Source organism: Aspergillus neoniger, assembly GCF_003184625.1.
Source record: "Aspergillus neoniger CBS 115656 unplaced genomic scaffold BO87scaffold_16, whole genome shotgun sequence".
Classification (NCBI taxonomy): domain Eukaryota; kingdom Fungi; phylum Ascomycota; class Eurotiomycetes; order Eurotiales; family Aspergillaceae; genus Aspergillus; species Aspergillus neoniger.
The window spans coordinates 329,652-742,180 of record NW_020291144.1 but is presented as its reverse complement, the minus strand read 5'-3'; the positions used below and the strand labels follow the sequence as shown (position 1 = coordinate 742,180).

At 50.4% G+C, this 412,529-nt stretch overlaps 140 protein-coding genes and 3 non-coding genes across 143 annotated transcripts; 64 read left to right on the top strand and 79 right to left on the bottom strand.

Annotated features, from left to right (window-relative positions):
- Positions 1 to 2,645: 2,645 nt before the first annotated feature.
- Positions 2,646 to 3,092, bottom strand: BO87DRAFT_426155 (uncharacterized protein; the record flags this gene model as incomplete). The annotated part of the gene is made up of 1 exon (XM_025627345.1): positions 2,646 to 3,092. One exon carries the CDS (start codon positions 3,090 to 3,092, stop codon positions 2,646 to 2,648), a length of 447 nt encoding a protein of 148 aa, XP_025479867.1.
- A 3,954-nt stretch (positions 3,093 to 7,046) lies between these two features.
- Positions 7,047 to 8,043, bottom strand: BO87DRAFT_376745 (SNARE domain- containing protein). The gene is made up of 3 exons (XM_025623376.1): positions 7,852 to 8,043; positions 7,650 to 7,758; positions 7,047 to 7,519 (listed from the first exon to the last, which is right to left on the bottom strand). Exons 1-3 carry the CDS (start codon positions 7,875 to 7,877, stop codon positions 7,361 to 7,363), a joined length of 294 nt encoding a protein of 97 aa, XP_025479866.1. The 5' UTR covers positions 7,878 to 8,043; the 3' UTR covers positions 7,047 to 7,360.
- Positions 8,044 to 8,614: 571 nt separating this feature from the next.
- BO87DRAFT_58287 (putative telomere silencing protein Zds1) lies at positions 8,615 to 11,844 on the bottom strand. The gene is made up of 3 exons (XM_025629404.1): positions 11,663 to 11,844; positions 9,018 to 11,420; positions 8,615 to 8,954 (listed from the first exon to the last, which is right to left on the bottom strand). Exons 1-3 carry the CDS (start codon positions 11,666 to 11,668, stop codon positions 8,742 to 8,744), a joined length of 2,622 nt encoding a protein of 873 aa, XP_025479865.1. The 5' UTR covers positions 11,669 to 11,844; the 3' UTR covers positions 8,615 to 8,741.
- Positions 11,845 to 14,310: 2,466 nt separating this feature from the next.
- Positions 14,311 to 15,765, bottom strand: BO87DRAFT_426152 (SYLF and SH3 domain-containing protein; the record flags this gene model as incomplete). Its single annotated transcript, XM_025627344.1, has 4 exons — positions 14,311 to 14,332; positions 14,401 to 15,467; positions 15,537 to 15,640; positions 15,723 to 15,765. The coding sequence occupies 4 exons, from the start codon at positions 15,763 to 15,765 to the stop codon at positions 14,311 to 14,313; spliced, it is 1,236 nt and encodes a 411-aa protein (XP_025479864.1).
- Positions 15,766 to 16,466: 701 nt separating this feature from the next.
- gem1 (ERMES complex Ca(2+)-binding regulatory GTPase GEM1) lies at positions 16,467 to 18,647 on the top strand. Its single transcript, XM_025623375.1, has 2 exons — positions 16,467 to 16,580; positions 16,636 to 18,647. Exons 1-2 carry the CDS (start codon positions 16,571 to 16,573, stop codon positions 18,525 to 18,527), a joined length of 1,902 nt encoding a protein of 633 aa, XP_025479863.1. The 5' UTR covers positions 16,467 to 16,570; the 3' UTR covers positions 18,528 to 18,647.
- A 294-nt stretch (positions 18,648 to 18,941) lies between these two features.
- BO87DRAFT_376740 (WD40 repeat domain-containing protein) lies at positions 18,942 to 21,841 on the top strand. The gene is made up of 7 exons (XM_025623374.1): positions 18,942 to 19,425; positions 19,623 to 19,765; positions 19,850 to 20,795; positions 20,861 to 21,146; positions 21,200 to 21,397; positions 21,459 to 21,534; positions 21,611 to 21,841. The coding sequence occupies exons 1-7, from the start codon at positions 19,421 to 19,423 to the stop codon at positions 21,730 to 21,732; spliced, it is 1,776 nt and encodes a 591-aa protein (XP_025479862.1). The 5' UTR covers positions 18,942 to 19,420; the 3' UTR covers positions 21,733 to 21,841.
- Positions 21,842 to 23,253: 1,412 nt separating this feature from the next.
- BO87DRAFT_426150 (GPI anchored serine-threonine rich family protein) lies at positions 23,254 to 24,208 on the bottom strand (the record flags this gene model as incomplete). Its single annotated transcript, XM_025627343.1, has 5 exons — positions 23,254 to 23,396; positions 23,461 to 23,759; positions 23,830 to 23,961; positions 24,019 to 24,097; positions 24,154 to 24,208. 5 exons carry the CDS (start codon positions 24,206 to 24,208, stop codon positions 23,254 to 23,256), a joined length of 708 nt encoding a protein of 235 aa, XP_025479861.1.
- Positions 24,209 to 27,869: 3,661 nt separating this feature from the next.
- Positions 27,870 to 29,508, top strand: BO87DRAFT_376738 (uncharacterized protein). The gene has a single exon (XM_025623373.1). The coding sequence runs from the start codon at positions 27,981 to 27,983 to the stop codon at positions 29,397 to 29,399; it is 1,419 nt and encodes a 472-aa protein (XP_025479860.1). The 5' UTR covers positions 27,870 to 27,980; the 3' UTR covers positions 29,400 to 29,508.
- Positions 29,509 to 31,489: 1,981 nt separating this feature from the next.
- BO87DRAFT_58162 (copper fist DNA binding domain protein) lies at positions 31,490 to 33,768 on the bottom strand. The gene is made up of 3 exons (XM_025629403.1): positions 33,449 to 33,768; positions 33,203 to 33,376; positions 31,490 to 33,146 (listed from the first exon to the last, which is right to left on the bottom strand). The coding sequence occupies exons 1-3, from the start codon at positions 33,522 to 33,524 to the stop codon at positions 31,801 to 31,803; spliced, it is 1,596 nt and encodes a 531-aa protein (XP_025479859.1). The 5' UTR covers positions 33,525 to 33,768; the 3' UTR covers positions 31,490 to 31,800.
- A 5,946-nt stretch (positions 33,769 to 39,714) lies between these two features.
- BO87DRAFT_376735 (putative C6 finger domain protein) lies at positions 39,715 to 42,874 on the top strand. The gene is made up of 5 exons (XM_025623372.1): positions 39,715 to 40,371; positions 40,452 to 40,564; positions 40,630 to 40,874; positions 40,930 to 41,122; positions 41,179 to 42,874. The coding sequence occupies exons 1-5, from the start codon at positions 39,964 to 39,966 to the stop codon at positions 42,629 to 42,631; spliced, it is 2,412 nt and encodes an 803-aa protein (XP_025479858.1). The 5' UTR covers positions 39,715 to 39,963; the 3' UTR covers positions 42,632 to 42,874.
- A 429-nt stretch (positions 42,875 to 43,303) lies between these two features.
- BO87DRAFT_459220 (uncharacterized protein) lies at positions 43,304 to 43,849 on the top strand (the record flags this gene model as incomplete). The annotated part of the gene is made up of 2 exons (XM_025628939.1): positions 43,304 to 43,426; positions 43,487 to 43,849. 2 exons carry the CDS (start codon positions 43,304 to 43,306, stop codon positions 43,646 to 43,648), a joined length of 285 nt encoding a protein of 94 aa, XP_025479857.1. The 3' UTR covers positions 43,649 to 43,849.
- On the top strand, positions 43,795 to 45,878 carry BO87DRAFT_436355 (MFS multidrug transporter). The gene is made up of 2 exons (XM_025627806.1): positions 43,795 to 44,247; positions 44,314 to 45,878. The coding sequence occupies exons 1-2, from the start codon at positions 44,112 to 44,114 to the stop codon at positions 45,786 to 45,788; spliced, it is 1,611 nt and encodes a 536-aa protein (XP_025479856.1). The 5' UTR covers positions 43,795 to 44,111; the 3' UTR covers positions 45,789 to 45,878.
- Positions 45,879 to 46,809: 931 nt separating this feature from the next.
- On the bottom strand, positions 46,810 to 48,203 carry BO87DRAFT_359269 (uncharacterized protein; the record flags this gene model as incomplete). The annotated part of the gene is made up of 1 exon (XM_025621507.1): positions 46,810 to 48,203. The coding sequence occupies exon 1, from the start codon at positions 47,986 to 47,988 to the stop codon at positions 46,810 to 46,812; it is 1,179 nt and encodes a 392-aa protein (XP_025479855.1). The 5' UTR covers positions 47,989 to 48,203.
- Positions 48,204 to 48,406: 203 nt separating this feature from the next.
- Positions 48,407 to 50,590, bottom strand: BO87DRAFT_397122 (polyketide synthase; the record flags this gene model as incomplete). Its single annotated transcript, XM_025625282.1, has 3 exons — positions 48,407 to 48,421; positions 48,844 to 48,976; positions 49,035 to 50,590. 3 exons carry the CDS (start codon positions 50,588 to 50,590, stop codon positions 48,407 to 48,409), a joined length of 1,704 nt encoding a protein of 567 aa, XP_025479854.1.
- A 2,951-nt stretch (positions 50,591 to 53,541) lies between these two features.
- BO87DRAFT_406892 (NAD(P)-dependent alcohol dehydrogenase) lies at positions 53,542 to 54,703 on the top strand (the record flags this gene model as incomplete). Its single annotated transcript, XM_025626028.1, has 2 exons — positions 53,542 to 53,975; positions 54,055 to 54,703. 2 exons carry the CDS (start codon positions 53,542 to 53,544, stop codon positions 54,701 to 54,703), a joined length of 1,083 nt encoding a protein of 360 aa, XP_025479853.1.
- Positions 54,704 to 55,577: 874 nt separating this feature from the next.
- On the top strand, positions 55,578 to 57,123 carry BO87DRAFT_416098 (FAD-binding oxidoreductase; the record flags this gene model as incomplete). Its single annotated transcript, XM_025626725.1, has 3 exons — positions 55,578 to 55,631; positions 55,893 to 56,738; positions 56,810 to 57,123. The coding sequence occupies 3 exons, from the start codon at positions 55,578 to 55,580 to the stop codon at positions 56,918 to 56,920; spliced, it is 1,011 nt and encodes a 336-aa protein (XP_025479852.1). The 3' UTR covers positions 56,921 to 57,123.
- A 947-nt stretch (positions 57,124 to 58,070) lies between these two features.
- BO87DRAFT_359263 (amino acid transporter) lies at positions 58,071 to 60,441 on the top strand. The gene is made up of 7 exons (XM_025621506.1): positions 58,071 to 58,661; positions 58,721 to 58,935; positions 58,997 to 59,238; positions 59,297 to 59,327; positions 59,384 to 59,694; positions 59,741 to 60,009; positions 60,081 to 60,441. The coding sequence occupies exons 1-7, from the start codon at positions 58,333 to 58,335 to the stop codon at positions 60,283 to 60,285; spliced, it is 1,602 nt and encodes a 533-aa protein (XP_025479851.1). The 5' UTR covers positions 58,071 to 58,332; the 3' UTR covers positions 60,286 to 60,441.
- Positions 60,442 to 60,615: 174 nt separating this feature from the next.
- On the bottom strand, positions 60,616 to 61,108 carry BO87DRAFT_426139 (nuclear transport factor 2 family protein; the record flags this gene model as incomplete). Its single annotated transcript, XM_025627342.1, has 2 exons — positions 60,616 to 60,761; positions 60,814 to 61,108. 2 exons carry the CDS (start codon positions 61,106 to 61,108, stop codon positions 60,616 to 60,618), a joined length of 441 nt encoding a protein of 146 aa, XP_025479850.1.
- A 1,224-nt stretch (positions 61,109 to 62,332) lies between these two features.
- On the bottom strand, positions 62,333 to 63,832 carry BO87DRAFT_58003 (uncharacterized protein). Its single transcript, XM_025629402.1, has 3 exons — positions 63,413 to 63,832; positions 63,222 to 63,352; positions 62,333 to 63,135 (listed from the first exon to the last, which is right to left on the bottom strand). Exons 1-3 carry the CDS (start codon positions 63,626 to 63,628, stop codon positions 62,400 to 62,402), a joined length of 1,083 nt encoding a protein of 360 aa, XP_025479849.1. The 5' UTR covers positions 63,629 to 63,832; the 3' UTR covers positions 62,333 to 62,399.
- On the bottom strand, positions 63,476 to 64,520 carry BO87DRAFT_57993 (uncharacterized protein). Its single transcript, XM_025629401.1, has 3 exons — positions 64,276 to 64,520; positions 64,176 to 64,190; positions 63,476 to 64,095 (listed from the first exon to the last, which is right to left on the bottom strand). The coding sequence occupies exons 1-3, from the start codon at positions 64,418 to 64,420 to the stop codon at positions 63,683 to 63,685; spliced, it is 573 nt and encodes a 190-aa protein (XP_025479848.1). The 5' UTR covers positions 64,421 to 64,520; the 3' UTR covers positions 63,476 to 63,682.
- Positions 64,521 to 66,394: 1,874 nt separating this feature from the next.
- Positions 66,395 to 68,501, bottom strand: BO87DRAFT_57976 (uncharacterized protein). Its single transcript, XM_025629400.1, has 5 exons — positions 67,932 to 68,501; positions 67,732 to 67,869; positions 67,401 to 67,683; positions 67,018 to 67,350; positions 66,395 to 66,958 (listed from the first exon to the last, which is right to left on the bottom strand). The coding sequence occupies exons 1-5, from the start codon at positions 68,154 to 68,156 to the stop codon at positions 66,429 to 66,431; spliced, it is 1,509 nt and encodes a 502-aa protein (XP_025479847.1). The 5' UTR covers positions 68,157 to 68,501; the 3' UTR covers positions 66,395 to 66,428.
- A 760-nt stretch (positions 68,502 to 69,261) lies between these two features.
- BO87DRAFT_57966 (putative chromatin remodeling complex subunit (Rsc9)) lies at positions 69,262 to 71,869 on the top strand. The gene is made up of 3 exons (XM_025629399.1): positions 69,262 to 69,440; positions 69,514 to 69,840; positions 69,900 to 71,869. Exons 1-3 carry the CDS (start codon positions 69,407 to 69,409, stop codon positions 71,753 to 71,755), a joined length of 2,217 nt encoding a protein of 738 aa, XP_025479846.1. The 5' UTR covers positions 69,262 to 69,406; the 3' UTR covers positions 71,756 to 71,869.
- Positions 71,870 to 72,578: 709 nt separating this feature from the next.
- On the bottom strand, positions 72,579 to 74,916 carry BO87DRAFT_308485 (Zn(II)2Cys6 transcription factor; the record flags this gene model as incomplete). Its single annotated transcript, XM_025619435.1, has 3 exons — positions 72,579 to 73,856; positions 73,908 to 74,381; positions 74,449 to 74,916. 3 exons carry the CDS (start codon positions 74,914 to 74,916, stop codon positions 72,579 to 72,581), a joined length of 2,220 nt encoding a protein of 739 aa, XP_025479845.1.
- A 480-nt stretch (positions 74,917 to 75,396) lies between these two features.
- BO87DRAFT_334958 (stromal membrane-associated protein) lies at positions 75,397 to 77,747 on the bottom strand (the record flags this gene model as incomplete). The annotated part of the gene is made up of 5 exons (XM_025620470.1): positions 75,397 to 77,014; positions 77,072 to 77,174; positions 77,244 to 77,288; positions 77,350 to 77,518; positions 77,639 to 77,747. The coding sequence occupies 5 exons, from the start codon at positions 77,745 to 77,747 to the stop codon at positions 75,710 to 75,712; spliced, it is 1,731 nt and encodes a 576-aa protein (XP_025479844.1). The 3' UTR covers positions 75,397 to 75,709.
- Positions 77,748 to 78,004: 257 nt separating this feature from the next.
- On the bottom strand, positions 78,005 to 78,949 carry BO87DRAFT_334953 (peptide-methionine (R)-S-oxide reductase). Its single transcript, XM_025620469.1, has 2 exons — positions 78,603 to 78,949; positions 78,005 to 78,498 (listed from the first exon to the last, which is right to left on the bottom strand). Exons 1-2 carry the CDS (start codon positions 78,844 to 78,846, stop codon positions 78,137 to 78,139), a joined length of 606 nt encoding a protein of 201 aa, XP_025479843.1. The 5' UTR covers positions 78,847 to 78,949; the 3' UTR covers positions 78,005 to 78,136.
- A 254-nt stretch (positions 78,950 to 79,203) lies between these two features.
- On the bottom strand, positions 79,204 to 81,137 carry BO87DRAFT_376728 (Smr domain protein). Its single transcript, XM_025623371.1, has 2 exons — positions 80,992 to 81,137; positions 79,204 to 80,892 (listed from the first exon to the last, which is right to left on the bottom strand). The coding sequence occupies exons 1-2, from the start codon at positions 81,019 to 81,021 to the stop codon at positions 79,309 to 79,311; spliced, it is 1,614 nt and encodes a 537-aa protein (XP_025479842.1). The 5' UTR covers positions 81,022 to 81,137; the 3' UTR covers positions 79,204 to 79,308.
- Positions 81,138 to 82,474: 1,337 nt separating this feature from the next.
- BO87DRAFT_376726 (putative alanine aminotransferase) lies at positions 82,475 to 84,717 on the bottom strand. The gene is made up of 3 exons (XM_025623370.1): positions 84,403 to 84,717; positions 82,908 to 84,148; positions 82,475 to 82,848 (listed from the first exon to the last, which is right to left on the bottom strand). The coding sequence occupies exons 1-3, from the start codon at positions 84,554 to 84,556 to the stop codon at positions 82,594 to 82,596; spliced, it is 1,650 nt and encodes a 549-aa protein (XP_025479841.1). The 5' UTR covers positions 84,557 to 84,717; the 3' UTR covers positions 82,475 to 82,593.
- A 444-nt stretch (positions 84,718 to 85,161) lies between these two features.
- Positions 85,162 to 87,088, bottom strand: BO87DRAFT_334946 (proteasome regulatory particle lid subunit RPN7). Its single transcript, XM_025620468.1, has 3 exons — positions 86,534 to 87,088; positions 85,619 to 86,445; positions 85,162 to 85,564 (listed from the first exon to the last, which is right to left on the bottom strand). The coding sequence occupies exons 1-3, from the start codon at positions 86,978 to 86,980 to the stop codon at positions 85,372 to 85,374; spliced, it is 1,467 nt and encodes a 488-aa protein (XP_025479840.1). The 5' UTR covers positions 86,981 to 87,088; the 3' UTR covers positions 85,162 to 85,371.
- Positions 87,089 to 88,671: 1,583 nt separating this feature from the next.
- Positions 88,672 to 91,074, top strand: BO87DRAFT_376724 (putative MFS phospholipid transporter (Git1)). The gene is made up of 6 exons (XM_025623369.1): positions 88,672 to 89,114; positions 89,182 to 89,780; positions 89,837 to 89,855; positions 89,906 to 90,216; positions 90,270 to 90,540; positions 90,596 to 91,074. The coding sequence occupies exons 1-6, from the start codon at positions 88,941 to 88,943 to the stop codon at positions 90,686 to 90,688; spliced, it is 1,467 nt and encodes a 488-aa protein (XP_025479839.1). The 5' UTR covers positions 88,672 to 88,940; the 3' UTR covers positions 90,689 to 91,074.
- A 210-nt stretch (positions 91,075 to 91,284) lies between these two features.
- Positions 91,285 to 92,694, top strand: BO87DRAFT_57681 (PEX11 family protein). The gene is made up of 3 exons (XM_025629396.1): positions 91,285 to 91,641; positions 91,784 to 92,261; positions 92,328 to 92,694. The coding sequence occupies exons 1-3, from the start codon at positions 91,575 to 91,577 to the stop codon at positions 92,488 to 92,490; spliced, it is 708 nt and encodes a 235-aa protein (XP_025479838.1). The 5' UTR covers positions 91,285 to 91,574; the 3' UTR covers positions 92,491 to 92,694.
- Positions 92,695 to 93,883: 1,189 nt separating this feature from the next.
- Positions 93,884 to 96,269, top strand: BO87DRAFT_334936 (putative plasma membrane antiporter; the record flags this gene model as incomplete). The annotated part of the gene is made up of 7 exons (XM_025620467.1): positions 93,884 to 93,938; positions 93,997 to 94,065; positions 94,114 to 94,220; positions 94,268 to 94,441; positions 94,502 to 95,330; positions 95,382 to 95,483; positions 95,540 to 96,269. 7 exons carry the CDS (start codon positions 93,884 to 93,886, stop codon positions 95,899 to 95,901), a joined length of 1,698 nt encoding a protein of 565 aa, XP_025479837.1. The 3' UTR covers positions 95,902 to 96,269.
- Positions 96,270 to 99,844: 3,575 nt separating this feature from the next.
- BO87DRAFT_57703 (uncharacterized protein) lies at positions 99,845 to 100,133 on the bottom strand. Its single transcript, XM_025629397.1, has one exon. The coding sequence runs from the start codon at positions 100,050 to 100,052 to the stop codon at positions 99,879 to 99,881; it is 174 nt and encodes a 57-aa protein (XP_025479836.1). The 5' UTR covers positions 100,053 to 100,133; the 3' UTR covers positions 99,845 to 99,878.
- A 1,445-nt stretch (positions 100,134 to 101,578) lies between these two features.
- On the top strand, positions 101,579 to 103,908 carry acuF (phosphoenolpyruvate carboxykinase PCK1). Its single transcript, XM_025623368.1, has 4 exons — positions 101,579 to 101,657; positions 101,806 to 101,881; positions 101,930 to 102,130; positions 102,457 to 103,908. Exons 1-4 carry the CDS (start codon positions 101,608 to 101,610, stop codon positions 103,798 to 103,800), a joined length of 1,671 nt encoding a protein of 556 aa, XP_025479835.1. The 5' UTR covers positions 101,579 to 101,607; the 3' UTR covers positions 103,801 to 103,908.
- Positions 103,909 to 107,449: 3,541 nt separating this feature from the next.
- Positions 107,450 to 108,999, top strand: BO87DRAFT_376718 (putative mitochondrial dicarboxylate carrier protein). Its single transcript, XM_025623367.1, has 3 exons — positions 107,450 to 107,594; positions 107,886 to 108,814; positions 108,879 to 108,999. Exons 2-3 carry the CDS (start codon positions 107,916 to 107,918, stop codon positions 108,925 to 108,927), a joined length of 948 nt encoding a protein of 315 aa, XP_025479834.1. The 5' UTR covers positions 107,450 to 107,594; positions 107,886 to 107,915; the 3' UTR covers positions 108,928 to 108,999.
- On the bottom strand, positions 108,895 to 111,083 carry BO87DRAFT_436323 (SUMO ligase MMS21). The gene is made up of 2 exons (XM_025627805.1): positions 110,204 to 111,083; positions 108,895 to 110,143 (listed from the first exon to the last, which is right to left on the bottom strand). The coding sequence occupies exons 1-2, from the start codon at positions 110,929 to 110,931 to the stop codon at positions 109,243 to 109,245; spliced, it is 1,629 nt and encodes a 542-aa protein (XP_025479833.1). The 5' UTR covers positions 110,932 to 111,083; the 3' UTR covers positions 108,895 to 109,242.
- A 189-nt stretch (positions 111,084 to 111,272) lies between these two features.
- abd1 (mRNA (guanine-N7)-methyltransferase) lies at positions 111,273 to 113,432 on the bottom strand. Its single transcript, XM_025623366.1, has 3 exons — positions 111,639 to 113,432; positions 111,420 to 111,586; positions 111,273 to 111,370 (listed from the first exon to the last, which is right to left on the bottom strand). The coding sequence occupies exons 1-3, from the start codon at positions 113,024 to 113,026 to the stop codon at positions 111,336 to 111,338; spliced, it is 1,590 nt and encodes a 529-aa protein (XP_025479832.1). The 5' UTR covers positions 113,027 to 113,432; the 3' UTR covers positions 111,273 to 111,335.
- A 580-nt stretch (positions 113,433 to 114,012) lies between these two features.
- Positions 114,013 to 115,921, bottom strand: BO87DRAFT_436298 (cytochrome P450; the record flags this gene model as incomplete). Its single annotated transcript, XM_025627804.1, has 6 exons — positions 115,393 to 115,921; positions 115,149 to 115,331; positions 114,768 to 115,099; positions 114,285 to 114,708; positions 114,065 to 114,231; positions 114,013 to 114,033 (listed from the first exon to the last, which is right to left on the bottom strand). Exons 1-6 carry the CDS (start codon positions 115,784 to 115,786, stop codon positions 114,013 to 114,015), a joined length of 1,521 nt encoding a protein of 506 aa, XP_025479831.1. The 5' UTR covers positions 115,787 to 115,921.
- A 472-nt stretch (positions 115,922 to 116,393) lies between these two features.
- Positions 116,394 to 117,686, bottom strand: BO87DRAFT_459196 (prenyl transferase). The gene is made up of 3 exons (XM_025628938.1): positions 117,299 to 117,686; positions 116,900 to 117,252; positions 116,394 to 116,831 (listed from the first exon to the last, which is right to left on the bottom strand). Exons 1-3 carry the CDS (start codon positions 117,623 to 117,625, stop codon positions 116,504 to 116,506), a joined length of 1,008 nt encoding a protein of 335 aa, XP_025479830.1. The 5' UTR covers positions 117,626 to 117,686; the 3' UTR covers positions 116,394 to 116,503.
- Positions 117,687 to 118,195: 509 nt separating this feature from the next.
- BO87DRAFT_57449 (uncharacterized protein) lies at positions 118,196 to 119,067 on the top strand. The gene is made up of 2 exons (XM_025629395.1): positions 118,196 to 118,769; positions 118,823 to 119,067. The coding sequence occupies exons 1-2, from the start codon at positions 118,252 to 118,254 to the stop codon at positions 119,034 to 119,036; spliced, it is 732 nt and encodes a 243-aa protein (XP_025479829.1). The 5' UTR covers positions 118,196 to 118,251; the 3' UTR covers positions 119,037 to 119,067.
- A 641-nt stretch (positions 119,068 to 119,708) lies between these two features.
- BO87DRAFT_308524 (FAD-dependent oxidoreductase) lies at positions 119,709 to 121,310 on the top strand (the record flags this gene model as incomplete). Its single annotated transcript, XM_025619437.1, has 4 exons — positions 119,709 to 120,010; positions 120,080 to 120,351; positions 120,413 to 120,783; positions 120,840 to 121,310. The coding sequence occupies 4 exons, from the start codon at positions 119,709 to 119,711 to the stop codon at positions 121,308 to 121,310; spliced, it is 1,416 nt and encodes a 471-aa protein (XP_025479828.1).
- BO87DRAFT_459194 (uncharacterized protein) lies at positions 121,278 to 122,970 on the bottom strand. The gene is made up of 3 exons (XM_025628937.1): positions 122,451 to 122,970; positions 122,318 to 122,401; positions 121,278 to 122,268 (listed from the first exon to the last, which is right to left on the bottom strand). Exons 1-3 carry the CDS (start codon positions 122,938 to 122,940, stop codon positions 121,511 to 121,513), a joined length of 1,332 nt encoding a protein of 443 aa, XP_025479827.1. The 5' UTR covers positions 122,941 to 122,970; the 3' UTR covers positions 121,278 to 121,510.
- A 1,945-nt stretch (positions 122,971 to 124,915) lies between these two features.
- BO87DRAFT_376712 (SDR family oxidoreductase) lies at positions 124,916 to 126,036 on the top strand. The gene is made up of 4 exons (XM_025623365.1): positions 124,916 to 125,043; positions 125,103 to 125,637; positions 125,698 to 125,797; positions 125,855 to 126,036. The coding sequence occupies exons 1-4, from the start codon at positions 125,001 to 125,003 to the stop codon at positions 125,924 to 125,926; spliced, it is 750 nt and encodes a 249-aa protein (XP_025479826.1). The 5' UTR covers positions 124,916 to 125,000; the 3' UTR covers positions 125,927 to 126,036.
- A 305-nt stretch (positions 126,037 to 126,341) lies between these two features.
- On the top strand, positions 126,342 to 127,339 carry BO87DRAFT_459192 (NAD dependent epimerase/dehydratase; the record flags this gene model as incomplete). Its single annotated transcript, XM_025628936.1, has 1 exon — positions 126,342 to 127,339. The coding sequence occupies exon 1, from the start codon at positions 126,371 to 126,373 to the stop codon at positions 127,337 to 127,339; it is 969 nt and encodes a 322-aa protein (XP_025479825.1). The 5' UTR covers positions 126,342 to 126,370.
- Positions 127,340 to 127,540: 201 nt separating this feature from the next.
- On the bottom strand, positions 127,541 to 130,722 carry BO87DRAFT_308478 (uncharacterized protein; the record flags this gene model as incomplete). Its single annotated transcript, XM_025619434.1, has 4 exons — positions 127,541 to 128,850; positions 128,911 to 129,496; positions 129,549 to 130,336; positions 130,389 to 130,722. 4 exons carry the CDS (start codon positions 130,720 to 130,722, stop codon positions 127,541 to 127,543), a joined length of 3,018 nt encoding a protein of 1,005 aa, XP_025479824.1.
- Positions 130,723 to 132,156: 1,434 nt separating this feature from the next.
- On the top strand, positions 132,157 to 133,898 carry cox15 (cytochrome c oxidase assembly protein cox15). The gene is made up of 2 exons (XM_025620466.1): positions 132,157 to 132,589; positions 132,648 to 133,898. Exons 1-2 carry the CDS (start codon positions 132,186 to 132,188, stop codon positions 133,759 to 133,761), a joined length of 1,518 nt encoding a protein of 505 aa, XP_025479823.1. The 5' UTR covers positions 132,157 to 132,185; the 3' UTR covers positions 133,762 to 133,898.
- Positions 133,899 to 134,268: 370 nt separating this feature from the next.
- On the bottom strand, positions 134,269 to 135,051 carry BO87DRAFT_436287 (uncharacterized protein; the record flags this gene model as incomplete). Its single annotated transcript, XM_025627803.1, has 2 exons — positions 134,269 to 134,384; positions 134,442 to 135,051. 2 exons carry the CDS (start codon positions 135,049 to 135,051, stop codon positions 134,269 to 134,271), a joined length of 726 nt encoding a protein of 241 aa, XP_025479822.1.
- Positions 135,052 to 136,504: 1,453 nt separating this feature from the next.
- On the bottom strand, positions 136,505 to 138,765 carry BO87DRAFT_376709 (lysine--tRNA ligase KRS1). Its single transcript, XM_025623364.1, has 3 exons — positions 138,435 to 138,765; positions 136,743 to 138,330; positions 136,505 to 136,681 (listed from the first exon to the last, which is right to left on the bottom strand). Exons 1-3 carry the CDS (start codon positions 138,648 to 138,650, stop codon positions 136,671 to 136,673), a joined length of 1,815 nt encoding a protein of 604 aa, XP_025479821.1. The 5' UTR covers positions 138,651 to 138,765; the 3' UTR covers positions 136,505 to 136,670.
- Positions 138,766 to 138,971: 206 nt separating this feature from the next.
- BO87DRAFT_376708 (putative dynamin GTPase) lies at positions 138,972 to 142,258 on the bottom strand. The gene is made up of 4 exons (XM_025623363.1): positions 141,865 to 142,258; positions 139,706 to 141,813; positions 139,512 to 139,653; positions 138,972 to 139,455 (listed from the first exon to the last, which is right to left on the bottom strand). The coding sequence occupies exons 2-4, from the start codon at positions 141,791 to 141,793 to the stop codon at positions 139,262 to 139,264; spliced, it is 2,424 nt and encodes an 807-aa protein (XP_025479820.1). The 5' UTR covers positions 141,794 to 141,813; positions 141,865 to 142,258; the 3' UTR covers positions 138,972 to 139,261.
- Positions 142,259 to 142,769: 511 nt separating this feature from the next.
- Positions 142,770 to 144,826, top strand: BO87DRAFT_376707 (mannose-1-phosphate guanylyltransferase). The gene is made up of 4 exons (XM_025623362.1): positions 142,770 to 143,025; positions 143,091 to 143,147; positions 143,266 to 144,435; positions 144,493 to 144,826. Exons 1-4 carry the CDS (start codon positions 142,966 to 142,968, stop codon positions 144,517 to 144,519), a joined length of 1,314 nt encoding a protein of 437 aa, XP_025479819.1. The 5' UTR covers positions 142,770 to 142,965; the 3' UTR covers positions 144,520 to 144,826.
- BO87DRAFT_459186 (uncharacterized protein) lies at positions 144,747 to 146,464 on the bottom strand. The gene is made up of 2 exons (XM_025628935.1): positions 145,867 to 146,464; positions 144,747 to 145,800 (listed from the first exon to the last, which is right to left on the bottom strand). The coding sequence occupies exons 1-2, from the start codon at positions 146,029 to 146,031 to the stop codon at positions 145,093 to 145,095; spliced, it is 873 nt and encodes a 290-aa protein (XP_025479818.1). The 5' UTR covers positions 146,032 to 146,464; the 3' UTR covers positions 144,747 to 145,092.
- Positions 146,465 to 147,798: 1,334 nt separating this feature from the next.
- On the top strand, positions 147,799 to 148,785 carry BO87DRAFT_57194 (DNA-binding protein). Its single transcript, XM_025629393.1, has one exon. The coding sequence runs from the start codon at positions 147,953 to 147,955 to the stop codon at positions 148,697 to 148,699; it is 747 nt and encodes a 248-aa protein (XP_025479817.1). The 5' UTR covers positions 147,799 to 147,952; the 3' UTR covers positions 148,700 to 148,785.
- BO87DRAFT_376703 (uncharacterized protein) lies at positions 148,618 to 149,731 on the bottom strand. Its single transcript, XM_025623361.1, has 2 exons — positions 149,595 to 149,731; positions 148,618 to 149,530 (listed from the first exon to the last, which is right to left on the bottom strand). Exons 1-2 carry the CDS (start codon positions 149,638 to 149,640, stop codon positions 148,926 to 148,928), a joined length of 651 nt encoding a protein of 216 aa, XP_025479816.1. The 5' UTR covers positions 149,641 to 149,731; the 3' UTR covers positions 148,618 to 148,925.
- A 728-nt stretch (positions 149,732 to 150,459) lies between these two features.
- BO87DRAFT_334888 (uncharacterized protein) lies at positions 150,460 to 151,795 on the top strand. Its single transcript, XM_025620465.1, has 3 exons — positions 150,460 to 150,669; positions 150,729 to 151,142; positions 151,249 to 151,795. Exons 1-3 carry the CDS (start codon positions 150,654 to 150,656, stop codon positions 151,524 to 151,526), a joined length of 708 nt encoding a protein of 235 aa, XP_025479815.1. The 5' UTR covers positions 150,460 to 150,653; the 3' UTR covers positions 151,527 to 151,795.
- On the bottom strand, positions 151,768 to 156,495 carry BO87DRAFT_406862 (uncharacterized protein; the record flags this gene model as incomplete). Its single annotated transcript, XM_025626027.1, has 6 exons — positions 156,124 to 156,495; positions 155,917 to 156,070; positions 154,902 to 155,865; positions 154,790 to 154,819; positions 154,411 to 154,609; positions 151,768 to 154,300 (listed from the first exon to the last, which is right to left on the bottom strand). Exons 1-6 carry the CDS (start codon positions 156,210 to 156,212, stop codon positions 151,768 to 151,770), a joined length of 3,969 nt encoding a protein of 1,322 aa, XP_025479814.1. The 5' UTR covers positions 156,213 to 156,495.
- A 70-nt stretch (positions 156,496 to 156,565) lies between these two features.
- BO87DRAFT_359180 (putative transcription factor Rap1) lies at positions 156,566 to 158,375 on the top strand. Its single transcript, XM_025621505.1, has 4 exons — positions 156,566 to 156,909; positions 156,961 to 157,046; positions 157,158 to 157,398; positions 157,457 to 158,375. Exons 1-4 carry the CDS (start codon positions 156,781 to 156,783, stop codon positions 158,309 to 158,311), a joined length of 1,311 nt encoding a protein of 436 aa, XP_025479813.1. The 5' UTR covers positions 156,566 to 156,780; the 3' UTR covers positions 158,312 to 158,375.
- Positions 158,338 to 159,886, bottom strand: BO87DRAFT_376700 (chromo domain-containing protein). The gene is made up of 7 exons (XM_025623360.1): positions 159,747 to 159,886; positions 159,546 to 159,678; positions 159,452 to 159,494; positions 159,300 to 159,379; positions 158,858 to 159,242; positions 158,782 to 158,807; positions 158,338 to 158,723 (listed from the first exon to the last, which is right to left on the bottom strand). The coding sequence occupies exons 1-7, from the start codon at positions 159,751 to 159,753 to the stop codon at positions 158,705 to 158,707; spliced, it is 693 nt and encodes a 230-aa protein (XP_025479812.1). The 5' UTR covers positions 159,754 to 159,886; the 3' UTR covers positions 158,338 to 158,704.
- Positions 159,887 to 160,032: 146 nt separating this feature from the next.
- On the top strand, positions 160,033 to 162,625 carry BO87DRAFT_376698 (chaperonin-containing T-complex subunit CCT5). The gene is made up of 11 exons (XM_025623359.1): positions 160,033 to 160,201; positions 160,265 to 160,282; positions 160,347 to 160,395; positions 160,479 to 160,572; positions 160,626 to 160,709; positions 160,772 to 161,061; positions 161,116 to 161,764; positions 161,827 to 161,964; positions 162,021 to 162,201; positions 162,259 to 162,347; positions 162,410 to 162,625. The coding sequence occupies exons 1-11, from the start codon at positions 160,192 to 160,194 to the stop codon at positions 162,452 to 162,454; spliced, it is 1,647 nt and encodes a 548-aa protein (XP_025479811.1). The 5' UTR covers positions 160,033 to 160,191; the 3' UTR covers positions 162,455 to 162,625.
- Positions 162,626 to 163,441: 816 nt separating this feature from the next.
- On the top strand, positions 163,442 to 165,572 carry BO87DRAFT_376697 (FAD-dependent oxidoreductase). Its single transcript, XM_025623358.1, has 6 exons — positions 163,442 to 164,039; positions 164,123 to 164,589; positions 164,653 to 164,713; positions 164,774 to 164,969; positions 165,029 to 165,107; positions 165,179 to 165,572. The coding sequence occupies exons 1-6, from the start codon at positions 163,617 to 163,619 to the stop codon at positions 165,333 to 165,335; spliced, it is 1,383 nt and encodes a 460-aa protein (XP_025479810.1). The 5' UTR covers positions 163,442 to 163,616; the 3' UTR covers positions 165,336 to 165,572.
- Positions 165,573 to 168,078: 2,506 nt separating this feature from the next.
- On the top strand, positions 168,079 to 168,910 carry BO87DRAFT_56925 (uncharacterized protein). The gene is made up of 2 exons (XM_025629392.1): positions 168,079 to 168,500; positions 168,705 to 168,910. The coding sequence occupies exons 1-2, from the start codon at positions 168,277 to 168,279 to the stop codon at positions 168,814 to 168,816; spliced, it is 336 nt and encodes a 111-aa protein (XP_025479809.1). The 5' UTR covers positions 168,079 to 168,276; the 3' UTR covers positions 168,817 to 168,910.
- Positions 168,911 to 169,826: 916 nt separating this feature from the next.
- BO87DRAFT_386809 (uncharacterized protein) lies at positions 169,827 to 170,692 on the bottom strand (the record flags this gene model as incomplete). Its single annotated transcript, XM_025624777.1, has 7 exons — positions 169,827 to 169,872; positions 169,952 to 169,977; positions 170,029 to 170,216; positions 170,307 to 170,374; positions 170,435 to 170,438; positions 170,478 to 170,540; positions 170,608 to 170,692. The coding sequence occupies 7 exons, from the start codon at positions 170,690 to 170,692 to the stop codon at positions 169,827 to 169,829; spliced, it is 480 nt and encodes a 159-aa protein (XP_025479808.1).
- A 1,655-nt stretch (positions 170,693 to 172,347) lies between these two features.
- BO87DRAFT_56828 (uncharacterized protein) lies at positions 172,348 to 173,073 on the bottom strand. Its single transcript, XM_025629390.1, has 2 exons — positions 172,782 to 173,073; positions 172,348 to 172,727 (listed from the first exon to the last, which is right to left on the bottom strand). The coding sequence occupies exons 1-2, from the start codon at positions 172,984 to 172,986 to the stop codon at positions 172,456 to 172,458; spliced, it is 477 nt and encodes a 158-aa protein (XP_025479807.1). The 5' UTR covers positions 172,987 to 173,073; the 3' UTR covers positions 172,348 to 172,455.
- Positions 173,074 to 173,161: 88 nt separating this feature from the next.
- BO87DRAFT_426098 (uncharacterized protein) lies at positions 173,162 to 173,514 on the bottom strand (the record flags this gene model as incomplete). The annotated part of the gene is made up of 2 exons (XM_025627341.1): positions 173,162 to 173,182; positions 173,251 to 173,514. The coding sequence occupies 2 exons, from the start codon at positions 173,512 to 173,514 to the stop codon at positions 173,162 to 173,164; spliced, it is 285 nt and encodes a 94-aa protein (XP_025479806.1).
- A 4,061-nt stretch (positions 173,515 to 177,575) lies between these two features.
- Positions 177,576 to 179,750, top strand: BO87DRAFT_56775 (uncharacterized protein). Its single transcript, XM_025629389.1, has 2 exons — positions 177,576 to 177,859; positions 177,928 to 179,750. The coding sequence occupies exons 1-2, from the start codon at positions 177,760 to 177,762 to the stop codon at positions 179,583 to 179,585; spliced, it is 1,758 nt and encodes a 585-aa protein (XP_025479805.1). The 5' UTR covers positions 177,576 to 177,759; the 3' UTR covers positions 179,586 to 179,750.
- A 3,902-nt stretch (positions 179,751 to 183,652) lies between these two features.
- On the top strand, positions 183,653 to 184,137 carry BO87DRAFT_56762 (uncharacterized protein). The gene has a single exon (XM_025629388.1). The coding sequence runs from the start codon at positions 183,698 to 183,700 to the stop codon at positions 183,971 to 183,973; it is 276 nt and encodes a 91-aa protein (XP_025479804.1). The 5' UTR covers positions 183,653 to 183,697; the 3' UTR covers positions 183,974 to 184,137.
- Positions 184,138 to 184,481: 344 nt separating this feature from the next.
- BO87DRAFT_56761 (aminoglycoside phosphotransferase family protein) lies at positions 184,482 to 185,745 on the bottom strand. The gene has a single exon (XM_025629387.1). It carries the CDS (start codon positions 185,401 to 185,403, stop codon positions 184,558 to 184,560), a length of 846 nt encoding a protein of 281 aa, XP_025479803.1. The 5' UTR covers positions 185,404 to 185,745; the 3' UTR covers positions 184,482 to 184,557.
- A 2,923-nt stretch (positions 185,746 to 188,668) lies between these two features.
- Positions 188,669 to 189,238, bottom strand: BO87DRAFT_56600 (uncharacterized protein). The gene has a single exon (XM_025629386.1). The coding sequence runs from the start codon at positions 189,136 to 189,138 to the stop codon at positions 188,800 to 188,802; it is 339 nt and encodes a 112-aa protein (XP_025479802.1). The 5' UTR covers positions 189,139 to 189,238; the 3' UTR covers positions 188,669 to 188,799.
- Positions 189,239 to 190,204: 966 nt separating this feature from the next.
- On the bottom strand, positions 190,205 to 192,636 carry BO87DRAFT_376687 (cytochrome P450). Its single transcript, XM_025623357.1, has 2 exons — positions 192,061 to 192,636; positions 190,205 to 192,003 (listed from the first exon to the last, which is right to left on the bottom strand). The coding sequence occupies exons 1-2, from the start codon at positions 192,253 to 192,255 to the stop codon at positions 190,660 to 190,662; spliced, it is 1,539 nt and encodes a 512-aa protein (XP_025479801.1). The 5' UTR covers positions 192,256 to 192,636; the 3' UTR covers positions 190,205 to 190,659.
- On the top strand, positions 192,613 to 195,681 carry BO87DRAFT_359160 (uncharacterized protein). The gene is made up of 10 exons (XM_025621504.1): positions 192,613 to 194,495; positions 194,556 to 194,643; positions 194,705 to 194,817; positions 194,865 to 194,912; positions 194,964 to 194,998; positions 195,053 to 195,141; positions 195,193 to 195,228; positions 195,277 to 195,330; positions 195,383 to 195,519; positions 195,582 to 195,681. The coding sequence occupies exons 1-10, from the start codon at positions 193,055 to 193,057 to the stop codon at positions 195,644 to 195,646; spliced, it is 2,106 nt and encodes a 701-aa protein (XP_025479800.1). The 5' UTR covers positions 192,613 to 193,054; the 3' UTR covers positions 195,647 to 195,681.
- A 425-nt stretch (positions 195,682 to 196,106) lies between these two features.
- Positions 196,107 to 196,178, bottom strand: BO87DRAFT_t140. The gene has a single exon. It is a non-coding gene; the product is annotated as a tRNA-Glu (tRNA).
- A 168-nt stretch (positions 196,179 to 196,346) lies between these two features.
- Positions 196,347 to 198,293, bottom strand: BO87DRAFT_376685 (4-hydroxyphenylpyruvate dioxygenase family protein). Its single transcript, XM_025623356.1, has 4 exons — positions 197,376 to 198,293; positions 197,261 to 197,320; positions 196,841 to 197,198; positions 196,347 to 196,779 (listed from the first exon to the last, which is right to left on the bottom strand). Exons 1-4 carry the CDS (start codon positions 198,038 to 198,040, stop codon positions 196,645 to 196,647), a joined length of 1,218 nt encoding a protein of 405 aa, XP_025479799.1. The 5' UTR covers positions 198,041 to 198,293; the 3' UTR covers positions 196,347 to 196,644.
- A 266-nt stretch (positions 198,294 to 198,559) lies between these two features.
- hmgX lies at positions 198,560 to 199,692 on the top strand (the record flags this gene model as incomplete). Its single annotated transcript, XM_025628934.1, has 2 exons — positions 198,560 to 199,521; positions 199,679 to 199,692. Exons 1-2 carry the CDS (start codon positions 198,753 to 198,755, stop codon positions 199,690 to 199,692), a joined length of 783 nt encoding a protein of 260 aa, XP_025479798.1. The 5' UTR covers positions 198,560 to 198,752.
- hmgA (putative homogentisate 1,2-dioxygenase (HmgA)) lies at positions 199,690 to 201,409 on the bottom strand. The gene is made up of 3 exons (XM_025623355.1): positions 201,275 to 201,409; positions 200,694 to 201,203; positions 199,690 to 200,635 (listed from the first exon to the last, which is right to left on the bottom strand). Exons 1-3 carry the CDS (start codon positions 201,340 to 201,342, stop codon positions 199,981 to 199,983), a joined length of 1,233 nt encoding a protein of 410 aa, XP_025479797.1. The 5' UTR covers positions 201,343 to 201,409; the 3' UTR covers positions 199,690 to 199,980.
- A 332-nt stretch (positions 201,410 to 201,741) lies between these two features.
- On the top strand, positions 201,742 to 203,341 carry fahA (fumarylacetoacetate hydrolase FahA). The gene has a single exon (XM_025629385.1). It carries the CDS (start codon positions 201,840 to 201,842, stop codon positions 203,133 to 203,135), a length of 1,296 nt encoding a protein of 431 aa, XP_025479796.1. The 5' UTR covers positions 201,742 to 201,839; the 3' UTR covers positions 203,136 to 203,341.
- maiA (maleylacetoacetate isomerase MaiA) lies at positions 203,159 to 204,438 on the bottom strand. The gene has a single exon (XM_025623354.1). It carries the CDS (start codon positions 204,191 to 204,193, stop codon positions 203,495 to 203,497), a length of 699 nt encoding a protein of 232 aa, XP_025479795.1. The 5' UTR covers positions 204,194 to 204,438; the 3' UTR covers positions 203,159 to 203,494.
- Positions 204,439 to 205,235: 797 nt separating this feature from the next.
- BO87DRAFT_359144 (putative C6 transcription factor) lies at positions 205,236 to 208,044 on the top strand. The gene is made up of 4 exons (XM_025621503.1): positions 205,236 to 205,593; positions 205,649 to 206,192; positions 206,242 to 207,143; positions 207,213 to 208,044. The coding sequence occupies exons 1-4, from the start codon at positions 205,374 to 205,376 to the stop codon at positions 207,956 to 207,958; spliced, it is 2,412 nt and encodes an 803-aa protein (XP_025479794.1). The 5' UTR covers positions 205,236 to 205,373; the 3' UTR covers positions 207,959 to 208,044.
- A 236-nt stretch (positions 208,045 to 208,280) lies between these two features.
- Positions 208,281 to 209,805, top strand: BO87DRAFT_376677 (protein transporter TIM17). The gene is made up of 4 exons (XM_025623353.1): positions 208,281 to 208,650; positions 208,725 to 208,923; positions 209,013 to 209,167; positions 209,275 to 209,805. The coding sequence occupies exons 1-4, from the start codon at positions 208,582 to 208,584 to the stop codon at positions 209,314 to 209,316; spliced, it is 465 nt and encodes a 154-aa protein (XP_025479793.1). The 5' UTR covers positions 208,281 to 208,581; the 3' UTR covers positions 209,317 to 209,805.
- An 885-nt stretch (positions 209,806 to 210,690) lies between these two features.
- Positions 210,691 to 210,762, bottom strand: BO87DRAFT_t139. The gene has a single exon. It is a non-coding gene; the product is annotated as a tRNA-Glu (tRNA).
- A 500-nt stretch (positions 210,763 to 211,262) lies between these two features.
- On the top strand, positions 211,263 to 213,839 carry BO87DRAFT_406847 (uncharacterized protein). Its single transcript, XM_025626025.1, has 2 exons — positions 211,263 to 212,109; positions 212,208 to 213,839. Exons 1-2 carry the CDS (start codon positions 211,520 to 211,522, stop codon positions 213,406 to 213,408), a joined length of 1,791 nt encoding a protein of 596 aa, XP_025479792.1. The 5' UTR covers positions 211,263 to 211,519; the 3' UTR covers positions 213,409 to 213,839.
- A 207-nt stretch (positions 213,840 to 214,046) lies between these two features.
- On the bottom strand, positions 214,047 to 219,166 carry BO87DRAFT_308573 (putative ABC transporter; the record flags this gene model as incomplete). Its single annotated transcript, XM_025619438.1, has 13 exons — positions 214,047 to 214,178; positions 214,236 to 214,280; positions 214,350 to 214,803; positions 214,857 to 215,146; positions 215,205 to 215,456; positions 215,508 to 216,069; positions 216,120 to 216,197; positions 216,248 to 216,917; positions 216,966 to 217,013; positions 217,064 to 217,188; positions 217,241 to 217,339; positions 217,389 to 217,511; positions 217,572 to 219,166. 13 exons carry the CDS (start codon positions 219,164 to 219,166, stop codon positions 214,047 to 214,049), a joined length of 4,473 nt encoding a protein of 1,490 aa, XP_025479791.1.
- A 1,592-nt stretch (positions 219,167 to 220,758) lies between these two features.
- Positions 220,759 to 221,680, bottom strand: BO87DRAFT_426084 (uncharacterized protein; the record flags this gene model as incomplete). The annotated part of the gene is made up of 2 exons (XM_025627340.1): positions 220,759 to 221,145; positions 221,219 to 221,680. 2 exons carry the CDS (start codon positions 221,678 to 221,680, stop codon positions 220,759 to 220,761), a joined length of 849 nt encoding a protein of 282 aa, XP_025479790.1.
- Positions 221,681 to 221,910: 230 nt separating this feature from the next.
- Positions 221,911 to 223,537, bottom strand: BO87DRAFT_334835 (LPS glycosyltransferase). Its single transcript, XM_025620464.1, has 4 exons — positions 223,146 to 223,537; positions 222,951 to 223,094; positions 222,832 to 222,899; positions 221,911 to 222,777 (listed from the first exon to the last, which is right to left on the bottom strand). Exons 1-4 carry the CDS (start codon positions 223,314 to 223,316, stop codon positions 222,000 to 222,002), a joined length of 1,161 nt encoding a protein of 386 aa, XP_025479789.1. The 5' UTR covers positions 223,317 to 223,537; the 3' UTR covers positions 221,911 to 221,999.
- A 670-nt stretch (positions 223,538 to 224,207) lies between these two features.
- BO87DRAFT_t141 lies at positions 224,208 to 224,281 on the top strand. Its single transcript has one exon. It is a non-coding gene; the product is annotated as a tRNA-Val (tRNA).
- A 354-nt stretch (positions 224,282 to 224,635) lies between these two features.
- BO87DRAFT_376673 (EthD domain-containing protein) lies at positions 224,636 to 225,230 on the top strand. The gene has a single exon (XM_025623352.1). The coding sequence runs from the start codon at positions 224,795 to 224,797 to the stop codon at positions 225,206 to 225,208; it is 414 nt and encodes a 137-aa protein (XP_025479788.1). The 5' UTR covers positions 224,636 to 224,794; the 3' UTR covers positions 225,209 to 225,230.
- Positions 225,231 to 227,877: 2,647 nt separating this feature from the next.
- BO87DRAFT_386792 (uncharacterized protein) lies at positions 227,878 to 229,078 on the top strand (the record flags this gene model as incomplete). The annotated part of the gene is made up of 4 exons (XM_025624776.1): positions 227,878 to 228,176; positions 228,277 to 228,442; positions 228,575 to 228,727; positions 228,968 to 229,078. The coding sequence occupies 4 exons, from the start codon at positions 227,878 to 227,880 to the stop codon at positions 229,076 to 229,078; spliced, it is 729 nt and encodes a 242-aa protein (XP_025479787.1).
- Positions 229,079 to 231,050: 1,972 nt separating this feature from the next.
- On the top strand, positions 231,051 to 231,580 carry BO87DRAFT_459161 (uncharacterized protein; the record flags this gene model as incomplete). The annotated part of the gene is made up of 2 exons (XM_025628933.1): positions 231,051 to 231,199; positions 231,263 to 231,580. 2 exons carry the CDS (start codon positions 231,051 to 231,053, stop codon positions 231,339 to 231,341), a joined length of 228 nt encoding a protein of 75 aa, XP_025479786.1. The 3' UTR covers positions 231,342 to 231,580.
- Positions 231,581 to 232,411: 831 nt separating this feature from the next.
- BO87DRAFT_397069 (phosphotransferase enzyme family protein) lies at positions 232,412 to 234,216 on the bottom strand (the record flags this gene model as incomplete). Its single annotated transcript, XM_025625281.1, has 6 exons — positions 232,412 to 232,563; positions 232,625 to 233,320; positions 233,380 to 233,584; positions 233,667 to 233,726; positions 233,759 to 234,033; positions 234,105 to 234,216. 6 exons carry the CDS (start codon positions 234,214 to 234,216, stop codon positions 232,412 to 232,414), a joined length of 1,500 nt encoding a protein of 499 aa, XP_025479785.1.
- Positions 234,217 to 234,930: 714 nt separating this feature from the next.
- Positions 234,931 to 236,436, bottom strand: BO87DRAFT_359127 (RNP domain protein). Its single transcript, XM_025621502.1, has 2 exons — positions 236,413 to 236,436; positions 234,931 to 236,357 (listed from the first exon to the last, which is right to left on the bottom strand). The coding sequence occupies exon 2, from the start codon at positions 236,155 to 236,157 to the stop codon at positions 235,012 to 235,014; it is 1,146 nt and encodes a 381-aa protein (XP_025479784.1). The 5' UTR covers positions 236,158 to 236,357; positions 236,413 to 236,436; the 3' UTR covers positions 234,931 to 235,011.
- A 1,391-nt stretch (positions 236,437 to 237,827) lies between these two features.
- On the top strand, positions 237,828 to 240,294 carry BO87DRAFT_376671 (NADP(+)-dependent, decarboxylating phosphogluconate dehydrogenase). Its single transcript, XM_025623351.1, has 5 exons — positions 237,828 to 238,098; positions 238,507 to 238,643; positions 238,706 to 239,157; positions 239,220 to 239,648; positions 239,706 to 240,294. Exons 1-5 carry the CDS (start codon positions 238,082 to 238,084, stop codon positions 240,144 to 240,146), a joined length of 1,476 nt encoding a protein of 491 aa, XP_025479783.1. The 5' UTR covers positions 237,828 to 238,081; the 3' UTR covers positions 240,147 to 240,294.
- Positions 240,295 to 240,647: 353 nt separating this feature from the next.
- On the top strand, positions 240,648 to 242,463 carry BO87DRAFT_376669 (anticodon-binding domain-containing protein). Its single transcript, XM_025623350.1, has 4 exons — positions 240,648 to 241,220; positions 241,361 to 241,847; positions 241,897 to 241,948; positions 242,020 to 242,463. The coding sequence occupies exons 1-4, from the start codon at positions 241,087 to 241,089 to the stop codon at positions 242,052 to 242,054; spliced, it is 708 nt and encodes a 235-aa protein (XP_025479782.1). The 5' UTR covers positions 240,648 to 241,086; the 3' UTR covers positions 242,055 to 242,463.
- Positions 242,464 to 243,189: 726 nt separating this feature from the next.
- BO87DRAFT_56296 (uncharacterized protein) lies at positions 243,190 to 243,771 on the bottom strand. The gene is made up of 2 exons (XM_025629382.1): positions 243,685 to 243,771; positions 243,190 to 243,598 (listed from the first exon to the last, which is right to left on the bottom strand). The coding sequence occupies exon 2, from the start codon at positions 243,535 to 243,537 to the stop codon at positions 243,235 to 243,237; it is 303 nt and encodes a 100-aa protein (XP_025479781.1). The 5' UTR covers positions 243,538 to 243,598; positions 243,685 to 243,771; the 3' UTR covers positions 243,190 to 243,234.
- Positions 243,772 to 248,527: 4,756 nt separating this feature from the next.
- On the top strand, positions 248,528 to 250,809 carry BO87DRAFT_56274 (putative nucleotide-sugar transporter). The gene is made up of 2 exons (XM_025629381.1): positions 248,528 to 249,081; positions 249,143 to 250,809. The coding sequence occupies exons 1-2, from the start codon at positions 248,629 to 248,631 to the stop codon at positions 250,514 to 250,516; spliced, it is 1,827 nt and encodes a 608-aa protein (XP_025479780.1). The 5' UTR covers positions 248,528 to 248,628; the 3' UTR covers positions 250,517 to 250,809.
- A 144-nt stretch (positions 250,810 to 250,953) lies between these two features.
- On the bottom strand, positions 250,954 to 253,158 carry BO87DRAFT_459155 (DNA-(apurinic or apyrimidinic site) lyase APN1; the record flags this gene model as incomplete). Its single annotated transcript, XM_025628932.1, has 5 exons — positions 252,412 to 253,158; positions 252,321 to 252,357; positions 252,155 to 252,274; positions 251,965 to 252,099; positions 250,954 to 251,872 (listed from the first exon to the last, which is right to left on the bottom strand). Exons 1-5 carry the CDS (start codon positions 252,890 to 252,892, stop codon positions 250,954 to 250,956), a joined length of 1,692 nt encoding a protein of 563 aa, XP_025479779.1. The 5' UTR covers positions 252,893 to 253,158.
- Positions 253,159 to 253,217: 59 nt separating this feature from the next.
- Positions 253,218 to 257,565, top strand: BO87DRAFT_359112 (putative checkpoint protein kinase (SldA)). Its single transcript, XM_025621501.1, has 3 exons — positions 253,218 to 254,460; positions 254,565 to 255,012; positions 255,087 to 257,565. Exons 1-3 carry the CDS (start codon positions 253,471 to 253,473, stop codon positions 257,291 to 257,293), a joined length of 3,645 nt encoding a protein of 1,214 aa, XP_025479778.1. The 5' UTR covers positions 253,218 to 253,470; the 3' UTR covers positions 257,294 to 257,565.
- A 1,418-nt stretch (positions 257,566 to 258,983) lies between these two features.
- Positions 258,984 to 261,627, bottom strand: BO87DRAFT_56180 (uncharacterized protein). Its single transcript, XM_025629380.1, has one exon. It carries the CDS (start codon positions 261,189 to 261,191, stop codon positions 259,197 to 259,199), a length of 1,995 nt encoding a protein of 664 aa, XP_025479777.1. The 5' UTR covers positions 261,192 to 261,627; the 3' UTR covers positions 258,984 to 259,196.
- Positions 261,628 to 266,314: 4,687 nt separating this feature from the next.
- Positions 266,315 to 268,345, bottom strand: BO87DRAFT_56108 (cytochrome P450). The gene is made up of 6 exons (XM_025629378.1): positions 267,998 to 268,345; positions 267,825 to 267,941; positions 267,668 to 267,770; positions 267,547 to 267,615; positions 266,891 to 267,496; positions 266,315 to 266,828 (listed from the first exon to the last, which is right to left on the bottom strand). Exons 1-6 carry the CDS (start codon positions 268,220 to 268,222, stop codon positions 266,398 to 266,400), a joined length of 1,551 nt encoding a protein of 516 aa, XP_025479776.1. The 5' UTR covers positions 268,223 to 268,345; the 3' UTR covers positions 266,315 to 266,397.
- A 1,120-nt stretch (positions 268,346 to 269,465) lies between these two features.
- On the top strand, positions 269,466 to 270,343 carry BO87DRAFT_426070 (putative pyroglutamyl peptidase type I; the record flags this gene model as incomplete). Its single annotated transcript, XM_025627339.1, has 2 exons — positions 269,466 to 269,576; positions 269,633 to 270,343. 2 exons carry the CDS (start codon positions 269,466 to 269,468, stop codon positions 270,341 to 270,343), a joined length of 822 nt encoding a protein of 273 aa, XP_025479775.1.
- A 440-nt stretch (positions 270,344 to 270,783) lies between these two features.
- On the top strand, positions 270,784 to 272,033 carry BO87DRAFT_376661 (MOSC domain-containing protein). The gene has a single exon (XM_025623349.1). It carries the CDS (start codon positions 270,879 to 270,881, stop codon positions 271,935 to 271,937), a length of 1,059 nt encoding a protein of 352 aa, XP_025479774.1. The 5' UTR covers positions 270,784 to 270,878; the 3' UTR covers positions 271,938 to 272,033.
- Positions 272,004 to 275,374, bottom strand: BO87DRAFT_334800 (DNA-directed DNA polymerase POL5). The gene is made up of 5 exons (XM_025620463.1): positions 274,899 to 275,374; positions 274,247 to 274,835; positions 273,391 to 274,196; positions 273,040 to 273,342; positions 272,004 to 272,988 (listed from the first exon to the last, which is right to left on the bottom strand). The coding sequence occupies exons 1-5, from the start codon at positions 275,268 to 275,270 to the stop codon at positions 272,098 to 272,100; spliced, it is 2,961 nt and encodes a 986-aa protein (XP_025479773.1). The 5' UTR covers positions 275,271 to 275,374; the 3' UTR covers positions 272,004 to 272,097.
- A 2,735-nt stretch (positions 275,375 to 278,109) lies between these two features.
- BO87DRAFT_386778 (ankyrin repeat domain-containing protein) lies at positions 278,110 to 280,011 on the top strand (the record flags this gene model as incomplete). Its single annotated transcript, XM_025624775.1, has 2 exons — positions 278,110 to 278,938; positions 278,987 to 280,011. 2 exons carry the CDS (start codon positions 278,110 to 278,112, stop codon positions 280,009 to 280,011), a joined length of 1,854 nt encoding a protein of 617 aa, XP_025479772.1.
- Positions 280,012 to 283,507: 3,496 nt separating this feature from the next.
- BO87DRAFT_56086 (uncharacterized protein) lies at positions 283,508 to 284,202 on the top strand. Its single transcript, XM_025629377.1, has one exon. The coding sequence runs from the start codon at positions 283,620 to 283,622 to the stop codon at positions 284,103 to 284,105; it is 486 nt and encodes a 161-aa protein (XP_025479771.1). The 5' UTR covers positions 283,508 to 283,619; the 3' UTR covers positions 284,106 to 284,202.
- On the bottom strand, positions 284,152 to 285,067 carry BO87DRAFT_386777 (uncharacterized protein; the record flags this gene model as incomplete). The annotated part of the gene is made up of 4 exons (XM_025624774.1): positions 284,152 to 284,321; positions 284,503 to 284,549; positions 284,663 to 284,718; positions 284,855 to 285,067. 4 exons carry the CDS (start codon positions 285,065 to 285,067, stop codon positions 284,152 to 284,154), a joined length of 486 nt encoding a protein of 161 aa, XP_025479770.1.
- Positions 285,068 to 288,519: 3,452 nt separating this feature from the next.
- nimT (putative tyrosine protein phosphatase MIH1) lies at positions 288,520 to 291,130 on the top strand. Its single transcript, XM_025629376.1, has 4 exons — positions 288,520 to 289,097; positions 289,180 to 289,247; positions 289,306 to 289,525; positions 289,590 to 291,130. Exons 1-4 carry the CDS (start codon positions 288,844 to 288,846, stop codon positions 290,716 to 290,718), a joined length of 1,671 nt encoding a protein of 556 aa, XP_025479769.1. The 5' UTR covers positions 288,520 to 288,843; the 3' UTR covers positions 290,719 to 291,130.
- Positions 291,131 to 291,766: 636 nt separating this feature from the next.
- sld5 (putative GINS DNA replication complex subunit Sld5) lies at positions 291,767 to 292,705 on the top strand (the record flags this gene model as incomplete). The annotated part of the gene is made up of 2 exons (XM_025626724.1): positions 291,767 to 291,988; positions 292,061 to 292,705. The coding sequence occupies exons 1-2, from the start codon at positions 291,809 to 291,811 to the stop codon at positions 292,703 to 292,705; spliced, it is 825 nt and encodes a 274-aa protein (XP_025479768.1). The 5' UTR covers positions 291,767 to 291,808.
- A 188-nt stretch (positions 292,706 to 292,893) lies between these two features.
- Positions 292,894 to 296,084, bottom strand: BO87DRAFT_459145 (cullin family protein). The gene is made up of 4 exons (XM_025628931.1): positions 295,838 to 296,084; positions 295,323 to 295,709; positions 293,382 to 295,255; positions 292,894 to 293,330 (listed from the first exon to the last, which is right to left on the bottom strand). Exons 1-4 carry the CDS (start codon positions 295,877 to 295,879, stop codon positions 293,159 to 293,161), a joined length of 2,475 nt encoding a protein of 824 aa, XP_025479767.1. The 5' UTR covers positions 295,880 to 296,084; the 3' UTR covers positions 292,894 to 293,158.
- A 153-nt stretch (positions 296,085 to 296,237) lies between these two features.
- BO87DRAFT_376657 (DNL-type zinc finger protein) lies at positions 296,238 to 297,117 on the top strand. The gene has a single exon (XM_025623348.1). It carries the CDS (start codon positions 296,313 to 296,315, stop codon positions 296,886 to 296,888), a length of 576 nt encoding a protein of 191 aa, XP_025479766.1. The 5' UTR covers positions 296,238 to 296,312; the 3' UTR covers positions 296,889 to 297,117.
- BO87DRAFT_56034 (putative HEAT repeat protein (DRIM)) lies at positions 297,038 to 305,096 on the bottom strand. The gene has a single exon (XM_025629375.1). The coding sequence runs from the start codon at positions 305,017 to 305,019 to the stop codon at positions 297,187 to 297,189; it is 7,833 nt and encodes a 2,610-aa protein (XP_025479765.1). The 5' UTR covers positions 305,020 to 305,096; the 3' UTR covers positions 297,038 to 297,186.
- A 224-nt stretch (positions 305,097 to 305,320) lies between these two features.
- Positions 305,321 to 307,373, top strand: BO87DRAFT_359084 (CwfJ domain protein). The gene is made up of 2 exons (XM_025621500.1): positions 305,321 to 305,526; positions 305,578 to 307,373. Exons 1-2 carry the CDS (start codon positions 305,513 to 305,515, stop codon positions 307,250 to 307,252), a joined length of 1,689 nt encoding a protein of 562 aa, XP_025479764.1. The 5' UTR covers positions 305,321 to 305,512; the 3' UTR covers positions 307,253 to 307,373.
- A 546-nt stretch (positions 307,374 to 307,919) lies between these two features.
- On the bottom strand, positions 307,920 to 309,241 carry BO87DRAFT_386770 (uncharacterized protein; the record flags this gene model as incomplete). The annotated part of the gene is made up of 3 exons (XM_025624773.1): positions 307,920 to 308,929; positions 308,981 to 309,063; positions 309,123 to 309,241. The coding sequence occupies 3 exons, from the start codon at positions 309,239 to 309,241 to the stop codon at positions 307,920 to 307,922; spliced, it is 1,212 nt and encodes a 403-aa protein (XP_025479763.1).
- A 1,581-nt stretch (positions 309,242 to 310,822) lies between these two features.
- Positions 310,823 to 312,435, bottom strand: BO87DRAFT_376654 (resistance to Congo red protein). The gene is made up of 3 exons (XM_025623347.1): positions 311,929 to 312,435; positions 311,687 to 311,800; positions 310,823 to 311,621 (listed from the first exon to the last, which is right to left on the bottom strand). Exons 1-3 carry the CDS (start codon positions 311,955 to 311,957, stop codon positions 311,306 to 311,308), a joined length of 459 nt encoding a protein of 152 aa, XP_025479762.1. The 5' UTR covers positions 311,958 to 312,435; the 3' UTR covers positions 310,823 to 311,305.
- A 2,307-nt stretch (positions 312,436 to 314,742) lies between these two features.
- On the top strand, positions 314,743 to 315,308 carry BO87DRAFT_376653 (uncharacterized protein). Its single transcript, XM_025623346.1, has 2 exons — positions 314,743 to 315,152; positions 315,208 to 315,308. The coding sequence occupies exon 1, from the start codon at positions 314,794 to 314,796 to the stop codon at positions 314,956 to 314,958; it is 165 nt and encodes a 54-aa protein (XP_025479761.1). The 5' UTR covers positions 314,743 to 314,793; the 3' UTR covers positions 314,959 to 315,152; positions 315,208 to 315,308.
- A 106-nt stretch (positions 315,309 to 315,414) lies between these two features.
- BO87DRAFT_308295 (ADP-ribosylation factor-like protein) lies at positions 315,415 to 316,364 on the bottom strand (the record flags this gene model as incomplete). Its single annotated transcript, XM_025619426.1, has 6 exons — positions 315,415 to 315,688; positions 315,751 to 315,822; positions 315,885 to 315,947; positions 316,018 to 316,037; positions 316,113 to 316,185; positions 316,315 to 316,364. The coding sequence occupies 6 exons, from the start codon at positions 316,362 to 316,364 to the stop codon at positions 315,415 to 315,417; spliced, it is 552 nt and encodes a 183-aa protein (XP_025479760.1).
- Positions 316,365 to 317,880: 1,516 nt separating this feature from the next.
- BO87DRAFT_459139 (DNA-directed RNA polymerase I core subunit RPA135) lies at positions 317,881 to 322,152 on the top strand. The gene is made up of 3 exons (XM_025628930.1): positions 317,881 to 318,592; positions 318,669 to 321,108; positions 321,173 to 322,152. Exons 1-3 carry the CDS (start codon positions 318,092 to 318,094, stop codon positions 321,940 to 321,942), a joined length of 3,711 nt encoding a protein of 1,236 aa, XP_025479759.1. The 5' UTR covers positions 317,881 to 318,091; the 3' UTR covers positions 321,943 to 322,152.
- Positions 322,153 to 322,291: 139 nt separating this feature from the next.
- pre2 (proteasome core particle subunit beta 5) lies at positions 322,292 to 323,778 on the bottom strand. The gene is made up of 6 exons (XM_025623345.1): positions 323,529 to 323,778; positions 323,270 to 323,377; positions 323,060 to 323,215; positions 322,931 to 322,979; positions 322,771 to 322,880; positions 322,292 to 322,710 (listed from the first exon to the last, which is right to left on the bottom strand). Exons 1-6 carry the CDS (start codon positions 323,658 to 323,660, stop codon positions 322,375 to 322,377), a joined length of 891 nt encoding a protein of 296 aa, XP_025479758.1. The 5' UTR covers positions 323,661 to 323,778; the 3' UTR covers positions 322,292 to 322,374.
- A 153-nt stretch (positions 323,779 to 323,931) lies between these two features.
- BO87DRAFT_359073 (uncharacterized protein) lies at positions 323,932 to 326,638 on the bottom strand. The gene is made up of 3 exons (XM_025621499.1): positions 326,397 to 326,638; positions 325,225 to 325,792; positions 323,932 to 325,167 (listed from the first exon to the last, which is right to left on the bottom strand). Exons 1-3 carry the CDS (start codon positions 326,558 to 326,560, stop codon positions 324,079 to 324,081), a joined length of 1,821 nt encoding a protein of 606 aa, XP_025479757.1. The 5' UTR covers positions 326,561 to 326,638; the 3' UTR covers positions 323,932 to 324,078.
- A 1,141-nt stretch (positions 326,639 to 327,779) lies between these two features.
- BO87DRAFT_376646 (uncharacterized protein) lies at positions 327,780 to 330,346 on the bottom strand. Its single transcript, XM_025623344.1, has 3 exons — positions 330,166 to 330,346; positions 329,820 to 330,083; positions 327,780 to 329,756 (listed from the first exon to the last, which is right to left on the bottom strand). Exons 1-3 carry the CDS (start codon positions 330,199 to 330,201, stop codon positions 327,978 to 327,980), a joined length of 2,079 nt encoding a protein of 692 aa, XP_025479756.1. The 5' UTR covers positions 330,202 to 330,346; the 3' UTR covers positions 327,780 to 327,977.
- A 1,007-nt stretch (positions 330,347 to 331,353) lies between these two features.
- Positions 331,354 to 336,065, top strand: BO87DRAFT_308579 (putative MFS transporter; the record flags this gene model as incomplete). The annotated part of the gene is made up of 7 exons (XM_025619439.1): positions 331,354 to 331,582; positions 331,714 to 331,747; positions 331,805 to 331,969; positions 332,026 to 332,497; positions 332,551 to 332,878; positions 332,931 to 333,249; positions 334,430 to 336,065. 7 exons carry the CDS (start codon positions 331,354 to 331,356, stop codon positions 336,063 to 336,065), a joined length of 3,183 nt encoding a protein of 1,060 aa, XP_025479755.1.
- Positions 336,066 to 336,753: 688 nt separating this feature from the next.
- On the bottom strand, positions 336,754 to 337,506 carry BO87DRAFT_376643 (40S ribosomal protein eS30). The gene is made up of 3 exons (XM_025623343.1): positions 337,305 to 337,506; positions 337,205 to 337,216; positions 336,754 to 337,123 (listed from the first exon to the last, which is right to left on the bottom strand). The coding sequence occupies exons 1-3, from the start codon at positions 337,311 to 337,313 to the stop codon at positions 336,974 to 336,976; spliced, it is 171 nt and encodes a 56-aa protein (XP_025479754.1). The 5' UTR covers positions 337,314 to 337,506; the 3' UTR covers positions 336,754 to 336,973.
- Positions 337,507 to 342,099: 4,593 nt separating this feature from the next.
- BO87DRAFT_55630 (glycoside hydrolase family 128 protein) lies at positions 342,100 to 343,361 on the top strand. Its single transcript, XM_025629374.1, has one exon. It carries the CDS (start codon positions 342,312 to 342,314, stop codon positions 343,161 to 343,163), a length of 852 nt encoding a protein of 283 aa, XP_025479753.1. The 5' UTR covers positions 342,100 to 342,311; the 3' UTR covers positions 343,164 to 343,361.
- Positions 343,362 to 344,750: 1,389 nt separating this feature from the next.
- On the bottom strand, positions 344,751 to 345,545 carry BO87DRAFT_376639 (carboxymuconolactone decarboxylase family protein). Its single transcript, XM_025623342.1, has 2 exons — positions 345,001 to 345,545; positions 344,751 to 344,939 (listed from the first exon to the last, which is right to left on the bottom strand). The coding sequence occupies exons 1-2, from the start codon at positions 345,469 to 345,471 to the stop codon at positions 344,862 to 344,864; spliced, it is 549 nt and encodes a 182-aa protein (XP_025479752.1). The 5' UTR covers positions 345,472 to 345,545; the 3' UTR covers positions 344,751 to 344,861.
- A 506-nt stretch (positions 345,546 to 346,051) lies between these two features.
- BO87DRAFT_334760 (WD40 repeat domain-containing protein) lies at positions 346,052 to 348,134 on the bottom strand. The gene is made up of 3 exons (XM_025620462.1): positions 347,423 to 348,134; positions 347,191 to 347,354; positions 346,052 to 347,131 (listed from the first exon to the last, which is right to left on the bottom strand). The coding sequence occupies exons 1-3, from the start codon at positions 348,069 to 348,071 to the stop codon at positions 346,217 to 346,219; spliced, it is 1,728 nt and encodes a 575-aa protein (XP_025479751.1). The 5' UTR covers positions 348,072 to 348,134; the 3' UTR covers positions 346,052 to 346,216.
- Positions 348,135 to 348,315: 181 nt separating this feature from the next.
- BO87DRAFT_376638 (inositol phosphosphingolipid phospholipase) lies at positions 348,316 to 350,055 on the top strand. Its single transcript, XM_025623341.1, has one exon. The coding sequence runs from the start codon at positions 348,430 to 348,432 to the stop codon at positions 349,864 to 349,866; it is 1,437 nt and encodes a 478-aa protein (XP_025479750.1). The 5' UTR covers positions 348,316 to 348,429; the 3' UTR covers positions 349,867 to 350,055.
- A 100-nt stretch (positions 350,056 to 350,155) lies between these two features.
- Positions 350,156 to 351,795, bottom strand: thiA (thiamine thiazole synthase). The gene is made up of 3 exons (XM_025623340.1): positions 351,779 to 351,795; positions 351,055 to 351,723; positions 350,156 to 350,991 (listed from the first exon to the last, which is right to left on the bottom strand). Exons 2-3 carry the CDS (start codon positions 351,389 to 351,391, stop codon positions 350,333 to 350,335), a joined length of 996 nt encoding a protein of 331 aa, XP_025479749.1. The 5' UTR covers positions 351,392 to 351,723; positions 351,779 to 351,795; the 3' UTR covers positions 350,156 to 350,332.
- An 839-nt stretch (positions 351,796 to 352,634) lies between these two features.
- Positions 352,635 to 359,886, bottom strand: BO87DRAFT_459127 (putative ubiquitin-protein ligase E3 component (UBR1)). The gene is made up of 3 exons (XM_025628928.1): positions 359,794 to 359,886; positions 353,239 to 359,685; positions 352,635 to 353,179 (listed from the first exon to the last, which is right to left on the bottom strand). The coding sequence occupies exons 2-3, from the start codon at positions 359,430 to 359,432 to the stop codon at positions 352,912 to 352,914; spliced, it is 6,462 nt and encodes a 2,153-aa protein (XP_025479748.1). The 5' UTR covers positions 359,433 to 359,685; positions 359,794 to 359,886; the 3' UTR covers positions 352,635 to 352,911.
- Positions 359,887 to 360,298: 412 nt separating this feature from the next.
- Positions 360,299 to 360,800, bottom strand: BO87DRAFT_426043 (cytochrome b-c1 complex subunit 9; the record flags this gene model as incomplete). Its single annotated transcript, XM_025627338.1, has 5 exons — positions 360,299 to 360,361; positions 360,429 to 360,477; positions 360,543 to 360,608; positions 360,655 to 360,737; positions 360,789 to 360,800. 5 exons carry the CDS (start codon positions 360,798 to 360,800, stop codon positions 360,299 to 360,301), a joined length of 273 nt encoding a protein of 90 aa, XP_025479747.1.
- Positions 360,801 to 361,025: 225 nt separating this feature from the next.
- Positions 361,026 to 362,371, top strand: BO87DRAFT_376635 (putative RNA binding protein Pym). The gene has a single exon (XM_025623339.1). The coding sequence runs from the start codon at positions 361,232 to 361,234 to the stop codon at positions 361,892 to 361,894; it is 663 nt and encodes a 220-aa protein (XP_025479746.1). The 5' UTR covers positions 361,026 to 361,231; the 3' UTR covers positions 361,895 to 362,371.
- hem14 (oxygen-dependent protoporphyrinogen oxidase) lies at positions 362,352 to 364,423 on the bottom strand. The gene is made up of 3 exons (XM_025621498.1): positions 364,047 to 364,423; positions 363,283 to 363,963; positions 362,352 to 363,223 (listed from the first exon to the last, which is right to left on the bottom strand). The coding sequence occupies exons 1-3, from the start codon at positions 364,368 to 364,370 to the stop codon at positions 362,435 to 362,437; spliced, it is 1,794 nt and encodes a 597-aa protein (XP_025479745.1). The 5' UTR covers positions 364,371 to 364,423; the 3' UTR covers positions 362,352 to 362,434.
- A 179-nt stretch (positions 364,424 to 364,602) lies between these two features.
- Positions 364,603 to 366,619, bottom strand: BO87DRAFT_376633 (mRNA-binding protein NAB2). Its single transcript, XM_025623338.1, has 2 exons — positions 365,956 to 366,619; positions 364,603 to 365,888 (listed from the first exon to the last, which is right to left on the bottom strand). The coding sequence occupies exons 1-2, from the start codon at positions 366,387 to 366,389 to the stop codon at positions 364,838 to 364,840; spliced, it is 1,485 nt and encodes a 494-aa protein (XP_025479744.1). The 5' UTR covers positions 366,390 to 366,619; the 3' UTR covers positions 364,603 to 364,837.
- A 700-nt stretch (positions 366,620 to 367,319) lies between these two features.
- BO87DRAFT_308402 (cytochrome P450) lies at positions 367,320 to 369,032 on the top strand (the record flags this gene model as incomplete). Its single annotated transcript, XM_025619433.1, has 3 exons — positions 367,320 to 367,404; positions 367,534 to 368,098; positions 368,177 to 369,032. 3 exons carry the CDS (start codon positions 367,320 to 367,322, stop codon positions 369,030 to 369,032), a joined length of 1,506 nt encoding a protein of 501 aa, XP_025479743.1.
- A 937-nt stretch (positions 369,033 to 369,969) lies between these two features.
- On the bottom strand, positions 369,970 to 371,630 carry BO87DRAFT_55417 (glycoside hydrolase family 16 protein). The gene is made up of 4 exons (XM_025629373.1): positions 371,391 to 371,630; positions 370,781 to 371,335; positions 370,333 to 370,713; positions 369,970 to 370,263 (listed from the first exon to the last, which is right to left on the bottom strand). Exons 1-4 carry the CDS (start codon positions 371,485 to 371,487, stop codon positions 370,196 to 370,198), a joined length of 1,101 nt encoding a protein of 366 aa, XP_025479742.1. The 5' UTR covers positions 371,488 to 371,630; the 3' UTR covers positions 369,970 to 370,195.
- Positions 371,631 to 376,806: 5,176 nt separating this feature from the next.
- acyA (adenylate cyclase acyA) lies at positions 376,807 to 383,136 on the top strand (the record flags this gene model as incomplete). The annotated part of the gene is made up of 3 exons (XM_025624772.1): positions 376,807 to 377,400; positions 377,527 to 382,782; positions 382,843 to 383,136. The coding sequence occupies 3 exons, from the start codon at positions 376,807 to 376,809 to the stop codon at positions 383,134 to 383,136; spliced, it is 6,144 nt and encodes a 2,047-aa protein (XP_025479741.1).
- Positions 383,137 to 383,778: 642 nt separating this feature from the next.
- BO87DRAFT_459121 (putative sister chromatid separation protein (Src1)) lies at positions 383,779 to 386,468 on the top strand (the record flags this gene model as incomplete). The annotated part of the gene is made up of 2 exons (XM_025628927.1): positions 383,779 to 385,721; positions 385,847 to 386,468. The coding sequence occupies exons 1-2, from the start codon at positions 384,142 to 384,144 to the stop codon at positions 386,466 to 386,468; spliced, it is 2,202 nt and encodes a 733-aa protein (XP_025479740.1). The 5' UTR covers positions 383,779 to 384,141.
- A 1,346-nt stretch (positions 386,469 to 387,814) lies between these two features.
- BO87DRAFT_376627 (uncharacterized protein) lies at positions 387,815 to 388,667 on the bottom strand. Its single transcript, XM_025623337.1, has one exon. It carries the CDS (start codon positions 388,313 to 388,315, stop codon positions 387,992 to 387,994), a length of 324 nt encoding a protein of 107 aa, XP_025479739.1. The 5' UTR covers positions 388,316 to 388,667; the 3' UTR covers positions 387,815 to 387,991.
- A 342-nt stretch (positions 388,668 to 389,009) lies between these two features.
- On the top strand, positions 389,010 to 390,018 carry BO87DRAFT_406806 (C6 finger domain protein; the record flags this gene model as incomplete). The annotated part of the gene is made up of 2 exons (XM_025626024.1): positions 389,010 to 389,488; positions 389,596 to 390,018. Exons 1-2 carry the CDS (start codon positions 389,342 to 389,344, stop codon positions 390,016 to 390,018), a joined length of 570 nt encoding a protein of 189 aa, XP_025479738.1. The 5' UTR covers positions 389,010 to 389,341.
- A 2,426-nt stretch (positions 390,019 to 392,444) lies between these two features.
- Positions 392,445 to 394,311, top strand: BO87DRAFT_406805 (uncharacterized protein; the record flags this gene model as incomplete). Its single annotated transcript, XM_025626023.1, has 5 exons — positions 392,445 to 392,466; positions 392,868 to 393,112; positions 393,173 to 393,339; positions 393,402 to 393,809; positions 393,879 to 394,311. 5 exons carry the CDS (start codon positions 392,445 to 392,447, stop codon positions 394,309 to 394,311), a joined length of 1,275 nt encoding a protein of 424 aa, XP_025479737.1.
- A 744-nt stretch (positions 394,312 to 395,055) lies between these two features.
- On the bottom strand, positions 395,056 to 398,019 carry BO87DRAFT_436157 (5-methylthioadenosine/S-adenosylhomocysteine deaminase n1; the record flags this gene model as incomplete). The annotated part of the gene is made up of 7 exons (XM_025627802.1): positions 395,056 to 395,084; positions 395,201 to 395,911; positions 395,947 to 395,977; positions 396,397 to 397,172; positions 397,217 to 397,519; positions 397,569 to 397,700; positions 397,749 to 398,019. 7 exons carry the CDS (start codon positions 398,017 to 398,019, stop codon positions 395,056 to 395,058), a joined length of 2,253 nt encoding a protein of 750 aa, XP_025479736.1.
- Positions 398,020 to 399,536: 1,517 nt separating this feature from the next.
- BO87DRAFT_359020 (uncharacterized protein) lies at positions 399,537 to 400,345 on the bottom strand (the record flags this gene model as incomplete). Its single annotated transcript, XM_025621497.1, has 1 exon — positions 399,537 to 400,345. The coding sequence occupies exon 1, from the start codon at positions 400,065 to 400,067 to the stop codon at positions 399,537 to 399,539; it is 531 nt and encodes a 176-aa protein (XP_025479735.1). The 5' UTR covers positions 400,068 to 400,345.
- Positions 400,346 to 400,473: 128 nt separating this feature from the next.
- Positions 400,474 to 401,673, bottom strand: BO87DRAFT_376624 (D-2-hydroxyacid dehydrogenase family protein). The gene has a single exon (XM_025623336.1). It carries the CDS (start codon positions 401,623 to 401,625, stop codon positions 400,600 to 400,602), a length of 1,026 nt encoding a protein of 341 aa, XP_025479734.1. The 5' UTR covers positions 401,626 to 401,673; the 3' UTR covers positions 400,474 to 400,599.
- Positions 401,674 to 402,162: 489 nt separating this feature from the next.
- On the bottom strand, positions 402,163 to 402,906 carry BO87DRAFT_406799 (uncharacterized protein; the record flags this gene model as incomplete). The annotated part of the gene is made up of 2 exons (XM_025626022.1): positions 402,163 to 402,778; positions 402,893 to 402,906. 2 exons carry the CDS (start codon positions 402,904 to 402,906, stop codon positions 402,163 to 402,165), a joined length of 630 nt encoding a protein of 209 aa, XP_025479733.1.
- Positions 402,907 to 403,049: 143 nt separating this feature from the next.
- On the bottom strand, positions 403,050 to 404,879 carry BO87DRAFT_397020 (uncharacterized protein; the record flags this gene model as incomplete). The annotated part of the gene is made up of 2 exons (XM_025625280.1): positions 403,050 to 404,435; positions 404,493 to 404,879. The coding sequence occupies 2 exons, from the start codon at positions 404,877 to 404,879 to the stop codon at positions 403,050 to 403,052; spliced, it is 1,773 nt and encodes a 590-aa protein (XP_025479732.1).
- Positions 404,880 to 405,564: 685 nt separating this feature from the next.
- On the top strand, positions 405,565 to 406,715 carry BO87DRAFT_397019 (double-time; the record flags this gene model as incomplete). The annotated part of the gene is made up of 4 exons (XM_025625279.1): positions 405,565 to 405,585; positions 405,633 to 405,705; positions 405,754 to 406,257; positions 406,324 to 406,715. The coding sequence occupies 4 exons, from the start codon at positions 405,565 to 405,567 to the stop codon at positions 406,713 to 406,715; spliced, it is 990 nt and encodes a 329-aa protein (XP_025479731.1).
- A 118-nt stretch (positions 406,716 to 406,833) lies between these two features.
- Positions 406,834 to 407,907, bottom strand: BO87DRAFT_459113 (hscarg dehydrogenase; the record flags this gene model as incomplete). The annotated part of the gene is made up of 1 exon (XM_025628926.1): positions 406,834 to 407,907. The coding sequence occupies exon 1, from the start codon at positions 407,749 to 407,751 to the stop codon at positions 406,834 to 406,836; it is 918 nt and encodes a 305-aa protein (XP_025479730.1). The 5' UTR covers positions 407,752 to 407,907.
- A 506-nt stretch (positions 407,908 to 408,413) lies between these two features.
- BO87DRAFT_406797 (GFA family protein) lies at positions 408,414 to 409,270 on the bottom strand. The gene is made up of 3 exons (XM_025626021.1): positions 409,073 to 409,270; positions 408,847 to 409,009; positions 408,414 to 408,784 (listed from the first exon to the last, which is right to left on the bottom strand). The coding sequence occupies exons 1-3, from the start codon at positions 409,136 to 409,138 to the stop codon at positions 408,591 to 408,593; spliced, it is 423 nt and encodes a 140-aa protein (XP_025479729.1). The 5' UTR covers positions 409,139 to 409,270; the 3' UTR covers positions 408,414 to 408,590.
- A 1,215-nt stretch (positions 409,271 to 410,485) lies between these two features.
- On the top strand, positions 410,486 to 411,994 carry BO87DRAFT_397016 (phosphotransferase enzyme family protein; the record flags this gene model as incomplete). The annotated part of the gene is made up of 6 exons (XM_025625278.1): positions 410,486 to 410,534; positions 410,565 to 410,683; positions 410,735 to 410,951; positions 411,012 to 411,239; positions 411,289 to 411,683; positions 411,737 to 411,994. 6 exons carry the CDS (start codon positions 410,486 to 410,488, stop codon positions 411,992 to 411,994), a joined length of 1,266 nt encoding a protein of 421 aa, XP_025479728.1.
- Between the last annotated feature and the right edge of the window lie 535 nt (positions 411,995 to 412,529).

Sequence of the window (412,529 nt, the reverse complement as noted above, 5' to 3'; positions counted from 1 at the left end):
CCCCCATTCCACCCCCATCCCTCCCTTCTATTGTGGACACACACCACCACTCCGTACTTTCTGCAGAAATTTTGCCCTACGGTGGGTGGCATGACATTTACAATATCAAGCCATGTGCGGCCCGACACTGATAAGAAACACGGTAAAAGGCGCAACGCCAGTGGTTAAGAAGATCGCAAAAAGAGGCAGTGCGCCCCTCTTGCGTACAACCCTTTCCTGGCAGTAACGCAACATGGCACGGTACCTATAGCAGTCTAGAATCCTACATAGTGCATGCATCTTTAACGCCAGCTACAGCCCAAGATTTAAGTCGAGTTTCGCAAGCCAATGCCTGAAAGTGGAGAGAGACGCATCCATTCTAATCTCCTCCGGCAGGACCATTGGCTTCCGACCGCAACTCCACCACGGCTATCCTGGACAGTCAAGTTAGCCCACGCTACCGGGCGATACCACCAATGAGATATACAAACTCTTTCGGTCATCTAGGACAAGGGTGGGTGGGAGAGATATGAAACCCTTGATATGGATATCGCAATCGCGTAATAAACCATGCAGAGGGAACTGCCAAATCAAAGGGCCCCATATTGGATCCGAATCTTAGCGTTACATTCATTAACTTGACGTGGACGCGAGACACGCAAAGCAACGACGCTTCAGAGCTCTTTGCGGGAACCATCCTACTTGTAGAAGGTGCTCTGCAGCGCTGCTCTCTGCAGAAAACAAGGCCCCTGCCCATGACTGATTTTACTCCCTGTTCGGTGTAGCTACCGCTGACGATGATCTACGAAGCTTTGTCGTCCTCAGACCTGAAGAGCGCAAAACTGATGTACGTACCCCATGCGGAGTGCTGCGGTGCATAGCATCAACTGCAGAACACGCATGGCTCTCGGACATAGCCGTCGGCGAGCCGACGATAATAGCCACATGTAGTAGGAGTAAGGATGCACCGACCGGGGTTGTTAACGAGATTTTGCTGGCTGACACGAGAATTTCCAAGCGAGCTGGATGATTCCATGTGAAACCGCGTCTATAGGGCTTCTAGAATTAGCAATACTAGCAGCAATAAGATCTCCATTGGTACCTGACCTTAAGTTCTCAGTGACCCTTCACACTAAGATTACTTTGTTCCTAAGCCACCCGCTTATCCTTCGGGACACACACCGCCGTCGGGTACTTCCGGGGGGACACTCAACATGTGATCGGAGAGAGTCGCATAACTCCGATACTCGCCACTATCGCGACCCGGCCTTTAGCGGCATCACCACGATTACGAGTCCTGCCAACCGCAAACGTCTCGGGGGGAAAAGGAAAACTCTGGGTGGATTGACAAGGACATTGTTACCCGTAGCTAATCACGGCGGTCGTAGCGGAAAATGTACCAAGTTTTCTTGCCGTAATGGTGACGCCCTCCAAAGGGAAGGGAACTTTCGGGCCGCAACTTCCCCAGTAGCCTAGACACACCGCTAAGGTCTCTTGACGCAAACCATGATTTCACGAAGAGCGCTCGAGACCTAGGTGCACGCGTCCTATCGCGAGGGCGATCATAAAAAGCCAAAAAGAATGTGAGACCCACTGTATCGTTGTCACTCCCCATGAGCAACTGACGGACGACTCAACCGTATCGACACTTCAGGGTTGAAGTGGACATCCGAGTGGGATAGAGTCGGTGAGTCAGGGTTCCAGAACAGATTTTCAGATGGGTATGATGTGCAGAACTAACCTGTGATCACATCATCCAGGCCAGCAAAGTCAATAATGTGGGCCAAGATAGGGAGCTGGGCCCACTCTCAGATTTGGGGCTCGACTGTCAAAAATTCAAAGTACGGCGTCGAAGCCCGCCATTGCAGGTTGTGCTGGACTGTTCTAAACCCCTTCCCACCACCCAGCCTTCTGTAGGCAGCCTCCATGATGATCCCTACTGGCCGGATCCATCGAACAACTCTGGTGATGGCTAATCGCGCCAAAGCTCCTCCAACGGTGACGCAGCTCGATCACAGGCTCATCAGCGGGAGCACGCAGACCCCGAAAACAAGACCAATGATGTTTGATAACGACCTCTGAGTGATAGATTTCCAAGACTGATGCTGCAAGCGGCCGCCAACGTGCAGCCAGCCATGTTTCACCATCTCTAGGCTGATACGGAAGCTAAGATTAGGTACGGAATGCCGTGGTCCGTAGGTCTTGAAATTTCCCTTCGGCTTGCCGAAAGTACTTTGGTCTAAGGCGTTTAGCTCCGTCATACGAACCGCTGCCCCGTTATTTAGCACAACATTGGCGAATCACAGGTGACAAGACAATCAATGACTACTACCTTGGGGGCGTTGATTGTCGTGGCAAGTTAGTGAGACAGATTCGTAAACAGTATCAGGACACCCTGAAGAAACAATTGGTACAGCGTAGCGCGGAAATGCCTCAAATGAAAAGCCTTGTTCTTCCAGATCCTGAGGCCTTACGTGGTCATTGGCCGGTCGGATAACAGCCACAAGCCAGTCAAGGGCCCTGATTCCCGACCGTTGGTCTCGAGCGATGAACCAATGGATGACGTCCATGGGCTGAACCAGGGACGGGCACGGACTCACTGCGTTGTCAGTCCACGGCCAGTGGGAATCTATTTCCCGCTCCTTGTCCACGGTTTCTCAGGGCTGCTACGGAGTACGTCGGGTGTCCTTTTTAGCATCTGCAAACGCGGGCAGAAGATGGGTAATTGAAATGAGGATGAACGAGAAAATCAGGAGAGAATTGAGCGCAAAGCAGAAGTAAAGCAACTCATCGTGAATATCTCCGAGGCGGAAGTTGCCGCTGGTCCCACTGATGAATGCCTGGACGGACATGAGATCCCAATGCAGCAAAAGCTTGACGGTGCAGATGTTAGACGATGCAAAGTAGAGGCCCAAGGGGTTTAGAGCATCGGAGGTCGGTAAAAGACGAAGGAGTGTACACCGGATGCTGGATGAGGGATAATAGTTTTCGCGCCAATTCGCTGATGATCGTGCCTTCTGTTTCTGGTGGACGGCGAATTTTCCTCCAGTGTTGCGAGTTGCGACCCAACGGGCGGCGGTCCTGAGCGGCACGTGGCCCGAACCGAGTCCCATTCGTGTAGTAAATTTCCTTATTTACCCGAGTTATGCGATCGCAGGAATCGCAGGACCAGCAGGAACAGTAGCGCTACTGTCTTTGCCCACCCTCTCCCCCTCTCTCTCTTCCTACCTTATCCGATATGATTCGATACGAGCAATCATCATCTTATCTGCCACCACTGACTAGACTACTAGTCAGCTAGTTATTGCTGGCCCTACGGCAATTTCATCGGGTCATACCTGGCACTAAGGGACTTGCATTTCTCCCCTCTGGAAAATAGCTCGTCCCTCTCCGTGGCAGCCACCCATGCATCGGCAGATGCTTTTGCAATTGGCCGGCTGTCTGCCCGGAATCTACATTCTAAATACTTTGACATGATGATCTCGACCTTCACTGCCACTTAGATAATCTCTTTGCTACTTGACTAGTTATCTTTCGTACTTTGTCTGTCCAACCTAACAAATAATACCAACTCAGTGGTTACTGGTGCATTGAAATGGTGAACAAAGAAAAGAAGGATGGTTACACGGTATCAACCTTCTTTGAAAGCCGAGGTCAACAACATCCTAGCAAACACTTAACACTGTGCGACTATGCGTTGAGGTCTAATCGATCGACTCGGTCCGTGGCACTTTGTGTCCGTGACGTATCAGCATGATCGTCAGCACTGCCCCTTGCTGTCGCTATGGCCTGAGCTCGTTGCCACGTTACTTCGGCATCATTCTCAGGTCCTCTGCCGAACCCTTACCCGATATGCGCTCATCCATCGACACTAAACGATGGGATTCCCAATCTGAATCGCATTTCTCTTGATCAGGACAATGAAATTATGCAACTTCACCCAGCGACTTTCCTAACGAAGTTTTTGATCCGCCCAGTGCCTCATACTCGTAGCTGGCTCTTCGGAATTGACAGTATCTCTATCTAGCTCTCGGGTGAGCTAACCTTTATAGGGACGATAAGTTCATGTACTGTAGCATCTAGAGCACTGCTCTCACACGCTGAGTGTATGACGTGCTGCTACCGGAACACACACATGACAACATCGCTCACAGATAGACATTCGGGCGCTCTGCCAGCTGATATCCTATAGGCTCATTCTATCAAAGTTGATCGGCTGATTTAACGATCGGTATCAGACCGTTACCCTATCATGACGGGAGCCCTGTTATTGCGATCGAGAGGTAAACGAGAACGTAACCCGTTATCCGAATGTTGGAAGGGTCTCGTCCGTTCGATGGCTGAGACGTCTTACCGAGGGAAAATACAACCTTCTAGGCTCGAAAAGCAACATACCCCTGCAGGTACCACTGTCCAGCTGGTGAACAGACGCTGTTAATGGTCAGTATATAGCGCAGACCGAGATTTGACACTTGGATAGAATGGCAATCGATTATGTCGTCATGAAAGTTCGTGACCGAACAGCCCTGTAAGGGTCTAGAAGCAAGAGACCATGCTGTGGAACCGTTATCTATTCGTGAAACGAGGCTGTGGATGGGACGCGACATCGGTGGCGTTCATCCCTATCACGAAAGCTTAACCATGTCTCTCATTCATTACTGCCTAGGTCTATCTACTGTATTTCCGGCTTTTGCTTCAGACGAATCATATCCTACGGAGACAGGGAGCTTATCGTCGTGTGGTATCATTGAGAACCAGACGAGTAAGGTATACGTGCTGTATCCATCGGCCATCAACATCTTCAAAATATCAGGACTGTGCAAGAAACCCTGGCCATACCCAACGAGAACAATTACGAACCAGAAACCATACTATCCTAGAAGGTATCGACAATAGAGCTATTATCGGTATCTAAACCCTTAGTAATTCATAAATCGCTCAGCACATGCAAGTGTTCCATTTCCATTACATAGCGAACCACTAAACCGGACGCCACTTAAGATATCAACCCCATAGAGAACCATATAATATCGTTATATATATCATAACGCCCTACCATTCTTTTCGCCGTGCATACATAACATCTTATGGGGTGTGAGATTCCATCGCTCAAGACCTGCATTAATTGAATAGCCTGGCATGACCATATTCTCCATAGAATGCGTTTGATGCCCTTAATTCCCTTTTCCTGAAGAGATTGGTGATCTGCTCTAGATAACTCAGCCAAGTACGCCAATCTCGTAGATAACTAGAAACCAAGTGACATTTGGCTATGGGAATAGTTGACGAATTGAAGACGCAGTATATTCCTTGTCATACTGAATATATTGGGCGATAAATTATGCCATTGATTTTTTTTTTTTAACGTTGAAAAAACAAACGAAGATAAAAGAAGAAAGGCAAAGAAAAAGCCCTAGTCTTCAATCACCAACTTGTCACCTGCCTCTTCAGCTAAAGTTGAGGCCTCCAAGGCTGTGACTTTATCTTTCTTCCTCTGCAGCTCCTCCTCCTTCTTGATGTTGACATCCGGTTGGAGACAGTGTTCCTCAGTGTCCAGCTGATACTTTTTTTTTATGGAAGTGCGTATACAATTGATACGCCACAACATCCGCTGTTTTACCGGTGTATCAAGCAGAAGACGGTATTGGATGATATTGTGATGGTGGTTAGCTATGCTGCCATGAGTACGACGAGTAAGTTGTGCATTTGGGAGGCATTAAGGAGAGAAGATGCGTTTGTCGGAGAGAAGCAAAGTCAAATCACCTAAGAGCTCCAGCCTGCAGTCTAGAAGCTGCAAAATTATACCTTCACGTTTCTGATGAAGTGAGAATGTGGTTGAGCAGTACAGAATGAATTATCTTTGAGATCCCTGCATATTCGGAATGTGCAGGATCTGAAGGGGAATAATAGCTATAATGATCAGAAATGGGGCTTTCAGAATGAATGAATGATAACCCAGGCCATGTCATTCGGGTCCCGGGATCGCCATATACATTCGTCGACACCAGCAGCACCACTTAGCGATTGCAGTCTGACTAGATTTCATTGCATTGCTAGCATATCCATGGATGGTAGACGATGGGAGTAATGAGTTAGGGCCCAGAGATGCTTGTGCCTCTGCATCTTAGTCAGTGTCTGTCCCAAGACTGCCTCAACATCTTCATTAGTAGTAGTAGTTTCAGTTACAGCATAGCCTGGTTGTGGCTATCATTGCCCTGGTAGAAAACAAGCAATGGGCGTGGCTCCATCGCGAGCTTTGATTTCAATCCAGTCAACATCTCTCTGCATTTGTAAGCCACACCAATATATCAAACTAACGATTGCATAGTAGCCCTAACCACTGTCGATGATAGTATACATTCTGGCAAGAAAAGAGACTGGCCATCTTCCGAATCGAATCATTCTGTATCATGCACTATTTGTTCTGGATTGACGGCTGTCCATTCGGTCAACACCAGGCTTAGCATCCGATCATCTACATCCTAGCAACAAAGAGCGGCATATTGTGAGTCTGAGACATGGAGTATAGACCTGTAGAGACACCCTATACCCCAAAATTCCTTGTGGATGGTATTTGTCAGCTATTTTCTGCTAGAATATCGTCACCATTTTGATCGTCTCAATAATATTGAAGCTGTATCTGTAGTAGTATTGTTTATGTATTTCATGTAACACCCTTATCTGTGATCTTGAGGACAGCCCGAGTGATAATTTGATAGTATCTTTATGATATCCCCTGGTTTGATACACTGGTTCTTTGTACCCAGCATAGACTATCATAGAGTATATAAAGTACTATAGTATGGATCTTATCTTCAGAGCTTCTTTTTCTGAATCTTAAGTAATGGAAGAGATTAAGAAAGAGAAAGAAAGAAGAAGCCAGGAACCAGTCTTTCTATATCCAACTAATAATCAGTGAAGCCAGAAAGGGACTACAACAGATAGTAAATTATCTTAGTAAATTTCTAGATTCACCGAAATATTCAAGCTCTAACCGATGTGAATAGAGCTAAAGACTATTCTCTCCAGAAAAATCATGTGAAAGCTACCCAAATCTATACGAATTCGTTCTATTCATCTGCCCACCCTATTCAAACACAAGAAACAAAACACAAGCTATGCACATCACAACGCAAACCACCCACCTCCCATTCCCATATAATAACATATAATAATATGACCTATAAGTAATTAAGAAAATAAAATAAGTATGCAGGTAAGTGAGCAGACAGGTAGTAGATAAGAGTATCAACTCGCCCGCGAGTCAATACCCCCAGATAACAACTCCTACCCAACCACTTACCCCCCAGCCAGCCAGTAGACAATACAAAAGTATCATGCTCACCACCGACCCACCACTCCAGTATCAAATCGAATCGAATCAGAAAATCCACCCCAGGATAATCCAAATCGCCACCACAACCGTCACCACAATACCAGCGACCTTCAACACCGCAACGGTATCACCCTGCCGCGCCATACGAGTTAAGCGACTCGCGCTACCTTTCAGATTCGTGGAGAGGGAGGAAAAGACTTGGTTCTAATCATATGATAAAAAACATATTGTTAGCTTTTCATGCTCATCTATACATATGCAGACGTATTTTCTCCCAAAGACGATATCCACATAAAAGCAAAACACAAATATAGTGAAAAAGGATTCAACGAACCGAATGATCCAACGTATCCTGATCCCTCGCATTATCATAGATATCAATGGTAACGGACTTCAGCGCGGAGACCTTCGACGAGAGAGAGTTTAGGAGCGCATTGTTTTGTCTACCCTCATTCATTAGTATTTCCATGCCCAAAAAAATCCTTCCGTCCTTTTTGCGTAGGAATAGTCAAGGTAATGTGGGTGGGCTCTCGTACTGTTCACGTTCGAAGGCGTCGGCCATTTTGCTTCAGGTGTCGCTTCTCGTATAACTCGATACTATGCTGAGTCGTTTCTCGTTGATTATTATGTGGAATATCTCGTTATATCGATGGCAAGGTTCGCTTCTTCGATACGGGCTGTGTTGTGTTCGTTCTCCTTTTGATGTTGGCAAGGAAGGTGATGGTCCCGTCCAGCCAGGTCGGGATGACGCTGTGGAGGCTGTGGGGAGATATATGCATGTCACGTGATTGAATCGATGGCTGGCCGCGGGTCGAGTGGATCCTAGGCTATTTTAGTATAGCTAGTTGGGACGGCTAGAATAGATACGGCGTGGATTAGGGGCTTGACTGTGTCTAGTTGAGGGGGAGGTTTGATTATCTTTCTCTACAGTACAGTTGACCATCATGAAGGTATTAAATTACACATTGGTTACGAGGATTGACTGAAATACTGGTGTCACAGAAACATGTGACCCATTTGGAGTGTTCAGACTTCTATAACAAGGCATCGTTGACGCCGGACAGAAAAACAATCGACAAACCCCACACGCTATGCGAACAAAGAAACCCAAGACGAGAAGCTATGTCAGGCCCTACCCTACCATCGTGGAATATTCAAAGGACCACTATATAAGTTGACACAACAAGTGTTCAAACGAGAATAGAGGAGCTTCAATGGCTTCCTCTGTATACCCTTATATGCCCTGTGCATAGAAAAAAATGAAGAGTCCACCACCAGGGAGCGAAAAGAATGCGAGGATGACACAAGAAGTAAAGGCTAATATCAGTGTACAGAGTGTGAGAACCGACCAGACTTGGCACAAGGGGTATTTAGTGCGCTGCAATAGAATCAACAGCAATAGAGGGAATCAATTGTCTGTTCCCTATTACCACATATCATCGTCATCATCGTCAAGCTGGACGTCGTCGCCAAATGTCGAGTGACCATACTGGTAATGTCCCGGGCCATATGCATTTCCATTCTCGTAGCCACCCTTGCTACTTTGCGAATGGGTGCCATAATGATCCTGTGCATCGTCCGTATATTCGTACATTTGAGGATCATCGTAGGAACTATCCGTATATTGTTGCACCTGAGACTGCAGTTTCGACGAACAGTTAGAATCTTCAATGACAATAGAGCATCATCGCGGAATACTCACCTCTTGATATCTTTGGTATTGTTGATACTCTTCTTGTTGCTTCTGCTGCTGCCTTTGCGCAGCGGAAGTAGCCAACATCATGTGCGGGTGCATCTGCTGGACCTTCGCCAAGTAAGAGTACATGAAGTTGCTGAGCAAGACCTGAGAGTACAGCGCGCGTCGAGGATTCGCAAGCTTGATGTGAGCCATCCGGTAAATCGCTCTTTCTTCTAGAATCGAGAAGCGGGTCCAAGCGTAATCAACATCCGGCCGCAGCTCACGCACAGGCGGATCAGGTGATAGGTTTCGAGAAGCGCTTTTCTTGTGATGATGGCTGTGATGGCTACTGTCACCACTGCTCTTCTTCCTACTTCCGCCGAATATGGAGGAGAACAACCCAGACTCCTTCTCTTTCTTCGACTCCCCAGAAGTCCGTCGCGCATTGTCCTTGCGACGCTCCTCTTCCAGTTTGGGATCCAGTCGATCCACTGCAACGCTTTCGCGGCCTCGCTGACTAGAATCACTTGAGGATGGCAGGGCGTGCGCTGTCTCATGCACTTTGTCCACTATCTTGGCCTTGAGTTTCTTCGAGTCACTGTCCTTGTCCTTTTTCTTCTCTTTATCTTTATCCTCGGAACCCAGCAGCCAGTGCCAGCTGGATTTGCGGCCACCCTCCGAATCTTTCTTGTCTTTTGACTTTTTCGACTCTTTTGTTTCCTTCTCCTTCTCTTTCGAATCAGCCTTGCGATCCTCGAAAGTTGGGATGTACGACAGGCTGTCCGTTCGGGTGGTGTTTCCAGGAAGAGGCTGTGGGGTATTGGCGAAGTCATTGAAGGTGGGTGTGGTCTCCTTCTGAGTGCGACTATGTGCCGACCGCTTACTTGAGCTTCGTTCCTGCATTCTATCTTGGCCTGCAGGTGCTTTCGGGGACGCATGTGACTGTGAGGTCGGTGTTGAAGGCGTGGTGGGAGTCCCGGGAGGAGGCGTTTCAATGATTTCAGGTATCTTTTGTTCTGACGGTGGAACGTCCGCCGTTGACCGTCCATTGGAGCTGATCCGTGAGTGCCATTGTCGCGAATGTGCTGGCGCGCTTGCCCTGTTCGACGGATCTGACGAAGCTGCATCATGAGAGCGGTCGTTGGCTGGTTGTGAGTGTTCCACCGCTGAGTCTACACTGGAGCTTGCTGTTGTTGTACTAGTTGTCGCAACAGGGGCCTGGGGTGCGCCTTGCGTCGATTTGGCCGCAGCTTGAGCTCGCGTTGAACTGGGTGTTGGGTCGGTAGACATTCGCGTCAGCCCCAAGACTGCTTGACCTCCAGATGAACCAGTTGGTGAAGTAACCCTCTCATCTGCGTCCGAAGTTCTAGCCACGCGCTTCGAATACGGTGCCTTCTCGCCTTTCTTCAGACTTCCGGCCTTCCTATATTGTGTCCTTGTCGAGCGTCTGAGGCTGTGGCTTGGAGGTGCAGGGGGAAGGATAGGTTTATCCTCATCGGTGGAAATGCCAAGTTTCTGGATTCCATCGAGGATATTCGTTGCGTTGGGAACTCGCGGCTTCGAATCGTTCACTATTGTTTCTAGTTCATGCAGATTGGGCCCCAACGAATCGCGTTTCGATTGTGAGCGTTTTCGTTCGAGTCGTTCGGCGCCATCTGTATATCCCTGAGAGGTGTCAATCTGCCTGGATAGCATAGACCGCTTCCGCCTCAAGCCCCTTATTGATCCCTCACGCTCCGGGCCCAAGGTAGAAAAGTCGCCTGATTTCCGCTTGATCTGTTCTGTTTTACTTTCAAGGAAAGACTTGAACTCCTTCGGGGCAAGTTCCGGGTGTAAACGGGCTGGAACCCAAAACAGTCGCGATGCATCGTTTTCGTCGTCGGAGGGAGAGGGCGCTATGGATGGAACGGAGAAGCTCGGGAGATCGGGGTCATCCGTAGCAGCAACATCCATAGACATCCGCCGGATCGCGGCGAGATTGTTCAGCTCTTGTGCTACGGCGGCCGGGTCGGATTCATAGTCGACATCGTTCAGAGGGAAGGAGGTTGTGGCTGTGTCGGTCGATACGGGGGACGTGGTGGACGCGGGAGACGTCGGGCTACTTTCGGCGGACTTGGCCCCATGCGGCCATGGTTGCCCGTTCGCTTGCCGATTATTATGATCATTGATGTGGTTTTGAACCTGGAGAGACTGTGGGGAGGTAGGAGATTCGCAGCCGGCGAGCTTTGTGGGAATTATAGTAATGGATTCGCTCAACGGGGAGGATATGAAACTGAGGCGTCGAGAATCTCGCTTGTCGTAATCGTCATCGTACATATGGCCAATGGCTTCGGTGACATGGTGACTGGGGTCACTGATCGACAGTTGAGGTACATGGCCTCTTTTCGTTGCATATCCTCCGCTTGGCTCAGAGGGGCTCGGTGAAGCCTGAAACTCACGACGGCATGTTTAGAGACAGTCCTTGAATAATACAATTGAAACAGGGGTTGGAGGGTCCACAACGCATCGCACAAGAGATGCTTTCTTGCCAGGTAAACCTTTCGGTAAGGATAGACCAAAGGCCGAGAGAATCCTTAAGCTTTCCCCAGAGTGTTGTTGTAGGCGAGGGGTACAACGGGGGGGGGGGGAATTTTTTTGGGTAGAACGCGGACATAAAGAAAGCGACGCACCTGCATGAGAGCAAATTAACCGGGGGACCGGACAGGAAGAAAACGCCCCGGGGTTGGCTATGGATTAGGAAAGTCGCTTGGTGGTGAGGAGGTCAATGTACCACCAGGGCCGTAAGACAACGCAGAGAAAAGGTAGTCATGGAATCATGGGAGCGGGGAAGAAGCGTCGACGGAGAGGAGCAACCACCAGGGTGACGAGAGGAAAGAGAGGCGGGCGATGACGGCTAGGCATCCGGCGGCCGATGATATGATTTTGGCGACGATACAAACGAGAGAAGAGGTAGAAAAGGGTTTTGAATAGGAAGAGCGAGTGACGAGAGGCTGAGGTGGGCGGTAGTTGTTCTTCGTAAGAAAGAGGATGGGGATGGGAGAGTTGGGAGTGAGTAGTTCGGTGCTGGGAAAGAGTAAGGACCTGGAGAAGGTGGACGAGACGAGGGAAGGCCGCCGTGCTTTGGTTGGCTGGTTCTGGCTGGGCTGGGCTGGCCGCGCTTCAGTTTGGAAGTGGTGGTCGGCCTTGAACAACACCGCAAGAACAAGAACAGGGAAAATAAAATAAAATAGAAAATAGGTTTCTGACAAGTAATTCAAGAAAGAATAACACTTTAGGCGAAAGAGTATTCTATCAGAAGACCCATCGACGGCTAAATCGGGGAATCCGAGGCCAGTGAACAGGAGGAGAAACAATAGTGTATAGGCTCACACTCTCTCTCACTCTCTCCACGGATGGATCGATCTTGGGCAGGATATGCCCTCTTAGTCAGCGCGATGCTCCACTGCTGATCAATCTCGATGGCAGGCCACCGTCCGTTCACTTCGAGAAATGTGACTCGATGGTTCTAGTAAAATACCTTGTTCAGTTCGTTTGATTCTTCGTTCGGGCGATCGCTGATCAGCAGTACCCCGTGCTTCTTTTCGGTGGACTCCAATGCTCGGTAGCACGGTCTTTGGAGCAAATCTTATTCAGTTCGCTAGGGCTCGGAGAACATGAGTCGAGGAACTACCTGGTAGTGTGGACTGGCTATCCGAGAGCTGAGTTTTATTTATTTATTTTTATTTTTATTTTTATTTTTATTTTTTTTAGTTTTAGATTGCACAAGGAGGGATTGCAACTCCACTGTTGGTTAGACTACCCTCACCCTGTTCTTATAGACTACTTTTAGGGTGAACTCCCGCCCCTAAATGCAGGCACTGGCAGTGAGATACCACGGAACGCTTAGAGTAGTACTACAATGGAAGGACAAAGGAAAGGTTGAAAGAGGAGAAGCTGAAAATCAACTGAATAATGACGACAACAAATCACGAGATGAGAAGAGGGGGAGGGAATAGAACGGGCACAATGAAACACAATGAGCTTATCATTTGACGGCAGAATCCACGCACTGGACTCGGAGCACCATTCATCATTCAGAAGGCTGAGCAATGTCGGGAAAGTCTAATGCATAAATTGTCTTGCTCATCTTGTTGTGAACCCGCCATGGCGGTGATGCGTCTGTTCCGGCATCCCATACATAGATCGACAGGGAAAACCGTCATTCACCAGCTGCAAAACCTTGTGCGGTTCCCCATATGCCTGCTGTCTAACTTACCTACAGATGATCGCCTGAGTCATTTCGTAATCTTCAATTCAGAATCTCAGCTGACGTATCCGTCTTCCTTCCATAGCCTCGTCCTCGTATTAGGAAATGAGGGAGATTATCTGGCATGAGAGCGGCATGCTGCTGTTCTTCCAGAAGACTGTAGAGAAAGAACAAGTCTGTCGCACGATGGACTCAATTTGCAATCGCACTGCTTCTCTGCCTTCTCGCGTGAGACCCGGCGCGAGTCTCGTGCCTTGTGTTCCTGACCTCTATTGGCCGAGCGGGCCTCATCCGATGACTTCGAGGATGTTGCGGAGGGGCTGGCTCCACGAGGTCCAATGGCCCAGAAGGATGGGTCCCGGTTGAGTTCAACTTGGTGCAGGAGAGTCTCCCGAGGAATGTACCGACCGCTTCTACTGCAATGCGATGAGCAAGGAACTTGAACGTCGCTGGGAGCTTGACTGCTGACGACTCCTTGACGCTCCTCGGACCTTTCTGACGGCAGCCACCCGTTTCTTTATTCTCACTAATCCTCCCTTCCTCGCAAGGGAGAGGCATATCAGCCAAGAAGCAGCTGCAATCATCTAAAACATGTCCAACCAATCCATCCTTGGCGCAGCAACACAGAGGGAATATTCCATTTTTGACAGTTATAAACCTGCAGTCCCAAAAAAAGAACAAAATAGCATGGGGGAAGTCTTATGTATAACCCAAAGGTGGTCCAACACTATCACACAAGCCATATACTAAAGCTAGAACCATCGCCAAAGCGAACACATACACAGGTGCAACTGTCCCGATTTGTCACTTATCCGTTCAAAAGCCACCCCGAATCCGCTGGTCGGCCCAACAGGCAACTCCGGCGCTTATACTCAAAAAGCCGTAAGAAAAAAGCAAAGAGAATCTTGGGGAACAAAAACTAAAGGGGGTGAGTCTTAAACGATGACATGGAAGCTGAATATCAAACGGAAGAGGAACATAAAAAGCATTCGTGAAGGAGGAACATGGCGTTAAGGGTGCTCGCGTCGTCAAATATCATTCCGCGTGAGTCCAACTAGGACACGCCGACTCCTAAGCAGTTTCGACATAGTTACTGAATAGTAATGGTTAGTTCCCATGGCCGAGGAAAACACGGATTCTGCGAATTCCAGGTCTGCTTACCTTGGGAAAATGCCAACTCGGCCCCCGATCCGCCCGGTCCACCAGTCCTCTTTCTTGTCAGTTCTCTTGAGGATGGTGATAATGTCTCCTTTCTTAAAACCCAAGTCACCTTCCTGGTCCGCATCGAAAGTATAAAGTGCTACGGCCTGGTCCTGGCGTAGAGTAGGAGCTGCCCCAGTCCGCTGTCCAAACACGGGTTTCGGAGCTGTGGGTCGGCTAGGCTTCCGGTCAGAATATACATAGTCCTCATCGATTGGGGTAGTATTGCTCCGGCTGCGGTTGAATGAGTCGTAAGTGTCGTTGCGACCGCTGTACCGAGTAGTCGACGAACGGCTCAGCCCTCCAGCAGGTCGATCGTATATATCGTCCGCCCACGTATTCGCACGGCGGGGTCGGTCGCGGAAGTCATCTGAACCTGAGCCACTGAACCCAGTGCGATCGCGCCGCGTTCCTTCGCCATACGCCTCGCCCCTGCGGCCCTCCCAAACCACATCGTCATGGCTGTCATCATAAACGGGGATGTCGTTGTACATGTCACTACCATTCCGGGTATTGCCATAGAACGCACGCGAGTTCAACACCGTCAGGAGAGGGTCCGCGCCCGGGGGAGGTCGAATGGTTCCGCTGAGGAGCTGGCGTGCCGAGACCCGGCTGTTGTACATCTTCTCGTTCGCATCCTTACGTTCCACCAGCATGCTTCCCTCCAAACTGACACCGGCAAAGAGACCCTTGGTCTTGGAGTATGAGAACACTGCCGCCACACCCTTTGTGCTAGCCGCGCCAGCAGCTTCCGCGTTTCGTCCGACCGGTCCAGCAGCGATCGAAACGTTTCCACCTAGCGTCAGGGTTCCGACCTGCGAGAACGTCCGAACGGCAGCGGCATCATTCAAAATGAACACGAAGTCGGTTAACTCAAACCCGATCTGGCCTCCAAATCCAGCTCCAGCAGTGGCAATGGCCGACGGAGCAGACCAGGTTCCGTCAGCTAGTCGAGCGACAACGACACCAGAGCCGAATCGAGCTGAGCCCAAAAATCCAGCTTTCAGGACAGTAAGAACGGCGAGACCCTAGGAAAGAAACCGTGAGTGACGGTGCGACTTTTGAGCAACAAGCTGGGTATGGATTCTGCTAATTACCTTGGCTCCTGCCAGAATCTCCGGAGGAATCACTTTATCGGGTCCAAAGGCTTGTCGTGGATCGACAAACGAGGCGAGGATTTTGCCCGCCTTTCTACATTCGCCTGTCTGGTTGTTAGTCGCAGGCCGAACCACCTGTTCAAGAGAATTGCGGGGAAATTGGAACGAAAGCGGCGCGGAACATACTTCCTAACGATGAAGGTAACGGATTGTGAATTCCGAGAGGCATTCTGGCTATGCTTGACGGAAACTGAGGGTGAAGGGAGGGTTAGGGAAGAAGAGGGGGTAGGGAAGAAGGAGTGGAAGGAGAGAGAAGGATGTTGATAGTAGGATGTTCTGCGAAGGCTGTTCGTCTCTATGGGAGCGACCGGAAGTGGAACCAGATGACGGCTGACACCAACTGCGATTCGCAAACGATAAGGCTCAATTATCCAAATTCTGCACCATCCACAACGACCCTGTACTGTTCGGTGACTGTGCAAATCGCTCTCTCAAAATGTTCCTGTGCGATGAATAATATACTCATCTGATTCATGGGGAAGGTCAGCAACCGTGGGAATCGAGGGGGCTGTACTCACTCGGAGAGGGGACTTTCCGCAGGCGGCATCAATGAATACGGGGGAGTGTGGCTGGGGCCGCTTCTACCAGCTTCTTCCCTCGGTCTTGTCTTGGTAACTCTCCAGGTCAATCAGCTTGAAGTAGTACACACGAAGCCATTTCAGAAGCACTCCCCTATCTCACCCGCTATTACTAGGTACCTGCTTTGTTTCATCCCCAGTATCTACTAGTCCAGCCACACCAATAGTAAGAAACCCGACCGGCTGGAACCTGAGGCCGCAAGAACGGCACAGCCACCGCCGAGGCTCCGACGATCATCGTAGTTCCCAGCCGACCGAGTCCTTAGTGACATCGCGTTTCGATTGGCCTGGACTTTCAAATCGGGTTGACCTTGTTATTAACAAAAGCTTTCTGAAGCATGCCCCAATAATTTGATTAAGGCGTCCCCAGTCGCCTTGAAAGTTTCCAGATCCGCAATGGCTACAGGTTCGATATGTTTACGTTGAGCTGCTCACTCATCTACTTACTAACAGCACCTCAGTGCGAATCTGTGTCTGTGGTGATGAGGGCACTGGCAAGTCCAGTCTCATCACCTCCCTTGTGAAGGGGGTATTCGTTACAAACAAGATCCAGCCTATCCTACCTCAAATCACCATCCCTCCTACGATCGGTACCCCCGAGAATGTCACGACAACGACGGTGGTGGACACCTCCGCTCTTCCGCAGGAGCGCAATAATCTGGCCAGGGAGATCCGGAAGTCCAATGTAATCCTACTCGTGTATTCGGACCATTACAGCTATGAGAGAGTCGCTCTATTCTGGTTACCATACTTTCGTTCTCTAGGGGTCAATGTCCCCGTGGTACTATGTGCGAACAAGTCCGATCTTGCTGCAGATCACACCGAGGCCCAGGTGATTGAGGAGGAAATGCTGCCATTGATGGCGGAATTCAAGGAAATCGACTCTTGCATCCGCACCAGTGCCCGTGAACATCGGAATGTCAACGAAGCCTTCTTCCTCTGCCAGAAAGCGGTTACCCATCCGATCGCACCGCTGTTTGACTCCAAAGAATCCTCCCTGAAGCCGGCAGCAATCGCGGCGTTGCAGCGAATCTTCTACCTCTGCGATAAGGATAGGGATGGTTACCTCTCTGATAAGGAGATCAAGGACTTTCAAATGAGATGCTTTGAGAAGCCATTGAGTGAGGAAGATTTGATTCACATCAAGGAGACCATACAGAGGACGCATCCTCATTCAGTGACACCCTCAGGCATCGATTGCCGCGGTTTCCTGCAGCTGAACAAGATGTATGCGGAAAAAGGCCGACACGAGACTGTTTGGATTATACTACGAGCATTCCAATACACGGATAATCTATCACTACAGGAGAACTTCCTTCACCCGAGATTTGACGTCCCCCCTTATGCGTCGGCTGAGCTTTCGCCAGAGGGGTATCGATTCTTTGTGAACCTCTTCCTACTCTCAGACAAGGATAACGACGGAGGCCTGAATGATGCGGAGCTGGCGTCGCTCTTTGCGCCCACACCGGGGTTGCCTGCTTCATGGGCAGACGGGTCCTTCCCATCCTCTACCGTCCGCAACGAAGCCGGCCATGTCACCCTTCAAGGATGGCTTGCGCAATGGAGTATGACTACTTTCACGTCGCCTAAGACAACATTGGAGTATCTAGCCTACCTGGGTTTCGAGTCGTCCGACCGGAGCAATCCTTCTACAACAGCAGCGCTGAAGGTTACGCGACCACGAAAGAGACGCAAGCGTCCTGGCCGTGTGGGCCGCAATGTTGTTCTTGGTCACGTTCTTGGGGCTGCAGGCTCAGGCAAATCTGCACTCCTTGACGCTTTTCTTTCCCGTGGATTCAGTACTACTTATCGCCCCACGATCCAGCCCCGAACTGCTGTGAACACAGTTGAGCTTCCGGGAGGGAAACAGTGCTACCTCATCCTCGATGAGCTCGGGGAACTGGAGCCTGCCCTCCTCGAGAATCAGGTAAAACTGCTGGACCAGTGCGATGTCATCGTGTACACGTATGACTCGTCAGATCCCGATTCCTTTGCATACATCCCAGCGCTGCGCGCCAAATATCCTCACTTGGAGGAGCTTCCCAGTGTTTTTATTGCACTCAAGGCAGACTTGGATCGGACTACTCAGCGGGCCGAATATCAGCCCCACGAATACACTGCTATGTTGAATATGCCGAGTCCTCCTCTTCATGTCAGTGCCACTTGGAGCTCCATCCAGGAGGTGTTTGTCCACATAGCAGAAGCGGCAATGGAGCCTAGTACGGCCTTCCCGCGGAGTGAGGAAGATGTGGAAGGCAAATGGATGGCATGGGGAATTGCTCTTGGGGCAGTGGTTTGCGCTGGAGCGGCGGCCGTCATGATTTGGCGGAGAGTTAGTGGAAGCGGAGTGTGACGGGGCGAACACTGTCGTATTCCTGTGGAGTCAAATAGATACCCTTGAGTATGTATATTGGGTTGTTGGTGTGTTTGCCGGCAAAGTATCGCCAGTTAACCGACTAGTACGAAGTAATAAAGTATGATGCATAATGAACGGCCTAAATACGGCTGATGATCCACTCGTTCATTTTAACCTGCCATGTCGGCCACGAGAGTAGATTAGTCCCCATAGAACCGGGGCGGCACGACGCAAGAGTGATTGACTTTGGGCTATGAGGACTAGTGTGGGTTTCTGGCGCCGTTAGCATTGGGAGGGAAAGAAGAGGATTGACTGAAGCCTGGCAGATTGGCGGCCCCACGCGCCAACTTCGACCAACCCCGGAAATGGCCGCCCGCTCGCTCTTCTCTCTGGCTTCAAATCCCCCCCGTCGCTCGATCCCCCCCAGGTTATAAGGCCATTGCGCAAGTTCTTACCCGGAAACTCTCCCCGCCCCCCTCTCCTCTCTATCTTCAACTCCGGGGTATATAAACCATCGATATTCAGCTCCCTGCGAGTTCACAAGTGACTTTCCCGCGAGTCTCCGCCCCGATCATCTCCCTCGTCCTACTAGCCAGCAGAGCGTTCGCCCTTTCGAGAGCCTCGGTCCCGCGCTCTCTCCCTTGCACGAACGACAACGACGACCTGTTTCCAGCCCTTCCATCTGGACCAGTCCTCTCACAACCTAAGAACGTTACAAGCCACCCTGAGTGGCACCGTCAAGGGTGCCGCTCTTGGGGGGGAAGGGAATTCGCTACGACGATTGTCTGACAAGCCTATCGCGCATTCCTAGGCCCCTGTCACACCACCCTCCAAAATCCTTTTAATTTATCGCTGATTGACCGGTGTGCCTGCTGGTGGTATCCGCAGCCATGTTGTAAGACTTGCCCTCCCAACCCAAAGCTGAAAGCCCGGTTATCAGCGTCCTTGGTCCCTTATCTCCGCCTCGTGGGCGCATCATAGGTCGGCCTTCAATTCCCTGGAGGTCAAAGAGCGCCACTACCTTTCAGCCCTATCTACATTTATTATGACGACTCTTTTGCGTCTCTTCACCTGGCTGACCCCTTGATCCAGCGTCCTTCCCCCACCTCCGCCTCGCTATACCGTCCCCGTCGCCTATGCGGCCGGGGCGTCGAATGGCATGGCGGTGCCAGTTGTAGAGACCAACAATATCATCAGCCATCCTGAGGGTGGCTGTCCCTTACAAGCCGGAGAAGGTGTGTTTCTGAAGGGGCGCATGTTCGCTCATGCACGTCGCTGCAAGGTCGCTTGGATTTGCTGATTGACGGACTTTACGATAGGCACTTACCTCCTCCGAGATGACCTACACTTAGCCACCCCTCCTCCACATCCCTCCGAAGCCCCCGTCATGAATCCCAATCCACTTGCGACCGTTCCGGCGCCTCCGACATCAGGTGTCAAGCTCTCGCTGGTTAGCATCGGTAGCCGGCTCAAGACCCCCACACCCTCCGTGGATGGCACAGGCGCAGCATCTTTATTTGGAGATGGTAATCCAGCTCTAGCAGCACCACCTGTGAAGGAAGGATTGAAGAGGAGAAAACCGAAGAACAATATCATAAAGAGCAGCTCGTCATTCGTCTCGCGGGTCATTACGCATGAGACGGCAACCAAGCGATTGAACGATCGGAATCCGGATGGTCTTTTTGCCTTTGCAAACATCAATCGTGCCTTCCAGTGGCTGGACCTCAGTGCTAAGCAGAAGGAAGAGCCCGTCACCAAGATACTGTTCACCAAAGCGCACATGATAAGCCATGATATCAATGAGCTAACCAAGAGCACATCACACATAGATGTTGTCATGGGTTCCTCGGCTGGAGACATTATATGGTATGAGCCGATGTCTCAGAAGTACGCACGTATCAACAAGAACGGAGTCGTCAACAATTCTCCTGTGACGCATATCAAATGGATTCCTGGTTCAGAGAATTTGTTCATGGCTGCTCATGCGAACGGACAGCTGGTGGTATACGACAAGGAGAAAGAAGACGCTCTTTTCACACCAGAACTGGGCAGTCCGTCGGCTGAAACGATGAAGTCGTCGTCGGGGCGGCAACCACTGCAAATCCTGAAGTCGGTCAACTCGAGAAATCAGAAGACTAATCCGGTTGCGCTGTGGAAACTCGCCAACCAGAAAATCACGCAATTCGCCTTCTCGCCGGACCGCAGACACCTGGCTGTTGTCTTAGAGGATGGATCGTTACGAGTTATGGATTACTTGAAGGAAGAGTATGCTGCGACCACAATCTTGCCACCCTGTCGGTATAGGAAAGCGTGGGCTAACGTCTTGCTAGGGTTCTGGATATTTTCCGCAGCTACTACGGAGGGTTAATATGCGTCTGCTGGTCGCCGGACGGAAAATACATAGTAACCGGAGGCCAAGACGATCTTGTTACGATCTGGTCGTTACCAGAGCGCAAGATTGTCGCACGTTGCCAGGGCCACAACTCCTGGGTCTCTGCGGTAGCTTTTGACCCATGGCGCTGCGACGACCGTACTTACAGGTTTGGTAGCGTTGGTGACGATTGTCGGTTGCTGCTATGGGATTTCAGCGTGGGCATGCTGCACCGACCGAGAGTAGTACGTTTACCAACAATAGACACGGATTCCTAGTGTTCTAACCCATGAAACAGCATCAAGCCAACGCCCGCCAACGCACCAGCATGATCGTCTCGAACACGCAACACCTCAACCGTCACCGAGCCGATAGCGGAGGAAACCGAATGCGATCCGATTCTCAGGAGACTGCAGATACCTATAATAGTTATGATCCGACCGTTCATCATCCGGTGGAACCCAGAGCACGAACCGCCCTCTTACCACCGATCATGGTAGCTATCACCTCCTTGAGTATATTTCGCAATTCTCAGAAAGGCTAACTTACTCGCGCAGTCCAAAATCGTTGGTGAAGACCCTATCTGCTGGCTAGGCTTCCAAGAAGACTCCATCATGACATCTTCACTCGAAGGTATTTCGCAGCCCGAATCTCTTCCTAGATTTAACCCTCAGAATATTGCTAACGACTTTTTCTTCATATCAACCAGGCCACATTCGCACCTGGGATCGTCCCCGAGAAGGCATCAACGACAACTACAGTTATTCGCCTGCGATCAGTGCCAGCGCCACGGGGTCCGGTCGTGCTGACTCGATGATGGGATCACTGTGAACATTACTATGACCCCCGGATCGGCCATCTATCCATCTATCACAGTAGTTCACAATCCCGTAGCTGCTCTGTAAATATGTATGTAAACAATTATCGAATTAGGAAATATACCCATAATTCTCAATCTGTCTGGTAGTATCTTCGTCTATTTTGATTACATGGACATCTGTCATTGACGAAACAGTAGCAGTACACCGTAGTACTCGCTGTCATGCATAAGATCTATCCAATCGACCTAGCTAGTTACCAGCCACATACTACTTACTCGTAATACTGTAATTACTGTGTAAGTGTTTCGCAAATATCGGAATGAACCGACCTACCCCGACCAAGTAAGTAAGCACCAGTACTTGGTTCATGTTACAGAAGCAACAAAAAACTACAACACATACCACATATGATCCCCGTTGGGCCTTGGGATACAATCATTGCGAATACCAGTCTTGTTATATTTGAGGGTTAGGCAGCTATTTTCTGTTTAAAGTATACTTATGTAGGAAACCAATCAACTCATCTGGTACGGAGAAGTGCTTTGGGCGGGGCCCTCAGTTGCATTTCGAACTGGGCTGGGTGCATTCTACTTATGTACTAGTATGTGCTGCTAAGCATGGAATAGTAAGTACTCTCTTGAATATAGTGGGACAGGGTGGCCCCGGACTAGTTACCTAAGTACTACTTACTTGCCAGAATGCAACGGAGTCCCCGGGACAGACTGCATGTAAATGACTTGTTCGGTAAGTAGAGTAGTACGGAGCAGATTACTACTGTGGCTAGCTAATTCGTAAAACCCAGTGGAATGATCTCCATTTGGATTTTGGGTTGAGGCGTTCAATATTGATGTGAGTATCGAATATGTGCATGGTTGAGGTACATGGAGCTTGTCTCTAGTCGGAGTTTATTGTTAATGCTGAGGTGTGTTCAGACAACTGTAGATAGACTAGTTTAATTGATAGTGTCTTTTGCCAGAGTAAACCTCCTTGCAGGGTGTTCAGGAATTAGGTTTGCCAGCGCCGACATGCATGATCGCGAGTGCCGCGCTAGTGATGTATCATATCCAACATCAGCATTAAAGACAAGTTAAGTAAGATAAAACGCATGGTTGAAATATTGTATTAAATGATTGTGGAGAACGAGAGAAGGTGTAACAGTGCCATAAATCCATTTCCATCTGCGCATTTAAATTATGTATCAAGGGAAACCAATAATGTACCAATATCACATCACTCGTGGAAGGACGTTAAAGATAGACAATAAGAAAGGAATGAGGGGAAGGGAGAATGTGTGGGGGGAAGGGCAAAGAAGAAAAAAAAAAAGTTGGAGTAGCAGATAGTACTACACTCATCGCTGAAACATGAAGCTGGCTCGGTTGGCCTGCGTGTCATGTTCTAATCTTGGAGTCGATCATTCGAGAGAAACGAGGTTACGAGGGTCGCTGTCGTGTCGTGCGGGTCGGTTCGATTCAGGTTTATCGATCGCTTCGCTGACCGGCTTGTGCGACTTCGAGGTGCCTGGTTCTTTCACTTACAGAATCTCGGCAATCACGCCCATTGCGAGGGCACCAATCACGGCGGCGGAGCCAGGAAGCGTGCCCGTGTACGCGGCAGATCCGGCAGACGAGGAGGTAGACGCAGCAGCTGTCTGGGTGGCGCTAGTGGTGGCTGAAGCTGTAGGTAAGGTAAAGAGAACACGGTTAGAGACCCGTCTATTTCACATCCTGTACGTACTCACCCGGTGTTGTGGAGGCGGAGGGAGCGGTGCTAGATGGTGAAGTAGTCTGGTGGTTGATGCAGGGGCGGGAAGTGGTTTTTGTGATGATGGTGCTGGTATGTGGGCGGATACATGGTGATGGTGATGATGATGGTGAAGATGATGATGGTTGTGATGGTGACGATAGTGATGATGATAAAATAGAATTTTCCTTACTTGTTTCAGCCTTGCCAACCTTGGTCACATTGAACTGCTGCGACTGGCTCAGGATGCCGGTGTTCTGGGTGGTGTTGGATTCGGCGTTGAGCTGGTAGCCCTCACTATGCGCGTTCGTTAGGATCGTACAATATATGCCATAATAAGGCGGCTGGGCTGTTTGAAGATACATACGCAACTGGAATACCGATGACCTTGTCAACGGTGTATTTGCTATCCGATGTCTTGACATTGGCGATCTTCTTGCTGACGGTGGGCTGGCTGTTCATGTTGACCAGTATGAGGTCGAAGTTCGTAGGGTCAGAACTGATCCGGGAAATGAATTAGTTGTGTGTGACAGTCAATGGGCCGATGTTCACTTACGCCACAGTCGTCCACTTGATGGTGTAGGGCTTGCTAAAGTCCACCTGGTCACCATTCTTAGGCTGGGTGATTGTAATGGCTGTGAATGCTGATGTTAGTCCAAGGTTGATGATGCAAAATCAAAGGAACATGTACCCAGTGCTGTAACGGCGAACGCCATCATCGAGACAACAATGTTCAAGAAATGCATTTTGATGGTCTATCTTCGACGAGTGAAGCTGTTCAAGGCGAAGGATGTCGTGTCTAGAATGAAAGAGTAGCGATAGCAGGGCTAACGAGTGTTTTCAGTTCGTAGGATATTTAATGGCTTGAGGGAATTGATGAGTTCGATGAGCTGGGTTGAGAGGGCCTTATAAATGTATGGATGGAGGATACACCGCAACGAGCCACCTCATGGCAAGGGTCCATCATGGCGATATCTGCCAGCTTGGGCCGCGTTTGATCCTTCTTACTTGCCTGGTACCCCTGTGCTTCCCTGTAATATCAGCCGATAGGAAGAGAGAAAGGCAAGTAACAGATGGAAAGCCAAAAGTTGTCTATTTCGGGCACGCCTGCTGCCAAGGGTCTGGCGTGCATGCGAGGGGGGCTGCAGATGATCTGTTCGCCTCCTCGAACCTTCAGTCCTGTACTCCCGATCTCCTTCTCCAGGGAGGCTCCAGGAGTTTTGATATGCATGAGACGCGTCTAGTGGGCAGATCTTGACGGCAACTGCATGGTAAAACTCAATAACCGTCCACCAAGACCAAAGGAGGATCCGCGCCCGGCAAAGATAGGGCACCTCGTGTTGCAGGGCGTGCTATCCCCTTCGAGGGAGAACGAGGATACCCCTCCTTTCCGCCTTTCGGGTTTATGACGTTTTGTTTCACCAGCAGGGGACTCCCAGAATAGTGCGTCGGATTGGTTCTCAGTCAAAAATTAGCTTAAAGCGCAACAATACCGTCGGATAGTCATGGAAGGAATCCTATGCATTTTACAGAAGGTTTCGAGACGCTAGTGCTGCAAACTACTCAGCACAGGCTGCATAGTATGCAAAGGTTTCACTAGTGCCAACTGAAAAAAAATAGTGATCTGGACACGAGAACATGTTGGCCCTCCAGATAATATGGAAGCCACCAAACATCATGACGGTGCGTATCTTTGGTGGCGTTAGACTCAACCTTGTATGTCGATGACGCGGTGCTGCTTGTTGGTGAAACAAGCATATTCGATTTCTCATCTGATCATCTGTCGACTGTTATTGTGCGAGCCTAGACCCTGGAAGAGCAAAGTCAACGATAATTATCCTTTACGTGCGCATATGCGCATGTTAAGTTGGGAAACACCGCTTACTGTTCTCCCGCTCCTTTGCTGTCGGAGACAGACAGAGATAGATAGTCACGTCGTACACATCACACCGCACTAGCTATGGCGGGCACGGGATAGGTCATATCGTGGCGACGCACGAACTCGCCTATTGAATTTTGCTTCCTGTTAGAGGCCGTCTGGGACGCGTGTTTGTACGTGTGTATCAAGTGTGTCAACCTGCTAATTATAGCTGATGATGGGCGCTCAAGAGAGTCCTAAGGTACTGAGAAGAATCAGTAGGGTTGTGCAGAGCAAGGAAGCTCGACGATATGAGGTGCAGCACTCGTCATAGTCTCTATATGTAAGTGGTGAATGGAAGGTAGGCTAGCGACACTTTCGAGAATTGAGGGTCGGGGATTTGTCTTCAAGAAGATGTCAACTAAATTGATGACAGAGCAGACTGACAAACAGACATGTGACCACATGCTACATCACCTGTCAGGGGAACTCTTTCGCTCTCAACGTTTTCACGATCGATCAGTCTTAGCCTCTCCAATTTATATTTAATTGATCCACATATCTCAATCCATGGAAATTGTCTGTCAAATGATCCAACACTTAGTGGTTAAATGTTATGCTAATCAGGGGATACTGAATGCCTTATTTGGAAAGTATTCAGGTATCACTATATGGCAGTGAGGCGGCATGCCAGGTCAGAAAGCTTCATATGAGCACCAGAGATACTAATCATTACAGTAAAGCTCTCGGCTCAATATATTGCTATATGGTTTCTTGGGGTTTCAACTCTAGAACAGACGGAATGGCCACCCCTTCAAATAGCTGCACATTGTCTCTTTTGGTGCTTCGTGACTGGGTGTGCGCCGTCTGGAGAATGGAAGAGCCCGACGCATACAAAATGTGTATTGCATCCATCTAACTAGCTCTGCATCCTGTACATCTTGTTTACGCTCCTCCGTGCTTAGCATCAAGGAGCTAGAAATCTTGTCTAGCAAAAGTACCGAGCTTATGCACTCGAAGGCCGAACACCATATCTTCCAAGACTTTACGTCTAATCCTGATGACATGCCCGAGCAGTCTCCACTCCAATAAGCCTGTGACCCATCATTACCCCGGACCTTTAGAGGCTCCGAAACGCCGGTGTTTATGCGTCTCGGATGCAGGGTCTCATATCAGTTTGCCGGTGTGCTGACGCTAATCAATCCATTGATATAGACTAGGGCTCTTGAAAGTCATCTACGCCGTTTCCAGAGAAGCGGCTAGAGGAGTCCATTCCGAAGCGAGTGTCAGTCTGGTCGGCATGGCAGCATCCAGCTTGCTAGATGGACAAGAGACCGTGCGTAATCTCTCCACCATGCTTGGGTTCTCGCAAGTTCGTTTCAGGACTACTCACACGAAACCACCCAACGCCCATACGAAACGAATCAGATGCAGGTAGGGGTTGGTTGGCAAACCCTGCAATCGACGGGTCGCTGCTTTTGACAGCTGAAATGGACTTCGTCGGCGCCAAAGTATTTGATCCCCAAATATAGAGAACCAGCCCAACCATTTGTTTTGTCTGTCATAGAGGTATTACGGCAGTAGGCTGAAATTAGCTTCATGCGGACGTGCACCAGCCAATGTTCATCATTAAAAGCAGTCAGTTTGCGCCATAAACACTGCCACAGCTATCAAGAATGGCTAGGCTTGCACTGAGAGCAGAATACACTGTTCCAGGCCTTCTTCGACAATGCTGTTATACTTTTATCACTCTCTACGCATTAATATTGCCCGTATGTCGTATTGAAGATGGGTTAAATGCTGATTACAACAACAGGAGTGCAAGCACAGTATGGATTTAACTCAAGCTGCGCGGCTCCTGCTTTATATACAACTTTAACTCGGCGATATTCCCCATGTTTAATCGAGACAGGCTGTGGGGCAGCCGAGAGGCAGGGATCAAGGGGTCACGATCTGACACGTTCTTGGATGCATTTGCGCAGGAATCTAGGGATGTGCCACCACGAGGACGCGCGCGATACTATCCTTGGTCCTACACCCCCCTCGCATTCATCGGTATGCTTCCCGTGAAGCTGGGCCTTGGTTCAAGCAATTCGCGTCTGAGAAGTGTCACCTAACGGCGAATTGAGGCCCTTTTACCCGCTACGCGTCCCTTCGTGCTCACATTCCTTGGGATCCCATTACACCCATTGGAGGAAATTGTGCTACATCAACTAATTTTGGAGATTCCTCACCCTTGCAAGCATTATTAGGAAAAGCCCAAAAGCCGGTAAAAACAATGAAGGGGATGCCAACAATCGCAATGTTCCCACAATTGCGCGATGGTGCACATACACAGTATGGCTTCTCTCACTAGAGAAATGGTTACGAATATGGTTTGCCAGATGAATGCAGCGATCCATGGTTTAGCTATGTGTGCTGGCTTAGTCTAGGCATTTCATTCGCTATGCCTCATTGGCATATCATGTTTCGTGATCAAGTGGGCTTTTATGATATATAAACCAGGGCTTGTTCACTCTCGTCTTCACTTATGCAGTTCTCGTTCACATCCCAATCAACCCTTGTTTTTGCCCTTCATCGCTTGTCACTCCCCTAGTTTCAAGCCTGGCTTAGTCTGTCTTCGAATTATCCAGAGCAATCTGCAATAAGCCTGAGTCATCATGAAGGCCCAAACAGCGGCAATCATTCTGTCGTTCTGCAGCTCTATTCTCGCTGTTCCTGTCCACAACCCGAATGCTAAACGGGCTGCTATTCCGAGTGGCCAGCCCCAATGGCCCGCCAGCCCTTTTGGGAGCGGGTTCCCCTTCACTGTTGGTTCCCACGGGACCAAGGAACAAGCTCCTGGCAGCAGCAGCATAGCCACTCCTTCGGGCACCCCTTCTAGCGTCCCGTCGGGGGCTTTCCACGGAATCTCACGGCCTGTCGCAACTCCCTTCCCTGACCAACAAGTCCATGGACCCTTTTCTATCAATGCTCCGCCAGCCAATGGGGCTGCTTCCAGGCCGACGGCAACCTCAGTGAGCGCTCCGGCCGGGCCAGTTGCTGGCGCTGGAAGACCTCAAAGCCAATCTTCCCAGGGTTTCCCGTCATACGGACAAAGCGAAGGCGCCCCACCTAGTGGCGGTCTTTCTGGAGGCCCGCCCTCACAGGGTACAGTCCCGAGCAGCCAAGACCCCGGTAGCATTGACACGTCCTCTGCTTACGAAGACGGATATTATGTGGGATACACCCCAACTGGCCACTCGACTGTTCCTTCCAACAGCGAGCCTACTGGCATCCCTGGAGGTCAGCAATCTCAGGGCTACCCTCCGAGCGGACAGTATCCTGGTGGTGAGTCCACCGGGTCACCTTTCGGAGGTCACTCTGAGGGCACAAGTGGCGAGTACCCTTATGGCCAATCTACTGGAGTTCCTTCAAAAGGAGGATACGCTCCTAGTAACTCCCAGACTAGTGGGCAATATCCTAGCTCTGGCTCCGGATCTGTGTACCCGGGTGAAGAATCAACAGGACCATTCGGCGGCAGCTACCCCAGTAAACAGTCGAGCGGACGACCCTCAACCAACGGCTACCCTAGCACTGGACACTCCACAAGCTCTTACCCCACCACTGGATACTCCGAGGGCCCTTCGTCTGAAGCTTCCTACCCTTCATCTGGACACTCCGCAGGAACTTATCCTAGCTCTGGTCAATTCGAGGGCCCCTCCCAAGGTACCTATCCTTCCACTGGGAAATCCACGGGCTCCTACCCTGGTTCAGGACTCTCTGGAGGTACTTCGGGCGCCAGCTATCCTTCGTCTGAGCATTCGACGGGCGGCTACCCTGTTTCGGGCTCTTCTCAGGGCCCTTCCAGTGGCGTTAGCTTCCCTTCCACCGGTCACTCCGCGAGCACCTACCCTGGATCTGGGTATTCGGAAGGCCCTGAGTCCGGAAGCACCTATCCTTCCTCCGGACACTCCACTGGCAGCTTCCCCAGCTCTGGATATTCCGAGGGTCGTCCTTCCACCGGAGCTAGCTACCCTGCCACGGGTAGCTCCCAGGGCGGTTACCCCGGGGCTTCTCAGGGCGGGCACGGGTTCTAAAGAATGAGAAATGAGAAGGTAGTGGTAAATTTGAGGTAGAAGCGAATTCAGCGTTCGGTAATATAATGTCAATTTAGTTTATGTTTTGTCATGCAATAATGCGTGATGGGTCTAGTTCAGGCTGAAGAATATTTTAGTCATCAAACTTGATATTGTAGCTCTTGCATTTAGGATCCTACCTAAGACTAAATAGCTCGATCATGGCGAAGTGAGCATAGTATATATACACACATCGAAGCTGCTATAGAACCGCGGCGTTTCGGATTTTAACGTAATCAAACCTCTACCTTGAAGTCATGCTGTCGCCTTAGACACTGACTAGCAAATGCTATATGCTATTAACACTTACCACTACGTAGTATGAGATGAAAGTCCCTATTTGTAGGAGGATAGTAGTAACTTCAATAGTCAAGTGGTTGCCAACTAGGAAGTAATACTACTAGTTATATAGATATTGAAGTCTGCATCTACCCGCATTTAGAATATATAAATTGTGGAGAATCATTCAATGAACACAACTATCACAATGAACATTGCAAGTATAAATACATTGATCATATCATATAACTTATCAGAAATATATACTACTCATATCACTTGCACTGCAGACACCAACCCACCGAGACAGCCATACAAAGACACCTCACAGGACGTGCAGAACAGAAGTAAACAAATTTCCAACGACTCCCTCAAATGATGAACATACACCTACTTATTAGTAGAATACCACCAACTAATCAAGCAATTCCCACCAAAAGCTTAACTATATACCTAAGTAGCCCCCCCCCGGAACCCCCCACATGAGGCATTTATCCCACCCACCCATTCATTCCAGATACTACTAGTACTATATACTTACTCAATAATTCTCCTGCACATCACCACCACCACCAACCAATAAATTACAGATACTTAATCACACAAACCACCACCCCTCCTGCAAAAAAGAAAAAGAATTCCCCCAAATCTATGCAAGGGGAACAAGACCCAAAACAAGCTTTGACTCGACAAGGCTTGTTGGGACTTGGCTTTGGTCTGTTCGTACTTACTTACTTAACTGTACATTAAGTACTTAGTTTACTGGCACCGGTCTCGTTCGGTCTCTGGGGAGGTTACTGTACAGTATCATGTAAGTAACTGAATTTTGTTTTCATGGGGGTTATGTGGATTTGAGGGTTTATGTGTATTACTACTACTACTATACTAAACTAACCGATATGTGGGTGGATGAATCATTGTTATGGGTTTTATACTCCCGCTGCGAAAGTAACATATTATAATCATATTCCATATTAGGAAGTAGATGGTGGTTCTGCTAAATATCAGTAACTACCAAGTAGTTCTAACATTATTCTTTTCTCGCCACACACACAGTTTTTATACAAATCTTCCAAGTATGGAAACAACTGTATAAACCGACCCGGTTTAACCGACAATAATTACTTACAGTAAAAGTTCATGGGGGAACTGCATGATCGATCAGATGACGGGGATCATCATCATCAATCAACAGCTGAACCTAGAACCATCTGAACTGCAAGCACAAGCAAGCCACAAATGATGACAATTTAAACCCACCCACCCACACCGCCGGACTTAGAACCGGCTTTGCTCACCGCTACTACAGTATGCATACATACATACACAAATTACTCCGTACATATTCCTTTACTGTACATTATTCAATACATGATGCATACATTGACAATCTATCAAATTATTCATTCTTTACAACCGGTTTCTTTATTTGTAAATTTACAGAGTAGATACCGAAAATAGTGTTTCGGTGTCTGCGTCTGTCGCACAAAATGCTTAGCGCTCTATTGTTGGTTCGCTGCAGCTTGAGTTGACGTAATCCCCGATTAGGATTACTACCTGTCTAACAGGCATCTGCGTTGTCCCTGATGAGAAGAATGATCGATCCACTGCGGATCGGGGCATGGAAGGAACGATCGCACTCCACAAACTAAGAATAGTCTTTCTTCATTGAGACAAAGAGACCCGCTGTCTATCGTGTGAAGAACGCTGCAGAAATCAGCTCTATGTATGCGGGTAGTGAAAAAGGCAGAGCGAGTGACTTGACACAATAGCCAGAAAGAAAGGACCTAGGGAGGGTAAAAATAGGCAAATGTACACAGGGATAGACAAAACCCGCGAGGGTAGTGAAAAAAAAGCCGAATAAAAATAAAATAGCAATAGTAATCTTTATAAAATTGGATGCTATAGTTTAGTGTCACTCTCGGACTGCTAAATAAAACACAGATAAATCAGGCATTTATCATCATCTCTCATCAAGGTCATGAAGACGTGGGTGTCACTCAGACGGTGTGGAGGTGGTGGTAAGGTGCCGCGAACAGACCACAACACTATGTAGCAAGCCGCGTCTCATCGAAAAGCAGCCCTACTGCACCCATGGCGGCACGTAGAAATTGCCATTGCTGTTTTCGCTCATGGGGGCAGTATTGGGGTCGAAGAGTCCCACGTTCCAAGCGGCCTCGGTTGGGGGCGTGGCCATCGACATGCTGGCAGTCGGCGTAGTCACCGGCTTGAAGGTCTCAGCATTCGACATGGCGAAGGCATCCTCGGTCGGAAGTTGCTTGGCTTCCATGCCCATGGTGGCCTGGAGCTGATGCTCCAACGCCGCGGTGGACTCGTTGGCCGACTTGAGGAAGTCGTCAATGTCAATCGACTCAAGGTTATTCGATGCCAAGAGCTGTGCCTGAGGAAGGCCGATGAATGACGAGGCCGAGCTAATGCGGAAATGGTCGATATCGGAGCCCTCGCTGACGCTGTTGAGATCGTGCAGATCGCTGCCCGTACGTCCCAAGCCAGGGATCGGCGCGAACTCATCCGCTTCAGAGATGTCACCGGACGATGACGGGGCTGGGTATCCGGGAGCCATAGAGTTGTAATCGAAGCTTGCGTAGGAGGGTGCTTGAGTGCTTGTCGCGGCTGGAACTTCCGAGGAGTACAGAGGGAAGCTTGACCAATCTACTGGAGGGGCGCTGAATGCGGTCGACTGAAGAGACACGTCGCCCTCAGGGGACGTGAAGAAGGGCTCCTTGTAGGGGTCCTGGAATGCGACACAATTGACAGGCGATGTCGCTGTTGTTGGGAAGGATGAGAATGATGACATGTCGAAGGGTAACCCCGACGTGACCAGTGGGTCCAGAGGGGTCTTCATAGGCATCGAGACCGGCTCGGGAACGCCAACGTCACCAGCGTTCTCCGCTGTCTGAACTTGAGGGAAAAAGGACGAGATGTCGAGTGGGGGAACGGTTGTCGGGACGTTGTCCGGCGAGACGACGGGGGCACTCTCAGGAGAACCATGTTCAGACTTGACACGGCGATGTTGTCCGCGCGCGGGTGACTGTTCTGCAGGCTGTTGTTGGTTCGCGAAACCCTCGTTGAGCATCGTGGGCTGGACCAGAGGCAGGTGGTCGACCGAGCGGCGGGCCACATCGCCAGCGTGGATGGTATGAGAACGGGGTATCGTGTAGGGCAGACCGCATTTGTGAGCCATGTCGTTGTGCTTATGAGCCGGCTTGTGGTGGCCATCGCGGAAAATAGTCAAGGTACTCTCCGATTTGGTCGATGTCAGCTGCGGCTTCTTGGGTTGATCCAACAGCGCCGCAGCTGGGGGTGGAGGGAGGCCGGTCTCCGGAACGGTATCCAGGTGGGGTTCCTTCTTCAGCGCACAGGTGCAGCGCTGACCATGAGTGCAGCCACATTTTGGACGAGAGTCCTCTGTAAAATCCAGATCAGAAAACTATGAACCAGTTCACCATCACCATCATGCTCACGCTTGTGATCCCGCTTATCAGTAACATGGGGATCTGAGTCATTCTTGTGGCAATTCTTTTTCTTGTCACCACACTCGCACTTAGTGTGGGTTGTCCGTGACTTGCGTAGGCCGCGACAGTGAGCGCATTGGGAGACAGGACGGCCTTTTTTGTTAATGTGGGTCAAGGGGCGGTCTGTAGCCAAGCCACGTTAGCAATTGCGACGGGAGAAGAATGTGATGCATCAGAGATAGTTGCCACACTTACCACTGTGGTGACAGCTGCTGACACGGTGACCCCGGACGCAAGCTTCACAAGCCCACTTCTCGCCATCGATAAGCATCGCCGCGGTTACTGAGAAAGGAACATGCGACGATTCGCGACGGTATATAGATCAAAAGGGTATAAGTGAACAGAGTGGGGGCCGAGAAGTCGCACGCTTCTCCGCCTAGTTTTGGTCTTTTATATGTGGAATGGTTTTGTATGAGGATGTTAAGCCGAACAGGAAGACCTGCCGGAGGAAAGCGAAGAGGCCGTCAAGGCGAGAAATTCGAGGTATAGGTGGTGTGGTCCGTCGCAAAGATCGGACCAGCAGAAACCAAGGCAAACTCCAACAAAGCAAGGGTATCACCAGCTTGAATATCCCAATGCACCGAACGAGGTCACAGAAACGCCGTTTCACCTGTAAGAGGGTCGAATCGCAACTGAGGTCGTGAAGGTCGATGTAGGCTGCCGTTACGATTTGGCAAGCCCGATAGAAGAAGCCCGGGGAAGGGAGTATAGTATAGTAGTGTAAAAAAGGCGAGAACAAAGAAGCGGGTAGGCAAGTTGTTCACACAATGGCAACACCCAGGTACCAGGGGCGGGATGGGCAGTTCGAAGCGGAACGAGCAAAGCCCAACAGGAACATACACAAAAATCCAAAGGAAGAATCAGGAGAAAGAGGATTGAAGGGAATGGGGGGGCCAAAGCCTACGCACCGTTTGGCGCCGGCCGTGAGACAGGACACCAAATACCGGCTGTGGCGGCCAAGATAAAGAGAAAAAGCGATCGATCTCGAGGCAGAGTTGCAGAAGTAACCCTGTGGAAAAGAGGAAAAGGGAAAAAAAAAGAAGAAGAGAAGGGGGGGAGAAAGGCGGGAGGGGAGCGGGAAGAAGTAGTCGCAATTCAGTCCGGTCGCTTTGGGTTTCGGCGAGAGGGTCAGAGGGGGGCGGCGAAGTGGAAGGGAAAGTGGAACAACTCGGCGCCCGCAAGGAGATTTGCGTGGCACCTCTGGTCTCTCTGCCTAACCGGAGTGTGTGAACTATTCACTGTATTTATTACTGGTTTGTTTCATTTCATTTCAGTTCTTTCCTTACTTACTTTACAACACCTTTACTGTTACTTTATGTATGGTTTCTTTTTCTTTTTTTCTTCCACGTTCGGTGTTGATCGGACGCTTTCTTTGCTACTACTGCTACTACTTATAGCATAGACACTCAATTCTGTAGCAGATAAAAATTTCCGAACATTATTTGTAGTTGGTATGTTTCTTCCTTCCCTCTAATTCCTTAAAACTCAGTAGTTGATCCCTGAATACGAATTACTATCTTTCCACAAGCCTACACACACCCACACACACGCACAGAAAGGAAACAGGTGAAAGAACAACCTATCGCTCCACATAGCTCACGGGCCATTCCATGGATACTAGAATTGGGCAATAAATTGTTTCTGACGAAGCCTCGTGCCAGAACAGCCAAGCTGTCACGCACGATTCCATTTCTTACGCAAATCGATCCCCCTCTTCCTCTCCCTCTTCTCCCCCAGGTATGCGATCCCGGATTGTTCAGTCAGCCTTGTGGCTAGAGCCTACAGTAGTCACTCCAGAACCATTCTGTCAACCCCTACCTACGATTTGGTTGCCTTACCCCTGGATTTTCACCCCCTCTTACTCGCAATCCATCCTGACCAATTCACCTGGTATTCGTGTCGTGCATTAAATGCCATGTTTCTTGCCGCGTCAGCAGGAGACTTTTTCTTGCTGTCCAGAGCAAGGTACATTAAAAAGCATGCAGCCAGCGCGCTCTGATACTCGGTGTGCACCGCCGCTAATTCACTACTACTAAGATGGCTCGGAAAGACGTAACATACGGTATCCAAACCAAACCAAGCAAAGCATTTCAGGTGAGATTGAGATCTCGAACTCGACCCAGCTACCTCCTTCAAGTCCTTATGTGCCAATGCAAGGGATCTCCGACGACGCAACAGCTTTTTTGGGGGGGAACCATTTCTTCCGAAACTTGGCTTCGTCCTCTTATCCTGATCTATCTTTCCATCCCACCCCCCTGTTCTAATCCAAGTGATGATTCTAAACGTAGCAAAGTCGGTTAGCCGCGCTTCACGCCAGGATAGACTAGATAGCCCGCTCAGAATTAGACCGCCTGGAAACGGTTAGACTGTTGGCAGGAACTTGTCCTTAGGTCTTAGGTTAGGGTTCAGACTTCCAAGCGTCGAGGAGCCTTAGTCTACAAACTTGTGGTCCCAAGGCTTCGTGGAGAACGGATCAAACTCTGTTGAGGGGCCGAATGGATCCTGTTACGAAAACTCTGGGGCACGACAACCGGGCCGGTCACTAGTGACAATATTACCTTGGTTGGCCTAAGATATTCCGACACCGATCCCTCTTCCAGTGATGCAGCAGGACAGGGACATGGCCAGAAGAATCCAGTATCAAAGTGATGCTGCACAGCTGGGAACTATGTGTTGATAATTATTTCGGGAATCTCTTGTTAGCGTCAGCCGCCATGGTACAATCCGCGACGTGTCCCGAACCAATGATTGTTGGGGCAAATGCCTGCTGCCTTGGGAAGGTACAATAAAGTAGTAGTGGATGGACTGCTGCTGCTGCGGGTAAGTAAGTAAGTGGTGGTCAGTACTAATAGTACATAGTAGTTCTTCCAGTGGTAGATCAGCTTTCAACGCCTTAGGCCACCCGTCAGTCATTCCTCTCCTTACGAATTCACAGCCATAAGTTCTAGAAAACCAAATTCCAGTCTTCTATGCAATCCACTCTTTTTCTGCTCCAGCCACTCATGCGGTTCTGACCGGACAAAAAGACTTGCGAATGGGCAGGCACTGGAATCCGACCATGGTTGACCCCGTGGACTGAACCACGTCCCGGGCTGGAAAGTCTGTGCCCATCGAGCGGTTCGACCTTTCATGCATGTGCCCTGGATTCTGTCCCCTGTCCTAATGCCGAACATTCTGTGCTCCGTACTCCGGGGCAATTGTGCACACACAGGAGAATTATTGACATATTGCTTATGAAAGGAGTATAATGTCGGTGACTCCGACCGGCTGCAGTGTTACTAACTTGAATGGAGGAGGTAACCTCCCATTTGAGACCAGAGAGATGTTCAAAAAGGGAAGTCAAAAGTAGGTACGCAGCAGCACAGGTTGAGATGCAGGTTCAGGTTCAACTGTTTTGTGCTGTAACCAGGGTGTATTGACGACGTACGGTATGGTATCGGTGTGAAAATTCCTGACAACTTTCCGTGGAATTGCCGACCATTGAGATTGTGACATTGCTTCCTTCATTACTTCGCCCATCAACAAGAAGCCTATCAGAGAGTCAGGAAAAAGATACCAATTCTGCTAGGGACCATGTTTTACATCACCGATCAGTTGTCCACTTAGGGACTCAGATCCCAGCGTCAAAATCACGGGTTGTTGGGGACTGCGGGATGGCGTCACTGCTTCTTGTTTGGGGTAATTGCAGCGGTTTTGATGGTCGGTCATGCGGCGGGGCCTGATCTACACAGCGCTGGGTGGATGTTCTCTTCCGCCAATTATACCCTCCATTCTGACTATAGTCGGGTCCCTTCGGGGCCTCCCTGAGTGAGCTCGCCCTGGTAATCCCACGGTATGGCCTTTTATCCTTCGTCGTCAGCTCGCCAATGAAAGGGAAACGCTCCCTCGGCTGCAATAAGTAAGATGGAGTTCACCAGGTACATAAGTCCCCTAGATACTCTATGTGAACTACAACTCCACATTGCTGCAGCAGAGAGCTGAAGCTACTATTTCAGATAGGGAGGCATTCTAGCCAACAAAGCGTATTACTTGAAACACCAACACCCCGGCAACCATGCCGATGATAGGGTAGCCAACGGTTTAGTGTAGGAAGTTGAACATGGGTTGTCTGAACACACCGGGCCCAGTTACTAAGTAAGTCAAGTAAACCTGGGTCACAAACGTATTGTGAATTGTACACGCTAGATAGACGGGATCCATTCCATTACCTGACCGTCTGCGCCTCCACTTACTACTCGGCGTAGTCCGTTGTTAACAGTTAGTTGGTTAGTTACTAAGGACTTATTAGGATGACCCAGCCGGAGCCTAACTAACTAGCATCATCTTTAGTTAGTTCCTCTTGACTAGTTAGCAACACGGCTAGGCTGACTTGCCTTGTCTGGGTGGATCATCATCCCGGGACTGGAACCTCCATTGATTATTCCCCAGATAGTTCCACCCAAATCACTTAGGCCGGTGGTGGCTATAACGGAATCACCGTTCCAGTCTACATAATGATAACAAACCCACCCCAATTATTAATTCTTGTTTGTGAGAAAAAAAGGTTGAGGGAAGAGAGAAAAGAAAAAAAGCAACCTACGTATCAACCGCTGAACCGGAACCATTGAATTGCTTTGTCAACTACGTACGGATCGCACCCGTCGTTTCCCCGTCGGCGAATTTACGCCTTGCGATTTTCTTTTCCCCCCAAAATGCAGGGCTTAATTTAGGATAGGCTGAGCTGCTTGCTCCCTGGTAGTCTACCAACTAATTACAAAGTAGACTAGACTAGCTCAGACACGACGCGGTGGGACCTGTTTCAGCCTACTGCGCACCGGTCAGCCCCAGCCAACAACGGACCGTGCCCGCGTTGTGGAGGAAAGTGATTGAAGGTATTTGTCTCTGGTGCTCGCTCTTGGGTTGTGATGGAAACGAGACCGTGGGAGCCGCTATGGTTCTTACTATCAAATTGTTCCGTTTTGCAATTATGTAGGTCAGTTATCGGCGGCTGGAGTGATGAAAGTTGTTTTTTGGTATCAATATTATGTACCCCGTATTGATGAGCTCAGATCCGCTTACGAGTAGTTTGGTGACTCGAGCCGCTTCCTCCAGAACATCGGCGATGCAGGGGACATTCGTTGACGATCTTTAACAACAAGAGTCCACTTAGTGCAGTACTTAGGTTTTGTGAATGGAGATAGATGCAAAAAGCGACTAGGCCTATGCATTATACCGTAACTTAGTCCATTGGCAAAGACTAACTACCTGCCAACCCTACGAATTATCCGAGGTTGAGGCCGAAGCATAGATACCTCGTCTAGTGTTATGCATCCTGTAGGAGTCACAGAGTGATAATCATGCCATCGAGAATAAGGGGCACCTGAGGTCGTCATTGTAAGGCATCATATCGTCGTAAGGGGTAGTCTGATGCGAGCTACACTCGATCCACATCCGGTGAGGTCCGCAATCGATTGATAGATGAAGTAATGCTACCACTGTCATGCGATAAATACTTTGACAATAAAAGCCAGTGGATCTGAAGGCATAACAAACCGCAAAATCTCGGTGGTGCATGTTACTTTACCAAGACCGACACAATGCATTGGCCGACGTGGCAGAGCTGTAATCTTTCCGTCGGTAGGAACTAGGTGTCTCGAACGTAAAGTTCAAAGTGCCCTCAAACGGCCAATTGATCCGAAGAGCTGTATCAGCAAGAGCGATTATAGTCAGGACGTCACATATACAGAGCGTCCGAACCTATCGTTGTGATAGGCGAAGGAGATCCAGAGGATGAATGTCACGCCAAAGCCTAGACTTGAGGCTCTTGTTCAGATGCAAAAAGAGACTGCACAACCGAATTCCTTTTCAGAGCTCAGACCAAGGATTGAACAATTGCATGCTGATTGTTAAAAGACCGAGTCGGAGATTAAGTGTGCAGCATGAGGACAAAGTTGGCTGCAAGTGAGCTCTCCTTGAGCGATAGGCGTCGTACAGCATCCTCACGTGAGAGCTCACCACATGAACCCGGAGTTTGGATATTTGAAGCGGAAATTCTGGTGCTCATGTAGCGAAGAGGTCCAAACTTAGAGAATCAATAGGAGTGTTCACGGGAACTTGGGTGGTGATTGTAAACATTAGCTGGCAGCTGAACCTGAAGGACAACGGCTGGTGAAGTTACGGGTCAACCACACAAGTCCCAGGCAATCGCCTCATATACCGGATCAACAGGGCGAGGTTGAGATAGTAGGAAAGGGATCCTGGCAGACAAAATCCAAGCAGATTTCATCAAGACAAACCCTTCCAGCTCGATGAAACTATTGATCAGACCAACTTCTGGTCGCCAGTGAAAGAAGCGATGGTCGAGTTCTGGGCCGGTGGGAAATAGTATTAATCCGTCGCTGGACGCAGAAACAAAAAGCCGGCCCTCCGCGTCGGCGCGATCATCCCAATATGAAACTATATCCTCGTCCCCGGTTTCTCATCAGATTCGGTGCGATGGTATGCCTGCAATTCGATCGCGAGATCATGTTTGCTGTGTCCTGCTCGTCGCCGACGGCCTTCGGCGCTAACCCTTTCGAATTTCTCCCCGCCCAGGCAATTTTAGCCTGTAAAACCTTGCCTGCTGTTCGCGCGTCTTCCGTCCTTCAACTCTCTCCCTCCTCCACCATCCGGAGCATCGCTCCACCATCCACCTTCGCTTGTCCCTGGCGCTTTTATCACCTCCAGCCACAATGAACTCTCGAGACCACGCCGATATGCCTCCGGCTCCTTCCTACCCGTCCCCCAACGCGGCGCAGATGAGCCAAGGCGCCATGCAGTACTACAACCGCCAGTTGACCGCCGACGAACTTCTGTCAGCTGAGCTTTCGCGCGAGACCTCTGGACCTGGCCTCGCCGATGGCTCAAGCAATGGCGTCCACCATGGTCAGTCGATGGTTTTAGGATCCTCCAATCCTGGTGGCGCTGATATGGGTCGTCCTTCCTCCCCCGACCAGCACCAACAACAGCATATGCTGCAATTCACCCCGAGCCAGCAAGTCGGAGTCGACCCCAACCACGACCTGAGCTATGGAGACCAGAGCGCGAGACGGAAGAGATCCAAGATTTCTCGGGCATGCGATGAGTGCAGGCGCAAAAAGGTACACTCGACACGCTTTTTCCATTTTCCTCATCTAGACGCGACGCGGGACCGGGTGAGCTAACATGTTACTTTTACTAGGTCCGTTGCGATGCAAGCTCGGAATCCGGTGTCGAAACTTGTTCAAATTGTCGCCGGCTTGGAGTCGTATGCCAGTTCAGTCGTGTTCCCATGAAACGTGGCCCTAGCAAAGGGTAAGGATCGCGATGCGCGTATGGGTTTGCCGTTGAAGATGAAGTTTGGCTAACGTCGATGATAGTTACATTAAGGAGCTTGCCGAACGATTGCATACCCTCGAAAGCCAGATGCAACCTACTATGGTTCATCCCGACATGCCATACCAGACTATGAACGAAGTGTCTTCTCCAAGGGCGTACCAAGACTTTTCGCCACCAATCGACGCTGGCCCTATTGGTCGCAAGAGAACATACTCCGTGTTTGAAGGGCTTCCAAGCTCATCTTTCGCGCAGGCGCCGTTCAATCCTCGCTCTCAGAATGCTTTTGGTTCGTGACCACCTGCCCGTCGCTATTGTAAGTTTGTGACTGACCCTACTACTAGAGGCTGGAGAAAGCGCAACGGATCCTTGCAATCCCTCGGTCGTGAATCACACCGCACCCAAATCCGGAAATCTCTTCTGGTCAACTGGCAATGAGACCGACTTGCCGGCTGGGCTTGACATACCTGAAGTGCCTAAGCAAGCATTGGATGAGGATATGACACCCTTGGATGTGGATGAAGGCGCTCTCAACGCGTAAGTTCTATAGTAGAGATGAATATTTGTCGGGCAAGCTCTCTAACCTCAAACAGGTACTACCAAAAGATTCACCCAGTCCTCCCCATCTTGCCACACTCAAAGGAGCGGCTTCTTGAGCTTCTGCACCAATGCAGCCGAGAGGTGCAGGAGATATTCCTGTACAGCTTGCTCACGGTGACACGTACCAACATGGACCGCATGACAAATGCGTTTGAGAGGGTAACATCGTTCGACAATGCACAGGATCTTCTCTTGTACTATACACGACAGCCTGCCATGCTCCGCCCGGCAGCTATCAACTTGATCTGGCTCCAGACTTTACTCCTCATGATTGTTGACTGTGACTCGCGGGGCCCAGACAACTTCGTGATGAAGGATGGAGTGCCAAAGCACACTCTCATTCAATCTGCGACAAAGCTCGGCTCTGATATGGCGAAAGCCTTCGGACAGCTGAGAACCAAGCGATCGTCTGATCCTGACGTTGACTCTGACGCGAACCTTGTAAGGCGCAGTTGGGTCTCTCTGGCCCTTCTGTCTCGCTGGTATGCAATTAGCGTTGCTGATTATAGTGTTTTGGGGACGTTCGAAATCGGTGGCCGCGAGGATGAGAGAGTCCTCGGCTCAGCCACCGCGGGGATTGCATCGTACTCTACGATCCTCATCGAAATGGTCACTCTCGTCGCTCAAGAGCACAACGTATGCCAGACAAACACAGGGCTGGGCCGTCTGGTTGGAGCGAACATGGTCGCAGGTCTCGAGCGTCTGGCCGAGGTAGCAGATTTCCGCAAACCGCACGAGAATCCCGAGGATGGCACATCGTATGGCTTTTTTGAAAGTCTACAAAACCAGTTGTACTGGACCAGTCGCCTCCTGATCAAGCGGCATATATTCGTTCACAGTCCATACGAAATTATTTACGCCGCGGAAGAGGTTATGAACGAGTTGCACAAGGCCAGTATGCAGTCCCGACTGGCGACACCATTCGACCTGCATAGTCTTGCGCTGGCATCCATGACTCTTCTCGAGGCTACTGTGCTTCCCGAATACTCGAACCAATGCTGGGAGGCGCTCAAAAAGCTCGAAGAAATCCTCGACTACCGCTCCAAGCGCTCTGCCGAATCCGGTGAATACGGCGACATCTTTGGTACCCCCGGTTGGGATTCGAAGATCCGCGTCTTCCTGGAATGGAGACGAACCAAAGCTCAGGAGACTCAGCTCCATGACCCCAGCCTCGGAAAAAGCGGCTCTGCAGCTCCGCCTGTGATGGGCCCGAACGAACAGCGCTCTCTCCAACACCTCGCTGACCTGGCTGTCGGTGCGGAAGGCCAAGTAGCCGCCAATGCCTCCTCTCCGCCCCCGGCCATCTCTGAACACAACCTGAATGCCACATCGCCAAACATGACATCACCCGCGCAACCGCATGGTCACGTGGTCGTGGATTTCACTCTCCTCACCAAGGAAGGTTACCTCAACGTCTTCTCCGGGTTAATCTACCGTCGCCGGTAAATTAGGTTGTATACTGGGATCGGTTGCATGGAGTGTATTTCAGTGATCACTGTCTTTTGGAAAAATTGAGTTGATTCAATTTGGCTTGGATTTTCTCTTCTCTTCTTAACCCTCTCCAAAAAAAAAAGAAAATGATCGGCAATACCTCACCATACTAATGATTTGCTTTTATGTGACTAGCGCAACTATTCTCTTCTTTTCGTGGCCCCTGTATAGCTAAATGGATATTATTATTGCTTTCCCCATGTGGTATTTGAAGCGTAACCCATCGAGTAGTTTATTAGCTTTACTTATACGTCCCGGTAATATCCTCATCTACATACGTACTTAATTTTCTAGCCAGGTCGACAGCTTCCCCTTTCCGGTTTAGTGCTCACCATTCGCCGCTTTTGCACACTGAGTAGACCTGAGCACGCCCTGAGCAACCTGAGGCGATCACTGAGCACGGGGTGAGCGGAAGACTGAAAGCCCTGAGTAACCTCAATAAACTGCACCCCAACTAGCAGTCTCCCCCTTGCCCATTTCTCCACTCCGACTTCTCTTTTGCCCGCCACACTCCCAAAAATCCCAGCACTGCCATTACAAAATGACGAATTAGGGAAGCTATTTTTCCTTTTGATGCCCACGACCTTTTCCCAAGGGGGAAATGCTGTACTGTCGCGCTGCACCAACATGGCCAACATCTTTCTGGGTTTTCTCCGTCGAAAGACAGCACAAGCCCAGATCTTCATGGGAGCGTCCCTGACGAACATCGCGCCTCGTCTCCAATGGATGTCGGGACATATCCGCGAAAAGGTTCGAGCTCAGTGGGAGCACGGGTGGTAGCCCTGCACCAAAGGCGGTCATTTAAGGTAGATCGACAACACGCTGCCGGCAGCGCACACTCAGAAGTTATATGGAAGTCTGCCTGGGGGCCGGGCATACTGGCTGTCTACTTACGCCAAGACTTTTGGGTTCCGCGAGGATGACTACGTCGATTCAGAGATGACATTACACATTGGACTTGTTCATAGATAGAAGTATGATCTGTGGAAGCTTTAAGGTTGCCAAGCAATCTACACATGATTCTATGAGTTTTAACGAGAGGCTGGTGGCCAAGTTGCAGATCCTCCATATACAGCCCGACTTCCTAGTTGGGCCTCCTACCTGTTTAATATAATTGCCTCCTTAGGACTAGTGGGATTCTTAAACTGCACAACTGAGTAACTACCTACCGACATACCTACACATATGTAGGTATGTAATCAATTAGTCTCAGTTAATCTCAACTGATTATACAATGAGAAAATGGAATACCCCAAGACACGCTCTCATATTCATTTCTGAACTATTCATGCTTCAGACTACTACTTCCCACACCACCTTGCCCTGATTAATACCACAACGACCAAATATATCACTGCTATACGGAGCTGGACATCTTTGGGGGACCTCCTTCTCGTGCTAGGGGAGCTTGACGCGCGCCACCATCTCTGCTGTGATGCCACCCCCGGATTGTTCGCAGCGACAGATTGCACCGAAAGCAGATGGCTCTAGAGCCGATCTTGGAAACGTACCGATCACACTAGACGAGCTCGAAATCGATTCGCACCCCGCATCGCGCCCTCATACTGAAGGTTAATACGCATATACCCTTGAACTTATTAATTGAGACCAATGCACTCACTCATAATGACACACAGGCCCAAGCTCTGCTCAAGAGAGCGTGATTGTCACGTGGAACGGAGAGGATGACCCCAAAGATCCATACAACTGGCCCCTTTCTAAGAAATGGCAAGCCACGGGCATTGGCTTGCTTGCGAGCTTTGTCTGCTCGATGAATGGAACCATCCTAACGGTGGCTCACGCGGCCATTGGGGACGAATTTCACATTTCCGATGCGACGTTCCCCAATACTTACTGGCTAACAACATCTTGGGGTATCGGGGCCGCACTGTGCCCGCTTCTTCTGTTTCCTGTGATGGAGGACTTTGGCGTTCGACCCGTCCTTCTCACCACCTATTTTTGCTTTATTTCATTTTTGATTCCTGTAGGGCTGGCACCAAACTTTGCCACCCTGATTGCGGTTCGATTCTTCAGCGGAGGATGTGTTCCGCTGATAAGCGACGCCGTTGCTGGTATTACATCGAATGTCTTTCACGGCGATCGAGCCCGGAGTGTCCCAATTTGTCTGTACGTGACCATCTATCTGGTGGCAACAAGTCTGGGCCCGGTGGTCGGCTCTGCCATCCTGCAATTCCTGTCATGGCGCTGGATTGGGTACATCGAACTGATCTGGACCGCTGCCCTATTTCCGATTCTGATCTTCGGTCTGCCAGAGAGCCGCGGGCCGGCGATCTTGCGCGCTGAGGCCAAACGACTGCGCCGCGAGGGGGCGAACGCGTACGCGACCGAGAAGATTGATCGAGGAGCATTGCCTCAGCTTATCCTACAGAGCGTTCAACGGCCTCTCTACATGCTATGTACTGAAGGGGTCGTGTTCGTTGCGACGGTGTGGGCTGCCTTCAGCTTGGGAACAATCTATCTTTTTACGCAATCGGTCGAGCAAGTATACAAGGAGCTATATAGGTGGGATTCTATCCAGTGTGGATATGTCCAAGTTGCAATTGTGATCGGGGAACTTCTGGGCGGTGGATTTTGCATCCTAACCGATCCCTGGTACTATGCATCTGCGACTCGCAATACCGAGGCACCGGGCACGCCGATCCCGGAGGCTCGGCTTCATGCATCGATCATTGGTGGACTATTTGGTGTCACGGGCGGCATGTTCGTGTATGGGTGGACATCGTACACTTCCATACACTGGATGGCACCCACCGTCGGCCTGGCGATGGTAGGGTTTGGGACGACGGCGGTCATCGTTGGCAATGCTAACTATCTCATCGACGCGTACAGCAAGTATGCTGCGAGCGCCCTCGGGGCAGTGGGTTTCGTCGAGAACATCTCTATCGCCTTTCTCCCTCTGGCCGCAGCAGCCTTGTACACGAATATTGGGTTTCAGTGGGCCAGCTCGCTGCTTGCATTTGTGTCTTTAGCCCTGGTGGCAACTCCTTTTGTGGTCCTCCAATGGGGAAAAGAGATCAGATCTTACAGCCCTTTCATGCAGGAGGCCACTGTAGAGCGGAGGAGCGACAGTGCTGCGGCCGCAGGTGTATAGACAACCAGGGCCTACAGGTGCTGTGCTCTGTGCAGCGCCCCCTCTTAGGTGTATAACCATTTTAATTGCGTGAATTTCTCCAAAGATTCCTATGATATGGACAATTGTGGGACTGAACTGGCTACTGTTAGTCGGAACTGGCCAATGAATATATAGCATATTTTGATCAAGGGGAGCTAGCTAGTCAACTACTATATTTGTATAGCTAAATAATTAGAGCGGCTATACCTGACCATTATACCTTAACCGTAACCTGACTGTTAACCGGTGGTCAAATCAAGAAATAAGATTTCTTTTAGCTGCATAATCAAGATCAGGTTTAAATTAGTAGGTTATTTGAGTAATTATTAACCATTCTTAACTTCAATTTAGAGTTAATAAGTATAGAATCATCTAGTAAATCAAAGCAAGCAAACCACTTCTAGAAGAGATAGAGACACCAAATATAATATATATATATCTCTCTTATTTAGTATGTCACATGTGTATTATGTCATATGTGGGATACTGAACATATACAAAGACTCATAAATGATTTATACTATTATATGTAGAATATTAAATATACAGAGAGTGGCTATATAGAGAATAGGCTGAATAGCAGATAGCTATATAGAAAGGAAAGTAGGTTAAGACTTAAGACCTAACTAATAGGTCACAAAAAAAGAAATAAACATACAAATAGGAAAGTACTAATGAGTAGACAAGAATTTATTTCTGAAGCTGGTAAAAGGAAATGACCAATTAGTGAAAGAATAAATATTAACAGTACACAAAATAGCCAACAAGTATATAATCGAATTAGCATATTTTATTTTTACATTGCATGGAATAATCCATACGGTCATATCTCCTGGGACAGTTTGTTCCATACTGAATTACCACAGTTTTACCGTAGCTTTTCAACACTTCCGGATATGAAGATATGAAAGAACCTAATTTGAGCATACGCAGTAGATATGCTCGATTGTCCATGTCAGGTATGCTGGCTGAACAGAGTATGTAGGCTATGTATACTAAGTTAATCCCACTCCGTCTTTCCCGGCCGCAAGCTTGAGATTGGCCCATCGGAATTGAACATATCAATCCGGTCTCGATAATGACGGGTAAGTTGTTCATCGACCAGTGGTGCGGGATAGACGTCGCCGCCCAGTACGTGCTCACCGGTAGGTAGGCCCTTGAGCATCGCAGCAAGGGCACTTTCATCGGCGAGGCCGTCAATTATGGTACCAATGCGGGCCAATGCGCTCTTCGGATGCGCGGCAGCGTACGCCAATGCTCTCAGCTGCCATTCGTGGAAGGGTAGGAGCGTACCCGCGTCATCACCACCCATGAGCTGGAAGAATTGGTTGCAGCTCACCGCATGCTTGTTGACAAAATCGAAGTCGTGTCCAATCCGGGACCGGTCGTGGACCATGATGGCAACAACGGTTTTGCTCAGGTAATCGACGGGTTGCACAACCGAAAGATCGGCGTCCAAGGAGGGGAAACTTCCCATTTGGATGCTCCCAGCAATCAAGTTGTGTAAAAAATCGCCCCGGTCGACTCGGAAGTGACCGGTCGCGGCCGAGGCAGTGACAAAGGGCACACGGTACACAGAGGCCCTGGCTCCGCGCCATCGTGCCGCGGCCACCATGCGCTCTGCAATGTATTTGGAGGTGGAGTAACCGTATTCTCGATCGTGCTCGGGAACATCATAGCCCATATGCATCGGCAAGGTTGCGAGAGTACTTATAACATGGACTGCCTTTCCACGGCCACGCGAGGCTAGGCGCAAGACCTCATGCGTGCTGATGACGTTAGGGCCGATATAATCATTCAGGGGCCGCAACCAGTCGACTAGGGCGCCTGAATGGCAAATAGCATCGACACGGTTGGCCAGGTCATCAAAAGCCACGTTGGTCAAACCAAACAAAGGCTTTGCTGCATCGCCAACAACCGGGTTGAGCAGTGGCGCATAGTCGTGCTTCCAGAGGTCGTAGCTGGCGAGCGACTCTACCAACCGCTGCTGGCCGTGTTTGACGCCCTCGGCACGTACCAAACAGTGGGCGGCGATACCCAACTCGAGGAGCTCGCGCAGAATGAAAACACCGACAAAGCCAGTAGCACCTGTGACGAAGACAGAGCTTGGACGTTGAACTTCTCCTATATTATCAAAGGCAATATCAGGATCGAGATGACCTTTCCGGGCCGCTTCCATGGTATACGTTGTGCTGTTTACCGACTGCTTCCGAGTATGATCCGATACCGAGCAGCTTTGCTTGCTCTGTGCTTGTGTCTCTGACTGTACCTGAGACAGCAGGAAATGGCTAAGGGATCTCAGGTTTGGATACTGCCATGTGATGCTCCCAGCCGACAGAGTTTTGAGGCTAGTCAGCGCGGACAACCGGTTGCGCAACAGAACGGCCGTTAATGAATCAAAACCAATATCCTGTAAGGGTATATCCACATCCACCTGGCCAGCTGACGTGAACCCTAGTGCTATGGCTACTGTTTCTCGAACCATGGCCAGCACAATGGCTTCGTGCTGCCCCGCAGGCGCTTTGCTCAACGCCGTGCGCAGGTTCCCAGCTCGCCCGCTGTTTCTCGGCTCGTTACTGCTTCCCTTCCTTTCCTGTTCACTTAAGAGCTTGCTATAGAATGATGGTATGCCGCCCCTCTCTGCATGCTCATTCTTCAGGTAAATCCGGAGTCGTTCTGGGTCAAGGGCCGCGGCCACGGTGAGCGCCCGGCCACCGCGAATAGCCTGCTCCAACAACTTCAGGCCCTCTTCGGGCTTCAACGGATCGAGACCGAATTTGGCAAGGTGAGTCAATGTCGTCCTACCAGTCAGCCCAGCCGCCATGCCCTCTCCCTCCCAGACTCCGTATGCCACTGAGGTGGCCGGCAGGTTCTGGGCGCGACGTTGATGAGCTAGCGCATCAAGAAAGGCGTTTGCGGCTGCGTAGTTCCCTAGACCAGGCATGCCCAGAACCCCCGCGACCGACGAGAACATCATGAACACGTCTAGATCCATGCCTTGAGTCAGCCAATGAAGATTCCAAGCGCCATCCACCTTCGGTGCAGATGTTGTGGCACATCGCTGCGGTGTCATGGCTGAGAGAATGCCGTTATCCACCACGCCGGCCGCGTGAATCACCCCGCGCAATGGTCTCTGCACACTGAACATGGCCATAACTAACTTTAGGCTTTTCGAAATCCGCTACATCACAGGCGATCACAGTAGCTCTGCTGTTGAATTGCGACAGCTCGGCCACAAATGCTGCAGCACCGGAGTCTTCCATGCCGCGACGAGATATCAGCACCAAGTCGTGAACGTGGTGGGTGGTGGCCAGCCACCTGGCCACACGCTTGCCAATGCCCCCGAGGCCGCCTGTGATCAACACAGCACCATCCTGGCGCAGAAAGTGTCGCTGCTGCTCGACAACTGGCTTCAGCTTCTTCACTTGCTGTAGCCGGGGCATAAATACCTGTCCTTGTCGTACAGCGCATTCCGGTTCTTCTGACAGCGTTAGCGCGAGGAGGAGGGCCTCTGGTGCCCCCTTATCCTCATCTAGGTCGATGAGACGCAGGCGAAGGTCTGGATGCTCATTGCGAGCGGTGCGCATCAAACCCCACAGAGGCCCGGTACCCAGCCCGTTCATCTGACCAGGATCAGCGTCGTAGCCGCCAGTCCCTACTGCTTGACAGGTGACCCAAACTAGTGGCAGCGGAAAGCTGGTTGTCGCTGCCATCTGGAGCTGGGTGAGCGCTTGTGTGGTGTGTTGAGAGGCCTGGCGTGGAATGTCTGTGGAGGACGATGTATCCCATAGGCATAGCAGCCCGTCTAGCTGCTGCGCCTCTTCGAGTCGCTGCACCCGAGTTAACCGTATCACGGTCTGGGATAAGGCCCTTGTGACAGTTGATGCCCACTTTCCATTACCAGCCGGGCAAATCAAACCCCACGAGCGGCTACTGTCCTTCAGCTGTACATTCTCCTTGTTCAATCGGTGCCAGACGACCTCGAATTGAAAACGGTCAGTGTCCCCGCTGGAGGGAGGCCCGTCAGCCTGGTCGTTGCCTACCACTGTGTTGCCGTTAAGGCCAACAGACATCGCCCGCAGCTGTCTGAACCAGCGATCACGTTGGAAGGCATAGGTTGGCAATGTTACCAATTGACAACCCCATGGCTTGAAGTATGCGAGCCAGTCAATGGGCACATTCCTCACGTGCAACTCGGCAAGACTGCGTCGCACGACCGAGATGTCATCTTGCTTACCCGTTCTGAGAGAGGGCAAAAGGAGAGGCGATGCGTTGTCATCGTCATCATGACATTGATGACTCGTAAGACATGCTGCTGTGAGGCCCAACAGCACGGGATGCGGACCGAGCTCCAGGAATATGTCGATACCATGCTGGTGGTAAATCGTTTGAATGCTATCACTGAAGCGAACCGCCTGCCTTGCCTGCTGGACCCAATATTCGGGTTGTTCCAGTTGTCCTTCTTCAGCCAGTAGGCCAGTCAGACTGCTGATCACGGGCAGCTTAGGTCGGCTGAATTGCAGCGTTTTCACCACGGCCCGGAAGAGTGGCAGCATATCGTCCATGTGCGACGAGTGGAATGCTTGCGACAAGTCGAGCATCTTCACCTTACGGCCAAGCTTTCCAGCGAAATGTGCCGCCACGACCTCGATAGCCTGTTTGTCGCCAGATACGACTGTCTGCATCGGCGTGTTGTAGCCAGCGATGTCAACCTTGTCCTGTACGTGGAGAAAGGACATTGCCGCTGTTGTTTCCGCCCCAGTAGCCTCCAGCGACACCATACTCCCCCTTCGAATCCAGGCCAGGGCTTGCATCAAATGGCCACGGGCAGCCACCAACCGACATGCATCGGAAAGATCTAAAACCCCCGCAACGTGGACCGCCGCCAGCTCTCCCACGCTATGGCCTAGCACTACTTGTGGATGGACTCCCCAGCTTTGCCATAGCCGCCATAGTGCCACCTCCACGGAGAATATAGCGGGCTGCGCATAGTCGGTGCGGTCGAGTAGATTAGCGGCATCGCTCTGGGGTTCGGCCCACATTACTTCCAAGAGAGGCGTTTCAAGGCTGGGGAAGTATGCCACGACTTCTTCCAGGGCCTTGCAAAAGGTGGGATAGACCTGATAGAGTCTTTTGCCCATACCCAGCCGCTGACTCCCTTGGCCGGTAAACAACATGGCTAGGTGCAACCCCCGATCAGCGTATTCCATCTTGGTGCTGTGGATGACGCCGGCAGGAGGCTGCAGCTCGCTCATCTGGGCGTCTGCGCAAGAGGCCAGCTTTTTTAGCAGGCCCGCCTCGTCGTTGGCAATGAATGCCAAGCGTCGGCGGAAGTGGGTGCGTGCCAACAGTCGATCCCCCGGGGCGCATCCCGGTTCCTTCTGCATCGAGAGCAAGAGATTGCACAGTGCTCCATGGTTCGCCTCCACCCCCTTAGGGCGTCCCGTCGACCCGGATGAATAGATGACGTATGCGAGGTTTTCTGGCCGCACATTCTGGGTGGTTAGGTTGCTGCTGTCAACCTGCTTCATGTTGCCCCGTACCGCGTCAATACTGAGGCAGATATCCCGCCACGGCAACAGAGCCGTGACGGTGCTATCACTAACAACGACAAGCTTCGGACCGGCATCATTCACCATGTGCATCACCCTGTCCGCAGAAAAGGCCGGATCAATCGGCACGTACGCAACCCCAGCCTTGACCACCGCCAACACTGCGACAATCAGGTCAATGGACCGGTCAAGGGCCACACCGACCACATCCCCACGGCCGACCCCTCGCTCCTCCACCAAGATGCGGGCCAGCTGATTTGCAAGTCGATTGAGTGTTCCGTAGGGTAGTTGAGTATCGCCATAGATCACCGCAATGTTGTTGGGATATCGCTCCGCAACCTTTTCAAAAAGTTCGGGGAGGCAAAACCCTAACGTCGTGGCATCTTCGGTGGCGTTGAATTGCTCAATAAGAGTCAGATGATCCTCGTTTGAAATCGTACCGTCCATATCCCCCATATTTGCTGGTTGAAAGAGAGAATATTAGAGTGATTCGATCAGTCTTGAAATCTGTTAACGAGGAATTTCTTGGTGCCGGTTGGACTGATAGAGATCGCCAAGGCGACTTTATATAGCATCTATAGGCCAAGTCTAGTCACATGTAAATTGCCTTGGATTCATTTTTAAAAAGCATGTCATCACGTCTTTGCTCGAAGCGGTTCCCCGACGGTGGGTAGCGAGAATCACATTCTATACCGGCCTACAAAATGCTAGGCTCATGCTACATTGCAGGGATGAGGAAGAGACTAGTTGAAGCGAAACATCCCGCCACGGGTGTATAAAACGGCGATCTACTCCGTGCTTTGGAACAATGCCCCATTCGAGATATAGACAACAGGTATAGACCATATATTGCCACAAGTACAAACAGGGAATAGTGGCCACTCACAAAAGGTTTTAGGGTGGTTACAGAGCTAGCACATGTACTTTATTGAGACGAGAGCAAGGGCGTCAATCCACTAATTACCAACGGATCCTGGTTGGTTGGGAACTTTAGAATGCGTCCCTATGCTTCGTTCCTTGCTATCAGTGAAGGAATTTCTCATTCCCCACCGAAATCTTACGATTGTTTCCCTCGCCTGCAGTAGTACTACGTAGATGATGCAACATACAGTGCTATTCGGGCCGGACCACCACGGTGATCAGGACTCTTCCGGTGCCACAGTGGAGTGTAGATAAGGACAGCTCTGGCTGACATGCATGAGCCTCGGAAGAGGTGGACGAATTAGAATTTCCTGTCTGGAAGCAAGATTTCTGGTGCATAGTCTAGTTTCACTTGGAAGTAGATCTGAATTATGCAATAAGCCAAGTACGGAAAACCCGTAGTGGGTCCACCGACAATAGCAATGGTCTGGGCGCTCTGAAGGATTTACTAGTAGTTGATACCTACATGCAGGTTGACAGACTTCTCTTTGGCCCCGTTATAGTTCTTTGTAGCTTTTGAGCCATTGTTCCTTTATCCCGATGATTTAGAGAAATTCATGGTAGTGGTCAAATCATCCTCAGCATATATTTGACAGTTCTCATTGATCACTTTCTGATTCTGATTCTTAGAAACGTAGGATACGTACATCAGTGTACGCCTCTTGATGGTCGGCGAATAGCTGGTGCTGGAGATAAGTGAATAAATCGAACGTCGAGAGCTGGACCAGAGGTTCTGTTTCCAAGTCACTAAATCATAACCCCTCTACCCATGGACCACTGCACGCAATTTTTTCTCAGTGGGTCACTGTATTGTTTCCGAGACAGGCGTTGCAGATCAGACGGCTTTGCTATACACTACCAGCCCCGATGTAACATGATTCTATTTGATTGCTGGCTTACTTCCGTCGACCCCTCCTCTTAAATTAACCATGTGAGACTTCATCCGGGTCCCAGAGTCTAGCAAGCCAGAACACTGACGTAATTAACGTCTCACCCCGCGTCAATTTGCTATCAAGTTGTCGGAAAGGGTCGGGATCTGTGGAGATGGGAGTTGCGCGGTTTGATATGATGCAGTGGCAGAAGTACACAGGGGAAGGGAGGCGGATAAGATATAAAGCCATGGACCTTTTCTGCACTGGGTGAAGTTGTCTTCCGTATCAATTGTCTACTCATTCTCGTACTACGAGCCTTCTTGATCCTCATTCGACTTCAAACTCAATTATCTTGGTGCAGAAAGCCATCTCGCTCTTGTCTCCTCTATGTCTTATCCCAAGGAGTTTACTGGTTTCCAGGTCCCGAGCGCTGAAAAGTGGCTAGATTTTGAGAAAAGTACTTGGGAGCCTCGACCTTTTGGAGATTACGATGTCGATATCAAGATAGAGTGCTGCGGGGTGTGCGCTAGTGACGTGCACACTGCTCGTGGTGATTGGGGCGAGATGCCCTATCCTTTCGCTGTCGGCCACGAGGTCATTGGGAGGGTTCTCCGCGTGGGCCCAAAAGTAACCGTCGCAAAGGTGGGCCAGCGAGTCGGGGTCGGGGCCCAGGTTTACTCCTGTTTGGACTGCCGCCACTGCAAGAACGGCAATGAAACGTACTGCAAAGAACAGGTCAATGCCTATGGAGCGTCGTATCCAGGGACGGATTGTACGACCCAGGGTGGATACTCATCCCACACTCGGATTCATGAATACTGGTGAGTTCCCATAATCCGAAGACTCTGCCCGGGATATTCCTTGGTCGCTGACTTGTGGTTGTTCTCGCTTTCTGTCAAGGGTATTCCCGATTCCGGATAGCTTGGCTAGTAGTGATGCTGCCCCCATGATGTGTGCAGGTGTCACCGTGTACAGTCCACTAAAACGCTTCGGCGTAGGACCTGGCACCAAGGTTGGTGTAGTGGGTATCGGCGGTCTTGGTCATTACGCCATCATGTTTGCAAAAGCACTTGGTGCCAAAGTGTGGGCTATTTCCCGGTCACGCAACAAGGAGGCCGACGCGAGACAAATGGGAGCCGATGGCTTCCTCGCCACGAACGAGGAGGGCTGGTGTCAGCCGCATGAAATGACATTTGATCTGATTATTAGCACGGCAAGCTCCTTCCAAGACTTTCCGCCAACGCAACACCTCAGCCTTCTGGGCGTTCACGGACGCTTCCACTTGGTGGGCGTGCCCGGCGGCGACGGCCTCAAGATATCTACCTTTGACTTCATCGGGAACGGCTGCTCCATCGGCGCCTCAAACCTCGGGGGTCGGCGCGAGGTTCTGGAAATGCTGGACTTGGCGGCCACCAAGGGTATTAAGCCATGGGTAAAAGAGATCCCCATTTCAAAACAAGGTATTCAAACAGCGATCGAGCAGCTAGAAACTAGCAGTGTCCGCTACCGATCCTGCCTGGTGGCTTATGACGAGGAATTTGGGGCCTGAGTGGGGAGAGATGAGTTGTTTGGTCAGAGTCATTCACAGCAATATTGCCTCTACTTCTGTGCCTTTGTACGCTGAACGCTAGGAATGAACTGATTCCTGGCTTCGGCTGTTACACAATGTTTTCCACTCATCTGTATGACCTTACCTTCTTATTCGAGGTCTGATGCATGGTGCAAACTATGACATGTTGATAATCACGTAAAGTTGTACTGGGCTACAGGTTTTTCTAGCAACACACACATAGGCTATCTATTATGCTATGATTGTTGGAGTCTTCTTACATTCACATCTATCTGACTGGAGCCTTTATTTATTCGCCTATATCCACATCTAATACTACTATGACCATATTAATTCTACTGTACCGAATAATAGACAACGATTTCTTGACAAAGCGGGTCCCTTGAACTATATAGCCAATCAGAGGTCCCACAACCTAATAAATTACTAGTTCACTGTAGTCGCAACTCAAAGCGCTACCGTCTGATACCGTTTTCAAAGAAGAAATGGGATGGCTAAGGTGCTCGAAGCGCTGACCAAGACCAATACCGCTACAAGCTGAGAAAATATGAAACGTACGACTCTCATGTTGTTCACTCCTGCTATATCAGTCACTGCGGGCATGTATGCTACAGGCCAATGTCCTCTTCGCCTTATGGACGGGAAGCCCGGTGGGCCATCTACGCGTACGACCCACCACCGAAGGCTTAATCCATGTCAATCCCCGAACAGGGACTACGCGGCCGTCAACAACGCCGATACAACCTTACTACTGCAAGCCAAGGCGGCTTAGCGGTTTCCCAAATGCGGGAGACCTACCAATAATAGCAAGGTAGAAAAAGGAAGTGCAATTCTTTGTAACAGTATACCTGAAATGGCAATGGGTCACTCAAAATGGCAGGAATCCGGAACGGGAAATGCGCCTGAAGTGAGTCCAGGTCGGTCCTTGCCCCCCTGCAATCGCCCGGTGATAATTTGAAGAAATGACAGTCCGTAGTCTGTGCAACCTGGTAAATTAAAATATTCGGGAAGATAGGTGGCGAAGTGTCGTTCTTCTCCACGATCGCGGTGATTCTGGTCTCCAATTGTGTTCCTTCTGTCCTTTCCTACGAAAACGTTCGATCATCACGATACTAGGCGTGGATAAAACACGAAGTCAATAATAAATTGAACTAGGATGGCTGCCAAGAACAGGCTCTCGCCATTGGCTCTGCAGGAACTGAACTCTCGACTCTCATATACGGGACACCAATTAATCACCAGGGAGTCAGACCCAGCTAAGTACGCAAGGTGTATCGAGCGGTGGTCTATGGCGGCGGTGAAGCCTGCAGGAGCTGTCCTCATACCAGAAAGTATAGACGCTATCTCCATAGCCGTCCATTATGCCACACAGAAGTCTATCGACCTGGCGGTCCGAGGTGGTGGCCATTCCACTGCCGGGTCGAGCTCCACCGATGGTGGCCTCCTCATTGACCTCGGTTCCTCAACGCGGTTCACGCAAGTTAAGGTGGACAAGACGAAAGATCATTTGATAGCAGGGGGCGGAGCTAATTGGGATCACGTCGATGAAGCGGGGTTTGCTGCGGGCCTGGCGACAGTTGGCGGCACGGTCAGCGACACCGGGATCGGCGGCTTGACTCTTGGGGGCGGGTATTGGTGGTTGAGCGGGAAATTAGGTCTCAAGATTGACAACCTGATCGCCGTGGAGCTCGTGACAGCAGATGGGAAGGTCTTGACCGTGAGTGAAGAACAGAATGCACAATTGTTCTGGGCTCTTCGGGGAGCAGGACACAACTTTGGTGTCGCAGTATCATTCACGTACCAGGGTCATGCTTATGGCACAGGCCCGGTATCGAAACGCATCGCCGGCGCAGAGGGTGGACAGGCCTACGCGGGCACTTTGGTCTTCCCTGTATCACAGCTAAGTCAGGTCATCGCGGTGCTCGATAGGTTGTTTGGCGTACAGGGCTCATTGAAAGGAGGTACCGGGGCAGGAAGATTCGCTCTCGCAAGATCGCCTCCTGGGGGAGGTCCCGTATTCGATGATATATTGGACAGTGGTAGTTTACCTCCATTGGCACCTAACGCTTTGCTAAACGTATGCAGCCGGACGGCTACTTCTTTCTCAAGCCCAAGAGCATTGACGAGTCCGGAACCGTTCGGGCCTATGACGCCTGTACCGTGTGCTTCATCGACAAAGAAGTAGACGTTGTCTAGAACATCCTTCGCAACTTCGACCAGTTCTTTCAGCGGGCAAATGTCTCCTTCCATACTGTACACAGACTCTACAGCAACGAACACCGACCGCTCCTTTTCTTGTATCAATGGCTGGCCCAAGGCTGACAGTAACGCTTCTCGAAATGACTCAACACTGTTGTGGTGAAAGGAGATCTTGTCTGCGCGGCCTTTTTGCATCCCATCGTGGACACTGGCGTGAACCAATTCATCGTAGAGGATAATATCGCCCGCCTGTGGTATAGATGTGTAAATGGCCACATTGGCTTCAAATCCTGATCCAAGAATGAGGCCACATTCAGCACCGTGGAAGCCTGCAATTTCCTGCTTGACCTTCTCTAGATAGATATACCTTCCGTCGGGTAGTGAGCGGGCTCCTCCAGAAAGAATGATTGGCCCTTCGAACGTCGAGTTTCTCTTCGATGTTTCGAAAGAATGCCGGCGCATCTTGCATGGTTGGTGCTTGGAGCTTATGACCCTCGATCCAACTTGAAAGCATAGTCGAAGACATATTGTTTCAGTTGTTCAACTATTTCACTTCCAAGGGACTGAAAGTCAATTGCGTGTGCTTGCAGAGATGTTCTCACTCGATGCGTCTCCGCCTTCTCTATATAAATTTCATGAACTCTCGGATGCTGACACTGCATTAGTCCGTGTTAACAGCCTTACTCTATTCAGCAACTTGGCTCATTTCAGTTCTTTAATTAAACCCTGTACCTTGTACCCAGCCGGGAAAAGTATTAATTCACTAACTAGACATAAACAGATCTACTTGCATGATTTGAAGGGATTACTTGGTCAGACATGGCATGTGATTATACGTCTTTCCACTTCAGAAACGCTCTAATAAAAATTGTAAGACACTAACCTCAAGAAACATAGGTATGGATTGACGAAGAATAAGCCGCATGGAGTGCAGCTTGTTCTGTGTGAAGAGACTATTCAAGCCTACTATCACCATAGAAATTCCTGGCGGAAGACCTTGGAATAGGTATCCACGGATAATCCGGCCTAACCATTTTGGGAAACCAATCCTGATCGGGTAATGGCCCTATTTGACTTAGCGTGCAAGTAAGTCCCCTGACTCTGACTCCACTCATAGATAGTCTCTCACCTTCAAAGTACAATCAACCTAGAATGCTTGATTCCCTAAATATGTCACCCCGAAATCATGTTATCGTTTGGTATTTCCCAGTGGCCCCCCCTGGTGTTGACTACTGCACCTTTGTCGCCCACATCGCCTTCACATGTGTGAATCGTGACCTGGGCTTTCGCAACAACGCAAAAGTTTCGTCCTAGAGCTTGGTCAGCTCGCAGTAGTGGATTGGGTCCAGTCCTAATTTTTAGCTGTTTACGACACCTGATCCCTATCACTTATTCCCCGTTAGATCGCAATGTACGAACAGATCGACGTCGACGATCGTGAACTCGAGGCCCAGGGGTATGCACCGGCAATGCCCAGGCGGTTTTCACTATTGTCACTTTTTTCGCTAGGCTTTGCGCTGACAGCTACGTGGAATGGATTCGGGAGTGCTATCGGAGCTAGCTTGGCTCAATCCTCCTCATCGGGAACTATATGGACTCTGGTCATCGCTGCTCTAATGAATTTTGTTGTTTCACTAGGAATGGCGGAGCTCGTTTCGGCTTTTCCAAACTCTGGAGCACAATATTATTGGTCGTACAAAGTTGCGAGTCCAGAATGGGCGCCTCTTGCGTCATACATGTAAGCGCAATCGATTGTTGTGCCGTGTTCTACTCGATCATTCTGCCTAACGTGGATAGGTCGGCTTGTATCAGTACGTGCGGCTGGTGGCCAGGTCTCGCTAGCGTATGCAACTTTGTTGCGGCCACAATATTGGCTATATTGCAGATTTGTGTTAAAGAGTACACTCTCCGCCCTTCGCATCAGTGGTTTTGCTATGTTGCAATCATCTGGCTAGCTGCCCTACTCAACATATATGCCACACGGTTCCTCCCAACACTAAATCAATATCTTCGTGGGTAGAAGGATTATCCCCAGTGTCAACTATTTGCTAACTGTGTTTCAAATGATTCAAGTTTACTTTTCGGTGTCAACACTCCTCATCACTATCCTGGTCATCCTTGTATGCGCCGCTCCAAATTACCAGTCCAGCGTATGGGTTTTTACAGATACAACAAGTTTTAATAGGTCATATGACAAAAGCTTTCTCTTTGTTTTATGCTTATTGAATAATACTTATGGCTTTATGGGTACCGATGCTGGTGCTCATATGGCCGAAGAGATCCCTTCTCCGTCCATCAATGCACCCAAGGTCATGGTAAGGTTTCCATGTAACCTGCATCATTACCCTGTAATTCTGTGCTGACAGTCAAAAGATATACCCAGTAATTATCGGGCTGGTCACTAGTAAAGTACCCCATATCGCAGTGGTGGCTTTTGATATACAAATCTAACATCTACAGCATGGCCCTTTGCGGTTGCATGTATGTATGTGATAAACGACATTGAAAGAGTTGTCAATCCTCCAAGCGAGATCAGCTTGGTCGAAATTTATCTCCAAGCTACGGAAAGCGAATTCACGACTATTTTACTCTTGGCAGCTTTTGCAATATGCCTCTTTGGGTGCGCAGCCGCCAATATCACAGGTTCAAGTCGTCAAATTTGGGCCGCATCCAGGGACAATTGCTATCTTTTATCAACATGGCTAGCAGTAGTCCACCCAAAGCACAAAATGCCTATGAACGCTGCCTGTCTGACAGCAATTTTCGCTACGGTAAAGGTAAATAATGTATATCAAGCATTAAAGCTAACTTCGTTAGCTCTACGGATTAAACTTTTTGCGATCAAGTACTGCTTTTGCTTCAATGGTCAGCGCCAATATCGTTTTTATGATGACCTCGTATGTCATTCCACAAGGAATTGCTGTGTGGAGGGGACGTTCTAGCGTTCTTCCTAGACGTCATTTCAATCTTGGAAGATGGGGATCATTTGTCAACATCACTAGCTGTGTGTGGGTTTGTTTTCTGGACATTGTGGCTTGCTTTCCAATCATTCGGCCAGTCACTGCTGCCAACATGAATTGGGTCAGGTAAGATGTTTCCCTTCTCAAAGCCGCATTAGATCTGTTGAGCTCAGAAAACTAACGCTTCTGTCCTCCAGTGTTGTCATATTTGTCACTACTGCCTATATGGTCTTGGCTTGGTACCTCTGGCAACGACACGTATTTACGGGCCCGAGGTTGGGCACGCAGTTCATACAAAAATCCCGTTCGCGAGTTGCGAGTCTTCCTCATAAACATTCTCCTTGCGGCCTGCTTGATCAACCCAGCAATGAGACCATCGACAAAGACGGGAAAGTGGATTGATTGTCTATGCCTGGCTTCTGTGGGTATCTTGACCGGTCCAAGAACAGTTTGTCTATATCCGAATGTGCTTTTCATCGGATATCACGAGAAGGGATTATATGACGGTCTGGCACAACACGGTTCTGTTTAATCTGGATAATCATTTGGTTTAGGAAGGGTGCATACCCGATATTAGAATAGAGACCAATATCTGGGATGAATAAGATGCGTGCTTAGTCTCTTTATTACTACTCTAACGTGGCCGTGGATCTGTCGTGGAACTCAACAATATCCCCGATCCGCAAATTTGCGGAGCGCATTTGCAGATATGCCGCAGCCTGGGACTCACTACTAGAGTTCGTCCCTTGCTCTTCTCTCTTCTAGGTTCTCCAGAACAGCATTTGCAAGCAACTCGAAGTCCGCATACTCCTCGACCTCCACTATATGCTCCCCGTCCCACTTTGTCGCCCATAGATAGGTCTGGTTATATGGTTTTCCTGTGCAAAGTGTCAGTAGACGATATTAACCTAGTTGACATAGCCCGCTTACCATTCAGCAGTAGGGATCCGTTCTTCGAAGCCATTGAAATGGATACCCAGTCCCCTTCCGCAGCCCGAAAAATCCGTGCGATCGCAATGGTTTCCGGGACCTGAAACATTTTGTCGACTTCCATTTCCACGGCTTTGATGCCTTCTCGGTCATATACGCCAGCGTAGCGATGGCTGCCACGCACCACAAATCTGCAATCCGGAGCAAGAACATTGTCGATGAAGTTTAGACTGTCGCCTGTCTCCCAGGGGCTGAAGAGCTCACGGATTCGTTCAACAGAAGGGGCGGGGGCCATTGCTGCTATAGGCCTGACTTGGCCAAGGAAAATCAAGACAGCGGAGAAAAACCGAAGCTTCATTGTGCAGATATGGTACAATGCTAATCCTGAAGGGCTGGTTGTTGGCTATCCGTTGGGGCTGCGATGTGATGTGGGCGGAGGAGATACTTGGCCGATAGAGCGTGGCCAATGCCTAGATCGAGAGTCAAGTGACAGGGTTGATACTTTGAGGGACCCTAGTAGGGCTCTAGAATAGTAATTGTTTTCTGACGAAAGGTCCTGACCTCTATTGGAGCCGGTGATGAGAACATTGTAAGTGGATGTTGCCATACTGAAGTCTCTAGACTGAGGTCTTCTAGTTAAAGAATAATAAAGTTGGATTCCTCATAGTGCACAGAGTACAGATGTCAACCAAAATGACCGATATAGTTTAGGAAGCTCCAGATGATCCAGCCACCGGCCCTGACGGTCATAAAGTTAGTTATGTGCAAGAGAACTAATTCAGTAGGGGAAGGTTCGAGTCTCCAGGTCCTAAATTCATTTACTTGAAAATGCTACCATCAGTGCACATGATTGATACTGATATTTGTTGACAACTGTCAATGACTACATTATGCAGGTTAGGATATAGACCATATTAATTTAGCCCGGCACGGTTGTATGTTACTCCGTACGAGTAAGCTGGGTACATTTGATCGCACCGTAACAAACTGGAGATATAGTAATTACGTGTATATATCCCTTCCTATAGTATCCCTCCTATCTAAGGCATCTAGAGCATCTCTCTACGACGATGCCGCCCCGGGTAGGAGCTATTATTGAGAGCCATGGATGCTATATTCCGTGATAGACTACCTAGTATGAATATCATTACCCAAATTGGCTACTTGCCGAATAGAGATACTACCACATCCGACTTTCCGCAGCAGTGCTGTAAGGGTCCTGACATTGCAATGTCATGTGACTCATCACATGACCCTTCAGAACCTCCTGAAGTGCAGCACACCTTGGGCCACTTATTCCCAGTTGAATACATGTTACCTTTCAATTCTTTGTGCCTTACAGGTGCTACATTTGACGCGATTCTATGTCCTGCTGGTCTTGGTCTTGCACCAAGCATGGGACAGCACAGTTCTGGAGCCAGTGGAACTTGCTCAACTACCCGGCCATCGTGACCGGAAGAAAAGAGTATCTACCCTCATGACCCGTGCTGATAAAGATAATTGGGATCTCTGTAAGCCAGCAGCCCAGCCCAAATCCACCTTTATTAAAAAGCTGACCGCCAATGCATATTGACTTTTGCTTTAAATCATCCAAAGCATAGCCGCATTTGCAACGGATAACAAGACACGGTGTGTTTTCGATCCACGATGTGACCCCACCACACGTTCTCAAATCCCTTCGCCTCCTGCTCCGCCCATACTTCTTCAAGCAATGGAATGGTGCTCCCAAACATCTGATACCGCGTCCGGTCATTCCACACCGAGCAGAACTGCACGATCTTGTTCCGTATCGATCGATCGCGTAGTTCGCAGCCCGCGAAGAAGAGCGGCAGCAATGCTTGTCGGGCGACCATGCTCTCGTCACGACACGCTACCACATGGTCCACAACAACCCGAACCCAACGGACAACATGCGTTGGAATTGGACTTCCCGGCTTCCATCGGAAAACGCGGTAAATATAGAGAAGCAGGCCGTGTCTCCACGCCTCCGAGCAGTGCATACAATCTTGGTCTTTTTGGATGTCCTCTTCGCTACTACCGAAGGCAAGCGCGGCAGGGGAGATGTGATGCCAGGACTCGAGCGCTTGCTCGATCTGGGCAATCATCGTGGTGTCGAAGGTCACGTACCGCATGGATGACGATTGGCGCTTTTCGGCACTCAGACGCACAACTTGCATGAGCAGCGTGACCACGCTGTGTGGGCACCCGCAGAGGTCAAAGAAATTCCACTTCCGATCATCGGGGTTCGATAAGATGGCTTCGACGTATGCGTACGGGAACACGCAGTCTTCCCGGGATAAGAGACTGGTGATGGCATCCCACCTAAATACTTTAGCTGGAAGGGCCGGGCTGATTTTGCCTAAAAAGTTTGGTTGGGTGGGGGTGGGGGGCGGGGGGCGGTTATATACCACAACAGCAATCCTATTTGAGCGTCTGCTCGAGCGGACGTGGTCCATGCTTCGATGCCCCCGCACGCTTCGATGAGGCCGTAGGCTCCCTTAAGATGCGTACTCCAGTATCCAAGGGTGGATTGAGTTTCCTAATCTTCGTTATCAACTTGGAATAGGTCCGAAAAACAAAGATAAAGGTGCTAACTAACGTCGAAGGAAAATAAGATCATAATCGCATCAAGCACGGAGGAGCCATCTTCCACATTAACGGATGCGTTGAGGCTCTCGCGGAGGAGTTTCAATGCTGTATAGCGATGGTCGTCGGTTGATGGGCTCTTGACATGATGACCCGCTAAAGCCATCACGGCATGTACCAGAAACATAGGTTCCGGAACGATGGTTTTGCGGTATCGAAACGGATTCATCTGTAAGTCGAACGTTAATGGGATCGTGCAGAATTCCAGATTGTCTATGACTTGTTAGTGGGCATTGACAAGAGCGACTGGGAGCAGAATAAGCGAATATCTCTGAAGGACAGGCCCAAACCGCTGCCAGATGCTATTGTACAGTACGCTCGGTGGCATAAATGTAGTAGTGTTGGGGAAGTCTGAAGCTGCCATGGGACTTGACTCTATAGTAGTAGCGACTTGACTCGACCATTCATAGAAGGCGTCTCCGTCAGCTAATTGTAGCTGTCCGTCATCTGTCGGTGTAGATGAACATGGGGATTGGCCTTGGTCTTCTTCACAGTTATCGCGATGCGGCTGTAATTCAGCTGTCCTAGAATCGGTCTCGGGGCCGGGAGAATCTGCAGCTCTAGTTGTTGGCGATGCATCACCCGAGACCTTGAATGGCGTCTCTACGGAGAGGCTGGCTTCCTTGGAAACATTGACTTGAGAAAGAGTTTTAAATTAGCCAAGAACCGTAGGTTTCTATTGGTCTTTAGAAGCCAGACAAAGGACAGGACAATACCATCAGGTTCGGGGTCTTTTTACCTCGTAGTTAGTAATAGGTTCAACAGGCGCTCCGGAAGGTGGATAAATGATGGCTGGTTGAAAATGTATGGTCTTACGATCTCTCATAGGATGTTCTGCAACGAACACGAATTGCTGAGGTCCATCTGCGTTTCCCAACCGACCCCTATTGGTCCTACGGGCTGCTGACCTTTTTACGGGCCTATTGGAGAGAGAATATCCTGGCTTCCAGGACAGCTGCATTCTGCCTGTTCCGTAGATACCAATTAGGGTATGGCCAGATTTTTCGCAATGTTCGCATCGAGCATTGACGGATACCTTGTGGAAAGGGGCATCCTATGAGGGGGCGGTTGCGAGCAGAGAGAGAGGGATCAGGTACTAACTAACTAGGCACCGGGTTCAAGCTTAGTAAGAGTATAGTTAGTATCTTGACGTAATCAACCACCGAACCGCGGATCATCCGCCGTAGCCACCACTACTTGAAGCTGATTCAACCACCAACCGCATCAGATGGGAAAAGTGTCGCACTCGCGGCTGTGCTCCACGCCGGCTATGTTTCGTCCACGTTAGCATGTTGCTGCCTTAACATGCCTGGCTGGCCCACCGAACTTCTCGAACCCAGTGAGCCTGATACTCGTGTAGTTTGGAGATGCGAAGGCGAACAAGCGCCTTTTTATATTCTAGACGTTGATATTCAACCGCGTCAAAATCCCCCTTCTCAATGAACTCTTGGGTGTGAGACCGCATTACAACTAACTTGGGAGATGCTAAGATCGCTTCCTCAACATCGGCGGGTAGGGCATCAGGTAGTCCCAATTCCCGGCATTGACGATGACCTGGGAAGTAGTCTATTTTTTGGGATGTATATTCTCTTTCATTAAGGACGTCTCCAACCGTATCAGTCGATGAACAATGTGCTTGATAGTGTTCGGGATATGTCTGGTCAGTTTTGTGTGCATAGATCTCTGAAACAGGAGCAGAGCCGTGTCTGGCTAGGGGAAATGTAAGTCTATATGAAGCGGGAGTCGAGTCCGATTGGCAACCTGCCTTCGATCACTTTCCCCAGGTTCAAGCGTCTGTCATGGATTGTAGCATCCGCCGGCTAACTGGCAATAATAAAAGCCGCATGAGATAAATTGGCAAAACCTTTCTATGCTTTGCCGGAGGAATGAATGCCCCCAACACATGCTAGAGTGGTCTGTACAGTCCCTCTTTACTTCTCGCTGAGCCTTCCTACTCCCTACTCCTTCAGTCGAACGGACATACCAACGGATAAATTGCTTGATAAGCGCAATGTCGGGTGCTGGGCAGCCCTCCTTTATCTCAAAGTCAGGCGGCTTAAGTCCATCTTCCACTAGGAATCTGACACTGAAGTGAGATTGGGTAAGCTGAAGAATTGTTTGCATCCACTCAACACTCAATCTTGGAACACTTTGACGTATCCGGCCTGTGGCTGCTTGAGTTCGCCAATGCGTTTATGCTTTCCACGCTCAGAGTCCTGTTATCTATGTGCGGTTGGATTAGATCTACTTGTCAAACGTTGTTCATGGCGTTTTTGCTTATGGGCATCCTCACGTCGAGGATGATCCTTCTTTGGGCCTATAGCCATTTTATGGGCACGCTGTAAAACCGTGGATGAGAGAAGCTATAAACCAAATATGAAGAGATACACAGAAGAAGCAATTAACTTGTAGAGGGGAAAAAAAAAAGGCCTCTTCCAGATGAGGAAGTAGCTGGCCTTTATAATACCTTCGTTGCAAGCCATTACCCGAGCAAATCGATGATCCATCATCGACATTTTGTTTGCGTACCCAAAGGAAATCGCCACACTAGGCTGGTGTCATTTAGTTTTCCTTTCCTTTTCTTTTCTTTTCTTTTCTTTTTTCTTTTTTTTCTTTTGGCCCGGATATAGCGAGGAATGAGTAGACTCGAGAAATGCCTATGTGGACCGTTCAACAGGCCGCATAAAAGAAAAGGGCATGCGATTAAGCCGGGAAGGACGTGACGGCTCAGTGGACGCTTAGTAAGTTTCTTGGTGAGTCCTTAGTGAGCGGTGATTCGATATAAATTACTTACTGAGAAGGCCCTGAGTACTCTCACTGAAGCGGCGGCACCCAGAAGAGAAAATCCCGAGTCATGCTTGATGTTCTGACACGTATAGGTACGTACACAATTCATCAATCTCAATTTCTTATGCTACATAATATACAGTTAAGCAACAAAACAATATACTAATCATTAAACCCTTACCTTATCTCCCGAACGCAATCCTCTGCCATATACCCTCTACATCCCGACAAAGATCGAGGAACCCATCGTCTTCGAGCTGATTGCAGATCCACGTTTCTAAACTAGCCATACGCTCTTCGGTGGGGTTGGATATATATGAAGAAAGATCTGCTGTCGTAACATCCATAATCTTTTCTTGTTGCGCCTCTCCTTGCTTCCCTGTCGATAGTTTGCTCGCTTCCGTTCTCTCGGCTTGTAGATTGCTATTGGTAGATGGGTAAGATGGAACAACTGGTGGATTGGCTTCTTTTAGACACGGAGGTTGATTATGTGGTCCTGTGTGAGCCGATATGTTTGGTTCTGACTCTGGATGAGGCTTTTGTCTTTCGTTTTTGGCGTTGGGTAATTTTGGTGGGAGTAGTCGTAGGCGAGGCATGGTAGTCCTTTCGCCTGATGTGGCTGGTCGTGTTTGCGTTTGCATTCTCATTTGGTTTGAATGAGCAATCTGGGATGGTTTGGTAGGTATTTGAGAATTGTTGGTTGTATCTTTTGCTTTCATAAAGGGTTAGTGCAGGTGTAGATGTGACAGAATTTATATCTAGCCTCCGTACCAATGTTCAATGAGGTACCACTGGTGACTGTCGCGTATGGGACAGCGGTTGGTGCTTTTGTCATGGTATTGGCTTTTTTGGAAGTACTCGACCATGGAAGAACTCTCCGTGGTGGTATGTTTATCTCTGGTTTGAGAAGACGTTCAGCAGCTGACGAGGTGAAGGGCCTCGATGTGATTATGTCGGAGCTTGTCACGTCCTTCTGGCCGACTGCTGGGGCGTACTGGAATGGTGTACGTGCTGTTGCGAGGGAAACTTGGTCTTTGCTCCCCTTAGCACGGGTCGTATCACTTGTTTGAGCAGTGCTCCATGATGTAGATGGTAATGAGTTGCCTGCTGGGGTCAGATAGATAGTACTGCGCCGATGGCGACGGAAAACCCACAAGCTGTAACGCTAGATGACGAACCTGATGCACCGGTGGTCGATGAGCGTTGGAGACTAGAAGCACCCGTAGGCTCGGATGGACCTGGCATACTACGCATGCTATAGGGAGGTTCTCTTCTCATAGATGTCCCTTCGATTGAGCCCGAGTTCCATTGTGACGAGGTCAATTTGCGCATGTTTCCGACGCTAGGCTCTGAGACCGGACATCCTAATTCTCTGAGAATAGACAAAGCGGTGTAGTAGTCGGAATCAAAGGTGAACTTGATTTGAAATCGGCGGACCTATGATGGTGTTGGTTATGAGTCGAAACAGATAGCCACTTTTCGTACCGTATTTCCCCGTGGGTATTTCACTGCAAGGCACGGCGGCTTCACGACCACTGCGAATATTGGCTTGGATACTGCGTGTTGACTCGACTGGGTTATATTTTCAGCTTCGATAATGAAGTGAGTGAGGTCAATCTCTTCCTGAAAACCACTTCCATTAGCATCTGGCTTTCCTCTGCTCCTATCCCCAAGATGACTGTTACCAAGCTTTCATGGACACGGAGGACCTTCAATAGTACTCTGTCTGGGGTGAAGCTTGTCATCGTGCGCCTCTCGAATATAGCGGTCATATCTCCGTTTCCCATTATATGACTCCAGTTGAGCGGGCCTCTGTGGTTAAGCGATGTAGTTGTATGGGAGAACTTGGCTAATGATAGACGAGTAAGAACGGTTGAATCGGGAGGATGTTGGGCCCGGCTTTGCATCATGCGGACTGCGATGTGGATATGGAGGGACAAGTTATGTTAATGTTAATGCAATATATAAAGACTATTATGATAGTCAAACTATGGTGAGTGATATGAAGGAGCTGATGAGGGGCACTAGGAGACAAGGAAATGACATGGCGCTTGGAAGTATAGAGCAGGTGACTGGAGGCTAAGCCTAGTATTGCCAACACGGACAATACACTTCTTTTACAGTCAACCATAGTATCAGATACCAAACATTAGAGAGATGGAAAAATGAACTAGAATAGACAGCAATAGTAGTGTGTCGAATCTCGAATGCGCTGCTTTGACAGAGAGAATTAATTTTTCTTATCTAGAAGTTACTAGGCTTCGGTTAGAGGTCAGAATAAGGAAGAGGAAGTGAGATAGACCAATGCAAGCCATGATGATCGACGAACCCTGATCTACCGGTATAGTGGGTGCCTGATATATGTGGTGATAATTCAGGCACTCCATGTGGTGAGGATTACTCATCTGGCCAAACCAGACAAACCAAGCAAACATGACCGGAAACGAGCATTCCGGAACAACCATGACTCCGGCCACGCGCCTGAGGCCAGAAGGAGCAGCAGCGCGGACTTTTGCCCTGCGGATGAACGACGGACGGATCGATCGCAGGATCAGCCTGTCTTCATATTTACGCTGCGCACTCCCTCCCCCGGCCTTCGACAAAGGAATTGGCGCCTGTCCTCGGGTTATATCTGTCGCTGCTACTCTTCGATAATCCGCGCGGCGACTCTTTCGATTATATTCCAGAGCGCTTCTCACGCGAACGTCTGTTGTTGTCCCGTTGTCGCATCCTCTCTGGTTTCGAATAGGCAGTTCTCCGATAGCTTCATATCGCGACCAAGCTCTCAGCCCGTTACCGGAAAACATCGCTCGAACCCAGCAGGCGAACAAACTCTCCGGAACACGACGAACTATCGATTCCACGCACATATACTCCGATCATCTAAGAAAGGGAATTCGGAACGATATTCCAGAAGAACAGGAAGAACGGCTTTCGAGAAACGGAGCATTTTCGACTCCAACTTCTCTTTGGCGCGTTTAATAGCGAGGTCTCGCGCTTTTTTGCGAAAGGTGCCCTTGACCAGTAGCCTGGGTCCGTTGGGTCAACCTTGGTCTTTCTCAGAGGTATTCCAGGGCGCCCTAGGAGAACCGGTTATCCCCTTCGAAGTCGTGGAGCGATACTCGCAGTCGGTTTTTGGCGTGCTCGAGTCAAAGCCAACATGTCTTCCCAAACCCCCCGCACGTCCCTCCGAGGTAAGTGCTACCACTCTCATTTTGCCTCTGTCACTTCCGTTTTTGTTGAACGACCAGTGCTAACCGTCCGTAGAGGGCTTGCGGCAGGCTCCCAAGGCCAACCAACCGTTCATTCCCGATACTGCTCCGGTTCGGCGCTCACATCACAACTCAAATCAATCACCCCAGCCAAGCTCGATGTCACAAACGCATTCGAATTCCCCCGCGCCCAACTCGAACAATTCACACTTACCCACGGAGGGCTGGGACGGCAAAGAGCAGAAAGTACCTATGAACACACGCGAAGTAGCAACGCCAGGCAACAGGCCGGGCCTCTTTCTCACTGTGCCGGGCAAGGTGGCTAAACAACCTGATTTCTATGACCCTTACTTTCCCCTCAGATACCTCGAGGTCCCCAAGTGTGCGTAGGCCTTTACAGCAACCCATGATTATGACAATAATACCACTGACACGCTATAGCGGACCATATCTATAAGCGCGCCCACTACGGCCTGCAATCTGGTATATCAGACGAGGTCGATTTCGCTCTGTACCATCTTGTTCAGATTTCCAACCAGCGCTGGGACAAATTCAAGTTCGAGGGGTTCCCTTTGCTGGCCGAAACTCTCATGGAGAAAGCCATTGATGTCTCCATAATATGTACGGGCGTAAAATGGGAACTCCAGTATGAATATCGCTATCCTGTGGAGCGCGTTAATGTCCTCAACTCTCTGCACGGAACGCGCGATTTGCTCGAGAGGATCAAGAGTATTCCCGTCACTCTGCCTAATGATACTCTTGAAACGTACGAGTTCAACCACCGTCTACGGAATGTGAAAGAAGCTACCCTGGTTCTCCGGAATATGGTTCTACTCCCCGATAATGCTTTCTATGTCTCACGCTATGCGAAGGGACTTTTGAGGGACTTCTTGGTCATCCTGCTCAACCTTCCCAACCAACCTCGCCTCAATGAAATCAAGAACGATGCGTTAGACATCGCGGAAGAGGTTACCAAGTTCTTAAGGACCGACCCAGAAGATCCGCTTTGGATCTCCCTCCTTCAATGCCTCGAGTCCCCAGATCGTGCCCACGTCGTTCGGGCGCTCTGGGCGCTCACCCATTTCTCTACTGAAATTAACGATTCTGAGGGTAACCAAGCACTGGAACGCATGCCAAAACAAGCTCTGCAACAAATGTACTTCCACACTCTTCTGGACTTGGACAAGGACATCCTAAGCGGAGCGCTGGACTTTTGGTATCAGTACACGCTTTCGCGTGAGAACATCGAGACCATGCTTGACATCTTCGACTTCCCAAGTGTGTTCGTTCCGCGGATGATCGCCCTACTAACACACGAGGCGCGTCCTAGCAAGAAAGAGACGGTTCTCCAGGAAGAGAAAGTCGCACCGCCGCCATCCGAGATCCCTCGTGTGCCGGCAGAGCTACTGAAAGATTTAATGGAGCTACAAGAGCCAGAGCGTAGCTCACGCTGGTTGCGCTGCTGCTTCGTTGAGGATGCAGAGTGCGAAATCACCCAAATAGCCCTGTGGCAGGCATACCAGAGTCGATTCGCAGACCCCCGGGTACCGGGCGGTGGTGTCCTCCCGGCCGCCGAATTCATCAAGAACGTCAGCACGACATTCACAAATGCGCAAGCGCAGGTTATCAACGGGCCTGGCGCGGCGACTCGCTTCATCATCAAGGGCATCCGTCCGCTAGAAACAGCCTACACCTTCCAGGGATTCCCCTACCAATACTGCAAATGGGCAGATAACTCGAAGCCCTCCAAAACCTGCCAGCGCGCTTTCACCACCCCCACCGACCTGCGCAACCATGTTTTCGCCGACCACATGGAGCTCAAGCCCACGGACACACCGGGCCACTACAACCTGGACAATGCCGAATCCCCAGTCCACACGTGCCTCTGGGACAACTGCACCCGGTTCCGCTCATCCGGCCCCAGCAACAACACCGCCATGGTAGCCGGCCATGTGGCATCACACCTGCCCGAAGAGCGCCCTGCCGATGCGGAGCCCCCAGTCTCCAAGCGCGCTGTACTTCAGGAGCGGATCGTCCGCAAATGGTTCTACATGGATACACCAGTCAATGAGAGAGGCGAACCCTTCGGTGTAGCCTACAAGGCGGCGTTGGTCTTGCGCAACATCGCCAGGAACTTACCGACCGGCATGGCTCAGAAATACAATGGGCTCTCGTGGAAGAAAGCCGTATTCCTCAGTCATCGGCCGAAGATCGTGGAAACGTGGGACCGTAATCGGTCGCTGCGTAAGGAACTCACTGAGTTGATTATGATAATAGAGAAAGAGGATTACTATTGAAAATGAATACGTGACATGGGGCAGCGAGCAGCGAGCCTCGAGCAACGAACGAACTTTCATGTTATCATCATCATCTTCATCATCTTCTTCATCTGGCTAACTATTGCATTTGCTGAGTTTCATTCCATTTTTACTTTGATATATTGTTGTACAAATACCCTGGAATTTTTCCTTTTTCTTCTTCTCTTCTGCCGTTTCTCTTCGTGCGTTGGTGTGGTGAACTCATTCTCATTTCCAAAATTTCTTCCCTTTTCCCCCGTCAAGGGTTACACTTAGTTCCAATAAATCCTCCCTTTCCCACTCCTGTTCATTATGTATGGTAGTAGTCAGGGCATGACGTTTTGGAGAGAGAGAGGAGTTTGATATTATCTTTATCTTATTTTTAGTTTCTTTGTAAGGGTGGTGAGAGTGGAGCTTTGATCGGAAATCTGACATAAATTAGGCGTCTGGAACGGGATGGCGGAGGATTCATTGATTGATCGGTGAAGGTGGAATTGGTGATGGGGCTGTTGTGTTATCCCGGGATTTTCTTTCTTTTTCTTCTTTGAGCTTCATTCACAATATTCTTGTTTCGCTCGCGCAGTCTTTGCTGCTGCATGCTTAGGTTCGACGAGTGTATGTATGATAGGCGGAGTAGTAGGTTAGGTAGGCTACCAGGTTAAGTAATGGGGTGGTGGGATAAGTTAGTTGTTTCCCACAACATCCTTCTTAGACCAATTGTGTACCGTTTGCACGGTTCGGGGTTCATTCCATCATCATTTGTTTCGATTCGTACTCCCTTCGGAATAGAGAATAAGAATGTATGATAGAAAGGCGAGTATGATCACCGCATAATCTCCGGATCATCAACATTGACGTAAACATCCGCCACAAAGTTCTCGTAATTCGCCCATGCCATCTGCATACTCCCCAGTCCTGGTCCCGCGTAGCTGAAATCAACCGCGTCCCAGACATTCGGCCATGCAGATGCAGCGACTGCCGCTGCAGCAGCTGCGCCGTCAAGACCACTGTGACTCTCGGGTGTATGCATGAAGCTTTGCGCGTCTATTTGCATAGCCATGGACTGTTGCTGCTCTTGCTCCTGCTGTTGTTGTTGCTGGATAGATAGATCCAGCGGAGAGAACTGCTCGGAGCTGATAGCTGAATCGGGATTAATGTGGGATGAAGATGGACCAGAGCCAGAGCCGGCTGGAGTAGAAGAAGACGTAGAAAGTAATTGCGTCCGTCTTTCCTTTGCCCTATCCATTAACTTAACCATAGGTTTCCATAGCATCCCGCGTTGCGAATCGGCGATTACTCGTCCCAGCTGATTGAAGGTATATTCGACTGGTTCCCAGAAGCGTTCCATGACGGCTTTGTCGTCGCAGACGCAGAGTTCTGCCAAAGCAACGGCGAGACTATGCCAGGGCGGGAAGGCAAATTCTATCCATTTGTAGGTGGCGAAGCGGGGGTCAGAGCGGAGACGATACGCGGCGGTTAGCACGTTGACTGCGAATTCGAGGAGACGGTCACCACGGACGAGAGGCGGGGTGAAGTTTGGGGCGCGTTGGAGGGGCCGTAGGGTGATGAGTTGCATGGAGGCGTGGGTGCATTCTGCTACGGCTGCTGTGAGCCAGTGGAGGGGGTTGGTTGCCGGGGAGGCGTGAGCGAGGAGTTTCGAGACTGATTGCTGGAATTCGAGGACGAGTTGCTGGCGGATGGCGAGCGTGTTGATGGAGGGTTCCATGAAGTCGGAGAAGTTGAGGGATCGGGTTACGTATTGTGCTTTGCGGGTAACCATTGTGAAGGTCATATCTGTAAAGCCTGGGGAGTCGGGTGGATTTGAGGTCATGGCTGGGCTTATGTCGATATCGTTCACGTTTGCTGGCGGGTGAGATTCCAGCCAGGCGGCTTGCATCATCGGTTCGGAAGCGCGGTCCATGGATGCTTGGATGTCCAGAAAGCCAATGGCGAGCCAGACGCGGCGCCGGAGTTCTCGCTCGAAGGGGGTTACGTGAAATGGGGGCTCGGGGATGTGGAGGGAAAGAGCTTGCGCGATACGCAAGGCCATGCTGAGCATAGTCCACATGCGGCGGCTTTGGTCTTGGGAACGGAGGGCGAGCTATAATGGAAGGGTTAGTGAGTGTGAACTGGACAGGATTGGGGGACGTACGAGGAAGAGGACGTAGGCTTGTAGGACGGTGAGGTCATTGGTGGTGATAAAGTCAGCGCGGGCAAGGGCTGCTTCGGCTTCTTTTTGGTACTTTGCTACCATGGATGACTTGGGGATGCCGAAGCAGCGCATGCTCTCTTCGTCGTGAAGACTACATGAGGCGGCGAAGTATACAGAGTAGGCGAGGGCAGTTGGGGCCAGATGCCCTGGCTCGTAGTCCAAATAGGGCTTTCCATCCACGAGGAACTCCTTCACCGAGGGCCTGTGAAGAATCTTACAGAGCAGGTCCACCCTCTGCATGAATATACAGCATAGCTGCTGATGGGCAGGTGAGGGGGCTGGAGAATTGCTTTTTGTGGAGTCACTGCCGCTTGCCATGGAGAAAAGTCGGCGGTAGTTGATTAGGTTGCTGTTCTCAGCATTACGGTGATCTTCCTTGGAACCACTCTGCTCACTGGGATGTACATCCGGCACCTGTCCAGGAGTTAACTCAGTAACCAGATCATTGGATATGTGTAAGAGTTTATAGTAAGTGACTCACCTCATTCAAGAGACTGGCCCAAAACGAAGACCCCAAGTACGTATCCGGAGTCCGAACACTACCAGGCTGCGAGTCATCGTCATCGCCATGCTCCCCATCCGACGACCCAGCTTGTGAGCCTTCATCGACGGCAGCAGCTAGAATAGCGCGAGCGGAGGCCTGATTGCCCCCGCGAGCCAGTTCACGGATGATGGTTTCCAGCTTCGCCACACGGTCCTTCAGGTTCGCATCCTGGTCACCTGGTCGCTCCGTTGCTGGTCTGCCGGATCTGCCGCGCGGAAGACGTGCCCGTTCAACGGGGACGCATCTCGTTCCGAGACGCTGACAGTTCGTGCATGGGTTCAGCTTGTCGCATTTGACTTTGCGCTGCCGACAAGTCTCACAGCTCAGACGCACTTTGGGCTTGTTGGTGGAGTGTGCGGACGGAACGTTGGCTGCTTCGTCTGCTGTCTGCTCGGGATGATTCATTATTATAAGGGCCAATTGTGTGCTAGTGGCCGGCCAAATGGGAAATCATAGACTGCTAGTTGAGATTTAAAAGGGCTGAACATGGCTCATATCGGCCAGCTTGGATGAAGAGACTGATCAATGGAGGAAGTAGACATTACGGAGTGACACGAGATAAGCCGGAGAGCAAAAGGAAGAAGGTAGGATGGATGATTATTATTGGACCCAATCCATGGATGGATCGCCCGTGGCGGCCTCAGGACCCACACTTTCTGCCCTGCGCTTCCCTAACATCTACAACACACTTGTTCTTGTCCCTGGGACATATAATACGGCAAAGATGGTAGTAGAATAAACGTGATACTGAAAGTAAGTAAGGATTGAGCACTTCGATACCGACAGAGTAACTCAAGCGCTACCGGTGCCAGCATCGACTGAGCACCTGCACATCTACAGCTTGTCAACTCAACTACAGCCATCCAACCCCAAGTTCAAACCCCGGTCGTCAATATGCAAGAATGCATTGGGAATACATGACACGTATGGCATGACTACATTAAGCTATGGACCCATAACCACACCCATTTTACAATCCGAACCCAATGTCCATCCCTAGGCATGCGTGAGAAAGGAAAGCAGAAGAGAAGCACGGCATCAAAGCAGAGAGGGAGAAACTTGCAAGAAGGAAGCGGTTACAACGAATGAGATCGGAATAGAAATGAAATGACATTGGAAACCTGCCGCTCAAGTCTAAGAGATAGACAATAAACACCAAATATGTGCAAAAAGGCAAAAGCGAGATGGCGCACAGCCTTTACTCCCAAACATTAGAAAATAGATCGTCCGCTCCGCCAAACCCGCCCGCCGGCTTGGAAGGAGCATTCGTGGTAGTAGTCGTAGTGGTGGTTGACGAGATGGGTGCCGCGCTGGTCCATCCGCCAAAGTCCTCATCGGCAGCGACGGTTGGGGCCGGCTTGGAACTAGCCGACAAAGCCGGAGCGCCCCAACCCGCACCAATGTCATTGGCAGTCAGGGTATCCGGCACCTTCATCATCGAAGCCGATGCGGCAGGTGCTGCAGGTGCTGCGGGCGCAGGGTCTGGAGTGCTCCAAGCGTTACCTCCCCAAGGATCAATGGTAGTTGGAGGAAGAACGCTAGCAACGGACGCGGTGCTAGCCACTGATGGCCTAGGAGCCGGGGCCGGAGCGGGAGCTGGGGTAAGGTTGAAAGCAGACTTCAAATCCTGCTGCGGAGAGGTAGATGTAAACGCCGGAGGCGACACAGCAGCCGGGGCGGCCGGGGCCGGCGAAGAAAGCCCGAACAAGTCGTCAGACAAAGGCGACTTAGGGGGGTTAGGCTTCGGCGGCGGAGGAGACGCAAAGCTGGTAAATCCTGCGTCAAAACCGTTCGACGAGATTGATGCGGTCCGGGACTGCGGCTTTGGCGGGGGGACAGTGGGAGACGTGAGGCTATCAAAGAGACTACCACCCGCACTACCAACTGAGGCAGTGGGCGAAGACACCTTGGGAGCTGCTGGAGTAGACTTCATGCTGGCAAAGTTCGTCAAATTGGCGAAAGGTGAGGGTTTCTCAGCTGGTTTAGGAGCCGGAGGGGAAGTGGACGAGGGAATGCTCAGTCCGCTGAAAGCATCGGTCAGGCCACCCATGTTGGAGGCCGATGAACCCGGGGCGGGTGATGCCAGATCGCCAAATGAAGATGTACGCTCGTGCTGCGTCGTAGCAGGCGGAGGCTTCGAGTATAGCGAGAGAATCGACTGCTTCAAGTCGGGCCTAGACAGCCCGGTCGAACCGGTAGGAGTCGACGCCGTGCTAGCTGGGCGGCTGGTAGGGGCGGGCTGAGCGCTTCCGAAGAAGTCCAAGCCTAGTAGCGAGTCCCCGGGACGAGCCGCTGGCTTGGGAGCAGGCGCAGACTGTGGTTGCTTAGGAGGTGCCCTGGGGGTGGGCTCTGTCGTGCTCGGACGCGCCGGTGGGGCGATAGGGTCGTCGGCGAATAGATCGATGGACTGTTGCTGGCGATGGACTGCGGGTTGACTGGACGCAGCCACACGCTGAGAAGCGGAGCGTTCAATCTTCGCTTTTTCCTGAACCACTGCAAGAGGCTTTGACGACATGTGTTAGTCTCATCATATAAGGTTACACAACTTCGGACAACTTACCACATCGTCGTCGCCAATATCCAGGGTTTTGGGATCGGGCATTGGGCCGTCCATGACCCATCGCTTAGACTCGTACTTTGTCCGGATGAAATTCTCAATTTTCCTGTCCACGCCATTCACTTAGCCACGATGCCATCAAGTTGACCAGTATGCGGGGGAGATATCCACTTACGCTTCCGAGGGGACGTGGCCGGGTGCCAATTTCGCTTCCCAATATCTGCCATAGACAATGAGCTTAATAGTCCCAGAACACCGAATGTGTAATGGAAGACACTAACTTGTTGGCCCTAGCATTTCCCCATCTCACAACACTCTGAAGTTGTTCGTCCGTCCATGAGTCAAGGTCGACCGACTTCACCCGACTGATATGGGTGCCCATGCCGCGATGAATGCCCGAGCAACGGATACAGATGAAGATTCCCAGGTTCCATGATGCCCATCGAGGATCTAAATGAAACAATATTAGCATGCGATCGCATTATGCACCGGACATTCGCATTGAATGATATATGTGACGGCAAAACACAACAGGCGTAAGTTGGGCGTTATCCGCGGGGGGTCACTAACGCTTATTGCGCTTGCAATCGGCACATATCTTGTTTTGTTCGAGTTTCAGCAGACTCTTGATGATCTGCTGGTTCTGAGCAGCCTGGGACGGCGTAGCACGTCGAGACATCACAGCTAGGGACGCAGTCCGGGTCGAATTACCAGGGAATGCAGCCGGAGAGGAGAGAAAGGAGAGACAATAATAAAGGGGAGTTGAAACGGGGAGAGAGACGTCAAGGGCCACCAAGTGGCGGGTTGCGGTGTCTCGTTGGCCTCAGGCATTAAACTTGGGTAGGCGGTGGGTTGACCTCCGACCGGCCAGCGGCACGTGCCAGCGATGCAGTTTGATATAGATTGATTTGCCTTTGATTTATTGTATGAGAGTTACCAGCGTCGCACACGAACAGCGACGATCGTCATATTCATATTCATCTTCGTCTCATCTCTTCATCTCTTCATCATACAACTACAGTACTCTACACCGAAAACTCCCTATTTACCTTCCACCCATACCCCTTTTCACTTCCCCTGACCTTCATCCTCCTTAAACCGCAAACTAACACTATTCACACAATGTCTCTCATCAGTCGGAGTCGGATATCCCTCTCCCTTGAACACATGTCCCAAATGTCCCCCACAGTTGCTACACACAATCTCCGTGCGCTCCATTCCAAATGACCGATCCGTATGTCTTGTAACAGCTCCAGGGATGGAGTCAAAGTACGCAGGCCACCCGCATCCCGACTTGAACTTGTGTGTTGCCTTGTACAACGGCGCGTCGCATCCCGCGCAGTTATACACTCCCTGAGATGGGTAGTGAGCATCGTATTCGCCCGTGAAGGGTCGTTCCGTGCCCTTTTGGCGGAGGATTTGGAATTGCTCTTTGGTTGACTTGCATTAGTTTCCTTCATACCAGGATAGAGCTAGCACCGTGGGAACAGATGAGGGGTAGATAGGTAGAGAATGAGGGTAAAGCTATACATACCAGGACTTAGCACAGCTTGCCAAGCATCGTCACTGCGCTGGTCGGGATAGGACATGTTGTTGGACTGGGATTCGGTTTTCGCGCTAGAGCCGAATAATGCGCCGAGAAAGGGGATCGTAGGACCGGCTTTGAGGACAGTCGCGCTGGGGATGGGAAGAGGAGGTCGCTGGAGGGCTCGGGCGGAGTGCGATCGGAGGGGTAGTGCGAAGATGCGGAGGGCGGGGATCAGGCCCTGGAAGCGCATCTGGTTTTATTCAATAAGGTATGATTAGATGGAAGATAGATGATAGATATGACAGTTAGTCACTGACGAGGAGAAGGTCGCAAGGAAGAAAATTGAAGAGTAGTTAATCGCTTTCATTGATGGTCGCCGCTGAAGCTCCGATTTGCTTGCACTTTTTACGTCATCCGGACGGAAGCACCAAAACTTCCCTCTTATCTTACTATATTCCGCATATTAATATTGCCTACGAATTAAGAAACATCAAAAGCTAGTTCAGTCTTCATCAGATCATCAAGAGAATGCCTGTCTCCAAGCTCTGTACGCATGTATGTACAACAAATGTTAAGTACAACAAATGTCTAGCAAAACTAGCAAAAGCGCGCCTTCCAGATCCGCTGTCTACATGAACGCCTCCGGGTATCTCGTATGCATCAGCCGCTAAATGGGGAGACAAAAGGGTAAACAAATCCATCATGCCATGCATCAGCGACGTTGGACAACTCCAACGACGGTCAAAACTCCGGCGCCAATCTCCACCCTCCAGCCTTCCCGGGCCAGCATCTTCGCAACAGCCGGGCCCAGGCGGGAAGTGCCATCATGACTATGCCGTCCAAGTCCAGTGACAATGCGGTAGCCACCCTGAACAGGATTGCTGGCTCCACTGCCACGCATGTATTTTGCATCGCCCAGGGAGTCCCACCACTCGGATACCCGCTCGCTAGAGATCCGCACCGCATCCTGCACAGATACACCATGCAGATCGAGCGAGTTCCATGTAGACTGTGAGTCGACCAGAGCATCGGCAGCAGCAGCGGCATTGCGTTTGGCGCGTTCCAAGTGATCTCGTCCTACAGCGGAATAGTAGGCAGCCGCACCTCCCATCAACCGATCTGATTTACCGCGCCGGTATGCGACCGATGCCTTCGACAATGCTTCAGCACCAGCTGCAAAGTGCACGCCTGCTGCACTTCTTGCTCGGTTGAGGTCCCGGGTCACCGGTGCAGCGCCTCGGTTTGGAGCCTCCTCGTCAACGTCTACCGGCGGGGGTGCTGTGGTAATTTTGATTATCTCAGTCAAGGACGGAGCCACCGGGCTTGTCAGCATAGTCGCCGCGAGCTCACTGGCGGCCGATATAGAACTCCTCGTGATCTTGAGCAAGCCAGCAAATGTGAGCGGCGGCACTGAAGGGAATTCTTGCGTGAGCTCAGCCACTTGCGTAACCGTGACTGGATCCTCATCGATCTGCTTTTTGGGAGCATGTGTATCGGCAAGAGCCCTGATTGTAGCAGGAAGTGAGGCTCCATTAGCATGATAAGTTGAGCGGACGGTCTCCTTCTTCAAGATCGCCGAGGTTCGCGCATGAATGAACTCAACGTCCTTTCCAGCAGCATCCCACTTGTTCGTTGTATTCTCGAAGCTAGCCTCGGAGCTCGCAGACGATAAGACATCCTGTCTCCGGGCATTCTTATTCTTGGGTTTGCGCTTACGAGCTTGTTTCTTGCCTGCTCCGGGGTCATCAAAGCCGTCCACGCCCTTAGGAACAGTGACCACCCCATCCTCGTCAGGTACTTGCTCATCAAAGAACGATAGGTTGAGTAGGACGTCCATCGAGCGATCAATGCTCCCATTAGACTTCTTCAACGTATGCTGGATAGTAAACCGGTCAACTGACGGGAACATCTCAGTCAAATAGCCAATCTTATCATCTTCATTCGCTCCAGACAAATGGAGAGACCCATCCGGTCCAATAGTATACGAGACATGGTCCCTGATACCGACGGAAGAGAACCCCGACGTGAGGCTAGTGATATCTGTCTCCCGCGACCGGTCACCCTGGGACTCACTAAGCTCAGACGACCCATCTGCTTCTGGACCATGTCCTGCACCTAAACCGGATGTGCCGGAAGGGTCGAAGGGCAGATCCTCCTGTTCCCAAGCAGACAGCCGAAGCGCATCCAGAGTCTCGCGAAGTTGGTCAAGTTGGGCAGAGTCCGTCAGGTCATAGTCGAACGCGATGGCTGTGAGCAAGGCAGGGTCTAGAGGAGGGCAGTACGTCTTTTCCAGATCCTACGACGCGATTCGTTCTCAGCATCAGCTGTTTACACCCCGTTTGTGCACTTGCGGTTTGTATTGGTGCAAGGCGCGCACAATTTTAGGCAGACTAACCTGGAGCGGACCGTCATCCTTGTCACCCATGTTCGAAATCAATGATGTGCCACAAGTATTCGGTGTTGAGTCTTTTGAGCATGCCTTAATTAACTGAGGTTTAGATTGGCTGGTGCTTGTTTGCGACACAAGACTGCTGCTCCCTGGCGCACTTTGTTGAGGAGGAATTCGCGATAACTTGCGCCTGAAGGCGGGGGTGGATGACATAATCATTTCCAATGACTTGTGATCGATTGCACGGATGGAACTATGAGAATCACGAAATCGAGATGTAGAAAATATCTAGTATCTCGACGTGTTTATTATGTTTGATATCTTTGCATATCACAATAACTGGTTTGATATGGGGACTCACATGTCGTAACTAAATACAAGTAGTTTGCAACTTCTGACTCACAATACTCACATCAGACATCAAATGATCATCCTTCCATCAAGCTAGCCATTTGCACTTCATGACATCAGTATCTCTATCTGCTAATGAGTATGAATATAACATGAACATTCTCAGTCCCTGACTGAAAGACTGCACACTAACTATCAGCCCAAGTATTGAAATCTCATTGGCGTAAGTCCAGATGTTAGACAATAGTAGGTGCTGCCCTAAAATTATTCGACCTTTGTACCCTACCATCACTCACAGCAAGCAAGCACGTCAAGACTTCAAGGCTTTGAGTAACACAGTGTTACTAGTTTCCCAATAAGTTGCAAGCTCAAGGCCTTCCGAACAGGATGAATTCTAACAACTAAACATCGCATTGGAAAAGAAGAAAGAAAATCCAATCCAATCACCAAGATGATTCCCATTTCTCTCTCTGCTTCTCAATGTCTGGATCTTTAAGACTCCACCATCACAAGTTGACTAGTACTCTACTTACACATAATATTCAAGACCTCGCTCAACCTACCCAACCAGTAACACAGCTAGTCTGGTATCAGTAGTAAGTATACTGATAAAGTTAATACTGACAACCAATGAAATGACTTATTACCCAACTTACCCTGACACCAAATAGGAAAAATCACCAAGTCGCTATTTCCACCACCAAACCAACCTATGTCAAAAACCCTACTTTAACCCCCCATAATCCCGCACATAACCAACCCAAAAAAAGAAATAGTAGGATAGAAAAGATAGAGTGGATCGGCTACCCTCGGCCCCAGAATCATTTCAATCACTCATCTATCGGTTCCACCCCAGAAAATCTGGGTCATTTATTGTGTGGTGTGGGTGGTCTCCACTTGGACGGCAATTGATCGATGTTTGGGGATGGACCCGTGGGGGAAACTTAACGTCGATGCAATGTGGGTGCGGTTAAGTAAGTGAGTTTTTATTTAGTTGTATTGTGCAAATACTATGACATACTAACTTTGGCTCTGATGGTTCCTGAGACACATTTACGTAAATTATGGTTGTCTGTCTTCGTTTGGGTTACTCAGTTTAGCACTCAGGGAAATGTAGGCATGTGATATATACGACCGAGGAAAGGGCAGCTTCTCGGATATTAATGGGTTTCTATTTGTATGTCCGTCTTCTAGAAAGAATGAGGTATAGTTCTATATCTTCATAACACGTGCAGCTGGTATATCTACCAGTTCTGCTTACTTGTACTTGGCCATGAATTCCGAGTGGAACTTGACAATCCGCTCAACCCAGTCGGTTCCAGGAGCCAAGAAAGTAGTACGGAAGTGCAGGGTGTTCTCCTTCTGGCCGAAACCAGAGCCGGGAACGACGCAAACACCAGTGGCATCAAGGAGACGGAGGCAGTAGAACTCGTCGGCGGCACGGTTCTCGGCCTTGGCGGCCTCGACGGCCTTGGGAGGAAGGGTGATAGTGGGGAAGAGGTACATGGCGCCCTAAGTCATTAGTTAGTGAACCGTCCGTAGGATGCTCTACTGTCACTGGAAGTACATACCTGAGGCTCCTGGCATTCCACACCCTCCATGCGCTGGAAGGCTTCGTACAGGGCAAAGGCGCGCTTGCGCAGACCGTCCCGAATGCCATTGTACTCCTTCTCGTACACAGCGCGACTGGGCTCACCCTCCTTGGGAGGGTTCACCATCAGCTCGACCAGGCACTGTCCGATAACCGGCGGGCAGAGCATGATGCTGACGTACTTGTAGACCTGGGCCGCAACCTCGGGGTCGAATCCGACCAACTCAAAGTAGCCACCACGGTGACCACACTCACCAACCATACCCTTGGAGACACTGTGCAGGGAGGCCAGCTCCACGTTGTCGTACTTGCCGGGCACTTCTTGCTGCAGCTGACGGAGTCTCTTCTTGAAGGAGATGAACTCGCCGGTGAAGACGTTAGTCTGGTAGACTTCGTCCGCAATGACCACCAGCTTCTCCTCCGCGGCCAGGTCGAGCACACCCTTGATGTCCTCAGCACTGAGGGAAGCACCGGTCGGGTTGCCGGGGTTGATCACAACAATGGCACGCACATCGGTGCCAGCAGCCTTGGCCTGGGCAAGGTTCTCACGGATAGCATTCACATCGGTACCCCAGGCCCTGTGCTCCTCCAGGTGGTAAGGAACGCACTGGGCGTTCAGAAGGGACAATGTAGCGGTGTAGAGAGGGTATTGAGGGATGGGCACAAGGACACCAGTACTGGAGCCATCGCAGATGACATTCAGAAGGGTGCTGACACCGGAGGAGGCACCACCGGTCAGGTACAGATCCTGGGGGTTAGCGGGGAATCCATCACGCTCCTCGATGAACTTGGCGACGCTGTCACGGATGATAGGGGCACCCTGGCTGTGACTGTAGGCACCGACGCTCTGGACATCGGCGAGAAGGATCTTGGCCCGGTCGATGACATCCTGCTGGTAGCCGAACGACGTACGGAGAGCCTCGGGGTTCTCCAGCAAGGAGGGGTTCTCGAGAAGACTGAGGACCTGACGGAAGAAGCTGATGGGCTTCTGGTCCAGTTGCTGAGGGTTGCCAATGTTGGCGAAGATGACACTGTCGAAAGGCAACGACTTGTCTCCCTGAGCCAACTTCACACGGTATTCCTCGGCCTTGACGGCCAGCTCACCACGGACGGCATATTTGGCGGCCTTGACGTGGGGGTTGATGTTGTCCAAGTTGAGACGACCGCCGGAGGAGGCGGTCAGGGTGCGCTTAGCAGTGAGGGTGACGGTCATAGTGGACTCTGTGATGGTCGTAGGGTATGATTAGCTCACTGACCCTTTGTAGGACGAGAACAGAGGGTCTCTGCCCAGATGGCGGAGTAGGTTCCATTTGTATGGGAAGTATACGGGGGACCGGATGTCACAAGATCGGGGCTAGCTGGAAGAGGCCGTCTGACAATCGGAACATGGGGAAGGGGGGGGGGGGGGGGACACATCCAATGACCAGCAGCAGCACGGGAGGGGGTGAAGTAAAAAGAAACAAAAAAAGACTCACCCCTCTGCAAAGTGCCGGCGGGTAAGACTGCCTTGGAGGAGAAATGGCGCGGGCCGTTCTGATGGCACGACAGCCAGGCACCATTCGGCCGGGAAACAGCGCATCGCAGCGGAGTTGCCCGCAGTCGAGAGGCGAGCTTAATTTGCCAGGTCATTATGTCGGCTCTCTTGCTCCAATATGTCGGCCAATTGCACGATTATGCCTTCTCCACCGTGGGGGCTAGCGGGGAGACGTCGTGACAGGGTGCTCCTTGAAGCAAAGAGAAAGGCAAGGCCGTCTGATAGGCCGACAATGAACAGAAAGAATGCCTGATCGTGGGCCGGAAAGCAGATCCCAGACGGAGAAAAAAAGCAGAAATCCACGAGGGAAATCCCACGGGGCGGTGAGCAGATGACTCAGCTGGTTCCCTCACCGGGTCAGGAACCGTTCCTTTCCTTTTACGTGAAGGGCATTGTCAGAAAGGAAATGATCGTGTCGATTCTATGCATGGAGACTTGATCTATCGACTGGCAAATGTGTACACTGTACAGATGGGCGTCGCACTGCGTACTCTTCGGTGGCTTGAGGCTAGGCGGCTGAGGACTGCGTTACACCCATGTCTGCTATGGTTGGTCCAATGAAGACCAGTCATCCCCATGATCCCACACGCTCTCCGGAGCCTCCCGAACTTCGGCTCGGGTACGGAGTATCTACTTGACTAGAAAGATAGGCTCTACGACTTGCCTGGTTCTACCATATGTCGGTGGGAATAGCTTTGGCCCACTACCCACAACTCGCCGATTTCTTTGAGGTCATGTTGTCTTCAGGTCATTATATGTATGATACAGCAGCCTCACGTGTCTGGACGCTCGCAGTGTCAATGGTCAACGGTGTCAAAAGATGTATAAATCACTGAGTCTCTCATCTAGCGAGTCATAAACCATGTCTGGTGAGTCAAGATCAGACCATTCCTTCCCTAGCAAGAACCCCCTAGCTCCGTTCGCTTCCTCGCAACCGCACGGCTTGTCCGTACTTTTGCAGTTTCGTAATCAGAGCGTCGCCGTGCTTCACAACATCCGCGTACTGCTTGTTCTTGTCGTCCGGTCGGTTCGTCTCAATGATGCCATTGACCCGGTCGATGGTGCATGCAATCCGGTTGCTGGCGATGAATTTGGCAAGATCCCTGTAGTTGTCAGTCAATGCAACCTAACAAGCAATGCTTCAGTGGCAGACTTACCGATCCAGGTAGTCTACGGTGACGCCGAAGTCGCTGGCCATGCTGTTCAGGCCAACAACGCGATAACTCTGGAGCAGTTGCTGGTACGCGCGAAGTCTCATCTCGCGCACAAACCACGCGCGGTGCTCGTGCAAGTACCGGTCCTGGTTCAGGAAATTGTCCTCCACGGCTGCCAATGCTACGAAGAAAGTGCGGTAGTTGCCGGTATACAGGCTGTCGACCAGGTTTGCAAGAGGCGAGAAGTCCACGGGCGCTTCGGTTTCAGACTGAATGCCAGATCCCGCTCCCAGAGTAGTGAGGTTCACCACAGTGGTAGCTGTGGTTGGCGCGGCTCTGGTGACAGTAGCATCCTTCATCTCCTCATCCTGGGCTCCGGGCCCGGAGGATACCTCGCCGGCCAGAGCAGCCAAGCGGTCCTCGCCAGGTCCAAGAATGGCCTTGATCTCGGGGGCATCCACGACCTTGGCCTTGAAGTCGACTCGCTTCAGGGATAATGAGCCGGCAAGGATCGAATAGATGACCAAGGACGAGTAGCTGCACAGTTCGTAGCTGGTAAAGGTCGATAGACTGTCGAGTAGCAGAGGGGCAGCAAGGTTGTAAGAACGGATGGTGAGTAGATGTAGGCCCTTGTAGGCCTTGAGGCGGTTTCTCCGGTCCCAGTCGCCGCCACTTTCAATCAGAGTGTTTGCCCGCTCAATGCTCTTCTTGACAGAATGGGTATCGCCGAAGAAAAGACCAATCCGGATCATGGCCAGCATCAGGTCGATCTTCGTTCCGAGGAATGTCGTCTTCTCAAGGAGGGCCTCGTGGGATTCGATAGCTTTGTCCTGCAAGCCACGGATTGAGGTTAGCATATCAACCAATATGCGGGGCTGATTTCGAATAGACTCCTGGCTAGAGCTTCCCAGGACATACCTTATCGCCTACACGGGCCCAGAACTCGGCGCGCTTACCCCGTGCGGCCAGCACCTCAGTTTCCCCGGCGGCTTCCTCAGCTTCGTCCTCCTCCTTCTGGAATGTTTCCAACTCCTTTCGGTTGTCTTCCATCAGTGACTGATACAGAGATTCATCCCAGGGGAAGTCTATGTTCTGAGGCGACTTCCGCGAAGCCAGCATATTTGACGTAATCAGGGACTTGGTCGGGTGCTGGGCGACACCCTCACCGGAGTGGTTCAGAATGCCTTCGACGGGATGAGCGAGGTGTCGGTAAAAGGGGGCCATCTTGTTCTCGGAAATAACATCTTGAAGCCTCTTCAATGATGTCTGTCGCACTGTTTGCGGGCATGCAGGGTTGGAGAGGTTGAAGACATGTTGGGCGAGGTTGAGATCAGGGTACTTTATGTACTGCGGATCGGACCCCATGTTGACGAAGGGGGCTTAGATATTGAGCTGAAAAAGATGCACGTATAGACAATGTAATGAAGAAGCTATGGGGCGAAGCTTGAAGGTCAAGGGAGCAGAGGGTCTGGGGTCGATGATGGATGAGGCAGATACATCACCTATGGAACGTAGCTGACCCGAGCTCAGCTGGGAAAATGTTGTTCCGGTTGCCGAAGCCGCTTCCAAGTTTCAACAGCCATTCCAACAGTTCATACGCTGAACACCATCGAGACATGCATAGAATCGTTATTATCTGGATAAAGGACTCTGCCCAATATAATAATTACGAATGTTGTATTGCGGTCGGTGGACTTTAGCATTGCAACACGTATTGTATCGATTTAAAGACAAGCCCTCAATGACTACTCGAGCGAATGCTTCTAGGCTGCTTGATTATTATGCTTGGCATCTATCAATAGACGAGATGTTCAAAAGCCATCATAGCTTCCTTCTCATTCTTCTCTGCAACATGTAGAGGTCGATGTCACATGACTGTGTATAATTGGCGGACTCCGGAACAGCAACCGAGGACAGAGTACCAAACGTAGAAATGATGCCTGCGAACGAAGTAAAACCATTATAGAAACTCCGAAGTGTCACCGCGGGTATGTTGCGCGTATACTACGTACAGATGATCATCCACGGAGCTGACTGTATTGGTGGGTTCCGTTATTAGACTGGAGTAAGATGATTTAGATAGTTGCTGGGTGGATAGAGGACCACACGTGCGCTCATGGCAGGCTAATAACTAATTACGCAGCTTGATCATTCGGAGCTAAACCGTGGATTGTAACGGATACCGTTCATCGACGCTGCTTCCTTCCAACTGAATTGCCACTCATGGGCGAGTTCGTATAAAAGAGAGCTTTAATACCTGCATGGTAGTAGTTCGATATCAGGTCAGTTAAGGGTGCAGTTGCCACCAGATCATTGAAGATGTGGCGGAAAGCCACATCCGACATTGGTGCTTATCATTTGCATCTAGGATGTAGTCTGCTCTTAGTCTTAAGAGGCGGCAGAGTTATCCGTGAAGTAGGTAGGCTAGGTGGTAATCGGGTCTGACATGCGAACTTGTACTTTGATGGCAAGGTTACCTCGGGGTATTCCGGTATCAAAGGCTGTCTGTCCACTAGTCGGAGAGCATGGTCCGCAAGTGGCTGGTCAAGGTATGATCCCTTGCCTAGAACAAGGTATACCTTATTCATGAGGATTTTTCGGCCTTGCAGCGATGCTCAGCTTCTTGGAATAACGTACAGGAGGTGTTGCGTCTAGCACGTGCTATGGGGCGAGTAAAAATTTTCCGTATCAGACCAGACAAGGTCGACGAGGCTAAAGAATCTCGCATATGCTTCGATGAGATTCGGCTGTTCAAATCAAGACTGAGGCATCAGCGAATAACAGCACATGGAGACGGGGTAAACTACACCTTAATAGGCATAGTGCATAGTTGGGCTTGATAGGGAAGATGGGGTACTGGGATCCACTTACCTTCTTGACCCGCGGTGATACTGACGCTAAGGCTACACAGGGAGGGGCCAATACAACCTCGCCGGCCTGCTTAGCGTGGGAAATGGAAGACCAAGGATCAAAGAGGAAATCCATCATGTGCCTTGACGCTGTTCTCTCGCTGGTCCTCTTGCCCACCCAAAGTTTTTTTTTTTTTTTTTTTTTCAGTCCCATTTTCCCTTGTACTTATACCTCGAGAATCCTGTTTCTTCCCCTCTCCTTTCCACTGATCTTTTACTCTCACCCCCTCTGATATATAGGCGCAATCGCCCTTTAATTGTTCCTCCTTCGTTGTCTTCCGAGTCCCTCATCTTGGCAAAAGTACATTTTATCTCTCAAAGACAATTGCTCTGTGTATATACACAGTGAACCAATTTCTCTTCGTTTGCGACAATCCAAGGCTGCGATCCTATATTGACCTGCAAAAGCAGTCAGCATGGAGCCAAAACCGGACGTTGAGTCCAAGGTCGATGTTCCCCCCGAGAAGGCCCCCGCTTCTCTTGACGCGGTTCCTCTGGAGGAAACTGCGGTTGGCAAGAGCCGTTGGGAGCGTAGTTGGCCCACGATTGCATGCGGCGCTGGTCTTTTCTCTGATGGCTACCTCAATGGGGTTCGTTCACTTGACATGGATTACTTTTGTGGCAGTTGGTGATTTTGCTAATATGGCTTTTCTACAGATCATTGGACCTGTAAATACCATCTTGAAGAGACTGTACCCTGAAGAATACTCCAACTCACCCGCCAGCCAAAATGTATCCTCTATTACTTTCGCCGGTACTGTGGTCGGCATGCTTATCTTTGGATACACAAGTGATCACTGGTCGAGAAAATGGTCCCTAATGATCTCTACAATAATCTTGTTCCTCTTTGCCGCTCTGTGTGCTGGTGCCTATGGGTACCATAACAGCCATTATGGTCTGTTTGCTGCACTTACTGCATACCGTTTCTTCCTGGGAATTGGAATTGGCGGCGAGTACCCTGCAGGGTCTGTCGCAGCCGCGGAGAACACTGGTGAACTCAAACAAGGCCATCGCAACAGATGGTTCGTGATGTTCACCAATTTCCAAATCGATTTTGCCTATGTTGTCTCCGCCCTGGTCTCAATGATATTGGTTTTGATTTTCACCGAAAATCATTTGCGTGCGGTCTGGCGTATTGGTTTGGGACTCGGTGTCATTCCACCTCTTAGTCTGATCTATCTCCGGTTGAAGTTGGAGGAGCCCGAGGAGTTTAACCGGGAGCGCATGCACAAGTTTCCTCTTTGGCTGATTATCAAGTAAGCTGCCTGGCTATGATCAGTTATTGCGTTCAAGACTAATCGCACATTCACAGGTTCTATTGGAAGCGTCTGGTTTGTGACTCTTCCTAGCCAATGCGCAGAGTACTACTGACCGTAAACAGTTTATATGCTCATTGATCTGGTTCCTCTATGATTTTTCTTCTTATTCTTTCAGCATCTACTCGTCTGACTGGATCGCTATTATCCTGGGAGACAGTGCTCCTCTCTGGCAGAGCTTCGGTTGGACTACACTGACATATACCTTCTACATCCCCGGATCTTTTCTAGGAGCACTGTCGAGTGATTGGCTGGGGCCCCGCAATACCCTGGCCCTCGGTGTCTTGCTGCAAGGCATTGTTGGGTTTATCATGTCTGGCTGCTATGAGTATCTCTCAACGCCTAAGAATGTCGCAGCATTCGTGGTGGTTTTCGGGTAGGCTCTGGATTGGATCACCTCAAAATCTCATCTGCTAACTACGGACCTAGCATTTTCTCGAGTCTTGGTGAGTTTGGTCCTGGCGACAACATTGGACTGTGCTGTGCCAAGAGCAGCGCAACCGCTGTACGGGGCCAGTTCTACGCCATCGCTGCAGCAGCTGGAAAGATAGGCGCGTTTGTTGGGACTTATGTGATCCCGATCATTCAAGACAACGCGCCTAACAAGATTCGGTCCGGTCAGGACCCCTTCTTCGTCTCCAGTTCACTCTGCATCTTTAGTGCTGCTTTGGCCTTTTTCCTCCTACCAAACATCGGACAGGTATGCCATATTTGCTGGTTCCGTCCAGGCGAGAGTAGGCTAATCGTCCCTACAGGACACCATCACATATGAGGATGCCAAATTCCGGGCCTATCTAGAGGCTCATGGTTACGACACTTCTGCCATGGGCAACCGAGAGGAGCGGTAGTCGATTTCCTCCTGCAACCCGCGCGCCTTACGGACCTGCTAAAACAACGCATCTGAACCGCTAGCCCGGACAACGTCCCAGCCTAACAAGCGCCAACCTTCCCGTACCCCAAGCGACATTCCAACAGAAGAACGGCCCATGCAACATCTTCTAAGAAAGCCCAAGCAGCGAATGCGCGATGACCGACGATGGAAGTTGGTGTGAAGATGCCCAAGCGACCCCGGAAGAGAACACGCCCAGACGCGCAATTTTGGTAGCAAACAAATCACCCGATTGGAGCCCCTGGAAAGGATGCTCGGGGTCATAAGTTAAGAGAGTATGGTTAATGACTCGATGACTATGTATCAGTGATGTAATGTATAGAAATACTATTATTATGCTTTATATTCTTTTGTCGGAGGAAAGAAAATAAGCAAGCAAAAAAGTGATTGTTGAAGACGAGCTGGACCCGTAGTTCGCATGGCGGGGAGAGTGGATTAGGGAGGATCTTGTGATTGACAGCTTGGATGGTCCGACCAGCCGAGGTTCCAACTTCCGAAGTCTTTCACCTCCAACAGACGGGCGATCGCCGGCCGCTCATTTACCGATCCTATCATCCAGCAGCCAGCCCTCGACCCCTACTACTACTAATATCCTTTTCTCCGCCCCTCCCCCATCTTTTCTTCCTTCCATCCTTGGTGCGGAGTATCCTTTTTATCTCCCGTCCGTATCAGAACCTCTCCTCTCCGTCCGCCAGCCAGCCAGAGCTTCGCCTTCCTTTACCGTCCCCACGCCGTCCCGACACCGCGCGGAATTCGACTCCCGCCTTTTTCTACCCTTTCAATAGTAACCGACACCTTCTCGAACCCTTTCCATCAACCCAACACATACACCAGCCATTATCAATATGGTCGCAGACGCTTTGGTTTACCACCCTGCCTTGGCGCATTACCTGCGCTTTGTCGCAACGACGGGTGCGTGCCGACATTCTATCTGTCCTGCGCTGCTGGTTTCTCGGCCGGGAGAGAGCAAGGTGCCTCAATGCAGGGGACCTGCCTCTCGTGCTTTTGGAGGATAAATTAATCGGATTGCAGAATATCACTAACCTTTCCACAGTCGGTCGCGATAAACTCCTCCGAACCTTGCAATACTTCTCCCGCTTCTATGCTTGGTACCTCTACCGCACCAACCGCCCCCAGTCCGCCATCGAGCCTTTCAACGCCGTCAAGAAGCAGTTCGGAACAACTCGGAAGATTCTGCGGATCGGCAAGTTTGTTGAGCATCTGAAGGCAGCTGCACTGGCCTCCGACAACAAGAACCCTGTTGACCCTGTACTCCGTTATCTCGCCGTCGGCCGTCAGCTCGGCTACGCGGGCTACCTCTCTCTCGACACAATCACCGTTATCGATACGATCGGTGTTCGTAAGCTCGCTTCGGCCAAGCGACTGCAGGAGCACGCTTACCGCTCATGGATGGCGGGCTTGGTCTGCAGTGCTGTCGCGGGTGTATACACTCTGTTCAGGTTGCGGGAGAAGGAGAAGACCCTCGACCGCAAGGAAGGCGAAGGTGTCGTGGAAGCCAAGAAGCTTGAGAAGTATGTTGTGTTTTTTCTGGTCTGATCCTCTGGCGCTGAATCAGTGTACTAACATTGTACTTTCAGGGAGCGCTCTGCCGCACGCATTCAGCTTATTTCCGACCTTTGTGACCTGAGCGTGCCAGTGTCCGCTCTCGGACTGGCATCTCTCGATGACGGTATTGTGGGTCTCGCAGGAACGGTCAGCAGTTTGATCGGAATCTGGTCCCAGTGGCGGAAGACTGCGTAAGCTGTCGCTGCTAGGACTGCATCATGGAGATCGATATCAACAAGGCCTTATAGATAGTTCTTTCTGGCCCTCATCAAACGCCGTCTGCGCGGTTATTGATACTAGAATCTGACACGCCGGTGATTAGCGGGTGTGCTCAGACAAAGCGAGAAACAAATACTGACGGGTTGGACTAACTGAGCATTTCATGTGCGAGGCGGGTCCCAGCCATTTATTCAACGGATTCATGTAACTTAGAGCTTGTTCCCTTTGTTTGCTTCAGCCAAATATCATTTGTCCTCTGTTGCACCTGTTACTCTCCGGTTATACCATTTCTTTTTCGGCTCTCTATCTATTCCCATTTTCCGGCTGAAGTTGATGCATCGCTTCCACGCTACACTTGCAGGTCCGAGCCACTATCGGATATGTCAACTGGCCGTGTTTCGCAAGAGGCCCCTTGCAGCCCTCGCATTCAGGCACTCAGGCTGGCGGCTACTCGCAGCAAGAGCAGCCAGTTTCTGAATCAACCTAGTCCTCCCCACCACAGTGCATACATAATCTGGCCTTTGTCTCAACGCCAGCGGGTGATTATGGTCATTGAGCCTGGAATTCCTAAAACAGTCATATGTCGCCAATCGAACCTTGCCTGACCAACAATTGCCCTTTTTTCTCCTTATAAATTCATTGATCGAGCTGTCTTGCATACTGGGCTGCAGTACCACAGTACCATTTGACAGACAAATCCAGAGCCACCTGCATCATCAACCAACTTGGTATGCTATTTTTGTCTTTCCACAATCTTATTGTTATCAATATCTTGCTTCCTTCCATCCCTTGTTACTTACTGATAAGCCTTCTTTGCTAATAGACTAAACGTTGACACGCTACATTGCCCACGGTCCATTGCATTCCTAGAGTTACGTACGAACCGAAAGCTTAACCTCAGACCGGCATGCAAATCTGTCTTCCGCCCATCGGGATGCGGCCTGGCCTCTTCATTCCTGGTTCATTCCTATCTACGCCTCGCAGCCAAGCTTCGAAGCTGCAATCCCTCCTGCAAGGGAGGCGTATCAGGACCCACTATGTATGCATCCTGTCGGAATGGTGTGACAGCACCAGGCTCTTGTACAGTATAGTAAGGGGTGACCAGGAGTTCGTTGATGGTCTGGCCGTGCTGTATGAACAGGCGGCCTCCCCCGACTTTCTACCCTAGCCAGGGCAGAATCTGACTGGTATCTTTGACCGGCACAAATAACCCATTTACACCAGTCTCCCAGACCTTGACTTTGAATGATTGATGGTCCTCAGTATCTATCTTTGTTAGGATCCATGCGCGATTTCTCTAACTCGATTTGGGAGTGAGGCTTGTTTGCCCCAGCCGGACCCAGTCAACAGCTGTTTAGCGTTAGCAGGGATGTTGCATCCGTTTCTTGACGTTAGCAACTTCAATCTCGTTCTTTCTGTTACAGGTGAGGGGAAGAGATCCAAGTTCATAAGGTTCAAGTGGGGAGCTAATACCCTACCAAGGCCTTTACATTCTCCTATTTGGCTTCGTCTCCTTGAAGGTCAAACAAAGATGGTACCTTGGTGAAGCCCGTATGATTCTACAACCTACATTACAGGACGCGATACTAATCCTCCCAGTGCCTGCCTTCGTTGTTGGCATCTGCTTTGGGCCAGCTGGTGCTAAGTTACTGACCGTTTCTCAATGGGGAGGTGATAGTGCCAACGAGACCAGCGAGATAGCCTATGTACGACTACCGGGTAAACACTGGAAGAGACAGTGCTGACTTTTCAGGGCTTGACCCGTCTCGTCATTGGCGTTCAGTTAGTCAAAGTGGGATATGAACTACCCAAGAAATACCTGAGGCAACGCATGGTGGAGATGATCATCTGTCTATTACCATTGATGACCATCTCATGGCTCGCAACTTCTGCCTGCATAAAGCTTGTGATCCCGCACATCTCCTTTGTATGTCTACCCTTGCCTCTATCTGTGCTAGCACTGGAGCGACTAATCACCCGACGAAAGCTCTCAGCAATCATCATCAGCGCTTGTGTAACATGCACCGATCCAGTCCTGTCCCAGGCAATTGCGAAAGGCCCTTTTGCTGACAACTTCGTCCGCCGCCCACTACGAGAGTTCATCTCCGCCGAAGCAGGTGGCAATGACGGCTTCGGGTTTCCACTCTTGTTACTCGGAGTCTCATTCTTGCGATACGCCGAAGCCCCAGCCAACACCCTCAGCTTGGAAGAGTTTGACCTGGAACGGGGAGTCCCAGATGTTCTCGGGACAACTGGAGTCGGACGTTTCGGCGGCGGCGCAGGCGTGGCGCTCAAACACTGGGCTATTGAAGGAGTTCTATACATGATCCTACTAGGTGCAGCTTACGGTGCATTCGTAGGGTTTGTGTGCCAGAAGCTGCTGAAGAAAGCGGTCAAGCACAGGTGGATTGATCATGAAAGCTTCACACTTGTCCCAGCGGCAATTGGATTGCTCCTTGTTGGCACGTGTGGTTGTTTCGGCTCCGACGAGACACTCGCCTGCTTCGTCGCTGGGTGTGTCTTGAACTGGAATGGTCTTTTTCACGAAGAGATTCAAGCTCGACATGATTCGTTCAACTCGACGATGGAGACCTTGCTGAATTTCGCAGCGTTCATGTTCCTGGGGGCGACCATGCCGTGGGAATATTTCCAACGTCCCCATGATACGGGGATAACACTCTGGCGGCTCTTTGCATTGGGATTCCTAATCCTGGTATTTCGTCGCATTCCAGCTATTCTGGTGGGATATCGCTTCATGCCCAAGGTCTGCAGCGACTGGAAAGAGGCACTGTTTCTAGGGCACTTTGGGCCAATTGGTTAGGTCACATACCATTCTCTGATCATCTCATGCTAAGACATATACATAGGAATCGGCGCGGTCTCATACGTCGAGTACACTCGTCGACTATTTCCTCCCCCAGGACAAAGCGACGAGGAAATCAACAGCATGACAGCCGCAATGGTACCAGGTATGCATGCATTGCACTCAGAAACCTCAGATAATCTCTAACTGATGGACATACAGTCGTCTACTGGCTAGTCCTATTCTCCATCGTAGTCCACGGCCTGTCAGTACCAGCTCTCAACGTCCTTTACAGCATCTTCAACGTACCCCGTATCTGCGACCACCCCGTCACCGTCGTCCTTCTCTCGGAGAACGAGCCTCTCCCTAACAACAGCACAATCAACCCCCAACGCCACTCGATGGTCCTCAACAACCGGTTCTCACGGCCATCAGAGAGCGAGAACGACCAAGAACAGGAAGACAAAGAGGACACGGAAACCATGCTTCGATCGAGAGAAGAGAGTCCCGATCGGAGTATAGAGCGCCTTTCAACGCAGTCCGGTCGGTCGATTAGAACCGTGGATATGAGAGATCTGGTGTGATTTTGTACCTCTACGAAGAACGAAGCAATCATCTCTTATTTATTCATTTATTTCATCTCATCTCATCTTATATTCATCGTCGTCGTCGTCACTCGTCAACACGTTATACAGCCACACATCCCGTCCCTTCGCCTACTTATCACATCCCCATGCCCACAACCCCATAAACGCCGTATATCATCTCCAGATCGACACCGAAGGTAGTTTAAACAGGGCAGGTCTATCATAAAATATTGTAATTAGCGAATAGTCCCGTTTACTGTGCAGAAAAGAACAAAGAACCACGTACCTTTCCGCAAGATCCACAGGTCTTGGTCTCGCCAGGGATGGCAGCGCCGCAGGAGGGGCAAGCTTGGTGAGCACCGGCCATTTTGGTAGGTTGGATGTGTATTTATCTCGTGGAGAGAAATGAAGTTAACTATGAGTCATTAGTCAGTCAATAAATATTATGCTTATCATCACCAGAAAATAACCAAGTCTCTTCCTTCTACTCACCTAAACGTGTATGAAGCTAGGAAGCAGGGTCTCGACAGTGTACGTAGAAGGTAAGCAAGAGAAGAAAGGGGAAGCTACAAATAGATAAATAAATAAATCTTGACTAATCCCTCAGCGATGATTCACGCATTTCTGGCCGTGCTGTGCTGGCGAAACCCCGCCACAGCGAGCGCGTGATATTCTTCTTAGTAGTACTTTGCCCCGCCTGATGCGGGATCGGCGGGACGTGATTGGCTACTGGGGTTGTTTGATAAGACAAGAAGCGAGTGTGCACGTCGCAGATGATTGTTTTTGTTTTTGTTTGTGAAGAATTGCTTTTGTGGGTGATTGGTCATGGGGAGGGTCTTGGTTAGCTGGTGTGCATTAGGAATTCATTTGTGAAGTGGTGGGACTGGGTATTGTATCGTGATGATGATGTGTAGTGGTGATATTGTTGATGATTTTCTTTCGAGTGTTGTGCATGTGAGTGGGGTGGTGGGTGATCGACGAAGGTTGCCTGGCTCAATAATCAAGAGGTTATATGGGATATGGTGTGCTCTTTGGTTGCCTTGAAGTGTATAGTAGTAATGGAGTGGCAGTGGAAACCCCAGGGGTTCACTGTCGAGTTGTGGAACAGAAAATATGTTGACCATGATTGCCCGACAATACGTACCGTCCATAACAGATCCATTTCCCTCGGTCTCTTTCTCCAACTCCATATCACAACTCCAGACATCCACACTCATCTTCACAAACTTAGTAATGACAAAGCCAATCCCTTACCAGGTCCGTTGAGGAATCCGACGTCATATTGTCAATAAGACCCGAAAGTTGGGCATCACCTCGAGAGCGTTCCTTGTCTTTCAGCGTACTGCGTTAGATCGGGTCAAGTCAGGAAAATAGGCCTAACAGGACTATGCAGGGATAGGGCTGTTGCTTGGGACAGAAAGTAAGGGAAATACCCTTGCCAGGAGACATCGCAGTCAGCCCAGTCATTGTCCACGTTCAGATCCTAGACTCTCGTGCTGAGAATGCTCATGTCGCCGTCACGGGAGGCCATGAAATGGTCTCGCTCAGGTCAGCTTTGCGGGCTTAGCTCCTGGGGGAAATTCCAGGGTGAAGGTAGTGGTAGTGAGGAGAGTGGAAATTGAGAGCTGCATTGGGGTTGAGATAGTTTAGATTGGTTTATAGGAAGACGGGGGTACTTGTTTCAGGCCTGCGATCTGTGGGGCGTTAAGTCAGATGCAATGATGCTGTGGATTTATTGTCTTGCTGTGCGGGCACTCGGAAGCTTCTCATTGACCTATTTTAAAATTTTTTTGTTGTTGTTGGGGGTAAACATGAACGCTGGCGCGAAAGAAGCAATTCTGGATGAGATTGTCATAATGCGCTATGGTTAGCTGATCCCTGGGAGTGATATCCGCCTATCTCGTCAGTTGTTGCTGAAGTGAAGCCAGACAGAATGTAGTACTGCTTACCTTGCCGCGGACACTAGCTGTCTAAGGTACACAATGTTAGCCATTAGCGAGGTGGAATGAACATTGTGGTTTATATATAGGCCTGACAGCCGTTTACACGGCATGGTAGGCGCGGACTATGGTTGCAATCGAGGTTGAGACGCGAAGTTTCAGGACTAGTGACGGACATGGCGTTCCAAATTGCTTCTGGGATTGTGCTAGATGAGATGTATGTCATTACTTGTCGAAGAGGTAGCTTATTGAGCCAGGAATCGATATCTGGACGAGTTGTCTCGACCTTGTTGATGGCCATCAGAGAAACTTGTCTAGCTGGTTGCTATACGCAGATTATGGACAGTATTCTGCGAAAGCCAAGAGCTGAAGATGCAACACAGTGACTAATGTTGTATAACATTTGCAGTTACTGGACTTGCATGTAATAGGGTTCGAATACCGACGAGTTTGGAGGTCTGGATGATGATTGTGGCCTTCCTGAATCAGTGATTTCCTTTTTCGGCTTCACTATATAAGTTGAGTTTCTTTTGTCAACTGATATCCCGTGATTCACCGAGCCACTTCCGATTTGTATTCTGATTTTTGGCAGATGCTATGAGTCTTGCCGAAGGACTTGACTAATATTTTGAATTCTTCTCCATGATAACAGACTATGAGGTATCGTAGCCAGTCAGTTCTTTGACAAAACAGAATTTACACATTAGATTGACTCAGCTCAAATGATTTCTTCAAAAAGTATCATTGGGAGACAAGAGGGTGTGGACAAAACTACGATGAGAGACACTGCAGACAGTATGTCGAACAATTCACAATATATCTAGCAGATACAATTTGCTCCTGCAGATTGACAGTATTTCGCGAAGTGACAGCAAAGCTTCTCGGGTTATCGTAGTCTATGTAGCATGCACACAGGAGCTACCTGTAAGTGCAGTCTGCAGGTGTCCACACTAGCCTGAACTGGTAAAGAAAACCCGAAGCAAGATAAAATGAATTGGCACTGAGAAAACAACCATCACGCGCACATAATATAGGCAGATGTCTTAATTAGGAAGAGACAAAATAGTGGTGGCCGGTCTAGATGAGCGATTGGAACCACTTCGCAAGCTAGCTCGGTCTGGAGTTCTTGCTAAATCCAGCCCAATCCTTCGACTCGACGATTGTTTCCATATTTATCACTATGTCGAATATAGAAATATGTCATGTGCACAAGGGGGAATTGGAGAAGACTGTTTCGGTCACCAGGTTGCGCTTCCTCCACCGTACTATTTGAGCTAGCTTTCGATAATTGTAGTACTTTATGCTGCAATCGATTTTTCTGTTTTGGCCATTAGAAGATCCGACTGAATCATGTTTCTGCTGCCTGCAATCAATGCCAGTATGCCACTCCTGTGTGGAGTTCAATGTCGTCTTTACGACCTCCGGTGTCTAGTGCGGAAGAAAATATATAATGTGGTACCGATAAAGGTGAACTTGATACCCAAGCTGCTGGCTAAATATAAGTATTGTGGCCTTATTTCTATTATTCTCAAGTGATACAAAAACTGCAGATAAATGCATTGCAGGTTCTCAATGTATGAAGTGGTGGCAAAGAAGTCGGTGAAGGCAGATGTATCGAATTAGCCACGGAAGCTAACAACCCGTTAGAGGAGCCGAACTGCAGTTCGTATCCGACACGAAAACCCAATGATAGGTAACACATAAGCACAGAGTAGGACAGGTGACTCTTTTGCGAAGGGAGGCCACAATGTTCAGAAACACTCGTATAGACTATCCATCACCGTCAATAGTTCGAACAAACCCCTCTCCAACCATCAGACTACCGAATCCACAAACCGGAAAAGCGTTTAACTACGCTCTAGCCGGAATCGGACAACCCCCAGGGGACGAGAACATCCGGGGAAAGGCCCGCGTGGCCCCGGCACTCCTCGGATGCGGGGTACAGATTGCTGCTGTGGCTCGATAGGGGAAAGACACCGCAATGACATCTTGGCTGATTCCAATGCCAGGGCACGATTTCTCCGTCGCATCCATCTACCGTGATAACATCCCGGGGTAAGTGTCCTTGGCTAAGTCGTCATACGCCATTCCTTTGATTGTCCGCGTGGGAGGCAAAAATGGGGGTTCTTTCAGGCACCTGACCAAAGCCGGGGGCGGCAACTCGGATATTCTTGGGGAATTCGGAAAGGGGCCAAGTTGATCTATCATGTGCAATTATCGTGGTTGCTACAAAGTCGGTAGCCCCTTTTTCTTATCTACTGAGCAAAATAGAATGAAATTTCAGATTCCTATGCATCTCATATATGAAACCTACCGTCTGTAGATAAGAACTGAGACTCATGTATGAGGGATATTACTGCAGTAAGGAGACGGACGGGCATCCTTCCAGGGTCCACGTAGCGGGTTAACGATGGCAAAAGCCCGCATCGGTATGACATGGAATCCCAGGAATGTGACTCGGATCCAGCTGATAGCTCTCATTTGCCTCAATTTACAGCTCACCCGAAAATAATGCTCGAGCCCGAAAAGACGGCAATATCTTCTGCCCATGAGAGTGACGTTGGATTGTCCATCGGTCGCACATGCCGATGCTGATTGGTGGCTGACAGGAACGTTTCGGGAAGGGGATGACTAAGATGATACCGGAAACGGGAAAGTGCGGACGAGGGGAACCCGAGATTCTCCCCCGGCATTTCGTCACTCGGAAAGATTCCATTCGCAGTCGCTGCTTCTGCTTTTCTGGTCGGGCCCAGACTTGAATGCAGTCCTAACTCTGTCTCCATTATGGGTCAGTTCTCAGCCAGTCCTGGCAATGCATTACACACGAGTCGCCTGGTCGGGTATAGTCCAGCCCTCCTAGCCGAAAAAGAAAAAAAAAAGAAAAAAAGAGAAGAAAACTGCTTCCCCCCCCCCCGCAATTTCCCTAGTCTAGCTATGGGAGTTTTTTAGTTATCGCCTCTAGACTCCGTCTTCTTGCATTGAGCTCATTCAACGTCACCACTCCAACTCGTTCCATCTACCCGTTTCCCTACGTCCATTGTTATTTGTTCGGCCAGCTAGAAAGAGTAGACGGTCCTTTTGTCTTTGGAACTGAGTAAATTGTAATTGAATGAACTCTTTTGCAGCATCCATTCACTCGATGATCCGGTGGTGGCTGCGCGCGGCAGGCTCCAAGACCATCACATAATAATAAATACCTCGTTCCCGTAGCGCCGGGGCCACGAATTCCCACTCTGCATCACTAGCAGCTTAAGCGTCTATCCCTGTACTCCAAACCACTCCAAACCTGCGTACCAACTCCCACTAGTGCCGTTGATGAGACATTAATTCATCATTTCCTGACGCGCTATCCGTGATACCGCCTCAAATCTCTGATCCTGTTTCCGAAGCTTGTGTTATTTGCTCAACTCTAGTTGGTGCATCCGTCATCCCTTCCGGGACCACCTCGTGCCCACATCTGGGGTTCGGAACTTTTCGGGCTTCGATTCGAGGCATTTGTCTTCCTTTTCCACTCTTCACGATAACCATCGCCGTCGAGACGCGGTCTGCGGCCCCGACATCTTCCGTGGAACGGTGGAGTAAACATTTCCAGCTGCGATTCCACACATTCAGGCGTCTTGGATCTCCCATCATGAGTCCTGCGACAAACATTCATATACCCCCCGTTTCCCCCGCCGAACCTGGTCCTCTTGCTTCAGATTTCTTCCAACAGCAACTCGCAAAACAAAGAAATAATAACTATCATTCTACCTCACTAAGAAATATGGTTGCTGCTTCGGTGAATCGCACTGCTCTGCACCCTGGTGGTGTTCAGTATGTCTTGTCCTCTCCTTCTATCTACCCGTGCCTTTCTTGATATGTTGTCGCATTGCTCGGGGTTACCCTCAACCACTCGCGCAATGCGTCGCATATCATGCCATGACCTTGCCTGGTATAGATCGATGCTAACATGACCTTCCAGGCCGGGCAAGGGTCACACTGAGCTCGAGGAAGAGCTTCATGAACACGCCCACATTGACTATGACCGCGTTGCTATTGTAAGCTCACCTATGGCAATGTTTCTTGACCCTTGCTAACCAGGATAGATTGCCAACCCTGCTGTCCCTGCTCTCTACGAAGATGCTCTGGTCTACGAGACTGGTACCGCTATCACCTCCAGCGGTGCCCTGACTGCCTACTCTGGTGCTAAGACTGGTCGCTCTCCCTCTGACAAGCGTATCGTCAAGGAGGAGACCTCCGAGAACGATGTCTGGTGGGGACCTGTCAACAAGCCCATGACTCCTGATGTACGTGCTTTCCGTTGTTTTTTTTTTTTTTTTCCCCTTGGTTCTCCTGCAAGTGCAATTTATCGCGCATGAGGATCATCCCTTGCATGGACCCGCAGCTGGCATGGACCCAAGCTTTTCTGGCAGCACAACGGGAGGAAATAAATGCCTCATTATAGACTTTTTGAGGCATTTTTGATCTTGCGACTGCTGTGCGACACAAAAGTTTGGGTTTTGTCCGGTTGTGTTCCTGAGAATGCTTGTTTCACCAGGTTGCGCCTGGTCGGGGTTCTCCAGATGACGTCATCCATGATCCGGACTGTTACTAACGGCATCCCGATTTGCAGGTCTGGCGCATCAACCGTGAGCGTGCTGTCGACTATCTCAACACCCGTAACCGCATCTACGTTATCGATGGTTTCGCCGGCTGGGACGAGAGATACCGCATCAGCGTCCGTGTCGTCTGCGCCCGTGCCTACCATGCTCTCTTCATGCGCAACATGCTTATCCGCCCCTCCCAGGAGGAGCTGAAGCACTTCCACCCCGACTACGTTATCTACAACGCTGGTTCTTTCCCCGCCAACCGCTTCACTGAGGGTATGACCTCCGCCACCTCCGTTGCCATCAACTTCGCCGAGAAGGAGATGGTCATCCTGGGTACCGAGTACGCTGGTGAGATGAAGAAGGGTGTCTTCACCGTCCTCTTCTACGAGATGCCCGTCAAGCACAACGTCCTGACCCTCCACTCTTCGGCCAACGAGGGCAAGGATGGCGACGTGACCGTCTTCTTCGGTCTCTCGGGTACTGGCAAGACCACTCTGTCTGCCGACCCCAACCGTGCCCTGATCGGTGACGACGAGCACTGCTGGACCGACCGTGGTGTCTTCAACATCGAGGGTGGCTGCTACGCCAAGTGCATTGGCCTCTCCGCCGAGAAGGAGCCCGATATTTTCAACGCCATCCGCTTCGGATCCGTCCTCGAGAACGTTGTCTTCGACCCCATCTCCCGTGTTGTCAACTACGACGACTCTACCCTTACTGAGAACACCCGCTGTGCCTACCCCATTGAGTACATTGAGAACGCCAAAATCCCCTGCTTGTCCGACAAGCACCCCTCGAACATCATCCTCCTCACCTGCGACGCCCGTGGTGTCCTTCCCCCGATCTCCAAGCTCACCACCGAGCAGACCATGTTCCACTTCATCTCGGGTTACACCTCCAAGATGGCTGGTACTGAGGACGGTGTCACCGAGCCCCAGGCTACCTTCTCCTCCTGCTTCGCCCAGCCCTTCCTGGCCCTGCACCCTATGCGCTACGCTCGCATGCTGGCGGACAAGATCTCGCAGCACAAGGCTAACGCCTGGCTGCTCAACACCGGTTGGGTTGGTGCTGGCGCTACCACCGGTGGTAAGCGTTGCCCTCTCAAGTACACCCGTGCCATCCTGGACGCCATCCACAACGGCTCCCTCAACCAGGTTGAGTACGAGACCTACGATGTGTTCAACCTGCACGTTCCCAAGACCTGCCCCGGTGTTCCTTCCGAGCTCCTCAACCCCAAGAACAGCTGGACCGCCTCGACGAACTTCTCCGACGAGGTCAACAAGCTTGCCAAGCTGTTCAACGACAACTTCGGCAAGTACGCTGACCAAGCGACGCCCGAGGTCATTGCGGCCGGTCCGGTGCCTCAGTAAATTGTTTCCCATTCTGTTTTTCCATTTCCTTTTATCTGCTTTTGATATCTTGCATGGCGTGCTGCGTTTCCAATCATGGGTCATTTGAATCTTCCACTACCATGTGTGTGGCCTACCCCGGCCGGCGGGGAAAATACCATTGGCATTTCCTTTTGGGTTTTGGCTTCTTTAGAAGTCGCGGTAACAATTAGAAATTGAATTCAAAATATACCTTCAATCACATCTATCACGTAAAATGAACCGTAAGAGAATCACCGTAGCAAGCCATGAATCCACAGCGAGTCACGGGGATGAACAGTGGTCGATCTCTGACTCCACATGTGATCGCCGTTTAGCGTCTCCGACTTGTTCCTTCTTCTCTGCAACGCTGCTCTCCATCCGTATGCCATGTGCAACTGCTCATAGCCAACAAGTCTAACAAGTTTCACATAAAGGCGTTTTTCAGCCAACCTCCTTCCACGTTGATTCTACATGCAAACTTAGTTGCAAGCTGCACGCTGACGCGAATGAGCTCTGTAGGCTTGCATCAACCAACGTACTTTAATCTCCGAGGAGAGACTTTGAAATGACTGGCCTGGACTTAAGTTGCTTTTCTTAAATTGATTATATGCTACGTGCCGTGCAATCAAAACTATGTGTTCACTCTGGTCCTCGACTCAAACAAGGGGGTAATGCAAACATCAGAACGTCAACAACTTAATGCCCTTACCTCTTTACGATATATATTCATAGGACTACTGGGACAACTACATTGAAAGATTTACCTCGACACCTGGGTGCCCTACCTCCTTCATGGTAGTAATCCAGCATCTTTAACTCGGAAAGTGGACCGAAAGGTTGGTTGTTAGTCATACCATTAAGATATTACTGACAGGAATAGATATCTACGTCTCAGGAAAAGACTTGCAAAAGGAAGTCCACTACGGAGTGATACAACTGGGGACGAAGAATCTCTTTACCTTGTCGGACTCAAATGGACATGCCAAGTCGAGTAACATCATCGGACCTGGTTTCCCAAGCGCTGCCATGCGGGGGTTCGAACCGAAGCGTCTGCCGCAGGTTCATAGGTTTCGCGACGCCCTCTATCTCGAGCAGACAGATGCGAATGGCAGCTCGTGGGGACGCCAATGATTGTGTCAGACTGGTGCAGCTACTTTGCGTTCGGTGTAATCATCGATATTGTATGCGGCAGGTTTGTAATCTGCTCTGCAGCCAGAAGTCCCAATGTACGGTGTACGATATCTCGCGTTACCATCGCCTGGTCAAGAGCATGATGGCAGACGCGGCGAGTATGTCCATATGCGTCTTCAGTCGGTTGACCAAGGCCCGCCGTTGCTGTTCGGTCTCCTGTTTCGGTAGATGCCCGTACCGTCGGGTCGAGGAAGACGACATAATCAGATCCCAGCCGGGTGCAGCGTCGGTAAAGGCATTTATAGTATCCACAGCCTGCTGGATTGCCCTCGCCAAACACGTACCCCCCGGAACGATGGCTGCCCAAAGCAGAGTCAAAGACACATCAATCTCGGCGTTAGCTCGGCGGCGTACGCGCCATTCTCGCAACTTCGCAAGGCACGCGTGCGTGCATCGGGCGACACCTAGCGCAGCTGGAGCTCCAGATAGCGTTAGCAAGTATCATGTGGAGAGCTACGACATGCGACGGCCAGCCATGACCGCCGCAATGATGGGGGCAGGGCACGCGGGGCAGGCATTGGGCGAACGAACGCGCAGAAATTCCAACTTTACGACCAGATCATCAGCAAGAACGAGGCCGGTCATTCAATTTCGGCCGCGTGGGCACACACAGCAGAAGATAAACCGAGTCGGCTATTCCGCCGGATACAAGGAGCAATATAGGCCGCCAGATGAAGAGATGATGGCCTGCAGAGGACAATACTCCGATATGAGACGGGCATTCCAGCGAGAATCGGCTGTTTTCTTTGCAGCTCGCTTGTGGCAGGTAGTCCCCACAGACAGGATCGTAGTCTAAGCCCCAGTAGCTAATCCGCCTGGGGGCCTGGACCTCCTGACAGGGTAACCAGCCAGTCAGCAGGCTGATGATTACTCCTTGCTGGGTCCTGTCCCGGGAGAGTACCCGAGGGATAGAAGTGAAGCTCACCGCGCGCGACTACCGATACCCGCCTCACCCGCTCCGGGATCCCGAGATGTGCTGCCGCCAGGGGGGAGTGGTTGCCGCGAAGGTATCCGTCGCCCCAGTTCATCCACTATCGAATATGCAGTATGGAGAAAGCTGTGTTTTATTGGGATAGTTGGGGATAGGGAGGACCCTTTTTGGAATTGTAATTCCGATACGACGTGTATTACTACTAACTAGCTAGGTTTGATGGGTCTGTTGTTGCAAGTAGATGTAGATTCCCAACAACTTGTTGACCCTGGAGGCAATGAGCTAGGAGATCAGTGCTCCGGCATACAGCCAACAAACCCTTCCAACCGAGTCATCCACCTTGCCGGCTACTTGACTGGGACCCTGCGATTCGATCATAGTTGTGTAGTCATCACATTGTCACTGAAGTGAGGACGGAGGAGATCTTCTCCGGCTGACAGTGGCAGGCAGCACAGGGGAAGATCCGAAAGTCGGAGGAATCGGGAGAAAGGAGATAATCCAGCATATAGTAGGAGATCTGAATATGATTATTCCGGGGGTGCATTATTGTTGTTGTAAACGATGTTGTGAGTGATACCAAGTTTCTATTGCTGTTTCTCTACTAGTATTCTGAACGGTAGCTAATGAATATCCTAGTTTTTGGTGAAGTTGAAAAAAAGAATATGTTATACGACCAGATATCTCCGAAGTGACAGACAGTACCTACCTTAGACTGATCGACGAAGACCAAGCTTTGGGGGGAAAAAATAATAATATTATTATTCAGGATGCATTATTACCACCGACATTACTAACCCACTTCCGCAAACTGGGGAAAGAGGAGATAGGAGATAACCTCGGGAAGGCGGCAAGAAGCAGCGCAAACCGGACCGTTCTCGTGGTTAGTCCCGATTAGGTTTAGTGTAGGTGTGGGGAGATTACGGTAATTACTTTATGTACGTATGATGGATGATTATTCCCCGCCATGACGTTTTGGTATTAGCTTGCTGTTTTGTATCTATTTCTTTTTTTTGTTGAATATTTGCAATACACGGCATGTTTGGAAATAAATCGTACTGTTAGGAGAAGAGAGAGAGACAGTTATCTATCAGTAGAGACAAGAACAACAACTTCATCATAGACACAAATCATATGAATGGAATCTCATCAGACGTGGCAACCCCGCATTTTCCAGCTGGCGGCATCGTGCAGCAACTACTCTGAATCATATACTAAATCCTCATCGATCGCTCGGGCCTTAAGTTTGGCATCGGCTAACAAAGTGGGGATGGAAACAGTTGCCCAGTCTGGAGAAGATTATTCGAAGTGTCAGTCAAGTAATTGCTGGTCGGCTTCTCGGATAGAATGAATCAATGGTATACAAATACATCATCGAATCCCCGTCAATGCTACCTTGACTCATGCATCAAAGTTATTATAAGTATCTCAGAATCAACCCACCCAAGATACTTGCTTGCTTGCTTGCTTCCAGTTGTACAACCTTCGCAACAAATTAATCCATTCACTGCACACACACACTCTCGCCCCCTCACTTCTTCCTTTCCCATCATCTGACTGTTCCAACTTGTTCTACTCCTCCTCAAAAACCGGTTCACCACTTTCCTACTCATTCTCGTCGGGCCTTTTCGTGACTTCGACCGGGTTCCCCTCATTGCCCAGCTGTGCTTCCACGGTACGTTGAATCTCCCCTCCCGCCCTTTTCACGTCACGGTCGGTCATGCTGAGTGCCTGGCAAAGAAAATCTGTCTTTTCTTTGCTCCGCCAGGCACTTCGTATCCTTATGGCTAGATGGTCTTTTCTCCCTGCTGCCCCCCCCCCCAACACCGCATATCGTGTTATCTGTTGATTCGCGTTTCATCCTTCGTTCATCTGTCTTCCTCCTCTTAAATCCTTCGTTCGGCGCGTCTCATCCGCCCTCACTCTCCTCAAAAGTCTCCGCATTAACCCTCGTTCACCTCTCTAGATCTGGTGTGAATCCTGCTTCCTCGTCAACATGGCCTCCCCCACCGCGGCCAAAGAGCCCCAGCCGGCCATGGATTTCCTCCATCACCCTTACACCCGCGCTGCTCTTCCCTTCGTGAACGGTGGCCTCGCTGGGATGACCGCCACGGTCGTGATCCAGCCCATCGACATGATCAAAGTCCGTTTGCAGCTCGCTGGTGAAGGTGTGCGCACCGGTCCTCGCCCGTCTGCCTTTGGCGTGGCCCGCGACATCATTGCCTCAGGCAAGGCCCTCGATCTGTACACCGGTCTGTCCGCTGGACTGCTACGCCAGGCCGTCTACACTACCGCCCGTCTGGGCTTCTTCGACACCTTCAGCAAGACTCTCAACAAGCGTGCCGAAGCCGCCAACCGCAGCGTCACCTTCGCCGAACGTGCCGGAGCCGGTCTCGCTGCCGGAGGTATTGCCGCCATGATTGGCAACCCGGCCGATCTGGCGCTGGTGCGGATGCAGTCCGACGGTCTCAAGCCTCCCGAGGCGCGGGCCAACTATCGCTCCGTCATGGACGCGCTCTTCCGCATCTCCAAGCACGAAGGTGTCCCGGCTCTGTGGGCTGGTGCTTTCCCCACCGTTATCCGTGCCATGGCACTCAACGTCGGCCAGTTGACCTTCTTTGCCGAGTCCAAGGCCCAGCTGAAGAAGCATACTAGCCTGTCCACTCAGAACCAGACCTTTGCCGCGTCCGCTATTGCCGGATTCTTCGCCAGTTTCCTCTCCCTACCTTTCGACTTTGTCAAGACTCGTCTGCAGAAGCAGCAGAAGGACCCCAAGACCGGTCAGCTCCCCTACAAGGGTGTCTTGGATTGTGCGCGCAAGGTCGTCCAGGAGGAGGGCTGGTTGCGGTTCTACCGCGGTTTCGGAACGTACTATGTGCGGATCGCTCCTCATGCGTTAGTGTCTCCACCTTTGCTGTTAGTGACCTAGTAGTGCCGTTGGCTAACCCCAGACCCACAGGATGGTGACGCTTATCGTGGCCGATTATCTGAACTTGATTACCAAGTAGGGTGCAGTGATTCAGTACGATGCTTCGCTTGTCGACAACTTGACTTGACTTGACTTGATTACAACGTGTCGCGGTTTCTGTCTCTTGATGATGATTATTGCACAGGTGCGGATCTGGTTGCACTGTCTGGAACAGATGCAGGAGAAGATCGAAATGCCTTAATGATTGTGGATGGAGGATGGTGTTTCGATGGATGGTTGTTGTTTCAATGGCTGTTTGTATTTATTATACCCGTGTTTTGCAGCTACTAGTGATTTAATTAGAGATAGGCAATAAAAGTCTACTCTGATGGCAGATCAATCGTATGTAAATAAATCACTCATCATACATAGAATCATATTCTTCCCCTTCTTCCTCTCCATCCAAATCAACTTCCTCAACACCGACCATCGACCCCGCCCTCTCCTGCTTAATCCTAGCAGCAGCAGCAGCAACAGACATCCCTCTCTCCCTCTTAACTCTAATCCTCTCCTCCCCATCATCATCATCACCACTGTTATCATCATCATCCCCATCATCAACCTCAACCGCACTCCCCCTCCTCCCACTCCTCTTCCTCTTCCCCCCACCCCCCTCACCCTGATCACCATCACCATCATGATCCTGACTCTCCCCCAACATCTCCCTCTCCCTCTCCCTCAACTCCGCCATCTCCGCCCTCTTCACCCGTCTCACCAACACAGGATCACTCCGCAGATCAAACTCCGTCAACTGCACCTCACACACCGGGCACTTGACACTGCGCACGCGCTTCCTCGCTCTCCCACCACCACCTCCCCCAGATCCAGATGATCCAGATGATCCCCGCGGATCAGGCACCATCTGATTACTCCCGCCGATCATGGTGAATATCGCCTCGCGCTCGAAACTGTGTGGGCATTTCGTGCTGCTGACGGGGTCGCGGAAGGGGAGGAGGGTGAGGGGACATTTTAGGGAGATGCGTTCGGTTTGGATGGCGATTTCGTCGTCGTCATCATTATCTTCCGAGGCAGAGGGAGATGGTTGGGGGCGGGAGCGAGTGGGTTTTCTGGAATTGGTGGTGTTGGTGGTAGTGGTGGATGTGGTAGATGGATGGTGGGATGGAGGTTTTGAATGGGGATCTTCGAGATGAGAGAACCATGTTGATGGGTGAGGTGGAGGAGGGATCTCGTCGCCGATGTGTTTCGCTTCGTGGATGATTTTGTAGAAGCCGATGTAGGAGTTGTTGGTTGTGTAGCTGCCAGAATCTGTGTTAGTAACCTTGCAAGATATGGTAGTATGGAGATGGGGGATGTACCGTCTCGTCAAACTCAACCCATTATACTCCTCCATCTTTCCTCTCAATTCATCCTCGAACTGCGCCAGGAACGGCACCGCACCCTCTTCATCCTCATCTACATCCACACCCTCCTCTTCTCCACCCTCTTCTCCCTCCTCCTCACTACCATCCTCCTCATCACCCCTCCCCCTCCTCCTCCTCAACTGCACCCCCCTCTGACTCCTCCTTACCCCCCGAACCCTCATCCGCTCAACAACCCCCCCCTCCAACCCCGCAATAACCCGTCCAACTTCCTCCCCCCTAACCTCCTTATCAATAACCCCTCGAATCGTCTCCTCCAGGATCTTCGTCGTCGCGTTCACTCTTTCTTCAAACTCTTCAATCCCACCCTCCTCCTCCTCTTCCTCACTTCCATCCTCCTCCCCCTCTCCATTATTATATCCGAAGGTATGAGAGCGTAGATTTCTCCTCCGTTCTTTGGCCTTCTTACTCCGTTCCTTCGCATCCGTTAACCGCTCGTTGATCTCCCCCGCCGCATCGGTGAGTTTCTCCTGCGCGTGCTGGAGATGTGTTCTTAGGGTGGAGGAGGTGTGTGTTGCGAGGAGGGCGGAGAGGGCGGGTGCGGTGGTGGGTTGGTGCGATAGGGTCGTCAGGGTGCTGGTTGGGGGTTCGTAGGGGGGGAGAGGGGGGGTTGATTCTCTCTCTCTTGCTCGTGGGGTGGGTGGTGGGCGGGAGCGTTTGGGCATTTTGGTTTCTTTTCGTCAGTGACTTTGGTTGCGCTGCGGTGTGGTGAGTATGTATGTGGATGGTGGGTATAGGGAAGGATGAGAGTAAAAATCTGAAGTAAGGGGGTATATGGTATATGGTATATGGTGTAGGTTTCTTTGTTGTATGTTTCTTTGAGGCTAAAGATTGGCTGATGGATAAAGATAAGTTGAAAGACGCGACGCGATGCGATGCGTGGCGCTAGACTGTTTTGGGAAGTATGGTCTTAAGAGGGTTTCTTTATCTTATCGATATCATTGCGACTACATGTTTATTTATAGGATGGAGTATGGAGTTCTCCGTAGTTAGATGATAGTTGGATTGAAGTAAATACAATTTCATGTCCATTACATCTATTTACCCTCATTCTAATACTATGTATCCATCACACCTTGTAGAAGCAAAACGCATGGTAGAAACCTGTCCTGTTAGCGTACACTCTCTCCTGCTGCAGTAAAGGAATACTCACTGACTGCCTCCTGCTCCTCCGGCGTCATCGTCAACTCGCCCGTCGTGCGATCTCTCACGCCCATCCGCTCGCTCAACGGCCCCAGCTCCGGATCGTCCTTCTCATCCCGCCACACCTCCATGAACGGCTTGCGGTACTGCAGCTCCAGATTGTATTCCTCCGTCAACCTGCTTCATTAGTATCGTGATCCACAGTTCGTGGTCTATGGGATGGACTCACGCTCGGAACGCCTCCCACGGCACCACATACTCCGGGATCTCGCCCACCGCTTCCTCCATAAAGTAGCTGTACTTCCATCCGAACGGCGGCCTGAAGATGCCATCCTCCGGCGTATCTCCAGGGAATTTCACCCGATAGATCGAGTTCCCCCATTCTGCCTTGGCCTCCTCCTCCACCTCACCATCTTCCGGCTCAGCATCCTGCTTCGCCGCTTCGCGGTCCTTGCGCTTGGCATTGAACTCGGCCACACGGGCACTGATAATGTCCGAGTTGGGACACACGCCGATAAACCGGCCACCCTTCTTCAAACACCCCGCGACATTCCGCAGCATCTGTCGGGCCTTCTCTTCACTCTCAAACGCATAATGAATGGCAAACATAGACGCCACCACATCAAACCCACCTCCACCCCATCGCGACGCCATCATCGACCCTCCCGGTCCAACATTCGGATCCACTCCGACCTGCTGAACAATATCAATATCTCCCAACCACTCCCCAAAGCAATCCTTCGACCGGAACTCGCCATGAAACAACGGCGGTCCTCCCCTCCGTCCACCACCACGAGGGCCCCTGCCCGAACGCATCCCCGCATACCGCTCGCGCGCCTGTATAATCGACACCTCCGCCGGATCCAATCCCACGTACAGATCCACAGGCTGCGGCGCAAGCTGCCACTTGCCCAGGTCTCCTCCCTTACCACATCCCAAATCAATCACCAGCAAGCGTTTCTCCTCCATCGGCGGCGGCCCAGTGCCATCCGCCCAATCCTTTGTCCCAATCGCCCGCGCCACAAACTCCTCATCCGGCGAGAACTTTTGAATCAACGTACTCTTCACCCAATTGTTGAAACTGCGTAGCCCCTTAATCTTACTCTCCGTCTTGCGCCATTCCCGACCCCGCTGCGGAACCGCATTGTAATGCTGTCTCACGATATCCGTCACGCCCCGGCTCTGCGAGTTGCGCATCGCATCTTCTTCCAGCGCGCGCTCCCGCTCCTCCTGTCGCCGCCGCAGCGTCTGCGGGTCCACGAGACCTCGCCGCGCTCCGCCACCGGGTCGTTTCCGCTGACGCGCCTGGACTTCCGGCGACGGAGACCGCGGAGGAAGGGGCGGTGAGGGAGATCGGGGCTGTGGTGGTGCGCGTGCTGCTGTCTCGTCGCCATCGCGACGCGAGTAAGCCGAGGGAGGTGCCTGCCCGCGTTTCCGGAGCTTCTGGTGTCGCTCTTCGAGTCGCTTACGCTTTGAGATGGGACGGTCGTTCGCTTGGTCGGCGGGTGGCTGCTGCTCCGATGTCTCGTCCTCGAGCTTGCGCTTGTGGCTATCGGCCGCAGGAGAGCTCTGCTCGGCGTAGACATCGGCAGAGTCAGAGCGAGAGTAGTCACCCATTTTGTTTATCTTGTGTTTGCGACGTGGTTTGGAGGATGGAGGTGTCGGGATAGAATGCTGCTGCTGCTGCTGTTGCTCCGGTTGTTGAGAAGGATCGGTAGTGGTAGTTTGGGGAGGAAGAGGAAGAGATTCGCTCGTAGAAGTCACAGTAGGATCATGAACCTATATGAAAAAGCCCAATGAACATCCACAATCAGCGTCAGATATCCTGCAATGGTAAGATAAAAAGATGGAACACTGAAAAAAGAATGTCGCGAGACAATCAGACGCGCAGGAGCATTTTCTTTTCGGAGTCTTTTATTTGCGGGAAGAATAAGTAATCACCGCCTCCGCCGAGCGTAAGCGCCACTTTAGTTCGCAGTGGATGAGAGACTGCAGGACTCCACTTATTCTCTCCACTGCAGAGAACTCTCGGACTGAATCTAAAAAGGGAATGACTAACTCACCGGTCTGACTTCCTCTGGCTGCGATGGTGTCGCTTCGATGGAAGCAGAAGCTGGCGCTGGTTCAGCAGCAACTACAGGCTGCTCCCCCCAGCGGTCTCGGGCGGGATCGTACATGCTGATGCTGGGCCGTTGGCCTGTGCGCTGTTCCTCTTCGGAGGCCATGATCAAAGTGAGACGGAAGTAAAAGGGATAGATAATAAGACACCCCCCATGAAAGGGGTAGTAGACTTAGTAGCAGGGATAAAGCAAGTTGAAGTCAGAACGGAATCCAAGCTGCTTTAAGTTGAGTTTCCTTGGTTGAAACCCCTGCCTTGAACCGTGTTTCCTGCCTGGCCGGATGCGGCCTGTGAATAGAGTGAAACAGTAACGGTAGATGCCTACCATCATTATTACTACATGATATCCTACTATTCAGTGTGGAGTAACACAGTTCTGTATTGGGGTTTATCTATCTATCTATCTATCTCTTTGTAAAGAGTAGATGATACTCTGGAATATGTGTTGTGAAACAGTCTAATGGACCTGTTCCTCCCAGTCTATCTAGCGGTTCTTGTCCTTCCCCTGGGGGAAACTCAATGTCGAAGTGTCTTACGATCGTGGAAACGAGTAGTCGCATCTCCATCATCGCGAATGCCTTTCCTGCGCAGGAGTAGGTGCCGCTTGAAAATGCGTTGAGAGCTTCTTTGTGGATGACTAGCTCTGGCTGGCTGGACCATCTTTCTGGGATGAACTCGTCTGGACGAGGGAAGTTGCGCGGGTCTAGACGTAAAGGATGTCAGCTCTTGTCTTCACAAATAAGGTTAATACTATACCTCGTTGAATCGTATACGTCGGCACAGACACTATCATCCCTGGAGGTATATACACTCCCGCCGTTCGAAGCCCTTCCGGCCCTGTCTCGCGCTGCAATCCGCTCAACACAGCTGGACACAGACGCAGACTCTCATTGATACACCCCTCCAGGTACGGCTTCTTCACCAACGCCGCATGAGACAGCTCCTCCCCAGCTGGCACAGCAGAGTCTATCTCCTCCTGCAGCCGGCGCAGCTTCTCCGGATGTCGTGCCAGGAGATAGAACAAAGCATTGAGGGTACTGGCAGCCGTGTCGCTGCCAGCCGTAATAGCGAGTTCTGAATCGCGAACAAGATCCCCATCAACGCCACCTATAGACCGGTCTCCCTTGGAGCTTGACTCCTCGATCAGATAGCTGAAGAGATCCCGACGATCTGTGTCGACCTGAACCACATCAGCCTAAACCATCCACAACTGATACTAGACAGTATTTGCAAACACACCCTACTCCTCTCCTCGACACACTGCGCACACCACTCCAACCATATATCCGTAAACCGCCTCATACCCACCATCCCCCGCATAAATATAACCAGCCAAATCGAGCTGAGCAAAGCACTTGCTCCGCGTCCCATCTTCCTCATCATCTGCAACATCTTCGGCGGCTCCCCATGCAGCATGTTGAACGATTTTCCAAACGCAAATATCCCCATCGAGTCCCATGCAAACCCATCAATTAGCGCTGTGGTCTCCTGTGCTTGCGATGATCGGGATTCAATAACCTGGACTATATCTTTGCAGTGCTCTAGGAGATAGGGTTCGTAGCCGGCGAGTGCTAGTCATATCACTCAGCTACTCGATACGCAGAGGAGTGTGAGACATACCCTTCGACGTAAACCCCCGATCCCATAACCTCCTCCTCTTCGAATGAAACGCCTTATCCCTCGCCATTTGCAATGATCGATGCGGGTAATGTAGATCGTAGAACGGTCCCTTGACGCATGTCGTACCTACGCCGTAGATGTCTTTTATCGCAGATGGATCGTTGATCGAGATTTCCCTAGGTTCTATTTGTTCAATCAGGCACCGTACAAACTCCACACAAGAAACTAAGGTAGTGAAGAATACTAATCCGAACAACATCCCCATTCACCCCATGCAACTCCTTCACTTTAAGGTACCATTTCGCATCCACCACTGTATTTCTGAAATCCCACAACGCTGTGACCCTTGCTAGCTTCGGACCTGGGAACCCGCCCAGCGCGTGGAAGAAGTATCGATAGACCGTTATAGAAGATAACAGCGAGGAGTAAAATGTTAGTATCGCTAGTCCGATCCATTGGGATATCTCTTTATATCCGAGGATGAAGAGGGATAGTAAGCTGAGGAACGGCCAGAAGATGAGACAGTTTGCGAGGAAGACGACGTGTTTTTCTAGGTCGGCGTGGATGAAGTAGGTTAGATGGGCGGTGATGCCGAGGATGGCGGAGATGAGGGCTGTTGGGAGGAGGGGTGGAGTCATTGTGTTGGTTTTGGGAGGCTGAGGTGGGATTGGGACTTGAGTGATGAACTGTAGTGTAGGGGCGTGTATGAGGGATGAGTATAGTATAGGGGAGGTGAGATACCCCGGTTGTTTGACTGCGAATTAGGTATGGAGAGACCATGGCAGGTCTGACAATTCATGCATAGGCTCTGTTTGTTAGTTTTAGGACAGTAAACATAGACACAATATACTAAGCATGCCAGCATGTACCACTCCAAAGAGCTTGTACATAGACAACGAACACGAATCACACTGTCGCGAAAATGGCTGGGTAGGAGGAATTATGGCTAGGGTGAGCGCAGCGCCAGCACCACCCTAATATCGGGCAGTGATGTTGGTGAGTAGGATACTCCCAGCTGATGGTGGTCCGAATTGTAACATGGTTCATGCAGTACCCCTCTGTGGCTTGCTTGGTGTTACTACAACCTGCTCGGACTATATCTATGGCCTTACTCCGTCCGAAGCAGGCTGTACGGTTCTCCAGGGTCAATGTAAGTTTCAAAGCTGGTGGGAACATCGACACCACCAGTCCATAGCTCAATGAATGAACCGAACTCAACGTATAAATGTTGATATATGCTGTTTTGATCTACCGTGTATGTATGGCACAAATTAAACCCAGAACGTGTCCTAAGGGGAATGATCCTTCGACCCTCATACGAGAAGTGAAACTGTATACTTCAAAAGAAGAAAAAGCTACGTCTGCTGGCTCTTCAAATTCATTTTCTCGTTCCGTCCCCAGATAGCCAACCAGTCCTGGACTGAAGCACTCGCCGACTTGAGCTCCTTGAAACAAGCATTGCGCACTCTCTCGCTCTGAATCACAGCAAGCGCCTTGCGAATATTGCGCGGTGAGCTGGTCTCCAAAGCACTGGCGACCCAATGCCCTTCGGGAGCTTCCAGCGCGAGAATAATTGGAAACGAGAGCTCTCGATTTCGCAGGTCTTCGGCAAGCGCCCCTTTGGCCTTGGCATATTCGGATGAGTAGACATTCTTGCAGTCATTCTGCAGCTGAGAGCACCACCTATCTCAGGGTCAGCTTTCGGCTCCTGCTAGACATGGTAGATTTGTAAGGAATTAAATGAGGCATACGCAAGAGTAGTCATCGTCCCGTCCATCGATTGGTCCTCCATCACCAATTCCCCCAGCAGCCGGAATAACGCCCCAGTTTTCAATGACGCCATCTTGCGATAGGCTGCAACTCGCTCCTCAGGAACAGTCGAAAGGCTACCCAGTCCATCCCGTCGCCAGATTAGTGACAGGTCTTGGCCTTCGAGAATTTCTTCCAGATTCTGTAGCAGGAACTTGGCCAGCTTGGGGAACTTTTGCACGGTCTTGTTGAGAATCTGGGTGACTCGGTAGTAAGCGCGATTTGCTGTCTCCGAAGGGCCATATATCCGGTGGGCTGCTGGCTTGCCTTTTCGATAGTCGCTATTGTCAGTTATCTGCTTGATGTTAGACTGTATTTATATAGATTCAAGGTATACGTACATCGTCAACTAGCATGAGACACAGGTGGATTGCATCCATTATCTCCAGAACCATCTTATATTTGGCCGAATCCTCATCCTTAAGCCTCGGAGACAGCTTCTGTACGAATGGCTCCCAGTGATACTTCCCATATATCTGACGGATGTAGGCATATGGGCACTCGAACGATGTCACGGTCTCTGGTTTCTTCTTGCCAATCAGGAAAGCTTTGGAATTTGGCCACAAGGGACCAATTCTATCAAGGACGAGATAGAGAATTAGAGGGGCAATGCCTAGGGTTGCCACCAGAGGGATGGGAATGGAGGCAACGTCCGGAAGTGCCGCCATGATTCGGTCCTTCCTGAGTGGGACGAAGTGCAAGGATGAGAAAGTTAACGGATGACAGCGCGGTACCCCGATGAGCTCGCAAAGGGACGCTGTCCTGTCTATATATGTATGCTATGGATAGGATTCTTCAGCCGTACACTCATCGTCAAGGGCTCAGGGTCCCCTCTGGGTAAGCTGTTGCTTCGCACAAGTTACACCATCTCCTTTTCAGTGCGGTCGAGCCGGCCAGAATGGTTGTTGCCTGACTCTCGCTCTTGAGAGAAGCTGACAGTTGGGTATGGCGACATGCCTCTAGCGGCACGACAGGAGATACAGCCTTTGAAACCTGGTGCACTCCCCCTGGCTGACTTGCAGGTCTTTGAACGGCTTGAGACTGGCACACCGGTGACACATGATTACCGAGACTCCTGATGGTCCTACCTGGTGCGGACATCAGTCCACTCATAGGTAATGACAGACCTTCATGGCATATCGTCAGCGAAACAGTACCAGGGCGCCGTAGCACTGGGTGACCGCGAGTCATCTCACTATATAAGCACGCTCATGTCACGTAAAACGCAAATGACCCAGATCCTGACGGCAACAAAATCGCTACAAGCATTGAATCGTGTCTTCGTATCGCTTCAATGGATGGGTTCGACCATTCTACTGCTCCACCAGAATATAACGAGCTAAAATGGCTCGCCGATATTTTCGTCATCGGAATGGCTGTTGGCTGGGTTGCTCACTATGTGGAGATGATTCACATATCGTTCAAGGACCAAACATACTGCATGACCATCGGGGGCCTTTGCATCAATTTTGCCTGGGAAATCATATTCTGCACAATGTATCCTGCCAAAGGGTTTGTCGAGCGGGTTGCCTTTCTCATGGGCATTTCTCTCGATCTTGGGGTTATTTACGCGGGCATCAAGAATGCCCCAAATGAGTGGCACCACTCTGTAATGGTGAGGGACCATATGCCCCTCGTCTTCGCAGCGACGACAATTTGTTGTCTGAGCGGTCACATGGCTCTTACTGCCCATGTTGGTCCCGCACAAGCCTATACGTGGGGGGCAATTGCATGCCAGCTCTTTATCAGCATAGGGAATGTGTTTCAATTGTTGAGTCGGGGAAACACACGAGGGGCGTCATGGACGCTATGGTAAGCGTTGGTTTGATCTGTTTAGGCTGTTTGCTGTGCTAAGTAATCACTAGGATCTCCAGGTTTTTTGGATCAACATCAGCCATTGGCTTTGCTCTTGTTCGATATATTCGCTGGTGGGAGGCTTTTTCTTGGTTGAACTGCCCGCTTGTGTTATGGTCCGTGGTCATGTTCTTTCTGTTTGAAATTCTGTATGGAGCGTTATTCTATTCTGTCAAGCGACAAGAAGGAAGATCCCAGTGTGGAATCAAGCACAAGGAGAGGTAGATACTTACCTGAGCTATTGTGCGTTGTATATGCATCAGACAAGTATGAGCTGCGGGAAGATTCTATATCACCGGGATAAGTTGATAGCCAGGAACGGCATGGAGATAGATGAGTGTGTAACACAACAGCAATTTATCCTGACGGAATGGCGGAGAAAGTTCACGGTGTTGTACCACTCTTTGTGGTGCTCTCATGGGAACGGAGTCTCTGCTTGTCATGCAATAGTAAATATGTTTTGGCCGACAAATACCATCACCCAACGATAGAATACCGCAGTGGATATACTGTATTCACATATATTGCTGTCCTCGGGTAGAAATAGAGGTAAAGCATACTACTGTTTTGCCACTTTTGATTGCAAGTTGACGATGACATGATGAACAGCCACGCTTGTGACACAGCAACTACTGGTCAAGCGCATGTACCACGGGGCTGGCTTGCATAAGCCCGAAGTAGCTTGACTACGCAGTTATGCCACAATGCCGGTGTTGGATGTCACTTGAGGGCCATTCGCTCCAGCACTGAAAATAGCAAACACTCGGCTTGCCGTACGGTTTGAAATCCATCTGCCTCAGGCTCGATATAATTCCAGTCAACCAAATAAACACGATATATATACCATACGCAGGACTTATCTTCAATTAGGCTTTGTATCTGGCGTGATTCGCAAGCATGGCCAATGCCCAGCAACCCCCCTTTCGCGTCCTTATTGTGGGCGGTTCTGTCGCAGGCCTCACCCTTGCGCACTGTCTCGAACGCGCCAATATCGAGTACCTCATACTCGAAAAAGGAGAAGATGTTGCCCCGCAAGTTGGTGCCTCGATAGGTATCATGCCAAATGGCGGACGGATCCTCGAGCAACTGGGCCTATTTGGGGAGATTGAGCGTGTGATCGAGCCGTTGCATCAGGCGAATATCAGCTATCCAGATGGGTTCTGCTTTAGTAACGTCTATCCTAAGGTTCTTGGCGACAGGTATGTCAACAGTCTCTGGATTATCCTGCGGACAGAAGAAGATGGAGGGTGTTGTGACTAAGGGTCTAGGTTCGGATACCCGGTTGCATTCTTGGACCGGCAGAAATTCCTGCAGATTGCGCATGAAGGGCTTAGAAAGAAGCAGAACGTTCTCACTCGAAAAAGGGTAGTCGGCGTGCGACAGACGGAACATGCAGCTGCTGTTTCTGTGGCTGATGGAACAGAGTATGAGGCCGATCTCGTGGTTGGTGCTGATGGAGTACATAGTCGGGTGAGAAGTGAGATTTGGAAGATGGCGGAGGAGAATCAGCCTGCATCAGTTTCGACACGTGAAAGAAGAAGTATGTATCGGCAAAGTCTCAATTCCTTTGTGCTGGGTGCAATGAGAACTAATACAAGCAGGCATGACTGTTGAATATGTCTGCGTTTTCGGGATCTCATCAGCCATCCCAGGGCTCGAGATAAGCGAACAGATCAACGGTATTTTCGACCATCTATCCATTCTAACAATCCACGGCAGACATGGTCGGGTGTTCTGGTTCGTGATCCAGAAGTTGGATAGGAGATACGTCTATCCTGATGTCCCGCGATTCTCAGACGAGGATGCCGTACAGCTCTTCGATCGGGTCAAACACGTGCGGTTCTGGAAAAACATCTGCGTGGGGGACTTGTGGAAGAACAGAGAGGTGTCCTCGATGACAGCGCTGGAGGAGGGAGTGTTCGAGACATGGCACCATGATAGGATGGTTTTGATGGGAGATAGCGTTCACAAGGTACGTCGCTAGGAAAATTGAAGTGACATCGTTGGGCTTACTCAATGTGCAACCAGATGACGCCCAACTTTGGCCAGGGAGCCAATTCTGCCATCGAGGATGCTGCCGCGCTCTCCTCCCTTCTACATGATCTCGTCAACGCCCGTGGGGTTTGCAAGCCATCAAATGTCCAGATTCAGCATCTCCTCAAGCAGTATCGGGAGACTCGATACACTCGCATGGTAGGCATGTGTCGCACCGCGGCTTCAGTCTCTCGAATTCAGGCCCGAGATGGCATCCTCAACACCGTCTTTGGACGATATTGGGCACCATATGCTGGCAACCTGCCTGCTGACCTGGCATCAAAAGTAATGGCCGATGCAGAGGTTGTTACTTTTCTGCCTTTGCCAGGCCGCTCAGGACCGGGCTGGGAGATGTACAAGCGGAAGGGGAAGAGAGGGCAGGTGCAATGGGTGCTTATAATCCTCACCTTACTTACGATTGGTGGATTGAGCATCTGGCTCCAAAGCAATGCGTTGAGTAGATGATAACTTCTGCTCTCCGATCTTTCTTTGATTTAGTATGATGTATTCTAAGTTATCGAGGCGGAGGAAAAGGCTCGCTATAGCATAACTAATGTAGTAATGAGGATATCGAGAAGATAGATATGGAAATGCCCGAACGCCACGCTGCATTAACAACCAGATGAGGAGTATCATGTGCAGAAACACAATATAATGAGAGAGTATCACTTCGAAGCCGGCTTCTTTCTAGGCGAACCGACATTCAAAACCTGTCGCATGCGGCGTAACTTGGCCCACCATTCCCGGTCACTGGCCTTTTTGACCTCGGGGTTGACATCGTCCGCCACAAGCTCATCCGTGGATGGTACCTCGGAGACAGCACGACTGTCTCCCGAGGTGGTCGAACGATTCAGTCGGCGATGGCGCACATTGAGCGCCTGGCCCAGCAGCTCCCAGCCACAACGTAGGCCTTCTGATTTCTCGGTGGCCCGTCCCGTTCCGCTCTGAGCCTTTCCGTTCACCCAAGGACAATAGTCCATGTGCTCATTCAACACTTCCAATGAGTCGTACAGAGCTTCATCGCCGTTGGGCTTTGGTTTGTACATCCACAGGCCCAATCTCCGGAAACACACGCTACAGCCGACCAGACCAGCTGTCCCGCCGGGGACTGAGTCCCAACCGAAAAATGCTAGTATGAAAGCGTTCTTTAAAACAGATGGCTCGGGCTCAGAGTTCTGCGCGTTCCTTTTCCCATCTTCACCCTCAGTATTGCTCTCAATGCTCTCCGTGCGCGTACTTTCTTCGGACCCGTTGAAGCTTGCTGGAAGTATCTTAATGAGCATGTCGAGATCGAAGGACTGAGGCGTTTGGATGACGTCTGCGGCCGGCAATTGATCGGCCATCTTCACGAGGTTCGAGTATCGTTTTTCCAGGCCGGAGATAGCTATTTCGGGGTTTGCTAGCGGCAATCGATGGATAGTAGCTGTAACAGTCAGCTCCCGAATGGCAACCACAAGTATCAAAGAACCCACCATCACAGCCCTTGTTCCTCCACGGACAAGTCTCCCCATGCCCCTTGACCAGCCTTTCCGCGTATTCGTCCACAAGTTTGGCTCCTGATCTCCATTAGGCACACGAAGCAGACACGGCAATTGGCAAACTTACGAACTTCCTTCCTCTCCTGCACCTTTTCGGCATCAAACCCATCCAACTCATCCAGCTCATCCGGGAGCTTGACCACAACCGACCCACCACAGTTCCCAGCACATGTTACCCGGGCCACATCTGTACATATCCAGCCGCGCTTAGACCACTCCACCTCACTAATTGCTGACGGTTTGGGTGCCCATCGGTCGACGCGACGAAAGGTTTCCAATCGTTCGAGGAAACGTTCGCGATCCCAAGGAACAAAGCTGGGCCGCGAGGTTGACGATGACGACGAATCTCTGGAGCTAGGGCGTGCGACCTTTAGAAGTGAGTTTCGTGCAAGTGAGAAGCCGGGCGCATCTAGACGGGCTTTTTTGTTCGATGCGTCTCGAATGGTTGCAGGCGCTTCGGCGGTAGCTGATTTTGTGGACTCGGAGGTTGTAGGTTTGGTTAGAGACTCGAGAACCCGATGGAACTTGCGCTTCTTCGTTTCAACGGCGTAGGACATTTTCCAGCGCGTGGAAGCAATGGTGTTTTGCAGTTGAAGTGGTCTTTGAGATAAGGGAGTGGATCTTTGGGGAAGGCCTAGGAGCTGGTGGCGCTAGACCCGAAATGGAGCTATCGTGTTCATGCCTGAGGCAACGAGAGGGGTGCTCGACCTGCAGGTAAATCGCCATGAACTACAGTGTAGTATTATGTGAATTTGTTTGCTAACATTATATCTGAGCAACATCAGATAGCCTTATTAATATTGTTACAGTTCAATGGATATGTTCCCAAAGGGGCATTGACCCACAGGACAGGGCTGATAGTATCCATTGGATTGGATCTCTGTATCTTCAAATAAGGGCCTCCTCAGCGAAGAAGAAGGAGACCTTGCAGGCAGCAGAGACAATGCAGTTCTGGTAGATGCCTAACTGCAGGGGTTGTTTCTACAACTCACTTAGGTCATTGTCTGTCCACATCTGAGTCCTTTCTCAACTCACACTTGCCATAAAACATTATTGATCAAGACTATTGTGGTCTTTTCACTGGCCAGAACTGTGCAACTTACTACTGTGACTACTTCATTGTAATCCTTCTCTATTAGACTTAACTCGCATATCTATGGCCTCCACCTGCCCTAGATAGTCACATCAGCCAAGTGACGTTTGAAGGTATCACCCACAGAGCACTAAGAAGTTAGATTTACTCTTGGCCATGCTGACAGTTGGTCACATAGTTCAACCTGCAAATGGCTCTGAACAATGAGGTACCCCTTCTTCCAGCCTTTCAGCGTGCGCTGGCAATTCCCGAGATTCTGAACCACATTTTTGAGTGCCTCTATCACTACCGCCTAGACGGTGTCCAGTTCCCGAGTTTACGTTGCGTACATATCATGAGGACCATCGACCTTTCTGATTTCGAGGAGATCAAATTCCACAATAATTGCGTTCGGTCCATCCGGTATTGTACACCTTGTCCTTCAGACATTGAAACCGAAGAGCACGCCACAGATTCTTTTGAGAAGCTTCTTACTCCTCTTCTGGTAGGTATCTCCATTGCATTGAGGTGATACCGTTCTAATCCCATCAGTCGCATTTTAATCATCTGATAGAGTGGGTCATTGTTTCAGGTAGAAGCATGGACACATTAAAATACTTTTAAATTCACACCAGGCACCGAAGGACAGGGCTGGCACCGGTCAGGTCATGGCCGTGTAAGAGGTTCGCCTAACTAGGGCGTCTTGGTTACATAAGTAAGGTTCTATTTGGGGGAAAATGAGCAGAAAAACCACGTATGCAGCCGAGGCTGAGCCTGAACACGGTGGATCTCGACAGCTTTTGTTGTTTATCTCAGCATCTATTGACGTAGAACTGAAACAAATGTGTGCTGTGTATGATGGTATTTCCCATCAGCAGACCGCAGAAAGCAGAGGCATTATGGGAATGGAGACACTTTCCTTGACCATAATCAAGCCCTCTTGTTATACTGTACAAACGGGTATAGTTCCTTAATCATACATAAGGTGGGCTTCATCGCAGCTGAAGCGACTTATGCCTTCATCGGCAGGGTATACACAAGGTCTTATAACTCATCAGTAGCAAACAATAAAAAACAACTAAGAGAAAACAATGCCAGATCAAGTATGATTCATGTAGCGTACATAGTCGAATGCTACCTTATCTCAGATTATAGGTTGAGGCTGAATTGCGGGACTGCAGACTTACAACTACGATCCAGAAACAGTGGGCAATTAAAATTTTATAATTCAGTCCACTGTATATCAAGGCCCAAATGATGCTCCAACGAGAGACTGTAATGCCTCAACTAGAGTTGACATTGCCTCCAGACTGCGAAATTCGTATCCCACCACAAGCCACAATCCGTTAGCTTCCTTTCAGCCCTAGTCTCAGCTTAGGTAACCCAGAAACAAACGACTATAAAAGCGTCGCTTATCCTCCACCAAGATGGACCATATTACTCTTCTATACACCCCATCGCAGATATCCGTTCTGTTCCTACATCTCTTTCTCAGTGCCTGTCCACTCTAAGCAACATCAATCCCCTGCAACCCCCAACCCCACAATGTCATCCCTAACCATCTACCTCATCACCGGTGCCAGCAGAGGTACACACCACCATTCCTGATCCCACCCTCATGTTCATCTCACCCACAAAATAACCCAGGTATCGGCCTCTCCCTCACCCAAGCCATCCTCCTTCGCCCAAACACCACCGTAATCGCCACCATGCGCAACCCCACCACCAACTCTCTCTATACTAACCCCCCACCAACATCCCCCACCTCAACCCTCATCCTCCTCCCCCTCGACATCCAATCCACCACCTCAATCACCAACGCCATCGAAACCCTCAAATCAACCCACAACATCACGCACATCGACACCGTGATTTCCAACGCAGGCTACTACAACGACGCCACCCACCGCGTCGACAACATCCCCCTCTCCACCGTGCAGTTGCACTTCGATGTGAACACGCTTGGCGTAATCCGTCTCTTTCAGGGAGTATATGACATGCTGAAGAAGAGCACAAATCCGGTGTTCGTCACTGTGAGTAGCTTTCTGGGGAGTATCGGTGGTCTTGAAGAAGAATTCTTTCCCGGTGCTGCATATGGGGTTAGTAAAGCTGCTGGGAATTGGGTGACGAGAAAGATGCATGTTGAGAATGAGGGGATGGTTTGTTTTATGGTGCATCCAGGGTAAGCTTACTATCTTGTGCGTTGGGATGGCTGGGGTGTGCTGATTTGTGTGGTGTGTAGGTTCGTGAAGACTGAGATGGGGAATGCGTGTGCGAAGAGCATCGGGTTGGAGGAGGCTTTTACGGAGCCGAGGGAGTGTGCGGAGGCTTTGGTGAATTTGGTAAGTGCTTCCTTTCTGTGAGCCTGATATATTGGGGTTTGGTACTGAGTGGAGTAGATCGAGGGCGCCACGAGAGAAACAGTTGGTGGCCGGTTCATCAGTTGGAAGGGAGAAGAGGTTCCTTTCTGATTGGTAGGTATATACGAAGCTGTTATGATGCTGCATGTTGCGCTGTTTAGTAGAGTACCTTATTAGAGTTCATTATCATACGATCTGGTGAGCTTAAATTTCAACTGTCCCACAAAAAGCCCTATCATCCTCCACCCAAGTCTCTAGATATACACATACTAGTATACTTCCAACCCCGCATAAGCACTCTCGGATATCCAACATCCCGTATGTGCACAACACCCCCTATAACCCCATAACCAACCAATCAATCCCATATCAACATATCCTTAACTCCGAATCATCACCGGAGTTAAATCCCTTAAGCCCGACATATCTCACATACCACCCATCGCAAGAAGCAGACAATACTATATATACCCATAACATTATCCCAAAACACCAGACCCCACCCACAGATCCAACCATCAAACCAACACTATCACCTCCAATTAATCATCCAAAATGCCCCTCATCTTCCTAACCGGCGGCAGTGGCTACCTCGGCCAAGCCATAACCACCCACGCCCTCTCCAAGAACTACACCATCCACTCCCTCTCACGCAGCCCCGAAAGCGACGCCAAGATTACCTCTCTCGGCGCAACCCCCATCCGCGGCGACCTCACCACCCACTCCGTGCTCCTTGAACAAAGCCAAAAGGCAGATATAGTCATCCACCTGGCGGACCCAATGGCAGGGAACTACTCTCTCCCATACGAAGAACGCATCCGCATCGACGACGAAGCAGTCACCGCCATCGCTGAGGGATTAGCTGGAAGCGACAAGCCGCTTGTAGTGACCTCCGGATCACTGGTCGTTGCTGCTACTGCTACGGGGAAGGAGACTGACGAGGAGTCCGCGTTATGGGAGGAAGGGAAGGCGCTGAATGAGCGGATTGTCTCTGAGAGGAAGAACCTGAGGTGGGTAGGGGAGAAAGGGGTGAGGGTTATTGTGATTCGGCTGCCGCCGTTTGTGTATGGACGGGGAGGGAGTGGGGTGGGGTTGTTTATGGGGATGTTTTGGAATGGTGGTGATAGAGGGGAGAAGGAGGTGAAGGTTGTTAGGGAGGCGGAGGGGGTGGTCACGTCTGCGGTGCATGTGGAGGATGCGGCCGAGTTGTATTTGCTTGCTGCGGAAAGGGCTGGTGCTGGGGACGTGTTCAATGGGTGTTCGGAGTGGGGGGTGACGTTTGGGGAGTTGGGGAGGGCAATGGCGGATGTTTTGGGGGTTGGGGTTGAGGTTGTGGGGTTTGAGGAGGCGAAGAGGGTGTGGGGGGAGTTCTTTGCGGGGTTTCTGAGTACGGAGAATAGGGCTTCTGGGGGGAAGGCGATGAGGGTGTTGGGTTGGGTGCCGAAGAAGGTTGGAATCGTGGAGGAGGTGAGGCATGGGTCGTATGTTGGGTTGGCGGAGAGGTTGAGGAGTGGTGCTGCTTGATGGTGTGCTTACAAGATGGGTTTTGTATAGATTTGTAGGTTGTGTAGATGGGTTGCTTGCTATTACGTTTGACAACGAGCATATTGTCAGAAGTGAGCGAAATATTGAAGATCTGATTTGCTATGGGCATGGTAAGCACTTAGCAGACGTAGCATAGTTCTTGCGCGCAGCTGGCACAGTACAGTATGTTCTCTGATAGATCTAAGCAACCTGGTCTTCACGATAAGGAATAATCTTCACCGGAGCAATCAATCCGTAGTCTGCCTCATCCGGTGGGGACGGAACCACCGTTGATGCATGCTGCCCACTAGTCTCCAGTTCATCCCAGTATGTCCGCAGAACATTCCCAAGTGTAGTGCTCACAACAACCTCGACTGAATTGCGTCCCCGTCGGATAAACTGTCCAATGTCCCACTTTGCCCATGTGATTTCTCCCGGAGGCAGCACATGCCCATTTATGGTGACTCGCGCCGTGTGAACAATTGGCCCAAGGTCAATGATTGCGCCAGACACCGTGCCATTGGTAGCCTCTGGAGGCCAGTCGAATGTTGTCGAGTAGTACCCAATTCCAGAAACATTGGTTAGTGATGTTGAAACCTGGTTCCAGGGCAATATATTTGGAAGCGCAAAAGTGTGGTTAGTGCGCGTCGGCCTCGACTCGACGTTGTAGAATTCCGAAGGCGCCGTCCATGACTCGACTATCAACGTCCAGTTTCCAAGTGTAAATGCAGGCGTTAGCATTGGGGCTAGCGTCACGGACTTCTCATTTGAAAGGTAGACGTCGCGAGACTCCTGATCAAAGGATCTAAGAACGGCGAGATGTGTCGTATTACTGGTTGCCCAAAGAACTCCGTCTGTTGTATTCTGTAAGTGGAGACTTGGCTGGGCGTTCTTATGGAAGCCGATAATCACGGACTGGTTTCCGGCCAGCGTAAGAGGAATTGTAACATGGGTCTCAGACTTCTGGTAGATAGACAAGGCAATGATATCGCCTGACCAGGCATCGTACAAGAAGGGTGTTCCCGTTGTCTCAAAAGATATACTTCCTGAAGAGGTTCCACCTCCATATGGGACCCCGGCTGCATCATTGTAAACATAGACGTAGTCCGTAAGCGTCTTTGTATCATACCTCCAGGTGGTGTACCAGGTGCGGTTCGCGCTCACAGATGTACGCGGCAGGATGTTGAGAGAATTGAGTGTTGCCGCCAGGTTCTCGTACGGCACAATATGGACATTATACAAAGAGGTTAGGTTTCTAATCGTGCTGACAGCTTGCCTCGCAGCTTTGGGATTGTACCCGCTGTAATTTCCGGGCAGTCCACCGGAAAAAATGATCGGAAGCTTGGAATGTGCGTACTCGACAAGCTTAGCAACCCCAGATGCTGTCAGAGTTTCGTTTGCTCGCACCACGAGCGCTCTGAAGGCCTGTTGATCAGGCGCAAAAGTGCCATTGGAAACATATGCTCCGGGTAGTACAAAGTTGTCGGGACTAAGGTATTCATATATATAGCCTACCATTAAGACCTTAGCTTAACGTCGTCAACACTTCGGTCCAAAAGAGAGCTCCTTACCTGCACTCTGTAAATCAACGGGACTGTAAACAGTTGGAAGGGTCTTGTAGGAGGTGGATTTCGACCAAAAGACAATGTCTGCCTTGGGAATACCTGTCTGTTGCACGAACTGGGTACGAGATATCCAATCGAGGAAATCTCTATAAAAGGCAAACGACGGCTGACGTGGACCATGCATCTCCGAAAACTCATATGAAAAGGTTGTAAAGCCAGGCCATGTCGTGTTTCCATAATTACCCGAGTAAGGGTATCCGTGAAGCACAAATTGATTGACCGAGCCGGCAAAAGAACGCTTCAGTGTCCACAAAAGCTCGGGTATAGGCTCCTGGTATGCTTTCGCCATCTCTGCGCCAGCCTCGTTGGTAATGATGCGCTTCCCAGCAAGGTGCGCGGGGCCTGCAAATTGCCTATAGCTGTCGATGCTGTCCCTGAATCCTAGGGTTTCGCACTCGGGTCCGTTGACATAGGGAACATTGGCAAGCATATCCATTGGCAAATTGTAAACCACCTGTGCTGAAAACTGAATACCAAGGTCATTGCTCCACTGTGTTAGAGATGTGAGATACTCGGCGTTCAGTTCCGTTAGCTACGCAAGTCAGCATCTAATCGCTTTCCCATGTAACAGGAGGCACACGAACTGTTTGCTGATAGTCCACTGTATGGCTCGCGCCTGCATCAGGCTCGTCAGTTACATAGGTCGTCTGAGGAGTCGACCCGCCGCCGGAGCCGACCAGGATCGGTATGAATCTGTTGATACTGTAGCCTCGATTGGTTTGGAACACCTCTTGGAGATGCGGGGTCCAGAATGTGGAGACGGTATATTCCTGGCTGTCTTCCCAGAGGTAATTGCCCACTTCACGAATCAGTGCGCCTGTTTCACTGTCCAGCAACGACTGTTTCCAGAAGTCTATAACTACTAACGCGCCTTGGGGCGAGAAGTGATCGACCACCCATGATCCGTTCTGAGGGTAACTGGTGATGGGTGACTGGGGGACAGCGGCCGGAAGGTTATCAGGACTCTCGACCTCTCGATACTCAGAGTGCACTAAATAGTAAGCGAAGATGAGCTGCTCGGAACTATCTGCAGTCTTGTTTGCCTGTATCTGAAGATGGCCGTTTGATTTGACGAGATTTGTCACATCTAACAGAGAGCTTTCCGCAAGCACTTTGTATGTTTCGTTGCTCGAACCAGTCGAGCTAACGTGAGCGGTAACAGCTGCAATCAATGGCCCTGCACCCCATCCTGGAATGATACCATCGAAGCCTTTGTCGCTAGGAAATGTCGAATTGAAGCCGGGTAAGTCCCAAAGAAGGCCATCGTCGTTATATGGCGCTGGGACACCGGCGCCTTGGTTTGGTCCCATTGCCAAGTCCACGAGTAAGTCGTATTTCTTTGCTGTCACCAAGACGGTGTCGGCCAGACTCTCTGGCTGATATATTAGCATTATCGCCACCGAACATAGCGTTGATAAACTTACTCCAGGCAGGGCTACCAAAACCGAATGTAGTCCAGTCTGACTGCAAAGGACATTGCATTTGTGCCCCATAATTCAGCGTGTCTCCATAAAGATAGTAACCGAGTAACTCAAGCCCCCCTGCTCCGGATTCCCCCATAGCCTTTACATCCTCCGCCACCACGTTCAGGTTTAAGGACGCATCATTTACCCAGTAGCGGAATCGTGGTCTCACGTTGGATGAAGGATCCTGAAAGGTGCCATAATCGATGTCAGGTTCGACTTGGTCATTAGTCCCGATAGTCCACACGGCCTGAGCAAGAAAAGCAGTATTTATGAGAAGATACGGCAAATGCATAGTCCTCGGTTTTGGCGATCTAATCCTGTCTCTGGTGTGGATGGCACAGCACCTAAAATCTATACATCATACTACTAGTAGATATACCTTTGATAGACCGTCCGCACAGTGCGACTCTGCCGCATCTGATGAGGGGAACGCTGGCTCGGTGCAATGCTGAGCCGAAATTGAGGAGTCATGCTGAAGATCTTTGGATGATGACTTGCTCGGCAATGCATAGAGCTTAAGAGGGGATCGAACTGCAGTGTGATAGTGGTAGTCTTTGCAGAGAGCTGAGTAGTCGAGGAGCGTGGCAGGTTTCACCATTTTCCACTGCCGTATGAAAGAAATACAGGTCGGTCTGATTGTAGCCGATCACAGAAAGTCGTATTCGTACAGATGAGGTGAAATAGTATCTAGGGTCGGAGACTCTGCATTCGGCCCCACTAGTGCGGGGCCCCGGGCATTCCGACAGAAAAAGAGGAGGAACATCCGGAGTCTAGGATGGCTTGATGTTGCAGGACCCCGCAGCGATAATATCACGGCTTCACAAATCGTTTGCGAGGAGTCCAAAGCAAATGAGGGGAAAAGTCCAGTGTATGTACACTTGTGATGATCTTCAGCACCGGGGAAATTCCGGACTCGCCTGTGACCGAGTCCACATACCAAGTCAACGGTGATGCTTTTCCTCTTGACAAGAAATGGCCCATTAGTATATAAGGCGCTTCACATGCATGCAACAGTATCTTAAATACTTGGGGAATAAGCTTTCGGTTGAGTGGCTGTGCTTCTCAGGCGCTTTTTACCTGGTACCTTGAACCTCGCTGTTTTCAAGGAGCCATGGGTAAGGCCTCAAGCAACGTGTGGCATGATAGATAGTCACAGAGACTATTGTTGGAAGAAATCGGTTAAAGCTTGCCTAGTTGTGGCTTCCAGGGTGTGAAAGTGACTCAAATATGCCTCGATGCACAAGTTCACCCAATAACTGTCTGTGACATGACACTGGACTAAAAGTGATGAAGAAACACCGCGCTGAGAGCCTTAACGGCCCTATATGCAGCGATAGAATGAAGTGTGGAATCTGCACACTCGTAGAGGAATCGTAACAACTGGTGATCATTCATCGAGGCTAGGACTTTTCAGGAGGCTTGAAGCAAGCAAGGAGCCTTGACCATTCCGTATATCAAGCCAGATTGGCTGAGTGACGATACAACTTCAATGTAAATTAATATGATAGAATTTCACATCACTGTAATAGACAAGGGTGCTGAGTAGTAGGTAGAGATGCTACTAAGTAAGATACCTAGAAAGTATAAAGGGCCAGGTGTAGTATGGGCTGATCGATCGGCAACAAATTGACGTGCTCTGATTGGTTGGCGAGGTCTCGGCCTTCGGGCTTCCGAACGCGAGACTCGCCGAGATCCAACCAGAAATTCTGGCCTGGCAAGCCTTGGACAGGTTCATTCTCTCCTCATCCGCCCATCATGGCATCCTTCGGGCCTTCCGTGCCCTTGCTGCGAAGCCTGTCTCCCCGGCTGTCGAGGGAGCTCTTCACCTGCCGCCAATGTTTGGTCCGTACCCAGAAATTCGCGACTAAGTCCGCCTTCCGCAGACAATTCTCCGCCTTGCCCTTCGCCCAGAACACCAACAGCAGAGCCAACTCTGCCCTGCAGTCCAGGGCGAGAAAGCTTTTTGCGTCCAGTCTGAGAAGAAACGTCTCCGGATCAGCAGCACCGGAGGCAATTGCTGCCCAGGAAGGAGCCGCGAAAGCCAAGTCTAGCTTTCCGGATGTGAGCGATAAGAAAGTGGCCTACTGGCTGCTGGCCAGCGCGGCCAGTGTGTTTGGCATTGTCGTTTTTGGCGGCCTTACCAGACTGACTGAGTCAGGGTATGGTCTTCTCCTCCATTGCTAAGTTGCAACCAATGCTAACACAGCCATGTTGTAGTCTGAGTATCACCGAATGGCGCCCTGTCACCGGATCCCTCCCCCCAATGAACGCCGAAGACTGGGAGTCGGAATTCTCCAAGTACCGTGCCTCTCCCGAATTTCAACTCCTGAACCCGCATATGACCCTCTCCGAATTCAAGTCGATTTACTACATGGAATGGATCCACCGTCTTTGGGGCCGCTTTGTCGGCCTGTCGTTCGTGCTCCCGGCCGTATACTTCGTTGCCACGAAAAAGGTCAGCAAGCCCATGTCTCTGCGCCTAGCTGGTATTGCGGGCTTGATTGGATTCCAAGGTTTTATCGGTTGGTGGATGGTCAAGTCTGGTTTGAAGGATGATCTGTTTGCTCCCGGTAGCCACCCTCGTGTCAGCCAGTACCGTCTGACGGCGCATCTGGGTGCAGCTTTCGTCTGCTATACTGCTATGCTCTGGAACGGACTTGCCATTCTGCGCTCTCACCGTCTGCTCGCGGACCCGGAAGCTGGAATTAAGCTTCTGGACTCGCTTCGTGACCCTAAGCTCAAGATCTTCCGTCGCTCCGTTGCCGCTTTGGCTGCTCTGGTTTTCGTGACTGCCATGTCGGGTGCCCTGGTCGCTGGCCTGGATGCTGGTCTCATCTACAACGAGTTCCCGTTCATGGGTAATGGCCTGGCTCCTCCTAAGTCTGAACTGTTTGATGAACGCTACTCTCGCCACGAGGACCGGTCGGACCTCTGGTGGAGGAACATGCTGGAGAACCCTTCCCTGGTGCAATTGGACCACCGCACCCTGGCCATGACTACCTTTACGAGCATCATGGCTCTGTGGGCCTACACTCGCAGATCCCCCACCATGAAGCGCCTCTTGCCCCGCGCTGCGAAGAAGGGTGTCCACGGTGTGGTCGCTTTCGCCTGCATGCAGGTTGGTCTTGGTATCTCGACTCTTCTTTACCTTGTTCCCACGCCTTTGGCCTCTGCCCACCAGGCGGGCAGTCTGTTCCTTCTTACCTGGGTGCTTGTCTTGGGAAGCCGTGTCTGGCACCCGTCTAGGACGGCTAAGCTGCTTCAGATGGCAGCCAAGGCCCGTGGACAGGCTCTTGCTAATGCCGCGGCCCATGCTCCCCGGAGAGTTTGAGGGTCAACCGTGAAATAGGACGAACAGGCAGGAGTTCTGGACGACATCTACATGTATTATACTGCCACGGAGTGGCCCTGTATGTCTACTAAAATCTCTACTTCACGTATTTGTATAATATGATCACGTACCACTGGAATTGCCTCGGGCGTATTAGCTCAATCCTGCCATGGTAGTACTCACAATCCAATTTCCGCTGGCATCAGGCACCAGACATACCGGAGAACGGCGGAGGGGGTCGGTGCCTACCTTCTTCGGAATATTTTCCCTATGATGGAATCCAACTCTCATCTCTCTCACCGGAATGCCTTTTCTGCCCGTCTGTCCCACACCCAGTGTGCAAGCATTTAAAAACAGAGAATATCCAACGATTTTTCAGAGAACTGAAGGGAAATGGTACCGTGTCACTATGACACAATAATGAAGCCGAAGGGCATGAGTTTGTTGCAGGAGCAAAAGTCGAATAACAGAACATCAACAGATAGTTATCTGTTTGACGTGGCACGTTCACTCCTCACTTGCCCTGTCTGTCTGTTGGGTTTCGAATTCTTCGCGGGCACGTTTGGCCAGGATGAGAAAAGGAGCACGTATAGTTCGTCTCTCTTCCTCAGTGGCAGGGGATCCTATGAACTCTGTAAGAAGAAGTTTCGTTCCAGACCTACATAGTGTCTATCACCTACCACTTTCACTTCTGAGACTAGCAGAGTCTTCGAGCCCCAAAGCATACAGCATCTCCGCACCTTCTGCTGTCTCGGGAGCTCGAGCATCATTCAATATTGCTCCCTCAGCTGCCGGGGACGGAGCAGCGGTAGCTTCAGGCGTTGGTGCTGGTGCTGGTGCTTGACAACGTTGGCGATTTTCCCGGCGGCCTCGTCGGTTTCTCCTCCCCCTCCCTCTATGCTGTTCTTCTTCCCTCCTTCTACTAGTATATATCCATCTTCTGGCACGACCCCTCCCTCTAGTCATTGCCATCCATCCTCCTAGTCTCGCCACTCTCTGTTCATGATCAGCAGTCGCCTGGGCCATTAACTCAGTTACATTAACGGGTGAGAAATGCGTCCTGCCTTGGACCCGATGGGTTCGACGACCACCATTCTCGATCGTGCATGCACGACATTCTCGCCATCCACATGATCGGCACTGCGACATGGCATTCTGCATGTTGAAGAGGTCGCATCTGTCGCAGATGTCTTCGTAGGCTTCTATGTATCGGAACTCGGTGTGGACTTCTGCGGCTGGGCTCGCCTCTGCGGCGGTGTCGTTGGGGGGAATCGCGGACTGGGGATCCATGGCGACTTAGGAAGTGAAACTAGATGTCTCACGTGTGTTACTAGTTGTAATGGTCGAAGTGTAATCGAGGTACAAGTTTGTAGATAAATTTCCGAAGTATATATACTTCTTCTCTGCCTTCTAGAAGACTTGTCCTGGAATGAAAAATGTGGGGACGCACAGCTGTTGCGCAGGGAAATGCCGACGTGATAGAGTTGTACTTTGGGGAGTTTGAGGGTTATGCACAACATACTCGTTGGGGCTTATAGTCTATTTATCATAATTGAAGGGAAATGAAGATTAGGCTTATTAGGCTTGGAGGGATATTCCAACACCTACAATGTCTCATGAACTGGGAATAAACCACACAGCCCCTGCCAACCATTCGGGTTTTGAACATTGTCTTTCAACCCTAACGGAACTTACAGTTGTTCCACTACTTCATCAATACAGTAACCAGTACTACTAACAACCATTCATTTAGTAGAGAAGTGACCGGCAGGTAGATCTAAGACTCCAGTAACCCTGGACACATACACCAGGTTACAAGAAAGATACTCGGGGGAAATGAATTGAAGTAGTGAGCTTAGTAAGAGAGAGAATTCGCTATAGTCAGCAAAAAGGGAGTATATACAGACCAAGCATGAGATCAAATCTCTCTATTGTCTAAATGGGAACTTCCCCTAAAGAAAATCCCGAACCATCATCACTATAATTCCTCTACGGAAACTGCCACATATAACAACTTTACACTTGTAGCAGTCACATACTTATTAGTTAAAGCTCCTTCTACATTACTTCTCCTGTTATTGAAGTAAATGCCACACATATCTGCCTAAGGCATCCATATAGAGGGAGGTAAAATGATTGATGGCAAATACCCTTTACCGCTTAACTGACCGCCAGAAGCGGCAGAACCTAGCGAACCTCGATCGAAAAACCTCGGATTTAGCGGGTTTTGGAAACATGCAGTTCCCAAATGCTCACCTGAAAATCTGTTGAAATCCCGGTGCGGTGTGGCAGGATTCTGGTGGCCTTAGTTCTGAGAGTGAAGGCAGATTTGTATACCGCTTTATACCGCCGTAGTGGGTCCTGGGTTTCTATGACTCGGGCGCTAAACCATATCCGGTACCCATGTCTGTATCTGCCCATCCCTCCCGTTAACTCTACATCAACTTCTATACTATCCAACCCATTTGAGTCTGACGACACAACAACCAATTATCCTCCTACATCAGCAATACAGGTTCCGACCCCGCAACTAATCTTCCAGGCACACTTTAGTCCTTTTCTCACAGTAGACAAGATGGCCGAGGGGTAAGGCACCGCTATCCAGGGTCATTTGACTGCGGTCCCGAAAGGGGATACCGCTCTTGTCCTGCTTGTGGCTGATTTCAACAAGCCATTCTCTCTTTTTTTTTTTTTTTTTTTTTTTTTAACTGACTTCCATGGGGGACATTGCTATATTTAGTGGGGTAAATACTATAAGAGGGATAAGGTAGGCGTATAAGAAGAGAAAAAAAAAATTTACTACATCTCGCATCTATAATCATTTTATGCATTCCTTCATTGACATCCGAATACCATGCAACTAGTCATCAGAAAATACTAACATCTAATAATCAGTTCGTCACATTTATCTATTTGTGGGCTGTAATCGTCCGTTAGCTATTCGTTTCTTTCCTCAGGAGAAATAAAAATGGTGGACTCACCAATACCCTCCTCAGCCTGAGGCTCAATGCCAACCACCTCCGCGGCGGGCTTGGTATCATGTGCAGTCTTGTCCTCCTTCATGAAGGGGAAGGCCAGAACCTCCTTGATGCTGTAGTTGTCCGTCAAGAACATGACCAGGCGGTCGATACCCATACCCCAACCACCAGTGGGCGGCAGGCCGTACTCCAAGCTGGTACAGAAGTTCTCGTCGATGATCTGCGCCTCGTCGTCACCCTGGTCCTTCTGGCGGGCCTGCTCCTCGAAACGCAGGCGCTGGTCGAACGGATCGTTCAACTCGGTGTAGGCGTTGACAATCTCCTTCTTGCAGACGAAAGCCTCGAAACGCTCGCACAGACCGACGTTCTTGCGGTGGTACTTGGCCAGAGGAGACATCATCTGGGGGTGGCCGGTGATGAAGGTGGGGTTGACGCAAGTCTCCTCGATGAACTCACCAACCAGCTTGTCGAGCATGCGAGCGTTGGTCATCGGGGGAGAGCACTCAACACCGGTCTTCTTAAGCACACGCTTGAGGAACTCGCCGGTCTCGGCGGTGTGGAGCTGGTCACCCGGAGGGAACTTCTCGCCAGTAGCCTCCTCAAGAGCGGGGATCATCTCCACGCGGCGCCAGGGGGCCTTCCAGTTGACGTTGTAGGTCTCGCCAGACTGAGTGTGGAAGGTGGTCTCGTAGCCACCGGTGATGTGCTTCACGAGACCGGAAACCAGCTCCTCGGTCAGGTTCATGACATCGTAAACATCGGCATAAGCCCAGTAGAACTCGCAAGTGGTGAATTCGGGGTTGTGGGTGAGGTCGATACCCTCGTTACGGAACTGACGACCAAGCTCGTACACACGCTCGAGACCACCGACGATCAGCATCTTCAGGTACAGCTCGGGAGCAACACGCATGAACAGGTTCATGTCGAGGTCGTTGTGGTGAGTAACGAAGGGCTTGGCGGTGGCACCACCAGCGATGGCGTTCATCATGGGAGTCTCAACCTCGACGAAGTCGCGGTTATCGAAGAAGTTGCGGACGTAGCGCACGATCTTGGAACGGGTGACGAAGACGTTACGGGACCTGTCGTTCATGATCAAGTCCAGGTAGCGCTGGCGGAAGCGCTGCTCCTTGTCTTGCAGACCGAAGTGCTCGGACGGGATGGCGTGCAAGCAAGGAGAAAGAAGGACCACCTCCGTAGCGAAGATGGACAGCTCACCGTCGGCACGGTTCTTGGGGCTGGTACGACCGGGAAAACCGACGATACCGACGATGTCACCACGGCGGAGGTGCTCGTGCTGAGCCTCGAAAGGCACGTCGCCAGTGGCGTGCTGAGCCTGAGCGACGACCTGGACCTTGACGCCCTCGGCGCGGATATCGTAGAAGATCAGCTTGGCGCCGGAAGCACGCTTGGTGTAGATACGACCGGCGATGCGGACAGCGACCTCAGGCTTCTGCTCGCCCTTGGCGAGACCCTCATAATCAGTGAGGTACTTGCGCAGATCGTCGGTGACCTGGAACTTGTGGGGGTAGGGGTCGGGGTTCTTGGTCTCGCGCAGCTTGTTGATTCTCTTGCTGCGGATCTCGAAGTATTGCTGTACAGAAATGAGCGGGGATGTTAGCAGAGATGCGACAATGAATCCCCCGACACCACACAAAGAAGCGCCCCCCAGCGACGAATGGGCAAAAAATGACTCACGTTGGGGGTGAGTTTGGCCTCCTCATCCTCGGCGGAGGTCTTCTTCTCGGCCTTGGGAGGAGCAGCGGCCTCCTTCTCCTTCTTCTTGGCCTCCTTCTCACGGTTCTTCTGGCGTCTCTTCAACTCGGACTTGGAGACCTTTTCGCCGGTCACCTCATCGAGGAGGAGGTTGGCCATGGAGGCCTCGGCCTCCTTAACAGCGTTGTTATCAGCCATGGTGATGGACGGGGGTAATTGCTCAGTCTCAATCACCGTGGGAACAAGACGATGAGAAGGGAAAGAAAGGTAAGTGGAGGGATCGATCGATGACACACAAGATGGTGGGCTGAAGTCGGAGGGAGCGAGAATTTTGGGCGGGAGTCGCCGCCCGCGATCCTCATTGGGCACCGCGAGGGGCAGCTTCCCCCCCGCCCAGCCAGTCCTTAAGTAATCGTCTGTTCTTTGGACTCGGCCTCCTGTTTATCATCATTGCGGAAATCTAGCAAAAAGTACCGAGTTTCCCCATTATTTTGCATTCTAGAGCTGTTAATCTTTCTATCTGACATCTCTCCTTTACCATTGGGTACACGCTGCCATACACCATTCGAGTCTATCGCAAGCAGGGTTTAGGGCTTAGGGCATCAAAGTGGGGTTCCATACCCCGCCTCGATGCTTGCGGTCAATCCCTCCATCATCCATCACTATTCCAGCTTCAACTGCATCTTTTTCCAGCATACCCACTCACTTAGTCCAGTTACCATCCTAATACATTTGATCACCAAAGTATATTCTGTTGTAACCACGCACTGCGGACAGGAAAATGCTCACAACACCTCGTCAAGCTGCAATCAAGTAGTCCAATCGTCGGGAGGCTGGGATTTAATCCTCACATTCTCGAATTGGTCTTCCTGATCATCCTCTTTCCTCGCTAGCTTTAGCCACTCCTGGGCTTTATCGATTCGCTCCTTTTCTCTGAGAAGGAATTGCCGGCGTCTCTGGCGGTCGGGGTCCTCCTCCATCAGCTCTAGGCAACGTTCCAGTGCTGAAGGCAAGAAAATATCTTAGTATATAACTCCTGATAGAATGAGTGAAACGTACCGTTTTCATCGAAGATACAAAGCTCTCTTTCGATCTCCTTGATGAGATCGTCACGGCATTTTGCGAACAATTTAGTGTGTACGCTCTGGCATATTGAATCAACGAACCGCGAACTCGCCAAGTCGTAGTACCCGCGACTCGTCTGGCCAGGGCAGTTAGTTTATAGTCGAGGCTTTGGCATGGGATCAACTTACCGCCATCATGGTCAGCTCCTGCGAGAACTGGTCGCGCCCCAGCTCGGCATCTGTAAGCTTTCGAAGCTCAGCTTCCCGTCGGGCGTCTCCTCTAGGGTACTTTCCCTGAGCATCAAGGTAGGACCCAGCACGAGCAAAACGCCGCCTCTCCGCAAGAAAGCTGTAAGCAGACTTGATTGACTGGTCCAATGCCGAAAGTGCCATGGTAAATGGTTTGTTATACTCAATGCTGAAGTTTTCCTGCGCATGCTCGAAATGAGCAGCTCGTAGCTTATACAAAAAGCTCTCAATGATTCGCTTGAGTTCTCGATAGAGACCCGTCTGATGATATTGCAGAAAGACTTCATTTAGCTGCCTGTGCAGCATCTCCCGGACAAGGCGATAGGTGGCAACCAGGAACACTGACAGGGGGTCGTACCAGTGCTTCACGCTCATCTGGTTCATGATCTCAATGGCTTTCGGGTCCGTTTGATCCGGCAGTCCAGCTCGATACGAATCCTCGTTTATTTCGCGAATCATCTCCCATGTAAACGTCAGGGCCGGAGCGTTGAACTTGGCGAAATGGTCTGTCCAGTACAATCCATTTCTGATCCCGGTTGTAGCTGGATTTGGCTGTTGTCTCGCTTCTGGTACGCTTGAGATATTTCCAGGCTCCCCTGGTGACTTGCGTTTGACTGGCTGCGGGACCGTTGTCATCTCACAGTCTGAATCGCTCCCCTCTGCATCGCGGTCCGTCGGGCCAGGGAACTTATCACTTGGAGAGAGCATTCTCACAGTGGGCCGAGTCGTAATCAGGGCTCGTTTGAAATCCATGGCAATATGCGACCATAACTTCGGCATGGGGTAAGTTGCTGACCCACCATCAATATGAGCGCGAATTTGCTCCTTCAGCTGGTTTAACTTTCCACAAATAATATATGGAACATTCGCAGAGGGCGGGTCTGGGAGAGTCCGGAGCTCATCCTCAATTCTCTCTGCTTTGGCATTAATCTTCTCAATAAAGTCCGGTAGACATCCTTGAATCTGCTCAAGAAGCAGAGAGGAGAGTGTCGCCTGTAAATTTCGGGTCCCAAACTTGTCTCGATAAAGAGCCAGATCAGTGGCCCAGGGCTCTCCCGCAAAAAAGGCTTCTTCCTCTTCCCGAGCGACGGAGTGCTCGACCGCGGGGTCGGGGTTGTTACGAACAACAAAGTAACCGTGGCCAAGCGAGAACTTGTCTCCTTCGAGTATTTCGATCCATTGAGCATAAGATTCTCCTGTCTGAATGCGATCGGGCTTGGTCAGAACACCCATTGCCCTTGCGTTTGCTCCAGAGGTGGTTTGTACGATCCTTGCAGCGCTTGAATTTGTGGCATCATTCGTCATCGGCAACGTCAGTAAAACTATACAGTGCTTCTGCAAAATGTAATGCTTGACAAGGTTCTCGACCAGATGAACAAGATAGCGTTCTTCTTCCTGCTCAGCTTGGCTGATAACACCGGGCAAGTCATAGAATGATAAGTTAGGAAAACCCGGCGCAGCAATGTCCAAGCGCACGACGTTGGGTGAGAATTTCACTTGACAATAATCAGGATCTGTTTCACTGTTTTGCCCGAGCAAATATTCGCTGGAAGGTCTGCCTGGGTTCAAAATGGCGAGCTGCGCCCATCTAATCACTTCGACGAGGTCGAGCTTGTCTGTTAGTGTTGTGAAAAGCTCGTCTTCTTGTTGTTCTTGCTCCAGCCAAGGCCCGAGGGACTGAGACTTCTTCGAAATCTTACCGATCTTCTTAGAGGCATCATACATGTACTTCCGCGACAAGAAGACCTTGCAAGTCCAGGGCTGGTCAGGCTCCCCCTCACAGAGATTGATCTCCATTGGACATCTGGTGCATGTTCCCGCGCTTCGTGGCACCTTGATCTCGCTCATTCCCTCGATCAAAGAGCTTTTCCCGGCACTCTGGTCACCAATGACGCAGATTTTTGGTAGCACAATCATCTTGTCCTCAATTCCGATGTGGCGTAGGTCCTGGATTTTCCGGACAAGCTCCTTCATGTCGCTGGCAATCAGATCTATCGAGTCCACATCGAGGGCTTCGGGGGGAGCCATCTTGCTAGCCTGGGAGACAGCTAAGAAGGTGTAAGTGATGGTTGAAAGTTAAATCGGTCAGTAGGACTCACTGGGAGGTATACTTTCTCGTTCAGCCGTCTGGTTGCTGAATGGGGTCCGTCGTATCTCCAGGGTGAGTAATGACATATACCGTTCGTAGGAGCCTAGGAGATTAGAGACTTGATGGGATCGAAAGAGCGTGAGTGAAGTGAGAAACAGAGAGTTACAATGAGACGAGAAGAATCTCAGACTAATGGAGAAAACTGTGCTATTGAAAGCCTGGCTGTGTGATAGGAGTACAGAAGTTTTGAACAGACAAAGTTTGGTTGAGAAGAAAGAAGAGATTTGACGTTGGGAGGGGAGTGTTATGAAGCACTTTTTTTCCAGTGAATGGTAGGGGGCAAAGGAGGTTTTGAGTCCAAGCGAGAACTAGAGATGCAGGCCATGATCAATTTACCAACAGAAATATAGAGTGAATGGATGTGTAAACACGGCAAAAATAGAGTGAGATCTATAGAAAGATTGTGCCAGAGAGGTCAATTTAACATCTGCAGGAACCCTGACAGCAGCATGAAACGAAGCCAAATCGGGAAGATTGCTGTGTTGTCGGACATGATTGGAGGACTGGGTTAGTATCGAGAAGCAGCCACTGTTTGAAAAAAAGTATGTGATGATGTCGGAGCTGCAAGTGAGTTGATCTATCCTTTTTCAATGAATTACGCTCCCAACCCAGTAAGCTATAAGTAATATGATAGTACTCCGTACACCGTAGTACCAAAGGTGAGGAAGTAAGTAGATAGATGGAGAGAGATCATGGTCCCAAGAAAAGTGGAAACCCCAGGCTGAAAGCGGTGGAGAGGAGTCAGCCAGTCAGGTGCCGCCAGCCAACCAATGGCACCTGAATCCATTAATTCAGTCCCGTGTCACTCTCTCAGGCTCTCTCTTTCTCCTGACCTGTTCCGGAGAGCGCTAAGACTTAAGGAGAGCTGGCGGTGGGCCTGGACAACAACTTACTGCTCGCTCCCCCTCGGCCTTGTCCTGCGTCTTTTCCCCTCGTTCCTTTTCCCAAAATCTTTACGGATTCTAATCTATCAATTTGTCTGTGCTCGAGATTTGGCCTCAGTTTTCATTCCTGAACACCAACCCCCACTTATATACCCCCCACCTTTCCAATGCTTCAAGTTCCAGTGCGGGAGCACACCAACGTGGCCTCCACCAAGGCTGTGATCTTGGTATGTGACGCTAGTGACTTCTGCCTCCTGTATCAATCTTGCTGACGGAATTTTGCCTTACTTAGGTCGGAGGTCCGTCTAGAGGAACGCGCTTCAGGCCTCTGTCCCTTGACATGCCCAAGGTTGGTTGCCCCTCTCTGCCTTAGCTATCCCGCAATTCATGAACCCCTCCGCACCAACCCTCGATTTCGTCACCCGCAAGCTTTGTCGCCGCTACTCACAACTTGGATTCCTTGTTAGCCCCTCTTTGAAGTCGCCGGTCATCCTATAATCCACCATTGCCTGAAAGCTCTCGCCAAGATCCCCGATATTCGTGAGGTCATCCTCGTCGGCTACTACGATGAAACTGTCTTCCGCGACTTCATTAAGGACTCCGCCAAGGAGTTCCCTCAGTTCAAGATGCAATACTTGCGTGAATATACGGCTCTGGGCACCGCTGGCGGTCTCTACCATTTCCGCGATGCCATCCTGAAGGGCAAGCCCGAGCGCATCTTCGTCCTCAACGCTGACGTCTGCTGCTCCTTCCCCCTTGGCGAGATGCTCAAGCTGTTCGAGGAGAAGGATGCGGAGGCCGTCATCCTCGGAACAAGAGTCAACAACGATGCCGCCACCAACTTCGGTTGCATTGTTTCCGATTCCCATACCAGACGGGTTCTGCACTACGTTGAGAAGCCTGAGTCGCACATCTCCAACCTCATCAACTGCGGTGTCTACCTCTTCGCCACCGAGTGCATTTTCCCCTCCATCCGCAGTGCTATCAAGCGCCGTACCACCCGCCCTCGCCTGCTGTCATACCCTTCGTCCGAGAACTTGGAGTCCTCTTTCATCGCAGCGGAGGACGAGGCAGAGAAGAGCGAAGTCCTTCGTCTGGAACAGGATATCCTCTCCGATCTGGCCGACAGCAACCGTTTCTTCGTCCACGAGACGAAAGATTTCTGGCGCCAGATCAAGACGGCCGGTTCCGCCGTCCCCGCCAACGCCCTTTACCTCCAGAAGGCCTTCCAGGCCGGATCTGACGAACTGACCCCTCCTTCCGCTGCCATCGTGCCCCCAGTCTACATCCACCCCTCCGCAACAGTGGACCCGACAGCGAAGTTGGGCCCCAACGTTTCCATTGGACCCCGTGTGGTCGTGGGCGCAGGCGCTCGTATCAAGGACTCGATCGTGTTGGAAGACGCCGAAATCAAGCACGATGCATGCGTGATGCATTCGATCATCGGCTGGAGCAGCCGCGTTGGTGCCTGGGCCCGTGTTGAGGGTACCCCGATCCCCACGGGCAGCCACTCGACCAGCATTGTCAAGCACGGCATCAAGGTCCAAAGCATCACTATCCTGGGCAAGGAGTGTGCCGTGGGTGACGAGGTACGGGTACAGAACTGTGTGTGCCTGCCGTTTAAGGAATTGAAGCGCGTATGTAACCCCATCCATCCACATCATCTCGAAACATGAGGCTAACAATATTCCCAGGACGTCGCCAACGAAGTTATCATGTAAAAGGAACATGTGACGTTTTTGGATGTGACATGCATATTATGTGATATCTGTTCTCTTTCCCTCTATCCTTGGTCCCTTTGACCATTCTGGCTACCCCCTTGTTGGCGGTCGGATTGCCGAAACTACGTGCTTAGATCTAGCTCCAACCTAGAAACGGACCATGAATGAATTAATCATGTGTCCGTGGACATCTCCCAATTAATATGCTAATATCTGTTCATAGCTGGATTATCGGCCAAGTACTTGCTATAAGGCATTCAGGTATCTAATGCTAAGCTATCCAAGTCATATAACAACCAGATCAAATGGCATTATCGCTGAAGACAAATAAAAGAAGAGTAAAAAATTCCTGCATTACGCCCGCCAGTATATGAGCCTATTCAAAAGTCAAGGAACTATACCCATTTTACAATGCAAGATCGTAACACATCAGTTCAGTTTGAAGGGCATGAAAAAGCCAAGATAAGCTGACTTGGCTCTCACGCAGAGACAACACGCAGATGATCGTCCCAACAGGGTCGCGTGACCGTTCTGCATTCGTGGAACGCGTACACCCAACCCCTACACAACCATTCACCGATACGCAGCCGGATCATAACTCGTCTGCTCCGTTGGCTGACTATAACCCGCAGTACCCCCGTAAGCACTAAACCTCACCCTTGGCTTCCGACGTCCCTGCACCGGAGCCGCATCGGAGTACTCCTCCGCCTCATCGGCATGGTGCTGCTCCAACGAGCCAGCCCCATACGCAGGAGGGGGCGGCATACGCTGGCTGGGATGGTACAACGGCTCCGGGGCGTGCTGGTACAGGGGTTCTTGTTGGGGGTGATTGGCGTAATAGGGGTGGTCGGCCTCATCGGGCGGGTAGGGACCAACGCCGCCGGACATGATGCTGCTGTCGCGGTTGTGCATCTTGTAGTCGTTGAGAGCGGTGCTGCTGGCCATGGGGTCGTACTGGCCCAGGCGGGTTTGGCGGCGGTAGACGATGACGTCCAGAGCGGCGGCGGCGATGTGGGATGTCGCAGCGACGATGGTGAAGGTGAAGAGGGCCTTGTAGATCCTGCAGACGCTGATGCCGGTCGAAGTGCCCCAGTAGGTTGCGTTGCAGGTCGTTAGGATGGTGTGGGACATGCTCCAGCTTAGGAGGCCGAGGGCGATGAGCCAGAGGACAAGGACGATGCTGTTGGTGACGAGGTTGAGGCGCGGAGAGAGGCCATAGCAGCAGTGGGTTAGGGTGGTGAGGATATAGTTTAGGAGGGAGAAGACGGTGGCTATGAGGAGCTGATGAGTTGAGATGGGTGTTAGTGGAGTGTATAACAGAGATGGTGGGTAATGTGGTTGCCTTACGATTAAGAAAGCCCACGGGAGCTTGTAGTTGTTGCTATGCAGTTGGTTGATGAATACGGCCAAGATAATGCCCACAATGAAGGTGGAAATCAGGCCGAACAAGCGAATGGTATGGAATGGAATCGGGGGGTATTGGGATGGCTTGACTGATGCTCTGGACCGCATGTTGGCGATGCGCTGGGATGAAGCTTATCCCAATCGCGGCGGGTGTGGGTGTGGGGTGGAATGAGATCGAGAATCCAAGTCGTCGATAAGCAATTAAGATGTCGATCCGCTGCGATATGATTGCAGCGCGATAGATGTTGAGATATTCTCATGTACCAAATGGATGGAGGAAGGAAGATAAACAAAAAGTAAGGGAAAATGAGAGATGACAACAAACAGGAGAAAAGTCAAAAGGCAAACGGACGAGAGTTGCCATGCAAAGAGCAAAGCCTCGCTGTGGTGGACGATCGCGACTCCACTGCGGGTGTTGCTAAAGAAAGAAGCGGTTCGGGGGAGGGTGACGCCGCTGCTGATGAATCTGCCCCGGTAACTGTGCGTGGCTCGCGGTTGGCGTCTCACCTGTGGGCCAGTGTGAAGTTTAACTTGTTCTCCAGCCTCCCCCAGGCCACCCGGTAATCTAACGTGATAGTGATGCTGATACTGATACTGATGCTCCTTTTAATGATTGTTAGCCTGGTATGAGTTTATTTTGGTGTGGTTGTGGAGGACAGTTGACACGTGCCTGACATCTGCCCAATTGGTCCATGGATCCACCCAGGAACCAGTGGGCATCTTCACTACTACTATTACTACTTACTACACCATGTTATCTATGAATAGACCATGCGTGATCTTGAATCCACTTGTTCATGAAAGCAGGATGCTAGAGCTTTATAGATGCAAAATGTTTTGTTTTTAAACTCATTGATGAATCACTTAGTATGTTTCATGGTTACTAGTTGGGGATAACAATACTAATGAGAAGCTCTCCACATCAAGCTACCAACAGTAGCTCCCAAATTTATTGAAAGAACTGTTAATGCTCTAATCTAGCTGCTTCGTGTCATTTTTTTAGGTACTCCCTCACAATACACACCTGCGGGATGCCGCCACTTCACGGCATCGTGGATACAGCATTCGTATCGATCTAAAGTTCTCTGCAATGGTTGTTTCTATGCAGAGTACGGTGTCAAGTCAACTCCATTCTATCTTTTCAGGTCTCGGAGATATTGAGCAACATCAGAACACTAGGACACTTTTCGCTCCCACAGTGAGAAGACGTGTCGCCGTCTAGGGCGAGCCCAATGGAGGCAGTCCCTACACTGAACTTGTTCAACTGCTAGCCATCCGAGTATGCTGTCTGGCATTTGCAGAGATTTTCTGGGGCGATTGTCAAGGTGGAAGTGGATTTGACGCTCTGGTATACTCGAGGCTTTCCTCAAGTTCAAGGGCGATTCTTTTCAGTCCAGAGTGACAGAGACGGTCTAGAGCTAGCCTTTGAAACTGACGGCCTTCTACATTCTTGCCCAAACCCCCGTCTGTCACTATTATATACCCGAGACGGTCCATTTGGGCGAAATAAATACTACTAGATCATGAGGTTCAAGCACGCATCAAACAGCGCAGGGAATACAATCTTGGCCCTGTCTTGTGACACATTCGTGGCATCCTCTCTCAACCGTCCGATTTCGATTGGTCCACTATACTATTGGGGTATGAGGAAGTTACATTGTATGCCGGTTATATCATCATGCAATCATTAGGCGCTTTGCGCGGATCTGGCATTGGAAAGCAAAGAAACAATAAGGCGGGCTTTATAGCAGCTGCAGGTGAAGTGGAGGGTGCATGTGATGATCTCATCTGGCACCAGAATGGTCCGTGCACCGGTAGTGCCATACTTGACCGCCTGTTCGCCGGTCGGCGCCAACCGATGCAGTAAACATGTCCTTACTTTCTATAATTCACTCTTCGTCTCCTCGTCTTCAGAACATTACCCTCACAAGCATGGAGTGTCTTCGTTAACCTCAACCATCCTGGGTCTATCCCACCAACACCAATCATCTCTAACTCTTAATCGGCTTCTCGTGATAGACAGACGAAGATGCCGCCGCCCCGCCGCAAGAAGCCCCTTTCGCTAAGGATTCGACAATGGATTCATCGGCTTCGCACATGGCGCTCGCCGTTAAACCTACGCGGCAGCCTGACAAGACTACGGGCATTTGAGAGACACCCGGTCTGGGCTCTGGTACGCCTTTTTATCCCGTTCCCTTCGTGGAAATTTCCCGTGTCCGACATTATGCCGGCGGCGGAAATGATCGGAAACGAAGAATTGCTTCTTCTTCGCCACGACAATATGATCGACCTGGAGAGCATACCGATTTGGCGCGTTCGCGATACCCCCTTGAGATGTTTGTATAGAATGTACGAAGCTATGGCATCTGGTGTATACGAGGTTTTAGGCACCGAAACTGAATACTTTTGGTATCAGAAGGGGTGGTCATTACAGTCGATCAGCGACCCCAGGGACGAAGATCCCGTGCGCTATGCCATCATCGCATGTCTCGTTGAGGAACTTGTCGTTGCGTTTAATTGGCGTCTAAGTCTAGGAATGCGTCGGAACCGCAAGCACATCATCCGAAAGACGGAAGACGACCCGTGGCCCCCGTATACACCGCTGATAGGTCCTGCATGGACGGGCTCTGTTCCGGCGCTCTCGGCCAGCGACTTGGACGGATTACCCGGACGTTACATATTGGAAGGAAAACTCGTCTTAGAGGACGGCGGATTGAATAAAATCTTCGCGCGCCGCAACATCATTACGAATGTTGGCTGGCTTTATACGATCTGAACCGCAAGCCCTACGCTACCACGTTTTTTGTCTCGAAAGTAAGGGGACCATCCGCTTCACCATCTGGCGGTGTGCACGTAACTCCTTGCCAAGTACAGTCGAGAGTTCATAGCGAGCCCATTGCGCAACCCGACTGTCTGCGACAGCCTTTCAAACTACTTGGACCTGAATCATGCCGCACTTGGAGCAATTACTCAACTCCCACCTGCAAGGGACTGAGATGGCTTCAAAGAAACACATCCTCGCCATAGGTTGCCTTGTAAGCAGCAGCCACACAGTTCATGGTCTCGACGTCTGGCATGACGTCAAAGCCATTCTTGTTCAGTGTGCGACAGTACTCCTTATCCAGCTTACCCCCCTTCCTCTCTTTCATGAACTTGAGCATTGCAACAGCATCGGCCAGATCAAGCTCCGCTTTGCGCCCCCTCTCCGCACAGTAGATGCGGCGCAACTTCCGCTCCAGCGCCCATTCCACAGGTGCTGCAAATACGAGCAGGGTGCCACTGGCCCAGAGGACAATATTTTGCTTGATGGCGTCCTCCATCAGGATCTTCCGCGTCTTCTCTGTAACGAACACTCCCACATCTTCGTTGGCCCAGTCCTCCATGTAGTGAGCCTCATTGGCGACTTCCCGGATGGACTTTTGCAACGGAACCTTGATATCCTCATCGTTGGCCCACTCTGGGTCAAGCAGGAAGTCCATGTCCGTAGTTGTCTTTCTGTTCTTCAGGTACATCACAGAGAAAAAGCCCCCTGCCACGATCATCCGGATGGGAGCGAAGGCCATGATCATGGGATCCGTGCCGAGTTTGGCATCCAACAATCTCAACGCTAGGAGCGCGTTATGGATTAGAAACTTTCGCTAGCCCCTGAGGTAGCACCGCGAAGAACTTACCTTTATGAAAGTCCTCCATGTCCAAATACACCTTGCGCTTCGTCATGATTGCGCGCAGAACGGTGCTAGGACCGTTTTCTGTGGACTTGGGAGGGCAGCCGTGGTGCAATGCATGAACGGGGGGATGTTTGTGTTGGTCCTTTGACGGAGAACCTTGGGCGGGTTTGGGGGGTCCCGCACCGAGATTCTGGGGTCAAAGCTGGAGGAGGGAGGGGGAGGATCTCTTCCCTTTTAAATAAAATCACTGGAACTGGCACACGGGCCGGGTTGCTTATGTCAGGTTCGTCAGGGTTGAAGTGAAGCTGGGCTTGAATGGCATTCACGATGTTGCCCTATCTCTCGCCAGGTCCCATATTGGGCTGTCTCCTGCATTTGCCTCGCATTAGTTGACACTTGTCGACTGCTTGCTCGAAGGTCGCTCGAGGACCCCGCCAAGCTGGTGAGGCGTCGAATTCCACATACCGCATCTAGACCGATCTGCGTCGGATACGTGGGTGATGCTGGATCACTGTGTATAATTCTGAACTTTTCTTTGCTATATATCACTTGTATAGTCCAGGTTAGCGTGGGTTGCTACGCTGTACATTATAGGATATCCATCAATGTATTATAGAACGTGTACAATGAATTCGTGGATGTCTTGGTCGTGGATGCCATCAATCTCAATGCTTAACATAGACCTGGAATAAATTATTTATAATTTTCTTATCATATAGACTGTGACTTGAGTCATTAGCAGTCCAAATTCATAGCGGTCAGCACACCATCACCAGTAGCGTGATAAGCCCCGTCCCCCGAGGATTTCTCCGCAGCCGAAACTGCAAAAACGCGTTATCGGGCTGCTGCCTCCGCATCGCCCTTGATACTTGAACACCTCTCTCTTCCGTCATCCTACACCTGGTACCTTTTTCCACATTCTCACAAACAACACCAATCCTTTTCCTCCAGTTACTCCATCAACAACTCAGCACCATCTCCCACCGGGATCCAACCCATACATAACTGACTATTACCCCTCACCCACCCCGCGCCAGCACCAACACCAACACCACCACCACCATGTCCACCTACGAAGGTACCTCTACCATCACACCTCCAAAACCCAATACTAACAACTAAATAAAACCAAAACAGTGGAACACAACACCACCGACCCCTCCACCACAACCCCCACCAACAACAACAACAACAACAACAACACCAGCACAACCCCCTCCAACCCGCACCGCCACCGTCGTCCCGACCTCTCAACCTTCTTCTCCGCCCTCTCAGAAATCACCCCGGACGAAGCGCGCCATCGTCCCCATGCGGTCCCCGTCCCCCGAGACGTCAGCGCCGCATTCTATTCCCTAGCGGAGGCATTGGACGTGATGCGCCGCGACGGCGGCGGCGGCGGCAGCGGCAGCGGAGCAGCTATCCCCAGCGCGATCGGAGAAGTGGAAGGCGGCGACGAGAACGACCTCCTCACAACGATGATTCAGAGTCTGCTTAGCACGGCGGAAATGCCTCCTAGGGAGGTGGAGGGCGCGAGTGAGGAGTTTTGTGATAGTGCGTGGATACCCCCCGTTTCCCCCATCCGTTTTCCCAACAACTTCGGGTGTTTGATATAAATTGGTTTTGGTTTGGCTAACTGTTTACTTGGTGGGTTGTGTAGTGCTTGATCGCGTCCCCCGCACGCAATTGAACTCTTCTCAGGTCTGCCCGATATGCAATAACCCGTTTCTGGAGGATCAGTACCCGCTTGTGGTGAGGTTGCCGTGTCATCCGACGCATTTATTTGATTTGGAGTGCGTGAGGCCGTGGTTGAGGCTTAGGGGGACTTGTCCGCTTGATCGGACGGATTTCGCCAAGCAGGAGAGGGAGAAGGTTGAGGCGAGGAGGAAGTTGGCGGAGGAGGATGAGGAGGAGGAGTGGGATGGGATGTATGCTTGATTTGTTGTCTCATTCTTTTATTCGAAGGGACTGTTGAGTTGGGGGTAAGGCTTGAATTTGGGAGGTATAATGAGGTATGTGAGAGTGGTTTGTATGGAGTTGGGGTTGGGTTGGTGAGGAAGCGAAATGCGTGCATATAGTTTTGGGTATGGCATAGTGATATCTATTTACTGTATGTAGTGTATATCTTTGTACATGTTCACGTTATGAAAGAATGGCGATGATGCTACCGCTTGTCTGCTCAATCCTTTGTGCGGATGGCCAGTTTGCCTGCCTTGTCGATGACTGCCTCCAGTCCGCTACGTTCCAACATCCCTGCATCATCCTTCACCACTTCCCGCGCTTCGAGCTCCTCGACCATCTTCTGGTTCTCGCGGTTGCCCTCCAGTAGGAACTTCAGGCACATGACGGCGTGTTCCTTGATGTAGGGGTTGTGCGCATCAAAGTTGGTGCAGGACAGGATAGTCTCGACACCACCGTAGCGACGAATTTGGTCTTGCACCTCGGGGCACTTCCATACAAGAGACGACAGAACAAGCACGACGAGTTTCTTGAGGTTGCGCCATTCAAACTCGGACGGATCTTCGGTGATTGGCGGTGATTCGGCCCGAGAGCCGGGGGCATCAATCGGGTCCGGGTCACCGGGATCGTATGGGCGCTCAACTGCAACCGGCGCGGGAGCCGTGTGCTGGGGCTCCTTGGAGGGGTTGTTGTGTCCCAGGTTGAGCGCGCTCAGCTGACCCTTGGGAATGCTGGCTTCGAGCTCCTTGATTAACGTGACTAGGTCGTAGACAATCTCCCACTTGACCAACAGATTCTTCCAGTCGTTGTTCTCTGTGAGCACAGCAAAGAACTCGAGGAACTGGTAAACACCCTCATAGACCCGCTCCATGTCCCACAGATTCAGTGGGAAGTCCTCAGGCAAAGCCCGCCCAGCTCGGATCTGGCCCTGCAGGTAGATCAAAGCGCAAGTTTCGGGAATGATGTTGCCGCGGAAGATCGTGAAGATGTACCGGACAGTAAGGATGTCAACTCTAGAAAGCGGGGCCGGGTTCTTAGTCGCTGTTCCGTTGGGCTGGGTTGATCCTGTAACCGACGCAGGGGAGTACTTGGCTCGGAAGATATGCGTGAGAATCTTGACAACCACTGCCTGCGCGGGCGAAATGATGTCCTTGGGTTGGCCGAAATCGGAGTATGCATGAGACATCAAACCATTTCTCAAGACCGCGTCCATAATCTGAACCATCATCTTGAAGTAGAGTTCGTCGTCAGGGAGATCCCAGGCAGCGATGAAGATCAACAGCTCGCGAAGCAGGTTCCTACCCGTCTCCTGAGTGAGCAAAATGTGACATCTGAGGGCCTGCATATTCCTCGAACCACTTCTCTCCCCACCCTTCAAGCCGAAACTATCCACGATACCAGCCTGGATGATCATTGGCAGTGCCTCGATCTCTGCCGGGCCCAGTACGAGTGGAATATCAGTCAGGAGACCCCGCTGTTGGTCGCCTGGCCGGCCACGATAGTCGTCGTCATCCTCGTCGTCCTCTTCCTCTTCTTCCTCCATACTTCCGTCTGCAACAGCCTCCAAGCTTCGCGAGTCATCGTCACCGACCGTGCCTGCATCACCAGTGTCGTAGTCCTGATCACCGTCGCCAATCTGCGAGCTCTCCTGCAACCGGGCCATCAGCTCGTCTTTAGCCTCCTGCAGGGTTTCTGCCGCTGACTGTGCTGAACGCGGCATGCTCATATCTTCCTCCATCACAGTCGCATCGCCACCCGAAAGCGCACCGTAATCTCCAAGATCGGGAAGATCGGTCCAGCAGACACGTGGGAATCCAGCCGTTGCGCTGCGATCAATCGTGACAATCGCTTTCTTGCGAGGCGGCTCATCTTCTGGCAGAGCAGGAGGTAGGTCCTTAGCCCTGTCCTGGAGATCAGACCATCCATCAACCTTTGCACCGAGTATGGCGGTAAGAGCGGCGCGAATCTCCTTCACCTGTTCTGGATCCTTCCCCATTTCCTGTATGGCAGTCAAATCGCGTCCAAGCAGCTTTTCCATGTGATCCTTGATGTTAGCAAGAAGTAACATGGCTGCCTCTTCCTTGATGGTGGCAGGCTCTCTCGGGAAGTTTGAGATGGTTTCCAAGAGCAGATCCTCTGCGGTTTGGTCGTAAAGAGCCCTTATCGGGGGATTTACTATCCTCTCTCCGGTCTTTACGATAGGCGCCATTCCTTCCTGCTGACTGCAAGCGGGGTCAAGGGGCTCCCTGGGCTGGATAATGTTCGAGTCGCCCGTTGAGTGGTACCCAAACAAATCTAACCATAGCACCATCTTGCGTTGTTCGTTGTGCATGATGAAATTATGCAAGAACTGCAAGCAAGTGATAAGAAGGCGCTTGTAAAGGTTGACAACCTTTTGCCAGCGCTCTTCGTTCCTTGCATTCGTCTCCCCGTCAAACCCTCGCGCGGTTACTCTAACGCAAGTATCTACCAGGGCTAAGATTCTCTGATCGAAACCTTTCTCCGCCGCCATGTTCTGCGCCTTCTTCGTGGTGGCGAGGAGGTTACGGGCAATCGTACAGAGATCATTTAGGCGCTCAATGTCCTTGACTAGCGAAAAGTAATTGTAGGCTATTAGGTTGGAAGAGGAGTGATCGTAATTTGCCGTCGGGGGGCTCTTCCATGCAAACGATTGGGATTCGAGGACCGGGATCGCCTTCGTCAGTACGTCTGTGAAGCCTTGCCAGATATCCGGTGATAGGCCAAGGTTATGTCTGTTACACGAGAAAATGGTCAGTATGCAGGAGTAGAAGTAGGTGGCGGAGAGACGGTGGGCCACTGGACAGTGACTCCGATTTAAGACAAGAGAAAAACATCGTCGTACCTGACATCGCTCTCCTGGTGTGTCTTGTATAGAATCTGCTTCCCGGCAGAGAGCATGTGTTCTAAGCGTTTGTCGTCAATCATCCCGCGGGTTTCGTAGTGGCTCAAGGTCCCCGTCAAAATGACCTTCAACATGAGCTCCGCGGGGGTGCATTTCGGCTTGATTTCCGCTGCCGTGCGGTCGGCCATTTTTGACGATGCTTGTGAAGATTCGTAGCACAAGCTGCTATCCAGCGTTGACCGCGCAATGTATAGTCGGGAGGGGTGTGGGAATAACGACAATGAGGGACGCTCGGTGGAGAAAGAATCATTGAACCGTCGAGGGGAATTTTTCCGGCTCCGTCCCGGCAACTGCCTTTTCGGGTAACCTTACAAGGTACATGCACGAGGGCCAGTGAATGTGAAGCATTCTTATTCAGCGAGTCATAATTTATATACATAGTGATGTTAGCAAAATATCTACTTAGACCACCTTCGGTCGAACGGCTAAACCCAAGACATGACGCAGATTGTTCCAGAATCCCAGATCATAGATGTTGTCAATCTCCTTCATACTTTGCACCTGAACCCACCTCCGGTCGATTGGTGCATCCCTGTTGCTCGGCTGCTTGATCTCATTGGAATCCCGCGATAGCAAGCATCCTTCCTTAGGCGGCTCACCATCGGTCAGTATGAGTACCTGATCACTACTCACTGGCCAAAAGGACTGAGCACTCTGGTACTCGGCCAACAAGGGTGAGCTGCCATAGATCTCGGCCTTGCTAGATTTGTAAGCCATGCCATCTGCAACCTCTTCTTTCCAGTCTGACCACTTTGAGCTTTCGTTGGTTGTCATACCAGCCCAGATCAAGTAGGTGTGGTACACCATAAAGGCTGCCGCCAATGGGGCTGTCATGGTCATCAGCAGGGTAATAGCACCAATGCGAATATCGGCAGCGATAACTACAGCCCATATGTTGCAAAATCCAGTCCAGGTTTGCCGAGTCGTCCGCAAAGGTGAGCCCGGTGGTATCAGTCTGTCGTATGTTTGATACAGGAGAGTGTAGCCCAGACATGAGCCGTAGATCAGCATGAGACATAGTGACAAGATCATGGAGAGAAAATAGTGGTAGTTGTGTAGTCCGACACAGTTCATGAGCCAAACGCAGTGATGGTCATGCCGTGCAACGCAAGCTTTGCAGATGCTGCAGTGTTTACTTCGTGCCGGCTTGACAATATGACATGTGCGACAACGCTGTCCTGGGTGAAATATGACCTTATCGTATGGATAGCGTTCCATTTCACCTGTGTAATTCTTTGGGGTGATGAATGACTTGGTGGTAACGCTTGCATACAGCAAAACGTAGGGCATGGTGGCAATGATCGGAATCCATATATGGTGGATTGTGGAGATCCTAGGCCAAGCAGTTGGGATGAACATACATTGCCCTGCAATCATAAGGGAAGAGAAGAATATCTAATATTCAATGTTAGAGGACGCCGTTGGATATCAGACACATGGACTAACAAGGATCAACGGGTGATTTTCGTGCAGAATGTAACTACCAGAACAAGACCAGCAGTGAGACAGCCAGCCATTCAGTAGCCAACTGTCAAGGTAAAGAAGCCCATTAGGGATGTGTATCCAAAGAGCCCTATACAGCCAACCAATGGGAGTTTTGCTACAGGAAGCATCGATCAGTCACTGCCCTTACAACGAAATGCTGCAGCCTACCGAAACGCAGGGAGTCTCCCGAATAGCGCCACGAAAACAAACCCAGAGATCCCAAGGATCACAAGTGCAATATTTCTTATGGCTCCCATCGTTAATAGGTTTTTGATGGTATCTTTGGGAAATTTCTTTCGGACCAGTCTGTTGTCTCCCTCGCCTTGTTAGTATGGGGCAAAATCGTAGTGGGAACAGTAATGCAAGTCAGAGCTATGAAAAGAGGATAATGCCACCCTGTCGCTTAGACCAGAGCTGGCATTATCAGTTGACAGGCTTTGGCGCGCCTGCTTGCAACCACTATCGCCATGTTGCTGAAGCTGCCGCCCAAGTGTCCACCGGGTATTTATTTTCGAGTAACAAACACGTGACTTAATTGCCTAAAGGGGAAGAAATGAGCGTTACTACTGGACATCATGGTTTGGATCCATTCAGATTAACCTTACCTGTGGTCTCGTCCTTCACATTGATTGTGACCTGGCTTTTTGCATAAAATTTATATCGATGACGCTAGTCCTCTTTCTGAATAATCGATACCTTCACATGCTCACTCTATCTGTGGTTTAACTTCCTTGACGCGCGGACACGTGAACACGTGATAACGTGTTTCTGTATACCTGCGGGTCTACAACTGAAAACATTCGCGCTTTTGACCTGACGATTGAAATGACTGAAACGAGCATTACAGGAGATAGTGGTGTATCAAGAGAGGCAGCAACGCCCCTTTTTCAAGGGAAGCAGTTCTGGTTGTCTCACAACATCCCCCAAAGGAGATGGTTCAAGGAATTGATTGAGGTACTACAACTATGCATCACTAGTATGAACGCGTGACTGATTTATCTATGGAAAAACGGCGGTACTATACGGCTGCTAGAGAAGGATGCAGATATCAGATTGGTTGATCATAAGAGAAAGAACTTACCCTCTGACACGTGAGGCTTCCTCCCATTTCCATCCTTGACTAACTTGTGTAATCGCATCGCTGGAAACTAGCGCATACTATTTCAGGCTTCTGTCATCCAGTGGACACTTACAAGTTATAGGTACTCTTTCAAATATGTCGAAGACTCACACCGCCGGGGAAAGCTACAGAATCTAGAGAATTATAGAGCTGGGCCTTCTGAAGCACGCCCCGTAGGGGCTACCAACATTCCCACCAGAGGCCATAAGATCCCCTATACTCTTGAAGATGACCAGTTGCTCTGGGATTGGATGCAACCCCACGAGAGAAACCCCAAGGCTACCATTAGAGGCAATAAGATCTATCAAGAGCTAGCCGAGAAGGTATCAAGAGCCACCTCTAAGCTGTGAAGATACAAGCGTACTAAGTGTCATTTACTAGCATCCAAGGCACACGTATCAATCATATCGGGATCGGTACCTCAAAAGGCTCAAGGGGCATCCACGCCCTGGTGGCATGCCAGATTCAACAGATCAACCTGCACCTGACGAGCCCTCCGACTCAGCCACTCGCGCGGTCCAGTCTGAGCCTCGAGGAGGGTCTGCACAAGGGGCTGAATCTACTGCCATCCAATCAAATGACAAGAAAAGGAAACGGGCTTCTGAGGATACTCCTGATGAGGACAATGTAGACAACCCTAACAAGCCCAGTCAGAAGAAACGAGCTACCGAAATCAATATCAACCTTCCAGACCCTTTCATCTCCGAACCTCAGACAAAAGTGGCTGCAGTATCACATTCAGCGACAGCATCCAACGGCCAGAGACCAACTCTTGGGGCAACGGAGGCGAGAGAACGTGGGGCCACTCAGGAATCAAAGGCCCCAGCTAAGGAGCCACACCAGCCTTCACAGCCAGACCCTTTGTTTCTAGAGCTCCCATTCTTGCCTTCGGATGATGATCCTGAAGACGAAGATATGGAGCAGGATATCGATGCATGGATCGATGAACGACTTCATACTGGAAAGGCTCAGCATGAGGAACAAATACACCAAGCACTGCGGTGCACCAGCATGGATCCAGAATTAGCTGACAGGGTCCTGGCTATCCTAGTAGAAGGGAAACCTATACCGGATGATATGCCCGGTGTTTGGACACCTGAAGATGACAAATGCATAGAAGGAAATGAGACTCGAGGCATCCAACGAGTCATGGAGAAGCATGGGACGGAGGCCTTCAACAATCGCTGGGAGTACCTCAGCATGGTCAGAGAGGCCGGTCTTCTGGATACCCTATGAATAGGACTGCCGCAATTTCAATATTCCGGAACTGCGAACTAATAAATAATAATGTACATGGATCCTGAAACGCTCAAAAGAGACACAAAAACAAAAATCCGGAAATCACATGATACCCAAAGAGCAGTAGTGCGAATGAGTTCGCGAAGACCTGGTGCAGCTGGCCCAGTTCCGTTGTATGCCGGTGTTGGTTCTCTTCAAGCTGGAGAACTCTATGGGGGTCCATGTCGAGACTAGCCCAGGCCACTGTCTTACACTTAGGTTATCTTGAACCAGTAGTTGAAACTTCAAAAACACCCTATATGCTTGCTCCTTCAGGACTACTTTGCAATTGCGCCTGTCGTAAATTGGACGATGATAGATAAAGAACCCGAACCTCAACGAATGGATTATTCAGCCCTCCTTAAAGACCCTAATGAGAGAGTTTAGCATATGCTCATATTACAAGGCAATGAATGAGGATGTCTTACAGATGTGATTCATAGAATTGAAGCATCTTCCTGCAAGTTAGCGCCGACAAAGAACCGCGGATCCCAAAAAACTCACCTTCTTCGGGCACTTGTCGTAGCACATCTCTATGTTGACCTTTGATTTTCTACCATTCTTCCAGCTGATAAACGCAAGCAGATTTGACGTTCCCGGTTGCCGTATGATTGTTTCCACGGTGTCGACCTCTTTCTCCCAATTGCGAGATGAGGGAACCCACGTGGATGTGTCGTCGCTTTCACCTTCATCGGCCTGCTCTTTTTCTGGTGACTCTGTTGTTGTTTCAGCCCGTGACTTGCGGCGTCTCTTGGGCTCGGGGGTTTTCTCGGGGGCGGACTTCGGAGGTCTTCCCATCGACTTGCGCTTCTTTGTCTGCGGTTGTGGCTTTTCAGGACGGCCCCCCAGGACTCGAAAGTACTCCTCGACTATATCCTTCGCGCCTTCTCTGTAAACAATCCATCAGTATCGCTGAAGCTGTAGTGAGCGACGTCCAGTAGCATACAATAGATTCTCTTCTGGCTCCCATGTCATGTCAGCGGGGTCATCGTAGCCCTGCCACTTGACTTGTAAAAGGAGGTCGCCCTACCAAATCATTAGCCAAAGCATGTCCTCTCGGTGTCAATTGAACAGGTATATATAAAGAAAATCGCGCACCTTCTTGGCCCATTCATGATTCATAATCTTTTCAACAGCGTATCTGTTCATGTCAATCCCTGCTTGCGACAAGGTCGCACGCGCGCAAGCTTACACATCCTCTTCTTCCTCGTCCTCGTCCTCGTCCTCATCGTCATCCTTAGAGGCATTCTTTGTTGACCGAGCATCGTTATAGGGAATCGACTCGCCACTCGACGACTCGTCATCGGAAATGTCAGGAACCGGCGCTGTAGTATGGTTAGTTTGACGCTCGATCTCGAAAACAGCATAGATGCATCAGTTTGCGGCTACATACGGGGCATTGTCCTGAAGGAAGCAAAGTTAAGAAGTCGGGAAAACAACTTGGCGGATTCCGCGAGAAGTAGGCCCACGGATTAATAAGATCACAGCGTGAATGACAAAGGAATAGACATTAGGGACGAGGCGACAATAGTGTAGCTGAGGGTCAAGTTGCTTTGGGCGCAGATGAAATGCCGAGTCGCGCGGGCGCGCGGTGGGAAAATCACGCTATACCCGATATAGAAAGCAGCTCACTAGCCCGCTTTGGACATCTCCAGAATTTCGAATTGCAAGTGTGCCTCCAAGTCCCTCCGCCGTCCGCTCCTCTGCCTTCCCCCATCGCTCCGATCAACTGTCCTGGGAGTCTACTCGATCCGTTGGCTCCTATCTTTGACCCCCTTGCCGGCTTTTATTTTCCGACTCTCTGAAGTGGGTTTTCTGCCAAGTGGCAGACCGTCAAAATGGCGATGCGTATGTTGCAGATACCCCTCACTCGGCATCAACTATACTAACATTCTTTGGCCTCTTTTGCAGAGCTTGATCTTTCTCAAGGTGGGACCTTTCGCTGCTCCGGACTTGCTTCGGTTTTGATATCTGTTGCTGACCATTACATCAGCTTCTGTAATGAAGGATGAACAGGGTCGGCCATTCATCGTCGTTAGGGAGTACGTTCCGATCTTCGACTCATATCAACACCAAATGGACGGTTTCTTTCAGGGCAGGCGGCTAATCCGGTTCTACAACACAGTCAAGGAAAGAAGAAGAGACAGCATGGCACGGATGCGGTGAAGTCACACATTGTTGCCGCTAAGACGGTCGCCAGCATCGTCAAGACCTCCCTGGTACGGACCGTCACCGGACTGGCAGAATAAGCAGTATTTTAATGGATTTATAGGGTCCCCGTGGTCTCGACAAGATTCTGATCTCCCCTGACGGAGATATTACCGTTACGAACGATGGTGCCACTATTCTCGGCCAGGTTTGTCCTTTACCATCAGCCGCTACACTCGAGAATATATCTGACCTGTTGATGCTGGAAAGATGGAAATCACGAACAACGTCGCCAAGCTTCTTGTTGAGCTGTCGAAGTCTCAAGATGAGGAAATCGGTGATGGAACGACAGGTGTCGTTGTGTTGGCTGCGGCCATGCTGGAACAGGCGGCCGAACTCATCGACAAGGGCATCCACCCTATTCGGATCGCAGACGGTTACGACCAGGCTTGCGAAATCGCCATTGCGGAACTCGACAAGATCAGTGATGTGATCCCCTTCACCAAGGAGGACACTTCGAACCTGCTTAAGGTTGCCAAGACCAGTCTGGGTAGCAAGATGTACGAGGATTTCTCCGTTTGCCCCTTGGGCCCTGCATGCTGACCCTTGTACAGTGTTTCCAAGTCTCACGACCAGTTTGCGAATATCGCTATCGATGCAGTTCTCTCCGTGGCCGACCTCGAGCGCAAGGATGTCGATTTCGAGCTGATCAAGGTTGATGGCAAGGTTGGAGGTGCCCTCGAGGACTCCCTCCTCGTGAAGGGTGTCATTGTCGACAAAGATTTCTCCCACCCCCAGATGCCCGACGAGGTTCGGGATGCCAAATTGGCTATCCTGACCTGCCCGTTTGAGCCCCCGAAGCCCAAGACCAAGCACAAGCTCGACATCACGTCGGTCGAGGAGTTCAAGAAATTGCAAGAGTATGAGCGGGAGAAGTTCACAGAGATGATCCAGAAGCTGAAGGACTCTGGCGCCAACCTGGTCATCTGCCAGTGGGGTTTCGACGATGAGGCCAACCACCTTCTGCTCCAGAACAAGCTCCCCGCTGTTCGCTGGGTCGGCGGCCCTGAGATCGAACTGATTGCCATCGCGACCAACGGTCGTATCGTTCCTCGTTTCGAGGATCTGAGCTCGGAGAAACTCGGAACCGCAGGCCGTGTTCGTGAGATGACCTTCGGTACCACTCGGGAGAAGATGCTCGTCATTGAGGATTGCGCCAACAGCCGTGCTGTGACGGTGTTCGTTCGTGGAAGCAACAAGATGGTAAGTTCGAAGATATCGAGGAAATATCAGGGGACATGTACAGGATGCTGACACTCTCTTAGATCATTGATGAGGCCAAGCGTTCGCTCCACGATGCTCTCTGCGTCGTGCGTAACTTGGTCCGTGACAACCGTGTTGTCTACGGTGGTGGTGCTGCTGAGATTGCTTGCTCCATCGCTGTTGAGGATGCCGCTGTCAAGGTATGTCGATGTCCTCAGAATATGCGTCAAATTACATGCTAATGCCATGTCAAAAGAGCCCCGGAATTGAACAATACGCCATGCGTGCCTTCGCTGACGCCTTGGACGCCATCCCGATGGCACTTGCTGAGAACTCTGGTCTCAGCCCCATTGAGACCCTGGCTTCGATCAAGTCTCGCCAGGTCAAGGAGAACAACACCCGCCTTGGTGTGGACTGCATGATGACCGGCAACAACGGTTCGTATAAGGCATTCCTTGAAACCCCTGGCATTTTCGCTAATTAGCCATCTATAGACATGAGAGAGCACTTCGCCATCGATCCCCTGATCGGAAAGAAACAGCAGCTGTTGCTTGCTACTCAGCTCTGCCGTATGGTCCTTAAGGTGAGTTGTCCAACCAGATTTCTCCGTTTGTCTTGGAACGCAGCTAACTCGGACTGACACAGATCAACAATGTCATCATTGCGGGCGACGAGGACCAGGAATTCTAGATTTCTTCTGTATACAGGTTTTTTTGTTTCGATGGCTAAAAGTGACACAAACACTGGCGTTGCAGTCATGCGGAATCGATGATACTACATATAGTTCTTGCAGGTAATCAATCAGTCTCGGTGGTGCTATGGACGATAAACATAGCAGTTACATAGAATCAGTGAAATGACAGAAATGACTTTCAACCATTTCCGGAGTAGATGTAGGAGAAGGAGATAGCAAAGCCCTAAGAAACAGAACAAAGGACCAAAGAATGGTGGGTTAGCTACTAAATGAGGCTGAAATAGAAGTGAGTGGACGAAAGTAGTAGTTGTGAGGTAGTGACATTTATCATAGAATAAAAGTATCCTGGACATCTCAACTCTACTTTGAAAATACCATCTTCTAGTAGTCCTTATCTAAGTAACAAAATACTAATAAGTAGTTTCACTAACTAGGCTTTATATACTATAGTTAGCATTGTAGTTGGATTTACCGACAGACAAATGTCACCCCCTCAGCTTCTATATTATATGGAACTATGAAGTCACCGTATCTCAAAACCCACTCCCTCCATACTCGTGAATCATACATGGACTACTATAACCGTGAATCTCAGTATCAAACCTCCCTATCCTCAACCTCCCCCGCCTCCCGAGGTCGGAAGATACCGCAACTTCGTATACGATAATCACTCCCTTATCAGACCTCACAATTAACGAACACAAGACATCAGATATGTCTTCCCCGATTAATCTAATCCACTTAATCACAGGTAGTTATCTAGCCAAGAGAGACACCCGGAGCGGAAGTGGGAAAAGGAAGGGAACATATCCGCCCGAGGCGGATAATGCACCTGCACCCATAGTGAAGGTGCGCGGCCCGCCACCCCAACCAGCCAGCCGCCCGCCTGTGCCAACCGATGGAAGCCTTCAATCAAGATAAGGAAAAGAATGGTAACTTTGAGAGTCAAAGTGTATTGCATATCGGTTTGTTAGATCACGAGAGTTTAAATATATAAGCTGCGTTGGTCCACGTCACATCGTGTTGGATTGTTCATTCTTCAACTTCAGTTTCTTTGTTATCAGTATATCCTTGATTACATATATATATTGCTTGCCACTACTTACTTCAAACTTCCCATCTTTCTATATATAACTTCGGTCTACTACTACTATCAATATGGGATCAAACGATGAAGCATCGTGGCGCCGCCTGAGCGTCGGTATTGTTGGTGGTGGTATTGGTGGTATGGCTGCGGCCATCTCGCTCCGTCGAGCAGGTCACGATGTGACTATCTATGAGCGTCATGATTTCGCGGGTGAGGTTGGAGCGTCGATTTCGTGCGCGGCGAATGGAACTCGCTGGTTACACGAATGGGGAGTCGATGTTGCTAAGGGCGATCCGGTCATTCTGCGCAAGTTGATCAACCGCGACTGGAAGACTGGAGAGCCTGTTAGTGTGTATGATTTGGGGGACTATGAGAAGCGTTGGGGATATGTTTATAACATGTTCCATCGGCAGTATATGCATGCTATGTTGAAAGACTGTGCTATGCAGGAGGAGGGCCAGGGAACGCCTGCGAAGCTGAAGGTCAATTTTCAGGTTCGTCGCGACATACGCTATCTTTGCTCTCGGGAGTAAGGTCCGATTATATAGTTGGCATGCTAATGTTGGGAACTATACAGTGCAAAGATATTGATCTGGATTCCGGAGTGATCACCTTTGCCAACGGGGAGACTGCCCAGCATGACTTGATCGTTGGTGCTGATGGAATCGGCTCGGTTGTCCGTGGTATTATTGGTATTCATCCTGAACGAAAGCCTGCAGCCTCCAGCTGTCTGCATACTAATGTAACGACGGAGGAGGCTGTTCGGCTGGGTCTGGTCGATTACTCGAAGAACAGCGCGCTTGAGTACTGGGGTGGACAGGAAGGCAAATGGGATAAGATCGTGCTCTCGCCTTGTAACGGTGGTCGCTTACTGTCGTACTACTGTTTCTTCCCTCGCGAGATGGGAGACTATGCAAGCCAGACCTGGGGTGGCGAAGACCGTCCCGTCGAGGAACTTCTCGCGCCTTATCCTCATCTCGATCGCCAGGTCTTCTCGCACCTGAAAATTGGCAAGGAAATCAGACCATGGCGTCTCTGGGTGCAGTGAGTACCCAACTAATACACTCCCACGGTCGCTTGGAAGTTGTTTGCGCTAACGGTGGGCAGCCAACCATACCCATATATCTCCCGCAACATGGTTTGCCTTCTCGGTGATGCAGGGCACCCGGTATGTTCTGACCTACGGATTTGAGCAAGAGACAGTATCGACTAACGCATCCCACTGTAGATGATGCCCCATCAGAGCCAGGGTGCCTGCATGGCAATCGAAGACGCTGCGGCCTTGGGAATTATCTTCAGCAGGGCGCACTTCACGGGCGATGTCGCCGATGCGTTGTCGATCTACCAGGAAATCCGATTGCCCCGGGCCACCAAGGTTCAGTCAGCTTCGGCGAAGGCAGCATATAATATCAACGAGCGCATTGGTAAGCGAGATTCACGATGCTAAAGTAGCGAAGATACTGGTCCTAACTATTCTATCCAGGTTTCTCTAGCAATACCGACACCGCCACCTATAAGGTTGAGGATGAGAAGAAGAAACTGACCATTGAGGAGATGAATGCGTAAGTTTCTTAGCCCATTTGATTTTATTCTGGTATGATTTTCTACGTCCAGACTCTGACGATCAAACCAGGTATGACATGCACAGAGACATCGAGGAAGTTGTCGCCATGCGAAGGGGGCTGCCGCACACAGACAAATTCATCAGAGGGCTACCAGTCGGCTTGAAGCTAGGAAACGGGGTAGTTGTCGGGGAGCAAGAGACTAGCTCATTCCAGCCTCGGATTTGAGTACAGCATGCGGCATGCTAGTGTTTTGGGGGCGCAGCATTAGTTTCGCGCCGGTGGAGGAGTTCTTTCTTTTGGCGTTGTATTGTATCTAGCGTGATCATGATCTGAGATTGTACTTGAGCAGCTGATAGCATTTATCTACTATGGGTTAGTGTGACACGTACGGGGCAACCTTTTGGGCCTTCTCGAATGCAACTTTCACATCACTGCATTGACAGACCATGTGCCCGACCCTGGAAGTATTGAAGTTCTGTTTTTGTTCTGTTATGAAAGATTCTACGCATAGTATACCATCCTACTGGCTGAAACCATCACAATGTGCAGAGTTCCGATTCGGCGAAGACTGTGATGGCGCTCCGTAGTTGCTATCCAAATGACCTGTGAAGTTGATAGGATCGATTTCGGGCGAAGAGGGCCATGTGCGCTGTGTGTGCTCAGACACGGAGAAATGGATCAGCGGGATGTGGAGACGGGAAAAGGAGAGGAACAATGGGCTGACAGCTCAGCATGGGGTTAGTCGGTGATTGAGTGATAAAAGTACGATCGGCAAAAGGCTAGAAGATGACAAAAACATTGGTCGAATGAGCCTTATCAGACCATATTATAAACAACATATGAATTGGAGCTATCCATGCGATCTGATAGGGACAATCAGAATGGGTGGAAATGATTTCCACGAAGGAGGGTGAGAGTGATCTGGTGACGGTCGTCTGATCAGCGGGCGATAATGCAATTGTTATTCGGCTGCCTCGTCTAGACTGAGAGGGGAGCGCGACCATCAATTGGCCCGGCGACTACTTTCTGTCATTAGTCGACGACTCAGAAAAGAACAGACGGCATTGCACATCAACATCCACTCACAACCCGTCGCGGAGGATATGATCGATAGCGCACAGGCGTGGTAAGCCCGATGCAATATGCATTTGCTCAGATGACCAGCAGTGAAACTCTCCCGTAAATAGCAACGTAGCTATGCGTCGCAAGAAGAAGCAAATCCGACTTCTAGACTCGGTCGATCGCGTCTATTCAGCCGTCACGATGCAGCTGATGTTTTACCGGACAAGCCAGCTTCTGCGCTTCTTCCCGGGGTCCTTGTTCAGAAGCCGGTCCCTCCAATAATATCGAGTCGCTATCGTGGAAAATCCTCGAGATCCCTGCACAACGGTAGAAAGCTCTGCTCATACGAGCTTAGGAATAGCCGCCCGACAGGGGTCCATCGTCTATTCGCGAGGCTGCTTGAGACGACATCATTGTCGAAGGGACGAAGGTTTTTTTCTGGTTCTAGCCCACCACATCCGCCCTCACTACTGCTTAAGCCTCTATCGCTTGTGTATATCGGGCCTCGTCGATGAGCAACCTCCGCCATAGTCGATTACTCGGCAGGAGGCATGCAGTAATCGCAAAACCTTGGTGTCATTCTTCTCAACATTGGACAACGGAGCAGCCAGCTACATCTCATCCTGCCTCGTTCGACGACGGCATAGAACCAGGAAGGAGTATATTCACCGATCAAGTTGCCGTGGATTTAGGAACTGTCACTGGCAATCGGTTGCACATTCTGAACGGTCCTCGTGACAATACTGTCGTTGTTGGAAATGCATTATGCCATGTTATCGCTCATATAACCAAGATCAAAACACTTTTTCTCAAGGTCATGACATAGCACAGTCATGAGGACTTGGCTGGGCAATAAACCGTACGAACCGATGTGCAACCGCGGCTTGCATCTGCAGGTAACGCATCTCGTATGATTTGGTCGTCCAAGCCTTGGTAGACCGGCATGCTTTGTATGAGAAACGTCGAGCGTATCCGCAAGGGATTCTCGAATCCCAATCATCAAAGCCAGTCTGTAGAAACCATCCTTCGATAAAGAGTCCCGATCAATGAATATGAATTTTTGTCAGATGTCCCATGACTTTCAGTCATCAATACTATTCGGTGTGCGGGAACGGAAGCGCCGAAACTTCCAATTGCCTTTCGATAGAAGTATATGGGATGTTGATGGGGTTACACTCGTCTGGTGCCTCAAGCCGCCTCATCCGATCATTTTGAAGAGGCTGTATGTTAGAGCAAGGAGCACCCTTGCGCCTATGGCTGGCCAGAGGAAGATGCAGAAGCATTTGATCCTGTCCGGAGGTTATTGTCTCAATGACTTTTAGTCATGGCTTCACTGAATCAGCATCAGTATCGTTAGTGTCAGTATAATGTCGCTTCTAGAGGATGATCCATGGCTGCTGTTGACTCACCTTTCCTTCCGAACTATTGCTCAGACATGGGCCTTTTGCAGATTATGAGCTCACTTTGCAGGTACTGCAGGCTTCCATGGACTCGATATGGAAATTCTATTCGATCGCGGCCAGGGTGGCATCTTGCATATCGAGAGCTAAATAGGAAGGCTAAGATCCCATTCGGAAGGTACTTCGATCTACGATCTGTCACCGCTGTTTATCATGTGATATGGTGCATACAAGAGAGTATTCTGGCGTTACGGCATCTCGAAGGGAAACAAACATATCTGGAATCAGCTGCAATAAGGCTAGCGTAGGACGTCTTTGTGCTATGAACAGAACACTGTCTTAGTAGCTTGTGTATGGTTACAGCCTCGGTGATTACCCAGCAGGTGACCAGAAAACTGCTAAGTATCTAGACAGTACCTCCTTAGAATGATGCTGATCCCGGACAAGGATATGTCCGATGGAAGCGCACAGCCCTGAAGCGAAGTCAAAGATGCACGATTGTGTAGAGGAATGATTAACCGGCCTCGGTTAAAGCGGCGACGTCCCGAAAATAGAAAGTCCACGCAGCGCCAGGAGACAATGCGCAGCGGTTACCACCCGCCATCACATGGCTGCGAGCATCGACGTGGCCGGCCTCCGTTCGCGCCAAAGTCCACCATGATTCTGTCTCGTGGGACCCGAGCATAATCCTTCCCCCTTTTCTCATGACAGCAACTGACGATCAGGGCGTCAAACGAGAAGCCGTGGCGTGTTTGCAAGGAGGAGATGCCTTACAACAACACTGTCAAGCAATCACCTGTCGCTGCTTCAATATTAACAGCGATGTCTTGGGCGCCCATTATTTCTATACCGCTACTTCGGACTTGGGCGATTTCAGCATCACACGACTGCAGGAGGTGATCCTAGCATCTGATGATGCTCACCACTGGTATGTGCCTTTCTTTCTTTGGTCTCTCTGTAGCATTACTGTATGTTGAGACTCGTAACTGGAGTATTTACAGTATTTCACACAATTTCCGTCGGTCTGTTTTTTCTGTCTTTTTCCATGCACTCTATTCCTTGGTACCTCACAAAAGTACTACATCAAGTCAGGTACCAGCCATGTGAAGACATACATCTAAACATTCACGAGGATATCGATTTATACCATCAAACTCCGATCCAGACCATCTGGGGCCTTTTTGATTGGCACATCGGCATCGCCAGATATACACCTCTCAACCCTGGCTATGCGATCCGATTAGCCCGTTCACCCTCGACACCTTATATACCGGACCAATAGAGATAGCCAACCCGGACTAATTTCTCTCGCTCTAGTTTGAAAGCACTTAGATCTAAGCCAATAGCCTTTGCAACCCCCTTTGACATGAAACGAAGCCCACAGCAACTGCCGATTAGCTGAGAAACATATCCGAGGTGCAAGTCACATGGATGGGACATGGCGGCTGTCAACCTAACTCTACCGACTCTTTCGGGGATACCTTATATCGCAAGGTCATGCGACAGCCGGAATCGGTGCCTGATCTGCCTAAACTTGAACCAATGTCTTCTTCGTGCTACACTAACTCGAGTTTGTCTTTGTTTCAGCTTATCGCCATGAAAGGTTCCAGCTATTAACCAACACTTACTTGGCCGTCCCATGAACTCTCTGTTATGAGTGTGCTATCCGACCATACCCCATCGGCAGATGATGACGGTTATGAGAGCACGCCCATATAGCAATGTGACAAGTCTACTAGATGTTCCCAATCCGAACTCTCGGCCTATTGCGGGGAAGGACTGCTAACCCCGGAAACCCCTGATCCAGTTATTGAACCCCATGGGCCCAGCCCGCCAACTGGCCGCATTCATCATCCACGAACAACAACTATCTATAGCAGAACGACACGGCATATAGACAGAGTCATACTTTCAACAAACAACAGACGAGTCTCACCTCCACAGGGCCTAGAATAATAGATCGACCATAGCAATTCAACACACGCCCATGCGAAATGATGACTCCCACCTGTACCCTGCAGCGACCGGACCAGTTACTATGATAGCTATTAACCCACATCAACGGCGGTATCAGCCAACGTGTAACAAAAGCGCCCTAAATCAGGCAAGGAAGAAGTATACAGCCCTGTCATCTGACACGAGGATTTTTTCTCTCTCTCTCTCACTCATCAACCTCGATTAAGGAATCACTTACTAACTATAATCCCTATTTGCTTTTTTTCCTTTTGGTCTTTTCCCCCCTCATTTGTTTTTCCTAGAACCAGGTCTCGGGATTCTGCCAACGTTGCACAACGGAAAAACTAATCTCAACTAGTCAACTAGTAGTTAGTCACTTACTGCACATGCAACTGATGATTTCTCAACGGACTCCGTACTTACAGTTCTGCATGATAGTACTCTAGACCCTACACCTGTTCATGTATGTTATGTACATATGTACCTAGATGGGTACTTACATGAGTGGTGGGGGGTGGTGGTGCAACACACTGCCACTTACCGTAAGTATTTGGTTGTTGTTGTTGTTGTTGTTGTTTTTTTACGTCCAAATCGGCGGTGGGTGGGGGTCGATCCCAACCGGACAAGGTATCTGTGAACATGCCTGTTGACCCAAATACCGGGACATGCAGATGCGATGACGATTGTTCTACTGCTCGGTTTATTGCCTCATTCTGGTTCTACTTCTTCTTCGGAGATAGCATAGCATCCTTCCCTAATACAATACTTGATGTTCTACTTGACGATCTAAAGCCATAGCCACTCGTATAGCGATAGAAAAATAAAGGCGCGGGTATATTTAAGCACCTAAGTATAGTGTAGTAATACATTATCGAAAAATATGTAAGTCCATACATACATACTTACATAACTAATGATCTACTATTATTTATTGTCTTTCAAAACATACATACTTGAGTTACGTCCGTCCCTGAATCAAGGAGTAAACCACTACCACTACCACTACCACTCACTATTATTCTTCAGCAAGACAAGGCATACCCAAAGAGGCAACCCGATGGCTAATTCTACTTACTTACGGTCAATGAAAAGAAGTTTGCGTGATTTATGTACAGAGTACTTAGTAGTAGTAAATATAGATAAGGACGTAGGTACAGTTATCATCTGCTATCAATCCAAGGCAAACATATGTATGCATGGATCATGCCTAAATATCGCACATAGTAAGCTACTCAGGTATTGAGCTGCATTGTTTTGTAGCACACACACTCAGTTACACTGTGTTCCTCGTTTTCGCCTCGGTGGGGGGGTGATCAATCCGGGGTAATTCCGTGAACGTGCCTTTCATTGCTGCAGATTTGAGAGAATGGAAGAGGAGGTGGCAAGTAGGTAGATAAGTGAATACACAGTTGGTTTCCTTGCAGGATTGGGGAAGAGCTCTCAAGACAGATAGATGAGGGATAGATGGATAGCTTACGTGGCTAGGTAGGAGAGATAGAAGGGAGGAATTTTTCGATGGATGGCTGGTGAATGGAAATAGTAAAAGGAAAGGAGGTCTAAGTCCTGGTCCCGGCCCCGTGTTCCAGTCCAATGGGACTACTACTGTTGCTACAGCTCATTCTTCAGTCGAGAGAGTTTGAAGCTATGTTTTATATTGGTTTTATCGCGTGTTGAGGATTTGTTGGGGGGGGGGGGAAGGGGAAGGGCACGGAGTAAGGAAGAGAAAAAAAGAAAGAAAGGGCAAAATTCAGATTTACCGCAATAGGCTTCCCGGAGCACTCACTCAGTCAATCAATGATGTGTGTGTGTGTGTGTGGGTGGGCTTGATTTGTTTTTCCCTTTCCTGTTCCTCAGATCCTTGAAATGCGATCCGCGCTATAACCCTTGCATTTACGTGGAGAACCCACCATTCCCCTGGAGGTCAAAGCGAGCGAGAGCTACGAATTTGCATGATCTGGTAGCCGCTAGGCTGGGTTCTCGAACAAAGGTCCGATTCTGAACCGGTCTATTTTGCTAACCAGTTCCTGGTAGATTGGCCCTTTCCTGGATTACATGACAAGAATCGTTCATGGGTTTTGGCTGGTCCGGGGGATGCGGCCCGGGAATTATGGAATGTGACTTGTTCAGGAGAAACGGCGGTGCTACGTACCACGTCGGTTCCCCATCGTATGGCATTTGACGGGAAGGCAGGAAATAGCAGTGAAAGACAGTGAGAAAGAGGGAGGAATTGAAGAAAAAAGAGACCGTGTGTGTATATTGGGCTTTGTGCTCCGTAGCAACCCATACATTAGTGCTGGCCGGCTTAGTGACTGGTGGTACCCGGCTGCCCTGTGTGCCCGGGTCGTTATCCCTTCCAAATGCATATCCCGGGAGTCGATATCCGTGCGCAATCCAAGCTTTAAGCTATGCATAAAGAATTCAAGGGCCGGAGAAAGTTTCGAGATCGTCTCAAAATAAGGCTAGAGTTCAGGAGGCAATTTCATCCCAATATGAGGCAATATCCGCCCTGGTGAAACGGTTTACAGATGAGTTTGTGACTCCTAGGATTATGGATGGTATCAACAACATTCTCGGAAATTTTGGCGATCGTGAGAAGTTCCCAAAGTCGTAAGCTTTATTCATGGGATGGAAGATGTCGATGGCCAATCCACTACTACTCCAGGTGAATGCCTGAGTGTATGGCACCAGCCACAGCAACATACCGTAGATCATGTCGTGCAAGATCCAGACGGTTCTATGATCTACAGTGCCGTACTCAGTAGAGTTGAGGCCACTGTGTTCCTGGCCTGACGCCCTACTTCGGCCAGTCCCAAAGGAGGAATGGCAGACTACCTATAGAGGAAATAGGCAACGGGCGTTGTGTTCACACAACAGCATCACCGTCCCTGTTGTTGTTGTTCCCAGCCTGCGCGTCCTGTCGGATATCTCTAGTATTGACTAAGGTCGGGCGGGAGTACTCCGTAAGACACCGGCGGCACCTGCTGTTTATCATTCTTTGTCTGCAAGCTGCACTTGATGCATGGTGCCTTATCCGGTGCTTCTAAGCCGCTGTTTGACGTGATGCAGCTGCGCCCAGTAGCGTCCTTCCATCCCCGTTGGCTTCTAGTCAGCAATCGATCATAGTGTCGGCACTTTCGCAGGTCAGGAGAGCAGTCGACAATGGCGGAGCCGAGTAAAGGCCGTATGGGCGATACTGTTTCTATACAGTTCAGCTCTGTGTGTGATTGTAAACGAGTCAACTCGGTGTATCAACCTCGATTGAGCATGATATGGTAGAGAGAGATAGATAGACATGGAATCCCCTTCAGCCGCGACCGGTGGCGCATTAATGCCGCGGGACGACCCCACATCATGTGACGGAGGAGCTGTCTTGTGACTCGGGGGTGGGCCTTTGCCACTGCGGGTTTGTTTGGTTTTGCCCCCACGTTAAAGGGGGCGGGCGGGAGATGAGGTAACATCAGTCAGTCAGTACGGAGTAGTCAGTCCTCTGTCACTATTGTAGCTAGCTAGCTAACTAGCTGTATTTTGTACACTGGCACTCTGGCAGGTGGCATCTGCATCGACTCGCTTCTACGCCACAGAGCAATAGTCGCCTCTGCCTGTTCTACCAGTAAGGTAGGCGTCCTGATGTTGTCAATGGTCCTCGGCAACTTTCTGTCGGCATGGACGTCAGCTCCCTCGATCAAGTGTGGATTGCTTTTTCTTGCCTTCCACTGGTGTACCGCGGGAGTCCCTCGGATGCCCTCATCGGTTGACGGATTCTCCCGAACAATCGAGGTCATCTCGAACAATGACAACCAATTGTCAATGAACAGTTGGTTGATGCTCCGAGAATTTGTGAAGCCCTTCCTACATGGGGAATCATGAGATAGCGGGTTCCAACCACGGTATAATTTCACCTCTCCTTCAGCATCGTCATCATCATCCGGAGAGTTTACCTGGGTAGGCTCAACAACACGGAGAGTATGGAGCATTTCCCATCCCATTGTTAGGGAATGACTGGGACTTCCCATAAGCTTAACCGGTCAATGTACCCAGATAAGAATGTAGCTCCGTAGAATTATGGAAAAAGGGCGTCATCCATGGAATTCCCTCTATTCTTCATGGCACACACCTGCAAGAGGTACGCCTGATGAATCGGAGTGTGGTCGAGTGGGCTAGGGCGCAGCTACGTGGCTCCCTCTAGAAGCATCGCTGTGGAACGATTCCATGCATGAAAGATGGCAGCTGAGCACTTGGATCATTGAAAGCGGAGGTGTCCGCCCCCCAGCTGCAAGCGAAGCGAATAAGCTCACCATGTTGACGGGTTTCCCTGATTTCCACCTGCCAACAGAGCTTTGGTGCCTAGGAGATAATGCTGCTCTTGGTTATTGTCTGCATTGAATATGCAAGAAAGACGGGTGTGGGCTCAATTATTAGCTATGGAGATTTACTTACTATCTACTTACTTACGTTCGCAAATGCCGATCTTGACTTAGTACTTGACTATCACTGTCTAATTAATAGCGCCTGTCTAGTTTTGGTAAGAGTTTATATCATTGCGGGGTTTACCTGGGCCATCCGTCCCCCGATATTAACTTCTCCTTCCTAACATAGGAGAGTGTGTATGAGGGTGTATAGAGTAGTACCTTCCCCATGCTACGAAGCATTCCGTAGTAAGACGTTTACTATCCGGCAATGCGATCGACTTTAACCAGCAAGTGACCACAATGTGAACCGCCTTGCAGATCGTTCAACGTCGCCGCTACTACTCAGTACTAACTCGACAGGGCCTTGTGAGGCTTGGAAACTCCCTTTGGGCCCCAATAAGCCGACGAGGTCACGACCCCTCCACATTCAGCAACTTGAACTTCTTCTTCTTTTGCTTTTTCTATTTTTTTTTTCTGATAATTTCTTTTGAACTTCCCGTATTTCATACATCGGAGAAAATTTGGAGATAGTTTGGATGAAGATGGAAAAACAATCTACACCAACGGGAAGCCCGCCTTAGTGAAGTAACTAACTACTGTACAAGCAGATGACGGCTTTTACTCCGAAGATGAACCAGCAACTTTTTATTTTCAGTTTACAACTCATCCATCAGGTGTTCGGGGAGTGAACCTGGACCTTTGACGTGGAACATCACATGATTGTAAAACGTGGGCTGACGGCTTGGGAACTGGCTGGCACTGGCTGTCAGTTTCAAAAAGGGCAGTGGTGATGGTGAATCGGGCGATCTTCTGAATCCTAGTTCCCCGAACCACTCACCCGGGGATCCGCGATGAAGGATCAAGTGTGGCGTTTTAGTCTATTATTGATATTGTTATTATTCGCAACGGGGCGTTTGGGAAGTTTTTGCAAGGCCCCGTGACAGGAAAAAAAAAAGGGGGGGTGTGGTGGTAGGGTGGGAAGGAAAGGGCTAAACCGAACAGGCGGGTAATCAATCCAGGTATCTAACTACTACTCCTTGTGAACGATTGTATCATACGTGCTGGATGTAGTATTGCCCCCCATTATTTCTTTTTATTTACATTATGTTGTTTGGGAATATACTACTACCTACCTACCGTTCTCACAAAGATAGCATCACAAGTACTTTAGTGACAGCTGGCAGGATTTTCGCCTTGTGACTATGGACGGGGTGAGGAATGAGCGAACACGAATACTCTGTTGTTGGGTCACTCAGATTAGGTATACCAGTCTCCTGAGACCGGTATTCGGAAGGGATACATAGTCATTGGACATGTGTACTTTAAATCTCAAATCAAAAGTGCTTTGGGGTATCGTGGCTTGGAGGGTAAAAGGGCATTGAAGACTTGCGATTCAGGGTACATACATACATAACTGCTGCAGACTTCAAAGGGCGCAATGAACTGATAAGAGGAAGGAGAACTATGTAGGTGTGAGATGATCATCCAGATCGGAAACGCTGCGCTCTTTCCCCGGTATGCGACTCCGCCTGGGGCATTTTGCGAAGGTACATACCACCACCGGCTAATAAGAACAAACAGTAAGGAAGATCAGTAGTGCTCAGGCCATTTCAGCCGGGATGATTGAACCATCCACGTCGACATATCATATGGATGTAGAAAGTCAGAGTTTCGATCAGACACGCTTGAGCCTAAAAGGGGATCAGGGTCGATAAGTTGGGGATGAGGTCAAGTGCCGGAATGCCCGGTTTCAGAACTAGGTCGGGTAGTCTGTGTGTAAGATGTTGATGTCTAGAGACCGGGTAACAGGAACGTGGCTTGGGGAGGTGCCCAGAATGTAGACGGTAAAACCCATGGTTTCCTTAGTCACATTTGGATATCAAAGAATCTGCCCGAAACTAAGCATGTCCGTGACGAAAGCAGTTGAACTGAATCGAGCAATAAGTCACTAGTCAGCAGGACATAACAATAATAGCCCAGCGGTGGGTGGTGGGTGAAGTGTCAAATGCCCCTGACGAGGCGAGGGATTAGGCACGGTGCCTAGATTGACAGTGATGATGGAAATGGATCTGGATGCTGGGTACAATGATGGAAGTGGCTATTATCGTTAGGTCTTCAATAGTAGTGATCATTAACCCGATTCCTACAGTATGCCAGCCCTGGCGAATTGACAAGTGCGGAGTGATATCAGCAGCACTTCGCCTCGGCCAATCGTTCGGGACCCATTTTTGAGAAGTCAAGTGACCCGATCGATTGACTGGTGAACTGTTAAAGATGCCTTGTCCTTAGTCAGCCGAGGCGATGGTCACAGGACGGGTTGATCTTTGTTTGAATGTTTGTCTAGAACGATCCCCTGTGGCCTTTTTTCTTCCCTCCCCCTGTTGTTGTCATTGCTATCTCTCCAGGGGTTTTGCTTTGTCGGTGATGCATACATAGTGCTGCCGGTCCGAGATGAAGCGAGAACCAGGGTGAATCAAGGCATCAGGTCACAAAAACTTTGAGGCTTTTTCAAAGGTGATCCATTTTGGAGGCTGCTATCCATACCTGGACGGTATTAGTATGTATCTATCCAGATCCAGGGTCAAGCTTCATCTGGTTGCAAGTGTTGGGGGGTGGGTGTAGACGCATTCACCGATGTATAGCTGGCCCTACTTGACTAGTAGTATTGTTCTTCAATACCAGTTTCGTACTTTGTTCCAAAGTGGGACTCCGGAAACAGACCGATGGTAATATTACCGGTGTTATAACAATGTATGAAATACCAGTAGACCCACGGGGTTACTCCGGATGTACCATTGCGAAAGGGGAAATTTGAATTTCAGAAAAATCAAAAATCGGAAAATGGAAAAAAAAAAAAAAAAAAAAAAAAAAAGAACGCAAATAATCCCAAGATTGATCACACATCCGGGACCACGGATGGGGAGGAGGCGCGGCTAGGAGCCCATCCTTGTACTTACCGCCATCCCCCCCATCGCTGGTCAACCACAGTACCTCTCCCTCGGTACGTACCCCCATCGGACTTTTCTCTTGTGGCCACCGTCAAATTCCCATTTTCTGCCATTTTCTGCCTCTTTTTCCCTTTTTTTCCCCTTGTATTGAACCCGTTACCAGTTCATACCGGACACTCACTCATCCACCCTCCCTCCCTCTTCCCCCCAATTCTCCACCGACCCGTCCGTTAACTATCTTGCCTTTTCCTCTTTTCTTCGTCCGCTCCACCAGCCAGACTAAGGTTCTCCTCCCCCATATTCCCCTTCGATTTTTTCCCTTCCTTCTTTCCTCCTTCACTCATTCCTCTCGCCCATCACCCTCAATCCTCATCCCCACGTCCATACCCGACCTCCCTGAACCGGCCATATCTACATACTTCGCGCCAGTACGCTTGAACCTTCGTTCAATCTTCACCCACCCCGACTGTTTTTCGTTTTCGGTCGTTTCTCTCTTAGATAGGTAGTACTGGAAAGTGTGAAGGATCCGCTTACGGAACCGGCTTCGATCAATCGACCTACCCCGGATCGATCTCTCTTGCGCCATACCACCCTCCATCTCGCACAGCAATTGTTGAACTCGACACCTGCTGCACTTGACAGGCAGCTTGGGCGCCACTTTCAATCTCAATCGACTTTCTGCAGCACGCTGCAGAACCCAAACTTGGAGGCGTTACTCTCAGTAACCTTGGAGGATCGAAGAGGTCTATTTCGCAACTTCTCGCGCCGAACGACCACGCTTGGGGGAGACGGCGACCCCGAAACTACACTCCTACGGGGAAGAAAAGAATCGTTTGAGGAACTACAACATATTCGAAATTGTGGCGTCGTTAGAATGGCTTCGCGTTTTTCAACCCCCGTTCTGACGGTGGATACGGCCAAGATCCATAAGGTCGACACAGCCAATGCGCAAAGTCTTCATGGCATGTGGATGGGTAAGTGCATCTAGTTTGTTGCGGGTATCAGTCGCGTCTGGTGGCTGACAATTGACCTCCGAATTTAGTCTTTTCGAAATGTGCCGACTATATGGAGGAAGGCCGACGTCTAGAAAACCTGAGCTGGCGACTCTGGACACGTGAGACCTTCTGTGTGGAGCCGGAGACCTCCAGCACTACCTCGGTTTTGCCACTCCTTCGTTCCGAAGCTGGGGATTTGCCAGAACTTTCCGCGAGTGTCGAATCGGCGGCGTCGGAGCAGGCTGAGCGGATAGAGCATCACATTAAACGCCCGAAGTGCTTGGACTATAAGCCGGCGGTGGTGCGTGAGGATTCTATGGCCAGCCTCGCTCGCGGAAAGGAAAAGCATATTACATCTCTAGGTTTGGAACGGATGGTGCTGAACATTAAGGAGAAGAAACACCTTGAACCCATTCCCACCGTCATGTCGACAGTCGAGCCCCCTGTCGTCGATATCACACCACGTCCTTCGACCCCTACTCCCGCCACCCCTCCTTCTGTCTCTACTGCGAGGCGAACGCCAACCCCGCCCCCGTACCCTCTCAGCCAACAACCTAACCAGTCCACTGAGTCTTGCTCGACTACTGCGCCCGAATGCAATGACAGCGATAACAATGGCAATACCGCCGGGTCTGATACTAGCGTTTCTTCGTCCGGCATTCTTACCCGATCCGAATTGATCAAGTCGCCAAGCATCGTCCGCGGATTCTCTCCCTCTGTCATCTCTTCGTCATACCGGTCGCAACCTAGATTGGCTGCCGAACCTGGCCCGGCCAAACCTCCAGCACAGCTCAAGCCTACTCCCTTCAAGAAGAAGGGCGGCATGTTCACTCTGGGAGGCTCGTCGGGTGACGACGATGAAAGCTCTTTCGAGGATCGCATGGCAATGCAAGGGCCCCATCGCAGTTCTCTTTCTGATGAATTGAGCAAGCCTTCGGCTAGTGGCCAAGATCTTAGGAAAAAGGTGGCTTCCTTCAGGGACCAGAATGAAATTATCAAGCCCATCCGTGAACGTGCTATGGATAACGAAGATGCCGTCGAGACGGACGATGAGGTTTCTGAGAGTGCTATCGAGGACTCGGACTCGGACTGGGAAGATTCGATCACGGAAAGCGGCCGATCCAGTGTTGAGGAGAAGGAACTCTTCCAGCGTGTGGATTCCCGACCCAACCTTGTTTCGCGTCGCTCCCTTCTTACCATGATGATGCATCAGCCTACTAAGATGGGAGCTCCGACCCGGTCTAGTCCAGCCCTCCAACGCTCGCGTCTCACTTCCCCCAACGGTCCCTCGATCCCTGCATCGCCGCCTGAGGACGATGATGAGAACCTGACGATGCGTGGTCCCGACGTGCCTCGTTCGAAGCCCATCATCATGAAGCCCGCCCCGCAGTCTGTTGCCCACTCCCCACGGACAACTCGTCGCAACATGCTTGCTACTGAATTGACCGAGTCTCTCCGCCGACACTTGTTGTGGGAACGTCAACAGAAGAGTGCGACTGCCAATGCGTTCCTGAAGCGCAGACATACGGCACATGACATGGCCAATCTACAAGAATACCCTGGACCGAAGGGATCTAAGGGACAGCCAGCCGGCCAGGCCGGTGGTGCTGCAACCAAGGCTACCAGTCAGGGTAAGGACAAAACCGGATCCTTTACTCATTACACCGACTTTGGACCTTGGGAATATCATGTGAAGGGGTGGTGAAGCCCTTGACTGATGATTCGACTTCCGTCTTCACCTTCCATTATCTGCGTCAAAGCATGTCCTTTCTTCTGGATCGGTAATGTTTGTTGACTATGATACCCGATACTCGAACGGCTACTCCTTGTTTCTCGTTTCTTTTCTTTTCCAAAACATGTAAAGACCGCCGACTGATTATCATCCTTGTGACACGTACCATCACGACTGCATTGCATATTGGCGCACCTAGGGATCATACGGCTGTTATATCCGACCTAATGCGTTTCGGGTCATTAGTTTGCTTTTTTTCCCCTTTTTTCTTTTCCTTTCATCTTACCCCATCTTTCAACATTGCATTGTGAGGCTGTCTGCTGTCATTATATATGGGCCATGGGAGGGACAAACGCCTTTTATTACATCCTTAATTTCACTTGTACAGATGAAATTTTCTCTTTGGCGATGCATGGTCGGATACGGTCTTCATTGTCTTGTTTTCTTTTTCTTTTTTTCACTTCTTCTTATGGGTGGACATACTGAAAAGAAAAGAGGGTTTTATTGTTTTTCTCTAATTATGGATGTGATCGGGCCACGGAGTGAGACAGCCTGCGTTTGATTATTTTGAAGCGGCAGAAAAACATTGCAAACATGCATCTTGGGAACAGCCAGTTTAGCTCTTCTTGATACCAGATACCACTACTTGTTGCTTGACTTGAAACCCGGACCATACCATTCCAGGGACTTTTTTTCACATTTTTTCCGCCGCTTATCTTTTGCGCACGTTATCACCGATGTATGCTACAGTGAGATTGCTATTTGTTGTTTTTCCACCCCCAACCCAAACCAAAAGAAATCTAGCGAAATAGAAAATCCACTTTGGATATGATATGAGATACAACATTCCTTGATTTAGCTAGCAGTAAAGTAAAAAAGAAGAGGAAGAAACCTAAATAGAGAGAGAGGGAGAGAGAAAGTGGTGTGTGTGTGTGTGGTGACGCGACTCTGCACCGAAGCCATCCATCCATCCATCCATTCAAACCATGGTGGTGGTCTCCGGCGGGCCTGGGCTACGGCGCACTGACACGTAGCATGGGCAGAAATGATCACAATAAAATAATAATAGCACATAATAATAATAAAAAATAATAAAAATTGAAGAGGAGGGTAGGGAAAAGTACTTAGTAAGTAGGTGAGGGGAACTCCTCCCCAACCCTCGAACCACCAGCTGTACCTGGTCAGAGATCTAGAATCTCTCGCACTGATCCCTTTCCCTTTCCCTTTCCCTTCCCTTCCCTTCCCTACCTTACCCTACCCTTCACATGCGCCCGATATTAAGATCCCCCCATGAGGAAACGGGACGGGAATAGGATAGTGACAAAGAAAAAGTAAGAACTCAAAAAAAAAAAAAAAAATGTTAAAAATGGAAATGAGGGGAGGCGAAAAAGGAGCTGAAAATAGAAGCTTGAAGCTTGAAGCTATGTATGTATGTATGTATTTGTTCTGTATGGTTTGTAAAACCATCTACGCAATATTAAACTACGAAGTTGAGTTTTCAACGATGATAAGAAGAAGCATGATGGAAGGTAGTAAGGTAAGGAAGGCGAAAAAGACATCTCGGGGTTCCCGTCCCCTCCCCCACCCACCTCCTTGTCATACCCCAACCAACAACAACAACACTCGATGACAGATTGCTGCCGCGCCCTTGGAGAAAACAGGGGGGTGTGGAGAGGGGGATTTGGGGGGGGGGGGGGGTAGGTATGACGGGGACAAAAAAGCCAGAAAAGCCGACTGAACCGGGTTCGGATGGGGATTATTACTCCAGGGTCACATCAGGTTCACATCATGGTCTGAACCCATCATAGTATAGTTGCTGGATAGATAACATCATCATCTAAACTAGTTCGATTCACCGAACTACTACGATTAGCTGTTGGTGGTGTTGTGGTCCACGAGATCTTAGTATAGTTCTATTTAGCTTTTTCGATGGAATAAGGATGGATACATGCAGATCAGGGAGAAAAGTGTGTGTGTGTGTGTGAGAGAGAGAGTGTCTGCGCGCACATGTGTTCATAAAGTATATCGGGGTCGACTAGATCAAGAAAACCCGGTCGGTAATTTGCGTCACTTGTTGGATGGAAGCTGTTCGATTGAGTTAGACGGGCGGTTTTTGTCGGAACTTTGTACATGTCTTGGAAGGTTAACTTTGTTTTTTTCTAATTCTATTTATTTTTTGTTCTGTCCATGTGCTTTTTTTGGTTTTGGGTTAGGCATATTGATCCGAGGTATTATTATAGTTGGCATGGCATGGCATGGCGTTGATGGAGTACTATGATGGATGATGAGTTGGTGAAAGATATTGTTTGTCAGGTATTAAGATTAACTTCAACTGGATGAGGTGCAGCAGCAGCAGCTCGTAATCAGCCCCTGTTAGAGTTGGAAAACGGTCGCAAGTATTCTTCAACCTGCCTGTTCTAGACTCTCTCTCGCTCTCCCGTGAAGACTCGAGCTCAACAACTGCCGTATGCGATTGAACTGCCGTGGAGGCTATTGCGCAGTGCCGTTGGAAATAAGCAGGTCATCTGCGTAAGCCTTGCAGATTTACTGGGCGGGAAGAATTCAAAATTCTATCTATAGTAGGATCTCGTACCTGTCTACTTCTGTCTATATTCATTGATACAGTGACATACTGTAAAGCTGCCATTTGTGTAATGGTATGCAACCGGAATAGCGGACTAATCCCCAGTATAAAGTTCGGTATAAGTTGCATTGGCCCTGGTCTCGTGCGCACTGACATCTTCATTGCTTCAACCACAATGACGTAACGCGGGTACTCCCAGGAAAACCGGAGTTGAAGTAGTACTATGGAGTGGACTCTTCTTACTAATGAATTAACTACTCCGTAGATTGTTGCATTCAACAGAATCCCTCGGACCGCTGTAATCCGTTCATGTATGTCGAACAGGTCGCATTCCTTAGCTGAGACTAACTAGGTGTCATCAAATTAGCTGGGTAACTAACCACTGCAGTAAGTAGACACCAGAATAATAACACGCACAAATGGTAACCAACCGAATTTCAACCCGCAAAAAAGCAAACATAAGCACAATCCCGAAAAAGGGTCGGATCGGATCCATTGGAAGGAAGAAAAGCATACTGTGTACTCTGTAAGGAAAGTAAGAAGAGAAATTACATTATTTTTTTTCCTTCTCCCTCCTGATTTTCCTCTTAATTCTCCACAATATCTCCCTGAATCTCCCGATCACCTGCACCAATGACGATTCGAGTTCCCTGCAAACTTGCAAACTCTGACGTCCGAGTCTGCCCGAAAACGTGGAGCAAAAGCCAGCCCGTGGTTCTCTCAAACACCCAGACCACGGCGGTGGATCCAACCCCGACCACCAGTGCAAAGCGGCTGAGGGGGAACTTGGCCCAAAAGAGTTTACTGCCCCTGCAGAAAGTCGGGGTGGACGCCGCGCGAGTGGTTTTTTGTCAGCTGAGAGGGGGGGGGTGGTTTCTCTCCACTCTTTCCCTGGTGTCAATTCCCAGCTTACCTTGTTGCTAAGTAGTTTAGTTTTTCAAATTGCGGGTCTTCTTTCTCTTGTGGAGCGAAATTTGAGATCGGGCAGCCAAGTGATTCGTTCCCCCCCCCGAACAAAGTAGCCTTCACCGGTACTGTGAGTGCTGTTATACAGTGACACTGTATCTGAGTGACAGGTGCTGTACTCGGGCTGATTCGGGATAGTTGTATTCTATCCTTCCTTACTAATTCTCACCTTCAGCCTCCCTCTTTCAGATCGATCGCTATACGGACTATCCATCCATCAATAATCTTGATTCTTGACTTCTTCACGCTCGTTTCACTGCCTTGATGGCTGCTGGAAGTGGAGCAGTAACTCCTACATAGTACATACATCACCTTGAATCAATCAACCCCTCGACACCCTGCTTAATAAATTAAGATCCTCTCCATCATTTCCTACCTTGTAGAGAGATACACACACACACCGAGGCCCTGAAACAATAATACGTACCATAAATAATAACAACCAATAACCAACGGTGCCCGACCGAGCCAACTGAACAACCAACCAACGAGCGAGCCCAACCAGCAACCGGCTACTACCCGGCCCGACTCCCCAATGCAGCTCGGCATGCCGAAACTTCCTTGTTCCTTCCTTTCCCATCCACATCCATGCATACATACACAATGGGGTATATTCGGAACAATACCAAACAAAAACTTAACTAACTTAAGACACCGAATTATCTTGATTATATCATTTGCTCTTCTATTTCTCCGAGAACATTCTGAACTCTATTTTCCCGCACACTGTCTTTTTTACCTTCTTCGCTGGCTCACCGTTTTTCACATGGCCCCATCATATGTACGTGTTCACTTTTTTGACCGCATATAACATATGTACACTAATTATGTGGGTTGGTGGGTGAATCTAGACTTGGCTATTCTTGTTGTAAGCTGATTGTCTAGACTCGGAGAATTAGTTGACTTGTTATCCTGTTTTCTGTCTTCTTTTCTTGCTACTTGATAGTTTAGTTACGTTGCAGTAGTATGCCTCGGCACGTGGTCGGAGCGGGGAGAGAGAGAGAGAGAGAAAGGTTGTTTGTTTCAGCCTAACTATTATTCTTTCTCATTTAGTTTCTTTTCTCGGTATAGTATGTATGACGACGGTCGTTGAGGCTGACCGGGGCGCCGCGCATGGATCCTTTGATCGGGGAAATGCCGAGCTAGGTACGTATTCATTTTGCTTGGTTGTTTGTTTGTTTGTCACTCTGCTGTTAAGTAAGTTACCGCACTGGTCTGCTCCGTTGACCGGTCGGGGGAGGGGAGGCCCCCGCTTACTAGACTTGGCGGTCACATGATATCAGATTATGAACATCTAGATCTATACAACTTACAACATTATTAACCAGCGTAGCAAAAAGAACGAAAAGAAACCGAAGAAAATAAAGGAAGAGAGAACACATCCACCTACCCATATTAATTACTACCACCATAATACCTAGTCCTAAGAAGATCCCCCGGCTGATCAAACCTCTCCCAAAGCACCCTCTCCGCCTCTAATTCATCATCATACCTCCTCATCACCTTCTTCAACCCACCATACCAATCCGGAACATCATAAAGCGTATAAAACGCCTTCGTATACTCCCAATACTCCGGAAACCACCCAGAAAACTGCCAATCAACGATCCCAGCAACCTTTCCATCACGAATGATGATATTCCGTTTAGCGATATCCGCATGCGTGAAACACGTCCGATAGTATGACCCAGATCCAGATCGTTCATGACACTTCGTGACAGCTTCGCCGTATACTTTCGTAGTATCTTCTATGGGGATCGTCCCGCGCAGAAACTCATGGAATTCGTGAATGGATTTGAATGGCCCAAACGGCCAGCTTCCCACTCGGATGTCATAACATTCTCCTAGTTCTGCGGAAGCTACAAGACCTTCCTGGGGTGGTGTAAGTTGTCGGAGTTGATCGATGTAGCTAGCAACTTCGTTGATCACTGCTTGTTTGTTTGTGGATGTAAAGTTGGGGTTGCGCCATGTTTCTTGGAGGGTATCGCCCTTGATGTAGTCCATTTCGATGTAGATGCGTCCCTCGGTGGCTGGGTATGTGCGGTGAACTTTTGGGATGGGGATGGATGTGTGTTGCGCGACGTATCTTAGACCTTCTAGTTCGGCGGGGAAACATGGTCCTTTGATTAGTCGCTTGGAGCTCACTCTTACTACCTTCGGCGTGAAGGTGCCATAGCGCTTTTTGCCTAGCCATAGTCGTGTTCGAAGATAGAGTGTTACTATTGACTCGGGTATTGACATAGTTGGAGGTATGATTTGAAGCCTGAAGTCAGGCAAAGCTGACTATGATTGGATTGTTCTGCTAATCATTCAAAAGCTTGGCTACCATACTGAGGGCCATGACATCTTTGGTTAGATACTTGAGACGCATTGTGAAATGCATGTGAATATGCTTCACGATCGCTTCTGATCACGTGTACAGTATACTTGGGCGGCGTTGGCAGCGATTACCAGCCACTGATACTAGGTGGGTAGGTCCAGGTCAAAGCGTGGATGGGTACGTAACAGCACGAGTGTTCATAACTTGAATGTGATTTGTATTAATTGTGGATCAAGTCTGTCTTCTGGTTGTCTTACAAAGAAAGGACTTGTGTAAAGCGAACTAACCACGGAGTAACTAGCGGAAGGATTATGTAGAGTAATACATCCATTCTTACGGCCCAGACAACCGGCTGGCCCCCTTCAGACATCCCGAGGTCCTGATTCGACTACCCAGAATCTCAAACCACCACTAGTATCAGCCACCTACCAGCTGTTTCCAGAGGCGAAAAATGCCATCGGGAGGCGAAAATCAATCACATGCCATGTGTGAGTGTTTGGCGCTAACCACGTTTACGGTCGCAAGGCAACCGATGATGCCGATTTTGGTGTGGTGCGCCTTCGAGAAGTCTTCTAGAAGAGGTTTGGGGTTTGGGGATCGCAGTACGCATTTGGCTTAGAGCCGTATTATACTTTCGTTTTGTGTGGATGGATTTGTCGGTGTACTTGCCCGATGGGCTGGTATTGGTAATTTTCGGTATTTGGCGGGGGTGGGTTGTATGTAATCCGCTTGTATCGAATATCCTAGTCCTGTTTTAGCCTATACACACAGGCGACGATGGGTTCAGGTTGCGGCTAGCAGACTTTTTCTTCCTGTATAGGCCAATGACGGTGGAGATAATTGGGCTATGAGGAAGAAGATTTTGATCTCCAGATCGGTGCCCGATGGTGAATAGTCGTAGCCTAGAGGGATCTTTTGGACGATCATTCGTATCCGCTCGTTGATACTGAAATTGTGCTTCTCACCTGACCATGTATATGGATTCTGGGTGCATGGGAATACCGAACATTGTGTAGACCGCCTCGGGTAACTTGATGATTGGCCCAACCTGTTCACCTTAGTGGCCGTCCTGACATGCATGCGCATACCAATTGACTTGTTAGCTTGGTAAAGGGCTTTTTCCTTGTTGTTTTTAGGAGAAGGAAAAGCTTGCTATCTCGGCCTTGGGTGAAACAAGCCACATCACTACCTTCGTCGTCATTATGGAGATAGGCGGATAACATCCAGTTATCAACACCTTCCAAGTATAGCAACACAACACATCTGTGGCTGTTTGTGCATCGAGGCCACTCCCAGCATTAAGACTGAGCAGCCGTTTAACGTCAGTTACGGGCCCGGAGGACGTCGCTCCGATTGAGTTCATGCTATGCGTAGAACCCCGCTAGAGACAACATGGAACCGTCCATCGAAGGTCGAGACGATCCGCACTAGTTGTATCTGCCTTGCCGGAGGAGGCTAGCGTGTATCTTTGCGCGGCGAGATTCCGTCGGATGCGGGATTCCAGCACACAGAATTCCGCAAAACAGGTGACCTGTTTGGTCGTTTCAATAAACACCATTGAAAGTTGCCGGGAATCGGGACTTTTTAATTCAATGGTTTAGTAGAATAAGTATAACTGAGTCTCTATTAGGCATGGATTGCTGGATTCAGGAACTACTGTATTGTTGGTGCTGATGGCTCAGGGCCAGGTCGTATGAACGGAGTAATCACGGAGAAACTGATCCCTTTCTGAGCTAGCCGGAAGAGCTAGGAGTCACATGATGGCAATGACTTTTTCTGGTGCGGCGTACCTCGAATACGCGCTATCCCGAGGTCACAACCAATGATATGTCTCACGTTACTTCAATTTGCTGGTTCACACTTGAAGCTACGGCGTCTTGAGAGTCAGGCGATTGCTCGATTTGCTGGGTGCAGTCAATTGTAGATTGACCGTTCCCAAACCCCGATCCGTACATGTAGGCCTACCGCTTGTTTGTTTGCCGCACATTTTCCATTACCCAACACACACATTGTGAATGCCGTGTTATGCAGCCGGGGGGCTCGTAGCTGGCAGCTAGCTGTATTACCCTCAAATTAGGGTCCTAAGTCACGCTCCTGAATATCCTCGTCAGTGGGTCCAAGTTACATTCATCCGGGCTCAACTTACTCGATTCGTCCTAAACCGCAAAAGCCACCTGCGAATCAGAACAAGCAGCGCTCTGTGCGCCTAGTTAGTGAGGGGGAGGCGCGGGGAGCAAGCCCTAGTCACGACGATGATTTGGCGGGGAAGTTGGGGACGCGTTTCTTAGTGAGGCTTTTCTCTGCCCACTCCCGGCGAGACTTATTACCATTAAATCACCGTAGCACAGACAAACGTACGCCCGGTATCATTTGAGTTGTGGCTTTGTTGAAGGATCAGGGATCGCATAGGGCTTGGGAAATTAATGTCACCATATGGTGTGGTACAATGGCGTCGGTGTCTCCCTGCATATCAAGATCGGAATGTTGGTGGGATTTGGAGCCAAGTGACCGGGTATTCCGCGGGGGTTTAGGCTTAGTGGTATTGCCCGGGTTCCAACGTGGTTTTTGTCGGTATCAATAGTCCCGTTTACATACGGGGGTACTTGTGCTGTACCACTCGCTTGCTTATTCAACTCGACTCGTTTGCATTGCCCGGCCTATGCTCTTTACCAAACGGGTAAATTAGAAGATGAAGTCGCTGACAGTGGTTCAATGAGGCTGATGGAGCGTTGCACTTCGCTATCATTTGCTTTCTAGGAGGATGTGGATGAGAAACAGGATACCCATGTCCATCATTACTCCGGGTATATTCCGATTGCGAATGCCAGCCGGAGAATCCTCAGTTTACCTGCTTTGTGCAACCGATGTACATTTGCAAACAAGTCAACAGTCGTATCATCACCGCCTGGTCTGGAATCATCATAGCATCATCTGTGGCTGCTATCTCCGCTTAACTTTACCGCGGGCAAATATCGCTGGCCAAATTCCAATAAAGGAAGATCCAAAGTGTCGGTGTGATCGATTAAGTTTAACTTCCTTTCTTCATGGAGGGTAGCAGCAAGCCAATTTTCCGGTTATCAGGAGCTGTGCTGTGGGCATTGTTGGGTGGAACTCTGCCGAAGACAAGATAGGACCCTTCCACCAACTTGGGTACACTAGGTTAGAACTTTAGGTAACCGTTCCACTTACCGACCTTCCTCTTCTCGTAACTGTCGGTGTTCTGCCTTATTTGGGAGGTACGTAGATGCCCACATAGAGTATAACGTCCAGTAGGTGGAGGCCAACGTGAAGAAGATCAGTGGACATGCGCACTCCCATCATACAAGCCACAAGACGACGCCAGATACCAGACTGGGGCCGGAAAAAAAGCAAAGATAGACACACTGACATGTTAAGGTCAACGTCAGATGGTTACAGTCGAGAGATTGCACAGTATTTCCATTCCACAACTGGTGATACTTGCAGTCGGTTCGGACAGATCCAGAAGGTGGATGTTTCCCCAGATTCTCCCCGCGATGCCCAAAGATCGTCATCTGCCGGCACAATACGGGAGGGGGCATTGCCTCTCCTAGCATTCGTATCCAGTTCATCTGCCCAAAAGAAGGTGCGAATAAGGTGACCTGAAAAACACTCAGCACTGCCAGACCGACTTCCATCACGTGGTCACATGGCGGCTGGCATCACTGCAACAGTCAGCATCATTTGTACGCCCCGCGACGAGAATCCAACCCTCTACTAGATCAGGTACTTTTTTTTCTCTCTCTTTTCATCTGCTTCCCATGTCTGCCGGTGATGAGAGCCGGAGGACTGTGTCTCTAGCGTTGTCCCTCCAGCATCCGTTGGCCAGGACCTGGCGACTGTCGATCTCCGGGTCACCAGATCTCTGCGTTGGCAATTCGATCACATTGCGGATGTTCCCTTGCTCCTCCTGGAATCCCGAGATTACGCGCTGACAAGTCATCAATTCAGTGACTTCTAATATTGCTTAGCGACTTTCCCGCCGATCTTTTACGATTTTATGCTCCCCCTCCTTATTATTTTTTCACATCACACGCCCGTGATCCGGAGCAAGCAGGATACCTTGTCCTCGGGGCCCCAGTCAATGGATTCTAATCCTGGGAGATTATTGAGATGATGATGATAGAGCTACTTACTGCTGTCCTGTTTCGACGATGAGGTCAGCCTTTCACATTCACAAATCTGTCAGTCATGAGCCTCCGTCCCCTACATTAGGTATACTAGGTATACTGCAGATTCATCCATTTCTGGATGCTTCCTCCGGGCTTCGTATTCCAGGTCCAGGCCTGTCGACCAGCGCCAATACCCACCCCCCATGTACTTTTTTATGTCATTATGATCGCAATTTCCATCCCATTTAGGTATTCTATCTTGTTCTATTATCAGGCCTTCAACAACTATCCATAATACATCACTGGGTCTGACTGACACTTTCGGCCCGCAGCTTTTCTTTTTTTTGCTCGGTCACACGCTCCTTTCAAATTCCTTCCCCATATTATTGTTGTAATCCTTATTTTGACATACTCGGGCCCTTCTCCCGCAGGTGGCGCTGTATGTGTGTGAGTGTGTGTTTGCTGGCGCTCAGCCTCAGTGTTCGAAAGCAGGCTCTGGGTCGCATTCTGTACATTCATCCGCGGAACAGCAGGTCAAATGCCTCTCTCTGCTTTGCTTTGTGGCGAGATGGGGCAGAGGTCTAGCCTTATCCTCGCTGTTCTACTTGCCTTTTTTTTCCCCTTGTTGATTTAGTAGGCGCCACCGTGTGCATGTGCGCGCTCTTATCTCAATGCGCATCTTTCTTTTGCCCTGTGGTTGGTATTTCGTATACGTGGTTTTGCTGGTACGCGGATGGCCACTGTATTGATGCGCATTTCAGGGTAGGTGGGCATTGTTAGCCCTTGGATGGAAAGGGGGCGGGTTTCACAGGTGGTGGAACAATGACACGAGGGTCCTCACGTGCTTCATTCGCTTTCATCCTCGGTTTGGTCTATGGACTATGGTCATGGTTCAGGGTTGGGATGTTCGATCATGGTGCTGACTGGGCAGCGGTCATATCTCTTTCTTTGACTATGGACTGGATGCTCTAATCATACAGGATGCTTATTACAAGGTACTAGTTGGAAAAGACTGAAGATGAAAGGTAGCTTGCAATAAAGCGGGCTTTAGTTCAAGGACCCCTTGGAGTTGTCCGGGAAGCGTCGCTCCCAGCCTACAATAGCAGGCTTCATGGGACCGGAGAAGAGAGTCGAGTAATCGGTTCCAGGCACTCCGTTCCTGCCATCCACATTGAATAGCTTCAGGTGACGCACGATGGTCGCGATAATGACGCCCAGGTTAACGTAGGCGAACTTCTCTCCAATGCAGCGGTGGCGGCCAGCGCCAAAAGGCAGGTAGGGACTGGCAGTGCCCTTGGACACGCTGCCATATCCGTAGTCGACCATCTCTCCTTCTTCCTCCTTGTCAGGTTGGTTCTCCCAACGGTGTGGATCCCACCGGGTTGCGTTGGAAAAGTATTCATCACTAAGGGCTGTTACGCCTGGTGAGGCGAGTAGAACACGGTCTTCGGGGATAACGTAAGATGTGCCAGGTACTGGTAGCGGGTTTTTCACCTTGCGCATGATCGAGTGGATGGACGAGTGGATCCGTAGGGTCTCCTTGATGACACTCTGGAGGAGTGGCAGCTTGTCAAGGTCCTGGTACTGCAGCGGCTCGAAGACCCCGTTCCTGTTGCTGAGGCTGGCCAACTGTTCTTGATAGAGCTCTTCAAGCACTTGAGGCTCAGAGGCTAGTCGCAACATGATCCAAGAGCTGATTGAGGAAGAGGAGTGTTGTCCTGCCATCAACAGAGTGATCATCATGTGAGCAATCTCTTTGTCCGGGACCGGCTGTCCGTTCTTGTAGGTGCAGTGCATCAGGTTCCAGATCATGTCGGACTTCTCCTCGTCTGGGTTCTTGCGCCGTTCGTTGATGATGTCTGTGTAAATCTCCCTCATCCGAGCATGAGCAGCATCACGCTTCCGGTTGTGCGGCAACGGAGCCCAAGGGAGCATAAAGTTGATGGGGCTGAACCCCTTGTCTAGATCGTGGTACAGTTCAGCGAACTCTGCAGTAAGCTTCTTGCGGACCTCCTCGCCCTGCAACGCGCGTGCAGCAGTATAGATTGTAATCTCAGCCATGGCAGCAGGAATATCAATAACTCCACTAGCGCCGTTGAACCGTGGAGAGTCCCGGAGATAGTCGAGGGTCTCCTTTTCAATCAGCTGAACGTGTGACTCGAGCGCCGCTTGCGTGAGGCCAAACTTGATGAATTTCTTTTGTTCCATCAGCTTGGAATTAGGGCAGTCGTACACAACGTCGGACCCGAACACCGGGGTGGTGAGAGGGCTGTAGACCTCTTCCGCGCTCACGTCCTTGAGTTTGCCATTGAGGATGAAATCGTTGCCTTGAACGCCCAAGTATACGGTTGTCTTTTTGCCCAGGAGCACGAAGGTGAAGATGTCCCCGTACTATTCAACCGCTTTGGTCAGTAATCATTTGCAATTGCATGATGCACAATGGCTGACCTTTTTCCTGCAGGAGAAGAAGAATGCATAGGGATCCATTCCATAGCTGATTGTGCTTCCCAGGAAGGGAATCCAATGGAAGACAACGGGTGGTTCTTTCTCGTTGCGAACGAGCAATTGGCGCGCGATATTCAAGACTATCGCAACGAGCAACGCTGCGGAAGCGTAGGCGCCTGCGACAGCAAGATATGCCATCCTGGAAGCGACCGTAGGCAGAGAAAAGGACCAATTGATGGGGAAGGTGTTTTGTAAAGGAGAAAGTCAGGAGCAAGACATCGAAGGAGTAGGTTGTGGTCGGCTCATGACTGTCTGAAGATTAACGTAAACAGCTCTAGGCGCCACGAGTTATTAGATATCACTCCCAAGATCTTACCCCTGGCACTGAGCTACATCGGTCCATACCACTGTAATGGTTCGCAAACACTGTCAGCAACGGAAGGAGGCATTGCTCACGGTGGTTCCTGAGCCGGATCAGACCACTTGGAGATCCTTTGGATAAAGTGTCGAACCATGCAAGGCTCCAGTGATGTTGACAGTCACTCTGGCCACTCACAGCTGTGTCTGGAGCATTTAGTGGATTGGGGGCAATCGCTGCCATCGTATTGGATACGCCCGCACATCATTGGACCATTCCTTCTTGCCTGGACCGGGTCTCCAACTAACCCCTTTTATCGTCAGCATCGCCACTATGTGGCTTCAACTGTGGATGCTTAGCTTTCGAGAGCTTTCTGCTCGGTTCACTTTGATATCAAACAGTCAAATGGATTTTAGACATCACGACTCAAGATGAGTCATGATGATGGCGACCAGCTTTTGACTCAAAAACTGCCAATCCAGACAGTCATTCGCCTGCCTTACCCCTTTGGGACTAGCTGTCCCGTGAGCTCCACCCGCCGCCCGCAAATATACATCCGCTCCGATACCTGTTTCTTGCCATGTAGTTCACCAGTCTATTCGATTTATCCTACAGCAGCTCAATTAAAGGCATTCCAACATGAGCAACGCACAAACAGGGAGCTCTGCGGGTGCTAGCTCTGCGGGTGCTAGCTCTGCTGCCGGTCAACGACCAGTGTCCAAAGCAGAAGCCTCGAACCCGCGAGAGTTCCAGCTCAACCAGCTCAGAAGACGGTTCAATCCGACAGAAACCAGCAATGACGATGGAACCACATTGAGTTTCGGCTTGGCTCCTTCGGATCCTGACTTTCCGTTTGATATGGACAAGCTTCAGTGTATCTTGCATGTTCCCGGGACATTTCCGGCGCAAGGACGGCCGTCTATCAAAGTCACCAACCCTGAAATGGGCAGTGCGTTTCAGGAAAATATCTCGAGAGGATTCGATGATATAGTCGATAGCACTATCAGAAGTGGTAGTCGTGGGACTTTGCTCAGCTGGATGAACAGTCTCGATCGGCATTTGGAGCGTTTGCTCACTACTACGGAACGGGGGCCTACGTTGAAGTTCGTGCCTAACGTGGGCGGCAAAGGGAAGCCAGAGGAGCAGAAGCTAGTGTCAAAGATGAGCTCTTTAGCTGTGTCTTCTGGGAAGAAGACCAACTCAACTCAGGTGGAAGCAGCGAGCCCTCAGCCTCCGAAACCCGTATACACCGCGGAAGAGAAGGCTCAGGCGGAGAAAAGAAGAACAGTTGAGACGAAGCAACTTGACGCTCGTCTGGGAAGGCTGCCTCTTTTTCAAAAGTCCAGCGACGGTCTGTCGTTCGTTATTCCAATCCAACCGACTAAGCTAGATCGTCTGCCTATTTCTGTTCGCTCCGTCAAGACAGTGAAGCTCCTGGTGCCTAGCTTGTATCCTCTTGAACCGAGCACTGTTCATTTGCAGGGCATTGATAGCCCAGAAGGACGAGCTGTGGAAGCTGGCTTCTCGCAGTGGCTTGAAGGGAACAAACAGTTGAATCTTGTGTCGCAAGTGAACTACTTGACCAGCAATATGCATAAATTCGCCAAAACACCGCTGAAAGCCCCTGAACCAGCTCCTGTGCCCGTGGTATCTGATGATATAGTACCCAGCGAGCCTCCATCTCAGGCAGAAGGAGTGACATTGGAAGATAAACCACACGTTCACGTTGTGCCCCGCCCTCCTGAATGGGCAGTGGGCGATAACGGTAGTGACACTGACGACTCAGAGATGACTCCGTCTGAGGATGAGTTTTCTGACGACGATGAGGAAGAAGGCGGGGCTCCCGTTCCAGATCTTCCGGAGCCTACGACGGCTGAGCGTGGTGTCGCCCTCTCTTTCCCTTTTCTGGAGCTCTACGGAATCGAGCTTTTGGAGCTTGTAGGTCTCTACATCACCATCAAGTGCGATCGATGCAAAGAGCAATTGGATGTCAGAAATATTCCACAGATCAAGGACAAGAGTGATGAATTGTCTCCTAAGATCGAGAGTTGCAAGAAATGCGCAAATACCATGAGCCTCGGTAAGTACACCACATGTCGTTCAAATGCTATATGAACTACGGGAGTTGACACGCCTCCAGGGTTCCGTCGACAGCTTATGCATCCTAGTGCTACTCGTGCGGGCTATCTTGACTTGGATGGGTGCACAGTCGTTGATCTTCTGCCTAGGTAAGTTGGATCGGATGACAGCTTCCACGTTGCGCATCGAAAACGCTGACAATCTCCGCAGTAGCTTTATCCCAACCTGTGCGGAATGCTCAACAGCGTTTCCCGCGCCTGGTGTTGTTGCAGTTCGGGGCGAAAGTGCCATGGCGAATTGCCGACAATGTCACCGCAAAATGGGTATGTGTTGAATCTCCTAAACACGGACCAACCGCTTACAACTACAGTCATGAAAATTCCAGAAGTCAAGTTTCTGAAAGTGGGGTCGGCAGCATGTGAGTTCTTTATAAGATGAATTTTGACGGAATGCTGACACTATCGGCCAGATTCATCTCGTTTCCGCGAGCCTCCACGGAAGAAGGTAATCCACTACAATAATATCTTTCCTCTGAATTATGCTAATCGTCATCGACAGCCCAAGGAAGTCCTCGGCATCGTTGCTGGTCAAGAATTGCCTCGTCGTGGCCGCTGTACGCACTACGGCAAGAGTTATCGGTGGTTCAGGTAATACCCGTCATTCAGGTGCTTCATTGATATTATCTAACAATAAAATAGATTCAGCTGCTGTGCGAAGGTCTTCCCTTGCGATAAGTACGAGCACATCATGCTATCTTCCCATGTCAAAGCTAATATAAGCAGATGCCACGATGCCGCTACAGACCATCCCAATGAGCATGCTAACCGTATGATTTGGTATGTGCCCTCAATCCTGACATAGTCTACAAAGCGATCCTAACGACTACAGCGGCTTTTGCTCACGAGAGCAAATCTACCGGCCCGAAAATTGCGGAATATGCCGGGCAGTGCTGATTGGCAAAGCCGGTAGCGGATTCTGGGAGGGCGGAAAAGGAACGAGAAACAGAGTACTCATGAGTCGGAAGGGTACGTACAATCTCCTATGATTGTTTGTTTCTTATTTCATGGATGGCTGACAATCGATATAGATCCACGTAAATACAAGCGTCGTGGGGGAACAACACCAGGTGGTGCCAGTTCCTCGAAGAAGTAGCAGACTAGCGACACGATGAATGAAAATATATTCCCACGTGGGAAATGCATGTATCCTTTGTAGAGAGCCTATACAAGGAGGATGAAGTGTAGACTTTTGCACAAATACCTCATAATATCACCAAGAGACCGACACTTGTCCCAACTTAGCCTTACCATAGTAGACCAGACAATATCGCCTACTGACAACCCATGAGTGTCACATAAACAGCCGTCAACGATCTGATAAGATAGATAGACGGATAGATAGATAACCCACGAATCGGCCAAAGGAGCCCTGGAAGTGAGTCTCAATGACAACCTATCCCGGTCTTTGATATCTGTGTTCTCAAACAAAGTAAACAGCAACTTCTTCAACCAAGACCAAAAAGAATAATATGTCGAAGCCATGAACACAATACGATACTTAGCTAGAAGGTACTATCATGAGGAGAGGAAAAAAGAAAAAAGAAATGATTAAGCTCCGATAGGGGGAATCGAACCCCCGGCTGCCGTGTGAGAGACGGCGATGTTAGCCACTACACCATATCGGATTCTTGTTGAAGAAGACAGCTCTCTTTGGCTATTAGAAGGGTAACTGTTACTACTACAAAAACTTGTGCGAGGGCACATATACATACAGTTGAGGTTCCACAATCTTCACACTTGCCGAACATATTATATGTGTTTTTAAAGCGACTACATAAGAATAAAGATACATCGTCATATACTTCACATTAATCGAATTATCCCATTAATTGTTAAAATCAATCAAAGACTCGATAAATATCGGATTGGTTACACAGTATCCTGAATCGTTCTTTACCTGAAGTATTGTTTGTTGTTTGGTTTCAACTAGTCCAGTTCAATCCAGTACAGTACTAGTAAACCCAAAGAACAAGGAACATGGGAAACGTAGAAACTAGCAATCAGTGTACTTGGCAACCTGGCCGAATTGTACACCATCCCCTTCAAATAACTGTCTTGCAGTTCTTGTACTAAGAATCAAAATAAAAAGAATCAGACGAGGTTACCACGCAGAGCCTGTTCCCTCTCAAGTGCCTCAAACAGCGACTTGAAGTTGCCGGCACCGAAGCCGCTGAAGTTGTGGCGTTGGATGATTTCGATGAAGACGGTTGGGCGGTCCATTAGGTGCTACATCATATTCATTAGTATATTGCATTGAATTATTTAAGTGGGAAAATGGTGCACATACCTTAGTGAAAAGCTGGAGCAAATACCCGCCCTCATCAAAATCGATGAGAATGTCAAGGTTGCGGATGGTTTCAAAATCCTCGTGAAGAACCAAGCCCGTCTTCTTGAGACGGATCTTAATGTCCTCGTAATACGTGTCGGGGACCTTGATGAATTCGACTCCGCGTGCCTTGAGGTTGGTGATGTCCCGGATGATGTCGTCGGTCAGGAGTGCAATGTGCTGCACACCGGCGCCGTTGTAGTAGTCCACGTATTCTTCGATCTGGGACTTCTTCTTGCCGACGGCGGGCTCGTTGATGGGCATCTTGACGACTTCGTTAGGAGAGGCCATGACGATTGACTTGAGTGCAGAGTATTCACTGTCATCTCGTGAGTTTACTGTTTCAGAGGAAAAGTATGTGGATAGTATGGGGTCACTCACGTGCAGATGTCTTTGTCGTCGACAGACCAGAAACGGTGGAAGCCAAGGGCCTTCTCGTAACTGTTGCATAATGGTCAGCACGCCCTCTCGTGGAAATAATAGTTTGTTAACTTACTATTGGCAGACACGGTCCATCTCATCCCAGTCTTGGTTACCGACGCAGTGGTCGACACGGTTCAAATATACACCGGGCAAATACTTGGTGATAGGGTCCTCGGGCCCATCCTCAACACGATACCCGGGCAGGAACGCGCCAGAATATGACTTGCGCTCCAGAAGGGTGTGGGTAGTCTCTCCATACGTCTGGATAGTCGCAACCCGAACGTACCCGTCCTTATCTTCGAGGCTGCGTGGAGCAGACACAATCTTGGCACCGTTGGCCACGGCTGCTTGATATACTGCGTCGACGGAGTCAACTTCGAAGGAGACGTCCTTGACGCCGTCACCGTGCTGTTCGAGGTGCTCGTGAATCTCACGGAGCTGCTTCTGCTCTTCGGGAGTGAGGAGTTCCATTTGGTCGAGGGAGCGGAGAGGAGAGGTCAGGACGAAGGTGATGTCGCCGTTACGGACAACGTGAGAGCAGATGGCACGGCTGCCGGTTTCGAGGCCGCGATATGCGACCCGCTTGAAGCCCATGCGAGTGACATAATATGAGGCGGTGATTTTGGCGTTGCCGACATACCAGTGGACGTGGTCATACCCCTTATAGCTGGAGATATCGGAGGTGGTAGCGGTAGCTGGCTGGGGGGAGGGAGGAGAGGAGATTGCGCTGGGTGCCATGGTGATGGGAGTGTGTGTTGTATGAAGAACAGCAAAGAGATTCTATAATACTTGGGTATAGAAGAGAGGTATCAAAGGGAAATATTATGTATCATGAAGAGGAGTGCGCCTGGCTACTTAGGGTCTACTTCCAGAGAGGTGAAAGGGGTCCCGGGACCATCTTTATAAGTCCGGATGAGGGCGGGCCTCCTGACACAGTCAATAGTTATCGGGAGGGTCCGTTTCCAGAAGACAAACTCAGTGAATCGGCCATGAATCATAATTACATTGTTTTGGGAAAGAGTAGAGGATAAGCAAGCAGTAGCAGCTTACAGGACGCCAGGATAGTAAACCAGCCGGGCCGGATGTCATCGGTTGACCCCGGAGAAGCCCGGCTGTCGGCGGGTATTTCGACTCCCACGGAACATCCGCTGCCTCGTTTACATCATGAGAACATCCACTCCGATGCATGCGGTGATTGCCACGGTCCCTGGTTCTGGATCTTGTTATAAGATAGGCTTTGATAAGCTCTGTCCACATGGCTCCGCGGACTATCGGTGAGCGTAGGTTAGCTCAAATACCAACGATTGTTCACCCTTTTCGGTGTCACCGATAGCAAGCATCCTCACTGCGAACACTACCTTAATATCAGCTACATCCCCTTTACCTCGATATACGTCCCAAAACCACAGATAAATCGATAATCCATAGTCCCGCGAAGGCGATAAGCAAGATGACCTCAAACCCAACCGCTAAACCCAACCTTACCACCAACGACTCCGCCGTTCTCCAAGCTCTTTTCGACGCTGAATCCTCCCCCTCCAACTCTATCACCATTAACTCTTCTCTCCCCGCCTATCCAGCCCACCTCAACATCACCCCAGAACTCCTCCAGACCCTGAAATCTCGCGAGGTCTCTATAATCCGTACCCTACAATCCGAAACCGCCTTGGACATCTCCACGATCCAACAAGCGATTAAGGATCTCGACACCCTTATCGCCCAGCATCCAACTTACCCATCCGCATACGTCAACCGCGCGCAAACACTCCGTATTCTCATTGACAAGACCAATACTCCCACTGAGAGCAGCGGTCAAGACAATGACGACGACAAGATTTTTGCCCCCGAAAACACAGAGCCCGCATCCACGTTACTAGCAGACCTAGGGAACGCTATTACGCTAGCGACACCTCGGTCACCTGCTGATCCGGTGTCGACAGTCCAGGCGCGCTTGTTGGCGGATGCGCATACGCATCGCGGGTACTTGCTACTTAAAGCGGCGAGAGTGAAGAAGGAGAGGAAGGAGGGGGAAATTATTGGTGGCCCGGAACAGTTGCGTGCCGTGGAGCCGGAGCAGTTGGAGGATATGGCTAGTCGCGATTTCTTCTTTGGGGGCAGGTATGGAAATAAGGTTGCACAGCAGTTGGCAGTGCAGACGAACCCGTATGCGAAGATGTGTGGGGCGATTGTGAAGGAGGCGTTGAGGAAGGAGGTTGTGGGTGATGATGTGGTGAAGATTTTTTTTTTTTTTTTTTTTTTTTTTTTTTTTTTTTGCTCGAATTGGCTGGTTTGGGTACTTTGCGGGGGGTGTAGTTTCGTTTTGGATGCTTTTTACATTCGTGTCTTACAATTTGTCAATTGGTCTCACATACCCAGATGAACGCGGATAGATGTTTTAAACTCTCCATTCGGCTATGACTGAATACTACTACTACACTGGTATCTGAAAAATGCCTTCGCTTTTCGTAACTTCGTCGAATCAGTGCTTAATGGTCGTCCTTGCACATTGTGTCCACGGAATTGTTCGGGTTCCGGAAATGCCTCTGCAGCGGTTGCCAGCTGTGTGCGTTGTATTGTTCTTGCACTTTCTGACAGGTCTTCAGGCCCCATTCAGACACGCCGACCATGAGACAGCTATTAAGGAATTAGTTGATGCTGACTTGAAAAAAGAAGTTTGCTTACCTCTCAAACATAAAGGCCATGCTGCCGTCGCCAACCTTTTGCGGCTTCAAATCAGCATTACTAGCACCTTCAAAGGCGTCCTTGTCCGGACCGTGGGCGCTCATCACATTGTGCAAACTGGCGCCCGCCGGTTGAAAGCCTCCACCAGTCTTGGCATCATAAGCACCGGAGATCAAACCCATAAATTCAGACATGGTGTTGCGGTGATACCATGGCGGGCGGAAGGTGTTCTCCGCCACCAGCCAGCGGGGCGGGAAGATAACAAAATCGGCAATGGCAGTGCCGTTGTGGTCGGACGGGCCAGTGAGGACGGTGAAGATGGACGGGTCCGGGTGGTCAAAAGAGATAGAACCGATCGTGTTGAAACGGCCCAGATCGTACTTGTAAGGGTAGTAGTTTCCGTGCCAAGCAACAATGTCGAAGGGGGTGTGGTTCTGACGGGCGGAGAAGAGAGTATTGTTAAACTTGCTGTACAGACGAAATTCGGATGGCTCTTCCTCGTCTTCAAAGAAGGCCACCGGCGCTTGGAAGTCTCGCGCGTTGGCAAGGCAGTTGGATCCGATGGGTCCCAGTTCAGGAAGCTGGTAGTGACCCTGATAGAGCTCACAGATGTATCCCCTCACCGGTCCTTCCGGGAGAGTCACACGGTATCTGTAGTACATTAGTCAAGGTCCTTATGCAAACACGACATGGAAATATCGGTGCTCACCTCACACCACGGGGAATTACGCAGATCTCATTGGGCCGAACCAGGAGGCGTCCCAGTTCGGTCTGGATGTCTAGCACACCGTGCTGCGGCACGATCAAAAAGTCGCCGTCGGCAGAATAGAAGGCTTCCCTCCCCATGTCTTTGCCCGCAGCGTACAGAATTATGCCCAGGCCATGTTTAAGAGTGGGATCACCAGCACCAGCAACAAGGTGAAGGCCGTGGACCCAATCCACAGTCTCATCCAAGTCGAAGGGATCCCACCGAAGCTGGTTTGGAATGTGGTGAAGCTTCTGTGTTTCGGTGGTCATGTGGGTGTGGTATGAGTCGCCATCTTCGGCCACAAAATTCTGGTGAGCAGCCGCAGGGAGGATTCGGTACACCCAAGTCTGTCTGTTCTCATGTCTAGGGGCAGTAAAAGCTGTCCCCGAGAGCTTCTCGGCATAGAGCCCATACGGCACCTTCTGTGGCGAGTTCTGTCCTATAGGCAGAGCTCCCTTGACAGCCTCCGACCTAGTAGTAGGAATCAGTCAGACTTGACATCGACAAGCGCCACCCAGAGACCCCTGCTTCCTAGCACTCACTCATGGTACGAGTCAAAGCCGTTCTGGTAGGAATATGGATCAGCGTGTTTGAAGTTAGTGACGGGCATGGTGGATAGCTGTTCAGTGGTTCAGTCTCTATGACTGCTTCACTGCACAAAGCGTTCCTGAGCCAAGGAGGTTATATAAGAGTGGATTAGCTTGTACAACTCGCACGCTCTCGCCTGGTCATGTGCATGGGTGGCGAGGGGCAGCACGGGATTGGAATGCGCCATCGGCAAGGCCACCAAAAGCCATTCAATTTTCAGGAGATTCGCGGGATTCGGTGTTCCTGGAGCAAATCGGGAAAACCGGGGATTTGCGGGGGTGCGGAATTGGGCCGGCGGGGAAGCTGAACTGCCCGCGCCGGCCGGCAATAAGCGGGCGCGGAGTCCATTCCGCTGCCCTCCTCTCCTCCATCGGAACCCCTCGAGGGGTAGTTGTCACAGGATTCGTTTTTAACATCGGCATCGCAGTTGTCTCGGTGTTGCTGCTGGATAGCTACTGACTACTTGCATTTCCCTTCTTTTCATCATTTCTCCCGTCCTTAACCGCCTCCCTTCTCATCATGGCTTCCTGGCTGCAGATCCCCAAGAACTCGCCATTCTCGTTGGCGAACATTCCATTCGGTATCATCACCTCTGCGAAAGCTCCTTCGCGCGTAGCAGCTATTGCTATCGGTGACTATGCGCTGAACCTGAACGCCTTTGCTTCATCCGGCGGCTTCTCCCAGCTGCCCGCGATCCAGCCCCATTTGAACGTGTTCGGCCAACCCACCCTCAATGCCTTTGCAGCCCTGGGCCGTCCAGTTCACCGTCAAGTCCGCGAATACATTCAGTCCGTTTTCCGCGCAGATACTCCTTTCCCTCAGGTCTTGAAAGACAATGACTCCCTCCAAAAGTTGGCCCTCCTGCCGCTATCGGAGGTGACCAACCATCTTCCCATGCAAATCGGAGACTACACAGACTTCTATGCCGGCCTCAACCACGCCTACAACCTGGGTGTCTTGCTTCGTGGACCAGACAATGCTCTGCAGCCCAACTATAAGCACCTGCCAGTCGCATACCACGGTCGCGCCTCGTCCATCGTGGTCTCAGGCACCCCCATTCACCGTCCCAACGGTCAGATCCTGGCCAACCCTACCGCAACCCCCAAAGTCCCTACCTTCTCTCCTTGCAAGAGACTCGACATTGAACTAGAGATGGCTGCTTTTGTCAGCACCCCTAATGACATGGGCAAGCCCGTCTCTGTCAACAACGCCGAAGACCACATCTTCGGCTTGGTGCTCATGAACGACTGGTCCGCTCGTGACATCCAGGCCTGGGAATACGTTCCTCTGGGACCGTTCAACGCCAAGAACTTTGCAACCACCATCACCCCCTGGGTTGTCCTGATCGACGCTCTAGAACCCTTCCGGGTCCCCAGCCTGGAGCCCGAAAACCGGGAAAACGTCCTGCCCTACCTGCGCGAGAAGCGCACCGACAACGTCTTCGACATTCCCCTCGAATTCGAGATCACCAACCAAGGCGGCCAGCCTACCACCGTCTCGCGAAGCAACGCCAAGAACCTCTTGTTCTCCTTCCCTCAGATGCTGGCCCACCACACCATCACGGGATGCAACCTCCGGCCCGGTGACTTGCTCGGTAGTGGAACCATCTCCGGCACGGAGCCCCAGACACAGGGCAGCTTGTTCGAGCAAACCAAGGGCAAGGAGCCTCTCAAGCTGGCCGATGGCTCGGAGCGGATATTCCTCGAAGACGGAGACACCGTCGTCCTCAGAGGCAAGGCGGGCACAGAGGGCAACTACGTCGGATTTGGCGACTGCAGTGCCACCATTCTCCCCGCGGTGAAGCTGGAGTTCTAGACTGCAATTAGCAATTTCAAGTCCCTTTTCGCACGATCGCACGTCATGAATCCCATTGCCTATTATATTCCTCGATATTGACATGATGTGAATGTGAACCCAACAATGACAAAGTTACATTCAAAAGAGAAAATCCTGGTCCAGACCCTTTCCCCCTAATAGTCCGCGGAGCCACGGAGCCAATTCAAACTGTAGACGTAACATCCAGATCCAGACCCACCAAACCCGAACTTATACTTAAAGTCAGTCCAAACCTAGATAGAATGAGAAAAAGAAAAAGAAAAACTATGAAACCCACCACTTCAATCCCAAAACACACTTATCTAGCCCACCCCTCCAAACCAAAACCTTTCCCTATCTCACTGCTTATCACCAACCCTAAACTCCTCCGGCGTATCATCCTGACACCTCCAATGCGCCCTCCTAACAGCCTCCACCTCCTCCAACCTCTCCCTCACCCCCTTAATAACCGGAAAGTTCCCCAAATCCACACCCACTCTCTCCGCCCCCCAAACAGCAGGCAAAAGACACACATCCGCCAAGGTAATCTCATCCCCAACACTATACCTCCCCGCCGTTTTCTCCGCAATTGCTTCGTACGCCCGGAACCCATCCTCTACGAACTCTTTCGACCATGTCTCCCTGTCCACGCCGAGCGGCGCCACCCGCTTCAAGATCCGCATGTTCGTGACCGGCTGCACGTCGCAGGCGATGATGTTGGCTAGGGTGCGAACTGTTGCGCGCGCCGTGGGATCGGAAGTGGCTGGGAGGAGGGGTGGTGCTGTTGGGTGGGTTTCTTCGAGGTATTCCAGCGCCGCGAGGGACTGGGGGATTATGATTGTCTTTCCATCATTTGTGTGTTCGGGGTTCTCGATGATGAGGGTTGGAACGCTGGCGGAGGGGTTTAGGGATGTGTTTTGGTTACTGTGATGCTCGTTTTTGAGTAGGTTGATGGGGATGGAGGTGTAGGGGATAGATTTTAGGTTGAGGGCGATGCGGAGGCGCGCGGAGCAGGAGGAGCGGAAGTAGGTGTGGAGGGTTATGGTTTGTTCGGGCATTTTGGTTTTGTAGAGATGTAGGTGGGTAGGCTATGTAGAATGTAGTTTTAGGCTTGTAGGTTTGTAGGCTTGCGTAGTATAGAGGCTTGTAGCGTGTAGCGAGTAGCAGTAGTTGTAGCAGCTAGTAGGCTAGTATGTGGGTTATATGGGTTACAGCTTACCATTCTATGTACGTATTAGGTTGCAGCGGAGGTGCGGAGGGCTTGGACCGCTGCGGGGTGTGTGTAGTACAGTACCTGCGTGTGATCATTCTTTTACACAATATATCCGTGTTACTTTGGGAGATATTGCCTATATCCATTATATTCTTGGTGGTAGTTGGAATCATATGCATCTGCTAGTCGTATACTGCGGAAGCGTTCCGTAGGGATGGAGGCCCGGGCTGGGAGCTACGCGCGTGGGTTGCCGCGTCTTCCCGAGGAGTCACTTTGTCCAGACAGCCGGGTTGGACAAGGATATTCATGGGCATTATAGTGTGAATCGGATTTTCACTCAGAATCCTCTTTTTGTGAATGAAGGAGTGGGGGCGCTGCCGGGTCCCGAGTTCGAGCTGCTCGTTTCTTGGGCTTAGTTGACGTCACGGCAGTTATGTTTGCCTGGTTCGAGGATCTGTTCTAGACAAGAGCTAAAATCTGGATCCCAGAGAGCCAAAACGGTTAGGTTTGGCATACCCCTGGCATACAGCGTCGCATTCAGCATAAAGTCTGATAACCAAGATGGTGCTGGTTTGTGCAGGCGATGACATAACATGCAGCGTATACGGACTTCGCCGTAGCAATTCTCGATGACACCATGAGCAGCAAATACCGACCATCTTTGACACCATTTCGACCTTGATAGTGAGATTGGGATTCCAGCTGCGTTTGGCTGGCTGTCCAATGGGCCGTATCTACGGAGGAGTATACGAGGTCAGCTGTCATATCTCTGTCCTTTGCCCGGCTTGGTGAAAGGGCTCGGGTATTTTCAGGCCTCCGCCCGCGGCAATCGGCGGGTATTTTGCGGCTCCCCACCAGTCTGCACCCCCCTTTTTCCCCTTCCCACCTGCAATATCCGCTCCCAGCGAACCTTTGATACCCGCCTAATCTAGCCCTTTTCTAGCCAGCCAAATATCCGGGTCTCTTTATTGCAACCTCAATCTTATCACGAAAATGCTATTGGCCGGGCCGCTACGCGTTCAGTAATGGAAGTTAGGGGGCCGTCCCGCAGCGGAGACGCCTTGAACCGGGCATACCAGCGGACCTACAAGGCCTGTCTCTCCTGTCGTCAGAGAAAGGCAAAATGCGATCTGGGAACAGACTCGGAAGGTCTCCCATTAGGACCGCCCTGTGCGAAATGTCGTAGAGAGCAGAGGGAGTGTGTGTTTAGCGAGAAGAGGGCGTGGGAGAGGACAAACAAGCGAGGTGCGCGATGCCAACCCCTTCCGGCATTACTATCAAGATGATTGACACCGAGTAGGACCGTCTGAAGAAGGCGTCACGCCACCTTCAAGTGTACGCCGAAGGCTATCAGCCACTCCCAGACGTAGCAGAGACATCCCGGACGATGTACTTCAGGTGGTTGATGACAGCCCGGTTCGTGATAATGGCAAACGCGGGAATAGCTATAACAGCCCACAGCAGCCATACAGTTCCGAGAGACGCCGTGACCGTCATCACTCCACGTCTACCTTGGCAAATTCCATGATGCGTACCGTGGTCTCAAGTGGAAACGATGCGCTTAATATTCTCTTCGAAGCAGCAGCAGTTCACAGCCAAGAAAACAGCTCCAATAGATCCGAGACACAATCACGAAATACACAGACTTCAACGGCACAAGCCAGCGACGTAGACCACTCCGGTGATCATGCGCAGACTATGTTTGCTGCTGAGGCTATAGCCAAGGCAAAGCGTCCAGTCAAACTTTCCCCTGTCTCGAAAGAGGTTCTCGGTGTTTGGGAGACTTGTCGCTTTGTCAAGATGGGGTGGTTCACTTCAAGAGAAGCGGTCACGTTAATTGATCAGTTAGTGCAGATATGTAGACGCGCATTTGAAAATTACTTACAATGCCAGGTTTTTCAAGAATATGACACCGCTATCCCCGATCTTAACAAACTTTTATGCGGACCACAATAATCACCATTGGCTCGTGACACGGGACCCTGTCTTGTGCTGTACAATCTTGATGCTTTCATCACGATACCATGTATTGCCAGGGGCTGGCGGCGAGTCCAGAAACTTCTTCATTCACCATCGACTCTGGCAGCATTGCCAGCAGCTGGTGGTGCGGCTAATCTTTGGCCAGGAGAAGTCGTCTCAGACTCGGATAAGGAGCATAGGCACGATCGAGGCTCTCTTACTGATGTCAGAATGGCACCCTAGGTCTCTCCACTTTCCACCCGAGAGCGATGGATGGGATTCCGACTTGGTGCTGGCCCCAGAGCACCAAGAATCGGAAGGTTCATCGGCCGACAGGTGGCTCGAGGATATGATCGAGCCAGCCAAGAGATCAGATCAAATGTCATGGATGTTGCTTGGCTCTGCTTTATCGCTTGCGCATGAGCTTGGCATCTTCGAGCTGGATGATAAGAAATGCGACTACACTTCCGTATATGAAGGGTCTATATCTGATGACCAGATCAAGCTCCGCAGGCAGCGCGTACAACGGCTTCTATACGTATATATCAACCAGCTAGCCTGGCGAATAGGTTGTGTATCACTTATGCCACAGAGCCTAAGCCATGCTATTGCAGGTCGACAAATCAGCAGGGCTTTGAGCCAACCGGGAGACGAGTGGCTAGCATTTATGGATTCCTGGATGGATCTTACAAAGCTGGCAAAATCTGTTACTGATACGTTCTTTCCTTCCGTATCGTTTGCGCGACAGCAGTTCCATAGTGGAAGGTACATCGACTTGTTGGATCACTTCCGTACGCTACTTGTCAGGTGGAAAGATGATCATCTCCGGCCACAAGGTAGGCATCGTCTCTTGAGATTAAGCGGTCTTTCGTCTTACTATTGTCGATGATGTTAACTTCTTCCAGTTCTTAGCAAACACTTTTTCGATATTCTATTCATTGAGTATCATTTTGTCCGCGTCTATACCCATTCGGTAGGGATGCAGGCAGTTGTTGAACGTGCCGTTGCAGACAGTGAACCAAATGCGGAAGACGTCCGGGCCACCAATATTGATCCGATCGACTATGAGTATATCCAAGAGGTTATTGAAGGCTGCTGTCAAATACTACAAAAAGTGGCTCAACTGGGTGAAACCGGGGCTCTGCGTTTCTCCCCCGTCCGAATCTTCCTTCGAGTCACTAGCTCCTCCATTTTCCTGATGAAGGCTCTTAGTTTAGGGACCCGGCCTGCAAAGCTCCGTGAATCGCTGGACATTCTCGATCGCAGCGTGCAGGCGCTTAAGTCTAATGCGCTCGATGACATTCATTTAAGCTCTCGGTATGCTGCTCTACTAGAGATGCACGTATCGCGTTTAAGACGCAACCTGTTGGCTTCTTCCAAATCGGTGAAGCATAACCATAGGACAACTACGCAGCCCTCAATGGCGCCTTCTCACAGCATGGAAAGCGACAACGGCGCAATTATGGGCGTCCCTGTGTCGCAGAATGTGACAGACATGAACTTCATTCCATCATTGAGCGGCATCGCCGCCGACGACTGGCTCTCGTTGCCGTTTGATCCGTCGATGGCACCTTTCGGTATCAGCACTGGTGGACAATTTCCGGCATATGAAGGAGGAGCATTGAACTTCATCTGGAACCTGCCATCATAGCATTCTTGTAAATAGCAAAATCAAGGAGTGCGGGATCACTTCAGGATATTAAAATAGCACTTTTTTTTTTTCTCAATGCACGGGGCGTCACTTCCGCCAAACAAAGCACAGGAAAACTTTAACCTGCATATCCCTGCTTGGTTTTTCTTCTATTGTCATCCCGGCGTCTAGAGGTCCTTGCCACAGCCACGAAAACCAGGGCGCGGTCTGTTTGGATGCCCGGATGGGACTTTTCGGGTGGTTATCTGCACGTGACTGCGACCCCCGTCCGAAGTCACGTTTCCCGGCGAAAAAAGCCAAAAACTTACTGTCGCGATCCGCCATCCTCTCCGTCCCGGACCCCAGACTCTGTTCTTTAAAGACAGCATCCAGCCTGTCACTCCGACCTGAACTCCTCAACTCCTCCATCCTATCCCGATTGCCCCTTGAGGCTCATCACCCGACTATCGATTATCTCATTCCCAGCGTTCCGACCCTCGTCCGGATAAGCTTGGAGTCACCTTCTTTCGACCTACACTTCCTTTGATCCGTGCAGTTCGACCAGTACAGCAGGTCTTCGAGCTTACGACTCCACTCACCTCCCTCCTTCTTCTCCGGTCCTCTCTTCTTCCTTCATATTCGATATGGATCACTCCAGAGATCCCTGCCCCTGGGTTGCTCTTAGCGACTTCGGTGGTGCTTTCTGTATGGGTGTACGTCACTGGTTCTCCCAATTGATTGTGTTTGTCACCAAAGGGTAAAAGCTAAATATACTCTGTCTCTATAGGCAATTGGTGGTGCTGTCTGGCACGGTGTGAAGGGTTTCAGAAACAGCCCCTACGGAGAGCGTCGGATAGGTGCCATCACAGCCATCAAGGCTCGTGCGCCGGTTCTCGGTGGTAACTTCGGTGTTTGGGGTGGTATGTTCTCGACGTTCGACTGTGCGATCAAGGGTATCAGAAAGAAGGAGGATCCTTACAATGCTAGTATGTTTCCCGGTCTATCCGTGAGGGATGGCTACGATGTTTCTATGCGCCTTGGAATTGGGAGTCATATCTAACGATCCACTTTGCAGTCATTGCTGGTTTCTTCACTGGTGGTGCTTTGGCCGTTCGTGGTGGTGTCAAGGCTGCCAGAAACTCCGCTATCATGTGCGCTGTCTTCCTGGCTGTCATTGAGGGTGTCGGTATCGGTTTCCAGAGAATGATGGCCGACAACACAAAACTAGAGGTGAGATCATCCCCCGCATTTGTCTCTGATGTCGTGTGGCCACTCGACCTGCAAAGGCTACACCTCATCGCTGAAGCTTATTGAGTACTGACTTGCCACTGCTTTAGCTTCCTCCTGCCCCTCCGTCCGGCGACAAGGCCGTCGCTTAATTTACCAATCGCTTCACGTTAAGACCTACGATTTCCCCGCCGTTGTCAGCAATATTGCCATATTATTTATATTCCTCCCTCGTGTCTCTCTTCTCTGGTGTTGGCTGGGTCATATCATTTCAGGATGCATGGTATAGAGGTTTTCGATTCATGCTTCGATCCCTTCTCTTAAAAGATGTGTTTTTGAGAAAAAAAGGGTTTTGCCGGCGATTTTGGATTGCACAGCCTTGCATCCTTGTGTGTTTCTGCTTTGTCGGAGGCGAACAAAAAAAGAGACGTCTCGGCACTCATCTTCGGTTCTTCCAGAGATGTATTTTCATTTTTTCTTGTACATTAACATGCAAATTTTACAGGTGTAATGTGATATCCTTAAACTTAACTAAGTTCATACACTACTTCATACAGGAGGAAAACCTCAGCCGGAAAACACTCGGGGATCTAGAGGCGACTAATTACATCCATCATATAATGACATCTCCGCCATACCCGATAAGCTCTCGATGTGCCCGCCGATCTAATCCATACTAGCTTTGCCACGACAAAACTATATTCCAACCCGGGGTTGGAACCGGAACTTGTTCCCTACTAGACTACAACAGGATGGAATCAATCCATGTCCCGCTTCCTCCGCCAATGACTGATCGCCGAACACGAAGTATTCAGCATGTTCCCTGGGACAAGCGAGGCGGGGAGATGTTCGTTCGAAGAAATTGTCCTCGCCGCTTTTACTATGGCCAGATGACAAGATAGGATGCATTGTGTAGATGTGACGAAAGAGTTCCTTGCTGGCCGGTTACGATGGGGGATGTAGTACGCTTGAAAGCAAGTAACAGTTGTTATGCTGTTGCGATGAAACAAACTAATGACAATGTTGCGCGGTCAGGGTTGAGGGTCTGTTCAATTCATTGATAGTACTTCGTAGTGTAGGGCATTATTTTGCATGGTTGGCATCGGTAGTATTCGGGGGTCACGCCAGCTTTACTCGGCGATATCAGATCCTAGGTTCGGGTCTGTGCCCTGGTGTAGTATATTGCAGTCGAGGGTGGATATATATATATATATATTGGCGAGAAAGAAAGCTGGAATTAAATGTTGAGAAGTTTTCAGCGCAAATATATATTTATTGAGCAGATCGACTTCAAGTTGCATCCCCTTGAAGCAGTTGTACTATGATATTGTTATTTGTGGTCGGTATTGAGGTGTTTACGGAAGGGAGAGATTGCCAAATATATGATTATAAACTATCAGTATGTAAAAGCAAAAAGATTAGCTCAGAACATTACTTTATTGAATGCATCATCATGATACTCTTCTACGTAGTCAGGATAGTATCAAATATTTATAAAGGAAGAAAATAAAAAAGAAATGTTTGAGCTCCGATAGGGGGAATCGAACCCCCGGCTGCCGTGTGAGAGACGGCGATGTTAGCCACTACACCATATCGGATTACTTGTTGAAAGAGATAGTAAAATGCGCAATAAGAGCCATCACAAAACTAGGTACTAGTCCAACGCCTTTTGGAGCATCGTGTTTCATGTCCCAATGTCTGTTGTTGCTTTTTCAATGCTACATCCCACCTCTCCCTTCTTCGTAGACTACCTACATATTTTTCGTAGAATATACACCAACCGCGGAAAAACGATCAACATTCTCTACAGATAGAAAGCTGGTCGGACTCATAGTGTGGTAGTGAATACCGATGAATCCTCCCACACACCACCTCTTGGATTTTCAGCATACACCTGAAACATGTTACAAACAAGTCAATGCTCAAGCTCTCAAAGCTCTCTCTCTCTCTTTCTCTCTATCAAAAAAGCTCTATATAGGATCGGGAAAGTGAATCTGTCAAATCGGCGGGCGAGAGCCAGAGGCTCTTAATCCCCACAAGACCGAAGCTTGGCGGTTCTTGCTCGATCGTCACGTTCCTCTCCTCACTTTTCCCTCGTGTAATTCTTCCCCCCCTCCCCTTCTTCCTTGCCTGTCCATCTGCAGCTCTTACTGCGTCCCCGACGCCCTACCATACCACTGTGTCATCCCTCTTGATTGACGCAGCTTCTCCAATCTTCTAGGGTCATGCATTGAGCTGCAGTAACCCAGTGAATGCTCTTTCTACTACCCTCTCCATTGAACGCGTCCCTTTAAGTGTTACCATATTCGCTACGCCTCTCTTTTCCTGGCTCGACCCCCCGCGTCCCCGTGAAACATGGAAGAAGGCGCGTCTTCTCGTCCGACAGAAACCCCCGAAGGCTCTGCCGGCGGTGATGATCACAATGCCGCCTCGAGTGCCGCGAAGAACCCGGCCTTGAAGGATCGGAAGTGCCAGTACTGCCATCAAGCGTTCACCTCTTCGTCCCTCGGTCGCCATCTGGATCAGTTCCTTTTCAAGAAGAAACCAGACGGTATTCATGACGTTGAGGAAATCCGGCGCATTCGGAGCGGTATCACTCGCCGACAGGCCCGTACCTCGTCTGGCAGACGCGATACTCCCGAGAGAACAACAGGAAAAGGCCAGCAGGACTCCTACACTCCGGGCGATTCGGGGTCAAAGTCACGCGATGGCGCGTATAGGATGATGTTCAACACGCCTACGTGGCATGCGACCGGTGTGATCAATGATATTCCCAATCCTAGCCAGTCACAGGATACTAGCTCGTCTCATTCGCGCATTGCGCCCTCGCAATCACGCACTGGGCCGCTCCCTTTTCCGGATAGAGGTGGCTCGAACAACCCGGATACTATGAGGGCATTGGAGCTGGCTCTGCGCGAAGTCCTGGATAATATCAAAGCTGCAACGTATGTACATCACCTGGCATTTGCTAACTATGCGCTTGTATTCGACAGCGTTGGTAGTCTATGAGCGATTGGAACGCTAATTTTGATATACTTGATAGTTCCAGAATGCGTCCCAGACTCTCCCCGTTCGATTTCGATATTCAGGCGCAAACCTTCCCTTCCCTCTGCCTGCAGTTGCTGCCCCCGCCTCCTAGTCTATTCGCAGCAAGTCCGTTTCCGTCTCCATCATCATTCCCACTCCAGCCCCCGGGAGTGGAGCATCTGGATATTGTCCGGCAAGCGCTTCGTGCTAAGATCGATCAATGGCAGTCGGATCAGCGCACCGCCGAGTCCAACAACAACTCCCAGTCCGGAAGACCAAGTCTGGGCCTAGATTCGAGTATGATCAGCCGGAGCGCGCAGCAGCACGAAGACCTAAGTCTGCGGCACTTGGAGCTGGCATTCAAGCATTGGGCCTCACTGCCGACAGATGCAAGGAGAGACGCATGGCAGCTCGAGATCACGCGCGCATTCGCAAGGGAAATGGAAAAACGAAAGTCGCTAGATGACCAGCTCGCGCGCGTCCAACAGGAGGCAAACCAACTTCGTGCCCAGGTAGAAAGACTAGGCTCCTGCCAATGGCCCAGGGAATTCGCGATCTTCCCCCCGGACACGCTCCCGCTCCCACGAGACGTCGCCCGAGAACTCGACTCCAAGGAGAGCCAAATCAGCCCTACGGCCTCACGCTGGGACTACGACAATGTGGTCGCGAAATGGAAACGAGTCGTCATGCACGACAGAGGCATGGGCCGCGTTGGCATCGGCTACGCCAACAGCATGCAGGATGATTATCGCAGCGCAGAACCCAGACACCCACCCACTACCACCGCACCCGCAACCACCAGCGATGACCCTACCCGCTCTAGGATGTTGAACCCCCCGTCGGCACTGAGCCCCGGCCCTTCCCCCTCAAACACAAGTGGTGGACCCTCCGCGCCTCCAAGCCAGCAGACCTCGCCCTATATGCACCAACATGACAGCACCCGGAGTCCCGATGAGGGCCCGCAAGCTAAACGGCCTCGCCTGATGAACGGCCACCACATCGAGAACCCTCCGCACGCTTCTGACGGCGCACCTGCTCCTACTGGCCCTACTTCCTCCTCTACTACTGCTACCACAACAACGGCTACAAACCAGGGGCCTGCTCCCGCTCCTCCCTCCACTACTTCCTGGACTACCACTAGTGCCCAACCGTCCGGTATACCCTCAAACCCGGCCAACCCTGCAGGTCCCACGCCTCCGCCGTCTTGCTCCGGGTAAGAACTGTCATTGGGGTCCAACTGGACATATCACATCCTCTTTGGAGTCAGCTCCAGAGTATGAGTATAGCCCGTAAACAAAGAGGAGCGGGTACCGCCGTGTGTGCGCGTGTTCATTCGATCAAATGTGTTTCTCTTACATACGATCTTGGAGATCTACCAAGCTAGCTACCAAGGGCTCCAATTTATTGTGAAGATTGGTATTGGGCTACAATACAAACTTATGTTCCATACAAGCTTTGGGAGGAGAGAGAGAGGGAAAGAGAAAGAGAGAGAGGGACCTACCATACACTCTCTGCTGGATGTAAATATCCAAAATGGCATCACCGCTGCATGTTCACTTTTCTCCACCATCTATTGCAAAAAAGACAAAAATAATCTTGGCAGAGAGTAGTTATCTAATATGCAAATTACTACTATAGCATTATGTCACAACCGGACTGATATATATTAGTAAGGGTACATGAGATAACATCATACATTCTTAAGTACTACTTGGAAAGTAGACAATAGTATGACCAACTGGGTTCACAGGGTAACTGGTGCTGCTAAACTTGTGTGTGTGGGAGAGGAGAGATGAAATAGTATTAGTAGATGATATAGGAGTGGACTGATTAAATATTACGCCAACACAATCAATCACTGTTTGACAGCTTTCTTCGACTTCCGTGCACTGATACTTCTCTTGATGTCCCTTGAGCCGTGAAGGTAGAGCCACGAGAAGAAGAACACGGCCATGAAGTTGAATATCACGTAGGCCCAGAATATGCCCTATCGAGGCTCAGGTTAGCACATACCTTTTCGAAGGAGGGTTGATACTCAACATACATAGTTACGCCACTTGTGCGAGTAGTAAACGTTGAAGTTTCGGGCCTGGTAGCAAGGCATGATTAGTGTCTGCGGACTCCATATAAAGAGCAAGACAGGACAGGGTAAACATACAAAGGCATCGCCAACAGAGTACTGGCAGAAAGCACAAAGATCGTTACCAGCATCTTGGACGTATCCGCCTATCTGGCTTGCGTAGGAACCGGCATACTCCTGGCAAGTCATTCCTGAGGGTGGGCTGAACTCTGATTCTTCTCTGGGGACACAGCGGACGGGAACACCATGTACGACGACGCTCAGGAAGCCTTCCAGAAGATAATGGAATGGCGTGAGCCAATACATCCAGGATCTCCAGAAAACATTCAGGCTGGAGTATGGTACGACGACACCGCAGAAGGATAGGACAAATGTGAAGAAAGTCGGCACGAGGAGAGAGGCGAAGAGTGGGTTTGGAGAGAAGGCTGCGATGAATTGACCGAGGCCGACATAGAACAATTCGAAGAGCATCAAGAACATCCAGACAAAACCGGAGGTGAATGAATTTCGCGGGAACCAGACGCCCCAGTACCTGATGCGCGTTAGGTTGATTCGTCTATTGAAGCGGAAGGGGAAAATGCTTACCAGCAATTGAAATATATCGACCCTGCGACGACCGAGTAGGGCAATTCTGGCAAGATTGCGCTCGTCACAAATGCAGTCCATGAGTAAATCTTTGAACCGGCTTCTCGTGACTGGTATAGATTGCGGAAATGGAGAAATCGTGGCTGTAGTTGCTGGATTAGGGGTGGCGCTATCGTGAGAGTCATGAAGATGGAGAACATTCGAGACTGCATGTCAATGTAACTGTTTCCTAGGTGCCAGAAAGTGAAGGTGTTGAAGAGCCCGGTGAAAACATGAAGCAAGAATTTGCCCTGTGGAGTGGTCAGAGGGTTGGTTAAAGTACAATGTAAGTAAGTTTTTGGAACATACAAGAGCGTATTGCGGGGTTCGCCAGTATGCTACGAAGCTGCGCTTTGAGACAGTCAATATCTGCACCCAGATGGGCATTGCATATTCTCGATTGTCATCTTTTCCTCCCTCAATCTCCTTGTTACGTCGCTCCTGAATAATTTTCTCGATCTGCTCCGAAAGCTGACTGTGCTGGGTAGATCTGGCCCAAACATCGCCCCAGTCCTGCCCTTTGTAATCCGGGTTACCGGCACCGATGACATCGAGCATATACTACCACAAGTTAGCATCGTATTTAATGGATAAACGTATCTGAAAGAGTACCTCTGCGGGGTTCTCATGAGGGGAGCATTTTCTGGCCCCATTCTGCTCAAAGTACTCGATCAACTTCTTGGAATCAGTGCCGAGCTCATCGTTGTAGACGATCCTTCCCCCGCTTTGCAACAATAGCAGTTCATCAAACTGCTCGAAAAGGACGGCAGACGGCTGGTGGATCGTGCACAGGATGGCTTGTCCGGCATCGGCAAGGCGTCGAAGAAAACGCACAATATTGTAAGCAGCAAGGGAGTCCAACCCAGATGTTGGCTCATCCAGGAATAGCAGTAATTGAGGCTTACTTGCTAGCTCAACTGCGATAGTAAGTCTTTTGCGTTGCTCGGCGTTCAATCCAGCTCCTCCCTCGCCGACTATAGCACCTGCAATTTGCCGCATCTCGAGGAGATCAATTATCTTTTCGCAGTATTCGTACTTCTCCTTGATAGGTACCTCCTTTGGCTGACGAAGAAGGGCTGAGAATTGGAGCGATTCTCTGACAGTTGCTGTAGGTTCGTGAATATCCATTTGCTCGGCAAAGCCAGTTGCTCTCTGGAAACTCTTAGGAAGAGGCCTGCAAATGTAAGCAGTTGTTGGAGAAGCAGTCTTCAAGCTGATACTCACTTTCCGTCAACAAGAAAGGTACCTGTGACGACTCCAAAATTTATCCGCTGGGCGAGAGTATTAAGAAGCGTGGTCTTGCTGGGCAATGATTAGTGCTTGTCTACAGACCTTAGGGAACCGTCACTTACCCAGCCCCAGAGGCGCCCATTAGCGCAGTAAGGCGGCCCGGCTTGACATATCCTTGAACGTCTTGCAGTAGCTTTCTGTGGCCATCTTTGTAAGGGATGGTGTAGTTCACACCTTGCCAGGTGAATATCGATGTGCTTCGCGCGATCCCGTGCACCTCATCACTGGAACCATCTGTATCCTTCTCTTGAAACCCATTGGTGGTTCCTGTTCCATCACTTCCCGTTTCCACGTCCCCTGGAAGTTCCTTGTTTTTGACAGCCTCCTGCACAGCCTCGGGCGCTTCGCCTTTTTTGAAGATTGTAACCGTGCTGCCTCCTTTGTTGGGCTTCTGGAGCTCCATTCCGACCATTGTCAAGCATACGAAAAGGACAAACCAAGCTATGACAATGCCGAAGTTTCGCCATAAATGGGATCGACTGTAAGTGAAGGCAGTTTGTATGTAGTTTGATCCCTGCACGATAAGCTGATTTGGCGTACTTCCTTCGATCGCACAGACTTGGTTGCCAGGCTGTGCACTGGGTCCATCCGGGAATATGGACGGAGAGACACACTGCAGATTCAAATCATAGAATTCATTGGACATGATTGCCTCAAACGCGTACTGCAATGGATTGATCCAGATTAACCATTTGAGCCAAGGATGCATTTTCCATGGAGGAATGAGATATCCTGGGTATCTTTAGTACGAATGTTCATTAAGTGGCTAATATCTCTTACCAGTGTATACTATCAGCGCCTGGACAGAAACTCCAGTTACACGGGTGGCTAAAATTCTCAGTCAGCACACGTAAGGAATAGCCTTCAGTTCTACATACCAACGTCGAGAGAAGCACTCAATGCTCCGATAGTCCGGAAAAATGAGTACATGGTCATGGTCAGAATGAAAACAAATAGGAAGTTAATGAAAAACTGCGACGCAGTCCGCGAAAGGTTAGACATGCTGAATATGTTGGTTAGCCTCAATCAGCAGTAAACGCGGTAGAGTTGCATACAAGTATACAATCAGCTCGAAAATGGTGATCTGAACGAATACAATGGGGACATCGACGACCACTTGAGCTAAGGCATATGCCGCTGGGCGATAGAAGGAGCTGATAAAGTTAGCTTACTGCAAAAAGGTGTATGCCTTGTCCCACTCACAAACTCTTATGTTTCAATATGACGGGTCGGCTTCCGTAAAGAGCTGTAAGCTCTGCCATGGCCAGCAGGGAATTGAATAGCAGTACATAAAACATGACACCGCCTCTAGTGAAAACACCAGCGCTATAAAGTTGTCAGATATCATTGATAGATAGGCGTGGATGATGGATCATTGGGACCAACCTAGTCTGGGGCAGGTCATAGAAGAGACTACCGATGATGAGAGCTTGGAACGTGAGCATCACCCATTTCCCGATGAGCGTCTGCTTATCCCCGTACATGACGAGGAATTGCCGTTGAGTCAGTATAACAACCTGCTTATAGAAAGACACCGTATAGTTTTGCTTCTTTTTCTTTTCCCTGGCCTGCTCACACGCCTGCTGCTCCGACTCGATCTCCTTCTCAAAGCTTTCAATATCTGCCTTGGCCTCCTTGCATATATCACTCTTTCGATATGCTCTCTGAAAGTCTTCCCCAGAACGCGGAACTTGATCCTCCCAACCTTCCTTGATACGTCGCGCATATGGGTCACTGACTGATGTCAAGAAATCAGGTGTGGTCCATCGAGGAGGGCACACAAATCCCAGACGCTCGAAGTATGCCTTGGCATTTTCGGTGCGTCCGTAGTAGGCGCATTTGCCTTCCTCGATCAGCATGACTTTGTCGAAGAGATTGTAGAGGTTTTCTGAGGCTTGGTAGAGAGCCACGAGTGTAGAGGCATGTGCCATGTCTGTTGAGCTTCTCAAGCTTTCCACGTATTCCAGAGCCGTGCTAGCATCGAGGCCTTTGGTGGAATTATCCCAGCATTGAGTGCTGGCTTTCGTGATTAGGGCTTCGCCAATAGACACACGCTTCTTCTCTCCTCCAGAAACTCCGCGAATGAGTTCATTGCCGACCTTAGTCCCCAGTGCATGCTCTATCCAGAACAACTTGGCAATGGTAGAAAGAAATGTCTCCTGGTAGTGCTTTCTACTTTCACCAGGCAGTCGTGATGCTTTATCCGGGGTTCTTGACTTGAGAGCAAACATCAAGGTGTCGCGTACAGTGAGCGTGGGATAGTGGAGGTCATCTTCGGGGTTGTAGAGAACTTCCGAACGGTAATTTTTGGCCATGGTTTCGGCATCTGCACCTCCGTAGCGAACATCACCTTCCACGCTTTTGTAGCCAGATCGTTGATTTCCAATGACCTTTAAAAACGTAGAGCAACCGGACCCCGGACGACCAAGAACCAGAAGCATTTCCCCCGGCCGTACACATCCGTTGAAGTCATCCAAGATGGTTCGCAGTGGTGCGCTCTTCCTCCCGCCGGTGAGGAGGCCTTTGATCAATCTCGGTAAACCCAAGAGGATGTCAGTGTTTGTGGGCTGGAGGGCTGCTCCTAGACCAACACCTCTGACCGTCAGGTCTTTCCACACCACACCGAGATGTCTTGTCTTTTCCTCTTCTGAGTTGGCCTTCCTTTCCTGGCCAAACATCCGCGAAACCAACCTCGCTATCTGATCCGTATCATCGGCCCCCGCGGCCCCAGTGCTGCGTCGTTGAGAAAGGGCGCGAGCAATATCCTGTTGCGTGAGCTGCCTCTGAAGTGAGGACTCCTGTCGGATCACATTTTCATTCGAGACTTGATGCTCTACAGGTATAGCCGATTGCTTTCTCGAAAGGCCCGAGCTACGCGACGCGCTTGAGCTCGAATCGGAAGAAGAATCTAGTGGGGCTTTTTTCTCGTCTTCGTCGGGAACAAAGCGTGTCTCGCTGGGAGGGGAGCGTCCCGAGTCCATGTTGATAGTGATACGACACTAGCTACCAGAAATTATAACATATCAATCAGTAAAGTAACGGCGGAGACAATACCTGATGTCGGCTTCAAATAGAAGTCAAGAGACACAACAGGGGGATGAGCGAATGTAATGGGCTTCTGGGTGCCCTTATCTCTCTACACTCTACATTCCGGGTTAAGTACCGGCATTGTCGGAGCTTGCTCAAGGCCGATGCAACTTCACCACCGAGCTCTAGCTTTCGACCAGCAGAGTGAAGTATGGATCGGACAACAGGACGACCGAGATGCCGATCGTGGGATCGAATAAGCATGCATCAAGTGATGAGATAAGTTCGGATGATGGAAGAAGGTGTGGGAGAAGACCCTGAATGAACCATGGCTTAAGCTTGATGTCGTCGATAGTTTCCGTGGATCATGGTGAGGTCATCATCTGCGGATCTGGACCAGATCGGTAATCGGATGCGGTTGCTATTAGTCCTCCATTGTATTCAGCGACTCAAAGCATTGTAACGGTCATAGAAATGAAGCAAGGAGGAAGACAAGAGCTGGGAGACTCAGCTTGCGTACTCTCCCTCATTTTGCTTGACACGAAATCAGCCCAGGTATGGAAGCTATCAGCCACTCGAAGAGGAGTCTGGGTTGTTCTATAGATAAGTACAGGTTGGATGATCTTTTATCAAGGCAGCAAATTCCAATGTCGCAGTTGGATGGTCTGTCCACCTTTGACAGCATTGCTGGGGTGCAGTTGTGGGTAATGGAATGAAGGGGGGTGAACGAGAAGGAAGATGGCTTGGCTGCATCCAGAAGAGAGACAAGAGCCGCCCCTCTGCTTTTCCGCCTTATTTTCTTCTCTCCTCTTCCCCCCTCCCCCGTCCTCCATTAACTTTGTTACCTCCTTCTTCTCAACTTCTCTCTAATATCTCTGGAGAAGGGATCGAGGGGTGTCTAGCTGACCCCAAAAACAGCCTGCACCCTTCATGCTATAACACCTCATACACGTTGCCTAGATTCGAAGGTGGCTGGCTTATTGGCCCAGCGTCCGACCCTGGATCGGTCTGGCTCCATAAGGCTACTGACTGGTTGCCCAGATCTTTGCATTATATTCAGGATACGTGGAATCCCGTGAACGGTATAGCCATTGCTGAGTTTAGGTTTTCGGAGCCGTTTTGAGGCGTAGAAGACTCTGCGCGAGGATATACTAACGGATCCTTTGAGGACCCTCTATTATCATGATTATGTGCAGGCGATGTTGATGGCTGTTCAGGAAGGGGTTAAACTGCTGGGGTGCTCGGCTTGGAGTATGGCTGATAATTTCGAGTGGAGGGCTGGGTATTCTATTAGGTTTGGAATACAGGTGGATTTTATTTCTTGTGTCAAAAATAGCTTATACTGACATCGTTGTAGTATGTCAATTTGACTACGCAAGGGCGCTTCTACAAGGCCAGTTTCTTTAAACTGGCGAGTTTGTTCCGCACGTATATTCAGGGCTAGTGAAATGCGTCTGGACAAAGGCCTGCCACTGCGTGGTCATACATATCGTACGAATGCTATTACCTGATCCTATCTACATAGTATCTATACCGCATACATGCATCACACCCATCTCCTTCTCCGTCTCTTAACAAAAATTTCCCACCCATCCCTTAAATTCAAATTAGGAGTTATCCCATTGTCTTGATAAAAAGAACGAAGGTAATCCAAAGCCGGCGTACGACCACTAACCTCCATGTCCGAACCCATATCCCGACGACCTGGTAAAAACAGAGGGATATACAATATCAGATCCGGCGCCGTCGAGGCATTGCACAAGCCCATACCCTCCATATATTCCAGTACCCAAGAGCCCGAACGATCTCCCCACCAGTAAACAGTAGCATAATCCATCAAGCCATGGAAATCGCCATGAAATACCAGAATGTCGAAAAGCATTTCCATGCGCACACCGTCATCTCGCGGCTCTGGTCCCGTTTCGCTTACTCTCTAACAAACACATAACGCACATTAAAACCCACCCCCACCCACCCAATGAAATAGATCAAATTGACTAACTAACCTGTATCTCACACCTCTCCCGAAACCCCGTATCATCCCCAATATGGCTAACGATCCCCAATGAACGCGCAGGAGGCTGCTGGACCAGCATCCGGCGCCAACTTGCGTTTTCTCGCATGTATATTTCCGTCCTGGTGGGGTCTCTGACCATGTGGAAAGTGTCGAAGGTAAGTTTGCTTTCTGTGTGCTCGGGGAAGACGGTACTGTTCCGCTGGAAGATCCCTGGGAAGGCTTCTGCTAGTAGAGGGTTGAGGACTCCCTGTGAGGAGTTGTGGTTGCGGCGTCTAAATGGTTGTATGAATAGTGCTTGTTGGATGGGACGGGAATTACTGATTGTGTAGTTCCAGAAACGATTGACGCGGGACGCTGAGGTAAGGATTGTGCGCATGTCTAGTTCGAGGAGGATGTATTCTAGGATGGTGCGGACGGAGAGGCCGGTTTGGATGCTGTTGTGGAATTCCATAATGATGATTGTTATACTAGGTTGGGGGTGGGTGGGTTTAGTTTGGAGGTTATGCTTTTACTTCTATATAGCAGGCAGAGGCTATGGCGTTCTTCGTTAGGCAAGAGCTACAGAATAACGTGATGCTGGGTCGTAATTTCCTGTTTTATTAGATTCATCTTTGTTATTTTTGACGCGAGACTCGAGGGTTCTCAAAGCCGCTGGATGGATGAAATCAAAAGATCGAATGTGATTAATGTAGGTATCATCTAAAGAAAAGCAAGTCTATATACAATATTGAGCAAGGTTTTCGGAACTGCCGGCATATGTTTCCCTCTGATTACGGGTTGATAATTGAAGGACTATACTCGTCGTTCTCTGCGGAAATGATCATTGATCCCCGAGTCATTGAAACATTCGCCGGATTAATCACTGGAACAGGGGCGTCATCCCAATTGGAAACAACTGTATCTTCTCCAGCCAATATGCGGTTGATGTTCAGCATCGTACTGTACATAACCCCGTGACTGGATATGGGATGGACGTCCTCATTCCCGCCGTGGATATCAGATTCCTTCGAGGAGGGTCCAGCGGGATGATATCCACCTGTTAAGGATGGGTAGACTGCAAAGCACCGGAGATAGCCATTGCCACACATGCGACCGAGCGATACGTCGAACTGAGCACCAATGTCGATTTTATCGGCGAGACCTGTCGGGTTCACGGAAAGAGCGGCCAGGATTTTCTGAGCACCGCGGTAGGTCACAGCATAGACAATCGAGCAAACTGCATCGTCGACGACGCAGGTTAGACGGCTATAGTCTGGTACCCCGAACGAGGGTGGATCGCGCCAGTAGGGCAGGAAGTGGTGTGGCGGGAGGACGGTTGTATCATTCAAGCTCACGAAATATGGATCGTTTTCTCGACATGACACGCCACAGTGACCAAGCCAGATGATGTCCCAGTCGTCACCGTACGGTGAAGCGGTCACCTTGTTATCCGCACCCTGGAGAGCCCGGACGCCGAAAGCAAAACTCTGTAGCTGGGTCTTGAGGTTTACGTCCCAGTCAACATCATCCTCCATGATCATGGCACTTCCTAATCTTTCATGAACAATTCTGGGGGTGCATGTTTAGCCAAATATATGAGGAAGGGGGCAGCTTATGGCATACCGTTGCATGGCATTCACATGAGCCCGTCGAGCTCCATACTCGGTAGGTTTGTGGTCATAGTTCCAGTTCTGAAATGTTAGTGGCATGCATCCCATTGGATAGCGTTGTCAAGGGCTCACATAAGGGTACGTCCTGGGGTCAACCTCGTCGGGAGTAATGCCGTTAACCCAGTCGATGTTAAACCCACTGACTGAAGAGCCGAGGACAAGGTTGTCGCGCTTGTCAACCCTGCTAGGCAGATTGATCGCGAATATTTTCTGGAACTATACAAAATTAGTGTGGGGGCTAATGTCAACTTCATTGGAGGGAAGTACCCCCAAAGTCTCGTTCCTGATATCCTCGAGCTGAGACCGGGCGCTTCTAGCTCCTATCCGCACGGTGGGCCGAGCATAGGGCAACTGCCATAGAATGAGGATGATCCCGAGCACCCCCAGCGCATAGAGAATCAGCCGGCCGAACCGTTTTTGTGATGTGAATAGAAACATTATCAGTTGGACCAGACTGAGAGTCGACCGGATCGTGAAAGGCGACAAGGCAATCTCCCCAGTCTTTCAATTCCCCTGAATCTCTGCCTAGGCCTAGGTGGCTAGTCTACTAGATCTGGGGCTAAAGAAGTGGAACGGCGCCGGGCGGGGCTCAACTGTCTGGCCTGACTTAACCTGGACACTTTGATGACTCTTTGTAAGTGGCTTCGAGTCACTCCAGAGTTGTATTTCGGTTATGAATTCTTAAATTCCTGTGAGTGCCAGTTGCTAGTCCACCTAGTGCTAGCCCTGACGCGCGGAAGCCAGGGTCCGGGGAACTCATGGGTTGGCGCCTAGTTCGACCACTGAAACGTCGGGTCTCCGCGCCATCAGTTGGTGTACACAGTAGTGCGCATCAGAGTGATATGACTGGTTAATGTGCGATGATACCAATATTTGTCGTTCTTAAAATATCTAACCGTCTGGCCTGCAATCGAGAGGGGCCAAGTAACTGCTCGCCTCAACGTAATACCTATTATTTAAGTCATCCTGACTATTCAATCCCAAAGTCAACCCCTGCAGTCGAGCCGGAATGCCAGCTTCAAGCGGAAGTCGTGACGCCATTCCCATGTTATGACCGTGACATCCGGTGGTTGATGGGGAATGTCGAGTTCCGAACAGCCCAGACCAACTGCATACCAAGCCGGTTGGGAGTAAGCGGCTGCGGGTACCGCAGATCATAATTTTAATTACAACAGACATTCACGAGGCGCTCTTTGTTCGATGCGACTATGAAGTAGGGAGGTTTCATTGGTGGCCTTGAGTTAGCGCGTTTGATTATCCAGCGTGTTTTAGGAGTAGAGACTCTTTACAGCTACATAAATACATAATTTGCTCCAAAAATTCAACAATGGCTGGTTGGTGTAGTTGGTTATCACGTATCGTTAACACCGATAAGGTCCTGGGATCGAGCCCCAGACTGGTCATTCTTTTTTTCTTCATTTTTTCATTACACACAGATGCTTCTTTGCCTCTCCTCTTCCTCTTCGTCTACTTCATTGAACTGAAATAATTATTCTGGTCCTTATTTTCTTCCCGGAGACCCGTATACCTCCCCATCCGTAGTTATCGCATCTATGTACATTTGCCTGCACCAACCATCACTATACATCGATATCCTTCCGCACACCATGAGTTGTTATCCTTCCGGATGCCAGTCTCCCAATCCAATATAATTTACTATCCGCTACTCTATTCCATCCCAGCCATACAAAGAAAAAAGACAAAGACATGTGCCCCAACAACCCCGCAATGAGAACTACTTCATTTATGCCAATCCAAGAAACAGCACTTAACATGCACCAACTTCCGATATAATCCGTGCCTGACAACCCCACCTCCAATGCAGCTCATGTACCCAAAGTCAAGCACAAACTATACCCTTCAACTCCGCAACAAACCCATTCCCTCCTCCATAGTAACCGTCTTTCCCTACCAGAATGACCGTCCGCGTCTTCATCTACGGCTACCGCAAGCCCGGCCTCTCCCTGTCCACTTTCCGAGAGCGCTACGAAGCACACATCGATCTCGTGAGACGTATCTCCGGCGAAGACTTCCCACTCTCGCACCGCCGTACCTATATAGCTCGCACAACCGTTGATACCCCACCTGCTGGGGCGACGGCCCGCAACGCCACAACCCCGGCGACTATCCTTCAGGGCCAGCAGTCGGACTTTGACTTTGATACGACGGCTGAATTGACCTTTGCTGATCAGCCTTCTTTCCAGGCTTTTATGGCTAAGGTGACGGCTCCTGAGGCGGCGGCGCAGATTGCGGAGGATGAGGAGCGGTTCTTTGATCGGAAGATGCTGAGTTTTGCTATGATTGGGGAGGTGGTGGAGACGAGGAAGTAGGGGTTGCTTGAGTGGTAAACAGGGCTATTTCTGTGTGTTTGCTGTTATGAATGCTGCTGAGATAGGGTTGGTTTCTTGTCTGGGAGGTGCAGTGGCTAACTTGTCGTGTTGTTCAGGGCAAAGGGGAGGTATATACTAGTAGTAGACATGATGTTTGCTTTTCGGTGCTATTGCATAGTACTAATTTCTCTACTGCATGTATGGGCGCCTTGCCTCGTTGAGTGCCTATATCCAGATTGAAGCTTGAGGTCAGTGAAGTAAGCGATCTAGTTAAACATGGGCACTTGAGAAGAACTGTCTGAGTATTAGCAAAAGGCAATGGTCAGTTTCTGTGAATCAGATACTCCGCTGGTATTAAATTTCCTGGTGTAACCTACACTACCACTACTCCTGGCTGTGAAGACGCTGGTTTTCCTGAGTGAGATGATGACCACTAGCATATGAGTTGAACCAAAGGAGCAAGAGACATAGAGCCATTCATAGTGGGACAAAAATAAGCCAAAAATTTCATTTGAGAGCATATACTGAGCATCTCAAGGAAGAATTAATGGTGATTCGCCTACCGGGCTCGGCTTACAATTACTGAGTTGCCGGAACGAAGATGGAGGGTAGATATAGTGGATATTCCGGGAGCTAGGCCTTGCACGAGAGACAACCAAATCAATCTATCTTTTTTGAGTCACCAACCCCTTGGTATAATCAGCTCTATTACTTCTACCTTGGATAAAGTCAGGATCAACATTAGTGAAGATGCTATTTAACAACCAAGGCGGCACCACACGGCAGAACAAGCAAGCATCAGTCCAGTGCGCCCAAGCCGTGCACTAACGCTGTTAGCGTCCAATAAGCTCAGCAATCATGGATCCGTTTCTTATCCCCAGCCACCCGCAACAGGGGATCAAAAATCAACATGGCTGGGCCACGTCCACGTCCACGCCATTTCCCCTTTTATAACCGGGAGCTGCGTGGTTTTTCGTTCTTTTCCTTCCCCTCCATTCCCCGTCCTACTTATATTGGGGTTGTTCAGGGCTCTTTACACTACAAGCTCTGTTAGGGTGGAATTTCACACCCATTGTTTACTATCTACATTCCGGTCGGCTATCCATATCCACATTTTATCGATAAAGTGATTGGGGATCTATACCTGCATTTCCACCACCATCAGGAGCACCACAACAGATACTACCCCTTCTCATAAGGAAGCATTACGACTTTCCGCCAATACTTCATTCTCCAATTTTGAAAGTTAAACAGACAGCAAAGAATTCACCAAAATGCAAGAAAACATCGCCATCGCCGTCATTATCATCGTCCTATTCATCATCCTCGCCATCGCAGGGTACTTCATTCACACGATGAAGAACCGCATTGCGCACTCCCGGAAACGAGCAGTCGACGAGGAAAGCGGTGGTGAAGCTGAGGCCTAAATTCCAAATCGAAAATTGCCCAGCTTTCTTCCGCTCATTGAAGCATTACTGTCACGAAAACTACGAGACTACGATTGATTGATCTGATCGATTCGACGACTTAACGGCTTAGCTCTGCCATTATTGTTGAGCTATCACTATTACGCATTATTTACGATTTATTGTTCATGGAACATGAAGTTGTCCGATATGGGATTTATGTATCACGCATAGGGTTTATGTTATGATTGTTTTCTTTTTCCTTATCTTGGGTACGGAGTATTTCTGCATATGCATTGTTGATTGATTGTTCATACGCTGTGTGTGTCTGGCTCATATATACATGCTGTCAAAAGCGTTCATTGTCTGCGTCGGACGGGATCCGACCGTTTGTTTATTGATTCTCGGGGTTGATGGTTTGGATTGGTGTTTTGTGGTATATGTATATGCTGCCTTCTATTTCCATATATTATTCTGCTTATTACTGCTAGCTAGTTATATACTAGTACTAGTAGTCAGCCACTATCCATGCTGCTCTTCGCAACTATGTCTCCTTCCTTCAAAGTATAAAGCTAAACCTAGACCCAGAATAGTATAAGTAGTTACTATCAACATTGAAGGGCTGCCACTCATATAGCATCTGCGATGGCAGTCCACGTGTCTGGCAATTCCCTCTAACCCGTCATTCTCCGTTTAGGCCATAACTACCTTACAAGATTCTCGGTTTCTTCCTTTCGCAGTACCCTAATCCTTCTGGCAAGCTCCGTCAGGCAGTAACTGGATAATTCACTTCTAAAACGCTTTGGGAACGGGTTCTCATACCTGTATTCCCTGGATATACTATGTTTTGGACCTTCACTAAGCACTAGTGGTGATTTGAAATTTTTACTGCACATACTGTGATTGTTCTATCTTGATGAAATTATAGGGGACATTCCCTATTCCCTAGTCTCTATTCATGGTCTTTCTTCACTCAAAACCTTTCTCTTCTCTCTATATATGGCTGGACTTCTTCTCCTTCTCCTCTCTCTCATCTTCCCTTCCTCCCTCTGTCCTATACACTACTACTATATATGTATGATCCTCTCTCTACTTCCTTCTGGGCAGCTTGACTTACTATACTATGATATAGTATACAAGCAGCATCAGTGTTGCTGGGTCTTTCATAAGTACCATTTAACACTTCTGTCGGTTTTATATCCACTACCAACACAGAAAAGAACATATTACAGTAGCATCCATTGCTCTCTCACCAAAGCAAACATGGGGACTTCTACTACGAGTCTATCAGACGATAGACTGCTCAGCATAAGCCGCACCGAACCATCATCCACTCCGATTTCTGAGAATGAGCAGCAGGCTATTTGGAAAACCTGCTCGGTCTTCCAGAGGAAGATGTTCTTGGGGACTATCTATTTCAGTGAAATTGATATGACATCAAAAGATTTATTAGTGATCGTTCGCGCAAAACTGTTTCTATCACCGGGAAAAGACGCCGTGACCATGGAAAAAGTCCTGGGATTGCCATCTGGGGAACGCACTCATTTGCACCCGCGTCGGAAGTATGCATAAAACGCCCATGGATTATGTCTACTGCGAGGTCCTGTATCAGCCTGTCATGACTTAAGAAGAAGTGTATTCTATATGGCCCGGAGGATACAGTTATTGCAGACGCCGCGGAGAAAGATATCCACGGCATAGCGACAATGGCGCGTATGTTGATTGGCATGCCGCACTCTCAGAGAGGGAGATTTCATCGATTCAGAACCCGGCCTTCTCTCGCTTCTGTCACGCCAGAGGTACTCCAGCTACTTGGCTTACAAGCTGGGTAAGATGCAGCAGCAGGTTCCATCGAATCCGATTCCTGGCCTTCTCTCGCCTCTGTCATCCTTGACAGACTGCGTTGGACGGACGGGACGACATGAGTTCCTCAGTCGTGCTATCTTACCCAGTCACACAGCCACGGTCTGAGCGAGAAGAAGCAGCAACAGGGTTCATCGATTCCGATGTGGAGCCCAACGTCCTTAGTCTGGAAACAAGCACTGACGACGTGCCGGTGAACACGGACAGTCTCTCAGCGAACCCGGTCACGCTCGTGGAGGCGCACGACCATGTATGCCTCGACAAAAATCTGGATTAGCCAGGTCCCTCCCTTTTCTTACTCCCCTGGCAGACTATCAACGTACATAAGCTCGTGGTCAGGAATAGACTCCATCTGGGGAGGTCTTCTCGCCGATGACTATGGTCTGGGGAGAGTGTGACAACCCTAACTGCCATTGACGAAGACAGAGCGACCAACATCATACACTGTTCCTTCCTCATCTTGTACCCTGCTGCCCTAATACACACATAGTTCACAGAGCCCAGAAGGAGTGTTTCAAGTCATCCTTTTCCACGCCAGGCCGCCCACACTGCCGAACTGGCACACAAGCAGGCGATTATTTTTACGCCTGCGTCTACCTAATCGAGGAGAGGAATTGATCCGTTCACGTCTGATGTGACACGTGCTAGTTGTAATAAAGTTGTTCTATTTCTCTCCATACCTCTTCCCATTCTTTCCTACTTCAAGCTGCTATGGTATCAGTAACTTCGAAATATACACGACTTCCACCATGACCTTCGATACTCGACCCCCTTGCCCGTCCCGATGCTAGCGACACCCCAGATAAGCCGCACGATTATACCGTCCTCGTATGCCACATGCCCTGGTCGAGATATTCTCCAACACGAACGCGAAGTCCGACAATGATGACGACGCACGTCTCTTTACGAAGAGAAGAAACACAAAACGGAAGAGCTACAGGCGACCTGATAGTCACTTACTATCTATCTATGTAATAAAATATATGGCAAGATATGAATCATAGCCTATTAACAGACAATCAACGCTACCAGCCAATAGCATGTCCGACAAAATTGAAGATTGTCCTAACTAATGCTCATCTCGTGAGTACTAGTGCTGCAGAGCATCGGGAATGATGGGTCCCATGTCTACCAGTGAGAGTCGAGTCTGGCAGCACTGATCCACGATCTTTTACATACCATTTGAACATCCCAAACTCCATGAGGTACGCTCAAGGCGCTTCTACGCCAGCATATAAGCCGGAGTGTATATATACTATGGCTGATAAATCAATTAATCCCAACGGGTCGATTCTCGCGGCTTAATGGTATCTGTCTCCTTCGGCAGGGTCAGCCCTTTAAATAGTTCGTCTTGCACTTCCACCGAATTTTCATAGCTCCCAAGTTCAATTTATATCATGATTCTGACCAGCTCACCACGGCTCTCGAAAGGTTAAGCAGAGCGATTGTCGAAAGTGCGCAGAGATGCACGCATACATACCATGAGTAATGAGCGGCCTTGCTCAGGATCAATGCCAATGTTTCTGTGGTTATGGAGCTCGTGGAGTTCTGGTCAGTGTGGTGCACTGAAAGGGAAAAGAGTTGCTATTATCACGACATATGCAGATTAGAAGAAAGAGTACGTCCGCCAAATGATAAAGTTACCGGGAAGGCTCAATATAGCTTGGAGGACATGGTAAAGTTGCTACTGTTGACTCAATGCAGGGTCGCGCATAGACCTATATTGTTACATTGAATTGGGCGGTCGACTCAGGGACAAAGTCTGAATTAGGCTTTGCTGCTGACAATCGTCGTGCAAACGTCATCCTGACAAGAGCATGGGCCTGCTTGATCGTTGTAGACAATGGAGCTATTATCGACAATAACTGTCTTGGGCAGATCCGATGGCGGTCTATTCAGAAGTCCTCGTTCACTGGAGTGATTTTTTTTTTCTAGAAAAAATAATCTAACTAAGACGGCTGCAGGGATTGAAGATAGAGGAAATAGATTATACTCCCTTTGCAAACAATAGCCACGCGACGGACTCGTCGAGGAGACAATGATTTTCTGTCAGGCGGAGTTCGACAGGTGGACTTTGTTCAATGGTGATCGGATAGTACGAGGTATCTTATAGCGGGTCTCCAAACTAAGCGATACCTTCTTCTGTACCAGGTGTACGGTGCCATCTGGATGTTGGCGCGCGAGGTGACGACCTACTTGCGCGGCGGATTTTTGGCTGATGATGTTGGTTATGGCAAGGTTGGTGCTCTTCGTTTTACCGTGTTCCATGTCCGCCAGCTAATTGTCTAATCTAATAGATACTCATGACCATTCTGACTGTGCTGACCTTGAGATGGATTGAAATCACTATACAGCGAGCTTGTGCTAATCCCTATACTGGGCTTGATGATATCCCCTGCGGACATGACACAGATCTTCTTATCTGATGTTCCTGCCGACTAAGCGCGCCGAATCATATATTTCTTAAAATCTGCCGGGGTGTCAATTATATCTTCGTGGAAGTCTCCCTCCTTAGAAACTGGATCAGGGAGTGGGAGTTGACTGCCAGTCCCAAGGACCCCCATATCCGCGCAATGGTCGTGCTCCAGGGATACGCGAGGACTCGCCAATCGAATATCCCGACCTGGCGCGCCTCGCCCGCTGCCCTGGCCCGTCCGTTTGAGGACTATGTCCGCCAGTTAGACCGATGGATAGATAAAGACCTGTCTGAAGACGACCCTGCGTGAGTACAGGCTCCGTATCATAATATACACCCATTGCTGACATAGTCTTTATTCGGTTATAGTCCTCCTGCTCGGCCTGGTGATAGTGCTGAGAACCCCCTCGTCATCCCCGAGATTGACGATGAAGCCGCCACTTCTTGATGGTGAGTGCCCCCCCGGTTCTGAACACGCAGGGTCACGCTGACTCTGGGGGTTGGAAATAGGCGCGTGTAGGTTTTCGTCGTAGACCCTTCGTTGAGATCCTTAGATATCAAATTCGCCATGGGATGGAGTAGAAGAGATTTCTACCAAAGCCTACTGTAATCTAGCAACATATACCGACGTAATCAATTGGTTCAAATACAGACCTGCCAGAAGAACTACCTAGGGTAGTAAAAAAAAAAACCGGGACTTTGTAGTTTTACTCCAGTGAGGGCTTTAGCCGATTAACATGTTCCAACGCACAGTGCAGAAGCAGCTCTTCATGCCCGGACTTGAGAAATGAGAAGCGGGGCAATTGCAGCGGGCTGAACGAGTCGAAGGTCTAGAAGTGCTAAAAAAACAGTATATAGTGAGACTTGCCTAAACGGGGAAGGGGGTTTACCGTGACCGTTGTAAAATAGCGGTAGTAGCTAATTGCTAGTTAGTTATATCGAGAGTCATTTGGATGCTGAAAAATTGAAGAGCGTCACCATCACAGTCCAGGAAAGCGTAATATAGTTGTCAAAATCCGCCGGAGGTATACTGTTCCCATGGCAGGCCGACATGCTGGTTCCTGGCTAGCTGTCGTATGCAAATTCGACCCTGACGTGGGCAAGTAGAGACATCTCAGCATATTCCGCATGTAGCTGGCATTTTTGTTCCACCTCCATCATTTTCGGGCTATTGAATCTCCCATAAAGAATAGACTCGGCGAGATCAAACAGATGCCTTTCCAATCGCGGAAGGCCTCCCGATACCGGAGATCGATACGCACTGACTGGAGTGATTTGCGATGGCGGCCAAGATATTAAGCAGCACTGCGGAGCAGGAATTTATTGCTGCAAGCCCATTGTCCTGCTGATCCATCATCGACAACTGTTATGGTTGCTGACGACCGGAAACGCTGAAGCAGTAGGTAGTAGGGTCAGAGTGAATAGACAGGGTGTGGGTAGTCAGCATTAGCATACAGCATGAAGAGGAGACTGAAACTCCTGATCAATGTTCAGCAGTGATGTGTCAAGAAAAGCACTCTAGATACTCATCAGATTACCGGACAGGCTTGCAGGCCCTAAATCTGATAATTTCCAGGCTCTTAGTGCCTCCTTCACGCTATCTTTGTCATCCGCAGAGTCTATGATCGAGCTCACTAGATTGCGCATCGTCTCTACCTTGGCTTCGAAGTCTTCAAGATGTACCCAGCCATCAGTGGGAATTCCAAGGGCGTCGAAAGAGCTCTCTGCGACCTTCCCAGCTCTTCTCTTCGGCAGCATGACTCGCAAGCTCATCGGCAGTAAATGCCACAGGGCAAGAAGACTGTGGCTGGCCAGTTAATCCCATCCATTCGCGCCATGTTCGAAGCATCATCTCTTGGAACAAAAACAAGCCATCGTCATCCCACGTGTACCCTGAAAAGTCGATGAGCTGCTGTCGCGTTAAAGCCTGAGGAAACGAAATAGCGGAGAAGACATCATTATCGATGTCGCGGAACCTAGAAATGTATAGTCTCTGGAGTTGTGTAAGCTGGTATCTTCGTAGATTGTCCTCTTTTTCTTCTGGCCTGAGGCCTGTGGCCGGGGGAAGATCGAAAAGCAAGGACCCTTGAAATCTCAGGAATTTCGGCATCCTGCATGCGTGGGAAATAGGAAGACTAGAACAGCCTTGCCAATCAATAATGCTGACAATCTGGTTATCCTTTACAAAGATATTCCCGAAGTGCAAATCGGCGTGCCAGAGTACGGATCGATTCTGACCTGGATCTGATGGTATCAAATGAGGCACCAGTTTCAGATATCTGTCCAGGAGTTCAATGTGACAGTCCGGGGACTCTTGGCTATCGGACTGTCTCAAGGGGTCTGCCGAATGGCGAGGATTTGCAAACCGGCTGATCCATTCTTTCTCTCGCCTGGCAATACCCATAGCGTATGCTTCGGATGACGACCCTGGTTTGTTTGGTCTCTTGTTAGTTCAGTCCCTGATCATGACTAGCGGTTTCGCTTACAAGGGCCTCTGAATGCGTCCATGAACCTCCTCTCCTCTTCCCAAAATCGCAGGTCGCAGCTGGGACCGATACAGAACTTATCGGCTCTTCCGGGAATAGTGATGCCCCCATCGATATCATCCTTGTAGAACAAGCTTCCATAGTGGCTGAAGTCTGCAGAGGCTACTGTAACCTGAATACTTGCCAACTGGGACACAATGTCCACCTTATCCGATATATCCATAGTGGGCCATTTTTTGCTCGCTCAATTCATTGCCAGGGGCTTTCTCCATGATGATATATTCGACTCCCACGGGCTGGTCTTTCTTGTTGCTCCACGCAAAAACTCGCGGAACGGGCAAACCAAGCTCGTTACGAAGAAAGTCGAGCGCGCTGCAACTTCACTGGCTGTAACGAATTGCTGAGAGACATAAGGATTAGGGACTTTAGCAATGACCTGGACGTCATTATCCATTGTTAATAGTAATGTTTTATTGTATGAGCCTTCAGGTAATTTTGTAAGGTTGACGCAGTGTTTCGCATCAACTGATCTGGCCGCTGCTTTTTTGAGTTCCTCGACATTGAACGGCTGGTAGCGTTTCCGAAGCTGGGCTGCTTCGTCCCATAGCCAGCGTCCAGAGGTATAAGAAAACAGAACATCGCCTGTATGTTGATCTGAGTGGGGTATATGTTGAGGATGGCGATGATCAGTAATAAGGCAAACACATTTACCTGCACAGACTTACCGGAAAGGGGAGGTTTGGAGGCCGTTGAGGGCGAAGTGGATAGGTACATGCGATGGAATCGGGGTAATGTCGACTTTATAACTCTTTTTAGAGCTCTCAGTGGCGCCGTCATAATGGCAAGAATAATCTAGATTATCAAGTTTCTTGGGTACGTAGCGGCTGCCTCGACAATTGCCCTGCAAGTGATGGATTATTGTTGTGACTTTGATGATTGATCTATTGCTTTCCCTCAGCCAACCGTTGCTTCCAAGCGGACACCAGCCACTGGGCCTCTTTTGGGGTGAGGCTGGATTTCGGAAGATCGTGTTTCCGGGAGGTGGATGATGAGAAAAAGGGAAGGCCAGGGAGTTGTATTGTATTACCAAAGAGAAGGGATAAAACCAATGTCAGAAAGTTCATATACATGTGCACGCAAGCTGTGTAACAGGCGGCACCTCACTGACAATAGCGGAGACAGCATGGATGACCCAAGGGACCCACTCAATGCTTGCCTTCTGAGACCTGAAGAGTTGCCGAGTTCGCTATCACTCGAACAGGTAGTTAGTCGAAGATTAAGTAACTCAGGACAGCCGTTTGGCTGAATAGTAAGTAGATAAGAAGATCAAGTAGTAATTTATAATTACGTTAGACTGATCTTCGTGCTCCCGCGGTAGCAAGTAAGTAGTGTTTCGTTTTCTATCCCGTGATTGCTGTAGCTGATAAGTACTATATACTGCTGATGTACTCCGCATTATGAAAGACCCTGGGACACAGTTGTCTATATGAAACCTTGTATAATCCCGCTGCTCACCGTTTATTTTAACATTGTAGGCGTCCTTTTATGCTGATAGAGAGTTCTCTGCGTAGCTTTATGCATTATTGTTTATCCGATACACACTAAGTTTTTGAAACATACAACATGACTCCTTCATCCGATAATCTTGAGTCCTCCCTTGGTCTTTCCATGCTTTTTGACGCCATCATGCTTGACCTTACCACTGCCGGAGCCACCACCCGAACCGCCGCCACCACCATGCTTCTTCCCATTTTTCGTGTTGGACACGGGACGGACCTCCGTGGTGGCTCGTCGGAGCAGAACCGGATGCGAGCCAATGTACTTGCCCTGCATCTCTCTCGCGGCCTTGAAATAGTCGTCGCCGTCGCTGAAGCTGACGAATCCGTAACCTTTACTCTTCTGGGTACGTTTGTCGCGGATTACTCGGGCTTTTTGAACGGAGGTGTACTTGGAGAATGCCTTGAGTAGCGAATCGTCCGTGACTTCACCAGCCAGGTTGCCTACAAACAAGCGAAAGTGTGCGGGATCCCACTCGAGGAGGGTCGAATCGGACCAGGTCTGACCACCTCCGGCACGGACCACAGTCTTCGGTGCAGGCTCCGGGTTACCCACGGTGGGTGCTGGCGTGTTAGCCGCTGTATTGGAACCGGACGGGGTGTTGGCACCAGACGCGGGACCAGCAACACCCGGGTTAACACCCGGGCGACCGGGAACCTTGCCGGCTACGGGCATCTCCTCCTTGTTTACGTAGGCACTCTGCCACTGTGCAATCTGGGCTTCCGTTTCAGGGTCCAGCCCCGATTCATTCCGGCCAAAGTTCCTCCCACGCATGCCATAGGCGCCTGACTGATCGCCCCCTGCTGGCGTGAAGGGGTTCTGAATTCGAGGTACAGACGGACCGTATGTGTTATCATTGTACTGGGCGGCCCCGTAGTAAGAAGGGCCGCTTTGATATGACGCTTGCGCCTGAGGGTAGTAGCCACCGTAACTGCCCGTGGTCGGTGTCGAATATCCACTAGATGTAGTGGGCGGAGCGGACACGACGGGGCTGCTGGTACGGTAAGATTGACTCGAAGCTACCGAGCGAGGCTGGAATGCTGTGATGGCGCTGTAGCCCGGTCGAGACCCGTTTCCGCCATAGCTGCTGTTTGCGCCTGACGGTGCCGCCGAATATGCAGGTTGAAAGGTAGATGGTGAGGCAGCGCTTGCTGTTGCCGGTGGCCGCGGAGGGAGAGATGACGGAGCTTGTCTGAGACCTGGAGGTGGCGGAAAGGACATGATGAACGGAGAGTCCGATATATAGTATAGAGAGAAAGGTGGTGGATGATGTGATGCGCCGTGTGCAAACTAGCAGCAGACACGTACCTTCAGGGTTTGACTGACGCAGCAGTCATACGCCAGACGTCACGCCTGAAAAAGGTTCCGAATCTTGATGGAAGAAAGGACTGGTGACGAGCCTTTCTAGATCTTTCCTTGCACTAGTACAGAGACAGGTGAGTAGACAGGAGGAGAAGTGGTGGTGGAATATCTAACAATTCCTTGCTGTAAAGTGTGAAGAGGCGACGGCGGTGCTGATAGTCAGATGGGTAGTGTATCGAGTGATTGCGAACCGTGTGCTGTTGGAAGGCTCGGGTTGGCAAGTTTGGTGGCCCAGATGACGGATGAAGTCCAGCGCGGCAGGAGAGAAAAGACCGCATGAATGGTTTTTCTCGCCTCCCGTTCGATGCAAACCGGTCCAAGCCACGTGATTTGAGCCATAAAGATCACGTGATAAAATAGCTGGCCGGCCAGGCTGACCTTCTGAGTCAGCCAGCCAAGCACAACTTTGAGCCCCCAACGGATTTCCCACATGTGATGCAACCCCCACCCTAAGCCCCTTTGGGAAATGCAGTAGCCGACCGCTGGGGGGGAGGATCGTCCCTATAGGAGGGCATCGTGCCAATTCCATCACGAGAGGAGAAAAGACCAGTGCGGGATGAAGATAAGAAGTCCCCGGAAATAGCGGCCAGTTTCTCCGGCTTATGGATTTTCTCCTCCGCGGGGGTCTAGATACCCAACAATTTCCGATGGCTGGGATACCGAAGGGCCATCGAAAAGCAGAACATACTATGACAATTGACAGACTACATACAGGAGGAAGTCCGATGCCGTACCCGATAGATAGGCATTATTGATACACTGGAATGAGGTGATGGAGGAACCACTGTCTGAACCAACAGTAACAGTGAATTACTGTTCGTAGTTAGACAAGATGGGGAAGAGTGGAGGGGAGACCGATTTATCCGCCTCCGAAGGTGCTTCACCGAACGTGTTCTGGGAAGTCTGGGAATTTCGGTCCCTTTTTTGACTGTTGCTGGGCCGATGTAGGAATTAGGAAGCGCGGGCTTTTTTACCTGCGTTACGGGCGTATTTTGCTGCGGCCGGCAAGTGCCCCTCCATGCCCCGCCATGTTTGAAGCTCCTGGCAACACCGTCATCTCCGAACATGTCATCCCCAGGGAATCAATTGGCGATTGGAGTTGAGGAATGTAGTGTCTGTCATCAATAAGGAATTGATGAAACTGAAATCTTCAATCTGGAAGAAAGAATAATGTAGAGGTCGTATTTTACGAGGATGACAGTGAAAATGGTGGGGGGATTTTTATAGCAGTAGATGGTAGTAGTAGTATGTATGCATGCTTGTTGTATTACCCAAACCAAAATTAAATATCAAAGAAAGAACAGCCATCACTGTACATATTAGATACTCCTTACTATAGTTACTCACATAACAATTATTACTCACCAACCATCTATCCGCGGGCTTCCATGTATGTTCCGGTACCAAACTCCCTCTCCCACCGGTGTACTGACTTAACTACTACTAAGTCTTGTTCACCGGAGGACTCTGCTCCTCTCTTGCTCAGGTGCTGCCCCGCCCTCCGTCCCACCATGACGGAAGAGCTGCTCCGTAAGCCGTCCAGTTGCAGCGAATCCTGCTCTGACATCTTCGAACGCCTTCTCCCTTTCGCTCGCTTCTCTTCCTCTTCCTCTCTTTCCCTTTCTTCCCCTCCAAACTAAAACCTTCCTCCTTTTCTCCATCTTCCTCTAGGCAGTTAGTTCTTCCTGACTGTACATATATCCACCACCTCCCCCTCTCCTCTACTTTTCCACTTCTTCCCATATCTCCATCTCCAGAGTCTCATACCCCCCACTATTTCATCATGGCTGACCAAGCTGTGTAAGTACCCTGCGGTTACCATTGTTCTCTCTTCCTTTCCCCTATCCCCTTCCAAGCCTACATGTCCCTCAATCATCTGCTTTCCCCCACAGCTTGGTCCCCCTCCGACCCATCAATGCATGAGCCGGGAGAGATCCAGCTGTTCGTGAGTCAGCTGGAGAATGAAAAGACTGCTTCATATGGCTTCCAGGATCCATCTTCCATTGTTTAGTGGTGATGGTGCAATGGACCGCCAGCTTCGTGGGGTTTGCGTCTCGACGTCATAGTAGCGTTAGAGGCAACGCAGCTTCACTCGTCACCCCCCAATTGTCACATTTCTGCCCAGCTATTGACAGAGGATTTGGCAACTGACTTTAGCGCCCGTCTCGCCGGCATCAATGTCGGCGCTCCGGCGCGTCCTTTGCCTAGTGCTGATTTCGGTCTCATCGGTCTGGCCGTTATGGGTCAGAACCTGATCCTTAACGCTGCTGACCACGGCTTCACTGTTTGCGCCTACAACCGCACAACCTCCAAGGTTGACCGCTTCCTTGAGAATGAGGCCAAGGGTAAGCTCGCTCTGCCAGGATGCATCTCGGCCCTCGGATCGACTAACATTTCGGATCATCAGGCAAGCCCATCGTCGGTGCTCACTCCGTTGAGGAGTTCTGCGCCAAGCTGAAGCGCCCCCGTCGTATCATGCTCCTGGTCATGGCCGGAAAGCCCGTTGACCAGTTCATCGAGTCTCTCCTGCCCCACCTTGAGAAGGGTGATATCATCATCGACGGTGGTAACTCCCACTTCCCCGACAGCAACCGCCGTACCAAGTATCTCGCCGAGAAGGGCATCCGCTTCGTCGGCAGCGGTGTCTCCGGTGGTGAGGAGGGTGCCCGTTACGGCCCCTCCCTCATGCCCGGTGGTAACGAGGAGGCCTGGCCCTACATCAAGGACGTCTTCCAGAGCATCTCCGCCAAGAGCGACGGCGAGGCCTGCTGCGACTGGGTTGGTGACGAGGGCGCTGGTCACTTCGTCAAGATGGTCCACAACGGTATTGAGTACGGTGACATGCAGCTGATCTGCGAGGTAAACTTGAGACCATACAACAATTGGATATAAGTGTATGGCAACTGACTCATATGTTATAGGCCTACGACATCCTCAAGCGTGGTCTTGGTCTCCCCGCCAAGGAGATCGCCGATGTGTTCGCCAAGTGGAACAAGGGTGTTTTGGACTCTTTCCTCATCGAGATCACCCGTGACGTCCTTTACTTCAACGACAACGATGGTACTCCCCTCGTTGAGAAGATCCTCGACAAGGCTGGTCAGAAGGGTACCGGCAAGTGGACCGCCATCAACGCCCTCGACCTTGGCATGCCCGTCACTCTGATCGGCGAGGCTGTCTTCTCTCGCTGCCTGTCCGCCCTCAAGGACGAGCGTATCCGTGCCAGCAGCCTTCTCGACGGCCCTACCCCCGAATTCACCGGTGACAAGCAGGCTTTCATCGATGACCTCGAGCAGGCCCTGTACGCCTCCAAGATCATCTCCTACGCCCAGGGCTTCATGCTCATCCAGGAGGTAAGTCTGGTCCAGAGTATGGCTACCCCTTTTTCGGCTACTGACCGGTTACTATAGGCTGCTCGTGAGTACGGCTGGAAGCTGAACAAGCCCTCCATTGCCCTCATGTGGCGTGGTGGTTGCATCATCCGCTCCGTCTTCCTCAAGGACATCACCAACGCTTACCGCAACAACCCCGACCTTGAGAACCTCCTGTTCGACGAGTTCTTCAACACCGCCATCAAGAAGGCCCAGAGCGGCTGGAGAAACGTTGTTAGCAAGGGTGCTCTCTGGGGTATCCCCACCCCCGCTTTCAGCACTGCCCTCAGCTTCTACGACGGCTACCGCACCCGCGACCTCCCCGCCAACCTGCTGCAGGCCCAGCGTGACTACTTCGGTGCCCACACCTTCCGCATCAAGCCCGAGCACGCCAGCGAGACCTACCCCGAGGGCAAGGACATCCACGTCAACTGGACTGGACGCGGTGGTAACGTGTCTGCGTCCACCTACATTGCCTAAACGAAAATGCGATGTAAAACGCTGGACGTGGAGCCTCGCACTGGTCTAGCATGGGAACAGGCTGGGCTAGAAACAGGAGAGTTAACTAGTCGGGCTCCCCTGAGCACATAAACAAGAATGATGACGATCAAAACGACCAGCAAAACAGGAAATGAATTTCTATTATATTTTCATTAACATGTATCTAGATGTTTATTTTCTTTTTCTTTTTCTTTTTTTGAGGGGAAAAACGTATGGAATGAAATAGTCTTACGTTTCTTTTCACAAGTCCTCCATACTGTAGTATAATAGTAGATTGAACATTAATAAGTAGTGGCACGAATAAAGGACGTAATTTAGAAGGGACAGAATAAGTGTTTTTGAGACTGGTGAAAGAGCAGCCAACTGGTGATTGCCGGAGGTGCTGTCCGCCCTGGACTAAACCGGATTGGGCGACGGGAAGGTCGTGACTCCCTTTCGGCGGCCATCGTGTCAATCCAATGGTGCACAATCACACCACCATTCTGCCCAACTGCATGCCAGGACGCTGAGGAGCTTTCCCTCCCGGGCTGGTTGTACTTTATTGGCGTCGTATTCACTTCTGTGTTTGTTGTTTTACTGGATATTTTATGTCTTTACTTTTTGTCGTTCCTTTACCCAACTACGACTAAGCTGCGGTTCCCGCCCGTCCCACTTTTGCTTGCTCCGCGCCCGAGTGCCATCGTCATTGTTGGTAACGACCGTGGCTTCCACCGAGCCTGGAATCCCATTCCGATCGATCATTTCGACCTGCGCTTGACCTGAATAGCCCTCACCGTGAGCAATCGTGTGTTTGGGGCATTTTCGACTCACTCCGCCTTTGTTCCTCTTCAGAGACAGTCCAGCCACTGCCTGACTGTGGAGCCTGTCCTGTCCTGCACTGCTCTTGGTGGGATAGTTCAACTGTCTCCTGCCCGAGCATATGGCAGATAACAAGCGCCACAGCGTGGGAGCAAGAACATCTGCACAGGGATCGTCTGGCGCAACTGCAGGCCAGGGAATGGCTGGTGCCATGGTGCCTTTGGAGGTGGCATTGAGCCGTGCAATTGGCGCACGGTAAGCCTCGACCTATCATAGCACTGTTGAGCAGAGTTCCGTCTGTCCAGCAAGTGCTAGCACCTGCATCCTATTGGCAGAAAGCCTCTGGATGAATGTATAGAGACCTCAAGTTCATGCTAATGTTCTGTTTTGTACAGTGTTCGTATCAGTACATCTCCGGTCGCCTCCACCATTGAGGGGACTCTGTTCACAGCCTGTCCGATCACGAATCTCGTTGCCATCAATACTGCCGAAGAAGGCAAGTCACAGACCGGCGATTACCACGTCATCCCGGTGTCGCGCATACAATCCTTCCAAGTTCTCTCTTTGTCTCCGTCCAACACCGATGGGGCTTCTTTCTCTGATGCTGTACCGTCTTTGCACGCACTTGATATTCGCGCTCTGAAGGCGCGGGAGGCCGCTGCTGTCGGCAAGCTGCAGGAAGGTGAAGCACGTCGAGGCAAGGGAGTCACCAAGGAGGCACAGGATCTCTTTGACGCATTCAGTCGCACAATGCCGGCCCGGTGGGATGGAACCAAGATCATCGTAGCCGATGCCGTCTCCATTGCGGCTCCTTACCGCCCCGACGACTGCCGGCCGCTTGTGGCGGGTGACACGGCTGCTCTTGCCCGAGTACGCATGGTGGTAAGTTGGCCGTATACCACAATACAGGATACATCTGACAGTTGGATAGCTCGAGATGGAGCGTAAGAAGATTGAACTGCGCAACGCGAGTGCAACTATTGGTAAGCCTAACACCATTCGTTTGGGACGGACCCGCTTGTATGAAGAATGGCGACTAACAATCTGATTCTAGGAGCTGGTGCTGCTGGACAACGTAAAGGGGGCTGAATACGACTTCCTATATTTTATTACCCATCTGAAAGGCTCCATTTTGCCTCTTAGGTGCAGTGCCGGGGATGATTTGCGTGGGATCCATTTATCCATGAACGCAATTTAGCGAATGATAAACCGGAGAATACGAGTTCTCCCTGATTGTCAATTATACACGGAAAGGATTGCGCGAGGGGCCATGGTCGACGGTCCTCTAAGCAGGCGCAGACATGGACAAGGGCGGCATGGCTTATACAGAAGCGGACTTATACTTGACCGATGCTTGGTGCAGCGGACAAGCTTTCTGTCCTGGAAACCAGCGCATCATATAGGTCGGGAATGGAGCCTTGCCTTCTGGCATGTTCTTTAGATTTATTTCCATTAGATACAGGGGCGGCATGAATATGAGACCTATCTGACCTATTTATCTTCATTGACTGAATGACTACTGTATTTATCAGTTGTGCCATCAAGCAGCACACAGGACATAAAGTGTTGTTCCCATCAAGTATCACCGTCTCCATACAGTAACAACAATCTACACACTATCTCCGTCTCGATAATCTTTTCAAAAGAAATAGAATCCGATAAGACCATTGAACAAATGGAGTCAAAATTGAGTTCCCTTTCTCCGAAAAAGCAACGACTGATTATTTGTTGCTTGATGTGCAAGTTGCATATTGATGGGAGATTACTTATGTCGGGAATACAATAAGCAGTTCTTTTCAGCTGAGGCTTACCTTTGGTACTATTGAACTACTAGGTGATTAGATTGCGGAAGACATGATATTGCTTTTTGCTGGGATGTGGGGGTGAGCATATAGTGCGTGTGCTGAGTGGGTTGATTAGATTGTGCTTGACGGTCATGCGCTTGGGTTAACCTTACCAGGCTTATCTAGTATATATTTAATGGTCTATGTGTAGTGGTGCAGGTAGACTGCTAGCTGCAGTGGGTAATGGATTGGGTGGATAGTATATCAGAGATAACACACACACTTTCTCTCTATCAATTATAACAAACACAGCATAAGAATCCTCCAGTAGAAATCCCTACTATATTCCGAGCAACAAAAGTAGCCAAACAACTAGTAGTAGTACTTATCACATACTAACCATTCAATTGCACCAATTCCTATACTGAATCTCTGTAACTACTCAACCCCTTCTTCCACCAACAAAAAATAATAATATTTATCAACTACCAATTATTATAAACCCCCTTCCCCCTCCTACAAGCACTCGGACAAGGCGCCAAAGCCCGTCCACTCCCCTTACATCTCCCACACTTATGCCACAGATTCTTCACCCAGCTGCCCGCACCCCTGCAACTCGGACATGTTACTCTTCGAGCGAAGAATGTCCCCGTGTTCACGACCGTCGTGCCCCCGCATCGATCGCAGACCGTGCGTGTCGATTTCCACCATCCGCCGGATCCTTGGCAGTTCGCGCAGGTCGTTGTGATTGCGCCGGGGTTGGCGCACGTGGGGCATTTGCGGGGCATTGTTGTTGTCTGTCTGGAGATGTGTGGGTGTTGGGGAGGTGGATGTGGTAGAGGGAGGTAGCTGGTTTGGTTGGGATGAGGGTGTTAGTTGCAGTATACTGGTTATTAGGGCTGGGTGGGTTGTGGGTATGTAAAAGGGGAGGGTACAGTTTGATATGTTGTGACTGTGGATGATGTTGGGTGTATAGGAGGTTCAGATGGGGAATAGACTCTGCTTAGTATCTATGCCTTGACAAGAAAAGGGATTATCGATGCTGTATTCTACTTAGATTTGAATTGCTAGTTATACTATTTATTGACCTTGCGGCTCTGGTTATCTCATAATGCTATAACTGCATATACTAATAGACAAGAAATCGACCCCAAGATCAGTAACATAAGTATAAAAGTATTAACTATACTACTTCTAGTCCAGAACCATGCTATACCACTCAGCTACCTAGTTGGTACAGTGTAAATATGCATAAAAGTTATCTTAAGCTTGAAAGCCAAGACACCACTTTATAAAGTACTTTAATTTCTCAGGCCAGGAATGGCTCGGACCGAAACCCAAGAAAAAGCCCTTTGGTTCTAGCCAGTGGCATACTCCCACATATCTTACCTGCATGGACCACGTATCTGTCACGAGGTGAAGTTGATCCTTCGGCGTGATGAATTTGGTTCATGGTTTGTTGGAACCGCTTGTAGCGCATCTGCCTCGCGTGGGGTAGATTGCAGGCAGTGAGTGGTATATAGAGTGGTTTTATGGGTTGGGTATTAGGAGGTCATTTGAAGGGAGGGAATTATGGTAGTGCAGTGTGGTAATGGTTCGTGGTCCGCTGAGGACGGGTATTAAGGTGTATTGTATGGGAATTCTGAGAAGTAATAATTTCAGTAGACTTGAGAGAAGAGCATGGAGATGCTAAAATGCTGAGTCGCTATTGCTTTGATGGTTGTTGATGTGGCATATGTACATTGCCTGTAGTATTTCACTGCGGGGATTCTAAGATCTAGATACTGCAAAAATAACATTAGACTTAGAACTCGTAAGTTAATTTAATTGTCAACCCTATCATTTCTTGTCATATCGAACCCCTTGAGACGAAACAAGAAATCTCCAGTGGTAAGAGAGTGAGAGGGGTACAAATGTTATAATTATCTCGATATCTAACATAACCTTTTCCACAGAATCATTTGACGTCCCACATGCACGTGGGAGATTGTGAAAGGTTCCACGAACATGTTCGCTCTTCCAGGAAAATGTCGAGTTGCACTTGTTCTTAGTTCTAAGAATATGATCATGTTGGATCCAGTTGGTCAACGTAGATACTTTTGTGAATGGACAGGGAACTGGAAATGATCTTGAGTATATGAGCAAGTGTACTCATATTAATTAGTGTTTATTCTCTATCTCATGGTTTCGATCTATACCTCAATTGTGTTCCTAGCCCATGGGTTCGTGGTAGATAGATAGGTCTATATTCTGGGAATGCGGGTTATTATGCTTATACTATCCTTGCTTGTACTATTCTTACGTTTCAGCTAATGCTCTATTCCTGATTTCTCGAAATATTTTGATCAGAAGAGGCACTTTTTGTGTCTGTATGACTTTTGAAGCTTAAGGCAGGCTTTCACTTGGGGTCTGGAAAGTATCCACGCAGTGGAGTGTATAGATTTACATAGTAGTGTAGATACTCAAGATAGAAGGATATACCCCTAGAATCAGAGAGCGAAAGTATGTAAATCGGATGCCACTATAATTACAAATTCAAGGAATTGGAGTATTCGCATATTGGACTGTTAATATTGATAACAGTGTCTTTCTACTAAAATAGAGGATAGAATAAGGCAGTATTTCTACCCAAACTAAAATGCGATCAAAGACAACATGCAACTATTATTGTTTTTGTATGCCCTCTAAGTGATAGCTTGTTGTCATCGACTGATGATGCCAAGTTGTATACGTCCAGTGCGTGCTCCAGAGGGATCAGTGGGTGCGCAGGAGAGCTGAACGGGATGGGACAAAAAGACTTCAGTAATGTCGCTACTATTATTTTCTCCGGAGAAATAATATCAGCCGCGGCTTATCTACTAGCCCCATGAGAGCAAAACTAAACTTTCAGAGATGTTGAAGCGTGGCTGACTGACAGACAGACAGACAGAATTTCAATAAACTACTGTGTAGTAGATAACTTAGTAGCTCGAACTATTGATTGCATTGCGGGAGGAAAGTAGTGTGATGAGTAACAATGACTTAGTCTGTGCTTACTGCAGCTGTTCAGCCCTCACATAACTACTAGTATGGAAAAAGGTTCAGGCAAGGCAAGGGAGTGTTGTAGAAAAAGAAAAAAGGCAAAAGCCACAATGGAATTCTCCGAGCCGCTTGGACCCATTGTACTTTGATGTACAGTAAAGTAGTCTAGTAGTAGAGACTCCGTGCATACTCTAGCACAACAGCATAAGCAAAGAAAAGAAAAAGAAAAAGGGTACGGAAAAGAAGTGAGTGAGTGAGTGAGTGCATTCCGGGTTCCCTGCAGCTCCCGCCCCTCTTCTTGCACCAGAATCGGGATCATCAGTGGATCATCAGATGCAGGTTTAGCATCATGCAGATTGGGCTATTGTATGAACTATGGGATTAGCTAACGCGGGTGCAGGGCTGCATGAGATTGATAGTTTTGTGTGTGTTTGTTCTGTCGATGAGAATCATTTTAGGGCATGGTCTGGTCTACTGTGGGATGTGTTGGTGAAGTCTGCATGGCATAAGTGTGATGACATGATTTGATGGGTGGTGGCGATTGAGACATGGCGAAAAGGAAGGAAATAATGATGACTCAATGAGTTGAGGAAGTGGATACAAGGGACAGAAGATCATTCTTCAAAAAGATGATCGGTGTTGGGGCCACCCCGCATTATTGATGGAGATGATGGGATGGGATCAGCATACTTTGTGCTTTGAAAGTAGTCTAGCTCTCTCTCTCTCTCTCTCTCGCTGCTGGAGCGTGACCCAAATGAGGACGCACCTGCTCTGCCCAGCTTCTGGGCAATGAATGGGGCATTGAGGGGGGAACAATGGCATACCTCACTAGCCATATGCACCTCAACCCATAAAATCCTATCTATCCAGTCTAGATACCTTGGCTGGGGTGACTTCTATCGGAAAGACGGCCGTCTTGTTCCTGCCGAGGGGGAGATAAAAGGGAAAAAAGGACCAGAAGCGGCCGTGGATTATTGCATTGGGCGGCACCCAATCAGCCCAGCGATGGGGTCGTGTTTAAAGTTGGATCCAAGGAAGCTCCGAGTCGATTCAGGTCTAACCGCCAAGAGTCGGTGTGAATAATCTATTAGTTGTGATCATGAGAGACGGCACGAAGCGCCGTTTTTCTTCTTTTTTTTTTTTTTCTTACGGTCGGAAATAGTTGTCGACCAGTGTAGACATCAGTAACCTAGTAGTTGAGGTGGTGGATGTTTCACTACATGTCTACTGTTACTTACTAAATAGTACTCTGACTTGCCAACAACCATCGGCTATCCGCGGGTTGCTGCTGCTGCTGCTGCTGCTGCTGCCTGATCGCGTGAGGAGATGCTGGTTTGATCCCTCTCTTTCTTGCTACCCGTAGGAGGGAATTGATGATGTTGTAGTTCTTGTTCAACCCTCATATCTTCTCCGTATCAGTTGATCGATCGATCTATTGTCTCCACGAGTGATGAAGCTGAAAAGCTCCAGTCGATCGCCAGCCATGGATGATGATCGAGTTAGTCAAGTAAACTCCAAGGGAAGCAATTAATGCTGACCCCGGATCGGCCGGAAGGGACCAAAGACCCGAAGGAATCTAGAAAACGAGGATCCCCGCTCCGAATCTGGGAAGGTTGGCTGGTGACTTGTCGAGCTGAGCAGAACATCCAGCATCATTTGACAATGTTAGTAGGAGTACTCCGTGGTAGTAGTACACAATTCTTTGACCAGACCAGCATTATTTCAATAGGGGCCAAAACAAGACAAGAAGATGAAAAACAAAGGGCCCTTGGTTGAGTCTTCTTTTTGAGACGCGGATGGATGGTGGATCCTTGTGCCTGGCCTTTTTCGGACGGTCCTTCTTTTCTGTCATTATTTCATGATTATTAACCTTCAGCACCAGGTGATGCTCGTATCCCTAATCGACCAGGGGGAGAGGATTAACTAACTAACTACCTACTAACTAGTGGACTATCGCGCTATGACGTTGGAGAGGCTGTGGCTGTTGGCAACAACATCCATATTATTATTATTATTCTGACGATTATTATTGTAATAGTAATAATCTTGTTCGAATTTCTCTGTTTCCCTTGGCGAGAAAAACAATATTTCCAATATCCACTTTTGGGTTGAAACTGGCACTACTACTGTTTAGACTGTGACTGACTGACTGCCTGCCTTGACTCCCTCTTCCTCTCTCTCCCTTTGCCATTCCATTCCAATTCCCCATTTTCCCAAATGCTCATTCTGTTTCTCCGTCTCAACTGGTTCATCCTGCTGTGCTGACTGGTTGTGTGAATCCCTCCTTCTTTTCCCTCCTTTCATTTCTTTTTTTTTTCCCTATCCTGTTTTTCTTTTCCTCCTTTCGCGTGCTTATCCCGCCTCTTCCTGGCTCACTGTCTCTCTCTGCCGCTATCAACGGGGACGGCGTTCGTGCATCGGTCGCCCTTGCATCCCCCATCCTTTCTCCTCCTGCTCGGGCTGTCCTGCTGCCACTCCTATCTATCTCTCCCACACACACACACACCCTCCCTTGACATTTTCCTTTTTCTCTCTCGTGACTCTGATTTGCCTTCTTCTGCGTGAGCTTTTTGTCAACGTCCCCACTAAGACCAGTCAATTCCCTCACCGGCTTTCCTTCATTACTCTCCTTCGGGCATCCGGTGCCCCTCGCCATTCTTCACCCTCGCGAATCCCTCTTCTCCGGTCCTAAAACTAGTATTCTCCCTCAGCGCTGGCCCACTTGAGACACATACCCTAGTCCTACCTTTCGTCACTGATGGGGCTCGCGCCATCCTAGCGACTACCCTCCTTTCCCTTTCCTTATCGCCCTCTTATATCGTGCGCCGTCCCGCCCCGACGGCACTCCCTCTCCGACCATGGGTGTCTCCCCATCTGGCAATCATCATCGACGGCGGAGCTCAGTGCTAGCGGGCGCTTCACAGTCAGCTCCAATCGAACACCGGGACGATACCCCAAGGGCCATTGGAGACGCTGCTGGCTCCAAACGAGAGGAGCCCAAGTCCTCGCCGGCTGAGGACGCAGACATCTCCGACCTGTCCTCGATCGCAGAGAGCTTGGAAATGGATTATATTAGCTCAGACGACGACCTCCATGATGACGAAGAAACGGGTCTCACAGCGAAGCAGAGACGCCAGAGGCGCCGCAGAAGGCAGCAGCGTCGACAGTTGGATGCCCGCATCGCCGACGTCAAGGCCTCGAAGCACGATACATTACCCTTTGGATTCACAGACAGTGATGTCTTCAGGAGGCTGTCCATCAATGCGGGCTTGATCCTACTGTGGTATTTCTTTTCGCTGTCGATTTCAATTGTGAGTTGCTCCCGTGCGCGGATTTCATGGCTCACATGCTAACCCCTGCCGGTCTTGGTAGTACAACAAGTGGATGTTCTCCGATGACGATGTTGTCTTTCCTTTCCCCCTCTTTACCACGAGCTTACATATGGCCGTTCAGTTTACCTTTTCATCCATTCTCCTATATTTGATACCCTCCCTGCGTCCGAAAGCGCCCGTTGCATCCACACCTACAGGTTCGCCCGTGAGCGAACATGACCCCCATGAGTCCAGACCGGTGGTCACCCGGTTATTCTACCTTACACGTCTCGTCCCCTGCGGTGCGGCGACTTCCCTCGATATTGGTCTAGGAAATATGTCCCTGAAGTTCATTTCCCTTACCTTCCTCACCATGTGCAAATCATCCGCACTAGCATTCGTCCTTCTCTTTGCCTTTGTTTTCCGCCTCGAAACCCCATCCGTCAAGTTGATCGTGATCATTGCTACGATGACCGTCGGTGTGGTCATGATGGTCGCCGGCGAGACCGCTTTCAATGCGGTTGGGTTTATCCTCGTCATTGCATCCGCCTTCTTCTCGGGCTTCCGATGGGGCCTCACGCAGATCCTCCTTCTACGCCATCCTGCGACGGCGAACCCGTTCTCGACCCTCTTCTTCCTTACGCCTGTGATGTTTTTCTCCCTGATCGTCATTGCGCTGGCGGTAGAGGGGCCTTTGGAGATCATCGCCGGCTTCCAAGCCCTGGCGGCTGCCCGTGGAGGCCTGTTTGCTGTCTTCCTGCTGATCTTCCCTGGTATCTTGGCTTTCTGCATGATTTCCTCTGAGTTTGCGCTCCTCAAGCGTTCCTCGGTCGTGACGCTGAGCATTTGCGGCATCTTCAAGGAAGTCGTCACCATCAGTGCTGCCGGGGTCATCTTCCACGATCAGCTCACTGCAGTCAACATTACGGGCCTGGTGGTCACCATTGGCAGCATCGCGTCCTACAACTATATGAAGATCTCCAAAATGCGCTCAGAATCTCAGAAGGGCGCGTGGACACGGAGTCCTAACCTGGACTCTGAGGACGATTCCGATCCGACTGGGGAGCGCGGAGAGTACAGTCGGATCCGCAACCCTGAAACGAGCACTTTCCAATCTCCGGGCATTCATGTCGACGAGGACAATGTGAATATTACTCCTGAGGATGACTTGACCGCTGGCGGTCGGCGCTCATTCCGTGTTCGTGCCAGTGGCGCTAGCAATGCGCTCGGGTTAAGCATCAACACCACCAATCTCGGGGATCACGATAGGAATTTCTCCCCGCGAGTGTCGGCCCCCTCGCCCTTGAAATCGGCGCCCCCAGTCATCACTTCCCTGGAAGCTGAGCTTAACCGGACAGCTTCCGGCCCTAGCCTCGGTAGCAAGCCCCAGGCATCACCAGAACGGGCTTCACCTGAAGGACGCTCAGCTAGCTAGACGAGTAATTCTGGAATAGCTGTTTCACGCATTTCACCATGGTTCATGGGACCACCGGTATGGTTCGACCTGGATTTTGCTTCCCTACTTTTCTTGATACCAAAGACCCCTTTGTTCGGTCTACAACGTCATGGCATCAGCGTTCGAGTTCGTCGATGGTCGCAGCACGTTTCTGATTTGGATGGTCCTTTTCATTTAATAACGGCGGTTCTGATCAGCATGCCTATGAATTGGCATGTCTGGAGTACATTGGGCGTCCCGCACATATTGGCAGACGATGTCTGGTATAGACAGTGATTTATCGAGTGATACCATGTTATCTATCTCTTAGCTCTAATGGAGCTTAATCGCATTGCAGTCTACGTAATATCGATGTCGAAGTAGAACACTCTACTCCAATATTATATACCATTCACACATCATTCTGTTCATACATTTTAATACTCCATACGTAGTACTATTTCTCCGAACAACTCTTGACACCCCTCCTCATCACTCCCTTCCCCATCACTCTCATCCTTCCCCTTCTTTCCCCTCGTAGCTTTCGTATTCCCCTTCGCCTTCCCACCTCCATTCATCATCTCCATCAACGTCTTCTGCCCCTTCTCCTTCTTCGCCGCCTTCTTCGCCTCCGCCTCCATCTTTCGCTCATACTGCTCCATCTGCTTCTCGCGCATCTCCCTCCCCTCCTCAGACAACTTCGCCTCCAACGCCCGGAACTCCTCTCCCTCCGGATCCATCCCAATCAACGACTCAAGCAGCGCGATTTCCCCCGCCCACACATTATAATCCGGTACTAGCTTCGCAGAAGCCCCAGTCGGTTTCTTTTTCTTACCCTTGGAAGACCCGTCCCCTTCCTTCTTGATATCTTCTCCCTCGGGTCGATCAATCGGCGTCTCCAAGATCATGGGTAATCCCTCGAGCCGCGGCTCGTTCATGACGTTGTGGAATGCGCGGAGACCCAGGAATCCCGTGCCGATGTTGGCGTGTAAGTCGCGTTTACTTCCCCGCGGCGCTTTCGAGTCGTTGAGGTGCAGGGCGCGGAGGTATTGGAGGCCGATTACGTCGGAGAATTCTTGCATGAAGGAGGCGAAGCCTGATGGGGAGGTGAGGTCGTATCCCGCTGCGAAGCTGTGGCAGGTGTCGATGCAGATGCCGATTCGGTGGTGGTATTCTTGCGGGATTTGGGATAGGATGTCTCGGAATTCGTGTAGGTAGCCGCCTATTGTGCTGCCGTGGCCGCACATGGTTTCGAGGACCGGGGTCACGGTGCTGGTGGCGGAGAGGGCGGAGGTTAGGGCCTTTGCGAGTCGGGTTATGGCTGAGGCGTGCGGGGTTTGGTTGGCGCTGCCGGGGCTGTGGGGTTGGGGAGTTAGTTGGGGGTTCTTCTGGGAGTTGGGTAGGGTGGTGAGGTAGAGGGTGTAGATGTGGGGTTGTTGGGGGCGTACTGGAAGTTGTAGAGGGTGATGCCGAGGGCTTCGCAGCGGCGGAGGTCGTCGAGGAATGAATCGTATGCTTGTTTGGCTTTGGTCTTGTCTTCTTGCGCTAGGTTCACGAGGTAGGAGCCGTGGGGGAGGATGTGTCTGGTATGGTTAGATTGGGGTGGGTAGATAGGCTGATTGATTGGTATAGGCTCACTTTGCGCCGTCGTATTTGTGCTCGATGCAGAGATTGCGGAATTGGTCGCGGTGATCATCTTGGAGGGCTGGATTGTCCCATTTCCGCTGGGACTTGAGGAATAGGGCAAATGCGTTGCCGCTGGGAGGGATTAGTGATGGTTGGTTGTGATGGTGAGTGGACGTACCCGATGTGCATGCTGTTGTGAACCGCGTTAAAGACGCCTGTAACACATCGTAAGCATCATATCATGGATGATTGTATTCAGTAATGCCAACCTTTGGCGGCGCTGACATGAGCGCCTACGCACATGCGCAGACCCTGCGTGCGCGCCCTCAATGGTACCATCTCGACTTCTTCCTTTGTCTTTCTCTTCCTCGTAACTTTGGCCTTCACCTTCGGCTTCTCATCCACTTCTTCGTCCTTGACCTCGTCTTCGTCGTCAATGTCTGCCTCGACCGTGACTGTCTCTTCCTCCTCAACCTCCTTCTTCACCGAAACGACCCGACCACGAGATTTCCTCGGTGTCGCCTTGGGGCTCCCAGCAGATTCGGTCGGTGCTGTGCGCGCAGTGGATTTTCCAGACGGCGACTGCGTTCCGAGACCTTCGACGGATTTAACGCGCTTCGATCTTCGTAGCGGGGAGCTCTGCTCCTGAGCGTCGTCTGGCTTGCGCTTGTTGCCTCCCGGTTCGGGGGAGCGTGGCGGCTCAGTCGCCACTGCGGATGAGGCTGCTTTTCGGGTACCGCGCGGAGGCATCGCAACTTGTCTGGGCACTTCAAGGACAATGAAGTCACCCGATCTGGTCAGTCGTTCTGGAATGGTGGGATGGCAGGCGATGGTGGGCCGTGAAAGACAGCAGGATCGGCCCGGCGGTTTGACGCGGTCGACGCGAGCGGGAATTGCTTGATTAAGGCGATTGCTTGATTCGGACCTCCCACGCTTTATATTGACTGGGATATGAAATGATTAGACGTGTTTGTATATGAGTAACTGATTTGAGTCACAAATATTCCTTAATAAATATTGGTTGGTCCTCAACGAGCATCATGAGCATCTCTGCAGCAGCGGCAGCGAATATTACCCGATATGGGCTAGCGGCCATGTGACTGGTCGTCGAGGTAACGAGCCACAGTGGGACTAGCGGCTGTTTATCGATAAACTGCCCGAGTCGGTCAATCCCATTCATTCAATCTCCTCGAGTCCCTTTGCTTCATCTCGCCAGCCCACCACCTCGACATCCTCACCGCTATCATCGCAAAATTACTACGGCCGATCAATAACCAAACTTCACGCCCCTCGTTCTGATCTATATTTCATCTCTACCTGTCGCCGCAATGGCGGCCAACGAAGACCACGTCAACTTCGACATCATCGAAGGCCAGAAGGAGAACATTCAGTCGCTACCAGGAGGCCGATCAGCAAGAGAGTTGGCTCGCATCTTCTCTCCGCGCGAGTCTACAGATATCTTGGCTACTCCGTCGCCAAATGATACCCGCACAGTGAATGATGGCATCCGCCAGGAATACGAAACAGAATTACAGGCCATAGGAGAATCCGACGACCCGCTGGATATTTACGACCGATATGTGAAATGGACGCTGAATGCTTATCCTACCGCCCAGGCTACAACTGAGTCCGGCCTTCTGCCCCTCCTGGAGCGTGCCGTGAAACATTTCCTCAACTCCCCTCATTATAAGAACGACCCCCGTTACCTGCGCCTGTGGCTCCACTACATCAGACTCTTCTCCGACTCACCGCGGGAGACATTCGCTTTTCTGGCACGCCACCGCATCGGAGAAGGACTCGCATTGTTCTACGAAGAATTTGCGGCTTGGCTGGAAAGTGCAGGAAGATGGACACAGGCCGACGAGGTGTACCGGCTTGGCATTGACAAGGAAGCGCGCCCCGCAGAACGACTTGTGCGCAAATACAGCGAGTTCCAGCACCGCTACGAAAACCACACACAGGACAATGGCCCCTCATCGCCTGCACTACCGGCTGTGCGCCCAGCATTGGCTGCCAAGGTCGACCCCTTCGCTTCGGCTTCTGCGGAAGAAGCCGATCCCCAGGCCCAGCGCCCAGCACCCGCCCGCAGCGCTGCCCCGAAGACGAAATCCGGCAAGCCGAAGATGGCGATCTTTTCCGATGCCGATTCACCCAGCCAACCAGCTGTCAGTGCGCCGGCACAAGGGTGGGACAGCATTGGATCGATGCATGACCGACGGAAGGAGAACAAGGTTGAGGCAAAGCCATGGGCAGGAGAGACTTTGAAGGCGGGGAAGAAGCCGGCACCGGCACAGAAGATGACGATTTTCAGGGATGAGGTAAGTTCAGGTTATTTTACCTACTCTTTCTGATTTCCGTATATTTACGATCACAGGACTAATTGGTGGCATGAACCGCATTGGTTTACGATTTATGTATTCAGTCAAATTCAAATTTACAAGCAAAAGAAGCATTGCAAACGAAACATGTTCCAGAGCATCGCGTAAGGGAAGCGGTTAACCCACGTACTGGGAGACGGGAGCGCGTCTTCGTCAATCTTGAAGCAGTATACCCAGACTACAAGAACCCAAATCATGAAGTGAGCTTCGAGGAACTTAGAGCTATCAGCCGTGGCTGGATGGGCAAGAACTGGCGGGCCCACAAAGAGCCCCTCAAGCAGATCTCAGGCAATGCTGCTTCTGCGGAGATTCCCACCGAGAATCCCCTTGAGCATGGCCTTGAGAATGAACTTCCACAACAGTTTAAGCAGAAGTTGACCGTCAAAGATGCAGAGACCCACGACCCTGAACGGGGAAATTCGGCCCAGGAAAGCAAAACCAACAAAGCGCGGAAGTTGAAGCTTCGTGAAGTGAAGGGAGAAACACAGACGAGTAAGTATCTACTTTGACTCATTTCGTACTTAAAGCTCTTTCATTCACTGTCTTGTGTACTAATCCAATTGAAGTCAAAATGAAATTTGATTCGCCCACTGGAGGCAAGATTCGCCGCAAGAGCACTGCGGAGCCAACCATGACTATACACACCCGCGCTGCAACAGACGAGATCTATAGCATTTTCAATCAGCCACTCAAAGCAGAGACCGAGAATGCGGAGAGTAGTGACTTCGATGACGATGACTATACGAGCGCTGGAGAGAGCACGGTCACTGGTCGCATGTCTGCTGCATCAAGCGACTTCGGCGATGATGATACAACCTTTCATAAGTCGTTTGTCGAAGGTGACGAGGATGGATTCGAAGATAACACTCGCGCTGAGAGTGTGGCAGATGGAGAGTGGACGCAGTTCTCAGCCTGTGATGTGCCGAATCTGAGCGCTGCTCATTCACCTGCCATGCCGGAGGACTCCACATACCATGGCAGAGATAACACAGAGCAGTTCGATGATGCAGATGAAAATGGCGAGAGGCAGCGATTTGTCCCCCAAATGCCCGAAGATTACAATCCACCCTATGGCCCTTATCGAGACCCCGCAATCATGGCTCAAAATCGCCTGCCTTTCATGACACCAATCGTTGAACAGACCGAACATTCTTTGTCTATGACAGCAGCGAGAAACAGCCTCTATAATGCGAAGACGCCGTCGAAGCCCCCGATGGGCAATCTCTTGTTGTCGAGCCCGTTGATTCCTGCCACTCCTCACCACGATGACTTTCCTGATATTCCTGAAGACGTTGCTCTCAGCCCCACGATGGAGAAGTTTCGAACAAGCTTCAAATTGAGCCCCCTGAAGGAAATCACTCAAACAGGAGTAGTTATCAAGGATGAGCTGTGCAACCCCACTGACAGGGATATTCGTAACACGATTCTTCGGTCATTGCAGCCTCCGCTGGCATCGTACCCTGGCTACCACGGCCACCCGGACATGAACACTCACTATGGCTCTGATATACAGCGATACCTCAAGACAAGCCCAAAGCGTTCAAGAAGCGGGGATGAGGCATCTTTCGATGTTCCCATCCTTGAACTTTCAGGTGCTGAGAGAAGCTATATCATCAGGCGTGAGCTCGGTGCAGGTGCTTATGCGCCGGTCTATTTTGCAGAGAGCATCGACAGTCTACCTTCCGACTCGGAAACCGACTCCAACAACAGAGATTCCCACAAGCCTAGACCCATTCGATATGACACACCCCGTCACGGCTTCGAAGCGATCAAACTGGAGGTAGGACCACCCAGTGAGTGGGAGTTCTACATGATCCGCACGGCAAACGAACGATTGAGCCAGCATCCCGAATACTCCCGCGCCACTGAAAGTATCATCCGCGCACACGAGCTTCACGTCTACAAAGGAGAAAGCATCCTGGTCGAAGATTACCGTGGACAAGGAACATTGCTCGATCTCGTGAACCTCATCCGTAACGAGCCGATCTCAGCCACCACCAATGCCGAAGGTGGAATAGACGAAGTCCTGGCCATGTTCTTCACAGTAGAGCTCTTCCGTATCGTCGAATCCCTTCACTCCTGTGGCATCTTACACGGCGACATCAAAGCCGACAACTGCCTCGTCCGCCTCGACGACAAACCCGTCCCACCTCCCTCCCTGATCGACCTAGGCAACGAGATCACCGCAGACCCACGCGAAATTCACTACTCCCCCCGGGGCCTCCACGGCTGGCGCAACAAGGGTCTCTCATTGATCGACTTCGGCCGCAGTATCGACATGCAAGTCTTCCAACCATCCGTCCAATTCGTCGCCGACTGGGAAACCGGCAAGCACGAGTGCAACGAGATCCGCGAGAAGCGACCCTGGACGCACCAAATCGACCTCTACGGCCTAGCAGGCACCATTCACGTCATGCTCTTCGGAAAGTACCTCGAGTCCATCCCCAGCGGCAATACCCCGAAGACAAAGACATACCGAATCCGCGAGTCTCTGAAACGCTACTGGGAGCGCGACATCTGGAACGACGTCTTCGATCTCCTCCTCAACCCCGGCGAGGAGAGATGGGCTCAACTGGAACGCGAAGGCCAGAACCCTGCCGCTATGGCCAGTGAGAACGGACCTATCCTCCCCGTGACAAACTCCATGAGACATCTCCGCGAGAGAATGGAAGCTTGGCTCTTCGCTAATGCAGAGAAGAAGGGTCTTGGATTGCAAATCCGGAAATTAGAGGCTATTTATGCGGAGAGGAGGAAGCGGTTAGAGAAGTGTTAATTCTAATGCTTCTTTAGCCTTTGTTCGCCTTCTTTACACTTCAGTTCTGACCCCTCCTTTGTTCCCCTTACAACCAGCCCTACACTCTCCCCCTTCCCTCTTTGTCCCTTCACTAATAATCCATCATCCCCCACTCGACGATGCACGTGACACGTACGTACGCACTTTATACCCCCTCTTGTCTTTTTTCCTTTTCTTTGTGTTAGTTGCAGCGTTGGCGTTTGGGTTGTTGTTTCACATTTACACATATGTACTTATTTCCTTGTTCTTATTGTCTGTTACTATATTTCAGTGGACTTTGATCTGAATACATACTGCAGTTACACATACAAAGCACATTCAACACGGTAGTTTGTCCTAGTATTTTGAGAGTTGATTGTGTTAGGGTTGAGTTCATCTGAGCTAGGAGAGGAAGTCTTGGCAGCGGTTTTACGGAGTGATTAGTTAGACCAGAATGAGTTGTTACAGGGACGAAGGACAGTCCCGTGATAAAGATAGATATGAAGAGACAGTGCAGGGAATGCGCTAGCATGTCTATTATAGGCAGTTGCTAATGGGATTAGGTGGTATGGTATGTATGCTCTAGGCGAGTATTGTTTCGTTCACTCGGGCTCATTGGATCATACCAGTTCTGCTTATTATGATTGCTTCAATACCATTATCCATATCCATAATGAGCTATTGTTCAAGATCGATTTGAAAATGCTATACTAACAGCCGAGCTACAATGCAACCACAGTCAATAGTTTTACATATTGTTAAAGAAAGAAGAAATGTATTCTTTGAAAAAATAGAGATAGTAAGAGACATAATGAGAGATGTAGACAAGTTGAAAGCCAATAAACACATGCTTGACTGGAGCAAGACATGCTAAACAGATAGACAGACAACAATGTAAGTAATGGTCAGTCAGTAAGTAGGACGAACATGAAGCAAGTTCGAAGAAAAATGTCAGTTAAAGCAAGGCTGAAACTGTAAGCTAAACGCTGCAAAGACAATGGGGCGCTTTCCATAAGACGTTATCACTAAGCAGCTGCCAAGTCGTGCGGATTCGTTTCATCTATGAGTCATTCATTCAATAGCGGCGTCTCTCCATTCCAATCATCACTGCGCATGCTAAAGGGGCATGCGAAAGGTTCATCAAGATCAAAGACGGATCGCACGGTAATGTTAAGTGTTCAAATTCGATGGGAAGATATGAGAAAGAGATAAAGAGATGAAAAGAGATTGAAAGATAGTGGGTTGCCAGAGTTGGTTTGTTTTGTAGGTTTTTCGGTTTTCGGTGTTTCTGGCACTGTTTGTGATACTGTCGATGTTTGTTCAAAGAGTGTATGGAGTTCGGTATGTTGAGATAAAAGATAAGGAAAATCAGAGAGTGTAATGACCATCAACGTGTCTGTGAAACACTCCCCTGACAGGGAAGGTCTTTTTGTCGTTTGCGATTTCTCAAATGCCCCGGAGAGTGTGCCGACAAACATGCTGTATGGGTCAAGAGTAGAGAGGAGAACAAGAACACTGCGTAATTAACGACGGTCCAGTTCGGTTGAATGAGTCGCGGTTGGAAATCTGGTTCGTACACCTTTAAGCACCGTGGTGTACAGCTGAACCGCTGAAAAGCAACGTATGCATGTAGAAGCAACTTCAAAACACTTTTTTTGTTTTTCGTTATTGTGGCCTGCTCTCTTGCGCCTATCACGCAATGTTGCTTCTCAACAAATGCAATGGCTCAGCGCGAGAGAAGCAAGGGCTAAAAAGTCATCAATTCGTCAATGCCGTTTCTGTCATTATATCCTTTGATCAAAATGCGATCAAGATCACGGTAAATCATCCCGGTCATTAGTGTAGTAGATCGATGTGACGTTGACACATGGTGAAACAGAGTTCTAACAATGCAATATGCAATCTACTGCCTCGAGTACGGCATGTTCAGGATTTGCCTCCGAATGCGCTCCGCATCGGAAATGCCTTGTTCTGTCGGATCGTAAGGGAGCCGACTAGTCTTTTCTTCGTTCCTCAATTGACTGTTCGGACTCGTCGGCTGGAATTGTGGTAAAAGCCCGCTTGCGAACGGATCCGAAAGCGACGGTGCGTGTCGAATGCGTCTCGGTGACGGCGGAACTCGTTTGGGCGTTTCTACCTTAAATGGGGAGCCCAAGCGCTTGATACTGTCGCCACCGAGATTCAGCATAGGATTGGCGATGGGCTTCCCGACCATGGGATCTTCGTCGTTCCGAGAGGACGACGATGGTGGGGAGAACAACTGGTCAAGACCTTTGTGGTTCACTGAACTTATCGTGGCTCCGCGGTTGCGAATGCGTATGCGATGCTGACCTAAATCACTGAGCTTTCCTTGACGGACAAGGTCTTCTAATTGCACCCGCGTATCTTGTTCTGCTGGCGATTCGCTGGCAGTGGCCACGTAAGAAGCCAGGTGATGATGGTCGACGTTCGCGAATGGCTCCATGCGGGGCGGAGAACGCAGCCGGGAGCCCGTTACATGGATGGTTTCTCGCCGAGCCCTAGGGGTATGACGCTGAGATCGCTTTCTCGAGGCATTGGGTCCCCAGGTGTTATACGTAAATGGCGATCCTAGCCGTGGCACGGGCTCTTGTCTAGGGGCACTACCAGGATGTATTGCAGGTGGCTCCGGGATGACTTGGCGAGGCGCACTAAGTATGGGATTATTGAACCATTCGCTGTTCATCTCTGGAGGCGAAGAGTCTTCCGCTGCCAGCTGAGCCAAAGGCCCAGGTACAGAGCTGGAAACAAGAGACACACCCAGATCGCGCGTCGCATAGGCTGTGCAGCTACTAGGAGGACCGACAGCCCTGGGGGGTTCACCAGACGGCTGGGACAACAAGTCCAGGGCTGGCGTCGGACTCCGGGATTGCATCATTCTCTGGTAGTGGGGAGCAATCGAGAACTTCTTTCTACACAGTAGTTTTAGCCTGCGCCGCGTCGATGCTTCTGACTTAGGCCAGGTAGGCTTCACCGCATCCACCTTGGGGGTGGGAGTAGAGTTGCTAGATGGACGTTGGTAGGAGAGCGTGAAGGGAAACTGTCGGTCGAGTCTAAAGCGCCTTCTCTCCCACATCCGCTTGGCCTCCCGGGCAACACGGTGAGTGACGCCAAGCGGCGGAATGCTGCCCGGAGTCATTTTGAAAGGGGTAATGGTAGGGTCTTGGATGTAGAGCTGGTAAGTGTTCCATAGATGGTTGTCCATGTCCAGGGTCCATCGTTCCTTAGCATGCAGCATCCGTGTCTTATTCTTGCGCGTCCGACATAGAGAGGGCGTCTCCGGAGCCGGCTTTGGTGGAAGCTCCAGGTGGAAGAACGGGTCGTATGAATCGCTCTCCATGCTGGTACAACTTCCACCCGCTGAGCGCCGGGAGCCAAACGTTTCTATCGAGGAGACGGATGAATCCGATGCTTGCGAGCAAACGGAACTCGGTCGTTGGATACTCTCTCCCAGGGCCTGCGGGTCCTCCAGAGACCACGATCCGGTACTTTTATCCTCGATCGGGTCGGGGCGAATCTGAGCGGGAGGGGTCTTCATGGCCAGGCGATCCCGGGGCGGCGCTAAGAAACGGTCATCGCGGGAGGGTACTGCTGGACACGAGGGGCCCGCGAAAGCGTCGTAAGAGGGGACTTCAATCGAAGGTATAGGGACATCGGATGGGTTCGGGTTGAACGTGCTGAGGTCATATTCGGCCTGCGCAAAGACATCGGTCCCCGAGCGGACGCGGGACCTACGTAAGCGGCAACTGGAATGACGAGGGGGAGGCGGTGGCACATCCAGGTGATGTGAAACGCGCTCTGGTGTGCGAGGCTCACCCGACGAAGAAAAGGTGAAGTTCTTCGGCAGGGTGCGCGATAGGCCGTGTGGTCGACAAGCCATGATGTGTAGTCCCGTATCGGTTCAACGACGGTTTGCTAGCTGAGACGGGGACCAGTGGTAAGAGGTAAGTGCGTTATCTTGACAATTTGATGCAACTTTCCTATACCACTGTCATGTCGCGAACCTCGAGAGCGATGCGAGAACTGGTGCCTGACGTTCCAAAATAAGCGCGGATGGCGATAGCCTAGATCGCACGATATTGTCCAATTCGAGTGAAGCGCGCGCACGGTATTCAGAGAACAACCAAACTCAACTATGAAAGAGTAAGGGGGGAAAGAAATCCAAGAGCAATAGAAGTAAAGAAATCCGTTTCAGTCAATGGTGCAACGTCTGTGATCGAACTCCGAAGAAAGGTCGTCGACAAGGCGCGCTTAGGGTTTATGGGGGTCGTGAGTCGTAACAGGAGTTGAGGGGAACAAAACAAGAAAAGGAAAAACACGTCGAGGTGTGAGTGGTCGGATGGGCGAAAGCGATCGAATTCGTATGTTATTCGATGTGACGCGCAACGATGTTGTGCAGCGATGCGCTTTGGGGGTGGAATTGCGAGAGGATCACATCGAACGGGTACCCCAGAGGAGGGAACTATAGAAGATGGGGAGCCGACATTGGCACACGAACACGCCAGACCAACACAAAAGAAAAGGAAAAGGAAACGGAAGGGATGGTCGATGACGAGCGACAAGCTCGATCGGAGAAAAAAGGAGAAGCGACAACGTGGCTGTCGAGAAAGAAGGGGGTGGGATGTAGGGAAGTAACGGAGGGAAAGGAAATAAACGGGGGGGGGTGGAGGGAAGAAGAGAATAATTAGAAGAGGAAGAGCGAGAGGATGAGACAGCCGAGGGGGGGGGGGGAAGGGAAAGGGAAGCGGTAGGCGCAAGAAGCCGCGAACACTCACTAAACCTCCCAGCATCCAACTGCTAAGTAACTAATTAAACTGAACTGTTAACCAGCGCCTTTTGGGTAGCGGAACTTTGCTGTGGTCTGCTCGGTGGCCGCGACAGGGACGAACTACTAGTCAACTTCCTTCTGGCTCCACCTTTTTTTGCCCTTCCAGCAGGCCCGGAGATCACCACGTCAAGCCCATCAGGGCACCAAGTGGCCTCGCCGGTGCGCTGTTCACGGGCAACCTTTCCTATTCTCGCTAATCGAGAACGTTGTCATGATGTTCGTTAATAGGTTGGGGATGACACACTCTCAACCATGATCATTCTCAAATGCCACAGCTGCCAATTGCCATCATAATCGATCATTAATCAATCCTGAAGAAAAACAATTAATTGGTCAGAAAAATTGGGAAAATTTCGAAAAAGGAAAACCAGATAGGGCAATTGGAGAGTCGCGACTGCTCAGGAATGCGGAGAAAGTCGATATGCTGCGTTTCCTCGTGAGCCACTCAGCTGCATTCTCTCTGCCTTCTTTTTTTTTTTATTTTTTTCATGCAGCTATTTCTTTTTTCTATTATAATTTTTCTTTTCTGAATTCTTCCTCCAATTTCATTCCCTCGCTTCCTCCTTTCTTTTTTTTTTTTTTTTTTTTTTCTGTCATTTTTACCTGTTTTCTGGCCAACGTTGGTTCAACCTGGAATAAAGAGACTAACCAGTAGTACTCTTCTATCCTATCCATCCAGATTAAGAACCTTGGGGCACTCACACAATGGCCGTCAAACTCACTCGCACACACCTTTTCTCTCCCTCTCATTCTCGGGGGCTGGTCCATAGTAAGTGCAGCATCCCTCTAACCGCCTCACCGCGTTGCCCAACGATCCCTCGGGACGGGCAGAGGATTCACGCCTGCAGCCCGTTGACAAATGGCAGCCATCCTGATGGAGTCGCCCCAGTGGCCCCAACAAGGTAGTCCAGAATCATCATAATTAATCTCTTTATATGGAGACACACTAGACTCATCAGTCTGCCGTACCTTTTGCACGGGCTGCAGGACCTGCGATCCAGAACAGTAATAGCTTAGCTTTCCAGTCTAGATCAATTAGACTGGGCTGTGCCTCGTTCATCCGTGAGTTACTATACTTGCAACGTTGCGTTCCCCCTCCCTCTCCTTCAACTGCAAGGGTACCGAGAAAGGTATCCTCAATGCAGACCGAGTTCAGATGGCTCACTTGATCATTGACCATCCTCGCCAATAATTTCTCTCCATTGCCTTGGGATTCATCACAATTCCCGTGCACCCGGTAGCACCAGCACACTAAGCAGCAATCTCACCTCCAAGGATAGGAGGGAAAAGTGACCTACCTGATCCTTTTTCATTTATGTGTGGCCCCATCGATCTACACGCAACGTTCTCTAGCGAGCAAGACCGACTTCCACCCATGACGGGACCGTGTGATCCAAATCATCCCGGTGGCTGGGAGGGAGGTGATAGAAAAAAAATAATTGAATAAAAAAATAAAGAATAAAAAATGATTTCTCTCCCGCCCCCCAATCAACAATGTTGGCGAACCAGGAATTCGGGGGCGTCCCATCGGTGCTTTCAGCAAGGTGGCCTCGAGTGAGTACCTCGATCAAATTGATCATGGTCATGAACTCCAGTCACCTGCAGAAGCGGTTCTCCACCGCCTGGGAACGAATCGAACCCCGACGCACTGGGCATGCATCAGCACCCACCGCCCATCAACCAGTAGTATCTTGCCCACTGCAGCTTGGGCATGGAATTGGAAAAAGGCACCACGCCTCGCGGACGGCCCGAGAATGATCGAAACAAAGGAAAGAAGAGTCATGGAGTGGAATATTCTTTACGACCTCAATCCACAAAGTGGTCCCAGTACACTGCTATATACTCCCGTAGTCTTAGTCTTCTATCTCTCAATGCCATATTCTCCCTCCTTCATGAAAGAGATCTAGTACTATATTCCCGCAACAAAGCCAAACCGGGCACGGCACGGCACCTACTATTGAAGCACACCTCTGCACGTTCATGTCAATCAATTCGCTTATCGCCATTCGTCTCCCCCAATGAACGCGTCAAGGGCGGGGTAAACGCGACTTTAACGCGTCCTGACACGCGCATCCGCGCGTCTGGTAACTGACTGTATTCGCCGCGGTTCCTACCACTCAGCGCCCGCGACCGCCTGTTTTGGATTTACTAGCGCAAATCTGCCTGCCTGCCTGCGCCGGGGAAGGTTCCATAGTTGTTCCTGGCTAATCCATACTTTTTTAGTATCGTCGTGCTATACTTTAGACCACACTACTGATAGTTTACTACTAATCTACCGTTTAGTTCTAACTCCATCAAGCAACCTAGAAATAGTAATTCAGATGGCTGGGGATGGAGACAACACGGACAGAAATTTTAGAAAGCATCGATGATATTATAATTATAGCACAAATTCCGTTATTTTTGGTACTGAACGATGGAGTTGTTGCCTTTTATGGTGTAGCCCTTGATATAGCTTTTCACTATGCTATAAATTGATGTTGATAGTGTGGGACACGTTAGGATGGATTGATCAAAGTGGATATTAGTACTTTGTACGATTCATCGCGGACATAACTAAATCCCGATGCTTTTGATTGCATGATGGTGGTAAGTACTATGGTAACTGCCGTTTGGGGTCACTAATAACAATGACCGTCCCAGCCTTCTTATTTTTCTATGGACAGTACTAAAATGGCAGTGCAAATCAACTACAGTAGTACTACTACCTATCCCAGCAAACAAGCAAGTATTCATACCCCAGATTATTTGTGAATAGCTCGTTCACAGCAGTAAATCCTACTACCTACGGATACCCACCTACTCCCAATCTAGACTATAGTCTTTCCATACCATGCAATACCTAAACAATTACTAGAACAAAAGTATGGAGTCATATGTACATTCCAACCCCAACAAAAAAAAAAGTTAACATTGAAGATAACCATGCTCGACATATCCGTACACTGGCGTGCGCAGTACTTGCTTGCTTGTGCTTATACTGTATGCTACTCTAATTTGTGTTAACGGTTAACAGGCAGGAAATACGATCCAGGGGAAAGTTAGGTAGGTAGGTAGCTAGCTGATTTGGGACTGGGAACCACTCCGCAGCACGGGGCACTATTGAACTGTGGTTGTTGGTTGGGCTAGGATTGAAGTAAGCTTGATTTTTGCTGGATCCATGGTTCATGGGTGTGGTTTATCTAGGATCAGGGGTCGGAACGTTGATTTAGTTAGATCTTTTGTTGAGAGGGCTTGGTAGAATAACTAAACTGTATATATTTTCGTGTATATTTGATAGATTTATTTCTAGATAATATAGGTAACTCTCAATTATTATAGAAATTTTATGTATGTATGCTACTATTCATGTCATCTCCCAAATTATTCAATTATCTAGCAGCCATCCACTATCATAATAACTGACTATTGGGATTATAATGACACCCTCAAATTCCTATTCCCACATCATCATCAACCAGCCCTAAGGATCAAGTGAAGGCAAGTTACTTCCATGACCCAGTCCTACACCGCAATCTCCTTACCGCGTATGCGCATCTGCACTATGCACTATTGTGCCCCGTATGGAATACACAACATACTACCCACACATCGAACTATAATTACTCAATACTATTAGATTAGCTAGTATCTCCCCACGTAAGCGGTCTAGCCTACTTACCTGCACCTGCACCTGCAGATAATGCAGTGCAGTGGTTCATGTTCTTTTCTTGCTTTACTGCTTACCTATTTAGGAATTACAGGTAAGACAAAAACAAACAGCCTTGAACGAATTCTGGAAACCTTCCCGCCTAGATAGGTATCTGAGCATGATTCATTCTGCAACTAGACACTCGCCACAACCATCTTACGAATACATGATAGAATAAAGTGTGACGAATGAAATCGAATCACAAGCTCAGAATGCAGTTAGTGTATGTGTGAAGAATAGAACCGGTTTGTATCTGGTGCGGTATTATTCTCGTCAGCGTCGCCACATTCATCCCTTGCTTCGAAACTGGTTTTTTTCGTGGCCTCGTTGCATATGACTGACTTGTCTTGGATGCATGTGGAGACGCCGTTGGAAAGAACAACAAAAGCAAAACAAATCATGTCATAAGGCGACGTGATCTGCTGAGATATGTCTTAGATTTGGTTTGATCTTTGTATGTGGTTCTGATTGGTTGATCGAGTTGATCGGGATTTAGGCAGTCTAGTATGTACACAGTACGCTGTACTGGTCGATTTGGTATATACAGGCTTAAAGAAGAAGGACGGATCACGACAGATCAACCTCTGGCTGTCGGGGCTTGAATAGGAATTCCACGGTCGGATCGCAAATTGACTCTGTTCCGTGCATAAAGTTCATCGGTCGCGTTGTGCAGCCATCGGCGAACTTCCAGTCGTATCTCATGAGGAAGTGGATGAGGAGAATCTTCACTTCGTTCGAGGCGAAAAAGCGTCCCGGGCATGCATGCATGCCGTGTCCGAAGCCGAGATGTTCCGGGCTGGTGGTCACGAACTGGAATCGGTGCTCGTTGCCGGGTTCTTGACGCTTCTTGTAGAATCGGAAGCCATCGTACGTCTTCGCGTTCGGGTAGAGGGTTTCATCCTCCATGTTGTGCGCCGAAACTGCTACGCTGGCGCCCTTGGGGATGCGGGTGCCGTCGGACAGCATAATATCTCCCATAGCGAGGCGGTTGAGGAAGGCTGTACTTGTATGTCAGAAGAGCCCTTGTTGAGGCTTCAAGCGGGCTGGACTGGGTGCTTACCAATGCCGGCGGCGTGCATTCGCTGGGATTCCTTCAGTACACTATCCATCAGTTTCATCTTGGTCAAGCTGGTCTTCTTCAATCCTCCGTCTTCGCGAACGATAGCAATGATCTCGTCTCTCAGTGGCTGGATGTGCTCCGGGTAGGCTGTCAAGTCGTACATAATGTTCGTGAGGAGGTTAGAAGTCGTGTGGATCGCCGCTAGGGAAAGGCCGACCTGGGCAACAGCGATGTCTATCGGCCGGCCAGCAGCAACCTCCTCAAACCAGTCCAACGTATCGGCGTGCGTCCTCGGAGGGTCCTCTTCAGGGAGCTTGCCTTCCCGGATGAGTTTCCGCTTTTCCATCTCACGGTTGATGATGCCGGAAGCGATGCGAATGTCTTTCCGGGTCTCACGAGTCGACGACAGGAACCAGTGGACAAAAGGACGGAGGATTGAAGGGTAAAGTCTGAGGTCACGAGCAGCAACGAAAGCGTGAATGGTATAGTTGACGGAAACGTCCAACCACTGCTTGTCGCGACAGATTTTCTCACCCAGAAACACAAGAGAGGACAGGCGAGCTACAATATGGGGAATTTCCTGTGCAAAGTTGAAGGAGAGCCATTCTATAACTCGTTAGAAGGTCGACTATCATCAATGGATGTGAGTCACGTACCCCCAGTGTCCGGAAGCTTTTCATTCATGACTGTAGCTGTCTCTCTTGATAGTGGAGTGATCAGTTGCCCTGCAAGGAAGTCAGTGTTCTGCTTAACATCGTTCGCACCGAGTCATCTTACCAAGCCCTTGAGTAATCTTCTTATTGATCACTTCAAGGAATATGCCCTCGTGATCTAATCCATCGAACGGCTCAAATCCTGGGATCTTGGATCCAAAAAAGCTCTGCCCAGATGTCAGTATTCTTCGTGTACATACCCACTAGTGAGTGGTACATACCTTCTTATTTGCTTCATTGAAGTCAAGAAGTGGATGGTTCTTAACTTCGTCCACTAGGCTTGGATGAAGGACAATCGTTGGCCTAGCGGAGAAAACAACCTGGAACGACTTTCTACCCTGCAGATATATTAGCTTCCGCCGCTAATGCGTTGTCAGCGCACTTTAATCCATACCTGACTGAAACCCTCAGCGAAGAGCTCCTTTGCAGACGTAACAAATCGTTGCTTGGCTTTTGTGTTTGTGATTTCCCATTTGCTTTTGCCAATTAGAGGAATATTCTTGTATGGAAAACTATCTGCTAGTTCATGGTAGAAGCTGGAAACAAAGACCAAAACTAAGGCCAGTACGACCCCCTGCAAGAGGTGTTGGTTATCGAGGACCTCAAGGATGACTGCCATGGCCGGAGTGGGTAGCGAAAGGCGCTGTGAAAATCATAAAAAAGAGGGGCCAGAATAGAAATTGGTGTTGGAACCGCCCGACTACTTATACGAATATATACTTTTGAAACAACCGAGTTCCCAGATGCCTTGTCTCCACTCCATCCTTGTCTATGAGGATGGATCATCGAATACGCCTAATACGACGGGAGGATCGGGTGTGAAATGAAAAGCCGCTCATTGACAGCAACAGGGTGGGCCGGAGGGAATGAACCATCTGGGCGACTCAGGACGAGGGATGAATATCGGGTCTCCCTTTCGCCGAGTTGTGATTGACACAAAGGTTACCCAAGGAGGAATGTCGGTTGGGAACCCCCGTCGTATCGTGGTTGGAATACGTTCGCTTTGCGACGGAATACGGCACAAACATAGTCAGAATCAGCCGGCTGGTCTAGCCTGCTCCATGGTAAGCATAAATCATGGCTGTGCTTTATGTGAGACTGCGACCTGTTCTCATCTGGTTAGTCAAATGCCATTCCACTTCATCGTCAGATGCTTCGATTTGTTTATTCGTTTATTCGTTTCTTCGTTTGCCTCCATCCGGGGATACGCTAAACCATATTCGGACCACGTATTGGCGTATCGCGGGGGATGCCTGAACACCTTATGTCTTCGCTGAACCGCAAAGTACTGACCAGAAATAATTTAGCTCAAGGATCGGAGGGTATGTGCTGTGTCTTTGTTGTGTCTGTGTTCTCGTGAGTGCATCATTATGAGTCTATTCCAGTCACACAAGTCAATCCAGACCGTGGGCCATTCAGAGGGACCAGAAACTAAGTGCGGGTGATCAACCGCGACCGGCCCATATACGGAAAGTCGTTGGTGATGAATGGCATCCAAACAACTGCTAACGATGGCCGTAGAATGAGTTTGCAGACACCCTCATCGTCGAAGAGAAGAACAATGAAGACTTAGGGAGGCACGGAAGCAAGAAAAGAGACTGCGGCCGGCGAGAAAGACACGATGCGACGAAGCCTTATCTCGTGACGCCAAGACAATGCGGGGAAAGCTGCCCTTCAAGACCCAACTGGTCGGTCCCTTTCTCATTACAACCTCATCGCCTGGTTTAACTTTCTGGACCGTGGTGGCTTGGAAGCCGGTCGGATCGAGTTCTCTAGCTGCTACCTGCTCTTCTTCGATGACTGGCCTTTGTTAACCCCAACATTCTTTCTCGGTACTTCTGTAGGGATAGTCAGTGCTTATCATGGGAGACTACGGGCCCGGAGTGTCGTCGCTCACGGCACAGTCACCTGGGAATCCGCCTATCTCTGGTACAGATCAGGATGAGATCTCAGTTCTTGTAACAGGCTTTGGGGTAAGCTTTCAGCTTCTATGTCGTTCTCCTAAGATCGCAACTCACATGTTCTACAGCCATTCAAGTCTAACCTAGTGAACGCCTCATATCTGATAGCCTCATCACTACCACCCTCATTCACCTTCTCACCTGCCTCTTCAGACGGCTCTGACTCTGTTTCCCACCGGGTTTCGATAAACGTCCATCCTTCACCCATACCCGTTGCATACTCTACGGTGCGAACGACACTTCCTGTCATTCTCGATGACTATGCCAAGACGCATGGGGGCCGACGTCCAGACATTGTTATTCACATTGGCATAGCAGCAATGAGGAATTACTATTCCGTGGAGACGCAGGCCCACCGTGACGGGTATTTGATGTCTGACATCAAGGGCAGATCCGGGTACGAGGATGGCGAGAAGCTATGGAGGGAGCTCGACTTGCCACTGGTGCTTAAAGCTGGCCCTTCAGAGGGACACGCCTCGGAGAAGAAACGCCTCAGCCCCCGGGCCCCAGACGATGACTTTCTAACAGCATGGAAGTCCTTTTGCCCTCCGGAAACCGATGCGCGGGTCTCCACTGATGCTGGACGCTATCTCTGCGAGTTCATCCTGTACACCAGCTTGGCACTGGCGTACCAGGCGGATGAGGATCGCAATGTTACTTTCTTCCATGTTCCTGCGTCATGCTTGGATGAGGATATAGAGACGGGCAAGGAGGTTGCCGTCGCGCTGATCAAGGCTCTTGTGACTAGCTGGAGTGAGCAGCAACACAGCGATTCCTAGCATTTGAATAACTTTCTAAATTTTGGAGTTGTGACATTAAGTGATTACTAGCAGCTTTGGTTTATCGGTGGTTCTATCTGATTAGTATAGTTTTGGTTATATTTGCATCATTGGATACGTGTGGGCGCCTGATGGTCATGATTGCATCACACCTAGCGCCGCACATTTCGAGCATAAGGATTGTCGGTATATAATCACCATCGTCTAATTACTGGTATTGTATTTTTGTAAGATAGAACCGATCTAGATTATATTCTCACGCCCTATATGAACAAGCTCAACTTAAGCTAAGTATGCGGCCGTTAGCGCAATGCGATTTGATATCCCGTTGGTGGAATAAGAATGGCAGTTGCGGATATTGCGGTTATCTTATCGCTCTTATCGCCAATTTCCCTGCGCAACTTTCTTTGTCTCTCTTTCTTTGTCTCTCCATCTTCCACTCCATCTCCAAAACACTGACTCACACAGCAATGAAAACACCAAACAATCCCCAACAACCCACACGCAATTGACAAGCACATAAACTGTACACACAATGGAAACACCCACCTTCCTCCTCCTCACCACCCTCACCATCCTCCTCCTCCCCTTCCTCCTCTCCCCCAAAGCCACCCACATCCTCAAACACAACCTCAACCTCCTCCGCCACCACCACCCCAAACCCACCACCATCCACTCCCTCTACATCTACCCCATTAAATCATGCCGAGGGATCCGTCTCCCCCAGACAACCTTACACAAGCACGGCCTCTCCCTCGACCGCCGCTGGATGTTCATCGACGCAAAAACCAACCAATTCCTCACCATCCGACAAGACTCGCGCATGACGCTCATCACCACAGCCCTTTCCGCGGACTCCTCCCACCTGCTCATCTCCATCCCTTCCTTCTCCAAGGACAAGGAAATCTCCCTCCCGACAAACCCTACCCCCGATTGGCTCGCGCAACATACTACCCTCGAACACGTCACGATCTGGGACACAGTAACGGATGCGTATGCGTACGGACCTGACGTCAACGCCTTTTTCAGTGAGTTTCTCGGCCGAGAGGTTAAGCTAGTATATAAGGGCCCTGAGCGCCGCATTTTGCGCGGGAACGGCGCCCCCGAGATTCTGGGTAGAGAACAGGATACTTATTTCCCGGATGTGCATCCGGTGTTGATTGCTTCGGCGGCGTCGATTGAGGAGTTGAATGCGAGGTTGGTGAAGGGTGGGAATGAGGCTATTACTATTGAGAGGTTTAGGCCGAATATTGTGGTTACGGGGGATGTGCCGTGGGAGGAGGATTCGTGGAAGGTGGTGCGCATTGTAGGGAAGGGTAAGGATGGGAAGAGGGGAGATGGGGCAGTGGAGTTGGATGTCGTGGCTAGGTGCGCGAGGTGTCAGGTTCCGAATGTTGATCCTGATACGGCGGAGAAGCATCGTCGGCAGCCGTGGGATACGCTTATGAAGTATCGGCGTGTGGATGAGGGGATTAAGTTCAAGCCTTGTTTTGGGATGTTGAGTGCCCCGAGGCAGGAGGGGAGGGTAGAGGTGGGTATGGGGTTTGAGGTTGTGGAGGTTACGGATGGACATCGGTATATTAAGGGTTTTTGAAAGAACTATACAGAACTCGGTGGGTGGTGGTAACCGTGATGTGATGTCTATAATTTAGTACTAGGAGGGAGATTGTGTATATATTACAATCAATGTTATCGGGACTGGTCCCAATCAATCTAACTAATAGCCCATCTATACAGTAAGTCCTCCGTAACAGCTAATTCTTCATCTGCTTGCTACTCGACACACACCAATTATTCCAATCGGTAAAGAACGACGGCTGCACATGACACTTCTTGCTAATGAGCTGCGCCTTTCTCGTCTCACCATAAACATCCACCACCCCGGAGATCGTCTCCCTATCATGCGCCACCAGCGTCTTCACCACCAACAAACTAGCCTGACTGCACGCCGACGCATGCGCCGGCGGCCCACTATGCGTCGCCTCGGTGTGAATCGACTTCAACAGTTCCCAGACCGGCTCGATCTCATCATCCAGCTTCGGCAGCGCCGCGCCCTTGCAGTGCTTCGTATATTCGCGGAGCACATTAGCAGCCTTATTCGAGATCTGCTTGACAGTGGAGCGGCGGGTAAGGCGCAGCAACGGCAGAAGGAGATCAAGTGCCAGGATCTTGGAGTGGCATTTCTTGACGTAGATTTCGAGAAGGTCGAGAACGCGGTTCTTGAAGTTGATCATGTTTTCTTTGGCGTCTTTCTTGTCTTTCTTCTGGCCGAGGGCGTCGCGCCGCGCTTTGAAGACTTTCACGAGTTGGGTGTCGATTTCTTCCATCTCGTCGTCGTTCATGTCTGCGTCGGAGCCTTCGGAGTCGTCTTCGTTGAGGTCTTTGTCGGCGCGGTGAGTGCCGAGCGCTTCGGCGAGCTTGGCTTCGAAGATTGCTTCTTCTAGGTCGTTGCCGCTGGATTCGTTGTCGTCGTCGTCTTCGTTGTCACTTTCGTCGTTGTCGAAGTCGGAGCCGGCGTCGCCGTCGATGACTTCGACGTCGCTGTCGTCTTCTCCGTCAACGTCCATCATGTCCTCGTCGCCTTCGTCGTCTTGCTGGTCGAACATTTCTTGCTGTCCGGCAAGACTCTCTTTCGCTTCCAGGATCTGAGATGGGATGTTAGTGGGGATTGTGAGGAAGTGGGGAGATGGACATACCGAGGTCAACGACTCCAGGCCGTTCTCTGTAATGCTGTCGGCGAAAGCACCAAAGACTTGCTCACTCATACGGCGGAAAAGCTGGGACTGCTTGGATGCGAAACTCAACAGGATTTCCACCAGAGCGTCCGAGGCGTCAGAGGTCTCCTCCTTCTTGGACTTCTTGTCGCCGAAGATCTTGGTGTAGCAGAAGTCGAGTTCCTCCAGCATGGAGGCGGCATCGGCGTCACCGTTGTACACTTGCAAAATCGTCAAGGAGTACAGGAGCTTGAAGGCATCAATGCTGGCCTTGTCACCCTTCTCCTATTATGGGTTAGTAATGAATGGTGGCTATGCCGACGATAGACTTACCATGTTGGCGAGCTTCTTCAGCGACTTGAAGGCGTTCTTCACTGCGTCTTGGATAGTGTCGTCCATGTTGATGATGAACTTTCCGTGCTCTTCAGACTTGACTGCGTCACGGATGTGGCGAACAACGACGTACGGAACGCCCGCGTACTTTTCCGTAGCGATGAGACTGTTGATACACGAGTTGATGCGGCTCCGGAAGAGCTCCTGTGTCTGCTCCGTCACAGAGGGAGTGACGGACTGGTCCCGGCCTTCTTCTGCGGGCTTGAAGTAGGCGAACCGAACAAAGGCAAAGAGGATCTTCTCGAGGATCTTCTGCATGCCATCCTCGTCGTCACTGGCCGAAGCCCGGGCACGAACAATGGACAGGAGGAGACCGGCCAAGAACTGGCGGCTCGACGCAGCAGCCTTGCTGTCAGTCGTTCCCGGGGATGCAATGAGGGATTCGAAGAGCGGAACGATCTGCTTCAGAGCGGCCAAGTTGGCTTCAGCGACAATCTTCTCCACAGTCTTCGTCTTGGTTGCCTGGTCGAAGTTCACAGTCCCGGTTGAGCCCATGAGACCACGCACAGAAGCGGCGGCAAAATCGGGCTCCTTGGACACACGTGTCTGGACGGCCTTTGCGACCTTCACGGCCATGCGGTGTAGGTATCTGTCCTCAACGGCAAGCTGGTTCATCAGACACCTGACGAGGTTCTTGGTAAACACCAGGGAAGCCAAGCTCAGGGGAGATTCGTTGATGACCTTGTTGAACAGAAGGAAGCCCCAGTATTTACGTTCCTCTGAGGATGAAGAGGCGAATAGGCCATCTGAACAATTATGTTAGATAGATGCCACCACAACTGAGGGAGAAACTCACTGTCGACAACTTCCGTCCAGAAGTCAGCGAAGCTGATACGGGATGAAGAACCCTTCGACTTGCTCTCCTTTGTCGGAGCATCGGCAAGTCTGCTGATGACAGTGTCCCAGGCAAAGTGAAGCTTTGAGTTCCAGACTCCAGACGACTTTGCCTTGTTTCCGCCTTCGCTTTCGGAATCAGCAGAGGAAGACTCCTTCATGACCTTGGCCAGCTGATTCCTCTCCTTTGCGTCCAAAGGATCATCGTGCTTCCAGACCTTGCTGGGGAACTTCGCATTCGGGAACAGGTCCTTAGCAGCGAGCCAGATGGCCACTCCCTCTGGGGTGCGTGCAAGGTCGTTCGAGCACAGACGCTCAAGAGCAGATTCCAGAAACTTAGCATCAGCCTTCTGGGCCGCAAGTTCGTAGATGCAGCGATAGATGATCCAGCCGCATTCCTCCCGGATCCAGGGCTTCTTCTTGGCCAGTTCAAACACCAGGTCCAGGAGCTTAGTCCACTCGTTGAATGGAGCGTTGGGCTTGAACAGAATGGAGGACTTGATGATAGCCTCAGCACCAAACAGACGACCGAAATAGTGGTCTCTTTGTTCCTGTAGAGTAAAGTAAGCATTGCATTGTAGAATAAGATGTGACCTAGATAAGGATGTATTTACCTGACCAGACTCACCACCAGAAGCATTAGACTGCGACTCCCAGATGTTCATGACAGTCGAGATATTCAGTTCGGACGACTCGCGGGGAGCTCCAAAGACCTGAGACAGAACCTCAGTCAATGCAATAGAGAAACCAATTCTGGCGGCTTTGCGACTACTGCAGAGACCACGGAAGAGTCTCTGCAAGGTTTTTTTGATCTGCTCATCGGCGGGGTTCTTGTCGGAAGTGAACTGAGATACCAGGGCTTGGGCAGCCTTCAATCTGATCTCGTCCTTCTCATTAGCGAGGTCCTCATAGATCTCGACCAATTTGGTGTCGACGTTGACCGGCTCACGGCGCCGCTTTTTGGACGCGGCATTGTTTTGCGCCATTGCGGGGAATGAAGAATTTAAAACTTCCTCGCCACTAATTAGATGTATTGAAATGATTCACAGATGATGAATCAATCATAAGACAGTCGCTGGACAGACCCACGACGACTGGGATGCAGGAGTTGCTTGCGATTCCGCTTCCGAAAATTTATGAGGCGATTGGCTTAATCGGGTTAGCGCGCCCCGGACGGCTTGGCTTTTTACATAACACAACTTATACTCATAACTCACTATGCTATACTACACTATCTATTGCTGTGTTTGTACCCTTTTAGGGAAAGAATATTATAGCTAGGAACTGAGTCAGAGTATTGGTCTGCTTTATGTGTGGGTTTCTCCTGAAGAAGATTTAGGGTATGATGCGGCAGCACTTTGTGTGTTGTTGAATCGTCGCTGTTATCTTATCGCACTGCATATAAAGCCTCTAGATTGAATGCTCCAGTATATCGAACCGCTACCAATTACTATGCAGTGTAGTTGTAACTCACACATGATAAAGCTTAGGATGTTGCAAAACAATATTAACGGTTGATTTAGGCTAAGTAACTGAAAGGTCATTTGTGCTGCTGTTGTTCATGCCATGATATTCTAGGTCGGGGTAATCCCCTTGATAAACAAGGCTCTTTAGCTTTGAGAAGAAAAATGAACTTTATTGATGCAATTAGGGTTGGTGAAGTTGCAAGATTGATCTAAGGGTCTGCATTTTTGTCTTCCAGATCCGCCTTCGTGTTCAAGCCCTGTTCCATAGCCGGCAATCCCCAGCGCTTCATCCATTCTGACTGGATTAACTGCTGTGCTGTGACTCTTCTCTGGTTCAAATCTTAGCATTGGCCATATCATTGCCTCAAATGCACTTCTTTCTTCCACTGTCATGGTATCTAGGCCAGACTCAGTTCGTGGGTTTTGTATGATATAGTGGAACTCGCATTCCGGGTGTCGCGCATAGTACCCTTGTGCATATATTCTCGGTCCCACTTTGATTCGCATTCTTCGTTGAACCATTTCGACCTTTCTCCCATATTTTCCAGCACTCTGAAGGTAGAATGCTAAGGGCATTAGCCTGCCCCATTATGGCCCGGTCAAGGGATGGAAGGAAGGCCTTCGAAAAGCGGCAGAGCGCCGGAGACCTCCCATATGGCATAAGCAAGTGTCCATTCTTGTGAGGAAAAGGAGAGAGGCTTATCGGAAAGCCTCGTCTCAGGTGGCTGAAGGAAGAATACGGTTTCTGAGAATTGTCGGGACTTTTTGTGTGGGTTGTAAGACATTCCAAAATCACACAAAGAGACAAAGCTCTCTTTGAGAGAAAGTCAAGAACTTTCTACGTCAAACCAGGTCTCAAAGAAAACCCTAACAGGTACGCGGTTTGAAAGAGCCTTGCCATCATCGCGAATAGTGGGCTCCGAATCTGGCTCCCCTTATCTCAAGTACAATTCCGGCTTGGAAAGCGTATCTATTGCCTTCAGAAAGTCAATTAAATTGTTCCCTAGGTGAATCCCTCGATAAGATGGTTAGTCGATTTATACAGCTAGGAGTGTTTAACAACTGCATATCGCAATGAGCCATATTTTCACCTATGAAGAAAGGCAATCCCACGAATAATTTGATCGATTATTGACTGCGCAACCTGGGCTGAAAAAAGCTCACTCCTCGAAGTCTCATTCGCGTCGAATAAGCTTATTCGAGCCGTGGTAGTGAAAGACATCTATGCCTCCCATAGGGGCCAGCAACTCAAAACTCGTCAAGGAGAGGCCGGACAATATCCCCTCCAGGCTTTTCCGATGACGCTTTTAAGTAGCGAGGCAGACCAGATTCACCTGTGTCGCCATTGAAAAAGGAAATGATGACCTTCACGGCACCATATCTGGAGTTCTATAGATCACGGGCCAGCCATATAGTGGAGTGCCCTCCATGCCCGAGCTTTATGAATCTGCCCATAGCGGCCTTCTCTCAGTCCATCTCCAACCTGGAGAGAATGGTAGCCCCGAGACAATATAAGCTTAGTTCCTTCACATTCTCAATGAGCTGATATGGGCTTTCTTTAAATATTAAGGTTTGGTGTGCATGTAGGAGCTTCCTCACCTTCCCTTATCTCTTTCGGTCCTGAGATTGATGACGCCCGTCGGACATATGGCTTGTCAATGAGGACATTTACAGGTTATGTAGTATCATCTTGCTGACAAGCTATTCGCGCACGGATGCACAATAGAGGCTTGTTGTCATTTACTAAGGTATGATCAAATTATGAGCAGCCCTGGAACTACATGTTTTGCCCTGATGCGTCAACATAAATCTATTCTCTTTGGTCATATGAACTTCGTCTGGATGGGAGTAGGATCTTCCCGTCTTGCATCCATGGTATGGGTTCTGTCCAGAGGAATCGGATGAAAGATTGAATCTATTTTGGGTCCAATGCCACCAAAGCCCGAGCCCAATTACTCAATATGCCGGAACCATGGGAGTGGCCGGTAGCTGCAGAATAATAGACTTTCCATTATCTTCGTATGAATTTGTCAAACTGTGAATCTCAGTCGTCGCCGCCCCTCGATGCCTTTCAAGACGGATTTTGTGATCCTGAATTATCCACAATGAACGATGTCTGTCTCGGAATCTGAAAGAAAGAGTTTTCTTGGAGAACACACAACTCATTGCTTTTACCGCTTTTTGTAAAAGAGACTCGACGAATATAACTGGGGTTCAAGCTATGTCACTGGATATATATAGACTCACAGGATCTGTCCACTTCAACCTCCCCATCTTCAAGTTGACAGGCCCCCTTCTGACGGGCTATATACGCATATTCCTTCTCGCTAACCTGTCAACAAACTTACGCATATCCCCAATGGATTTACCCCCTAGTCTCGACTTTTCCCCTGCAGAGCTGGTCATCCGGATAGGTGACTTCCTGGACCGCAAGACATTGGCCAGTTTTTCACGTACATCGAAGCGATATGCCCAGCTCTTGACACCCCAGCTTTTAACTCTGTGGCTCTCATGCACTAACACCGGCAAGCATTGCTACAGGCGTGGTTTCTCTAAAACGCAGCATTGGAAGTCATCCCATATAGTCGGCTATTTTACGAACTTCCCGTCTGATGTATCCCGGATGTACTGTTGCTCTACATTGCTGCACCGATTTGCCGAGGGAGGTAACCTGGAGCTCGTGAAGCTCATGTTATCTAGGGGCGCAGATATTAACGCAAAAGGCAGGTATGACAGAACACCTTTATTTATTGCTGCCAAACGAAAACATCATCAGGTTGTTCAGGCATTGCTGGAAGCCGGGGCAGATACCAGTGCAAAAGACACCTATGGAGATACCCCATTGAAGGCAGCAACAATATTTGGGGGGCCGGACGTGCTTCGATGCCTGCTTAACTCGGGCCAATACACGCCGGAAGCCCTACTGGAAGCATTTGAACAGGGTATGAAGTGCTACTGGCCAGAAACCTGCGGTGAAGTCTGCAAAGAAATCGGGTCCGCTCTCGAAAAGGTCGGCTATGAATTCAACGTGACTGGCACTAACGGTCAACTATACCTCCATTCCGCCGCTAGGAGAGGAGTTAGCTCTCTTGTGCAGTTCTTCCTTGATAAGGGCCATGACCCTTGTCGCTTGGATGAGGAAGGAAATACACCCCTGAACGTGGTTTGCTTGGATTCAATATATCACTGTGAGGAAGATATAGAAACCCCAAGGCTGCTCATGAAAGCAATATAAGCTGCTGGAGAACACCCATTCATGGCAAATAGAGAGGGTCTGACACCACTGCACAAGGCCATTCAGAATTCGCAGATTGATTTTGTCGGATTATATCTGAACTCTGGAGCAAGAGTAACTTTTCAGAGCAAGAATGGGATCAAATGCATGGAAGACATACTTCACGGTCCTAGAGATATATTTGAGCTGCTCGTTGACCGTGCACCTTCCTTATGGCCCATCTACGTGCTACAATCGGCCCTTCATAGTTATACAACCGAATTGAAAAAAGGACACGGTCACCTGTATACTCCGAAGGCTATAGCAAGGATCCTGAAACTCGCCAAATCTAGCAAGACAACAATCAATGTCTCCACTAGGGACGCCTCGGGAGCTACTCCGTTTCATAACATGTGTCTGGCTACGTACTCTCGCGCTGAGGTTACTGGGCTCATTCGCTCTTTCATCGAAGCTGGGGCAGACATAGACATGCCGGATGACGAGGGTCGAACACCTCTCCACAATATACTCGGGGCATCCTATGGTATACATGAGCGTGGGATTATACAGACGATGATAAACCTCAGCAAGGATCTCGACAAGCTGACCAAAGACGGTAGTAGCTATTTGCATTTAGCAGCCAAAACCAAACAGCTACGTGCTGCTCAGTTGCTGTTGAGCAATATGAGCAAAGAGACTGTGTTCGCGGTCGATAAGTTCGGCCGCACCGCTCTGCATTACGCTGCAGGGTCCGGAAACATTTCAATGATTCAGCAAGTAATAGCCACCGGTATCGATATAAACGTCAAGGACCAGCGTGGACGGACAGCTTTAACCTTTATAGACTCCAAGGACAGTGAGCCGCGTGCTGCGGTACTGATCGAAACCGGGGCAGATGTGAATATACTGGATGAAGAAGGAAGACCACCAATCCATTATGCAAATCATCATGATGAAACGGTGGAGCTTTATCTGAAAGTGGAGCTTCTGAGCACGAAGGCTGCGATGAGTGCAACAGGAGAATCCAGTCAGCCAGGGATTGGCTAGAGGAGATTGGATGTTGATTGATGCTTAAGATTGAGCTTATGTCTTCTTTCCGTTCTTTTTTCCTGTTTGTTTGTGTGTTATGCAGGACAGAACAAAGATGACATTGTTGTGGCGCGGTCACTAAGGAAAAGAAGACTCTAGTCGTTGTTTTCCTAACCTCTCCTCTTGGGATTTGCTTAATGGATAATATGAGCAACTCTGGATTTGAATATTTGGGCTTCTGTCCATGGCTTGCCTCTTGGGATCAGCTGGTGATTATATCGAATCTTGCATAGTAGTCTGACATATATTGACTGGTTGAGCACTGTTGAATACTCGAAATATATATACTACTAGAAGTACGACTTCCCGTGCCGTTGAACAATTTCCATACTATCGTCTCCCTCTTTGCTTTGTAGACAGGACTAAAGGGGGAAGTGGCTTATATAAAGCCGTATTACTCTCTGCTACTTTCGATGATATAACTAGGGCAACAGTGTCTACTCACTACTACTCTCTATTTAAAGCAGCTTTCTATAATTAACCAAATAAGTCCATCAGAAGTATACTAAAAGCAGAACCGTGATAATGTTGAACACCCACTATTAGTACTGCTACACATATAGAATATATATTGATTAAAACAGACCAACAGTACTTGTTACACTTTGAGCCGTCTATTTCTTCTAACCAACGCTTTATTGCTAGTACTTCACGGCATGCCACCTTGGCTAAAACATCCTCAGCAGGGCGAAAGAAGCCCGTTTTGTTTACTAGTGTTATATCGTTAGAAAGATCCTCTATACGCCCTCTAATGTCATTACTACCAAATACCTATCTACCAGGCACTCACTTTTTTCCTTACTTCCATCATCCAATGTTGCGCACCATCAAGTAGACCAAAAATGATCTATCGCGTCTGTCTAGACAGCAAACAAAGATATATGTTCCAACATCTAACAACCAAATACCACATATGCCCAACATTAACCGTTATACCCACTGTCACTACAGCCTACTCCCAAATACTACAATCATCTACACTTTTACCCCCTTTAGAATACACCCCATACCCAATACCCAAATCCCAAATCCAACCCACCAAAAGACCCGCCATTCCTTCCCTTCCCTGCTACGTGCGGATCTTCATAATCGAGTAGGAAGAGGGGAGAGGGATAAGGAATCCCTGCATTCTCAATGGACGACTGAGACCGGCTTGTAAATTCCCGCCAACAGACAGGCGACGCATCCTTTCCCTCTTAACTGATTATAGAAGGCACAAGTATCGATGCTATCGATGATATCCACTGGGTGCTTACAACTTGGAAGTATTCAATATAGACTATAGAGTATCTATCCCTTACTGGGGTTGAATTGTGGCATGCATTTCAGTATTGATAGTGGTATATTGAATTCGTGATATCGAAAATGGCTTTACTTTGGTTCACTACTGGTAGCTATTATGTTGTCCTGCGAAGGAATTGAATATTATTAATAGCTTCGTGTGTAAGAGTACACGATTAATAGACTATACTAGTGTTCCTATACCTAATTGAGGAAGTACCGTAGCGCAGAGTGTTCTACAGCGTAGTAATTAGATAAATAAGGATGAACATCAACCTAGGTACCCACCTACCTACCTACTAGTAGACTAACAACCGTTAGGAATCCTGCAGGTCAGCGTCAACAGGAGCAGCGGCATGCCCTATAACCCCCCACAACCCACAAGCAAGTGATAACTCACAACCCGTTAATCCACATACTGACATCTCCTAGCCCAACCGCTACTAGTCTAGCACTCTCCACCCAGCACTAGTTCATACCTCAGCAATAGTAATAATGGAAATAGTAGCGTAGCGAACTGATGATCCAGGGCTGGTATTCTTCAGCAAATAGTCAAGTGGGGACACTTCAGTAGAAAAGCAGGATGCTAAGGCATGAATGTGCGGGCTACGCAACGGTTTATAACAGGCCCCTACTCGACTAGTCAATATGAGCTTGCAGGGTAGTCTAGTAGACTGCCGTGGAATGATCTGCCCTAACGGCGTGACTTTCTACTTAGATGGGTATAGATTGCATTCCTGGGGGGTGGTAGTTATTACTATCGGCATAGTTGACCACATGTCTGGATAAGTTGATGGGCCGTGAGATAGGAATAGGAAGTATTGGTTTTGTTGGAGATTGTGAGATAACTAGGTAAGTAAGTGACTTACTATTTTAGATAGTAGCTATCTTGTAGATTGTTAAATGTAGTGGGTAAACAAGTATCATGATCGTAACGTTCGAGATGATAGCAGGAATGCACGTATTGTATGAATAGTTACATACTAAACTTATTCGATTGCTAAGATTATACCAGAGAAATAACTCTAACCACGCCCATCCCGAGACAGAATTCCTCAAGTTTGCAACTTGCCGAGAGAGAAACATTTTTACGACTGTCGCTAACTTAGAGCTTAATTAGAAACATGGCGAAAGACTTCACTTCGTACTAAACTCTTCTAAACCATAGCAGGGTATGTGTGCCATAGCGTGAACTAGAGTCACTACTACTAAAAGAGCTGCACTAATTCCACCCTCCTAGAAACACTAAACTCAATCCCAGAGGGAGAAGCTTATCCTGTATACATGCGGGGTGGATGGCCCATATAGCTAGCTAGCTACATACCGATGCAAGGGGTGGCGCATGGGTGCATGTATGTTTAATTGGTACCTGGCGTACCTGCAGGAGATATCCTTCGAAGAAACGGGGAATTTCGTGCAGATAATTGGGACTAAGCTACGAAAGGGAAAACCTTATGATAAAGGTTGGAATAGTAATGGTAGGGCTAGGAAGGGGATAGATAGATATTAGTTTGGATGTGGGTGGCTGGGGCCCAGGAATGGCGATCATGGATGTGCCGAAACGGTAAAGGTGAGGATATGCTAGATAGACTTGCAGGGGGTTATCGTGCGGATTATTGACCCGATATCTTGTCTTTATTCTCCTAGATAACCTTTCGCCCCTGTGTTGTGTGGTGCTGGGGGTGGTGGATAGTATTGGAGGATTCATTGGTAAGAGTGGGTTATTGATTGATAACTACTCATCCAACAGGGTTGTATGGGGTTAAGAGATCTCGCCTTTGGCAAGGGTGCTCTGCTCCTAAAGAAGGGGCAAGTATATGCATATGCGATCGATATTATCTTGATATTACTGGGGTCGTGATGTTCACCCCGGATACCTAGATAGCCATGCTTGCATGGTGAAACTCAGGAGATCTATGATAAGGCCATCTAATTAGTGAGTAGACGATATCTTGCGCCTACATGCAGTCCTCGGTAACATCCCCAGATATGCACTTGGGAATAAGCGCCAGTGAATGTGGCTAATGCGCTCCTGTTTGGAATAAGCTTTTCTAAGCTCATGTCTATGGTAGAAAATCAGATAGTAATGTGCACATCGAATATGCCTTCAACTACACTGCGAGATCGGATCTAGGAGGCAACAACAGGCCAGTTGTTTACAGTGTGAACGGGAACACATGGCCAGAGGACGAAGATCTGGGTCACTAGGCGATAGTTCTGCAGATCGCTTCCCCGATCGTATCTAGACTCAACTAGTTACGGGTCCCAGCACCATCGCAGGTGGGATGGACAAAATAAGGCATCAAAGAGGTGAAAGGGGAATCTCGCCTTGGGCACAAATTTGGGACTGGCCCGAATCAGTTGTTATTGACCAGAATAGGGAGCCATGGAGAAGGGTTGGGAAGGGGGGGAGCAAGGAAGGGCGACAAGAAAGGGACAAGCAAGGCGAGCAACAATGGACAAAGAAGGGAGAAATCTCGGTGATGTCATGGAGTTATTACTGGGTTCGGGGGGATGGTCAGCATCGGGGCCAAGTCACGGGACCACGCTCTGCCGGTCGCGTCGACGGGGGAGGGGAGACTCCGGGGTTCCACGGTTCACCACTATTGTTATTGTTTACAGCAGAAGCCAGAACGGAAAGTGATAAACAATGCCAGCCGGGTCATCTGCAGGACTCATCACGAACCAGGATTATTTCCCCTCCGACCGTGTGGGTGTGGGTGTGGGTGGTGTGCCAGCGCATACATACGCACATACAGTTACAGTGGTGACATGCAGATACCGGAGGGTGCGGGAAGGGAAGGATGAGAGAAGGTTTCATGCAAGACTTTCCCCTCCATGTGACATCACGACTGGTTCCCTCCAATCGACGCGATTCCAGGCAGGTAGATCTGGGAAAGCAAGTTGGGAGCACTCCAGTCCGAACGGAGGGGACAAGAGGGGAGGGGGAAGGGAGAAGATAGCATCATCCCCCCCATTCACCGTATCTAAATAAAGTTGCAGACAGCCTTTCTGGAGCACGAGCACTTAAAGCTGCAGGATTAGCCCAATCAGGGGCCCCATCACCACTTGAAACCCCGCAGCAGCGCTTCCTGCTGGCCTGCCAAGGCTGTTGCTGATACTGGACCATTTTGACGCGGACCACTAGCAGGGATTGTTGACACTTACAAGAGCGCCCGACGCTGATGCCCGGTCCGCGGACGTGTCTGGGCTGCCTGGCCGACAGATAACAGTGCATGTCATGGCCGCTCAAGTGACGGAGAAGCCCGTCAACATCCCCGACTACTCCACCGAAAGATCCGAGGTAAGTAGGAAAAGGAACACTAACCGGCTTAGCACGGCTCGCTTTTCACGCGGGCGACGGTCCAGATCAGTTCCCGGCGCCTATAATCAAACAAGTAGACACTCAGTAAATCCTTCAGCCGCACAAGAACTCCCCCCCTCTTCCGCGTCAATCAATCATCTAATTTAATACCCTTATAAGTGATGTCGCCTTGAACTTACTCTGTACAATGCCTACCCACCCGCCCTCAATAAAGGCGGAACCGACTGACACTCTAGCGATATTGCTTCTGATAGTTCTTGGGGCTAGCGCCCTTCCTGGCGCGTAGACACCGCGGGTGAGCCGCATTTTCCGGCTGTATTCGCTCAAGGGGGATGATTGTTGTTGCTCAATCGGGACCCTCATGAGCTCTAGCGCTAATATGTTCGGAGCGAGGGAAGGGATCATCATTGGGACCGTCCGGTGTCTCACAGGTGAGGGGCCTCTGGCCTTGGGACAACGAAGAAATGACCATTGTGAATGGTCAATGATGCGATCGCTGCTCGCAGGAGCTTACCGATCTCGCTATCCGTGGCGGTGTAATAGTAACAGCGAGGAGGGCCCCTCTCTTATTCGATCGAGCTATTTTCATGGCCCACGAGGCAGCACTAGCTTCGAGGCAATATCATAGAGATCGAGGAGATTGAACCCGAATGGTGGAGAGCTATACTCCCCATAACTGGCTCGGGGATTGCATGACTCCAGAATGCCGTTTGGCCCCTCGTTGTGGCGGAGAAGGAGTGTATCAGCCAAAGTGACGTCGTCAGCCTCTCGGGTGCGACAGGAAATCCTGCTTCAGCTGGAGTGTATATTGATCCCCACACCCGGCTAGGTCTAGAGCCGTAAGCTAGACGGCCTCAGCCTCACGGCGTAGACATGGACGGAGCTCTCTGCTGGCGCAATTGCTCCTTGTTGGAAAGCCACTGTCGAGAGCAGCGATAAGATCCCACATGGCTTGTTATCAAAGCACCTTCCTGAGATGGTTGTTGAAAGAAAGGGAGGATATCCCTGGCCAAGGTCTGCAGGAATGTGGGCAGAGTGAGGGCCAACGTAAGGGAATGATGTGAGTGTGAAGAACGGACCACCATGAAGACTGTGCGCAAGAGGGGTTGCGAAAAATCCAGTCTGGAGGGACCATCATCAGATCTTTTGCTGCCCTGAAGCCCGATTACTGTGTGTGTGTGTGTGTGTCCGAAGCAGTCAAGCTGTCCGTAAAAAGAAATACCTGAATGCTCCATCTCTTATGATGATCTGCCAGAGAAGAGAGATGCTGGAGTTGCACAAAATCTAGGTGGATCTGATAGTGGCATACTTCCTCCATGTTGGTCACGGCGGAGGCCGAAGAAGATTCTTCTGCAGATATTCGCTTCACTACTGGATGGCAGTTAAGAGCGTGGTATGCTCGGATCTGAGGCCCCCAGTGGTGCAGTTGCTCTGGCATTACTCAATCCGGCAAAGCCGGCCATTTTTCCGATCGGAGACGAGGTGTGCCTGTGAAGGCAACGATGATCTAATCAGTCGGCATGTGGGTTTGGTCTGTGATACATGACTTTGGAGCAAGAACATGGCGGCAATGGTTCGATTTTGGCAAGTCTTGATGTAGAGCAATACCTCATGGCATGGTCAGTCGACTGACGGTAGATACCTGGTAGTTACCAGGTGATTGAAGCTTTACGTATGTATGACAGCTCTACTTGCTAGTCAAGGTTCGCAATTATACCATGGAAACCCCGTTCCTGAGAAATGATACCGGACAAGCTCTTTTTTCCGACTCAGTGGAGCCCAAGTGGAGATATTAGACTCGATCTCTCTTTTTGGTTCTCGGGAATGATGTATAGAGTCGAACGCAGAAAAAATCGAACGGCACACACGGGAAGATAATATTATTGATCGGATTTCAGATTTTTATCTCGTCCACTTGCTGCTTTGACTGGTCGATCGGCCGAAAAAAATATCCCAGGACAGTGTACTCCATACTAGGTAGATAGTTTGAAAAGATGCCTGGGGTGATCGCATACCTAATTACCTACCCATACCTACCACGACCTAGGACTTTCCCAAGTGGGTGTTAGTTCGTCCATCTATTTCCGTCGGAGGCATTGAGCTGGACCTAGATTAATTGATTGACCTAGCCAGGGAGTGAGTCTAAGCCAGGATTGTAATTGGAGGAATGAACCATCGAATACTAGGTAATAGTCAGCCCTGGTCGGAAAGAGAACTGACACGGCGCTTAGCAGAGAAATTGAGTCTTGTCTTGTGTGTCCCGAAGTAATACCTCGCTGTACTATGCAGAGCGAAAAATGAAAGGAAAAAGGAAAAAAAAAAGCAAATTTGGAACCAACGGTTTCTACAGCAATATTCGGCGAGTTTGTTACATAGGTGAAACCTGTCAAAAAACGAAATACAAAGAGGGGGACCCATAATTTGCCTCCGCAGTTGCGTTAGTAATGGAAAGAAAAGAAGGCCGAAAGAACAGTACTCCGATACCCTTTTTTCTCCTTTCTCTCACTTGTTCCGTGAGACAGGCACGATCCATCATGGACCATTTTTTTCAGCCAGCCCGCCGAGATTGGTAGAGGACTACTAAGACGATAGTGAGCGGGTGAGGCAGTAAGGACGCTGATAGGCGGGGGGTTGCTGAGCAGCGGCTAGCGCTGGTGCTGGCGGCAAGGGAGTCCCGGCAACGAGGGGCGCCCAGAGCCCTAGCCTGGCTGGACTAGTCCCAGTCCGGGTACCTACTTACTCTGGAGATGACTATGACTGACTCTGGAAGGTCACTCGATAACTTCTATACTCCGTACATACATACATACCCATACCCATACCCATACCCATACCCATACTACATATACATACAACGTACATAACTGTATGGTATTGGTACCTTTCCTTCCCGAACAAGGAAATAAATCTTCCTTGGTATGCGTATCTAATGTATGTATGTTGGAAGGTACCTACAGCTGTCACTGCAAAATTCAATATGCGCCCGGAGAGGAGAAGTAAAAAAGGGAAAGAAAATTGAAGAGAAAAGAGGAAAATCTACTCACAAATTAACCAAAGTAAGTAGAGCCCGATTTGGATACTAGGGCGGCTATTCGGGAATACCAGATAGTTTAGTTAGGAGCAGTAACATAGTCGTCAGTCGCTTCTATTCTCCGGTCAAACCAGAACAGAAAGAAATCAATCAATCCCTTCTCCAAGAATGAAAGAGTCAATCTACTCCTCAATAGGAAACTAGCCAGGCCTTGCAGAGACAACCAGCAACCAAGCAAACCAAGTAAAAGAGCAGGCGGTGTCTTGCCTGGGTTATTTTTCTGAAGGGTCAAATCCTTTAATGCGGTCATGGACCAAACCGGTTCGACATTGGTTTTCTGACACAGCCTAACCCATCGTCGCTTAAGCTCTGCGCAGAGCATCTGGAGATCCCTCCCCACTTTTGCGTTGCCATTGCAACAAGGGCATCCCTTCAGCTTCACTTTCTCCAGACCTTTTTTCTTTCTCTTCCTTCTTTCTCTCTCCCTAGCTAGCTCTTAAACGTCTGCTCTCCACCTTCTTCTTAAGAGCTTCTTTCCCCTGCTCCTCATTCCCATGCTCCGTCGTGTGAGCTTCGCCCAGGCCCAGTCCCGCATTCAGTCCTCTTCTCTTCGGTAACTTTCCCCCGACTGCATTAGCGTACCATATCTATGGCCTATCTGCAACCATCCCGTCCCCCTAATTCTTCGCTGTGAGGATGTGCCTTTGCTGATCTGGTCTGCGGTTCTCTGTCTAGCCATCTTGCCCGTCCGACCTGCTTCCTATTCCAACCCATACCCTTCCCGAAATCACCTTGATCCCCCAACTGGACACCCCAGCTATGTCACTCTAAACCGACGGCTTCGTCACCGAGTAGTGCGGTTTCGGACTGGTCAGTTCAAGACTTCTCGAAGCCGTCATTACATTCTGCGAGGGTTCGGGATCTGAGACAAGTCGGGATATACTAGGAGGAGTGCAAGGAGCTGGATAGACTACGACGACTACGACTACGACTACGATTGTACCACATCTGCCGTGTAGTGTATGCCGGATAGATATAGTCCGCACCGTATCTGTCGTCTGTTTCTTGGCTACTAGCTATTACTTCTCTTGGTCGTCGATTTTTTGGGCGTGGAATACCAGAGAGAGCGGAAGACTATCATTCTCCGGCAAGAATGGAACATTCGTCCCCGTTGGCTGCCATGCAGCCCCCCTCGGTGATGTTTGGGCATTGCTTTCGTGCAGATGCACCGACATCCTATACTTCTTTCAGTCCAATGCGTGGACTGGGCCACAAGAATTTCAACTTCAAAGACCTCTCCATGAAGAAAGGCCATGGGGACTATTTTAATGTGAAACCCGTTCGAGGCTCGTCTCCCACGGCTAGCCTCGCCGCGGATCTGTCTCAAAATTTTCACATTGATCAAAGGTTCGTTCTGCCGTTGGCTTCGGGTCTTTGTTCCGAATGTCTGGTCCACCCATGAAGGGATTCACTAACACCCCAAAATTAGTCCGCAGCTGACTACGCCCCGGCGGTCTTTGTTCACTGCGAGTCTGCTCGGGAATAGTAACCGGTGTGGTAAGAGGACACTCCCAATTGAGGTCATAAGAGGGTGCATTGCTTAACTGTAGAGCAGAGTCTATGACCACACCTCCACTGCCCGCGTCCTCGCCTGCTCCCGCCATGGATATCATGGAAATGTCCCCGTTACCGCATAAGCCGGCATTCAGCCTTCTGAACGAAGCCGAACTTGACTCGCCTAGCCTGGATTCTACAATGGATACTCCGATGATGTCTGCCGCCGCTAGCCCACTCGAGGAATCGCCCCTCGTCCAGCAAAAGGATAGCCTGCAAGAGTAAGAGAGAAGTGCTTGGACGTGACTTTGGGCGATGTGGATCTAATTGCATTTGTGTCTGTAGGAGAAGACGTCCGACCTTCTTGCGGCCAAGTTTGGCCAGGAGCAAAGCCCAGACCTTTCAGCTGGGCATGACCAAACCCGCCCCGGAGAGCCAGGCACCACCATTCAAGTTCCAGAGCAAAGGAGGGAAAACATCGCTGAGCGCATCTGCATCACTGGAGGACATGTTCAACGAGTCACCACAGCGGGAACGGCCATCATTGAGTCGCCACTCCAGCGGAATCCTGATCAATCCCCGACTGAGACCCCAACTTGGAAGCAGTGGGAGCCATGTCCGCGGCAATGGCTCGCCCACGGCGGCTTCGATTCGCAAAAATTCCCACCCGATGACGCGCCCTCGGAAACAGTGCCGACGCTCGCTGAGCATGTTTGAGCACCCGGAGGATATTGTTGTCGATAAAGAGGCTAACTATACTACAAATGCACCACTTCCGTCGATCCCCGACATTGAAGGAACCCCGAGCCTGCAGCTCCCTCACACCTTTTCTGAGGACCAGGCCGATACACTGCCTCGCATCGATAAGAGTATCCTCGTGGAGCTCCTGGATGGCAAGTACAATGATCGTTTCGATAACATCATGGTCGTCGACTGCCGCTTCGAGTATGAGTACGAGGGCGGGCACATCACCGGAGCCGTGAACTACAACGACAAGGACTTTCTGGCCGCCGAACTCTTCGCAAGCCCAAAGCCGCGGACGGCCTTGGTCTTTCATTGTGAATATTCCGCCCACCGGGCCCCGATTATGGCGAAGTATATCCGCCATAAGGATCGTGCCTATAACGTGGATCAATACCCGCACCTTAGCTATCCCGACATGTACATCCTGGAGGGTGGCTACAGTGCATTCTTTGCGGAGCACCGGACATTATGCTATCCGCAGAATTATGTCGAGATGAGCGCCAAGGAACACGAGTTTGCCTGCGAGCGTGGCCTCGGGAAGGTCAAGCAGAGGTCCAAGCTCAACCGAGCGCAGACGTTTGCCTTTGGTCAGCACTCTCCTCAGATGGAAGACAGTCCCACGGGGAGGTGTCGCAACAACGCTGGTGACCGCAACCGGTTTCTCGGCTCCCCATTCGCCGAGAGTCCGGCATCTGGACGCTTCTCCGGCCGACGTATGCTTTCCTATTGAGTTGGAACATTTCCTTAACTGTACCTGGCACACGCCGTGATCTATGGGTATCATGATTGTGTTGCCAATTGCTACCACCTTACGGGCCTTCCTTTGGATTTCTTTTACCTGTCGTTCGACAGTCAGATACAGTTTGACCACTGCGGGCTAATTGCTCCTAGTGAGTTTCTGGGTATTGGCGTCAGCGTTTTGCATTGGGAGAGCAGTGGCTTGGACTGTCTCACTGCATCCCACACCATTCGTTTGCTTGGGTTTCTTTCCTATCAATTGGGGTTGGTGCGGTTATTAGACGGCCATTCTGACGACGATTGGTTTCACTTACTGGAGTACCTTTGGCTTTACGATCTGAAGACGAGTTATTGCTTCTCGCGACCTGCACCTCACCTTTCGACCGAGTTCGACCCCGTTTCCTTGCTATCCGACCACTCCCTTCGGATTCTATTTCCTATGTTTTTGACGACCACTCTGATCTTCGACACATTCGTGATCGACTTATGATACCTCGCCAGCTGGCATTTCTTTCTGCGACTAATTTCCTATTACTTTCTACCGTCGTTTAATCATCCACCCCGAGCTCCTGTATAAAGCTACGGGAGTGCCACGCTACACGCCGTTCACACAGTACATATCGGCATACGGCTCACTCAGGAGATAATCTTGACATGCACGCTCACTATTGGAAGACAAGATCTGGCATGAAGAAGCCAGAGCTTGCCTGCGAAGAGAATGTTTGTGCAGGTGTACATACATAAACCACGCACCTGGTCGGCTACTGGCCCGACTATAATGTATGGGGGGATTGGAGGTTAAAGGACTAATTTCCTATGTCGGACAATGATGAGATGAACTTTCAAATACGTGACTACACTCGTAAACATCTGGTAGAGGAATTACAAGTAATAGTAGGCGAAGCAGCGGCAGCGATGTACCTCCGCAGCGGACCCAATGAAATCGCGGCCTGTCGCACCTCCGCTCCGCTACCCACAACCCACCCATTCCGTCCGTCGCGCTGCTCCGCCGCAAATCTTCCCCTCACCATCCATCACCACCAAAACCAAAACCAAAACCACACAACATTGATCAATTGACAATGGACATCGACGACATCCTCGCCTCCGTCGACCGCACGGCCGACACATCAACCCCGGAATCCACCGCCCTCGACCACCAATTACTCACGCGCTTCTGGGTCGCCGAGCGCGCCGTCCCCGAGCTCCTCCCATGGCCGACATCCTTAATGGAGCGCATGATGGAGCGCGTCAGACGACAGGTATATCCCTCCCTCCCCTTAAGTCTCTCCCCCCATACACTCACCCACTAACACATACATATAAAACCAAAGATCGAATCCATCGAAGACCTCGCCGCCTCCTCCACCGACCCAATAACACACCACCAAACCTCCTCCGCAGCAACAACCAACCTCACCCTCTCCATCCTCCAATCCGACCTCTCCCGAACCCAATACCTAATCCGCTCTCTCCTCCGCCAACGCCTATCAAAGCTCACAGCGCATAGCATGCACTACCTACTTCTTATCTCCCGTCCCACCACTCAACAACCTCAATCGCAACAATCGCAGACGGATTCCTCCAGACCCGAGGACTCTATCCCCGAGCCACCAACGTTCACAGACGACGGCACAGAAGATGATATATCTCCGTTGTCGAAAGAGGAGGTGACGTTTCTGCATGCGCATCAGACACTACTGGCGGGTCATTACGGAGCGTCGTTTTTGAATTCTTTCCCCCCGCAATTGAGGAGGTTGGATGATAATGCGGGCGGGACTAGTATGGTTCAGGGACCGGATGGGAAGGAGGTTGTTTTTGTGAGGTGTCTTGTTGAGGAGGTTAGGGTTGTTGTGCCTCCTGGGGATGGGGTTGAGGTCGAGGTCGAGGGGACGGTGTTGAGGATGGGGGAGGTTTGGGCCGTTAGGTGGGAGGGGGTTAGGGGGGCTTGGGGGAGGGGGGAGGTGGAGGTTTTGTAGGGTTGATTTTTGAGGATGAGGTGGAGATGAATTGGGGGAGGGGGCGATTGCATTTGAGGCGTTGGGGTGGGGGATTATACCTTTGCATATTGCATATACCTGGGTTTATTTGAATCTTCTTGACCAAGGGAGTGGGTGAGTGCTACGCTTGTTTACGTTCATGAGTACTTTGAGCGCTGCACAGTCTCGGTATCAATCATCATCATTGCATCACTCATCACTGCATATCACTTCGCTCGTCGTGATGCACCACCCACCCTTGTAAACATCCGCATCAAGTTAAAAAAACAACCAACATCTATGTAGGCTGAAACGCTTTCATTCCGTGTCCATACCGTGCGCCATCGCCGCTCAAGTCCAAGACCATTCATGCTCAGTACGCTCAACGCCACCGATGAAACCAAAGGAAATAACCGTGAAAATGAATAGAAAACCAGCAGAGAGGAAGATTGGCTACGCCACGTATCCGTAAGTAGGTGGATCCTCTTCCACTCGCTCGAGATATTCGCGATCAATCAAGCTCTCAATGCGCTTCTTGATCATGTTGACGTCTGGGACGAATCGTGCGGATAGCTGAGAGAGCACCTCGGTCATGAGTTGCGAGTGGATTAGTGTCTTTCGTTGTCTATGGCATTGTTAGTGGTGGGTCGCTAGCATATATAAGGAGGGTGCATACTTCATGATTCTGACAATAGCAGCCTCGATGCTGGCTCCGCGCTCCTCACTCATCTTCTTCTCCGTCTCCTTGCGCTGGTCTTGGTTCTCCACCTTGTTGGCGCTGCCGCTGACAACGCCAATCCGGACCTTCATGAAAGGACTCTGGAACTCGTTGTTGAAGACGAACTTGTCTGTGGGCTTGACGTCCTTGCTCATGGGATCTTTCTTCAGGACGCGGGTCTTGGGTGCGACGGCCAAGGATTGCAAGTTTCGGATGAGATCGTGGTCAGGGATACGAGTGCGTTCTTGGATCTCGGTGTAGGTGAGAGACTCGCCCGCGGGCACATCGTTGAAAAGCAGTAGAATGATCATAGCGTAGGTAGAGACATTGAGTTCGTGTCGCTGGACCTTGCCATTGGCCCGTTGGAAGGTTGCGCGGATATCGGCCGTGCCCATGCTGGCTTGCCACGACAGCTTGCGGCCATTGTGCTTGCCAAGGTAGAACTGTTCGAAGCTTTGCTTGACGCTATCGACCTCCTTGGGCAGGATAGGGGGTAGTTGAACCTCGTCATTTCTCGCGTTGGACATGATCTCCATGGGCCACATCGTACTGGTGAGCACGTTGATGTCCAGTTCAATCCGCTTTTGATCGGGGTCGCTGGACTGTCGCATGTGTTCCTTGTAGCTCGATGTCAGATCCTCAGAGATGGTCATATCCTTGAACATGGACTCCAGGCGCTGTGTGAACTGGTTGCCCACTTCCATCTTCATTTTCGAGATCATCTGTCGCTCAGCATCCATACTCACGGAACGCTTCATCAGCAGACGACGGGAGAGATGTTTCTTGTAGTATGCCTCAAACATATCCTTGTCTTTGATGTAACGCAGCAGCGTGATTCCGTTGTCCAGCAGAATATCAATCTCGGAGTCTGTCTTGCCCTTGATGCCCTTCTTCAGATTCTCGTCGAAGAATAGGGAGAGGTATTCAGAACTGCGTGAGTCTCCACCTTGAGACAAGTTGATGAATTCCGAGAAGCTGCTGGTTATCGCGCTTTGCAGGACTTGGTCAGACTCGAATGCATTCTCCCAGATGTTGTCAAACTTCTGCTTCAGATGCAGGATATCGTCCACCCATTTGATGGCAGCCACCGTCTGCTGGTTCACCGGTTTCTCTGCTGGCTTCTTTTCACCAGGTTCGGGCTTCTTACCTGCAGCACTGGCCGAGACTTGCGATGCAATTGCAGAGGCATTGATTTCCTTGCCCATCTCGACGATCCGCCTCTGCACGGCAGTAGTCAAAGGGGTCTTCTTGCTGTCGACTCTTGCGCTGAGCACGTAAACGCTTCGTAGATTATCGATGCGATCATTGTCCAGCATGGTTCTAACACCGGTACCCTCGAGATTGACCACCTCGGCGATGTTCTTCTTTATCAGTTCATTATCGAGGACATCCTTGATCTTCGTCTTTGAGAGTGATGACAGCGTGTCAATACACCTTTCAGTCTCTTCCGAGAGACGCTCTGTGGCGACCTTGCAAAAGGTTGCAGCATCACCGGTCTCCAGCAATCGCCGACCTTCAGCCTGGTAGAATTTCTTGCTGGCTTCCAAGAATGCCGGCTCAAAGACAGTGAGGTACAATTTCGATGATTCCTCCTCTGTAATAGTCTCGTAAAGCCCCTCCAGCATATACACGCAGTGTCTGATCAAAGGCCTGTCGATAATATGCCCAGACCGTTCCAGTTGTAGCATGAATAGCACGGTCGACTCCAATACATCGTATACGCTCGTCGTGGTGTCCGGTCGAATGGGGGCGCGAAGCACATGGTCTCGAAACAACGCCATTGATGCCACATAAATGGATGGCTTTCGGTGGTCCGTCGACATAACACGGTCCTGATGGATGAGATTATCCTTCAGTTAACGCGGATTCAGTGCAGATGAAGGAGGATGTAACACTTACCATGTACATAAGAACATCCGTGATCATCTTCATACATAGCTGATGATCCTCCCAAGCTTCCTTGAGCACTGCCAGAAATCGCTCTCCTGCATCTCGCCTCTCATTGGCTTGGTCTTGCGCATCTACCAGTTGCTTCGCCAGCAGCAGACTCGGAGAGATGGCCCCGGTCACCAACTTGTGTACTTCGGTATCTAACCATTCACGTTCCAGTTGCTGAATCCGTTCGTACAGTTCCGTTCCACGCATTCCCAGGACGATATTGTAGGATTTGCGATATATCTCCTCGAAAGACAAAGCCGAGGCATCTTTAGTGTGGATCTTCTTCAGCGAGCTAGATAGCTCCGCCCAACTCGTTTCGAAATCGTTGGTTTTGCTCCCTGCCATGCCCTGATGTTGCTCTCGTTAGCATACCGATTTACTGAGCCCAATTTCGTTATCGAACGGAACTTTGCCCCGGACACAACACCACAAGCTTCGGGCCATAAGATGAACGCAAATAAGAAAAAAAAACCTACCCTGCGCGGAGCACGGATCTTATTCCTTGCGCGTAAAGACATATTTGCAAACACCAGCAATTATCGTCCAGCTCGACAAATGATTAACAGCTCTGATGCGCGGGGCAATCCTCGCCGCAAAGAACAGTGACGTATTCGGATGGTCAAACAATGCAGCCAGACGAACAGCTAGGTTATCGGTTAATACCTCAAGTATCCGCCAATTCAACAATCAAGAGCTTCGCCGCACTCATCGAATCATCGCCTCCTTCACGGTCGAGGGGATGGCAAGAGGAAGAGGGAGAAGTAACACAGACGGCGAGACCGCGGAGGCCCGAGCTGGAACAACGAATTTCCGGCGCAAACTCCGGCTTTCCTCCGTCATTTGGACGGAGTACTTCTCTCGGATTCTTCAGTTCATCAACTCTCATCTTCATCTCCTTAAATATACCTACCAATTCCTCATCTATTCACTAATCACATACAACTATACACTATGCGTCCATTCACCTCCTTCCCCCGCGGTCTCCGCTCTCTTCAGTCCTCTCTCCCCCGCGCTACCATCACCCGCGCCTCTCAAACACCCTCCCGGCCATTCACTCAGCTCCTCCATCGCCAAACACCAACACTTTCCTCCCCACGGGTCACTACACACCTCACATCCACCAGATTCAACTCCTCCTCAGCGAAACCTCTTACGGACCGCTCCGCCGACGCATCCACCGAAGCCCAGAATGAAGAACAGAACCGTCTCCGCCGCGAACAGGAGCCCGCATACCAAATCACATTTACCTGCAAGCCATGCGGAGAGCGTTCCTCGCACCGCATGTCCAAGCACGGATACCACCGCGGTACGGTGCTGATCAAGTGCCCGTCCTGCGATGCTCGTCATGTCATTGCCGATCATTTGAACATCTTCTTCGACAAGAAGAGCACCCTTGAAGATATCTTGGCCCGGCAGGGCGATAAGTTGACTCGTGGGTATGTGGATGGCGATATGGAGTTCTGGGACGATGGGAATGTTAATAAGAAGGAGGGTGGGGGTGAAGGGGAGGAGGGCAAGTCGGCTTAGACTATTACACTGTTGACTCGGCTATGCATTGTATTTGGGGTCTGAAAAAGTTGATGAGCGTTTGGCGTCCTGGTTGGGGTTGATATCAATTATCATTTGAACTGGAGTATGTACACTCTGCTCTTGGGATATACATTGTACTTTTATAGATGGAGGTGGAAGATGAAGTGAAGACAAAAGAATCATATGTACGATAGATAGACAACTCATCTCAAACATGATCGATCTCCTATTCTCCCAACGCCGTGCGATTTTGGTATAAACAAACCATGTATATGCAACATGCAACGCTATTCCACTACCAACCGCGTCTCTTGCTGCGATGCTCCGCTCCCTTCTCCTTTCTCTTCTCGCGCTTGCGGTCGTTCCGCCGTCTCTTGTCCTTCTCGTAGCGCTCTGGTTCGGTGACGGCTTCGATCCGTCGCTTGACACGTCTGTCTTCACGTCTCTCCTTGATGGAATCGTGCACTTGCGCCATGATCTGCACGTACTCGGTCGTTCCAAGCTTCTTCTGCAGGATGTCCAGGACCTCGTGGCAGTTGGAGACCAGGCCCTTGTAGGTCTCTCGGAAGACCTCGTCTGAGGAGCGAGGAGCTGGGATACTGGTATCCGTCATGTGCTGCAGAGGGAGGAGGATGACGGGCAGGGAGTCACGGATCTGTTCAACTTCGAGATGGCGGCAGAGCGAGGCAAAAAGTCCGATAGCAGCGGTCTTCGGAATCAAAGATTCAGCCCGCGTGGTAAGCAGCTCTCTGCGCAGGATAGAAGATGTCTGCTCGAAGATGTAGTGAATGGCCGTCTTCGTGGCGCCGGTTTGGCGTCCAGCCTCGTCCTCCGCCTCATCCTCGCTATCGCTAGCGTCCGAGTCAAGTTCCTTGTTGCCGGTCTTGGCGAATTCAAGGCCGTTCTGAGCGCAGCATCGGCCGAGGAAAATAATGTTGCGAACCGACTGCATGGCGAGCTCCTCGCTGACTGCCGGGGTGCGAAGAGAGCGCAAACTGGCACGGATCAGCTGCAGCATGGCGTCCTTGTCAAGCGATAATCCCATGGAACCAGCCAACGGGATTGAACCATATCCATTTGCAGCATTGTTCTTGGCCAGGTCCGCAAGCCATGTGCCGACGAGATTCGCTGCGCAGGTCTTGACCCAGGCGTGAGGGTAAAACAGGCACTCACGAATAGCGGCCCAGAGCTTGGTGCGCTCCTTGGCCAGCGCGATTGCCGGTACAGACTTGCAAAGCTTGGTGTAGAGCTGAAGGGAGAAGTAAAGGGCTTGCCAGTTCTCAGTCTCCTCGGCCTTGAGAACAGGTTGCATAATGGCCAGGAGCACATCTACGACGAAGCGAGCCTCTTTGTCCTTTTCAGTGCCTTCCACTTCGAAGTAAATTCTCATAGCCTGTAGACCGGTACTGGTGAGAAGCATGTTGTCCGTTTGCTCCAGCCAAGAATGAAGAGGCGTGAGCATGGCCTTCATCTGCTCCCTGTCTGCCCTAGTGTAAAGCTCTCCCAGTAGGGTACCCGCCATTTCCCTACACTCAGGCGCGTCGTCATTCGCCATCACCATGACCACCGGAAGGAAGAAGGTGCTGACAATGTCTTGCGCCAGCTCGTCTCCAGTCTTAGACAGCAGCATGTGAATTGCCTCCATGACTGATTGGCGACCGTCCTGGTGCTTGTAATCCAAGTTCTTGGCGAGGAAACTGAGTTGTTTGGTCCAGCGATTCTTGGCTTGCGGGTATTCGATCAAGAAGTGAATGTAGGTACCACGAGCGAGGTCCCGGGCAGCACGAGTCTGGTTCGTAACCATCATGGTAGCGATGCTATCCATCAGTTCGTACACTTCAGGAACCACGAACTTCCTTGCCATAACAGCCCGGATGAAGTTGAAGGTGACACCTTGGCGGTCAGGCTCTTCGATGTCGGCAGTAACTCGTTGAAGGAGGTATGCAAGATGCCCGTCTCTGAGCTTGGTGCTCTTTCTCTCACGGAGCATAGCCGAGACCAACTTCAAAGATGCCTGCGCAGCCTCCGTGTTCGTACTCGGGGCCTCCTTGATCACCTTGACTGCTTCGGTGAAATAGACGTGAGAGTTGCTGTCAAGCTCGGGGATCGGGAGCTTGATGATGGTTGACAAGAGACGGAGAGCCGAGATCTTCACTTCTTCGTGTGCTTGTACCAGCGAATCGCCGATGATTGGAATGAATCCCTTTAGATTAGCCGGAGTAAGCAGGGAGCCGAACTTGCTCAAAATTGCACGCAGAACATCAAGAGAGAAGCGCGTCAACTTGTGGATGTAGGAAGAAGTAGTGCCCTTCTTCTCACCCCGCTTGGACCCGCGTAGGTCGATCTCCAGGTTCTCGGCCTGTTGAGACTTGGGGGCCTGTGCCTTGACCTGAGCCGGTGCACTGTACGTCTCCTTGACGACTTCATAACAGAAGACAAGGATATCGCGGCTTTCAACACCAGGGTTTCTCAAAAGACCAACACCAATTCTCCGCAAGAGCTCGTCGACCTTTCTTACAATGTTGGAGGTAAGCTTCTCTCGAAGAAGCGATTGGAGCGGCCGAACCAGGTTAGCCAGATTAAGCACTGTGGAGTTCTTCGCGAGAAGCTCCATGGAGTCGAAACTCTTGCTGCTCTTGACTTCCTTCATCTTACTCACGTATTCCTCGGCTTCCTTCTCCTGGCCAACTGTGCCAAACGTGTCATCCATGACAATAGCACTCAAGTCAGGCAAGCAGTAATCCAGGTCACCCTGCTGGAAATCATCTGTCGTCGCTACGAGCATCGAGTGGACTGTGAATGACAAAACATGAAGCTGGTAACCCTTGGTGAGAGTAGTTCGAAGCTCTTTCAGGATGTAGCCGAAGTACGATGGGCCCAGCAAAAGGGCAATGTCGTTCAGGGTCTTCCGAGCAGTGTCCCGAGTTTCCTGGGTACGACTCTTGAGGATACTGCATACATCCAAGAGGACAGGTGGGAGACGGATGGACATGTCGTCCTCGGGCAACAACTTGAGCAGCTTGATCGTTGTGACCGAAGCGGGTAGACGCAGACTCATCTGTGTCTCGTTCTTGTGGTGGATGAAATCCGTCAAGAAGGGGGTAAAGTTTGTGGTCAGCTCAGTAGCAACCTTGGCCACAGATGGGATAGACCGAGCAAGTGTAGAAACAGGGCTAGAGGTCTCAAGCCCATCCATTCCATCCTTGGCCGCCGCTTTGATCGTCGTATGCTGGTTCATGGCATTGGTCAAGGCATCAGCCATCTTGCCCAGGAGTCTAATGATGTTCTTCTCCATGTCGGACTTGCTCTGCATGTAACCGCGGTATCTCCGGAAGATAGCCCTGAACTGGTTCCAATCCAGCCATTCTGCAAGGGCTCCGATAGTTGTTACAGCTTCCGCGATGAGGTTATGAGTAGCCTCGTCGGCTTCCTCATCAAAGACAAAGTGCTCATTGAGGGGAATAAAGATCGTGCTGATGTTCGAAGCCTGGATGTTTCCTTTGGCCGCCTCGCTGGCAAGACGGCGAAGCGCCCGCAGACGACGATGCTGCTGAATGTGGAGAACATTGTTGAAGAAAGACGCTTCTTCATCGTCACCGACAAGCAAGACGTGCATATCCTGAACATTAGGACGCTCTGGGTTCAGCTTGACAAAGTAACCAAGGGCAGTGATGAACTCGGATCGAATGAGCTCAGACTTCTGGCGAACGCCGCTCTGCAGAGCAGGGAATAAGACGTCTGCCACCAGAGGCTCAAAAGCCTCAACATCATTGAGAACTGCCCGTTCCATGAATCGACGCAATCCAAACGAAGCGCTTGACCGAATCGAGAGTTCCTCCTCATCCTTAACCTGGTACAGCATGTTGTAGAGAAGAGGCCGCCACTGCTTGGCATTGAGCTTCTCCCACAGGTTCTCATTCACCTCCCTGAAAGCTGACAGACGGCGGTCATAGTCCACCTCAAGTCTCTTAGTAGACATGGAGTTGAGGTCCTCACAAAGGGCAGCGACATGAACAAGCTCCTCATCGCGTTTGGCGAAAGCAGTAAAGACACGGGCCAAAACTTCTCTGTTGGCATTGTCCCTGAAATAATCGAACATCGACGACACTGCTTCGAACACTTCTTGAGACAGATTAGCATCCTCCTGCGGGTTGAAGAGAGGCAAGAAGTGTTCCAAAGATTTTAGCAGGCCAGACTTGGTTCTCGGAGAGACGCGGTCTGGAGGCTGACGGAGTAGATAAGTAGTGATGCTGATAAGACTAGTTGTCTCCTCCGAGGACTCAACGCACGGCGCGAGCAGAGACAGGGTCTGTACGCCAGAAATCAGGAGGGGCCGGGAAGGACCGCGCTTGAGGAGCCTGCCAAGATGAGACAAAGTGTGCTCGATATAAGGCGACAAGACCTCGGACCGGATTTCGTCGGCAGGGATATCGCTCATCTTCTCCTGCTCTTGAAGCTCCTTGCCAGTTGAGAGATTGATCAGGGGCACTAAGATCTCGTCCATGACAAAGACCTTGACTTCATCACGGGCCGAATCCACACCCAGGCAGTCCACGACCTTCTTCAGCAGAGCATCGTTGTATTGGACAAGGTAGAATGATGACTTAGGAGCAGAGGCCCAGACATGGAACAACTTGAGGAGACCTGACACACCCTGAGCCGTTTCGGTTGCAAAGTTCTCGAGCCTGGGGTTAATCACGTCCTCATAGATTATGCGCACGTAGGGCGACCAATCCTGATCTTGGGTGTTGGAGAAGATAAGCTCCAGACAACGGATACATGTGTGTCGAATATTGCGCAAAACGGATAACAAACGACCCTCTGGTGAATCGGCAGCGGGTGCCTGGTCCTTTTCAATCTCGCGGCATGCCCGAACGAGACAGTAAAGAACAACCTGCATAGACTTCTCTGCGTAAGGGACCATCCGGCTTTGAAGCGTCTCGAAAACGGTTTCAATCATCTTCAACAAACCAGTCTGCCGTCTAGGGCTGACAAGTTCTTGTTCGAAAGCTTGCTGATTGACCTGGTTGTCCTGGACCAAATCAAGTTCTTCGAGTGCTCCGAAAGAAACCTGCATGAAGATCTCGAATTCCTTATCAGGCAGCTGCGACAACGTTCTGAGGACAGCCTTTCTGCGGCCGGCTTGGCCTGCCTGGCCAGAGCTTGCACCAGCCTTCGAGATCATGCGACCATACAGAAGCCGAAGGAGAACAGGAACAAGCTCGACCCGGTGGGCTTCTTCGATTAAATTATCGTCACCTCCGATACGGACGAATACAGAGAGCTCATCCTTGAAACGTGACTCATCCAGAATGTTCAGAAGATTCTCGTGGTAAGGAGTGATGCTCGCAGACTTCCAGGTGAAAAGAGCTTTGAGTGCAGATTTTTGGATCTCTGAGTTACCGTGGCACAGCAAGCCCATGAGGGCTTCATGGACCTCTGGTGCCTTGTACAGCACACGAGGGTTAATGAATTTTCCAAGGAGAGCGAGGAAAGACAGCCGATCATGGAAGCCCCAAGGAATATAGGAGTCAGCAGTGTCAGAATCACCACCAGTAGGAACATCTTCCTCGTCACGCAGAGCCCAAGAAAGGAACAATGGAATGACCTGGCGAGACTTCTTCTCAGCAATGTTCGGTACGGCGTTGAGAACACGCAAAGCCTGTGTCCTCGGCGATGCCGGAATGACGCCGGTGAAGGTGTGGTCCTTCTCAAATCCTTCAGCCAAAGTCGTAGCCGGACTCTCCGGGTTTTCGAAGTATTTAGAAGAAAAGTCTTCAATTTTGGCTGCATTGGAGCATGTGTAGTGTCCTCCGACATAGGACTCGGGGTCCTCCTCCTCCGCATCTATCGTTGCGTCGCCCGACCCTCTCTCATGGAGCCACTGGAAGGCCAAGTCTGAAACTATCTTTTCGCCCTCGGGGTTTTCGCACATCGACTTCATGGCAGCAGCAGCATCGTCCCACAGAGGCGCCATCTTCTTGGACAACAACCCAAAGCAGAAATTGGGGAGCAGTCTAGCCATCCATCTGCGCGAAACGACCTGCGGGTAAGCCAATGCAAGCTTGCGCACATGCATTGCCAAAACCCTAGCGCTCTGCAAGGTCAACGGGCTCTCCTCGATCTCGATTGCCAGAGAGACAAGTTCGGCGTCTTCTTCGGAAGCCAGAATGAGTTCACGCAAAATCCTCAGGGACAACAACCGCAGCTTGTGAGAGGGACCGCTAAGGTTGGAGATCAGGACGTCCGCAAATTCCTCGACGGCTGAACCCTTAATGTCGATATCCTTATTGCACGCTGAGATGTAGTCTAACGTGGCCTGAAGGAAGACCGGGAGGCGAGAGTATTGCGCCGCAACCTTGCTAATACGGTCCCAGAGAGTCTTGTCGAGTTCGTCAGCAGTCGTCGCAAGGTCCACATAGGTCTTGAACCCTTGGCCCAAGAAAAGCTTGGCTGTAGCGGATGTGTCGGGATTCTTCTGCTTTAACACGCGAACAAGATGCCTATGAAGAGTGCTGGTCATTTCGGGTATGAGAGACGGTTCCGCTGATAGCGACAAGGCGCTAGGGAGTTTGGCGTATGCGCTGAGTAGAGTAACTTCAGTATCATTGTGGTCAGATTTGTTGAAGGTGTCTTTGACCCGGGATTTCCAGGAAGCAGGACAAGTGATGTAGCCAGGCTTGGAGACCTCGGACGTGATGCAACCAGCCTGGTTCAGCCGGAGCAATGCCAGGCAAAGCTCGTGCTCGTGATCTTGCCATGAGTTATTAACAAACTTTTGGAAATAAGGGAGGACAACACTGTGGAATCTCTCCGGTCCCCATTCTGAAAATGTGGCGCAGAAAGCGAGGAAGTGCGTCGAAAGTTCGTCCTTGGACACAGCATCCATGATCGAGCGCATGAATGGCAGCATCTCATCCATAGGAGACACTTGTAGTGCATAGGCGACTGCGGTAAGAAGCTGTGGGGTGGCTTCGGCGTACGCACTAGCCGCACCTGCAGCGTTCTGGAGCAAAAGGAGCAATGTTTGATGAACGGGCTTCCAGTTCTTGACCCTGGTTCCCTTGCGAGTCGCAATACACAGGAAAATCAGGCGGCAGCATGCATTGGCGTGCTGCTTCTCTCCTTTACGGCAGTTCTTTTCGATATACGTCTTGATGAGATCAAGAATCGGCTCGAAGGTGTCGGGTGTAGTGCAATGGATGATGTTGATCACAACTCCGCTAGCAACGTCCAGTCCAAGACTGCTCCGTAAATCGTCGCCGGTCGAGATATGGTCCAAAATACAGCTGAGAATGTCGGCTCCGTTGGAGTGAATGCCGTACTTGACACCCTTGATGGCGTCGGCAAACATCGCCATGAGACCCTCCTTATACATCTCCACATTATTTCCGTCTTCGGCAGCCTGGCGTAGGTCGTCGAGTAGGAAGGACACGGCGCGCTGGAGGGGAGTTGCATTTTTGTAATAGACGAGGCCGGCCTTGCGGATAAGGAAGGACATGGACTCGGCGGCGAAGCGGGCAACAAACGACTTTTGGCGCTCTTTTCCGAGGTACGGCGTCATGATACCAAGAAGCTGTCTAAGATCGGGCACCAAAAGCCGGGAAAGGAACTTGAAGATCCAGGCCAAACAGCTGAAGGACCACTCGACGACCTCAACATCGGAATGGCTTGCGGCAACGGACGCCACCAGAGTGACCGCCGTCGCGAAATGCTTCTCGAACCTGACGCCCAAATCCCTTGCGAACTGGGCCATAAGACCCAGCAGCGGCTCCATCGACAAACTGTCCCTCTTCTCAATGAATTCCACCAGCAGGCTCATGATCTTGTCCTCATGGTACAGAATCTGGGCCAAACTCTCGCACAGCGGGTTCACCCTGCGGACAAAGTGGACGAAATTATCCGACAAATTCAACTCGACCCAGTGCTCGAAGGCCGACCGGAAGTAGGACGAGGTCTCATCGGCTTCTTCCCCGAAGCTGGGTCGGCGCACACGATGGATAGGGTCGATCTTCAACTTTGCGACACGCTGGGAAAACGGCTCGAATCGATGCGACTTGGTCGTCTCTGTGCCACCCTTCACACGCTTCACGGGCTTAGCCCGCGAAGACGACGACGCTGCGACCATCTTGTAATATGATGGCGACGACACGAGCAGCGTCGTTACAATAATTAGTCAAAAGTCAAGGGGTGGATATCTCCAACTCTCCTCTCTGCCTGTGTAATAGTATAGACAAAAAAATTCATCGGGGCCGCGGCAACCTTGTTCCGGTGCGGAGATTAGCTCACCGCCCGGCCTTATGCAGCGTCTGTTCTAGCCACATCAGGTTAGATGCGTATCACGTGCACTGCATGTGGCCCAAGCTCCTCGAATCCATTTTTGGCGATTTCGGCATAACTCGAATATTCCTCGTTCAATAGCATCAGTTGGTGGAGCAAACGCGCATTGGCATACATCTTTGGATCTCTTTAGACTTCTATCAGGGAGTTTTCTACCATCTCTTGACCCTGACATATACCAGTTGCAGCGAAGACAGACACAATTCGAACATCTCACCCTAACATGTTAAAGCTGCTTCTTGCATCATAGTACTACTATCCGTGATATTCCCTTCTCCAACATGGCGTCGAAGATGTAAGTCTACCTCAACTCACTCTTCGGAGCACTTTACTAACTCCCTCCCAGAGTCGTCATCGGAGACGTCAACTGCGAGCTGCAAGACGTCTTCACCAAGCTCTCCAAGCTACATATCAAGCAAAACTTCTCCTTCGCCATCATCGTCGGCGACCTCTTCGGCGACTGCTCCACAGAGCATGAACTCGAGCAGATCAGCGCCCTGCTCCAAGGCAACATCGTCGTGCCTCTTCCCACCTACTTCACCTTGGGCAGCCGTCCTCTCCCCACGCGCATCATCGAGGCCATCGAATCCAAGGACGAAGTCTGCCCTAACCTCTACTTCCTGGGCCGCCGCGGCACCCTCAAGACCTCCGAAGGCGTGCGCCTCGTCTCTCTAGGAGGCACACTCGACCCCGAGTCCAAATCCTCCGACAAATACCACCCCTCCTACACCGAATCCGACGCCCGCGCCCTCTACGGCGCCCACCAAGCCGACATCCTCATCACCCACCAATGGCCCAAGGACATCCGCACCGGCTCCAAAGCCCCCTTCCCCGACACCACCGACACCCCTCCAACAGAAGTCCAATGCATCGCCGACCTCTGCTCAACCCTTAAACCACGCTACCACCTCTCCTCCTCCAGCGCCTTCTTCTGGGAACGCGAACCCTTCTTCCACCTCCCCACCGCCGACACCGACAACCCGGACGCCAAACCCCTCACCCGCTTCATCAGTCTGGCCGCCTACAGCAAAACCACCAAAACCAAATGGATGTACGCCTTCACCCTCGACCCCAAAGCGCCCCCAGCCCTCACCATCCCAACGGGCACAACCGCGCCCCCCTTCGCCCCCATCCCCACAAAACGCAAACCCCTCCAATCCCAACGCGACTCCTACCACCGCTTCGCCGTCGACGACGACGACAACCGTCCCCGCAAAAGACGCGCTCGCGCGCCCCCTCCAGGCCCAGACCAATGCTTCTTCTGCCTCTCCAACCCCAACATCGCAACCCACCTCATCACCTCCATCGGCGACGAAGCCTACCTCACCACCGCAAAGGGTCCCCTCCCCACCTCCAAAACCTTCGCCTCTTCCTCTCTTAACTTCCCCTCCCACATGCTCATCATCCCCTTCTCCCACTCCCCCACCCTCTCCACCATCTCAGACCCCACCTCCAGACAATCCACCTACGCCGAAATGCACCGCTACCGCTCCGCCCTGCACTCCATGCTACGCCACCGCGCAAATAACTCCCTCGGCGCAGTCACCTGGGAAGTCTCCCGCGGAAACGGTATCCACATCCACTGGCAATTCCTCCCTGTGCCTGCTGATCTCGTCCAACGGGGTCTCGTCGACGCGGCGTTCAAAGTCGAGGCCGAGAACCTGAAGTATCCGAGATTCGAATCTCCATCTCAACCTAATGATGGTGATGAGAGCGCCGAACCGGGTGACTTCTTCCGCGTGTGGATTTGGGAGCCCCCGCAGGCTGCTGCTGAAGCTGAGGCTGAGGCTGGGAAGGATGGTGAGAAGGGTGGTGATAAAGGTAAGGAGAAAACGCTCCTCCTGCCACTTAGTCCGGACTTCCGGTTCGATTTGCAGTTCGGACGCAGAGTCATGGCGAAGTTGATGGGGTTGGAGAAGCGCATTAATTGGAAGGATGATGTGCAGTCTGTGCAGGAGGAGGAAGCGGATGCGGAGGCGTTTAAGGAGGCGTTTAAGGAGTGGGATTTTACGTTGGAGTAGATACTACAATTTTCTCTACTAGGATATATATTGGGATTTGGTATTCAGGTGGGTGAGTTGGATTTATGTATAATATCAATGGATACTCTGCTAGTAAGATTTAAGTTTGGTTTCATAAACTATTAAGGATTGCTCTAGTTGTTAGAATAATGGAAAATAGTCTGCAAATAGTTTTGAATACTACCTAATCAACGGATTTGTATTTCCTCAAGAATCACTCTAAAGCCACTGGGATAACCCTATCTAGGCATGTTCGTTATACTGTCTATCATTTGATTCAAACATACATCATGCAAAAAGTGTTCGGTTTGGTGGGGTCATAGCGGGCCGGAGATACGAAGGGTAGAAACTGTATGTACAAGCGGGATGAAGAGGAAAGGGTGCTAGTCACCAGGGCACCCGGTGACGAAGCGAGAGGGGCTCTAGAAACGAAGGAATGCCGGATAAGGCATCACGGATCTAGCCAATATATTTGGCTGCTGCGATGTGGCTTGGAGCCGTTTGCTTGGACTTGCAGGCTTGTTTAGAAGCCTGCTTTGATGCGTGAGTGTCAACATGTCCATCACGCTGCTCCCATGGATGGGCACTCCAAGCACATGCAGGAGGGCCAGCATTGGCCACGAGACCAATTGCTGATAGTATTGTGGTTACTGTGAGTCGAAGGTGACTAAAAGTTGGTAGGCCTGCGTCCGCTCTGCAAAAGACTCGGGGGCCGGCCCGGTTCATTGGCTTCGCGAGGCGCAGGGGTCGTAGAGAATGGAGGAGGGGGCGACGTGGGAGTCGCTGGGGACATGTTGCGGTATGGCGGTGCTTGGAAGCCGGGGGAAGGCTGGCGGTACGGGACCGGACGAGGCGCATTCATGGCCGAGTGGAGCGTCGGAGCTGGAGAGAAGGTCCTGTTAATCGGCATCGGCTGCCCGTACGTGCCGGTATCCGGAGGCATCTGATGCTGCGGCATGTAGTGCGGGTACGCAGGCTCTGGGGGCATATAGTTCGGGTGCATGCCGTCCATGGGCATCTGGTATGGCTGCATGCCATCCATAGGTGCATGATGAGGCTGAGTCGCGTCCATAGGCATATACTGCGGTTGCGTGGTATAGGTGGGAGCCGGTGACATGTTATGGAAGCGGTCCTCGTGAGGATACTCGCTGTAAGGCTGGTGCTCATATGGAGAAACGGGTGGAGGCGACCGTGGGCCGGGCGCGTGATAGCCATATGCGTCCGGGCCATCATATCCGTCGTATCCTCGAGGCTCAGCATGGTATGCGCCTGGCGCAGCAGGCGTTCCGGTCCTCAACGGCGGAGGCCCCCCGTAGCCTCCCGTAACAGACCGGGCTCCAGAGGGCATGCGACGAGGCTCCTGGTTCGCATTGCTCAGAGGCTTCATCTCGAGTGATTCCGCGTGAGGGTTCTCATCCTCGACCTTCTTTGTCACGGCACTTTCCCAGGTAGGCATGGCGGGCAACGCATCCTCGTCAAACTTTCCGTTCGCAGGACTCGACGGCGTATCGAATCGTGCAACCTCTGCTCCACGGTACACGGGCGGTGCCTGTGGTTGGTAGGGTGTCTGATAGGCGTTGTTCATAGGTGCTGGCATGGTCGGCATGGCAGGCATGGGGGGCGGTTGATCATATTGGTCGTCCAAGTACTTTTGCTTGTTCCTCTTTCTCTTGAAACCTGGACAGCACTTGAAGCAACATCCACAACAGCATTTGCAACATTGCACACCACAGCACAGGCAATTGATCACGCAGGCGATGACGGAGAGGACAATCAGCGCGGCGATGATGATAGCGACGATAACAGGCCACCTAGGTAGTAGTCTGAGTCAGAAGGCATCCAACAAGCAGCAATTGAAACAGAAACTCACTTGCAGTAAGCCTTGGACATGCACTTGTCCCAACTAGTGAACGTACTGGCGTCGGACTTGAGATCGCTCACAACATCCCTCGCCCACAAGGGGACGGAAGCCTTATCCACCGGACTCATTATCCTGGCAAGACGTGCGCGATCCACCGGGAAATCCTTCGAGTCCCACAGCCGACCAAAGACGGTATAGAGCGTGTTCCTGACACACGGCGGGCGTAATCATGCAACAAATGCACGGTATGAGATAAGCGACTGTGCACCAAGGGATAGTTTCTTTCAATCCGGTTTTCGAAGTAAATTGGTTTAATGAACGGTTAGCAGAGACACATCTGGCTTTGCCTTCTGACACTGATTTGGTATCGTAATGAGTGGCTCAAATTGCGGCGTTCCGCGACAGTCGCACCGTGGGAAGGGAGGGAGAGGAGAGCGCGCAAGTGCTCAACCAGGCGATCGGAATTGATTCAAGGAGAGACACAAGAAATAGTGATGATCTATTCTTGTAAAAAGGAGAGACTTCCTCCAAAACAGGGAGGATGAAAGAGAGAGATCCGAATCGTCAGATGAAGATGGACGAGAGAAAAGCAATGAATGTGGAAATTAATGATGGTGGTAGTGGTGGTGGTGGGTGTGTAGTGCGGACCGCGAAACAGTGCTCCGCCACAGCCTCCCAGGGGAATTGGGGATAGATTTATCGGATCATGTGCAGATCGCCAGGGAATCTGCAAGGCGGACACAATAAGTCGCCAGATGCGATACCTCCTCGAACCACCAGTAAAGGAAGGACTCTGGTCGTGAGGGATGAAAAAGTTCGTCCCCGAGGCCGAAAGAAGGGAAGGGATATGGGGGAGGGAAGGGCGACCGAAAGAAGGCAAACAAGAAGAAAACGAGGGATGCAACAGCGGGTTTAATTTGATTTAAATTCGGCTGGGGAGGAGAAGAACAGGCACTTCAACTCAGGAACAGGAGATCAGCGCGCATTGCGGAGAGCCACTCACTGACTTTAGTTTTTGCTGTCCGCCCATCGCAATTGAATTCAGGCGAGCGACTGTATTTACACTGCTATACACATAGAATCTCACTACTGGATCGGGTGTAATACCAGTGTCTGACCGGGTCAGGGAGGGTTAATCTGTCTCGAACCCAGCTAACCAGCAGATGAAACCGCCCGTTTCCTGCCTCGCCGGACCCTCTCCACTGCTGTCGATCTCTCCCATCGCATGGCCTTTTCCTCTTACTCTTCTGCTGTTCCAGCATGCTGCCCAGTCTTATTGGCAGTCGCGGTGCCCACCCCAGCATGGTGGTATACATGGATGCGTTTCTTGGGACCGACACTCAGCCTCCCGAAGTACTACACAACCCACTGTATTCCAATTAGTTTCGGGGGACTCTATCTAGATATTCTCCGAACAATACGAGAGATATAATATTACTTATCTACGGAGTACTATCTGCTACTCTGCGACTAATCAGTTACCTGAACGCTGCCAAGGGAAGGGGTATCCCAACAGTCGTCCAGGGGGAAGGATAATCACTGATCGCTTCCCACCCCCCGTTCGCCCTTCACAGACTAGTTTCGATTAGGCGCGGGTTCGACCCAACGAACAGGATACGAAGTTCGCACAGAACAGGCAGATATCGGCAGCCCTCGCTTTTGACAGACGGGTCCACCGTTGGATGACAAAACATCATCCTTCGGAACGGTTCCTTCTTCCATAACATTAACATTGTACTTTGTAGTAGTAAGCTATTCACGTTTGGTTGGTGTCGGCTGCCTTCACCTCATATATCACACAGCCGAGGACAATAATCGCAGTGGAAGAGACATAGATAAGAACAAAAGAGAGAGAGAGAAAAAAAATTGAAACGATAAAAGAAATGCTGGCGCCATAATCATAGAGCATAGAAAAACTACCCCGATAAGTCATTATAATACGAGTACCATGGAGTTTTAAATAAATAGGCACAAAGAAACTCATAAACCCGTCACACGTTGGCCCCTGGTATCCCTCCTAGCACAAAACGCTATGAGACGCAGAAAGCGACATATCCCATAATTGATCATCGAATAGACGCCTGGGTAATTACATAATAGTCGATCGCAAGGAACCCCCTTGGATCGGGTATCTGGAGACAGAGAGGAGGAGGAAGAGAGAGAAGTCGTTTCACGGAATACTGGTCGGAGCGTTACACCTTGGAAGCCCCCTCGGGAGGAGGACCCGGTGGTGGCTGGTACACCCGTTCGCCACCGTGGTATGCGTTCGGCGGTTGTTGTAGCTCGATTCCCGTCTGCTGGCCTCCAAAGTAACCATAAGCTTGCGGTTGAGGAGTGTATTGGGGCGGCGGTTGTTGTTGGTAGTAAGGGTCTGCGTAGTATGGTCGTTGACCTTGTTGCTGTGCTTGTTGCTGAGACTGTTGGAAGGTCGGAGGAGGGCCGGCAAGCCATGCAGTGCCGGGGTGAGGTCGGAGCCCTTGTCTGCGCCGACGGCGGGCGTTGTAGCATCTACCGAACTTGTTAGTCTCCAATCACAGTGGCAGGATCCTGGAACAGGCAGATGAGATGCATACGCAAAGAGAAAGAAGATGATTAGCGCCACAGCGACAATGACTGCGAACGCGATCCAACGACCCCAATCATACCAAGTGCTGCCATCGCACACTTCGCCATTGACGGTGGGATAGCTAGAAAGAGACGGTCAGCCACCCGAACTAATGTACAACAACAGTACTAAAGGCCATTCATGATTGAAGCGGCCTAGAAAGCGCTCCAACCAGGGATGATCAGGCAGATAAGCCAGTCATAAACATACCAGTCTCGACGTCGAAGTAGAACATCCATGGTGGCTGCACCTTCTGTATCGGAGGCCTGGGAGGCGCGGAAGATGACGTCGATCAGGCCGGTACAGGGAACGGTAAGTCTAGAGCGAAGTGGAAAAGAAAGTATGCGGCGGCAGGTCAATATAGACAAAACCAGTGGGAGGAGAATCGCAAAGTTTCAGTAACTCCTTCGGGGCGAGGAAGGGATTCAGACAGGAGTAAGGTAGGGGGGGAAAGGGAAGAAGCAGTGAAGTTCTTCTGGGCGTCTGAAGGCAGCAGCAAAGCGAAAGGAACTGCACGGGTAAGTTATTATGGGGACTGGCCGGCGATTGGGTAAGGTAGGGCTGGAAAAGCTGGTGCCAGTGTGGCTCAGTGGCTGGGCAAACACCCCGGGAACGATGAATAAACTTCTACTTGTTGTTGGTGAGGTGATCGGAAGGAAGGGGAGTTGGAAAAGAAATGATTTATTAATTATGAATAATAGTGAATTTTAAGAAAAGAAAAATATTTCTTTGACTAGTCTTGTCTTGTGTTTTCAAACATGAATGATGGTGGCCTAATACTACTTAATTTTAGTTGGACTAGACAGATCCAACCATTTCCGTTGAAGAATCTTTAAGCAGACTAGACTCCGTAGTAGTAAGTCATTCCCAAAGGTCAACTTCGGGCAGTGTTTGACGTAGTAAGTAGTATTCTTTGCCCTTCCCACCCCCACAGCTGGCAAAGTGTCGTACGTAGTCCATTTCCAAGTAGCCACTCGACACATCAAATGGTAGCAGTGAACCAGACTTTCTACATAGTAATAGAACTAGAGAGGGGAATAAAAGTTTAATAATAATAAAAAAATACCTAACTTAGTTTGTTTGTTCCCGAATTCCGACGGTGAATAATGATATGTAAATGAATGGTTCATGAATCATTTAGATCTACATACCGCGTTCATCCACCGTTCCACTAAACTAAGAGTGTCAAAAAGCGCGAGGATATCTAAGACCTCGGATCGCATTCGGTGGAGCCTGTGACTGCAACGACCGGCACTAGACTAGTCGATTATCCTATCCGCCCACTGCTGTCTCTCCAAAATTCGGGTGCCTGTTCTCAAATTGCCAATTATTCAACCTCCTCCTCCCATCGCGTGCCTCTTTCATCCACTCATCCATCTCTTTTGAGTTGGGACCACTCTTAACCACGTCTTGTCGTGTCTTTTCTCCTCACTTTTTCCGAAAAGTCAAGTCAACCAAGACATAATCACGGTGTGCTTGTTTAATCTTGGGTCCGCTACCAGAGCACCTATTAGTATCATTGTTGAACGGTCGGCAGATATTCAGTGCCTCGGCACGATGCAAACCATGCTCACTCACTAAAGACTCACGTCACAGCCACGAGTTTTACCGAACAACACCACCAGCAGTAGCAGCATAACCATCATCATCATCCGCTTGACCGCTTGTACTTTGCAGTTGACATGCAATAGATCAGTAACCAACTAATATTTGCTGTACCCATGACCTGGCCTCGATCTCGATCCTCATATTGCATTATTGTTTTGCCTAGAGGCAAAAGTAGTATCCGGAAGAAATTCTATCCAGTCTCATGTCTCTACGGAGCACTCCGCCGCGTGTCCGGGTTGCCTTTTCCGGCCCTTGATTTGAGATTTCTTTGTCAATACTCTCTCATCTCACGTAAAAGAGGTACAGTAAGCCATGTCATACCTACTTTCTTGCTTACTCTGTTGCTGCAATCATACTATACACACGCATCTGTTCAAGGGTATATGTCCAAAATTGGCAACCCGACAACAGTAAAGTATCATATCCGACACACTAGCACGGTCACAGACATAGTCACTTTCAAACCGATACTTAAGTGAGATGCATTATACAACTAGCCTGCTATTATTATAATAGCCTGCTGCACCTCTCTTAATTAATGCTTATCTTGTATGATATGAATGGAGGCTGGATGAACGGAGACAGACAAAGCCAGCCCACTCAATCTTCGGCACTAATTCGGCCTACTACCTAGATAGCTCGTGTTTCAGGTTTATGGCGGGGGTGATTACTACTAGTCTCTCAATGCAGTCCATACCGGATAGGTACTCCGTAGATAGATAGTATAGGCTGCTTTGCTAATTCGTGTATCATTTAGATCAAACAAATACACCTGAGCTTAATTAGGAATGACAGTTACTACTAATCAAATTACAAATAAGGACTGAGTTGCTCAGGCTGGACTACTTACAGATTTGTGTATAGGTTAGATACTCCCTGAGGTAATAAACGCTATAGAGCACCGAGAATAGATGAATAGTACTGTGCAGTTAGACAGATACATTGGCCACGCCTCGCTGCAAGTCACTTACTTGAACTCAAAGTACTACCTACTGTACACATACCAGCAAAGACAGCCGATCTATACGTAACTGCGCAGCTACTTACTCCATAAATGCAAGCATCTAGGAACTAGTATCATCCATCAATCCCTCACCTGGAAGTCAACAAATACACCGAGAACAAGTAAGCAAACAGAGTACTCCATACCACTCTGTAAACTAAACCGGCATATAACCAGTCATCAACCACACAACTCAACAAATAGCCCCCATTTCGGAAGGAAAAGAAAGAAAGCAAGCAAGCAAAGCGCACCAGCCATAAACCTTCGCAGATGCCCCGGGGAGGGAAAGAGGAGGAGGGGGGAAGTACAAGTTGTTTGGCGGGGTGGGATTTGCTGGGGAGGCTTGATTAGTTCCCGTCTGCGCATCTGCATTGCCAACGCATCAGTTGGTCTGTGTGTGGCCCTGTTGGCCATGATCCTGCTTGGGGATTTATTTTTCTTTTCTTTGCGCCCTCGAATAATTCATGTTTGCCGCGTCTCTTTGTCTCTTTCTTTCCTTCTCTCTTCTCTACTTTGCATCTGTCTGGCCTTTTCTTTCGGGCTTTGGTGCTGAGTTCCTTCACTCAGCTACCTGCTTGCAAGCTAGCTACATTGGACTGACTGATGGTCATGTGCTTATTGGGCATTAATTGATTTCTCCCCAACTCTTGCTCTTTCTCTTTCTCTTTCTCTCACTCTCGCTGGCGCTTCAATTCTCGATTGTCGAGCTACTTGCTAACTATGCAGTTCTTTTTCTCTTCTTCTTCAATGTCCGCAACCCACGCGGTTCAGGTTTCGTTTTCCACTATGAAGGACGGCCTTGAGGAACATAAAATACAGAAAAGTACATTGAAACTGACATCATTGCTTGAAAATCAAACCAAATGACTCCATGACAGGGTTGAGGTGCTGAAGATCGGACAAATGTTACGCTGAAGCTCAATGTGTGTCTGGTTCACGTCGTTCACATCATTACATCGGGGCTGCGAGCCGCATCGTTTTTGCAGTCTACAAGAGATCCATCTCGTGGATGGGATCAAGGAGAGGAGGCTCTGAGGGATTGATCCCCCAGCGTTTATCAAGCGGAGTCGCTGACGACACGTCGTTCATCGACTGGCTCGAGCGATTAGCCAATGCAGAACAGCATCGAGGTTCGTCTCCTCTTTAGCGCTGATCCCATAGCAGCTCACTTCGCGATGAGTGATGGATTTCAGGTCCATCTCGTGGATCAGATCGTCGACCGACAGCTTCTCCGGAAGGTCGGACTTGTTCCCAAGAACCAACAGTGGGATCCCATTAAGCGTCTCTTTGTTCATCAGCTCGTGCAACTCCTCTTTGGCTACGGGTAAGGCAGCCCGATCTGCTGCATCCACAATGTACCTGTCCGGCCATTAGCGCTGCCAGGGTACCAAGACATGTTCCAGACAAACTTGAACACTTACACGATCGCATTCACTCCACGACAGTATCGCTCCCACATCGGTCGAAACCGTGGCTGTCCACCTAGATCCCAGCTGGATGGACATTAGATACATCGCGCACAGGCATCTCGCAGCTCCATACTGGGGCACCATACCATTTGAGAGTCACATGTCCCTTCTGAACTCGTTTCGTGTTGAACCCGATCGTGGGAATAGAACTGAAATGGGATTTAGCCAGATGATCCAGTGTCGCTCTGTCAGGCCAGGCCCTACAGGATGGAAACTTACTCTACAGTGAACTCGCCGCCCTATACTGCGGGATTAGCGCCGAGGACCGATAACACGGGAAGATGCGTTCAGTCGCCGTGGGGGGAAAGGCATACCGCAAGCACACGTAACAACGAAGACTTTCCTGCATTCTGGAGACCAATCATGGTCACATCCATCTCCGTCGCCCTGCGGGTGCGAATATATCATAATGGCACTTAGCAAATCGAATGATTCCTTATCTGCGGGGACGGGCCGAAGAGGGGGGACCGTTCCCGGAGAAAAAGCGATTACTTATTGGGACGGCGGCCCACTTACCAGAACATCCTCAGGAGCCAGTCATAGATCGTGCGAAAGATACCCGCCATGTTGATTATCGAAAGGGTTTGCGCCTTGTGTCGTTTGCGCGATCAGAGCAACGAGGGTGACGGGATAGTTTAAGTAGGGGGAAGGCTTGACTTGGTGGAAGCAGGTCGAAAGGGCGCGCGCGCACTGCTTGTCTCGGCTGGTGGGCGATCGACGACGGGTGGGAGAAATATATCGACACTTCCTGGGCAGAGGGATTTTGTAAGGTTAAGTGGGGGTGGAGTGGATTGCTGAAAAGGGAGAGCAACAGAGCCTTCTCTTTCCCGGGCAGGGAAAAGCAGAGGATTAGATGTGGGTTGTAGTGTTGGATGGAAAGATGCGAAGTGTGGAAAATAGTAGGTGGTAGTAACCGGTGTGCTGGGAAATAATGGGCGGGTGGATTCGAAAAAAGAGGCGGCGGTCGTAGCAAGTTTCCCACGTCCGAGCAGCAGCTGAGCAGGAAAAGAAGGTGAGAGGGTGAGGTCGAAGCGGCGCGAAAAAAGAAAGGCGGCAATTTCCCCAGGGTCGGGTTGGTTGTTCCCTAATCCCCAGTGATGGCAGCAGCCAGAAAAGAATATTTCTTCTTCTGATGTCTCTTCGCTTTGCGGTGAAACTAGAGCTGGTCCGATCTATGGGCACGCATGACCGTTCGCTTTTGCGCCGCCGCGCGCTGGAGGGGAGCGCCTAGTAGTCTAGTCCTGCCCGGTCCCTGTCAGTGATTTTTTTGGCTGGGTTTGGTTGTCTGTGTCCGGACTCAGCATCCAGTAATTAACTAACTAACTAATTAGACTAGCTACTCGGAGTAGTTAGTTTAATGCCCAGGTCCCGTGTCAATCACTCGTATATTCCGGGAATCTGTAAAGAGGGATCAAAAGGACCAACTAGTCACGGTTAGTTGCTCACTGGAGTGGGAACCGGTGGCTCTCAGTCGCACGAGGAAGTCATTAATTATCGACAAACCGGGAAATGGAGAGACAGTCCCCGAGCAGCAATGATGATATTATTAACAGCTGCGCTTTCAAATGGCAGCCAATAGTCGCGGCTTAGCCCAGTCAATCTGTCGCCGGCGGATTGATACTAGTAACTACCGGACTAGTTCGTAGTATCTCCAATTGTCGGCCTCCCTGTCGACCCGCCTTATCACCAAATATTAATTATCTTCCTCCCCGGAAGAGTAAATGCGTGCGGTCAATAAGGTAGTAGTAGTCCAGGATAATAATGGAAGTTTGGAAACTACGTATCCACACTTGAGAACAGGCAGATTTTTCTCCGATAAATCAGTTAGTAGTTACATTACTGAGTGATTAATTGAGTTAAGCTGGGACTGACGCATTCCGGGTTTGCCTTGTTGCCTAAGGCGGTTCTTCCCTGTCCCGTGCGTCTGTCCCGTGACGTATGCATAGATTATGTAATTGACTCTATCTGCTATGTATGCCTCAGGCAGTGACTGCACTATCTCCACGTGATGATATCTGTCCGCCGGATCCACCTCGAAAAATTTCCCCGTCGAGCGACGACGAGGTTCGTTGCTCTCCAGACCAGCACTCCGGCTCTCTGTGCGAGTCGCATCTCCTCTCCTCTACCTCCCTCGTGGCTCTCGCGATCCCTTATACCAAGGGAATGAGCATTGGGCCCGCTTAATAGCACCTATCTTCACTCCGGTGCTTCGGAAACTACGGATACGGAAGTTTGATCGAACTTTTCCCGCCTCATTCGACCTCCCGGCCACGACGGCTTGAGATAATTCACCATGGCCCCCGCGGCGACAGACACGAACTGGTCGGTCAATTACGACGTCCTGAGACGGGAGAAGCTTTTCCGCAACCCTCCCAAGGACCAGACCGCATACCCGGCCTTGGCGGCTGCCATCCGGCCGCATGTCGATTCTTTCAATGCGCTCTTCGACGGCCCCAAGACGCTGGAGGCGGCCCTGAAGGATATTGGCACCAAGACCTTTATAGACGGTGAAGCCGAGACTCCCGAACAAAAGAAGGCGCGGCTGGCAGAGGGGCGCAAGGCGCCCAAGCGGAACAAGCTGCATGTCCGTGTTAGCGAGGTTTTCCTTGAGAAGCCAGCCCTGCCTGCGTCGAACAAGTTCACTTCCCGCAACCGCAACATCTACCCCTCGGAATGCAGAGAACGCCATGCGACGTACCGTGGAAAGCTCCGCGCCAGACTTGAATGGCGCGTCAACAATGGCGATTGGATGGAGTCGGTCAGAGAATTGGGTCAGGTTCCCATCATGTTGAGGGTGAGTGCGATTACATTAGCAGTTGGATTGAGTATGCAGGGAAAAACCTCTTGTCTAACGTTGCGTGATTTTCCAGACCAACCGCTGCCATCTGGAGAAGGCCACGCCTAATGAACTTGTTGAGCACAAGGAAGAGTCGGAGGAATTGGGTGGTTATTTCATTGTCAACGGTAATGAGAAGCTCATTCGAATGTTGGTCGTTGGAAAGCGCAACTACCCCATGGCGATTATTCGTGGTTCCTTCGTTCGCCGTGGACACACCTACACCAAGTATGGTGTTCAAATACGTTCGGTGCGGCCCGATCAGACGTCGCAGACCAACGTCCTTCACTACCTTACCGACGGTAACCTGACTTTCCGTTTCTCGTGGCGCAAGGCCGAGTATCTCGTCCCGGTGATGATGATCCTCAAGGCCTTGGTGGAGACGAACGACCGCGAAATCTTCGAGGGCATCGTTGGCAGCGCTTCTTCCGAGGGAATCAAGAACACCTTCGTGACTGACCGTGTCGAGCTGCTTCTGCGGGTTTACAAGGCATACAACACACACAGTCGCGCCGCTTGCCGGGCCTACCTCGGAGAGAAGTTCAGACCCGTCCTCGGTGTGCCCGCAGACATGTCCAACGAGGATGCTGGTACCGAGTTCCTCCGCAAGGTCGTTCTGCCTCACCTTGGGAACCAGAACGTCACCGAGAACCAGGACTACGACAAGTTCAAGATGCTCCTGTTCATGATCCGAAAGCTCTATGCTCTGGTTGCTGGCGACTGCGCTCCTGACAACCCGGATGCTGTTTCCAACCAGGAGATCCTGCTTGGTGGATTCCTCTACGGAATGATCTTGAAGGAAAGAATCGAGGAATGGGTGAGGTCCTTCCAGCCAATCCTCAGGGATTGGTCCAACCGCAATGCCGGTGCCACGTTCACCGATCCGGCCTTTGAAAGGGATTTCCTGGCCAAGGTCGTCAAGCGCTCGAACGAGAACATCGGTGGTGCACTGGAGTACTTCCTGTCTACGGGTAACCTCGTCAGTCCTACTGGTCTCGACTTGCAGCAACCGTCCGGTTACACGGTCATGGCGGAAAAGATCAACTTCTACCGTTTCATCAGTCACTTCCGCATGATTCACAGAGGTAGTTTCTTCGCCCAGCTGAAGACGACAACCGTCCGTAAGCTGCTTCCCGAGAGTTGGGGTTTCTTCTGTCCTGTACACACTCCTGATGGTTCGCCCTGTGGTCTGCTCAACCATCTTGCGCACAAGTGCTTGATTGCAACTAGCGACGTGGACACCACTCACATCCCCAAGGCGCTGGTTCAGCTTGGTGTGCGCTCCGACTCGTCTGTCTCTGTGACCGAAAGCGTCACCGTCCAGCTTGATGGTAGAATCATTGGTTACTGCTCACCGAAACAGGCTTCTGCGATCGCGAACACCCTGCGACGCTGGAAGGTCATGGGCTCTGACAAGATCCCGCGCGAGCTGGAAATTGGCTACGTCCCCAACACCAACGGTGGTCAATACCCTGGTATTTACATGTTCTCGCAAGCCGCCAGAATGTACCGCCCCGTCAAGCACCTTGGACTCGACAAGCTGGACTACGTTGGTCCCTTCGAGCAGCCCTTCATGGAGATTGCATGCTTGCCTCAGGATCTCATCTCCGGCGTGTCGACGCACATCGAGTTCACCCCTACCAACATCCTCTCTATCGTCGCCAACATGACGCCTTTCTCCGACCAGAACCAGTCGCCTCGTAACATGTACCAGTGCCAGATGAGCAAGCAAACGATGGGTACACCCGGTACTGCCATCCAATATCGTACAGACAACAAGCTCTACCGACTGCAGACGGGTCAGACACCCATTGTGCGCCCCCCTCTCTACAACGCGTACGGTCTGGACAACTTCCCTAACGGAACCAACGCCGTTGTTGCTATTATCTCCTACACCGGTTACGACATGGACGACGCTATGATTATCAACAAATCCTCCCACGAGCGTGGCTTCGGTTACGGTACGATCTACAAGACCAAGATCCACTCCCTCGACGAGAAGGACTCTCGCCGCGGCAAGTCCAGACGCGAGGTCACCAAGCTCTTCGGTTTCGCCCCTGGAGGCGAGATTCGCGCCGACTGGCGTGCCACTTTGGACGAAGACGGTCTCCCGCACATCGGTGCCCGCGTGAAGGAGGGCAGTCTCGTCGCCGCATGGCACACGGTGCGCTACGACGCCGCTTCCGACTCCTACGTCAACGTTGACGGTATCACCCACTTCGTCAAGTACAAGGACGCCGAAGAAGGATACATCGACAGCGTGCGCATCCTGGGAGCGGAATCCGGAGTCGAGCCCGGCCAGGCCCTCAGCGTCAAGTACCGCATTCCCCGTAAGCCCATCATCGGTGACAAGTTCTCGTCTCGTCACGGTCAAAAGGGTGTTTGCTCTCAGCTCTGGCCCGCCGTGGACATGCCATTTTCCGAGAGTGGTATCCAGCCCGATCTGATCATCAACCCTCACGCTTTCCCCTCTCGTAAGCCCCCCATCCCCATCCCCATCCCCACCTTACCAACCTCATCCCCACTAACCACCACCAGGAATGACCATCGCCCAAATGATCGAATCAATGGCCGGCAAAGCCGGTGCCCTCCACGGCCATCCCCAAGACTCCACGCCCTTCCAATTCTCCGAAGAAAACACCGCGGCCGACTACTTCGGCCACCAGCTCCGCAAAGCCGGATACAACTACTTCGGCAACGAGCCCCTATACAGCGGCATCACGGGCAAGGAATTCGCAGCCGACATCTTCATCGGTGTCGTCCACTACCAACGTCTCCGTCACATGGTGAACGACAAGTTCCAAGTGCGTACCACCGGTCCCGTCAACCAGCTGACCGGCCAACCCGTCAAGGGTCGTGCCAAGGGAGGTGGTATCCGAGTCGGAGAAATGGAGCGCGATTCCCTCATCGCCCACGGCGCCGCCCACATCCTTCAGGACCGTCTCATGAACTGCTCCGATGCTACCCGCTCCTGGATCTGTCGCGACTGCGGCTCCTTCCTCTCCACCCAGGTGGCTGTGTCCTCTGCTGGATCAAGCAAGGCTCGTATTGCCGCTGCAAAGGCCGCTTCGAATCAGCATTCCGGTGCGAACGCTATTAGCGGGGCGCCGAGTATTGTTCGTTGTCGCCGTTGTGCTAGGGAGGCTGTCTTTGAGGATTCCCGCGCGGATGTCTGGGAGGATGGTGATGGTCGTCGCTATGTTGGTGGTGATAATGTTACCGTTGTGGCGGTGCCCGGTGTCTTGAGGTACTTGGATGTTGAGTTGGCGGCTATGGGTATTCGTATGAAGTTCTGGGTGGATAATTAGGGTGCATATATTTATTTTTGTTTTTATCTGTGTGGGGGGATGATGATATAAAAAGCAAACCTTTTTGTTCGTTGTTAGATTGGGGGCGCATTTTCAGCACTGCTTTCTTTGCTATAAAGTTGCTTGATGTTTGGCTTCTTGGGGATGTATGTATGTTACTATGTATGCATTATGTATTTATTCTCTTTTTCATATAGCTATGATCATTTCATCTAGTTCTTATGGTTCGTTTCTGTTACTATAGATTGTAGGGGCTGTGTGGTTGCATGGTTCGCATTGTCTTCGGCAGTACCAACCTCTCAGTACTTCTGGCATGATTACAAGACGACTACTCTTGAGATTACTGTATCAAGGAGCATCACATAATAAAAATCTTAGGCCTAAATAAGAGTATCATATCCACCATACAGAACCCATCAGCACTTCCCGCGCTTACAACTCCGACGTGACATTCGAGAACTCGCCCTTCTCCAGCTTCGTCTTCCAGAATATCGGGTTCATGTCGTTGAAACCGTGGTGCACCCATCCCTCTTCCTTGACATGGTACAGGTTGATGAAACCACCAGAGTACGCGTCACGGTGCATGGCAGCAAGGATACTTCTGCGGCCGAGCTCGAGGGCCTCCTCCTCAGTCAAGTCATAGTGGTAGTTGGCGTCAAGCACACCATATGCGAAGGTCTGACCGGATCCGACACAGAACAGGTTTCCGGGGAGTCGGGTGCCGTCTGAGTCGATGTAGTAGAGAGCGGGTCCTTCTTGGGGCGTCATCTATTGTCGTAAGTTAGATTGGGCATCGATGCATCATGTTTATAGGAAGGGTTCACGTACTCCTGCTAACATCGTTCCCATGCTCAGACCCATTCCCTTGTAGGCATATGTCAGGTTGGCGAGAATCTTCGAGGCAGCGGCGACGGTGATACGGCGCTTGTGACGGATTTCTGTCTTGATGTTAATGAATGTCGTTGAAACAATGGATAATTGAACCTGCCGTGAAGTGTGCATTGCTGGCTCAGATATCTCAACCAGTATTGGCAGTCCTATAACCGGTCGTCAGCTGTTCATCCTAGATCATAATTCTAGCACAGAGCGCGCATTGCTCCACACAGATAGCACATACCGCAGCACCTCCGGCCATGGTGCCCAAAAGGCCGGGAGTGGGCTCATTTGACGGCTTGTCCTCCCCGCGGCTCAACCGCGAAACGGGAATAACCTTCTTGACTGTCTGACTCGCAATCCAGTTTCCAGCAGTAGCTCTCGAATCCGTAGCGACGATCTAGGAGGATAATGGTCAGTGCGAGACGTGGCGGAGGCAGTGATGACGGCATACAATTCCGCCCTGGAATCGGAAAGCCAGTGTCGTCGTTCCGTGGGCAAGTTTGATGGGGCAGCTGGGATTCGAGTGGTCATCGGTCATGGCACGAAGGAAGGCTCTAGACTGGAGATACAGAAAGATGTCAGCCACTGGTTCCGCGATTGGTAAGAAGCATGTAGGAGTGTCGGATCGGTGTCCAGCCCAATCTTAGGCAGCTGCAGCTTTACCACAACCTGACCCCCAGACAAGCAACTTCACAAGGTGTATATCTCACGTTATCAACAGGAGGCAGGTTGAACTTCAGAGAGAGCGGAGGAAGGCTCTCTGTGAGGTCCCGCTGCTCTTGCTCTGAGTAGAACTCATTCTGATGCGGCGGGCGGGAGTATTGAGCGACCAATTTATCCATGTTGTGCAAGGTGTGTTGGTAGATTCAAGGAAGCAACGAGGAGATATATTCTGGAGGATAATGTTGGGTGCGAGAGAGAAGATGGAAGAGGGAGATGGCGATGGCGGGTGCAGCTCGGAGCTCTGAGATGATGCTTTGGAGCTCCCAAGCCGGCGTCCGCGTCACGCTGGCCGCCTGGATCACGTGATGGTACTCCACCAATTATCTAATTACTATGCTATTCCTTTGCATTTAACTTCATATTTCCTATAGTTACTCAACTAGTTACAATAACAGCCACCCTGCTGACGGTATTGTGTCAGGCCTCCCAGTTTTAGAGCGGAGTATACACATATAAGCCAAATACCGTACGTACTAGAACTACAATTATAGATAACGAGCATAGCTAGAAACCAATACACTACCCCCAGTCCTCAGCTCAGATGGGGACTGCCACAGGATGAGCCTGCACCGGGACTGGGCTGATTATTTGCGGAGCTTCGGAGCCTCGTGAGGTGTATGAGAGGCGTGGATCTGGTGCTCGTCGCACTTCCTCTTCCTCTGTTTTTAGAGTCTCCTCCCGGACAGATCCATCTGCCACCTGATCTCCGCCTGTCTGGCTGGAGTATATGTCCTGTGCGGCAGCAGGAGTGGTCTGCTCCTCAACAGCGGGGACGGATGGTCCTTCTGTGCCACCGGTGGCATACCGCTCATCGGCAGCGCTGGTAAAGACCTGTCCTAGAGGACGACCGGGGTATCGCTCCTCGCCAGCACTGGCGGCGACCGGCTCTTGAGCACGGCTGCTATACTGCTCTTCAGTGACACCGGTGGCGCTCTGCTCCTGAGCACGGCCAGCATATTCTTCTGTGACACTTCGATCCACATACTCCTCCGGCGCGACTCCCTCGACATATCGCGCACTGCCTCCATTGACATAGGCCTCTGTGGTGGTACCATTAGTATACTGCTCCCGACCAGTTCCATTTGCTTGTCGCTCCGCGGCGTTCCCATTGACATATCTTTCCTGGCCGGTGCCGTTGACATATCGTTCTTGGCCAGAGCCATTAACGTATCGCTCCTGGCCAGTACCATTGGCATATTGCTCCACACCAGTGCCATTTGTATATCTCTCATGACCAGCGCCATTGACGTAAGAAGCTTCCGCAGAACCATTGACGTCCCGCACAGAGTCTGAGACGGCTGTGTCAGCCGCATATGATGCGCGGCCATTGGTAGCTCTACGGGCGGCAGCTGGCAAAAGGGTACTGTCCGGGAGCTCCCCTGCCGCACTCTGGATAGGCACAGTGGTGCTCTCCCAAGAACGGAGATCATTCTCAGCCTCCTCGAGGATTTGTCTCGTAGAAGATGTGCGATCGTACTCGCGTGGGGAGTCACCAGGAACGACAGGGGTGTCGTCCAGTTGTTCCAGAACGCGACGCGCATGACGAGCAAGCAAGATCTGTTTCTCGTTTCGTTCAATGACCGCAGCAGTGTGGATGTCTAATGCCTCCTTGAGCTTCGACCTGGTCTAAACTCGAACTTTAGCTTCTGCGATATTGCATGCTGCATCGATCTCAATACTTACCACATTAGTCAACTGCGCCTCAGCAACGAGACTCTGAGCCTCCGCCCTGACCAACTCCTGTTCCAGAGTATCGATCTTATGGCTATGTGGCTCCTTCCACTTGAGTCTCTGGATTTCATCTGCGATCTTAGCCCGGTGGTCGCGGGACGGCTGGACCGAGTTCTCCGTGTCACGGATCTGCTTCAGCACGATGCGGTATTCCTCGAGATACTGAGCGAAGGTATCCTCCTGTTCGCCAATCTCGGCCATCAGGACAGCAAACTTGTCGGTGATATCGGCGACAGCATCGTCTTCAGTCCATTCACCCCAGTCGGACAGCTGGGATGCAATAGACACGCGCTCGCGACTGGCCTTCTCATGAGCACCGATGGCAGCATTCTCGTTCTTAATGACCTGGTTCAGCTTCTTGCTCAGCTCGGGCTGCTGAAAGCCGCGCAGCGTAGAGAAGCGGAACCGGGGACGAGCAGTCAATGAACTTCTCCTCCTGTGAGAGAGGTTGCGATTCCTAAGCTGGTCAGTATGCACAAGATGTCCGTGGAGAGATGGGAGCGATATACATGGTTGCGAACTAACTAGGTTATCCACGGTGCCAACTCTCACAATTCAATGTAACACAATGTAGTTTAAAACAGGTACGACGAGCTAACAATGACAGAGAAAGGATTGCACCTTCCTCGAATGATACTTCTTCTGGAATGGACGGATGGCAGATCCTATCCGATGATCACAATTAGTTGCAGTAGCTATACCAATCAACCCACGATCGGTTCATTGATAGATCAATTCTGTGGGGCACGAGGGATAAATGGCATTGATCAATGGTTTAATTATTTCTTTGCATCTGAACAAAATAGACCCTCTGGACAAAGACCGTGACGTCATGCGGAGGACACGGATGGGCATTGAGGTCATCGGCCGGTTGCAGTACAGCCCAGCCATGATGCATCGCGATGGTTCCATGGGAGAGGGAAGTTAGTTGCTCGTTGAACTCTATACAGTAGACGTGAAGTATAACGAGTATATCATAGTGCATAGAGCGACAGGACTGCCCCAAGAGGAAGCCAAGCAAGAGTCATGATATTGAGTAAATGAACCGCATATGCAAAGCGAATCTATATACTTGAGCCAAAATACCATAAACCCAGCACCTCCACTATCGAGCCCGAATATACTCAACCCTAACCTTCCTCCTCCTATCCTCCTCCACCCTATCCACCTCTTCATCCACTTCCTCATCCTCAACTACCTCCTTCCACCTCCCCCGTTCCCTAATAGTAGTAACACCACCACCACCACCACCACCACTAGATCTCCTCCACCCCCCTCTCTCCCTCATAACCACCCACTCCTCCACCCTCTCCCGCTCCTCCTCGGGCTCAAAAACCCCCACACACTCCACCTCCTCCGCCTCCACATCCGGCAACCGACAGAACTCCCTCTCCCTCTCCCTCTCCCTCTCTCTGACATCAATCACCACCGGCGGAGGTGGGGGCGGTAATCTCGGCCGCGGCCACGGCCTCGCAATCCTGACAGGCCTCGCCGGCGGAAGCGGGATGAACGTCTCCTCGACATCTCGAACCTTACTCCGACTTGCTCGGTAAGTATCTCGCTCCCGCTCTCGAAGAGCAGGTGGAGGCGGAGGCTTGCGAGACGGTTGAGGGGGGTGATAGCTTCGCGGTGGGGGGCGGATGGAGATAGAGGTCGTAGTGGAACTGGAGCTGGTGGTGTCGCTGCAGGTGCTGCATGAGCTGTTGGATCTTCGTCGTCTGCGGAAGTTGTGGTGGTGGCTACTATGGTGGTGGTGATGGCGATCGTGGAATCGTGGTGGTGGTGAGGGAGAGGAGGATCGCGAGGAGGAAGAGTCGAGGTTTAGATTGAGGAGTTTGGGGAGGGAGAGGGAGTCGGGGAGGGGTGGGAGGCACATTCTTCTCTTTTCTCTTCTTCTTCTTTGGGTTTATGGTGTAGGGTTTGGATGGAGAAGTGTGGGTTGAGTGTATAGTATGTATAGTATAGCTGGTAGGATATCGATAGGCCTTAGATCTTGGGGAAATGTAGATTGTAATTAGGTAACATTGTTATACTAGATAACAGAGAGTCAAGTCATTCCAAAAAGAGAGCGAAAGAGAAAGACTCGGAGGGAGATACCCATGTTTTCTATATACATTGTACATTTGATAGCCATGCGGGAATCACTTGACCGGGGTAACTCCTGTCATGCGGATGGTCGGGCCCGGTGATAGCGTCACTTAGGCGGATGATATGAGGGTTATTTGGTATCGGGTGGGCGCATCTTATCTGCGATAGTGCTAGTTTCTATATGAATGTCTGTCATGGGTGCAGTGAGGTTTTGAAGTAGAGACCTAGACAGATAAAGATTGGGATGAAGGTGGAGGGAGTGGAAGTGGAAGTGGGATAAGTATGGGTTAGGACAATGTACATGATGTTGCTAAGTTGGTCTGGTGACTTCTTCATCGGCTTTACATCGTCGGTACGACCTAGTCAAGGCGCAGAATCAGCTTTGACGTGCAGATGGCTACTCCTCATACCTCCGAGATCGGACACCTCCACCTACTTTAGTATACAAGGAATAACAATGCTGCTTAACAGCTAATGGAGCAATCTCATTCACAACCCCTCCTCTACACGGAAAGGGCTCAAGCAAAGCAAACCCAGCGCCAATTATTGGTTACAAGAGCTCCACAAACACCGTGTCCCCCACCCCAAGGAATTTCGAAACCCAGCGATCAGCAATCCTAAGCCATATCGTCCGCATCGTGGTGATGTGTGTTCTCATTATCCGATGCGTGAAATGCATCGCCGAACGCCGAGTTCTCCAGGTCCGGGAGGTCCAGCCCTTCGTTCTGCTCGGTATATGCTGCGAGCGCATCACCTGCGCTATCCATATTCGTGAAATCGAAGTTGGCCCCGTCCAGCGCAGAATCTCCGGCACTCCCTCCATTTCCAGGTGTCAGGCCTTGAATGCCACTGCCCGGGGTGCTGATGCCTGGTAGGGAGCTATCACCGCCAGCAGGCTGATCCTTCTTCTCGTCGTTGACCATCACCCAGTCGCCTGTTTCCCCAGCCGCCGTGCTCGTCGCCTGTCCGTCGCCCATATCCATGTCGATATCGAGAGACGTACCCTGCTGCGTAGCGTCGGCGGTGGGCTGTGGCTGCGGTGGCACGGGTACGCCTCCAGAGGGTACACTGGTTGTGGGAGGAACGGCGGGTGCGGCTGTCGGTGCTGCTGGTTCTTGGGTGGTGGAAGAAGCAGGAACCGCCCCAGCGGCAGATGGAGAGCCCAGTTGATCAAGGAAGTGGCTGTCGGCGTTCTCCATATCAATATCACCTTCCGCCTGGAGTTCGGGTTTCTGCTCAGGCTCGATCTTTTCCAGCAGACCACCTTTCTGCACGCAGGAAATCTTGGGCTCCGGTACGATCTGTCGTTGCCACGATTTCTCCACCTCCCGTACGATGTCGTCAACCTTGTACTTGGCCGGGTTCTCTACTTGAGGAGCCTGTGAGTCATCTTCTTCCGAAGGCATCACAACACGACCTTCCAATCTCCATGTCTCTGTGCCAGTTTCTGCAGGGTCTGTTGCGGCTTCTCGGAGCCGGAGTTCTGCGTCCTTCAACAGCGAGGTGCGGTTGAACTTCTCCATACGACGCGCATGGCGCTTCTTCAACTTCTCAATTTCAGCTGTCATGTCAGCGACTTTCTTAGCGACACGGTCAGCGAAATCCTCCGCCTTAGCAGGCTCCATCTTCTCTGCGGCTTGAGTTGACGCGTTGGCATCCTTCGTCTCTCCATTGGCAGGTCCAACGGGTGCATCGAAGAATCCCGCCGTCAACGACTCCAGCTCTCCTTTCCGGCCCAGGCCCAATGAGACCGGAGTGATCTGGTTGATAGCGTACGGCGAGGCGAAGATCTCCTCCATCCACTCGTGGTGTTGCTGGTATCTCATCTTGCTGATCTCTCGCGGAGTGAGCAAATCCATAGCATCCCCAGTCGAAACGTCTTCATCTTCAAGGGCAAAGTCGGCTGTGGCAGCGTTGACTGCAGCAGATGAAGCGCGATGCCCGCGCGCGGCCTTGGCGGGTGTGGCAGCGGCCGGAGGCGGCACACCGGGGCCTGGCGGGGGGTAGAACTGCTGGCGTCCTACCATGGCACTCGGGTATGCGCCAGGCACCTGAGGGAAGCCTTGCGGAGCCATCTGCGGAGGGAAGTTGATGGCTGGCCAGTTGTTGCGATCGTGTAACATGAAGTCCTTGCGCGCGAGTTGGCCTTGGCTCTGGAGGAACCTCCGTTGAGCCAGCATGTTCTGGACCGGAGGCATGACGGGGATCCGGTTCGCGGGGATGTGGTCGGTGGGAGGACCTCTCGAGTAGTGAACAATCCACAAGGAAGGGTCAGGCGGGGGGACATTCGGGTTGGGGACCTTCGACGGCAGAAGTCGGTAACGTCTGCGGCAGTGGATAGCCAGGGTCTCGTTGGGTGGGTGATAACCACTGCGATGCAGCCACATCTCCACCAGCTGGAGCATTTCGTGTCAGCTATCAGCGCGTCAACGTAGGAGAGAGGGTCAGGATGCGCATACGTAGCCGCGAGCTTCGAATGTGAACGCTTGTTCGACGTCGGCCCAGACATAACCGTCGCTAGCAAAGTTGGTTCCCAGCTGGTTCAATGGCTGCCAGGTGAGCATGACTGAACCGTCCTGCGGGCCATCGAGGAACGTCCAATGCATCGGTTGCGCCTCCCGGACGATCTTGGGCGCGGAGAGGAGGTATTCGACGACGGTGTCGGTGGGCATCATATGCATAAGGGGATAACGGTGCCGCGACACCAGATGCATGTGCGGCAGCTAATGAGCGAGTGAAAAGGCCGCTGGTTAGCAAATCGGACATTCTAACTATGCAGCAGCACGTCTCAGCTGGATGACCTACCAACTGCGCGGGAACACGGCTCGCTGGGTCGTCCATGATGATTAGAGACCGTGAAAGGACTAGGGAAGATGGGTATCAAAGTGGTCGCCTAGCACGCGGGATGTTTAGCGGATAGTAACTTCGAAGCGCATCCGGTGATGAAGATGGCCGACAGGCGACAATCGAGCGCAGACTGGAGGACGGAGAGCAGCGAAGGCCAACGCGACGCGGAAATTTGAGGTTCCTGGCCGATTCCCGACATGGCCCCTGCGGGCGACGGGAGAGACCCATCATGCAGGTTACCTGCCTGAAGCACCAGGCTGCCATAGCTCCCGATTGAGACGAGATCCCGGCTGGCCAGAGATCGTCGGAAAAGCCCACATTAATCCTTTCCCCAAGCGTGCAATTCGTGCATCCGAGTCTCCATCCCCGCAATATTGGGGTCTTATGGTTTTAGCCGCCCCCCAGACTAGTTAACTAACTAGATCATCCTACGTGGAGTGAGTCAATGAGTTGACCCATCGTCAAGGGAACCTGATGTTCTGCTTCATCTCTCTCATCAATCCAGCATTCTTGCAGTGTTTCGCACACAAACTGCCGTGATGTCCATGCGAGGGAATCATGCAGTATAGTCGGCAAGGGTCATCCAACGACTCATATTGAAACATCCAGCCGCTCCTTCTTCTTCGTCGCCCAATGCCTTTGCGACCTTCCCAACCAAGCCTTTTCGCAAAACTCGGTTGGATTGGACCCAAGCTTTGACCCGCCACCCACCGCGAAGTGATGATTTCTCTCCGCACTCGTCATGATTGGGTCCTTCAGAGTGTGTCATTGACCCGAGCCCATGCGTCTCCCCTTCGGCTTTTTCATGCACTTGGAGTGTAGCCCTCCTATAGTGCCGTTCGGCTTTGAGCAAGCGATGGCATTATCCCTGGAAAGGCAATTGTCTCGTCCGATCTATCCAGTACTCCCACCCCTGCTTAACGTCACTATCCCTCACCTGCGGGGCGTGGAGAGGAGAGAACACATTCGCGTAATCGTGGCTCGCATTCAAACAGGTCTTATTGGTGACAGACCACGCGAAGCACCCCTCTTGCATCGCGCTGATGCTATAAATCTTGCTGCCGCCCTCATTCTCCTGCATTCTGTCCTTGTTCGGTCCGAGTTCTGCATCTGTACTTCTTACTTCTTCTTTCCGTTTAGTGAGTCATGGGTTTCTTTGGCAAGAGGGAAGCTCCCGATGACACTACGGGCCATGTCGATGCCATCATTGAGGCTCCGGGGCCTGATCCAGAAAAGCAACAAGTCGCTCATGATGAGGACTTTCACACGGCGCTTCCTCAGATTCCTCAGGTCACACCTACCATTGATCCCGCAGTTGAAGCGCGCTTGTTGCGAAAATTGGACTTGAGGGTTCCAACGCTGCTAGGGTTTTTGTGTAAGTTCCAATATTCTTTATTACTCCCGCACTCTCACTTTCACCGCTCATCCGACTTCTTCTTATCCTGCCTTGTCACATTTCATCTTTGGTCATTCTTGGAGCATATCTAATATGATGTGTACATGCAGATCTTCTTTCTCTTCTGGATAGAAGCAATATCGGGTACGTTTTCGCAACCTTTGCATACCAGCTGTGACCTGTCGCCTGACATCGTGCCAGAAATGCCAAAATCGCGGGAATGGAAGAGGACTTGCACCTCACGGGAAATCGCTATACATGGCTCCTGACTATCTTCTATATATCCTACACCCTGTTTGAGTTTTTGGCTTTAATGTGGAAGATAATGCCACCTCATAGGTGGGCAGCTATCACAGTAATGACTTGGTATGTACAGACCCATAGCATTAAGGTACCTCGCTCGGTATTTCTGACTGATGCAGGGGCATTGTTGCGACCTGCCAAGCCGCAGCACAGAACTGGGGCGGGATGATGGCTCTGCGTTTCCTGCTCGGCATGTCCGAAGCAGCCTTTGGTCCCGGGTCACCCTATCTGCTTTCCTTCTTTTATCGTCGTCAAGAGCTCGGCCTTCGCTGCGGTTTGTTCTTGTCAGCTGCGCCTCTAGCCAATACATTTGCGGGCGCTCTTGCATATGGTATCACCTCCGGGCATGCAAAGATCGCCAATTGGCGCTTGCTTTTTCTGGTTGAAGGCAGCCCCTCGCTTGTGGCAGCCTTCTTAGCATGGTTCTACTTGCCTGATCACCCCGCGTCAGCCCGTTTCTTGACCGAAGAAGAGAAAGAGGTGGCGCGCGCCCGGTCGCTTCGACGCAGCGGTGAAAGCGAGCGGGTGACCGGCATTAACTGGAAGGAACTGTGGCAGACCTTGCTGGATGCGAAGGCCTGGCTCACTGCGGTATGTTACGGTGGCTCTTTCAATCAAGTGGTATGCTGACAATGATGGTATAGTTGATGTACTTCAGTTGCAATGTGAGCTTTTCCTCGCTGCCCGTCTTTCTTCCCACAATCTTGGAAGACATGGGCTTCACTGCGATTAATGCTCAAGGCCTGACGGCGCCGCCCTACTTCGCTTCATTCCTCGTTACGATCGCCACTACCTGGCTGGCTGATCGGCTTCAGCAGCGAGGCTTGGTGATTGCCTTGTCGTCGCTTGTTGGTGCGATTGGATACGTGCTGCTTGCGACCTGCACCTCCGTTGGGGTGCGCTACTTTGGAGTGTTCCTGGCAGCAGTGGGGGTCTTCCCTTCGATCGCCAATATCCTCCCATGGGTTCTGAGTATGTATAACACTAGCTATGTATTGATCATATGACTAATATCTGAATGTAGATAACCAAGGCTCAGATACTCGCCGGGGTATGGGTATTGTTATATTGAACATCATCGGCCAATGCGGGCCTTTCTTGGGAACCAATGTCTTCCCAGGGAGTGACGCACCTCGCTATATCCGAGGCCAGTCAATTTGCGCGGCCTTCATGTTCTTCACCGTGATCCTGGCATTGGCTCTACGGACACTGCTTGTTTGGGAAAACCGTCAATTGGAAAAGAAGTATGGCACTGCAGCCGAGAGGGCTGCCCAGGCAACCACGAAGGGAGATCTTACTCTAGGGGAGGAGAATTATGGAGCAGATTACCGATATGTGCTGTAGTTGCTGGGTGTTTCTGTGCGACAGAGCTGCTATGATGATATGACTTATGATGACGTGATGATGTATTCGGAACAAGGTATATAGAATACAGACTATGATATGCACTCCATGCAAGGAAACGTGCTATTATTGTCGAAGTCAGCCAGGTGTTGGTGTTGTTCAGTACTTGCGCGTAGCTAAATCTCACCTCATTCCTCTCTACCACTGACCTTAGTCTTATTACCCAAATATATAGAATGTATTGCTGGAGATCTTAGCTATTGTGCCCAGCTACTAGTACAAGATGTATGGCTACGACCAACTCAATCATAGATATTGATCATAGTCCGAATGTGCTCTGGATTGGTTTCTACTTTGCAGAGACTTTTTGGCTGGAAACGCTCCAGTTAGCAAGAATTATGCCAGGGGTATGAACAGTCCCTGTACATCATGCTCTGGCGCATATGGGGCTCTCGTGGCAGGAACCTTGTCATCCTCGTTTCAGCACAGATGGTTCATGTGGGCCTGGATATTCCTCTGGGGATTGGTAACTACTATATGTACTTGGCCTTCTTACCCGCAATATATAAAGTACAATTAAACAATGTGAAATAGTGAGCCCGTAGAAAAAGCACTATTTAAGTAGATAGCCATTTGATCCCTAGGTCTTTTGTGCCCACTAGTAGTGCTGCCTATTTGGGAAGCACTAGCATGATAATTGGAGGGGTAGTACCAATACCACGGAAATATATCGACGTCACAACCAGACCTTCCCCCACTGAACTTATCGAACCACAACTTTGATTTTGTGCATAGTTCTACTGCACTTGGAGGCAAAGGCCATCCTTTTCTCCCATAAAATTATTCAGTGAGCCAACAGTCAATTTACTACCATCGATCATGTGCATCGCTCAACGACAAGCGCTAATCTGGGCGCACGCTTACCACCCCACCAGTATAAAAATGCCTTGATTAGGCTAGTAACTCTCTCAACCATCTGTTGCATATATACCCTTCCACTACATACATACATCCGCAGTAACTGCGTCTCACATCCAAAATGGCGAACGCTTCTACTGCTGAAAGTCGCAACCTCTACGGCATCGTGGACATGGGCAGGTGAGTAGTATACAATCTACCCAGAAACCCTTCCTTTCCATAACCACGTAACGATAACACCAAACTAACAAACAACCACAGCAATGGCATCCGCTTCTCCATAACAGACGTCTCTCCCCACGCCGCGCGAATCATGCCCATCCTCTTCCAAGACCGAGCCGGCATCTCCCTCTACGACGCGCAATTCTCCGGCCCCACGCGGGGTCCAATCTCACCCCACATCACCGAGCAAGTTGTCGACCGACTGGCCCAATTCCAACTCACCTGCGACGATTTCCAAGTCCCCAAGGAGAACATCTACGTCCTAGCTACGGAAGCGACCCGGACGGCCTCGAACTCTGAGGAATTCAGAGCGCGAATCAAAGAACGCACCGGGTGGGAAGTCGCTCTCCTCTCGAAGGAAGATGAAGGGCGCATCGGGGCATTAGGTATCGCGAGCAGCTCTGCCTCCGTGGCAGGCATCGCCATGGACCTCGGTGGCGGAAGCACACAGATTACATGGGTGATGGAGACAGAGGGCACCGTTACGACGAGTCCGAAGGGCTCGTTCAGTTTCCCGTATGGAGCTGCGGCGTTGACGAAACGGTTAGAGGAGGCTCAGAAGCAGGGAAAAGATGCTGTGAAGGAGCTGAAAAGCGAGATGACCCGGAATTTCCAGGACGCATATCGCCAGCTGGATGTCCCAGACGCGCTGGTAGAAATGGCTCGCAGTCGAGGCAGATTCGACCTCTATCTCTGCGGCGGCGGGTTCCGCGGCTGGGGATACGTCCTGATGAAGCAGAGCAAAGTCAATCCGTATCCGATCCCCATCATCAACGGATTCCGCGTCAAGAGAGAGGACTTCCACGACACAGTCTCCGTCCTAGACGTCGTCTCCGACACGGACGAGAAGATCTTCGGCGTATCAAAACGCCGCGCCTCCCAGATCCCCGCTGTGGCCGTTCTCGTGAACGTGATCATGGACGCATTACCAGAGATCACTCACATCCAGTTCTGTCAAGGCGGAGTCCGCGAAGGATTCCTTTTCAACCGACTACCCAGCGAAGTGCGCGCCCAGGACCCCCTCCTCGCAGCAACGGCACCCTACGCACCCCCCTCAGCAACCGCAATCAAAGACCTCCTCCAGTCCGCACTACCCCCTTCAACCTCACCCATCGCCTCAATCCACCCTCCACCATCCTTCACCACGAACCTAATCGCAGCCATAGCCAACCTCCTCTACGCCCACTCCCAAGTCCCCCGCGAATCCCGCTCCGCAGCAGCCCTCCACAGCACAACGACGGGTCTCCTCTCCTCCACGAACTGTCTCTCCCACGTCGAACGAGCCCTCATTGCCCTTGTGCTCTGTGAGCGCTGGACCGGGGACCTAGCGCCCATGGACCAGGCGTACCATAAGCAACTGAGTCGGTGTGTCACGGCGCAGGAGGTCTGGTGGGCTCAATATCTGGGGAGAGTAGCTGTTGTGGTCGGGGACGTGTATCCCGCTGGGAGGGTTGTGGAAGGGCAGTGGCGGATCCGGATTGAGACGGGGTGGGAGGAGATCGTGAAGAAGGGGGAGAGGTGTGATTTATTGAGGGTGAAGGTGCGGAGGAATGAGGGGGTTACTGCTGTGCTAGAGGATGTGTTGCGGGAGAGGACGGAGAAGGTTGAGAAGATTGGGAAGAGGAAGAATTGGGTGAAGGAGTATGGGGTCAGGGTTGGGGTGAGTATTTGCTAGTTGAGCTTTTGAGCAGTATCTACGGACTATAGAGGGGTAGCTTGGAGGGGTAAAATTGACTGCTGTGATATAGTGGCAGGCATAGGTTTCGGTGTTTGATATCCAGGGTTCTTTGAGCTGTTACTACGAAATACAAGGGAGATCTTTTGGTCTACAGTGCTGCAGCTCTACTCTTCGTAAGACTACAAGAGAGCTGGGTGGGGGGATGCGAGAGCTCATCTCACGTCATCCCTGGGCATCCTCTGAAACGAAGAAGACGCTCAGACTCAGCCTGTCAACTGCTGGCCCGCGCATTCCAAGCCATCAGTGCGAGCCTGTCAGCCTCGCCACTGTGACTCACTCCGTGACGGATACCCCCAGCACTCTCCCCAGTCTACAGGCGGACATGTCCAGCACATCCGTAGCCAGAGGCCAGAAAAAACGATGATTGAGAGACTGAACAGCGATGGTATTCATCCCAAACAAAATCCGATAAACTCGAAGAACATGAAACAATCATCTGGGAAGGTCATTCCATTTGAAAACCCGTTTCCACACACACAAGGTGAGTCGATAAATAGCTTTAAAAAAAACATCACTAAACGGGCCCCCCGCGCTTGAAAAGAGAGAAAAAGCGAAGGGATGGCCTCCTCCCTCCCTCTTTCCAAGCGCCTTTTGTGATGAGATACGCATCACATGGTTTTGCTCAGCCCCTCAATTTCCCATCACGCCAATATGAAACCCGGGGAATCGTTCGTCGTTTTGCGGTTGTTCATCGAAGATTTGGCCGTTTACTGGGTGGGGTTGGCGTTCATCTGTAGATAGTAGAAAAATATAAATGTAAGCCGTACTGTACTGAACCTCTATTCCAGACTCTCTTATTCGTGCTGTGTCGAATATTGAATCTGTGCCAGGTCGGTTTGGTTCATTCATACCTTGCGCTTGCCACCGGTCAGGGTAACGTTGACGAAACGGCGAGTGTAGATGAGTCTCTTGCGGGCGCGGCCCTTGGGGCTCTTGGGCTTCTCCTGCTTCTCGACCTTGGGGGTGGCGGCCTTGACCTTACCGGCACGAGCGAGCTATGATTTGCGAAGTTATGTTAGATGGATGGTGTCTTGTGGTGTTTGGATATCGTCGATGGACGAGGAGGCGAGGCTTACCGATCCGTGAACCTGGAATCAAGAGCATGTTAGTTTATTTTTCCATCATTTCATCAAAATCATCATTTTCAGCAGAGGGATTTATCTCAGTTGAACATACCTTACCCATCTTGGCGATTAAATCTGACCTTCAGATACAACAAGGAGGGATTCTGTCGATGGCGTTTGTCGGGGTTGCGAGCAAAGGTCGATGGGTGTGGAATTTTCGCTGTTTCGCTGCGAGGTCACGCGTTTGTGCGGTGGCGCCCCACCGGGCTTCTATCCGCTGCCCCCTTCGGTTAGCCGGTTACATAAGATTGCTGTGCTGGGGTGCTGAGTAATACGGCCTTATGCGGTGGATAGATTCCCGAACTAGTTAGTGCGGACTTCCACAAGGCTCACATTTGTCAGTGGCCTCAGGAATCAAGTCAACAAGACTTGGGTTCGCTATTGAAAATGCAAGATGCTGCGTTCGCAAGCATACTTCATTGTATAGCAGAATATTGATCCAGATTACCTTTTCCACTTTCATGAGGAGATAGCAGGGTATTTTTGACGACGCACACATCATCCTCCGCTTATGACGCACCCCGACACTGATCTTACCCTGTTGAAGCTGTCCGGGAGGTCAACTCGAAATACTGTTTGGTCAACCGCCATCATGGTCAATGACGAACTCCGGCGTTGGTGGCTGCTACCACTGCAATATAACAGTCTTATTAGTTCGGTACGACACTGTAGCTCGATATGCTTTGAAAGGACGCAAGTACTAGCTGCCTTTGATATTCAGAAGTCAGAATAAAACAGCCTATTTTAGAGTCGACCAGACTAGGCAGCTATTAGGGAAATGCGACCTGCCATCAGACTGTTGGCTTACTTCGGCTTTGGCAAGTCTCCCGATTTCGTCGTCTGACCACTTTGGAGTGGCATCACTAAAGGGATCTAGTCCGACAACCAGACATTGTGTGATATAGAAAGGGATTTTGAAGGACGGAAAGGAAATGCTGTCTTCAACATAGTAGTATACTTGTCGACATAAATAAGCTATCACACAATGGTCAAGAAAATTGGGGTGCTGCGAAAAGTGCTCCTTCCTTGGTCAGCAATAGGCCTGCCGTTCTAGGCAATTGATGCTATACTCTACGCTCTTTAATCAGGAAAGGATGGTCGATTGGACTCTCTATGTGGCCTATACATAGTGATTAAAAGCCGGGATTACATAAACGTTAGCCCTTATCAACAACAGCCTCTGTAATAAAGAACACACCAATGACATGATCAAAGAATTCACTGTGGTCAAGAAGATCGAGAGTTGTCTGCATCGATAGGCCCAGTCCTAGAGAGCAGACACTTCAACTAATGGAGGAGCTATGCATCTGTTCCTTTTCCTTCAAGGCATCAAGGGGCTGTATAGCTACTCATTGAATTTATTGATCCATACGAGCAAAATAACTTATATTGTGTCCCTTAATAAGCAAGGTAGACTGTCCCTCCAGTTAGCAAAGGTGATGATGTTCGTGGGATACCTGCTCTGCGAACATCTTGCCACTTCGAGCACTAGCAGGCATCCCCAGCCCCTATCTGACCCATTACCATTCTGTCCAATATGCCGGCTTCATATGGTCTACTCGTTTGGACCATCATGACTAGAGTTTCTTGACTACTCGATTGGCGTCTAGACTTCTCGAAGGTTATCCGTAATGTATGGTCACTGGGTCTACCGGATCCAGACCCAGACAGTGTTGGGCTTGTCCCCCATACCAAACTCGTCAAGGTGTGTGTCCAGACGTCAACCCATCATGCAATTCTACTACGCGTCGGTGCCTAATTGATGGAGCAGGTTAGTGACGGATTGAGTCGGAGATTCTAGTGATGGGAGGAGACTTTTCTCGGAGGCCGCAAATAACTCCTGAGACTACACCACACACCATAGAGTAAGGTTTCAATTCGAGCCAGATATGCACGAGATTGGAAGCGTGGGGCTTGCTGGTGCAGACTTGAACACACTGACTCCAAGACTGCGTATGAGTCATGGTCCTGGTATGCCAGTGCAGAGGCCGTTGATGTCGTGTAACAGCTCTCCAAAGGCCGATAGCACGCTTTCCATGATACCTTAGGCAAGCAGTCTGGCCGGATTTACCCAGACGGGAACCAGATATTACTCCAATGATGAGTAGACGGACACTACGTATGCGGAGTTGACTGCCTTTACAAATCACTAGGACTGGACAGCCCCCTGATGTTATCAACAGCAGACCGTGCAAGCTGCGTAGTGGTTCACATCACATGAACGCTCTACCATGGGATCGCAATAGGATCCGACAAATTTGCAAGTTAGTGGATGCCTTACAAAGTGTCCCAACAGCCTCGAGATTGGTCCTCAATAATGCCTAACTTTGGCGTGAAGCGACTGGCACTTTCCTTACCTTGTGATCCCTCTCGAACCAGGGTGAACATGTTTGGCAAGGGGCTAGCAATACAACGAGCTGCAGGATTTCCGTCGAGATCCGGCGATATGTCGACCTGCTATTGCGTAGAGTACTTTTTGTACTTTTATTCCATCGGTGTGGAGCGGAAATCCGATATGTCCCCGGCACATATCCACAACCACGTTGCATTGCGTCGCAACGGCGCTGGCATGTGCGTACTGCGTAGGCAGAAATTTCCGACGTATCGCGAGCAGTGACGAACTGATCCACTGCAAGGTACGTGGTATGCCCGGGATGCGAGTTGCTTGTTCCTGTCTATCCGAGCGGGGGTACCTGGCAGTCGGTGAGCAGGCAGCCCAATGCCGGTTGTCATTGGGTGCAGCGGAGGGAATCTGAAACGCAGGTGGATCGGCGGTGACGGGGAGTTGAGTTCGTTTGAGAATCGCGGTGGAGGGAGGGCGATGCTTGAGATCAGTGGTGGATGAGAATGCGATTAGGTTTGGCTATGATTATAGTGTAGTTCGTGGGATGGAATTGGTAGTGCCATGTGTTTTGCTTGATTTTGTCGGTTTGAGGCAGACTTGTCGATCGCGAGGGGAAGAGAGAAGGATTGACCGGAACAGTGCAGTAAGTATTGCATCGTATGGTATCTGAAATATTTCAAGTATATTATAACTTTTCAATATTGAAACTGCAAAAAGGAAGTAGTAATATGTCAGCTGATGTGTTGCATTGTTTGCCTTTGCAGCAGATGAAATCGGAGAGTAATCCAGAGAGATGAGAACAATCATTGTTGGCTTTTCTTGCGATCGCAGGTGGAGACTGCCGGTATGCTGTGATCTGATCAATAATGACTGACAGACCGACTCGAAGTCGAGTCCACTCCTTGTCTGCAATGATCATTCAATTCTCCCCCTCCTCTTCCCACACTTTGCTTTTGCTGTTCCTGGTTTCAGGTGACTGATCTTCTTCATTTCTGCAACAGACTGAGCCAGTCACAGTCGCATTCTCACCTACACCCATTTTCAACACAACAATCAGTTGACTCCTAAATTCTAAGTCCTTTCAATATTCAGCTCATAACCATCATACTATCAACCTGATCGATCGGTGGAGTCTGATGCCCTTGCGCCACCGTCATTAGTTCCTTGCTGAGACGCTCCACGGCCGGGACGCATCACCATCCCCATCAGCCAGTGAGGGAGGGGCCCTTCAGGATGGATCGCGGCCGTCAAGCATCAACACTATTAGCTGACTAGTGATGCTTACATCTGGAGCCAATAGTATACCGACTTTATCCCCCCAAAATTCGGCGAATCATTCGATTCTTTGCTTATTCCGTGCCTGACGCCATTGCCTTGATGAAACAAACACAATCCAGCGAATAAAGACCCGACTCACGGCGGAGGTCGCTGCCTACAGCCCTTTCTCCGCCCGACAGTGATAATGGTGGCTTTGACGCCACGCAACTCCCAAACGTCAGACGGGACAAAAATATCCCACCCCGGAGAAAGGGCTGGGTAGAAGGAAAGGGAATCCCTTCGAAGGGGGGGTAGATGCCAATTTGCCAAGCAGTAGAACCTCCCTTTGATGTAGCTCGTCTACGGTTTCTGCATCTTTTCTGCAGAATGGTACACTTGACGACAGGTCAACTATGGTTGCGGTGTGGTTCTTAGGGCACAGAAATTATCGGCATTACTTGAGGGGAACAAGGCATGGCGCCCAGACGAGGGGAATGCCTTTGAGTCTGGACTGCAGTGGGGGGCGCGCAGTGGGCGTTCATCCCGGCCAGATGGTGAACTAAACTGCCACTAAACTAGTGCTGCCCTAAAGGCGCGGTCTGGCCGCTGCCAGACGGTTGGACGACATGACCCAGCACAGAACCGGATTGCTGAGGGTGATTCTGTCGAGAGAAAAGCTGCACAAAAGTACAAGATAAATGAAGCTGTTGGGTAGACATACACCTCCATCCAAAGTAGGGGGAATCAGTCGGATACATCCACTGGACCGATCAGCTGCAGGTATCCGCACCACTGCAGGAACAAGCACCGCAAGGTCCCCCCCGGACGCTTGCTGTCCAGTCGCTGCCAACCGCCAGGCACACGGGCTGAATAATGGGCGTCAATATTTCTCTGTCCCACTGTCCCTGAGCGACACACGGTACCCGCCCGATGACGTTCCATGGGTCGGCCGCGGTGAGGATGCAGGGGGTCAGGAACGCTCCGACGCAGGCAATCAGAGGGGGTCGTCGAACAATGGAAAAAGCAACGACTAGTGACTAGTCGGACTTTACTCATGCAAAGAGCAAAAAACCTTCCTCCCTGTGGAGACCTGATTGGTCGGAACCGAATGGGCGCCTAGAAAAAGCACCCAGCCCTAAGTTGTTCTGCAACTGCCACTGCCCGTTGTCGGGCGTCTATATAACCGCCCTCTTTCCCCTCCCTGTCTCCTACTCGAAACTCTCTTCGTCACCTAGATCTTCCTCTCTCACCTCCCCAGCCTTTCCTTCTTTGCACCTGTGCCGTGCACGGTCAAGCCATTCCTTCATTCTTTGAACATATTGCCTGACTCCTAGTAGTCTAGCAGCCACTCTTTGCAAGAGCGCTTTGAGAGAACCGGTATTCTCATACTCAAAAGTTATACATACACATCACTTCTCTGCGAACAAAACCGAACAAAACCCGAAGAACATATACACCATGGTCTCCTTCAAGTCTCTTCTGACCGCCACCACCCTGGCCACCGCCGTTCTGGCCATCCCTCATGGCGGCCACGGCCATGGCAGCCACAAGCACCGCTCCACCCACGTCGCCTCCAAGCGCGGCTCTTCCTCCAAGCGTGGCGCTGCCTACAACTCTGTCTCCAGCGTCCACACGCTGACCTCCGGCTCCTCCGGCAACGGCACCGTCTCCTGGGCCTATGACTGGAATATGTACGCCGACGGCAGCCTTCCCAGCAACGTCGAATACGTGCCCATGCTGTGGGGCAGCAAGATGTTTGGAGGTTGGTTGACCGCCATCGAGACTGCCCTTGACAGCGGTAGCAATTACATCATGGGATTCAACGAGCCCGACGCCTCCTCCCAAGCCTCGATGACCGCTTCCGACGCCGCCAGCTCCTACAAGAAGTACATCACTCCTTACTCTGGCAAGGCTAAGCTCGTTACCCCTGCCGTCACCAGCAGCACCACCGAAGGCGAGGGTCTCAGCTGGATGAAGTCCTTCCTGTCCGAATGCAGCGAGTGCGACATGTCAGTGCTGGCAGTCCACTGGTACGGCACCTCGGCCGATGAGTTCAAGTCCTTCGTGCAGGAGGCCATGCAGGTGGCGGACGACAACGGACTGGACGAGACCTGGGTGACGGAGTTTGCCCTTACCAGCGGCGAGTCGGCCGGCAGCGATGAGAGTTCAGCGGCGGACTTCCTTGACGAAGTTTTGCCGTGGTTGGATAGCCAGAGTGGCGTGGGACGGTATGCGTATTACATGTGTGCAGACGGCTATCTGCTCAGCGGGGAAGAGTTGAGCTCCAGTGGAAAGGTCTACGTTGCATAGACAACTACAACTACCTTGATTCCATTTGGATCTGCTTTATCTTGCCTTTTATCCCGTGATACCTTTTGACTTGTTTTTATTTTACCATTCTTATGCCATCCCTCCTCGAAAGGAAGAGATGAGCATCCCATTTTACCCACCCATTTTACTTCAATACAATACAATTCCAATTGAAGTCAAATTAAATTAAAACCCAAGTAACAACTTTTCCACAAAAATTGTAACAAATAAAATCATAATCACATTCACGACCCCAACCCCGACCGAACCTCCAAATTAAAATCCACATACATCCTCCTAAACACACTAACCCGTCCCCGTTCCACGGCTTCCCCGACCCAGAAAGCAGCAACATTGGTCCTTGCTCCCTCCTTTCCCCGTTGACTTCTACACATCCATGGACATCAACCCCCGTGGTGAATCTTCATTGGCTGGAAGGCTATTTTTGGGTTTCCAGCTTTCTATCTCATCTGGTTTTGTTCATGTTGATTATCATGAGGTTTTACCATGTTGGGTTTGGTCTGGGCTCGCTTGGCTTTTTTTTTTTCTTTCTTTTTTTTTGCTTTCCCTTGTGATGCGATTCAATTTAAGTAATTGATTGATTGATCGTGAGATAAGTAGTTTAGTGGTTGTGGGGTTTGGGTTTAGTTGATTCCGTTCCAATGGCTCGGGAAATTGGTTTTCTTGGTGAGATTTATTGTGATATGTCCCGAGAGTCTGGATTTTTTGTTGCGTGGGCTTGGCTGGCTTGGCTGCTTGGCTGGGTATGTTCTGTTGTTCTTGCTTGGGATTGTTAGACGAGAGATGAAAATGAAGTAGTAGGTTCGAGGTAATAGTGTTGAATAGATTGCGGAAAGCAAATGGCGCAGATGTTGGATAGTTGGGTTATTACTGATCCGTGCAGTTACTAGGACTTGACTGACTGACTGACTGACTAGGTTTGGTTGGGTTACTAAGCCGCTGGATTAGCTATGATTCATTCACGTGATGTAGGTCTAGTTGATGCAGAGTAGGAAGGATAGAATAATAAAAAATATTAAAATGTCATAGATAAGGAATTAAATAGTGAAGAATTATGTTGTAAAGCTTACCGATCTGACATGAATTCCTCGATCGAAGGGGTAAGTATGTAATGTTTCATCAAGAACAATGAATCTGCGGCATCCTCTGACTCGAGGAAACGACTCACCGTGCCCTTGAGAATAAGTCAATATCGCAATCTGGATGACCTTTAATTGTTCTATCGGGAATCTGCACTGGGAAATTATTGGTATCCCTCTTCAAATAATCTGTCTGATTCGCAGCCCTACGTCCGGGCTAACCTACAATGTCCTGGATATGGCTATGGTATTGCTGATCGTAGACATACGGCAGACGATTCATTTCACGGCCTGTATCTGGAAAGAATCAAGCTGAACTAATTATGAACGACAATTGCTTTCTTCTTGATGTTGTAGTACTTGTGTATCTTTCCATGTAAATGAGCAACACCATATATACAAGTCTCCGTTTTCTGGTGCCATTTAGAAGCTTTATCGCCTGTTTGGGAACTAACCGAACAATGGAAAAACCGCTATCAAGCACAATGTCAGGAGTTGGTAGGGAGCTAGAATAGGAGCTTCTCGAGTAGGGTAAATGTCATGATTAGATAGTTCCCATCAACCCATATTTCATCACTTCATTCACAAAAGAAAAAGATCAAAGTTTAGACTTGGCCCAATCATCAAAATCGCACTGCAGAACCGTAGTCAAGCGTGAAAACGAGTAATAAAATCCCTATAACAGGAGTTAGATTTCTCATCTACAACATATAACAGAGGGTTAGGAAGCTACTAACCTGAAGGCTGATGATCTCCACAATTTCTCTATCGGAGAATACACCCTTAACGCTCTTCCACAGTTCATCACTAACTTCAGGCTGCTGGATAATTGTTTCCACGAAGCTGAGCAGGATGAGATCTTTCTCGCTGAATCCCGCCGCCCCATTGTCAAGCTTCCTGCCGATGAAATAGTCCTTTTCCTTCGCGGATGCTTTGAGCGCCGCTTGCTGCTGTTTGGTCACACCTGCCTTCAAGGATACGGGAAGATGATGGGTCCATTCGTAGGTTGAGTTGAACTTTGAGGTTGTCAACATAATTACCAATTCACGGTCTCTGGATGAGAGTGATAAGTGCTTGAATTGGGCATTTCCTACCCCTGCCCAGTGATCAACGGTTGCTGTGCTGTAGGATAGAAGTTTCATGATGTTGAGAGTAGGATGCGATTTGGCATGCTGTTTAGGGGACTCTGGATAGGGTAGTCGGGCCATGGTGTTTCTTTTTGGAGAGTAGTTAGGCTATAGAATGGTTGAGATAGATTCGTGTAATAACCAGATGTTTTATTGATTCTGTGCGGGGATATTGTCATATATTACGGTTGATGTTGATGTTGATTAGCGATCTTTGTTGAATCTATGACGACAAATCCGTAAGTGCCTCCTGGGCCGAGGGCCGAGCAATCGTCGACCCCGAGGTCGTGGAGGTATAACATGGCGCCGAAATCGAATGACATTCAACTATGCCAACGAATGGAGCATAAAAGAACACGAACACAATTTCTTCCAGATGATTTGTGGGTTTAATTGAATGTAGTGGTGTTTGGCAGTCACGATGACGGATACAATGGAAGAGTTGCCGCATTGACAAACTTAGCTACTACTTAACCATTACGTGCCAATTCGGAGATATGGTGCTAATATAAGTAGGGTTTCTGAACCGCAACAACCAGTTGCGTCATTTCTGCATCCAAGTGTACGTGAATTCGTATCATGACAAGTGGTTAGGTAGATCAGTAGTCAGTGGATGTCTCTGTGTATGTGGACATCCACTCAATTCATATTATAATAATTGGTTGTGGTTAGTTGAAAATGTATCGAGTGCTGTATCTCATCATCCCTCGTGTCTATTATACATTCCTGAACGCCGGTCCGTCCGTCCACCCACCCATCCAGCCAGCCAGCCTTTTTTGTTCTCTTTTATTTTTCTTTTGTTTCCTGGTTATAATGTACATTGGTGTTACCCGTCTGGGCCTGTGGCTTCGCCCATTTCGGTGTCTTCAGGTTCCGGTTCCGGGCCATCTTTGTGTCCGTTCGGTTGTTCGAGACTGTGGTCGTGGTTTGCTTCTGGTAGACCGTTTGGTTTCTCGACTTCCATGTCCCCATTCGGTTGTTGATCCGAGTCTCCATTCACTCCGTCTCCGTTTATATGGGGAGGAGTGTTGGCGGTGGAGGTGTTGGTGGTTTCTGCTGCTTCTGCTTCTGCATTCGCTTCCTCCCATACCCGCACGGTCCCGTCTAACCCGCAGCTCACCATCAGCCGCGACTCCTCCAGCGTGCATGTGTCCACTCCCAGCACCACCCCGTTGTGGCCCTCCAGACGCTGCAGCACTTGCTTGCTGACCACGTCCCAGCACAGCACAGCTCCGTCCTCGCTGCCGCTAACGACGAACGCATACCGCGGTCCGCCCCGTTCCCCATATACCCCGAATCCGCCCTGCAGACTGTATTTCTTATTGCCATGGCCCTGGTACGTCTTGATGCACCGCCCCTCGACGTAGTCCCACAGTCGCACGCAGTCGTCCAGCGTCCACGCCAACACGTACTTTCCGTTCGGGGAGAACTTGACCGCCGTCACGGGCGGGTTGTCTTCGTGCACCAGCGTCCGCAGACACTGGCCCGTCGCGGTATCCCAGATTCGAATCAGTCCGTCCGTCGCGCACGAGGCAATGAGGGTGCCGTCCCAGACGACGTCGATGCCTCCGACCGGGTCGGAGTGTGCGGGCAGCGACCGCATCACTCGTGCTGATCGCACATCCCATAGGAATACCGCTTCATCGTAGGATCCGCTCACGAGCATGTTGCCTTTGGGCGAGAATGCTATCTGGTAGACGTAGTTGTGGTGGCCGACGAAGGGGATCGGGTGCGCCTTGCCCTGTTGCAATGTATTAGTTCCCAAAAATAATACCAGAGTTATTCGCAACGTGAACCCACCGTCAATACATTCCACAGGCGAATCGTCTTGTCGTCTGATCCCGACGCAATGGTCGCTCCGTCCGGACTCCACGAGATAGTCGAGATGCCTGCCAGATGACCCTCGAATGTATGGATCAACCGACCCGTCACTGTATCCCATACCTTGACAGCCCCGTCCGCCCCTTGTAACACTGTCAGCGACCCAGTCGATATGAAAGTTGAGGGAAAAGGGAAGGAGCATAAAACCCACCTCCGCTAGCAATCATCGAAGAGTCCGGCGAGAACCGTACTGCCGAGACTCCTCGAATATGACCCCGTAGTAAATACTTCTGGTGATAAGTCACCTTGTCCGGTTTTGGCGGCGGCGGCGGCGGTTGCGGCACCGGGGTGGGCGACCGTTCGCCAAACGACTGATCAACAGCTACATCACCGTCGGCGGCGGTTGCGGTCTCTTCGACATCGCCCTCGGCGCCGCCGTCTTCCTGCTCCGGATCAATTTCGGGGTCGAGTCCAGGCTCGGGAGCCACGTCTTCCTCCTCTTCTTCCGCCTCGTCGTGGTCGTGGTCGAGATATCGCTCCGAGGACGGCTCCGCGCTTGGCTCGGAGGGCGAGGACGGACTGCGACCGCGATTCCTCGCCGACCAGTACTCCTTCGCGTCGACAGCCAGCTCGTCGGGGCTCTCGGAGCCACTGAAGCTGCGCGAGCGGCGATATGGGCGCTGTGGGGGATATGCCTTCTGGATGGACCAGCTGGCGCGGCGGCGTTCGGCCTCGTCGTGGTCGGAGCCCGCGGCCAGCTCGTCGGACGAGGATTCTACGGGCGAATGGATGAAGCCATTCTGGGGCTTGGGAGTGGTATCAAGGCGACGTCGCTTGGAGCGATGCATGGAGCCATCCATGAGAAGGCAGAAAAACGGCGCGAGAGAATTGTGGGAAAATAGGGAGAGAGAGGGAGAAAAAGCAGAAAGCAGTGATCGCGATGATTTCTTTCATCGCCGCGACTTTCATCCCTCGTGACAATCAGGCGCTTTTGGGAAGGCGGTAAGCCCCTTTCCCCAGAATGTGCCTCAAGGCGGTGAGCACCATGATTTCATCGTTTTTCGTTACTTTGGCTTCATCTCCACCTCATCTATATCCCCCTTAATCATCCATAATCATCTTCCTTCATTCTTTCAATTACCCATATTCTCTCTCCTATTATTCTTACTGTAATCTTCGATATGCCCCTCTAATTCAACAATACTACATCATCCCACAATGTCTGCCACCTCCGAACCCCCCTCTACCTCCCCCTCTTCAACCCCCACCCACATCCGCATCTTCACCCTAAACTGCTGGGGTCTCAAATACATCGCTAAACACCGAAACGCACGTCTCGCTGAAATTGGCCGCCAGCTCGCAATTGCCTCTCCGCCGCCCGAAATCGTCGGTCTTCAAGAATGCTGGACACAACAAGACTACGAATCCATCCGTCAGCAGACCCGTCACATCCTCCCCTACGGCAAGTTCTACTTTGGCGGTATCTGGGGCGCCGGTCTCGCCATTCTCTCCAAATGGCCCATCGAAGAAAGTAGCATGTTCGCATACCCGCTCAACGGGCGTCCCACGGCCTTCTTCCGCGGCGACTGGTACGTCGGGAAAGGCGTGGCATGTGCGCGCGTCCGCTTCGGACCCGGAGTCCAAGACGTCGCGGAGGTGTTCTGCACGCATCTTCACGCCCCCTACGAGCGAGAACCCAACGATTCATATATCTGTCATCGGACGGCACAGGCCTGGGAAATCGCGAAGCTTATGCGCGGGGCTGCGGAGCGCGGACATCTAGTCATCGGTCTGGGCGACTTCAACATGCTGCCATCATCTTTCGCGCATCAATTGATCCAGGCACACAGCCCCGTCCGGGATGCATGGCAGGTCCTGCATCCGGATTCGTCGGTTGGCGCGGCCATTGACCCCGTCGAGCAGAAACGGGGCAAGCCCATACCTTCAGCGGAATACAACCTCACGGAGAACGGCGCCACCTGCGATGGAAAGTTCAATACCTGGCGGTGGTCCAAAGAAGACCAGAAGCGCCTCGAGAAAGGTCAAGACATCGTCGTCGACAAGGATGCCCCATGTCCCAAAGGCAAACGCCTCGATTACATCTTCGTCGGAGACGGCAACTACCCCCCATTATACCCGGCACCGCGCTGGTCCGTCGAATCCACCCGACTGTCAATGACAGAGCGCCACCCCACCCTCCGCTGCTCCCTGAGCGACCACTTCGCCGTCGAGGCAGTTATCACTCGCATCCCATCAGAGAAAGCCGCCAACGACACCAGTATTACCCACCATTCTCCAGCCCCCAACGCCGCCCTCACACCTGATACCTACGACCGCATCATCGACATGATCCACACATACGTCCGCCGTGAACGGTCTCAACGACGCTGGCGCGTAGCGCATTTCTTGGCCTCGGTGATAATATCCATTGGCTGCTTCATTGGGGTCTGGTGGACAGGCGACCATCTACCATACGTAGCATTCATTTTGGTTCTGGTGAGCACGTTGAGCTTTGGAGCGGGAATCTTGGATGGCTTGATTGGCGGGTTGTTTATGTCGAGTGAGTTGCGCGCGTTGAAGGAGTTTGAGTGGGAGGTTAGGAATGCGAAGATGATTGCTGAGGCGGTTGGGGGGAAGGGGGAGAAGGTGGAGTAGGAGGGTACTTTTTGGAAATTTAGGGAAAATTGGGTATAGTAAGCTTTGTATATGTATAGTATGTAAATTTGAGAAGGGAATCAAATGGTGTATATGCTTGGATGGCAGTATGGGTAGGTCATATCCTAAAGTAGTAGTTGGGTCTAGGCTTTCCTTATTCAGTTTGTGCATCTTATGCATGTATGCATGCATTCCTTTATGTGCCGGGGCATTGGCTTAGCGCTAAGCAAGTATCCGGACCGATGTCTATCTACGCAGGTCTACTACCCTACAATTCATAGAATATTGATAGACAAGTAATAGTAATATTGATCATAAAGAGTGTCGTTAACAAGCCAGCGACATCATCATCATCCTCGTGTATTGCAATTTAGTCCCACCACGTGCAGAATCTTCCACATAACGAGTGAAGAAAAACAAATTCCATGTGATCTCTCACACTCAAATGTAAGTTAACAGAGACATTTTACTCAGCGCACTCGCGCTTACGCTCGTCAAAGATCTGCAGCGCCTCCTCGGCAGCCTTGACACCACTCAGGACCATAGCACCAAAGGTAGGACCCATGCGGTTGAAGCCATCGATCTCCGACAGCTCCATACCACCGATAATCAGACCCTTGGTGACCTCGCGGGTGTTCTTGACGATGGCGTCCTCGGCCGAGTTCATGTCGAGGCCGCGCATACCGCCCAGCTTGTCGACACTGTTCATGGAGACGAGTCTCTTGGCTGAGAAGGCACCGAAGGGACCGTCGTGACCGGTGGTACTGATGATCACGGGGGCGTTGATGGTGTTGGGGTCCATGCAGGAGTGGTCGTCGTGGTGAAGGGTGACCAGGGTCCAGTTGGTGACCACACCGGCAATGCGGACATCCTTGGGGTCGCCGCTAGCAGCGGGACGAGTGATCAGGTCTTCCACGCTGGTGGCGTTGAAGAGCTTGACGTTGGGGAAGGAGAGAACCTTGGACAACAGGGTCGAGGTGAATAGCGAGGCGTGCTTCACCACGACGTAGTTGGGGTTCGCAAGGTCTTCCTCGTAGGGCACGCCCAGCTCGTTCAGGAAGACCTCGGCGGGACGACGCATGACCATGGCGGAGAAGAGCTGGCCACCGAGCCAGGCACCACCACCTATGATGAGTCAGTATGTTGGTTTAGCTGGATAAGTGGGTGAGGGTTTGTTGGAGAACGAACCAGGAGAGACATTGGCCTCGACAATGGCAATCTTCAAGTCCGGACGGGCCTTGGCGAGAACATACGCGGTGCTCAAACCGCAAGAACCAGCACCCACAATGACGATGTCACTCTCAGCGTACTTGTCCAGATCCTGGAAGTAACGTCTGGTCATAGCACGCGAGACCTGGCTCTCACGGATGGGAGCGAACTTGAAGTTGTCCCACTTGCCAGCGAAGTGGTCAAGCAGCTGGGTCTGGGAAGAGCCAGTGACGGGAGCGGCCTCCGGGACCACCACGTTGGACTTGATGCCAGTGGGGACCACGGTGGGCTCGAAGATGGCAGCGGGAGGAGACATGTTGCTTTAGGTGTGTGGACTGGGAATTGTTAGCCATTCCATCAAGCGGGGGGATACGAGGGAAGGCATGATCCTTTCGCTGGTATTATCCAGATCAAGTTTAACCGTATAATCTCAGAACGAACCCAGAGCCGGTGGCAGGCAGCAATGCTGCACTGCCACTGGATAGGAACGAACACCGGTCCACGCCCAAGATTTACCTGAGATACCTGATCATTGAGAGAGTCCAGCCAAAGGCATTGCATGACTTCCATCGTGTGTAATAAAGTATTGAGATGAGACCCCCCGGGAAGGGGGTCAATGCAGGTGGAATTACATTGCACGGAAGGTTTCTAGTTCGAGGTTAGTATGGTCTATACAGGGGATACAAACATGGGAGAGGATGACTTGTGATGAAAGTCGATGAAGACTTGAGTGGAAGTAGTAGATGGTAGATGGTTGTTGAGATGATGGAAGAATGAGAAGAGGAAGAAGAAGTAGAAGCGGGGGGAAAGGAGGGGCAGGTATAAGTACCACGGGAGGGGGGGGGGGATGAAAGTCACGGTACGTAATGGAGATGACAGCTGCCAATTGCTTAATTGCTTGACTTGCACACAACTCTCCGATGTGCGGGGATTATTGCATCCTGCTTTTCTTCGTGGAGCTGGAGCTCTGTGGTCCGTGAGGGATCCAGCGACTTGCTCCGATCCTGCCCGCGTAGGTTTCAACCCGGTGAACCTTTGCAGCAACCGTGTGAAGTCATGGAGGGTGACGATCATACTACTAGTGATACTACGATGTGGATGCGCAATGTCAATTGGCTTCACCCCGATTCGCTGGCTTGATTCCACCGTGTTAACCACTGTGAGCCGTTGCTCGCTAGCTGGCTGCTGTCTAGTGTCTACAGGGAACGGTTATGCAATAGAGACACATGGGAGCTATGAAGCCGTAGCCCATCATGAACTATCAACTCTGTATAAAGATGGATGGAAATAATCTAGATTAATGCAATTTCCCCTTCACAACCTTACTGTGTATAAGCTATGGCTGTAGCGAAAGCTTAAATCGTCTCAGCAGATCACCAATGACAGTATGGGGGTTAGTACCAGGGCTAGAGTTATCCCCACGGCACAAAAGCTCCCTGTGAGTCACACACGGCCGACCTTGTTTCGAATCGAAGTCTACATGTAGATCAATGCCTAGCTTAATGACCAAGACAAAATTTCACGATTCAGATGATAATCCACACTGCCAAACCATTACTACAGACAGCATCAACTGACTGATCCATATCAAGATCAAGCAAAAGGCATAGAATATATAGTATCAACCACCATCGTCCAGACAAAACACCTCTGCATCGTAGATACATATATGTAAACTATCTTCAAGAATGAACAATCCGATCAAATGCATGCAAAGTCATCAGGAGCTTTTGGCACGGGTCATCAAGCCAAGTCAGGATACAACACACCACAACACAACACAACACAACACACCAATGCTGAACACAGAACACGATAACTTCTTAGGCCCCCTCTCTAGATCGTCTCCCACCCGCCGTTATTGATGTCCGCCTCCAGCTTCCGGCTGATGGTAGCTGGGATGCTGTGCGACAACCACACGTCCCGGAGCAGTCGGTCGTAGCGCTTCTGGTTAAGGATCAGCTGCCGGTTGCGCCGGAGACCCGGATCGACCTCGCCGTGTCGGTCAAGGTACGGTGCGTAGTGCCATGATCCATTGCGGTTGTGCAAGTAGAGCACAGTGCACTTGCGAATGTTGATGAACAAACCAATATTCTTGCCACATCTACTTGCTGTTAGCAGAGTTCTCCAGATACTTCAGAAAGGGGGTGGAAATGGACTTACTTTTGAACGTGCTGGTTGCATCCGCCCAGCTTGTTCTCCATGCAGCATACTGCCTGCGAGCAGAAGATATCTCCACAGAAGAGACAGATGCTGGGATCACTCAGCTCCTTCTTCGACTTGGGGCACCGCCGCCGGTTGGCCTCTTCGATCAAACTGTCGTAGTACTTGGGGAGTCCGACCAGCTCGAAAATGGCCGGGTGAGGAAGGCTCGGCCACAGCTTAAGGTCGCCCATCCTGACGCCCGACCGAGTCGCATTCCAGTGGAAGATCCATCCGGAGATTATAGCATCGAACGGCTTACCACTCTCCCGAGCCGGGTTGATCGATGCAAAGACTTCGTCAACGGACGGCAGGTGAAGGAGATTGGTCAGACTGTCCAGCTCCGACGCATTCGCGTCGTGAGAACCAGTGTTAGGGAATTCGACGCCGTGCTGAACATGGAGTAGGATGACCGCCTTGCGCAGGAAAGCCAATGCGTAGCTGGAGATGAGACGCCTCAGCGAGATCACCACATCCGGAGTTGCACTTTCCACGCCGTCCTTGACGTAGCCAGTTTCAGCAGGGAACGATGATCCCACCGCGTGGCCTACCGAGTTGGATTTCAATTCGGTGACGATCGAGTGGAAGAAGTGCCGGCTCGCTTCGTATCGCGGATCTGTCTGACTCAACTCAGACAGATACTGGTCGTCGCGATGCTGCGCCAGCTCCTCCTTCAGACCCTTCGGGCAGAGGATGTAGGTGGCCGCAACCTTGACAATTTCGGCCACGTAGCACACTTGAATCAAGTGGCGAATGTCAACAGACAGCACCGGCAGCAGGGATAGCGAACACTCGGCCAGGAAGACAAAAGTATCCTTAGCCAGTAGCGGTTCAATCTCACGCATCTCGTTTACCAGTGCGCTGCCACTCAGGCAGGGATGGCCGATGAAGAGCTGACATATCTTATGGCGATGAAGCTCTTGAAATTCGTCCCCGCTGTGAGTATGAGGGCCATTAGAATTGTATACGCACCCGACGGCAGCGTACGACAAGGCACTTTCAGCCAAGACTCGGAGGTGCGTCAGAGTCAGCTGTGGGATCTTTTCCAACAAAGTCGTCCCTGGCTCTGACTCAACTCCGCGCTGAGAGATCTCAGTAGCAGCAATGCTGAAGCCGAAACTCTGGAACAAGGAGTCAGTGTGCACCAGGTCATTGGTGTCTGTGGTGTCCGGATGATGATTGAAGGTGGATGGGATGTGGTTCATCCGGATAGTCTGCTTCAGTCGCTTGTAGATCTGTATGAGCACAGACATGGGGCTTCCGCTTTGGGCCGAAGCTTCCTGCAGCGGACTTGTAGTTGAGTTCTCGTCCTGTGAGGGGAAGAGGCCAGGCATCGGCATCCTCGCTGTTGGTATATAGTGAGTCGCGGAGGGCAGAGACGACGACGTTGACGACGACTGCGACGACATGAGCTGATCAACCTTAGTTGCCAGTGGAGGAACCAAGGCCTTCGACAGGTAATTGCTGAATAGATCCTGGTAAAGCTGTAGCTGCACATTGTTGTTCTCCGCGAGCACTGCGTAATTGTACGATTGCGAGAGGACCGACTTCAACTCTGTATTGATAAAATCATCAAACGGCACAGAAGTATTCAGAGCCCCCGGGTAGGATTCCTCTTTACCCTTCCAAACAATAGGGAGGAAGGCATTTCCTAGGGCCTTGCACAGCGGACAGACAAATTCCTTGCTCAGCAAACGCTCAGGGTGGTTCCGCGCGATTTGTTGCGAGTGGCGGCGCTGAGTAGCGAGGAAGTAGGCATCAAAACAAGAGTAGTGCATGATATGCCCACAACCGGTGGTGACCGGTCCACGAAGGGTGTGCGTGGCCTTGAAACCTTTACTCAATCCAACCTTCTCGCTAATCACTTCGCCACCGGTAGAGTCCAGTCGGCGAACCGTCGTGCGATTCTCTCCTGCGACTCCAAAAGGACGGATGTGCTCCGCAGACTTATCCAAGCTCGTCGGTGTCCTGATCACTTCCCTGATCCAGTCAGGATCGTTGATGTCTGTCAGGCGCGTGATACTGCTGTCCTGGATCAAGGCGAATGTGCCGTAGAGTCGGGAGTCATTTGTTTCCTCCTGGCAGAGAATGCAAGTACCACTAGGGTACTTCCATAGTTTAGTCTCGGGAGCAGTCTCGGTTTCGGATTCGAGGTCGCTAAAGTCCTCCTCTCCCCAGTCAATTGCACCTTGGCTGTTAAGGAAGTTCTGTTGCTGTTGCTGGAATTGAGCCATAACCCTCGCTTGTCTTTCGAGGGCCTGCTTCTTCTTCAGTTCCTTCTCATTGTCGGTGTCAATGGCAGGGGAGCTTGTGTCGACCCGATCGAACGGGAACTTGAGAGAGGCAGTGGCGGAGGCGTAGGCCTGAGGGCGCTTCTGCCAAAGCCTTTTCAGGATATGACGGATCTTGGGCCCGCAGGCAGAGAATTCACTCATGACAGAGATCTTCTCCAGAAGACCAACAATAGTTAATGATCCAGCCAGAGTCGTTTCCTTTGCCTTGTGCAAGGCGTGCGACACGAATGACGGTGAGGAGCCATCATCCTCGCTACTATCTTCAAGAGACGCCGCAAGGATGAGGTGGAGGACAACCTGGAGGAAGGTCTCCACACGGGTAGGCGGGATGTTGGGAGTACGCTCTTTCGAGGAGACCACGTAGTCCAAGCAGTGGTGGACTATTTGAGCAAACACCAGCGTCCTTGTGAACTTAGGTAGTTCCGAGTATGCGCCAGAAGTGATAGGGCGCAGCTTCGGCTCAAAGACAATGTCTGATGCCTTCTTCCCAGATTTCTTGGCTATCCACTCCCTATAGATGCTCTCTGCTTCGTCCCGCTGGTTCTTGCTGTAGTGAGCACTATAAGGATCAATCAAGTCGATATATTCCGGCTTAAGTTCGAAAGTTCCTGTATCATTCAAGCCTTCAGGAGGACGGAATCCCGCAACGTCGTCCAAAACATCCTGGAACAGGTCCGAGTCAAGCAGCTTGTCGCTGAGGCGTGTAGACAAGTCCGAGAAAGAAAGCGGCTTGAAGCACAGAACATGCGCAATATCGCGGCTCATGTTCTCGCGCGTTGCGGCTTCGCTGTCGTCGACAGCGGTGAGAGAGGTCCGGTCTGTGAGCAGAATGACCAGCAGATGGACGAACTCCTCGGCCACGTCGATGATCTGGCTGTCTTCATATCCAGGGCGTGGCATGTAATCTCTGGTCATCCAGTCCATCATACCGAACCGGTCTGCGATAGACGCAAGCACCCGGCTCGGGTCACAGGTCACCAGTGCAGTTTGCAGGAGGAAGATATCGCGATAGTAGGCAAAGTCGCGAGACGACACTCCACGATACTGAGACATCTGATGCCGAAGGCTGAGTCCGTTACGCACCCACATGCCCGCTTTCATCTGCGCGAGCCAGGCGCAGACCCGGAGAGGATAATCGAACATGCAGAGGAGCAGATCCTCAGAAGTCAGCTGACTATCGTGAATGTATTTCTCATTTGCGGCATGAGCAGCACTCATGAGCACATCCCGCATCAGAGCACTGTTCACATTGCGGCCACACTCCAGCAGCCACGACAGCGTGTAGTGCAGGGCATGGTGGAAGCTCATCGAACCACTTTCAACAACAAAGTCTACAACACGGTAACGGGGGACTCGTTGCTGATCGACTTCGAAGTCAAGGGGAGGTAAAGTCTTGAACCGCACATAGTTTTTGATCTCCGCCTGCTCAAATCTCTTGCGCTCAATTCCCGTAGAATGTACCATTGCAGAGATGGTTGCCGTCCGGATTGCTCGCAATAGCTTCACGCCACCATCAATCTCGGGGTTGCGGAATGCCTCGCAGAACTGCCGGCAGAGCCGGTTGATCTCCCGCATGAGAATCGAGGCACTGATCCAGGCGTCGGTCTCGTACTCGACATGCTCTCCCACGGCACGTACGTTAGGACAGATACCCTGGGAAAGCTTGACGAGGTCCAAGAATTGAGCGAGGTAAGGTTCTTCACTCCGTACGCGGTTCTGTACATACTCTGACTGCAAGAGGTATCTTAGATCAAGGAAGAAATGGTACAGACGTCTGTTGGTCACGGAACCGGCATCGAAGGCCAGAGTTGCGTTCGGATTTACTTCGTAAGGTTCACCAACTTGTCGCGTAGTCAGGAATGTATATAGGATGGCCATGACCTTGGTGAGGAAGTTCCCGCGCAGCACGATCTCCTCAGTGATAGAGGGCGTTGTTAGAAGTTGGAGGGAAAGGTTGACAATTGAATGATCCGGTTCGCGGTCTGCAATCAGGTACAACTGCGCGAGCGCCGTATATAGAGCCGACAGGCGTAGACCCATGATTCGCTTGAACTGGGGAACATTGACCACGGTACCAATGTAAAGATCGCGCAGATCGGTACGGGTCTTCTTCCACAGTCGGAGATCGAACAGGATCATCCAGTCCAGGCGTGTACGCTGCCAGAGATCCTCGTATGGGGAGACATGCTCCCCGAAGGCCGGGACGGAAGGTCGGACTTGCCAATGACTAGGGGTCTTTGCAGGTGATGGTTTTACCACACCAGATGGTGTCTTGGGGATGGCAACATACGACATGGGAGGAAGTTGGCATGTGTCATTCGAGTTCGGCTCGCGCTCGGGAGATTGCGGCGGGGCTTGATTCTCTGTGGCTGGCTGCTCTTCTTGTTCCTGTCGTTCCTGTTGTTGCTCAGTGTTGGGAGACATCGACCGCCGACCCAGTTGGATAATGGCTTGAGCCATCTCGAAAGCGTCATCCGTGTTGCCCATCACCATATCTTCCTCATCCGCCATATCCTCTATTTCAGCTTGCTCACGAAGTAAAGCAATCTGCCTATCCATATCCTCATCCTCATCGTCAGCATCATCATGGGTCTCAACAAATTCTTCGTCTCCATCCCCGTCGCCAACTTGTTCATTATCATTATCAATATCCTCATCATCCTCGTCGTCATCCTCTTCTGCAGCCAAAACCACCTGCCCCTGTGGGGACACCGTGAGCATAACCGTGCGGTACGGAGCATTTTCAGACCTCTGATGGTCATCAATGCCCTTCATTCCGATATCGGCATTCGCGGCATTGCTGCGTTGTTGCCATGGACTAAGCAGCGCCTCGCAAATGGTGTGGCGTAGAATCTCGTTATCGTCCATGATACTGCACCCCGAGATATCTGCAAGCCACTCGACGATGGTCCCGCACATTTGCTCGCGGAACGTGTCGCGGGCAGACCGGATTGTAACCGTGACCTTAATCTGTTCGATGATTTTCGACACAGCCAGCAGCCTCTGCAGATCCTTGGAGTATTTGACTACACTCCTCCCAATATCGTTCGTCTCATGGGCCCTATCGTTGCCGAAACGATCCCGTTCCCGACAAGCCCGGCTGACCTGATGAGCAACATCCCGGATGGTATGTTTCTCATCGTTCCAAAGAGCAAGAGCAAACTCCGGCTCATCCTCCGGTAGATCTCCATCGCCATACCAACCGGGACGTAGCCGGGACGCCTCTTCATCCTGTCTGATCCCCTCCTCTGTTTTCGGGAGCCGCAACTGCTCGGGAGAACAAGAAATGACATCACAGAAATAATCCAGCACGCCGCTAATAGTCGTTCGAATGCTATCGACCAGATCATGCGGAAGCTGAGTCTGAGCCCTTTGCTTGCCCTTTTTATCCTCGCTGTCGGTATGGATCGCACAGAACAACGGTAGTCGCCATGCCTCCTCATCTCCGCAGTCACAGCAGCCGCAGTTTCCCGAGGACAAAGAAATCTGGTACTGGTGGCCGGTGTGATCAGAAGCGTCGAAGCAGCGACTACAGAGCACGCAGGTATCATCCGCAGCACAGGTGATACACCGATAAGTAGCCTCGCCGGCCCTGAAAATGTGACCACATCGCTTTCCCCGCGCCGCTTCGGTATATTCTGCTCCTTCTTTTGCTCCCTGAGCTTCCGCTAGTTTCCAAACACCTTTCGGGGGCCCGTTGGGAAAAAGTAGTCGGAGATATTCCTCGTTGAAGCCGGTTAAAGAGTGGAAGAGCAGCTCAAGTAGGTCTTGCTCTGCATTGAATCCATATCGATAGTTGTGTGCAGAGGGGAGCCGTAGAAGGCCTTGCCCGAGTACCATCTCCTTATCCGTGAAACTCATTTTATCGCCTTTGCGCTTGGATCGCGACACTCATCGGGCTGTCCGAGAAGTGAGGGGATGGTGAGGGTCGGATGGAGTGGGAGCTCCGTGGGGCGGGCTTGGGATCTCCCAGTCTGCGATCGCTCGGCCTGTGATCGAGCGTATGAGTGGCGGCAAGTATGTTGCAATAAGCCACGGAGTGAAACGGCGTTGAAATCGGTCGGGTTTACTGGGGCGGTAAATCCCAAGTAAGGTTGAGGGGAGGGGAAAAAATCTAGATCAGTTAAGAAGCTTAGTTATCGAGCGATAGCAGGCACGGCGATGTCACCGTGGGGGGGAAAGTGGTGGGAAGTCGGGTTTTATGGTATCCAGCGGCACGCACCAGTAGCCCGTTGATAACATGAGCGGAACTTTCCTATTCTCTCATTCACATAGGACCCCTGATGGAGATGTCGTTCCGAAAGCAAAAAGCGATGACACTGTATTAGACAATATGTGGAAGAGAAGAGGAGTGTCCAAGAGTTGGTTCGCCCATGACATCGAGGTACTGCAAACACCGGGGCTTGGCGCCACCGCGATTCTCATCCACGGCCTGTGAACGCCCGGTTGGCTTTCCCCCGCCCAGCTGGGCAACATCCGTGTGTTGCTTGACTACTGACCTGGCCTACGGGGTAGGATGACCTACATATGCATACCCTGCTCCTGGATGGACTGCTGAAAAACAAAAGTTACAGGTTATTGCGAATCTATCTCGTACAAACACCCTGGATTATAGCACTTCTCCTTCCCGGCACTCGGCTATAGTATAACATGGGAATGGATATTTTGAACCCCCTAGCACCACTTCTATTCTTTCATATGTAACACGGCGAGTATTGTACCCGAATCTACTCATCGTCCTCATCGTCGGCCTTGTTGAGGTACTGGTGCTTGATGTCCTTCCATTGGCGCTGCAGTAGTGAAACGAACCCGTCAGTATAACCCATGCGGAAAGGTCGTGGGAGGGAAGAAACGTACGCCGCGGTTGAAAGAATCCCAGACCTTGTTGGAGGCAGTGTCGAAGGTCCTATTCCACAGATAATTGTTTAGCGATTGTCGCACCCCCGAAAGATCCCGATAACAGAAACGTACAGCTCGAAGGCAAAGGCACTGGCGAAGATGGTGGTCAGGTAGACCGCGTTACGGCGGATCAGGCCCCTGTAATTCGTTCAAAGATTTCCAATTAGCAAGACCATTCCATGACGGGCGACAAGTATCGATCGGATATCCGGAGTGAAAGGGGAGACATGCTGGTAGATAGCGGAAGCGAACTGGAACGGGAACACCCTGGAGTTAGCCATTGAACTGTGACAAAACCCATGTAAAGAAAACACTTACAGCGCCGGCCATTGTGACGGTAATGGATAGAGAGATAGAGGGGGAAGGGAGCGGGGAAAGACAGCAAGGCAGAGAGGATGGGCGAGATGAGGTTGAAGATTCCAGTCAGGATCGAGTTCGGTTTGGCGGCCGCGAAAAGCAACAGCGGGAATCACCGGGTCGCTGATTGGCCAGTCGGAACACCACCTGCGCAGAGCCTCCGACTGGCCGCCTGGAGATTCATCAACCTTACGTCGACTCGTCCACAAATTCAATGCGCTGTCGGGCTTGACTGGTGAAAAACTGTGGCAACACACACCGGTATTTAATTCCAACGCATTCACCCTCGAGACTTAAATCAGGGGGAGATTCTAACCGTGGAACTACTTGTCTTTCCCCTCAGGCCACACTGACATTTTCCCACCCGACCGACTCTCAACACCCCGCCTAACAAAAACAAAATTATGGCCTCCAACAAGCCTGGTGCGGTCAGTTCCTCCGGGATCACAACGAACGAATCCACAGGGGAACGCTACATTCCTTCATCTGTCCGTGCCGACGGTTCCAAGCGACGAGAGATCCGTGTCCGACCGGGATACCGCCCTCCTGAGGATGTGGAACTATACAAAACCCGTGCGGCAGAGGCCTGGAAGAATCGCGGAAAAGGCGGGGTTCCCGGTGCCGATGGATTGAAGGACGACGAGGATACATCGGCCAGCAAGCCAGGTGGTGCAACCAACAACAAGAATGCGAAGCGTCGCGAAGCTAGAAAGAAGGCCAAGGCGACACAGGATGGTGCTACCAACGGCAAGGATGTGACTCGCATCGAGAACTGGCGTGCCGGTGCGCCCGAAGAGGCTAAGAAGCAATCGAACGGAGCCGAAAAGGACGCAGCGCAGACCGAGGAGGCAGTCGACCCTGAAGCAGAGAAGGAAAAGAAGGCCCGCAACTTGAAGAAGAAGTTGAGGCAGGCTCGCGACCTGCGCGACAAGAAAGCCCAGGGAGAGGCTCTTCTTCCCGAGCAGTTGGAGAAGGTGATCAAGATTCAGGAGCTGATTCGCCAACTGGACTCCCTCGGGTTCGATTCGAACGGAGACAAGAAGGAGGCCACCGAAGTGAAGGAGTAGAGGGAACTACCGATTCGCAGAAGTAACCGTACTTCTTATTGATCAGATCCTATTGTGCGACTTTCTGAAGGTGCTCCATTACAGCCATCCCGGTCACTGGCATCCATAAACGGCATTCATTCCGGGTCTCTGGTGACTTGATTGCTAGAGCATACCAATCCATACGACAGTCGATGCAGGAGTATCAAACCAGACTTTTGGAAGCAGCTCGGCTTCCTCAGCACTAGAGCCAAAGCGTATCAAGATATTCGCTACACGTCTTGGGCCTCGCGGATCTCTCGCCCGATCCACGATAGCCCTTCTCCCGACATAAGCCATCCGTGACAGTCTACCGAGGATGGCCTAATCCGGATGAAAGACATACTCTGTAACATTGTTACATTTTTACTGTGTTTTTATACTAGCTTCTCGCGGTACCAAATTGACATCTGGGATCACTACTAGCGATATCATATTCCCTTTCCTCCGCATAGTGCAGATAATCATACATTTGGTATCTTACATGCTAATATAGACATCAGAAGCCCGTGTAGGTCTGTCCTAGTAATGCTGACGCTCCGTAACGTGAACATTATCGAACCGAACCGGGGAAGTAGCTATGCCACCCTCCAGCTCCCAGTTATGGAAGTCATGCTTGGTCCAAGGTCGACGGCTGTTTCCAGGGCCAAGTTTCTTGGAGCCAACACCATACGACGAGGCTAGGTAACCTTGTCTGATGCAGTCCACTACGCCAATTCCCACAGTGCCATACCATGCACCAGCTAAGGTGAGCCGCTTATGAAAGTCACTCCGAACAGAATGCGAGAGCTCTTTCATGCGGGACAGGTGGCCAACTGTGTACTGGGGTATAGCATCGCGGAGCAACCGGGCGCGTGCCACAGACGGAGCCGTCTTGATTCCCAAGTGCCTATGAAGCAAGGCCTGGGCCATCTCAATTGCTTTATCCGGGTCAGGATAGTCGGACTCGCTCCAGCCGTCCCACAAATGGCCACCCATCATCACGGTGAGCTTTGTGCCGGGTGCAGTGTCCTGTCCTTCGCTGGACTGGGACCCGAAGATAACCCCCAAGGCCCGCTCGGGGTTCTGTTCAAAGGGAACCGAGCTAGGTAGCAGGTATCCGAACCCTTCAACTGGAACTAGGTCTGGATCCTCGTAATATAGGTTGACAACCATGACAGTCACTGCGTAGTTGTTCTGTCCTAGGTCGCGGATTGTATCAGAAGGTACGACACCCACCTTTGTGTTCTGTATCTGTCGAGCGAGACTCGAGGGCGCGTGGGTGGCAATTACACGGTTGTGAGTCTTTGACTCGTTCTTACCAAACCCGATCTACACTCATGTCAGCCTTCCAGTCCATTCGGTAGAAAAGAATGTAAGCTCCCACTCACGGTCAAGTCTTGAGTTTTCGGATTCTGGCCAAGCGAGGTTACTTCAGTTCCCGTCACAACTTCCACGTTTCTGGAACTCCGGAGCTGGGCAGCCATAGCATCTGTTAGTTGTCCCAAACCGTTCTTCAGCGTAAGAACGCTGGCATCTGAGACCACCGCACGCAGGCTCTTCCAGTAACGATCATCACTGTGGGATGGGACCGCCACCGATTCCAATGCCAACAACTCATCCATTGGCATAGCACGCATTTCTGACGCCCTCTGGGTCATCATGCCGTCCACTATAGATCCATATCTCTTCTCGAGTTCTCGTACATAGCCAATGGCCATTTCTGCACTCAGACGGTTTACGTCTCCCGCGAAAATGCCAGCCATGACCGCAGAAGCGAGATTCTCCGACATTTTGGGGGAGAACCGACGCGAAACAAAATCCGCGACTGATTCGTCACGGGAGAGAATGTGGGTATTTTCAGCTCTTTTTGGCTTCTCGAAGATAGCGCTATATAGAAAAGTCTCGAACAACGGCTCCATCAAAAGTGTCCAGGCTGTCTTGAGCAATCCCTCTGTGGGTGGAAATGGCAGGCGCACGAGATGATCGGGGTAGTAGATGTAACGATTTTGAGCTGCGGGCGATTTCTTGTCGCAGATCAGAACATCATCCAATAAATCCAAGTTCATTATCTGCAGCATTGATCCAGTATTGTTAGCCATAGGCAATCCACCGAGATGCTTCGATTGAAGCTAGTACTGGCGTCCTGGCTTACCAGATCCATCATGGGAAGGCACGAGGGACTACTCGTCCTCAAGGTGCGCGGACCATATTCGAAGACGACATGTCCTCCAGGGACAGGAATCTGCTCGGAGGAGAGCCAGCCTCCCAAATGGGAGGACTTCTCATAAAGCGTGACTTTGGAGCACGACGGGTCGCGCGATAGTTGGTAGGCCGCTGTGAGGCCGGTGATGCCACCGCCTATGACCGCAGCGTCAAACTGTTTGGTATGCACAGCGTGCCTCTGACCCCTGTGGAGCAGAGCCAATGGCGCTCGCACTTGCCGGAACGCACGGCTGGAAGCACATGGTAACCGCATGTTAGCGATAATGAAAGACACTGGGGCCAGCAACCAAGTGTCCAGGGTGGGTGCTCAACGGGGTGGAGGAAGCGGAAGAGCTGCGGAGCGGAGGGGCCGCTAGCAGAAGCTCCGATGGCCGACCGCAATAAAGAGTTGACGACCGGCATATGCACTCCAGTTACTACGAAGGTCCCCAACGACAAGATCACTATTACAAGGCTGAAAAGTACTACTCAACTCACTGACTAGGTCGTGCAGAACATAAGCAATCTCATGATATCCAGATTCTATTTACAAAGCCACCGTAAGTATTCTTTACTGCCATTGCCATGAACATAACATAAAGTAGATCGAAATTGAACGCCCTCCCAAGTAAGCACCCGCGCACACAAAATAATACATGAGATCTCTCCGGCATCATATGGGGAATTGGACAATGTGGAATCATCAAAAGAAATGTGGTCAGGTTGATCCAACGCTGGAATCTAAGTCGCGATCTCCTGACTCTGAGAACCTTCCCCGGCCGTGTCAGGCTTAATCAACTCTTCTGTACCCTCCTCCTCTGCAACAAACTTCCGTTCGCTCACATGCTCTTTCGAGCCCGGAGTCCACACCTTGTCGGAGAAGGCACCCTTTTGGCCCTCGGCATGCTTGTAAGGGCAGCTCGGATTAAGGCAAGGTGTGAATTTGCATGGGGTTTGGATGTGAGTAAACTTGCAGCCTTCCTGAGAGCAGTCGGCTCCATTCCGACAAAGGGGCATGCTGGGATGTTTGAAGTGACAATGAGGGTTGGCGCAGTTGGGGAAGAATCTGCAGAGCTCCTCCGCCTGATGCGCCGACTTGACGGCAGGTGAAGGGTGGCGACCTGTGCACTTGCGGTTCTTACAAGCAGCCCCGTAAGTGCAAATATCCGAAACGTCGACCGGAGAACCTTCGGGGGCGGCGGGCGACTGGTGTGCAAACGGGCAGTCCTTCCTGGTACACCGGAGGTTGAAGCGACAGACAGTGTTGGTATTGCTTTCATCCTGGCCCCCTTCCTGTCCAGCCTGATCAGGTTTCGTATCCATGTCAACATCTCCCGACTGCTCGTGATGGTTGTTATGGCGCTGACCGCGGTGCCGATGGCCATGCTGACGTTCGACTCGATCGAACAAAGACCGGCCATTTTGGGAGCCATTTTGCTGGAAAGCCGGGTTGATTGCCGGGGGAACAAAACCGGGCATAATCTGCGCCATCATACGAGCTTGCTCCTCAAGCAGAGACATGAGGTGCATCTGATCCGACTGAGTCATGTTCATCATGTTGCCCATATTCATTCCACCCATCTGACGACCACCGGGCATTCTGCCGCCTCCATTCTGATTGAAACGGCCCTTTCCGTGCTCGCGGCCGTGGGAGTTGACCCGTCCACCGCCAGCTTGACCGCGGACTCGATGTAAAGCCGAGTCCCCACGGTCCATCGAGCGATTTATCTGGTTGAGCATTCTACCACGTCCACCACCACGACCATTGCGCATGGCCTTCGGTCCCGTCGGTCTAGAACCAAAAAAAGAGAGGTTAGTTTATATCGCCAACTTGGGTATGGGGAGGAGAGAAAACCCACATCGAGTCGCCTTGGCCTGCATCGCCCATGCTCATATCGGCATCTTGCGCACTGCCATCAAAGCCGGACATTTGTGTAGGAGCAGACTCTTGATCACCAAATGACGGAATCGCCTGTGCAGAGGAAGCCTCGTTGGGTGCCGGGGCACCCCCGCCATTGATCTGTTGGTTGAGAATTTCGACTTGTTCGAAGAGCCATCTCGAGAAATCGAGGGCCTGTGTATCGCCTTCACCGAGGCCGCCGAGAAGATCATTGGAGAGTTCGCCGGCGATCTGTTCCTGAGTCTTGCCATTCGCCAGCATTAAGATCACATAATCGGTAAGGGCTGAGTCGTCGCCACCGTCGGAGCTCCAACCCATCTCAACCAGCTTCGGGGGAATGACATGACCCAGCGCCTCAGCGAGCGGGGTTCCTGCGGTGACCATTGTAGTCATGATGCAAACGCACGAGTGCTGAAGAGCGACCTAGGAGTGACACAGACGTAGGCGAGGAAATGTAGGAGGGACGGCACGGGGTATCGTAGAACGCCGCGCCACTGAACCCAGAAGGCGCTATTGAGACGACTCGCTAGTTTATATAATAGGTTTCCCGGAGCCAAAGATTGTCAAGAATCGGAGGCTATACAGGACGGAGGGAAAGAGCTGAGGGGAGAGGAGGGATGTTTTGGGGAGAGATCTGGTATCCGTCGCAGGAACTTTGCTTCGCCGATGATGAAAGTCGCGCGCCACGTTAGTCACGTGCTAGGTAATGCCGTGGCGCAGTCGCCAACTGGCGAATTTAGCTGCGAATTGCCCCAGAGAGAAATGCCGGAAACTTAGCATCTACCACTTCACCTCAATGCTTTTGACATGTGGTGTCATCTCGCAATTGGCTGTCATTGAGGGTCATAGAGGGTCATATGCTCTTTTCAGTTAGGACATAGAAGTTTGTACAAGGATCAAGAACCCGACCAATTGAGCCGGATCCACACTCCATACCAGCAGTTCATTTCAGCTCCATCAGATGCGCCAAATTGCTTTACTCGGCTAGCTCTCTAGCTTCACATTCCTCTTCTTGATTTTCCCGATCTGCAACCACCATTCCAATACAGGAACCTCGGGTCAGCTGTGACTCCAATTTATTGTTTAGCAATGCGCGGAGTTGACTGGTCACGAACGAGCGGAGCAATCAAAATGAGAGTTTAATCAAGCGAGCGGGGGTCTTGCATCTTGGATGACATATAGTCGAGCTTCTGGCTGAACAGTGCATGACTCGTGTCCACGAGCATAATAATTAAATGCATTCCTGCGCCGTGGCTTTTCAACCCTTATCTATTTAGACCTTAACTCATCCCACTTCCCTCTCGAGGCCTTTGCCCTGGCACCATGCTTGAATATCTTATTGACCAGGTGAGCCCCATGAAGGCATCCGCTTGCCTCGTGGGGATCTTTTTTCTTGCATGTCTCGTTCGTAAGATCCAAGTGTCTTGGGAAATCTCTCGACTGGGCCTGAGGGCTCCACGCATGCGATTCCGGCTGCCATACGGTCTGTAAATACCACCCTTCCACAATAATCCATAGGCTAACTAGATATCCCCAGCCCTTGACAATGTTTACGGCTATGTGATGGCAAACCGGAGGTGTGAGGATCTCACTCACTGGCAAAATCTCATGGAGACTGCCCATGGCACATCAACCATCGATCATGTCCAAACCGCTGAACTGGATTTTGGTATTTCAAACCGAGTCATCATCACCAAGGACCCCGAGAACATCAGAGCTTTACTCACTGGCCAATTTGCGGACTATGGCAAAGGAGAGCCTTTTCATCACGACTGGAAAGAGTTCTTAGGCGACAGTATCTTCGTCACGGATGGCGAACTATGGTCTCGCTCGCGTCAACTCATTCGGCCTATGTTCACCAGGGACCGCATCGTGGACACCGAACTCTTCGAGCATCACGTCCAACACCTTATCCCCCTCCTGGCAGGAACCAAGAGCAACAAAGTCGTCGACCTAACTCCCCTGTTCCTCCGATACACTCTAGACGCTGCGACAGCCTATCTCTTCGGCGAAGGCACCAACAGCCTGCAGAATCCAGCCACCAGCTTCGCCGACGCCTTCAGCTACGTACAACACCGACAGGGCGAGATATTTCGCTACGGGTATGTTACATTCCCTCAAAACACCCTCCTGCTATCTTCATTCCCTCCAAGCATCAACTAACCTAACCCCCAACCCAGCCCCTTCAACCCCATCCTCTCCCGTGCCAAATTCCGCCAAAAGCTCAGGATAATGAACGAATTCATGGCCCCCTTCATCCAACGCGCCCTATCCCTCAGTCCCGAAGAACTCGACAAGTCCCTCTCAAAGCAAGAAACATTCATCCACGCCCTAGCCCGCTTCACCCGAGACCCCCAAGTCATCCGCGACCAACTAACCGCCATCCTACTCGCCGGCCGCGACACAACCGCCACGACTCTCGCATTCTGCTTCTTCGAATTATCCCGCAACCCCTCCGTAGTCAAAGCACTCAGATCTGAAATCGCCTCCCGACTAGGTCTGGGCCCATCCGGCCGCAAGCCCACATACACGGACCTCAAAGAAATGAAATACCTCACCGCCGTGCTTAACGAAACGATGCGCGTCTACCCCGTTGTTCCATTCAACGTTCGCTATGCATTGAAGAACACGACCCTCCCCCGTGGCGGTGGCCCCGATGGCACCGGACCTGTAGGCGTTCGTGCCAACACTCGGGTGATGTACTCGACCATGATGATGCAGAGGGATCCGGCGCTTTACCCGCCCCCTGGAAGTAATAAGAACTATTTCGACCCTGGAAAGTGGATTCCCGAGAGATGGATGGGTGATTGGGTGCCGAAACCGTGGTATTTTGTTCCGTTTAATGGTGGACCTAGGATCTGTTTGGGACAGCAGTTCGCGATGATTGAGATGGGATTTACCGTTGTAAGGATCTTGCAGGTTTACGAGTCACTGACGGCTGTGCCGCCAGCCGGGAAGGATAAGGTCGAGGATCCGATGTTGAGGTTTGAAATCACTTTGAATCCGGGTTGTGAGTTGAATTGTGTTTTTGAGTGATGTTGAGGATAAGTTGAAAAAGAGGAGAGGTTATGGAATACTACGGTAGTCTGTGCTTACTTCTTGCTGACAGTTTATGATGCCTGGATTTCTGTTTTACCTGTATTGGATCTTCATTTTCCTAATTACATCCTTTTTATCTATTTTCACACCATATATATTTACTTGACTGTTCCCTATAGCTTCATCGTGATCTAGACCTCTTCGATTGTAGGTTAAGATTCTCAGTCTTAGCATTGCCATGCTGCAGTGGCTAGAAATTCCCCCTTCTGAACAGATACGGTCATTTTAGTGTCAGATGGTCGGGTGTCGATGTAGGCCATCTGAATATTTACAGCGGATTTTGTACTAAGTACTCGGTTGTTCGGCCGTCTGTCTTCTATTGTGGTAGCGTCTCAAGTGGGATTTTTGGGACGAACATGAGGAGGGTCTGCCGTCGAACGACTTATGAAGTGACCTAGTATACTTTTTATGAACCTGACTATTCCCGCGGGGGAAGGATACCTCAAATCAACTGACTTGCTCAATGAGTGTCTGATCAAGCACTGTTATCATTTATCCTCTTCTTCTGCCAAATCTCCAGAACCTTCAACATCACAATTAGTATGGGCTACAAGAAACACCGACCGTGTTAACAAAAGCAATATTATTGATTTAGAGCTACCAACGCCAATTGACATCCAATTAAGCCACAGCACGTGGTGCAATTAGCGAGCTCGTCTGACTCGCCTGTTTCGTGATTCAACGCCAAACCTATGCTGTACATAGCTCATGAAGATCTCTATCATAAACAAGGAAGAAGGAAAGGGGCCATTCATTCATATACACTTCGTCGTAATGTCGTGTTATAGTAGTCGTCGTTTCGTAAGCATAACTGTCGTCGAGTAGCGGTGCTGGTACCGTTTAGACCTGATCAATTTTTCAACAGTCGTTGCGCAGGGTATCAGAGCATGATCACTGTGCTAATAAGCACACACATCACATTCATGCCAATGTGAATCCTATCTGGTCTTCCCGCAGTATTCACATTTGGGGCTGCGTGATTGGTTGAAGTAGGAGAGAGATGTCTGGTCGTGGTGGAGCTACCAGCATGAGTGGCGGAACTAGTGTGGCCAGCAGCACTCGTCGAGGAAGCAGTCAAACTTGGAGTTCTTGAGAGGGATTTAGAGACGGAGGGGGAGGATGAAGCCGGCCGAGATTGCGAGGAGGCTGATATACACTGGGAGGAAGACTAAAAGCAGTACCGATTTAGCGTGAGATCCGGAAGTTTGTATAAAAGGTTGTTAAGGGAAATGCTCACTCACAGAAGCCGCGCTAGGCGGCTGGATTTGTCTAGAACCAGAATATGTCCAGCCAGAAGGCAGCGATGTCGATGTTGCTGTCGCAACCCAAGGCCAGACATCTGGAGTCACAAAGCTCGATGTTTCACGATGAGTGCCGCTCCAAGGGATAGGGATACTGGCAACTGTCGACGTCACAGTGGGTGCTGACTCAATTGAGGTCATTGTATCGGCCCCAATGTTTCCATTAACCTGACCTCCGTTGGCAGTGATTGACGTCCAGTCCCCACTCTCATCACCATATGAGTATGACGATCCGGTGGAATAGTCCGTGACTTTGAGGGACTTCAAGTACATTGTGTAGGGTCCAGCGCTGTAATCCGTCGTGCCTCCGGCCCAATCTAAGACAAACATTAGCATATTGCACACCAGTGGAAGTACTGCAGTGACATATGGCTAGGTACTCACCGATTGTACCTTGAGGGTTACTGGGATCGCCTCCAGCCCAGATTCCTACTTTGACTACCATGGGGGTCTGGGGGTACTGGTTCGTGTCAGCAGTATCCGGCGTAAGCACTCTGACCGTTGTGCCATCGATCTGCCAGACGATTTGCTTGCTCGTCCAGTCCACGGTATAGGTGTGAAAGTCGTCGTGGTTCCCAGGATCATTATGGGTAGCTCCACGATTGTAACTACTTGTATCTCCTTTTCCGAAGTAGTTGGTTTGCACAAGCTGGTCGTTCCCTCCAAGCCATTCCCAGTCGATCTCATCCAAGTCATCGGACTGCAAAACGGCACTGCTGACAATGCCAGTTCCAGGGGCAGCCTTGATTACGTATTCGACGTGCCCAAACATGATGTACCAGTTGGACTGGATCAATGGCGCATCTCCCTGTTGAGCCACGGTGAACTCGGCACCATTGTCACCATAGGTCGGGCTGCCGGTTGCAGTAAAGTCGGACGAACTGCCTTGAGCGAAGTCATAGCTCGCAGATTTCCCCAGTGCGGGATCCGCAGGACATGCTTTAGAAGTATTAGCTGCGCCTGCCCATCAAAACATACGATTTTGGGCACTTACATTTCTTCAGTGGATTACAATTGGTATATGTCTGCGCTGCCACTAAGCTGGCGCTGGAAAGAAGAGCGACTGTCGAGCTAACAAGCGGAAGTCTCATGGTGGGAATGAAATATTCCGGTGATTCACTCAATTGGGGTCGTCAACTGCAATCAGGGTACAGATTGAGAGGGCAGACAAGAGTTCGATAACCAGTGATGTATTTGCGTATATCTTTCCGTTTGGAGGAGAGGAGGGGTGAAATCGGAATGAGAGGGATATTAAACAGGAGGATGGGCAGGTACTGAGGATCAATCCTAGGTTAATGCAAGACCACTTTGGCCGGCGAAGTCACGGCGCAGGAAGGTGCCGGTGGTGGTAGTGAGGAGTCAAACTCGAGGCAGCCATCATTCACAAGCCAAGAGTAGGGACGTAATCATATTTAAGGCACAGACGAAATTAGTTGCGGAGGAAGGTGCACTTCTCACCGTCCGTGTGGACAGCTCCGACTCCTCGTACTCCATCGAAAGGTCGGACTGATGGTTTTCTTGGTCCAGCCTCCTCGCTTTTGCTGTTGCTCCATCTCGGGCCCGTCATCGCCATTATGCCCGATCGGGCAGTCACCGGGTCGCTCATGGGGCCTCATCACCGCCCCATCCGCCCCGCTGATTGGCTTAGGACTGTCGACCATGACTGTACCTTACGTAGAGGATGCGACCACAAGGAAATGAGTTTGAATGATCTCTCTGTGTGGAGTATCGAATAGGCAAAAGTATTATCCCTAAGGAATGGGATGGACCTATCAGCTCGATAGCAATTCTCTCAAACCTTTGTTTAGTAGCTTTCAATGTTGTCTGCTCTTGATACAAGATGTATCAATGAAGGATCTAACATTCTCAGCGGCAGGCGCCGCCCACTTTCCACCAAAGTAACTTTGCTTACTTGAATAGGCAATAAGCTGTCTACCCGTCAGTCCAAACCACAATACCAGGACAGGCCATCACTTGACACCTTTCGCATATTAAACGGCAGATAAGTATTCCGTACCCCGTAGTACACCCTGAGATTTCGTGCTCTGCAGCATGTCCTATACAGCCATCGACCGCTTGAGGACAGCGGCGGTCGTTCCAACAATAGCATCAACCGCCACCTGAGTTGGAGTCGATCACCGCCCGTCCGCTCCACCCCCAGCCTCCTCTTTTTCCATCGGCACCTATCAGGCTATCGGGACCCTGGTGATCTAGAACCACAACCCAACAATATCTCTTTTTATAAGAAGTAGCTCCTGGCTAGTCTATCTGGCAGACATCATTCCGCTTTGCTGCAGGATTTTCTCGTGGGCCTCTCTGCCATGTCCGATTCATGCTTACGCTCCACCCACCACGGGAAGCAGCTTCACGTAGAGCAAAATTCTGCTCTCTATTAATTATCTCACTGTGTTCAGGTGACACAGCCCCTGTCTACCCAAACCTTGTTCACAGATAATTGTAGAGCCACCATGGTTAATTGACATGCCCCGCTTAGCCGCTGATATCAGAGCGACGCTGTGGCTTGGCGATGGCGAAGTATATGTGTTTTCTGGGGAACCATCGCAAAAAATTGACTTTCAACCAGATACAGTATGATCAAATTCCATCTCTCGAGCGTCAACTATGTTCTTGGGCAGTATGACATCGTCGCACCCTAACAAGTAACTGAGCCAAACGAACACTCTCTTCTAGCGCACCTAGAACAGTCCAGGACATCCAACCGTGGGAACTGTCACTTTACATATGCCCGTAGTAGGATGTAAAATGGTTTCAGATCAGGCAGAGCCGTTCATAGGCATCAGGTAATCCCTCTTTACTTGGATACAATTCTCGAGGGGTGCTCTTTGCTTCATCAGTGACCTGCAGGTGCCATTCGGAATTATTAACCCGACTACGTAGCACTTCCGATCTCCTCATGGAGATGCATCTCTACTGCGCCCCATTATGCGGGTCAACTGTGATGTCTGCCTGCATGCTAAAAGTAGTAGTGCTCCAGGTTGGTGCCTTTTTCAATCGGTCCATGGTATAGATATCCGGCCAATAGTAGCATACTTTGTATATATAGTATTCTCTAACCCTGAAGATTCGAAGAGTTGTTGCCATTGGCGAAAATCGAAACCCTAAGAATGATAATACCCCGGGATAATAGTAATATATATTTTCAGCATATTACTCAGGCTTCGATACCGTCAAGGTATTTCTAATAGTTAGATAGTAGCACCACTTCGAATATATAGGCAGAAGACTTCAAACAGTGTGGTGCACTGCGTGCACCCAACATCTGTGGCGCTATAGGTCAACGGATACTACTCGAACATTGTCCAAGAGCAAGAATATGGCAGTGGAACCATACCCAATGGCCCCCATTTCGACATTGCTTATTTGTACGACAAAAGCAATTCTGTTGAACAGGTGTTGAGAATCTGCTTTCCACCTTCTAAAAGGGGCACTGGCTAGTGCTGTATCTTTGCAATTGCCCAGCTCGGTTAACCTTACTGATATGGGATGTGTCATTTGTTTTGTACACCCGCAAACCTAGAAGGGTAGGAGTGTCGCCGAAACTTACTTACAGTAACTACTAATCCTATACCGCATCCGTCCAGGTCGATCAACATATATTTAATTTCGTCTTTTCCATCTCATCCACCTTGCACCGCTCCTGAACATGCCTCTTCGTTTTATACAAGGGGTAAAAGGGTCATATTAGAAGGGAAATTCCTGAAACAAACAAGTATGTTTCAGAGGGTTCTTGGTTGCCCACATATTCGATTCTCTCGTAACCAGAGTGAAACCGCTATGGCCATAGGAGCTCCCCCCCTCTTTCGCAGAAAAGTGCCCCAAACCATACCGGCTACGCAGACAACTCGTACCTAAGCGAGCGCTCCGAAACTCCTCAATGGGAAGGACGGGCGCAAAAGAATGAAAAGTGACGGTGTGGGGTTGAGCCAGTGGGGGCAGTTCAAGGATCAAAGATTTGCTGCATATTCGGAACAATATCCCTAAAGAGCATGGACCACCAAGCCATTAATTGGGTCCATCAAAATTACTAGTAAGGTGTCTTATATTTAGAAAGTACCGAGTACAATGCGGCTTTTCAACGACGGTGACTTGGAGAGATTGAACCGCAAATAAATAGCATGCTGCCTCCGGTACTCCCTAGACTCCTTGCTCAAGGTGCAATGATCTGGCGATCAACGGAACGCCACAATCGCTCATGTGCAGGAGTCCTTGCTCAGGAGTGGGATGACATGAGATCTGATTGGTAGGACAGTCCCGGTAGTGTTGACCGTACTGTAGATACTCCGTTCGCTTATGAAAAAGAAAAAAAAAAGGAAAAAGGCGTGTCTGGATAGACAGCTGAAACTTACCAAGTATCATCAGCTGCTCAAAATCTCAGCCCATTATTCAACCAATGCCGCTTTAACCGTCAGGATTTGGGATGACTAAAAACTTGCCGGACAAGGGCCGTGGAAGTTTTGCCGGGTATCCCGGCTTCCATAAAGGTGTTGTGTCACTTGTGTGTGCTACAGTAGTAGTAAGTAGCATCGCAAGCTAGTTGTGATTATCTGCCGTAGTGTATGTATCCTGTTGAAGCACGGACATCCTCACGGACCATGCATGCCCCGGAAATGACCCTTGAAAGCTCCCTAAATGGTTCAACAAAGTGAATCTGAGCTGGCGGATTAAATCTTAATAATAAGATTTCTCATGCCGAAAATGCAAACTCAAGCCTCTAAGGTATCGGGACTTTGTCCCAATCGGTACGACCCTTTTGGAGCGACAGAGAAGTAGACCAGTCGGATCTTGACATCATGCCCACCGGTCAAACCAGTTGGGGACTTTTCATGGGAGGGAGCTTACAGTAGCTTCCGAGCAGCGGTCCACCAGAAATCTGAACCACTCCCCCTCCCCAAAAATCCACAAGAGGGAGCTGCTACTGCTGCTGCTGTTTGCTGCTGCTCGGTCCGGTTTAGCGGGTTGCTCGTGGTCAGAGCCTCAACGCCTTTCCAACTCTGCGCAGGTTCACTCCTCCCGCCGACCGTCACCACCACCACTTTAACCACCACCTAAACTCCCCATCCACGCGAACCTCACCTGTTCGGTTCATGCTGGTTGTTTTCTGACTTTCTCTCATTCCCCTTTCCTCCCCCCTCTTCTCCCCTCTTCTTTTATTAATTCCCTGAACTCTTCTGTTCCTCTCCCGTCCCGCCCCCTTTTCTCCCTACCCCCCACCTGCCGTCATTCTTGAAGCCTGTCGCAGGCCTGGCTGTCCTCGTCCCAGAATGTGCGATGGCGTTTCCTGACCGCTGCCGCTCACCCTCCAGAACATGAAGCACGTCTTGACACCGTCGCGCCCGACGCTAAACCCCGTGCCACGATCGTATACTGTTCGTACTGTGATAACTGCCTGTGGCAAGCCTTCCCTTGCCGGTGGTACATCTTCGCTGAGACCTTCGGGTTACTTTTAGAGTTTATATAATCTTTGCCTATACCGACGACGCAGTATCTATATCCCCACGCCATTCGAGATCAGCCCCCCGATCGGATCTACCAGCAGTTCCTCCCACGACACCTTCACCAGCTCATAATTAACTCCCTCACTTTTTGGTCACCATCAATTCGATATCGATCTCATTAATGCTTTCCCTCCTTCCCCCTATTTCCCTCTTCGGCAACCGCTTCAGGTGACAGTCCGTCCGTTTTCTTTTTCGCCACGCCCCCTCCCTAAACAACTGTTCATAAGTCAGAAGCATGTCGCATCGAAACAGTGATCAATCCGGAGGGCGGCGCAGCTCGGAGAGCTCAGGGGCGCACAGCTGGTTGTCGCAAGAGACTGTTAGAGAAGGTCGAACCCACCAACCCCAGCATAATCATGAACCTTCGAACGCGCGCAGTGTTTCTCCATTATCGGGATTCAGAGATACGGACAGGTAGGCAACATTATCCTCCTCGCTCTTCCTTCCCTCATATTGCTTCTGGTCGGAGGCTACAGATATAGTCGTCATGTGGCTGTCATTACTTTCGGCGACGGAGAACGGATGGTGGCTGCCGTTGCCACGTGCAATGCTGGCTTGTCTTCGGCATCTCTTCTAGATATATCCTACCATGTCCGTCGTTATGTGTCTGGAACCCTACTTCACTCACCGTATTGGTGAATGCTGCCTCAGTCACCGCACGCATAGCGCTATCTAATGGGATGATTGAAAAGTTACAGAAAAGCGATGGGCTCATGATGACTTTCAATACTGGTTACAGTTTACTGACTTACTACCAGGCCAGATCCACAGACTTGCACATCACCAACAATAAAAGATCCAAATGACCTCTATTCTTCCATCTTTTCTTGGGGCTCAGATTTCGCCCCAAAAGACCAACGTAAACCTCCTCAGTTTGGCAGTCACAGAAAGGCCATGAATTTGCTGGGAACTGAGGATCCCGGCACTTCACCAACAGCAAACTCGAATAATCGGCCGCCACAACTAAATCTTAATCCACCGGACAATACTCAGCACGACGCAGAACCCTCGCTTGCTTCTTCTCCTACGGTAGCACCTAATGATGGTCCGTCAACCTTCTTCAACGACTATTCGGAGCAGGATGCGTCTCCTGCATCCAACTTATTCCGTCCAGGAACGGCCCAGACATATGCGAGCGAACCTCTAGAGTTAGACTACAACGGTGATCACCGAAGGCCTTCAGTCGCCAGCGCCATGACTGTCAGTAGCCAAGGTTCCAAGTCTAGTGCCGGTGCGCTTTTCAAAAAGAAGTTGCAAGGATTTTTCGGCGACGAGTATGTTGGAAATGGAGATCCGAGACATGACTCGGACAATTTCACTCAAAATTCGGCTACGAAACCTTCCTCCCTCGATCAATTCCGAGCACGCGAGAGAGCCAATTCCGATGGCTCCCGAAACCCAGGAACTTCACCGGCTCCAAATCAAGCGAGACCTCATACCCCTCTCCCTTCGAGCGAAATCACTCCGTGGTTATACCAAAGTTTTAACGTAAGTTTCGGCGCCTAGTATGCTTTTGTTCGTTCTTATACAGCAGCCCGTCATCTTTTTTGCTCGCTGTATATTACGTGACTGGTATCCTTTGGGCAGCAGGAAGCTAATGTAAAACTATCTCAGGATATACCCCAGTATGGCGAAGCTCCTGTCCGAGAAGCACCCACAACGACGGCTGATGGCCAACGCGGGTCGGTATCCCAGAGAGACCAATCCCGCCGGCATTTCAGCGGCCACCGCCACTCACGAAGCAAGGAAGAGAAACCGACAGCCGCTGGTGATTTAGCAGGCTATTCTAATCGCCCAGCAACGGGACGAGACGATCTATCTCTGGGTCTTCGGCCGTCTAGAGAAGGCAGCTTGAACTACCCAACTCCGATGACTTCGACAACGACACTTGTTGGCCGTTCAACCAGTCCAACTCCAAGCGTCCAAAGTGCCTACTCCAGAGAACAGGGCCAAAATTCGCCTGGGGCACAGACGAGTAAGCGGTCTTTCCTCGACAAGATACGCCGTCCGAAACACGGTCATTTGAAGAACATCACCGGGTCGAAGGCAGTACAAGAGACCACTAAAGCTGCTGCTTCGAAGTTGTCTCGACGTGAAGCATCGCCTGCCAGGCGTGGACGGCAGGGCAGTATCGAAAGCGGAACATCCTCTCGCTTGGCCGATTCGGGAGATAACGAGCGCAGAAGGGACGGCAAAGGCTTAGCCATCAGCTCTGCGAAATTGAGAGGTCGTCGAGGTCATGCCAATGAGGTTCCTCCCGGAAAGGAAATCAGACAACCCGACAGATCCAATGTGTGGGAGCTCGATACAGACCTCACTCACATGGAAGGTATTGTAAACCCACCATCACCGAGCGCAAAGAGCAAGACGTTTGATGGTGCTTCCATTCGATCCGAGGAAACAAGACGGCGTGATGCGGTGCCCGCGGGTAATTGGGACGCTCCGGAAAGTTGGCATGTGAAGAAGCAGAACGAGCCGTCTACCTTACTCCCCCAGGACACCTCTGAACCTGGCCCTACGATTACCGAGCCGGATGGACCGAATTGGTACATACGGATCTTCCGTCCAGATGCTACATTCGCTACGCTCTCGGGTGGGTTATACGCCACTGTCGCAGACCTGGTTCATGGACTCAGTCGAAAGTCTTTCCTCACCGAACATATCAGTAATTACGAACTAGTCATGCAGAAGAATGACCTTTCAAGACAGCTTGACCAGACGGAGATGCCCATTCTCATGCAGAAACGAATGCTCGAACAAGTGGGTTATACTGAGAAAGACCGTATCGAAGAGGTCGGCCGGGAAGATCACAGTTACATTCTGCGCTTCACATTTCTACCGGCCAGGATCACTGGCTACATCATCGATGGCAATGATCCCCTCGGCAAAGCTCAGCAGAAGTTCAGCCATGTGGACCTGTCGAATAGAAGCCTTGTTACGATCCCCATTGGTCTTTACAAGAAAGCGCCCGAGATTATTTCGCTGAACCTATCGAAGAATCTGGCTTTGGACGTACCGAAGGACTTTATTCAGGGATGCATCAATCTGCGAGAAATCAAGTTCATTGGGAATGAGGCTCTTAGACTTCCTGCAAGTTTTGGACTTGCAAGTCGGCTGACATATCTGGACGTGTCCAATAACTTCTTGGAGGACCTGACTCATGCCAACCTTGACAGGTTGCACGGACTTGTCAGCATAAAGATGGCCAACAATAGGCTCACCAAGTTGCCCAGTTACTTCGGTAACTTCCAGTACTTGAGGAGCCTCAACATATCGTCGAACAACTTCAAGGTGTTCCCTGACCTCCTCTGCGGCCTGAAGAGTCTAGTTGATCTAGACATCAGCTTCAATAATATCTCAGAATTGCCACAAATCGGCAAGCTCGCGACACTCGAGCGGATTTGGATGACGAACAACATAGTCAGAGGTGCTTTAGACGATACCTTCAGAGATCTCGTCAATTTGAAAGAAATAGACGCAAGGTTCAATGAAATCACGAACATTGACACACTGTGTGTTCTCCCTCGCCTGGAGCAGGTAGCTATTGGACACAATGCTATATCGAAGTTCAAGGGATCGTTCCCAAAACTCAGAACTTTGGCACTTGACCATTGTCCTATGACTCAATTCGAAATCGACGCACCTATACCCACATTGACGTCTCTCAATATTGCGTCTGCCAAGCTTGTTCAATTGCGTGATACTTTCTTCGAAAATTTACCTAATCTGACAAAGGTTATTCTAGACAAGAATCACTTTGTTTCAATGTCACCTCACATAGGCAAATTGCGCAAGCTTGAGCACTTCAGCATGATCAAGAATCCCCTCGCTGCTCTTCCCGCCACCATTGGCTGCTTGACGGAGCTCAAGTATCTCAACTTGAGGGAATGCAATCTGAGAAAGCTACCGCCAGAAATATGGCACTGCCTGAGGCTCGAGACTCTGAACGTCTCTTCGAACGTCCTTGAAGGTTTCCCGAAGCATGGAAGCCCGCAGCCTCAGGTCCCCAGCGAACCGATCGGCACACCCGCCGCAACGCCTGGCGTATCGACAACACCTAGCTATGAGGAGCTAGGTGCTTTGGAGGAGCAAGAGGCTCGACGACCAAGCCAAACATCGGGCGGCGTGCTTAGCACTGGAAGCTCTCCAAACGGGGGCGCTTACCGGAAGCCCTCTGTCGCATCCTCCCTCGGCCAAGGCAGGAAAGTCTCTGCTGCATCTCGTTCACTGACTGACGGCAGTCCATCTTCACGCAAGGACTCCAATTTCTCTCAGCATGTGGCGACGACATTTGGCGGGTCACTTCGGAATCTGTACCTGGCTGACAATCGTTTGGAAGACGACATATTTCGTGAACTTTCACTCATCCCGGAGCTGCGCATTGTTAACCTGTCGTACAATGAATTGACCGAGCTCCCCCAGGGACTGCTGAGACGTTGGCCGCTGCTGACCGAATTGTACATCTCTGGCAATGAACTGACATCGCTTCCTTCCGATGACCTTGAAGAAGGAAGCAGCCTGAGGGTTCTTCACATCAACGCGAATCGCTTCCAAGTGCTTCCCGCCGAGCTCTGTAAGGTCAGCAAACTCTCAATTCTGGATGTTGGCAGCAACTCTCTGAAGTATAATGTCTCCAACTGGCCCTATGACTGGAACTGGAATTGGAATCGAAACCTCAAATACCTCAACTTTTCGGGAAATAAACGGCTTGAGATCAAACCTCCTGGCTCTTCCCTGTCGAACCAACAGCAACAACCAAAGCATCAGACAAACCTCACCGATTTCACTTCTCTCACCCATTTGCGCGTTCTGGGATTGATGGATGTCACTCTCACAATTACAACGATCCCTGAGGAAAACGAAGATCGTCGGGTCAGGACGTCTGCTTCACTTGCGGGCTCACTCGCATACGGTATGGCTGACTTTCTCGGCAAAAGCGAGCATCTTTCTATCTTCGATATGATTGTGCCTCGTTTGAAGCCGGACAAGGTTGAAACGGTCGTGGGTATGTTTGACGGGCAGTCTCAATCCAGCGGAGGTTCAAGAATTGCCAAATTTCTTCACGAGAACTTCATCCATACTTTCTCTTCTGAGTTGAAAAGAATGCGCCCCGAGCAGCACGAGACACCGCTTGATGCGCTCCGGAGGGCGTTCTTGACTCTGAATAAGAATATGGCCTTCGCTTGCTACAAGTCGCTGGATCAGGATGTCCGGCAGTATCAGGAAGATTCAACCGATCAGAGGAAAGTTCGGCTTACCAAAGACGACATTGATCTCGGCGGCGTTGCGACCGTCATGTACCTCAATAACATGGACCTCTATGTCGCAAATGTTGGCGATGCCCAGGCGATCCTCGTCAAAGCGGACGGCTCCTTGAGACACCTGACTCAAAACCATGATCCTGCCGAAACACATGAAAGGGCAAGAATCCGCGACGCCGGAGGGTTTGTCTCCCGGACCGGCAAATTGAACGACGTCCTCACCGTGTCAAGAGCTTTTGGACACTTCCCAATGATGCCCGCTGTCATCGCAGCTCCTCACACCATGCACGTAAATCTGACTGAGCAGGATGAGATGGTCATCCTCGCATCTAGAGAGTTGTGGGACTACGTGACGCCGGATCTGGTAGTCGATGTGACCAGGGCTGAACGAAGAGATCTCATGATCGCAGCCCAGAAGATCAGAGACCTGGCCATATCTTTTGGTGCGACCAACAAGTTAATGGTGATGATTCTAGGTGTGGGTGATCTCAAGCGACGGGAGAAGATTAGGACCCGGCCAAGTCTTTCGATGGTTGGGCCCCCCGAGGAACAGATTATTCCCAGTACCAAGCGCACCAAGAAGCCGCGTGATGCGCCTGGTGACTCCCGGCTCGCTCGATTCAATTACGTGGACGCCCCCGTTGGTGAACTGGCAATCATCTTCACTGATATCAAGAAGTCGACCAGTCTTTGGGAGACCTGTCCTGATGCGATGCGTTCGGCCATTCAGATCCATAACGACATCCTTCGTCGACAGCTGGGTATCATAGGGGGATATGAAGTGAAGACTGAAGGTGATGCCTTTATGGTCGCTTTCTCTACCACCACAGCTGCTTTGCTGTGGTGCTTCAACTGCCAGACACAGCTTCTTGACGCCGAATGGCCGACGGAGATCCTTGAGCAGCCCCAATGCCAAGTGGTCTATGATACGGAAAACAACATCATTTTCAGGGGTTTGTCCGTCAGGATGGGCTCTCACTGGGGCGAACCTGTTTGTGAGAAAGATCCTGTCACCAACCGTATGGACTATTTTGGGCCAATGGTGAACCGAGCATCACGAATCTCCGCGGTCGCTGATGGTGGCCAAATTTTCGTATCGTCGGACTTCATGAGTGATATTCAACGCAACCTGGAGATATTTGCCGATAGCGAACGGGCTGCGTCGACAGGTTCGGAAGAAAGCTATGCGTATGATACCCTCGGGCACAACATTCGTCGGGAGCTGCAGCAACTCAACAGCCAGGGATTCGTGATAAAGGACCAGGGTGAGCGCAAGCTAAAGGGACTAGAAAATCCGGAACCGCTCTATCTCATCTATCCGCATGGCTTGTCGGGACGATTGACGACGTTGGACAAAGACGCAAGCAATGAGCTTGCCCCAACTACTATCAGCAAGCATTCTCAACTGGAAATCCAAACGGATTTGATTTGGCGGTTGTGGGAAATTACTCTTCGTCTAGAGAGGCTTTGCGCTGCATTGGAGTACCCGGGTGAAGCTCGACTGAAGGAGCCGAATGTAGCTCTATTCAATGTGGTCAAAAACCATGGTGGTGAGCTTGCAGACTCGACTGTGATAAGCCTAGTTGAGCAGCAGGTAACTCGCATCGAGGTAAGTGACACGATGGATCAAATATCTAGACTATATGCGAGATGCACTGACATTCCCTAGGTCTGTATCACTACACTCTTCATTCGAAACATGATGCGGCCCTTCCGGCCAGGCGACCAGCTCAATGACCACGCTGTACCGATTACAGACGTGATGCAACAACTACAAGCTCAGCTCGCAGAATTCCGAGCTCTAAAGGAGCAAATTGATGCCAGTGCTGGCACTGCAACTAGCTATACATACACCGACCCCCAGTATAGCAACGGTGAGAGCAACTATGACTCTGCCTCGTCGTCCTATCTTCATATGGGACCGCCATCTGACGAGTATAACCCTGGCGGACCTCGTCCTTGAAATCCATCCTGATTATAATTCTGGCAAGGTTTACATTCTTCACATCTCTATTGTATTCATTGCACTTTTCTTTTTAGCTTCTTTTTATTCTACTGCAGAGCGGCGTCTCTTGGGTTGGTGGGAAGTGTGAATTCACAGCATAGGTTGGAGCCTTGGAAGGGTGGGGTTCGTCTTTCTTGCCCTTTTATCTCCTTCTTGGTGGTATCTTTCTTCCCCAACTTCTTGGTTACTGTGCATCTAATGGAAATGTAAAAGCGAATTCTCATTTTATCTGGTGGCTACCTCGTAAATGTATAAGCTATATATCGAGTACGGCGGATCGTAACATTGCGCCTGATAACTGTATGAAGCCTCTAGACGATGAGTCTTGACGCCTGGTGAGATGCATTTATCGGCCTATTCACCATGTGCGATACCCTGGGAATATCTGCCATTAACCGGACAGCACTATCGACTATATAAAGTGTCACTATATAGGATATCTAAGTAGCTATTGTCTGGAGACATGCGCCACGAGTGGCGACCTCAGGCGCGTTGCCTCCCGCTCACGTGATGACCAGCGTTTGTTATGATTTGTTTGCATGACGGGGGGGCCAAGGCCAGCTTGCTCATCTTGCCGTATCCGTGCTCCAATTTGACCCTTTCTCTTCTCTCCCCTTCTCATCACTCCCGTCAGACTCGAATCGAATTCCTATCGTTTTTAATTCTAGATAGGTTTGGTATATCGAATCCGGTCCTATTTGTTACCCTCAATCGGCCAGTTGGCTTTTCTTGCCACGGCCCCGCTTGGTTGCCCTGGAGACCATCGATTAACGGCTACTTCCGTCATTGACGAGCTGGGGGCTGCACAATAATCAAGGTTCTCACCAAAAGAGCGGAGACCAGGAAGATCTTTCCTTCCCATCCGTCCGTTCAATTTTTTCCCTCTCCACAAAACCCCATCCGCCTTTTCCTTTAAAACATCGGTTTTCGTGGCGTTGATAAGCTACGCGAATCGCTTCCACCATGGCGGACGCTCTGGAGTATCTTGCTCCGGATTTTGATCTCAATTCCCTCACCGTACCGCGTCTGCGATCCATCCTTGTTAGCCACGATGTTCCCTACCCTGCTTCGGCCAAGAAGGCTCAACTTATCAGCATCCTGGAGGCGGAAGTTATGCCCCAGGCCCGAAAGCTATTGAGAGAGCGCGAGAGAGTCAGGAGAACCAGCGAGGGTATCACAGACATGGGAAGTCGCGCGACGTCAGATGCGAGCGACTATGACGACCAGCGCGGAACTCCGGCGAGAGACTCGATGCCACCCCCGCCTACACCGTCTACGGTATCGACAGCCACCGGAAGAAGGGGACGCTCTAGAGCAAGTGTCAGAGCATCGACAGCCGACACTGAGGAAAGAAATGCTACAGCTACTCCGTCGGTGAGCTCGAGGAAATCTATCCCGAGATCGCAATCGAGAAGATACCGCACGTCAGACACGGAGCCGCAGGACGATATGTTGGCAACACCTGTGGCAACTGACACCATGACACCACGGAAGTCCACTGCCAGGAAACCCAGACGCAGCGAAATGACACCATCTGTGAACCCCGAACCCCCGGTTTCTGCCATTAAACTCGAACCGAAGGAGGAGAGCGTTTTCACCGATGATAATCCCTTCCAAAGTGGATCGCCAGCCCGTTGGGAATACAAGAGCCCGAGGCCGTCTAGTCATAGATCGGAAAGAAAGAGCAGCTCGCGGTTTTCGCTCGAATCGCCTGCCTTGAGTAGCGGTCTGCGGTCAAGGAAGTCCGTCACGCCAGCGGATCTGCACGATCAGCATGGTGCTACTCCATCAAAGCGGTCACCATTCGAGCCCCCCATCTCAAATATGAGAACTCCTCCACAGAATTTTGATCCAATCAAGTACGAGGAGGACAGCGACTTTAGTGCAGGCGAGGAATTTACACCAGACGAGCAGTTGGCGCTCGAGAGGGAGCACGCCGACTTGATGTACAGTGTTCCAAGCCGGCGGCCACAAAAACAGGGAACTGCAAGCCGTGCAGCGCCTTGGGTTATCCTCGTCATATTGTTCGCCAGTTTCGGTGCTTGGTGGCGTAAGGAGAAGATTGAGATCGGATTCTGCGGCATTGGCAAACCCACTTGGTCCTTGGCCGAAACCAGGGTCCCTGAATGGGCCAATGTCCTTGAACCTCAATGTGAACCATGCCCCCCGCACGCATTCTGCTACCCTAACTTTGAAGCTCGCTGTGAACACGACTTCCTGCTTAAGGCGCATCCGCTGTCTCTTGGAGGGTTGGTTCCGCTGCCCCCCACCTGTGAGCCAGACAGCGAGAAAGCACGTCGTGTAAAGGCTGTCGCGGATAAGGCTCTGGAAGCATTGCGTGATCGCAGGGCGAAGTGGGAGTGTGGGGAGCTGGCGCAGGATGAGGAAGGCACCGTCGGTGCAGAAATCAGCGAATCCGATTTGAAACAGGAAGTGGGGAGACAGCGCCGGAAAGGCATGAGTGACACAGAGTTTGATGACCTTTGGAAGGGAGCTCTGGGTGAGGTGATTGGAAGGGAGGAGGTTGTTACCAGAATGAAGCAGTAAGTCGATCAACTTTCCTAATCTGGAGGCTCTATCACACCTGCCCGGACACTATGGTGGCACCGAAGGAATCAGATTCTGATGTGTTTTCACGGAACTAACAGAGGCGACAACATGATTACAGACCATCCTCTGTCCTCACCCTCACCTCGACCTCCGTCAGCCGTCTCCCTCTCACATGCGCCTTCCGCCGCAACATCCGACTCTCTCTCGTCGCGTATCGATTCCCTCTTTCGGTTCTAGCTCTCTGCGCATGTGTAGTCCTTTACGCACGCTCAAGAGTCCGGGCTCGCCGTTCTGATATGGCTCGAGTCCCGGAATTAGTCGCTACGACACTCGACCGCCTGGCGACGCAAGCTGCCCTTCACGCTAGGGGTGCTGCTCGCGAGCCCTATATTCCCATTGGTCAATTGCGCGACGACGTACTCCGTTCAGAGCTGCGCGGAAGTCGGCGTGAAGCATTGTGGAAGCGAGTTCGCAGTGTAGTGGAGGGCAATGCCAACGTTCGCGCTTCAGTTCGTGAGGGCCGTGGTGGAGATGTTGCTCGCGTCTGGGAGTGGATCGGTGGGATTGGCAGTGTCCGGAGCGAGATCGAGAGTAGCACTGCAACAGGCCGTGAGAGCGGTAAGGTGCATTTCTCTCCACTAACTGCCGAGCAAAGCCGTGACCAGCCCGTTGGAGAGGCCACGCTGGCGCAGAGCCCGAGAGAATTGCGCAAATGGGATGAGGGCAGGCCTATCTACTGAAGGTCTGCTCTGTTTCGTCCTTATTCCCTTCTTGGAAATCATACTTTGCCCTCTACATTATTTACAACTTCGTGTATACACTATTAGGATTCCCCTGCAGTTCAGGATTTTGAAATAAGCAGTCAATTTTGCTCGTCGTGTTCCAATTCAGCTGCACTTTGTTCGTACAATGTTTTGGCGGTGTGGATCGCCTGCTCCAAAACCTGTTGAACCCACAGGTTAATTGGATGTTTTACGAACTTACGAATAGTTGGCGCAGGAATTTATCTCCGAAATGAGGTGGCGCACGGAAGCCATGCGAGATGCCCCCATTGCCCCATCCTTGCTCTCTCGGTATGTTGCTATTACCGTGGCCATGAAGTGAACGCATGCGTCTAGCAAGGATGGCAGTTCGGTAAGTGATTAGGTTCATCACCAGGCAACTCTGGTTCGTGACATCAAGGTGGCGTACCGAACCGACTGTTGTGTGCGATCACACGACCCCACAGCCACGGCATAGATGCCAGCCTATCAAGCGCTTGATACTCCTGATCATCCGCATTGAGAGGGAGAGAGCCGTGGTTACAATAGCAACGATTGACGGGCTCCTATACTAGTTGGAATGTTGCAACGCTCGCACTCCCCACTCCCGCAACCGAGCTTCGGCCGCCAGCGGATGTAGTGGAGTGGCTTGCTGCATAACTGGGCGGTTCAGGATCTACATATTTATCAGCTTCCTCGAGACGATAACTCGCACTTACCTACCTTCTTCTCTGCCACGTAGTGGATTGAGAACTAGTGAAACTGCATTAGCGATCTGGGTCCCGAGCACGACCCCATAGGGTTGATTCTCTAGTCGCGTCGGCTATCTCGAAGGGGTTAGATTATCAATATGTGATTGGCAAGCAGAAGATATAGATGCGGCGTAGTTCCGGAGACTTGGCTATTTGTGGGCAGTACGTAGGTGGTAGAATTTTGCCCCTGGAGGTTAGTTACTATTTGGAAGTCTAATCAGTATATAATTTGTCACAGGGAGTAACTTGAAGAAGTGAGAATCTTTGCTTGGGGGGAGGGGGAAGGGAGCTCGTATCAGCTCAGCCAGCTATGATGAGAAGAAAAGAGATCATGACTGACGTCTATCAAAAAGTAAAACCGACAACCAACGTCTTCCTGCTCATGTATTTGAATAAACCCAATGCTCCTCCAATCCACTGGTTGAAAATCTAGACTTGGGTTAAACTTCCAAACCAGGCCAAGTCCGACCGGGACTAGCGGCGGTGGGCCACCCGGGCACGTGAGCGCCTGCCTTGCGATGACAGCTGATCTCCTCCTCAACAGCCGGCAGTTGGTTTAACTTCAATCCTCAATTATAATCGCGCTTCCTCTGTTGCTGGGTGACGGTACTACTGGATTTCTAGAGCGTTGCGGCGTTCTTTGGTTCCCCCAGTCCCCGGATTCTGGATTGCAGTGTATGAAGGAAACTAAAGTTGGGGGCAAAAACCAGGCACTCAGCTTGCCCACGGTGCATAGAACTGCATCCACACCTAAGCTTTGCAGAACCAGTAATCGGGGCATAATCCGCTCTTGGTCTGTGTTTCCTCATCGTATACGTGGGTGGTCACTCTGTGGCTAAGATCCTCTGGAAGCAGGCAGTTGACGAAGACATCGACCCAGCGGACTAAGGTCCTGGGTCCTCTGTTCGTTCCGTCGATTTGATCCTTTCGTGGCCTATCAAATTTGACGGATAAAATATCCGGCTTCAGGCCGGCATTGAATTCGTGCAGAGTACCGGCCGTTACTTTAGTCAACCAATGGTCCTCCGTTGACTCGGTCAAAGTTATGCTCGCACAATCCCAGTAATTTTCCATTGAAGAACCCCCTTGCGAGAGGGTTCTTCGAGCGTGTATGAAGGGGCGTGAGGAAACCATCCCATCCAGACAATCGCCTACAGCAGAAACAGGGAAAGGAAAGGTTCAACAAAACTAGATTATACAGATACCTGAGGAATATTGGACAGGGGAACGCCGGTAGAGCTGCTCAAAACGGAAAGGAGGAACGAAGTCTGATCCAAAGAGTGGTGGTGGGAAAACCATATTACTCAGGGAGAAGGACGGATGGGCCCTTTAGGCATTTTAGCTGCGCATCGCCGTGTTGGTGACTATTGAGACTGCCTAATCACCAAACTCCCTGTCTGACCGCTGCTGGGTCTGTCCAAAAAACGAAGGCTGGGCTGTCCCTGATAGCCATTGCCATCGCAAACTCTCCCATCCTGGTGGATCGTTCGGTTGTCACCATCCAGCTGGATGTTCCATGCACTGATCTCGTCGACCTGACTCGCACATCTTCCTCAACCACTCCCAGCTGGGGTTTCTCCTTCGCTGGCACAATCTTCTTGCACCCGGCTTCTTGGCCATAAATGCCCGAGGGTTTGCTGTTCCTGGAACGGCTGGAGGAGAGCCACAGCGTTGGGGACGGCCCGTGGGCCTGCGTAGGCCCTGATGTGTCACAATTCACAACACACACCGATCCTATTCCCCCCCCCCCTCCCTCCTCTCCCCCCTACTTGTATTGGGCCGTAATTTTGAGTTTTTTGGGATTTTCCCCCTTGAGAGTGCAGATGGTAGCTTTTCGAACCCACCCACTTTTGCTCGTCTCGACCGCCCGCGGTACGCCGGTGCGACAACGCTGCAGGACCTGGCTAGTCCGTTGAACATGGGGCCTTCTCTGGTCGTCCGGCATAGATGCGCCTCCTAGTGAGGCGAGTGCTCCTAGAACTTTCTACCCGCGATCTTATCTGGCACTTCGCTGGCCCCCTCCCACGGGCCTCTTGTTTTCTCCCGTCGCTGCTTCTTCTCCTCTCTGTCATCATATACAGACACACTCTTTCTTAAGTCATGGCCCAACAAGGGTCTGGGAAACCTTTTCGTCCCATTGCCCCAAGGAGGATACCAGAGCCTCCAACCCCGGCTGCTGCGCCCGAAGAGGGGAAAATAAAGCGCGCTTCTACGGCTTGCGGGGAATGTAAACGACGTCGAACGAAGGTGAAACCCCCCCCCCCCCCCCCCCCAGCTTGGCTCTTCTAGTACACTCTAGCGGTTTCCTTTCCTTTATGATGCATCATAATGGTTCATTTGGTCCCTCCATTAAGTTCTTCTATCTTCTCACTCTTTCTGCTCTGACTTGGCTGGCCGTATCACAGTGTAGTGCAGATACAACGGGGACGCCGTGCGCTGAATGTGCTCTTCACGACCGGGAGTGCGTGATCGATGAATTCGCCGACAAGCGACGTAAAGTCGCGGCCAAGCGTGCCCAGGAGGATTTGAAATATTACCGTGGCTTTGTGGAACAACTCCTTGAGGCGCTAAGATCTGGTGATCGTTCCACCATCGACGGCATTCTCGACGTCATCCGATCGGGCGCAACTCATGATGAAATCCGGGCCGTTCTTGCTCGCTCCGCACCGAAAGATGAGATAAATATTATCGACGGGGTGGATTCCGTGGCGACAGACGGCAACAACAGCACGCCGGCGAGCTCCAGGCCGGATGGTTTACCCGATGACGAGAAATAAAACGAACCTACCACCAGCGATGATATATATCAAATTGATGACAAACTTACCTTTGCTATCTACGACTCCGACATGAGCACGCGACGACAGTACCGGTTCACGTTTTACCATATTATTCGACGAGACTATGAGAAGCTACGTTAGAGGCCTCGGTGAAGGAGACGAGGGGAAGGGAAAAAGGGGCCAGGTTATGTGAAGGGTAATATAAGTCCCTTAGTTCACTGTTAAAAGAAAAAAAAGTGAGAACATACATTTGCCAGGCTTCCAACCACAGATTTCCTATCATCTCCATATCCTCCCGTCTCCTCGCTTCTCCTATGGTGGCTCTGGCATGGTTGGGTGGATGGCTGAGAACTGGCCCTTTTCGCCCTCTCGTTTCGATACCTGTCTATGCAACTTAAGACATCACAACCAGCCATGCAGGTCTTAGGTGCTGTCTGTCTACTATGGTGGGGGTGGATGAAGGTTCCTTAAGCGCCACATATACTGAGAACAATGAAGTAGCCAGTTCTGGAGACTACGATGGGGAAAGGTGGTGGAATTCACGGTGCATATCTTTCTGGCACCGGAAGCAAGGGAGACGAAGCACTCGAGCGTCGGAAGAGGCATCATGGCTACATAAGCCCATTCTTCACGAACCCCCCAGCATATGTCGATCAATGGGCCCGAAATAGCGCGCTGGTAAACGCTCAGGGTTGAGGTTGGGTCACCGACAGCAAATCTTGCATATGCAGGTCAGCCTATGATTGGGTCTGTCTGGCGTGCACATTAATCTGCATAACTGATCACTTGCCGGCTCACGGGCCTATCTGAACAAGCGATGGATCAACCCTCGCTTTTTCTGTCATTTTTTCTGTTTCACAAGACAAAAGTATGATTCATGCAGAATCCAAATTGGAGCACGGTCGTTTTCTTCGGCTACGACCACGCTAGGCTTGCACTTGAGGGATCTTACTGGCTTTTCAGAGCTCTTCTGCAGAGACTAAAGGCTCACGGTGGTCCCCTCGGTAAGAACCGTCAATGCGTGGCGTTGCTCGGACTTTCCGGGGTGGGTCATAGCTCCGACTATTCCTTCGAGTCTACATTGAGGGTATGAGCCAACGGCGAGCTAGCGTGATCGCCTGGTTTTATTCCTTTGCCTGGTTAGGTTAACTGTGTTGGTGTGGTAGAGGTATCGCTGCAGATTACTGCAGCCGCAGGTACTCTCACACTGCACTGCAACGGTCTGAGATTTGGCAGGCCGGGATAGTCTTTAGCCATATTCGAACCAACTCACTTTCAAGAACTGCATACATAAATAATGGAGATTCTGTAATCTCCTGTACAGAACCGTATGCAAATCCCGGCTATACGCCCAAATTTCGTTCCGACAAACCGGGACACCCGACTGGGCCAACCGTAATATGCTCTGAAGTTTCCTTGTCGGAATTGGCCGACAAATATATCCCTGTAAGGAAACGTCATGATCAGACCCTGGTCGTCGGAAGTCAACGCTTATTGTACTCCTCTAGTACTATCCTAATATGCAATGATGTCATCTTTTTACTATTTTTCTCATCATGAGTGATGAGTGTTCGGGTGGTGCAGTGGTATCTACCACGGATGGTACTCCTACGGTTATTTAATATGAGATTTCTCTAGTCTACGCTAAAATACATAGTAGAGTAGGTTCCGGATTTCCACGGCTGCTTTTGACTAACTACGATAAAGGAGGGATGAGGGATTGATTGGATACTATATATCTGATGCTGCGGAGAAGAATAAATTTAATATATCCCCAGATGCAAGATTATGAAGGAGGATTAGTGTGATTTATATGATTTTTTTTTTCACTGTTTCTATGTTTAGTATAGTGAAATTTATTGTAGGTTCTTAAATCCTGATACAACTTAATCTCAGAATTGTGAAGTAGTATTACAGTATCTTTTATAGTCCCTTTCTATGACACAGTCTAATATAATTTTGTAATAGATCTAGTGGGTCATGAATCACCTGCTTCCGCGTGTCCATGTATGCTGTCTAAATAAGCCTAATTCTACTGGTTCGCAGGTAGCTGCGGGTAAAGATAATTTTTTTGGTCTTGTAGTAGCAACATTCTTAGGTTGTTCTTTGACAATGCCCCGTATCATTTTGTACAAGGGATGGTCAATAGAGCCACATACTGTATAGTGTTTGAGATGGTAATCCACATAGTACTAAACTGATAACAATTACTCAAACCACTCGGCCACACTGACTGTTTCATACTTTCTTTGGAACAATTTAGGCCTGATACAGTATTGCCCTGTTTAGGCCCTATACTCGATGGCACTGTTAGGAGTTCACATTCAAGATGTCAGACAGCATCCATGTGATTGCACATGTTGTTCCCATCTACATGGAAATCAGAGATAATGCTATGCTTAACACATGAATAATGCTCTACCATGTGGAGTTCGCAATGGTGTGGTGTTAGGGTAGGTCAGTGAGCGGCCTCGGCGCAAGCCCTGGATTACAATATCTCGGTCATACTAATAGTAAATCCCTTCGCTGGGGGAAATCTGGGACCAACATTTCGTGAACCATTTTTCATATGTCTCTGATTTTTCTTTTTTCTTTCTTTTTGTTGGGAGTCTTGTTGAAAGTCAGTAGTCTGTTGTTCACATATCTAACTTCACCCGGCCACCTCGCACGAATTATCCTGGATCTGCCAGTCATCCCATCTCTGAATGATAATACCCTCATCAAAATCATTCATTCGCCCATTCAATCAAGCACTGCATCCACAAGCTCTATACCCCCAACAGACCCATTCTCAGATTGCAGGAAATCAGACAACAACAAAATGACCACCACCGACCCCCTACAAGAACCATGGCTGATTACCATCCACCCCCTAACCACCTCCATAGCCATACTAGCCCTCACCATCTACCTAACCCTAGTCCAACACCTTCGATACCAGCGCAAAACAGCAATAGAAGCCCCATTCACCACCAACAAAAGACCCCTATCAAGCATGACCATCGAAGAAGCACACGCAATCATAACCCAACTACAAGAGCTAGAATTCCCCTATGCGTTTGCCAAGGCTCGTCGTATGGCTCTCTTGAAGGTACGCACGACCATACACAGCATAGACCCCTGACTCTACGACCAAGCTAACTAATCCCAGGCCGGAGGCATCCCCACCATGTCGAAGCTATTCGCCGTGACAGGCCAGAATAACCGACGAAACGCGGGTAAACGCGCCGTCGACACAGAGATTCTTCTCCGAGAGTCGCAGTCCCAGCGGAGAGATTCGGATCGCTATGCGACTGCTGTAGCGAGGATGAATTATCTGTATGTGGTTATATATCCTCATTGGTATTATTGAACTTGTTTGTTCTGACTAACCACTATAGTCACGCGCGCTACCGCCGCGCCAACAAAATCACCGACGACGATCTCCTGCATACACTCGGCGATGGACTCGCTGAGATTCTGAACGTCATTGAGCGAGAAGAGTGGCGGGGTCTTACAGACGTGGAGATCTGTGCTCTGGGGATATTTCATAAGAATCTGGGTGAGGATATGGGAATCCCGTTTGATGTGCTTCCGTCGAAGGCGGAGGGGTGGGAGGATGGGGTGCAGTTTGCATTGGAGTTGACTCGTTGGACGGTCCAGTATGAGGAGAGGGTTGCGAGGTTTACGAAGACGAATGATCAGTATGTTCGTGTTTATGTGGATTCTGCGCTTCCGGGGTTGGTGAGGCCTGTGGTGAGGCGGATGTTGGGTGCTGGGTTGGATGAGGTTATGAGGTTGAGTTTGGGGTGGGTTTTATACATCGTCCTGTGGCAATTTCAGTTATTCATTGGGCCCTGTGCTAACAGATCTCTTAGACTTGAATCCCCCGGATACTTCTTATCATTCTTGATTAACGTCGTGCAAACCTCACGGAAACTATTCCTCCGATATCTCGCCCTCCCGCGTCCGACTTTCCGTGCCGTCAAATTAGTGCACGACGTGCCAAATCAGGAGACGAAGTTGTACAACTTTGAGAGAAAGGTCCTGCAACCGTGGTATATTCGACCTACTGCATGGTCGAAATGGGGTCCTGGGGCCTTGCTGATTAGATTGTTCGGAGGCAAGGTGCCTGGTTCGCGTGGGGACCGGTATCAATCACAAGGATACGATTTGATGACAATTGGGCCAGAGCCACAGAAGTGTAAGGGAGTGGAGGAGATGAGAGGTGGTATTGAGGTGATTAAGGCGAGGGGAGTGGCGATGTGTCCGTTTTCGAAGGCGAAGTTGGATCATCTTGGTGCGAATTGACGGAGTTGTATATTGTTTATATCGAGGGGGCGATACTACCATGCCTTGGATAAGAAGTGTAAGAGGTGAAGAATCTTGTGCTTAGATGCATTTGAGGACATTTGAAATTAATATTTGTTATTATTGATGGGTTCTGGCCGTACCTGTAGATGTTGGCTCTTAGACATATCACTTGATGTTGATGTCTGCGCTATGCCCTCCTGATCTGAAGCGAGATCATATACTGACAAAAGCCTTTCTAAATATTATTTTGTTGTGGATAAATATTACTTCCAGTAGTATTGAGTTCAAATGAAAAGAGTGATAACGACAGTTATCATACTACATTCAAGTCCGAACATAGTAACCATCCCCACACAGATATTACAATCAACCCAATCCAAGCCCCGAGGCAAACAATTGCTAGGTCAAAGCGATCTACCTACTAGCGTGTCAATCATATATTATGATCCATTCTCCGCACCGAACCCTGCAACGCACGCCTAACATCCACCTCCCTAAACCCCGGCGCACGACCAAGAATCACAAGCCCAGGAAGAAGCCCTAGTACATCACTCATCAGCATTTCACCCAAACCCCAACTGGAACCATCAAAAAATCCACTTACTCGAAAAGAACCCCTCAACATCCAAAACATACTCCCCCACAGAATCCCCAGACCCAGACCCACTACACCTCAAGAACAACCCCCCATTCGTTACATCCCACCCCATCAATCCCAAAAACCCCTCGACATCACGACAATCAAACCACGTCCCTCCAAGTCCATACATCTCCAACATATCATCCCTACTCTTACTACTACTACTACTGCTCATCACCCCCAACACCCTCCCCGGCATCCTCCTATTTCGCGGTACATCCCCGTCAACACCTCGGAAATGCGTACCCGCGCCGCCGATACCATAGAAAGGTAATCTCGGCACTTCTAGCGGATCGGTGCACCCGCCCGTCAGGAGCTGCTTGAAGCGAGGCTGTGTCTTTTGTGGATCTCGGATGCAGGGGACGAGACGAAAGACGCGATAGATGGTGGATGGGTTGGAGCGCGGGTCGGTGAAGAGACGGTAGGCGTGCTCGAGGGTGTAGCGGTGGAGTTTGCGTAAGAAGCGGGGTTCGTGGAAGGCGTAGGTGTGGTGTTTTGTTGGTAGAGGAGGGGGGAGAAATGTGAGTGGTTGATTGTGGGTCAGAGGGTGGTGGTTATTGGGGTGTGTTGGTTGTTGGTGATGTTGATGTTGTGCGGATGGAGATGGATCTGGTTCTGTGGATGAGGATGAGGAAGAGCATAATGGTGTAGTATCGTCTGTGCTGGTTGCGACGGGAGTGTCATCACCGTCATCGGACAGGAGAATCTCATGAAGTCGTTTTAAGCGAGTATGGATTGTAGGATGTAGTTGCTGTTCCTCAGTGGCGACATCAGCGAGTAGCCCTGCTACCTCTTCCCTGACGATGCGGAATCTCGCTTCAAGCTGCTCGGCTCTGTCGATCGCATTTCGGAACACGGCTTCCTTTTTGAGTCGGTATGTGCGCTGAGCACGACGGACTTGGGTGCGACGATTGGGAGAGAGAATGGCGGTGCTGTTGGTGGTGGTGGCGGTGGTGTCTAGACGGGGCCGTCCTACTGTTTGCTTGATCGACGGGGTGTCATTTCCCACGAAATATCCCTTGTCTGGGCATGTAGGAAGCTTGTTTTTGCAAGGTTGATGTATTTGTTGTATTTACTAGCTTGTCTACTGTCCTGTATGGATTGACTGTGGCAACAGATTTCATCAATTTCTGTACTGCTTGTAGTGTAGGAGTGAAGTTTGGTTCTGATATTGTAATCTCGGGAATGGAGCCTCGGCATAATGTCAACCACCCAACGTTTATTTCTTCTGCTCCACAGACAGTTCCCAACGTTGTCCCAATTTAAAACCCGCCTATTCCACACATTGTTTCTCGGTGGATCATCATATCCGGATCTTGTAGCCTCTCAAGCATGGCTGTATCCATGGCTACGATTTTTGCATTCTTCACTGCTTTTAAGCCTCGTTCGAGCGTCAGCAATGTAGTTTGCAGGACCGAGCAGGCTCAGCTGCTTGATCATACAAACCGTGCCTGATCTGCGTGAAATAGCTTGAGCGATGCTGAAACCATGAAATCCAAGTCAGTGGCACCAGTCTTTACCCTGGCTTCCTCAATGCTCTGCCGACTGGCAATCAATTTCTGCGCCACATGACCCCATTCCACCCTCTGCTTGGGCACATGGACCTCCGAAAACGACGGGCTTATCTCCACGGGTGTCAGTCGACCATCCTTCTTACGCACCTGGCCGTCGACAATGACGGTATTGATATCACGAATTGATGAGTGAAGGGCAATAGCTGCAACCGGGTCCTGCTCGCTCGCGCACACCATCCCCGGGCTGGTTCCGTCGAAGATGACTAGATCGGCAAGCTTCCCCACTTCAATCGAGCCCAACTTATCTTCCATATGTAGGGTACGGGCACCCTGAATGGTTGCCAGACGGAAAACGTCTTGTACGGAGAGGTCCAACGAGCGGGGAGTCTTTCCACGGGCAATGACCTCTTCGTTCCGACGAGCTCGTTCGGCTTGTAACCCAAGACGCATAGCGGTAACCATGTCGCTAGAGGTGCTGCTATGACAGTCGATCCCAAGAGAACTTATCTTACTACATCCCTCCTGGAAGCAGACTGGGTATCCATGTGCCATCTGCAGTTCCGATCCTGGGGTGGAAGAGACCCATGATTTTGCCTTGGACAGCTTCTCGACGTCGCTTGATGTGAGATTTGTTGCGTGGGATAGGATGATATCTGGTCCGAGCAGACCATAGCTATCGAGGAGATCGACAAGTGAATCATCACCTGTTCTGGTTAGTTCTGTACATATTCCGTGTAGGATAACCTACTGAAGTGCCCCCGAACGTAGTGCGTAGTTATAACCTTCGTGCCTGCTTTGCGGGCTCTGTCGTACAGTGATACCACGACATCCTTTGGGAGCATGACCCCATCGAAGCCCAACCCTATTTCGACTCTGCCGTCTCCATATGGAGCTGCAGTAGCGAGATCACTCAGCTGCTTTACCACCCAATCATCTAGAAAATTTCCGCCAGGTACGATCTCCGGCTTCCATGACTTGACAGTGAGAGTGGGGGTGTAGCAGAAAATTGATCTAATTCCGGATGAGACCGTGGCTTGGAGGCCATGCAAAGCTATACTGGGTGAGCCTAAAGCTGGAATAATCGGAGTTTATCCACTTACAATGAGCGGCCGTGACATTCATATGGGCATGATCTACGACCGTTGTGGTGCCGGCATCCAAGGCCTCTAGACAGCCTGCCAGCTGGCCCCAGAAGATATCTTCGGGTGAATAATTGATTTGTTGAAGGTTTCCTACATCTATAAGCAACCAATAGCACCGAGTTCAAGAAATTAACTGACCAGTGGGCATATACTCTATCAAGGTATGGTCGGCATGACGTCCCTTGAGCTGTGTCTGCCACAGATGATGGTGCGTATCAATAAACCCAGGCGACACAATCTTGCCCGTGCAGTCGATGATCTGAGTGTCGGCCGATGGAGGTGCAATATGCGACGAGATCTGCGCTATCTTGTTCCCCTCAATTAACAGAGAGTGCTCGCGGAGTGGTGTAACATCATCCCCGGACGGGACGAGGATGGTCGCGTTCTGGAGCAAGATCGTAGAAGGCATTTTATGACAATGACTTGAAGATTCTATAAAACTTAATCTGCGTGAAGCGGGATATTTATACAAATGTTCCCATGGTTCCGATGACATCGAGCGGGGAAGCTAGGGAGCTCAATTTCCGTGTTCGGATAGGTGGTGTGACTAGAATTCCACGTCACTCCTTTGGGAGTTATTTTGCTGTTCCAGAACAGCCTAATTTGTAAATCTGAAGCTCCGGACACCGAAGACGCGAAATCCGACCGTTGAGCCGGAAGTGCAATCGGACATAGGGGATTGCGGACTTAGCAATTTGTTGAAACCTTATGTTCAATGTGGTATCGGAGATCGATAATAGCCGCCATATAGGACAATTCCATTGATACAGATGGTGCTCTTCGCTGTGGGCGCACTTTTTAAGACTCTGGATAACTTTTAAAATACGCTGTCTTCCAATCCTGTAGTCACTGATGGTTTTTCGCTGTCGCTAATCAAGGGGAAATCATACCCTTTGCATTGGCAGTACTTTGTGCCAGTTATCCCTTACGCAGTGATTTCTAGCTGAATACAATCACTTCAGACCGCAAGTACGCAGCCAGAATGGAATGTATCTGTCAATCCGATAGAAATGTAGGCTCCAGCTAACCCTTTCATCGGTTCTTTGGGTAGGAGAAGCAGGCTCATGTTTGCAGGTCATATCGGAGAATAGTTCACTTCTCTGATCATTGTAGAATTGTAGAATGTTATGAGCTAAGGGGGAACGTAGTGCTGGCCTGACCAAATTAAATAGTCAACAGCTTTCTCGGCAGGCGGTGATTGCCAATGACTATCTGGGCATGAATACTTTATCAGCATCGTATTACCTCAAGCAGCGTATGTATAGAGATAAAAGACCTTTGTTGTTCTCATACTATCACACTGTTTGTGAGGCAATAGAGAGTATTGAGAGAATCACACGTCAAACAACAGACTTCTCAGAAGAACAAAGGAAAAGCGAGTTGGCAATTGTTGATTGTATGACAACTCCAGTGGAATCAAGACTGAAATCATAGGAAACTTGAGAGCTCAAGCACATGACTGTTACCAAGTGGTATGGTAACCCCGCCTTCCAAATTAGGTATACTATAACCTGTCAGTAAACATGACGCTACAATCCACATATCCTACGAGAGCTTATCCAAATACACCTGCTCAGGTTCCTAACTTGACAATAAGCTAAGGTGCCCCTGAACACAAATCACAATGGTATTGATTCCTCTTATCTCTCTACCTCGGCACGTGAAACATCCAGCCTTATAATACCCCCCCAATGGCAACACCACCATCAGAACAACAATCACAAGATCTGATTTCCACCATCTACTCCCACCACTCATATAAAACGCTCAGATCTAAACACACCAACAATTCTATACATCTAAGCCAACAGCACAACAAATCCACCCACTCATCATATATACACCAAAGTCTAAGTCTATCAAGCCTCTAGTCTACCATCACACCACCCCACCCCCCACTATGCATGCCCCTCACCAACTCACTCCTTAGTTCCTCCCCGCCTCCCTCTCAGCCACCATCTCAGCAATATGCGGATTCAACCAATACTCCCCCAACACCTCCGTACTCAAGTTCTTCGCACCATCAATCCGTCCCTTACATTTCTCCCCACTGCCACACGTACACTCAAAAGGCTGATCCATCTCCCACTCCGTTGACGGGTAGAAGAACGTTAACGGTTCCCCCGCCTTCAAGTCGCGGTTATCCACCACCCGCACCTCCATGTTGTGCATGTCGAAGTTGACTGTCGGATCGCACGAGTGGTTGCAGTACACCAGATCGGAGTTCAACTCGATGTGGCTGTCCCGTCCCGTTTGCACAGATGTGTAGGCTTTCTTGGACGGTGTGGTCCCAGTGATTTTGCATAGCAGGGAGCCAGCGGGTGCGGACACCAGACTGTATGCCCCGCTGGCGAAGGGGATCGGGCTGCGGTTGACTTGGATTAGGTGGGGGTGAGTGGGAGTAGGTTCTTGTGTTGTTGTAGCGGTGGTGGTTGTGGTTGTCATTGTGGTTGCCATTTTGGAGGAGAGGTAGATGGAGAAATAGTAGTGATAGTGGTGGTGGTAGTAGTAGTAGTAATATAGGTTGTATTGTAGGTAGATAGTTAGGTAGGTGGGAAGAAGTTAAGAGCGTTACTGGGAGTACCGACGGACACCTCTTCCCCTCCTTAAGTATCGGCGCAAAGGACCTCCAGCATGTTGCATCGGCCGAGGATGTCTACAGACGAGTGGATCTGGCAGCAGATGATGACGCAGGACTATTGGCAGAGTCATGGAGTTTAAAGTGGGAGGGCGGGAATGATCACGGAACAGGCACCTTGTTTATGGTTATCTGGTGGATCAGCCGAGGTACATCACGTAATAGTACTGGGTTGTCTGCATTAGAGTGCAGTCCTATTCTTGATGCGTGCATGAGTTTCTTAGTCTAATTTTTGGGCCCAATAAACCAGGTAGTTAGTTAGTTTGAAATATCGACATCAGTCCACGCCATTCCACACATCCCCGCTTCTATTGAACATCCAAACAAAGGACGACCAGAACCAGCACAAACTCAATTCAACCGCACCGTAAACTCCTGTCCATTCAACCACCGCTCGAGATTCTGGGCCACTTCTTCATACCACCCATGGATCTGCTCATCCACATATCCCATATGCGGTGTCAAGAGCACCTCACTCCGCCCATCCTTCCCCCACGCCGTCGTTCTCCACAGACTATCCGCCGGCAACGGCTCGGTCTCAAACACATCCAACGCCGCCGCGGCAATCCCACCCCGATTCAGCGTCTCCAACAACGCCGTCTCTTCCACCAACGGGCCGCGTGACGTGTTCACAAGCAGGGCCGACTTCTTCATCGCTCCGAGCTCCTCCCGCCCCACGATCCCCCGACTCCGCTCCGACAGAACATTATGTAAACTCACCACATCCGCCTGCCGGAAGAAGTCCAGCTTCTGGGGAATGGCCTCAAAGCTACCTGCAGGTAATCCCATCGCCTCTGCTTGCTCGTCCGCTTTCTCCTGCGTTAGGTTCGTCGACCACGCAATCACCTTCATCCCGAACGCCTGGACTGCTACCCGCCCCACCTGCGCCCCGAGCTTCCCGACACCGAGCAACCCGAGCGTTCTGCCTGCCAGCGACAGACCAAGTGATCCCTGCCATTCGCCGCGTTTGATGGCTGCGTCGTCGCGCGCAATGTGTCGTGCTGCTCCGAGGATCAGTGCCCACGTGTGTTGCACCGTGGAGTGGACACCGGTGAGGCGGTACTTTGTGCCTGCGACGGGGATGCCCCGCTCCGCGCAGTAGGCGGAGTCCAAGGCGAGGTTGCGCGTGCCGGTAGTGAGGAGAAGCTTGAGGTTGGGGAGCGCGGACAAGGTCTCCTTGGAGAAGGGAGTGCGTTCGCGCTGAGTGACGATAACCTCGAATGGGTACAGGCGCTGGATGAGTTGCTTGTGCTGGGCGGGGTCGCGCGGGTTCAGAGTGTCGGGGAAGTAGCTGATGTCGACGCGGGAGGTCAGGTGGGCAAAGTGCCGGGGGGAGATGTTTTGGTAGTCATCGAGAATGGCGACTTTGGGAGGCATCCTGATGGTGTGTCTATGTAGAATGAATGCGTGTAGAGGTGATGGATAGAAAGTAACTATCTATGGTGATTAATAATTGGTAGGAAAAGCCGGCTTATAACCCGGGATGAGGGTATATCCGGAACCCCGCGATGAGCTCAGATTCTCCCCGCACCGATCATCGGAGGGGCAACTTCGGATAAAGGGTCTTGATGCAGGGACAGTACTCTAAATCTCTAATTTTAAAATATATAGTGTATATGTACCATTATCGACATTAAAAGGGGATATTTCATTCCTGAGCACCATACACCCAACTAAACTACGAAACAAATACTTTTCATTTTGTCCCACTGTAGATCTACCCCGGATACTCCACTCCACCACCCATCCCAGCAAACAGATCATGGGAGCACAGAGCTATTCCTCCATACTGCTATCAGGTTACATCCACCCGGCAGATCAACAAGCTATCCTAAGTAGCTCCCAGCACCTATCCAAATGTCCAAACATCCAAACAGCGTAGCACACCACCACCACCACCACCACCACCACCTCCTACATCCCCTCCCCCTCCCACTCCGCCGCCCTCTCCAACATCCCAACACTCGCCCTAAACAACACCCTCTCCCCATCCCGATCCGCAACCTCCCACCTAGTTTCAAAATCCACTCTATAAAACCACAACGCCTCTTCCACCGCCCACCCCTCCCGAAACATCACCTCCGGTTCACCACGACAACACGCCCCCGCACCATCCCGGAGCTTATTTTCCTCGGACAAGACGACACTCCCGTCCTGGATACGAGCATTCAGCAACTCCCTGCTCTTTTCGTAGATGGATTCGAGAAGCGCGCCGACGTCGGCGTGCAGGATGCGTGTGGTCAGGTCGGCGTTGTTGGCCACGCAGTCGCGGCCTGTCGTGATGTAGATGGTGCCGAGGTGGTCTAGGGGTGCCGGGCCGGTGAAGGATGGGTGGTTGATGAGGCGTGTGCCCGTGGGGGTTATTTGGGGGGTGAGGGATTGGGATAGATGGTGGAGGGAGGTGATGCGGTCGTGGAGGGGGAGGAAGGGGAGGTGCGTTAGGTAGGTTGTTAGGGTTGGAGGTTGGTGGTGATGATGATAATGAGTGTGGTTGTGGGGGAGGAGGTTTGGGGGGTTCATTTTGGATGGGCTTGATGGTGTGGGAACGGTTTTAATGATGGTGGTGGGGTTGGGAGATTGAAGACTGACAATTCGATAGATCATACTTGTGTTGACTTTTTATACTACTTGCTGGGGGCGTGACTTTTGTGGCTTCATGGTTTGTGTTACTGTCATGATGGTCTGATTGAGTGGTACTTTTCATTTCATGCTAGGGTGAGACTGTGGAATCAATGTATAAATGTATAGTATGGAAGCTATATAAAGTATGATGATGCATAAAAATCAATTCAGTCAGGTCGTCACGGTTGTGCTCGTCGTCCCACGAGTTTGTACATAGATTCTAAAAGGCTTATTCCAGCATTTGCTCCCGTTTTTCTTTCCGTCGCTGATCCACTCAGAGTTTGTTTTCTGTCAGCTTTGTCACTGCCATTTTCCATGCTACCGTCATATTGCTTTTGTCCATCACCACCGTCACCACCATTGCCTCCATCACCACCATTGCCTTCACCACCAAAATTACTGCCAGTTCCAGTGCTGCTTTTTGCTCTAGTGCTGCTGCCTGATCCACTATAGCTTTGGGAACTGTTTCCATTATTGCTGTCATCGTCGTCGCCATCGTCGCCGTTTGCTTTCCGAATGAGCCTTTGCCGATAGCGATGTGCCTCTTCCCTGAGATTCCTCAATGCAGTAACCCCATTCTTAACAACTGCGACGAGCTGATCTTGCCCGAGATCCCTATCAAATAACTTGAACGCCTTAATCGCCGTAATCTGAAAGTCCATCCTTCTCCCCTCTTCTTGAGGAGGAATAGGATGAACAGCGTAGATAGTCATATGGGTAGTCGCAAGCACGGCAACGAATGTGTGCGCCTTTCCGCTAAATTCAATATAGTCTTTTCCATAATGCTCGAGCTCAAAGAGTGCCCGTGCTCCAAGAGCACCACTATGCAAAGCAGCACGTTCTCCAGCAAGTCGATCGTCATGCTTGCATATGTTGTATAAGAAGAAATTCGGCAAGATCATCTTGTCAGGATCTTCTTTGTCTTCTTTCGCACCTTCCAGGAGGTGATAGGGGGTGATATATCCCTCAAGTTCTGTGTGTATTGTTGGTTGGTCTCCTTTTTGGTCTGTGCTTTTGTCTACCCCCTTCCCCTTTCCCGTCGCCTTGTCCTTTCCCTGCCCAATTCCTCTTTTGCCCGACCACACAGGCTCACTTCCCGAACTCTCCTCCTTCACTTGGCCCACGAGGGCCTTCGGATCGGCTCCATCGACGAGATCAGGCCTGGCCGAAATCATGTGCGGCACTATGGGATTCATATTGTAGAAATGCTTTTTGAGTGCTGTTATCGTTCCCTCTAACGGTCCATCTGTATGCCTCCTGGTGCTGTCATATCGGGCGCCGAAGAGGTTCAGGTAGATGCCTGGCAGCACGTTGCTATTAGTCTTATATTGCCTGCACATATTACCAATGCCACGCGCTGCCCCAGGACCAAAATTATCCAGATCGGATCGATTCTGCATCATTATCCGTCGAAGATCACCGATATTGAACGGCTCGCGCTCCCTACCAAACCGTTTCTCGGCCCCGTTATGATTCAGATAGCCTTCTAAATTCATGTCGTAGATAGCGGGCATACTGAGTTTGGGGACATCGAATTCGCGGTTTCGATTGTTACGATGTTGATACTAGATTAGACATTAGCTTGTAATGAATCTGGCTTATAGTAAAAGGCAGAAGCCTACATCACACAGGTGCGTCAGATCTGGCCCGCCTCTTCTCGCAAAGTCCTCGACAGACTTGCAGTCAGTTTTCAAAGGTGGTGTCTCGTCACGACCGTTTCCCCATCTGATCTTTCCTTCGCGGTGGCGGAACTCCATAAGTGCGCTGTAAGTCAAATGGATCTTTGGATGCTGATCCCAGTATTGCTGGCTGAAAAGCTTTCTTTGCCTTCGACGGGCAGCCGACTTCTTCGTTTTTGCCATTCCTCCTTTCAAGGGCAGTGGATCTAGATGACGAGCTGGTTGGGATACTTGCGGAGGGCTGGTGTGCTGGGATTTTAGCTCGCGTTTGACACGCTTTGCGCTGGCCTTTTGGTGGGGTTGGTTGGCGTTTGGCGGAGTGTGTGCCATAGTGGTACAGTGCGGTTGATCTTTCTTTTTGTAGGAAGTGTTGGATTTGACCATGACACATCTTGAGAGTCCCGCCCTGCTTTGCTTCTACATATAGGCGGGTTGGTTGCACAGTGCATTGTAAACGCCGGGTTCATTGTTTGCCTGTGTTGGTTCTTTGTTTCAGCGGTATGGTGTTGCTGACAACAGTGGTCTATTGTCTAGTTCAGGTGTTAGAGACTTTGTTCACTAGTTTCAGGCAGAAGGGTGTTCAAGAAATCTTTGAGATTTTATTGTAGACTGCTCAATAGAAAGAGCTTCCCTTGTTTGTGATACTGTGGTATCTATATACAGCATCATGTTCTACCCTTAAGGCAGGTGCATTGTTCAGACGGCTAATACCTGACGTATAATGCTCATTATACTTTTCTATTCCTGAAACACTCCATAATGACTTCCATTGTTTGCCTAGACGCCCATTATGCTATTCAAACACCGCCAGCAAAGTCTCACACCTTCAAACCCATTCAAAAATATCTAACAAACAAACATCAGCGAAAGCATTCCCATTTCCTTTATGATCATTGTTATTGTTATGATAGATTACTATAAGCACATAGCCTACTATAAGCATCTATGGCTTCTCCACCTTCCCCCTCTCTCTCGTGTACACATCCCTAGCATCATTCAATAGATTCAATCCAAAATGGAAAAATTGGAACAACTCGTGAGTGAGTTCAACTTTCACAAGAAACAGTGGCTGACTGAGAACAGGATATCATCGTCGCAGACCGTTTCAAACTAGTCAATTACATCTCTTCAGGAACCTATGGCGAAATCTATGAAGGTAACCCCCCATCTCTCTTTCCCCCTTTACACAGACTAACCATCCCAGCAACCGACCTCAACACCAAATCCAGAGAGCGCGTTGCGCTCAAAATGGAACGCACCAAGCTCTTTGATTCCCTCACCAGGGAGTCATTCTTCTACGAGAAGCTCCAAAAGGGCAAATCCACCGGCATGCTTAAACTCCACTTCCCTACCGACGTCTGTGATGAGTACCGCGTCATGGGTATGGAACTTCTAGGCCCCAGTCTCTGGGACCTCAGATACTTCTGCGGGGGAGAATTTAGCCTCAAGACAGTTCTTTTGATAGCCGACCAAGCGATTTGTCGATTAAAGTCTTTGCATGACCAGGGTATTATCCATCGGGATTTGAAGCCGGATAATTTCCTCATGGGGAGAGGCCGTGAGGGAAATAAGATTTATCTTGTGGATATGGGCCTGGCGCATGAGAAGGTGCTGGCACCTGGCAATCCGATGAATCATAACGGAGATCAGGCAAATTCGTTCTTGGGTACGAACGACTATGCACCTAGGGCTGCGCATCAGTTGCATTGTATGTTATCCCTTATTACCATTCTGACGATATACTAGTTGCTGCAGAATACTAACCTTCGTGTAGGTCAGACGTATCGTGATGACATGGAGAGCTTTGGCTACGTGCTCATTGACCTTCTCAAAGATAAATTACCCTGGAGTGGTATGACAACTACTATCGGGGGGCAAAGTCCCGAACAGCAGATGGGCAGCAAGAAAAGACGTATCACTTTGGATGAATTGTGCGAAGATCTCCCAGCAGTGTTCAGACAATACTTTGAACACGTGAGATCGCTGCGCTATAACCAGCGGCCGAACTACTCTAAGCTCCGGCAGAGATTCGCAGCCGAATTCAAGCGGCAGGGATTCAGCCACAACTATGTCTTTGACTGGACAGAAAAGCGCTTTAAGGAAGCAATTGCAGAACCAGCTGAGGAAGCGTATGTATCTTTTTCGTCAAGTAGCAACCTTAGCTAGTAGCGAAATATCTACTCTTCTCTAGAACACCCGAAACAACCCCACCATAAGGATAAACAGAAACAGATAGATAGTACAGCACTACTCAAAGCCAAATTGAAACTACCACTCACTCCAACTAAACCAACTTCTCCCCCACAAACTGCTCAAACCCCCTAACCCCCTCCACCAACCCCAACGTCTCCTTCACCTTCCCCTCCTCATACCCCCCATAATACCCAACCTCTTCATAAAACCTCAACATATCCACGACCTGCCACCCCTTCTGCCCCGGCATGAACCCGGCATACACCTCCTCCTCCATCCTGACATACCGAACCTCCTTGCCCATCACCCTACCCATAATCTCCACCACCTCCTCAAACGACCAAACCCCATTAGCCGCATAAACCCTCTCAGTCTCCCCCGTCAGAATCGGAACCACAAACTTCCCCAAATCCCTCACCGCATCAATCAGCGGGATCTTCTTCCCCCCATCCATAACATTATACACAACCAAGTCCGCCTTTTCCTCCGGATCAGGAAGAGGCCTCATGAACGTCTCGAAATTCTGCATGAACATGCCCGGATAGAACACTGATACTTTGATGCCGTGGGATGAGGAGAGTGTGCGTAGTGCCTCCTCAGCAGCGAACTTCGAGTCGAAGACGTCTACTTCCCGCCCGTGAGGGTGGGCGGGCACGGCACTGCTGAAGATGATGTGTTTGATGGTGCTGGGACATGCGGAAATGACGTTTTGTACTTGTGTGAGTTCTTGGTATTTGAGGTCTGGGACTGAGTAGTCCGTTAGGGTTATTAGGATTAGGGTGTGCGTGTTGGTTAGGGCTGGGGTGAGGGTGGCTGGGTTGTTGAGGTCCGTGGGGAGGACTTCGATGCTTTGCTTGGTGAGGGATTGGGCTGTTGGAGAGGATGGGTTGCGGACTAGGGCGCGGAGAGTGTATTCGGTTCGCAGGGTTGGGTGGTTGGTTATAGCGGAGATAATGGAGAGGCCTTGTTGGCTGGTGGCGGGGAGGATGGTGAGGATTTGGGGGGACATTGTGTGGTTAGGTGGTTGAGATTTTATGATGTAAGTGTGTATTGATTGGTTGGTTGTTGAGTTACGGTTGTGGTAGTGGTGAAGCTGCTGTATTAAGTATACATAGTATACTCAGACTTTGTATATACATCCGGTCGGAGATTGTATGGAGGCCGGATCCTGCGTTGCATCTAGTCGTTAGGGGCGGATATAGACGGCATGGGGACTGGTCGGTGTCCGGGTTCTTAGAACCGGCATGGGCCGAGGGTGTCACGAATTTAGTTGCTTAGCTTAGAGATGAATTTTTGTCCAAGTAGGATTTAGAAGTATGTTAGAATGGTATAATTGCTTCTCTTGGGCACAATATTGTATAATTATGATGATTGTCTATTAGATCTACTATTATTTATCCCTTGCATACGCGGACAGAAAAAGTTAGATCGGTAGATACATTGGGGGACAACCAGTGCACGTGGCTCGCTTACTATTCACCCCTTGTATGAGACTACATGATATGGCATCGATCTGTCTACCAAGGTCCTTGATTTATTTGCACTTTTGAGTCCCATGGACATGGTACCCTGTAGCCAGACCCCGGCTCCACTTTCCGCCCGGAAGCTGCAAGCTTAACGTTGACACTTTAAGTCGACCACAATCTTCATAGATCTGGACAGTCTCCCCATGGCAGGTTTGATGCTAAAAGCTTTTTAGTAAGAACTCAGAAAACAGTTATTCGGCATGCATAAAAGTCCGTTCATTGGGTAACAGTGAGTGATAATCCATTCAATGAAACGCCGAAACACTACCCATTCAGCCTTATCTCGTAAGTTACCTACGGTCCCACCGCAACATTTTATGCCTCACAGAGGCGCCATCCCCTCAAACTGCTCAGCCCCTTCCGTAGCATCAAGCCAACATACCCGTCTCTTGGTAAAGACTTCATGTCCTGGCTTGTATCTATTTACTGTCTCATCATCGAAAATACCAGCACGCACGACCCTGAAATCACCCGCGCTTCCATCGGCATTTACTTTATATCCGAAGAGCGGCGTACCTACCAGCACCATAGGTCAATTGATGTTATGCAGAAATTGAGTGATCGACATATCCACATACCACAGTCACCACAGAAATGGTTCACGATCCGAACTCCGCTGTCAGACGTCTTGGGTAGCTCTTTGGGATTCCCCGTGATTTTCACGTTGTCATCTTTGAACACGAAGTTGTAGGAATACAGAGTGCCTGTGACTTTGCGGCAGTCATGGCAGTGGCAGAGGGCCTATTTCTTAATTAGAAGAACTATTCTTGTTGAAGGAGGGTAGATACCTAGTCAGGTACTAACCACTATCATAGGCTCGCCACTAAGCTCAATTTGGACATTCCCGCAGAAGCAGCTGCCTGTCGTCATTGTCAGAGTATGGGTTGTTGGATATTATATACAGAAAATATCTTTCTGAAATGTGCCTTATGAAAGTTCTTCTGCACTGGGAGTGATGAGGCGGCTATATATTCAAGTTAAAAGGGTGAGCTGAGAACAGATTACAAAGCTAAGGTAATCCCAACGTAAGCGGGTTGGGGTTGAGGTAGGTAGTTATTGAAGCCCAACACCTCCCCGTTGAGTCATCGTGGCGGCGTTTCAGCTAATTAGTTTTCAACTACTAGTGCATTGGTGGCAACTATATACGAATCAGCGAACTACTATAACTACTGTACAGTGTTATCTGGGATACCTCATCGGCCTGAGGAGTAGAGTGACTAAACTAGGCCTCGGACCTTGCGAAAGACAAATCAGCCATAGATCTACTAAAACAAGAGTCTTTCCTTGAGCGAGCGGGGTATTAGTGTAGCATAGTAAGTAGTATTAGTCTGCATTACTCTAATTTAGCACTGCCTATTCTTATCATATAACGCCTTACCCCTTGTCTTAGTAACGTATATATGATACTTTGCCTGCAATGCTTGAAAGTTGCTTGATTTGAGACCACTCATTATTTACTATCCGACCAAAAAAAAAAAAAAGAAAAATCAATTAATTCATAAACTATTCTATTCCTACACACTGATGCTACAGATGGTTTTGCAGAGTAAGCCAGCGTACCCGGAATATGACTCTATCTATTCTCTGCAACTTGGCTGACCAAAATTATCTTCCAGTACAATTTGTAAGTGAAAGAGGCGATCCTGTACGAATAAGAATGTAAAAATTACTATTAGTGCCTCTCAGTCCTTACAATGAGTCTGTATAGGAGAGAAGCAGGTGGGCTGCCGCAAGGGGCAGCCCGGGCGGGCGCATTGTGTTGTCGGGCTGCAGTTCGGACTGGCTTATCAAGGAGCCGTCCGAGTGTCTGTACGTCAATGGAAATTAATCCTCTCGTCCTCCGAAAGAGAATTTCATCACAGGGCAGCAATCCTATGACCCTGAACCCAAACCATCTCTCCGATGTCTAGACGAATCAATCTCAATATTACATCTCTTTTCCGTTTGCCCTGGCAAGCACATTGCCGCTTCATGGGACTGAAGCAACACGCGGCCCGCAGCTTCCATTCTGGGACTGCGGCAAATTACGACCTGTACTCTTATACATCTGGTAGATTTATTTTTAACGAATCACTCCGGCTACACGAACGCTACGTTGATTTCGATCATATTGCTCTTTTACGAGAAACTGAAAAGTTTGTCGGTAGAGACCATGGGCATGCTACTCACATCGCTAAATTAGCAGAGGGTGGCTTCAATCGTGTCTTCCTCATAACAATGGATGACGGATTCGAGGTTATTGCGAAGATACCATATCGCTTTACCGGTCACAAGTAATATGCCACTGCTAGCGAAGCTGCTACCCTATGCTTCCTCCATGCAAAAGGCATCCCTGTGCCCCGGCTATATGGGTATTCGTCTTCAGAGGATAACCCTGTCGGTGTGGAATACATCCTAATGGAGAAGGCAAAGGGTGTTGGATTACAGAATTAATGGCATGGCATGAGCAAACGTGATCGGCGTGAGCTTGCATCGAGCTTCGTTGAGATTGAGAAGAAGTTCTTCAACATTCCTTTTGGCTCTATGGGGAGCCTTCACTTCAAAACGGACATTAAGCAGGACCATCAGGCTGCACTATATGCTCCCGACGTACCACACAACGAAGACTCTGAAGTATTCTGTATCGGTCCAACAGCGGATTACATGTTTTCGTACGGTAAAAGAGCCGCTCTGAATATTGATCGTGGACCCTGTGAGTTTCTATGTCGGACATGATAATTCCTCCATTTTCTCATCTTCACAGAGAACAACCATAAAGTGTACCTAGCGTGTATTGCTAGAAAAGAGGCTGAATGGATCCGCTGCTTTGGGAAACCAGTTGAATTGGACTTCCCATATAATGGCGTCTTTCCTGGGTTGAAGTATCCGGCTGATTACTTGCCACTTCTGGACAAGTATCTCGCCTTAGTTCCATTTCTGCTTCCGAAGGACACAAATAGCCGTCTTAATAAACCAACTCTTCGGCATCCTGGTAAGTCTTCAAACTGTGTCGTGCCATCGTTCATTCTAATAAGTCAAAGATATGAACCCAAACAATATCTTTATTTCACCAGAGTCTGGTGCTGTGTCTTGTATCATTGACTGGCAGCACACCTTCATTGAGCCACGCCTGTTGGCAGCTGGCTATCCTCGTGCATTTGAAATCCCTGATCTCCAACAGTCAACTGATCTTAGAGAACCATCACTTCCTTCGAACTATGTGGCCCTGTCGTCCCAGGTAAAAGCCGAGGCGGATGAACTCTACCGGCGACGTTTACTATCTTATTATTACCATATCTTCAACGGTCATTACAACAAACCCCATCTTGAAGCTTTACGTGACCCCACTCTGCTTCCCCGGCAGCATCTCGTTGATAGGGCGGGCCGTCAGTGGAGTGGAAATCTAGTCACTTTGAAGGGAGCTTTAGTCCGGATGGTGGAATATTGGCCTCACCTACCTGATACAGAGGGGAAGCACTGCCCTATAAGTTCTCAGCGGAAGAACTGAATGACTCTCACGATGAAGAACAAACATGGCTCAATCTGAACAAGGTGGTGAGTCAGTGGTATGATCAAGTCGGTGGTGTGTCCGAAGAGGGATGGGTCAGTAACGAACGCTATGATGAGACTGTCCAGAGAGTTGCGGAACTCAAGTCTGCACTAATAGCGAGTGCGGAAGGGGATGAGGAAGACATTCGGCTGTTGGAAGAAGGATGGCTATTTAGGGATCGTGACGAAGTTTATTAACTTGAATTGGGCTCCTTAATACATGATTGGAAAATTCTGTGAGCGAACCATTGATGGTCTAACTTCTTCAAGGGCTAGATTAGTAGTCGTATTGTATTATTGTAATTCCATACCATATTATAGCCAAGTACTGACACAATAGAAGAGCAAGAGCTGACATGATAGTATTATGAAGAGATAAAAACAAGAAAAGAACATCGAAGGCGTTTAACAAAGTATCTTATATATCGGTTCCTTTCACTCCGTATCCATCGCCATAATTACTAATACCGGGAATAATGAATACAAATAACCCAATCTTATAAGTGAAAAAGCTTGCCGGATTCGAACTATTAACCAATAGTTTGAAATACTTACTGCCTGGGGGGAAGACCTGCTGGATAAAGTATGTAGTCTTGCAGAGGCAGATGATACCTCAGGTCACATTAGAGCTATCTGAACATAAGAAACAGTATCCACTGTGGCTGTAATGACATGTAGTAGAAAAAGAAATAGAAGTAAAAGAAATATATCAGGCCAATGCCGTAACCGAGCA

Coding starts and splice junctions, on each gene's coding strand:
- BO87DRAFT_376745 (XM_025623376.1), bottom strand. CDS start 7,877: ATGGCCGACGCCTTCGAACGTGAACA. Junction 7,759..7,851: donor GACGCCTTCGAACGTGAACA/GTACGAGAGCCC, acceptor GAATGAGGGTAG/ACAAAACAATGCGCTCCTAA. Junction 7,520..7,649: donor AGGATACGTTGGATCATTCG/GTTCGTTGAATC, acceptor TCATATGATTAG/AACCAAGTCTTTTCCTCCCT.
- BO87DRAFT_58287 (XM_025629404.1), bottom strand. Junction 8,955..9,017: donor AATACCAAAGATATCAAGAG/GTGAGTATTCCG, acceptor TCGAAACTGCAG/TCTCAGGTGCAACAATATAC.
- BO87DRAFT_376740 (XM_025623374.1), top strand. Junction 21,147..21,199: donor TGCTGCACCGACCGAGAGTA/GTACGTTTACCA, acceptor CCCATGAAACAG/CATCAAGCCAACGCCCGCCA. Junction 21,535..21,610: donor CATGACATCTTCACTCGAAG/GTATTTCGCAGC, acceptor CATATCAACCAG/GCCACATTCGCACCTGGGAT.
- BO87DRAFT_376738 (XM_025623373.1), top strand. CDS start 27,981: ATGAAGGCCCAAACAGCGGCAATCATTCTGTCGTTCTGCAGCTCTATT.
- BO87DRAFT_58162 (XM_025629403.1), bottom strand. CDS start 33,524: ATGCTTATCGATGGCGAGAAGTGGGCTTGTGAAGCTTGCGTCCGGGGT. Junction 33,377..33,448: donor CAGCAGCTGTCACCACAGTG/GTAAGTGTGGCA, acceptor GCTTGGCTACAG/ACCGCCCCTTGACCCACATT. Junction 33,147..33,202: donor TGATAAGCGGGATCACAAGC/GTGAGCATGATG, acceptor TGGATTTTACAG/AGGACTCTCGTCCAAAATGT.
- BO87DRAFT_376735 (XM_025623372.1), top strand. CDS start 39,964: ATGAACTCTCGAGACCACGCCGATATGCCTCCGGCTCCTTCCTACCCG. Junction 40,565..40,629: donor AAACGTGGCCCTAGCAAAGG/GTAAGGATCGCG, acceptor CGTCGATGATAG/TTACATTAAGGAGCTTGCCG. Junction 40,875..40,929: donor TCGCTCTCAGAATGCTTTTG/GTTCGTGACCAC, acceptor CCCTACTACTAG/AGGCTGGAGAAAGCGCAACG.
- BO87DRAFT_436355 (XM_025627806.1), top strand. CDS start 44,112: ATGCCACCCCCGGATTGTTCGCAGCGACAGATTGCACCGAAAGCAGAT. Junction 44,248..44,313: donor ATCGCGCCCTCATACTGAAG/GTTAATACGCAT, acceptor AATGACACACAG/GCCCAAGCTCTGCTCAAGAG.
- BO87DRAFT_359263 (XM_025621506.1), top strand. CDS start 58,333: ATGTACGAACAGATCGACGTCGACGATCGTGAACTCGAGGCCCAGGGG. Junction 58,662..58,720: donor GCGCCTCTTGCGTCATACAT/GTAAGCGCAATC, acceptor TAACGTGGATAG/GTCGGCTTGTATCAGTACGT. Junction 60,010..60,080: donor GCCAACATGAATTGGGTCAG/GTAAGATGTTTC, acceptor TCTGTCCTCCAG/TGTTGTCATATTTGTCACTA.
- BO87DRAFT_58003 (XM_025629402.1), bottom strand. CDS start 63,628: ATGAATCCGTTTCGATACCGCAAAACCATCGTTCCGGAACCTATGTTT. Junction 63,353..63,412: donor TGATCTTATTTTCCTTCGAC/GTTAGTTAGCAC, acceptor AACGAAGATTAG/GAAACTCAATCCACCCTTGG. Junction 63,136..63,221: donor CAAATAGGATTGCTGTTGTG/GTATATAACCGC, acceptor TAAAGTATTTAG/GTGGGATGCCATCACCAGTC.
- BO87DRAFT_57993 (XM_025629401.1), bottom strand. CDS start 64,420: ATGCAGCTGTCCTGGAAGCCAGGATATTCTCTCTCCAATAGGCCCGTA.
- BO87DRAFT_57976 (XM_025629400.1), bottom strand. CDS start 68,156: ATGATGCAAAGCCGGGCCCAACATCCTCCCGATTCAACCGTTCTTACT. Junction 67,351..67,400: donor GTCATCTAGCGTTACAGCTT/GTGGGTTTTCCG, acceptor TGACCCCAGCAG/GCAACTCATTACCATCTACA. Junction 66,959..67,017: donor TGGTACCTCATTGAACATTG/GTACGGAGGCTA, acceptor CCTTTATGAAAG/CAAAAGATACAACCAACAAT.
- BO87DRAFT_57966 (XM_025629399.1), top strand. CDS start 69,407: ATGTCTTCCCAAACCCCCCGCACGTCCCTCCGAG. Junction 69,441..69,513: donor CCCCCGCACGTCCCTCCGAG/GTAAGTGCTACC, acceptor AACCGTCCGTAG/AGGGCTTGCGGCAGGCTCCC. Junction 69,841..69,899: donor ATACCTCGAGGTCCCCAAGT/GTGCGTAGGCCT, acceptor GACACGCTATAG/CGGACCATATCTATAAGCGC.
- BO87DRAFT_334953 (XM_025620469.1), bottom strand. CDS start 78,846: ATGCGCTTCCAGGGCCTGATCCCCGCCCTCCGCATCTTCGCACTACCC. Junction 78,499..78,602: donor GCAAGCTGTGCTAAGTCCTG/GTATGTATAGCT, acceptor AGTCAACCAAAG/AGCAATTCCAAATCCTCCGC.
- BO87DRAFT_376728 (XM_025623371.1), bottom strand. CDS start 81,021: ATGGGTGACAAGGATGACGGTCCGCTCCAG. Junction 80,893..80,991: donor AGGATGACGGTCCGCTCCAG/GTTAGTCTGCCT, acceptor ATCGCGTCGTAG/GATCTGGAAAAGACGTACTG.
- BO87DRAFT_376726 (XM_025623370.1), bottom strand. CDS start 84,556: ATGACCTGGCAAATTAAGCTCGCCTCTCGACTGCGGGCAACTCCGCTG. Junction 84,149..84,402: donor CGCCGGCACTTTGCAGAGGG/GTGAGTCTTTTT, acceptor CGACCATCACAG/AGTCCACTATGACCGTCACC. Junction 82,849..82,907: donor TGGAATGCCAGGAGCCTCAG/GTATGTACTTCC, acceptor CTAATGACTTAG/GGCGCCATGTACCTCTTCCC.
- BO87DRAFT_334946 (XM_025620468.1), bottom strand. CDS start 86,980: ATGGGGTCCGATCCGCAGTACATAAAGTACCCTGATCTCAACCTCGCC. Junction 86,446..86,533: donor GGGCCCGTGTAGGCGATAAG/GTATGTCCTGGG, acceptor CGTGGCTTGCAG/GACAAAGCTATCGAATCCCA. Junction 85,565..85,618: donor ACCGTAGACTACCTGGATCG/GTAAGTCTGCCA, acceptor TGACAACTACAG/GGATCTTGCCAAATTCATCG.
- BO87DRAFT_376724 (XM_025623369.1), top strand. CDS start 88,941: ATGGAGCCAAAACCGGACGTTGAGTCCAAGGTCGATGTTCCCCCCGAG. Junction 90,217..90,269: donor GCATTCGTGGTGGTTTTCGG/GTAGGCTCTGGA, acceptor CTACGGACCTAG/CATTTTCTCGAGTCTTGGTG. Junction 90,541..90,595: donor TCCTACCAAACATCGGACAG/GTATGCCATATT, acceptor TCGTCCCTACAG/GACACCATCACATATGAGGA.
- BO87DRAFT_57681 (XM_025629396.1), top strand. CDS start 91,575: ATGGTCGCAGACGCTTTGGTTTACCACCCTGCCTTGGCGCATTACCTG. Junction 91,642..91,783: donor GCGCTTTGTCGCAACGACGG/GTGCGTGCCGAC, acceptor ACCTTTCCACAG/TCGGTCGCGATAAACTCCTC. Junction 92,262..92,327: donor GAAGCCAAGAAGCTTGAGAA/GTATGTTGTGTT, acceptor TTGTACTTTCAG/GGAGCGCTCTGCCGCACGCA.
- BO87DRAFT_57703 (XM_025629397.1), bottom strand. CDS start 100,052: ATGATAGATCAACTTGGCCCCTTTCCGAATTCCCCAAGAATATCCGAG.
- acuF (XM_025623368.1), top strand. CDS start 101,608: ATGGTTGCTGCTTCGGTGAATCGCACTGCTCTGCACCCTGGTGGTGTT. Junction 101,658..101,805: donor CTGCACCCTGGTGGTGTTCA/GTATGTCTTGTC, acceptor ATGACCTTCCAG/GCCGGGCAAGGGTCACACTG. Junction 102,131..102,456: donor ACAAGCCCATGACTCCTGAT/GTACGTGCTTTC, acceptor CCCGATTTGCAG/GTCTGGCGCATCAACCGTGA.
- BO87DRAFT_376718 (XM_025623367.1), top strand. CDS start 107,916: ATGGCCTCCCCCACCGCGGCCAAAGAGCCCCAGCCGGCCATGGATTTC. Junction 108,815..108,878: donor GTGCGGATCGCTCCTCATGC/GTTAGTGTCTCC, acceptor CCAGACCCACAG/GATGGTGACGCTTATCGTGG.
- BO87DRAFT_436323 (XM_025627805.1), bottom strand. CDS start 110,931: ATGCCCAAACGCTCCCGCCCACCACCCACCCCACGAGCAAGAGAGAGA. Junction 110,144..110,203: donor GGGTTGAGTTTGACGAGACG/GTACATCCCCCA, acceptor AGATTCTGGCAG/CTACACAACCAACAACTCCT.
- abd1 (XM_025623366.1), bottom strand. CDS start 113,026: ATGGGTGACTACTCTCGCTCTGACTCTGCCGATGTCTACGCCGAGCAG. Junction 111,587..111,638: donor CCGTGGGAGGCGTTCCGAGC/GTGAGTCCATCC, acceptor CTAATGAAGCAG/GTTGACGGAGGAATACAATC. Junction 111,371..111,419: donor GGAGGAGCAGGAGGCAGTCA/GTGAGTATTCCT, acceptor CTAACAGGACAG/GTTTCTACCATGCGTTTTGC.
- BO87DRAFT_459196 (XM_025628938.1), bottom strand. CDS start 117,625: ATGGCGGCACTTCCGGACGTTGCCTCCATTCCCATCCCTCTGGTGGCA. Junction 117,253..117,298: donor GTCTCATGCTAGTTGACGAT/GTACGTATACCT, acceptor AACATCAAGCAG/ATAACTGACAATAGCGACTA. Junction 116,832..116,899: donor GGGACGATGACTACTCTTGC/GTATGCCTCATT, acceptor ACCCTGAGATAG/GTGGTGCTCTCAGCTGCAGA.
- BO87DRAFT_57449 (XM_025629395.1), top strand. CDS start 118,252: ATGGATGGGTTCGACCATTCTACTGCTCCACCAGAATATAACGAGCTA. Junction 118,770..118,822: donor GGGGCGTCATGGACGCTATG/GTAAGCGTTGGT, acceptor AGTAATCACTAG/GATCTCCAGGTTTTTTGGAT.
- BO87DRAFT_459194 (XM_025628937.1), bottom strand. CDS start 122,940: ATGTCCTACGCCGTTGAAACGAAGAAGCGCAAGTTCCATCGGGTTCTC. Junction 122,402..122,450: donor GCAGGAGAGGAAGGAAGTTC/GTAAGTTTGCCA, acceptor AATGGAGATCAG/GAGCCAAACTTGTGGACGAA. Junction 122,269..122,317: donor GAGGAACAAGGGCTGTGATG/GTGGGTTCTTTG, acceptor TGACTGTTACAG/CTACTATCCATCGATTGCCG.
- BO87DRAFT_376712 (XM_025623365.1), top strand. CDS start 125,001: ATGTCATCCCTAACCATCTACCTCATCACCGGTGCCAGCAGAG. Junction 125,638..125,697: donor TGTTTTATGGTGCATCCAGG/GTAAGCTTACTA, acceptor TGTGGTGTGTAG/GTTCGTGAAGACTGAGATGG. Junction 125,798..125,854: donor CGGAGGCTTTGGTGAATTTG/GTAAGTGCTTCC, acceptor TGAGTGGAGTAG/ATCGAGGGCGCCACGAGAGA.
- cox15 (XM_025620466.1), top strand. CDS start 132,186: ATGGCATCCTTCGGGCCTTCCGTGCCCTTGCTGCGAAGCCTGTCTCCC. Junction 132,590..132,647: donor ACCAGACTGACTGAGTCAGG/GTATGGTCTTCT, acceptor GCCATGTTGTAG/TCTGAGTATCACCGAATGGC.
- BO87DRAFT_376709 (XM_025623364.1), bottom strand. CDS start 138,650: ATGGCTGATAACAACGCTGTTAAGGAGGCCGAGGCCTCCATGGCCAAC. Junction 138,331..138,434: donor AGGCCAAACTCACCCCCAAC/GTGAGTCATTTT, acceptor ATTTCTGTACAG/CAATACTTCGAGATCCGCAG.
- BO87DRAFT_376708 (XM_025623363.1), bottom strand. CDS start 141,793: ATGGCTCCCCCCGAAGCCCTCGATGTGGACTCGATAGATCTGATTGCC. Junction 139,654..139,705: donor AGGAGCTGACCATGATGGCG/GTAAGTTGATCC, acceptor TGCCCTGGCCAG/ACGAGTCGCGGGTACTACGA. Junction 139,456..139,511: donor TTGTATCTTCGATGAAAACG/GTACGTTTCACT, acceptor TCTTGCCTTCAG/CACTGGAACGTTGCCTAGAG.
- BO87DRAFT_376707 (XM_025623362.1), top strand. CDS start 142,966: ATGCTTCAAGTTCCAGTGCGGGAGCACACCAACGTGGCCTCCACCAAG. Junction 143,026..143,090: donor CCACCAAGGCTGTGATCTTG/GTATGTGACGCT, acceptor TGCCTTACTTAG/GTCGGAGGTCCGTCTAGAGG. Junction 143,148..143,265: donor TGTCCCTTGACATGCCCAAG/GTTGGTTGCCCC, acceptor ATTCCTTGTTAG/CCCCTCTTTGAAGTCGCCGG.
- BO87DRAFT_459186 (XM_025628935.1), bottom strand. CDS start 146,031: ATGCGGTCCAGAGCATCAGTCAAGCCATCCCAATACCCCCCGATTCCA. Junction 145,801..145,866: donor TCCCGTGGGCTTTCTTAATC/GTAAGGCAACCA, acceptor TCAACTCATCAG/CTCCTCATAGCCACCGTCTT.
- BO87DRAFT_57194 (XM_025629393.1), top strand. CDS start 147,953: ATGCCGCCGCCCCGCCGCAAGAAGCCCCTTTCGCTAAGGATTCGACAA.
- BO87DRAFT_376703 (XM_025623361.1), bottom strand. CDS start 149,640: ATGACGAAGCGCAAGGTGTATTTGGACATGGAGGACTTTCATAAAG. Junction 149,531..149,594: donor CATGGAGGACTTTCATAAAG/GTAAGTTCTTCG, acceptor ACGCGCTCCTAG/CGTTGAGATTGTTGGATGCC.
- BO87DRAFT_334888 (XM_025620465.1), top strand. Junction 151,143..151,248: donor GAGTGAGGAGTTTTGTGATA/GTGCGTGGATAC, acceptor TGGGTTGTGTAG/TGCTTGATCGCGTCCCCCGC.
- BO87DRAFT_359180 (XM_025621505.1), top strand. CDS start 156,781: ATGACTGAAACGAGCATTACAGGAGATAGTGGTGTATCAAGAGAGGCA. Junction 157,047..157,157: donor AAGAACTTACCCTCTGACAC/GTGAGGCTTCCT, acceptor TACAAGTTATAG/GTACTCTTTCAAATATGTCG. Junction 157,399..157,456: donor ATCAAGAGCTAGCCGAGAAG/GTATCAAGAGCC, acceptor GTCATTTACTAG/CATCCAAGGCACACGTATCA.
- BO87DRAFT_376700 (XM_025623360.1), bottom strand. Junction 159,380..159,451: donor ATCATGAATGGGCCAAGAAG/GTGCGCGATTTT, acceptor ATGATTTGGTAG/GGCGACCTCCTTTTACAAGT. Junction 158,808..158,857: donor ACGACAAGTGCCCGAAGAAG/GTGAGTTTTTTG, acceptor ACTTGCAGGAAG/ATGCTTCAATTCTATGAATC.
- BO87DRAFT_376698 (XM_025623359.1), top strand. Junction 160,396..160,478: donor CCATTCATCGTCGTTAGGGA/GTACGTTCCGAT, acceptor TCTACAACACAG/TCAAGGAAAGAAGAAGAGAC. Junction 160,573..160,625: donor GCATCGTCAAGACCTCCCTG/GTACGGACCGTC, acceptor ATGGATTTATAG/GGTCCCCGTGGTCTCGACAA.
- BO87DRAFT_376697 (XM_025623358.1), top strand. CDS start 163,617: ATGGGATCAAACGATGAAGCATCGTGGCGCCGCCTGAGCGTCGGTATT. Junction 164,040..164,122: donor AGCTGAAGGTCAATTTTCAG/GTTCGTCGCGAC, acceptor GGAACTATACAG/TGCAAAGATATTGATCTGGA. Junction 165,108..165,178: donor ACCATTGAGGAGATGAATGC/GTAAGTTTCTTA, acceptor CGATCAAACCAG/GTATGACATGCACAGAGACA.
- BO87DRAFT_56925 (XM_025629392.1), top strand. CDS start 168,277: ATGACAGCAACTGACGATCAGGGCGTCAAACGAGAAGCCGTGGCGTGT. Junction 168,501..168,704: donor TCTGATGATGCTCACCACTG/GTATGTGCCTTT, acceptor AACATTCACGAG/GATATCGATTTATACCATCA.
- BO87DRAFT_56828 (XM_025629390.1), bottom strand. CDS start 172,986: ATGTTACCTCATCTCCCGCCCGCCCCCTTTAACGTGGGGGCAAAACCA. Junction 172,728..172,781: donor CCATATCATGCTCAATCGAG/GTTGATACACCG, acceptor TGAACTGTATAG/AAACAGTATCGCCCATACGG.
- BO87DRAFT_56775 (XM_025629389.1), top strand. CDS start 177,760: ATGGCTTCGCGTTTTTCAACCCCCGTTCTGACGGTGGATACGGCCAAG. Junction 177,860..177,927: donor TCTTCATGGCATGTGGATGG/GTAAGTGCATCT, acceptor CTCCGAATTTAG/TCTTTTCGAAATGTGCCGAC.
- BO87DRAFT_56762 (XM_025629388.1), top strand. CDS start 183,698: ATGCAGCTCGGCATGCCGAAACTTCCTTGTTCCTTCCTTTCCCATCCA.
- BO87DRAFT_56761 (XM_025629387.1), bottom strand. CDS start 185,403: ATGTCAATACCCGAGTCAATAGTAACACTCTATCTTCGAACACGACTA.
- BO87DRAFT_56600 (XM_025629386.1), bottom strand. CDS start 189,138: ATGGAAGTCGGTCTGGCAGTGCTGAGTGTTTTTCAGGTCACCTTATTC.
- BO87DRAFT_376687 (XM_025623357.1), bottom strand. CDS start 192,255: ATGGCATATCTTGCTGTCGCAGGCGCCTACGCTTCCGCAGCGTTGCTC. Junction 192,004..192,060: donor TCTTCTCCTGCAGGAAAAAG/GTCAGCCATTGT, acceptor GCGGTTGAATAG/TACGGGGACATCTTCACCTT.
- BO87DRAFT_359160 (XM_025621504.1), top strand. CDS start 193,055: ATGAGCAACGCACAAACAGGGAGCTCTGCGGGTGCTAGCTCTGCGGGT. Junction 194,818..194,864: donor ACAATGTCACCGCAAAATGG/GTATGTGTTGAA, acceptor TTACAACTACAG/TCATGAAAATTCCAGAAGTC. Junction 194,913..194,963: donor GAAAGTGGGGTCGGCAGCAT/GTGAGTTCTTTA, acceptor ACTATCGGCCAG/ATTCATCTCGTTTCCGCGAG.
- BO87DRAFT_376685 (XM_025623356.1), bottom strand. CDS start 198,040: ATGGCACCCAGCGCAATCTCCTCTCCTCCCTCCCCCCAGCCAGCTACC. Junction 197,321..197,375: donor ATGGACCGTGTCTGCCAATA/GTAAGTTAACAA, acceptor ATTATGCAACAG/TTACGAGAAGGCCCTTGGCT. Junction 197,199..197,260: donor GACGACAAAGACATCTGCAC/GTGAGTGACCCC, acceptor ACGAGATGACAG/TGAATACTCTGCACTCAAGT.
- hmgA (XM_025623355.1), bottom strand. CDS start 201,342: ATGCCCGTCACTAACTTCAAACACGCTGATCCATATTCCTACCAGAAC. Junction 201,204..201,274: donor GGCTTTGACTCGTACCATGA/GTGAGTGCTAGG, acceptor TCCTACTACTAG/GTCGGAGGCTGTCAAGGGAG. Junction 200,636..200,693: donor GTAATTCCCCGTGGTGTGAG/GTGAGCACCGAT, acceptor AATGTACTACAG/ATACCGTGTGACTCTCCCGG.
- fahA (XM_025629385.1), top strand. CDS start 201,840: ATGGCTTCCTGGCTGCAGATCCCCAAGAACTCGCCATTCTCGTTGGCG.
- maiA (XM_025623354.1), bottom strand. CDS start 204,193: ATGCCCGAACAAACCATAACCCTCCACACCTACTTCCGCTCCTCCTGC.
- BO87DRAFT_359144 (XM_025621503.1), top strand. CDS start 205,374: ATGGAAGTTAGGGGGCCGTCCCGCAGCGGAGACGCCTTGAACCGGGCA. Junction 206,193..206,241: donor GCGGTCACGTTAATTGATCA/GTTAGTGCAGAT, acceptor TTACAATGCCAG/GTTTTTCAAGAATATGACAC. Junction 207,144..207,212: donor TGATCATCTCCGGCCACAAG/GTAGGCATCGTC, acceptor AACTTCTTCCAG/TTCTTAGCAAACACTTTTTC.
- BO87DRAFT_376677 (XM_025623353.1), top strand. CDS start 208,582: ATGGATCACTCCAGAGATCCCTGCCCCTGGGTTGCTCTTAGCGACTTC. Junction 208,651..208,724: donor GTGGTGCTTTCTGTATGGGT/GTACGTCACTGG, acceptor CTGTCTCTATAG/GCAATTGGTGGTGCTGTCTG. Junction 208,924..209,012: donor GGAGGATCCTTACAATGCTA/GTATGTTTCCCG, acceptor TCCACTTTGCAG/TCATTGCTGGTTTCTTCACT.
- BO87DRAFT_406847 (XM_025626025.1), top strand. CDS start 211,520: ATGGAAGAAGGCGCGTCTTCTCGTCCGACAGAAACCCCCGAAGGCTCT. Junction 212,110..212,207: donor GATAATATCAAAGCTGCAAC/GTATGTACATCA, acceptor TATACTTGATAG/TTCCAGAATGCGTCCCAGAC.
- BO87DRAFT_334835 (XM_025620464.1), bottom strand. CDS start 223,316: ATGTTTCTATTCACATCACAAAAACGGTTCGGCCGGCTGATTCTCTAT. Junction 223,095..223,145: donor TCAGGAACGAGACTTTGGGG/GTACTTCCCTCC, acceptor AATTTTGTATAG/TTCCAGAAAATATTCGCGAT. Junction 222,778..222,831: donor CATGTGAATGCCATGCAACG/GTATGCCATAAG, acceptor ATGCACCCCCAG/AATTGTTCATGAAAGATTAG.
- BO87DRAFT_376673 (XM_025623352.1), top strand. CDS start 224,795: ATGACCGTCCGCGTCTTCATCTACGGCTACCGCAAGCCCGGCCTCTCC.
- BO87DRAFT_359127 (XM_025621502.1), bottom strand. CDS start 236,157: ATGTCCTTTCCGCCACCTCCAGGTCTCAGACAAGCTCCGTCATCTCTC.
- BO87DRAFT_376671 (XM_025623351.1), top strand. Junction 238,644..238,705: donor CCTTGAGAATGAGGCCAAGG/GTAAGCTCGCTC, acceptor TCGGATCATCAG/GCAAGCCCATCGTCGGTGCT. Junction 239,158..239,219: donor ACATGCAGCTGATCTGCGAG/GTAAACTTGAGA, acceptor CATATGTTATAG/GCCTACGACATCCTCAAGCG.
- BO87DRAFT_376669 (XM_025623350.1), top strand. CDS start 241,087: ATGGCAGATAACAAGCGCCACAGCGTGGGAGCAAGAACATCTGCACAG. Junction 241,221..241,360: donor AGCCGTGCAATTGGCGCACG/GTAAGCCTCGAC, acceptor TGTTTTGTACAG/TGTTCGTATCAGTACATCTC. Junction 241,848..241,896: donor TTGCCCGAGTACGCATGGTG/GTAAGTTGGCCG, acceptor ACAGTTGGATAG/CTCGAGATGGAGCGTAAGAA.
- BO87DRAFT_56296 (XM_025629382.1), bottom strand. CDS start 243,537: ATGCCCCGCAAATGCCCCACGTGCGCCAACCCCGGCGCAATCACAACG.
- BO87DRAFT_56274 (XM_025629381.1), top strand. CDS start 248,629: ATGGGTGTCTCCCCATCTGGCAATCATCATCGACGGCGGAGCTCAGTG. Junction 249,082..249,142: donor TTTCGCTGTCGATTTCAATT/GTGAGTTGCTCC, acceptor CGGTCTTGGTAG/TACAACAAGTGGATGTTCTC.
- BO87DRAFT_359112 (XM_025621501.1), top strand. CDS start 253,471: ATGGCGGCCAACGAAGACCACGTCAACTTCGACATCATCGAAGGCCAG. Junction 254,461..254,564: donor TGACGATTTTCAGGGATGAG/GTAAGTTCAGGT, acceptor TTATGTATTCAG/TCAAATTCAAATTTACAAGC. Junction 255,013..255,086: donor GAAGGGAGAAACACAGACGA/GTAAGTATCTAC, acceptor ATCCAATTGAAG/TCAAAATGAAATTTGATTCG.
- BO87DRAFT_56180 (XM_025629380.1), bottom strand. CDS start 261,191: ATGGCTTGTCGACCACACGGCCTATCGCGCACCCTGCCGAAGAACTTC.
- BO87DRAFT_56108 (XM_025629378.1), bottom strand. CDS start 268,222: ATGGCAGTCATCCTTGAGGTCCTCGATAACCAACACCTCTTGCAGGGG. Junction 267,616..267,667: donor GAAGATTACTCAAGGGCTTG/GTAAGATGACTC, acceptor ACTTCCTTGCAG/GGCAACTGATCACTCCACTA. Junction 267,497..267,546: donor AAAGCTTCCGGACACTGGGG/GTACGTGACTCA, acceptor AACGAGTTATAG/AATGGCTCTCCTTCAACTTT.
- BO87DRAFT_376661 (XM_025623349.1), top strand. CDS start 270,879: ATGGAAACACCCACCTTCCTCCTCCTCACCACCCTCACCATCCTCCTC.
- BO87DRAFT_334800 (XM_025620463.1), bottom strand. CDS start 275,270: ATGGCGCAAAACAATGCCGCGTCCAAAAAGCGGCGCCGTGAGCCGGTC. Junction 274,836..274,898: donor CTGGTGGTGAGTCTGGTCAG/GTAAATACATCC, acceptor TTTACTCTACAG/GAACAAAGAGACCACTATTT. Junction 272,989..273,039: donor GCCTGGAGTCGTTGACCTCG/GTATGTCCATCT, acceptor ATCCCATCTCAG/ATCCTGGAAGCGAAAGAGAG.
- BO87DRAFT_56086 (XM_025629377.1), top strand. CDS start 283,620: ATGGACAAAATAAGGCATCAAAGAGGTGAAAGGGGAATCTCGCCTTGG.
- nimT (XM_025629376.1), top strand. CDS start 288,844: ATGGAACATTCGTCCCCGTTGGCTGCCATGCAGCCCCCCTCGGTGATG. Junction 289,098..289,179: donor AATTTTCACATTGATCAAAG/GTTCGTTCTGCC, acceptor CCCCAAAATTAG/TCCGCAGCTGACTACGCCCC. Junction 289,248..289,305: donor CGGGAATAGTAACCGGTGTG/GTAAGAGGACAC, acceptor ACTGTAGAGCAG/AGTCTATGACCACACCTCCA.
- BO87DRAFT_459145 (XM_025628931.1), bottom strand. CDS start 295,879: ATGTCTTTACGCGCAAGGAATAAGATCCGTGCTCCGCGCAGG. Junction 295,256..295,322: donor CGGATGTTCTTATGTACATG/GTAAGTGTTACA, acceptor CTCATCCATCAG/GACCGTGTTATGTCGACGGA. Junction 293,331..293,381: donor GCTATTGTCAGAATCATGAA/GTATGCACCCTC, acceptor ACAATGCCATAG/ACAACGAAAGACACTAATCC.
- BO87DRAFT_376657 (XM_025623348.1), top strand. CDS start 296,313: ATGCGTCCATTCACCTCCTTCCCCCGCGGTCTCCGCTCTCTTCAGTCC.
- BO87DRAFT_56034 (XM_025629375.1), bottom strand. CDS start 305,019: ATGGTCGCAGCGTCGTCGTCTTCGCGGGCTAAGCCCGTGAAGCGTGTG.
- BO87DRAFT_376654 (XM_025623347.1), bottom strand. CDS start 311,957: ATGGATGTTCTACTTCGACGTCGAGACTG. Junction 311,801..311,928: donor CTACTTCGACGTCGAGACTG/GTATGTTTATGA, acceptor GTCTCTTTCTAG/CTATCCCACCGTCAATGGCG. Junction 311,622..311,686: donor ATCATCTTCTTTCTCTTTGC/GTATGCATCTCA, acceptor CAAGTTCGGTAG/ATGCTACAACGCCCGCCGTC.
- BO87DRAFT_376653 (XM_025623346.1), top strand. CDS start 314,794: ATGTTTGCCGCGTCTCTTTGTCTCTTTCTTTCCTTCTCTCTTCTCTAC.
- BO87DRAFT_459139 (XM_025628930.1), top strand. CDS start 318,092: ATGGCCCCCGCGGCGACAGACACGAACTGGTCGGTCAATTACGACGTC. Junction 318,593..318,668: donor AGGTTCCCATCATGTTGAGG/GTGAGTGCGATT, acceptor GTGATTTTCCAG/ACCAACCGCTGCCATCTGGA. Junction 321,109..321,172: donor CCCTCACGCTTTCCCCTCTC/GTAAGCCCCCCA, acceptor AACCACCACCAG/GAATGACCATCGCCCAAATG.
- pre2 (XM_025623345.1), bottom strand. CDS start 323,660: ATGGATAAATTGGTCGCTCAATACTCCCGCCCGCCGCATCAGAATGAG. Junction 323,216..323,269: donor TCCGATTCCAGGGCGGAATT/GTATGCCGTCAT, acceptor TTATCCTCCTAG/ATCGTCGCTACGGATTCGAG. Junction 322,980..323,059: donor CCATGGCCGGAGGTGCTGCG/GTATGTGCTATC, acceptor GACCGGTTATAG/GACTGCCAATACTGGTTGAG.
- BO87DRAFT_359073 (XM_025621499.1), bottom strand. CDS start 326,560: ATGAGGGAGAGAGGGGGGTGGAGGAGATCTAGTGGTGGTGGTGGTGGT. Junction 325,793..326,396: donor AGGAGGAAGGTTAGGGTTGA/GTATATTCGGGC, acceptor TAACCTAGTTAG/TTCGCAACCATGTATATCGC. Junction 325,168..325,224: donor AGGCGCAGTTGACTAATGTG/GTAAGTATTGAG, acceptor GTTCGAGTTTAG/ACCAGGTCGAAGCTCAAGGA.
- BO87DRAFT_376646 (XM_025623344.1), bottom strand. CDS start 330,201: ATGGACGACCCAGCGAGCCGTGTTCCCGCGCAGTTG. Junction 330,084..330,165: donor GCCGTGTTCCCGCGCAGTTG/GTAGGTCATCCA, acceptor CTCGCTCATTAG/CTGCCGCACATGCATCTGGT. Junction 329,757..329,819: donor CATTCGAAGCTCGCGGCTAC/GTATGCGCATCC, acceptor GAAATGCTCCAG/CTGGTGGAGATGTGGCTGCA.
- BO87DRAFT_55630 (XM_025629374.1), top strand. CDS start 342,312: ATGGTCTCCTTCAAGTCTCTTCTGACCGCCACCACCCTGGCCACCGCC.
- BO87DRAFT_376639 (XM_025623342.1), bottom strand. CDS start 345,471: ATGGCCCGACTACCCTATCCAGAGTCCCCTAAACAGCATGCCAAATCG. Junction 344,940..345,000: donor TGGAGATCATCAGCCTTCAG/GTTAGTAGCTTC, acceptor CTCCTGTTATAG/GGATTTTATTACTCGTTTTC.
- BO87DRAFT_334760 (XM_025620462.1), bottom strand. CDS start 348,071: ATGGATGGCTCCATGCATCGCTCCAAGCGACGTCGCCTTGATACCACT. Junction 347,355..347,422: donor TTCGATGATTGCTAGCGGAG/GTGGGTTTTATG, acceptor CAGTGTTACAAG/GGGCGGACGGGGCTGTCAAG. Junction 347,132..347,190: donor GCCTGTGGAATGTATTGACG/GTGGGTTCACGT, acceptor ACATTGCAACAG/GGCAAGGCGCACCCGATCCC.
- BO87DRAFT_376638 (XM_025623341.1), top strand. CDS start 348,430: ATGTCTGCCACCTCCGAACCCCCCTCTACCTCCCCCTCTTCAACCCCC.
- thiA (XM_025623340.1), bottom strand. CDS start 351,391: ATGTCTCCTCCCGCTGCCATCTTCGAGCCCACCGTGGTCCCCACTGGC. Junction 350,992..351,054: donor CGAGGCCAATGTCTCTCCTG/GTTCGTTCTCCA, acceptor GACTCATCATAG/GTGGTGGTGCCTGGCTCGGT.
- BO87DRAFT_459127 (XM_025628928.1), bottom strand. CDS start 359,432: ATGAGTTTCACGGATAAGGAGATGGTACTCGGGCAAGGCCTTCTACGG. Junction 353,180..353,238: donor TGCAACCAGCACGTTCAAAA/GTAAGTCCATTT, acceptor AACAGCAAGTAG/ATGTGGCAAGAATATTGGTT.
- BO87DRAFT_376635 (XM_025623339.1), top strand. CDS start 361,232: ATGGCCTCCAACAAGCCTGGTGCGGTCAGTTCCTCCGGGATCACAACG.
- hem14 (XM_025621498.1), bottom strand. CDS start 364,370: ATGCGGTTACCATGTGCTTCCAGCCGTGCGTTCCGGCAAGTGCGAGCG. Junction 363,964..364,046: donor GCCTTCCCATGATGGATCTG/GTAAGCCAGGAC, acceptor TCAATGCTGCAG/ATAATGAACTTGGATTTATT. Junction 363,224..363,282: donor CGAAAACTCAAGACTTGACC/GTGAGTGGGAGC, acceptor ACATGAGTGTAG/ATCGGGTTTGGTAAGAACGA.
- BO87DRAFT_376633 (XM_025623338.1), bottom strand. CDS start 366,389: ATGACTACAATGGTCACCGCAGGAACCCCGCTCGCTGAGGCGCTGGGT. Junction 365,889..365,955: donor GCAGGCCAAGGCGACTCGAT/GTGGGTTTTCTC, acceptor TTTTGGTTCTAG/ACCGACGGGACCGAAGGCCA.
- BO87DRAFT_55417 (XM_025629373.1), bottom strand. CDS start 371,487: ATGAGACTTCCGCTTGTTAGCTCGACAGTCGCTCTTCTTTCCAGCGCC. Junction 371,336..371,390: donor TTGTAATCCACTGAAGAAAT/GTAAGTGCCCAA, acceptor ATACTTCTAAAG/CATGTCCTGCGGATCCCGCA. Junction 370,714..370,780: donor TAACCCTCAAGGTACAATCG/GTGAGTACCTAG, acceptor TGTTTGTCTTAG/ATTGGGCCGGAGGCACGACG.
- BO87DRAFT_376627 (XM_025623337.1), bottom strand. CDS start 388,315: ATGGAAAATTACTGGGATTGTGCGAGCATAACTTTGACCGAGTCAACG.
- BO87DRAFT_376624 (XM_025623336.1), bottom strand. CDS start 401,625: ATGCCTCCCAAAGTCGCCATTCTCGATGACTACCAAAACATCTCCCCC.
- BO87DRAFT_406797 (XM_025626021.1), bottom strand. CDS start 409,138: ATGACGACAGGCAGCTGCTTCTGCGGGAATGTCCAAATTGAGCTTAGT. Junction 409,010..409,072: donor GTGGCGAGCCTATGATAGTG/GTTAGTACCTGA, acceptor ATTAAGAAATAG/GCCCTCTGCCACTGCCATGA. Junction 408,785..408,846: donor CCATTTCTGTGGTGACTGTG/GTATGTGGATAT, acceptor TGGTGCTGGTAG/GTACGCCGCTCTTCGGATAT.